The sequence below is a fragment of the Myiozetetes cayanensis genome, unplaced genomic scaffold (assembly GCF_022539395.1).
Source record: "Myiozetetes cayanensis isolate MyiCay16 unplaced genomic scaffold, myiCay2020 scf5-8, whole genome shotgun sequence".
NCBI lineage: Eukaryota > Metazoa > Chordata > Aves > Passeriformes > Tyrannidae > Myiozetetes > Myiozetetes cayanensis.
This window is the reverse complement of record NW_026087742.1, coordinates 107,864,077-108,440,792: the sequence shown is the minus strand read 5'-3', so window position 1 is coordinate 108,440,792 and position 576,716 is coordinate 107,864,077. Positions and strand designations below refer to the sequence as shown.

The 576,716-nt window shown below is 37.4% G+C and overlaps 2 protein-coding genes and 1 non-coding gene across 3 annotated transcripts; 2 read left to right on the top strand and 1 right to left on the bottom strand.

Annotated features, from left to right (window-relative positions):
* Window positions 1-14,963: 14,963 nt before the first annotated feature.
* On the bottom strand, window positions 14,964-49,224 carry PRRG1 (proline rich and Gla domain 1). The gene is made up of 4 exons (XM_050333420.1): window positions 49,091-49,224; window positions 32,063-32,111; window positions 26,967-27,127; window positions 14,964-18,770 (listed from the first exon to the last, which is right to left on the bottom strand). Exons 2-4 carry the CDS (start codon window positions 32,070-32,072, stop codon window positions 18,246-18,248), a joined length of 696 nt encoding a protein of 231 aa, XP_050189377.1. The 5' UTR covers window positions 32,073-32,111; window positions 49,091-49,224; the 3' UTR covers window positions 14,964-18,245.
* A 2,867-nt stretch (window positions 49,225-52,091) lies between these two features.
* On the top strand, window positions 52,092-52,163 carry TRNAD-AUC (transfer RNA aspartic acid (anticodon AUC)). The gene has a single exon. It is a non-coding gene; the product is annotated as a tRNA-Asp (tRNA).
* Window positions 52,164-95,046: 42,883 nt separating this feature from the next.
* On the top strand, window positions 95,047-366,661 carry CFAP47 (cilia and flagella associated protein 47). The gene is given in 68 exon segments (XM_050332181.1): window positions 95,047-95,056; window positions 95,567-95,759; window positions 95,960-96,158; window positions 98,398-98,549; window positions 101,704-101,819; window positions 103,859-103,997; window positions 106,176-106,404; window positions 107,117-107,271; window positions 108,015-108,148; window positions 108,752-108,786; window positions 108,788-108,988; window positions 109,691-109,883; window positions 111,403-111,646; window positions 112,015-112,167; window positions 113,712-113,901; window positions 114,026-114,122; window positions 115,288-115,504; window positions 116,174-116,418; window positions 117,141-117,271; window positions 118,355-118,477; window positions 119,843-119,974; window positions 121,164-121,241; window positions 121,745-121,879; window positions 121,881-121,890; window positions 123,436-123,530; window positions 130,933-131,086; window positions 134,011-134,111; window positions 135,303-135,462; window positions 139,543-139,735; window positions 141,125-141,334; window positions 148,101-148,201; window positions 150,303-150,425; window positions 151,149-151,398; window positions 152,180-152,386; window positions 155,309-155,411; window positions 155,705-155,836; window positions 156,560-156,755; window positions 171,754-171,851; window positions 172,492-172,608; window positions 178,671-178,805; window positions 179,313-179,425; window positions 183,559-183,700; window positions 184,519-184,607; window positions 185,914-186,000; window positions 191,234-191,310; window positions 192,408-192,553; window positions 198,403-198,511; window positions 199,424-199,650; window positions 205,199-205,370; window positions 217,097-217,293; window positions 221,540-221,683; window positions 223,250-223,423; window positions 231,755-231,866; window positions 240,615-240,752; window positions 262,434-262,531; window positions 280,324-280,499; window positions 282,763-282,870; window positions 287,848-287,959; window positions 294,966-295,070; window positions 298,651-298,807; window positions 308,226-308,321; window positions 329,830-329,989; window positions 330,594-330,685; window positions 334,604-334,762; window positions 345,067-345,238; window positions 346,712-346,873; window positions 356,199-356,367; window positions 366,425-366,661. Coding segments are annotated over 68 exon segments (9,801 nt in total). The 3' UTR covers window positions 366,647-366,661.
* Window positions 366,662-576,716: the final 210,055 nt, after the last annotated feature.

Here is a 576,716-nt window from a genome sequence, read left to right as displayed (position 1 = left end):
CTCAGTGGCCTGAGAGTAATGGGGACTATTCTCACCCCAGATAATCAGCATCTGATGTTCAGGGCATTTTTCTGAGGTCAGGGAGATGAAGGCTCAAACTTTCACGAGGATTAGAAGAGCCCAGGATGCAGGGTTGGTGTTTCCCAGAGCAGTGCTATAGGTTATCAGTCAGGAGAAGGGCATTATATTTTGTGATAAAGTCTTTTAAAATGAACTCCAGGACAGTTCAGAGTTCAGAAATGAATTGTGAACAGTAAGTCAGGCCCCAAACAGCCTCACAAATTCAGCATATCTGGTCAGCCCAGCAAAGCCAAGGTCATGTGTAGCTTGGCTGTTGACACGGCAGCAGGCTCTCAGGGAAGGTTTTCCTGGGGATGTAGGTGTCCAGTGTGCACAAAATGAGAGGCAGAATTTCCCTCAGCAAGTCACAGCATGGGAGGACAAAATCTTACCTTGATTCCTTCCCTTCTGGGAGCTTTGTAAGCTGATCCTCCTCCACCCCAAGGTGGTTATGAGTAGCAGAGGCTGCATGCAAAGTCTTATCTGAATGCAGTTTTATTTCAGACGTTTTATTTCATATACAGAAATAAATGGCTCATAACGAAAAGCGGAATTGCTGTCACTTTTCCTCTCCCTCAGGCAGAGAAGGGAACTCCCTGACAGCTTCCTTGCATGCCATCAGACACCTCCAACCCTTGAACAGGGCTTTTCACAAAGTACATTTTGGATATAGACTCTTAAATTCTGCCTAAGCACCACTTTGCATGAATAAATCTCTTTTTTGAAGTGAGAATTAATCCATGTGCCTCACTTTGTCATCTGCAAAATGGAGAATTTTCTTACCTGACAAGAAAAGTAAGAGGATAAATATTTCAGAGACTATGAAGTACTCAGACAACTCTCTCAGCACGGGTGACAAAAGTACCTCAGCTAGACAGGAAAATGCTGTTTTAAAATTCCCAGAAGAGCAGGACAGAATAGAGATGAGATACAGCAGTGTGGGAAGCAATTGCAGCACTCTGTGTGATAGATTACATCACTCACAGCACATGGATCTGTGTGTAGATTTTCTTCCCTTGTACGCTCCCTTCACTTCTAACCTGTGCTTCATCTGCACACTCTGCCACCAAATAATGTTGTTCATCCTCCCACTCTAATTACTGCTTGCTGCATTGAGTCCTGCAGAAAGAGAACTGGGAAGAGGAGTGGTACTGTATTTGTACTGCTTATTGGTTTGATGTTACAGGACAACATTTGCGATTCCCAAAGGGACCTACCCTCAGAGCTGTGTTCTGCAGAAATGCAGAAAGAGGGGATTTGGGGCTAAATAATGGACTTATTTGACTAAATATTTACCACGTGCCTATCTCTCAATCCTTTCTCCTCAGGCAGGACACCCCTTGGCTCCCAGATGAGGCCGCTGAAAACCCGTGAGTGACACTGAGTGGCTCAGTACGTTCGGCTGCTGTTTGCAGGCTCGACCCACGAGAGGGCAATATAGCAACATCCATCGCTCTTCCTCCCTTCACCAAAAGGATCAGGCTCTGGAACCAGGAATTTCATTCTACAATATATGTGTAGTATTTATAGAAAGAGCATTTTGCTCTTTTAAAGTGCTGCTGTTTTGCTTATAGCAGTATGCATTAAATTTCTTTCATCTCACAGAAGCTAATACGGCCCTCTGCTGCTATCCAATCGAGGACACCTAAACATTGAAAGAAAACCATTTTTTTTTAACATCTCAGACACTCTATAAGACAATTAAACTGGAGCCTCTGTGCTACAACTCATCCTCAGGGGATAACCAGTTTGTCAGATGTTTTAATAGCACTAATGGTATGAATACAATTCCATAGGTTCCATGTGTTACTTTCATTGACCCTTACGCAATTAAATGCCTTATTTTGTATCTCATCCTCGGGTCTGTAACCTCCTTTGTTTAGCTGACAAATGTCTGTATCACCTCCTAACCTGGCTGATCTGAATTGAGCCTTTTGAAAGTGCCACTGACAGCAAATCGCTGCAGTCTATAAAAGGTTTATCTTCCACTTGACTGGAAACTCCTAACCGTGTGCTAAACGTTGTTGATAGTGCCACCCAGAAATGTTTGTGGTTTTTTTTCCCACATACTTCATGTTCTTATACTCCAAAGGGCTGTACATATTTTGCAGCTGTCTTATCAGATGCAGCTGAAATATTTTGTTCTGAGTGATACTGTCGTAGACGAGTGATTTGTCTTTGCTTTGTGTTGCACAGAAGTTACTCGCCAGCTGCGGGCTCTGGTAGTGATTTGCAGTGTCACCAGCTATTACAAAGGACAATGAAGAGTTGTTAACCAGATCTTGACAGGTAAATGAGAGACAAACTACATCAGAAATGCTGTGGCTAGCACTGTGGGAAGGAGGAAACACATTCTTACAAACAACTGCTTAAAAAAAGTAAGTAAGGTGAGATAAAGGACTGTGCCAGTGTCAGGACTTAAAGAATGCAATTAATTGTCTCAAAACACTGTCAAAGAAAGCAATTCCCATAAGATAAGTCAGAAAAGGAACCTGTGATAAGAGCAGATGGCAACAACAGGAACCAGGCGTGGTAATGCAGATCTGGGTAACCTATCAGGACAAAGATTCCCACCATGGAAAACTGTGAGAAAGGAAAACGTTAATTCCAAACCTAAATGAAGGTGAAGGTTTGAAATGAGCAATCCTGCAATATTTCACTGTGCAAGCTGTGGGAAAGAAAACAACTACTTACACCCATGCCATTCCAAGTTCCAGGAACATCTCCTGATGCCCTGTGAATATCCAGGACTTGAAATGCACAAAAACGGTATCCCAGAAGCACGACTTCGGGATGCCACCATCACCACTGAGATCAGAAAAAGTGAGATGCCAGTGGAATCCATGTGGTGGTGATCTTTTGCTTAATATGTCTTTCTCTTTCTTTCTCTCCACCTCCCCCTCTTCCTGTTTCTCTCTCCCTCACATTTACTGTCAAATAAAATCCGTGCTATTGACTTTGGCATACGGTCTCTTTTGCACCTTAATTCGGGCAGAGGTATCTTTTAATAATCAGATCCTAGCAGCTGGCTGTGACTGCACTATTTGCAGCAGGGTGAGCACAGGATGGAGAGCACAGGAAGGCAGGCAGGGCATTGCAGGGACACAGGGAGGCCTGGCAGCACTGACTCCTCTGGAGCAAAAGGGCCCATCCGCCTGCAGCCGACCGTGCCGGTGTGGGCAGATGGCAGCAACAGGGGTGCAGGTTGTGCCACACCCATGGACACAAAAGGGTCAACGTATTTTGCATGGCATGGGCATTACTGTGTGTGCTTCTCCCACATATCTTGCTATCTAATTGCTGTGAACTGTCGGGCGGCCCTGTGGAATGGAAGAATTAAGTAGTTTGATTAGTCACTGTTGGTGAAATTGTGGCTTGTGCATGTGTCCCCTGCACGCTCCGTGTTAGACACACACACAAGGCTGTCATTATTCGTGAGGATGAGCTGCTGCCCTCTGAGATCAGGAGAGAGGATGTTGGAAAGCAGAGTCATTGATGCCACAGGGACTGTGTCAGTGCTGGGGAGGCAAGTCTTACCAGATTGGAAAGAAGCAGTACTCAGATAATTACAGAAGTACTTCAGTGCCTATTAGGACAGATCAGTCTCTAATGATTCTGTGCCCTGCTGTGAGAAGTGGCTGTGCTGCCATCATGAAAAATTTAAAATTAATTTACTCTCTGTTTTATTTTGGCTTTCCTTTGGATGCCACAGGCAGTCAGGGAGCACTGCTACCTCTGCACTTCTGCCCACGGCCTTTCTGCTGGCCAGGAGACATCGTATGCTCACACAGAAGACTGACGTGGTACCTTTCTCCACAAGGTGAATTTGAAAGGGTTCATTAATAAGTCTGTAGTTTCCAAATTTACTTTGAGAAAGACGCCAGGAAGCTCTGCTCAGGAAAAGGTGAGGTGGGAGTGGTGCAGCCCAAAGCTGGGCATGGCCCAGCGTGGGGACACTGAGTGGCCGCTGCTGGCTGAACACACTGAGCACATACGACGCTGCCAGGACAGAGAAAACATTTCTGATGAAAATGTTAAGCAGATTAAAGCATGAGCAAAAATAACCGTGCGTCAGGACTGTGCCCAGGAGTGCCAAAGGAGCAAAGGGCACGCCAGGGCCAGGCTGGGAGGCTGCAGTGCTGCTGTCTGTGCTGTCACACTGCTGTGGAGTGGGCAGAGGGCAACAGGCAGCACCAAAAGGAGGATCCTGCTGGTCATGGGGACCAAACCAGTCCAGGGCCAGGACACCTGGGGCTCTGCAACCTCTGCCCAAGGCTGGCTTCTTGGGATGAGGAAGAGCACTGGGGGTTTCTGCCCTGGTCTGGGGGCAGACCCTGCTGTCCCAGCTTCACCTGCTGGGCCCCTGGCCAGGCCATGGAGCTGCCCCGCAGCCCCAGCCATGCCTGGCCATCCTCAGGTGGTTGCTGGTCACCGTCCCCATCCTGGCTCTGCCCTGGTGTCAGGGCAGCCTGAAGACCATTATGAGCCTTTATAGGTTCATTTTGTTTTCATGAAGATGGTGGTGTTCTCCAGACTAATTTGTACCAACTTTTCAGCGTACTTCAGCAACGCCAAACCACTGGATGGAAAATTTCCTTTACATCAACAACATTTGTTTAATGGAAAGGGACGTTACTAATGGGGAAAGCAGTTTTTCCAGCCCACAGAACCAAATGTCAGCCTAGAAAAAAAAGAAAAAAGAGGGAATAAAAGACGGAAACTATAAAAAGTTCTGTGACTTTTTAAATGTGAAGCTCTACCTGTGCTGTATATTTGACAGTAAATTGCAATAGGCTTTCAAGCAAAAATAAACTTGAGTGGACTTTGAAGAAATGTTATCTGTGAGAAATATATGTAAATAGACATACACAATTTTTATTAAAGCATCATAAAGAAGAAAATACAGATTTAATGTGACATGCAGTATGTAACCAATTCATAAATCTCCAGTTTGAACATTGTCATGGATGTGTGCATCAGAGGTTGGACTCTGGATAATTGCTACTATTTAACTGGGAAAAGAAAGAAGAGTGGCTGAAGAGTTTTGTCAGCTCAGCCACTTCCAAAGGGACATCCCACCTATGCACAGTCCCATTCTTACAGGACAAGCTGCTGTGCAAAGCCACTCAAACATGTTGGTCACAAAGCACAACCAAATAGCTTCTGACTTAAGTAGAGAAGATTAAAACAAAGCCATTTTGAAACTTTAGCCCAAATGAAGAATTTTGTGGGACACGGCTGGTTCTTCCTTGCAGAATTCTCCAGCCTCTTCCAGGCCTGTGCTCACAGGATTAATCTGTGTGGATGGTTAAGTTTGGAGCTCTCCACCTTTTATCCTGTAGTTAAAATACACTTCTCTAAATCAGCCAATTTTCAAGATGCCTCTTGCTGCTACCTGGTTAAATAAATACATGTTCTTAATAGCTAAACATAAGCAAAGAGGTTCATATTTTTATCTCTTTCTTGATTACCACCTCTGCTACAAGATTTGCAATAAGTATTCTAGAGCATCCAGATGAATGACATGTTATAGAACCAGGGCATCAGCCACTACTGACTAATCACAGTTTCATTCATTATATTTTACATAATTTAACTGGCTGAATCAGCTTATCATTAGGGGAATTTGAAAACCATTTAGAGCTTTTGCAGTCAAGTTCATGACAATTTCCTTTCCTCACAACCATAGCTGTTTCCCTGAGTACCTGCACAGTTATTTCTTGCTTGGGATGTTTACCTATTACATGGGGAAGGTCAGTAATTTCAGCTGAGGCAGATTGGCAGAGTTAAACTCAACGGGAGCCTGACCCCAGGTTCTGTAACCAATAGATTATATAATAGAAGTTTATTACTTTTCAGAAGAAATGACAGAACTAAACATTAATAGACAGATTGACTTTCCTGTGGGGTCACTGTTCATTAAATTTCCCACTGCTTTTACAATCTGAGCTGCTACAGTCATTTAGCTTTTAGCTCAAGTCATTAAAGCGAGAAGATTGTTTCTTTATTACCTTGTGACCATTCTTCATGTTAATGGCATTTTTCAAGCTCTCATCTTAAAACTGGCAAAGACTATTAAAAAAAAAAAAAAGAAAACTGTGCTTCTGCAGCTTAAACACAAACAAACCCCAGTTTCTTCCATCCTTCTTATTTAATATCTGACAGGCACCAATTTATGCCCGGCAGGTAACCAGGTGGCTAATGGAGAGAGCTGGGTAAGGAGGCAAACCCCTTCAGAGAAGTAGGTGGTAGACTCAGGGCAATTAGCTGTGAAGGTCTCACTCTGTAAAGCAGCAGTCTCCAGGGAGGTTGTAGGAAAGTGCCACTTTTTGGCAGGCTGCAGAACCAAGACTAGGGTTGGGGATGGGGTAGTTAAGCTGAGGAGGACATGCCAGGGAGAGTTTTAGCCACTGGAAATGTGCACAGATGCCCTGAGGCAATCACAGTGCTGTAGCTGGACCAGAAACCAGTGGCTTCAACAACCCTAACATCTTTTTGTCTTCTCCTTTCCTCTTCCAGAAGTCAGTATACAGACTTTGAAACAGATACCATTACAGAAGGTCATCCACGTACATTACAGAGCACTGTTGTGGAAATGAGGGCATGGAAAACAGTAAGAAACTCCCTGAAGGAGATTCCATGCACCAAAGTATTATGGAACAGAATGGGTTGGAAGGGACCTTGAAGATCATCCAGTTCCAACCCTCCCACTTTGTACAGGGACACCTCCCACTAGACCAGGTTGCTCAGAGCCCCATCCAACCTGGTCTCACTCCCAGGGATGCAGCATCCACAGCTTCTCTGGGCAGTGTGTTCCAGTGCCTCACCACTCTCAGAGTAAAGAATTTTTTCCTAATATCTAATCTAAACCTACTCTCTTTCAGTCTGAAGCTGAAGAAAGATGTGTGTTTCTTATTAGGTAGAAATGATGTAACATTTATAACCTTGCAACAAAAATAGTTAATAACAGGATTTATTACTAATCTTAATCATATTCTCAATCTACATATTTCAACATCTTACAAGGACAGTATTTTATGGCCTCTTCTTTCAGGTCACAGGTTACTTAAAAATACAAGGGCCACAATATCAGACGTTTGATGAGTGGTCAGAATAAGAGAACCCTCTTATCTTCCATCACTGATTTCCCAAGGAAAACATGAAAACACCTTTCCTGCACATACTACATAATTTACAGTAATCTAATTTCCCCACTTTCTGATAACACACAGCTCATGTCTTAGACTTTACAGTGTTTTGATGAAAGATTAAAGGAAACTGTTTCATGCTTGCCTCCTGCTCTTCCATCATGACCCTTTAACTTTGTTTCTTATCACTGACTGATCGTGGAGCAATGTGACCTGACCCCCTTCCTGCCTGCCCACTCCAAAAATGGAAAGCTGATAAAAGCAATAGATGAGATAGGATGAGGCAAACTTGTTGAATCTGTGCTCTGTGACTCCAAGATGTTTTTTTGAGCCCTGAAACCAGCAGACTGTAACAGCTAAGGACACCTAAAACAAGAAACACTTGGGACAACTTTGCAGCTGAGCAACAGTGTGGGAAGGAGGACGTACAATATCTTACACTGCTCCTAATATTACAAGCTCCAGTTGTTATTCTTTTCTAAATCCAGATTTATTATTTGAGGCCATCACCAAAGAGTTCTCTGTTTTCCCACTATGAAACAGATGGCATAAACGTGCTCTGCAATTTTATTGCTATGCTACAATTTCACCGTGTCAGGCTCAAACCACTGGGTTCACTCAGTCCACAATAAAACTTCCATTCTGCTGTGCTGCCTACGGGGGCACTGAATAAAATGGCAGTTGAAAAAGTTTCAAGTTGCTAAATCAATATTTCATTATTTGTCTTATATAGGTTTATTAGTGATAGAAACAAAGCTCAACAACAGACAAAAGCTTGAAATGGTTACTTGGAAAAATGTAACGAGACTTGTGCACAACCACTGCATTTTTAATCTTTTCATTTCTTAGTACATCTTTTCCAACATAGTGAGATTAAACAAAATTGCTCGGCTCTGTTCTTTGTAAGGTCAGTCAAACTACCAGCTGAAAGAGTCTTTCTCAAGGTTATACACAAATGAAAAAAACTTCTATTATAAATTTACTTTGGCACAAGCAAGAATAAAAAAGAAAGCCTAATCTGTGAAGAGGTGTTCTGAAGAGTGCTCAGTTGAAGACGAGCACGACTAAAGGGAAAACAGCTGAAATACAGCAAGATTTAACCCCCTGCAGTCCTTTATCGGTGCTTTTCAACCACAGCAAGAGTCAACCACTCAGCACATTTAATGGTTTAAGGCCAGAGGCAGGTACAGAAGTTGCTACTCTAACCTTGGAGGTGTTCTCACACCCAGGGTGGAGCAGAGCTGACACGTGAATACATAAACATTGGTGGAAATCCACTCCCTTGATTTCGTAAGGTGAATACAGCAGGCCAGACTCTATTGTTACTGACAGAGGCTTAAAAGGGAAATGACAAGGAGATGTGTTGATGACAGACACTGTTTTCTCCGACAAGAAAAATAACCGCAAATCTCTTGGCTTTAGGGCACACTTTATCTACTTGCCCTGTAGAGATAACCTTATACACACCACCGAGGGAGCAGAGGGGTGACTTAAAAACTCCTAAGGAATGAAAACACTTCTCAGGTGAGACAGTCACTGCGAGGTTGCTGGGATGATCTCAGCATTCCTGCATGCCTCCCTTCCCACTGCCTGGATGCACACCAACCAGCCTCTGATTAACCCTCTCTGGAAGCTGACCCTTTCACACAGATACCACAAGTGCCTGCTCTGGCCGATCCAGTTTAGTGGACCAGTATCTCCAGTTGCCCTTGAGGGTGGTTGGTACTGTGTGCTGGTCCAATATTCCCATTTTGATGTCCCTGCTGTGGATTTCCTGGGTATCTTGATACCAACCACAGTACGAAGGCAGGCCAAGTCAAAACAGAGAAGCATCTGTTAACTTGATCTAAATATAGACAATAAAGATATCAGAGATCTGTGAACCTGAAAAAAAGCAACGGGCTTGAAGGACATTTTAAACAACTACTACAAAAGCAATTACTCCCATTGAATTATCCTTTCTCTCTCTCTGTCTTTTTTTTTTTTTTTTTTTTAAGGAAAAAAACTAGACCATTATTTAATTGTATCACTTTCTTTAGATTTGGCATTAAAAGAGACCTTTTAACATTTCTGAGTCCCCTTCAAATAATTAGATTTTCAAAGCCCACCCTGTAGCATTCTATTAAAATTTATTAACTCACCTACCGGCAGTTTAAATAACAAAGTGAAGAAAACAATTTGCATCAGGCACTGGACAGTGACGGCAGGAACATTCCCAAGGCACCATCACATGATTTTTTTATACTCCCTTCAAAGCCTTACATAAAACAGGAAGCTTTTAGAACGTGCCCCAGTGAAATTAAAATTAAGGCCATGCAAATAAGAGGGACAGGGCAGCTCTGTGGACCTGGAAACATTCATATGCTCACCCAGCCTCCTTTGCAGCACAAACCCTGCTAAGGTGCTGCTGCCTGTACCACATGGAGAGAAGAGGTCTCTCGGGTAGAGAGGTCCATGGCAGCTTAGGGGGGTGTAAAGCAGGTTTGTAAAGCTGCTTCAGGCCATGGGGCAGCCAGCACAGCCCTGCAGTGTCTCACGTGCAGCTGAGCAGTTCTTACCACATTAGCCTTGGTCAGGTGGAGCACCTTGCCATAGGCTGGTCCTGCAGCAAAACAGAGCTCTGAACAGTGACAGAGGCATCACTTCATGGCCAAATGCAGTTGCAGCCAGGCAGAGTGGCTGCTACTGCGGGGTCACGGCAGCCTGCACTCCATGACCACGTCTCCATCAGTGCTGGACACCCTTCTTTGGGAGTGGGGAAAGGCAGCATCCCTGCCATCTCTCTCACTCAGCAATGCCTCCATCACGCCTGTGCTGAGTGCCAACCAGCCTCAAATCAACACAGATTGCAGCTGTGGTGGTGACACAGTGTCCTTGCAGCCGGAGGTGGCTCTCTGAGAAAGCAGAGGGAAATGCCATGGGGAGGTGGAGGGGACAGCAGGGCAGCCTCTTGCAGAATCTCATCTGTGAAACCTCATGGAAGAGGAGCATTTGTTAACAACCAACCACAGCAACCTCTTTAAAAGAAAGGATCATCAAAACAATGTTGACTATCAGCAAGCCAATAATTTGTCATTGTCACCAGCACAGAGGAGATGCCAAATGAAAGGTCCACAGGCTGCACCTGGCTCTGAAAACCTGTGTCAGACAGCAAAATGAACTCCACAAGTTTTTTGCCAGGCCTGGCACATAAGAGCTGCTGGGAAAGGGCAGGCCAGAGGGAAGTGAATGTTTTGGTGATGTGTGGTAGCACTACTCAGCTGCCTGGGAAGGTATTTTACACATGTCCCAAAACAGGAGTCTGATATTGGGGCTTATATTTTTAATGTCACTTTGGAGAAGACTTTTCAACAATATGGCACAAAATACGGTGCAGGGAGTACTGGAGAAGTGAGATGGCTTATCATCAAGGTAAGCACATCCATTTAGAAATCTCTGGACAAATGGGGGGCGGGGGGCAGTTTTTTTCAGTCATGTTGCTAGGAGACATATTTGTAGTCAATCACAGAACCATCAACTGCTGCTACTCAGGAGTTTTTTTTAATAAACTCTTCTATACTGAAAAGTAATTCAGTGAAGCTAAAATTGCTCATGGGAGCATGCCAGTTTTGACAAAAACAAGAAACAAAACCCACACTGGCAATGACTTTTCAGGTTCCAGATGGAATTTGTGATCCATAAAGCATAACATTGAGGTTGGCATCAACAGCATACAAAAAATCAACAGGAGTAGCTCAAACCCACACCCTGTGATATCCCTTAATAGAAGAATACTGGTCTGCTTTCCAAGAATCCATAAGGAGCTAATCAGTAAATTAAGTCTACGTTAAGTAGTTTAAATTTGCTATACCCAGAGATCTGCATATACTACAGTAAATTTCAAGGGATTTTGAAGTCTGAAAAACGATGAAGACTGCTAGTCTAGTTCAATGTGCAAAGCAGCAGTGGAGGAAACACAAGTTCAAATCCTTGTTCCAGGTCTGTGGGTGAAGGCCAGAGCAAGAGCCAGCCTTGCTGATGGGCTGGGGTTTGCTGACAGCCCCAAGACACTGAGTATTTTGGCACTGGTATCATGATTTTGTGAAGTTTTCAGGAAGTCAACGCTGTGCTATCCAGAACAGTAAATGTTGAAATCTCAAAGTACTGTGCAGGACAGAAACCCCTCTTCTCCCTCCCAATTAGGGAGACAGTAGCATTTTCACAGAGCCAAGATGCTTGTGAGGGAAGGCTGAAAGGTAATGAAGGTTGGTAGCACAATTAGGTAAGAAAAGGGACACTGAACTACAAAAAATAACATCTCATAGGGCTGAAAAAGAATATTGAAGAGAATTAGCATTAGAAATTATTTTCAAACCTACATTTCTTTTAATGAATCTGAACAATAAAAGTATCAACTGTTACGCGCTTTGATATAAGAGCATGTGAAAGATTTTAGGGGAATAGAACAAAGAGGTATCACTATTCAGCATCGCTATTAAACAAAATGCAAAAATCAGCCAGTTAAGAGAAAAAGCATCCAAAACACCTAGAAAAAGAAAAATGAAGCTTTTCATGATTACTGGACATATTTGGGACCACCCAGAGCAGCAGAGTCAGGCTTAGGTTTGGGGTCAGCACTTTTTCTTCACGGAAGGGAGGTCTTTTAATTTTAAAGTTGATAGCTTAAACCTTGCCCACTCCTCAGGTGTTGTCACAGAGAAATTTGCTTACTGCTGCCTACATTACCAGCAAATGAGCGTTCAAGTGTGCCCAGCCTTTACTATACTTCTACTAACACTCCTGAAGTTGTAGGTGAGTTGGAAACAATCCAAACCATGATTTCAAACAGCTGTAGGATGGAAGAAGTACATTTAGAGACACCAACATGATGTTCAGAAACAAGCCCTGAAGACTAAACCGGAAAAGGGGATGCTGAGATACTTAGATCACTATTGGGAGACACAGTGTGGAACTTTTTGATTTTATTTGAAATGCTAGTGAGGTGGGTACATACAAAAACCCCACCCTGACAAACTCTCATATGTCAGGTTTTCTTTCAGAGGGCCACCATATTTTACCTTCACCCACCTGTAAAGAAAAATCTATGGTTAGAAGAGAACCATGAACAGAAAAGTAGACAAAATAAAATAAAAGGAAAAGATAAAAATAACAATCCTAATAGTAAGTGGAAATAAAGGACTTGTGCTAAGAGAGTTTAGGGGTGCCAGCTGGGGAGAATGTTTGAGCTGGTCACAATGCCCTTGCTTTCCTTGAACAGTGTAATTTTTCACAGAATGTCCTGGCAAGAAATGCTGCCTGCAGTGGTTTTAATCTTGGAAACAACCCACGTGTGGTGGTTGCATTAAGACTGGAAGTGAAAAGGCCTCAGGTGGTAATGGGCTGTCCCTCACTGTGTGTCACAGACTGACACCTGCATCTGGCCCCAAATGCCTGCCTTCATCCCCCTGGTTGTTTGTCCAGCACTGAAACGCTGCCTGGCCCGGGTGGGAGCAGCCCAGCAATGTCAGGGACAGGGAAGGAAAGCAGGCAAGCTTGGCTAGCAGATCCACGTACGTACAGACCTTGCAGTGTGTCACTGAACAAACAACTCGAGTCCTTGTGCTCAGCGTCACTGCCAGCAGCAAGAGCTGAGTAACAAAATAAAGAAAAATCCAAAGAAAAATCAAATCAGGAGCCTCTGACCTATGGAATCAATCCAGAGTCTGTTGTGTGGGAAAACACATTCTACACCCCAGGAAAGGCCAGGGAGACAGTCTGGTACAGAATATTCCTTATGCAGAGATTTCATTGCTGGGAGTATCAAAATGATTTAAGCACTTGTTTCCTCCTTGCTTTAAGCTCCTCAGCTAACCCTGGGAGTGATGCAGGTACATACAGTGCTTCCAAGTGGAGAGGGAAACAGCAGGTCACACTGAAAATATTTGTTTGGATTCTTAGGTTTTGTTGTTTCTAAGGGGAAAACAGCACAGCCGTCAGCGTGCTTTTATTGAATGATACCCAGAGACAGGACAGGCAAAGAGAACACAGGTCCTAATATCACAGCAAACATTATTGCAGAGCTTAACAGTAGGGAAGTGCTGTATAACATGCTGCACGTGCTAGATATATACATGGTCAAGAGAATATAAGCAATGCCTTTCTTGCACTGACTTGTTACTTAGCATTCAATAACTCACTGCCAAATGAAAAATACAATTACTGAGATCCCCCCATAGAAGAAAAGCGTAGTTCAACTTTCTGGCAAAGCTCAAAGTTCAATTACCCTGTAGCAAATCAATCAAATCTTTGTGCAGCAAGCAATGAAATAGTACAGATGTCACCTCTGTGCTTTCAGCTTGGTTTTCCTTCTTTTTAAAAATCAGCAAGTTGCACTAGGAGACATTTACAACGCTCACATTATGCAAAGATTAAAAAAAAAAAATCTATCAATGTGATTTAGAGCAGCAGAGAACAGTGCTCAGGGTGTGCAAAACAATAAATAATGAACATTCATCACCAGTAACCTGCGTGATGATCTGATTTTTATAGATACCGAGATTCATGATACCAGTTTAACATTGTATCTGCCACGCTCCCATAGCTGGGAGCCAGGCATGCAATCGTGCACTGAGCCATGTGCAAACACATCAGCCCACAGTGATGGATGCACGGTCAGGACACGAACGTGCACGTGCACAGCAAACGCCACTTAACCCAGGGCAGAGCGTCCTGCTTGGATAAGGAGCGTTCCGAGGGGAGCAAGGTGCCACACTGTGCATGTGACAGCTTGGAAAGTCACACTCACCCTGCTGATTCAAAAGACTCTCTTTGCCCTTTTGTTGTCACCAGTGTAAAAACTGCCCTCGTGTCCATGAAACTCTCAGGCACTCACCTCCCTCCAGGCTTCACCAGCCTCTCCCAAAATACCAGGGACACATTATCCTGCCTACCAGAGCGAGTAACGATGACACAAAGTCTGTGTTGACTGCAATGGAGACCTTCAATTTCCAGCAGGGGTCCTTATGCAAGGTTGGTTTTGCTTTTGTTCACTGTTATGGCATATCCAGAGATGATGGCAAAATTTTGCAATCACTTTCAAACGGCTGAAATCAACTTTGAAATTAAGTCCTCTGACTTAAAACACCTTTTTATTTTGCTACAGATTATTTGTTTTTTTGTTCTTTTAAAAAAATTCCTGACAATGTCACTGGTCATATTTAATGCCGGAAAAAACTTCTAATAATTCCAGGTTAGTCCATAATATTGTCAGTGAATGAAAAAGGGAATATGCTTATGTTCATAAAACAGCCAATGAGATAGTGTGAAGAAATCCTCTTACTCTGGTTCTGATCCCAATTAGAGCGCTTGAAAAACCAGACTAATTCTGGAATTAGTCCTCAAATAATTCAAGGAAGTTTCCAATCAACCTTGCTGCCTGTGGAGTAAAAACTGCCAAAGAGTTGTCATCTCCCTCAGCTGTAATCTTTTGATTTGTTGAAACAGAGAATAATTTCTGCTTTCCCTCAGCCTGTGACTGTTACTGTGCTATGCCAGTTTAAAACTGGAAACTATACAAATTCACAAATCTGATTAAAATTGAGCCTGAATTTTGAAAGAATATACCTGTCTACCTACAAACAATAGGTATTTTATATCATCCAAACAACTGTTTCATGCAACTAAGTCCATAAAGCAATGGAAATTAAAAGACCACTTAAATACACAAAGTTAATTCTCACTGTACTTGTGTAGAATCGATATTTTGAAACAATAGAGGCATCTTAAAAAATTTTATTTACCATATCGAAAAACAAATGTTACAAAAAATTTTCTATAAACATAGGCAAAAATGTTTAAATAGGATAATTTAATGTAAACCAAACCCCCTTAAAATATGCAATACTGTAATCAGAGGTTATTTACATCCAGCGAAGACAGAACAATCTTCAGTAACGTTAATGTAACCTAAGCAAATCATTAATTTCCATAATTTCTTAAAACAGCAACATATTTAAGTTAGTTTTAGTAGCTAAATCATCTCAGTCCTAATACAAGATGAAATTCAATGTTACATTCAGAAGTGGGAAAGGCAGTATCCTGACTATTCGTGTCATCAGTCAAGATAGCACTGCATTCAGGGTTGCAAAACCTTAGAGAGGTACAATTATAAATTCATATTTATTGCATGACATGCAGTTACAGGATAGGTAAAACAAACAAACAAGCTGTATAAAACCCCAGTACAAATGAAATTTTATTTTTCAATCAGGTTAGAAAAGCCAGCCACAAGACTAAGCTATTTTCCCATATTTCACAAAACAGAACAAAACTGTTTGTACTTTGATATTATTCCAAAATGGAGAAAACTGTTCATATCTCAGAGGAAATGAATTTGCACAACTGTCCCACACAGTTTTGTTAACTATGAAATTTATTCACCAAGACATAAATTTATAGCCCACAATGGCTTTCATGCTGATGTACATGGAAAAGGCAAAGCCCAATAAATTTTATTCATAGATCACTTTAGGTATTTGGTTGTGACTTTTTTTTGGAACAGCAAGCATCAGTTTTGGATTGCACATAAAAGTATCTACAGGATACAGTAAGAGGATAAAGTAACATATTCAATTTAGGAACAAAGCCTTTAAAAGTGGTAGTGGAATATAGTGTTAAAAAAAAAAAAGGCAAACAAAAGAAAAAAAGGATCCAGCTCATCTCTAAACTACTAGACCAGACTGCCCATGTTCAGGGGATGACAACAGCTGCTGAACAACCTAATGTGAAATGTGTGGTCTCCATGCATTTCCTACAGGAAAGTCTTATATTCTAACAAGAAAATTACTGTTAAAATTACTATCTGTGCTGGCAGGCACAGGAGATGCCAATATGGCACAGATACTGAAGTACCAGCTCTTTCTGAGGTGGTTTCTGCACGTTGGGATGAGGCACTTTGTTTTGGTAACATCTGCCCAAAGCAGTTAATTTATTAACTGTTGCTCAGTATAAAAGGAGCTTTAACTCCTACAAGTGGCAATTCAGGATTCACAAGAGCTAAAACCACTTCAAAAGAAAAGGTCAGACAGCCCACAAACAAGACTCAGGCAATTTTTACTACAAGTGTCCAAAATACTGTACTTATCTGCCCAGTATCTATTATATGTAATAAACATAAATAAGAATTACAGTTTTGACAACAGAGTCAGGAGTTTGGCCAGGAGTTCATCTATTAACTCTAACATAACTTGCCTTAACAACTAAAGATCCCCAGCAGACAACTTTGGCAACCTACTCTTTGTCAAAAATGAGAACATTAAATTCATCATAAAATCCTTACTCCACTTGTCAATGTATCAGATCAAATTCTTACCAAAGTGTGCATATACACACTCATCTATGACCACACATTTCTTTCCAGTCTCTGTCCATAAAAATCCTTTGGGAAAAGGTGGGCCAAGCCCCCATGAGATGGACGTTAGGAGCAATTTCAAATGTATGGCACTGGCATTTCATTTGGGGTGTTTGAAACAAGATGCAGTTTTGTGTTTCTGTTTTAAGAAAGCCAACATAACATAACTTAGTCCTTCAGGGCTAAACACCTTTCAGGTGGTGCTGATTGATTGGTAGAACATGGAACAGCAGTACTAAGCTAATGCCACACTACCTTGGTGTGGGAAGAAAGCTAACTGAAACTAATATTGAGAAGTTAAATCAAGCAATGAACTTTCAAATCAAGCTGGGAAAAAAAGGAGTCACCACACTAGAACTTGCACCACCCTAACTATCATCAGCATCTAAACCGGGTGGGTGAAATTCTGTACAAGCCTGTATATAATTTGCATCCATCTCTTCAGCCTCAAAAAGTCACTCCACACTAATGCTTGGGGTTATGCTGCATGTTCTTAGAATTCCTTGTTGGAACGGACAAGCAATAAATCTATTTTTTGTTGTAAAAAGTATCTGTATTCTCTGCAAAGGACTTCCAAAGGCACCAATACAAGGTGCACACATGGTACATGTAAGTAGGCAAGAGAGTATCAGGATTTGAGGAAGGGGTTCATAGCTGGGGAAACCTTGAGGAAGGTTTTCATAGTTGGAGAAAAAGGAAGTCACACTGAATTGTTTTCCTTTTTCCTCTTTATAAAGGAAAGTAATACCTCTGGGTTTATATGCTTATGGATAACATCCTGGTCCCAGTGAAGACTATGGGAGAAAGTTTATGACCAGAATTTTATCCACTCTTGAGTATTTCAGTATTTCATTATTTACTCTTGCATGAACTTTCTAGTTCTAAAGTTAACATATGCATACTTCTCACCTCTGGAATACACAAGTAAGACCAGACAGGAAAACAGGAAAGGTAGAACACAGACAAAACCAAATACCATTAAATTCACTAATCAGTGTTTCAAATTTTTAGCTTCTAAACATTTACAGAATTTTGAGCTGTAATAGTAAAAGCTTTAGAACACACCTCTTCTGCTAGAACTCTGAAATTATTGCTATTACACCAGCATTCTCTACATGAGATCCTGGTTTGAACACAAAGGCATCCTTCTCTCAGCCTCCTGGGGGCCCAGGATAAGGTTCAGCATGTAACAAAAATCCAAGTGAGAAAAAAGAACCCACCAGACAAGGCAATACTGCAAAATCAGTCCTCTTTAGTGTAACTAACTATTAAAATGTTGTTTAAGGATTCCCCATTGCAGGGAATTATGACAGTCTGCAGTAAGAAAGGGGAGGGCGATCCCACAGATCTTGTGGGGAATGTGGACATGTTCAGAATAAAACAAGTGACATCCCTCAAAACAGAGGTACTTTTGAGAAGTATGACAGAGCACCACACTTGTATCTGCACTGCACTTTCAATACAGATTCCTTATCTTTTAAGACCTTCTGTAGGGGAAAAAAATCCCAAACCCAAAGAACGAGTGAACCTAAAAAAAAGTGAAATCCATTGTAGAAGTCCCTTAAATTACAGAAATGCATAATACGCCAAGATAAAGTGCTACAAAATGATTACTGATTTTTTAAAAGGTCCGTGGCATTCTTCTTGTTTCACTTATCACTGGTGACAATGGGAGTCAGTGCAATGGCACCGGCTGAGCTGGAGTTCACAATGTCTTCGTACTGTGGGGGCGGATCTAAATGCTGCTCAGTTTCGCTTCTTCTCACACTGACCTCACCAGTGGCTTCCTCATAGGAAGGAGGAGGATCACAGTTTGAGAGCCTGGTGGATATCGAGTCCGACCGTGCATCCGTATAGCTCAGACCTCCCGGGGAGAGCCCACTGACTTCATACATTTCCTCCTGTGGGGAATGAACAATGCTGAGGGGCGGCGGGACAGGGCCTCTGCCATCAGCCACAGCACCGTCACCCAGCGCTCCGTGGGCTCCCCTGTGCACGTACACCGACTGTCTACGCATTTTCTTTTTAAAGAGGCATCTCCATATGACAAAAATGACAATGAGGATAACGAAAAGGCCAATGATTAATGGAAACGCAAGGTAAAATGAATACCAGGTATGTCCTGTGTTACTTTCTCCCTGAAGTCCGTTTTTGTAGACTTTCCAGAACTCCTTCTAGAAGAGCAAGACACAGTAAGTCAGAAACTATAAGATAGTTAAAAAAAAAAAAAAAAGGCAATGTAAGCAAGTTGTTTTAAATGAATGAGGAAAATAAAAAAGGCATTTCAAATACTGAGGATTAAAATAAGAACTCGCATGGATAAGCGCACATGATAAACTTTCAGTTTTTCTTCTGATGTCATTAGTGATACCAAAGGGATTTGTTTTTTAAAAACAAACTTCTCGCTACTTTTAAGGTTCCCGTGTCTGCACTTGGTGTTTGCAATCAATACAGCACAGACAGGACTATGCAAAAATAGACAATCAGTCAATCCTCCAAACAGAAAAAAACCCCAACCAACCAACTCCCCTGCCCCCACAACTAGTTAAAAAACCCCCAAACCCCTGCCCAATCAGCATGCACACCAGCCATCCAGTGGATCAAAATTTTTCAGCACCACTCAAGGTAGAAGTTTGGGCTTTGTTTGTTTGTTTTAAAATTGCAATAATACACTAATACAATTTGACAGGGAAACACTGGTTCAGAATGACAGACCATTTTGGCAAAGCACAACTGTGTTGTACTGTCATCTCATAATTTAGACTTCCTCCACCCTCTGGCTCATACAGCAATTGCTATCAGCTTATTTTGAGTTGATCCAGATCCTCTGTTTACAGCTAAAAATAGCTCCAGAGCTATGAGAATATCACACAGCTTATTATATCCTAGAAATCTTGACAACACAGCTACAGATAAATGGAACATAAAGTGAAAATAGGAACAAGTGAAAACAAAGATGAAGGGGTACACCAGTAATTTAAAGTCATCTTTGCTCTATTAATATGCACAAGTGGAAGCACAAAGATCATGTTGCCAATCTGATTTCCTCTGCAGTGATTGCTATGAAAAAAACAAGAGAAAAGCATACCCTGCCTCAAAAAAGTAGCCCTAACATAAGATCTCTCCTACTAAGAAACGCTTCCACTGTGTTTTATAGCTATGTATAATTTAAGAAAAAAAATAATTAATGACACCCTGCAATCCATGCCAAAAACTCTGAACTCTCTAGTTTCCACTAAAAATGCAGAGATCTGGCCCAGTCATGCTCATGCCAGCATTGCATTAATTTTAAATGACAGCACACATCTCATGCAAGTATTTAGGAAATAGTCACCAGGTACAATTGATATTGTCATTACTCAGTTATTAGTAGACATATTCAGGTGCAGACTGACTGACTTAGTGCACAGACAAACCAGATCCATCAGCTTTTTTTAGTTCAGGGCTGCTGCCACATGATCAGCATTAAACAGAAAATGCCACCAAACTCCCAGAGGCAGCTGAAGTCCAGAGGCTAAACCTGCCTGGTGCAAAGGCAGGACCAGGACACCATGGACAAAACACATGCTCACAGCGTTTCTGGGTCAGAATTCACAAAAGTTAAGAGCAATGCCATGTGCATGAAACAAATGACTATTCTATAAATTTTCTTTACCAAAGATAAATTCAGTTGTTCTTATGCCTATACTCAGTGCAAATTAAAAAAAAAAAAAAAAAATATTCCTACAGCAATCCATTCAGGCATTTTCCCTAAATTCCAAGGCTTGACATCACAAACACATCATTACAGTGCCCCTCTTTGATGTGAACCCAGGTCCAAGTCACCCAAGCTAAGTCAGGTAGGACTGGTTTCAAACAAAGCAAGAAAGTCTGGGAAAAACGATCCTAAACAGTTCTCTACAAGGGCCTTCCCTGATGCACTGTTCCACAGTGAATCCCAGATCAACTGTGCTGATTTTAGAAAAACATACCTGGGGAGAGGGGAACTAACATTAAAAAAATTGCATCAGATGCACAACTGAGGACTTTTGGGATCTTTGCATGATAAAACCTGGCAAAACCAAACACCTCACCCTCTCCCCACCAGATTACCAGGTAATCAAGAAGCTCTGTTACCTATCACTTTTCCACCTGGTTAGAATAGAACTAAATTATTTAATGAAATAAATAATAGATATACTGTTGACTAAAAAAAAGCAGAAAAGGATTCAGTAGGATTACGGAATGCTACTGTCTGTACTGGAAACAAACCTCCCATTTCACTGTTCTGCTGTCTCAATGGCAGCAGAGAAATAACATGGTACAGTGCTTGTTTTTAAGGCCAAGGTTGCAAAGATTTACTGAAAGACATCAAATAGACTGTGCAAGGGTATGTCATTTTAAGGACTCTGTGGAGGAGAAAGGTAGTTTTGATGAAAAAGAAGAAATCACACTTTTCCCCTAGCAATCTATTTCATGTTGCAGACTGCAGAGGAAATGCACCTTTTCCAATAGAAGGGTAGTAAGCAGTGACTGGTATTTTATTGTTTTCGTGTTACTTCTAGGTCAGATCCATCTGCTGTAGAAAATGTCTCTGCACCTTTTTTAGAAAGCTTAAATACCAGCTGAAATACCTCCTTGGCACTCTGCAACATGGCAAAGAAGCAAAAAAAGCTGTTTTCCCAGACTGGCAGGCACTTAGTTCAGAACAGGCTGTGGGGATGTTTGACTTGATGATGTGACCAGACAGGTGAATAAAGAGCTTAAGGTAAGAGTTGAAACTGCCTTTAGGATGAAAGTAGTTTCGTGTCCTCTTTCATTTCTATGCAAGGTAAAGGAAATTCAAGACAGTTTAGACACCCCTCACCCCCTGGTCAAAAATTACAGTACTTTAGATTTAACACTATCTTACAGAGACACAGGAATAAAGTTCTACACACAGACAGAAAACACTAAGAAATAAACACTATTTTGATCATTAAAAAAACCCATCCTCCTTAAATGTTCCTCTTCAGGGGCAAAGTGAGAAACAACCAACCAAAAAAACCCACAACAAAACAACCCCACTAAACCCACCAATCAGAATCTTACTAGCATATAGATCCCAGGTTTACAGCTTGCATTTCTGCAAGTCAGATCTCAAAGAGAAGCACAAAGAAAGGCATTTAGTTCCAGACTGATGCAGTTGACAGGAACTGTAAGAAACTAATCCTTAAGGTTTGAGCTGCACAGCTGCCAAGTAGCTCTCCCTCTGCTCTGTCATCCCACAGCTACACCACACAGTAAATTGATGGTGCAGAAGGAGTACAAGACATCTGGTCAAAGTCAAATCATGCCCTGCAAAACCACAGACAACTCAGATGAATTTGCACAGTGTCAGGATTTGTTCAAACTGCTCTAAGAAAGAACAAGGAGGGGAAATACTGAAAAGAAATAGAAAGTAGCTGTGACATTCATAAAGAAAATTAAGGAATAGTTTAGAAGTTGAAAAACTCACAGCACAAACACTCCTTCCACAACTGCTGGTCTCTTAAACCAACAAGAAAAAGGACTGACTTTCTACTTGACAAAATGACTAATTTGTGATCAAAGAAAAGGACACTTAAGTAGTCATTTATCCTCCAGTGCTGTACAACTGGGAATACCAGGTGTGAATGCCTTATAAGGCTGAAAAACTAAGTTAAGCAGGCCACAGAATCAGATAACCACTGTGGAAAAGGCTTGGAAAACATCTAGCATATATTCCTGCCAAGAGCTATTTTTCTGAATGCACCTTACTGCTTTGGCAAATCCAGTTTGAAATAATCAAAAGGAATTCTCAAATGCATCCCAAACAAAGACAGTTACAACAAACTTGCCAGAATTTTGCTTCCCTTTTATTTGTGATACTCAGAACAGAGTCAGCATCAGTCAACTGGATCTGAACACTGAATCAAGTAAGGATCCATATGAAAGTCCAGAGACTCACATCCTGCTGAGAACTTCAGCTGAGGACTTTACTGAATTTGGCAGCATCATCAGCCTCAAATGATCCTTGATCAATTGTCTGACTTGTTTTAAAGGCAGACTAATACGCCAGTCAGAAGAGTGCTTGGTATTAGGTCGGCAGAGGATGTGAACAAAGCACTAATGGGAAGTGAGTGCACCTGCTACACTGTTTTCTTCTGGTCTGCCCCTGATTTCAGGTGGCAGGAAAAGATTCACCTCTTCTCCTCTGAGTATTTATCCAGCATCCATAATTACACACAGACTGACACTGGAAGTCTTACTCGATCACATCCTTTTAGATCTGGTGCTGACAAGTTTTGAGTTTGCTAAGCTTTTTTGTAGTTTCTTTGTTTGTTTTCTAGGATAAAGCAAGACAGAAAACACTGGAATTTCTTCAATACTTAAAATCTGTGGGAAGATCTGTGACTTTCAGATTTTAAAAGCTTTATGCAATACAATTAAAAAAAAATTAGTTAATGGAAATAAAATTAATGTCAGTGCTACAATCACACACAGATACTTTGCACAGCAACATCTGAAAAAATCTTTGAGTCTCCCAACAACCTTTGACAACTGACCATGGATGACATGCAGTGCTGCTGCAGGCAAAGGCACCACCAATAAACAGCTTTACTAGATTAGCCCCAGGGTTCACCTAATCTGGTAACTTCTCTGAGACTGCTGAGAGTTCAAACAAAGTAGGCAGTGATACTTTCACAGATCTCACCTATTTGCACTTCAAGAACTATCATCAGCCAAAGCTGATGCCTTTTATTTAATGGTTCCAGACTGATTATCTTCCCTTCATTTACATCAATGTTCTCTAAACACATACAAGCTTTTAGAATCTGAAACATCCCATGGCAAGGTAGTCCACAGCTCTATTAGCTGTAGTGAGGAGAGATACTTCTATTGGCTTTGAACCTCCACATTCTAGTTTCCCTTGAGGCCCTCTTAGCTCTGCTATCAGAAGAATGGCAAGTGACTGACCTCAGCTCAACCTTCATGCTCCTCACAAACATCATCATACTCCCTGATTTAATTATTTTACGAGCTATTGTTGTCACAAAAGACTTTTGATATCTTTGGTCAACTGTCACTTTTCTCTGGTCCTTCCTCAGCTACTAATTTGCTTTTAAAGAGATAGGGGGATCATGGCACATTCAAGATGTGGGTGTGCACTGACAGAATTACATTCTTTATTTTGACCTCTATTCTTTTTTTTTTTTTTCAGATTTGCACCACTCAGGTTTTGTATTTTGGTTTTGTTTGGCTGCTAAGCATTAAATCCAAGTCTTCATAGATTCAAATTCAGATCTTGTTCCTGAATTCAGTTCAGAGCCAATTATATATACAACGAATGTTCCCTTTTCCCCCCGCATTCATTATATTTGTCAACACCGAATTTCATATTCTATTTTAACAACAAAGTCTTGCAAATTCTTCCCTGTTGGCTCTAGCCTAACATAATTGTATTATCTTTATAATTAACTTTACAATTTTAAATAATAATTCTGAACCTGTCAAAATCCCCAAGCCTATACAATATTAAAAGCTGTCACGGAAATACTGAACACTTTGCATGTATACTTGACATACACAATGCTAATTAAAAACTCATGAACCAAAAACAACTTGAGGGAACTGCTTGATGTTACTTCAATATTACAAATCTGTATGTTGCAGGGAGCCCTAGAGACTGCAGAAAAACAAAGCACCAAGTGGACAAGATAAAAATACAAAGTGAGAGATTACACAGAACGAAGTTACCATGAGATAAATAAGCTACAGACCCTATTTGGATCCCAGTCTATCCATACTATGAAATTGCTGATCCTTTGTTTCTCTGAATGTTTCTCTGGATCATGTTCCTTGTCTGCTGCATCCATTTCCTTCCCCTGGGGCACAGAAATTAGGTCTGACTGAGTGGCTGTGTGGATGGATACTGCTGGGGGACAATGGACTAAAGCTGAAGTAAATAAGGCTGGTCAGGCATGACTGCACATTAGCAGAGCCTGGCCCATTAGCAAGATCCCAACAACTCAGTACAGCAGCCAGGAAAAAAGGATACAGTAGTAGAAATGGATAAAAGCTCAGGACCTTATTGGAAGCTCTTTCGCCACTTGTGGCAAGAACAGAAATTTATCTGTTTCTATTATACTACTACCCAAATGCCTCTGTAAGAGAACTGCTATCTACTAAAACACGAAATGTTCCTAAATGGGACAAAAGAAGCTGAAGTGAGAAGTAACATGTTTAGGTTGTGTTTTCTCTAACAATTTGAACAAAAAAGCAAAAGTGATATTATGTTATAATTTTATACAAATTGTCTCATTTTAGAAACTATTCTTAATTACACAATGAGCTATATTAGGAATAGCCACATCATGACAAGTTTGGGAGATAAAAAAATGTGCATGCACTTTAAAGCTTCAGAAAGAAGCAGCTTTGAAGAGATGGCACTTGTCCTACTATTTTGTTTTCATGAATCAGAAAATTCTCATTCATCTCTCCAGGTATGACCTCCAACAAAAAGATGCCAAGAACTTAAAATGTCCAGTATGCCTTTCACATTGTTATTTTTGGATGTAGAGCTCAGCAGCTGAAGAGTGGAATGCACTACCTGTGTAAATTCCAGAAGAAATCTGGGCATAGCGTTCCCTATGCCATTTCAACCACTAAACCACTGGTCCTGCCAGTACAATTTCCCTGTGCCAAAACACACAAGGGATAGAAGCTTTTTGTGGAGATAAGCAGAGATAATGATACCTAGTCTCACTTTCTAGCAACTGCTTTTCACTTTAGATTTATCTTCAAATTCAGCCCTAATTTCATCCATATCTATCTTGAATTAAAAAAAAAAAAAAAGACTATTGCATTAAATAGTTCAGATGCCATCATCAAAAACCTGGCTTTATTTGTTGTGAAGCAATATGAGATACTTTGGGTATGATGTGCAGCTACTGCTTGCAGAGCCATTAGCCCACAAGCTTCTTTAAATCAGAGAAGCCAACAGAGTTAGGCAACAATTCTGTGTGGGCAGTTTCTGCTTCATTCCCATCAAGTTAATAGATCACTGCCCTTGCATAACACATGGTAGCACTGAAATCACTGCTCCTTCCATGTTTAAATCACTGATGTTTAACAATATTCTCTGGAGGCTTGCAGATTTTAGCTTGAAGAAGGCCACTTTATTTTTACACTATTAATAGTCTGGGCACGGAACACTTTGGCCAGCTACACCAAAACCAAAACCTGGGATTCAAAGGTGAATTTTAAATGGAAAGCTTTTTGAGCTCCTCACTCTTTTCACGTGAACATATTCAATAAACAAGTTATTCCAGAAGGATTGAGGTAAGTGAAGACTTGTGCCCTCTGTTTCTATATACTCCCCATCACTGTCCCAGTTCCACCATTTCTTCCAAGCAGGACAGCTACACCTGCTTATGACATCCAGGGAGAACCAGTACATGGCCTACTTGAGTAAAAACTCATCTGCCACTTTTTATCAAATGGGTGTATTATTTCTTGTTTCTTTTCTTTCCAGCTGCCAATTTGCACAACACATAAACACAATTACCTCTAAAACTTCTACCCCCTTGAAATGTAGATTAACTGGGACAGATGTGTGCACTAGAGGCCCAGAAAGTAAACTGTGTCCTGGGCTGCATCCAAAGCAGCAGGGGCAGCAGGGCCAGGGAGGGGATTTTGCCCCTCTGCTCTGGTGAGACCCCACGTGGAGCATGGCATCCAGCTCTGGGGTCCTCAGCACAAGAAAGAAGTGGAGCAGGTCCAGAGGAGGGCAACGAAGATGATCCAAAGGCTGCAGAACCTCTGCCAGCAAGACAGGCTGAGAGAGCTGAGGCTGTTCAGCATGGAGAAGAGAAGACTCTGGGGAGACCCTATAGCACCTTTCAGTACTTAAAGTGGGTTTATAAAAAAGAGGGAAACCAACTTCTTACACAGACAGATTGTGATAGGACAAGGGCAAATGGTTTTACACTAAAAGAGGAGAGATTTATATTAGATGTTAGGAAGAATTTCTTTGCTCAGAGGGTGGTGAGGCACTGGAACAGGTTGCCCAGAGAAGTTGTGTCTGCCCCATCACTGGAAGTGTTCAAGGATGTTGGATGGAGTTCTGAGCAACCTGGTGTAGTGAGTGGCATCCCTGTCCATGGTGGGAGGTTGGACCTAGACGATCTTTAAGATCCCTTTCCATCCAAGCCTTTCTGTAATTCTATGACGGATTTGAGAGTTATTACTGTGCAGTCCATCTGTCTCCATAGTACACCTTATTTGCTTAAAGAAACACTACCAAAATAAACCCAAATTTAATGTAGTGTTGGATAACATACAAGCATTCAGCACACACCACCCATCTTTACATACACAACAAAACATACCGTTTTTTCCTCATTTTCAAATGCTTCTCTTGCTTCTTCATAGCTACAGATTTCTTCTCTGCATTCATGTTCTATGTCACCTTGCTTTAATTCTTCCAGAAACGTGTTGGCTCTTGGGTATCTTTTTAACACAGAGTTGGCTTTGTCCTCTGTTAAGAACACTGAATAAGAAGAAGTGAGACAGTAAAGGTCATTTCTAAAATAGATACCCAAAACATCATGCTAGAACTGTTCAAAGAAAAAGTGCTTTTAAGGAACAGCTTTTTCAAAGTCTTCCCTTTTATTTCATATGATAAAAGGCCTCTCCTAGTTTTGTTCGCTGTTGTAAGTAGCAGGGCCTACAATTTCAGTAGTTAGTGCTATAATGTCATAGGTGCAATAGACCTCAATTCAGCATCATAGTCCTGTGTGCTTCAACAAGACTGAAGCTGGTGCCTAAGAAGTGCTCAGACAAGACAGGCACATGCTCAGCTCAAGCAACTTCTTAAACTAAGTTGACATGGAACAAACAAATCCTGCCTGTGAACATCCAAAAAAATATTTGCAACTGCCTGAGGACATCACAGACAGAATGCTCTGAAGTTTTTTATATAAATATTTATGACTATTACCCAGAGTCACTCACACCAGAACAGCTGCATTTATCAATGTTTTAGTCTGTTAAGTTTTCTGAAGCAACTTTGAAGCAGACTGGCTCCCTTCACTCCAGAAATCTCAACCATGAAATGGGTACCCTTTTGGAGGTGTGGGGGGAACTGGCCTCTTTCTATTTTCTTTAATCATACACAAAACCTCACCTTATTTGATGAATAAACAAAATAATCCCAAAAGGCAACCAATGTTCTGACACAGGTATTCTTTGTTTGCATTCTTTAGTTTTCTCTTTTCTTCTGATGTTCCAGATTTCCCCCAAACTCCCTGCGCCAATGATTTTTACAGTAATATGTAGCACTGGAACACTCCAAAATGCATCAGACTGAATTACCTGGGAGGTACATCTGCAGTAAATGTTGCAGAAATTCTCCAGGTGTTTCAGGTCAGGAAGCAGGAACATCATGTCAGTGCTACACTGCTCTTGGGCTCTCACTGCCAGCAAGAGGGGATGATGATTCAATGCACTGCCACACCAATGCACTCATACCACTTTCCTGAACTATGCAATCATTTGTGCATTGCTTCATTTACATTTAGTCTGATGGGTTTTTTTCCTTAATCATCTGATTTTTAATGTTACAGAAGGAGGGCAGCAAGTAAACAAAGATGATCACTGCGCTTTTGCTCTAGATAGATGTGGTGGCATCTGTCAGCAATGATTAGCATAATTAGGCTGATCTACTTTAATTTAATTTTGTTTAGTCTCTGTACTGGGTTTATGTGGCAAGGTTCTGGTAGTGGCAAGGCTACAGGGGTGGCCTTCTGTGAGAGGCTGTTAGAAAATTCCCCCATGTCTGACAGAGCCAATGCCAGCCGGCTCCAAGATGGACCCGCTGCTGGCCAAGGCTGAGCCCATCAGGGATGGTGGTGGCACCTTGGGGGATAACAAACTTTGGAAGGGTAAAAAAACACTCTGTGCAATAGCAGCTAGCAGAGGAGTGAGAATATGTGACAGCAACAGCCCTGCAGACACTGAGGTTGGGGAAGCAGGAGAGGCAGAAGATGCTCCCTTGCAGCCCACAGTGCAGAGCATGGTGAGGCAGCTGTGTCCCTGCAGCCCATGCAGGTCCATTGTGGAGCAGAGATGCACCTGCAGCCCGTGGAGGATCCCACACTAGAGCAGACGGATGCCCAAAGGAGGCTGTGATCCCATAGGAAGCCCCTGCTGCAGCAGGCTCCTGGCAGGACCTGTGGACTCTATGAAGGACCCACACTGGAGCAGACTTTTCCCAAAGGACTGCACCTCATGGGAGGGCCCCATGCTGGAGTGGGGGAAGAGTGCAATAAAGTCACTCCTCTAAGGAGGAAGGAGCAGCAGAGACAGTGTGTGATGAACTGATCACAGTCCCCATCCCCCTGTGCTGCTGGGGGGAGGAGGTAGAGAAATGGACAGTAAAGCTGAGACCAAGCAGAAGGGAAGGAGAAAAAGTGTTTTAAGATTCATTTTTGTTTTCTCCCAATTTAAATAATTTCCCCTAGTTGAGCCTGTTTTGCCTGTGACAGTAACCGGTGAGTGAACTCTCCCCGTCCTTATCTTAATCCACGAGCCTTTCACTTTATTTTCTCTCCCCTGACCAGGAACAGAGTGACAGCAGGTTTGGTGGGCACTTGGTGTCCAGTCAGGGTCAACCCACCGCAGCTTGGTTACAGATCATTAGACAGTGATGTTCCTTTTGCAGAGGATTAAATTCCAAAACACCACTCACTCATATACTTGCAGGTTGCACACATGTACACACATGCACCACACAAATGACACCATCCACGATGGTGCCAGGAGTTCAATGCCAACCCTACAACTGCACCTCCCACTAATTTGGTTTTCTACAGCACCACAGGTGAGCACATGGGCATCTCCTATAAATTCACTGACTAAATACCATAAATCTCTTCAAAAAGGGAAGAAAAAAAGATGGTTTCTTTCCATTTCCCACAGAGTTCTCCTGACTCTCCCCTAGGCCTGAAGAACTTGGTTTCTCTCCACATGCCTCAGTGATCACCCAAAGGTGATGAGCTGAAGGCCTTGTCCACATGATGAAGCCAGCACACAGCCATGCCCAGGGATGGACTGCTGGTGCTCCACCTACTTCTCCCAACTCCTTGTGGGCATTCCTGAAGGGAACAAGTGTCGGGCCAGACTCTCTTAAGAGTGCCCAAGTGAAGAATCACTGAAGAGTAGATAATGCACTATAAATCAAGTTTCCTTTGCTCCAGCAGATAAAACCTAGGGAATTTAATTTCACAGCTGGAATTCATCCCTGAAAAGAGCAATGAGAGAAATTATGACAGCTTTGTACTGGATGCAGAGCGAAAAGAAATATAGGAAAATGCAGGTAGCTCAAAGTACCCTGACTTAAAGATTCTGGTTCTCAGAAACAAGATACAAACCTTTTTTTTCTGCAAGCACGCTCCAATTTAGAAACCGAATAAAGGTTTTAAAGCTGGTATGTTAAGAAATGTTGCATCTGATACACACTGGTATGAGTTTCTAGGTAATATTTTAGTTTTCCAGAAGAAGCTAAACATACATTTCTGATTCAAATATATTGACAATGAACAGCAAACATTAAGACAATTCAGTATTTAAGAACGGTCTATATATGACTATCTAAATGCCCATCATTTTTATTTAGCACTCATATTCAGCAAGTGTCTTCTCTCACAATATAGTATACAAAATGTATATACACCACAGAGACATAAAAAAGCCTACTGAGGAAAATAAACTACATCCCATATTCTGAAGGTGTCTGATAATTAATGATTTCTGGTTAGCCCAGACCAGGAATGAATTTTGAACCTGCAAGGCTGGAAAAAATAAAGCATAATAATTTGTTTGTTTTGATGTGACATTTTTAACGCTCTGCACACTCCCAGTGACTTCAAATCCTATTGAGAAGTCAATACAAATGTATCAAGGAAACATGAGAACACATGAATCAAAGCAATCTTGGTGAAGATACTGATTGAACTACAGGGTTTTAATGAGAATCAGTCCTTGCCTGATGAACCTATAAAAAGAGAGAATGAAACCATATTGAAGAACCCATTTTGACTTCTTAGTATTCCAGGACCATAATCCTGTAGATATTCAGTTATAGTTGGATAGGAGTGTGTAAAAAAACCTACTTTGCCTTTTCAGCTAAGCCACAGGGTGGCCAAAATCACTACAGCTGTTACTATGGAGCTCAGCACAATCAGGGAAGACTTGTATGTGGCAAGAATAAAGTAATGAAGCATGATAAAACTTACTTTCTCACCTTTTTTAAGGAGATTAACTAGCAAATACAAGATAAAAATCAAATTTATGATTTTGGCATTATGTAAAGTAGACACAGAAATAAATAATTTAAAGCCTCTTTCACTCCCTCAATGTTTGTAGAATATAAATGAAGATACATATCAACTACCAGCCTTAATGCATTTAAATACATTATTTCTTCAGACATGGTTCAGTGTGTAACTGCAATACTTGTCTTTTACCAAGTATTTATGCATCAGAAAGCTACAAAAAAAATAATTCCAAATACTTAGTTTCACTTCTAATTATTGAAGAAGGCAATACAGTCAGATCCATCTACTACACATTCTCTGGTATCCTAATAAAGGATGGATACTCTACCAAGGTGAGATTCAGTCAGAACCAGAGACAGGCAGGGACACAAGAGGATAAAAACACTGCAGCCTGCCAGCTGAAGCTGTCACAGGGAAAGAAAACAGGCTTCAGGTCTTCAGTGACAGAAGGAAAAGGGAGCAGGAGCGTGGGAAAAGTATTCTGGGACATAGAAGTGTGGCCAAAGCAAAGCCTGGGGCATCCTGGACACCAAAACCAGCTCTATTGAGACCATTATTGAGGCTTCTTTTTTTTTTTTTTTTTGACTCCTTCCCAACATCCAAGTAGACTAAAACCACCATGCTAAAAATAAACATTTAACTTTAAATTTGAAGCTGCTGCTATTAAATTTGAGTCTTTCTGTAGTTTATCTTATAAAGCCATTTGGTTTAAATAAGGCAGAGGGGTGGAAAATGATTTGTACATTTCTTTATGAAGCTTAAAAAGGGACTTCTGCTCTAAAACTTTGGAGGTACTGGGACAAGATTAAAAACAGTTAAAAGTAAAGTACTCAAGGCTGGAAATTGAGCTCTGTGGTTTTCACTCTGCAGCCAACTTTCAAAGGGCCACAAGTAAGTAATAATCACAATAATCTGTGATTATTATGGTCTTCAAATAATACCTCTGTCAGAACAGTCGTACGATTCCAGTTCAGATCAGTGTGGGCAAGATCTGAATTGTACATAACATTCAAACCAGTTCAATGCCAGAGGGCATTTTTTGTGCAAAGTTATTGGGATTTTGAGGAGAGGATGGTTTTGGGGTGTGTTACTGCCCATTTCATAGGCAATAATAAAGAATGCACACTCATTACTGTTAACAAACTTACCACTATCCATGATGAGTGCTGTCAAGGCAGGGAACTTGCAGTATCAAGTCTGTAAACAAAAGAGGAAACATCCTGTTGACTTTGTGAATAATGATGAACTTGGAAGAGTTTCTCTTGATTCCCTAGCACTGTTACAAATATATCAGTGCTGGAAACCCTGTGATCAAGATTAATCCCTCTTTTGAGATGTACCACTACTGCATGCAAACTAATTTCAGTAATATAGGAATACTATCCAAGAAAGGTTAACTCTTGTGAACTGGTGAGTTGCTTTAACCTTTTTCAAGGCTTTTCGCATTCAGAATCTACAAAGATGTTAATATGAAATAAAGGGGGTGTGTCATTTAAAATGCAATGCAGCCTGTTTTGCCTAATTGAACTTGAAAGATGTTACATTCTCCACTGTAATTACTTATACCTTAGCTAAGACTTAAATTTACTCTGCAGAGATCAAGTCAACACATTATCTTGAGTCCATGGATCAGATTTTTTGAAATCAGAACAAACATGTAAATTCATTCAGAGTCAGCTACTGATTAAAACATGATGCCTGCATAAAGTTCAAGGGCAGAACAAGGCCTGCAATTTGGCAAAGGAACTTACCTGAGAGGATCCCAACCTGCCCTACAAGAACTCACATGTACTTTGTACCTCATCTTGGAAAGAGAACAGACAAGAGATGGTCTCAGTTAAAGTGCCTAAAGCTCACTGCACCCACCAGGCAGAGAGCCAACAAGAACTTCATCTGAAGGCAGCGAGAGTAGTTTGAGGGAGTGCTTTCTGCTTCTTGGAGTCTTTATTAGTATGGCAAGAGTTAAAAAAAAAAAAAAAGCTTTCAGCAAAGTACAAGAAAGGTAGAACTGCCTAACCAAGTTAGTAAAACACCACGAGGCCAAAGGTGCCTTTTTTAATTAATAAATTACCCACTCCTAAAGGTTAGCACAAGTCTTCAGAGGACAAGTTACACATCAACATATACCACACTGATGTCCTCACTTTCCATAAATCCAAACCCTCATAAGCAAAGCTCTCTGTAAAAAGGGTTGGCCATGGCTGTTGTAAAAAAAGAAGGAAAGTTAATGTTTCCAGCGCGGCCCGTCCAACACCGTAATTCATCAGGCAAGAGCAGACTTTGTAAACAGTATTTGTAAGGACTGCTGCAGTGAGGGGAGCTCTGTAAAGACATCCCAGTCTGCTAAACAAAACTGTAGGACTGGGACTACAAGACATGTAGGATGAAGAAGTAAACTGATTTTAAAGCAAGTTTATCAAATCTCTGTAAAGGCAAATAAATGTGGATAAACAGCAAACATTAAAGCACTCTGAAATCTCACCACTATACTGTTTAGCTTGTCATTACTAAGTATTGCAGGCTAACAGAAGCAGAGGACTTAAAATTTTTTTTCAGAATATATAAGACTGCTTTTAATATACTGAATTTTTCTTACCAGACTACTCTGTGCTAAGACAAACCACCTTTGCCAATTGCTTCTTGAATAAAATTAAAATTAGCATCATCTTCTGGGCAGTCACACTGTTACAAACCAAATACTTGTGATGAAGAAATTGCCAAACTTATAAACAGGTCACAAAAGAATTGGTTAGTGGTGCAACTATTCTCTTCACCTGTTACATCATTATTTTCTTTTGCCATTTATTACTCAGCAGTTTCAGATGGTTGCTTTTGCAAGCATCAAATAAAACACAGAGCAACAGAAGAGGCAGAGCCATGAGTGCTCCCTTGCTCTGTTAAGTGGCAGTAACACCATGCATTAAACACACCTTGCCAGGCTTTCCCCCTCTTTAATGGGGTCGTTTTTCTGCCATACATTTCAGTTAGTCTTTAATATTTCATCCCCTTAACAAACAACTGGGGTGTGCATTTCAAAAACATTAAAAAAAAAAAAAAGCAGCAGAATATACACATCCACATCTATGAGTCAGAACTAGATGGCTCTGATGGCTCTGCCTACTTGGAACTGTGGTGGAAACAAGGGGAATTTACATGCCTCTCCCCTGCTACGGGATGTTTTCCACCAGGAGCACAGCAGGACACTGTCTCTGCCTTGGCACCTCGCACTAGGTGCTTGGTATATCATAAGCTCTGGGAATGAACATCAGAAAACTGACATACACAGGCTGGGAAACTGGGGAAAAGGTGGAGGAGGAAAACCGAAAAGGGAAAACACTGAAAGAAAAACAAATTTTTTAATTTTTTCAAAAGTAGGTATATTGTGAGTCGATGACAAAATAAAGATTTCCTGAAGTGGCAGCAAAACATAAATTAAATTTCTTTTACCTCCTTCATTACAGAAGGAAACAGTATGTTTTTTTCTAGGAAATATGAAATACAGCTTTCCAAATCCGTGGCTGTAGTACAGAAACTCCCCTTCATCAACCTACATTAGATTCTTACAGGAATTACAAGTATTTAGAGTTCCCTGGAACTAATCATGTCCATTTTCCACCAAATGTGTGTCTTTTCTATGTTCCCCTGACTTTCCTCTTTATATCTCCTCAACCTTCATTTCCAAGCTCCCACAAGTCATAGTTTCCTCCTATGACATTCAAAAACCTACAGGGCAAGAAGCTGATTAAAGACAGGGGCAGTGGCTGCCCTGCCAATACACAGACATTTCACTCACGGAACAAACTCTCCCACTGCAGAGGAACCGCTTGTGCCTTCACCCTCTACTTAACTGTCCCTTCCCCTAAAGGGAAGAAGTTTAATTATATTTTAGTCCTCTTCTCTGACTGGCTTGGTTCAAACTCACTAAATAGTTCAAAGGTTGCTTGGAAGAAGGGATTGAGCACGGACAAGTACAAAAATCTTTTTTGTCGTCATAAACCAGCTAATAAAGCTGAAGAGGGCTGGCCACACCACAGGAACATCTTGACTTGCTACTGACTCATTTATTCCTCTACCCAGCTCTTTATTTAGTTTTCTGCTTTTAAATCTTCACAAACCTTACTGAAGCCCATGTGTACGGAGCAACCTTTTTCATACACATAGACAGGAACACACACTCTTCATCCCCCACTCCCCCACCACCTCCAACAGTATCTTACAAGTAACACCAATGTTTACTGTTTCAGGAATCCCTCTTCTATATATTATTCTCTTCGTGAGGTTACATATCACCTTAAATTTGCTCGTGGAAAAAGTGACAACAGGGTGGACAGCATGGGCAGCCCCACAGCCACGCTGAGTGTCGAACTCTGAGTTCAGTGGCAGCTGACTTACCCCAAACAACAAGTGATCTTTCCTTACTGCCTGCTTGGCTGTCCGTAGAACAGTTAAAAAACAAGACAAGAAAACAATGAACCGTCCACTCCTAGTAGGAATTATGATGACTCAATAAGAAAAACAAGTTCCAAAGTATGTGAGACAGCCAAGGAGACACACCAACAAGGCCTGAGCTATTTACCAGCAGCACCCTGCTCACCCACCAAAGGGCTGCAGCCTCTTACCAAGGAGAAATATTTTACATGAAAGCTCAAGGACCCAATATTGAATTAACAAACCAAGATGTACATTTCTTTCCACAACTAACCTAAACTAAATTTTCTTTTCCTCAATCCTGAAAGTGCCCAAACCTTGCCTGAACTATCTATAAGAATAAAGCACAGAATATTTGTGTACACATTTCCAAAGCTGGTAATCATATCCTAGCAGAGCAGTGTCTCTCTCAAATTCTAAAGGTAACTAATTTCAGCATTAAAAGTTGTTTGCTTAAGACAATATTTCTGCAAGATTTTGTTGCATTTATTAAGATAACCATCTTTAGCTGGCAGCACACACCTCTCCTGGGTACATTTCCTGACTAACAGAAACTTGTGTGCAGCATGTACCACTACAGGATAGAGGATCTGACTGAGGGCACACAAAACTGCCTGCACTGTTCTCACTCACTGTCACGTGCTCTAAGGATACAGAACATCAAGAACAAAGCAAGTCCTTAAGGGAAGGGATTAGAAAGAGAAGGGAAAATAAGGCTAATGTAAAGCAGCAGCAGTATTGTCCCTCACTTACTTTCTCACCCGCTGCATTAACAGGGACTTAAAACACTGCAAGGCCACCGTGTTCCTCTCCCAGTTGGGCAGGGATGAGCCTCACAGCATCCAGGTAGGGAGGAGGGAAGTGGCTTTTCTCATTCCGCAACATGTTTCTTAACACAGCATTCAACTGTTAATTTTGGTTTTGTAATCTGCACAATTAATGAAACCACTGGGACACAATTTATAACCAGATGCCACATACAGCTATGTAACTTCTTAAAATTATAAATATTCAGGTTTTTCTGGAGCTTTTGATGAAAGCAGGTCCATTCAAGGGACACTGTTAACTAAAACATTAGTAGATGTTCAGTCTAAAAATAAACACTCCTTTTCTAGCCCTCAGCCCCAAACCAGGTGCGATGCAACAACTCAAACACTCCTGTGGGAGGTCTGTTTAGAAGAAATATTAAAAGATTATCAATTTGTCTTCCTGTGTAGTTATTTAATTATCTGACTGCCATTTATTCAAAATGTATTATGTGCCTATCTAAAACTCCCAGTCCCACCACATACATCTTTTATATCCTTGGAAAAAATGTTACAGAAGACTAAAAGTTTACTGATTATCATATGTTTCACAGGAACTTTCTTCCCAGGAATCAAATGCTGAATTTTTCTCTGAACAGAAAGTCCACAGGATATAGAAGAACTGTGTATTTATTAAGTTTGGTTTGCTTGCATCAGCAAGGTTTTTCAGAGAATATATAGGGATGGAACATTTTGGAAACTGCTCTATCAGACAAGGATGCAAAAGATTTGTCCCACCTCAGACTACATGGGGCAAGGATAAGAGTAAAACAGAGAACTGAAAAAAAAAAAACCAACCCACTTCTGCTTTGTAGATGCTATCTGATCACAGCATTATAAAACATCATCATTAATTCTGATTACATAAGGACTCAAACCCACAGACCAGGTCACTAAGAGAAACCTGTACTTAGCAGAGTGCCATTGCATCCTAAACCCCGTGAAACACATCATTACTCACAGAGCAAGCAGGCTGAGCACAACACCGCCCTGAGAGCAGAGAGAAGGTGGCTCCTCACAACTTCAGCTGGGCAGGACTTCAGCAGGCAGAGACTGAAGTCTAAGCTTCTGCCTCAACTTCATTACCCCCTCTGCACTTCTGTGTTTTTGGTTTTTTTTTTTTCCTGTTAAAGCTGCATCAATATTATGGCTGGTTATTCTCTGGATATTTCCAGGCTCCTCTGGTTCAAAGGGGCAATCACTATAAGCTAAGACATCTCTCCCTTCCCTTTCAAAACCAGACAAGAACCATTTTCCTGATATACATACATTTTGACAACCAGGACATCAGGCGGGAGAAGTAACAAAATACTCTCTTCAGTGAGGAAGAATTTTGGTAGGTTGCATTGTTTTAAACTCCTGGGGACCATCTGGAGCAGTTCCCGGGAGGCAGAATTTAACACTCACATAATACCTGTGTGGAAACCAGGACTCCACAAATCCTCAGGGGACCACACCTTTCTGAGCAGCCCAGAGAGCAGAGCTTCAGACACTTCTCTCTTCTGTAAGCTACTGCTAAAAGACATTGCTTTAGGTTAGACAATCTCCTGTGCTTCAGGAATTCAAACTGTGAGTATTTAACCTGAGTATTTAACACTGAAGTGTTGATATAACCAATTCTTCTCCTCCTTTTTCAGTGAGAATGGTGAACAATTAAATAAAGTTTCCACAACAGGATATGTTTTTATCCTGATCTTGTGTGGACACAAAAATAATGATACTGTGTTACTTATCTATTCTAGTTCTGCCCCAACCCCAATACCTTTTAACCAAATCTGACACTGGGATTTTTTATTGTGCTCCCATAAGTTTTCCATGAAAATCAATGACCAAAAAGAATAGAGAAAAACCATTAATGTTGTCACTGAAGTAGAGATGGGTTTACCAATTGTGGCAGTACTTCAGGAACCATAGCACCTCTAGTGGCTGTAAATCATTACCCATTTTGCCAGCAGAAAGGAGGTAGTTAGGAATCATAGCACTGTGTGCAGGACCAGCCACAGCCTGCATAGCCCTTTGCTAGCTGGGAGCTCAGATAAGCTGAAGAGATGAGAAGAGGGAAAGAGATGCTGGCAGTACATACATGGTGTCAGAATATTGTGGTAATTTGGACCAGTGGCTGGCTAATAAGGGTAGGCATGTTAGAGAATGGAGGAGAACTCAGATTAATAAAGCAGGAAAGGTCAAAAGGTAAAAGAAACACGAAAACAGCTTCATTATATGTCTGGTGCTCCCTGACCTAATTACTGTTTAAGTCTCAGCTTCCAAATCAAACTCAGGTTGTCAGACACTTGGATATCATCTATCCTAACCAAGGCTTCAATAGCCGGACTCTTTATCTGAAGCAATTACAGTGGCCGAGAATAATTACCTCTAAGTGCATAATAATTATCTCTATCCACGACTACAGTCGCATTAGCTAGGAATGCAGAGCAATAGGAGTGCACCTGAAGAACAAAACAGTTGGTACTGAGGACACTATTTACACAACACAGGTCGAGAATTTTACTTTGGGGCAGCTACAGTTTCATTCCATGAGCTGAGCACCCTGTGGCAGTGGGACTGCAGCAGGTGTGCTCTCGAAGAGCATCTTCTGGTTTACCTTCATCCAAAAATAATTTAGTCTGAGCGCTTTGAAATGATTCTGCAGCACAAACCAAAGCACAGTAAGTGGTGACAATTGGGAGATTTGCTTTCCAAGCACATTCCCAGTCTGAACCAAAATGCTACTGGAGATACATTCAACGTGTACTCTATGACTGCACTCAAAACATTAAGAAGCTATGAGGAAGGAAACTCTGTGTAAATGACTCCCCAGGAAAAACCAAAGGTTGTTGTGGGGTGATTGTGAATGTGTGGTAAAACTTTTTACAAAGCTACAAAATTATTTGACAAAAACAAAGGTAACATGAGGCTCTCCCTTGAGCAAAAACCCAAACCAAACAAAAAAGCTTCTCAAAAACAAAAACCCTCACCACAGTGAATAATGTTCTATGTTCTGTCTCTGGATTTCAAATGTTATGTTCTTACTGTGGAAATTAAATACTGCTAATACACAGGATACCACAGGGACCAAGCTAAGGCCAAAAACCAGAAATACCAGAGTGGTTGCTCTGAAACACCAGAAAAAGACACACACACAGATACCTAATCCAGGAACTAGGAGAAAACAAGGCCACTCCTCACTTCCCCAAAACCTCCACAAACAAAAAAGTACATTGTTCACACACCCAAAGACTGGAAACTTGCAATTACAGATTACAAAATTAACACACAGTTTATGATCACCATTATCAGTATTTACAGTAAGTTCCTCTCCAATATGTTACCAGCTTCTAAAATCATAAAGTAAAACACAAAGTCAATACACAAGAAGCTGGAGAAACTGCGTGATCCTTTTGCCATGCATTTAAAGGTGGATGAAGTATTAAATAAGATATTGATAAAATCTTATGTTATACTAGTAAGGTGACAGCTGCTCACTGAATAACTATCAAGCATTTTTAAATTGATAGTAAGATAAAACAAATCAGTGGACCTGCTAATGCTTTTCAAGAAAAAACCCCATATGACCTGTATCAGAATTGCTGCAGAATGTTTTCTTTATACCATGTTTTCACTCAACAGCCTCCCTAAATTAGATGGTCTGAATGTGCATTCATTTAATTTTCTTTCCCTATTTTGTCCCTGTTTTCAGACAAATGAAATGTTTGCATCTGTTTTGTAAATGATGATCAAGCCAACTTTCATTTTGTAGTTCAGACCATCTCCTGATGCTTTGCAGACAACAAACTGAGGAACAGTCAACTTCAGCTGAAAACTGGATTGTGTAGAGATTAAAAATTACATGTTACTATTTATATGGAAAGAAGAAAAAAAAAAAAAGAAAATATCCTTTGTGTTTAAATAATCACCATATAATAAACTCCTCAGTTCAGAGAAGGCAGACTTTGAGCTGCTCTACTTGTAACCTTTTATTGGTAACTACCTGGCTATGAAAGCAGGGAAGCAGTTCAGTGCCCAACAACTACATCCACTTCCTCTCCAAAGTGGTTTAAACTGGATTAGGACCAGGGGAGTATCTATCAGCACATAATACCACCACACAACCAGAAACTGAGCTGATAAATGGCAAGTGGTCTCTTGAACAGAACCTACTTACTATCTACAATCTCCCTTTTCATTGGCTCTGGGTCTCCCAAATCAACACATCAAAACTTTCAGAATAAGCAGAAAATAGATTATAACAGTGCCTTCTACCTTTTAAAAGTACTTACGGATTAGGGAGGAGAGAAATAAAACATAAAAAAGTAAAAAGAATGCTACCTTTACTTCAGATTGTATCTCTCCAGGCATGAGAGAAAAGGGCCAAGCAACAGTATCTGGTCACAGTTCATTCACTGAAAATGTAATTTCATTGCAGGTGCAGTGTTTGTCCACTGACAGAAGGTGACAAGATCAAAGCTAACAATGTACCATTTATTCTGCTCTGAAACTCTTATACACTTTCTTCTCCAACACAGCTTATAAAGCAAACCCATGACCTTGGTGTCACAAATAATACCTCTTACGGATTTTCCAATAACACAAACTGGCTGCACAAAATTCAGCCTCCAACTGTATCTAATATTCAAGTCTGCTCTTTTTCACAGAGAGACCTGACAATTCCATACATTTGAAAAAGATTATCCTCAATTCACTGAAGTTTTCCCTGAAATTATTACAATACTGTGAAAGGCAAGGAGCAATAGCTACTTTTGAAAATCAGTTTCCCTCTAAACTACCAGTATTTTTCAAGTAGCTATTAAAGAATCCCAGAAAGATTCTAGCTCTCAGAACGTGCACTTTTGTTGTAAAAAGAAACCTGGATAATTTCACATTGGCATCTTCGTTTTGCATGCAATAATTTTATGGCAAACATAAGCCTACTTCTCCATAAAGTTTATTTTGCTTTTCTGTGATGAGGCAAATGTACTGCTCTGTACAGATATTGCATTTAGCACTTATTTGGTAGGCCAACATCTAACTCCTCATCTATTTGAGAAAAATTAACCCAAACCCAATAAAAAGTAATTTCTTTGTGAAGTGCTAAACTAAACTAGAGAAATGTGCAGACAAAGCCTTCTCTTTCAAGCATTTACACACTGTCAGCATGCTTCAATATAAATTTCCACCCTGCCTGTCTTCCCCTGAAGCAATGCATACATGACCACATTTCAGAGCATGTTTTAATGGGATTTTCCAGTCAACCAAAAATCAAATTGCATAGAAGTTATGAAAGAGTCATAAACACATTTTTCATCTTATTGAATTATATGGTAACTAGGGAAAAGATAATGAGGCACAACTCCTTTGCAGATTTTATTAAATTTTCTGTCACACTGGAAAATTGCATAAAGAGAGTGCACAAAAGTTGTACACCACCAGAATCCAAAGAACAGCTACAGTAAAACAGAAGGGTAAATGGTCCTACAAAACATGGAAAAAAATGTTTTAAATACTATTATTTCCCTCTCTCAGCACCCACATCCATTACCCCTCACATCAACTTTACCTGGATTTCTAAATACATTAAGATACACACTATTTTACTGCATTGCACTTCATTTTCTTCTGAGTAGGATTTGAACAAACCTACACCCAGAAGTACTCCAGCTCATTAACACGTTTGGCTTACACATGATGTTTTGGCTCCTTGAAGAGGAGTCAGGGAATTTTACCTCCTTTCCTGCCTCGGATACCCACTCTTTCCTGAGGATCAGCCCCCCAGTGTGGGCTGATGCAGTCCTGTGCTCTGCACCAGAGCTTTGCCCCCTCCCACCAACCTCCCTCTTCTCCTCTATCCCCTTCCTCTCTAGAACAGCAGCAGAAAGGAAATATGAACTTTCTGTTCATATTTCTGTATCTGCCACCAAAGCTAACCTCTCAGGGAGTTAGTTTTGCATCCCTGCTTAGCTACCTTGTAGCCTCTAAAACACAGATTAAATTTGGTTTAGTAAGACTGTAGTCAAGGATGAATTTTTATTTTAAATGGGTGTAATTCTGCAAGAATCACTAAAAATTCAAAAATTGAAAACATCAACAGTATTTCTTTTCAAAGGGTGTTAACACAGTTTTTCTATTTCATGATTGTTTTCATTCAGGGCTTTGTGTTGTCCTCCAGGTCCAAAAACTTTACTCATTGGCCCTTTCCAATCAATTACTACGGAACAGCAGAAAACCTTAAATTCATGGAAGTTTTCCTAAAGAAAGCACACTGGTCTAGAAGATGGAGGCATTCTGAACATCGTAGTTTGAGAGAAGACTGGAAGATGAATTAACATCTAATTCAAACTGTCATTTATGAAGAACTAAATATCCCAGTAAAGCTCTAAGTCAGAGCTGATCAATCACACAGCATAAATCCATACAAAACAAAGCTGCATAAGTTCCAGCAGTCACAGAACTACCAGTATCAGGTCATACTTATAAAGAGTTTTCTGCACTTTTCAGCACTGTGATAACACAAGTGCAGCTCCCCAAACGAAAACAATAATTCTACTGTTGCTCTTCTACTCCTTACGAAGTGATTCAGTACAATACCCATTCTGCCTGAGTAGGAAGCACAAAAAAGTATGTAACAAAAACAATGCAGAGGATGTTCACTTTAGAAATCTGTTTTAAAAGATTTAGGGCAAAAAAATTTTACACATATTAAGAGATCCTAACATTGATATACCAAATTAATGTGTCAAATTTGCATGTATGCAATCAACCATATTTGAAGACATAATTTATCTTAATTGTGTCAAAAGCATACACAGAATTAAAATAAAGTTAGCTCTTGAAAACTTCACTCACAACTGACAGATCCTCTACAGAATGTAAAATGTCTAACATTTTGTTCTTGGAAGATTTAAAGGGTGTTCCCCCACACCTCCACGAAGCTGAACACATGGAAACTCTCCACGCAGAGAACGTGGAGGAGTCTTCTAATACAAAGAAATACATCACTGCTATTTTTTAGATCTGGTAACTCATTCACTCAAGTTCACTGAAGAAGTCACTGGAGAAATCCTAGACATGCAGCTCGTCAGCTGCTACATCTCTACCTTTTGTGTTTCTGGTGTAGATCACCCACACAAAATTTCATAGAATGACAGTGCAGCCCAGGATGGAAGGAACTTTGAAAGATTTGTCTGGTCCAACTTTTTGTGAGAAAGGGAGCCCTGTTGTAGAGGTTATCTACCACCCTTGTCCAGCTGCATCCTGGAAAGCTCCAGTCACTGGGACTTCACCATGTTCCTGGGCAGGTTGTTCCAGTAAATGACTGATCTCATTGTAAAATATTTCTTTCTTACACTGAGATGAAAACTTTGACCAAACCTTTGCCAAGAGTTGCTAAAGAATGGCTACAGTGAAAGTGCTTTGATACTTCCATCTGAAACAACTTCAGATGAGCTTGTAGTTGGGCACTTCTTTACAGTTCACCCTAAGTGGCCTCTCCATGGAAGACGAGTTTGTTCACCTTTCTTCTCACTTTCTGACTTTGACCCCTTGGTCTGTTCACTGAGTTCTTGGCCCTTTTGAGGGACTTGCTTGTACCTTCCCTCTTGAGCCATTTGCTGCTGTTCTTCAAAGACGTCAGCAGAGGAAGACACTGACACCCTGCTGCTTCACTGATGGCTCTGCAGTCAGCACTCACATCAATCCCAGCTAAAATTGCTGTCTGAGAAGGTGGTCCCACACACAGAGACACACAGACTCACTTCACCGAGTCAGCACAAGTTCTGGCTGGTAGCCCCCAGTGGAAAAGCTTTTTGTGTGCATGTGTGTCAGGATGCTTGTTCTGCAATAAAACAGATCAGCTCCCTGGTTCAGCTGACTGCAGAGCATTAAGAATGCTAGTGCCAGCACAAGGGAAGCAGTCAAAACACAAAACCTGGCAAGGATGGCGTGGAAAAGGAAGAACTCCTGTTTTCAGGCAGCAGGAGAAGCTTAGATCACTTAAGCTGCTTACCCAGCCACACACTCAGTGTGCCATGCCTTTATTTTGCTGCTGCCCGCAGCTCTGACAACCAGGAGTAACAAACAGAAAATAGTACAGTGAGTCCGTTCCATTTCTGATACTCAGAGCTGCTCAGCAGTATTGAAATGAAATGTCATGGACCATGCTAATTTCAGCTGCCATAGGAGAAATCTATAGGAAAAGCAGCAAGAGATTTAGCTGATAATCCTGCTGCTGAAACCTCATTTAGCCCTTCCCCGTAGCCATGAGAATGAACACTAGGGACTGAAAGTTAAAACAGAAAGTTGCTTCTCCTCCCAGGTTTATTTGGCAAATAGGTTGAAGAGTAAAAGTCTGCAAATAAAAGCCAGAGAATACACACAAGGTCAGTCAATGGCTCACTGATAAACCTCGGGGTCCAGCCAGGTGCTAAAGTTCACATGTCTGATGAAGCCACCACTCATGAATTTTCCTGGCAGAATTCCATAAACTGCCTCGCACCAGCGAGCTGACAAATTCACACTTTGAGTCATTCTTTAATGCCAAGTAGGAAACAGTCAGAAACACAGTTAATTACAATAAATATTGCTGTTTAGGCAGTTAAGTTAAACAGTTAATTTAGCAATAGGGATTTTAACAAGGAATTGCTGTAAAGTGAGTCTTGAAACTGGTTCATGGCATCCATTGTTACACTACAGGAACACAAAGAGCTTGGCAAAACAGGAACATCCAGAATTACAACAAAAGGGTATAACATCTTGGGGTAAACAAAAAAACCAAAAAATATCACCTACCCTACAGTTCTGGAAAATATAGATGTTCTGCAGTTTCAGGCAAGCAATAAAATGAGCACTTCACCAGGATTAGGAAGCTTTATCTACAATAAACTACTCCAGTCCTACACTTCACATGGTCTTTCCGGATTTTAGCATCACTTAATTTGGCCACTCTTGGGAGTAATCACAGTGGCACAGACTGACCACTAAAACGAGAAACTGGAAATATGTTGAGTGTGTGACCTTAGAGCATGAGATGACAGTCTTCAAAAGTCATTTCAAAAGGGACATGAGAAGGCTGATTTAATGCTTTAAATGAAACACTCCACTGAGCAGGTACACAACACTGTGATGTGTAAAAGGCAAGGAACCTCAAAGATCTTTCAAGATGCAATTGCAGAGTCTCTCCCCATGTCAAGACATCTACTCTCAAATAATATTTGCACAAAGAAGCACTGTTGGTTTGAAAATGGGCAGCACTTGTGCTCCTGTACTGTCCAGGAATCTCAGCCCTGGAAGCTAGCTCCAGTATTTTGGGCTGTGTAAATATATTTCTTGTCTGATTTTACGTATTTATTTCTGAGCAGATCCATAATTTTTATCCAAAATTGAAGATATTTTACATAATGATCATCTAATACTAAATATAAGTGAGACTGAAATACATATAAAATAGCTCTCAACAGATATGTTTCCTAAGCAAAGGTAAATCCATGGTGTGATTTTAGGTGGTTAGGATGTAATTTCTCTACCTTCCAGTATGAAGACAGGCATCACTTTTGAAATGTAGCTATTTTAACAATGGTATTCAGAAACCTTGATTAAAACACAGATTAGTTGATAATCAGTACCATCAAAAGTGTTGGCAAAGGAAAGAATGGGTTAAGTGTATTTCAGACCTCACAAATGCACATCAAATTTTGTTTAACAAGAATCAATAAACCAAACAAAGGTAAACAAGGAAAGGGCTGGGTACTGCCAGATTAGACTTTAAAAGGTCAAATAGTTACCAACATCTGAACTCAAAAATAGCTGGCAGGAGAACAGAGGCGAGACATTAGGTCATTCAGTCCACTCCCTTGCCAGCTCTGTAGGGTTCTCTACTGCATAATGCAAATGCTTTTGTTTATAGTGTGGAAGAGGAGAGGAAGCAAGGGTGGGGGAAGAAATCAGATTGTCTTTGGAGGCTGAAGCAAATCAACCATTAAAGAAACACCAGCCAGAGAAAGGCAGCATCCTGGAAACAACAGCTGATGGGAATTCATGCAGGAGAAAGATGGAAACCAGCAGCAAAGTTCAGGATTGAGTTGAGAAACTGAAAGCAAAAGCTGCCAACAGGATGTGCAAAAAAATTTAAGATTCTTGCCCATAGGAAATTTGGTGTCATTTGCTGAGTAAATGGGAAGAAATGAGGCACAGAAGATTTACTGGAATAATAGAAGAGGAAGTGGAAGGGTAAAATAGCTTAGGTTTTTTCCCAGTACTCATACTGGGGGTAAGTGGTACCAACCACCTTTCTAGTTCCTTCCCCTCCAGCTGTTTCTAAGAGCCAGGAAAGAGTCAAAGTAAGATAAGGTTTTTTCCAACCCAAATAATTTTGTGATCTGCCTCATCAGATGAATATGGAAACGGTTACACTATCACAAGTAAGGGAGGTCACAGAGGTAGGCAGAACAAAATGATGGACAAGACAATAAGGGGAAAAGGGAGCTGTTTAAAATGACAGAGAAAACCAAAATATTCACAATGCTGTAGCTCTGAAATAAGTTAACAGTGTCCCAAAGTATATTTTATCGTGCTTTTGCCATAGAATTCATTTCTGATTCTAGATAAATTACCTAAAAATGCTGTTTCAAAGTGGACACCAACCACATACATTTTTTTAGGGATGCCTCTCTCAAAATCTGAGTTCTTGATCTGCAAAAGCAGCATAAGCTTAAAGCAGATATTAAATTTATTTGCACCTGTACACTATAAACCAGGACACTGAACTCAGTGCTCTGAAAAAGATCAGATCCTACCTGGACCAAATTTGGTCTCCATAATTTTATCTTTCATTCTTCATGTGGAATGGAAAGATATCTTAGGAGAGTTTTGTCAGTTACGGGGGGAATTTGTCAAGTACTGAGGTACCAAGGTGATAAGCACAACAGAAGACACAAGGAAATTTGGGATTCCATAGTCAAAGCAGAATTTGATGCAGATTTGAGTCACATTCAGAAAATGTCTCGACCTCACACAACCAAATTAATAAGGATGAGACCAAAATACTTCATCTCTTTAACAGCTTGAGTATAACAGGATTTTTTACACAATACACAATATGTTATAACTTAATAGAAAACTGTGTGTTCAGTCTGGATGTATGAAGAGACTGAATTAAAGTTAAGAACTTCAGTTCTCCATTTTTGAGTCATTCTGGAGATTACACTATTAGTATAGTTACTGTGACTGTGTGTAACTAGCAACTTCTAATGAAAGAAAACTGATGTCACCAAGTTATAATCTCAACACCTGCATTATAACCAGATGCAATGCTTTGCTGTTTTGAGCTAATATATTAGTTGGACAAACTTCTGGATGAACCTGTGTGAGAAACGGATGTTTCACCAAGGAATTTCTTGTTATTTGCTAATTCCAAGAAAACAGATACTCAGGAATCCCAGGTTCTAGCCTGATCTGTTTGGGAAATAGAGTTTTCTAGTCTAAGAGAGGTTGAAATGGGATGGCTGAACACGTGACTAAAAATCTCACTCTTGTTTCCACGCAGTGCTCATAAATTCCCTGTCCCCTCTTCTCTGGCTTCTAATTTCATTCCCCTAGTGCAGCAAGAACTACTCTTGCAATCTCATTCACCTTTACTGGCTAAGGCTCCTCAGACTGCTCATCACCTCTTGCACTTGTAAACCTCCCCCACAACTGCTTTTATCAATGGCACTCCCTCTGTTCAACACACGAGCCAGAATGCTCGACATCACAGTTGCACAACCCCTTTAGACAGGTCTGTCTCTGCCTATGTTTATGCATTGAAAAAAAATTTATATTCATACCTACTCATTTATGTACGACAAAAATAAACTCTTTCCCTTCCCATCACACGTTTCCTTGAGCCAGTATAAGCTCCCTGATGGCAGTGCAGAGAAACAGACGTGATCACTAACTAGGTTAATCAGAAAGTGTTTATAAGGTCACTGTGAATCTGTGGGTAATGCTCTGTGCCACTTCACTCCACTGCTGCATAAACAATGGTGCCAAGCATGGGGAGAGGATGGTACAAAGGGTGACAACGAGCAGCCCAGGGGGCAGAAAAAGCATGACTTCAGTGACAGCAACAGCCAATAGTAATAATAAATTTAAGGTCTTGATTTTAATCTAGAACACCAACATCTGCATAACTGTCCCTCTTCTCTTCCCGAACTTAACGATGAAAACTTAAAATAGTCTTCTTCCCTGGCCCCATTCCTCTCCGTTTTGTTCCCAACAAGCCCTGGCTCTCTCACCCCTCAACCAATGCAACACTGAAGCCCAGTTTCAACTGTGATGACACCGAGGCTCCCTCTGCCCCTGCTGTTTCCTGTGGATGTGGATACATTGTCCCCTTGCCAGCTCCAGGCCCGGGAGAGGGTCCATGAGACTCCGGGTCGGGGGTCGGGCTCGTTCCCCAAACACCCCTTCCCATTCCCAGCATCTCCGGCTTCAGCCCAGCCCCGGGCACGGCAGCCCAAACACGGGCGGGGTCTGGGGGTGACCCTGCCCAAAGCGCACAGAGTTTTAACAGGAATACGAAAACTTCAGATGGCCGTGGCTTTGTTTGGGTGGTGGCGTTTTTTGAAACTTCAGAGAAAAACCTATCAGCTGCCTGTCTCGGAGACAGCCACTAACCTCTCCCGAAAGACAAACTCCGCAGGATTCTTCCTTTGTTCGCTACAGTCCACACATTTTCGTCCCCGGCTTAACTGGAAACGGCAAACCCCCTAAGAGAAGTTTTCCGGGCGGCTCCCGGAGCTCGGCGAGGGGCGCCGGGACACGTCCCACCCTCGCTCCCTTCCGAGGGTCTCCCCGCGCAGCCCCCACACGGGACCCCCGCCCCGGGCGCACCCGCCGGGCACCGCCCCGGCCGCTCCCCCCGCTCCCCTCGGCGGGCAGCCCCTGTTCCCCCCGCGGACGCCCCGCACTCACCGCCGCCCGGGCGAGGCTCCGGAGCCGGGCCGGGGGTGCCGGGCCGGGCTGTCCCAGCGCTGCCGCCACAGCTCCCGCTGCGCGCTCGGAGAGCGGGCGACGCCTCCGCGCATGCGCCCGGGAGCGGCCGTGAGACGGGGAGAGACTGAGGGCGACCCGGGGGAGCTCCTGCCCGTTCCCATTCCCGTTCCCTTTCCCGTTCCCCGCCGCCCCTCTGCTCCCCCGTGCCTTAAGCCCAAGCCCTTTCCACAGCTGGCCCTGGCAGGGTGATCTCTTCAGCCTCCCCCATCGGCACCTTCCCGCGGCCGCAGCCCCAGCGGATCGCGGTGGTCGCCTCAGAGCTGCCCGGCTGAACCCATCCGCGCAAGGGGTTTTCAGGCTTAGAGTTTGTACCAGTTTGTGCGTATAACAGAATCGCAGGATCAGTTAGGTGGGAAAAGACCTCTGAGATCATCCAGTCCGGCTTATGAGCGAACACCACCTCGTCAACCAGGCCATGGCCCTGAGTGACATGTCCAGTCCTTCCTTAAACACCTCCGGGGTCGGTGGCTCCATCACCTCCCTGGGCAGCCCGTTCCAATGTTTAATCACCCTTCTTGTGGAGAAATTCCTCCTAATGTACAGCATGTATGTAGATACACACAGTCTATTCTTCTTGCAGAGAAGCAACACACACTACACGCAGGTGCGCACACACACACGATGGTACATGTGGTCTTCCATGGAGAGCTAAAAATTACACAAAACCTCGTGATTTTCTCCTTCAGTGTGTCCCCAAGGGTGGTTGCACGGACCCGTGGGCTTGTTTTCCCAGAGTTCTGGGCTTTTGGATGCGCTTGGATCTCGCCACCCTGGAAGGTGCATTTCAGGAACCCTAAACCCCCTCATAGTTCACATTAAAAATTGAAGGTTCCACATTAAAAATTTAATTGGCTCTTTGCGCTGCCCAGAATTCATCTGAAACCAAACTCTCTCAAACCAGAGAGTTTGATAGCTTACTTTTGTTTGTGACTAGCACCTTTATTTTTGCCTCTGATTTTTAATGGCTGTGTATGGAAAGAGGATAAAGCTCCTCAGAAAATTCACAGTAAATGAATAATCCCTACCTGACTTCAAAGGTGCTGTTGTCAGTGATGCATTGGCCTGGTTATAAATTACTTTGCAAAGATTCACAGAAATAACAGCTTGGCTTGCCAGAAGAAAGACTGAGGTCTAAATGGTGTGGAGCATAAAATACCATTTATTCCGTGAAGCTCTCTATAAATATGCAGAGGTTTTTGAAGTTTACATTGCTGCTGTCTTCATGTTCAGTACTCTGTGGCTTCAATTTTTAGTATTACTATGTTGTATAGCAGTACTTTTTACCTTTAATTTTATATTCACAGACAGCTGACAATCATCAGAAAAGGAATGAGGTTATAGTACAATCACAGAAATGTTGAGGGAGTGGAAAGGTGAGACACAGTTTACAATAGTTCAGACGTGTCTCAGCTTCTTTAATGGATCTTGACCTATAATAAAACTTAATGCTTTTGTTTGTGTCAAGTCAGAACTGACACGGAGACCATCAGGTTTTAAACAAAAGAAATTGCATTAATGTGTCTGACAGTTCTTTGACAAAATTATTTAGAAATTTGAATCCCTAAAAATAATGGGAGACAGAATACCTCTGCTCTTTTAAAGAGAGGCACACCCCATCAGAGGTTAAGTATCCAAGAGAAGTGAATTTACATCTGCCTTTCTTGAAGAAGCAGAAAGTTTTCCTGTAATAATTTACTAATGCTTGCTACAGGTTGTTTGAATATGCTGTGTTCAACCGTATCTGTTTAACTTCTTAGCAGGTGGTTGGGAAATAACCAGGAAAGGCAATAGATGAAAAATTTATTTGTAAGGGTCAGGAGGCAATATTTAACTTAATAATTATGCAGCTTTTTCTTCCTTGATTCCAGATGCATTGCACAGTTTGTTTGTGAAGGCTGGGAGCCAAAAGCTCAAAAGGACTATGAAAAAGTTAGAAAATACTGTGAGCAGAGGACAAGAAATGTCATGGCCATATTGGAAGAGAGAAAACTGTGACTGAGCCTTGCTGAAAGGAGTGGAGGCAGAAAAGCAGACCAATACTTGAGTAGAACTTGTTGGGGAATCTTACAATTATGTGGACTTTTTCCTCAGAAATTAACCAATTTTAAGGATATAATTTAATAAAATTTTAACTGGGAGAGGTACTTGGTCCATGGTGGAATTTTCTGATAGAAGGAGATGCATTAGGATGGATAGTAATTTTGCTGTGTAAGTACTTTCCTTCGATTTTTGAAAATTAATTCAAATCCTGGCTTTTCTACTTTGAATAAATGAGGTGGGGAAACATTTGGGTCCCTCTTCTTGGAGATGTCTCACTTCATACAAACAATTAAGTATTCATGAGAATAGCAGTAGTAAACCCACCTGAATGTCCTAACTTCCTGTTGAGCTGAATAATTCTCAGTTCTCAAAAAAAGCCTTAAACCTCAGGGTTTTTTCCCAACTTGTGTCATGGTGCAGAATAATTCAAATAAATTTGAATTTTCATTTCATATCTGCTTTCATCTCTAAGAGTAAACAGGGATTTGATTTTAAAAAGACTGTCATGGGCAATTACACAGTTGCTTCTAAGTCCAGGGTACCTCAGGAGGTTCACTCCTGGGTCATGAAGAAAGTGATACGAAAGTGAGAATCCAGCCAGACCTTTCTGAGGTGAAATAATTATCATTATCATGCAGCTCAGGAGCAGGATAAGGAGTGGGAGAAACAAGTATTTTGTCTGAAGGGAGATGGAAATTCAAAAGCTATTGCAGTAAAAGAACTGAGAAGACTTAAAAAGTGGAAAGAAGCAGAGTTTTGTCTAGCACAATAACTGTGATACTGAACTGTTTTCTAGAAAGATATATTCTGGTATATACCCTAAATTTAGGCACAGCATATAAGGAAGTGTACACTACAAAGTCATCTTTTTTTTTTTGAGGCCCTGGTGGTCTAGGGGTAAAGGCGCCGCGCTATCACCGCGGAGACCCGGGTTCGATTCCCGGTCAGGGCCACTCCCGGGCAGGTGGGGCTCGTTAGCCCTTAAAGGCAACCCACCTACATCCTAAGGACCTCGCTGCCACCGTCCAAGCTCGCTTGGCCCCGGCAGATGAACCTTAGGATTATAGGGTGGGCTCAGTTCCGCGCACACTGTGTCTCACCTAAAAAATCCAATGCGCAGGCTGGAAGGTGGAAAGACCTTCCCTGGATCTTCGCTCGCGAAGACTGGCCATTATTATATTAATATGATATGAGTAAAGACACTTTTACATACAGAACTTGTTTGGAAAAAAGCAAAGGAATATATACAGAGTATGATTTACTGCCAAGGGTTATTATGAGTTCTGTCTTTCAAACCCACATATCAGTTTTCCTGTTTGTGCTGTGCATTGTGTTTGCACAGCTAACTTGTACCCTGCAATGGAACGTTTCTCCGGATGTCACACTTTTCATATAAATCTAACTGGTTTATTTTTTCTTTGTCATCAAGCAAAGCAAATAAATGTGCAGCCGGGAGTTTTCTAAAGTGCCGTGTCACATGCAGATCCAATGTCCTCATTACTCACTGTTTCCTGCTCTGTGACTTTTTCTCGTCTCCTGACACATGAGAAACTTCAGCACCGAAGGGGGTTACTCTGATGACAAGAAAACAACACAGGCTTTCCCTTCTACTTTTATCCCTCTATTTTGGTTTGCCATCTAGTTCTGAAACTTCTGATGTTTCAATGCAAGAATGCAGGATGCAAAGAAGCAATTACCACTGTGGGGAACTGTGCCATATTTTCCAACATATTCATCTATTTCCCTCATCCAGTCCCTCTGCCATGAGATCTCAGACTGGAGCAGTGTTCCTCTCAGCCATGTAGGTAGCAATAAGCTGCTCTTTAGAGCCCATTAAAGGTGCCTCTTAGGCAGGGGAGTCGGTCAGTACTGGCAGCACCGATGAGTGGTGTTCCCAAGGAGCCTTGCCATGACCCCAAGGCTGCTCCTGCACTGAAGCTCTGCCAGACAAAATCTTCACACCAACAGGCTGCACTCAGCATCTCCCTGTGCACTGTGAGGACTAGCAGCACATGAACGAATTCTACGCTCTTGGGCTGTTTTCAGGTGTGTTAAAATATCACTGTGTAATACATTAACTCAATTCAAACATTTTAGATTTTTTTATAATCCTTCATTATTCCAAAAAAGCGACATTGGAATGTTTAGTGTTCTGAATGGCTGCTCACATCTAAGTGGCTTTGTGTTTTCAGAAACTAATTGATGACTTGCTCCACTCCCTTCCCAAACACTGACAGGCTTTGGTGTGTGTCCCAGTTGTGTTGTGAATTGCTAAGAATGCACCATTTTGCATCTGTGGATGTATTCACCTGAATCTCTGTAGATCACACAAATGTACAATTGATAAAAGACAAATATTACAAAGAATTGCAAGTGTATTTCTGTTCTGTAACTGCAGTATAGACAGCAGCCTGTATTTAAGTCCTATAGCACTGTTTTCATAATGTATATTGCAGTTTGATTGGTGGCCTCCATATGGCACCTGTGAAAGAGCTTCAGTTATTTTTCTGACTATGAGCATTTCCATATCTCATAATTTCTTCTGCGTTGAAACAAATTAAGGGGAAAAGAAAAACAAATGAAGGGAAATATTTAAAAACAAACTGTGTCTTTCGACTCTGCAGTTCTTTCCTACACATTAGCAACCAAGCCTCCTCCAGCATTTTATGCCATGAATCTGCAAGTTATTTAGGACAGTTGTAGACCTTCATTCTACAGACCTTCAGTAATCTTCAGTAATCTTTGGTTTGAAGATTACATTATGATATGCCCAGATCCCTACTGGGACAACAAATTAAGCGACCTTCTAGTCAGGGCTTCCAAGTAGCTTTGTTTCTGAATGGATAAGAATGTGAGAATATTCAGAATATTTGTAACATCTTGAAATAAAACAAAGAGTTGATAAAATAATGGCATTCTTAAAAGACAGTCTGACAACTGTTAGGGAAATTCCAGTCCCCAGGATGTTTGTGGAAATAAGTGATTTTGGATTCATGCTGCTAGACTCTACCCTGTGACTTTGGAATATATTTCTGTACTCTTAAGAAGACTAGAAAATAGATGAGTGACATTTTATAACACGATGCAAAGCTTTTAAAAGTCCATTTGATATAAAAAATCAATAAGCAGCTATGTTTAAAAGGGCTGTTCTAGCCAACTCACTATCCCTGTACCACAAGCAACTCAGATTTCATTTCTGTGGTTAAAGTGTCTCTCCAGAACATCTCAACAGAATAACTTCCTTGCTGCACAATTTTTCTTACAGTTTGTTCTGCTGTTGACAATATAGATCTGATACACACATTTAGTGACAAGGCAAGCATACCAAAAAAAAGCAAGTATTTCAAGTGTAAAAGCTGGAAATGTATTTATTTAGTTTGTTACTACATACTGTCAGAATTCCACTGATGTGATCTTATAACATGCAGCCCTGTGTGCCTTCTGATTGTAAATAAAAGACTGAGGAGAACAACACTTACTCTGTACAGTCCTCAAGCACACATCTTGAATTTTCTCACAACACAATTGGCAACAAAATTCTCTTTTGTGCTACAATTCTGCTAAATGGAAAACCTGCTTAGAAGACCTCAGTTATTTTCTGGGGAGCATTGGTCTCTTTGGAGTGAGTGACTGATAGGCCAGCTGGATATGCTGCCATTCAGAGAGACCTTGGCAATCTGAAGGGATGGGCCAACACAAGCCTCATGCAGTCTAACAATGGCAAGTGACAAACCCTGTCCTTGGGGAGGAAAAACACTGCACAGCTGACCTCCTGGAAAGCATCTTGGCAGAAGAGGACAGCTTGGAGTCCCAGTGGATGCATGTGCCCTTGTCGCAAAGCACCCTGGTCTGCTTCAGACAGTGTCAGCAGCAGCTGATGGAGGCCTTTGATCCTTCCCATCTGCTGAACTGTTGGTGAGACACACTTGGAGAGTCCAGTAAAGGGCCATGAAGACAACTGAGGGTCTGGAGAGTCTGAGGGAGCTGGGACTGTTCATCCTGGAGAAGGGGATGCTCAGAGGAATCTTATCCACGTGTATAAGTATCTGATGGGATGTTTTTCCCATAGAAGATAAAACCAGACTCTTTGTCAGAGGTGCCCGGTGACAGGACAAGAAGCAATAGCACAAATTGAAATACAGGAAATTCCATTTAACTTTTTTTTTTTTTTTGGGGGAGGGGTGTCAAACGTTGTAGCAGGCTACCTGGAGAGACTGTGGAGGCTCAATTCTTGGAGATATTAAAAATCTGACTGGACATGACCTTGAGCAACCTGATCTGAGGAAAGGTTTGGACTAGGGGATCTCCAGCAACACCTTCGTGCCTCAACTGGTTTGTGCTTCTGTTTCCAGACCACTTGGAAATGGTAGTTTTGCAAGGGTAGTTTTGCAAAGGTAAAGACAATAGCAGGTCTTGTGTCTTGAACCAAGTTGGATGAGATGTTTTGATTAAAAGAGGAGATGGGTATGAGGGACTGAGTGCCTGCAGAACGAGTTGTAGCTGCAATATGAAAGTATAGGCCTGGCTTATGGTACCAGGGTGCAGCAGTCAGGTGACAACAAATGAGGACCTGGGAGCAGGAGCTATGAATGGCAGGGTGGTTAGAAAGCACCCCCAGATGCCTCCTGAGGTGATGCCTCCATCAATGAGGCTTCCTGATGCTCTTCCTGCCACTCCATGACTTCAGCCATCACATCATCATATAGGCAGCCCCTGTTCCTGGTGCAGGTGCTGCAAGACACTGGAGCACTCCAGGCCCTGACCTCTAAATTGTGCCTACAGTGAACTCACTATTCTGTTTAAAACAGCAACTGTTTCACAGCTACCCATGGCTAATCCAACTGAATGCTCGAAAGGGAGAAATTAAGGAGTTGTTAACTTCAGAAAAAATGTGACCGGGACTGTTGGGAAAGACAGGAAGCAGAGGACTCCCTGGTGAAGCCCTAACTGTGTTAGAAGCATATTAGTGAATGAGAGGCATTCTGTGCACTGCAGTCAGGCCTGAGCATGGAATCATGAGGATTGAGCTTCTGTATCAGCATCAGTGGTGTCATCATTTGCCTTTGGTTTATCCTTGGCGTTGTAAAGAGCAAGTGACTCACGTGTTCACTCATAGTTTATTTTGAAATATCTTAACTATTGTTTCTGGAATTGTAGGATGACACTGGAGGATTATTGCTGTTTGAGTAATGGTAGCTTGTTTTTAGACAGCTAACAGCCATATTAGCTAATAACTGATTTGTGGTCAGGAGCAGGAGAAAAAGAATGGTTAGATCTAAACTTCAAGTTAATTTTTGGTAAAGATTTACCCTTTTCACCTTGCTTTAACTTTGTCATATCCAGCAACCCTGAGAAAAGTCATATTCTTTTTTTCTAACTCAACCACACTGGAGCTGGATTCAATGGTTAAGTGCTACAAGCTGTTCTGATAAACATTCCACTGTTTGTGTCCCTTCAGCTAATTTAGAAGAATGGTAAGAAATCACATTAAAAAAATCATGAGCTCCTAAAGAGAAGAAAAAAGAGTACAGAAATAGGAAACTATGTCAGATGAGTAAGATGAGGATTAAAAAATGGTGTGGGGGTGAGAGATCTTACCAGGGTTATAGAGCAGCAATATGCAGAGAGTGTGCAAACAACAAAGAGGGTAACAAGAAGTCATTCTTTAACCATGTTAATGTTTAGAGGAAGACCTAGGAATGGTCTCTCTACTACTTAGTGAAAGGGAAGAGCAGATGATGCATGAGGAGCAGTTACCAATATCTCGCTGTCAAAAGAGTTTCTGATGAATTTTTCTGTAGTCCTGGTTCATTTGGTGGGTGATAAAGTGGAAAAAAAGCTCATTGCATTGTCAGATAATATGTGGAGAAATTTTCAGTATGTTTGAGGACAGGATTAAAATGAACAATAATCTTAATAAACTGAAAAAAATAGGGAATGAGATTTTGTAGAAAGGAATGAAAAGTAGTATACTCAGGCAGTATAAATATGTATATTGTATATGTGGACTCAAAATACTTTTGAGGGATGGATAAACACTCAGAAGCCCTGTATTAAACAGGCTATTTGGACATCTCTTCATAATGCCTATCTATAAAACGTTGCACAGTGTAAGAAAGATATAAAGCTGTTAGGAAGTGTCCATGGGAGGGCTGTGAAGATGGCTAAGGGTCTAGAGTGGAAGTTATACGGGGAGTGGCTGAGGTCACTTGGTCTGTTCAGCCTGGAGGAGACTGAGGGGAGACCTCACTGCAGTTACAACTTCCTTGTGAGGGAAAGAAGAGGGGCAGGCACTGATCTCTGTGTGACCAGTGACAGGACCCGAGGGAATGGTCTGAAGTTGTGTCAGATGGTGTTTATGTTGGATGTTTAGGTTCTCCACTCAGAGGTTGGTTGGGCACTGAACAGGCTCCCCAGGGAAGTGGTCACAGCACCAAACCTGACAGAGTCCAAGTGTTTGGACAAAGCTCTCAGGCACATGGTGTGACTCTTGGGGCTGTTCTGTGCAGGGCCAGGAGCTGGACTCATTCCTTGTAGGTCTGTTCCAACTCAGGATATTCTATGAGGTATCCCTGGTAAAACTGCTTGCCTGTTAGAAGAGAAGGCTTTCCAGATCTATTGCTGACAATCTCAACACTCCCTCTAATGCCTCCGCCTCTTGCAGTGAGTGTTAAGAGAAGGATGGAGAAGAAACAGAGATCTTTGATCACCACGTTTAGCTATTATTGTGGACAGTCCTGATGAGTTGGGTACCCAGCCGACTTTATGAATAGCTCCTGCTTCTGTTTTCTTTTCGAAGGCTCTGAGCTTTCCTGAAACAGCCTCCTGCCAAGAATGGACTTGGTGGACTTACAGCATTTCCACCTGCAGCGTTCAAAATGGAACAGCTGTGTTTTCCCAGCCCTTTGCTGTTACATTTCATTCACGCAGAGCAACTTTGGTGGTTTGCTGTAGCACTTTTCTTTATCTGTTGTGGTGCCAAGTGAAACAAGTTTTTATAAACATTCAGTGGCAATTTTGTGCAAACACATTTTATTTTGCTTTCCAGCCCTCCTAGCAGTATGTGTGTTGTCAACTGTTACATTCAGCTGTGAGGTGGCCCTTGCCAACTCAGGGCTAGTAAAATATGGAACTTTTTTAACAGAAAGGGAAGTGTTATCATGCTCTTCATAGTTAGTATTTTATCCAAAGTATTTGATAACTGACAACATTTGTTGTTTCCCCAAGGAAAACATTGTCACCAAATTTGTGCTGTTATACAGTCAGTTACTATATCTGGACTTAATAGCTAAGGAGATTTTACTAAATTCACTATAGCAAAGTGAAGCTTTTATCCTAATTTTTGCTAAAAGAACTGTCTGAATATGTCCTTGAAATCAGATTTTAAATCGTAAATGAGCAATAAAATGTATAGCAGCTTTCATATTTAGAATATAATTTAAAAAGTCTTAACTGGGCCAAGTAAGCCTCAAAAGGCATTTGAATAATTCCATAGTTGCCTTTATATAACATTATGCACAATTTGTCAGCAATAATACAATAAAGGGGCAGAAATTCATATTTGGCTTGCAAATAAACATTTTTGCATTGTTGTCTGAAGTGCTCTATTTTGTATCTCCATTAAGCAAACCAATATTATAAAAATAAATTCCATTTCTTGCTTTCATATTCAATTTTCATGTTAAAAATTGTTTGCATTACTGTTGTGTTGTGTTGCTTTCCAGCATATGCTGATTATTAAATAAAAGATTTAAAATATGCAAATAGGAAGTAATTTATTTGGCAGTTGAATACTGATTCAAAGTCAATGAATTTGTTCTTAGGTTTGATTCTTTCCAAATATAAAAAAATTCATAAGATTGTTTATATTACCTGTTTAAGATAATATAAAACAACTTTGTTTTCTTCTGGGAACTCTATAAATTTATGATATATTTGCATTTGAGTGACGATTTCAGAGTTCAAGTCATGCAAATCATTAGTTCTGAAAACCATCAGGTTAAAATTCATATTATTCAAGAAAAAGATGTGTTTATTTCAAATGGCTTCTTAAGTTATTGCAATGGGAGATGTTAACAATATCTTCTGTTATTTATCCTTATGTTGACTTTGTGCCACACATTAAGAATACAAACAAATTGATCTGTTTCTTCTGAACTTGTCTTTAGACTTTACACACACACATAAAGACAGAAAGTTGTTGGATTTAATTGATTTTATATGTGTATCTCAGAAAAATGTTAATCTTTTTTATTGGTCTCAGGGTATGCAAATTCTTGTTCCTAAAATATTTAGAACTTAAATTTTGACTCAAAATTGTCCCCACAGGGTTCTTGAAAATCTCTAGATCAAGGGCACTTTGGAAAATGCCTACCTGGTGATTCCAGAAGACCAATGCTTTCAAAATTTAAGACTTTAATTAGAGCTAAGCTGATCTAATTACGTGGTGTGACTGAAAGGAGGAGAGCTTCCTTCACCTTTTTGTCTTCCGTCTTCCTCTAGATCTCCTCTATCCCTTTTTTCTTACCTCAGCCTCCCTTCTCCATCTTCCTTTCTCCAACCCTTTCCCAGTTCTGACCATTTCATCCATCATTCCCACTCCCCTACCTTATTCCAGCTCTAATGTTCCTCGAGACTTCACCCACTCACAGCAGTGATTTTTTAGTGACTCAGCTTTTTGTAATGAACTCTGTGCATTGGCATCGGTGAATTTATGAGGTGTAGAAGTGACAAAGATTTTGGGAGTATTGTGGGAGTATTGTGTCTCCAACAGTTACCCACAGAAATTACTTCAACCTAGAGGTTAGCTGTGCTACTGACAGAATGCCTCCAAGACCTTCAAGCACAACGTTGTGGTTTTCTACACTTCATAGGACAGAGAAAATCCTCCCGTGTTCCTGATTTGTCACTTAGAGTTACACCATGGCACCTTCAAAGAAATAAATAATGCTAATCTAGGTCCAGCACTGACTAATGAAATTCATTTCAGCATAAACATTTTTACACTCCATCAACCTTAGTGGATGGCTTCTTGTGAAACAAAGATGGTGCATTCAGTACAGAATTTAATAAATGGGGAAGAGCAGTTACAAGTTTTTGTTCTCCCTGTTATAATGTCCCTGGCAACTGAAGCCAGGACAAATTTGATTGCAACAAGAAAACTCCTAATGAGTTTGCCAAGATGCATGTCTCCCTAATGAGGCTGAGAGGCTGTGATTGGGGGTGGCATATATTTATTCTACACACATAGAAACATTAATAACCCTTCGGAAAGATTAAGTTCCTTCCTAGGAGTATTAATGAATGCAAAATGAGGATTTTTTTTTTTCACAGAGAAAACAAATTAAGAAACAAACACATGAACATTTGGTTCAAATCAGCACCATCGGTTATTCATGCATTTTGCATATTTTTATTTTTCTATCGTTTGAAAACTAAACAAGTTCATTTTTGTTCTGTTAAACTGGTGGGCCAAACCACCACCTTACACAACCCAACAAAATTCCACTGTAAGTTTGTTAGAAATGATAAATATTCTCCACATTAAAGACAAAAATTCACCCCTTCCTTTTGTCTGCAGGAGCCTAAACATGCTGAAATACCTGATAATCAACCCCATCTTCAACTAGTTTTGGTTAATGTAATTTAGACATTAAGGTATTAAGTTATAAAATATGATATGGGGTGCTAACCTAATGGTTAGCAAGCATTTAGACATTTGGATTTTTAGGCTTCTACAACAATTAAAATCAGGCTTCTCATATTTTTCCTAATGGGAAACCCTACCTCTCAGAAAATGAAATAAATCCATGAGATTGCAAGGGAACAGCAAATATTGTAAGATTCTTAATAAAATCATAGTGATTTTTAATAATTATAAAAAGGAATAAGAAAGTAATTCTTTAAAAATAATTGGCTCACTTATAGATGATTATGGTACTATCTGAAACCTATCAGTGTCAGGAAGGGTCATCGCTGGGGCAGGGACGGACACCCCGGGGCTGGGCTGAAATGGGGCTCAGAGCCCATGGGTGGGGTTGAGGGAGGCCCTGGGAGTGCTGGATGGGCTTTCCCTGGATGGTCAGTGGACATCTTTTCACAGCTGCATTACCTGGGTTGGGCACAGTTCAAGGTCCACACCAACATGGTTTTTTTATGTGTGAATAAACTACTTTTTCCCTTACTTGTTTTGAGGTAGACTTGCAGGAAATCACTGGCATGGGAAAACATCTACAACATGTATTGTAATTGTTTACAGATAAAGTGTAAGTTCATTTTTTTTCCTGTATTACATTAAATACAAAATACACTGTGAAAGTTAAGCAAAATCTCTGAAGTCACAAAGCTGCTATTGTTGAATGTTTCTGTCATAATGTGAGCATATTACATGCCTTTTCTATGGCACAGGAGGGACAAAATAACAACTGGTGATGAATTGAGGATTTGGTTTTTCAAGAATTTAATGGATAAACAGTAATAGATGCTGGGAAAGGGGTTTTCTTGAGATAGCAAAGCTTCAGGAGCTGAGGTAATGCAGCACCCAACTCCAGTGTAGGTGTAACTGAGAAAAGTTTAAAAAGAACACTATTAAGAAGAACATATATTTTTTAAATAGATTTATAACCTTAAACATTGTGACTACATACAGTAGTCATTAGAAGGGAAATGTGCTCAGTAGTGGGAGCAACATTATCTACATAGGAACAGTTAGAAGAACACTACTGAGATCAGTGTCAAAGTCCCAGAAGTCAGGAAAGCAAAAGTGAGTTGGCTTCTTGTCTAAGAATATAATTAAGTTATTTAGTTACATCACCATCTCATTCAGTTTGCAGGACAAGCAGGACCCATCTAAAGTGAGATTCTTCTTGCTTTTCCATAGCTATTTGCGAGTTAGGCATCTAGTCTAACCTAGGTTTCTAGGCTATCTTTCAATCTCGGTAATATGTGTCCCATCTGAAGATGGACATACAGGGTTTTTAGAAAGGTAAAATTCTCATCAGTGTTGTCATAGACTGAACTTTTTTTTTTTTTTGTAGACTAGAAATCTAAGATTTAAATCACTAAAGTTAGATGATGTGTATTCCCTCTCAAGTGTAGAGGAGAGTTTCCCTCTCTAGGTTGCAATCCCTGGCTTCACACCAAAGCAAAAGGAATAGAAGATACAAAGTCTTTCTGGAACACAACATTCCATAGATGGCACACATGGGGTTTGGTCAGTCTGAGGAGTTGCAAGAGGTACAGCAATTCAGCAGTGTTAGACCTTTATGGACTGTAGTTAGTTTTCTAATGAGGCTTTACCAGTATGTGCAATCTGAGGTTATTTTTTGTCCTTACTGGACAGTTGAGCAGATTTTCATGAGGTTGCAAATGACTGTCCCCCGAAAAAAATATTAACCCACAAATAAAAGTCAAGCTCATGCACTAAAACCTGGAGAAAACAGAATGCTCAATGAAAAAGCTGACAGGACTGGTTTATAACACAGGCAAAACACTGTGATTCCCTAGCTGTATTTTCACGTGTGACTCATTAGTACTGAAATTTCCCAAATAAATAGCACTGTGCAAGCACCAGATATGGGGAAATTTCCTCGTAGGCAACTGAAGTTTGCAGAATCTTAAGACATCAGACCCAAGGTCTTTTAATAGCATATATAGCCTAGTCTGTAATAAAATTTATTCCAGCTACTTGTATTGCAATGAATCCCTATATGTAAAGCATTACCCAGCTGCCTGGCAGCCACTCCCCCCCCTCCCCCCGACTTTCATTATGTCCTGAATATTCCAATTACATTGGGCAAGTTTCAGTGAGCATCCTCTTCTCTGGAGATTTAAACAGCCCTACAGTCTTTTAGAGGCAGATACAAATCTGCTTTTATCACACTCTAAGTCAACCAGGGGCTGTGCTGAGGTTTTAGCACGTTGTTGAGCCCAAGCTGATATAGTCTCAAGGGGTTTATTAGCTTTGCCCCTCGACAACAGCTTTACATAGCTTCTGCCCTGGAGATGGCTTGTCTCCAGTCTCTCTGGACCTTGTCTGCCTGCAGGACCTGTGTAGAGGTGCCCATGGGAAAGAAGTTTGAGAACTGCTGCCTGTCTCACACACAGGGGAGGCAGCTGAGACAGTGCTTGCAGTGTGAATAGTAAACTTGCTTACAGCTGTGAGATTTCGCTTTGGCAGCTTTGAGGGAACGGGCTGCAATCAGAAATGCACACAGTGCAAATGCTACTGTGTTAACTCACTCTGATGGTTTCTGTTTTGTTACTACCAGCCGCCGTTATGCACACTGCACAGAAACTAGATTATCAGGAACAGTGAAAGCCCATCATGGGACAGCCATGCCCCTTTAAATCCAACAAACCAAATGGCTTTCAGAGCATGTATTATTTATTATCAGTCATATAGTCTCCCTCAGCTGTTAGTTATTCAGATTTGACCTGCACCGAGGAGTTTTGCCAGCAGAGTTATTTCAGCTGCAAGTGTGAAAATAATCGTGCTCCCTTGCTGATAGAGCTGTGCTGCAGGAGAGAGCATTTGTTGGCCTGATTAATGTAGCAGGGGAAAAAAAAAAACACCCAAGTTGACAAAAAAACTCCCACTTCAACAAATGCACACTGCATCTTTGCTAGGCTGCTGTGCCAGAATAGCTGTCCTCAAACTGGGTCTCTGTAGGAGAGCTGAGCTCTCAGAGGTAAACAATCTTAAAAAAGCAACCAAAATGGAACCTATATGTAGAAGAAGGAATAATAATTTTGCTCATTATGCATGATAGAGAGGGTTATGCATTCTGTGAAGCCCTGGATGTGTCGAATTCAATAGCAGAGAACTTGTTCTTGTGGGCACAGGACTAGATGCAGGATTCAAGCTGAAATGTATTCTTTGGCTCAGGCAGTCCCCACAGAACTAACCTCTTTATCTCTTCACATAAAACATTTTTTGTTTTCCAAAGACTCCTACTATTTAATTCTTTAATATAATGAATTATGATATTTATTCTAAATTTCTGTTTATTGAATGCTCACTTTCAATATTCAACTAATTATATGCTCGCTTTCCTTATTGTTGCTTTATTAGTGCATTTTTTAATCAAGATAACGGAAATTGCTAGCACAATATCTGTGGAGAACTGTGAGCTTGGAGGCATTAATCGTCTTTCTTATCCTCTGAGAGTTTGCTTTTAATTCAAGGAAATCTCTTGACATTAATGGACTGGGGGAATGGACTGAGGGCCAGATAAAGCCAGAAAACTAAAATAAACACTCCAAGAAGAGCATTGTTGTGCACAGTGAACGCAAAGATAACAGCCTGAACAGAGAAGAGGTGTGGAATATGCTTTGCAGAGTCCTGGCTGGAGCTTATTGCAGTGCATTGCAGTGCTGTCTTCATTAATGCTGTGTGATTTCCTGAGAGCTGTAAACTGTGCTTGTTTTCCTCCCGGTGCAACGTACAAAGGCTCCCTTCCTCAGTGGTGTTAGTCTGCTGTGCACGTGGCAAGCCGGTGTTTGATGCCTTCACGTGGTCCCAGGGTACTCCTCGTGTTGCTTGAAGAGCTCAGAGCGAGATCTTTAAAGTGATTAAAAATCAAGATCAAACTATATTAAAGGCTGCACTTGAGCCTGTGAACTACTAAGGCAGCTGATCTCCCAGGATGATGCAGTTTACAAACCAGAAGATAAAGCACACAGAGCTGAGAGATTGGACAACCTCAGGACCACACACTGTTTTTCTTCCTAAGGAAGCCTCTTCACATGCCTATCTCCTCAGTTTTGTAGTCTAAATAACAGTGACAAAAATACACTACCCAGAGGGTAGATACATGTAATGAAACCTGAGGGAAATCAGATATTTCCAATCTCATTAAGACACCCATTAAAGTCTTAATTGCTGGAAATCTGGGTTCAAGTAAAAGTTGTTTATCTATGACAGTGATAGGAAGGATTTTAAACCTCCAGATAACTCCATGTGAGTTAGAAATAATGATAATAATTTTTTTTAATTTTTATTGTATTTATATGAAATAGGAGTGGCACAATGATAATTGTTTATGTTTTAATCTCTTAGATTTATAATGGTATCATACACATAACTACCACCTTAGCTAACTAGGTGAGTAATATATTTTCCATCTCAGGGTGGTAAAGGACGAGTAACGCTGAATACAGAAGTCTCAATTTTGAACATTGGTCTTTCATGAGACACCATCAAAGCTCACTTATCTGACTTACTATACTTTATCTGTCATCTGTCATTTGAGCAGTATCCTCTAAAATTTTACACATTTATTGTCAAGGATCACCGACTAGGAAAAAAATTACCTTCATATTTGTATAACAGTTCATTAGAGAAAATTATTCAAAATTCAATTAATTATACTAATTTATTCTTAGAAATCTTAAAAGCTATTTCTTTTAAAAGTGAGATACTATTATTTGTATTTGAACTGAAACTGGAGAAAAATGAGCAACTGTGATGTATCAATTCACAAGTGAGTCAAATGCAAAGGTAGGTGGTTGTCATCTAATATACTCATTCTGTACTCACAATGAAATAATAAAAATTATGGTTAATAATAACAATTACAACTGCTTTCCATCCTGCAAATTTTATTCTGGAAATTACAGGGGCATAATTAAGCTAACATGCAAACAGAGCTGTACTAATCTAAGTGTCTATAGAGATCCATATTCCAGTATGAGAGTGCTCTAGTGGAATCAATTCTGAAGGAATTTATACCAAAAACTGGAAAAAAAGACCTCATAATTAGATGAAAGTGTCCACATATGAATTTCTATTAATGCCTGGTAGCACTTTAGAATCACAGGTTACCTTTTATTACCTAATTTTCAATGTGAGCAATCTGTAATCTTCTGTCAAGTGCCAGTAGCATTAACACAATCTGAGTTCAGTCCTGCATGAGGGTCCTATTCTAAAATAAATTCAGCTGTGTTTCAAGCTGTTCTCTGCATTTCCATTCTATTTTTTTCTGGTTCTGGGAAACTATGCTAAAAGCTGACTAGTCACATTTTTTTAACTTACACTGCTGACAAGTAAGTTCTTTTAGAAATTGTGATTTTTTTTACTCTCTACTACAGAGTTTCATTCTTCTTCAAGTGAAAACGTGTATTTACACATAGTCTTTTTAAAATGGTCTTACCAATTGAATAAATACTGCTCTGTATATATAAGAAAATTAAGTTGCATAAACAAATATAAAAGTGTGTGAGTCGATTTAGGAAAAAAGCATTTGTGACTCTAGTGTTATATTCCTTTCTCTCTGTGGTTGAGAACACATACTGGTTAGAGTGAATCTGCACGTGCATTTTAGCAGTGATGTGACTCCACAACAATCCTGGTTTACTTTTGGGAAGACCTGGGGGATGTGTGTTCCAGGTATGACTGTGGAGTGAATGTCATCCCATACTTGCAGACACCTGACAGGTACCAGCAGAGCTGTTCGTGCACAGTTCATGTTCTTCACATCACCGGAACATAAAGCAGAAGGCAGCAGTTGTGCCTCTCAAGGAGCACATGCACATAATTCCTCCCTTTTCCCACTGAATGAGTTACCATTGCACTTTTAGATGTGATGATTCATCAAATGTATACCAATAACAGAGCCCCTGGTGGTCTAGTGGTAAAGGCGCCGCGCTATCACCGCGGAGACCCGGGTTCGATTCCCGGTCAGGGCCACTCCCGGGCAGGTGGGGCTCGTTAGCCCTTAAAGGCAACCCACCTACGTCCTAAGGACCTCGCTGCCACCGTCCAAGCTCGCTTGGCCCCGGCAGATGAACCTTAGGATTAAAGGGTGGGCTCAGTTCCGCGCACACTGTGTCTCACCTAAAAAATCCAATGCGCAGGCTGGAAGGTGGAAAGACCTTCCCCGGATCTTCGCTCGCGAAGACTGGCCATTATATTACCAATAACAGGAGGATTGTCATAGAAAAGAGATCTCTCTGTGTCTTTTCTGTCCCAGCAGATTCAGCACATGTGGATCAGGTTATTGACCTCTTCACTCTTGGAATACAAGAAGGATGATTTCCATAGCTGCCTTGTTGAGTTTCAGGGCCCAAGTCCCTGAAGGGTCTTGTGAATCCTTCCAGCCTCTGGACTATGCCCCCTAAAAATAGAAAGAAGACTTTTTTCCTTTATTTTACTCTCAGTTTCTTTTCCAGATGTCTGGCAGCCTTGGCGGCTGGCGCAGGAATTTCAGCTATTGCACATGTGCTGTGCAGCTCTGCAGAGGAGTGCAGGTGTGCACTGACCAGCTCACATTGAATGACAGCAGTGTGCACACACCAGCTACCTGAAACCACAGCAACCCCCAGCCTGCATTGCTCGGAGCCTCCCAGTTCCCTCTGACTGCCTCCAGCAGGATCACTTTTTTCTAATCAAAGGCAAATTGCCTTTGGACCCAGTAGTTCCACGTGCCTTTTCATCCACTCTGGGGACTCGTGTACTCGTACGAGTAGTTTTGCTGTAAGTGCAGTGAAGTGATGTACAGCCTCCAGAGGAATGTGGGCAATATCTGGCTGGGGCAGGGATTGCTGATACCAGACACCACCTGGCTGGGTTACTCTGCCCACCAGAGGTGGGCACCCTTTTGCAAGGCTGGCAGATGTAAGTGCCCTTTAGCTCCTTCCCTTCCCAGCCCCGTGGTGTGGCTCAAGCCCATCTTTGTTGACAGTAAAGGATTTGCTCCGGAGGAGTTGAAGTATGTGCACACACTGTAGTCTGCCAACTCCCCTCCAAGGAAAATAGCCTCTGGCAGAAAAAAAGAGACAATTTTGAGGCAGACATTATCATAAAATGCTTTGGCAGGACTCCCTACAGCTCTTATGTTTAAACCCTCTGTGAGTGCTGATGTGGGGGAGTTCTACAGACTTCTGTAGGAAGGAGAAAAAAGTCCCATTTTATGTACAATGACAATACGTCTTTCTGATGTAAAACCCACATTCTTAAGTGTATTGGGAAAACATAGCCATTGTGGACACTGGGTTTCAGTGGTGGAAGGTACAGTTGACTTATTATTTCATTATTTATTATTCTGTGAATAATGAAAAAAAGGAGTGACCTGGTTTATTTAAAAGTTACAGAATGTTTTTTCTGTAATGCCTCAGAGAAATTAACATAGCTTTGGCCCTTTCATAGTTTCAAATATTTTACTCTTTTTTAATTACATAATTTGCTAAAATGTATAATGAAGTGATACAGCTAATTTAATTTTTTTACTGATAGAGTGGAAGAGGTGACAGTAATTTCCAGTTACTGCAGCAAAGCACCAGGATCTATTTAGAGAAATAAATTGATTTAGATGCCATAAAAAGTGGCAGCACAAAGTCAAAACATTACTCATACTGTTAAATAATTTAGCTAGTGATTTCTGTCTCACTTGAGTATATCAGACTTGCTACACTTTGGGATTTATATTTTTAGATCTTTGATCCCTCTGAGATGACTGCCTTTTACATCCTTCCTGTGAAACTCAAAGGAACACTTTTGAAATGAAGGTCATGCCTCAAAAAGCTTGTTTCTTTTTCCTATTCACTTCAGATCCAAAAGAATGAGGCCATTCAGAAGTGTGAAACACTTTTCATGGACCATAATATTATTCTGTGCAGCTTTTCCTTGTCCTGCAAGTAAGGCAGTTGTTTTTCTGAGTGAGATTCCCAACAGTTTGGTGGATCTCTCACAGCAATTGTGATATCTTGCAGTAAGTTTCTCCAAGAAAGCTTCACCTGACTGCGGTGGAAGGGAGCTGTTCCCTCCCGGCCTGCTCTCTGTTTACAGGCAGTAGCTAATTTTAACTATGATGTAAGTGAAATCCAGTGTCTGATCCAGTATTGTCAGGATGAGTTACCTAATTTTTTAATCACAGTTCTATTTTGAACTCCAGTGTGGCAGTTAAAGTTAAATGAATAACCTCTGGACTTGAAGCTGATTGTCACTTTGGGACCAATGTCATGAATGACCAGGGGCAGTTCTATTCTGCAATATATATATTATATATATATAGCAATTTTTGGAATTAACTAGGTTAAGACAAAAAATAACCCTTAAATTTGTGAAATAAACTCATTACCAGATTGATTCCACAGTCAAGTAACAAGTCAAGGAAGTGTTGTTTGGCAGTTTATTTTTGTTCAAGTGTTACTGAAGGAGGAAATTCAAGGAAAATTTGAGAAAGAAATTAAAGAATGGAAAAAACCCTAAAATTCCAATATTAGTGAGTATAAATTACAAGCTAGAAAACAGGGAATGTCAGTAAGGAGAGATAAAGATAGAACAAAGGAGACTGGAAGTACAGAAGACAAAAATAACACCTTCTCAAGGGTATTAAGGAGAATATAAAATGTAACTAGTATCCATTACCACAAAGAGATGGAAATTTTTGAAGAGCAACAGGAAAAGCTGTTTATCCGATAAATGGTTTTGTCTTTCATTTGCAAAGAAGCAGAGAAAGCTATTCATAACACAAGAGGATGGAAAAGTACTTTCCAGTCTGCTCTAGTGAAGGGAATCCCACTCACTCTAGTTTGTATCCATCAATCCAGAGTGTGCTAGTCAGCTGCACCTTATAGCTCTTTAAAACTACCTGAAAGGAGGTTGAAGGAAGGTGGAGATTTATCTGTTCTCCCAGGATAACAAGTGACAGGATGAGAGGAAATGGTCTCAGGCTGTGTCAGGGGAGGGTTAGATTGGATATTAGGAAAAATTTCTTCACTGAAAGGGTGGTGAGGTGTTGGAATAGGTTGCCGAGGGAAGTGGTGGAGTCACCATCCCTGGAAGTGTTCAAAAGGCACGTGGATGTGGCAGTCAGGAATATGGCTTAGACGTGAAGATGGTGGTGATGGCTTAATGTTGTGCTCGATGAACTTAGAGGTCTTTTCCAACCTAAACAATTGTATGACTCTCTGCAGTCAAGGGAAGGTACTCCATAGGGGACTTTATTCCACTCTGTGTACTGGCGACTGACTGCAGCAAATGACCACCAGGCCTCAGGTGAGGAACCAGGCCAGAACTGTATGTTATGTTGCCTTTTAACGGCAATAAAATGATCTCTGCACTTGTGGCTGCCACAGCACTCGGCTCTGCACACCTGTTTTGGCAGCAAGGGAGGGCACACACAATGCTGATGGCATTGCTACCACACCGAAGGGCATCATCTAATGGCAATGCCCTTTTTTAGCAGCTGTCAAGATAATAGTCTGTGACAGTATAACCATTGTCTGTTCAGGCGGAGCTTATCTTTCTTTAAAATATTCTGGCAACTTTCCAGGCGTGGCTTTGTGACAGCCTCAGCACTTCTCAGTGCCTTCCTATCCCAGGATCAGTGACTCAGTCACGTAAGCATTCTTGTTTTAGGATTCCTGAAAACTCCCTTTGCACAGCACTTCTCTCAAGAATATAGGTATACATGCATAGAATGCTCTGTCACCCATGTGCTACTAATGTCTGGGTGCTTACAGCAGTGCTACTGGTATGTGCTCAAATTTATTTGCCACTCTTCAGGCTACAGTGATTCTCTCCTTCACGGTGACCTGTTCAAATAACAATTTCCTTAAAAGCACAGCTGGTCAAACTGTTTGGTCCCCACCCAGTCTGCACATAATCACTGGCCTCCTGAGGAAATATTTGGGGGTTGCTTCACAATGTATTGATTTTTCAGTGCCTTGTTGAAAATAACTTTGAGAAAACCCACGTAACAAATTACCACTGTGGTACATAAACCATAACTTGCACTGCTGATAGTTCAGTAATGGGCAAAGTAGTACACCTAACAAAGTTGATGTTGTAGGACTTTAGAATAGCCAGTGCCACTGAGGCTTAGTAAATACTGTTTGAATCTCTGATGCCCATATTGTAATTTATTGACTACTGTATTCAGTTTTCTCCTTGGTTTATTGGGACAAACTGATTGGTTTACTATAGATTTGTAATAAAAACCTTTCTTCCACAATTTCTTCCATTCAGCTCCTGTTTCTCCTGTTACAGCAGTAGCTGTCATGCACTGGGGAGAGATTGTTTTCAGTCATTCTGACTGGAGAATGATGTTTGGTTGTACACCTAAAACCTGGTACATAACAACCACCATATAATTGCAAAATGTGTGTTTTAATTCTAAAATACAGTTTTAGTCTGAAGACACCTTGATAAATGATTTGGGGTTTGGGCCCTAACAGCTGAATTTTGGATCAGAATAATTCTTTATGGTGAGTATTTGCTTCCATTTCTCTACAGGAAGAATGCATCCTAATAACTTCCTGACAGCTTCTTCTTGAGGAGTGCCCTGTTTCCATTAGGGATGGGTTTTACCAGTTAAAGGGTCATTAGTTTATGTGTGGTCTTTTCACATATCTGAGATAGAGCTCACACAGTAAACTAAGTAAAGTGACTGGTTTACAGTGTTCTAACACATGGTCAAGGTGGTGGACCTGTGTATACTTGATTACGTAAAATTTGCTTCTGTTAATATTTGCATTAATGTATTTTAATATCAGCAAACCACATGGACCTGATAATATTGCAATCACATTAATCTGCAATTATTCTTGCATTGGAAACTAATGAGAGCACAGCTTTTCCAAAGAGCAATAATACACCTTGGCTATATACTAAAATGTAGTCTTTCATTTCTCTGTAGGAAGGCTTTAATCACACCATTGCCCATCAGTGATAATTTATCCCACATGGATTCCAGATCTACAGTATTCAGTGTTCCGTTCAGTGCACCTAAATTTCATAATTCACTTAAAATGCTACCACTCTCTTTCAAATATTTCTCAATCCACTGCTTAAACAGGCTTTGATCAGCATACATTCCAGCTAAATAATTAGAAAATGTAATGGATCAATTACTTGAGTTAATTTCAGCCATATGCAACTCTCTACTCCATATTCAAAAGTCTTTCTGACTTTCCATATTACCTTTGGAAAGTTAGACTTCTGGGGACTTAGATTCCAACAGCAGTTGATATTTGCCCAATAAAAGGAAACGAGGTCAGCAGATGTAGACAGTGTGAGCATGAGCAGGTCCAGCACTGGTGCAATGAGGTCTGACCTGATCTGTTCAAGAATAAGTTTATTCTGGGAAAGCTAAACATTAGATGGAGTTAGTTCTGTGTGATAGTGGATGATGCAGAACAATGGGTGCATAGCTGGCCAGTAGGACAAATTGTAAATACCTCAAAACCAAATCCAGCTGCAGTGTGAAGGAGGGTTTTGGGCCAGGATACAGTCTATTTCCATAGCACCCTTTTGGATCACTGTTTGTGGAAACCAGAACTGTTTAGTTACTTTTCACCCATTTACAAAGTGTGTGGAAGTCATTCCTGTCCCACAGTTAGCTGTGGTGCAATCATGTAATGTGGCATCTTGCCAATGGAGAGTTCCCAAGAATGCCACGTCAAGAGTAAACAATAAAAGTGTTGTGCACAGTCTTAAGAACTGAGCAAAAAGAAATCCCACATAGCAGGGCAACCTCAGATTCCTGGAGAAGTGGGATATTCCTGCAGAACAAGCTAGGAAACTTAAAAAATTAGTAAAATGCAGTGATAAAATTTGGGATGGAGTGCTATCTATGTACTTATGGCCAGAAGAGCAACCACTGCAGTTTGATTGATATATATTTCTTTGATGAAATTTTAATTTGAAGAGAACTGAAAGCAGCATAACACTGTTAGCTGTAAGCAGAGTGACTTATTGAATAGCAATCTTAGCTGAAATCTTGAAAAATTTCAGCCTAACAAATCCTAAATGGTTGATTTCAGAGTTTGAAGAATGAAGCTTTACCACAGTGATATATTTTTGTTAATGTGATTTCCAGTCAAGGTAGCCATGCAAATATTCTTAAGTGTTTAAAAGCTAAAATAAGTGGCATAACTGTACTAATGTTCACAGTGGTTTTATACAGAATCCAATTAATTTTGACTGTAAAAAGCAAGACCCAGATGGTAAATAATCACTGCTATGGGTACATGTAACACCACACCAGTCTTCCTGCTGAGGTCCCTAATTCCTTTGCTATTGCTCCAAGCTCAGTGCCATCTAATTCTGCTTTGATCATGATTTGCACCATGTCTGCTGTTACAGCTAATTTATTTGCCTGCCGATTTTTTTAGATGAAGTATTTTTGATGTCCCCTTTTATTTCATAGTATAATCCAAACAGCAGCCTGTATGTCACATAATTTTTGGCTTAACTCACTCCCCTTTCTGGGAAGTGTTCACCCTGTTCCATACTGTCCTTTTCCAAGAAATCCCTTAACATAGCTGCTGTACTTAATCCTTCTGTGATTGCATCACATTCCCAACCATGCTTGGGCTTGTATCCTGTTTTCTGCTTGCTTCTTAAACACTCCAGTGCCTGAACTGCTCATCAAATAAACTCTTTGGGTACCCTTTACTTGGTTCTGATTTATAGTCATGCCTTCAAAAATATGTTTTGCATTTCCTGATTGCCCATGGAAAGCATCCTCTGTCTGCAGATTTGGGCTCCACTGCCTGTTTTGATTTAGCAGGCATCAAGACAATAGTCCCTAAAGGCAAAACAATTTTTGTTTGGTCACATACACATTCCAATTTTAGAGTTCCAGAAAATTCCCTTTATTCAGCACTGTATACAAGAATATAGGTGTGTATTTTAGCCTAGTGCTATTAATATCTGTGTATTTACAGCACTGTTACTGATACATGTTTGAAATTATTTAATTCTCTTCAGGATAATTGGAATCAAATGGTTCTATGGGGGAATCTTAGTTTTCTTTCTCTGTTGTTGGAATCCCAGGTAGCTCAGCTAATTTTAGATCTGTTTAGGTGAGATGAATCACCCTATTAGTAGCAATGTGGATGTTAAATGAGCGTATTAGCAGAAGGATATTTCACATTGGCAAACCTGACACCCGTATTCCTAAAAGCAATCAGTTTTAGGATTGCCTCCTGCAAATGTCAGTTTTGAGTAAGTATTTGCATGTGGGTGATTCTGAAGATCAAAAATGTCCTAATATTTTATGAGTATTCAAAATGTTCAAGGGGAAAAGAATATAACAGGAGACTTGCTAGATAACATCAGTTCTTGGAAAAATAGTGTCAAATGATAAGGATTCTGTTGATAAAAAATTAAAAGAGAAGGGTTTTAATTAAGCTTGCTAAATGTATGAAAAATAGGCTTTGTCAAATATATTTGATTTCTTTCTTTCAATTATGTTTGATAGAAGTAAGTACATAATGGACTTTGTAAAGCATTTGATTTAGCACAAGTGACATGCTGATAAGAAAATTAGGACTATGCACTATCAATAAAGTACATCTTAAATGGATCAAGAATTGGCTAACAGGACTGAAAGAGAATTTGTCAGCGGGGAGTTATTACTGATTATGACATTTTTAGGAAGTTTCTCCTAGTGATTACTCTTAGTTCTAAATCAGTTTTGTTTTCATCAGCTCCGTGTTCTTCATAATTTTCAATTGCTTAGCAGAAATAAATGAAAAATAAAATCAGTGGTGTTCACTCTTGAGAATGGTTCAAAGTGTTAAAGAGTGTGAAAAACAAGTCACCCAAACAGAGTATTCTGGACCACAGGAGAGAAAGTTGAGCTCAGTGGAACACATTGTACTTTAACATGAACTGCTGGAATGACATATGGCAAGCAATAAGACTTAGATCTAACTTAAAAGGACAAAGTCTGAGGTTTAGGACAGAGGTAGCATGGCCTCCCAATGCAGTAGGCTGTAATAAAGGGTTTATGGTGTATAAACCCCAGAACTATGAGCAGGGAATGAGCAGAGATGATTTTATCTCTCTACACAAAGTCCCTCGTGTATGCAGCTGTGATACCAACACTTGGTTGGTATATGAACAGATATGGTTGGAAAGAATAAAGAGAGGAAGAGAAGACTGACAAAAATTACCCCAAGTTTAGACAAAATGTTCTACTCTACAGACATCTCTGTTGCATAGTTAATTCATCAGTGCCCCTGAACACCACTCCTTCAATACTGTAGTTCTGTCAGTCAAGTTTTTTGGTGCCCTCAAAAGAGATTTATACATATATATTTATATAAACTCTCAAACAAGATTTTATAATGGCCTCCTGAAATAAGATTTTTATATATATATATATCTATCTATATATATATCTTGTATTCCTGACCTATGTAGAATGGGCCAAATATTTTCCTTTGGAACTGTCATGCTTCTCAGGAACATACTGTGACACCTCTGTGTGTGCCTGAATACAATAAAAGATTGTCTTACCTTACAGCAACACAAAGAACATGAAGTATATGTCCAGAAGCTTTTGTGCATTAAACCAGGGAGTTGAGCACTCGAGCACTGAATGAAGACACACAACATCTGGCAGAGTTTTACAGCATGATTGGTGGGCAGTGTTAAATTAATTGCTCTTCACCAGAAATAACCCATCCACTAAAATGCACCCAAGATGCTGAAAAAGTTGGACTTCTTCAACTTATCAAATAGAAAGTGGCTTTATAAGAGTGTATAAGCACTTTCAAATGAAAATATAGTAAATAATAAAGGTTTCTCAGTGGAACCAAGCCAAATAGTAATCTGTGCTTGGTTGTTAAGGCCAAAGTCATTCAGAGTATAAATTGGCACATTTTTATTTTGTTACTTTTCTTAACAGTAAGTCTGGTAGACAACAACAAAAAATGTCAAAAGAGTATGGGGTTTCCACTGTTAATGTTATAAAATCAGTGCTGGATATCTCTTGGTAGACATGATAGAAATTTTCTTTAGGAGTTACTGGCCTCTACAAAAGTTCCATGTGAAGTTTAATAGCCTGTTCTATAAGGGAAATCAGACAAAAAGATCTAATACTTTCACCAAAGGAAATAATCTATGAATAAACTATAATGAAAATGTTACATGGGAAATTGGATTGGAGAGTATCATTCAATTATCTTATAAATCATACCAAAGGCTGTGATCCTTACTTGAAATTCTAGAACAGAATATTTTTTTTTAATTTCGTACTACTAAAACTTAAGTATTCAATCTTGAATTGCCATGAACATATTTCTCTCTCACGTATATATAGTGTCATATATCATGGTGATAGTCAGAAAACCCATCTGACTGGGAAGTCATGTTGTAGGGTGGGATTATTAGAGCTGGAAGAAACCCTACTAAGATCAAAGAGGTTGAGCAGAACAGAAAGAGAGGACATCTATGCTTTAATAAATCATGCTTGCAGTAGAGAGAAGGAATGGAGAATTAATATTGTTGGTTTCCTGATGCTTGAGATTAAAGCAGTATTATTCTACACTCACACAGTACTTATCCTTGCAATGATGACACGGTCCTTTGAAATTAACCTGGCTTTACTACAAGTATGAAAGATATTTCCAAAACTGGAAGTTAAAAGGATTGCTTTGCAATTATGTTGACTTACTAATTAATTTAAAGTGGTGATTTCATGATCATTTTTTGCCATTAAATTGTTTCTTGCAGGATCACACAGTGTGATTGTTTGAAACAGCTACACCAATTTGCCATATAATTGCATGATTTAAGCGGAATAAAGTTTGAAACAAATTGCAGGAGACACATTCAGGAGCTATATCTTATAGATACAACAGAACAATTTGTTTTGTGATTCCTAATTGTTAACAAGTCAGTGGAATGAAATGTGCTTTCAGCAGCTCCATTGCTGACATCTTGCTGACATCATCTCATTCAGCACAGAAGCTGCCTCTGTGTATTCATGCCCTTTGAAAGTTCCAGTAGTTGATGCTGAACAAGCAAAAAATAGCTACAAATACAATAAAAGCACAAAGTATGGGAAACACAGGCTGAGTCACGGATAGGAAGGAGAAGAAAAGACTAAAAATAAATGGGAAATGAATGAATAAAAAAACCCCTCTGCTCTGGGCAGGCTGGGATGTGAAATAAATCACAAAATTTAGTAAACAAAAATAAAACTGACAAAAAATGACAATCAGAAAAAACGATGATAGGTGAACATAGAATAGCAAATCAGACAAATATTAAATCTTAAAAGAAAAAATCGAAAAGAAGAAACAAGATACAGAGTAACTCAGGCAGAAAGAAAATAAACTTGAAAAAGGTAAATTAGAAAAATGATTCATACAGGGGCAGATCTAAAAGCAATAATTTGGTCAAAGATAGGAAGAGAGTTCATAGCTAACAAAGAGAGACATAATTAACAAAGACAGTTTTCAATGGGTCATGTTGAGGATGAAATAATCAGTTTTATTAGGTAACAAAGACAAGGAGTAAGGACAAGCAGAGGGAACCATCATTGTTCTCTGAGATTTCACAGCTGTGAAACCCCAGTGTATGCTGCAGATTCTGAGCACTGCAGAGACAATGACAGGATGGCCTGGAAAAGTAAAGGCAGACTTTTCAATTTCTTTTTTGCAAGTCCATGCCTTTCTGAAATTGTTTTTCTCATTTGTAGAAGGGTAAGTTGAGATATCTGAGAGTTCTTTGTTTGCCTTTTGTTTATAACATTCCCTTTCTAGGGAGGTACAAAAGAGTCTTTTGAAGTATGATCTGTGTTTATTCCTTCAGTTTTAAAATACAAACTCATGCCTTTTTGCAAAAATGCATACAGAATTTAAACATCTCGATTTCTAAGAAATAATGCCAATTCTAGGACTCCCTCTTAGAATCTAGAAGGGAAAGAGGTCCCCCCTTCTCTTTTTAACTCACTGTTAAACTTTACTGTTACTAAATGACTGCCGTGGGTTATTCTGATCTACTGATTTAACAGGATATAGTTGACATGAAAGAACTGCTGTCTTCAGAGGCTTGTTGTCAAACAATGTGCTTGATCTCCCCTCCCAAAAATGACTCATAGAGAGCAAAGGCACGGAACAGTTCTACAGAACTGCCCTTATTCAGAGAGACTAAAGGGCTTATGAAATCTTTTGTGCTTGAATGCAGGGCACACGATCATGATAGAGAGGGCTGGGTACAGCCCCTACATATCTTTGACAGCGGGGATAAAAGATAATTGTAGATTCTATTCCTCGGTCCTTTTTAGCTGAATACAATAGCATTTCTAGAATTTTACCCTTTTTGCTGTTTTATACAGTATTGCCTTGAGTTGAGGCCTTGGTGTCTACAAAAGGCTGCTTTCCCTGTGTCCTTGAGTCACCTCCAAATCTGGTCAGCTACACCACTGTTTCTGTACCTCAGACTCTTCTGGGCCCTGGACAGGTTGCCAGCGTCACAGCACCTCACTTGCTGCCTCTGATCCCTCTGGAGCACTCAGGATAAGGGCTTCCTTTGAATCTCTTAGGAGGCAGTTTTCAGCAGTAAAACTGACAGCTCAGCTCAACCAGCAACTGTTTGGCTTTGCTGTTGAAGCTGCAGTTACCAGGACTAAATCTCTTCAGGTTCTACAAGCATAGGCTCAGCATATTGCCTCACTGAACAGTAGCTGTCTGTCTATCCATGCCTTTTTCAATCCCTTCCCTTTCTCCTTCTGCAGTCACCACCCTAGATCAGGATGCTCCACTGCCTCCAGCATTACAATCTTTGATGTCAAGTGCTTTTTCTCAAGCAGCTATGAACTGTCAATGGGCAGCAAGTTTTGTCCAGACTACACCACCCTTCTTAGCTTTTTCCACCACTAGAAAAACATACATGGAAATCTAGAAAAAACGAGGTAACTGCAGGCAGTATAAACCTGCATCCTGCCATAACCTTCAATCTACTACAAACCTGTCAAGTAAATAATTCAGCTCTTCATTATTCTTTATTGTTTGCACTGATCTTAATGATTAACAAGTTCTAACATACTCTTTCACCATTTTATATATTGAATAAACATTAATATTTGTTTAAGTTTTCCAGCTTCTGAGTCTGCTGTTTCATGAGTGAGTTCTTCCACATCATTCTAGATTGCAACTACTGACCTACAGCTCCTTTTTGTCTCATTGCATAAATGTTATATTGTTATTCATTAATTATTTTGTTCTAGCAATGTATGAAATATTTTGTAGTTGCTTTACATTCTTAAGACTTCCTTCAGATACTTCAAGGACTATGTGCCAAAACTTCTAGCAAACTTCCCTCATATGTTCTGTTGTAATCACCCCAAACTGTGCTTCAGTTGTGATTTTGGTGATGTGGGAGCAAGAAGAAAAGTTACTTGTACGGGTATTCTTGTCACTTTTTCTTTCTTTGCATTCACATTTATATTTATTTATCTTTCATTCCTCCATAGTTCTTAAATGCTTCAGAAACAAAAAGAATCTTAAATATCTTACCTTTTAATGTCCTTCATATCTTGGAATAGGTGTTTGTAAACTTTAACTACGTGTTAATAGACTGTTTTTATGCTTCTGTGCCCTTGGAATTTCTAGTCTCTAAGTGGAGATTGAATGTAAAACTAAGATAAGAGTAGTCAGAGATTTCTGGAATGCCAGTAACGTATTTGAAATACCAGAACAACAATCTTCTATTCAAAAATGTCAATAAAACTTCTTTTGGTGTCCTTGATTACTTCTGCAGATGTGAGAGAATTTTTATTTGCAGTCACAGATGTTAGATTTAGAGACACAGTGAGTTCACCCAGGGTTTAGAGACATAATGAGTTCATCCATAGATGATGGACCCCGATCTAGGACAGTACAGAGAATAAAGAAGGCAAGAGAAGGATAATTAGCTGTTGTAACCAACTGAAGAATACTAGTACATCAGAACTGAAGATCTTTATACCACAATCTCTAAAGGATAAGTTTGAGTACAATTCCAGCTACTGGAATTGAACAAGCAATTAGATCTTGGTAAATTGCAAGGCATTTATATTGTCTGTTCAGATGATCACAGGACCCTTTTTAGTTAAATGTTATGAAAAGTCACTGACAACTATGAAAACCCAACTTTTCTGACTGCCAGGAAATTCTTCTCAACCTCTGGCACGATGTAGCAAGAGATGTGTTAAATATTGTGGTTGGTTGGGGCCCTGAAGCTATATAGGATGATGGAGGAGTGCTGGCCTCATGATGTTACCATAAAGATATGCTTATCGTGTCCTTGGCTAGAAACTTGAGAAACTTTGTAAGCTGGCTTATAGCCCTGTGGGTAGGAACTTGTGGGGAAATGTTCCAGTGGTTGCTGAAAGCTGAATTTGAATTAAATTATGCCACTGTGAAGTATAAGCAGCTAATTCAAGTATAAGGAATTTAATATCAGTATTAAAATATTGTTATACTTCCGCAACAAAAAATGGCATCGGGCAGACGAATTTATTTTCAGAGTGTGGCCAAAAATATAAAAATACTGTGATAATAGATGTCATCAGTGTAAATTGCTGTACTTCATCTCACCACTCTTTTGGTAACAGAGAAAAGAAGAGCACTGTCATAAATACAGTAGCTTGCTTGATCTATGTAGCTCATTGCACAGCTGTTCTCAGTGCTGGAAGCCTGCAAGGGAAGAAAAATGAGAAATAAGTCATCCAGACACATCCCCAGTGCATTATTATTCCTGTGGCTGATGGGCTCAGCTAAGTGTCTCCTCTAAGGACCAATGGAGAGTTGTGATCTGCTCACCACTGATTTGTGAAAAAGACAAATCTGGAAGCAAGGTTCATTAACAACTGAGAATGTAGAAGAGCGTAAAAACACTCTCCTCAAATACCCTTCTTATTCTAAAAGTCTGAGATGCTGAAATGTTTATCAAGAAAACTGCAGGAAGGTTGTATGGGATAGTTCTGTGATGGTAACTGCTCTTCAGAACACCTCATCTGAGAACACATTGAGATATAAGAAATAAACATTGCTAAACTTGATGTTTTTATTTTAAAATATACAAATATTAGAAGATCACCCCCCCGTAGTTCACAGCTTATGTGGATAAGTACCTGGCTGTGTGTCCAGCAAGAACAGAGAGACGTTTGTCTTTGGCTTTCCTCCTCCTTCCCCTTCACTCCCTGTCGTGCTCTCCCATAGCAGGTCCATCCCTTCTGCACTGCTGTGCCAGGTAGAGCTCATGAGAGCAGAGGTGGATCCGCCGTCAGCAGATTGCTGAACGATGCTGATTTTTGCTCTCTGCAGCGGAGTCGTTGAGGTATGATGGTATTTATTAGCCTGCTAGATTACATTAAGAGCTCTTCAGTGTATTTTTTCTCTAATTGAAAACACATCTCAGATAGTACTCTCACTGAGCTATTTATGAATTCCAGGAGGAACTTATTTTTGTTGTTTCAATATTTCCTAGGAATTCAGTTTCTTGCAAATAAGTTTTTTACTTTTCACCAAGCAGTTAGATTCAGGGAAATAGAGCTATTTGGTTATGTTAGAGCAGCTGCATTGGTTTTTGAAACCTCTTGCATTTCCAAAATGCACATGGAATTTGCTGACATGCTGGAAAGGCCATGCAGTGCCCAGAAGTCGACCACTAAGGAATGTTTCTGGAAGGGAGCGTTGCTCTCCCTGGGTTCTGTGCCTAGCCAGAGCTGTCTGAGCACCACTTACCACACTGCCACGGGGTGGCCACAAGTTGCTAAAACACAGCAGGTGTCCTTTTTTCATCAGCAGGCAAAGAATGCTGGTGCTTTCTACTATTCTGCCTTGTATGGTACTTACCTTGTGCTGCTTAGCTTTCATTTCCATGACTTACCTGGGAAGCCTGTTCCAGTGCCTCACATTCAACCTTCAGTGAAGAAATTTTTTCCTAATATCCATTTTAAACCTCCCCTGGCACAACCTGAGTCCATTTCCTCTTTTTCTATTGATTGTTACCTATGAGAAGAGGCCAACTCCCACCTTACTATACCTTCTTTTCAGGTAGTTGTAGGGGATGATAAAGTCCTCCCTGAGCCTCCTCTTCTCCAGGCTAAACTCTCCCAGCTCTCTCAGCTGCTCTTCATCAGACTTGTGCTTCAGGCCCTTCACCAGCTTCATTGCCCTTCTCAGGACATACTCCAGCACCTCAAAGCCTTTCTTGTAGTGAGAGACTCAAAGCTGAACACAGGGTTTGAGATGCAGTACCAATGCCTAGTACAGGCAGAGAGACATTTCCTTAGTCTTGCTGGTCACGCTATTGCTGATACAGACCAGGATGGCACTGGCCTTCTTGGCCACCTGGGCAAACTCTGGCTTATGTTCAGCTGGCTGTTGATCAGCATCCTCAGGTACATTTCTGCTGGGCAGCTTTCCAGCCACTTTTTCCTCACCCTGGATCAATATCCAGGGTTGTTGTGACCCAAGTGCAGGGCCCAGCACTTCACCTTATTGAATCTCATCCAGTTGACCTTAGCCTATCATTTCAGCCTGTCCAGATCCCCCTGCAGAGACTTCCTACCCACCAGTAGATCAACATTCCCACCAAATCTGGTGTCATCTGAGAACTGATTGAAGGCGCCCTCAATCCTCTTGTCCTCTTATTATCATCCAGTCAGGCTCTGGCCATTCTGATATTTTCCCTGCATAACCCCACAACAGCTGTGTAGTCCTCCTGTGTGGCTGCCCCTTCTTCCCAAGGTCATAAACTCTCTGGTTCCATCTGAGTTCCATCCAAAGCCCAGGCTGGAAGGGCGAGGTGTGGCTGTAGGGCACATGCCCCATGTGGCAGCTTCACTGCTGCAGTCCAGGGAAGGCTGGGCTGAGTGAGGACTGAGTAAGAACCAGCGCATGAGGGGTGTTTTCTAAGGCTGGGGATGGGAGTGCAGGGGCTGTAGGGAGCGTCTTGGGCAGGGCAGGTGCAACTGTCAGTGCCAGGTGCAGAGGTGCCCAGGCCTGCCAGACACAGGGAGGGAGTGCCCATGGGGATGTGCCCTGGGCATGTGCCCCCATCCCCACAATCGTAGAATCATAGAATCAGCCAGGTTGGAAAGGACCTCTGAGATCAAGTCCAACCCTTGAGCCAACACCGCCGTGGTTACTAGACCATGGCACTGAGTGCCTCATTCAGTCTCATCTTAAAAACCTCTAGGGACGGAGATGCTCTCTAACCTTCCCCTTGCTGTGTCTGGGCTCTTTCACCCCTTCTCCCACCTGTCCCCAGGGCCCTGTGTCTCCTTCCCCAGCTGCCCTAGCTCCCATTTCCCTGTCACTCAGCTCTGCTGAGCCCCTTCTCTCCCACCCACTCCACCAGGCCATAGTTCTGAGCATCAACAAAATCCTGACTGAGCTGGGCATCGTGCTATACATGCTGAAGGTGGGTGACCAGTCAGTGAATGTGCAGCCTCTGCATCTGCTACCAGTCCTGATGCTCCTCCTGTCAGAAGGTGTGGGAGAGATCTAACCTTTGTAAATAAGTTATTAAATTGTTTGCTTTGAGAAATGCTCTGTCTGTGATTGTCTGGGCAAGACTCTGCTTGAGGCTCCACCTCCCCTCTCTAACAGAGATGAACTTTGTGTTCCAATTTACATTTGCAATGATTACACTTGTGCTGAGGCCCTTAGCAGTTCCCTGGTGTTCTTGATATCTTGTCCTCCCTATGTCCTTTCTGATGGTCCGGAACACCTCTGAACTGAATTCAAAGGACAATGCTGAAATCAGCAGCTCCATCATGGAGTCTTAGAATCATAGAATCATAGAATCAGCTGAGTTGGAAAGGACCTCTGAGATTATCAAGTCCAACCCTTGATCCACTACCACCACAGTTACTAGACTACAGCACTAAGTGCCACATCCAGTCTCTTTTTAATAACTCCAGGGATGGAGAATCCACCACCTCCCTGGGTAGCCCATTCCAATGCCTGATTACCCTCTCTGTAAAGAATTTCTTCCTAATATCCAACCTAAACCTCCCTTGGCACAGCTTCAGACCATGCCCTGTTGTCTTAGTGATGGCTGCCCGGGAAAAGAGGCCGACCCCTACCTGGCTACAACCTCCTTTCAGGCAGTTGTAGAGAGTGATGAGGTCTCCCCTGAGCCTCCTCTTCTCCAGACTAAACAATCCCAGCTCCATCAGCCTCTCCTCATAGGACTTGTTCTCAAGTCCCTTCACCAGCCTGGTTGCTCCAGCACCTCAATGTCCTTCCTGAACTGAGGGGCCCAGAGCTGAACACAATACTCAAGGTGTGGCTTCACCAGCACTGAGTACAGGTGAAGGATCACTTCCCTGCTCCTGCTGGCCACACTGTTCCTGATCCAGGCCAGGATGCCATTGGCCTTCTTGGCCACCTGGGCACACTGCTGGCTCATGTTCAGCCTCCTGTCAATCAGCACCTCCAGGTCCCTTTCCGCCTGGCTGCTCTCCAGCCACTCTGTGCCCAGCCTGTGGTGCTGCAGGGGTTGTTGTGGCCAAAGTGCAGGACCCAACACTTGGCCTTGTTGAACTTCATCCCGTTGGAATCAGCCCAACTCTCCAGCCTATCCAGGCCCCTCTGCAGAGCCCTCCTGCCTTCCAACAGGTCAACACTACCCCAGCTTGGTGTCATCTGCCAATTTGCTAATGATGGACTCAATCCTCTCATCTAAATCATCGATAAAGATGTTAAGCAGGACTGGGCCCAGCACTGATCCCTGGGGACACCACTGGTGACCGGCCGCCAGCTGGATGCAGCCCCGTTCACCAGCACTCTCTGGGCCCAGCCCTCCAGCCAGTTCCTAACCCAGCACAGAGTGCCCCTGTCCAAGCCATGGGCTGCCAGCTTTTCCAGGAGTATATTATGGGAGACAGTGTCCAAGGCTTTGCTGAAGTCCAGATAGACACATCCACAACCTTCGTCTCATCCACCAGGCGGGTCACCTAATTATAAAAGGAGATCAGGTTGGTCAGACAGGACTTGCCCTTCTTAAACCCGTGCTGGCTGGCTCTGATCCCTTGTCCATAGGTGCTGTGTGATTGCACCTAGGATGATCTGCTCCATAACCTTGCCAGGCACTGAGGTCAGGCTGACTGGCCTGGAGTTTCCCAGGTCCTCCTTCTGGCCCTCTTTGTGGATTGGCATGACATTCGCCAACTTCCAATCATCTGGGACCTCCCCAGTGAGCCAGTCTTGCTGCTTCTCCTCAGACTGTTCCTCTTAGGACAGTGGTCCCATCAAGTGAACCCCCAAAAGCCTGTGGAGGCCATCATGTTACCTAATTCTGACCATCAGATCCCGATGCACAGCTGGAGGCTCAGCCACTCTGGACACAGTTTGATGGCACTGGGAGACAGCCGTGTGTACACAGACCTCCTGCTTTGCTCCCTGCACTCCTGTTCCAAAGTGGGAGTACTGCCTGTGTCTCCCAGACAGCTGAGGAGGTCACTCTTGGCACAGGCAAATCCGTGTCTGTGGCCCAGGTGTCCAGGCCTGGCAGTGCTGGAGCTGCAGGGGAGGCCTGTGTGAGAAAAGGCAAAATGCTGCCCAGCAGAGGGAGGAGTGAGAAGTGTGAGGAACAGCCCTGAAATCAGCAATATGAGTGGAGGAAGAGGAGGAAGAGGAGGAAGAGGAGGAAGGGGAGGAGGAGAAGGAGGGTGAGGTGCTCCAGTTGCTGGAGCAGCGATCACCAATGCTGGTCTCAGAGTTCCCCACACTGGAGCATATCACAGAATCACAGAATAAGTCCCACATACCAGGACTGCTGGTAAATGATGGAAAGTGGCGCAGTGAGCTCTTCAAACAGCTCCCTCAGTACTCTTGGGTGGATCCCATGTGGCCCTATAAACTTGTATGTGTCTAAGGGGTGTAGCAGGTCGCTGACCATTTCTCCTTGATTTTTGGAAGTTTCATTCTGCTCCTTGTCTCTGTTTTCCAGTTTAGGGGCCCCGGTACACGGAGAACAAGTGGCTATAAAGCCTGAGACATAGAAGCTATGAAATACCTCAGTTTCTTCCTCATTCTTTGTCACTATGTTTCCCCATAGCCAATACAGAAAAAGATTATCCTTAGCCTTCCTTTTTTTGCTAATACATGTATAGAAACGTTGTTATTCTCTTGCACAGCAGAAGCCTGATTAAATTCTAGCTGGGCTTCAGCCTTTCTGATTTTTTCCCTGCACAACCTCATGATAGCTGTGTAGACCTCCTCAGTGGCCTTACACTTCTTCCAAAGGTCATGAACTCTCTGGTTCCATCTGAGTTCCATCCAAAGCCCAGGCTGGCAGGGCTGGGGGTGGCCGTGGGGCTCCAGCTCCTGTGACATCAGAGGGGACAAAGCCCCACACACCCCATGTGTCAGCTTCACCACTGCAGTCCAGCTCGAGGGAGCAGTGAATGGGACAGGTGGGGGGAAGGCTGGGCTGAGCGAGGGCTGGGTAAGAACCAGCCCATGGGGGGTGTTTTCTAAGGCTGGGGAGGGGTGCAGGGGCTGTGGGGAGCATCTTGGGCAGGGCAGGTGCCACTCTCAGGGCCAGGTGCAGAGGTGCCCAGGCCTACCAGACACAGGGAGTGCCCATGAGGATGTACCCTAGGGATGCACCCCCATCCCCACAACTCTCCCTATCCTTCCCCTTACTGTGTCTGGGCTCCTTCACCCCATTTCCCACCTGTCTCCAGGGCCCAGTGTCTCCTGCCCCAGCTGCCCCAGCTGCCATTTCCCTGCCACTCAGCTCTGCTGAGCCCCTTCTCTCCCTCCTCCAGGCCATGGCTCTGAGCGTCACCCAAATCCTGATGGTGCTGGGTGTCCTGCAATTCATGCTGCTGATGGATGACCGGTCAGTGAAGGTCACGGAAGAGCTCCTGCGGCAGCATGAGGAGCATAAGAATCAGGAGATGGCTTGGCTGATGGAGATGAAGAAGAGGATCCAGGAGCAGGCCAGACTCAGTGAGGAAAGCCTGCTTCTCTCTGCCTGCCAGCAGTGGTGGTTCTGGGCCTCTGCCGAAATCCTCCTCATGCTTTTTGGGTTCTACTGGCTGCCCAAGCAGAGGAGAGCTGGCTCTGACAGCAGCAGCCAGCAGGGAGCCTCCAGCAGTGCCCAGGAGCAGAGGGTGGAGGAGGACTGGGAAGATGAACCAGACCCTTACAACACTCAAGATGAGCCCCTGGAAAAGGTAGGGACCTCTGCTGCATTTGCCAAGCCCTTTCCAAGAACAACTTTCTGATGGCTGCATCCAGCCATGAGAGCAGGCAGTACCTACAAAGTTCTGGTACCCTCAAGGACAATATCATCAACCTCCTGCTGCTCATGTCCCTGAGACCACCCTTTGTGCACCTTTTCCACCAGGGCTCAGCATCTTGGTGGGTCTCCTGGCAAAACACTCCTGCAGCCACGTGGAGAACCCGCTGAAGAATGTGCTATGCTTTTTCCCTCCCACCTGAGGAGGCAAATAGAAGCCGCATTCCTGCTTCCTGTGCAGCCTCTGCACCTGCTCCCAGTCCTGATGTTCCCCCTGCCAGGAGATGTGAGAGAGATTCACCCTTCAAAATACGTTCATAAAATTGTTTTGAGAAATGCTTTGTTTGTGTGTATCTGGGCAAGACTATGTTGGCAATGGTACCGCTTGGCTTCATCCTCCCTCTTTAACACAGACATAAAGTTTGTGCTCCAGTTTACGTTTGTAGTAGATACAGTTGTGCTGAGGTGCTTAGCACCTCCCTGCCTTCTTGACATCTCTTCCTCTCTGTATCCTTCCCAATGTCCCAGAACACCTCTGAACTGGCTTCAAAAGACGATGCTGAAATCAGCAGCTCCATCACGGGGTCTTGCTGCTTCTCCTCAGGCTGTTCCCCTTAGAAGTATGGTCCCGTCAAGTGAACCCTCAGAGGCCTGTAGAGGCCATCATGTTACCTATTTCTGACCATCAGATCCTGACCCACAGCTGCAGGCTCATCCACCTGTGACCACAGTCTGATGGCTGCTGGGACACGGCCTTGTGCATAACCCCATGACAGCTGTGTAGTCCTCCTGCCCCATCTTCCAAGGGTCATAAACTCTCTGCTCTTTCCCTAAGTTTCAGACAAAGTTCTCTTCAGCTTGGCTGGTCTTCTTCTCCACCAATTCATCTTTTGGCAAATGGGATAGGCCTGCTCCTGTGCTTTAAAGATTTTGCCTTGAAGAATGTTTAACCTTCCTGCACTCCTTTACTCCTCCGGACTGCCTCTCAAGGCACTCTGTCAACCAGGCTCTTAAACAGGACACTGTTTGCCCTCTGCATGTCAAAGGCAGCAGTTTTGCTGATGCCCTCCTTACTTCTCTAAGAATTGAATTTGATGTTTTTGATCACTGTGCCCAAGATAGCCTCTGACCACCACATCACTCACCAGACCCTCTCTGTCCACACAAAATATATGCAGCAGGTTGCCTTCCCTAGTTGGCTCCCTCACCAGCTGTGTCTGGAAGTTACCTTCCACACTCTCCAGGAACCTCCTAGACTGTTTCTTGTCTGCTGTACTGTATTTCCAGCAGGCATCTGGTAAATTAAAATCCCCCACAAGAACAAGGGCGAGCAATTGTAATTTCAGGACTGTGGAATCCTCTTCAGTTAATAGAAAGTAATAAGTACTGAAGAAATGAGATTCAGCTCTCAATAGTTTCCCAAACTAATAGCTCTGTGTGAACAGTCTTCAAGACTGGTAGTACTGGTGACCTCTATTTCCACTGGATAATTGCTTTTATTATGCATTGCTTGTTTCTGTTCTTGTCCTACAGCACCAATGGATGTAATTTTGTTGTGTACCACATAGGTGCTTAATGATATTGCCGAAAGAAAGTTTATTGCCAAGTTAAAAGTATGATGTCAGCTACTGAGTCTCAATAAGGGTCTCAGCTGCAAACCTGCCTTTTTTTTTTTTTTTTCTCAGTACATTAAATATTTTTCACTATGGTTAGGAAAAATTAGAAAATGCAAAATGCCCAACATATGTAGCCTAAAATTCAGACATATCAAATACTAATATAATGAACAGACATGCTAAATCTATATTTGATAAATTAGGCCACATGATGGCAGGTGAAATGTAGATAAGGCGAAAGAACTGCATGATGAAAGGAGGAGATGAAGACCTGTTTTAGGTTGATAGAACCAGTGAGAAACACAAATGTATGTCAGAAAGGAGAAATCAATTTAATGTTTGCATTATACTAAATATCAATACAGACAGGATAATAAACTGCACTACAGAAAGTATCTACTGATAGATTTACAGGTAGACTGCAGCATTTAAAAATGTCAGGTGACTAAAAAAGGGAAAATAAATAGCATGGAGAAATCCTCAATCAAGAAAAATATATAAATGTGGGATTAAGCTGAGCAAAAAATATGAGGAAAGAGGTATATAAAATAGTGAATGAAGTAATAAATGTCAGATGAATGTCCATGTTTCCTCTTTTTGTCCAGTGTGGGACAAAATATTAAAACAGTAATCTGAAAAAATTAGTGTAAATTTCATAAAAGAAAGCATATATAGACACAATGCATCATTAAACTACTGAGTAGCATAAATTCCCCAGAGTAAGTAAATCTATACTCTGCAAGATATATTCTATCCTAATTCCCATTTAATGCAATTCTGAAACTTTGCTATTGATCTTCAAGGCCATCATTGGATAAGGACCCTGCTAAATTAGGTAGTTTCCTTTCATCTGTAACTTATGAAGACAAATGAGCTGTCCTAGTGAAATACAACACACTATGATGACATTCATGAGGACTAGAGATAGTATTTTGAGGAAAAGTGGCTTGATGTGGAGCAGTCCTGCAGAGAAGGACTTGGGGGTGCTGGTTGACGAGAAGCTCAACGTGGCCCGGTGTGATGCACTCACAGCCCAGAAAGCCAAATGTGTCCTGGGCTACATCAAAAGCACTGTGGGCAGCAGGTCAAGGGAGGTGATTCTAAACCTCTGCTCTGGTCTTGTGAGATCCCACTTGGGGTACTGCATCCAGTTCTGCGTTCCCCCATATAATAAGGTTATGGACCTGTTGGAGTGAGTCCAGAGGAGGCCATGGAGATGAACTCAGGGCTGGAGCACCTCTCCTGTGGAGACAGGCTGAGAGAGATGGGCTGCTCTCTCAGAAGAGAAGGTTCTGGAAAGACCTTAAAACACCTTCCAGTACCTAAAGGGGACCTCTAGGAAGGCTGAGGAAGGACTTTTCACAGGGGGTAGTGACTTTATCCTGACAAAGGGTACCTTTAGGTTAAATATCGGAAAGAAATTCTTTGCTGTGAGGGGGTGAGGCACTGACACAGGTTACCCAGAGAAGCTGTGGATGTTCTGTCCCTGAAAGTGTTCAAGGCCAGGTTGGATGGGACTCTGAGCAACCTGGTCCAGTGGGAGATGTCCCTGCCCATGGCAGAAGGGATGGAACAAGATGATCCTTAAGGTCCCTTCCAACTCATATCATTATATGATTCTGTGATTCTATAATAATGCAATGAGTAGCCATAGAAGATTATACTGAACTACAGTCCGATTGCATTTAAAGTAAACAGACACATCTATTTGGTGATGGTTTCCAACTGTAACTGAAGTCAAGGAAATCAAAACATCAAACAGCTCAGAAGGCTCAGTACCTAAAAAGCTGAAAACCAGGGAGTGATAACGATACTCTGGATAAGCACAGTGCAAATCTAATTTATCTTATTAAGCACTTAGATTTCAAGAATAATTCATAAGATTCATAGAATCCTTGGATTCTATGGAAGTAAGTTGGATAAATTGCATAATAACTGTAGAAGATACATACATAATAAAAATTGTACGACAAAGTAATTAGGCAGTAATTTTCAGCCTTGAGGCAAAAAGAAAATAAATTTAATAATATCTGAACATGATTTCCAATAATTTTATCATTACTACCTAAGAAAATGATTCTTGAAGTCGTTTAAGTAATGATGTAGCAGGAGACTTACCTAAAGCCAATGTGAAATCTGGAATTCTTTCTTGAATACCTATGCAAGGAATGGGGAATGCTCATCCTCTGGAGGGACTTAGCTCAATCCTAACCATAATGGAAGTTTAGACTAGACATTGATTTTCTATCAATGAAGTGTGGTGAGATAAATCTCACCATTAGTAACTATAGAAAATCACATCTTACTTGTGTATAGTGAAAACTTAATATCGATTCATCGATGCCAATAGCTGTTGACATTTTGATACCAGCCTGGAAAGTCTATTGCTCTGGTTTCAGCATGATTTTATGGGAGTCTTTAAAAGCCACAGACAGCTGTTAAAGAAGCTCTTATTTATATGAGGGGTTTTCAGAACTATCCTTTATCTGAATTTCCTGTTGTCTGTATATATGTAGTTTCTCCATATTTATGTTCTGTTTTGATCAGAGATGATCTGCTCAGCTCAAAAACATACATCTTCATCATGTTTCTCAGTGAGGTTCAATAATTTTTCTTTCCACCCTGCAATTTTTATATTTGTCTTATACATAAAATCTGTGAGCGGATACAGAGGCTTTTAGAGTTACTAAATTTTTCATGAGCAAAGATGTTTTCATGGACTGTGACTAAAAATGATACCAGGTGCAGAAAGCATTTCCATTGTTTCAGACTGCAGGAAACAAAGGGCACACTTGTACTTTGGTGCTGAAAACTTCGGACTAACTGCTGTGAGCTCTTAAGATCAAAACTTTCAGCTCAGCTCTGTGTGCTGGCACCAGCCTTGGTGCCCAGACCACTGTTGTCATGTTACAGCTGTATTATGACTGACCCCCTAGTCAGGCTGTTTAGCTAAACCAAATGATTATGGCTGATAAAACCACTCTGATTTTGCTCCATAGATATGTAGAATTGCTCAGTGTGTGGCTCTAGAAGATCTAAGCTATATGATCGAATAGTGCTGTCTGTATCTATTTGTGATACAGATTTTTCATTTACCAATTCCTCCAGAGTCACTCTTAAAAGGTCAAAAAAGGGAAGGCATTTGTGATTGCCTCATCTAACTGACAATCTCTGTGTTGTTCACTTTTTTCCAACAATTTTGGTCACGCTCTTTTCAGCCCATTCTGAGATGGAGGGACATCTCAGAGATTGGCAATTCTTGCACGTTTTGTGAAGACTGATGGTTTCATTGAGCAAAAAGACCCAATAAAATCTTCATTAGTTCTGCTTCTCACAGAATTCTCTGTTGAGTGAAGAGACCTTTAGAGAGAATTAGAGCCCTAATCTGTCATTTTGAACATTCTCATTTTCCATTAAACAGAGCAATTTGCAAGATTAAATGCAAAGGAATATATCTTATTAGTCATCATTATTTGGATTTTGTCTGTTTCTGATTCCTAAAAGCTGATATAAAAAGACACACTCTTTGTTTGTTTTACCACTAAGTGGCCCTATTTCCTTCTAGTATATTCTAAAAATATTTATTCTTCCTGAAGTAAAATAAATAGGTCAGCATTCACAGTTCAAATCACAGTTCCTCCGGATTCAGATTCCAGCAGTGAAGGGCAGCATGACTGGCAGTTTGTTCAAGTTACTTTAATTATTTCGGGTATTGCTGTCATTCCTTGTTGCTGAATTACTGTCAAATAAACCACCCTTATGATGATTTTAACTGACCTTTTTTCTAACATTCTGAATACTTTCTGAATGGGTTTGTGTTTTTAGAGATTCCTGGATGAATGAGAACTACTTCTGTCCTAATAGACGACTCAGATGCTGTACAAACATCTTTGACCTGTGTTTAGAACATGGGCAAATAGCATCAGTGTCTCAGGTCTTGCTGTTTACTAATATATGTTTTCTAACAAAGGTTTCCCCTGTGCAGCTGGGAAAAACAGACTGGAATCAGCTTTCTGATTCTGCATCATCTTTTACACTGGCTGTGGCCCCAGGATAGATCTGAACAAGTTGGGGGCTATTTATTTTATACAAATTAGCCTTGTTTATTCAATGGACAAAACTAATGACACTATTCCAGTTTTCTGCCTGAAACCTGGGAGGATAATCAGATCAGCAGATAGTCAAAGAAGTTTCAGATCAGGAAAGTTTGGTTTATAAAAGCTGGAAGTCATTCAGATCTTGAGGTGTGGTGGGGATTTTTATAAGGTTATACTCTTCACTTTGATCACTATAATACAATAGTGAGAAGTTTGCTGTGAAGCTTTTTTATTCATCATCTGATACTGCTAAGGTGAATGCAGTGTGAATTGTACATCTTATCACACTGTAAAATAGCATGAATTTCTGCATAATTAAAAGCCCTCAGTGTGGTCATATGATTTACTGATAAAAGGGAATGACAATAAATAATCCATACCTCAGCACTAACTATAAAGGATTCTGTCATCAAAATGAAGTACACCTGTTCCTTTACAACAGTTTTCACTTTGGGGATGATTATTAGGTGATTAAGAAAAAAATCTTATGAAGACAGCTAAAGCTGAGGAAAGGAAGGAGCAGAGTCCATTATCTAATGTTGTTTCATAATGAGCTACCATAATGATGGCAGTAGTAAGTATTTGGATACAGTGGTCTGCAGCAGAGGAAGACAGCCCAGCCTAACTATGTCAGAGAGTTCAGGATTCTTTTAGTGCTGGACTTTACTCCTCTATACACAGTTAAAAATAGTTTTTTTAAGATTTAGTTAAATTGTTAAAAATTTTGTATGGACACATCTACATTGAATCAAGTGAAAAGAGAGCAGTATTCTTTGATACCAATTCTCTTATGGGGTGGTAACCTTGTGAGTGAGGGCTGGAGCAAGCAGCAGAGACAGAAATCTTTAAAAATTACTTCTGTCATTAAAGAATTAGTATCAAAGGACCAGAGAAACTATGTAGGAGTGTTCTCCATTCTCTATCAAAAAACCAGAGCAAGTTTAATTCTTTGGTATGGTAATCTTGTAATCTTGGTAATTTTTTTTGTTTGTTTTTGTTTTGTTTTTGTTTTGTTTTTGTGTGTGTGTGTTTCAGTTAAGTACAACCACACTACCATTAAACAAATTCAAGTAGTGTTCCCAAAGAACTCCTGTGGATGCTTGGATTTTACCATTAGTGCTTATAATGCCATATTCCCAAACACTCTTCGGTGACTTACAGACAGGTAGTTATAATTTGAATCTTTAAGAGGGATAAAAAGACCTGTTAGCATCCTTCTCCAACAACATAAACAAAGGTTCTTCTCTTTCCTTGCTCCCTCTAGGTTTCTTGACCCATTAAAAATAGGCTTTTTACCCTTGTTGTACTTTGTAGTTCTGAGAAGTGCCATCCATGTTTGCAGTTCCTCATGTATGACTTTTAAAATACAGATAATTTGTGTCCTTCTGCATTTTCAAGGGATAAAGTAATCTATGGCAAAACATTTTGGGTTAATCAAAACTGATGTCTGAGGTTCTGAGTGCATTCTGTGTGTGCTGTTCCCCCTCCTTTCTTCTGCTACTTTAAAGCAAAGCATAATGTGGCCCAAACCCTCCAAGTCTAAGTGCTGGGTTCTTGTCAGCTTCATTTTACCACTTAAATTACAGCACAGGAAGGATCGGAACAGGAACACATCTTCCACCACTCAGTAAATGCGTGCCATGAATTATTAGTGTGGTCGCTGGCACCGAGCTCCCACCAGCACTCAGGAGTTTTAGTGCCTGCTTTGGTTCTATGTAGACCATGTCTGTGATTAACATGCATGCCCAGAAGAGAAATCAGGCCATTTTGAGTACAATTTAATCCAACTGTAATCAGTCCTTAAGAAACCCAGGGCAAGAAGAGCACCCATGTCTGAATCACCCTTTGCTCTTCTGGGCTGCTGTTGGAGTGGGACCCATAGCAGGAAACAGCTGGAGCAAACAGGAGGGGACGTGTTGGACAGCCCTGAGCCTGAGTCCCAGGCTAGGTATCTCTTTATTGCTGAATAGCATCTTGGGGTGCATCTGAATGTGTGGCCAGCAGGTCGAGGGAGGTGATCCTCCCTCTCTGCTCAGCCCTGGTGAGGCCACATCTGGAGCGCTGTGTCCTGTTCTGGACTCCTCAGTACAAGACAGACAAGGAGCTACTGGAGAGGGTCCAATCGAGGCCACAAAGATGATGAAGGGTGTGGAGCATCTCTCTCATGAGGAGAGACTGCAGGAGCTGAGCCTGTTTAGTCTGGAAAAGACTGAGAGCGGATCTCATCAGTACATTTAAATATCTCAAGGTGGGTGTCAGAGGATGGTGCCAGACTCTTTTCAGGGTGTAAGACATCTTTCAGGATGAGGAACGATGGTCATAAACTAAAACACAAGAAGTTTCACCTCAACATGAGCAAGAACTTCTTTACACTGATAGTGGCGGAGCACTGGAACAGGCTTTGGTGGGTCGTGAAGTCTCCATCTTTGGAGACATTCCAAACCCACCTGGACACATTCCTGTGCTCCAGGTGACCCTGCCTTGGCAGGGGGTTGGACTGGAGGATCTCCAGAGATCCAGTCCAGCCCTAAAGATTCTGTGATTCGGTGAAATTCAGCCCCATGATGCGACTATTTTGGTGCACCTCCAACAAAACAAACAAACAAACAAACAAAACCCCAAAGCCAGCGCGTCTGGGGCCTTTATTTCCTTCCAGCTCCCGTCCAAGCTGGTGCCCACGGAACGGCAGCCGTGCCCTCCGGTGCTCCTTGCGCCTGCCGAGCGTGTGAGGGGGCGGAGGGGCTGCCTCAGGCTGGGGGGAACCACCAGGAGCCGCCGCAGCTGCGGGATGAAAATCCCGTCCCCCAGGCATCGGCACCGCTTGCCTGGGGACAAGCGGACTCCTTGAGGTAAACTGAGCTGGACCGGGCTGGGCTGGGCTGGGCTGGGCTGAGCCGAGCCGAGCCGAGCCAGCCCGGGCCGAACTGAACTGAACTGAGCTGGGCTCGGCTGGGCTGTTGCCGGTCCGAACCGCTGGCCCCGCCCCTGCGCCGCTTCTCCTTTCCCGATTGGTGGGTTTAGGCCGCACCGCCACTTTCCACCCAATCAGCGCCGCGCGTCCGTTGCCAGGCGCTCGTGTGCGGGCCATGGCGGACGGGTGGCGGGACGAGTGCGGGGTCCGCATCGCCCCGGCCCAGCTGCGCTTCAGGGACGCCGTCCCGGGCCGCCACTACCGCGCCGCGCTCACCGTCCAGAACCTGCGGGTCGAGAGCTGCCGCCTGCACCTGCTGCCGCCGCACCGGCCCCAGGTGAGGGGCGGCTGGGGGTGCCCCGCCGCCGCCTCTTTGCAAAGAGCGGTCCCGTTAGGGCAGCGCCTCGCCCCGCTCCAGCCTGCGGGAGCGGCGCCCGAACGAAAGGAGCTCCCGTCTTCCCAGTCCTTTATTCTCCCGAGGCTGTGGGCGAGGGCTTCCTTGTTTGGAGAGAGCTTCCTTGTTTGTTAAATCCGTAGTTTCAGTAGAAGTACACAGGCTTTTCTTGACTTACCGCATCAGCCGTCAGCAGGTGGACTCGATGACCTCGGAGATCTTTTCCAACCTTAGTGATCAAGTGCATCGTTGGTACCAAACCCTGCTTTGCCTTCCTGCTTGGCTTCGTGCTGTCCAGAATTTGTCCCACAAGAAACCCATGAGATCCTCTTCATTTCAGGGAACATTCTGTAGAAATGGGTCCTCTTGCTATGGTGTGAACAACAAATCAGTGAAGTGATAGCTCTGTTACCTCATTTCTGGGTTATATTTTAAGGGTTTTTTTTTACTACAGTGGTCCCTTTGTGGTGCTTGCTTGCTGAGAGCTTTCTCAGAAAAAGAGTTTTGCAATCCTTTCTCAAGATAGTATGATTCCTCTTAATAGCATCTGATTAGTTATGGGAAAATCACTGCATAGCCAGACATTTTAAAAACAAATGCATCTTTACAATTCTAACTAGCTTAGCCCTTGACTTGTAACCTGTGTGTGTGTGCCCAGCAAAACCCAGCTGTGGTTAATAGTTTATTGCTCGTTAATTACGTCAAAGTTGGAATCAAAGGGTTGGGTTGAACTGGCATCAGGGGTTGAACAGAAGCTGATGTTGCTTTATGTTCACAGCTTGAGCTATGAATAATTCCAGGGTAGTAATCAATATGATTGTCAGACAACTGAAGTACCTTGGATAATTTCACAACCTGAGTAGTCAGCTTTTCTTTTCGAGGGCAAGAGTGGCAGCTTGATTGTTATTACACTTTAGCTGCAGACTTTAGGCATGAGCTGGAAACTGTCAAGAGGGCTTGATTTGGTAGGACTGAATTATTCTGTTTTGTTAGTTTTCATCAGCCTGACCAATTTTTTATGTGCTCCAGAAGTGGAAAGGCAGAGTCAGTTTTAGAAGAGGTTACTCAATCATAGCCTAAGAGTTTCTACCTCTGTGATTAACTCATGCCTTTTGCTGTGTATTTTAATGCTATTGTACATGAGAGGACCAATATGACAGCTGGGGGACAAGATGCCACTTCACATGCTCAGTTCCAGAAAGGTCTGTTGTGTTGCCCTTTCTCATTCCCAGACCTTTTGCTGCTGCCTGTGATTACAAGGCTCTGAAGTGTATGACTCATCTGAAAAACTTTGAGGCATTCATAGAGTGCAAGAACTGAAAAATAACCTTCCTTGAGCTGTCATAGTGCGTAGCCAAAAAATGTCTTTCAAGGAATTTAGCTCACAAAGCAGTTTTCCATAGGCTTCACTGAAAGTTCTTAGTACAATATATTAATTTCCCTGGTATAGGATGAATATCGTTGAATGTTTAATTCTCTTTAGAGATAGATTTTACACACCTCGAAATTAAAACTTGGCTACTCTTTCCAAATCAAGCCCGTAACCAAGAGGTACATTACATAAAAAATTTCCTTTAGCTGCTAGGAGCATTCTAAAGGAATAGAAGGAGGTGCTCAGACAACAGAATCAAAAAGTAGTAAATTACCTTTGAATATTTCAAACATAAATTAGAACAGAAAGCTTAGAGAGAGGAAAGGATGCTTTCTGTCAGCTGCTCTAAATTAAAGGTGCCATGAACTTTTTAAGCAGATTTCAATATACAACAGAAAGTGAGACTTTCTGTTCATGTAAGCTGGACCAAGAGAAAGCTCTTGCCCTGTCCCCTTTTGTTGCTGCTTTGAACTGAGACCTAATCCTTGTCATATTCTCAGGTACTAAAGATATTCTTCACTGAGTAATAGCTGATTTAATTTTGTGTTGCTTCAGGTTTATTGCAGCAGTAGGAAAAGCTGGAGCTCCTTTGGAAAAACTGGAAAATTTTGCTAATTCATTTTGTCTTTTACTGTAAGAAGTCTGAACTTCAGTAAATAGGGAGATAAAATTATAAACCCCTGCATATTTTAACATTCATGGTAAATTTTAAATCAATCTCTGCATTCTTCTTAAAATGAACCATATGTATGTTGTACTTAATCTAGAATGTGTTACAATTTAAAAAAAATGTGTTTTTTTGATTTGCAGTTTAAATTGATTGCGGGAAATCCAGAAAAGCCCATTGCATCTGGACTTCAGCTGAAAGCTTTTGTGGAATATTATCCTGACCGTCTAGAAGACCTTCAAGATAAACTGATTCTTTTAGTAGATGACGACGTAGTTGATATCCCCCTGCTTGGGTATGATATTCAAAAGTTCATGTGCTGCTGTTAGTATTTGCACTCTAGTCTTGTGCAAAGTTTATTTGCAGTTTAATCTTGTGGAAAGCTTACTTATACATGTCACATATGGCTTTGTAATTAGTCTGTCAGTTGGATGGAAAACAAGTAGTAAGTTTCCTACAAAAGTAAGATTTTTTTTTTTTTTCAGAGAAGCACATGGATAATTAGTTCATTGGGGTGATATCCTTCTTAAGATCATAGACAGTCTGGACTTTTGGTTTTGCTATATTCTACCTTGGTTGTAATAATGTTGATAATTTTTAATTCTGTACAGTTAGACAAGTTAACACCTACTCTTGATGTCTTCCCTTCTTCCTGAACCCTTTATATAAAAGATTTTACAGTAAATTGTTCACAGTTGCAAAACTGGATTATAGTGAAACATATGTTGCCTGATTCTAGAAATAGAGTGCTGTTTTAGAACAACATCACAAGTTCAAGAATCACTTTCATCAATCCATGTGTGATTGTGTCACCTTATCTGCGTGTGTCTATATGGAAATATCTCTCATATATTGTATAAACATAGGCTGATTGGAAAAAGTAAGCTTCTAAATATAGTTCGTCAGACTTAGGCTCAGTGGTTATCTGAGAAAGAGAGAGAATTGCTCTGGGATACCTTTCCCTCCTTTGTCTATTAAGAAAAATGAGGACAACAAACTTCTGCTTACAGGTCAAGCTTTTAGATGCCTAAATTGGGACAGGTGAATCCCACAAAGTAGTGCAAATCATAGTTTTTATGAAGATCTTAACATTACAAATTACATGTATAGACAGAAATGAATTTCCACGTGGAGATTAATCAGTATATGAGTTGTTTTTAAGAAGCAAGCAATTCCAGAAGCATCTTATGCTAGCCTGAAATGGGTAAAGCTCTGCCTTCAGGTAGGAAATACTTCTACATTGTGTTTACCTCTTATGATCTTTTCCACTGATTTGCTTTTCCTTGTTTCATCTTCAAAGTTGTCTTCAAATCTTCAAATTATGTTAATGTAATACTATTGTTAGTATAGGAGAGAAATACTTAAGTGTAAGACATGGGGTTTTCAAGTTATTATAAATTTTGTCTCTTCTCAGCAAAAGACAATCTGCTGTTGGAAGAGTTGCAGATAACTGTTTTAATTAGTTGTTTTTTTTCCTTTGGTGTTTGTAAGTTCTATTTCTCTTAGAACACAGTGTTAAACATGCTATTATAGCTTTTTTTAATTAACTTTAGAGAAATCTAAACAGCCCTAAATGTTCTTTGGCTGAAAGACAGGGATGATTTTTCATAAAGTAATACTGAATCTAGTAATTCAATATGATCATTTTAGTATTAAAACTGTCTCTAAATATGTTCTCCCAACATATATTTTCCTAGAAAAAAAAAGTTTTTAGGTAGCATTTTTAATTTAAATAGTTTAATTTTTAGGTTATGGGGTTTTTTATTTTTAATTTTTAGAAAAATTTTATTAGTGTGGTATTGTGAAGATAGGATGATAATGCTACTGGTAACTCCTTTCTGGAAAGGACTTGCAATAGATTAAGTATTTGAAATCTTCACATTTAACTGGCTTTTGTGGGAAAAAGTTGACAGGCTCTTATTATTTTTGTGTGTGTGTGTTTGAAAAAGGTCAATATACTTTGACTGTATTTTTTTTTTGATCCATGTTTTCACGAACGTATTTTGTGTCATGCAAATGTAATAAATTCCATTTTAATGAAAAGGCCCCAAACCAAAACATAAACAGCAAACCTGTATTAGAAAACAAATCCCAGACCCTTTACTTTGACTATTTCCCTTTTGTGCAGGGAAATTTTTCTCTTAGAAAATCTTACTGAAATTAGAATTTAAGGTTATTCCTGTCTATTTGCAAAGTTAGATAATTGGATCTTGAGAGGAAAAATATTTCTGTTTCATTTTTTCAGTGAAGCTTATTGGAAGAATGTCTGGGTACTTGTAATGTGAAATTTTAACAATTGATTTGAATGTACTCTAATCTTAACAGCTGATTCTTCCCCCCACTCCCCCTTTATTTTGTTTTTCTAGGGGGTTTTTTGTTTGTTTGGGTTTTTGGGGGGGGTTGTTGTTGGGGTTTTTTGCCACATCCTGCTGGATTAGACCATCTCTTTCAAGATTTTTTATTTTTTTTGCAGTAGAATAAGTTATAAAGACAATTAAAAACAGTGTTCTAAAATTCTTGAGAGCAAATTCTTTTGGGCCATTTCTTGATTCAATTTTTTTCCTCACTCCCTTCCTTCCCCCTCCATTCTCCTTTATGTAATGAAGTGTCTGGGCAGGATCTGCCTCGCTCGACCAGGGATATTTTTCTTCCTTCTCCATTTAGATTTCTGTGCTGCATGTAATGCAGATCATGAGATGTAATTGTTCCTGCATGTTCCTATTTGTGGTTAAGAGGAGATAGACTGCTGTGCTGATATAAAATTCCAATTGATTTGAAACAGTCTTTTTGTGAGATCAGAGGTGCGATTATATTAAACATTGGGGTGTTTAAAATGCAGGTTTTTTGAAGCAAGAATGGTGTGTTCATTCTGGCTAAGCAGTACAGGGATGTCATCATGCTGAATGAGGCTATTAAATAAATAATAGAAATAGCTTGTGACTTTTGTCATCACCCACTTCTGTCTGTTGTAATAAGTTTTGTTGGTCACATAAAATATGTATCAAACACCCAGGCTGTAAATGGACACTGGCACGCCTGCTTTCTCTCTGCTTCTAGTTCAGGCAACTGATAATGAATTATGGTGAATGTTAACTTTGGTCTTGTTTTGTGATGCAATTAACTCAACATGATTTTATTTACGGTGCTATAATAAAGTATATAAATGAAATAGAAATGTATACATTCCATTTTAACTAATTGTTTAAAGCTATATTGTTTTAAAGTTACAGTAGTTAGTCATTAAACCATTCGGTAGATCACTATCTCTCTTACATCTCCCCTGGGTATGCTATAGTGCTGAAGGGAGTTGCAAAAACTTTGGTAGGAGAACTGGGACAAACTGGGGCAAAAGGAAAACTCTTTTTCACTGAAGTGCTTGATCAAATTTCTCTAAAAATGCAGAGGTATTTTCAAGTTTTGGGAGATAAAACCATGTCTTTTCTCTACAGATTTGTTCCATACTGTTGTCTGGAAATTGAGTCTGAGCTTGATTTTGGTCAAGTGATTGTGAGCAATAAAGTAATTAGTAAAGAGATTACTATTGCTAACCATGGATCATCTTCAGGTAAATATCTAGCATGCATTAAATTATAGAAATATTTTATTTTCTTGGAAAGTGTAATTTTATGCAAATTAACACTTCAATGGCCAAGTAGAAATGAACTGGAGTTCTGGGTTATGCAGCTAACAAGTACTGTAGCTGAAGGTATTGTACATGGCCCATTGCTTCTATAGGCATTTCTATGCTTCCACTTAGAAAGGAAAAACTGTTTTAGAACTCTACAAGTTTTAGGAGTTCTCTGCTTTTGAGTCCCATCTTGAAAGATGCAACAATAATAGTTGCTCATTTTCTTAGTATGCCCAACATAAATAGCAGCAAATCATGTCTGCCCTTGCTTTGTTCTCTTTGTGCTTCTGTGATCCCCACAGCTGTCTATTAAATAAGCAACTACAAGCTCCCTGTGCTTTCAGAGCTCACGTCCTCTAGGATGGGAATTGAACTGTATTTGTTGCTAGAACATAATGAGGGGTCTTTTATCTTGCTGCCATGTCTTTTGAAATCATACAGCTTTTACAACATGCACATACTTCACCTTCTGCTAGGGGACCCTTCCAAGGAGAATAAAAAACATGGTCAGTGGAGCGTAAGAATGTTTATATGATCCAAGTAACCTATTTGACTGCCTTTTCCACTGGACAAAGCTGCAAACACCATTCTCCAGAAGAAGGGTGGCAACTGTTCTGTGTTTCAAACAAGAATTTTAAAACAGTTAATTATTTCTGTTCCTCACTTGTACAGCTGTTTGTTGCTTTACAAACTGTCTCTATTTGCGTTAGGCCAAGGTTGTGGGAACATTTGTCTCCCTGATTGTCACAAGGTATTGTACCAAGAGAAAATACATGATTGCAGCAACAGAAAGATGGGTTGCAATAATAAGATTAAAAAAAAAAAAGTCTGTCTATTTAAAGCATTTTTTTTTCATAAAATAAAAGGAGAAAATTTTGTGTGGGTTTTTTTTTTTTTTTATAACCAGTTCAACTTAAGAGATGTAGTGTGTAGTTTATAAAATCAGTTCTTCCTCACACATGCTAACTTCTTATATTGGGTAATTGTGATTAGGTAAAGAAAATGAGATAACTGACATTACTTATGCATCTACAACTAATTTGTATGTTATTATTTTTTTCATATTGTATAAAGAACCGTTTCTGCTTATAAACTCTGCATGATACACGCTGGTTACATGATGAAGTTTTATAGGATTGCACAGAGACAAAATGAGAGTGAAGATGGTGGTTAGTAAAATAGTGTACAGAGAGCAGACAGAGGAAGAGCTGCTGAACCTGTGTTTCTGTAGGCTCTGTAAATCATAATACAGCAGGTCACAATAGCAGGCAGCATGTAAAATATATGAGCAGGAAGTGCTGTGTGCTGGCCTGAGACTCAAAGATTGCATTTCACATGTCATCCCATGCACAAAACAGCTCCTTTGTTCCTGCTTCTGCTCTTATGTCAGAGATTATCTTTTATCTGAGGTCAAACAGTACATTTCTCCTACAACATTTGAAACAATTTCTTTGTGTCTGTAATATAATGACAGATAATTAGTGCTGTTGGTTAAATACACATTTTTTTTCACAATCTACAAAACATTTTTATGAACTAGAAATACTCACTGTTCTCTTCTGCAATAACTTGCATTATGCATATACCAAATCATAAAAGCTGATGTTATCTGCAATATACACTTTCTGGTTACTGTAGCTGCCTAAAGCTGTGTGTAAAATAGCCTGTGACTTACAAAATGGTACTTACAGCATATGATATAGTCACTTTTGGTTGGAATGTACCTTCTCTGTTACAATCTCAAATAACAAAGTGACACTGGACATGTGTGTGTAGTATTTAAAGAAAGCCTGGAAAAATGATCTACTCTCTGTTAGAAATAGTTTTTAAAAAGCTGAACTCGGTGTTTCCTGTTTCCATAGGAAAATGCATTACTTGTGGACATCTGCATGTGTAGTTTCAAGTGTTTAATAGAAGAATATAAATCTACAGCTTTATACTGTGTAGCATTCTGTTTATTACTCTGGTTTTTTTAGGTATATTTGAAATATCATATGATGGGGTTGCCTTGTCTAGCATAACACCTTCCAGTGGAGTGGTAAAGCCAAAATCTAAAAGGACAATTCAAGTGGATATCTGCACAGATGTACCCAGAGTCATCAAAGAAGTGATGAAGTGAGTGTATGACTGAAGAACTCCATCTCTACAAATTCCATTTTTGCCTATTATTAAATCAAATCTTTATTAGGAATGTTTATCTAAAAAAGTTAAGTTCCTAACTGTCAGTTGCTGTCTTTCAAACTTATTTTTATTAAATCAATTTGATGATTATATTATGTCCACAGAAAATGATGCATAAATTGTGTACGTGCCTGTGTTAATAAAGATCTCTCATAAGTCATAATGATATGGGACATTTGCACATCTCTCAAAATAAAACTAACCAAGACCTTTGATATCTTTCACCTTTGTGCACATCTTGTGTTCCTTACTCCTCTTACCTTCTGTCACTGCCAGTTTTCTTTGAGCTCTACGTGTTTCAGGGATCTCAGAAACATTATTGTGTCTTTTGGCGCATCTTATTTTCAATGGAGAGAGAATGTATTTGCAACCACTAACTCTTTTAAGAGTAGATTATTTTTGAATGAGTACTTTTATAGAATCACAGAACGTTTTGGACTGGAAAGTTCTCTAGTTCCACCGCCTGCCACTGGGCAGGAACACCTTGTACAGGTTGCTCAGAGCCCCATCCAGCCTGGGCTTGAGCACTGCCAGGGATTGGGAATCCACACCTTCTCTGGGCAATCTGTGAGTAGGGTGTGGTTGTGGTTGTTTGTTTGTGGGGTTTTTATTTGTTTTTGGTTTTTTGGGTTTTTTTGTGGTTTTTTTTGAGGGAGTCTGGGCTGTATCTGTAAAGGTTTCCTCTTTTGTTTTGAGTTATTCAGATAGACTTGAACTTCCTGTTGTTATTTTTGGCAGCCTGTTGGAAAAGGAAATGAAAGTACAGGAGAAAAATTTTATTACAATGACAGGGAAGATGTTATCTGTGCTGTTACTTCATAGTCACATCCCCTTCATATGATTTTTTCTCTGGCTACTAAGTTGCAATCTTTTTGTTGCTAAGTGTCCTGCTTTCTGCCTTTCTTTTACTGTCCAGGCTGCCTCCACTATTTTCTTCACCCCATATTGGTTAGATGGCTACTGTCTCCTGCAGATTTCATCCTTCACCCATTTCCTGCCTTAAATTCTACATAATTCTGTCAGTGAATTTTGCATTTCTTATTAGTCATTATTCTATTCTTTAGACTACATGAAATATTATGTTTTGTTGTCAAGTTTTGCACAAATATGTGTATACAGGTGTGTTTGTATGTGTTTAAACAAACAGGGTATTGTTTAAAGTCTTGCAATGGGTATTTGACAGGAACTTGACTTGGAGAAATAGCACAGTTTTCATGAAAACATCTCGATTATTTCCATTTACCATGCTCTCAAAACATTTTCCTTCTATGTGCAAGCAAAATTATTCTCAAAAGAATCTACTCTTATAGTTTTTTTAGATTTATTTTATGTCTTGGAATATCCTGTAATCATGCTTCAGAACTTGAAAGACAATTTGAGTTTGAGATCCTCTCCCAGATCCCTTATGTGGGATAGTCACATATGTGACTATTCAATAAAAAGACTTTCTTTTTTCTTTTTTTTTTTTTTTTTACCTCAGATGCTATTCAGAAAGGTAGTTGATTCTGTTAGAAAAACAAAGTATAATACTACTTGATTTTGTTCATCAAGAAAAAATATGCTTTGTTCCAATAGAATTCTAATAACAAAAATTTGTACAATGTCTATGTGATCTTTTGGTGATTTGTGGCATCATCAAGCATTCAGGCAGGAACAGCAGCAGTTTTTTATGCTTGTTCAGATGAACTTCTAGCTCCAGTTCTCTAAGAGAAAATTAGGTATATATGCTGAAAATTGGTATATAGATATAAAAATTCTCAGAAATAAGAGTGGTGTATCATCTGTGGATGCTTTTGATTCTTTTCAGATGTCATTCCTCTAATTTCAAACACTGAAAAAGGGAAAAAATCTCCCCAAAACTCCACCAACTAATGAGTGATCTTTCCTGGCTGATAATATTCCTTTTAGGTCATTGTCAAGTACACGCTCCTTGCTCTGCTCCCTCTGTTTAATTTATCTATGAAAAAACCATAGATAAAATTTTAGTACTTGGGTTTGGCTCATTTTTTTGCACAGGTTCTAATATAAACCAAAGGTTCTGATATAAACCAAACTAACCAAACTGATTATTTCTAACACTTTTGTACATTACCTTGCTGCTCTCACTGACAGGGTGGAATTGGAAGGTCGTGGCTGCACTGAAGTGTGGGTTAAAGCTGTTGTAGTTGAACAAGTTCTGAAAGTTCTTGGAGCCTCTTGTGGAAAAGTAGTGGAATGCATTAACTTTGGACCAGTTTACTTTGGGACTTCAAAGACTGAGCAAATATCTTTATACAATAAAAGTCCTGAGAATATGGACTGGGTAGCAGTACTGGAAGACAATGCCATTGGAGGAGAGATGGTAAGAAACTGCTTCAGCTTTTATTGTAGCTGAAAACTTGTTTTCATTTCTGGTTTTGCAGTTTTTATTTCTCAACATTCATCTTCTAATATTGTTTACTGTGCTATATTATTCCCTGATCTATAGGCTTTCTGAAACTTCTGTCCAGCCAACACATTTTTTACTATAATTTAACCTTGGAATTGATTTTTTCAATTTTTTCTGTTACACTATGTGACATTTTAACCTTAACAATGTTAAGTATGTTCCCTGAGTGGGTTTGCTTAGTTTTTGTGGTGGTTTTTGGTTTGATTTTTGTTGTTTGTGTTTTTGGTGGGTTTTGTTTTGTTTTGGGGTTTTGTTTGTTTGTTTGTTTTTGAGCAGTATTGCTTGAAATCCCACTGGTTTTCTTATTATTTAAAAGGAGTTATCAGAATACATTTTGGTCTTTCAAGATATTAAGCATTTGTGGTTTCACTTGTTTTTCTCAGACAGTGAAATCATCTGAGTGAGCATCATGTTTAAAAAAGGGAATTCAAAACATTGACATGAAACTGATGTTTAAAAATTCATTAATTAGCCACGTGATGTGTAACTATGCCAGTGCTGTTTCTTATGTTATGTCTTTCTGTTTGTTATACATGAAAATGTGTGTGTAGGAAAAAAAAAAAAACACACCACAAAAGAGAAAGTGGAACAGGCTGAACTATTTCATATTTTGATTATTTTTTAGGGGACAGATCTTCAGAGGAGTACAGATGCTGTTTTACAGGACTTAAGCCTGAAAAATAGAGATGTAGATGTTTCCACCTTGATCTTGTGCACTCCCAATCAAGGAACTTTGCTACCTTACGAGAAATCTTTGGTTACCTTGTGCTTTAGTCCTGAGTGAGTGAGTGGTACAAAGCAGATAAGCACACACACACAGCTTGATTGGTCTAAACTATTCTGTAAGATCTGTGTTGGAGAAAATGATTTTAAGTCAGTATGTCTGCAAATTTTTTTTCTCAATAACTTCCTATGTATTTGTGTGTTAAAAGAAATTGCCTGCTGTGATACTACAAATGAGAAAGCAAAGTTTGAAGTGATTCTGTGATTCTGTGTTTATAATACATTAAGGGTGTATTTGGACCAAGAATTGGTCAAGCTGGTTTTGTGAAAAGAAGAATTTTATTAGATTTTGCCATTTATTAACCATCCAGAAAGTGAAACATTTTAGAAAGCTGGTCATTCCATTACCACCCTCCCCAAAAAAACCCAAAAAACCAAACCAACTCCTAAATATAAAGGAACATCTCTTCTTGGATAAGGAAAAGAAAATGCACTCTTGCCATTTTCCCTTAAACTCTAAATATAAGTAATTATTCTGCATGTAGTATTAGTTTAGAAAACTGTTGTAGACTGGAAGAAATATCAAATGACTAATAGTATAAGTACACAGATATTGATGAGCTTAAATTTGTTACTATTTCCATTTTCTGAAAGGAAGAATAAAGATAATTTGTTTAAACTGTAGCTGACAGCAAAGAAGCCAGACTGGATGATGAAAAATGTCTTGATTTTTTTGTGAATTGGGGTTTGGAGGTTTGTTTTTTTCCCCACCATCTAATTAGAGATTGTGACTCTTACAGAAAATTTAAAGGAGACTTTGAAGTGAATGATTCATCACTGAAACAAGATTATGTCCTGTTTCTGAGATTTGAAACTGTTGGGAATAGAAGTGGTTATCTGCAGGCCCTCGGCGATGGTGCCACAGCAACCACAAGTACGTTATCAGAAACATACAGTCACCATCAGAAACGTGTATATGGATGCTAAAACTGTATATCTTGATATCTACTTTGAATTTTTTTAAATCTATTTTTAAAAAAAATTTCTATTCTTATAACAAATCTGGTTCTTTTGTTTGTTTGTTTATGATTATACTAAGTAAATTGAAGTAACTTATCATCTTTAATAATCTAGCACCAAAACCTCTTCGAACACTGACTGGAAAGGAGGGAATCCTGTGTCATGAATACACCTGCTACTACTGAGCACCTAGAACTTAATCGTAAATGCAAATATTGGGAGGACATTAAACCCCCTCCAGCCATTTGCAAGTCACTGGCACTTTTGTAGTAGCAGTTTTGTGCATTTTCAAGTGCATATTTGATCATTCTCATCTTCCTTAATGAGGGAATACGTTTACCCAACAATCTTTTTCAGTAAGCATTACTGTGTTATATTTATAGAAAGTTGCTTTATAAATCTTGTTGTTTTGCAGTATTATTTTGTGGCCATACAGGTATAGCATGACTTTTCTGTTTGTAAGCTAAAAGGTGTGTGAGGAGTTTTGTTTGTTTGGTTTTGTGTTTGCCTAATGCAGGGAATCACCCTCATCACGTGGACTTAGCTTTGACTGGGTTCTGGGCTTCCTGTGATGGTAACTTTTAATCCAGGACCAGAAATTAATTTTATGGACTGTTATTTGGGAGACCAAACAGAAGTCCTCTGCACACTGAAAAACGAATCCGACTCCCTTCCAGTGATATTCAGCTTCCGCAAGGCCGCTCACTTTATTGTATCTCCTGAAAAAGGAAAAATCAAAAAAAAATCTGCAAAGGTAACTATGTCTGTCTCTGAGGTTGTGCAGCTATGCAGATTATTTTACAGTGGTTAGCAGTGGAATTTCTTGTAAAACAGAACAATTTCATTTCAGTGGCAATGACTTTAATACCAGCTAAATAATTTTTTTTCTCATTTTATAGGGCCTCTCAACATTTTTTCCAGTATTGCAGGAAGCAGCAAATGTTAGTTTGAATTTGGGAAAAATAATTGTAAAACTAAAGCAACTTTACAAATGTTTTTTTTCCTATCTGTAATTATAAATTTTTTTTTGTATTTTACTGATTTGAGAAGGGTCCTTCATACTCAAGTATTTTTGCACAATACTTTTAATTTCTTTCAGTAAATCACAAGTATTCAAGTAAGATAACATTTCTTTTAATGAAAGAAACTTTTCCAAATATATGTTAAATAGTTATAATTTCCCAAACCAGTAACTCAGGGCACAAGATGTAACAATTTATCTCAAAAATGAGCAAATGAGACTTTGTTGTGTTCTAATGTGTAGCATTTTTATATTACCTTATCTTGCTAATTTTTGTGTGTCTGTTGGCATATTCTAAAAGCCCAGTTTGTAACACCTGTCTTAGAGGTAAATGTGGAGAGAAATGACTCAATAACTGAATTATACAGGAAATACACAAAATTTGACTCTTTGCTTTTCTGCCTCATATGTCTCAGAATAAGCTTTCTTTTCCAGGATGTGATGATTTCATTTTCTCCACGTCAAATAGGAACATTTAAAATGAAGCAAATTATCGATATCATTGGTAGAGGAGTAGATAAAAATAATTTGCATGATTTGAAGACAATATCCTTTCACCAATTATATTTGAGCTTGAGTGGTGTGTGCAAAGCTAAACGAAAAAAAATTCTATTCACTATTAATACCGGTAAGATGCTAAAAAAATTAGTGAAAAGTGATAAAATGTTTTTTCACCCAGAGGATGGTTGGGCACTGGAACAGGCTCCCTAGGGAAGTGGTTACAGCAGCAAACCTGTCAGAGTTCAAGAAATATTTGGACAATACTCTCAGGCACCTGAGATTCTGGTGGGCTTCTTGGGTGTCCTGTGCAGGGCCAGGAGTTGGACTTGATGATCCTTATGGGTCCCTTTCAACTCATCATATTTCTATGATTCCATGATTCTTTTTGCAAGTACCAGAACAGTTGATAAGCCAGTGGACATTCCTCCTATTTTCAGGAATGTTTTTCAAGTCTATGGCTATCAGGAATTGAGAAGAAACTGTAGTTTGGCAGTTTCTAGATTTTATTGTTGAAATGCAGAACTCCTTCAGTTTTCTTGCTTCAGAAACACAAAAGAAGTGTTGTTTGGTTTTTTTTTTTAATCAAAGATTTAATGTAATATTCAAATTTTTAGGTTTTCTATATGTTCTTGTTTACTATTTGCTCTGTAAATGTCCTCATTCTGCTCCTGTCTGCAGGTTCATAAAGAGCTTATGAAGGATATTTACTCTTTAGGCTGATATCTGTGTTTTGCTTTTAAGCCTCATTGAAATGTGAAGTAAAAGTGGTTTTTTCAGATCCTTGTACAGATGGTTCTGTATCTCCCTGCTTGTCTTCTCTTTGTCTCTGTGGATGAGTGTGTGTAATTGTGTCTGTATTCAGTTGAAGTCGGGGAGAGACTGGAATGAAGCTTCTTTCAAACTATGCCTCCCTGGGCAGTGAAAGTTGTAATCACTTGTATGGCTTAGAGGATGGAAAGTAGCTTTTGATTTTTTAGTGGTTGTTTTTTGTTTGTTTGTTTGGTTTTTTTTTTTTTGATAGCCATTTTGGAGTGAAGTAAGGCTGAAGTGGGTAAAACAAATATATGTAATGATCAATTTTTTTTGCAAGTGAGGGAGGAAAGGGCAATTGAAGTATGGATTTATTTGTTTATAGTGCTGTTTTAAATGTATGTCTCTGTTTAAGGAGAGGTGAGCAAACACACCATCTAGTTTCTACTGTAATTTTTCACTTTAACATTAATGGATATGTGCTTTTATAAAATTAGAGTGAAAAATATCTGAGCTCTCTTTTTAGCTGTGATACCTTGGGAGTTCTTTGTCAAAAGTCATGCCTGTGTTTGCAGCCCTTAGGAAAAGCTTTGGGGCACCATGAACAGGGTTGTGATGGAGGCAGCTCTGAGTGTTGCTCGTGTGATTGAGCAAGACAAAGTGTCACAGCTGGACAGGACAGTGGTTTGAGCTCTGGTATTTGTTTGTGTGATCAAGGCCAAGGGAGGCAGTGGGCTGTTGGTAGGATGTGAATGCCTTCCTCCCTCTTGTTGAAGGGATGGGTGACTGATTGCTGCACCGCCAGGCGGGGCAGTGCAAATTATAAATGTTTTCTAATACTTTGAATTTTGTTTAGAAAATATCAGTTTAAGTTTGTATTTTATTTGAATTTAAAGGTTTAACACCAGTGGTTTCTAATGCAACTGGACAGTTTGTAGTTGATGGCACAGAAGAGTGCCCTGATGCAGCACGTGGGGCAATACAGTGCATTGATGCAGCACCTGTGGCAATGCTTAAATCAGCCCAAACACGAATTCATACGCACCGGATGAACAGGAATTGTAAGGATGATGCGCTTATAGCTTTCCCTAACGATCGTGCAACCAGCCTTAGGCCTAGTGAATGGGATAAAAAGTACAGGTAAAAATTATGTGAATCTAGTATTTAAAGCCACACATTTATATATATATCATGTAGTAGATCAAGATTTGTTACTCATTGGGTTTTTTTGCACTGAAAGTTCTTAAAAATTCATTGCATTTATGAGTCTTTTGCACATAAATTTCTTGAGTTGCTTTTCTTACATGAAACTACAAATGTAGCTATTACAGTTGCAATGTTTCATTTTCATGGTTGCCTGTACAAGGTCAAATATTAATAACCAGCTGTGATAAAGAGAATGTTTGCAATGAAATATATATCTATCAAGATCGATATGTTTTCTTTCTAACAAGACCCAGAATCATTTTGCACATGTAGTGAAACTACAATTCTCTTTAAATATTCAGGACTATTTTCACAAAGACTGAGAGATATAATTTCATAGACCCAGAATTTGCTTATACTGACTGTGAACGACTGTCAGTAGAAGCACATAAGAAATACTACGATGACTTCATTTCCAGTTTAAGACAACGTCGTTTAGAGAAAGATGCTGCCAGGTAAGACTTCTTTTAAAGGATAAAGTAGTACTTTGGGTTCATGTGCAAATTATGTGTATATATGTGTAGAATTAACTTAGTGGCACCAATCATATCCCTAAATTTGTCCCATGCTGAAATTCTTGTGTTCTTGGGACCTTCATTTATAGTGCATTCAAAACCTGGTTTTGTTCATTGAGACACGTAGAGATCATTCCCTGGGTGAAATGGAGGGATAGAGGCATGGCACTTGAAACTGAACTTAAAATAAATTAAGATGACAAATTTTTAGGAAGAGTTGGTTACGGTTAATAGAAAAAAAATCATAACATTGATTGTTTTGGATTCCTTCTATTTATATAATAAATATGTATTTCCAACTAGGATGTCTGGCTCACCCTGAGTGATGGATTTAGTATGTAAATTAGTATATATTCTGTGGAATGAAGCAGATACAATGCTCTAATCTTACTAGTCATCTAGCCTTACCTTACAGTAAATTCTCACTTTATGAATTTGTATATTTGATTGGTGTGCTGAGGACCAAAATAATGGACAAGCAGCACTGACAGCTCTGCTACTTTTACAAAGTTTTATTTAGAAGAAGAAAAACCCATAAATCCTCTAAAGCAAAATAAATAATACTTTAAGAGTGTTTTGTTGGTAAGAGCCATTATTTAAAAATTAGTAGTGCCAGTGGATTATGCTTGTAATCTCACTTTACCTTGCTCTGTGTATACATGATTCAGACAAAGCCTGCAGAGCTGGATTTATTTTGTTTTTCTGCGTGCAGGTGATATGTGGTGTTTTGGAAAGGAGCTAGTGTTGTGTAGTGTGTGACTTGTTTGTATGACCATTAACACATATATTCAAGGTATACTGCATGAGGAGCAAGAACAGAAAGGAAAATCTCAGACTTATCAGATAATATTTTTACTATTATTTAATATTTATTTATATTATAGTGTTTATTATACTATTACTTAATATTTAATTATTACTATTAAATATAGTAATAATTTTCTTGATACAAAAATAGGAGTATTTTATACCAAAAATCTATGTAAGGTCTCTGGACGTTTCAAATCTTTTAGTTCCAGGTGAAATTGATTTATTGGAGTTGAACTTGGACCAAAAATTTAATTGCTGTGAAAATTACGCTATAATTGGTCCAGTTCAGAGATATACCATTAAAGGATGCTTTGTAATCTTGGCAGTTACTAGCTTTTAAGTGCTTGATTTTACAATTTAATTGCTCTTTAAGAGATATTTTAAGTATTAAAATATTTATATTTTTGTAGCCATAGTATGTTCAACCTATTTAACAAAGCAGTTGCCACAAATGTACAACAGATGTTAGTCCTGTCTGAACAAAACAAAACAAGAACAACAAAAAAAGAGGAATTTTCAAGGCATTCTCTGTACTTGATAGTTTTTTAAATAATGAAATATTCCTACTTAAAGTATTACGTGTTTTATTTAAAAATATTAAACTATTTAATATGTAGATCATGGAATGCTCAAATTTTTAGATTTCCATATTTTTTTTTTCCCTTTCCTTGTAGGCATTTTGATATGTATAATGATCCTGTGAGCATAGGAATCAAACCAGGTGAAGGGCTTAAATCACCAAACATCTCAATCACAGATTTTCCCAAGGAGAAGCTACAGTTGAAAATGCCTCCTTTAGATGATGATTGCCTATTAACTAGTCGAAAATTGGCTACAATTACATCTACATCTACAAATAAAGAAGTAAGTTAAATGCTTGAGCATTTAGCTGAGCATGGAGTAGCAATGTGAGCATAACGTGTTTACCATATAAAAAAGCATAAGCATTTTGATCCTGCTCTGAGAAGGTGTCTTGTGCTTATCACAGACTTGGAGTTGGCTCAGTCCTGTGCCATCATCTACCCAGGAGAAGGAAGATTGTAGTCTAACTTTGACACACAAGCAGCTTCATCAAATATTCATTGGTAAGATTTTTAATTTGGTTGCTAAATGCATGTAGTTCTTATAAAAGTGCTTACTTATAGTAACACTTAGTAACTTATAGTAACATAAATATAATTTGTGATTATAATTGTTCACTCTAAATGGAAAATAGTTCAATTTGGTGGCCAGCTTGATGTCTACAGTACTGTTTAACTAAAGCTTTGTACTTCTCAGAAAATACCGACATGTGATTAGATATGAACATGTAGAAGAAGAGTTTCCTTTATAGACTGCTCATACCACAAGCTATTACAGAGAAATCAGCATAATATGATGATTGCTCACACCCTTATACCTTGTTATTGGGTAGTATCTGGACCAGCATTAATATCAGCAAGATTCTTTGGGAGTGCTCAGAATATTTCTGGGAATTAACGGTAAACATTGATACCCCCTAAAACTAAAAATTCTTCAGGATCCTCCTTCAAAATACTTTCAGCAGAGTGCTCTGTGATATGGAGTAACACCTTGTAAAGCCTGTGAGGGACTCTATTAATGTTTGGTACTACTACAGGTCTATTTTAAGGTCAGCTTCTCTTCAGTAAAATTATTTATCAGCAAAATGAAAATTTTCAATAATTTCTGGGCTTTTTATTTATTATTTTCAATGAAGGAAGAACTTGAATAAATACTGTTATACTTGGGGAAAGGTAAATTAAACGTAATAGTAAAAGCACTGAGAGTTTTGTAAGATGTTTGATTATTGCCATGAGCACTGAAGTTTACAGACCAGCCTAAAAATGAGTGATATTGAATAAGGTACTGAAATAATTCTGTGACCATCAGATGACATGAGTTATTAAAGCAAATGGTCACACATCAGGGAGCAAATCAATAGGTTATGTACGTAAACTTTCAGTGAATCGCTGCTTGTCTATCCATTTAAATATCTGCTTAACAAAAATAATTATTTGTGGTTATTAACAGTGCCTTAAGTAATTGTACTACTGAAAATATTCCCAGAACATGCATAGTATTTACTTTCAGATTTTAGTGAGAATTTGTTCTGCTACAGGATTTTTGTAGCTGAGTAATTTTGTAGTTTGAGGAACTAAAATGTTCTGATTTCTGATCATAATATTTTAGTGCTTATGTTTACTTACATTAACTTTTTTTGTTGAAGATCTTATTTTTTATATATTCCAGGTCCTTCTACTATAGATTTTGGTGATGTCTGTGTGTTTTCTACAACAACCAAAGAACTGCACATCATCAATAACTTGTTAGTTCATATATGGATACAAATTGAGATTGAAATTGAGGAATTGCAGGAGACATCTCCATTGTCTCAAGTGGTGCCTCCTCTTACAAAGACTCACGTTCCAATTGTATTTGAGACAATCACTCCTGGAAGCTTTAAAAGGTAAGGCTTTTTTATTTGTCTTGATTTACACATTTTCTTGGCAGTAGTAGAATACAAAAAAAATCACTGTCTGGTTTAAACAAAGTGTAATCATGATAATTGTTAATGGCATGCACTCATTTTTTTTCAATAATAATAGTGATTCTTAATTAATTTTTAATTAATAATTGCATCTGTGCAATAATTCAGTTTTATGTTGCAAACTTTTTCAAACAAAAACATGTCCTGTGGAAAGCCCATATAGCTACAGGTATATCAGGGAAAAAAGTTTGCTATAATGGTGTATTTGCTAGGAGAAATTTTTATGGAAAACACTGTGCTTTTTCCAGCATCACTGCATCACTGCACCTATGCTCAGATCTTTTGATGCAGCTCATGGGAAAATGTATAGGCAAACTATATATGTTTTCCAGCCTTCTGGTATGAACTCTCACTTTATTCACGTTGTTAAAAAGACTTTATGAGACTGATCATTCTTTGGGATGATCATCACTTTTGGTATGATTTAAGTAGTGTGCAAAACAAGGTACAAAATTTTGTCTCTTGTCAGTCTTTATTGTGTGTTCACACTCAATTCTTGCTAATGGTTATATTTCACATAAATTTTACTCCAACTGCAACATAATCTATGCATAAAAGTATCGAGAAATACATGTTTTTATGTTGCAGATCTTTCTCTTACAAGATAAACAACCAACACCTTGGGCATGTGCTGGTAGTTGCAAATGCAGTGCCTATTGAACTTCAGCTGTCTACAAGGGAACTGATTTTAAATCCTATTCCTGGCTGCCTAGCAGGGACAGAGTTTAGAGCAACTGTCAGGGTCTACAATCCCAGAAACCATCCAGCTGGATTTATTTGGAAACCTGTAACTACAGATAGAAAACCTGCATTTTCTATACAGCCTATCAGAGGTATACTATGCAAATACAGTGTGTGTGTATGTGTCTTAAATGTTAACAGTGTTAAATAAGACAGACATTTATCTGACGCTATAAACTGTATTTTTAGACTTGGGTCCATGTCAATGTCTCCCAAAAGCAGAATCAGATCACGGTGTAACTGTGACAGCAGCACTCCCTGAATGCATCCATGAGACATTAGGTTTTACCTTCTTTCCTTTGAAAAATAGTATTCTGTAGGAGTATGTTGGAGCTGTCTTATTAAAGAAGTAACTGCTGACTGAATTGGCATTACACAGTTCAGGCAAGATTTGTCTTGCTGAGCTCTGATTCTTGAGAAAAAAGTGTTTCTGCTGTTACAAGTTCAGACTCCAAGTGAGAAAATGAGTATATGGTCTTTTCCAAAGTTGTTATTCTACAAGAAGGACAGTCTATTCTTTTACTTTCTTTTTCAATGTTGACTATTAGAGTAATTCATGGCTAAAACCCACCGGTGGACTTTGAGTCTATTTTAGCGCAGGATACTAAAAACAGATTATGCAATTGTCATGAGAATTCAGAAACTAATTTAATTAATTCAGTATACTGTTCAACACCTAAGAAATGTAGGCTTAGTCTTCAATAATAGGAGGTCATTTCACTTTAGTGTGCTTATGTTATTTCTGCTTATACGATGTAATTTGATAACTGCACACGTGTATGCTATAATATGTGAATGATGTCCATGCATTTAGGGACTGTGGAGGCCTACAGTGATCTGGAGTGTGAAGTTGTTTGGCGTCCAGGGTTCAACTCTCCAGAAGAAGGAGAATTCATCTTGTGTGTGCGCAGAGGAAATGCAATTAAGTTGAAATGTTTTGCAAAGGTAACAATTCAGCTTTAGAGAACAAAAATGCGTGGGTTTTTTTAAAGCAAGTGATGTCCTAAATATATTTATATTATCATGTGTTAAAAATGTTTTATTTTTGTATGGCTTCTATTTGACGTGTTTAACAAAAAAATATGCTCCAAAGGCACGATGGAGAAGGCAAGGCAAAGACAATTTGCCCTTTTCTTGCTTTTGATAATGTACCTGTTTTGGCATCACAGCTTAGTGGTCCTTATACATGATGAGATAATTATTGGTTTTGGCTTGCTTAGTTTAGGTAAATAAAGGTTGAGAGGTGATATGACAGTACTTTAGATATAGGTTAAAGGGAAAAAAATCAAGGTATGTGTGGGAAGGTAAGGTTCAGAGTTTCAGGGTAACAACAGGCTCTAATGTAATTTTGTATTGTTATTTGAGCATGGTATCTGAGAATCAGTGTTCTGGATAGTCTTCTAAGCAGTGACATTCAGCTTAGTTTAGTCATTTGTTATCTTATGCTACATGCCAGGGAGTAAGAAAGTCTTCTTTTTCTTTTCACTGCCCTGGCTGCATGCTCTAGGACTTCCATTGGGAACCAAGAAAACTTTACCCTTCTTTTTGACGAGCCTGTTTTTTCTTTTTTTTTTTTTTTTTTTTCAGTAGTTTTTTTTTTCTTCCTCTTGTTTTGAAGCCTTGGAAAGTGACATATGTAAACCAGGATGTGTGTAAATTAGAATATGGGCATTTCTATTGCTATTAATATCTCTGAAGTATCTTGTTCTGATCACACATTTGAAATTAATGGAGCTTGTGCTGTTAAGCTTAATTAAAAGATTTTTATTTGTCTTGTAATTAGTCCAGAAATATCTGTGGGGTTGTGTCTGTTTAATTTGAATCTAGACAAGTACAGTATATTGACTAAATCTTGTCTCACATTTAAGCATTGTTTGTCTATTTGAATACTTGCAATTTATGCATTTTCACAAGTATATTAGCTCTTGATGTAATAAAAAATAGGCTGAATTATTCATTTGTACTTAGGAATATGTTATGGAGTTTGCTTGTTTTCTTTTTTTTTTGTTTGTTTTTCTTTTTTAACAGTTTGGTGCTACTAAAGTTCAGTTTGTGACACAAAGTATATCCTTCATTCATAGTCCAATGGGTTTGTCTACTTGTAAGACAGCCATTCTTCAAAACACAGGACGCAACCATGCATACTTCCAAGTAAGCTAAAAATATTTCTAGCACCTTTAATTCCTTGGGGTGGGGAGCAGGAGGGAGTTAGTTTTATCAGATCATGTTATGGTGGTGTGTTCTTGGTTATTAAATATGCACCTACTTAAGTTTTTTGTCTGTTTTCTGAAGAAACGAGATTTATGTGAACAGGAATTCTGTCCCTCTGTGAAATTGGATGGACCAACAAACAAGCAAAGTGGGGGTGGCCTAAACAATTCTGGCAGCTTCATGAGAGCCAATAGTGAGGGAGGAACCCCATACTGGTGTACTGGTGGAAAAACAGTTACAGCTTGGATATTTTCAAATGTTGAGACACAGAGCAAACTGGCTAGTTAGCCTGTCCACGCTGCCTGCTCAGTCAGGGCATCCCAGACCAGTCACAGCACATGATTATTTTGCTAGACTAACATCTGAGAGGAAGATGGGTTGTTTGGTGGATGGGATAAGGGATGAGATGGATGCCAGAATGGGTAAAGAGACAATACACAGACTAATAGGAAACCTAACCTCATTACTTCTCCTGATCACAGGATAATTGCTGTATTTATTTAGTGAAGCAAAATAATTTTCACTGAAATCCTCAGAGTTTTTGTTCCTTTGTTATAATGATACTAAGAAACATGATTAATTTATTTTGCTTAGTACCATATTTCTCTGTTTATCAACTGAGCATTGAATAACAAGTATTATTACTACACTCTTGAGAGATGGACCTGAAAGAATAAAATCAGCATAACCAGTAAGGCAAACAAACATACCCAGGCTTTTTAGCCTCCACAATTATTCTTAAACCAAGAAATGGCTGGATAGTCTTGGTTATCATCACTTTTTAAAGCTATACTTTAAAAAGTTGTCTGTTTGGAGTGCATTAGAAGAGAAAAAATTCTGTCTGTCTTTACTAACTGTGGGTAAACTGAATATTTACTCCTCATATAATGGGTTTCTGTGTCCTATATTCTTAATGTGAATGTCAAAAAAGAAGTGATAAATTTATTTGTCACTGAAAAAAAATGCATGTAGAATATTTTGAAGACTTGCTGGATAGCAAGTGTTAATTTTAATATCTTAATGAAAACAACCTGAAAACCAGAATGATAACTTGCCAGTTGGTGGGCAAAGAGTATTTTGTAGTAGAAACTGAGAGTCATCTTTAGAAACCTGTTATTTTATTTTGTTTACCTGCATTTTCCCCCAAACTTCTAAATCAAAATTATCATTATATGCTACGAAGGTTCTCCTTGTAAGAATATAAAATCTTTAAGATAGATGTATTGGTATAAATAAAACAACACCCACCAAAACAAACAAACCCAAACACCTTTTTCAGTCTGTTTCTTGTTTGTGTTTGTGAAGGTTCGTGATTCAAACCCGCTGCCCGGAATGACAATCACCCCCTCTCAAGGAGTGGTACCTGTGGGAGGCATCACTGATCTCAAAATCTCCTTCACTCCCAATGCAAACATGACTTTTGACAAGAATGTGGAGGTACTCTGAACTGGAAGACCTTTGTCTTTTGGGTGTTAAGCTGTATGTTCATGTATGTACATTTTTATGTATCTTGTGGATTTTATCTCTGGTGTTCTAATGCTTTTTAAGGTAAAGTTTTCCGTGCAGGAGATGATAACTGCTATAACCTATTCTGTTACTTTGTCTCAGTCCTGTTAAAAAATACCAAAACAGCCTCTCACTTTGAGCTGATTCATACCATATTACTGACAGGCTGTTGGAACTAACATGTGATTGTCCTTAGGAGATAATGTAAACATATCTGCAGTTTTTGTAATTCATAGAGGGGCAGGATTGGAATACTCCAGGGTCTTTCATTTCTTTACTTCTTTTTGTGGTCTTTTCAGAGATGGATCTTCTAGTAGCTTTGATTTGATAATAGGCATGCAATAAGCATTTAATCATGTTTTGTTTTCTATGTGCCTACTTCCTTTGTCCTTGTTCAGATAAGTGAGGCTGGGAAAAAGGATGCTATCGAGGACCTGAACTTTGTTACTTTTTGTGACTCTGATCCTGGATTCACCATCTTCTGTGGCTGCATATATTATGCTTGTTAAACCTAGTATCCATTTATTTTTTCCATTTTTACAACAGATTTATCATTCCTCAGAACAATAATATCTACTTGCTACCAGCACCTGTCAAGCAATTGTGTCGTAGTATACCTTCTAGTCCTCACAGCTGCTAGATACGGCTTTCTTCTGTTGGGAAAAAAACATGTTCATTCTAGTAATAAAGCCTCCTGCAACATTATTTTTATCTGCAGAAGTGAGGGGGACTGGTCTTTCTTAAAAATTTTGGTTGGTTTTTTTAGTTAGTTTGTCTGGTTTTGTGTTTTTAATTGACAACCAAATCTATCCTCGATGTGGAATGCCAAAAAGACATGATTTGAAGCCACATAACACTGGGATCTGTATATATATGTTCTAGAAAATGAAGGCATTTTTTTACCTCCTCATATTTATAATGGAATTATTTTATATTATAAAAGCAGAGGTTTTTTCATCTTTTCATTACAATTTATACTGAATGTCTCTCTCCACTCTGTATCTGTGGGTTGCTTTGTTTCTCTGTGTTAAACTTTTTTTCATGTAATTGTGACAGATTTGGTGAGATGGTTCTGTTAAAATGACCTTGTCAGCAATCCCACTCTTGTCCTTTCCCTCAGGTAGAAGTGCGAAATGCAGGAACACAAGTGCTTAGGGTTGGTGGATTTGTAGAGGTTGCTGAAATAGCCATGAGTGTGGTAAGTATGAGGAAATTGCAGGAATTGGTAAGATTGATGGAGTGTTTTCATTTTTGCCTATACTAACTTCCTGAGAGAATCATCAAGGAGAAGTTAGGAAGAGACATTAAAAACTAAGTGTACATATAACAGTTGCACCAAATGATAGCTGACAGCTTTAGCTTTTGAACTTGACAATCTGGAATAAGTATGTTAAAAGGGAGAAGTTTTCTTAAGCTAGTTCTAGCAAAGAGTGAAATAAACGAAAAAGTAATCCATTGATCTGTTTACTGAATGATGAAAACTGTCCTGATGGTGTAACTGGACTTAATATTGGATTCTAAACTCTCGTGTTTTATGTCCTGGAAAGATTTTAATGATAAGGGTTATGCAAGACTATTGATTAACCAGTACTGTTATTGTGTTATAAATTGTGGGTCTTGCACAGTTATATTTTTTCCCATTATGTTCAGTTATAAACTTGACTTCACAGTGCTTTGACCCATTTTTCTTTAAACTTACAGGAGCGAGTGGACTTTGGTGGAGTTTATGTTGGTGCTACAAGATCAATTCCATTTTTGCTACAGAACAAAGGACAGTCACGTACAAGAGTGGAATTTGATTTTTCTAAGAATAAGGATTTTAAACTGGATACTGATTGACCATTCAGGTATTTGCTTTTGCTGTATCAGAATTATTGTTAAATAAAGAATGGATAATGCTAAGGGAAAATCTGTCAGACTATTTCTGATAGAAATTTCTGATAGAAATAGTCTGAGATAAGAACACCTAAAGCAATTATTTAAAAAGTGTTGCTTAATATTAATTAAGAGGAGACACTTTGGTTTGCCTGCAAAATGACATTTGCCAAAAATAAGTATATACAAAATGTCAGATTGCCCGTAGATTTTTTTTTTCCCATTTTTTCTGCTATAGTTGCTAAGGTATAATAAATAAAAAAGTTTGAGTAACCTCTCACCAGTTAAAAAAAAAGAAAATTCAAACAAACAAAGCCAAACAACTATATGCATTTTCTATTCATGGACTCATATCCACTGCTTTGACAGTGTTCACCCTTCAGTTAATTCACCTTCAGTATAAGACTCTAGACATTTTCTTCCCGAAGGCACAAGGTGTCTGCAGGTTAATCAGAGGACCTCTGTTCTATATGATGCCCAACTCAGAATGACATTGAGCCAATATGTGGAATTTTATTGCTGTCCTTTTTTTCTTGATAGAACTGGTGCAGATTCTTATCCTTTATTTGTTGTTCCTCGACCCTTTCCTACTTCAGTCATGGCATCTCCTTTGCTGTTCCAACATCATAATTCACAAGAGAATTTTGCAGCTATGCTTACATGGCCTCTTGTCCCTGCAAATTCAAGAAATAAGGGCTCTGCAAGACAGTCTTATAAAATATAGTTGTATCTTTGTGTTGAACTATATGTGGATGATGACAAAAAATGATCTGACAAGGAGAGAGATTTTCTTATCATATGGTGCATTTAAAAGGGAAGGGAAGGTGAGGGCTCTTTGTCAGTAACCTTAATTTGGAAAAGAACTGTAGGACTTCTTACAACAGGCAAGTAACCAGCATGGGAATAGACTCCTTACACATGGTCAGAGTTTGTGCTTGAAATCAAGCAGTGAATACTGATCCTGGTGTTCCCAGACGAATACTGATCTGGGGAGAATGTTATGTTCTTTGTTGGAAACCTGTACTTCTGCCAGTGCCTTCAAATTGGACATGAAAATCTGAAAAATGAAGCAAACCTTATTGGTAAACCTCTGTATTGTAGATTATGCCTAAAAATAATTAAAAAAATTATTATATAATAATTGCATAATAATGTCAGCCAACTATTTTTCTCCCTGTAGTATTCATTTTCATTATATAATTAACTATTTGTGCCTTTCACTTTTATTCAAAGGTAAATGATGCTGTTTGGTTTTGTGTGTGTTTTTTTCCTCTGAAATATTGTGTTCTCACAAATTAATAACTTGAGTTAAAGTTGTTGGTTATTGATACTTCTCAAAATTACCTCCAGAATCCTTATGAGAGATACTATATTCCTTTGTAACTTTGCGAGAATTGTTTACCATGCAAATATGTAGATACTTTATGTTGGAAATCACTTTGAAATACTGCAACTATTACAAAGTTGATATTTCATGCAATAACATCTGTAATTTGATTCTGAATTTTGTTTGGCAGTGATTGAGTGCTGTTCTTCAAAGCCTTATTTGTATGCAGTTAACTTAAAGGAGGAGTCTGCTTTGCAATGCTTCTTGACCTTTATGCCAAAAGAGGTAGGTTTATGGGACAGTGGTGATCATGTTAATTAAAATCATGCTCTGTGATACTTCTGTGGTTGGAGAATAGAGATTTTTAGATGCCAATTTTAGTGTGTGCAATAGTTTTATAATTAGTAACCCAGTTCTCAAGAAAAATAATCTTTATATAATTTAGATGTTTGCATACACAAAGAATATACACTTTCTCAATGACTTAAAAATGGTTTAATTTTATACTGAAATGTCTTACCACACATTCATTAAATCATTCAACAGACCTGCAGCCATTTTCTTTTTTGTAGCTGTTCATGCTTTAACTCTCAGATGACCAAGGGACTGCAAAAGTAGAGGAATTTTATGTGTCATAAAGATTGGCAAAGTTGCTTTCTGATCAAGCTATTTGAGGGAAAAACTATGAGACTTGGAGTTAGTTTTCATTAGAAAATCAGCATTTTATTGGCAGCAACTGTCAATAGAGAGTGCTGTAGCAAATTTTAAATTAAAATGTAGTGAAAAATGCTTTAGAAATAGGGAGTTTTGGGTTTCCACATATTTGCAGAACAACAAACTGAGAGAAAACTTAATCTTTGATAGCATGAACGAGAACAAGCAGCTGGGGATCACTTCTATAGCATATAAGCCCGTTGCATTATCATATCATGCATTTACCTTAGAAAAAGAAATCAATATCATAGACAATGCATCTTGGAAGAGTCACCAGTATTCTATCATATTCTCCCATCATGCTCCCCATCTTCCCAGCACTTCAGTATGGAGGGAATTCCTTTGTTCAAAGCATCATTCAAATAATATTTGTGTATTATAAACTGTGTCTGGTCACACTGTGATTTTCTTCTGTATGCACGTGGAAGCTATTGTGAATAACTGATGAGTGAGTTTGTAGCACATACAGTACTCTGAAATGATTTTTTCAGACAGAACATGAGTCAATAGATTCATTAAAAATTCCTTCTGTCGTATAGCAGGCCTTGAGGTTAAGGGAGATGCAGCAGTTGTCATATCTTTAAGTATCTTGACACTTCTGATGCAACACTCATAGGCAAGGTAGTCAGAATTAAACTAGATTCAGTGTCAGGAATTATGTAATTATTTAGAAAATGGTAGATACAGAATAGATATCATCAGTGACCTATGGTCAAGCTGGAAAGAAACTCAGCAGGGGAAAATGCTGACATTTTCATTTAAGTAGGAAGGGTCAATAATAGAAATGCAAGAGTAGTTCATGCTGTTGGAGTAATTTTCCTGGGGCACCTTATACCTTGTAGCCAACTAGTAAGTGTTGCTTTAGGTAAATGTCTTTATTTCAGTTCTCCCTTCTCTCCACGTACTCTCAGTGTTTCTGTCTCCCTTTGCCCTTGGGGCTGGGTAAGCTGGGTGCCACCAGGGCTTCCCTTCTGCTTCCCGTGTGTTATTGCCTGCCTGTCAGGGGGCAGCTTCTTGCAGGGCAAGACATACCCAAGGGCACTTAGAGCTCACAGCCCACTGGTACTCACAAATGAGCATCATGAGTTAGTGCAGCCCTGTGGTAGTTGGCAGCAAGAGCACTGACTGGTGTTAAATGAAGTTGCCCAGTATGATGTGACTGTAGGAAGCATCTGGAAGTGTATGTACCCCCCAGGATGCTGTAGCTTTTCTTTCATTTAACTCCTGCAAAGTGGAATAGTAATAAAAAGCATAGTTCTGTTAAGAAAGTGGTCCAGGTACCAGCATCTCTTATTGTGATCAGAAACTCTCAGTAGTTACTGATTCTTAAAACATTCCCCTTTGGATCTCAGTTCTTTACCATTCTGTCTCATTTACATTCCCTCCTTTTCTCACCAGATTTCTTCCTTCACTTCCCTGACTTTCCAGTCTTGAAAAAAAGTCTAATCTCTCTATTTTGAGCTTCCCCTATTCAGGTTTCACAGTTCCAAGTGCTGTTTTCTGCCTCTGCACTTGAGCAGCTGTTTCTCTGATTTCATCACTGTTTTTTTTTAACAACTACTCTTACCCAGCTTACCTCCCAGCTGCTACAAACCTTCTGTATCCCATCAGGTTGCATTCTTTTCTGTCTGCCTTCTGGTTTTACTAAAACTTCCTGCTGTTGTAGTCATTACTGACAACCATACCCTATAAACCAATAAAACCCCACTCTGCTGATGTTTACTGGTAAGAAAGCAGAGACATGAACTAAGGAAAAGTTAGAACAAAATAATTCAGAAGCTTTGATTAAAAAAAAATCAAAAACCCCATGAAATTATTTTAATGTAGTTTAAAAATTTATTAAAATGACTTGAATTATTGATATAAGGTTTTAAGTAATTTAGTCTTGAATGGAATCTTGAATTCTCCTGCTAAAAATCAACTAGGCAGTGACTTTTGTTCAGCCTCAAAAACCTTCAGATCAACAAATGAAGTGAATATATAGGAGCTCTGAATAGCTTCTGCAGTTCTCACTAAAATGAAGAATGTACAAATACATGTGAAATCAAAAGATGCTCTTAGAGATGAAGTGTCTTGGCATGCTTAAAAAATAGATCTTAAAAAATTCTGAGACAGTTTTTTCAGTATTCTAAGTGTTAAATGGAGTCAATGCATTATAGATGAGGCTGGGATGCTGCTCAGACACGGCGTGGCTGTGCCCCCTGTTATTCCAGTGTCTCAGAAGGTGTTGGAGGTGACAGAGCTCTCTGCCTCCGTGGAGAGAGTTTAACCTTGGTGTTTGTTGACTGTGAAAGTCAGAACTGTCAATGAAAACAGAATACAAAATAAATACATAAATAGGTGAGCTAGCCAATACTTCTGAATATCCTATTTATATACAGGTTGTGTGCTTCTTTCTTCTCTGTTCTGATATAACTTTATTTGAGAGACACTTCAGTTATGTTTTAGGGTTTTTTTCAGTGAAGTATAAGGAGGTTCAGCCACCTGAACATGTGATTGGCTATGCTGGGTTCTCATTTCAGATTACAAAAAACCCCAACCAAACCAAACAAAAAAATACCAACAGCCCATGACTATCTGGCCAAAGATCTGTTGTAGCTTCCTCCTCCCTATCCAGATCCAGAGCTAAGCATCATGACTAATATTATTTATTGTCAGATTGCTGGCAGTGACTACTTCAGAACTGAATTTTAAATCATGCTGTTCATAAAGCACAGAAACATATCTTTTCTGACCAAGCTCTCCTGCAAGTTACCTGCCCAGGTAACAGTGGGGAGCACCTCATTCCTTCAGTTTTATGTGAGGGAAGCAGGCAGCATGTGGTCACTTTGTTCCTCAAATGCTGCTGTGCTTCTCCAGGCAGGATGATCCCCCTGCAGCAGTTTGCTTTGCTAAGGAAAGCAAAGTGCAGGAGTGTACTGCTTTAGAACACCACTTTTTTTTTTTTTTTTAATTTTTTTTTTTATTTTTGAACTCTACTGGAAAATAACAAATTCCAACATCTTGGAAAAAGGACAAAATACACAGCTGTGTAATAATGAAGCCTATGAGGGCCTTTGATTGAGACAAATAGAACAAGTCACACCTGTCAGAACTTATTGCCTAAGCTTGTGCTAGAGAAGTGACAGGTGTTTTGGTGGGGTGTTTTTGTCCTTTTAAATGACTTTTTTTTTTTTTCTTAATGAGAGAACAGATTTGTGGTATAAGAAATGAATTCTATGGAAAATCTGCAGCTGTGGAATTACAGGGTGTTGCCTGTGCGTCGTCTTTGACCATATACAAGAGGAAGATTTAGTTGTGTTCTAGAGTTTTGAATGATGGCTTTGAACACCAGTTACATTATTCATTGGGGAAGCTACTTATCTGTGATATAAACCTGGGGAACTTAGGCTGCATGAAAGATTTCAGTATGGTTTAAGGAAAATCTGAGGGAAGGCTGGGAATGTATATTGGATTCAGTTGCAGGACATAAACCCTTAGTTTTGCCATTAGGTTTAAATTTGAATCAAACTGATTTTTTCTAATGTACATTACATTTTCTCTCCTTATATCACTGCTGAATTTGTGTGTTGTTAGTGATATAAATAAAGGAACTTTAGAGTCAGCCTTTACACAAATGCTTGAAGATCTTTGAACAATGTGCATGTTATTATATGATAAATACATCTTTTACAGATGTTTTAATTTAATTTTAAGTAATAAATTAGCTTAATGATTTACTTGCAATTCCCTCTGAAGTTGTACTGTGAAAGAAAGTATTGTAATTTTAAGGGGATGTCATGTATTCTTTGTGCTAAGTAAAGTATATAAGTTCTGGATTTGACAGCAAATTTTTTTTCAACCTTGAGAACATATGCTCAATTGGAATAATAGTTAAAAGTTGTATTTTATGCCTTATGACTACATTATTGCACTGGAGTGCTCAGTAAAGATAGAAATTAAGTAACCACTTTGAAAGTGTTTTCTGAAAATAACCTCATCGTTTTTCCTACCCTCAACTTGACAACTGTGATTGAGTTTATTTATTTTTTATCCATGAATTTTATATAAAATACTGTTTTGCTTGTCATGTTTTCTGGGGTTGTTTCCCCCCCCTTTTTTTTTTTCCTTATACCAAGTATTTAGAGTTGAGGCAGGAAGCCATTCAGGTGTGTTTACTCTTCAGTGTTGAGCTTAGAGCTACCACACTCTTGGTATCAAACCTGTTTCATACATTCAAATGTATTTTAAAATACCATCTAAATAAAGCTTTTAAAGGAATGTGATTTTATTTAAAGAATTGTTAACTTCTAGTGGCAGCCTAATCAAGCATCTTTTTTCTGGCATCCTTTGGAGATGTTCTATGTGAACATGTAACAAACAGCTCCTTTGTCTCATGTGATTGCTCTTTCTAAAGTTTCTTTTGAAGTATTTTAATTGCTAAGACTAACACTTTGTAGATAATGCCTCCTTTTCAATCAACGTGCATAATTAGTGTACATCAGGACAGGAAAAATGTTTTCTTATGATGACATAAACGAACATGAGTGTCTGTGAAAGAACTCTCCCTGTGCTCTTTGCTTCCTGCCCCTCCTGTATTCCCTGGCGTGCGAAGTTAAATGCAGCTTCAGGAAAATATCTCAGTAGATAAGTAACTATAAAGTATTCATAGATTATCTAAAAAGCAAGTGCAAACCAAGTAATAGTCTAAGGATTTATTATTTTAAATACTGGTAATTAGTTTTGTAATTATATAATCTTACAAAAGAATTTTCTATTATGATGTTGGTGAAATGAAAAATGAATCATAAAGAGTTTTTTTGTATAAAAAGAAACATAATGATTCTACTTGCAAAGTGAAGTCCTAATAATTGAAATAAATTTTTAATTCTGTTTCAAGCCATGTGTGTATGTGTATGAATTACAATATTATTTCTAGTTATGTAGTTTTTAAAGGATTTTTCATTTGTAATATAGGTTAGCTAATGTGCAGTTAATTAGGCAAAGATATGTGTGAATAAAATAAAAGCTACGATTTGTTCTCAATTATATAAATTTATTTCTATGAGTTGTATTGGCTCTGAATTTGCACCATTGTACTTCATAGCCAGTGTAGGTGTTCAGTGAACATCAGGTTCTGTGTGTAGTGAACTGAGGGTCTTACACATATTTTGTTTGCCAGTTACTACCAAATAAAACCCTTGTTGCATAGTAAGACTAAACCAAATTTTCCCTATAGTTGGCATGAAAAGCAGGTTTTGAATAGCTGCTTTGGGAGAGGGATAAAAGGATTCCACCTTCTGTTGTCTGATCTAACCATACCAGTGTTGATGAAGAGCAATTGCAGTTCTAGACTGCACTCTTTTGCATTGCCAATGCTGCCATGATATCTGTTGCAGACTAAGCATCTTAATCTCACTAAACTTTAAAAATTCAGTGTAATTACAAGAACATATTTTGAAGATGTAAATTGATGAAGTATTTTATATGGATTACTGGAGATACTGAAAATAGAAGAGTAAATCAAATCAGGAGATTTTTACTCACTCTTCGTTTATGACTTATCTTGAGCATTAGTTACTAAGAAATCTTAAATGGTGTCCCTCATGTTAACTTTGAAAAGCCAATTCTATGTTACAAAATCCAATCATTACCAGATATGAAGTATCAACATAAAAAAAAGAGACTGTGGCTACAAAAACTTGCTCTCATCCTATCCATGCCTTCCTTTAGCTAAGCACAAACAGACAAAATGTTCCACAAGGCTCACCTCGCTCACCAGGAGTGAGTAATTGTGTGTTACAAACCCTGCTGGAACTCCACACACTCTGAGTGCTGTGTGCTTGCTTCTCTCTATCTAAGCTCCGTGTCGATTCTGTTACAGATGGATATGTGCCTCATGTCCTGGCTTAGCACAGTTTTGTTTTTCTTTCCTCTCATTTATGTATTCTACTTGGTACCACAGACGTGAGAGTGATGCACTATTTTGTGCAGTTTTTGAAAGCTTTTAAACGATTCACTAATTCTTTATATGGCTGGTTTTACTGCATCTTCTTAAGCAACATGAAGATTTTATAAGCCTGAGTCCTTTCTGGAGATTTCAGTGACCTTCAAGGAGAAAAAAGAATCTGAAGGACTCTTAACAGTGGTTTCAGTGCAGAAGTTTTGGTGGTTTTTTTTTTTCTGTTATCTTTATTATGGTTATCTGTACCTTTTGTCTGGAGCACGTATTACTTTAGTGCATTGATCCTTGGAAAGACAGAGTAAGAGGCAAGAAATGCCTCTTTGAAAGGGCATTGTGAAATAAATTTGGCCTCTTGGATGCACTGTCTGTCACAATAGAGGATTCTGTACAAAACATGCCATTTTTAAGTTCTAAACCCTACTTACTTGAGGATGTGATTGCACAGATAAAATGAGGATCAAAACCGCTGGAATTTACACTCCTAGAATTCAGTGGCATTTAATGACAAAGGTTTTAAGATTACTTTCTTACCCCCCAGTTTCTCAGTTTTAACTCGTGTTCCATCTTGATCTCAGAGCCCATTTTGTGTATGCTGGGTATACAATAATGGTTGACCTTTTATCTTCCTTCTTTAAGAAAGGCTTCCTTAGCTTGTGTAGCTTTGTTTTCCCTCTTTGCTCAAGCTTCTGCACTGGGGCCACTGCTCCAATCTTTTTTCACTCAGGTGAGTGGCTGGAGTGGAACACAACCCTGTGATTTACCAGAAGCCTTGTCTGTAGCTCTGCTGATAACCCTGATGCTTTTGGTCATACAGTTTTTTCCTCAGGATGGGGAAAAAAAAAGAAAACCTGGGTCCTGCTTGCTTAGAGGGCTGATTCTCAGTGCTAATAAATTACCATCCTATTAATATCACATTCAGATCCTAAATTAATTTTGGTAATTCTACTGAAAGAGTAAACCACTCCTGGTTCAAGAAGTACCTATATTTTCTTTGGGAAAGTGACCACAATAATATTTTTTTTCCTTTAGGTGGCAGCATATCACTTCACTCTTCCAGTTACTATTCCTCAGGCTGACTCCCCACTTGCAACTTTGGTTGTATCTGCGAGTAACATCCTTCCTCCTCAGCCCCCTGCGGTGAAGCCCCCTGTGGCTCCTCCATGCTGCAAAATTAAGGCAATTGGTAGGTAACTTAAAGAGCTGGTGCATACATACATTTGTAGAGATATCTTTGCTCGTGTTCTAATTGCAGAGAATTGCTACTTAATTGGAATTTGGTGGATAGTTGTATAATTTGTACGTTTCTTGGAAACTCGCAAAATTTTCAAATTTTGACTTGTGTTTTTACATATGTGTGAAGCTGAACTTTCTATGCATAATTAAGAAATGCTGAGAAAATATTTTTACATAGCCATTTGCCTTATGTAGAAATTAGTTTACCAAAACTCATTTTGTGTCTACTCATCCATTAGTATTTCTAGACCTCATCATGCAAATCCCAATATTTACAGCGGTTCATCTGAAAAGTGTAGAAAAGTAGTATGTCAGTCATACTATTTTTGTCTTACCCTGTCAAAACTAGGATCTCTAGCTGTACTTGAAACTCCTTTAAAATGCCTCTGAGTGGCCCTGATCCCATCTGTCCTGTCAGAGGTTGTTAATGGCCAAAGTTATGGGCCATTTGCCTGCAGCAAGAGATTGATATCTCAAATGATTCTTCTGTGCTTTTCTTAGAAATAATTTGTGGTTCTCTTCATTCTCCTGTCTGATTCTTACAGTCATGTAGACCTATAAATTGTGAATATTTGGCTTTCCTCATCTTAGCTTTAAATATATAGTCACTGTTTATTTGAGATGAAACTTAAGTACTGAGTATCTTCCAGGAATGATGTTTGTGTAATGTTTAAACCTTTTGGGAGCACTGAAGAACGCTTGGCCAATTAAATAAATAATGTGGGGTAAAAGAAACACCAATTTTATTAGGTTTTATCTATATTTAGGTTTTGTGTTTGTTTGTTTGTTTTTCTCTGTAGGGCTTCTAAACTAAGTCTTACTTTTGAGACCTTTTAAAGTATCAAAGAAATCTGAGAGACCTGCTTTAGATCCTGTCATAGAAGTAAATTCATATTGAACGTGTCTGAATATATTTAGTTTAAGAATGTGTAGAGTAAAGGTGAAGGTATATGTGTATATGAGATTACTAGGAGGCACTTCTCTAAGTAAAAATATGAATCAAAGTGACAAATTTCTAGTGCAAAAGTGATTTATGTAACATGAAGAAGAAAGAATTTTTTTTTCATTTTCCTTTTTTTTTTTGTGGAATAATGAATAGATGCAATCACTAAGTCTCATGAATAACTGACAATCTTATCTAAATTTTATCACAAATTTATGCTTCTGTGATGTAGAATTTATTCAATGTACCAGTATAGGCCAGAAACAAGTAATAATAGTATAAAAGAGAATATGTAATACTTTCAATTCTAAGAAATAGCTGAAGGAATGAAGTGTGACTTCTGTTTAAATTTGAGTTTTGAAATTACATTCTTACTGGGAATTTTAATGGTCTGGGAGGAGAGGGAGAAGTCTAAATAAATGTCTTGATCACTCAGTGTTTCAGATAATCATTTGGATACAGGAAACTAGCCAAATTATTTTAGTTTTAAAAAAAGAACTTGATAATTTAATTACATTCTGACAACTTAAAAATTACATCTGTTATTAATTGATTTCAGATTACCGCTTTAAGAGCTAAAACTGGGTAAGATACATCTTGCGAGCTCGAAGTTTTGATTTGACAAATAGACCTAATTCTCACTGCTGGATGGCTTTTTATGGCACATTTGTTTTCTGCTCTAACAATTTTTTTTCCCTGTGACAGTTTTTGTGGTTGACCAGGATTCAGACTGCACAGGACAGTGTGGTTGACACTTAAATCAATAGCTTATATCTGATGTTTGTACTCAAGATTATTCAACCCAGTCTTTTAACTTCAGTGTAGTCAATATGTTTTCAATCCAACACAAACATTTTTTAAATTTTTTTTTTAAAAGCAAAGTTTGTAGACTGTTTCAGCACCTGGAAAGGAGAGCAGTTCTCTTACTTAAATACTTGTAAGACTTTTCCCTGGAGACTGCTTGTAGGTGTGTAAGAAAGCACTGAAAGAGAAAAAACAAAACAGGACAGAAAAGTCGACTGAAAAAGGCACAAGTCTAACCTCTGTCTGATACAAAGGAAAAGGATGTATTATCACTGTAATGGCCTCATGTGAGCTGAAATTTGTTTTTATAATCCATCTCAAAATTTTGTTTTGGTTGGGTCGATAATCTCCCTCATAGTGTTTGTCTTTCTGCGTTCTCCTTGTACAGGAGTTTTGGTGAGAGCTGAGGACTTTGTTAATGGCGTAGTTGCATATTGGTGGAAGCATTCCAGGAGATTATGTTCCTATTTTGAAACAATATTACTTTATAGAGTTTATATGCCTGTACTCTAGAGAAATACAGATTGTACTCCTGTTTACATAATGTGATATAGGCGAATAGGAAATTTTTTGGGTTTTTTAGGGGGAGAAAAGAATTGATCAACACCAGGCATAGAGAATGTTGCAGATTTTAATGAAAGGGTTCTGTGTGCTTCCAGTGTTATTTCCAAGAAGAAAAAGAAAAGCTATGGGAACATATACCTTTGGGACTTTTTTAAAATCCTTGCTTTAAACTCCATTCTTTGTGACAGTTTCTTTATTGCAGCTATATGAAATTAAGAGAAATGCTGTTTTTAAGGAAATCTTTCAAGTCTTTTCTGATAATTACTGTCAAAAATGTATTGTAAATGCATTCACCTGCAGTAGGAAGATCATATGGCTTTCTTTATATGAAGGAGAGATGCTATAAGTCTGGTAGATATAAAATGTTAATAATTTTAATAATAATAATAAGACAAAGTTAAATTACAGTAATTATTTCTATAGTATAGGAGAAACAAAAAGAAAAACAAGGGGAGAAACTTTTGTGCTAAACATGTGCAGAAACAATGATTTAAGGAAGGGAATTTGAGGAAATAGTTGTCAAATAATGCTGTATAAACATCTTAAATTATTTTTTCCAACAGCACTTAATTCACTATTGGAGTTCTCCTCAATGGAACTTAAATTTGAACAACATTCAAGTGACATGAATTTCGGTACTGCTGATGAGAGAGAGACTTCTCAGGTACTAATCACAAATTCTTGGCTATAGCCTTTAATTAACAAAAAATGACTGGGAAAAGAACACAGATCAAAATTCATTTGCATTCCAAATATATGGTTTATATATTTGAAAGTGTTCTCATTGTCATTTTGTTCAGTTTTTTTGTTTGTCTTTTAATCACTATAAGTTTTTCCAAAACCCAAAATTGGGCTTGTCCTGACTCTGATAATATGAGAAAGCGTGGGCATCATGAGAAATTAACCATTAATTGTGTAAGAAATAGCATAGTTCTGAAGATTTGCCACTTCTGTTTGTACTGGTAAATTAGATAGCGATGGTACCAGAAGGCAATCAATGTGCCATGATGGGCCATACACTGAAATTGCTGACCCAGTCCATTGTATGGTGCTGATCTGTGAAAACTGGTATTCTCCCAAAAACTCCTTGTCATGATTTAGGGCTTAATAGGGAAAAAACCCACTAAATAACACATTTGGAGCACAGAGAATTTGTATGAACACAAAGCATACCATAACATAATTTATTGTTTCTATTTCCCGAGGGCTTTGGTTAGAAATCATAAAAAATTATTGTTGGCAATGGTGTAAACACTTGAAACGTTTTTTCAAGTGCCTTCAGAAAACAATGATAATATGAAATCAAAGCATTTTCTTAGCTAGGGATGTTTTGGATGCTGAAAAATAAGTCTGAGATAAAGGAATTTTTTTTTTAATATTTACAATTCTACTGTTTTCTTACTGAAGTGAAAGAAGAGGTTTTGAAAATTTATTCTGAACTTCCTCCATTTTCAACATCTCCACCTGTAAATCTAAATGTTAACCATGGAGTTTAGTGCTTGCTGTCCTTCGTTTTTATCAGGAAAAGGTCCTCAGTTCTGTTTGGCTAGGCACTCCCCTGTGAGGCTTTGATCTATTTACCTCAAATAAATGAAGTTTTTCCATTCTCGAAGGAAAAAATACTGCTATTTATGAATGTGGTGAGTGACTGGAAAGCATCTAGGCTGTGCAGATAGGCATACTCATCTTTGCACCTTACAGATAGAATAAAATGGGCTCTTCATTGCTTTCTAGTGCTCTTTTGCTTCCTTTTTGATGTGTTTACACAAAGAATGCTTAGGATAGAATGTGAAAAGTATCATGGTTGCTGTTTTCCCTCTTTCAACCTGTACTCCTTTTCTGCAAATATTTACAGGACCTTGACCTGAAGAATATCTCAAGGCAGCCATTGACATGGAAATTGAACTGTGATGATGCAGACAAAAATATAGAAGATGGTATTTTCAAATTTAGTCTGCGGGCTGGATCTCTTGGTCCAGGTGGAAAAGTCAATATTGCTGTGTCATTCTGCCCTCGTAAGTAATTTTATGAGTTCTTCTGCAGACAGTTTGGCCAATGTACCACTTTCATAGGTATGTTTAAATGAGTTTATATGATAAATTCGATACTAGTACTCGTTTTGATCACTTAAGGTTTAGTTGCAGTTCTTAGAAAACAAGACAGCTGCAGACCTAACAAAAAGCATGCAATAACTTCTTTTGAAATCACATTATTTGATAAATCTGGTTTGCACATATAAAGCATCAGGTTTTGCACACATAAAGCATCAAAAGCTGGGATAGCTGTACCATTTTCAGTACTGCTCCTTCATGTTCATTTAGGTTGACTGACTTAGGTATTAAAGCTTTTCAAGGGTACTTGGCACATATGTGAACTTTTTTCTAAATAGTCATAATTTAGATAAGAATGGAAATTTCCTGCCTCAATGAGATAAAAAATCACTTAGCTATGATATTTTTTGAGGTAATCTGCTCAGGAATGAATCCTTAAGTAAAAATATGTAAAAAAGGTTTCTAACAAAACTTGGGAGCATGAAGGGAGATCGTAATCGACCACACATAGCAGAAAAGGAATAACAGAATAGGAATATTAGGATTCTACCCAGTTCACAGTCAAGTGTTTAGGGTAGAGAGTAATATACAGGATTCACAGAATCGTGGAATATAACACTGTATTTGAGCTGATAAAGCCCACCAGCATATGCAGCTGATGCCTACAGAACTCCCTCATTTTGACAGTTTAAGTGGCCTACTTTTGGGGCCCCAGCATTCTCAAGGGGAAGACAAGTTGTTTTGTCAGTTGGATCTGATCCTGAGTCAGCAAGGGAGCACCCCCATAGTAAAGAAAGATGCTAGGTTTGTTCTTTATCACAATATTGAAATGTCTAACTTGCACTGTGTACAATTTAATATACCTATATTTTTCTTTGTTTAGAAGAGTCTTGCAATAATTCTATATGATAAATTGAGAAGCCTGTTAAATGGTGTTCTGTAAACATTGTGAATATGCAAGAGCAGTATTTAATTGCACATGTTGCTTGGAGTTGCTTGTGTATTGCAAACTGTGAAGCAGAGCACAGCATACAAATAAAAGCCAATATTTTTAATTACTGGATAAATTGCATGTGTAAATTCAGATGTGTGTATACATAAATATGACTGATAAATTATTTTAATTTGAAGTTATCTGTATTTTTACTGTGTTCCCATATCTTTTGTTTACAGAAAATCATAAATAACTGTAAAAATCACCCTCAGTTTAATGTTCTAAGTATTTTCCCATGATTTACAGCCTATTTGTGCTATATCTTCAATGAATATCATTAGTCTTTCTTGTAAGAGAACATTTAGTCTTTCTTGTAAGAGAACATTAGGTACATCAAAAACCTTATGGGAGACCTAGTTAATGAATATAGTGTGCTAATCACCTTCATAGGATTCTACTGTAAAGTTGTAGTATGTGGGGGTGAACAAACCTTAAAATGAACTTTGAAAGTGCATTAGAGTAATTTGTTTAACTATAACTGAAGCATCTGTAATAGAGTACAAAGTGCTACAGTAATATGCAGTATTTAATCAAATGCAAGGGTTTATATAATGCATGGTATGATGGTGCTACCTATTAAAAAAGTAAAGCTAGAGATTCTCCAGAACTGAAGGTGGTGATTTTACTTTCTTCTTATACAGTCTTAGAAGATCAAAACCTTTGCTACTCTAGAGTTAAAATTTCTTGAGGGCAAAAAAATAAAAAATATGGATCTATGCTGCTAGAGAGGACATCCTCAAGGAGAAGGCTGTTTAAACCAGTTTTTGATGCTAATTTAAAGTGCAACTGAAACAACGTAGAGTGAAAGGTGTGGAGACTTCTCCTCTGAAAGTGTGGGAGGACAGTTTGCATAAGTGTATAACTGACTTTCATCAGAAATATAATCTGTTTACTATTAACAAGGAATCTTCATGAAGTATGGTCCCAGGATAGCTATGGAGTTAGGCACCCTGAACTGGATGGGCTTTCTAGTGCAAATTAGACTGAGAATGAAGCACCTAATGAATATATTCACATAAGTACTTCAAGAAATTGTGTTCCTTTATTCAGAGTTTTTCCTAATGCTTATTTCCCCTAATAAATATATCTAGATAAGACAAGGGGACATTTCCCGTATCATTGTACAGGTTTTGTTAGCCCTTGGCAGCTTTAGATTGGCAAATTCATAAGGAAAACTTTCACGTCCACTGGACTGCTTATTTTTTGTCCTATAGAAATTAATGGTGGTATACCAGAATTGTAACAGCTTTGACAGTGCTCATTAAAGGTGTGAGTAGTAAAATAAATTCATGACTTCAGCTGTTAGTTCAGGACATAATTCTCATTAATTTCAAAGTAATTTGTTTAACAAGAAATATCCTGAAAACACTGGCCCTATGCCTTCTAAACTAATGAAAATATCTTAATGAAATAATTCACTTTTTTTTTTTTGTCTTTGTGTCTGTTTAAAATGATGGCAATATTACAACATCCTGGTGTTTCTGACATAAGCAATAATTTATTGGTTTATGTGCTTGTGAGAGACTGAAATGTTAATGGTTGATGATTCAAACAATTGGCCATTTGCAAAAGGTAGGTTTGCACCCCCCAAACAAAGGGGAAAAGGAGGTTTTTTTGTGTTTGGTGGCAAAACTCTGATCCACATAAGACAGGGGGTGCACACCCACCACCGGAGGATGGACCATGACAAACCAACCTTTGTTCAGCAACAAGCTGGTTTTGAGCCAGATAAATAGGTCTTATAAGGAGGAAATAAGAAAAAGTATTTTGAAGACACTAGGTTTTATTATTTTTGTTTGTAAACAGTGACAGCTCTTTCTCAGGCTGTGGAATTAATTATCTGAGCTCATCTCAGAAGAGTCTGTTGTGTATTTTGTTTGCAGTGACACATGAATGTTCATACAGACACATAAAATAAATTTTTTTTAACTATCTTTTCCTCTTATTTATTAGCTGAGGATTTTTCCATACTGATATGATAGAGAGGAATCAAAGGGAAAGGTTTTTCTCAAAATGTTTTTCTCGAAAGGTTTCTTCTCAAAATTCAAAAGATTAAACTTTTTGGGTTGTCTTACAACACACCATACAGATTTGTTTCTGTACAATACAAGCGCTATTCTCTAGTTGGCCCTCAAAATTGCTTGTGTTGCTGTCTCTTCAGCAGTGGTAATGGCTGAAAATTTGGTAAATGGCACTGCTTGGTTTGGAATACCATTTTGATAGTGTAATGTGGAAGGAAGCACCTTGCTCCCCCCTGTGTCAGTGGAAAAAATTGTACTTTTCCATCCTAGAGATATTACCTTGCAGCAGTAAGGAAGGTGGCATTAGAAGGGGCAGAACACAAGGAAATTATCTTTACCATTGTCGTCTTCACTGCTGTCCAACAGCACTGTAGAGAATGCCTGGAGAAGGATATTTGGTCATCCCATCACTTTTTTTTTATGGACTGCAGTGTTAGGTTTGCAGTTGGACTTGATGATCTTCAAGGTCTTTTCCAACCTGAATGTTTCTGTGGAATGGGAGATGCTCTTAGTGAAGGGTAGAACTGGTCCTGCTGGCTCGAGTGAGGCTGACTTAGCAACATTACAGGTTTTAGGGTCACGTTTGTAACTGTTGTCACTGCCCTCCTAAAAGGCACCAACTTTTCCTTGTCTTGGCTTCTGATGCTTCTGATAGTTATTCCTTTATAAAATAAGTATTCTCTGTGTCAGTTATTGTAGTTTATGGTATAACTGCAATTCTTAAAAATCTGCTAAGTGTTGTATTATGTACAATAATAGAACACTAATGCAATAAATTAACAACTCAGACTCTGAAAAGTTTCGGACAAGTTAAAAAAAAATGTGGATTTTTCATTGCTACAGGCAAGTGTTCTAAGCTTTCTTAATAAATATTCTTCTGCTATTATATTTATTTTATGTCAAAGAAAGCAGTGCTGATTTTTATTTTTTTTTAAACAAACAAAAAACCCAACCCAAAACCTCTTAATGTAACTCCTTTAATTGCATGTATTTATGGTTGTGTAATTGTTTTTCAAACCTTTTGCACAGCTTGTCCTGGGACATATACTTCTGAAATATCAGTGTATGTAAATGATAATCCATCACAATACAAGTTAACCTTGTCTGGCACTCTGAAGTCACCAAAACTAAATTTTGACCCTCCCTTTTTAATCATGATGCCGGTTCCTCTGGGTGTGGAAACTGAAGCAGATATCAATATCATTCCACAGGATTATTTAAGGTAAAAATCTCAACGTAGATCTATTACGTAAATCCTGAATAATTCTTTGGTTTGTTCTCTTCTGAAAAAGTGAAGATTGGTATTTGTTTGTGAAGGTTAGTATTAATTTTCTGCTCAGCAGAAGAATCTGCATGTTTAAGAAAAAATTAATGTAATTAATATTGCTGTATTTGCAACAAGCCCATGTTTTGTCCTCAAACATTCCTGCTTCAAGAAGTGACTATCTACTGAAATATTCACTCTATGAATTTATATCAGAAATAAAAAATTGCTATGAATAGCACAAAAATTAAGATCAGAGTCCTACTAGGACTTTTTTCTTCAGTTAGCCGGATATGAAGATCATAGTCTTATTTATTTTTTCTCATTGTGATAAGATAAAATCTTTCTGTTGTTTTATTTTCTCTACTGCACAGGTTATAAGGCACTGTTTTGAAATCCAGCTGTTGTTTGAGCAGTTGGTGTTGTTGCAGTTTTTGGTGGTGTTTTTTTGGTTTTTTTCTCCTTCCCCTCCCCTGCTTCTTCATAAGCAAGGTTTTATTATTGTAAAGGACACCACAACTGTTTTAGTCCTGCCACTTCACAATAGGCAATTCATGTATTTGTTACTTTTCTGTGGGTCAACTTCCTCCTGTTACTTTTATTTATAAGAGCCTTTTGTAATATTAGGTAGCATAACCCAGCTTCACAACTATTCCAATTTTTAAGATACAACTTTTCTGGTTTTAATCAGTAAAGAGCAATAACACTAGTTCTGCTCACGTAGGTATCATTTCAATGAAGGAAGAATTGGAGCAAAGCATTTCTGTTGTCATAAATTAATGAAATTAACTTTGCCTTCAAATTATTATTGTCTTATCTTGTCTGAGTAGTACTCCTTTATCAAGTGATTTGTCTGTTGTCAGTAACTCAGTGTTTGGAACTGAAAGGATTCCATAAGGGCCTGGACTGACTGCCATTCTTATTTATGAACTGAAACCTATAATCACATAACTTGGGGAAAACATCTTAAGTATCTTAATGAATTTCCCTTTAATATTTCTACTTAAAAGCTTTCTTTAAATTATTCTGCAATAATTCAGTGAAATTTTTAAGTTTTGGAAACCTAATTATGCCTTTTGTAGCACAGTTAGTAGAAATTGCTCTTCATCTGGACATTGAACTGTTGTGGGTCAGTATAAAATGTTCAGATGCATATGAAGAAAACAAACTACCATCTAAATGTTGAAGGAATTTTAATTCTTTAATTAGTTTCATGTGATTTGTACTTCAAAACTAAAGTTATTCTATCTATTTAAACTGGGAAACTTAGTTTTGTGAATGTGTGAATCAACTTTATCACTGCAATCCTGTGATACAAAACACCATTATTATTTATTTTTAACACAGGTCATCACAAATTTACGTTGAAATTCCTCAGATTGAACTTGAAGATGGTGACAGGATTTACCCTTTTTCTGTGCAGTTTCCAGGAGGACAAAACATTGTTCTTTCATCAGATGGCAAAAGTAATCAACTGGTTTGCCACATCAGCTTTAGATCATCTAAGCCAGTGTCAGTTTTAGGGAACATGTGCTTCACTGATGAAGAAGAAAACAGGTAATGTGTGCAATTCGAATTCATTGGGGGGGAAGGTTCCAAACTGACAAAGTTGGATATAAGACACAGAACTCACAACAGCTGGGTAAAGACATACAAGAATGATTCTGAAAAAAATGAAAATGGAACATAGAATTTTATTTTTTTTACTGAATTATTATTCAAAACTACAAAATTCTGCTTTGTTATCTAATTTAAAATTAATCTGAGTGTCCATCTTAGGATTTTGTTTCAAGGTCTCATTCATATCTACTTGGTAACTTGTGTCTTGATCATCTCTCCCCTTGGTGGGATGAGAGTGTTTATGCATAAGGAAGAAAGATAGGTGCTGTTGTGAGTAAAAGTCATTCCTGCAGCTACTATTTTCAGTAAAGCAACTATTTTGAGGGCTAAATGTCTCCACTCTACAGCTTAGAATGGGCTTTTTTTCTAAATATTAATTTTATATTATTTTGATGCAAGGGTTATGGGCCTTTCAATTATTGCTGCTCACATTGGATTGGTATTTTATATCTTTCTGTATAGATTGTCAGCCAAGAATCTATTTCCTATTAATATTACTTATTTCTAAGATTTAATCATTGTATGGGTTCATAAATGTGTGCTGAAGTTTGCAGTGATTATAAGAAAAGGATAATTTAAGCTTATGATGAGGTCTAAAATATGGCTTCTGAGCAGGCACAATATTTAGTTTTAATAACTTTTTATATGATGCACTAACAGCTTCTCAGACCTTGTTATAGAGAAATAAAAATTCCTCCTGTGTAATAAAATTTTTTCTATATTTCCCATTAAAAGGAAATAAAGGATACGATCCTCAATTTAAAGGCGAACTCAGTGTGTTTTTTAAAGAAATAGAGCAAAGGAAAGTCATCTAATTAACCATAAAAGCCGTTCCTGCTGGTGAAGGTGAAAAAACTCATGCTCCAGAATTTCAAATCATCTTAAAATTGCTGCTATGTTTTAAAACTTAGTAGTTAAGTATTTGTTAAAGGACAGAAATAGTCACAGGAGTTCGCCAGTGTATATGTGATTTCCTGACAGGCAGTTGAGTGCGTGTGTGGGCTGCAGGAGCAGGTGATACAAAACCTGAGCACAAGTGGATGAAATAGCACAGCATCCAAAACAAAGGGATTCTGTGTGTACCATTAGTCAGTGTAATAGTATTATCCATGTTGGCTTTCAGAAGAAGTTATTTTTTTTCATAACCAGAAAGAATTCTTTCTTTCAGTTGGAAAAATCTAAGGAAGTACCTGATTCTCTAATCCTGTTATTATTCTACTGAAGTCCAGAAAAATTTATCCAGACCTGGATAAACTTTTCCAGTTTTATTACTACCATTAGTATTATTATCTACTTTGATATTCCACTCTGTAGTGACATGTAGCTGCAATTTCTTGTTCTCTGCATATCTGCCCTCATTCTTGCCAACCCAACCCCATGGGAGCCCTGTGCAACACGTTCAAACTTCAAACCTAATTGTCTAAGCATTTGAGCAATTTGCTTCAGACTGTGCAACTAATGAATTTAAACTGCTTTGTTAATTTGAGTCTTTTAGGATGGCAAGATTTCAGGGTTGTCTACGTCTTTAATAATAAAACAATGAAACCTATAACCTTTTATAACACCTATAAAAGCTAACTGGTCTTGAATAGGTTCCTGGACTGCTTAATAGGCTGTGAAATCCCACAGTATCAGGTGCTGAAGATGTATTAATTTGTCAGGTGTTCTCTCTTTATGTTTTCATTTCCAAAGTAGTAATATGTATTTTAAGAATGATTTGAAATAAAATTTTGACATTCAACTTCCATTCCATGTTCTGGGATGTTCTTATTAAAATAAGCAACTTAAATTTTTCATAGATCGGTAAAATATATCCTATGTTTAACTACTTAGAAGAGAAGCTCTAACTTCTAAGCAAAGGCATATTTCAAAGCAGGAGCATTGACAAGGCAAATACTCTTTTTGGGTAATTTTTTACTTAGCCTCTACAGTGTTTTGCTTTTCTAAATTTGGTCTAAAACGTCAGTAGGGTTGATTTGCATAGCCCTTATTTAATCCTTCTAAATAACAATGTGTTCCTTTTTTTTTTAATACAGAGTGAACATTGGGTAGAGGATAGATAGTGTTGAATTTGGCTACTTTACAGAAAACTTTTGAAAGACAACAGGCAATAATTTTTATAGCAAAGACGTGTTATATGCAATTGTAAAAGAAAACTGAAGAGATATATAGTTGTCATTCATGTAGGAAATTTACTGTCAGCACAACTTTCATTAAATGGAACAGAAGAAAGTACATTAATATTTATTTAATGACTACCTTAAATGAGAATTTTCAGTTAATTTCTAATTCTAAGATTTCTATTCTTCCTATTTGCTCCTATGACTACAAAGCAAAATAAATGATGTTTCTTTGCATAGGACTGATGGGAATACAGATAACATAAAATCCAAGATTTTCTTGAGTAACTATTTCATAAATTGGAAGAAATATTTAGCTATGACAGGTATTTCCCCCAGAAAACTTCTGCAAACATGACATGTTTAAATATTTGTTCTCTACTGTTATTATATCTTTCAATTTGCTGATTATACAAATACTTCAGCAGAAAAGAAAGTTTTCTGCCACCTTGATTGAAAAGACAATTTATTATTTCTAAAAATAAGCAATAAACAACAGGTGCCTGTTGTGTCATACACTCAAAGAAGGTGGTGCTCTGAGCAGCAAAGTGTCCCAGGATCCCCACTTGTGTTGGGAAGGTAAATTGATGTGATCACTGATGACACAAATGCTCTGAGGTCCTTGCCTCCCATGTTCTGTTCTGTTGCCCATTTTCTTTCCTGCTCCTACTGGAGAGCTGTGGAAACTCAGGCAATTTCTGAATTTATTCATGTTACTCATGGCTGGAGCTTCTGAAGGAGAGGCTGTCAGGGAATTTAGCCTCTAATAACAATACGATACAACTGAGACACAATCACTAACCCAGTTATGGATTGGTTCCAGTTGTTGTGATAGTCCATCAGATCTCAGCGTCTCGCAGGGGAAGCAGTGTGTTCCCTTTGCTCTGGGGAAATGTGCCTAAACCGTGCAGCTCTTTAATAGGCACTGCTGGCAAATGTCCAAAGCATGTATTCTGCTGGCACGCCCGGGAGAATTGAAGCTGTCAATTTGTTTCAATATCATTTACATTTGGAGCGAGCAGGGAGATAGAAAACATTGAAGTTCTTGGTATTTGGATGCTGCTTTGCAGCATTCATCTGACCTTAGAATATACTGGCATTTTGCCTCAGATAGTAGGGAGTGCTTTTGAAAACCAGGATGGTCCAAACCCATTAATCACTCCTGTTCTTTTCTGTGCTTGTGGCTTTCTCCCACTGTGATGGTCCCTGAGAGCTGAAGCATCTGTTATTCAAGAATTAAGAACTGATGTCTGCCTGCATTTCTAAAGCATTTGGGATACACTGATACATACCAAATCACTTGTTTCAGGAAACATCTGAAATGCTACAGAGCAAATTAAAAAGGATAAATATATTTTGACTCAGGTTCTTTTGTCTTTCAACAAACATTAAAACAAATAATTTAATGAAAAAAATCAGTTACTTGAAGAGAAGTGGAGAACTTCTAATATAAACTTTCTTTTGCAGTGTTAGATGGTATTTTTTGTCATCACAGTTGGAGCTTTACTTTTGGTGATCAGCAGGTTTCAAATGTTGGTAAACACAATATATTTAGCGGCAGTTTTCCTGTTTTGTGTTCTTTGGAAATACTCATTAGGGAATAAACACTGAAATAGCAGTGGCAGTGATGGTCCATGTAGGTAACAAATTTTTTACTTGCTTTATTAAGCATTATAATACCGAATACACTGAATAATTTAACACATTTAGTGACTTCACATTTACTAGTAATGGAGATACCTTTCAGTCCAATAGAATAACAAAGACCTGTGTATAATTTAGATAAACTCTGTTGCAAATGCAAAATAGATATATTGTACAAGACTTCTAATTTTATAGTGTCACTTTGTTAATGATGTTATAAATAAAGGTCAGTGGTAAAAGATGATTTTAAGCACATGCAGAATGTACATGTCTTTGTAATCTAGTTTCTATGTTTGTATGGAAATTTGTATGTTTTTTTGTCTCAGTACCTTTATCATTGTATGATAAATATTTAGCTCTAGCACCTTTGCTTTTCTGCCATATGCCCTTATGAATGGAGTGTCATCATTTGACACTCAGATTAATTTTTTAGCTACTGAATCATTCTTGATCTTTCCTTTCAAATAGCACGTCAGGAAAATGCTGTATTAAAATATTTAATGATAAGTGGACAGGTGGCCAATAATTGAGTTGATATTTATTAACACAGAATGGCTGAAGTTGGAAAGAGTTTCCAGAGATCATCTCATCCCCTCTTCAAAGAATCAACTCTCTTGTCCAGTTGGTGTTATCTTCAAAGACTGAGACTCCGTAAACTTCTCTAAACAGACTTGTCCAGAGTTTAGCCACTCTCATGTTTTGTTTTGTTTTGCTTTGTTATGTTGGGGTTTTTTCCCTCTGATGAAATGATAAAATTTTCTGTATTTCAGTTTGTATCCATTGCCTTTTGTCATCTCACTGAGCATTACTGGGAAAAGTTTGGTTCCATCTTCCTTCCCCCCTCCCATTGGGTATTTTTTTGAGCCTTCTTTCCTCCCTGGTGAATATTCACAACTCTCAGAATCTCCCCATATAGCAAATTCTTCAACCCCTTCTTCACAGAAGCTAAATCCTTGTGATCAGTATTATCTGCAGAATCAGCTGTTGTCGTGCAGATTCATCTGCTCATCCTCAGTATTTGCATTGACTTGGTGTATTCATTTCTCTTACTGTGATGGCAGCAGGCAATGAGCCATATCCCTGTGGGGTTCTCAGCGCATGGAACAGGGAGGAGCTTCTCTTGCAGCAGCACCACGAGCTCTGAAGGATTTATTTGTATTTATGCTGTTCTTTAGATTCTAGATTGTGCAGTTAGTGTCTTTGCTTTGAGTAGTATCACTGATGAAATTTGGATAAATAGTTAAGCTGTATCGCAGTTGTTCTCAATCAAACTTTTGTGTTTCATTACTGTGCAAGTCAGAACATGAATGAAGATTTGGCATATGCCCAAATCTCAAACCAGCACTGAGGATGGAGATGGCTGAGGTACCACCATAAAGTCCTGGGTTGGAAGCCGGCAAACTTTTCTGTGTTGCTGTTATTGATCCTGTGTGTCATTAAATGACATGGTAAAGTTGGAAAAAAACAAGCTCTGACACCTGATTTGAGCATGTACAAATGTACATTTTGTGCCTATAGATAGATGTGGATATACCTCTCATAGCCATCTGTCCTGCTGCTGAGATTTCTGCTGAATAAAGGCAGGAAGGGTGACAATAGTAAAAAACAGGGTGCTACAAGGGGAAACTGGCTAAGACCCTTGTTCCAACAGGATTGACATGTCCTATGAGCAAATAAAAACATTGCAGAGCTGGATTATTGATTTAAATAGCTGTTAGCTATGAAATTGGAATTCCAGTTTGAATATTTACAGATAAGAAGATGGCTATGGATTTTATTGGAGCCTTTCTCTATTTAAAAAGTTCCCTTGAAAGTGATATCTAAGGAGAGGGAAGAATGAAAGAGAAAACTACTTTCTGGTAGTTTTAAAATATTTCTGTTTTCCTTGTTTAACTTTTTCTATGAAAAAGCAGTAAAATATGATTATGTCATATATAAATTAATCCGAAAGGTCTTGTGATAGCTTTTAATGGTAATCTAAATTTACAATTAACAGGAATTTCTCTTTCAGTATGTTATTTGAAGAAAATAAGATATTCTGTGCAAGGTATATTTCCGTTATGCATAATTCTCAATATATTAAAGCAAAATGGATATCAGCATGCTGTTTGAATTATTAAAACACACTTTTCTTTGTATTTTTGACAGCTTAGTCAAAACAGTTAATTAATATTAATGTTAGTTAATAAGTAAATGTGGAGTGGAGTGCAAACCTAGCTATTTAATAACATAGGACTAAGCTCAGTTTAATTACCTGTCAGTTGCAATGAGCTAAGAACATAAATACAGATGGCTAACAGGGTTCCATCGATGGCAATAATTTACTTGTTGACTACACTCTGAGAGATTGAGGTGAAGTACGAAAAAAGGGTTAAAAGATGGATTGCTGCACATTTATATAGCTGCTACAGATAGTACAGACACTCTAGTGAACACTGGAGCATGGACATCAATTTCTATTAAATTCCAACAATTGCAGTCAATATCTTCTTGTTTTTAAACTGAATCTATTTATTTTTAAGTATTTATTATGACATTTCTGTAAAGTCTTACAGAATAAATGATACATCAAAATAGAAGTTGCTTTTCAAGAAAACTTCCCTTGTCAAAAGTTCTAGGACACTCATAAGTGTCAGCTGTGATTTTAATATTTTTTTTTCTTTTTAGAGAGACAGAGTTAATTGATTTCTTGAAATCAGTTTCAGACTAATGATACACCTGTGCTCATAGGAAAACTATGAAGTGGAAATACTATACTAAACCTCAGCATTTTGATAGGTGCACTCCCACCTGTGCAATCTCCTGTTGAACCACTACAGAAGGGTGGAGAAGTTGTTTGGACACCTTCATTCTGTCTTTTGTCCTTGTGCTAATCAAGAAATATCTTGATTACCATTGGTAAATAGAAAACTGTAACTTCTGTGTTTTGTTTTCAACAGGTTCTCAGTTCAAATTGCTGCAACAGCAGAGAATTGCCTTCTTACTTTATACCCGTACTTGGCATTTCACTGCTCTGATCAAAAAATTACCTTGAGAAGCCGTAAGTAGTCAACACTCCACCTCTGAAATTATATTATGTCCAGTAGTATTATTAATGTTTTCAGGGTTGTAACAGGAATGTGATCATCAAGATGGCATTTTTCCTCATTAATTACATGGGAATACTGCAATTAATTTTTTAAAACCATTTAATAACTTCAGTTTTCTTGTTGAAAATGAGGAAGACATATAAATGATTAGGTAATGTTTGTTGAAAAAATATTGAATATACCTAAACCTTACAGGATGTTTTGTGAAGTTTTTATTGTGATTAAAGAAAATAGCCCAAATAATAGAAAATAAATTTATTTATTTTAAATTGTATTGATAGACAGTGATCAAATGTTTTGAAGAAAGCCACATGATATTATTTTAAAATATGGTCATTATTTACCTCTTGTGAATTGTTTTCAGGTTTGTTTTTTTTTAATTACTGTCCTTGAAGGTTGAATGGCACAGCCATATTTTAAGTCCTAATAAAAGCCTGTGATCAGAGAGCAGAAATAATTTTGTAATATATCTCCCTTCCTGCCACCCTCTGCCTGGCTCCCTGTCTCTATATCTTTGCCTGTGTCCCCCATGCTGACCCCATCTCTGCCTCAGTGATCTGTAATCTCTTTATGTGTGGCTGTGCTTACGCGAGGAGATTTAGGATCATTGTATAATTCTGTTTGGAAGGGATCCCTGGGAGTCATCTGGTCCATCTTCCTGCTCAAAGCAGCTTCAAGTATGGGGAAAAAAAATTGTATTTTTTTGTAACTGTTGGGATCTGATATATTTTGGTGAAATAGACGAGTTTTTTAGGTAAGCAAATAAGTCCTTCAATCTGACAAAGATTTGGCTTTAAAGAATGAATTCTAAGACTGCATTAACTTAAAATAAGTGTGTTACTTGGACTATTTAAGAGAAAAGAGAATTGATACTTGTGTGGTTAAAAAAGGGATTATCAAGAAGACAAGCAATGTTTTAGGGTTTTTCCCCCCCAAAGAAGGTATTTATAGGTACCATATAATTCAGGGATCATAACACAATAAAATGAACATAGGAAAGGGGGAAAAGGTATTATCTGTTATTAATGTGTAATTTTTTTCGTCTTTTCTTTTTTTTTTTGTTTTGTGTGACCAATAGACTATTTTTGCAAGTTCTCTTTTGAAGAGGCTTTGTAGGTTTCCCTTGAGGATTAAGCCAACAATGGAGTGATGGTTTTATAAGAAATGATCTCTCATTAATGATTGGATATTTCTGTCCTGCATTGATTGCTTATTGGTTTGTCCATACTATCAGTTTGTATCAGTTTTGAAGCAAGTCATTACCACTAAATTCTTTGAGTCTTTTTATGTGTTTTTTTATAGACTATTTTGGTGTGAAAGGGAGTTTAATGGGACCAAACCAAATCTGTATCACACAGTGTCTTTGAAAGCTATTCAGGAAGGCTTTACTTCCATTCTGACACCATGCTCTTGTTTCACTTGCTCCAGATGATACAAATAACAATACCAACAATCAACAGTTAATCATACAGAGCTTTTCCTTCTCTTAGTAGTGTGTTTACTTCTCTAGAAACAACACTTGGTTCCTCTTTTGTTCTGGACTGACATCAGAAGTAGCTGGCAGAGGGTCCTCTAATCCTATCATAGGCCAACATGAGAATGTTAGAACATATGAGTTGTTTCAGAATGATGGATTGCTAAAGTTTACTTTTGAGTTTGGTTTCTAAAATAAATGTTGTTAGGCCTGAAAGATCTTGATAATGGTATGCTGAGACTCATTACACAGCTGTAATGTGTCCTTAAAGTCCTAAGAATATTTTGTTCATGACAGAATTCTTGGATTAGCATTGTTTTGATTGGTGCTTTTCAGCAAGTAGGAAAACTCATCCTGTAAAACATACAGTTAATGGAAAAAATATACAGGAAACTTTTTTTCTGGCCCCCAGTCTAATGACTGAAGGGAGATTTCCATGATGAGTCAAATCAGAACTGCTACTTGATTAATTGAAGCATGAAGTAGGAAAATATAGAAGCAGATATCCATTTATAATCTATTAGAGCAGAGACAATAAAATCTGTTTTCTCAAGTGCAACTTCAATCTTGTTTTACAGACTGTAAAGACTGCAATAGTGCAGAAGTGGTTTTGCATCCATGTTTTACACCACAGTCGCCTTCCCGCAGTGTTTCCTCAAGTTCCTTTGGTGAAACCAGTGGCTCACTGGTTTCTCTATCAGGTATAATGCAGCACATATGTTCAATGATCTTATAAAGGATAAGTCTCTTTCCTCCACTCTGAATTGTTTATTCTTCTTAAATCCCAGCGAGCCTTTTTTTATTCACAAAGGTGTCAGCTATTTAATTTTTGCATCTTTTAGTGTAACATTGAAACTGCAACAATGGTATTAAATACACCTTCAAGGATAAAGTCACCTAAGTTACTTGTGCTATAAGGAAAATTATTTGTCTTAGTTACCTTTTCATGCAGTAATATGAACAGGTCATAAATTAGGAGAGAGAAGGCCTAAAAGAGGGGAGAAAAGTCCAAAGGCTTATAGATGTAGGCTTAATTATACCTCTAGAGTAACTGATAAAGTGTCTGAACACTGATCAGTTACTTAGCCATGCTGTGTGACTGGGGTGGGGAACTAGCACTGACCAATTGGCAAAGCTGTATCTATTGGAACTGTATGACTGTTTCTTTAAGATTGCTCTCTGTGGTTTTGTAAACCATGTCTGAGTTTACTTTTTGTTGTTTGGGAAATATTTTTTTCTATGTATATTTTTCTATGCTTACTTCCAGAATAAGTTGATCATTTGTTGTCTGAAAGATTTTTTTTGTTGTTTTTGTTTTGTTTTTTCTTTTTAAAAACAATTGTGTGTTAAAGAGTTTTGTACTAGACAAAAGTATGGATATAAGGAATCTTTCAGGATTTTTTTTTTGTGTGTATATAATTCAGAGGTGGATACTGCTTCTGAAAATGAGAGTGATGAAGATGCAAGTGAAGAGAGTGAAGTTGTAAGTGAAGAGAATGAAGCTGGCAGTCAAAATCATAGGGAAAAAAATAAACTTGAATTATCGCTTTTCCCTGATGAAGAGGAGGAGTACATCTTCTTTCAAAAAACCCTAATTGCTATTAAGAGCTGGTTCACGCTCTTTGGCTGGCCTAAGGGACAGAATCCTATTTCAATACCTTATTCACTGAGAAGGTAATTCACATCTGCTTACAGCTAACTCATGTCTGTCTTATAAAATGTTAACATACATACTAAAGTGTTTTTGTTATGATCTAAGGAATATAAACACTCTCTGATGTATAGTTTTCTATTAAAATTATAGCTTATATGTGCTTCTTATATGAAAATGTCATCCAGGGTTTGTTTTTAACTTTCTAAAATATATTTTGAACTATGATGCTCAGGCATATCATAATGCAGTGTATGTTAAATAGGCAGTTCAAATTATGCCACCCTCTTAATTGAAATTGATCCTCCTCCCAGAATGAAGACAGTTCTAGCCATTGCTCCTTCTTTGGGTCATAAGTGGTTTAACAATGTCATTTTTTGCCTCACGTGATCTAAAGATCAAGAAACAGATGGGAAAGAATATTTCATAGTCTCTGGAAATGTATCAGTCTTAGTGGCATCACTTAGCTGATCTTATCCAGCTTGCTACTAAATAATGAAGAAGCCAGTCTTCTGAGACAAAACCACATAGATATTTATAAACGTGATAGGAATCAAAGTTATGTTTTCCAGAAAGCATTGACAAACACGAATTTATGTATGAAGTATTTCACATACACGTATTAAATATTTCACACACTTCAAAATTCTTGAAGTTCTGTAAAAAGGAAAAAGTGCTATACTTTTCAACCTTCCTGCTTCTGTTTTTAGTTCATGGTCTATTAAACTCAACATTCTGATAAGTGTCATTTTAGATCATTTCATGCATTTAAAAGAATAATAACAAAGGCTTTTTCTCTCTTAGTGATGTGTGTAAAGTCCAGATGACTATTTCCCAAGATAAGGTTTTTACACGAAACCTTAGCAAAGATAAGGGTTTTTGTGAGATGTTATTCCATCTGTATGGAGACTCATTACCAGGCATTGCAGCGAGCCAGTTGCTGTCCCGTGATCCGGTCGAACGAATGTTACAGCTCCACTGGCAGCATTCGGCATTGCTTTCTTTCCTCAAGTAAGTACAAGTGTGATGAAATATGCATTCATCCATCTTTTCTTTCCACTCTTTTTAGTTAGCATAGCTCAAACATGATTCCAACTGAATGGTGTACAGTAGGTTTTCTTTGATATGTTTTTTTTGTGTGTGTGTGAAATAAGATTTATGTATTATAACCTTTAATTTGTCTTTACCAAGGTTATCCTCTGCAGTTTACACTAATCAAAGTGTCCTTTGGTAAGTTATATTCAACATAGGAATTCCAGAGGAACTCTGCTTCCTTTATTGCAAAAGAAGATGACTCTCAACCTCAACACTTCAGCAGACTCAGTAGATGGTCAGCTCAAGTTTTTCATTAATGATCTTACCATTCATTCCACTGATGCTCTTGGTGGAGGCTGATGGCTCTTATGTGCAGTCTTCCCACTGAGCTTTTCCAGGAATCTAGGAATCTTGAAACTAGCATAAATGATGGTTCTTGCATACTTTAAAATTATGAGTTTTGGGGTAAGTGGATCGCTTTTTGCTAAGCATATCAGCAACTGGAAAGAATTACTTAAGTGTTTTTAAGGTGGTTACTTGGGAATTTTTTTAAAGCTATTTAATAGCTAAATTTTAATAAAAGGCTTCAGTTTTACAGAGTTGTCTGTTAAATCATGGATGTATTCAGAGCAGAACTGAAGCATCAGCCAGTTGGTCAAGGCTAAGTCCAGCACCTGTTGTACACAGAGTGGAGGTTGTTGAGGTCTGTGGATTAGACATGAAGTTCCATAACAATCCAAGAGAAACAACACAGGTCTAGGTAAAGCAGTTCTAGCTGGACTCCTGTGCTTATCTGTATTTCGATGATCTTGGACATCTTTTCCAGTCTGAACCCTTCTATAATTAAATTTGTACTCAGTATGTGCTTAACATTACCACATCCTGTTAGTTTTCTGCTTCTTCTAGTTTGTATGAATCCTTTAATATTTCTTCATTCCTTCTGATTTATGGATATACCTTTCCTACTTGTACATTTTAGGATCATCTAGAATATTTGCATTTTTTCACGGGTGTTTATAGATCATAGAACAAAAATGTACAGTATCTGTACTGCTGGCATGACTGTACATAGTGATGGTAAGACTTCGAGAGCCAGCTGAGATATGAGTAGTTTATCTGTGATCTGCTATCCCTGCACGTTCATTGTGATTTGTGGAAAATCAGCAGACAGTTCTTGGCTTTCTTCCACCAACCACTACTTTGTGACCAGCATCGTTAAATAAAGCGTAATTTGTATTTCAGACTTTCCACTTGTCAAGGCAGGTGGATGTTGCTCACTGTTTCAAGAAATGTTCCAAGTCCTCCACTCAAAGGGTGTCCTTGGTGCATTACCACAGCAGTCAAGGAAAAGCTTGGGTATTTTACAGTACAACTAACTAAGTTTTTGCAAAGTCCTGTGTCTTGAGGGAAAATGTCTTAACAGTGTGAAAATACTGATCTTGGAGAGCTGGCGTCAGCTTAAATATCCACCTGAATGAAGAAGAATTTTATTAAAAGAGTGTTCCTCAGTAGCAAAATGCAGCAATTATGAGAACATTCAGTTATATAGAACTTCACTGTGATGACATGTAACCTTGTTATGTAGCATTTCCTGGAAAGAAAATTGTAGATTACACCTATTCTCATGTACCTTCCAAGTAAAAACATCAAAAGGAAGATAAGATACCTGAAAAGATTAATATTGCATAACTTCCATCTTTTATTATTCGGAAAGAGCTGAAGATTAAAAGGGATTTCATGGGACAGAGTCTTTGGGTGAATGGAAAATGGGAATTTCAGACATGGTGAGTTTTAGAACCAGACTATTAACTTGATGCTGGTTTTGGGTCCCTGAATAAAATATTTTTGTTTTTAAAAACATACTAGGTAATTGTATGAAACATGACATTTCAATAATATGAAAAGATAATGTCACCTTGTAAAGTATGAAAACTGAGATTATATTGTTGCTAGAAAAATATAATTCCATAAGAAGAGAAATAAGTTGTCATGATCCGAATTTCAGACTGTGATATTTGACTTTTAATGTGTAAATTCTTATTGGACTGTATGGTACCAGAAAAGTAAGATCACTTCATTTGAACGAAAGACTGATTATATAACAAGAAAAGTTACTTATTTTTATTGTCTTTAACCATGTTAAAAACACAGAGAACAATTTAAATCTATTTACGCTATGATAATCTTCCTGACCTAAAAGCCAGGAAGCTTCTCTGCTCCCCTGAGAAAAATAAACTTAAAAATTCTTCATTGTTTTCCCCTTTCCAGCACATTTGCTTCAAATGTGTCATTTGAGATAATAGTCTTTCTTCACTTGAAAGTTAGGTTTTTTTGTATTCTGTCTAATGAAGTTGCCTTTTTTACTGAAATTACTTTTCCTATTGCATTTATTAGCAACTTGAGAAGGGATTGCAGGTCAGTTTAGCAGTTAGCAGAGTTTTGAAATACCTTCACTTACGCTCATAAGACTTCCAGTGTGTGTGTGTGTGAGTGTGTGTATATACATATATATATATATATATGTATATGTCTGCAGACAGATAAAAGCATCAGTAAGTTTTAATTCTACTAATCTTATGTGCAACAGTGGTCCTTTGGCTTTCACATGGAAATGGGTATTATTTGTTTTGATGCTTTGTCTTGCAATAAATCCCTTATGGAGGAGCAATTCTCATAAAGAAGGCAGTCTGTCCAGTGTTGAATATTCTTTTAGCATGTAGTTGTAGGCAGAGGAATTGAACATGAGCTTCACAAGTAGAAGCTGTGTAAATTCAGATGGAACATGGAAGAGCTTACACACAGTTGAACAAGTTGAAAAACTTGGATTTCTCTTAAAAACGATGACCTCTTGAAAATGATTCTTTCTACCTCTTAACTTTTCCTGCTTTACAATTTCAGAAGCCTGGGGGCATATCTCCCTCATGTTATGCCAGAATTTCTACTTGAACCTGAAGATTACAAGATATGGATTAAAGTGAAAGAAGGAAAAACTGTACTGAAGGTAAATAGTTTCTTTTTTTTCCCCCTTTTTTCTTTTTTTTTCATTTTTCTTTTTTCTATCTTGTGTGTTGCCCCTATTTCCTGATTGCTGCTTTCAACTCCTGTCAATTCTGTATTGTAGTTCTTATTCCTTAGATAGTGGCAAACTGTAAATGGTTGTACTGTTGGTCACTATTGCACTATAGTAGATGTTACCAGTCATTTATGCCATTGATGCATTTTTGTCCTCTTGTGAATTTTCATCCAAATTGCTGAAATGAACATGGAAAATAAATCCCATCCCTTTATCTGAAGGCTGAGTTGAATATGGGAGAAGTGAAAACCTCAGACAGATTTAGTGACAAGAATATATTCGTCCTGGAGGACAGCACATTTGAGACAATGAGCAAACGAGCTTGGACAGATGTGCTACTGCAGATATACAAGGTAGGCTGCAGATATATTTACTACAAAACTTCGAGGAACTGATGACCAAAAACTTTGTTTTGAAAAAGACCTGTGGTATATTCCAGGCTGATTTTTTTTTTCCTAACAGATCTGTAAAACAAAATAGTTTTAAGTACTTTATTTCTCTCTATCAGAGAAGGAAAAACAAAGAGTGAGAACAGTTTCATTTTCTTAGTTCTAATACTTTAACAGTTTGTTGGCATGTCTCCAGCTAGGAAATGTTACATGAGTACAGTCTGTATTTTGTCGAATTGGACAGACTTGGTGCTATAGCCACTTCCCTGGGGAGCCTGTTCTAGTGACCGACGACCCACTGGGTGCAGAACCTTTTCCTGATACCCAAACTGAACGTGCAGCTTCATTCCCTTTTCTTGTGTCCTGTCACTGATCACCAGAGAGAGGAGATCAGCCCCTTTTCCTCTGCTGCCCACCTTGAGGAACGTGTAGACTGTGATGAGATCACTCTTCAGCCTATTCTGAGCTGAACAAACCAAGTGATCTCAGCTGCTTCTCATACATCTTGCCCTGGAGATCTTTCAGCACCTTAGTGTTGTGTAATGGTTGTGTGGATGCTAATGTGTAATCTCTTTAAGCTTTTCTATATTAGAAAAGCTTTTGTTGTTTGAATTTGATGCTTATTTTTAATCCTTCAACTTGAAACCCTGTTTACAATTCATGCTTTAAAACACTTTATTATTTCAGGTGTTTGTTCTTCGACGTATTTCTTCCCATGACAAAACTGACCCATCCAGCTTGGAAACCGTTCAGAACATGCCAAGAATAAAACGAGAACCTTTATCCAGTAATATATATTCTTCATATGAACGAAAAATCCTCACCTGGTTGAATAACAATTACGAGAAGAATCGAAAAATTGTGTGGAAAGATTGTCAAAAAGGTGAGAATTCTTTCACTGTGTTCTTCCTTCTAACACTCTTTTTGTAGACTTTTACAGTTGTTATTCATAGAGATATATGACAATTTATCATTGACAGTATGTTTTGGGGGAAAGGTCATTGCCTGCCCATATGTATTTCTTTTCCTTGTGTTTCTGTGTTCCAAGATCAGCATCTTTTGATCAGCACTCTTTATGATAGACCTTCTGTGGTCTTTGTGATCTTACAGTTTTTAACTAGGCATACCAGGGGTGAAGTGTTGTGAACCTCTTCACTTTCTTCTTTCCATTAATAATGTCAAGAAATGCTAACAGTAATTACTTTATCTTCATTTTCCTGTTCATAGTCACACACAGTTGTTAGTATTTGTGCTTATAGTGGTGCGTTTGATGGGTAGCTTTTCAGAATCTTTAGAATAATTTTTGTGTGTCCTTCATTCCAGTGACATTTAACAAGGTAATAGAGACTAAGGTTTCAGATTAAAAATCTTGCCCTACTTGCAAGAGCAGGTTGAATCTCATGATTGCTTGAATAAGGTTAGATAAAATGACCTTTTCCATTTAAGACTGATCTGGGCAGTTCTGATATTCAAATCTGATAAAACTCTTCAACCACTAGTAATTATTACTTCCATTTCCTTGTATGATTTTCCCCTTTTGCTTCTTGACTGTAACTTCATTGCCTTTTTCAGCATTACTTTGAATGGGTAGTGAACCCCTAGAAAGACCAGTCTGATGCTGAGCAGGGAAGGCCTCCAGAATGGCTCATAAGCCACGTATGGAAAAGGTTGTTAAGTGTCATTTTTGCCTTGAGTGATTCCTGACCTGTCTGAATTATGGATAATCTCTTTGCATATCATCTTCCAGAAGTCTCACTTGGGCATATTCTCTACCTTGCATATGCTTTGAATATCCCTTTGCTTCTCTCATTTTACTGTAAAGAAGCAAATTAAAGTGGATATTCTCAAATGTGTTGAATAATTCTGCTGACAAGGTTGAAAGGTCAGTCTATACTCCTGCATCCAATAGCAATGGATTTCTAGCTGTCAACTCCTAGTTTGGTTCTGGTCTTATGATTACCTCAGGGATAGCTAAAGTAACATGCCCTACAGTAGGTAGGTATATTTGCAATGCATTATTTTTTATTTTCTGTGTCTAGAGCTGCTTTACTGGAGCTGTCTCACAGTTGCAAGCACTCTGCTCTGCTGGGTGTTATCTGAGTCCTGTGTGTATAGGTGACAACTTGCAGAGGAATGGCTGTATCTGGCCAGTGTTGTGGCTCCTCATAAATGCTGCATGGATGTATTCCTCATCCCCACTGTCTCCTCTCTTTATTGTGGGCTCCAGTAACACAGATGTTGAGGCATGGCTGGCCTTGTTCAGGTCTGTGGGAACTTATGGGGAAGAATGTAAATGTCAAAAAGCATCTTATTTAGCATTAAAATTTTGAGTCATAATCCCTAAAGATGAGAGGAGTGAACCTAAACCCTAAGTCCAGATCTAGTGGATGCTACTGGACCAAAAAGCTCCAAATGTCCAAGTGGACTATGTACAAATAATGCATTTTAAGGAGTGAATTATTTAGAGTGTTGTTTAGAGTATGTAATTATGTAACAAATTACAATATTAAAATGAGTTATCTATTTTTAATGTCATCATATGATTGTCAGCAATTGTAAAGTAGGAGTTTTTTTGCAATTACTTAGTTCTAAAGGCATCTGAAAATTGGCACCCAAAGAGAACAATTTAATTACAATATTGTGGTTCTCAGAAAATAATAATAACTTCTGCTAAATCATTCTGATAGTACAGATAACTCAGCGGGTTGATGTATTCATTTGTGCAGATGTGGTTGTAGCTTTGACTCTAGGTCACAGGTGAAAATGAATTTTGTGGTTACTGCCAGGGGACATTTATCTGCATTACAGTTCTCTCTTACAATTTCACTTAATTATACTTCACTGCTTTCAGAGAAGCGCAAGATTGGAATGAGAAGGAGGAGACTGTATATATTTCCCTATGTGGGAAATTAGAGATAATGCCTTGCTATATCAACTTCTTTATAGGTTTTTTGGTTCGTGAGTTCTGTATTTTCTTTGCTGTAGGGCACACAGAAACAGCTTGGTGTATGCACATAAGCATGCCCTTTTATTTTGCTTCTGTTTCCCTTTCTCTCACAAAACTGCATAAATGAGCGTTGCTAAAAATCTAATAACCAAAAAAAAAGAAGAGAAAATTCTGAAAAATTGTGAAGTCGTAGAATGACTGTTATGCCTTTGCATTACCAAAGTTTCTTAGCTGTGTGATCTTATGTTGTTCTGTTCCACAGATGACTTGCCTCAATATGTCTCTGAATCCTTTATTTTAACCTTCACTTTCCTTTTACTTGCTTTGCTTTTACTGCCTCAGAATGAATTGGTGTCTGCTGCTGTGCTGTTCTTTCGGCTAAATGGGGCAGAGAATCTGATGGCAAAGGGCACAGAAAAGGCTTGAGGTGCTCAATGCCTTCTTCCTTACCTTGGTCTTTACTGGCAAGGCTGTCACTGAGCAGTTCCAGGCCCCCTGGGTGAATGGGAAAATCTGGATCAAGGAAGACTTAGCCTTGGTGGAGTAGGATCAGATTAATGAACACTTAAACAAACTGGACAAACACAAGTCCGAGGGACCCAATAGGATGCACCAAAAAGTGCTGAGGTAGCTGACCAATGTCACTGTGGGGCCATTCTTAGTAACCTTGGAAAGGTCAGGACAATCAGGGGAGAAAGTGTGGGAGATGTTTGGAAGAAATGTGTTTCCTATCTGAAAGAAGGAGAATCTGGGAAACTACAGGCCAGTTGACCTCATCTTGTTTCTTGGGATGGAGTAAATAATCTTTGGAAACATTGCCAAACATATGAAGTATAAAAATCTTCTTGTGAGTCTTCACCATGAATTACAAAGGCAATTTAATTTAAAAATCATACTTGATTAACCATATTACCTTTCACGATGACATGACCAGCTCAGTGGAGAGGTGGAAAGCAGTGGATGTTTTCATCTCAACTTTGGTGTGGCTTTAACATTCTCATAAAAAAGCTGAGGAAGTGCAGGCTAGTTAAGAGACCAGTGAGTTGGAATGAAATTAGGCTGAACTGCTGGGCTTGAAGGGCTGTGGTCAGTGAGTGGCACAAAGTCTGGCTGAGGTTTGGTGACCAGTACGGTCCCTCATGAGTCATTAGTCTGTACTTGTTGTTTAAGCTCATACACTGGAGAAGAGTTTATATATCTTAGCAGATTTAATGTTCTGATATACTATTGGTCCTTTAAGTTTTATGATAAGGTTAATCATCAGATTTATACTCAGATATTGTGACATTTTTAAATTACATTAGCTTTCAGTATTTAAACAGGCTTTTTCAGAGGAAGTTAAAAGTCTCAGAAGGAAAAATGTCAGTCAGAGTAGAGTAAGTGTTCATACAACCTAGCTGAAAATCCCAAATATCCTCAGTTTTGTATTTTTGTTGTTATTGTTTGCTTAATATCACTAATTTTAAGAGAAGAATTAGTTGGGGTTTTTTTTCAGTTCTTACTGCAGTGCAGATCAGAGAGCAATTAACACTTTCTCTTAACACTTATGGGCCTGCAGTATTATCATCCAGAGACTCTGCTTTGAATACTTAGCCCTGACTAGCAATATGTTTGACCATGGATCTACTTTCAACTCAGACCAGTCTGTTGGGTGATCAATTCCCACTAAATAAAGATCTATCCAGACCACATTTCTCTGTCTTTCCTTTGATACCTAGACTACTTAAAGTGAAATGTGACAGTGAGACAAGCCTAAGCTACTTCATTCTAAAGTTGAAGATAATTATGTCATTCATCAGAACTGTTCTCTTGCAAGAATTAAGATCTGAATAGCTTAGAGAGAACATTAGCAAGGAGTTTACTATCTCCACATCTTCTCTCCTTGCTGCTGCTGAAAAATAATTACATTTTAAAAGCATCTTGGCATATGTTTTGTAGGGGCAGGCTTGTAATATGTCTTATTGACCACAAACTGGAAAGGAGTGTTGAAACTTGAGTCCAAATGCCATAAAACTGCAAAATGCAACTATGCCTATTGTGCTGAGACTTTAATTATACATGAAATATAAGATTCAGTGCCCACTTAAGGCATTATATGGGCAATAATAATGATAGCAGAGGAGGCATTAATTATTTGAGTGTAATAAATTTTCAGGTTACCTTCTACTGTTCCTTATCTTCACATTTCTTTTCAACATTTCTCTCTGAAAGACTAACTGCTAATAGCATGAGAAAGTAAGAGTCAGGAAAAACTCTTAAAAAGTTGCTAGAGTGTTGGAATGCTGTAATTCAAATCCTGTACTCCCTAAATAGGAGGAACTTTTGCAGATGAGTGAATTAAGTGGCCACCTGAGAAACTGTATGTCTCTTCCTTATTAATTATGACTCTTACCATTGTGAAGAAGTTAAATTATGCTTTGGGAAATAAGGGATTTTCATTGAATGTATCCCAGGAAGATTTTGAAAAGAATAGATAATTCTATGTTTAATATAAAATTGTTAGAGAATATGACAGCCAGTAAATTGAACAATACCTGAACAGTCAACCTACATCTGATGCAAAAGCTGTCTCCAGAGTAGGTGTGCCTGACAATGTTAAGCATAGTGGCGTCTCTCAAGATTCTTACTTTCAATTAGGAAGGTTTTGGTTTTGATGCAATTTATTCACTTCACTGCCAGTGGTTTTTAATTTTTTTTTTTTTTCAGATTTTGATATCAATTCAGTATGATACCTGCAGGTAAAAGGTTGAGGAAGGAAATATTTTAGTAAGATTACATGTCTTCACAAAACTGTATGAGAATTAAGTAGAATTCTTGTTTTAAAACACATTCTGTAGAACTTTTATTTAAGGTTGTTTCTAGCATAGCAATTAAGAAGTACACTTCTTTTTTCCTGGGTTTTCATGAATTTGTCTTCCTCTGTCCTTTGTTCTCTCTACCTTCTTTCCCCAGGTTTTAGAAAGGGTATTTATGGAGTCCATTGATTCTTGCTTCTGAATTTGATAGTTTTTAGACACAGCTGAGAAACAAGAGCTAAAAAATACTTTTTATCTGTGAGGAGTAGAAGGGAAGAATCTCATGTAATCTCATTTAAGATTTTTTGAGATAAAATCAGTACAAAACAGGCTTTTATAACCTAATGAATCTTGCTTTTTACACAAGTAATAAAAAGCTGAATTAAATAAGGAGAAGTGATTACCTAATGAACTACTATCATGATTATCAAAAGTCCGAGTTCCAACAAAATATCACAAGAGAACATTGTTCTTCAGTGGTAAATCCTGCAAAATATTTCCTGAAATATAAATTAACAAAGTTTTAAACCATTTTTCTGTGTTATATTTCATGATTTCCACAGTAGAACATAAGAATGAAACGTAATAAGTAAATATGAAGTCCAATAAGTAAGCTTTTCAGTCTTGTTTACTTTTCTTTGTTGGCTTGAATACTCCATGTTTAAGAATTGAATCATAATTTGTACCCTATAGCTGAAAAACCCGCAGGATCATATCAGGATTTTATTTAATAAAAAAGGGAAAGATAATTATTTTCTGAGTTTAAAGTTCACACCCCATTGAGAAATAATCAAAACTCCATGTTTCATTTAACTTCTTATATTTTTGGAGTAGTAGAAAAAAGCCATTTTGTACAATTTATACTGTCTGGCATTATGATGCTTCGGGGAAATAAAAGTGTGAGGAAGGATAGTCCTTGGAGTCCTATACTGAAAACACTCCATGTGTTCATATTTGAAAACCTGTTAAAAAGATCTTAAAAAAAAAAAAAAGTGAAACCTAAACTCTTAGGCCTCCATATATTTGTGTATTTGTTTGTATGTACATATATGCATACATTATATATGTGTGTGTGTGTACATGTATGCTTATTTATAAAGCTGTATATAAGTATATACTTGTATGCTGACCCTCAAAAACCTGAATGATCTAAGTGTAAATAATCAGACAACGGCTTAGGAAGAAATTTTTTCCTCAATTGCAATATACTATGAGATACCCACAGGTCTTCTGCTTTCAGCTAAGCAAGGTGCTTTGCAGTGTTTGCTAATTGGGATAAATAAGCATTCTGATTATTTGTGTAATTAATGCTATTTACTTCTGCAATGCATGCCAAATATGTAGGTTAAATCTGGTGTAGCTGGGGATTTAGTAATACGACCTCAGATGTTTTGTGAGGAGAAAACTTTTCAGACTATGAGGTTTGAGAAAGATTCTGTTGATTCATTGCAAGTATCACACAATGAAATGTGCTGAGAGCAGGATTTAACTTTTTTTTTTTACAAACGATAGTGATGCAGGCACTGTAATATTCATTGTGATGCCAGTATGAGAACCAGGTCTGCTGTAATGAATCACTCTGATTTACTGCATTTTAAATCAAAGTGGTCCATGATTGAAATGCCACGATATGACATCACAGCCTTAAGGGAAAGGGACCTCCCAAGATTCATAAATGCGATTAAAAAAGCGTAGTGTTGAAGGTGACATTTGAATCTAGAGGCTTTCAGTACCATTCAGTGATTTTAAAACTAGTTCTCTTTAGAAATGGAAACTTTCTGTTGAAAAGCAGCAGAATGATATAAGGTAGCACTGTTCTTATGTGATGCATAAAAACCTAAGAAATTTCTCAGTGTAAGATATTGTTTGGGATAAGAATCAATGAAAATAAAACAAAACTGCATAGAGAGTAAAAGACTATTGGAGAAATTTTTTAGGAGCAGGAAGATAAATGATCATGCCTCAGGGTAAAAACGTTCTGCAACAGATGGGAATAAATGAGACATATCCTCAGTGTCTCTGTTTTTCTGTCATTGCCCCATGTGGTGCTTCTTGAACTTTTCTGCTTAGACTTATTATGAATTGATAGTGGTATTAAATCAATCTGTCCTTGATATTTCAGGAGTTCTTGGAAGAATAATCATCAGTTTTGATGAGTAAAAGTTGTAGCATCCTGCCTGAAGTAAAAACTGTAATTTGCCTTTTGTCTCTAATAAAAGATTTCTTGTTTTCCATGTTAAGAAAAATGTAACCACACATTCCATGTTCTGAAGGTGGATACATTAACTTTGTTAATTTTCAAGAAATTTTAAATAATAAATAATAGCCTTAAAAAAAAAGAAGACATATTTCCTCCTTACTTTCTCCTGCTCTGGATTGTATACTTCAGTACCATCATTTAAAACCTTGCACTGGTTCTAATGTTAGCACTTACAGGAAAGATTATTGATACATATTTCATCTGTAAATGTCTGCATTATTCAGTACCAGATTTAAGCTATTGGGGCAGGACTATGGATGTTATTATAGCTATAGATTTGTTCCACCTCCAGAGATTTTCAGTTTCCAGAGCAAGGATTTGTTATATAATATTATAAACCATTATTACTGGAGTAGTTTATATTTGAAAGAACATACTGTGATAATTTAAAGGTTTGTCTAACTCAATATTCTGCCTCCAATAGAAGTTACTTAGAGATGAGTAACAAGTGCAAATGTACAGAAATACTTTATATGTATTCTCAGCCTTCCTGATTTGAAATTCAAGAGTATTTCAGATGGAGGTGATACTTCTTTGGGCAGTACTAGATTTTGACTCTGTGAATTTCTTTAATTTGTATTTTCAACCTGTGCAGACTTCTAGTATCACACTATTCTGAAGCAGTAAGTAGATTTAATATCTCTCTTGTGTGTAAAATATTCTATTTTGAGCTTGCTGCTTAATTCTGTAATTTAGTTCTTTCTTGTTAAATCACTCAGTGGAATATGCAAATTTGTTGGCAATGTCTAGTTCCTATTCTGTGTCATGCCTACTTATATAGACTGCTGTCATATCACCATTCAGTTGTTAGTAACTCATTCTAATTTATCAATGTCTTATAAAACCCCATTTCATACTTTAATCATTAAAGGCCATCAGCTTCAAGGTTTTTATGTGAATATATTTGGGTTGTTTGAAAACTTCTGTGGAATGTTAGCCTGACTCTATATATTTTTTCCTCTCTTTTTCAGTAACTCAGCATTTGAAAAAATTCCTTGTGGCTATGTAACAGAAGATTTATCATTGGCATTTCTTGTGCCTCCTTAGACATATATCAGTTGATTTTGAAACTGATAGCAAGAATTTAACTTTTTTATTGCTTGTGAAAACAGCAGAACAGCTTCACAAGAAATACAGTACTTTATTTAAAGATTTATTGCTATTCTTACTTTTTTACAGAAAATAGGTCTTAAATTTAGTAGATTGAACTAAATCTGATCCTTTAAGAGTTTTAAAACTTGGTATAAGACCATTTTTTTTTTCTGCTGGTCTTCTTATCCAGATAATACCAATACATCATACTTCTGCTTATCCAGTTAATACCAATACATCATACTTTTGCATTAATACCAATACATCATACTTTTGCATTACAACTTCTTTTCCTTTCCTAATGGAATTTTTCTTTTAAGACTTAGAGTAATTTTATGTGGTCATTTTTTTCTTCTAGAAGAATAATAATGTGGTGTTTGTGGTGAAGTTGTTTAAGTGTAGTGGCTTTTTGGAGAGGGCTGAACAGTGTTCTGTCAGAAAGATCATGATTTTGTGATTTTGGCTTGCCAAATTTTTTTTTTTTTTTCTGTGGGACTGATGCTAAAGAATATTTCCCTCTATGTATTTAGAATGAGATTGGATATCATTTCTTCCTGGTTTTCAGAAGAGGGGGCAACAGTTTTAAATATTTAATTTTCGTTGTTAGCAGTGGGATGTGTTAACTGCTTTGAAACAGTGAAATGTGTGACTGGATAACCATTGGGAACAGTGACTTCAGAGATTGCTGGGAACTCTTGCTCCAATTAGTAATTTTTTGGGGTCTTTCTTTGAATACTAACACTGCCATCACTCTTCAAAGAGATGCTTTTTTACCCACTTAGTTTACTACTTTAGTAAGCATCCTGATGGATCAGTTAATAAAAGTGAAAAAACCCAACAGTAAATCCCAGAAGCTAGGAAATGAAGAATGAGAAAATTAATAATCTGCTTTATTCTCATGTACAAAGACTAAACTGAATGTACCTCTAGCCTACTGGATGGGTGTTTGGCTAGGCTGTTAAAAAAAACAAAACCTCTGAAAAAGGAGATTCCATGGTCCACTTTAGGTGATATCTGCCAAAAGTTCCCACTCATTTCTATTTGAAAGAGTTTCCTCTTGTCTAACACAACCCAAAATTTTCTTTACTAGTGCTTAAGTCCACCCTTTCTCTTCTAAAATACGATGTGCAATGAATCTACTTTGCTTTTCTAGTAACTTTATACAAATTTGCAGATTGATATTTTCTGCTTCAGTTTCTCCCTCTGTCCTTCCTTGGTAGACCATTTCCATTCTTTCAGTCTTCCTGTCTACTCAGCTCAGTTTTTCTCTGGTAAACTCTCTTAAGTAATCTGTCCCTTTCTTTCTTGGAGTTTGGTGCCCATTACTGGGTTTGATTCCAGGTGAGACTTTACTAGAACTCAACAGAAGGGAAAGGATTAGTCTGCATGCCTGGGATACAACTCTCCTGTTTATACATCTTAGCAAAGTATTTGCTTTTTCTGTAATGTAGCAGATTTGCTGTTTTCTCCAGATTCTTTTCTTCAGAACTTCCCTCTATCCAATTTTCCATCTAGTATTTGTGTAATGAATTATTCTTAATTAAGTGTAGTATGCTGCAAGCATCATTATTGGATTTCATCTCACTTGTTTCAAATCATTACTCCAATTGTTCAAGATCTTAAATTATAGTCCTTCCCTCATGAGTACTTGCAACCAGTTTTTCTTCCCAAAGACAATTCTTTAACCTGCTTGATATTATCTCCAGTTTGGAGTAAGGTAATTTTATGCAGTTTTCCAAATTGCATGTGAAAATATTGGGGAGTATGCAACCTAGGACTTTATTTGTGGACAGCTGAAAGGGTTACTGTTTTTCAGTGAAGTTTATGCTCCACCTGACAGTACCTTTTTCCTAGACTACATTTCATTGCTTCTTTATGTCAGAGAATAGAATAGAAATCTTAATGAAGTTAAAATATATAGTATTTTTCCTTGATCCATTGTATCATCTACATGTCAAATAAGCAGACCAAATTTTACCTAGAGGAGTTTATGGTGACTTGCTAGCTATTCTGCCAGCAAATAGGTGGTTTGTAATTTTTGTGTAAATTGTTCTAGGTATTCCCTGGATTATCCCCATTTGGGCAATAGTTTTCATATCCTACAATAAAATCTTGAGGCTTCAAATCTAATCATACAAATGTAAAAACATTTCTTTTGTTTTTGTGAAAAATAAAGAGATTATGGGAAAAAAAAAAGGCATTGCAAAATGCTGTAGCCTTGCTATTGGTTCAGCAAGATAAGACCAAATTCAATCCAAGGAATGACTGCAATGATAGTTTGATCTTTTCATTCCCACATAAATTTTGGTTTTGACAAATCTGATTTTTCTACATTCAGGATGAATTAGGAGTGACACTATGTATTAAGTAATTGATGTAAAATGTGTTGCAGGGACTTTTTAAAGGTCACATTTTTAAAAAAAAACTAGATGGATCTGGCCTTTTAAAATAAATGAATTAAAGAAAAAAAAGAGGAGGTGACTAATTAGACTGCCATGGCAAAACATTGCTGCTTCAACATGGAAATAAGTTTGTTTATTCTTTCTTTCTTTATAACATGAACAATGAAAACAGTGTGTCTTCAAAAGTTGGTTTAACCTGTCACAAGAAAGATGAGGACAATGCTGTTATGCTTGTTTACTACATGTATGCAACATGGTACCATTACAAGTTAAAAAAAAATATTTCCTGTTAAATACACTCTGAAATTAAGTTAGTCCAAAATCACTGAATTGACTGTGAATGTTACTTCATTCAGCTCTGAGTGGGATCAACAACTGAAACAAAACTACTCTCATTTTAGATCACTTACCTCAAGGCCCCTTGCAGTATATTTTTAGGTTTCCATAACCATAATAAATGTTGCACTCATAAGTGATTGCATATTCACTCCAAGTTAAGCCTGCTTGGTTATTGTTTTTTATGAAGTATTTTCACCTATTGTCATGGTGTGACAGAGAACAAAACATGGGTCATTGGGTTGGGATACTGGGGTTTATCATAGAACCAGCTCACCCTCTTTGGTAGTTCCACACACTCTGTTGCTTTGACAGCACTGTGTTCACAAGGTCCCAAATTCTCTCTGTCCCAGAGAGGCCAATACTGATCTGAGAACATCAGGGAAAATTCATTGTCAGTTCATGCTGTGCTGCTGCTCACTGACACCAATCTGATGTCACTCTCCACATCCAGTGGCGTTTGTCTCAGTGCATCTCTCTGAGTCTTTCTGATCTTCAGGATCTTTCCCACTTCCAAGATCTTTCCTTCAATTATGAGCATCTTCACCTTCTTTCCAGTCCCCTGTTGTTTCTTCAAGACCACTGATTCTTTTAGGAAATGCTTCTTTTTGGCCTCTTTCTTTTCTTGACTCCAAGTTACCAGATCTAAATAGTTTATGAACAGAGCACAGTTCGTGATCAACCTAAATGGGGCTTCTGTCTCACTCCTTCGTTAATGGGAGAATTCAGAACATGGCATTTTAGTCTTGGTGTTATCAAAATTTGCAACCAGTCACAATGGGAGGCAGCTAGCAAGTAGCAGGAATGTGTCTCAGAATTCAGAAGTTAAATTTTGAACAATTTCCTCTCCTGTTCCCCAACCATACAGTTATCTGTTACCTGTTAGTGTTTGTGTTTTAATCTATTTTGGGCCTACAACACCCATCAGTCAGGTTTTCATCATGACATTGGCCAAGAATCTTTAAGATCCACTAGTAATTTCATTTTTTCAAGAAGTCCCAATATAAATGAAATTCAATTTATTTACATGCCCAGGGGGAAATGAGGTATCCTGAGTAATACTTCCGATTTCCATTGTTTATTTCTACAGAAATTGACTAATTATATTTTAAAAACTTAATTACTGTAGAGTGGTTAGCTGGCAGATGTTCTGCTAGATTTGGTGTAATTAGGAAAAATACATTATGTTTTCTGACTAATTTATTCAGAAGCATTTGAGATAAGTAGGTTGATTGATAGCAGAAGGATTAACTGAAAAACAACAAAAATGCTTATAGAAGTATTTAATTAGTTAAAATGGGAAAATATTGCACCTCATGGGATTTTTTCTTTATACTCCAACTTACATAGACTGTAAAGTTCAATAAATGCTTTTTGAACAACAGTGCCACCATGTTTCATTTCCTCTGGCACATTTACGTGGCTGCATTTCAAACTGGATTGAGTGATTCAGACTAAAAATTGAAGAAGCTTTCTTTTTAAGGCAGCTTTTTTACCCACACTCACTTTGCACCAACATGAAAGAAAGGATTTGAAGACACAGGAAACTCCACAGGGACTGTGTGCAGTGTCCCTGCCCGTGCAGGGGGGTTGGAACCAGATGGTCTTTAAGGTCCTTTCCAACCCAAACCCTTCTGTGATTCTGTGATACTTGGGACAACTGGTATTGCTTAAGTGTACTCTTTTAATATTCCCACCAGAAGACCAAAGGCAGCAAATTTAAAGTAAAATTTAAAGTAGAATAAACAGTAAAGTTTTTTTTTTTGTTCAAGGCATATGGTTTAGTGATTTCCATAACCAGGCTGGGCAAATCAATCTGGGTGACTAACCAGAAGAAAAATTCAATATTGGACTTAATAAAGTAGAAGTAGTGAATTTTAGAAAGTTAAAAATAAAAATGTGGAGATGGTGATTTATTAAAAATACTGATATTGTGTGCTGAGAGTCTGAATTCTATTAATAAAAAAAAGAAGACAGTTTATTGATTTTTGATAGGTACCAACTATGATCTATAAAATGATGGATTTAATTAGAAAGACTGACTTTTTAGGAACAAAGTAAGCTTTTAAAAATGTATTTTGCTACTTTTAAAGTTTTTTTTTTTTTTGCAGTGACTGCATCAAATACTTTAGAAATAAGTGCAAGCAGATTACCAAAGAGATGGGATGAAATTAATGTCTCCTACTGTAGATATTTCTAAAATAGAGGTCTGAATTTAGTTAAAATTAGTACTGTTCCAATTTAGTTGTAGAGACCCATATTTACTATAATCTGTTCCTGATACAGGTAATGTAGTGATGCTCCATATTCTGTTAGACTTTTTGTGCCTTTCAATCTGGAATTATCAAGGATCCTTAAACTTTCAGTTTTCAGCTTGAAAAAAATGTTGTTTCAGTTTAACAATAAGAAAAATAAAAATTTTGACACCATGGAATTTTAATGCATGTTGGAATTTTGATTTGAAAACTTACAGAAAATGGAATATTAATTCAAATATTCTTTGAAAGATTTTTTTTTTTTTTTTTTTTTTTACTGAGCACACATTTAATAAATATCCAGAATAATATTTAAATTGGCTCACAGCATGAATAGAAAAAAATAAGGGATTTTGGACCAAGCCTAAACATCTCAATAATAATAATAATAATAATAATAATAAATGGCAGACTAAAATCAGATGAGTTTACATACCTCTGTTGCTAAGCTTGTGCAGCGTCTGTTCCTGTTTCTTCTTGCTAGAGCTATATGAATATGCTGAAGTATCTGCAATTAGTTGATGGGAAGTGATAGATATTTTAAGTTTTTCAGACACTGAGTCATCTGTAGTCAATAATGTCTATTCTTTCATTGAGCAATGACAGAGAGATTTTGCTCAGAATATGGTACAGGACTTTGTTGTAGGCTGAACTATTTTTTTTTTTTTTAAAGTGTAATAGTGAAATGGAACCTATATAATTGGTCCTATATGAGAAAGCATGATCCCAGTCTATCTGAAAACCTTGCTGGTGGCTGAAGTCCAAAATATTTCCTGAATTTGGGAGCTTGGACCTGAGACAGTAATGGAAACACGAAAACCTGAGTAATAGGTGTCTTTGAAATAGAAGTTGGAAGAAACTGCAAATAGTACAACAGAGAAGACATGAGTCAGTACTTGAGAATTTGTGATCAGATTGTTCTCCTTAAAAAGGATCAGCTTCTATGTGTTCATTCTTCAAACCCAGCATATTCTCTAGAGAGGAAAGTACTGGTATTTGGGCATAGACTGATTTAAAGTACTTAGTTAGTGGTATGTGTGCTCCAACTTTTTATGCTTCAGGTTGCGAGTTTTCAAGTAACTGTTTTCTTTCTATGATTTATTATGATTCTTAACAACAAAGTGTTTTTTAAATGCTGTGTTAAATATTTAAAATATGGATGCTCCAAATAAGAAATTATAAATAAACTATACTTATTTTCTTAATAGTCAGTTTTATTTTAATAAGCATATTAAAAAAAAATCTAACCTTGTGAGGCACTGGCCTTTAGAACACAGTTGTAGAAGTGGTGATCTATGCTGCAGGAATTAACTCTTATGTTTCATTTATATTGCATTTGTCCCAAATAATTTAATATTGCATTAAAGAAAATCAATAACCTTTTCCTTTTTGTGTGCTTAAAGATTGCAGCTTTAAAGGAGCCCAGCATATTTTCATGAGTTTCAGTAATCCTATCAATATCAGACCTATAAAAATAAAAAGTTTACATATTTAGGTTCCTAATCTATGAGGTTAAGTGTAGCTTACTTGCTTTCCATTCTGTTGTGATGAATACTCTTACAGGCTGTAGCAGAGTGTATGAAAAATAGTTGTAGTATTCTAGGTGAGATTTTTCATGTTTTCAGCCATGGCTCTGGAATAAAAATATATATGGGAAATTCTGCATGTTAATGGATGTGTCCTTTTTCTATTCTTTATTCTACTCAGTGATTTCAGATAGTTGTATCTGTGAAGAAAAAGATTAAGCCTCTTGAGGAGAAGTGTCTCATTAATCGTGCTTTGTTTCTCCATCAGGTGGAGTACCACCAAGGAGATGGATTGTGAATTTTGACCAAGATCTTCTAGATGGTCTGGTACTGGCAGCACAGGTGGCAGCTTATTGTCCGTATTTGGTAAGGAATTTTCTTAACATTGTGCAAGTTTTATGCAGTTCTTCAGTGTCAGTGGGCTCGTTCAGGCCTTATTTTCCTTTCCAATGTTCAGGAATACATTGAGTGCAGCTCGAGGTGCAGCTGCAGGTTGAGCTCTGCGTGGCCCAGGGTTTCCTTTGTTTGGGGTCCCTCCTCAGAGGCACTGCTTGAGCTGTTATTCTGCTGTTGCAGCAAGATTAAAATATTTTAAGGATCCAGGTGTCTGATCCTATGCTATGGATAGGGATTGAGCTGGTAAGGAAACCTTGTCTGAGTGTGGGGAGTATAGGGAGTCAAGTAGGGCACCCCTCACTACCATGGGCCTTTGGTCCCAGCTCAGGGGACTCCCAGAGGGGCTCCTGGGGGGTCAGACAGCGAAGCTTCCTGAACAGCAACTCTTGGCCTATGCTATTTTTGAAAAAAAACAAAAAACAAAAAACCAACCACAACATTTAGCAACTCACAGGGGATTATTTCAGTGTTAATTTTTAACTGAATATATTCTTAATACTGAATTTCAGTTGGAAATTTAGGTTTTATGGGTTACTGAAGGACTGAAAATACAATATCAGTTACTTTGCTTAGTGGAAGATTAAGAGTTTGATTTTTCTGTCTTCTCTAGATTGCTACTCACTTTATAAGGATGTATACTAATCCAAGAACTTATCAACAGTTTCTGCACAACTGTTTGATACTTGTGAAGGCTATGCATGCTGTCAGTCTGAATGTAGACATAAAGGTAATTGATTTTATACTAGCAGCTCTTATATAGGTTGATATTTTTATTTTTACTTTTTTTTATAGTAGTATTGTACATCAAATTAAGGTGAGATTTTGGTGAAACAGTTTTGTTCCATGATGTGCTACTTAATGAGGAAAACCAAAATACTGCTTTATGTAAGTACACTTAATTACAAGTAATTTCCATAATTTCTTGCTTTGTATAATAGCACATCTATAACTAGCTGAACATAGGATTAATTCAGTTCAGATTTTAGCATCATAAGTCACACAATGAAAACCCCAATGGAATTCATTATTGACACTGGAAGACAATTTAGAAAAATATATTTAAGAACAGGCATCGTGCACTTCAACATAAAAAGAAGCTGGTGAAAGAAGTTTTATGAATGTCTGGTGTCACATGCAGCTATCTAATCATGAAGGCCCATGAGTGTTCTGTCCAGGTTTGATGCACTCAGAAGTCAGGAGCTTTGGACTGGTGGTGAGAGTAACACTCTTAATCCTTAGCTTCTGATGTCCGTTTCTTGGGAGGGATACACTTGGGATAATTTTTATATGTTTAGTAAACATGCTTTACATCTGTCTTTTTTATTGACCTGTGGTTCCAACTTTTCTAGATATGGTGACCTTTATATGTGTTAGATATTATTTCTTTGTTCTTTTCATTGTCCCCAAACCCAGTTTTCTCCTGTTTGTAGTCTGCATTTCTTTATCCATTTCTTGTCCATCTGTGAGTTGTTATTTATATCTGGTAGTTCTGGTAGTACCATGCGAAGATAAAAGTGAAACCAATTAGTCACGGAGGCCTGAAAAATTAAAATAAAGTTGCTGTCACAGCTAATCCAGGTAAAGCAAAGCCCTACAAGCTGGCCAGCAAGACACAGAGAAGGCTTGTCAAATCCCAGTGCGGAGGCTCTGCAAATTCAGTACAGAGCTTATGGCCTGTAAATAGCAGTGGCCAGGCTGCATTACAAGTTTCTGTGCTCACAGGGATCCATGATCTTACCTTCCATGTGCTGGTGGTGTGTGTTAGTTGCCAAACTATTACTTGTTTAAGTTATCAAATTCCCTCCTATTTTCCTTTTCTGCTTTGCTTGCTGAGTCAATAAAAATCCTGTGCTTAACAAAAGTAGTGAAAACTTGTTTCAGGTCACATCATTCTCTTAAGAATTTGCAGAATGACGCAGCTTCCATCATGAGAAAAGTGAATGTCAGGGACTGTTTTGTGCTGGAATGGGTATGGAGCATATTGGGCTGGCTGGACGACAGAAGATACATTAGAATAGACATAATATTTGAAAGTGTATGAGGAAACTTTCCAAAGGACTTGATAGTATTAAGAATCAGAGGTGGAGCTGTGGTGTGAGCAAAGTAGTATAAAAAAAGCTCATTTACTTTTTTTTCCCCCTCCTTTCCATTCGATTTTGTTATGATTACAGGGAAAAATTGATCCTGCTGTTTGCAGTTGTATCAGCTACTGTCTTGTTCTCACCTTCTGATACAGATAATGATGTTATAAATGGCTTTGCTATGACAGGCTAAACCAAGAAACTCCACTGTTTCATAGAGTTGTGACTGAAAGGAAGCATAAAAACAATCTGGGCATAACCCTCAAAGCAAGGGCATATTTTGCCTCAGCTTTTATTAAGAAAAACAGGCAGCTCGGCACATAAAGGCAGAGTCTGGATGCTGGATATGCAAAAGGTGTTAAACACATTAGATGTGTAAGCAGAATTCTACTAGAGTCTCCTTATGCATGTAGCCTGTTTTAAGACTAAAATGTCTACATCACTGAAGTATTATTGTTAGTTCAGCATATTTTTTAGATATTGGTGTTTTTATAGGTGGGAAAATCTACTTCTATAGAGGCTAGGAGTTTAAACAAAGCTATGTAATCAGTCGACACTAGGAAAAGGAACAGATCTTGGACCTTTGAGGTCTGCATTTTAATTCTAAGGGTACATTTTACGTAGATGTGCTGGAATTCATATATACTTTTCTAAGATTACTGTATGATGAATGATCTTGTTCTTCAGCAATAAAAGCAGCAAAATCAAATACATGAATCCTGCTTCTGAACTGTCCCAGTCTGGGATTTTTCTGATAGTATTGTCTCTTAAATTTAGCAGGGTAAAATGTTCCAGTAGCATTGGCTAAGTTCTTGACTCAGGCAGTCACTGCTTCTGAACTCTCAGGACAGCTTTGCATTAATTAATGTGAGGATAGTGGTGACAACACAAGCTGAGACACTATTAAATCTGGAACAGATGGCACTTCCAATGACTCTAAAAATTGAAGATTCTGTAATAATAAAGAAATTTAACTGTCTGGAAATCTTGAGCTGCAAAATCCCCTAACAATTAAGATAAATATTTACGATGGAGTACTTTGAGCAGGAAATTCTTTGATTACACTTTCTAATCATGATTGACAATTCAACCCTGCAGTATTAGTGGGGTCTTTCTATGTGGTTTTTTATTTGTATTTTATATTTTTAAGTTCTAAAATGCTTTGATTGGAAGAATATCCAATTGAAAGTCCAAAATAAAGTATTGTAAGATAGGATGGTGAACAACAGCAACATGGAGGGAATGTATGTGACAAGGATAGATCAGGAGAGAAGATGCAGTGATTGGGAATAGCCAGTGGAGGAAATTGGTTTGTTGCAGATTGACTTAAAACAGGGGCCAACAATGCTTTATATTTTTTACATTTATATTTACCAACTAAAAGGGAGGATATTTTCAAACAAGCTGTAACAGATGTTGTGAGTAAAGTCAGAGAGTAATAAGAATTTGGAAATTAATGTGTCTTTTCTGTTGAAATGAAGGGAGAGATTCAGCATTGTTATGAAGTAGAAAGCAGTAAAACTAGGCAATAAGATGGCCATATGAGCAAGAAAGAGAAGTAGACAGTAATTCCAAGACTTGAGTTTGAAATGGAGAGAAAGAAGATGCTCTCAACAACAAATGGAGAAAAGAAATGCAGCAACATAGAATTTTTTGAATTTCGAGATTATATTTTTTCCTTGAGGTGATATGCAGATTATTATATGCACTTAGAAAAGTAACTTCCTGGCTGTTACTTAATGTTTTAGTTGTATTTTTATTGCCATCATCTCCTAAAGATGAATAACACATTTTTTTGTCTTAAGTTTCCTGCACTTCAGTAAGGAGCTATTAACTTGATAAATATGACAGTGTCTTGAAAAAAGTAACTGTAAGGTAAAGGATTTCTTTCTTAATTCTTAGTTATTTGGCTAAAATTGGTATGATATGCAAATACACAGATGGAACTCTGTCTATCCACCAATCTATAATGTAAATGCAAATACCTTGGTTTGCCAGACAAAGTAGTTTAATATTGATATGTGGTCTTAAATTCAGAAAAAAAGAAGAGAAAATAAAAATCACTTTTATTTGTTAGAGTAGAAATTGTCTTCTCATACATATCTTTCCTAGGGTATTCAGTAAAACACTCTAAGAGAATTGTAATGGGCTGAATCCTAAGCTTGCATATAAAAGGGGATGCACTGGATAAAGAACATTTGGCTGGAATTCAGTTTTATTGATAATATTGTGCAAAGCATTTGATACTGTCCCACTCAACACTCTTGTCTCTAAAATGGAAAAACATGGATTTGACACATGGTCCACTCGGTGGATAAGGATGGTTGCACTCCAACAGTTGCAGTCAATGGCTCAATGCCTGGGTAGAAACCAGCGATGAGTGGTGTCCCTCAGGGATCTGTACTGGGACAAGTCTTATTTGATATCTTTGCTGGGGACACGGTCAGTGGAATGGAATGCACTCAGCAAGTTTGTGGATGACAGCAAGCTGAGGAGTGGTGCTGATACTTTAGAGGGAAGGAGTGTCATACAGGGGAACCTTGACAGACTAAAGAGGTGGTTCTGTGTATGAACCCCATGAAGTTCAGCAAGGCCAAATGTAAGGTCCTACATCTGAGTCAGGGTAATCCCGGCCATGGATACAGGCCAGGCAATGAGTAGATTGAGAGGGACCCTGTGGAGAAGGAATTTTGGGGATGGATGGATGAAAAATCCAATGTCCTGCCGTGTCCATTCACAGACCAGAAGGGCAATCGCATCCTGGGCTACATCAGAAGCAGCAGGGCCAGGGAGGGGATCTGTCCCTCTGCTTCCAAGACTGCACCTGGAGTGCTGCATCCAGCTCTGAGGCCTCCAACATGGGAAAGACATGGACTTCTTCAAGCAGGTCCAGAGGAGGCCATGAAGGTGGTCAGAGCTCCCCTATGGGGACAGGCTGGGAGAGCTGGGGTTGTTCAGCCTGGAGAAGAGAAGGCTCTGGTGAGACCTTATAGTACCTTCCAGTTCTTAAAGGAGACTACAGGAAAGCTGGAGAAGGACTTTTATAGGACAAAGGGGAATGGCTTTAAAAAGAGAGTAGGCTTTTTTATATTTTGAGCAACTTTGTTATGGATAAAATTTAAGGCATTAATCTGTTAGACTTTATTAATTGCTGTTGTTTAACACATTTTTAAAGCATATGCTATTTATAGACTGTGAATTTTCTCATGAATGTTATTAAGAAGTACATTACATTTTTTTATTTTTCTTTTATTTTTAAATTTAGTTCCTTTAGTACTAGATGAATTTCACAAAGGCAGTTTTATGAATTTGGCACAGGATAAAATAGAATAATACTTTCTAAGGGAATAAATTCTGATCTAAGTGGAAATGAGTAGAAAGAAGTGGGTGGCAAAAAAAGTTAGACTTCAACAGATAATCTACTCTGTCATCTTTGCTATCTTAAATGAAAATGCAGGAAAAGCGAACAGTAGAGATGTAAAACCACAACTATATTGGAATAACTTGTTAACATTCAATAGCCACTACTGAGATAAGTGCAGGAAAAAAATCAAAATACTTTTCAAACTTCAGATTTAAAGGTTTTTTCAGGGAAGGAGCTTTTTTACTTTGCATAGTAAATGCATCCTAAAGTTTGAATCTTAAAAAACAGTAGTGATGGAATCAAACAAATGCAAGATGAGAGATATGATTCCATATGTATGTATGCATTATGTATGAAGAGTATATGAAATTAATCTTCAGAATTACAGGGATAAACATTATCTAAGAAACTAGAGTTACAGGGAAAATTCAGATCAGTGCTCAGTGATGTACTCACTCTCTTAGAAAGTTAGAGAGGGAGCTGTGGGAGAACTGCTGGGAGTAGGATGTGCTGCTTGGCCGGGCACAGGGCAAGAGAACTTTACCTTGAAAACATTAAATAAACCTTAACTTGAAAGTAAAAGTTAACTCTGATAGTTAAGATGATAAATGTGTCTATACATCTCTCTTGCCACACTAAAGACAGTCCAGAAGAGTCAATTTTTTCCTCCTTTTTTCAGTCTGTGTGGGCTAATAGTTCTACCACTCTCTTTAGTGACTTACCAGAATCGCTGAGGACTGAAGCTTTGACGTGTTTTGCAGCTGCCATTCAAATACTTTTCTTAAATGAAATATTTAAGATGCAGGAATACTTGCTACTTTTTGTAAAGCAATTTAGTATCTGTGATAAAAATAACTATAAAGTGGTTAGTTGGATGGCGACATTGTCTTCATAAACAGTTGCAAAACTCTACGTAGGAACATTTGGGCTGGTATTGTTCATAGTAAGCTGAAAGACTTTACATATAATTTTTTTTTAGAGGTAGTAAAGACATAATGTTTTCCAAACAGTAAATTTTACTTGCTTTATATGTTATGCTTCATTTTAATGAAATGAACATCTCTTTCTGCTGAAATGTGGGGGAAAAAAGTTGGGTTTAATTTTTAACCTAGGTTTATCACCAGAGCATGTCATCAATAATCAGGGTTTTATTTTGTCTACTGATTACATTCATATTCATATTAGCTATGGGCATTATCCAGTTATTACAGATTAGAGATTGAAAATATTTGTATAGTAAGAATTGCCTTAAGCTTTTTCTTTTCTTCATCTTCATATCTCTGAAATATACAGGCAAAATTTTAACTGGTTCTTTTTTTCTTTTTTTTTTGTTTTCAATATTAGGCCACTGATATCTGTGATCCAAACCCTATCATGATGCTTATTTTGTGTGTCTACTTGTATGATGGTCTCCCTGACTATTTACCCAAGAACACTATAGAATTTACAGGTGCTCTCCATGCAACTGTTATTAAACAGGTACTGAAACCATTGAATTTAGATTTGTAGTAGTGCAAGGTTAAAATGCTGTATGTATATATGTGTTTATATTATGTATATACTACTAAAAAGAATTAAGAAGTTTCATGTCACTTGGCTGCTAAATACAGAAGATGAAAGCTTGCATCTTCTTTTTATCTCTTCAGTCTTGGGATTTCATTCTGCTGCTGTTTTTTCCTGTGCTTTTAAGCACAGGAAAAAAATCTACAAATTTGACAAATCTGAGATCAAAGAGAGGAATAAAAGATTAACAGGCATAGGAGTGCAGCATACACTGCTAAAAGAATACTCGGAAAAATTGAAGTTGCATAGTCTGTGGGAAATCTATACTCCTTTGGAAGAAAAATGATCTACCTAGTTATTTGAAGCACTTCCATATTTTTTTATATCCTTACTTTGTATTTCGAAACTTAGATGCAGAACACACCTCTTATACTCTAAAAATTGACTAAAATTAGACTGATTTTGTTGTTGTTGTTGCAATAGGTACGACTGAAAAACCCAAGCAAAAAACCTTTGATATACAACGCTATTCTTAGGGGAAGAGATGCTGATGATTTCTCATTACCTAAAGGAAACACTGTCACCATTGCCCCTAAGTAAGTAATGATATTTTAGTATTATTGTTGGGTTTAGCATTACAGAAATATAAACCTACTAATTTAAATGTGATACAACACTAGAAATGTGTTCAATGACAAACAGGACAAAATCAGTCAGGATAAAGGTCAGTATTTTTCTCCTGACCCTAGAACAAATCTAGAGTTATATTTTAGTGGGATACTTTCAGTTTAGCTCAATAGGGCTTTAAGAGCAGAATATAAGATCGTTAGACGAGTCATCTCTGTCCAAAACTTTTTTTTTCCCCCAATGTATTAAAAGCTTTAATTTTCAGTTTGGATTTTCTGTTGTTAGATTTTGGGTTTGTTCTCCAAATAAATTTCAAATACCTCCTCTGAACTGGATTCACAGTTCTTAGATCAATACATTGCAGGCACATGAACAGGTAAATTCTTTTTTTATTTTGAGATTTCATGTCTTTTTTCGTAGTTGAAGGTTGGCTAGAAATTTAAGAGACTGTGACACAGGTTTGACAGTAGTATTAGACTGCTTCTTTTTGCCTCCATCCTCCCTCCATGACAGGTGAGATGTAATTATTTGTATACCTTATATTTCTGAGAGCCATCTAAGGATTTTTCGAGAGACTTAATTTTGGGAACACATTAGGTTGTTGTATTTTTGGTAGCAGAAATACTCATGGTATATTGCCATCTTTTTGGTTTTGTTCATTTTGCTCTTCCTTTCTATGTGTCTCTATGAGTAGAAACAGGATTTTCACTAATCCCTGCAGTGACTGTGGCTGTCAGGAGTTTTTAAGTTCACCGGCAAGACATTCTTTTACAGATAAAATGGATTAGAGATTTTAAAAAGGAAAACAAAGCTCAACATTTGTATGGAAATAAACAGTGAAGAAGAAAAAAGAATGCAAATATAGATTGTCAAATTCAAGAAGACTCAGCATAAATACAGTGCTCTTTAAGGATGATCAATATTTCAGTATTAAATGACATGTCTATTGTAAATATATGCAAAGAAGACAACAAATAATTACATGTTTTCAACAAACTGTGAGGCTGATTTGATTCCATTTTCTTTACAATTACTTCAAATAAGAATTAGCATAAAAATGTAATCCTTGAAAATATCATGTGTGTCTCTGAAAGGTCAATGCTATGGCTGTTTTTCACCTCACCTTTAAGAAAAACAACAAATAACAAACAAAACAAAATCAAGACACAAGTAAATATGCATAAACTTGTTGTTGAGCTGTTTGGCATTAAATATAGCAACAAATATTTGGAGAATTGCATACAAATAAAAGCTTGTGGAAATGAGAGTCATGCACTGGTAAACTCTGCAGAGTTTATCATAACTTAACCTGACTTGTGATCATGATCACTAAATGAAAAATAGTTGTTTTGTAATTAATAGCTTTCCTAATATTCTGATGGAAGTGTTTGAGAACTCCAAAAGTTGGTGAGATGTGTGGGAATCTTGCAGGTTCTTTGTTAGAATAATCATAATATCATGGGGGGTTTGGAAGTCACAGTGCTGTGAATAACATTCTCAGTGTAGCTGAGTGTCATATCTTGCATATAGATGTAATTAATTACTGTAATTAATTCTTGATCTGACAATCCCACTCTCTAGGACAGTGCATAGTGCCATATAGATTTGCAGTTCACAACAGTAATAGCATAAAGATCTCTAAAATCTCTATATGGTGTAGACATGCCTATAAAGTTACGCAGTGTGGGTTTCTTACCAAGAAAAATGGTGAAAATTATGTGATCAGTATTTCCCTGGGAAACAGGCCTGTTTGACTACAAACAGTATAGAAAAAAACCCTTTTTATAAAGCAACACCTTGAAGCTGGAGTTATAGAAGTTCAAACTGGAGGCATGAAAGGTGATTAGCTGTTGAGAGCAAAAATACTATCTGAATGACAAATTTTTTAATTGTAAGTTTTGCAAAGCACAGAACACTGAAAATAGTGCAGGAAGTGACAGATAAGCCACAGATAATTTGGGAGTGCTCTCTGAGAAAAATGCTTCTCCCAAATGGTAGTTATCAGAAGCAACTGAAGAATGATTGGCTTGCACATAATGGCCTGCAATATATAACTGCTTTGGGTCGTGTTATCTGATGTTTTCTCCTGGCCTTAAACTCTGCAAATTTCATCCCTTCAAGCAACTCTTTCTTTTCCTACACCAAAGTATAATGATAAATAATAAAGTAAATAAATAAAGTATAAGCATGTACCACCTTTTTTGAATGGTGGTACATGCTGATCTGATGAAGAAATAGAGAATCTTTGACTCCTACAAATGAAGTGGGTGTGGACAGAGCTGATTATAATAGTATGAGAGTGAACAAGATCATAGAACAATTCAATGATCTGAATTGGATATAGATTTGGTATAGATTTGAGGCTTAAGGGTCTGTTATATTTCTGATCTTCCCCAAGATTTTTTTAAAGATAATGGTGTTCTATTTATCACCATACAGTTCTCAGATGCCAAGGTAGTTTTTTCTCCATCCTGGTCTATCGTAAGAATTAGGTGAAGGACCTCCCAGAAGTTTCCTTGAAAGCAGGGACAAATCCTGCCACTACTACCATCAGAATGTGTTTATAGAACTCCTGACATGGTTGTGATGGTTCAACTTATATGGAGAGATGTGTGCATTGAAATCACCTGGAAAAGTAGCTTTCATTATCAAATTTATGAACCAAATGTAAATTGACATGATTCCATTGAAGGCAGTGGTATACTGATTAGTATTACAAGTCCTCTACTTCAGCACTAACTTATTTAAGTATATATACATAAAATAGATAATGTTTTATGTATACATAATACATAAAACACATACCACTGTTAGTTGCTTGCCTCTGGTTTAGAATTCTCAGTTGGCAGAAGACAAATAAATCAGACATAACTTCCCTCTGCCCTCTATTTTAGTTCTGTTCTGCCAGGCTGCAGAGCTTCTATTAATTATTTAATGAGGAAGGCTGATTTAGGTTGAGGAGAGGTTTCCTTTTGACTTTAGTATTTTCTATCTCTTCCAGAAAGACAATTAACAAATCTGCAGTTTATAAACTTTTCCTACATTGGAAGAATTTCTTTGAAGTATATCAGCCTGAGTTAATTAAGGAATGTAAAGATTTTACCATAGATTATTTTCTTTCTGCCATCTTTTTCATACAGTTTGTTGAGGGGGGGGGTAATTTTAAAATTTCATTAACTACACAGAATGACATTACAATGAAAGTATAAACCAAGCAACTGACTTTTTGGTATGTGTTTTGAGATATTCTTCTTGCAACTCCTAAAGTATAGGTGTTTTTCTGTTCAGAGAAAGCTCTCTCTGCTCTGTTCATGTATGTAGAGAGGCAGAATACATTTAGATTCTACTACTTGTAGAACAGTCCTACACACTAATTTCTCTGACCTTCATGCCTTCTTAAGACATTCATCTCAAAACCAGAGAGCTTCAAAGCCTGAGCTTCAGGCATTAAACTTTACCTATTGTTCTTGCTTAATTGAAGCACTGATGCAAATAAAGGCTAAACTTTTAACTAGTCTAAACTCTCATTCTATGTGGTCTCCCCTTCTCTAGTTTTCCCATTAGAGAGGAGCTGTTACTTGTATAAGAAAACTTTGGGGTTTTTCTGCCTTTTAATTACTCAGCTTTACTAATTATTCTGAAGTGGTTTTTTTACCAATTTCTTTCTCAATCTTCAATGAGAATTTGATTAAGGACATCTAGATCTGCCTCACAACTTGCATAGCAGGATGTCTGACTTTAACTTAGGAAAACCTGTTCAAATAGAGGAGCATACTTTGAATTGATTGTTTGCTCAGGGTGATGCTCTAAGGAAAGAAAACTTCCTGTACTAGTGTGTATGGGAACAAAAATGAAGCTACATTCTAAAGTCATAAAAAGCAATAAGGATTCAGTATTATTATCTATATAGTTATTTTATTAGAATGTTTTAAGGTGCCTTAGGCGGAAGATTGTATTACAACAAAGGATTTCAGAAGAAAAAATTTGCTTCCTTTTCTAGGCCCTTTACCTTACAAAGACTCTGAAAAGTGCTCCTGAAATTACATTTCTGAGTAATTTCTGAGTCACAGTTTTGTGATTTCCCCCCCCTCTCTCCCCCTAGGAAACAGGCGTCTATGAATGTGGAATTCACAATTCGTTTCCTGCGCCCTGCTGAAGCACTGTTGCTACTGACCACACATGGAATAGATGCTGCCACACTGACATTCTCTCTGAAATCTGAAGTCAAGCATATTGAACCTGCTGTAAGTTTATGTGTGTATGACTAATATTGTCACCAAAAAGTATTGTTATTCCATATGTGATTTCAAACAAAAGTGAACTGAGGTAAGAATGAAAATGTGAGTTGCCATCAGCTTTAACCTTAGACCTATGAATTTTCAGATTTCCAATATTAGTCTATGTACATGCAGAAAAAACCCTAGAGGAATATCTAAGATTTGTAGTATAGATGCAATATGAATTGCATTTAGATCCTGAATAAATTGTAAAAATTTGCACTGATTGCTCTGAAAATAAATCTGGAATCCTTTCAGCATATGAATGCTACTGGAAATTATGGAGGTGTTGATATGCTTCAGGCCAGTAATTTCAGTTGTCACATGTAGAAGGATTGCAAATTCTCGTTAGATGTTTCTGGGTTTATTTGTGCCTTTTAAGTATAGATAGTGTGTAGTGTTAAGATTTATCCCAGAAATAGTCAGAGCAGATATGTGTGTGATACAAATGGTGTTTATGTGGTTCTTTTTTTTGGCTTTTTACACTTTTTTCCTCTCCTGACTCTCTGTGTGCCATAGGAATAGACACTTATGTTAGAAAGAAAGGTTGGGGCAAGAAAAAAAATAGGGAACATGGAATGATAAGAAAGGAAAAACAATGATAACTTCATTCTTGGCCTTGTGTTATCATTTGAGAGCATTTTTAAAATGCAGTGAAGTTTAGTGCATGTTTAAAAATAACCAAGGGTCAATGTTTCTGTTCTTCCTTGTAATATTTTCCTGTTTGTTTATATACGTATTTTTGCAACTTTTTCATATAGATATAATTTTTTGTTCTCTTTTAGGGTGTTATAAAGTGCAAATCCCCATGTTATGAGATGAAGAAACTTAGCCTAAATGTTACTAATCCCTTCAAAACTGATGGCATATTCAGGTAGACACTGCTGTAAAGACAAATCTTTAATGATCATGCTGTTTTATCCACTCTTTTCCATAATTTTCTTCTTCTTCTTCAAAATTTAAAACCTTGAGGTTAAATTACAGGGATTTACGTTACCAAAATTGTTACAAGTACTATGAAGTGGAAGCTATCATAATGAATAAAGAAAATAAATAAGCCTTAGTTGAAATCCATCTCAGTGTCAGCAATAAAGCTGAAGCTTTAATCAAATGGAGTTCATGAACCTTGCTTGTATTTTTGTGTTTGGCTGAGGTCCAGCAGATTTACAAAGAGAAACAAGCCCTGTTAATTAATTGTTGGTTATTTTTTCACCCAATCTGTTTTATCCTGCTGTTTAAATTATTAAGCATGCAAAAGAAAAAAAATGCCTTTGCCTTGGGGCTTGCATCACTGTCAGTTAATCTGATTTTTAATTTGTATTCATCATAGATGCAACAACTGCAGTTATAAAAGTTGCTTTCCTTAAACGAAAGAAATAGAGTGCTGTGCCCCTTTAAAATATATTTATGTGATCTGACTCTTTATTTTGTCTTTCGTCTATAGAACTAAGCATTGGTTCAACTCATTCATTTATTTCCAAGAACCATCTTCCATAAGATTTTAAACTTGCTTTTTATGCAACATGAATATACATGTTGCATAAGTTGCAAATTAAATTTCTCTTTCCCCAACAGAATAGGATTGGTCTATCCAAATAACAATAACAATGCTGTTACAGGACTGTTTCCACTTCTCCAGGAATACCCTCTGGCATAAGCCTTGTGTGTAGGAATCATATGAGTTTATTTGGCTTCTGTCTTTGTTTTTTGTAAGTTCTTGAGGTGGTCAGTGACGTTGCCTGTAATCAGTCCTACAATTTGGATAACTCTCTTGGAAATAATTGATGAAGTGATGAAGTGATTTAGTTTTATGTATGTCACTCAAAAGCTACCTGACAACTACCAGAAGTAATTATCAATCTGGCCAACATCTGAACCATTAATCTAAAATAAAATATTCTTTGTGTCATGTTTCCAGTGATTTCAACAATCTAGTGTTTCATCAGGGGTTGTATTGTTTACTTAGACATAACACTAGGAAATGCATTTTTTGATACCAAGAAAGTAGCTCTTTTACAGGAAAACGGGGGTTAAACCACGGCAAGTATTTTTTAAGTATCTCCAATTAAAAATAATAAGCTTCTTTACTAAGCCTGTGTTTAAAAGTTAGAATAAACTGAGTTTCATCTTCATTCTGCAAGTTAAAAATGAGGTCATTATGTGTACTTGCCATGCTCCAGGGTCATTTTGCTGGAATCCCCACGTAGTTTCATGCAGCCAGAGCAAGTATATCAAGCCAGGAAAGTAAAGCAAGAGCAAACATTCAGGTAAGTTCCAAATAACAGTTGCTAATTATAAGACATTGAATTATACAATTCTATTAGTATTACATATTTGTGTATAGTTGTGTGCCACCTGTTGTAGGGAGTTATAGGTTAGGGTGTGGAAATATCATAGAGGATGCCCAGCCAGTCCCCAAGCAGCGATTGTTGGCTCCTGGTCAGCTCTGCCTGGTTTGTATACTGAGCATGATGTTCTGTGGTTTGGAATATCAGTTCAGCATTCCTGGCCATGCTCCCTCCTGGCTTCTTGTGCACCTGCTCCCTGGAAGAGCATGGGAGCTGAAAAAAACTTCGATTTAGAGTAGGCACTGCTCAGCAACAACTAAAACATCAGTGTGTTATCAATATTTTTTTCATCCTAAATCTAAAACACAGCACTGTACCAGCTACTAGGAAGAAAATGAACTCTATCCCAGTCAAAACCAGGACAGTACTGTAAAACCCCTTTTAAACAGATTGAATAATTCATTAATTCTTTATTTGATAATTTAAAATGTTTCCCACAACTTGAGTCATGTAGTTTTTAAAGCTCATATAAACATTCAAAATCCTGAGACAGTTATTCAGTGGTTATTGAGAAATATTTTAAACTACTAGCTCTTCAGTACTGGAGGTTGAAATGTAATCCTAGGGATGGTCCAAAGCCATGTCATGAAATGCAGACTAATTTCCAGTTTCCTTTTGAAAAAAAAAAGAGTGCAAGGAAAAGAAAAATTTAAAAACTGAAAAATAACGACCATTTCAATATTAAGAAAAATTATACACTTATTTTAACCTAAAATGATTTTCTTAAGTGTAATTTATACTATGCTCTCTACTAAATTAAATGTGTAATCGTTATTGATATAGAAAAGGATTTTTCATCATCCTGCATATTTCAGCTCAATTTATCCCTAGAACATAAATCAGTCTAAATAGTGTAATTTTAGTCACACATCACTCTTACTGAAATTGATTTGAGGGCCTTTTAAGTCTTTAGAAATCTGCAGTACTGATTTGCTATATTTTTAGATGTTTCTGTCATCTGTGATAACAGAAGCCTCTTAGGTGCTTTTTTTTTTCCAAAGTTTTTCTTCTTGAATGGAACAAACTTCTGAAATTTGTGTTAAAAAACTGGTATATGTGCAATTCATAACTGATCAGTAAGAAGATTGCACCTGCAATCATTTTTATTCTTTTGATAAACCCAGAAAATGCCTTCTGCAAAATGATGTCCCTTTGCTCTAAGTGCTCCATAAGCATAAAACTACTGTAAAATCAGTGTTTGCCCTGTAGGTAATGCTGTCTACGTGATTGATGTCAGGACCAAATCATGCAAATGATGACTTAGCCATCTGAGCAGGTGCAGGTGGGCTCACAGCTCCTTCTGCATCCTCATTCTGTGCCTCTGGGTGTGGCAGACACACTTTAAACCTCACTATAACAAGCTTTACTTGGCAGGTGACCTTCTTACCTACCAGCTTTCCCCTCTGGCAATATCACAGAGACCCAAAATGGTGACCTTCATACCAAAAAGGAGACCAGCCCTTTGGTCACTGTGACATGGGCTCATCATCCTGTGGCTGGAAAAATGGCCCAGTCTGCAGCTAGAGCCCCAGTGAGTTATATCCTTGCTGGGACACAGGGCTGCCTAAGCCAAAAAATCTAACAGTAGTCCCTGCCACTCAGTGGTGCAGGCAAGATCTCTTTGTCCATGGGGGACTGAATGGTGTGTGGTGAGAAGGGCAGTATTTTTTCATCCATTTGAAGTAATTTTTCTTTGAAGTATACTGTGATTCAGTGATACGTGTGCCTGGATTTTTTTCAAGTTATGTGCTTTTCTGTGCTTTTCCAAGCCCTTGACACTTCAATTTTTATCCTTGGTCTGCATCTGTATGCCATCATGGTCCGCTCACTGTGGGAGAAGGAGAACCAGGTGGAGTGAAGCACAGCCCAGAAATTATAGTGTAAAACTACCCATAATTTTAAAGCATGTTGACCTTTTGAATGATGTCCATTAGCAAAAAAAAACCCCAACAAATGATAGTAAAAGTTCAAGGTTACATTTAATAGCTATTTTTTCCTTCATAGATTTCCCTCTGTAAAATTAAGAAGTGGTAAAGATATCCTAATGATTCACTAATAGTCCTATTCTAATACCATGACTAAGCAGTTTAGAATTACAGTGTCCATGAGTCATAAGGATGGTTCATGATTACACAAGACTGATTTTCAAAACAAACTGTGAATGTGGATAAATATTTTTACATTAAAATTTAACTTTAAATCACAAAAGGAACACTTAATGAATGCATTTTGAATCAAGCTTTGCACTGTATATAACTTCTTAATGTTATTTAGCTTTTTTTAAACCAGAGGTAGTATCAGGAATTCTAAATTTTTAATTTTCTGAATTTTATTCTTACACACAGGGCTGTTCTCAAGCCATTCATTCCACATTTTCTATTGATACTGGGGATTCACCTGGCCCAGGTTCAGCAAAGAGACGGTGTATTTATTTTTGTAAACATTTTATGGCAGCTTTCAGCTGTTCTGCCTAATCCATTTCCTTATTTCTTTGTGTATTGAAAGGGGATATATTGAACCAGACTATGAGTATTACCAAGCTTCTTATACCTTCCTGAACTTTATTCCTTTTGCTTTTATTATTGAATGAGATGCTATTTCCTTTTGTTATGGAAGAATGAGGCACAATGTTCATGTCTTCCACAACACAGTTTTGTTTCCCATTTCTTACCTGCAGGTGCTTTGTTCATTGATGTAAGAAAGGAATTGATACAGAGGGAAGTTCAATACCACATTAAATCAGCCTAATGAGTTTCTCTGTTGTTCAGCTCTGAAAATAGGACTTATTCAATGTATAGTTCACACCAGTGAAGAGCTGTAGTGTATATCCACTTCCTATTATGTTATTTTTTTGTACAGCTTTTGAGCTATTTGTTACTTTTACAGTGATTCTTCAGCTGCAGTCTCTGTTTTTTCAAGCATGACTTAGCATTCTCATTCAAAGATAAAGCATTGTAAGAACTTATGCTTTATAATATAAGATACTTATTTGTGAAGTACAGAATAAATAGTATGTTGCATGCTTATAACTCAGAGATCATTTTCCTTTCTGAAAAATGGCCTTCAAGTGTAGGTATTAAAATACACCTCCAGCGTAACATATTCTGAGAATTTTGCAAGTCCATTTATTTAAAGTTGTAATTTTTTTCTTAGCCCAGCAAGATTAACTATTTATTTTAAGAGACCCAACATCTATCAAATACTGTATGTAATAATTGTTTGCTGTATGCTGGTTCATAAAATTTTACTGCTAGGGGAGAATGACTTTTATGCATGGATAATATCAAACCTGAGTCTTGAGCTGAAGCTCACAGTATTTTTTTTAAAATACATTATAGTATAGTTTTCAGCATCTTTGAGCTCTGTGCTTGTTGTAAATTAAACAAAACTCTCCTTCCATAAATGTAACTGCACAGTCTTAATTCCTGTCAACAAGGGTAGACATTATTTGTGAAGAAAGGTAGAGAACTGTATAAAGTCACACCAAGGAAATATGACAGTCAGGAGCACAGTTTATTTTGAGGGAGGTTTGGGAATTTAGAGGAGATTTTGTTCTAAGCTGGTTTTTTGGGGTGTTTGGGTTTAGTTTTTTTCTTTTGGAGAATACCTGTTCTTTTCAAATACACTTGAAAAGCAATGTTGTAGTGAAAAGAGTTAAGGTGTTCAGGTTAAGATTTATCCCCTTCCCCTTTCTTAGACAAATACTTGGTTACATTAGGTTTCTTTTAAATGATTAACCGCAGTATTATTTAATATAGGTCATTCCTGTAGCCTTGGTGTGAAAACAGTGCAGAGAGACAACCTTTACTGTTCCTGGATTTACCTAATCCCATCTTCTCAGGGGCTATAACCTTATGGAAATGAACGTAGTACATGAACTAAATTAACTGAAACAAGAAGAGAATTTTGGGGTTTTTTTTGGAGAAGAGCTTCTCTTATGAGTTTTGATGTTTCCTAGCAAGATCATGCACTACATGTTAACATGGGGATTTCATATTCCTAATTCCTGACTGTGTGCTATGAAGTTCCCAAATACTTACTCAAAGAGCCAAGAGTAAAATTAGCCTTTGTACAAAAAATCGTGGAAATTTAATTTGTCTTTATTCTATGAGCAGAAACATTGTAAACTATGTGTACTCAAGCAAATTTCAAGTGGTTGTTTGTTTTTTTTTTTCAATAATTCTTGTGAAGTTAAAAAAAAAAAAAAAAGACAAAATCTAAGAAGTAATTTAAGGAAAAACCATTTTAGGTAATTTCAACTCCAATATTAAAAAGATATCGATTTTGACAATGGCAAATCTAAGATGCCAAATTCAGTCAGTTTGGAAATCAGCACTGTAAGAGAAATGATTTACACCAAGTAGGGATAGTGGCAACATCAGCCACCTATTTTTTACCACAAAATATGTTAATATTCCACTGTCTATGTTGCACTTTTTCTGAAGTAATTGTGTTCTGCTTCCTCTAAGAAAAAAAAAATGGCTCACAATTTTTAAGTTATTTGTATACTATTGATTTGTTACAGTTTGTGAATCCCTGATATCCAAAATTGTGGGATTCTAGTGGGATTTTTTCTGATGGATTAGATCTGCATCTTGAACTTGCTGGGTTAAATTTAGATCATTCATCTTTTATTAGGGTTAATGTAAATATTGATATTAATTCATTAAAAAAAGGGATATCTTAAATAATAGAAGAATTGTCTTTCCTAATAAATTTCTTAAACATATTGCTGTCCTAGGGCTTGGTAAGGTTAGGTAACATTGTATAAAGTCACACTGATTTTATAAGGTGTGTTATGATGTCTTTATTACTATTACAGTGTGTATGTTGGACTTAAAAAAATAATTTAAAAAGTATGCAAATAAGTAAAAATAATATGCACATTTGTATTCAAACCTGAGTTTACAAATTAGATGCTAGTTAGTTGAAGGAAGGATTTTCTGGCTCTAATCTAAGTATGAATAATAACTCAAGTGGAAGAGGGGGTGCTTAACAATATTGGCTAAGTAAATGGTTCCCAAATATGGTGTTTGTTTGGTTTTTTTGTCTTGAAACTTTTGCTTTTCCAGTATTTATTCATAAAAATGGAAAAAGTTATCTATTAACAATCAAAACTTTCAGCTTTATTTTTTATTTTTTTCCCTTTTAGTTCCGAATGTAATATATTAAATTCAAAACATGATGCACTGCCTGAAGATTCAAATGAAGAGAAAAACTTAATTTGCCGTAAGTACCTCAATACAGTACCTCATATTTCACTATAGTAGAAATTAGATTATCTACATAAGTAAGATTTTGACATGTAAAGTGTGCTCAGTGACTATTATTTATAGTTTTCATAAAATGTTGGACTAAAATTGTGCATCACACTCAAAAAATTAGCCTAGGAAAGAGCAGGCTCCAGGGTGACCTTTTTTTTGACCTTTAGTACCTGAAGGGGCCCAAGAGAGAACCTGTTGAGGCATTGTATACAAGGGCATGTAGTGATAGAACAAGGGGTAATGGCTTTAAACTGAAAGAGAGCAGATTTAGATTAAATATTAGGAAAAAATTCTTACTGTGAGGGTGGTGAGACACTGGAACAGGTTGCTCAGAGAAGTTGTGGATTCCCCCTTCCCTGTTCTATTTATGTGGCCAGTTTGGTGTAGACTTCTATGTGATCTCACTCATTTCGATTGCCTTTAATTTCACACATGTTTTAAAGTCTACTGACCTTTCTAGAAAGCTGACCAGAGAAGCTTGAATGATGGTCTGGTTCTGCATTTTCAAATTATGCTTAGCAGATGAAAAGCATGCAGTGAGAAAGTAGCCAGATTCAGCTCCAAGATTCTTTAGCAGCATAATGCTTCTATGAAAGCAGTGCAAAGAAAACAAACTTGCCACTATGCAGGTTTTGTCCATTCTAGAGGATTTCAGGCTAAAGCATAACGTAGTTACTGCTACTGAGAGTGAGATTTTTTTTGCTTAAATAGTAGTAAATGACACTCTTCTTTCAGATGTGAGTAGATCTTTGGTTAAGGGCTACAATTCCTTAAGGAATTTTTGATGGTGAAAAGTGTCTGTTTTCCCCAGTTTTGTTTCAGCACATAGAATAAGAACACAGGTAATTAGCAAAATATATTTAAATAATGCAGCATGCAATACTGCAGCTCATTTATGCAACTGTAGCTGTAAATACTGATTTTTAATTACAGGTGTGTCCAAACACTGATTACTACAGAATGCTGTATACAGTATCCTTATATTTAAACTCATGCAGCTACTTTATTTTATATCTGTGCTGTTATATCTAAACATCCACTGAAACAAACTTATTTTAACAGCTGTCCAATCCAGCCTCCTGCATGAGTTCTTCAGTCCAACGGAAAAACTGTTCTTGAAAGGAAAAAGTTCTGCGGGCTTAGATATTCACTTCCTTCCCTTTAATCAGGAAAAACGTTACTGCACTGTCCTTCTGGTTAACGAACAGGTAAGAATTAAATGTGTGTTCTGTGAGTGTTAATCATGTGATAGCTTATTCAGGTAAGAATCAAGTCATGTTTGCCAAATATGTGTGAGTAAGGTAAATGAGAGCAGTGTCATGGAAAAGGACATGGTTGATGGCAAGTTGAACCCCAGCAGCCAGAAGGGCCAACCGTGTCCTGGAGGGCACCAGCCGGGCGAGGGAGGGGATTGTCCTGCTCTGCTCTGCACTAGGGTGGCCTCACCTGCAGTATTGTGGCAGTTTTGGGCACCATGATATAAGAACAGATATTAAACCATTAGAGAGTGTCCAATGGAGGCAACGAGGATGATGAAGGGCCTTGAGGGGAAGCCGTGTGAGGAGTGGCTGAGGGCACTTGGTCTGTTTAGCAGGAGAAGAAGAGACTGAGGGGACACCTCATTGCAGTGACAACTTCCTCGTGAGGGGAAGAAGAGGGGCAGGCACTGATCTCTTCTCTATGGGGAGCAGTGACAGGACCCGAGGGAATGGCCTGAAGTTGTGTCAGGGAGGTTTAGGTTGGATATTAGAAAATGGTTTCTTCACCCAGAGGGTGGTTGGGCACTGGAACAGGACCCCAGGGCAGTGGTCACAGCACCAAACCTGACAAAAGTCAAGAAGCATTTGGACAACACTCTTAGGCACATGATGTGACTCTTGGGGCTGTTCTGTGCAGAGCCAGGATTTGGAATTTGATGATCCTTGTGGATCCCTTCCGACTCAGGATATTCTGTGATTCTGTGAAGATACAAATTAGCTATCTACATATTCTAAAGTAATGCTTTTTCATGCATGTGCAATTATAAAGACATGATTTATGTGCTGATGTTTGGAAATTAAATTATCTTTTCTTTTTTTGTGTGAAAATACATTATTCGTATAATTTATGAAAGAAAAATTGGCTTAAGAAGTTGTTGGGAGATGTACATAAGATTACAGATTTCAGCTAAGAAATTTAAACTGAAGTTTACTGCCCTTTTATCTCCACATAATTGGAGTTATATGAAATGCTGCAAGCAACTTTTCACTGTAAAATCATTACAAATAAAAGTAATACTGCAAGGAATGTTATTTTGGTGGCTTTTTTAGGTAACTGAGGTTCAGTAAAAGGAAAAGGAATTTACATAATTTGTCTTGATGTGGGAGAAAGAATAATGCATAGGCAGGGAAAGTATGAAGTCTTTACTGTTCTGTACTTCTCCTTGTATTTGTCACTGTATTTTGGGTATGCTGTCAAAGTAGAATAATAATTTTCCTTGTTCTGTCTCTTTTTAAATTTTTCTGTCATTCCAAGTTCCCTTCAGTTCTTGCACCAATGCAGGTAAAACTTTTGAATAGACTGCACATGAATACTGACTCCACAACTTCTCAGTTTCTCTTGACTCTTGTGGTCTGAGTTTAGCCTTATATACTTAATTGGAACTGGTTTCATCAAATTACCAAGACCTGGTTTTGATCAAATTTTAGAACTTAAAATCTTGCAATCCATCTTGTTTGATGTTCCTGTAATCCTTTATTCTCCATGGTTGCAATCTTATTTCTGTGCCATTAGTCCATCTTTTCACCTCTTTAACCTGTCTGCTGTTCTTCCTCTCCAGCTGTCAGCGCTTTTCAGAACCCTGTTGTTTTTCTAATCTTTGTTTATGTGTGGCTTGCATTCTGTTTCTTGCTTTCATAATACTACTTCTGTGTTTCAGATTTCCCTCTGTGTAATTACATGCCTCTGCCATTCTCTCTGCTACATTTTCATGATTTGTAACAATGCATCCAAAACTAATTAACTTATTGTTTTTCTCCTGCACGTTGTCAGCTTCCATATTTTCCACTATTATAAAACCAGGAACTTGTGCTATGGTCTAATGTTTGTGTGTTTGGTGGGTTTTTTAATTGTTTAAACAGGACTTTGACTGTGCCACCTGGCCTACTTAATTTTTTATCTTGTTCATAAAGGAAAAATAAAAGTAATGCAATGATGCCCAAGCTTGTCTTTCTGACCCTGTTCATTATTTATATTTATTTTAAGAAAGCAAACCATATGACTGGAAGTTTTAGGGAGTGTACAGTTCTCTTGAGTTTCTTGAAAATGAACAGAGATAGAGGAGGGATTTCCTGTCAAAGTCTACAGTGAAATAATGAGCTCTCTCCTCATTGGCAGAAGGAATCACCCACAAGGAGGATGTATTAATGTTGCTGCCAGAGAGATAGCAGTCTTTGTGGATGGCTCAATGCAAAATCAATTCAGTACCCAGCTTCATTCAAAAAGAGAAATTATGAGGAAAGGAATACACATCAGCATGTGAAACCTCAGTAGAACTTTCTAAAGAGCTATAATATACAATTTTTGAGTATTGTGTGCAGTTCTAGCCACCTCAACAAACAATATAATGGAGATAGGGGAAAAAAGGACAAAAACAAGGATAATCAGAAGGATATAAAAGTTTATTTTAAAGGAACATTAGGTCCAACAGTTTTATTCAGTGAAATACCTAGACAGTCTCTGGACAAGGAAGACCTCAGCCTACTGGTGTCTGGCAGCAAATCTGAGAAGAATCTCTCTTTATTTGATGGGATTTTATAGTCTTTCTTTAAATCTCTGCTACTGGCATTTTCCCTGTGTGAATGTTTATTTATTAGAAGAAGAAGTGTATGTCCCTGCTGAGAAGAGGAGGCTCATGGCTACAAAGAGCCTGGAAACTAAATAATATAGTGAAGTGAAGGGAAATTGAGACATGTTAATGGAAGAAAAGTTAATCTGAGAGATGTGGTCAGAGATGTAGGACAGTTATACTTCAGGTGGAAAGGGAAAAATCCATTCCTGTCAGCCCCAGTGGTGATGTAGAAACACCTAAATTTAGACATGTAGCTACTAGTCACTGTTCTTAACAAAGATCTAGTTGACCTTTTCATGGCAGGAAGCATTAATGCCTCAGAGAAGCTGCTTTTAAGTCCTGTATGGTAACTGTTTCTGGAACACCTTGTCCTTTCAGCTTAGCTGAGTAGATGTGTTTAAAGGCTGCTGACAGTGCAAAATTTTCGATATGCAGAACCTCAGGAAAATTAAGTCCATCCACATAATTGTATAATTTGTAAGTAATTGTATTAAATCTCCTAGAGAAAGATGAAACTGCAAGATAGCTGAGATGATTTTAGAGCTGTACAATAGTGGCACAGGAAAAAATTGGCTTGCTTGAATATTGTGTATATGGCTGCAGTATTTAGAAGTGCAGCTACCATTCTGTATGATAATCAAATGACTTTATACAAGTCTGACTTGTTTCATTCAAATATGGGCTATATATAAAATCTAATAAATAATTTAATTTAGCATTTCTGTGGTTTCTTGTTACTTATCTTTCTTTCCCTTTTTTGACAAATAGACCAAAATAGGAATCAGAGTAAGACTGCTCCATCATTACAGTCAATTAAGAAGATACTGAGATTCAAATCACTAGACTTGAGTCTGACTAGGAATTCTATCCATGTTGCATCAACCATATATCTGTAATAAGAGCAAGAATATACATGGATTCAAGTTTTTTGGCCTACTCAAGTATTTTGCTTAAATTGTTTTGAAATAGTCTTTATGTTAACCTTTCTAAGGTTGGAAATAACAGCACAAGCCATTTTTAACATTTCTCAAAGGATTTGTTTCAGTATTTCATAGTTGTTTAAGGAAAGTTGAAACTTCAAGTCCTCAGATTTTTCATGTAGATCTTTTCATAGAAGACATTATATATTGGTTAACATAACTGCGGTTTTTTTCTGTGTCTTTGTTTCTGGGAGCTAATTTAAATGTGAACAGCCTGGAGTTTCACTGATAACAATACATTAAATCATAGTCTAAGAGTGCCAGTCCAGACTTTCACAGCTAAATGTCTAATAGGAAATGAAATCGTTTATTGAGAAAACACTTTGCTATCTGTTGCTTTTAATTACTGGCTTGCATGGACAACTGCAAATTCCTGGTAGCTATACATTCTTTTGAAATATCAGCTAGCAAGGGGATTAGATAAATAGCTAATGGTAGTTCAACAGCTATTTCATTAACTATTTTCATTAAGAGTAAACCCTGTATGATGTTGATGCTTTCCTGTTTGTAGCTGATAGAAAATGGAAATATAAAACATTAAAACCATGGCTACACTAGCTAAACTCTCTAAGTACAGGGAAATACCCTTTCTGTTCTAAAGCATTAGGAAAAAAAAGCAGCAGAAGGAAAACAGGATTTGCATTCTATGGAGATCAAAAAGCAAGAATTCTTCAAAGCAAAGAGGAAATTGGGGAAGTTTGTTCCTACCTGTAAGCATATTGATGTCAGCAATGCCAAGTAAAGTAATTGATAGTAGAATGGCATCCTAGCAACCAGCACCTTCATGAAATTAGTTGTAGGTGTTCAGAGCTTGTTAACGGTCCTTATGGAGCCAAATCACTGTGTCAAACAGGAATAATTCCTGTTTAAATTGGTTCCCAGGAGTGGCTATTAGTTTGTGTGTGGGAATCCAATTTTGCTGTAGATCTCTTTAATCCTTCTCAAGGAAGATTTGTGTGAACTCTTGAATCAAGGAAGGGGAGAAAATGCCATCAAAGTTGAGTAGCTTTTCTTCTGCTGGGTCAGAAATATAATTGCACTGTTTTCAGCCTTAACATAAATATCAAATGAAACTACAGATAAAGAAAAGAAAAAAAAGTAGGGTTTTCTTATGTAGTTGAGAAATATTAAAAGGAAAACATTGCAGTGCTTGGCAGATGCACTGAATTCTTTAAATTATGTCCTTTGTATCTGGAATGAACACAGAATATGTGTTTTTAGGGCAAAGTTTTAGAGAATATGGTTTATGGAAATAAAGAGATGAACTTCTGTGCGAATTGTATCAATTGTTGCAGAGGCATTTGGTCCTTTATCCTGCCCAGTAGAAGCTAAAATTTTCCATGAAAAGTTTGTGGTAAACAAAATTAAGTTATCAAAATGATAGTTACATATGTTAAATCTCCTACCTAGTTCAGGTAGATATATAGGTACCTAACCTAGATATCTTTTTTGTTTGGGATGATCTGACTGTGGAATTTTTATTTTCATGAGTGACTTTCATTGAATTTATTTTTCTAAAAAATACTTACCTGTCTTTCATTTGCACCCTATTTTTTCATTTAACCTATAATTCAAAGTGCTATTTCTCTGCTAATTAATTTGTTATTTCCTCTATGAAAAAATACTGTATTTCCTTGTTCTAGGTCATATTTTTATTTACTTTCAAGCTTCTATAGGTTTTTCATTATTTTGGATTAAATAATTAAGATTTGTTAAATTTACTTCTTTTTTTTGGAGAATTTGTACATAATGCTCACCTACTTTCACTTCTGCTTTTTTTTTGTTTTGTTTTCTAAGAGAAATGTTTCTAGCTCAAAATTATTGTAAACTTTTTAGAAAAAAGTTCTAAATAGTGAAGAACCATGAAGGTAGCTCATGAATATGTTTAAATTATATGTAGCTGTAGGACATAATTAGAATTCACTTTTTTTTGCTGTATTTATGGGTCAGATTGCCCTCATTCAATTAAACTGTATGAGAGTTGGAAAGGATTCAGCTCGTTGAAGTTTCTTGACTTTTCAGATTTAATATTCTCAATTAAAGGTACTTTATTATGATAGCATGGCTTGAAGTTATCATTTTCTTTTATTTAGACATAGTTTTAAAAACCAGGTCTCCTGAATGTGTAATTTTTTTCACAAGTCAGATTTTAGCTGTTACTAGCATATCTTTGCTTTAACTTTTAATAGTTTGCCTTCTGTTGTGTGTGAGTTGCTTTCTGAACTGTGTGTATGTTCTTGTGTTTCAGATTGGAGAATTTGTGTACCTGATAGAGGGAACAGGTGATAAACCTTTGCCTTCAGAATTGCCTGCAATGGATAGCCCAAATGTTTTGCATACTAACAATAAATTAGAAGGTACAGTGAAGAGAAGGGAGAAGAGTACCAAAGAGCAAATAATTGTGTTTTTTGTAAATATTCTTTTGTTTCCGTGGATTTTTGTTAAATTTAATTAAACACACGTGGTAAAAACAGGTTTTTTTATAGTGAAGTGTAAAAAATATATTATGAGATATATATGAGATATTTCTTTTAATGTTTTCTAGTCCATTCTCATCAGAGCATCAGCTGGTTGTTGGTGATTTTCAACTTTCTTGTATTGTTTTCAACATAGTCTGCATAAATATTTTTTGCTTTCTCCTTCAGAATATAGGTTGTTATACAGATGAATCAGGACAAGTCATCTTTACCTAGAATTTATGTAGTTTTAAAACACATGAGTTTTCTATGCAGTGATGTGATTTGACAGAAAATCCAACACTTTTGTCTTCAAACAGCCAGTGATAAACTCCTGTCAGTCCTATTTCAGAAACAGTGTAGCTGTTATTTGAAATAATTTCTGGTGGTTTCTTTGAGAGAGGTTGTAACATCATCTAGAGGGGTAGAAGTGTGGCTGTGTTGTGTAGTTAGCAGAAAGACTTTAGTAAACTTTTATTAGTCATAATATTGTCACTAAAATCTGGGATTTTTTTATTAGCTATCAAAAACAGCTTTTGGGTTTGATTTCAGTCTGTGTTAATTTTTATGTCCGATATGTTGACAAATAAAGAAGTGTTATAATATTAAAAGCATTATAAGCATAAATAGCATGTGCTAGATTAATGGAAATAAACATTAAAGGAATTTTGTATTCTGACTTTTCTCTGGGAATTAGAAATTTTAAATGCTCTAATCAGTTCCACAAAAAAAAAAGCACTGGCAAATGGGTTGTTTGGTTCTGTCTTGCCTTTTTTGTTTGTTATTTTTTTTGTTGTTTTTTTTTTTTAACAGATCCAAGTGCCTCTCAGCCAGTTTTATATTTGAAATGTAGTCTTGGTCAGGTTCTTGAAGAAAATCTGAGGATTCCGTTGATCAATGAGGCAAGAGAGAGGGCTCTGGCTGTGGCTGCACAACAGCAGATGTCAGCTATTGAACATGAGAGAAGATTGATGACTGGGACTCTGCAGAGCAGCAGTGTTCGAGTTGCAACTGCTCTGTTAGGGCTGTCCAGAGTAGAGGTGAGAAACACGTGTTACTGAAATGATTTAGTTGTTCCTGATCTGTAGGACTGTTTGGGGTTTTTTTTTATGTTTGAGGAAATAGTGTGAAGTTGTGGTTTTTTCACACACCTGTAATCTGACAGTTACTAATCCTAATTCCCCTCAGACTCTGCAATATTTTACATCTTCATTCTGAAGATGCTTTGTCACTCCAAGCTATTAAGAAGTGCTTCCCTTAAGAAAACTTGGCTGCAGTTCAGAAGAGCACTAACATTTTACTTCATTTGGCTTCTGAAAAATACCTAGTCATTAAAATTTTCTTATTCTATCAGATAGGTATTTGTATTAGTATCCTTATGCATATTGTTTGAGAAATGAAAATTCTCGAAGGGCTTTTTTTTTTTTTTCTTCTTTTTAACAATAGACTTTGAGAATAAACAAAAGGAGCAGGACAGACTTTCTCCGCTCTTCTAATCAAGGTTGTAATTTCCCTTGTGAACCTGATGTTGCCTGGCCTCAGACATATTGCTGGGTGGTAGTGTTGTTCCAGTTTTCCAGTTCCCCCAGTATGGTTCCCAGTACTAAGAGAAAAAAAATTTCCCTGGTGATTTGATGTTAATAGATTTATTCCTTTTGTTTAGAGATGAGTTTAAAAAGTAATATAAGACAAATTAAATGAGGAAAAATTACACAGTAACTTGAATCTGTGGTGCGTTTGTAGTGGGACAAGAATTGTAATCATGTAACCTAGACTCAAACAGTTTCCTTTGGGATTATAGCTAATCCACTGCTCTGGTAACATTTTATCAACTTTTCATAATTGAAGTCCCTTAATATCACAGTCACTTAGAAAATACTTGATGAAAGGTCTACCTGCTCTGAGGCTGTGGATGGGATCACAACAGAACATCATAGGAACACTCTTTGTACCACTAGGTATACTAAGATGTAATATGAGTTCTAAAGTCACATGTATCAAAGAAAACTGGAGGATGATTAGATTAATTATTTTACAAAATATATAATGGTGGATACTAACACTGAATAAATTATCATGTGAAAAGTGAAACTAATATGAAGAAATAAGTATTTTGCTCCATATACAGAAAGTCTTAGGCTTCCTTATGAGAGATAAAATGAAGAAGTTCTGCTACATACTGACATAAAAAAGAGTTTACACCCCCCCCCCCCAAAAAAAAAGAAGCCCATCCACAGCTTCTGTGGTTCAATGAATTAATTAGGCTCACGAGGTCCTTTGGGACATATATTGTAGGTTAGAGATAAATCTAGAATGTCTGAAAATCTGTTACTTTCTTTTTGATTCATATTCCCCCTTTCTACTTTCTTCCTGCAGGTATAATTCTGTTAGACAATAGGTAGACAGAAGGGAAAATACCCTTACATTAGTACTACTTGGTCAGTTTTTTACCTGTCAAATTGAAGAATAAATAACTAAATAATTGCATGCTTTTCATTCTTTCTAAACTGTACATTTTCATCAGGCTTACTTAAATCACACAGAAAATAGTAACGAAGGTAGGCTGTGTTTTTGAAGTCAAACTGGATGTGTGCAATCAGTAACAACTGCTCTAATTTTTTATTTGTCCCATCTGTAAACCCAGGTGAAAGTCATACCTGTTTTCATGCTATGTTTTTACCATTTATTTTCCTTGATGCAAGAAACAAAGATCTATTTTGATTGTTTTAATGAATAGAATTATTAAAACATATAATAATTTTTTTAATATATTTTTCCTATACAACGGTGTAACTGTGTTACTTCCTGCCTATTTCGTTAATTAATTCCTACTAAAAAATTTTTAGGTAGTAGTAAAAGTAATATAGGATGGAACTCAGCCACTGTTAAGGTTGGGTCTGACATTCACAGACCAAATTATTCACAGAACAGCCTTTGTGTTAATGATTAATTAGAGAAAGCTGTAGGTGGAAAGTTCTGGTGAACATAGATAACAAGAGAAGGAAAAGGATATGTGGAAAGAAAGGCAAGAGAATGTGGAAGAAGAACATAACTTGCTTAGGCTGAAGTTGCTAATTGTAAATAGAGGGAAGTGAGTAAAAGAAAGAAGGAAATAACATTGAGGAGAATTCTTTATGGGAATGTGAGGGGCAAGATGCTGCAGTCAGTGAAGATCAAAATAACATGCCTTGGTTTTCCTTTTTTTTCTTGAATCTACATAAAGAGGCACAAACTAGACCCAGTTACTAGAAACAGAACCCTTTCTTCATAGTCAGAGATGCCAGTAAGCTCCTTGTATAATTAGACATTATGATAGGAAAGGAAGAGAAATCCTATTCTGTGGGAATCCCGGAAGTAAAGCTTGCCCTTCCCACTGTGTCCAGATGTGCCCTCATTGTTAAGCTGTAAAAAGTATTTCCTTAGGCTCCATTTCACTTCTGTTGGAATGCATGGCTCATCTGAGCATGGACACCAGATTTACCAAATTCCAACCATTGTGCATTTTCTTTCTATGCTGCTCTCCATGTGACTAAGCAACATGGAGTATTTTTGTCTTAGTACACCACAGTGATGTTGATGATTTTTGGTTTTGATCAATAAAAAAATGAGCATAGGCCTTGTAGACTTGTGACTTCTACAGTTTGACTGATGTGTCAAAGTCTCATCCTAGTCCTGTCCGGGTGTGATCTTCAAAGTTTTTGCTCTTCATAGTGTGCCAGGAATCAAGAATGAATTCTTGTGTTTTTCAGTATGATTATGGAAAAGTTGTATGCTCAGTTTAAACAATTTTTATGTGTTTTTTTTTTTTTTGAGAAAGAATCGTGCTGTCCTTGAGGAGAGAAGATACTGTAATTAAAAAGTTACATTAGATATGTTTGAGTGGGAATGAACTTTTCATGAAGGGATCTGTGGTCAGATTTCAATTCGTTGACTTTACAAGTGGGACCAATGTCTTTTATATTACATCGCTTATCTTTGATATGGGATTAGGGGAGATGGCAAACAGAATTAATCACAGGGATTCTGAGAGACAGATAATAAAATTCTTCATTCATGAGGAACAGTTTTAGAAGTTAATTCCTGTAAGGAAAAAATGGGGCTAAATTAGGATTTGGGGAACAGTAATATGCAAGGAAAGAGAAAAGGTACCTCAGGTACTCTGTAACAGTATCTACCATCCTTTGCATTAGAAAGTCCAAAGAAAATACCTTGCAAAATCAATAGGTCTTTGAAAATTACCAATTTTAATTCTGATGCTTAATATACCCTCCATTCCCTTTTTGAAAAATTATTCTTAAAAAGTAATTAATCCTGGGAACTGAACGCAAATTCTGTTCTTCTCTGGTAATAACACTTCCACACTTGGAATATCACGAACCATCACACTGATGAAGTAGAAGTACCTGGAATCTGTCTTGTTGTAACAGAGCAGCCTTAGATCTGAACTGATAGTGAGAGTTAAAAAATATTAAATTGCATTTAACTCTCACTACCCTGAAAAATATTAGAAATGAGAGACATTTTCTCTTGGAAATGTTATCCTATGGGAAAACAGAGTTTGGTCTTGTGTGTGCTTGCAGGATTTTCTTTTTCGCCTAGGTCACTTATTAAAAATATTTACATCCTTTACTTTTGCCAGGAAATATTTGAAATGTTCATAGACTATGTACTACTAACCAACTGGCTTTTTTCCTAACATATCTTTAAAAATGAGATAGCAAGAAGAAGGATCTTAAAGTATTTCAGGGATTTTAAAAAATAATATCTCTTCAAGATAATTGGAACTTAAATGTGTTCAGAGTTCCACCAAATGTCATTTTACAATTATTTTGTCAATTAAAATTTACCAAAACTATGTGAGCATGTTGGATTTTTATTCCCATGCTGGAAAAGAATCTAGTTACCAAAATCATGTGTAGGTATAAATTTATATTTGATTATGCAGAAGATCAGATCAAATTTAAACTGGTAAATATGTGTCATTCTTTTGGTTGGGAACTTCCCATTACAAGAGATAATGAAGTTTCTTTTTCCCACTGGCATTTCAGTCCTGTCAGAGAGAAGGGGAACTTACTATTAATTTACCAACTGAACTATTTGCACCTATTGATTTTTAAATTAATTTTGTATGTGAGAGAGTAATTTCTGTCAACTCCCAGTCTTGTATGATAAAAATCAGTAAATGGAGAGTTCAGATTTTGAACTCGCAGGAAAATTTTTCTTGTTCTTCATTAAACAGGAATCTTGAATAATTATCTGTTTCCATCTTTATTTGTGCCAAGAAAAGTGTATTAGCAACTAAAGCTTAGTAGGTTCCCAAAGTCCATGTGTATTTTGACACCTTATTGACAATTTGGATGGATACACTAATGGTCAAAACAAAGCAATGGCATAGTGTAAGTCTGCTTTCTGAATCCAACAAGGGAATGAGAGTTTTGTATTAAAACATAAATAAAAATAATAATAAAAAATAAATAAAAATAAAGAAACCCACCACCAACCCAAAGCAGATCACCAGGCTTGTTGATTTTAACAGTAATTTGACCATATTACCCTTAGTAGTAATCTTTAAGAATAATCACCTTACCTTTTAAATTGTATTTTTGTATTCCCACAGTGGATTTGCATTCCTAAGCCCACTGAAATATGTACTGTGATGGCTGCTGTCCTGGCATTGTTTTAAAGCAATTGATTTTGATAATAAATGAGTTTTCTTAGCAAACTCTGAATATTTCTGTAGTTATCTCCTCCCTACTCTTGCTTCAAGATAATTCACAACAGTCATGAATTCAAAGACTTGTCTGTAAAAAATATGTGACTAGTTTCACGTTTTAAATTTGTTCAGCTTACAATTACTCTTGAGCATTGCAATTATACTGTGTTATTGGATTGAAAATAGCAATTTTGAGCAAGTAGTGTATTAAATCATTACATTATTTTTGTAATGGTATCCTACAGGAATCAAATTTAGTTCATTAAGAGGTTCATATGCTTATATTGACCTTGCCTTAATATACTGTGCTAATCCTTTACTAATGTGTTTCATGCTGTTGATTAGCCATGCTTTTTACCAAGAGGAGGAGTTTACTTGTCCCTAAAATTAATTCTAAATGCCCTAATTTCTAAAATATATTGTCAACAATAAAATATCGAAGTCAATTCAGCTAATAGTTATCCCTTGCCACATATCAAAATTACTTTTCTTTCTCATTCTTTATATTACTCAGGAACTTTAGGAAGTAAGAGAAGAAGCATCTTTCCACAACTGATACAAAATAGATTTCTCCCCTTTGCTTACCTTTCCTGAATATAATATATACCTATAAAGTCTAGCAGACTGGTTTCTGAGGAGGGTGTGGGTTTGCTGTAAATTTCAAAATGTATTTTTCTTAAGCAAATGTTTCACATACATGATGTCTAAAAAAATTTAGCACCGTTTTTGTTTGGAAGGACCACTCAAAAGTTGCTGTCTAACTTGCTTAATTACCAATCCAATTTTAGAATTAAGCCTGTATAATTTTGCATTTCTTAACCTGAAAATATTATGAGGTGATTGTCCATATGGATATATTATTCCTTCACTTGTAGAAACGTGCACTTCTGAAACCTCGTAAATACCCCACAGAGCTGAAGTATGTGGATTACAGTGTGGAAGTGAGCATGCAAGAATTTTTTGAAGTTCCTGCTAAGTTCTCTATTCCAGTATTGCCATCAACCAGAGTTAATCTGGAAGCAAAAGACCTTTCATCTCAGAAAACAGGTAAGAATAATCTCAAAGATGATGAATTTGGTTGGATTCTTTTGCCATGATAATTTTGTTTTTAAGGTTTTCCTAAATAGATCCAGAAAATTATCTTTATTTCCTTTTTACTACTGATAAAATCCTCAACTTTGTCTTTATTGTCATTACCTAAGTTCTATATGTGAGCTCAAACCAGTGCTTTCCACTTGTTCTTGGTTTTCTCAAAGGCACACAAGCACAGGAGACTTGCTCTAAAAGAGAAATAATTTCTCTTTGTCTGACAGATCCTGAATTTGAGCTCATTTCTCCCTGACCCTCACCAATGAATAGTTGTGCCTTAGACTTCCAAGTGATCTTATCAGCTTTGGTCACTCTCTATCAACTCTAATTTTTCTAGTATCTTAAATTTCATACTAAAATCTTAATTTTTTTCTTGGCTTTCATTTTGTTCCCTTTCTTGCTAGTTGGTTTTTTTTTTCCTTTTTTTTTAATGCTTTTTTTTAAACTGTAAAGGTTGCATTTTGTAAAAAACCAACAACAAACAAAAAAACACCCCACGCAAACAACAACTTGAGTGGCTGAGGGAGCTGGGATTGTTCTCCTGGAGATAAGGAGTCTCAAGGTGGACCTTATTGCTCCCTACAACTACCTGAAATGAGGTCATAGCAAAGTGGGGGGCTCAGTCTCTTCTCCCAAGTAACAAATGACAGGAAAAGAGGAAATGGTCTCAAGTTGTACCTGTGGAGGTTTAAGTCAGATATTAGAAAAAATTTCTTCACTGAAAGCAGCACTGGAACAGGTTGTCCAGGGCAGTGGTGGAGTCACCATCCCTGATGGTATTTAAAAGATGTGGAGATGTGACACTTAAGGACCTGGTTTAGTGGTGGATTAACAACTGGACTCATTGATATTAGAGGTCTTTTCCACCTAAATGGTCCAATGATAAAATTTCAATTTATATCATGGCTAATGTGACATGTCCTACAGGTGACAGATAACAACACAAATAATCTTTGGTTTCGCTACTTAAAGTACTAGTTTGCTTAGTGAATTCAGTAAAGACTTGAATTATAGACAGTCCACCCATAGTTTTGTTTTGTCACTTCTTTTCTTGATCAATGGAGTCCTTCTGCAGATTTCTGCAGTTCACTTCTCCCAGTGTCACTGCAATCAGTTGTGCTTTCATGCTTGATGTATACCTTGTGGTTTTTGTTTCTTTCTGGAATAATAATGAAGAATTTCTTTGTTTTTTTGTTCAGGCAAGTTTTTTTGTTATAGGTACATTCTAATTCACTTGCAGTATCTGTGCTATGATACATTTAGAGTGTGTTTTTTGGAAGATGACAGCAATAGTAATTGCAGTACTAGAAACAAGACTGATGAGTGACTGCAGGACAAGCAGTCAGTAGAAGTTGTAGAATAGATGATTAACACTGGTTGAAGGCTTAAACGTTTAATGTGTGACAGAATATTTAAATCCTAGTTGAAATACTTTTGTTGCCAAGTTAAAAAATAAATGTGTGTGTTTGTAGCAATTAAAATAGAGTTGAACTAAAAAAAATTCATAATGACTCTGAGTGTAGGAGGTTCTTTGGATTGCACTGAAGAAGAGGGAAATACCAGCTGGAAGGGAGAGAGGAAAATCTGCATACACAGATCTGATGACATAATAAGATCTCTATCATGATCTCAGAGCAAAGGTGACCAGCTGGTAGGTTACTGTTGCTTAGCAACTTCTCAGATTATTTCGGAAGTTAAATGTGAATGAATATATCTGAAAAATTTAGAATATTAATTACAAAAATGTAGTGAATAAACTACACTGCAGTAAGGAATTAGTTATTTTGCTCTTAGTTCATGCTGCTTCTTTATCCATCAAAGGATATTATACAAATATCTGAAAGAGGGAAGTAAGCAGTATAAAGTCAGAAAATAAATCATGCTGCATTGTACACAATCTTTTTGATATCTATGTTTTCTTTCTAGGATGCTTAATAGTTACATGAGGGGTTAAAAATGTCAGGATGATGCAGAAAGCCAAATGGGGTTTTGTAGTGAATTCAGAGAGGTGCTGAGCTAAGAACAGCTAAAAAGGCAAGCTGGGATAACAAGCTGATAGCATCAAACCAAAGATGGGTTCAGTAGAAAGACAGCTCCAGCTGGTTCAGTGTATTTATTGTACTAATGAGGAAACACAGGAATATTTACAGAAAATATAACATGGTAACAGACGTCCCCAGGTGGTGGTCCTGTGGATGGAGGCAAACCATTGATCTTGCTCTGAAAATTTTGACATCATTATCTGAGGAAGCAGCAGTATCTTAGGCATGGTGGTAGCTTTCCTCAGGGCAGGAGTAGCTGCTTCTCTGAAGAAATTACAGTGCTTAGATTTATGAAGAAAAACAAAGGTGAAAGGAAGTTAACTAAAATCAATCTTTGTATCAGAATTTCTTAGACTGAAGTAGCAGGAAGTGTGCAACCAATATTTTAAGAACTCTGCCAACAGGGAATTAGAAGGTAAAAATCAATGCCACTTGAAGAATTTTCTTGTAAAAATAGGTCTTGTTAAAAAACCTTATTACATTTTTGACAGTATTGCAGATCAAATAGATAAGAAGAGTACAATATGTTTACCTTGCTTCCAGTGTGATATCTTGATCAAAACCCAAATCATACACTATATTTGTATGGATCTAAAATAATACACTGGCCAGATTTAAAAGATTTAGCAAGTGCTGTTAGTTCATTACTGGAGAGTCATTGGAAAGGGAGTACTTAAGAACAATAAATAAATATAAACTACATTTCAGTAATTTGGAAGATTATATAAAGACTATGTTGAGTTAGCAATGACACAGATTTTGTGAAAGAAGTTAGTTGGAACTGTTACATAGTTAGAAACTATGAATTTTAGTGCAACCAAACATGTAGTAGTATGTGTGAAAGAGTCTGCATGCTAAACCAGGGGAGAGGCTGGTTTTGGAAAGCAGTTGGTAGTGAAAAGGACTGACAGTCATGCAAAATTTTTATCTCAGTGAGAGCTCTTTCTTAATGCTCAAATGGCCAATGAGATCTACAGATAATTTAGAGGCATAAGGACCAGGGACATGATCTTGTCTCAGTACACAGTGTTGGCAGAAGAGCTACTACAGAACTGAAGGGTCTGGTGCCTGCCTGGGAGTCTGTGGAAATTATGAAAGAATTTGAAAAAGGCAAACCACAAAAATGTTCCATTGCTCGAAAATGAAGCTTAGGACAAGGGCAACCTCATGATCACTTCTAATTCTGTGTATCTGCTGAGCAATTCAAGCTCAGCCCCTGCAGAGTGTTAATGTTATGTGACCCAAGGAGTCAAGAGTCACTAAGGTTGGAAAAGACCTCTGAGATCATCGAGTCCAACTGTTCACCCAGCACCACCATGTTCACCACTAAACCACATCCCTAAGTAACGCATCTACATGTTTTTTGAATTCTTCCAGGTTTGGTGATTCCACCACTTCCCTGGGAAGCCTATTCCAAGGCCTGACCACCCTATCAGAGAAGAATTTTTTTGTGGTATCTAATCTAAACCTCCCTTTTCCTCTGGTTCTGTTGCTTTTCAGCTGGGAGAGACATGTTGATCTGGTCTCAGTATTTTTCTTTTGTAGACTAAATTATAGTCTATAGTTAGAAATATATGATGTTATGATTTCATTGCCATACTTTCCAGTAAATAAAGTGCAGAACAACTAGCAATCAAGAATTAAATCATTATTTGGCATGTATCCTTCTTACTGTCAATATGATATTTTCAGTGTTTTTCTTTTGTGTTTTACATCATAATCTCAGATAGCTAAATAAACACATTTGCCCATGGTGTATCATTGTGGACTTTTCATGTTAGTAATAATTTTTAATATTTCTTGATAATTATATGCAGTGTTTTAAAATTTGGATTTGTATTTTTTCATGACCTATGGACAACCTTATCTCCTTCTTTCTATGATTTCTAAACCTTATGTCATATATTTGCTCAGCAGCAGGATTAATCAACTCAGTGTTTTTTGCATTTTATTTATTTATTTATTTGTTTGTGTTTCTAAAGCAATTTCCTGGGGACTTAAATCTATTCTTCAAAAAATCGTTATCAGTAATTCTGTTGTTTCCTTCTAGTATTCCATGGTCCGTGTGCTGTATATATTCTCCTGCATCTTAGGGTTGCTTTATTTTTATGAATAAAGTCTTAATCTTTTAAAGCAAAATTGCATAGTCTCTACCCAATAACAGCAACAACAAAAAAGTTATCCTTTCATTTTACTGTTTAAATGTTCAGGTTTTATTCTAACTCCTTGTTAACTTTCAGAGTTCAGTTCTATGATTTAACTGGCTGTATAATAAATATTTAAAATAAATAATAAAAATTGAATTACATCTGGTTGTCCTAATCATTCAGGTAGTGAAGCACAAGTGGGATTAAAAAGTATTAAGTGGTAGCATTCCTTTTTACTATTCCTTCATATGAAGGATTTATTTAAAGTATGATTCTGTTTCAAAATGTGGTTCTGAAAAATGATGATATAGGTCTTTATCATAATAGTTTTCATTCCAGCTTTATCTGTTGAATAGCTGTTTCTACTATATATATGTATTAGCAGAAAGTTATTTTGGTCTTGCAAAAAGTGAGAGGGATTTAAATATTATACTGCATGCATTTCTTTTGTGCTTAATATCTGCAATAATGAATTCAGTGGAGAATAGTTATATTTACTATAGGGTTTTTTTGTACTGTGAAAAAACCCTGAGAAGACCTCTTTTATGTTGTTGTGAATAGATTTACTGCAGTGATGAAGAAGGATGATAATCCTCAGAAAACATTTACCTTTACCTCATTCTCTGGTCAGAATTGAGATTCAGAAGTTTTACTGAAATTTGGAGTCTACCTAGAAGAAGAACATGTGAATAGACAGAAAAGGCTTCAAACTTACTTGGAAAATGAAGCCTTTTGGAGTCAGGATGTGCATATGTGATGTAGATTTTAATCAGTGAACTCTGACATCTGCTTGCATGAGTGTCAGTGTCAAGATTTCCTGCCTTGCAGTTTTATTTCGCAAAACTGTATCTGTAGAAGTGAGTAGGCTCGTCCTGCAAGTAAGGACAATGTTTGGCAAGTCAGAGCTATCATATTATCTTTGTTGAATAGATTTTATAAACATCTACTGTATATTTCCTGATCTTGTCCAGCAGTACAACACTTGCTATGGTTGGGAAAGAAAGAAATTTCTATGGACTTTGGGGTAGAACTGTGAAAACCAATACAAAAGTCAGTGCCATATGTTTTTTCAGAAGGTAATGAAAAATCAGCTTTAACTAAGCAGAGTAATTTACTGGGCAGTTGACTTCCTTTGAAAAACATGGATTTTATGCTGAGTACTGTTATGTACCAAAGATGAAATAGCATAGGTTGGAAGGGGAGGAAGGGCTTTGTTTTGAAAAGTGATATCTCCCAAAATATTTGAGAAATCTGCAAAGCAGCAGAGCACCTCTCTCACAGTATGAACCAAAGCTGTCAGCTTTATTTCCTCCTCTATGTTTTTCTGACTTCAGCCCCCTTACTCTTTCATTAAGGGATTTTGTAAAAAAATTTTGAAAAACAAGGCTCCATGAATGCCCAGCTGGAAATATAAAGTGTAGGTATTGAAAAGTGCTGTTACCATTTTATGAAAGGCTAGCATATTACTGGAACATCACATGCAGTTCTGTTTTCCAGAAGGAAAGGTTACAAATGGGGATGAGTTCAGCCAAGTTCTATAGTAATTGTTTCAAGGTCTTGAAAGATTGAATACCTTGATCTTGCAGTGATCTCAGAGGGAAAGAGGTCCTGCTCAGGTTACCTGTCAGTATTTAAAAAGAGAAAATATGTCTGACTGTAAAGACTGTGAAATGCTCTTTGCAGGAAGCATAGCACTTTCTGCATAAGACAGAGCTTTGTAAAGAAACAATTTGTGATACCTGTAAAATGATGTGAATGTGAGGTTTATTAAATACTGACACAAACTTGGTACAAACAACAATCTTTTCCCACTCAGCCTTTTAAAAAAGAAAGTGGAAGCTTTCCTAAGATACACACTTTTGCTCCAGCTGTCAGGTTAGGGCTTAATATAACAATTATTTGATGAAATTGTAGGGTTAAGATAAACATCCAGTAATATGTCATCTAATATTAAATAAGAATGTATCTTAGAGTTAGGAAATTAATGAATTTTCTGGAATAGTCTGTGCCTTAAAATATATTGTAAGGTGACAGTGGGGATGGCTTTGAGTAATGGGAAAAAGAACCTGTAGAAATTCCTGAGACAGAGCACCTCACATAATTGCAGGTGACAGTTCATGGATACCTCAGCATCTGAGCACTTTATAAGAAGGGCTTCCTACTTATTTGGTTTTCTTTTTTTACAGACCTTTTTTTTTTGCTTGCAATCTTCTGCCTTCAAAGCACTTTAGATTACCACTTGTACTATTAGCAGAAACCTGATAGCAGTACCCTTGGACTAGAAGCATTTTAAAGGAAAGAAAATATAAGGGAGTAAATGATTGATAGCAATTGCTGTTCAAAAGCATTTCAGCAGCACGTTGGTACCAGCGTGTCAGTACTTTATTTTATACCTTGTAATAATAAATACCAATGGCTGTTGTCATGTAATGATAAATATACAAATATATTCCATCAGTAATGAAAAAATTATGCAGTTCTATGAGATTTTTATCCATTTTAATTTTCAAATGGATGTGCACCTAAGCAAGCATGTCCTGATATACACTTACTGCATTTTATTATCATGTTTGTTGATGAACTTTTCTAAGGCAAGCATGCACTGAGAATGTTTCTTGCCATGCCAGATGGTTTATTTTCTCATTTATAAAAATAAACATAAAAACCTAGGCATGAAAATAGAATTAAAACCACATTTTTTTGATGGCTAGGTTGTACTATTTTGCATTAAACTTGTCCAGGAAGAAATAAAAGCTCACAATGCATTTTCAATGAAAAAGAATGTTGTTCCACCTTGCTATCTAATTTAGATTCCATATCAAAAGCTAATATTAGAGTTCTACTGCCTCTTACTACAGTATTTAACAGTGTTGGCTCCCTGCTGTTCTACTTGCAAAGAATGTCCAAAAAGAGCTCTCTAGTTTAATTATTTTTACTTTTTTTTTTTTTCCCTTTCCTCCCCAGTGAATTATGACAAAGCTTTCTCTATGGAACTATCAAGAATTGTTAGAATTTTTCTACTTTCTAGATAATTGCTCCCACAGTTAATTGATTCAGATTTTTCTAACTTTTTTTTGTTGCTTCTGTTAAAACAACTACTGGGTTACTTTTTTCTCTCTTAAAAAAAAAAAAAAAAACAACAACCTATTTTCTCAGAGAATTTTAGATTGCAAAAAAAAAAGAACCATACCACAGAAATCTCTAGTTAGTTCTTGTTATATCTTTTTGCTATAAAACCTTCATTACTAATTTTGACATTAACTTACTATTTTGCAGTGAGTGATATAAGAGACTTGGTCTTTGATTCTATCTCCATGTAATACTTCCTTATGCATTCAGTGGGGTCTTTTTAATAGTTCTGAGCCTTTTTTTTGTTTAGGAAATTTTGTTTGGTCTTCTGTCTTTTCCTCTCTGTTGCTTATTTTTTAAATGTCTTCTCTCGGCCACTTCTTTCCAGTCACAAAGAATCAGTTTGGAATTTTTTTGTCAATTTTGTGTGTAAATTCTAGAGAGAACTTAACTCTGACTTGGATGGGATTTTAGTTCCAGAGTCTTTGAATTATTTCCTCAGTGTAATTCTTTATAATTTGGATAATCCTTTTCAGTAAGGGCTATTCATCAGATGACTTAAGAAAGCACCTAAGCATCACAAAGCTTCTGAGGCTGTATTAATCAAACTTTTTACTTGGCACCATTCCAGTTGCCCACTGGTGTAGTGACTGCTTGTTTCAAAAAGTGCCTATGAGTATTCCTCAGAAATATTAGGGGGCAGTGATTATTAAACAGCCAACCTCCCAAGAATGTCTTAGTTCTGCTTTTTTGCAGTGACACACAGCTCCTCACTGGCTGCTGAAGGTGATACACAAACACGGCTGCTGAGTATTCATGACAAGGCACTGAAAAAACCATTTGCAGTTTTAAATCAATTAAGGAAAACCTGCTTTAATTCTTCCCCCCCTTCCCCCCCGGTAGATCTTCCTTTTCTGATTGATAAAGTGTATTTAACTGTTTGTTTAGATGTGTAATGATATATTGTATTTAAGTGAAAAAAGAGCCAATTAACCATTAGTAGGTTTTTTAGAAACTTCTACAAGTCTGTTGTATTCAGATAAAGTGAAAGCAAATCAGCAAATAAACATACCCAGTGATAGCATAAGTTTCAAAACCTATCAGCATTCATTAAGGTATACTAAAGAGCTTTTTCAAGACTACTGAGTAAAGTGATTTAATTCAGATGAGCTGATTTGAAAACCTGATATATAAACAAAAGTCAGAATGGTTGCTTATTTAACCTTCTAAGAGTCCATACCTGACAATTCAGTCCTCGGGTTAATTTAACCAGTTATTTGTGGCACATGCACCGTGTCAGGGGCTGAGATAAGTTCACTGAGAAATTTAGCTTTGAACTTCTAAATAGATAGAACCATCATTGTTGAACAAAAGCTATTATTAAGTGCAATTAGCTGATGACTGCTGAAGGCCCATACTTTCCTACCTTCAGAAATTACACCAACAGTGTGTGGTATGGAAGAGTAGCATTTCTGTTCTTACTCATAGCCTCCTCCAACAATTTGCAATAGGACTCAACAGTGATTAATCTGCTTAGTGGTTTTATTACTGACTTGGAGAATATGTTTTTTCTTACATTTTAATGTCAAACCAACTGTCATTAATTATCTTTGAGAGGTACTTTTTGTTGGCTAGTGAAACTGGAGGACTAACTTTGAATTCAGGTCAGGCAGACCTAAAATGAGGAGTTATGAAGGCAAGGACTTTGTTAATTCCAGATGATGATCAGATTGTCTTTTGGAATAAGTTGCCAGAGAACATGACCAATGTGTAATTGTCTGCATGTGTAATTTAGCCTTCCAGGAATGCATGTTATTAACACTAAAAGTTTTGGGTTTGCAAATACTCCTGTTTTGTCAAATGTCCCACAAACAAACCCAATACGACTGAGTAAATGTTTCCCACGAGTGTTTTTCTGGCATCATTCTATAAAATAAAATGGTTGGACAATTTAATGTGGAATATTTCCCTGTCAAACAGTAAATATGCTGTGTATCACTGTAGCAAAACTCTGTATTGTCCTGCCTGACTTTTCACTGTGAAGAAATGCTTGCAGGCTCTGCTCCCTCTTACATAGAAACAACATAATTGCTGTCCATTGCTTACTGTTACTAATTTTTGTCTCAGAAATTGTTAGGCAAGTTGTGACCCAATGATTTATTTTCATTGAATCTTTAAATGTATTCCTTGATTAATCGTTGTTGAGTATCTTATGAGTCTTAAGAAGTAGAAAACATGCTACACTGAGACAACTCTAAGCCCAGTTTACTTCATGGTATTTAAAATTAGCATGGAAAATGTTTTGCAGGGAAAAAAAAAGTGACCTTCACCAATAATTCAAAGACAAGTGATTTCTGTAATAATTTTGATTTGGAGGTCCTGTCTCACTTCAGAAACCATGTCTTATTGTAGAAAATACTTATCATTATTAAATAAACATCACCTATTTACTTGCTTTTCTTTTCATTCTTTGTAATTAAGCATAATATTTCAGTTACTCAACTGAGCTTTTCTTCAATGTATTTTTAAATGCATAAGAATCTATACTTTTACCAAAGTAATGCCAAACTAAAAATTATAAATATGGAATGTATTTTTCATGGCTTCTCTTTTGAAGTTTTTCTATAGGAGGCATTTCTGTTTGAAACGGTGCATTTCAAACATGGGTTCAACTCAGGGAAAGATAGCCCTAAATATTAGTAGTTACAATTTCCATTTAATCCAAGAAAGTAAAACTCATACAGAAATATTTTGGAGCTTCCAGTATGCTGAATTACCTTTCTTCAAATATATGGTTAAACATCTACTTCATCTTGAAATACAAGTGTTTAAAATATGTAGTTTAAATTTTAAGTAAATATTTTGTTTCAACACCCTAAAATAATTCCTATAGACAGGGACTATACTAATGAACTGAGGAATGAAAAAGGCAGTCTCATTGTTTGCATAACTGACAAACTCAGGTCACTTTTGTGGAAGAGAGCCTGTAGGGATAATAACTTCATAGAAAAAAAATAGTAATAATTAAAAAAAACTACCAGGCCATTAATCTTGTCTTTAAAAGACAACAAACTAATTATTTCAGAAAGGGTTAAACCTGAGGTGCGATTTATGATCTTTCTGATAGTCTAGTAATGTTGAAAGGTTAATAATGTCAGTCTGTACAATTTGTCTGTTGAACTTCAGCTATTTTTGTGGAAAACCTGAAGTAGTGATGACGTAAGGCCACAGGGGGTTCATTTTCTGAGAGGTGAAACCTGAACACATGAGGGAGCGCCACTTTGTGGAATAGAAGTAGCAGCACTGCCAATGAAGACGTATCATCAGAAAATAAGCCAAATAAGGGAGAAAATGGAAAATTCCACAAGAATTTTTCAGGTGTTCCACTTCAGTGAGAAGTGAATTGTTTGGAGTTTTGTTTGTAAGGTTCTCTTGCGTCATTATATTGTAGCTGACTTTCCTCATTCTCTTTTCCAGCTTTAGGAATTTGTTTCTAACTTTGGAAAACAGTGAAGAGAAACTGTCTTTGTTACATATAAAATTGCAGTGAAGTTTTTACAGCTGCAGGCTCCATGTGGTATTTCTGGTTTCTTAGAGACTCTTGGGAATGGGGAGCTCTTTTTATGGCCAGTCACTGGGGTTCCTCATGTACCTTCCTTTCTCCTTAGGAAAGAGTCTTACGAGGGCTGGTGAGGGGCTTAAAATGCTGTGAGTCTGATCTTTTCTGTAAGCAAGAACAGAGGAAACCTTTGCAGAGACTTGTTAGATCTGGCTCTGTGCAAAGATGTGCATTTGTATTGCTTTTTCCTTGCTCTAGAGATTATGGTGGGGAGTTTTCCTTACGTGCTGTGGATTGGGGAAACGAGACTTTTCGGATTCTGTTTCAGTTTGAACACCCCTGGCAATTTCAGAAGCTCTCCAAAATTTGGCACAGAAAAAGTCTAATGAGGTATCATGAGAACTACTACATTTAACAGAATTCCTGTCATTGTTGGAGCTACTCTTATCCAAATAATACTGTATTGTCACTGGTATCTCTGATAGTAACTGTTGACAAAAGTGTTGTAACTAATACACTACTGATTTATATTTACAGAAATTCATATGTGTTAAACTTTTCTGCTAGATGTAAGAAATCTTTTAAAATACTTCTCTCCATGCACTACTAAAATCAATAGAAAATATTGTTTACATGCCTCAATATACCATTTTTTTAGGAAAACACAAATGTGGCTGTGCTTATATGGCGGCACTCCTAAAATCCCATTGCCTGTTGGAAATTGCTGCTGTTGGAATTGTACTTCTGGGGAGACTCTCCTACAGTTTATTGGGAATCTCTTCAGATTCTGCAAGTGAATTTGATGTTTCTGAAAAGATTTACATCATCGTATATTTTGGTTTTTTGTTTGCTTGTTTGTTTTTTCAGATGGAAGTGATACAGTTGGGCTTCCTATAAAGTTCATTCCTCCAGACGCTGGTTCCTATCGCTGTCAGATTCTTCTGAAGTCCCCCTGTGACGTTCGTGTCTATGAGATTGAATGCGTTGTGAGTAAAGACCAAGTTGATGCCGAGCTTGAATTTCTGACTCCAGCTTACCAGTCAGTGATTCAGAATATTCCGATTGTAAGTTCACTTTACTATTACAAACTAAAGTAAGATTTAGGACTTTAAAAAAAAATGGATTCCTGGTTAATACTGTTAAAATTCACAGTTGTGGAATGCACAAATGCATGTAAATACTGACTTGAGTGTTATTTCTCAAAGTCTATATAGTAGATAATATAAAGCTTGTTAGGAAAAATAATTTGCTTCAATTAATAGTTGGCTGAGCTTAATTCTAATGTTTCACTTCTGAGAATTATTAGTCTGTTACTGAATAATGTTATCACAACAAAAGTGAAAAAATTAGTTGTTTAATCTAGGGAATAAATGCACTATTTCTGAAGAAAAAAGAAGGAGTTATATTGAGGAATAAAATAGAAGAACTAGATTACATGCAGTTAAAAAAATAGGGTAAGCATAGACAGAATATTGTGTATACTTTTATCATATCTACTTTGTGTATGAAACCCTTGACACATGAGGAGTAAGAGCAGAGAGTAAAGATGGATGCAATATGATCTCCCTCAGAAAATTATTGGTCAAATTTCAGAGAACTTTTCCCATTTGAAATTAAAGAATAAAAATTGGGGAAGGAGTTTAAGCTGTGAGAGAAGGGATAAAGATTCTTTAAGAGATAAAACCAGAGAAATGTCTCCTGAGATTCGAATTACGGTTTGGTTTATGTACTTGATGGAACTTTTTGATTGCAGAGCCACTGAAGAATACTAGTGAGTTAATTTATAGAGAAATTATTCTGAAATTTGATAGTCAAAAGAGTGGGGGCAGATTCAAACAAGAAGACAATATCTGGGGAAAGACTGTACTGTAGATGCTCTGTCAAACAGTGAGAGTAGACAAGGAATGAGTTCATTGGAAAGAAAAGAAACAAAAAAAAGGCAAGAGAGTGAAAAGTAAAGAAAAGAAATATTACGGTGCTATCTCTTCTTTCACATACGTTTTAACATATTAACGTTTTATTTATTAAGCATTGATTTTACATTAGCTTAAAATCAACTGATACATAACACAGAAGTGTAAGGGGGTTTTCCACCTTGTTTAAACAGACAGCTCCTAAATCAAAGCAAATCTAAATAGATTTGCCTTATTCTTTTGATGGTTTTATTTTCCACTTCAGAGTGTTCTTAAGTACATGCTTTTAAATGTCGTGCAGGGGAGTTATGCTTTTATACTTTTAAGTTCTGCCCATTTTCTTAGCAAGGAATTAAGAAATACCCCAATTTGAACATGTACTCTGTCTGTGTGAGAGAGGGAATGTGTACCTCTGTTAGTCTCTCTCTTTCTATGAAATTCATGTACGTAATCACAAAGTCTGCTCTAAGTATTATGCCCTAAATTTGCAAAATCAAACATTGATGGACAAACAAATATGAAAACGTGAAGTTCTTCCTGTCCTTTTAAATCCTAAGGTTAATTTTCTGACTGTACATTATTCTTTTCACAACGTTTCTTTCATGTTCAGTACAAGCATTGTGTTACTCTTGTTCAGAGTTAAATACTTTAGATTTCTATAGACATTTATTTAGTTGGAGTTTCTCCATCAGAAATTTTTCCACACTTTTATCTTGTTAGTTAGCACTATTACAAGTGTCATTTTAATTTTTAAACTTTGAAATGTTCTGTAGAGAAAAACAGATGCTCATAGTGAAACTGAGGATGGGGTTGTTCAATCTGCTGCACTTAATTTCTTGAACCAAATATTTAGTGTTCAAAGCACTTTTTGCACACATGAGTGGACAAATATGTGTGTTAGGTAGAACACTTTATAAATGGAGCAAATAAAATTGTCAACTTGTTTGCTTAAAGCCATGGAGTGAATTAGTGACAGAGGCAGAATAAGAACACAGTTGAATCAGAGATCTGTGAATCGGGGTTTCTTTGTTTGTTTGTTTGTTTGTTGGTTTGGTTTTTGGTTTTTTTGGAGTGGTTTTTGGTTTTGTTTTTGTGGTTTTGATTATTGTTAATTTTTTTTTGTAGGGTTTTGTTTGTTTTGTTTTCATTTTGTTTTTTTTAATATGGGAGTTGAGGCTGAAGTTTCCATAATTCTCTCAAGTGTGAGATGAATGTAATTGTTCCATCTATTACTTTCAACCTCTTCAGGTATAGGTCCAATACATGGAACCTTTTTATGTACCTTGGATTGAACCACCTACCATTATGTGAGAAAATTCTAACTCCCTTAGCATTAGTTGTGTTTATTATGAGAAAATTCTAACTCCCCTAGTATTAGTTGTGTTTCTTATAATTTTAACAGGCTTTGGATAAAATTTTGCATTAAGCAGAGCTCCTGTAAGAATTAGATGATTAAGCAATTAAAACTGTTTATTAATGAACAAGTACAAGGGAGTAGAATTTAACATATATTTCCTTTCAAGTTTCTAATGTTTACAGTTAACCTTAATATCTTTCTTTAGAAGATACTTTTAGACAAATTCATGCTGTATTAGAAGGATTTATTCTCAAATCTTCGTTCGCAAAGCCTAGCCATGATGATGATGATGATGATGATAAGGATTTATTACAGAAGAATTTCAAAGTGGCCATTTTTGTCAACTAAATTTCTCTAGATGATAAGTTTTTGTGTTAGAGATTAAGAAGAATTACTTGTGCTACATATTGGTGTAATCATGACTAGTGTGGATAAAGGAAACATCTGATACCAATGGCACTAGAAATCATTAAAAATAAAACAACTTAAGCCCCCAAATTTTCACTGTCTTCCTCTTTTCCTTAGCTAGGAACAATCATGATGATGTTTTTCCTCTATCCCACCTTTTAAAGTGCTAAATTAGCAGAGTGATGACCTGCCACTTTTAAAACTGGTCAAACTGGTTTTCAAAAGGATAAAGCTGTTCCTGATATTGTGGAGGAAAAAACCCATGAGAATAAAAATAAGCTTTTGATGCCTTCTTTTCACTTTCATTTTGTCCTCGGCATGAGGATATCAGTCAATTACTTTTTTCTTTTGTGTTTTCTACAAGAGATATATAATTGTGGTTAATATGGACTTGGAGACCAGAGTGATAAAAGTATTTTGAAAGACTGAGGCACTACACAAAACTCAAAATTCCAAATAGGCATACAAGCTCAAGCACTCAATTTACCTCTAAACAACTAAAAATTTAGCATTTATCATAGATATTAAGCAAACCTTATATATATGATACTGCAGGTCCTGTGTCATGCCATGGGTCGGTTCTGATGACCACAGGTCTTAGTTTCTGAGGCTGAGTCTGCTGAGCTTGAGAGACTTTCAAGGAAGGAAAAAAAGACTGAAGTATCATCTCTAGTCCCTCAAATCCACTGTTTATCTCTGATGTTTATATACAGTTTTCCATGGAGAAGACCATTACAGGTCAAAGGAGTATTTTCTCTTCATAGATCAGATCAGATTAATCTTCTCTATTTGACAAGGCATGTATATTGGCTTATGAATGGCAGTTTATTTTCTCTTTCAGATGGATGTTAACTTTTTTTCAGTTGGATGTTTGGTTGTCTGGATCTTTCAAATAGTAGGAATCTGAACAGCATTATTTTAGTTTGACTACTTTTATGCAACCTTCAAGCATGTATTACAAAATATCTCACTTTCTACCATAACCGAGCAGTCCTGTGATACGTCTGGATGCAAGATAAACACGTTTCTTAAACAGGCTTTCAAACTCCTCAGGACAGGCATTCTTTAAGGTAGTTTAGTCTCTTGAAAGACCAGATTCTGAGAACACAGGACTGTAAATACTCCTTTGGAGACAGAGTTCTTAATTCATTAGCAAGACTGATCCTGTAATAAAGTCAGTTGCCAAACGAGGCAATATAGGCCAGCACAGCACATCAGCACTTCAAAGAGGTACACAAAGATATTTTTTTTGCAGATGGAGAAGGAACAGAGTTTTGGCTAGCGTTAAACAGCACCATAAAGTTACTTCTAAATGTTTATGATGATACTTAAAAATTCCATCTTGACCATTAGCTAGATCATGCTCATATTTTTCTAATGAGTATTCCTGCTGACAGTATTGCTACTGATATTGTGGGTGCTGTACTTCTGGCTGCCTGGAGTAAGAGATTTATTATTAGTTTAATTCATTTTTAAAATGCACTGTTTTTATTCTCCCCAAAGGTGCTCTGAGCCAGTACTTTGAGCTAATGAATACTGTACTCTGATGTGGTGATAACTGCAGGTGAAAGCTGAAACGCACATTAAAAAATTTAAATCCATAATCCAATTTACATTTTGCTTTTATTTCAGAGTAATACTTCCAGTGTGGACTGGAGACTTGAAGCAAAGTTGGAAGGAGAGGGGTTTTATGGCCCTCCTGTAATAAATGTTGGTGTAGGTGAAACAGCTCTGTATCCTCTCATGTTCAATCCTGTTGCTGAGTGTGTAACAACGGTAAGAGAAAATTAGTTTCAACATTTGAAAAGGAGGCTTCTATCAATAAAGTGACCATCAGTATTCAAATTATGAGAGTGTTTAGACAATTACTAATATTAAAGCATCTGCTTGAGAGAAAGAAATGGATAGATTTCCTACTGGTTGAACTAACAACCCAAAAGAACTAACTTTGCAAACCTTAAGATTAGATGTGATAGATTTCTCTACCCTCCATTATTATGTCTTATTTATTTACTTTTCTTTTAAAACCTTAATTTCTATTCATTTCCATTAAGTCCTTAAATCCTACAATTATTCTGTAAAGATTCTGAACTTTTACCACAAATATATACATTGTGTTAGTCTATTTTAAATTGTATTTTGTTGCCTGAATAATAAAGTAGTAACATTGAGTATTTCTCATTGCATGCATACATCACAAATTAATTTATGTGATGAGTACTTTATTTAGTAAAATAATTTATTTTGCAAGTTAAGGCACTACTTCAAAGCTGCTTTTGCCATCAGAGTAATCACTATTCTGAATGCTAAAATGAAGATCAGAGCAAAGGTTATGACACATTTAGCAAGAAGCAGTACTTGTGGTTTTGCCTGTATAAGAGTTGAGAGATTTTGACTGCAGGTTGCTATTGAAATGTGTGAATTGCCAAAGACAAAAAAATCCCCAAAATATTCTGTGAAACATAAGTAACCATTCTGCTTTCATTACCAGCCAAATGTAATGTAGTTTAGGAATCCAGTATTATAAAATTATTAAAAGCCAAAAGCTTTGAATCCTTTGATGGCAAATGATTATGAAGAACATTTTAGTTGAATCACAAAATCATCAAGGTTGTAAGAAACCTCCAATATTATCCAGTCCAGCCAACAATCCAGCACCACCACAGACCACATCCCCAGTGCCACATCCAGATACCTCTTGAACTCTTCTACAGAAGGTGACTCCACCACCTCCCTGGGCAGCTAATTCTAATTCTTAACCACTCTTTCAGTAAAACCTTTTTTCTAATATCTAATCTGAACTTCCCCTGGCACAACTTAAGGCCATTTCCTTTTGACCTTTCACTTGAGACATAGAGAAGAGACCCACCTCTACCTCACTGCAACATCCTTTCAGGTAGTTGAAGAAAGCAATGAGTTCCCCTCGAGTCTCCTTTTCTCCAGGATTAAAATTCCCAGTTCCCTCAGCCCAGGTGAAGGACAGGTGGAAATGCTCAATGAGTGAAGTTCAACATTATATAAGAAACAATTAGGCATGAGAAAATATTTTCTTGGATATTTGTTTTTCAAGGAGAAACCAAGAATTATAGAATTTAGAAATATGGAGACTTTATATTGTTACATTTCATAATTTAGAAAAACTGAAAATGAAAGCTTTTGTTTTTTTGGTTTTGTTCTCTGTTTAGCAATGGAATTTACCTAAGAGAAAAGTCAATAGGAGCACTTTCTTGTAAGCATGGTTTTCCACCTAAATTTAAGATTAATGAACTAAAAGAGCTGCTTTGGCAGCCAAAGGGGACTTGTACAGTGATGAAACTTTTTTTTATCCTTTCTTTGTCACAGGGGAAGCTTATTCTACGAAATGTTACAGCTGGCTCTGAAAACATCTTCAGTCTTAAGGGAATAGGGAAGAAACCTCTGCCACAGGGTTGTATTGTGATAGATTGCCCAGTGGGAAAAGTCACTCATAAAATTTTATGGGTGCACAATTATACGAAGAACAAGTTAATATACAAGGTAATTTTTTTTGATAATGTGACAAATACTTTTATCTCCAAGGACCTGTACAATATGTATTACTGTAGCAAATCTTACTGTAATTGCAGATACCCTCATAAACTTCATGTATGCATGAGAAAATTTTACATAGTTTAAAGTATATGGATATGTTTACAGTCAGGAAATTTCTGAGCTAGTGTATGATTTTACTGTATGTTTTATGGAAAAAAAGATTTGTGTTTTAGTGTGGTTCCTGAGGGGACAACACTTCTACTATTGCTCTCTGTTCATTTGCTCATCTGTCCTCCTTTCCTTCCCCACTGGTTTGAAAACATTGGCCAACTCCATCAGTTTTCAAATCAGGGCCTTTAGAATTACTGGGTTCATAAAATTGTCATAAAACATTGAGTATTACAGGTGCAGGAAAAGGACAACATTACTAACCAGCTAAGGGAAGCATTGCAGCATGAGCTCTCTCTATACACACTTCCAATGGCCCAGTGGCCTGGCCAGTAAGTGCTTGCATTTCATGGAAGAAATTCTGGCAGTTACTGTCTATTACCCAGCTGTTAATCCAGCAGTGTTGGAGGAAGTTTGGAATACTTTGTGTGTTTGCTGATGGGAAAGAACATTCAGAGGCAATAACTGGGATTGTTGAGTGGCAATGGGTCACTGGGGAGATTGATAGAAATTCTTAGAAAATACAGTCTTGTTAGTTTCCCTGCTCAAGAAGGTGTTTTTACTACTAAATATAGTCCTGATTATTTTTCATATTTTCAATTAAATATATTTTATAACTGGATTTATTCAAACACATTTTCCTATTTAAAAAGTGTTTTAGTACTGTAACTCCATGATTTTCCTACTATCTTATTTGCATGTTTAATTTGAAAGTGATAAAAGTATTTCAGTAGTTTTCCTTCCTTTCTTATCTATTTATTGGATCTCATGTCATATACCAGCAGAGGTAGAATGTACATTAGGGCAAAGAAAATGACTTCTGTTTTTCTTCTCAGCTGCAGAGAAGGTTCTTGAGTAGCAACATCTTAGACTTTGCTCAAGGAAAATCCATATTTGTGACTCTGTCATGGCATTTAAATCTAGAGTAGATGGCATGTAGTTATTATTGCTATGAACTGCTTGCCAGAAGGGCTCAGTCTATTAAAGCAGTGCAGGGAGTGGGCTAGTGATTGCCAGCATATGTAAATATAAAATCTGACAAGTTAACTGGTGTGGACTTGCAAACAGAGTGATCTTTTGCTCTCTACCTTAGTGCCAGTAGCACCAAATGCTGCTTTACTCAAAATGAAAGGTAATGGTAAAGAGTGGCCTCACCTTATTCTATAAAGGGAGATAATTTATATACCAGCAGCAGCTTTCTACAATGGTAATTCATGGCAATGTGAAAATCCTTCCTTGAACTCTTACTAGTCTCCAGTTTTCCAGGTTTTCACTGGTGAATCTACATTTAATAACCTCTGTATCCTATAGAAAGGTCTAGCTTCATATTCCCATTTTTTGACTCATTATTATCCCCCAAAACAAACAGGGAAATGATTTTTTGGGCATCACCAGCTTTGACATTTTTTTTTTCAACAATCTTAGTTTTTTAGATGTGAATGCATTTACATTTCTAATACATTTGTGTTTTCATCTCTGAAAGAAGTGAATGTTTTTGAAAATTGGCAACAGAACTATTTTTTCTGCTTTCCCATTTTGTGTGAACTCAATATTTTTTGTGCCAATGAAAGTGAAAGGCACAGAAATAATAAACTTCAAAATGAATACATTAAAGTCATTCATTGTATGTGTTTCCAGAAACATTGCATTAAATGAATTTATGATAGCTGTAGCTAAGCCAGGGTAAGCTGGGTTGAACTTTGACCTCCTTGAGGGTCTTGTCAGGATCCTGAAATCTAGTTTTGGTTGGTCTTGTGGTGTTAGGTTTTTTTTTATTATTATTTTATTTTTGTTTGTTTTTTGTTTGTTTGTTTTTTGTTTGTTTGGTTGGATGGTTGGTTTGGTTTTTGTTGTTGTTGTTGTTTCCTCTATGAAATACCACTTGACAGTCCAGCTATGTGTGCTCTTTTTCCTCTGGGATTTCTGGGAGAGAAGTAGTAAGGTCAGCTTTTTCATGCTTGTATGCATGTACTAAATTAATCAGTGTGAATAATGTATTTTCTCTATGGTAGGTTTTTACCCAGAAGCAGCTACAGAACAGTTGAAGCAAGGTGGGCTGGAATTGCTGGAAAGGGCACAATTACTAAACCTACTGGTGTCTGGAAACTGTCCCCTCAACAAAGCAAATAATATTAATCACTTCCAGCACTCTCCAGCAGATGTCATGTAGTGTCTTGTGCTATTGTAGTGAGCAAAGTTCATTTGCTTGCTTTTATTTCCAGAAGGGTTTGTCTATTAGTTGGGATTTAATCACTAAATCTAGAACATGACCACCAGTATCGATATTTATTAGGAGAATGCAGAAAAACCTCCTCTAAGGGTGAAATGTGACCAAAGACCTTGTTGGAGAAACAAAATAAACTTTATTTTCTCAGATGTGTATAGCACAAAGAGCAACAGGAGAAAGAAATTATAGTTATTTTGTTGGTGGTGTTCATTCCATGCTGCCTGATTATTGGTAATGTTGTGGAGCAGAGCACAACAGACTAGTTTTGTCTTGGTCAGTGTTTCCCTTGAAGGCAATTGCTGACAGCTCAGTGGTAACTCCTCCTCCTGTTTAATCCAGCATCTGTGAGATTTTCCTATATTGTCCTTGACCTAAATTAGTGATTAGGTAGAAGAAATCTTGTCAGTCTTGGCAGAGACAGAGCAAAGATAATCCAAAAAGTGATAGTTTTGGAAATGTTTTTGATGGGATCTTTTGTAATTTTATTGGCTAGTGAACATCTTCATTATTAAATTGGTTGATTTGCTCCATACATCCTGCATTGATGGAGTATATCCACTATGCAAGGTAATTTCTCATGGATAAACTGGGACATACACATTATTTTAAAAAGGCATAAGAATTCATTTACAGAAGTAATAAACCTCAAACTATATCAAGAATGGTATGAAATATTGCAGTAGCTGACAAACATAATAATTTATGGGCATGTCCATAAACAAACAACTTACTGCATGATGAATCCCTAGCAATAAGTTATTTGGCTGAATTAATAATTCGGTTATTTTGCCTTTGAGGTATAAATTTATCTTCACTATTCCATTTTAATAACTTCATCTATTAAACTATAAACTTAACTAAAACCTCACTTCATTAAAAAATAAATTACATTGTATATATGCTACTCTGTTTCTCAGTATATGCTGTATTTATTATAATAGCTTAACCAAAATAAGGGTACCACTGCAAAAGTACCCTTATTTAAAATGAAAGTAAGTTTGGAAAGAGGAAGAGGGAAATAAGTGTTTACTGCATAAGGAAAGCTCTCTTCCCTCTGAATAATACTTTTTTCCTTTTCAGTCATATATAGGGGGTTTATGTCTGGGGCTGCAATAATTTCTGGGTGTGTGGTTTGATTGTCTGTGCAACCATTGGTGAGTATCTAGAGCTGGGGAGGGAAGACGTGCCACTGGAATTCAGTGGAGGTCACATCACTGTACCTTAAAAATTCTAAGCAGAACACTTTCAGTGCCCACAATGATTAAAAAGACAATTTCCATAAATTCCCTTGAAAAATATGAACTTTTATATGGTCTCTTTTAGACTGATTGATGTGTTAAACCTTAGGGAACTACTGCCACTGTGTTCTTCATGGCTGGTTCCAGGGCATCTTGCAACAAATAGACTTTCTCATGATTAACTTACTCCTGGATATGAAAAAAAAAGTGACAACAGAATTCATAAAGAATTTGTGCACATATAACATCAACCAGAGAGCATATCCTTCTCTGGTGCTGAATTAATGTAAGGTTAGTGACTGCAACTTAAATGGAGTTAGTGTCTGTAAAATTAGATTCAAATCATCCTACAAGAGGATGCAGTATAAAACATTTCTATGAAAATTCAGTCTGTCAGTCTCACGACAAAAATTTTTATGGTTTTTTTTTTTTTTTTAATATATATAAAAGGCACTGCTGGATATAAATAAATAATTGTCTGATGCGTTGATGGTTCCTTCTAATTACACCTTGGGTAGTAACTTTAGCTGTAAAGGTGCCTAATTCTTTCAAGGCTTGGTTTTGCAACAAAAATATAAAACTGTGCAACTGTTTTTCTCAATGCTGTTCAAAATAGATACCATTAAAGTAAATTCTCCAGAGGAATCTCAAGGTACAGTTAAATTACCTTTCAGGTATTAGGTTATACAAACTGTTAGTAATTTATGAAACTATTGTGGAATAAATACATAATGAAAAAACATGAAATCCCTGTTCTCTAGTGCATTTATCTCTCTTTCCTCTATATATCTATTTTGGATCTTTACAATGTCAATGAAAGAATGGCATGAAGGTTGGGTATTTGTAACAAATGCCTCAAAATAATAAAATTATTTATCATAAAAATTTAATGAGGGTCTTCCCCTTTCAGGCTAAGTCTTATTTGGTAATGTATCTGATATTTTCTGAGAATAAATTCTATGCAACTCCAGAAACCTTATCACTGAAGGTCACCAAGTTTATGTTCTTTAACCACAAGTAAATCTGTGTATTCCATAATCCTATTTTTGTATTTCCTTCCAATTTCAATCCTTTTGTCTTCCACGTTACCTACCAAAACTTTTGTAACAGACTTCATTAAAGAAAAACCATTCTTCATAGCAATAATAGAGGGTACAAAGGCCTACAAAATTTTAGAGTAAGTGTAGTTGTTGGCAGGTGTTTTTTGTGATGGCTAGTTATGAAATTGTTTGATCAATTAAGGGTATAGTCAGGTCTTAGGTCAGATTTTTTTCTTGAAATAGGTTAGTGGTCTTGACAGCTGGCCTTGCACATTAGGACAGAGGATAACAGACTGCCTGTCCCACTAACTGGTAAAAGTAATTCCATATCTTGACTCATTCTGGAGAGCTTGTAAATCTGAATGTTATTTTTTTTTATTGTTAATAAAAGCACCCCAATTTATGCCCTACTTTCTTCAAAATGTATTTGTCTAACAATAATGACCCATTAAAGATTTTGTCACACACATTAAGATACCTTTGGGAACATGGTAGGTTATTATAGAATATACAATTATATAATGCTACATCTGAGACTAAAATTGTGTCTTTTTTTTACATACAATCCCCATAAAAATGCATTCAAATAAGCAATACCTATCTCTCTACTATTCAAAAGACTTAAGGCTCACTGGATATCAATTCTTTTGTTGCTTTGCTCCAAGCTTTCCACTACATTTATAAAATCTTTACAATAAATTATTGTTATAAAAATCAGCAATTTCTGGACTTTTTCCCATGTAAATTCTCCAACTTTTTCACTTTCTGAGTGTTCTTGGATGTATTGTTTTTGCATAAACACATGTGTAATATATCTACAGTTAAGCAGACAGATGTCACACAACATTATGTCATATTGGAATCTCAAATGTCTGTGAACACTTCTCTTTCAATAGAATTCTTGGTATGATTTGTGGTATTAGTATAAATTGCCTCATGTGCATGTGCAAGTGTGGGCATGCACCTTTATTATCCATTTGTCATCTGAGGTTGATCATTTAATTAGTCCCAGTAGCAGAGCTGATAAATCACATGGCCATTAGAGCAAGACAAAGTTCAAATTAAGGAACACATAAAAGATAACTGGTGAGTGATGTCTGTTACAAGCATAGACCTTGTCAGGATGTAGGAGGTAGGCGATAATATTCTTGTGACCACTGTTTGGAGGTTGGCTGAGGTGTGAGTGACTTCAAGAGTAGAGACAAATAGGGTTGCAAAATGAATGGGAGTGATTCATTAATGATAAGATGGTGAGTGTTGGTGTCGGTGGGAACAGTGAGCAGCATAAGGAATGCGAGTGAGTTTAATGACTGCAGTGGGAGAGGTGACAGCAGACTGCAATCAGCATCAGTTATGTACAAGATTTAGTGAACCCAAAAGGCTCAATCTGATGCAGGGGAGGGAAGGGAGAATTCCTTCATGTCTTGATATCAGCATCTGGATCAAACACTGAAACAGTGGCTGTGTATGTACTGAAATTGGTTCATTGCCTTCACTCAGCCTCTTCCTATTTGGTTGTAGAGTCATTTCCTTAAGATTAACAACTTCATTTTAAAATAAATGAGCTTCTGTTAGTTCAGTTCTCAGAAAAGGTTTCCAAAACTTCTCTTCAGTGACTGAAAATCATCAAACTTTCAGGCCATATTTACTCATCAGCAATCCATAGGTGTTTAATGTTTACAGTCAACTATGCCAGTAGTGTTCCTTTTACTTTGACATCTTTTTGTAGAAACTAGTCAGGTATGTCCAGTCTTTGATGGAAAGTGTATTACCCTACTCTTGTGCTTTTGAGCCAATTTAAATTAATCACATTTATATTACTATTGGTTCTGTCTCCATGTTACCTTTTCCTTAAATAAAAATCTCATTTTAACTAATCTTATTTCTATCCTTAATAATTTGCTGTCATTTCTGTTATCTTAGCTGTAATTTTTAGGTACTTAGCCTTTACTTTGTATACATTCTTTGTAAACTGAAATGGAATAATCCATAAATGTAGAATCGTGAATAATTTATTGTTTATCTTTTATTAAATGAAATTTCCCCATCTTCAGTGTGTAACAGCTCCTCCTTTCTTATTCTTTCTCTCTGTTAACATAGTTAAAGATTTTTTTTTCAATTTTTTTTTTCAGTTTGCCAGTTGAGAAAGACTTCTCATTGGTATCTTTTTTAGCCTTTTTCTTCTTTTTTTTTTTCATTCCCCCTGCCCCCCCCCCCCCCCTTTTTTTTTTTTTCTTGACAAGCAGTCTCTTTTCCAATGCTTTTTGGTTATTGGACTTTGAATATCCAGTTTGAAATGCAGGAAGAGGAAGATTTTTGCCTTACCATTTTTTTCTCTGTTATGTGGAAAAGAAGTTCCAGATTGTACTTGCACCTGAACAAGGGATTATATTAACATAAATGCCACAGAGAGGGAATGCATTATAGGCAATGACCAGCTGTATCAGAAGACAAGATGATTTAAGAATTGGGTTTTTCAACAGAAAATATTAAAAAAGCATATTTACCTTAAAAAAAAAAAAAAGTAACTTTTGGTAGTGTGAATATGATCTGTGCATCTAATGCTGGTTTTGTTGCAAAAGAAATCTTTGTAGAATGCAGGTCTCCAATTGGATGCCTGACAGGCTAACTGTTGTCATTAATGAAATGACTAAATGAACTGGAAAAAAAAAAATCCAAGCTTTTCGGATTTGACTTATGATTCTGCTCAAAATTCACCTAAAGAACAGAGAGACCATTTTTAATGTAATAAGAAATTGCAGCATGCTACAGTACTACATGATATCCTGAAGATATTTTTTTTAAAAAGCCTCCATGCCTCAATGGAAAATTGTCACCTGCAGCAGAGTGCAGAAATTGCAGTGTCAATTTAAAATGCTGTCCCTCAGCAGGAGTTTGCTTCACCCAGGGGCAGAGGTAACAGAAGAGAGGGTGTGAGCAGAACCATTCACACAGTTCACCTGCTGCTCTTTGTACCAGTGACTCCAGCAGGGAATTACCAGCTGTGCTTGGTGATGCCTCCGACTTCAATGCCTCTTCCATGAGCAGCTGATCCCAGAGTCTGTCTGTAAAAAGGGAGAAATGAGAGACAATTAAAAAATACTCTCAGCATATATTCTTGCAGTGAGCTTTATAGTTTGCAAAATATAAAATTCAGCATATGAAAACTGTATTGGTCTTTCCGTTGTTCACAGTTACTACGTCTGTCACGTATGCGTGTCATTTACAAAATGTGACACATCAAAAAACACAGTTTGATATCACTTGAGGTCTAGCAAAGGATGTCATAATGACACTTCAGATTTTACTTTGCTCTGTCTGGTTAGATGGATCACTACTGCTAAATGTCTTTGTCATACTTCTGAAAAACAGTATGTAAAATCTTAAGGCTCTGACTGTGCACATTTATGTGTATGTAAGTAGTTCCATGGTCTGAGCAATATACTTTTAATTGCACTGAGCAATGACTTAAAAATTTGTGCTTGATATGATCTGTATATGCCAGCATTCCTCTTACAGTATGTGTTCTTTCATGTCCATAAAGGCCAGGACTTACTGATAGAATCCTTTTCAAAGCAAGTAGAATGGATATTGTATCTATAGTGTTCTTACAAGAATAACTTGCTTTTCCTCTTTTTTTGATGACTTTTCCTCTCTTCACCAGGTATATTCAGATCTTTCAATGCTGAGTGGTGCACCTGTTCTTGCTGTCAACCCAGATGACACAGCTGCTTACGCTTTGAGTGTATCTCCGTGGAGACGAGGAACCTATCAAGGTACAATTTAGAACTCAAATATATAAAATTTCCCTATAAATTAGCAGACTAAATCTATTTATATCTGATGATTACATTTTTTTCTGTGTAACTTTTCTTCTGGAAGGCTATAATTCCTGGTGATACTGGTTTTTAAGCTGGTTTATATTTTTATTTTGAAAGGTATCTTACTGCTTAATATATGGTCAGGTCCTTCAAAATTGCCAGCATATGTACAACCTTATGCATTTAATTGGTCTCATAAAAATTGGTTTAATAGGAGGTAATGATTTTGAATTATCACCAGGTTCATGGATGTAATTTTTATTTTCCAAAACCTAATGAATACCTGTAGTTATTTTAGCACTACTAGAACCAAAGATTTAAAGGCAGAGACCAGAATTTGATTTTTTTCCCCTAATTAATGTTCAATTTGTTGATCACAAGGCAAGAGTATATAAACAGAATGCAGTGAACTCTGTTCCTTCTTTGAGATGTTTGGAGGCTTGGGATAACTAAAATTAGTTGTACATAATTTGTGTCCATCCATGTTTATGATGGTATTCTTATGATACAACAGCAAAACTTTTGCCTGGTTTATTTCTTTACGTCAGGATATCATAGTTAATGTTTTGTCCTGAAAATAATTCTTTTAACAATTCAGATTTCAAAAGTTTTAAATGCTTAGTAATAGTTCTGCATTTCCATTGTGCTCATTCTTTACCTCGTAATATGAAAAGCACAATTTTGAGAATGAGGCTGTACAATCAGTCTTTTTTTTATTTGTAGGTTAACTCTTGAACTCTTATCATAGCAAAGTATGAGAGTGGGAGGGAATTATGGAAACAGAAGAGATTGTGCTAAAGTAAATGACTAGCACTTGGGAAAGCTAGATTTGAGCAACTTCTTAAACAAAAGGTTTTCTGACAATGGATATATTAAAAATATAAAATTCTTAGCATATATAGTTTTGAGTTTGTGAGTTTCTAACTCCAAGCACTTGATTCTGCTACCTTCTTAGACAATTGAGATTAATGACAGCTGTTTCTCAGCATTAAAAAGCTATTAAGTCTTGTCCCTGAGGATGCCAAACTACTTTGCTCTTTTAGCCATTTTGTTTTTAGTATCTGATGTGTAATAATACCATCTCGATTCACAGGTGATTTGTGCAAAGAAGTTAATACTTGTAGCAAAGCTTGACCTAGTGCCATAGGAAGACTTCAGTGCCCTGATTTGTAGCCCTGAGAAAAAAATTTTATATGAATAGGAGTCAGCTTTCAATGAAATTGTGATCATCAAAAATGTGCAGCAGGAAATATTGAGGATATAATTAATTTTAACTTATACTTTTTTTTTTAAGCATTAAAGATTTAGGAATAGTCTCTTCTTCTGCCTTAGAAAATCCCCAGTTCTTTTATATATACTGAAAGTTTTAGTAGAAGAGGCTCCAAGGGATCCATCACACAGCAAATTAATACCAGGTGATAAAAGCCATGCCTTCAAAGGGACATTGATGGCATGTTCAGATCTACATCTCCTATGTTCTGTCATTCCCCTGACTTCTATTACAATGGTTTCCATTATGTTTTAAAGTATTGTATGTTCACTGAGTGAAAAAAGAGAGAACAGTCAGTCTCTCTAACCCGACAAAAAGTTGCTGGTTCAAATGCTGGGAACATGCTCTTTTTCCTCATAAAAGTTCATTTATTTTTACACTTTAAAAAAACTTCATAGAAGGCTAAAGTTAGCCTTTGGAAAGGACAGGGCCTGGTTATCTACAATCCACCCCCGGCTCAGTGCTTGCTTTAATCACTACCTCAGGAGTAGTTCATTCTTCCTCTGAAGCAGAGACAGTTTTGGTTATGTCACAGAAATTTGGGCACGCTCTCTAATCATTCAGCTGCTGTAGAGGGAAGAGGGGTGGAGGCAAGAGAGAGACCACTGTGACAGGTTTGAAAGGCAGCAGCTGATTTTGCTGTCTGATGTTAGGTTTGAAATAAACCTAACTACCAGTTGTCCTGTCTAAGGTAACGTGTTAGGAAGTTCTTACTTGGTGACTTAAAGGAGAGTGGAAGTCTCTCTGCTTTACACTGTGCAAGTAATTCTGGGAAGTCATATTTGTTCTCCAAAGCAGAATTTTCAGGTCCTGTGAAACTTCAGTCTCAAAGCTGATATATAGATATATATATATATATGTATTTTTGGCACTTTCAGGATTTTTCAACAGCCAGCCTGAAGCCTGAGGATCTCAGATTAGATATAAGTGATCCAAGTGGGAACTAGCTAGGACTCACGAATCTAAGTCCTTTGTTGGTTCAGAATGCTACAGGCAAACTATAACTTTTTTTTTTACCGCCCAAAAAATATTCTTTATTCAGTTTGGTGATTTTGTTTAGAAGGAATTAAATAATCCATGGGACCAACATTTTGAATGATTAAAAATAAAAACAATTCTCAAAAGCTATCCACAGAGTGAGTAGATTTTATCCTGCAAGGAAAAAAGAAAAGCTATTTAGATGTCTAGTTGAAGACTCTGTCATAGTGACAATGGATAATTTCAAGTTTAGAACTTCCTAACTTATAAGTATAAAACTTTGTACGCTTGGTGTTCTAGTACTATTTTCGTCATATTAAAATAAATTCTAATAGAAGAACTTTTACTGTGTAAGTTGTTGTACTGAGCAAATGGTCTGCATTTTTCCAAGTCCTTTTAGCTGCAAAATTATATAGCTGCAAAATTATGCTTCTTTTGCTTTCTGTCTTGCTGTTTTATGGTTGCTAAGATAAAAGTGGGCCCAGTTCTTTTCAAAAGTCCATTTGGAAGAATTCCAATAAAGGGCTAATATTATATGCTTCAGATGGTTTGCAGCTGCATGACAGCTTTAACACAGAAATTATAGCTAATAAACACCTCACACAAGATTCTGTCATTAGGTAAAATTCTTTAGCAACCTCTTTTTTAAGTAATAGAGCAATTTCCTTTAGGCTTGATAAAGCATCTTCTACGGGTTCCTTTATCTTTTATCAAATTTTTGTTTCTACTTTCCATGGAATAGATCAGAATTTTTCCAGAATGGACCAAAGCTCATAATGCTTGAATGAATATGTCTTGTGCAGAAAAACTACACACCTGTTATATTCAGTGCCCCTTTATCCATAAAAAAAGCTAGCCTTTGGAAAGGAGCTTTCTAATTTTATATATCACCTTTCATTAGAGTTTTAACTATACATATATTTAGTAGGCAGCAATTTTCCATGCTAGTTGGAGCTTATGAAGCTTAAATATAGGAAAAAGGGCAGTATGTTCCAGGCCATGGCCTGTAAGATGCAGCTGTAGGACAATTTCAGTGAGATGGTGAAGATCATGCCAATACAGTCTGGTCTGTGAATGAGTGGATTGAACTTGTTTGTTTAATAATATTTTCCTTTCAACATCGGTGTTAAAAAAAACACAAACATTGTCCATTTCTTTGTTTGCTGGAATTCTGCAATTTGATCTACTGATCCCTCTAATTTCAATGGAATCATAAAACCATATGAGGGAGGAAGACCATCTCTGTAGTTTCTTGTGGCTTTTGCCATATTTCCAGCACCTGCCTGGACCTTTGCTTTGAGCACTTCCTCTTCACCTGTGACACCCTGACAAATTGAGTCTAATTTACTGGTAATAATGACAAATTTAGAAGGCTCTTCTGGTTGCTTGATTACCCTGAATGGTTCTGCTGGATCTTTGGAGTTCACTGAGGGAGAGTCCCTCTATCCACATATCCCAGCACCTGGCAGGATGATTCCCAGCATACATTTTCCATCTATCCTAGTGCAGTTGGAGCTACATGCTGCTGTCCCTTTCATATTGGAGTTTCCTCGGCATATTAAGAAGAGACAGTGAGAATTGTAAAGAAAACAACTCACCTCTTTATTAAATGCTAAAAAACCAGTATATGAATCATAGGTGACAACAGGATTTGCCACTTGCTCTTTTCTCCCAGGTATGAGTTTTAGAGCTGATTCTGAATTTTTTTCATTGATGCAGGGAGCAATTCATTATTCCCAGTATACCAACAAGTAGTAAGTAGTATTTACAGAAACTCTTTAGAATTTATATGTCTCATTATAGAGGTTTTCCTATGCAAAATAGAGATTATAAAGTTTGTTCTAACCCACAGTAAATATTCTTTTTTTGTCAGTAGAAAAACTGCAAGAAGAAAAATTGGCCAAAGCTGTAGCATACATAGATTACACTCATCTTTTTAATTTATCTTATATCTTGTGTGAAACTTTTCTATGGCATCAACTATGCATAGATTTTGTTGGCCAGAAAAAAAAGAAACAAACAAACACCAACACCAACAAGATGGAAAAAGATAAAAAACGTCATCCCACTCCCAAGATTTATTAAGTTCATGTTAGTATATTTAAACCACAATCCAAACATTTCTATGTCTTTTCAGATTTGTGCGATGAATTCCACATAGCCTTCTGTTCTTGTTTCCAGTTAAAATACTGGGAAATTGTGGACCTTTATCATCTCTCTGCAGCAGAAAATAATCATGAACAACACATATATTTGAAATACTCCATTTAAATTATACAGAAAGGAAAACACTGAGTATTTCTTGTTTTCTTAATTCTATTCATGGATGGAGTATTGTAGTATATAGCCAATGAGTCAGTCTAACATGTGGTGTTGCAATTACAGTTTTATTGGGAAATAAATCAGCCTGCCTCCTTTTAAAGGGATGCATCTTATCTGAAGCAATATAAAACAAGGCTTTGGTATTAATACATGGACTGTAGTTATATGAAATGTTTAAACACTGGATAGTAAAGCTGGAAAATTTGCAATGATGTTTTGACCAAGAAAACTTTTAAAGGAAGGATGTATCAGCAAAAGGAAAACTTCCTCAATCTATGGAAATTTTAATTATTCATTTTCAGTATAATTCTAGGAATACTTGTATTATTGCTTTGGTAAGTTTAGTATCCTTTATATGCAAGTTTGGTGTCCCATATATATGCTAAAGGAGAGCTGAGGAATGTGTTTTCTAAAATAGTTGATGATGGTATAATTCTGTGGCCAGTTGAATCAGTGGGAATTGTATCTCTGGAATGTACAAGAAGTTTTGTTTGAGTGTATGCTTGGAAAATTGTCAGCCATGACATTTTGGCAAGTTACGTTGTTGTGTAATGTGTGACACGAGGCAGGACTGAGCAACCAGAAGGAAACCCCAAACATCTGAGGACAGCTGGGCATCAACAAATGATCATTTACTGGTTGTTTTGGGGCATCAATAAGGAAACATGAGATACCTCTGCCTCTGATGAAGTCAGTGTAAGCAACAGTGGTTCTGTAGGGTGACAGGGAGTTCACAGCGGAAGGACTAGAACTTGCCTGTGCCAGAACCCTTTCACAACACAGACAGCCGAGCTCAGCAGAACCTTATGAGAAAAATGTAAATTTGCTTATTATATTTGTTATTTTAAATCTTTCATTTTTGATGCATTTTCTGCACATTTCCAGTATTACTTCATAGAGCGCTAAGTACTTTTTATTCTTCTTCATTGTATAAAACTCTTTTATCCCATCCTGCAAAACATCTTTTGACAGGAGTATTTTTGTAGCCCATAATTTGAATAAATTAATATATTTATGTATCATCTGCTATCCTGATATCCGCTAGTGTTCACTGGGTTGCACTATTAACTCTCGAACCAGGAGAGTGTTCTGCTTAGGAATACTTCCTAGGAAAATATTCTGCATTAATTTATAGTCTCAAGCAATACTATGTGCTGTCCTCACTGATAAGGATTCTGCGTTTTGTATTTGACTTGAAATTAATACACTTTTTTCTTTTGTTATTTGCAGTTCTTGCCAACAATGATTTTCTTTTTTTTTCCCTAATAAAAAATTCAAATAGCTTTGAGCAAGTAGTAGATACTTTGGTACCCATGAAAATTATGAAAGACGATTTATGAATATTTTAAGATTAAGCAGATAAACTGAGTTATAAACTCTGTGCCATCTGTAGTAAAACTCATTATTTTTTATTGAAATAGTTTGACAGATTTAATTGAGAGCCTTGCAGAGATCTGAATTCACTACATCAATCCAGTCACCTTTATCGATCAAGATTATAACCTTGTTGCTATTAATTCTGTTTGTTTGAGATCTGTTTTCCATAAAGAAGGAAAATTGAGTGTCAGCGATTATACTGCAATTCTTCACTGATTTTTTGATCGTGCCACTGCTGGATTATCAGCACAGCAGTTTAGCAATTCAAGTAGTTTTTCGTTACCATAGTTCTTCTGCGAGCTCTTGGAATAGTCTTGAGCATTAGCAATTTATGCTTTTGGAACTTTTCAAGCATTCTAGTATTTGCTGCAAATAAAAGGTAATTATTCAGAGTGGCTCAGCCCATTATTTTGATGCTTTTGAGAGCAGGGCAGGGAAAAAAAGGCACTGTTTGGTTTACCATTTCCTTACTTAAACCTGTGATAACTCATGTCCTGCCCCTTTTTCTCCTCCACACACATACGCAGGTTACATGATTCTGAAATACAGACAATTGGTAAAGAAAATCCCCATTGTCACTGCAAGGAAGAACTATAATGAAAAATTACTAACATTTTAAAATGAACTGTAACAAAGTATTATTTACTGTAAGAAGTCTTTAGAATTTATGAATGTATTGATTTTCAGCATTTAGCCAAGTCTTTTTCATCAATTTTAAAGCTATAATTTTGAATTTTTTACCTCAGCTTCTTCTAATTGTTCATATCGTTCAAGCATATTGATGGTAAGGATGATATTTAAAATTAATGAATTCTCTCTTGCACTTTGCTTCTCTCTTCTAATGTGGTGCTTGAATTGACCAAAATAATAGTAGGATTATATATTGAGACATAAAGTCAGATTAATTAGTTAGTGTTTATCCTAAGATCCATTAGCTATTAGTGCCATTAAATATGTCCTCTTACATCAATATTTATAGACCTGGAGTATTTTCTTCAGATTTAATTCCCCTGAGCTTTCCATAATAGTTTTTTTTTTATTCTTCTTACACATCTACCTTATCTTTCAAAATTAAGAAAAAACAAACAGTAATTTCCTCAAATTGCAATAATTCTACTTGGACCCAATTTCTTATTGGCTTATTTACTGGGAATAATTCTAGTGATTTGTATGACTTTTTAATTTAAAATGCTTTCTTTTGATTTTAATTATTTTTTATTTTATTCTTAGTTTCATATATTTGTATTTTATAACGTTTTCTTGACAGAGGGAAGAAAATCTGGGATTATAATGTTTTTAAATTTAAACTTACATAGTTCCTCTGAATTTAAATACAAATCTATTTCCATTTTTTTTGGTTCTGTTTTCAGCTTTGATGTATATACCTGTGCTACCCAGTTGCTGTCTCTCAAAGAAAAAGAGACTCTCCCCTGTAATTATGTAATTTAATCCTTCTAAGCAGAAATAATTTTTCAGTGTTTGTAATTTTGAAATTACCACCTGCAGTAGCTACCAGTGAGAGTATCAGGAACAAATTTTGTGTTTTTCAAGGCTTCCTGGTAACATTTGATTTCAGTTATGTTCAATTTGCCTTTTTTTTTCTTTTAAGAGCAACATCCTTCTAGCACAGTGTTACTATCAAAATTAATCGTGAGACCATTTGATTAAGGTTGAACCCCCCTAAAATGCAAAGAGTCATAGAATGGTTTGGATTGGAAGGGACCTTAGAGACCATTTAGTTCCATGCAGCTTTTTGCAGAAGTCTGGGGGCAAAAAAGTTAATCCTCGAGAACTGTAAATGAGGCTGGTGTGTACAGGTGGATGTTCAGGAGACTTGATCAGCTCCTGGCTGCCAAAGTCACAGCGGCTTCCTGAGCCAAGTGTTGTGACCTGTGTGGTGCCATCTCCCCCCTCACTGCTGCTCCCTTTTCCAGGTCCCACCTGAGCCTTGCTGTTTAGCTTTAGCTGTTCCATGAGCTAGAAAGGTGCTAAATTCAGCTTCTCAGGGAGCACAGCACATCCTCTCTGCCGTGTGGTCTGTTGCCACACATCCATCCCACTCAAAGCTGGAGAAACAAAAACCACCAACAGATGTGGGTGTTTTCAAATCCAGTTGTTCTTTGACTCTCATATTGATTGTCTGTTTAAAAGTTCCATTATTAACAGTTTTCCCAAGCTTTTAGTGAGACACTTTAAACAAGTGGCAACTTGAAAATCCTGGTTTTATAGTCACTCTGTGTTTTGTTTTCCTGAAATACTTGGTTACAACTTAACATACAATGCAAAACCAGATTCACAGGAATATTCTACCTATTCCATTAATTGTCTTTTAGCATTAGAATGAGACACTCTGATTAAAAAACAAAACAAAACAAAAAAACCAGAAAGAATGAAGACTGTGCATAGAAATTTGAGCTGGGAAAAAAGTAATGTTATTGACCACCATATTTTATAATTTTTATGAAGTGGATTTGCTTGTATTTCTTATTACTGATTTTTTCCAGGTACTCATTATGGATCTGTTCAGATAAGTAGAAAAGCACTTTCGAGAGGAAAAATGGCTAATTTTCTTATACTCACTCAAGATGTATTTTTAAATACCTTAAATTATAATTGGATGGCTGACACCTGGAGTGGAAGTTTTACTTCATTTTTTTATTAGTTTTGAACTGAGGAAATACTTGTACATGTCTGGCAGTCTGTTTTTTTAAAGCTAATGCCTGCATAATATAACACCTGGTATCTATTTGTTTTAGGAGTAATTTCATTTGTTGCTGAAGATGAAGACCAACAGCAGTCTCAATGCAACAGCTCACCAGAGAAGACAGATGGTGAACAGACCCTTCAGAAATTGCCAACAGAGACACCACAAACTCTTGATGCAGCAAACAATGGTATGTTTATTATTATGGATAAATTCATTGTCAATTTTTATAAAATTATGTCATAATTTGTTTTAAATTAAATGAATATTTATTATGCCAGCCCACATGCCTAAAGACAGTGTTAAGTCAAATGTTTATTCCAGAAATATATGAAATTCTCCTCTTATGTTTTCTGAAGCATTTTTATGAAATATTAAGCTGAGCTTGTTTTTTCTTTTCCTCTTTTTATTTTCATTTTGACAATGTCACGCACTGTTGCATGTTGTTGGAGAAGAGAATTTTTTTAATGCTTTCTTTGTAACTGTCCAATAATATAAATAGTGCTGATGTCAAAGCAGAACATTTCTGAAATTCGTATTGCTCCACTTCATTCCACTGTAGAAAAAACTTCCTTTTAACTGTCAGTCATAGATGATGATCTTTTGACCAGTTCCAGTAAAATCAAGAGAAAATATACCTGGTTGGTTTGAGATTGTCACAAACTAGTTTATTCTAAATAGTTCCTGCGTTACTTCTGGGATTTTAAATGTTCCAGGGAAATACTTTTGTGATTGCAAATGTGCACACCAACTAGACAAAGGTAGGTTTTGTCTTTGCTTTCTTTTTTTCTTTCCACTTTCTTATTTATAGTTGCAAGTAAAACTTTGCCTATAGAACTGTGCTTTTTGTGCCTTTAATATCTAATTTGGTATGTATTTAAATTATCAAGTATAGTGTTAAGTGACTAAAGCATATTTCTCGCAAGCAAAGCTATCAAGAAAAGTTTTAACCTGAAAAAGGAGTTGTTTTAGCCAATATTTAGACTTTAGGAAATTGATAAGAGCTTGCAATTGTAGATCTATTTGTCTGCTTTATAATTGTATTTTCTAAATAGATTAAAACTAGACTTGATCTAGCTCTAAAAGGAATTAGAAGCTAATTTTGTTATCAATAAATAAGAATTTGAGTTAATTCCTTGTGGATATCAGAAAGTCTGTTCTTTAATAGTCTATTAATATCTGTATTTAATACTACATAGATACTCAGAGTTTATTATCCCCTCTCTGATATGAAGCCATGCCAAGAATTTACAATCCGTGTAGACGTGACAGAGGCAGGAAGAAGGCAGAAGACCAGGGAAGTGAAGTGACTCTCCCTGACCATACCAGTACCTTAATATTGGGAACTATTTAAAAAACACACCCTTTTCTTCCTCACAAGCCAGAGCCCTATGAATTAATATGTGTTGTCTCTCTGATCTACCAGATTTGTTACCACACTCCTCTTTGCTAAATATTTCATGTGAATTTTGAAACACATTTTTTTATACAGTTCAAATTACGGGTGTAGTTTCTTTGTGGTCTGCAGTTCGCTGCTTTTTAACATCTGTAGTTAAAACTAACAAAAGATAATAAAGTTTCTTCTGTGATTATGCAGCTCTTGTATAAAACCAGATCTTCAAAAATGTTATTTTTGTGCAAACGGTTGATAATACAATGTGAGTTTAGAATAGAAATGAAGGAGAGTAATGTAGCAGCACATGACTAAGTGTTGTTTTAATAAGGTGACAGAAAATAAAAAAGAAAACAAGGTGACCAAAGGTCTAAGGTTTTCCCTTTGCTTATGATATAGATAAGACTGTTGCAGCAGATAATTTATAATTAAAAAAGCAAAAGGCAAGTCAGTGCTTGAAAAATATAGGAGAAGAAGTCTAGAAATATTAAATAGAGGATTTTGAAAACCAAAGGAAAAATAAAAGTAAACTACATTTATAAAGAAAGAGTTTTGTGAGGACAGTACAGATTCAGTTCTTTGATTTAGTGTATTTAATGGGAACATTAAATTGTGTTGGACATACTTTTTTTTTAAATTCTTGTGCAAGAAGAGCTAGAAATAGGAGGAAGTCCATAAGAAGCCAGTTAAAAAGAAATGAAATAATCAGTATTTAGCTTTCACTGTTTTCAAGGTCCCAGAATATTTTCCTGCATTCACCTTCTACAAAGAGCTTTTTTATCTGAGTTTTCATGTACAGCAACATGGAAGTTGCTTGACATTAAAACTCATGCAAGTTTACAGAAGAAGGGTTTTAACAAATATTAAATTAAGGTCATATATGCAGACAATGCAATGGAGATGAGAATTATAGATCTCAATATATTAAGAAAAATTACTCATAAAACAAATATAAGGAGTGATGCCAAGTACATGGAAATACTGGAGAGAATCTTTGAATCTCTACTGAAAGCTTGCAAATATTCATGAATTTAGTTATGCTTCTATTGTGTAAATTAAACATTTTTTCTTACGAGGTTTTTGCAAATTAAGGAATAATCAGTCCAAAACTAGTGAAGGCTTTAATTGAAAGTAACTGAAAATAGAAAGTTAAGTAAGAAAAAAGCTTAAGTGAGTGGATGTCTCAGTACTGTCTCTGTCACCAATATGAATTGAGGGCATTGCTCTTAGGTAGAAAAGCCAATGTAAATTCACAGTTTACTATTACTATTACTGATAATCCTTTTACTTGTTTTACATCCCCAATAATAATAATGTGAGAATGGCTGCTCGATTTGTACATTTAAAATGTTTTTCGAACATGTTTAGTACATTAAAATACAATAAATTTATACAATGAGACATTAGTCTAGCAACGTGTTGAGAGGGGCCAGGTCATCAGCCCCAGATCAGCTCCTTTTTTGCTGTGCACTAATTTACATGGATACAATCACTCCTACACAGAGAATTTCACTGGTAATTGGAGCAACCTACACAGCTTATTCTTATATGGCTGCATCGTGTCTTTCAGTTGCCATCTTTTGGCATTTTTGTGCTACTGTAGAGTTATATCTTTGACTTATTGTAACCTACATGTTTCTAGTATACTAGGCTAACTCAAGCTGCATGACTGCTTAGCAATGTTTAGGGCATCGTTAGGATTGCTTTCCTTAGTGGACTTAAATGTGAAATGACTCTTCCCTAATACAGTATCGTGTAACAATAGAATTACTTCTTCAGTACAGAAGATAAACCCTTAAAGTGTCCACATCCTAGGAAGAGCAAGCTTTGATCTCACCTTTAAATCAAGCAAATGCTTGTAGTCATTGTGAAAAACCATTATTTGTCATCACAACGATTCATTTGTATGAGACATCTATAATGGCTGCAACTGGGAGAAGTACCTGCTGAAAACAACTAAATAGAGATGGAATGTTACAAGATCTGATCTAACACATATGTGATAGTCTTCTTCTGAACTTATTTCAAAGAGGAACTAGCAGAGTCTTAACTCCATTCTACCCAGTTTTCTTTTACAGCTCTATTTTTTATGGTACTTTTACATAAAAATTAATTATTGTATGACTTTTCGTAGTAGAATGCAAAACCCTTGCTTTTCACCAGAGGCATCACACACTGAAGAAGTGCATCTCAGGGTGGAGAATTCCAGGGGCTACTGTGACTGTAACAGAAAATAGTGGACCTGAGATGTAAAAAAAATGAATATGAAAACTTGGATCAACATCAGCCGAAACAAGTATGAGGTTGTCCATAGCTGAATAGGGTTAGGAAAAAGTCTCTAGTGATAAACACAAGCACATCAAACTTTGTTGTCTTGCTGTCAGTCAGTGAAAATTATTCCTTTTAAACATACTAGAAAATATTACCTTGCTATACACACCATAATCTCTATGTACACACACACCTACACGTTATGTAGGTATATATGTGTTTATTTACCTTTTTGCTATTTTTTCCAGTTCAAATTACATTGTAAGTATGACTGTAATGGAACATAATGATTTCTAGGATAGCTTTTATATATTCTTTTTATAATTTCTATCAAAATTACTCATTATGCTCTTACAAAAAGCTAATGATCCTGAAATTTGTTCATGATTTTTTTTTCCTCCAGATGTATTTAAGAAAAATCACATTTAGTCCTTACAGTGAAAATCAGTGATTCCTCATGATGAATCCTTTTAATGCTGCCTTGTACCACAGGGGAAAAAACGAAAACAAATCAAAACCCAAACAGTAAAATCTGTGCAGAGCAGATGTAGTGACAGGGGCTTGCCCCTTTCTAAACTGACATGGGGTTTTAGTTCTTTCCAAAATGTATTTCTGTCTTTGAAGAGAAGAGGTCCTAGGGTTTTTTTCTCATGGGAACCAGAAGTAAAACAAGGCTAAGTGTTTGCTAAGACTGAAAGTAGGATGCAGCTTGTTTTTCATGTAGGTTTATCTTTAGATATTCCTATATAATCAAGTGCTAAAATCATAAATACATATTAGCCATTAATAGGTGTTTGCTTCACAGTCTCATTAAATGCTGTGAAGCCTCCTGCACTTGTTGAAATGTTCTCTCAAATTAGAGGAAATTTTTCTAATCTACTATGGAATTCATGGTAACTTCTTGAAGTGAACTGCCCTTGGACAATTGCCCCTGTGTTGTGTTCTTTGCTGTGTAGCCTGTGGGCAACAGGGAGGATGTTTGGCTCAGCTTCTGCTAGACCAGCCCAGGCATCCTCAGGAATCTGATCCCCTGCAATGCAAGGCTTGCACTGCAACTGAAAATCCCCCTCTGCTCTCCCAGCATCCCTCACCCTCTCTGTCTTTCCAGCAGCAAGTCTCAGCACAGAGCTGGCATTTAAGCAACAGCTTTTTAATGTTCCTGCCAGCGGTGATGTCTCAGAGAGCGCTCTGTGAGTGCTACAGATGCAGGATGTTTGTTTGTACAACATGGGAGTTTTGCATGTGCTGTTGTCTTAGTGTGGCTGCCCTAGGCATTCCCTTTATCAAAAGATTGTAGTTTCCATTGTGTTTGTCTTATGGAACGCATTTAGGTTTTTATGCCATTGCCAAGTGTTTGAATTTCTGTGCACTTGAAAGGCATAACATCAAAAAGATACATTACTTCTGAAGAGACCATGCTGAAAATGTGCAGTCAAAGAATTTAGGCCAGACATTCATTTTGGCAAAGCCTATTTTAATTATCTTTTTAAAAATAATTTATCCTTCAACCAGGCCTTCAATGACAGGCGACATTTTGTAGCCTAAAAGTTGTCATCATTGTTCTTATGATACGTCTCTGACAGTTTAGAGTCTTTCCCACTGTGTTTAAAATATGCTTTTGAGTGGGTTCTTTGAGGAACTGATACCTTTGAAAGGTAATGATACTTGCACATGTCCTCCTGGACTTCCAAGCTTTAAATCAGTTCCTGAGAGCTGAACATCTGTGGTAGCATGCTGCAGTACTCACATAAAGAAGATAATGAAAGAATGCCTTTGTTCTAGCAACTGTTAAAGGTGATTAAGAGGAAAACAGTATTCAGGGTACCCAAAATTTAAAATAAGGCTTTAAAATAATTATTCATTATAATATTTTTCAAAGATGGCAAGAACTGAGTATACAATGGTAAATGATAGGATTATGTTAATGAAGTATTATGATTCACATACCTTTAATATAGTCAAGATATAACTGATATATACAACATTCCAGAATATTTACTTCTGGAATTACTGTCTTTCTAACAGGGCTGTTCTTAAAAATAATTTTGAGTTATCTACTCTATAAATGCTGATTGTGTAGTTAAGCTATTTTTCAGCCAAATCTACACATTGTATGTTCAAACATGGTGTTCTCCACCTTCAGATTAGTTTGTTGTGAGTCTCCCTCTTCAGGGCAAAAATGAAGTTTCAGAAGAACTGCCCAAAGAAAATAATCCTTATGTAAAGTGCATGCATATTTACAAATTTAAAATACCAACCACAGCTTGCTTTTTTCTTTGTTTCTTTTTTTTTTTTTTTTGATGGTATTTTGGCAATTGCAGCTATACTTATGTTAGTGCATACAAGCTTTTGGGGATGGTTTAGCATATGCAGAACATTAAGGATTAGACTGTTTTATGCCTTTTTCCTTTGTTAAAAAGATGGTTCAGTTATTGCTGGCTTTCTCAGTAGGTGCCCTTCTGCAGTACTATAGTCTGCTAGATGTCATGCATTTTCCTTGTGCCCTTTAGAGGCTCAGAACAGCTTGATTCCCCTAATAAACTAACATGTTGTTTTGAAACCATTCAGATGTAGCGATGCTTCAAGGACCTGCGGAATTTTGCGGGGCATGGTACGTGTGCAATTAAAAGTTTGTGCAAACAAAGCGTGGTAGCCCATTTAAAATTAACAGCAAAAGCAGTCTGTAGCTGCTCACAGTGTAAGGCTGCTGGTTGAACTTTAGGTTGCATCATCCTTCATGCAGCAGGTGTTTTAATATTGCTGTGCTGAGAAGGCAAGTCATGTTGTATCTGCACTAACCACAAATTAGTTCCTCTTGTAAACCTGTACATCTGTATATTTTTGGATATCATGGACAGGATTGCATTTGCATATAAACAGATTAAATTTTATTACCTAATTCAGGTGTCTGTGATGTGCACTGTGCTTGTTCTGAAAGTCTGTATATGCTATAAACTATATTACTGAGAAACACATCATTCTGTCGTGTCTGGCAGACCTCAAATGTGTATGTGTGGAATTTTGCCAATTAGTAGCCCATTTTTAACAAAAAAATATTCTGAAAAACAAAATCCCTAGCAGAAATAATGAGAGGGGCTCATTATAGGGCTCACATGACAGGTTCACTTATAAACCCTTCCTAGTAGTGTATGACAGAACACATTCAGAGTGGTATAAAAACATAACATTTTTGAAAGCAAATAGGAAACGAGGAACAGAGTACTAGTTTCTTTACAACTTGTGCCCTTGTTACTAGGTTTGAGTGTTTGACATACCCTTTATCTAGGTCATGATTTTGCCTTTCCTACCTTATCATGCTTACAAACAATTATTCTTTTACCCTTTAGCAAGTAATGAACTATAAGCACACAGAGAGCACATAATGAAAAATGAAAAATGGTAATGAAAAAGAGCACTAATATTTACTAGCTCCTCACAGTTGTAGAAGCATGTCTGGGGATGAAGATAATGATGTGAGGGAGGACAGAGGGAAGGTCCCTGTCAGACTCCTCTGTCATGTTGCTTCAATTGCTGTGACCTGTGAAAGTATTCACTGAGCCAGAAAACAGGAAAAAGTTAAACTTTACAGCCTAATACACAGGGCAGTTCATAAGAAGTAGAGTTCAAATCAAATATGTGATTTTTTTTTAAAGAAGTCTTTTACAGTATGGTTTGGCTTCTTTATATCTGAATAATTACTTGAATCTGTTGCATGGGTCTAAATATTATGACACATTCCAATTACTGCATCATCAGTGAAATTATCTAAGGGTGAGAACAGTTTCCTTCAAGGTCTATGTTCAGTTTTTCAGGCAGAGGAAAGAATTGAATATACATTCTCAGAGCCTGATAGGGCAATCCAACAGTTAAGCTACTTTATAAATAGATTCACAAAATCCAGAGCAAAGTTTTTGTGCATTTATTTATTTACTGCAAGTTTCTGAAAAATACATAACTCAGAAATATCAATTAAAATGTTAGGTTGAGTCCAAATTGTGGTTTTAGGGTGACAGGGAGCGTCATTCTAAATGGGAGAAAATAAAGCATATTTCTCCTTCCAATCTAATTTACTTATTTGACCATGGGGCACCCCCTTCCACATCCATGTGTTGTTGTTATTAGTGTCAGTATTATATTACAAGTGCTGCTATACTTTCATAACTAGACAGGTTTGCATTGTGTCCTACTGTCATTGATTTTGAAGCTATGACTAAGTTGTTACTGAAGATTGTGATTGTGTAAGTAATTTTTTCTGTTATTAAGAATCTCAGTTTACCTCATTGTTTCTTCGTGGATGAAACTCTCACCTATCTCAGATCCTCTTGTCCACTCACTAGTCTGCTGCTGGAATTTGCTTCTGGAATTTGCTGCTGGACTTTTACTTCTATAGCAGCAGCAAAATAAATTACCTGGCTTTTAATTTATCCCAGACACTGAACACTCCTCCATTCCCATACATTCAGTTATGAGGTAAATTTGTCAAACTAACTAGCAAAGGATCACTTTGGAAATTTTACTGAGTAGACAATAGGTATTTCTTGTTCATTGCAGTGCTTTATTTGTTATGGTCTCTACTGTCTCTGTCAAAATATTTCCTTTTCTTTCCCTATGGGTACTGTGGAGTCCTAATTGCTTTTGGCATAATTATGAAATTATAGGGGTATTAGGGAACTACTGTTTCCCACTGTGGCAAAAGAGAGATGGTATTTTATACATTGTCATCAGAGAGCAGGAGTATGTGTGCAAGAATATGATTAGCATTTCTGGTAAGATAGTAAAGTAAACTTATGCTATGAAAGAAGAAACATTCTTCTTAAATAGCACAAGTGATATATATACTAATTATTATTGAATGCTAGGAAGAATTAGGGGATTGATTTCACTAAACTCTCTGGATTTATTGCTTATCTACAGCCTATTTACCCACCAGTATATTGAGAAGTTAGTAAAAACAACCTGATTAAGTTCAGCATCTGTAAACATGGCAGACAATATCTATGAAATTAATGAAGGGTTGGTTTTATTTAGCATGGAATTACATGAACATAAAACTCTTCTACTTGAAGATTAATGGAATTTTACTTCATAATTTCTTTTTTTATTGAAAACATAAATTGCTCACACAACTCTACAGTAGGTTTTCTGAAATCTAATGAAAATCTGCTCGCTTCATCATCATGTTCAGGATTCTATTTCATATAAGCCATTTTCTATTTTATGGATGTATAGAGAAATAAACATACTTTTCCTAAAATGACTTGGTTGCTCAGCAGAAATACTTATTAATATCTTCTCCAGCTAAGACATATTTTTTATCCCAGAATAATGTTGCCTTTTCTGTGTGTGGTGTTGCTTCGTGTTGCCGTTTTGCCTTAGCATAGGAGAATGAGGTGAAGTCCCTGCTCTGTGGCAAAGCTTAGGAAGGAAAGTTATCCAAATTCCAATGAACTTGATTAAAAGTTTCCTTTTAAAGTAAAAGGGTTATTCTGAAAAAAAAAAAAAAAAGAAAAGGCACTTGTCAGATTTAATACCTTTGCATTTGCTTAGCTGTGTTTCTGTGAAACACTGCAGTTAGACTATATTAGGGTTGATAAAATGCTTTTGGTTAATTTTGTATTTTTAGAATACCAGCTGTATTTTTGAAAATATTTTTTTTCAGTAAATAGAGAGTAAATTTTTTTCTAATGAATGGCAGTAGGGAAGCACTCAGTATGGTGCATGAGTATGTTTTTTGTAATTCTGGTTGGTCTTCACTTTGGAAAGAGGCATTCTTAGCCTTAGTATTTTAGCATGTTTTTATAAGGAAACTGCATATGCTGAGCCTACCTGAATATGGTAGATAACTCTACCAGTGAGTTGTCTTCTCACTGAATTCTGAAACTACACATAATAAAATGAAATTTATCTCAAATTTAAAGATTCAGTTACAAATTTATTCCAGGAAATGTTGTCATAGTAGTTTCCTGATGGCTAAAAGTGGTAAATTCTTTGGATATTAATTAAGTTCTATATTAAAAATGAAGATATGTTGTGCTCACCTTTTCTTGAGTCTTTTTTGAAGCTGCTGAATTCCAAGCTGGCTGATATAAAACTTCTAGGGAAATAATGCAATTGATTTTACCACAGCTTCTAAATTCCAGGGTGATTTCTACAATTTGCCTCTCAAAGGAAAGGCTTGTGCTCCTTGCATGTGCAGGAACTCATAAGAGCAGTTATTTGCTTTTTTGACAGAACACTAGAGAAAATTGGGATACCTTTGTCTTCAGTAAGCTTATTTTTAATATGTTATGTTGACAATAATGAAATATGAGTTGGAGTTTCATAATAAAGAATATGAAATACATTTCACCACAGCATATTACATCTAGAGAGCATAACACCTGGAGGGCTGTTAAGGACCTTTAACAAGCCTTAGCTGCTGAGACTTAAAAGTGAAAGGTTTGCTAAGCCTTTGCAATAAATATTTGTCATGATAAATAAGTGGCATATTTGTGAACAGACTTCTGAGACTGAAGAATACATGCTTTTTTTACTACTGTCTTTTGGGTTTTTTTGAGTTCTAGCTTTTCACAGGACGTTATATTTAACAAATGTACTCTTATGTAATCTATATGTTTTACTAATGTACATTTATATTTTATTCAATAATTTGTGTTTGACTGAAACAAGAGTTGAAAACAGAAACTAATTACACATTATGGTGTGTTTTTTCAATAAAAGATTTTTAACAATTCTAAAATCATATTAATTTCATATTTTAGTTTTTCTGGCTACAGCCCTTTGATGTTAAATGTCCAATGTTAAAGAGTTCTTAGTAGCCAAAAAGTTAAATTTATGAAAGTAAATTATGTAATATGACATAACCTATTAAAAAAAAAGAAAAAAAGAAAACACCCCAAACTATTACCAGTTAGGTTTTCTCTCTTGATTTTACTTGTTTTGTTTTCATTCTGACATAGAAGAGGAAAACACTTCAGTGTCATTTTAAGGAATTTCATGACTGGAAATCATCTGGATATAACTTATTGTACTGTGCCAAGGATATATCAACCGTGACTGCACATACACAACTTCTGAGCTGGCTCTTGCTTTTTCAGACATGTTAAAACGTCTGTGTCACACAGCTGCCCAAGCTGTTCACCTGGCAAGTGATTTCCTAGCATAAGTCACAGTTTATACCCTCTTAAAATGTGCAATAGAAATAAAGGCAGATATGGCAAATGGAGAAAAAACAGTAGTTCTTTAGGAAAAACCTTTTAAGAATTTGAGTAATTTTACAAGTTTTCTGAAGTAGGGAAGGTGAGTACATAACTTGTTTGTGTTCTTTGCTTTAGCACAGTCCTAGCTCTGTGTTTGTTAACAAAGTGCCAAGAATTCCATGTCATGTGAGCTGCAGATGATGGCTGTGAATGAGGGTGTTTGGAGGCATTTTGTGGAACGTGAGAGTGTGTCAGGTACAACCTGGTAGATGTAACTTATTTCCTAGAGGATTTTTACAACCATTCCTCTAGGATATTCTTCACAGTTATTTACTAATAAAGGTGGCATGACCTAGGTTATCTGTCCTAGTTCTTTCCTACCCTTACCACTGTAAAATTTCACTGATACTTTCTGCATGTTTCAAAGTCCACCATTTGTTGCTCTTTCCAGCAGAGACAGAGAGGTTACTTTCAGTACCAATCTTTGGAATGTGTGAAGATTGTAAGCATTGTGTTTCCTTAAAATCTTCCTGAAGGAAAAGAAAAAAAAAATTATTTAGCAGTAGTTGTTTTCTGAACTTCAAATTCATACTGATTGTACTAGGTTTTCTGTGTTTTCATAAATCTTTTCATAATTGTGTAACAATTAGCTATTTTTTATTACTTTTTTTTTTTATTTCTTGAGTTATTCTTGCCTCTCTGCCCTTTGGAATTATGTCCTTATTCTACTCTTAGACTAGATTATCTCCTCCACTTAACCTCAGCTTCTTTCTTTGCCAGGTCTTTGAACTAGGTAATTATACTAATCAAATAACAGTCTTAAAACAAACGTAATTTATCTTCCTATTAGAAGTTAAACAGTATTTTAAAAGTGTGTTAGTATTCTAAACAATCACTTCACTATATAATCTCATTATATAATCTCTATTATATCAAATTTATTCATATAAGTGAAAAGTTCTAGTTCTTCTTCCTTGCTATTCAGACTTCTAAAACCATAATGCAGTAACTGAAAAAGCATCATCTTCCCATAGATTACCACAGAGATTCTTATGATACCAGTCTGATTTTGAGCTAACCAGCTGAGACATGGCAATCATCTAAATGAAGAATAATAGAGCCAGCAGTTAAGAAATGAGATAGTACCTTAAAAGCAGAGTTTTGAGAAAGCTGTGTGACACAATATACGTGAGGTGCAGGTCACTCCCATACAGACCATCGTACTTGAAACCTACCAGGTTTGTTTTACATGGTCTATTGATGACAGATCGCTAATGTAGTAGATTGTTTCATCTCCTAAACGTCCCTGCCATGCCACCTCTTCAGCGAGTATTCAGTGGCTTATTCTGAAAGTCTGAGGTTCTTTCCAGTGTGTGGCTTCATGCTCTTACTAAAGAAGGCACAGTAAGACATTTAATTGCTATGTTGGACCTATCTTAGTAAGGTTTGTGACAGTCCTTTGAACTTATTCCCCCAGAACTTATTCCTCAAACTATTAGTAAAGTAGAACATGCCCTTCCCTACTTTCCCTCTACTGTCCCGTCCCCCTAGCCCCACCAAGAAAAACCCAAAATGGTGAGATTTTGACTCTTGTATTGCTAAAATGTGCTGGATTTCTGTTCAGCACTTGGAATTTCCTTAAGCTTTGCATACTTTATGTTCGTGTATGTCGTGCTGCCTGCAAAGCTCAAAAAGGTGAGGGGAGATAGATTCTAATGCCAAATATATTACTGGTGTTATTGTTGATTTTTTTTTTTTAATTTCTTGTTTCACATCTGTATTTACTAATGTCATGAGCTCTTGGTATCTGGATGGCATACTGTCATATGCTCTGAGTTTATCCCCCATGCCACAATTCCATGATTTCATCAGAAAGAGTTTAACATGTGAATGAGACCCTGAGTTGTGTCCCAGTGTCTACCAATAGAGAGATGAGAGCAGGTTAGGCTACATTTCGTGGAAGGTACATTCACTGGGTAAGTGTAGAACACAACCCAAATGGAGAGTGAAAAAAGCCCCTGTTGAAATGGAATAGCCATATTTATCATATTTACATTTTATTCATCAGACTGCAAGGGACAAGGGATTGCTGTGATGTGGTCATATTAAAGTCTTGAGAGTTCATGAAGGACATCAAGAATATTCTGAGGTAAAGGGATATTTTCTGTCTTCCAAATCTCATGGACATAGCAGATCTGCTGGATGATTTTTTTGAGGCTGTTACCTGGGAGATGGAGATGAGAAAGTGTCTCTGGAGTAAAGGTGTCTAACTGAAAAATGGTGTTAGAACATCGTGCTGTGGTGATATTAACAGTATGGAAGAGTGAGCTTCAAAAATGGAAGATGTCAACAGCATTAGTCATCCATTTCCTTGAAATAAGCTGTCTGTGGTGTTAAAATTCTCTCTTCTCCTTACAGTTGTGCAGAAAGTTTAGGGAAGGGGAATATCTTTCATGGGCTAGTGGAATCTGAGTTTCCACCGTAAGGTGGTGATCTTTATTTGAAAAGATGGCTTTGAAGGCAGAAGAAAAAAAGAGAAGTTCTGGATTTCTGTCTTATGGAAGGACAGACACTTTTTCAGAGCTTTGTGTGCTACTGAACACTGTAGTAGCTAATTCCAAGGGCCTAAATGTGGTTTTGATTTTGCATTTTAGAAAACTGTTCTAATTTCTGCTTCCAAATTTTCCCAAGTGAAAAAGGCTGTGGAGATACAGTCGTTATCTAGTTTAGGACAAGTCCTGAAGAAAAGGAACTTTAATTCATCTTGCAGACTTTCCTTTTGTAGAGCACCCTTCTTCCCCAATCCTGCCTATGGGTGTTATATTAACTTGAAAATTTTGAATTAAATCAATATTAAGTACATATTTACACATGAAAGCATCATCATTTCATTTTAAATTGCAACATTTTGAAGGGCGCTGCTTTCATACATCAGTTCCAATTTATGTATACCAAGTAATTCAATCTTCAGTGTCATTTGAAGTACTGTCCCTCTGCATGACTTAGGTTTGATACAATATGTAAGGCACACTAAATTTATGAAAGTTGCTCTAGGGGAATTGTAACATCGTATGCTTTAAGGACAAGATTAAAGACTGAGGAGTATTAGAATATTTTTTCAAGCAACATTACATGGAATACATTAAATAAATATTCACTGAAATGTTAGAGTTGCTCATGTTCATGTACATAAAATGGCAGGTGAGAGCAAAGTTTATCCTGCCATGTTATGCAAAAGCATTTTTAAAAGCTGTACATATTGATTACCTTTATTGAAAAAGTATAACCCTTATGTGAGGAAGGGTTATAATGTAACAACCTAAAGGTAGCAACCCTGAATTAATAACTTCTTCTTCAGAAGAAAGTGTAGAAGTATTGCCTTTCCAAGGACAAGATATTCTTCGTGTGGTAAAAAGGAATACAAATATCTGCCTTTTTGCATCATTTTGAGCTTTTAATGTAATAGGGTTGCAACATTTTCTTAGTGTGTTAGTGTTTTACAGCTTTCCCAAAAAATCGTGTGCAGATGAAGTGGAGAGAGCTATCTAGAACCAGTTAAAACAGAATTTAACTTATAAATTGTTTTCAGTGGAGTCTACCTATACAGAAAAATATTGCAATTTCTACCTGGGACATATGAACCAATTAGATTTATCTAGTGACAATGTTAAAAAAAGTATCCAAAACTTTATTGTAAAGGGTTTATATGTCTAGTTTTGTAACTGGAATAACCTTGGAGGTTTATGGTAAGTATGTCTGAAGTAATCCACTATAATTCTTTAAAAAATGAAATTAGAGGAAAAACCTCTTTGAATTTAGCATGGTAGAGAGACTTAAATTGTCAAGAAAAGTTTGCAAAAGCAGTATCAGGTCTTTTTAATGTAGTTCTTAGATGGTTGTGGCCAGTCAAATTTGAAAAATAAGGAACAAAAATAATCACATCTGCTTAATAACTAGTCTGTTTCACATAATTTATATATAATTATTTATTCTGAATCAAAAAGGAAAAAGTAATAAATATGACATACACTTATTAACTGATAATTTGCCAGGAACAATAGCTCGTCCTTCAGAGATTATATTAGAGGGTGTTGATTACTCATGGACATTGTGTTTGCATGTGAGCAGAATGAAGTCTAAATTTTGATTTTTCTTGCATTACTGTGACTGAGCTCTTTACATATTGAAAGCTAATACATGTTTATAAAGTGTAGGGAACTAGACAAAATGTCTTTTTTGATTTATATTTTACATTCTGTGAAGTAAAGCAGTGTATCTGTGAGAATAGCATTAAGGGTGCCCACTCAATGAGAATGTGGATAACTATAACTACCAGCATGGAAAGTTTTTTTTGAGAATCAAGAACATGCTTTGTTATTTCTTTGCCTGTTATTGTTAAAAACATATCCTTAAAGACACACATAAGAGTTATTTATTTATAACTGGAATTGAATCTACTTTTTTTCATTTTGTATTGCTATATTAACTCTGCAAATATTTGATAAAAATGCTGTGGAAAGAACTGAAAATAAATTTGAAAATATAACTTAAATTCAGCTTTTTTCTTTAAATAATCATAATTCTGATGCAAATATGAGAAATCAGAAAAATTAAGATTTACTGGTTAGGATCTATCCTAATCAGTAAAATTAGGATAAAATCTTTCAAATAATATAATAATGGCCAGTCTTCGCGAGCGAAGATCCAGGGAAGGTTTTTCCACCTTCCAGCCTGCGCATTGGATTTTTTAGGTGAGACACAGTGTGCGCGGAACTGAGCCCACCCTTTAATCCTAAGGTTCATCTGCCGGGGCCAAGCGAGCTTGGACGGTGGCAGCGAGGTCCTTAGGACGTAGGTGGGTTGCCTTTAAGGGCTAACGAGCCCCACCTGCCCGGGAGTGGCCCTGCCCGGGAATCGAACCCGGGTCTCCGCGGTGATAGCGCCGCGCCTTTACCACTAGACCACCAGGGGCTCCAATCTTTCAAATAAACTAATGTTATTTAGCACTACAATTCCAGTTTCCCCATTGTCTCCATATCCACAAACCCTACCTCCCCCCCCAACCCTACCCAAAAACCACCCTAGAATTCTACAGTTTTCAGGAGATCAAGCCAATCTTCCTTCAACATCAGTGATGTGTCATTCAGCTGAATGATAGGCAGCTCTGTCCCAATCAGGAGAGAAGAATCTTTTCTATTTATAACTGCTGATGCTTGACAGCACATTTAATGGCTGGTGTAGCAGACACGGGCTGGAAAGTAATTTTAAGGAAAGGACAAGGAAAGAGGACAGAGAGACCAGAAATTTCAGCTTGTGGCTGATGGGGTCATAATGTATTCTTATCCAAGAGAGTAGAGAAAAGCATCTTGTGAGTAGAGGGAAGGGAATTTTGCAACTGATAACTCTTCAGGACATGATACAAAGTACAAGATTAAAAGTGTATGGCTTACAACACTGATTTGTTAAGCAGGATTTTATGGCATTTTTAAAATTGCACAATAAAATGAAGAGATCAGGCACAGGAGAAACCATTTATTTGCAATCCCTGAAGAGAAGTTGGACAAGACACCAAACTAATTGGATTACAAAAGGATGTTCAATTCTCTGGAAGAAAAACTGATGATTTTGGCATTTCGTATAAATTGGAATGAGGTTTGGAAGGGAAGTTTGAAATTTTAACCTGAAATGTTTTTGTTGAGGATTCAAGTTTAATTTTCATGTAAATTGTAATTTAGTAGTCCTGTGTTTTAAATACAGAACTATACAGAACTATACACAAATGTAATTACTGTAGATAAATATTAATTAAAGAAATAGATAAATATTAGTTAAGTAGATTGACTTGTTATGAAGTACTGAATACAGAAAAATATCTCATTTTTGGTTTTGTCATTCCCCCCAGTTCAGGGTAACTACATGAATTAGGAAGAACACAGATTTCTATACTTCTAGTGATTCCGTATTTAAAACAAAAATTACAAAATAATCAGGGAAAGTTCTAAAGACTAAAAATAAGTAAGCTCTTTTATAGTGGTCCTGTTTGAATGTGCAGTAGCTAAGATGTGGAAGATGCTGGTTTGCTCTAACCATCATTGACAGATGCTTGACCCTAACTAGTCAGGACAAAAGCCCACTGACCAAGGGAGAGACTAGAAGAGAAGATGGTGGAGATTAAATATTGAATTAGATGCATTCTTATATTTAGAAGATTTTTGCTTGCTCCTTTTTAGTGGTGATTTCTGTCTGAAGTATTGACTACAATTTGTTTTGTTTGTTTTATGAGATCTGACAAGATCATGACCTGATGGTTGCATAAAGCAGGCTAAGGATTTTTATTTGTCATCGAAACCCCAGAGTGAGAAGATAAGAGATACAGGCTTTAAGTCAAGTGGAGTTTATCTCATAAGACATCAAAGTACAGTGCTCAGGCCCTAAGAAAAGACTTCGAGTGCATTAAAAATGTCAATGGAAGTTTAGTAGAGAAAGTAGAAAAGTAAAGAAAAAAAAAAGATTGCCAACTTTTTTTTCTGCCTGTTTGTTAAACATGTTCAGAAAACAGAAATAGACAGTTATAACCTTGTTCTGTGAGTAGAGAATGAGCCATCTCTGTGTTTCAGCGTGAGTGTATTGAGTTTATCTCCACTGCCTGTGTTGTTTCAACCTTGTTTCCCCAGTGCCTGCTGTCTGGTAAAATAAAACTCCATGAAAAAACCTAACAAAAAACAGTGAAGGAAAGCCCCAAACTTGTGACCTTCTGCTCTATACATTAGCAAATGAATTTTTAATACTAGACCTGTTTTCAGCCATGCAAGTTGTTCTTCAGGTTTGAAGCAGAAACATTGAAATACAACTAAAGGAAATTTCAGAAGCATTTGTTGTTTATTTAATCTGCTTAAGTACTTTTTGTTTGTTTGTTTGTTTGTTTTCAGGGAGCTAAAGCTTCAGTAGATTTTTACAGCTTTGAAAGTGACTTCTGAATATTCCTGAGAGTAAGAACTAGCTTCTGTCTTGTGGGTTGCCTTAGGAGGAGAAGAAATTCAGAGTAAAATAAGGCTATAATTGCTTGAGAATGAGAATACTTGCAGTAAATTGGCTTTGAGCTGGTCCATTCAAATACATTTTACGGATAAAGACACGAGGTGGGACTCATCTGTAAAGTCTATTTGGTATCTAAGTGAGGATAAAGCCCTCAGTTTTATGCTCTTAACAGTGCAAGTGGGCAGCAAAGCAACCATTCCAGCTATGTTTTCACTAAGTAAAAGTTGGCAGAACATCAAAGTTTGTACAATTTCAAGGCTTAATACTAAATATTTTCAGAAATGTTTGGTAAAGAGTTCAGCTGGAAAAATAAAAAAAATGTTCCTTCAGCAGATAATTGCCAGGTTTGTACCATGTGTTATGGAAAGTGTTTCCATTAAAGCATCTTACGTTTTTAGGTAAATGCCAATAATATTGTGACCTAAAATGTAATATATGTAATATCATAGAAAAAATGAGTACAAGGTGTTCCCTCCCAAACATGATAGGTGTTTTACAGAAACATAAGCACTGTGAGCACTGTAGTTTATTTATGGTCTCCAGAAGAGAGAAGAATCTAAACATTTAAATGCATATAAAGTACAAAAATAGAAATTAAGAGTTTTTAACATGAAAAAAAAGTTTTCATAATTGAAGTAAAAACTGAAAAGAACACAAGTTGGCCTGAAAACTTTGTTTTTGAGAGATGTCAGGAGTTCAAGTATTTTTAAGTAAATTGAACAGAATAAATGAATTTATATATCAAAGGAAGAAGAGAAAAGGCAAGATTATAAATTTTATATTACTGTAATTATGAAGTACAGAAATGTGATTCAGGAAAGTTATGAGTACAGAGGAGAAAGCTGTGGTCAGAGAGAACAAAGCAGGCTCTTTGGAAAAATATCTTAGTTGCAGTATAGGTGTATTAATTGCTGGAAGGCAATATTGTAATGAGAAGTAATGATGCAGTTCCACAAAACTTGTGGTTGTACATTAGGGAAAAAGTGAAAGTACCTCCTGGAACACTGGAGATACACTTCCAGTTGGTCAGTTATTTAAAGACAGAATATGATAATTAAAAAGTCTGTCCTAGGGAGGAGAAAAAGTGTCTGACTTTTCATACCTAAACCAAGCCTTTTCATTACATTCCATTCTTTCTCTCTCTTCATGGTGAGAACTAGCAATTTCTTCCTCTTCTTGGGTTTCTGTATTTAATCCCATCTTCTAATGTTCCCTCCTCTGCAGCTTCGTTTCCTTAGAAGCCGTCAGAAAGGGATCTTAGAAATAGATTTTTGGATAATCAGGGTACTATGTGAACCACATCTCCCTTATCACAGCTGCTGACTTTGACAAAGAATTCAAGTAGTTTTGTGTGTCGTGGCTTCTCTCCCTTATTGTGATGCTTAATGATTTTCTTTGGCCTGTATAAACAAACTCACATCTGTAATTTCTCGGTTTCTGAAGAGACCTGTCTGAAAATTGACAGCACATTCTCTACCTTTTAATTTCTTTGTATATCTGAAGTTGACTTACAAAGGAGTCACATTCTGGTTTGCACCACCACACTTTAATATATGGGATTCTTATGAATTCACAGACTTGTAGGATCATGGAGTGGTTTGGGTTGAAAGGGACCTTAGAGATCATCTTGTTCCAATGCTCCTGCCATGGACAGGGCCACCTTCCACTAGACCAGAATTGTTGGGCAGACACTCTCCTGCCAATGTGATTTGTTACTTTCCTCTTTATCAGATTGCTCCAAAACCTTTCCTGCTGAAACCTTAATTTGGGAGACTCCCTTTGACCCTTCAAAACAAGCTTCACAGTGGGTTTAGGAAGTCTCTGAACTCCACTGTAACAAACTCTACTGCAAAGAATTGATTTAGATTTTCTGCTGCAGCCTTATCTTACTTGAGCATTCCTTTTCCACCCTGATCATCTCTTAGCCTTTCTGAGTTTGGCAGGTTACCAACTTCAGATGTGTTTGAAAAGATTTTGCTCTTACTTTTTTAAATCTTTAGCTAGTTGTCACTCAAGAGGGTGGGATTGTTTTGGATTTTTGGTGGGGGGCATTTTTTTTGTGTTTGTTTTGTTTATTTGTTTTTGTCTTGTTTTGGCTTTGTTTTGTTTTTCTTGTTTGGTTTGTTGTTGTTTTGCTTTGGTTTTGGTTTTTTGTGTGTTCTTAGAGGTTTGAGGACAGGGTGGCAGCCTTGTCAATTTTCTGTTTAAATAGCAGTTTATGCTCTTTTGTACTTTCCTTAATTGTACAGAATGTTGATTCGAGAATGTGTTGCTATACTTTAATAAATCCCTTTGTCCTGCAGTTTAATCACATACCCTGGGTAAATGAAACTTTACTGTTGATGTTTTCCTTTGTTGTTTCATACCTGAATTTTATAGCTTTTCCTAGAGTTTGACAGCATTCTTGAAGGATGTGATGTCCCAGGCTGTGGTCACTCTTTCATTTTCTTTTGGTATTTACTTAATAATTGTTGTTTCAGCTCCCAGGTAGTATTTTCTGTTTTGGTGTAAGGTGATGCTCCTTTCTTGCAGAAGCCATCTCTCTTCTATATACTACTTTTTATGTTTTGTAATTGATTAAACTCAGGGACATGTACGTACCAGAATCCTTTGAGGGACATTCAGAAGATGTCTTTACCTCAATTATATTAATTTTTATATATTGTAAGATACTGAGTATATTCCAGACAGTGGAAGGCTGGTATTCTGCTGATATTAAAAACCAATAAATTTTATGCATATCAAGTTAGTCTGAACAAAATGGGTAAGTTAATATAGGATGTATTCAGTGAAAATTTTAAGGAAGTAATACAATTAAAGCCAGTCAGACACAGTTTTATTGGAAATGGGGTTTAGAAGTAAAGTCATATAAGCAGAATGAGGAACTGCAACAAGGAAAGCAGTGACTCTGAAAGAGCTGGGGTCGCAGCAGGAAAGGAAACCAGTAGGAGCTCCCAAGACTAATGCTGTGGTAAAACAGGAGTGCTAATGTAGCTCTCTAGTGCGTAATTCAGGGAAGTGTGAGTAGGAGGATTAAGGCCATTTTCATCTCATACAATATACTGACAAACAGGAACAGTGCAAGTAGTTCTTGGCTATGCATTATTAAAAGGTGCTGAACAGTTGTTTATACTTGAAAAAGACTTACCACATGAAGTATTTGTGTTGTGAAGATCAGACCATATGATGAAAGACTTTGGGCTCAATCTCTTTCACCTCTCTGAACAAGACTGAACAGATAATTTTATTAACACTCACAACTATGTTCTAAATACAGGCAAATGCTAGATACTTAATGCCAGATCTCTTTAATCTATCAGAAAAGTCATTACAACATAGTTTGGCTGGACATTGAAGCAAATCTAATGGAAATCAGAAATTAGGCTCATATTTAAATGTCTTCCAATGCCAGTAATTAGCCAGCAGAACAAACTGCTAGTGGGTATCTTCAAATCAAGACCCAAGGCCTGTCTGGAAGATACGTTTTAGCAAAGCACAGATGGCTTGACTGCAATTCCACAGCAACAGTCCTGTGTAACTGAACAGAACCTAATTTCTCTGAAATACCAAAGCTATATGAGAGGAACTAATTTTGATTAAATTTTGCCAGATATAATGTAAAATTATGAAAGTACTGTCAGTCTGATATGAAATGTTAGTTGCAAATCAATAATATTCAAACTTAAAAAAAAAAAAAGTGATAGTCTAGGAAATTAATTTGCCAAAGTGTTATTTCCATTCCATTGTGTACATATTGATTTTGTTACTATTTTGAATCCAGACAAGAAGGGATTAGGTAGTGCAGTTTGTTGACAATGATTAAATCAGTTCATGATTTGCTTTGTCTCAGAATGAACAGTGAGTGGCATTTCTACTAAAGGTTCAAATTTCTCATTGATTTGAAGGCTGCTAGGATTGATCACCTCACAGGATAATTTATAAGGCATTTTGTTTTTTTCTTTTTACATAGGGGAATGTTCTTCAAATTGCAAAGTGTGGTTCTCCCTAAAGATTAACAGCACACCTGCACCACCGGAAAGAACGATAGATGTGAGATGCAGAGCTCTGGTAAGGTTACTCTAAACATTTAATTTTCTTTTTCTACTGCATAAGAAGAGAAATGCAATTTTTATTGTTGTTCTGGCTGCTATCACAGAGGATTAATCAATTTTATTAAGTGACCACACACAATAACTTTTTGAGTAATAAAGCTCAACACTTACTAAGACCTCATTTAAGCTCAGTGATATGAACTAAAATGAATACTTGAATCCATGTATCTTCTTAATCCTGCGTGAATAACTACACTTTTATTCTGCTGACATCTGCTTCTAATTTTGGATTTCAAATAAGGCTGAATTCTATAAAAACTTCAGTTTCTATAAAGTCCACAACAGAATTAGACGCTTTTTGTACCTACCATCCTTATGCATGCGAAATTATTATTGTCGTTTAAATTTCATTAATAATTGGGATGCATTAAATCATGTTTTTGTTACTAGATGAATACATACTTTCACTCTGAAAAATAATTTAATTATGTTCATCATTTTAGAAGAATAATTACATCATATTAAGTAAATTGTATGTTTTAAGTCCCTTAAGTATGTAAAGATAAAATAATGGTTTAGTATGTTTGCTTAATTAATACTGTTTCTGTTTTTCACAGATTTGTAATTGTATTTATCTTTGAATTATACTTTGCAAAGTTTTTATTTTCAGAACTGATGTTGTTTTTACCTTCTGTAAGTGCATATTTGCTTTATCATCTGGACATCCTGCTTTCTGCATGAATTCTAAGCAGCTAAGAAATGCCTTTAATAATGGATGATGGTAACAGGTTCTATGAAAAGAAATGTCTGGTATGGTATTTTTCTGCAGGAACGTTTTTGCAAATTAAAATATGTGATACAAGTGCATCCAGTCACAGATGCTGGGAAGGGAGAAGAGTCTCCTAAGTTGACTTTACATGTGTTTGTAAGGGGGGAAAAAACCCAAACCAGTAGGCATTTCTCAAAATATTGAAGTATCATGTTCATGTGTCACTTCTAGTTTGCTCTTCTTTCCATCAAGTGTAGTAGCCTAAATGTGAACTTCTGCGGGGATGAGAAACAGATAACGATGTTTTCGAAGTCTTGGTGTTGGGTGAGCATGCTGGGAGGTGTCTGGTGCCAGTAAGAAACATAAAAGCTACACTAAAAGTGTAATTTGAGACCTTGAAAAGAATGGTGTAGGGTTTTGTCCTACAGGATCAGGATTGTCTTGTATCATTTTCTGATCTGAAAACACTGTTAAAGTGGTAAAAAGAAAAGCTTGATTTGAAGTATATTATTGACTCCTATTGTATAATAAATTCTCAAGGTGCATTTTAACTCTTCCTATAAATTTTAATCTAATCCAGTGTGAAATCTTGCAAAAATCACAGTAAGGTTCAAAATACTTCTGCAATGTTCAGAGAACTGAATTCTTGACCTGAATGTGGATAATTCAGGTAATTCCTTTCCAGGAAGATGAGGAGGGTAAAGAAGTAGGTATACCTCTTCTTCAGATCCCTATAGAAAATGCCATAAAAAGCTTTTTTACTGATGAATTTTGAAGACGACATAAATATTTTTGACTAAAAATTAGTACACATGGTTACTATTTATAGAAATGTGATTACTGAATTTCCTGTTTACATGCCAGGCACTTCATTTTGGAGAGGGAGAGCTGTTTACCTCTAGTGTGACTGGAATTATCCTAGTTAATATCTCACTGGAGACTCAGTGTGACACCAGGAAAAAGAACCAATACATTCCTTGACTGCTGAAAAATGGTTTAATATGAACAGAAAGCAAATAACACCATAGGTGCTGCTATTTGATTGTTCAGACCTGGTTCTTGAAGGTTAAAAATTGTATTGAAATACTGGAAGAAAATCAAAGACATGTACTAAAAGCATGGGGGACTGGAAAAGTAGGCCTTGTCATATGACTGCTAAGTAGCTCTATCAACTGAGTTTGCCAAAAAAAAGAAAAAATGGAGAAGGAATGTGATCATTCACTAAAGAATATTGAAAACATAGTGAAGATGTCTCAGTTTTGCTGACCAACATGGATGAAGTGCTAGTGGCCAAAAATTTACATCTGAGAATTATTTAATCTTGTGTGGAATGTTCTAGTAATGAGAACAGTAAGACACTGGAAGATGTTACTGATGAAAGCAGTAGACAGAGTCTTGTAAAGCTCAGGACTTGAAATTACTTTAAAAGCTGATAAATATTTAAAAAGCAGAGACAGACACCTTGTGCATCTGCTATGTCAGTGAGTCAGATTTAATGAATACATTGATCTCTTTTTGACCTTGGAGTCCTCTTTCTTCCTGGCCTTTGGAAAGAAAGGCATTAGCAATATTTAATTTAAAATACTAATAATACTACTTTTGGATGGTAGTTATAGCTGTAGCTATAAGTCATCTTACTGGAAGTTTAGATTCAAATCCTATTGTAGTCCTTACTCTTTGGTTGATAGTATAGGTTTCTGGGAAATAGATGAATAAACATTTAAGTAAAGAGCTCAGAATTTGATCCATAAATTGAAGGAAGTGGCTTTTTGAATTTAAAAAGTAATAGTTGTTTTGTTTTGGTTTTTTTTTAAAATAGAAACCCAGTAATTCCTCTAATTTGAAACACACCTGTCTCTACATTGAATTAGATTTAATTGTTTTGGTCCATGTGACTAGAGTGCCTGCCACAAATTGCATGGTATGATACAATGCTTTAAAGGTCAATACAGTGTTTGAATAAGAAAAATAATGCGGTCTCATTTTCTTTTTATATGCGTATTCATTTTTTTCTGTGAAGAAAATTATAGTAAAAAGAAAAAATTGCCTCAAATTTGCTCCTTAATAGTGCTAATAATGTTTTATATTGTTATATTTAGGAGTTTTGGAACAGAGAAGCATTTCCACTTCTCAGCTTTTCTCCATGACCATTAGTACTTGAGGTATTTCCTGTGTTGGATTCATGGTGTCATTACTTTGCAAATAGCAGAATCAATATTGATTTTAACTTTTGTTGTGGTAATTCCACATGCTTGTATTTCCAGTTAAGGGGGTGAATGATGGTCCGTTCTCTGTTCACTTAAACTTCTTTAAGGTAGATTTATTTCTAATTTTTCTCCCCATGTGTTGTTTGTTTGTTTGTTTGTTTGTTTGTTTTTTGGAGTGGAGGACTTGTTTTTTAGATGTTTTCATGTTTGTCTGCCTTTTTTTTTCCAGCCTGGACAGACTGGTACATGATTTCTGATTTTCGTTTGAAATTATTCATGTTGTAAAGCCTATAGCTTGCTGATCTGGATACTTTTTTTCTAATTCAGGCCCTGAACACTGAAATCCACTGCTCACCGTTCCAGAAATAAGAATAACTTTACTGAAACAAAGGGAGATTATCCAGCTGCAGGTTTATTTCTTAAGTCCTGTGTATGCTAATAGAAAACAGATCAATTGGTGAAGCCTGGATAGGCTGTTAGGATGCATTCCAGCAGTGAAGGATTCCCGCCCACCTTGGTTGTTCAAGCTTGGTAAACAGGGGAGCCCTTACAAGGGCTTAGATGATAAGCCTGTGTTTCAGAGGAGGGATATAATCAAGCATCATTAACACTGAAATAACCCAGTCAGTCCTCGTGCTGCCTGTAATGAACACCCCCAACTTTATCTCACAACTTCATCAGTCACTGCCCAGACTCAGACTCTTTTTTTTGCCAGCTGTAATAATAAAAGCAAGCAATCCATGTTCTAAGTACATGTCTTTTGTCAGTGTCCTTTGCCTTTCAATCCACCCTGAGAACCAGTTCCAGCAGTTGGCAGTGCTGGCCTATAGGGAACATTTCCCCCCGGTCATTGAAAACTCCACTGACTCTGCTACATAAGATTTCTATAGCATCGTACTGGAATTAATTCCAGTAGAGAAATTTCAGATTTTTGAGGTGTCATTTCCTATTCTAACATTTTAGAAAATCATTTTAAGTTCTGTTTTGAACGGCATGATGTAAGGGAGAGTGTTGTTGGAGACTTGTCGGCTTTGGCCCCTCTTCTACCAATGCAAATTTCAGGTTGCATTTCACCCCGACTGAGACTATCAACTCCATTAAAAGAGATCAGCTAAAAACTAGTTCAGGGAGAAAGGGAGAAAGTATCTTCTTGTGATCATTGTCTGCTCAGGAATTTATTAATTTTTTCTTTTATGAAGGCATTAACATATTTTTATTTCATTTTGTCTTGTCTAGACCAGCCTGTGGCAGTCTAATAAATCACAAAGGCAAAGGAAAAAACATGTAACAGTGGAGGTAGTATAGGATGCAGAAGTGTACTTTCAAATGTATATTAAACAATTCTAAAGCATATTTTAATAGTTATGTGAGTTTTACTCTCTTGGCAACATCTAGATAGCACAGGATGAGTCAAACTGTTTTTCATTAGTAGCTCACAGCTTTTCAAATTCATTTTGAATTCCAAGAATTGCCTGTGCAAACCTCATCAAGTTCAAAAGGCCAAGTGCAAGGTCCTGCACCTGGGTTTGGGCCATCCCAAGAACAGGCTGGGAAAGTAATGGATTGAGAGCAGACCTGAGGAGAAGGACTTGGTGTTGGCAGATGAGACCCAGAAATGTTCACTCACAGCCTACAAACCCAAACATGTCCTGGATTGCATCACAAGCAGGGTGGGCAGCAGGTCCAGAGAGGGGGTTCTCTACTCCTCTCTGGTGAGAGCCCACTGCAAGTGCTGTGTCCAGCTATGGGGCCCCCAAACTATGAAGGATGTGAAGATGAGGAGAGAGTCGAGAGGAGGCCACAAAAATGATCAGAGGGCTGGAGCACCTTCCCTATGAGGGCAAACTGAGAGAGCTGGGGTTCCAGTAGCCTTCCAGTACTTAAAGGGAGAGAACTGGAGAGGGACTTAGGACAAGGACATGGAGCAGTTAGTCAAGGGGTAATGACTTTAAACTGAAGGAGGGTAGGCTTAGATGAGATGTAAGGAAAAAAGTCTTTACTGTGAGGGTGTTGAGGCACTGGAACAGGTTGCCCAGAGAAGCTGTGGATGCCCCATTCCTGTTTATGAGCAGATTGGTTGGGGTTTTGAGCAATTTGGTTTAGTAGAAGGTGTCCCTTCCCATGGCAGGTGGGTTGGAATGAGATGATCTTTAAGATCCAACCCGAAAAATTCTATGATACTCCTTAAACTCTTCTCATAGGATATATTGGCTCAAGGAATAGTTCCCTCATAATTCTTGGCAGATTTTTGTACTTGGCAGTCATGCTTTGGGGGCTGCAGAAGTAGAACCCATGAATGGGAAATATCAGTCTGTTTTAAATCCATAGTTGTTTTACATTGAGCCACAACAGTAAGAGATCTCATAAATGATGTGTTAATTTTCCCTGGGTCATACCTCTTCCCTGGCACCTTTATTTCCTCTGTTTATTTCCTCTGTATCTCTGTTGAAGGGAGCTCACAAGGACTGATGCATCTGTGGTAACCTGTCACTACACAGCAAGAGTGTGTTTTTTGGGTGTCTCTACTGATTGTTCCCACTTAATGCGCCTTCCTTTGTTTTGTTTTGGGTGTAACTAAACTGCAGAATATTTTCCATGTGTTCATCTAATGTTCTTCAACCTTTCATGGGTGTTTAAGTTCATGGGAGTGAAATAGAACTACTCATAAGAACAACATTCATGGGCACTTGCATGGTGTGGATTCTGAATCCTCACTGCAACTGCTTTGCTTTACATGTCTCCTCCTTTTGTGTCTCACTACATGCTAACATGGACAGACCATAGTGCCCAAATCTTTGTAAATCTACAAGTCTTCAAAAAAAAAGACTGCATCATGTTTATTCTAACAGGAGTTTGCATTTTGTGGTAACTGAATTATGTCAATCCAATGTAGAAGGTTTGTTACAAATACCACTACTGTTACAGCAGAACCAACTTAGAATCTAAATTGTATATCAGTGTTTCCCTTATTAATTTTCTCAGTATTTATTTAAAAGTAAAAAGCATATAATTAAGAATATTTTGTAATTATATAACTTGGCAGTTGAAAGCAGTGACACACTGTTTTCATAGCTGTGGTACATTAATTTTTCATAAATCCTAAACTAAACTGTAGTCTGATTATTGTTACATATGGCTCATACTTGGATTATGTCCTCAGAAACTGAGTAACCTGGTTATGAATCATGCCCTAAGATCCATTTTTATCATATGCTTTCATGACAATTGGTAGCATAAAAAGTATTGCTGTAAAAGAACCATAGTGGTATGGTTGGTGGAAGAAAAAACAAATTTGAGAAGGTAGTAATTATTAATCCCTCTAAATTATAGCAGTTTGGCAAATAATTCAGACCAGAACACATTTGTATAGCTCATTTAAAAAGAAAAAAAAAAAAGCTAAATTATTAGAAATGTTAAAATGTGAGTGAAAATTTTTGATAAATATGTAGCAGCTGCCAACCCCCTCCTCTTATCCCTACAGATGCATGAATCAGTTCTGTGATATAGTGGCAGGGAGCTAATGTAGATCACAAAATGACAGCTGAACTGCCACTAACTGCCACTGAACAAAAATGTGAGGTTAGATCTAAACCAAGTAATTAGAGGGGATGTTTCATCTCGATAAGTGGTCATGTCTATGAATAATAACTGTCAAGTGAATAAGGAGAGTAGCCTTGTATAAGAAAACTACTGTGTTAGTTCATAACTGCTGCCACTCCTCCTGTGGCTTAGGAATCAAAACAAGAGGGTTTTTTTTCTCAACCATTGAATACAAGTCCATGGAAAAAAGTTCCTTTTTTGAAGAAAATTTGCTCATTGATAGTATCTGAAATACAGATTGTACAACTTAGTGGATTAGGTAATAATGTTACTGAAAGGAAAAGTTAATGTTTGAACTCTGTTCCCTGGATATACCTCTGTAATAATTGTCGTTCTAACCAGTGCTAGGAAATTGTCCTAGATCTTTAGCTCAAGAGAAAACATGGCTGTATATAAACTCTGTTGGGTTGGTGTTTTTTGTTGTTGTTGGGTTTTTTGTTTGTTTGCTTGTTTGTTTTGTTTGTGGTTTTTGTGGGTTTTTTGTTTGGTTTTTTGTGGTGTTCTTGGGGGTTTTTTGTACATAATAATGAGAGGAAGCTGAAAAACAACAGTGAGAATTTCTCAAAAAAATATGGTTAAGTATAAATCATTAAACCATGTTTTGAGGATCTTACATATGATGATGTGTGAATTCTTCTGTGGAAGTCTAACTTTCAAACCTGTCCTACCATTTTTTGGAGTTACCAAGAAAATTGGTGCTACTGCCACTGGTATTCCCTGCAGTGATTAGTGAATTAGTGAGAACTCCCTTCTTTCCCTGTGTAACATGAAGGAAAAAAGGATCTTAATTATTCATTCCATTCCTATAATTGTTGTTCACCTATATAACAGGAAAACATGTATTTTACTTAGGACTATTTTGCCAGGGATGCTACTCTTCTCACAAAATATACCAATATCCCTGCTTCTCCAAAACAGTATTGCTGTGTTCCCACAATCAGAATACTACTTAAAAATTCTGGAGTGAAATTCAAATACTGTTTTATAGTTCTGCATCTGTAGGATGTGGGTTGAAGCAGCTGGTAGTTCTTTTCTGCTGGATTTCTATGGACAGTATGCACAGCTTCTGAAACAGCAATTGATAATTAAGTGTCATCATTACAATGAACAAAAAGTTTATTCCTGCATACAAATATTTTCATACAACATCAGAATCAGGAACTTCAAGTAAGTGTATAAAAATAGTTGATTAAGAATTTGATTTGAAAGCAGGTGCCATCTTGGAGTATGAAAAATGTCATTAAATCAGGAATTACTTGTTTTAAGTTACACAGTTTTCTTTGACGTTTTTACTTTAGGCTAAAACCCTACCTATTTTAGATGGTTTGGCCTACTGAAAAAGGAATCCAGATCTTTCCTCCTCTATTTAAATCAGAGTAAGGAATGGCTATGTAATTGTGACAATATAAACATATCTCTGGCACTTGCTTAATCATTATCCTCAGGAGGAAGGAGGGACCACTGCCTGTTACTCTCTGAAGACTATTCTTCAGCCTTTTAAAAATAAATTTGCTTCTGGATTTGAATTCCTGGTATAAAGATGGATGAAAATCATTGGAACCAAAATCCTAGAAGACTAAAGAAAAACTGAGGTCTTGGTGAGCACAGAGACTATGCTAGTTCAGTCTCCAGACCTATTTCTATAAATGTAACCTAAAGGTCATAAAATTGGTTCCCGGCAGCAAATATTTCCATTGAACAAATTCCAGCTAAAACTATACGAGAGAAATGTGGACTAAAAAAATAACACTACTCATTTCATATGGAAAGTAATAGTAAGTATGTACTCAGTAATCATTTAGATATTTCTCTGTGATTTAGAAAGGATAATTTACAGAGAATTTTTATAGTTCAGAGGAACTAACTGTGAAAGCAGGAAGTTTGCAAGTCAAATTAGAAGTTATTAGTTAATGTTGATTATCCATTAATTAAATTACACTTCCAGTTATGACAAGTCGTTCGCACACTTGCAGGTATTTTTAGCTCTACATGCAGAAAAAAAACCATATTTTTTTAATTTTACCAAATTATTATTATTAATATCTTCAACCATTGACAACATTGTAACAATTTACAGTTAAAAAAATGGTTTACTTTACTTTACTTTGGTGTTTACTATGTATTTCCTAATGGGGAAACCTAGTACAGAGGCATAACTTAGGCTAATAATTTCATGTTCATTATCTCAGATTGCTTAAAAAAATGGACTGCAATAAGTTACTTTGCCTTGCAAATATTGTAATGGATTTATTCAGGTTGAATGTAGAGGTCAAGAAGGAAGCTGATTCTTAAGTTTTTATGTAAAATGTCTAAAAGGCTGGCAGTTATTGCTTTGAGCACCCTTGCTCGTTAGCAGTTATCTTTTCACAGAGAAAATTTTAAGTGTATCTCTCTGGTTCACTGAGTCAAGAGACTTTTATAATCCATCCAGATATTTGAAAAGTAGTATTTACTGTCTTGAGAGGAAATATCTAATATGTGAGCCCCAAGCAGGATCTGTAGAACAGGAGATAAGCCAGAGGGGAAGGTCTGTTTTGAACAGTGAATTATTAGTTTCTGCTTTAATAAAACCAAATGCCTGGAAGGGATTGAGTTTGGTTTCCACATAAGTGCAGAGACAATAGTTTTGTCTGTTCTCTGCCAAATCTTCCTTTTTTTCTCTCTCTCTCAAGTCTCTGGGAACCACATGAGTACCCAGAAGTTGGTAATGTATCTCTGAAATGTATGCTGCCCACTTGCATTTCCATGAGATGACTTTAGCCAAGTTGGAGCTTGTGCTGCTGTTGCTGTTTTTAATGGTTCCTAAACAAATGCAACTACTGCACGTGTTCTGAGCTCTTCAGTGGTGGTTTTAAAAGGTCACTGGCACAGTGTTAATGTTTACACACAGCTCTAAGAATTGATAGGGTGTTCCCAGCCTCCAAACCTTCTCAGTTTTGGCAGTCTAGAAAAAAGAAAGCAGGAGTCTGCTGTGTGGGATCCCCACAGAGCAGAATGTGACTGTAGGGTGAATGTAACAATTCAGAAATTGATATTTTTTAAATCGAAATCTCAGGGGGATACCTTTTACTGCTTAGCAGTTAGAGGATGACATCATAGCTCATGTCCAGATATCTGGATATGCCAAAAAAAAAAAAAAAAAATTGCAGGTAATTTTAATAGCAGTCCTTTCCCTCACAAGGTGATCTGCCAGGTACTCAGAGCTGAGCACAAAGTAATATGGAGAGATCAGTATTTTAAGAGCTTTATACTCTCACTCATAAATCCATGATTCTCCAATAAACACTTTCTTCAACGTCTTCTCCATGCAGAGGAAGAAGCTGCTTTCTGGTGAACAGCAGAAACAGTCACACTGCAGAGACCCAGAGAAGTGCAAGTGTGGGCCTTGCTTCAGACTGCTCTAATTTTTACTCTTTCAGAGATTCTAGGAACAGATACCAGTCAAGAAAAAAATATGTATTTTGATGTTAATATTATTAATAAACATTGCTTGTGATGTAGTGATCTCGTGCTACTTTTGTAAAGTAAATACTAAGGGAATGTGTGGGACAGATGAAGATACCTCTACCTCTACCATGTTACGTATAGAAGTCAAAATTAGTAATGCAGCATTTATTGGTTTTTTGTGAGATAGTAATCTGTGAGCAAACTCCAAGGACTTAAAAGTTAACTCTTCTTGGAGGAACTAACAATAAGACTGTTTAAGTTTGTTTGATCTTTTAGGTCATAGTAAGGCATAGAACTAGATAACTCTTATAGAGATTGTTCCTTTAGATTTATATATATTTCTGTTTTCAGAAAAGCTGTGAACATTTAAGAAGTTCTCTTCACATTTCAATACTCTCTGGCTCCTGAGACTGCAGAGATATACCAAAAGTTGGATTTTAAGAAACAAATGCTAGAATTTGAGAGAGAAAGGTTTTGTCTGGAGGCATTTTACCTGTCAATATGAACTTATTTGTAATTTTCTACTCTTAGAAAATTCAGGAGAAAAAAAGTTACTCTCAGTAGAAACCCCAACAATTTTAGTTTTGTTCTAGAATTTTCTCTACCTCTATATATTTTATAGCAGTGATAATTATGGTATAGGTCTCTTAAATTGTGAAGAAATGCTTCCTTAAAAATCTACTTTTAGGCTGACAGAATGAGAAGAGCTGCAGTAGGTGCAAGATCTAAGACAGTCAAATTAATTAGCATTTTACCTCTGCTGATTGAGTAACTTGATGGTAGGTGGTGTAGTTGAGATGTAAATTACCTCATTAGTATGGTCATAAAAATTCAAAAAATGAAGTATTTTTGGAGTTGGTTACTAGTTTTAAAAAGTAAAGTACTTTTAGTTGGCTCATACCAGTATGAGCTGAGAGTAGAGGCACGCAGTAAACTTCCACATTTAGCAACACTCATTAAAGTTGATGGAAGTATTATAATAATTAGTCATTATTCTGCTGTAGAACCATTAGATTCTACTAGGTGGAAAGTTTGTTTTTACCAGGTGTTTCTGAAAGTGTTGGAAGCACTGGAATATGATCGGGGCTGGTCACTGCCTGTTCCTGGTCAGTTCTGACTAAGCTGATACTCAGCATTTCACTGACACAGGATTTGTCATGTTTGTAGTTTCAAACAAGATGGAGCTTTCTAACCTCACCACATGAAATTTTCAATCCAGGACAGTTAATCTAAGTATTAATCCAGTATTAATCTAATAGGTTTAATAAATTATATTAATTTCCTGGAAGTATTTCTGTTGTTTAGTTTGCTTACTTCATTATGAAAATGCACAAATCATCAGTACTCACCAAGACTTCCAAAGTATGCTCTAGTCTGTTGGATTTAGGAACTTATGACATTACTGTAATTTTATGTAGCACTTGAAAACTAATCAGTGAGACCAGCAGAAATTAATTGCAGCTAACTGTTGTAGCATTATATGGGCTAATATAATTAGTTCAAGAACTAAATCTTGCAGTGCTGTGTACATTCAAAGTCCAGGGATAATAGTGCACTTCTTTGGTAAATAAGGGAGTGACATAGATTTACTTAAATACTTAACTTCAATGACGTTCACAAAGCTTTCTGAGGGTAAAATTTAATCTAGATCAGAGAGAAGGTTTTCCTAACTGTCTACCTGATATGTCAGAAGCCATTTGGCAAGTGAAAGTATCCTACATTTTGCATCTCCTTAACTTCCCTGAAAGATGGGAATGGTTACAAATGGTGATTGTTGCTCTTTTGGGGCTAATTTTAGGCAAGTATCTCCATGTGATGACATGCTTGAACAAGAATTTGCATATTATGATTTCACAAGACATAACTGACTCTGAAAATTCAGTGTTAACTGATACGTCTCTTGACTTCATTATCTAAGAACTATACATTTCTAACTTAGAAAATGCACTTTCTAGTGCTTTTATTGATTGACACTAGCCTTAAGTATTTTGTTCTGGTGTGGTGGATACGACAGTCTCTGAAGGAGATAAGACATTCTGAAAAAAACCCAAATGTCTCTATTTGAAAGATGCAGCCTGAACCTACATCATCCCAAATAGTCCTCTTGCCCAAGGACTGTAAATATATCTATTGATTTGATTCAAACTTTGTTTTCCATCATTGGCACCTCATATATTATGTGCATGTATCTGCCCAGCAAAGTGACCCGTAAGAATGATGAGTAGGAGCTGTACTGAAATCTGTCACTTGCTGAGTCATGCTTTCCAAAAATGTTGATGACAAACTGGATGCAAATGATTTTCCTGTAAAATCCTCTGAAGATTAATTTGGTCTTTTGTTATATTAATTCAGTGGCAGATATCAGAAGCAGCCCGGCTTTCTGCAGCCCAGAAAGCCAAGTGTGTCCTGGGCTGCATCCAAAGCAGTGTGGGCTGCAGATTGAGGGAGGTGATTCTGCCCCTTTACTCTGCTCTGATGAGACCCCATCTGGAGGGCTGCATCCAGCTCTGGGGTCCCCAAAACAGGAAAGGACATTGACCTGTTGGAGTGAGTCCAGAGGAGGCCACTGAGATGATTAGAAAGATGGAGCACCTTGCCCGTGAGGAAAGGCTGAAAGAACTGGGATTGGTCTGCCTGGAAAAGAGAAGGCTTTGGGGTGACCTAATTGTGACCTTCTAGTACACGAAGGAAACCCACAGGAAAGATGGAGAGAGACTTTCTACAAGAGCCTGGAGCAACAGGACAAGGAAGAATGGCTTCAGAGTGAAAGAGAGTAGATTTAGATTAGATATCAGGAGGAAGTTCTTTGCTGTGAGTGTGGTGATGCGTTGATACAAAGGAACTGTGGATGTTCTGTGTCTGGAAGTTTTCAAGGCCAGGTTGGATGGAGCTCTGAGCAATCTGGTGAAGTGGAAGATAACCCTGCCCATGGTAGGGTTTTGGAATTAGATGATCTTCAAGGTCTCTTCCAACCCAAACCATTCTGTACTTCTATGATCTTCCCAATTGATTCTCATAATGGACAAGATTAACTCACTCTTATATTTTTTTAGTAGGTCTGTAAACCAATTCAGCTTTGATAAGTCAGGTTACTCTGTGTGGTGGTATAGGCAACTGAGCTGATCACTGAAAGTTCCAACCTTCGGTATACAGGTTGACAAAAAATATCTGTAATTGATAATTTCTTCTTCTAACACTACTGGATCTGAAAAAGAAATCTGTCTGTGCTCTCAGGAGGGTGAACAGTTATTGAGTTTCAACCTCTGTGGACTCAGAGGTGTTCTTGATTTCAAATTCAAAGAAATATTCATTAAGATATAAGCATAGTTATGACTTTCTCGGTTGTGGGAATTTGGGATATTAATTTTTCTTTGAGTCAGTCTGTACCCCCTTGTTAGGTATATTTTTAATAGTTACCTTAATATAACGTTTGTCTTGGAATTAAGCTCATCTTTGATACAACTTCTTCTGTCTATATTTACATGGAAACCCATATCTGTGCATATTATTTAGTTCATTAACTTTTCCTATATGTGTTACAAATTATCGCCATATCAGTTTGGTGTGGGTTTTTCAATGTGCATGTTTTCCTTTAGTGGAGCTGAGGACACCAAAGATTGCTTCAGTCACAGAATATAATGCTTTTTCAGTCCTCTCCTTTGCTTTCATTTCAGAAAAATGATTTTTTTGCAATCATCTCTTGCAAACATTGTTTTCCCAGTTTGTTTGCGTGCTGCAATGTCTGGTCCCCATTAAGAGGTTAACAGTGCAGTAATTTTTAGTCAGTGGGCTTAGAATTATTGTAATAACTTATGAAATAATCATCTAAATATTCTGTTTTAGGGCATTATTACTTAGGCACTAATGCACATTTCAGCTAAAAGAAATTCAATTTGGTCTGATTTTTCTATGTAAATTTATATGTAAATTTAAACCTGAAACTGATTGCCCTATTAGCCTCTGATATTAAATATCCTGTGTACATTTTTTCCTTCTAGTTAGTTTCCTGTACTGCAATAATAATAAGAATGGATTCCTTACTAAGCAAGTTTTACAGATATATAATTTGCTTAAGGTGTTTAGTCCTAGATTTCAAGCAGTTCAATTTGCTGTTCTGATAGACTTCACTGTTGATGAACAGTTGGTGCCTTTTTGAAAGCTGATATTTTTGTAAGACAAAATATGCCAAGTCAAATGGGTAAATACAGTATTGAAATAATGGCATTGCTGTGGTTCTTTGTCCTCATCACCCTGCCTGCAAAGGAGAGAGCTATCACAGCAATTAATTTATTTCACATAGAGGGTAAGAAAAGAAAAGAAGTCTTGTACAGTGAGGGAGGTGGTCCACTTCACAGAGATCTCCTCCATTGACTTAGGAGTGATGAGGAAGCCTGAAGGACTCACCCCCCCAAGAAACTTGAGGTTGGGACTTCCATGCATCTGAATGTTCAGTGAGGGAAAGGCCCAGCTGAGTGTGGATGTGTGTGCCTGGATTAGAAGTCTGTGTGAAGAGAAGTGGTGAGGTGAGGTGTGTCTTGGAGGCACGTTGCATCAATCAGTTCAAGAGCCAATACTGATTTCTAAAAGTGATGTGACCAAACCAAACTGAGCTGTGTTCAGCATGGCCCTGGAACTCTGTCATCAACTCTGCTGTTCAACTCACTTGAGCCTCTTTTGTTCTAAGAAACAGAAATGAGTAATAATGAGAATAAACCAGAAGACTCTGTCTTAACTCCTGCTACTTGACATATAGACACGCTGATGGTTAAAAGGTCTGATCATTTGGAGAGAAGAGAGAAGGCCAAGATCTATTTTTTTCAGTAATATTGCCACCATACCAAGTTCAGTCTTTGAGGTAGCAACATTCCTGCTTGTCATCAGGTGAGGCACAGAGAAAGAAGGCACTTGTTACTGTTAGAAGAGCAGCGATTTGGTCAAGGACCTACAAAGGGAAAAATTTCTGTTTCATTTCACCAGGACTATAAAAATAACTTTCTTGATGCTCAACCTGACTTGAAATGAAAATATGGTTCTATAGAATAGCCTGGCAAACTCAGGAGCAAATACAGGTGCTTGAGGTCTATGGATTAAAAAAGCTACAAACAATGTGAAATTAATCTCATCACCTTAATGAATGTATATTTTAATTGAAAACAACTCTTGTAAAGCGTAAGAACTGTAGTTTGTCTCTTAGACACTTTGGCCAGGTAGTGCTTTCATTGACACGTGCTGATGGTTAGAATAGGATTATTACTGAAGTTGGAACACAGAGAATTGTTATGCACAGTCATTGTAGAATGTGCCCATCTTCCTGTAAATTACCTTGTTAAATTAGAAGAGATTAGTTGATAGTTCGGTGTGGTGTACACTAACAAAATGTAAAATTGCATGTTATGGACTTAAATAATTAAGGTGCAATTGCTCAAGGAAGGTTATAGAGAAAGGGATGATGGGAAAATCTTTGTTATAAAATATGTCAGGAAAATATTTCAGCAAACAGGTATAATATCACAAGTGACCAGTTGATGATTGTGAGCATCTTTTGAAACAATGTCTGGTTTACAGAGTATTACACCTATGACACCTATGCATAGACTTAGGCTATCAGTGTAGGATGAGGTGTAAGCAGTCCATTGTTTTTTCAAGTTCCGCAGAGAATGAATGTTATCTCACATTTACATTTCATTTTATTTTACCTCACGTGAGATTATTTCAAATTACCTGCACTAGACAAGAAGTCGGGCACTGAGAGTTCTAAAGGAATAATAATATGACATGCTGCACAAAAATGCCTTTATCTCGGGCACTGGAAATCTTGATGCAAGAAGCAGTTTGAGAAAAGAAATTAATTATCTTCTTTTTTTAACTTCCACATTTTTCCTTTGTCAAATGTTTATAAAAACCACAGCACTGAAATGTGGAACTAAATTAATATAAATGTGTTTGGAACTTGCCTATGATGTTACCCTTTTGCCATTCTTTTTGATAAAATGGTATTTTCAAGAAAAATAATGCTCTTAGCAATTGCATGGGTGTTTTTTAATTTATTCTAGTACTATACCTCCATAAAAATCCATTAAGGCTGAGAAATGTAAAATATATATGTATAAATTCTACTGATAAATATACATCTACTCTTATTGCCACCCATGAAATAGCAGATCTTTGAAATGTGTATGGCAATTCCACTGAAATTCCAAGGAAATACATAATCTTAGGCATTCCTTTACACTGGCAAGAGAACATTGTTTTAAATTTTACTGGCAATATAAAATTTCTTTTGTATACAAGATTACAAAGATTTCTTGGATAGTTACTGCTTTTTTCTTAGATCAGCTGTCCAATATTTCCTTTTTACCGTAAAAGTATTTCTTCAACACAGCATGTAGATGTTTTACTATAAAATTATTATGAAGCTTTAGCAATAAAATGGTAGATAGATTTAGAAACTTGTTTACACCAGTAAAAACTATTAATCTGAGCTTTAAAGTATTTTATGGCAAATTTAAATCCAATTTTACTGATGCAAGGCACTTAAATGATTTAAATTGTTGGTATAATCTTGCCATCTGTAGAACATTAAATGTGTTTTATGTATGTTCCAATATCATTGTCTATAAATGTAAATATATAGAAATTTACCAAATCATAGGCAGGCTTAAAGCAGTGTAAGGCAGCTCTGTGTGGGGTCATAAAAGTATTTCATATACTCTTTTTTTTTCCTGTATTAATATTTTTAATAGATATTTTATCTTCTCATATTACAATTTGAATTATTTACTTTTTACAAAAAAGTACATGGAAAAATTTTGCTGTGAGAAACAAATCACCATACGTTAAAAAAAACCCCAAACCCATGCATTTTGAAGTCAACTGCTTGGTTAGAGCAAAGGAGAGAGATCAAAAAAAAAGAATAGACAGAAATATAGGTACAGAGAAATAAATACACATCTTTCTTTTTTTATTTTGTATATGGATTTACACTATGTTTAACCTTAGAGTGAAGAAGGGGGCCACTGGAACCCTCCTGAAATTTGGGAGCTGTGCAGAGTGAGCTGCTTCTGCCCAATTCCTGCTCATATTAGAGGTGTTCCACATGTAAAGTGGTTCCCTTTTATTGTAGTACCTGGAATTTTATATGAATCTTTAATAGAATCCATGTTTTCCAGATGGTCGAGGAAAGATGACCCTTTCCTGAAATGTTCATACAGTTTTTAAACAAAGATTTGGGGATCATCAGTGGAGGAAAGGGCCTAACAGACCGAGAGAGGGAATAGTTATTGCAATGGTGTTATTTTAATGTCAAGTGTTATGATGTAGCATATAAATTAAGAGGAACAGATCCTGCAGATATTCAGCCTGGATCATTTACCAGCTTGCAAAGTGAACATTTTCAGTTGTCTGTGCTTGGCTCTTGGGAGACAGCTTGGAGTTTTTACCTGGTTGGGATTACAGCAGATGAGTTTGAAAGGTGTATTTTGGCAAGCCTTGACCATGTCCTGGAAGGTGAAGTACCCTGTTAGAATAGAGACAAGCCAAGAAGACTTACACTTTTCCTTATTTATGGAATTAAAGAGTTTACAAATTGAAGGATGTCTGAAATGCTTCTTGCTGCAACTTGTCTTTTTTTGGGTTACTTCACACATCAGACAAAGGCACCTCCTGAATTTGCGTAAATGTAAATGATGATTAAGCATCTTACACTTGTTTGTGAAATACCTTTTACATGTAATGGCTCATAATTAATTTTGGGCGCTTTGTTGGTTGTTTTTTTTTTCTTTCTAGGATTCTGTTGGAGTTAATATTCCCATCACTAATCCTATGGATGAAAGGCTTGAGGTCACCGTGATGTTGGACAATCCAGCCCTTCATGGCCCAAACGCTTTTGCTCTTATGCCCAAACAAACGTATTTGTATCACCTGGAGTTTTCCCCTGTTTCTCTTGGCCTTTCCCATGGAAGGTGGGTTGTGAAGTTTTGATACTTGTGGTTGTGGCTGTTTTACTAATAAGGAGCTACTTTCACTGACACCTCACTCATTTGATGCAGATATTGCCGTAAAAAAAACCAAGAAAGGTAATAAATGGAATAAGGAAAATTTCCAACTTTAAATATATTGTATCCCAAACAGCACTTTTCCTCTGAAGGGAGAAACATTACTGATAGGCAGTAGAACACTTGTCATTCCACTTCACTAGAATTTAGTATTAGAAGCTCTTTCTGAAAATTTCATATGAATTGCTAGTTTTGTAAAATTTGTAAATACTGTACAGAGAATAAACAATTTCATTTTTCTTCTGAGAAGGAATGAAATTAAAACTACATAACTAAAACCTGTGAAGAAAGCTATAACAGTCTTTACTTAAATCCATTTGCTTTCATAATCTTCCATTAATTAATAATGATCTACTAAATGAATATGGAGAGGTTTTAAATTACAAATTTTTCATTACATTAAAAATCCAGGTGAAACTATGCAGGTAATTAGCAATATAAAGACAGATGACCTCTTGGTCTAAGTGTCAGCCAAACTAGTTCAGCAAGTAAGTGAACAGTGCAGAATTGCAAAGAATTGCAATGCTTATTTTCTTGGAGTTTGGTTACCAAAGCATTATTTAGTCGAAGGGCTCATTGAAAAACAATTCCCTTTTTTCAGTTATCTCAATTGACTGGCAAAGATATGGTGATGGAGAAGAGGGTGGGGTTGTGATTTAAGAGGAGGACAGAGACAGATGATCATTGTTGAAAGTCTCAATATTTACAAAGTCAAAATCCATTCAGATATTTGCTTGTATTGATTTTTGCAAAGATCAGAATAATGGCAGGTATCACTGAGCCTTATAGCTTTCATGCAATACTGTTTTATAAAAGTGAGTACCATTACCACTCTAGTGTCATCTTTTTTTTTTTTTTTTTTCTGTGAAAATTTATGGAAATTATGCATTCTAAGGCTGAAAATGAGAAGAGACCTCATTTTCTTTCATACCAGATAATATTTCTGGTATTTTTCAAGTGCAGAATTTCCAAAGAATAAAATAAAGATTTTTTTTTTAACTGGCAAAACTTTGGGCTCAACTGATTGAGAGGGCCTTAGGGGGATATGTACAGAGATGACATAAAGCACACCTGGACAATACTCAGTACAGTTATGCAGCATTGCTCTAGAAAAGTGTCTAATATCTCCTTTAAATTGCAATAGCTCCCACGTTCTGCAGCTACAGCTGGACAGAGACATTTCCACATTACATCCACACTATTACCTGGTTTTTCTGAAGCCATGCTCTGTTTCCTCTGCTGTGTTGGCAGCTGGGAAGAACTGTTGGAAAAGTGGTTGTGGCAGGTGCACTTTCTCAAATGGTTGATTCTTTCCTAAGCTATTTTATGCTTACTTTAAAAGCTCTGTTGGCACAGAGGATTGTCTGGAACCATAAAGTCCTGGAATATACATAGTTATCTATCATTTAGGAAAAGAAATCCTTAATGGGTCATGGTTTTGCACAGTGCATTTCTTGTAAGTTCTTATATGCTTCCAGTGCTTTATTTTAATGTTATAATAACTCTGCTACTCAAAACACCCCAAGAAATAGAAAAGTAATTCTGCAGTAGGAAAGAACTGTTTTAGAATGTCTGTCACAAAAATATATTGCTGTACATATCTGACCTAGCAGCAAGCAATTTTCAGTCATGACAACTTTTGATTGTATATCAAAACAATATATTGAATATTCCCTTGAAGCATATCCCTTTGTTATGCTGATAGAAATGTATCTATATCCATTGCTCAGTTTTCATCACTAGATTTGAAAAGATTTTCCTTTTTAAAATTAGTGTATAGTATTTCTATTTCTGTGCCCTTTGAGTTCAAAATGACTAAGAAGAAAATACCATGACATTGAAATGAAACTAAAGCTTAGTCCTTTAAGTTGAAATTTGTTGTAACTTTGATAAAAGCAAGCAAGAAAACAAAAAACCCTAAGCAACAAACAACTTAATACTAGAATTTAGGGAAGATTAAGAAGAGATTTTGTTGCATCAGTAATTCTAAGTATTATTAGTTTTGGTAGCTGAATTAAGATACGAGCAAGAATTTTTAGGGGAAAACTGGGACCAAATTAGTGAATTCACTGTGTTGAATTCATTATGTTTTTCCTAAATTTTAGTCTGTATGCTTTTTGATTGTCTGAACAAAAACTGTGTCTTATTAAGCTAATGTATCTGTTTTTAGTGTCATATTCCAGTCGGATGTGGTTGGAGAGTTTTGGTACGCTCTGAGGTTGGTTGTGGAGAAGGCATGCCCAACCAGTCTACCTGAAATAAAATGTGAGCTTGGAAAGTAAGTATGTAGTTCATAACACTGGACTGGGTCACTGTTTTTAAGTATCATAGAAAACATATGAAAAGTTTACATCAGAAAGTCAGAATAGTGCTCTAAATGTACCGTAGTAGTTTGCAGGTGATTTTCCTAGACAAAATTTTTTCCTAGGTAAAATTTTCCTTGCAGAAAAACAATTGAAATGTAATTGTAGCCTATATTTAAACTTCCTCTAAAGTCTTTATATAGACATCCCTCTGAACATACTGCAGAATGTAATCATCAAGATCCATGATACAGAGTTCTGTAGGTTTGCTTTATTTTCTGTTTCTTTTCATCTTTTTGAACTAGGAGTATACTGACAATCCTGCTTTACAAATGCTTCTATGGATGTTAGCAATTTCTTTTAAGCTCTCAAGAAATGGCATAATTACACAACTTCTGACCTGCAGGTCTTGGGAGTAGGCACACTGTTGGAACACTGAAAGAGTTAAGGAAGTGAGATACTTAGAGAAATGAACCCAATTATTACAGTCCTTCAACAAAAATTCAATTTTTATTTTGACAGCATAATGTTCAGTTTTGACTTTAAAGACAGAAACCAAAGCTTTAAGGGTAAGACTTTCAAGATTGTCAGAATTTCAGTAGTGCTCTTTCTCCTATTACCTCCACTTACTAGTTGGTTCTGTGGGCACACTGCTCTTCTGAATCCTAAATTCCACTTCTGTATATCTTATCTTTGACTAAATCTGTAGTTAAAATACATTACAGACTGAGCAAAAATTCTGTTAGAGAGCATAGCATGAATTTTTACCTGATGAAATTTTTGAGAGGGAATATATTCAGCTGTTCAAATATGATGCACAGACTGGAAATAACTGAAAATGTCTTTGTTACTACATTCTAAAGAAAATAGATTGTGCTATTTCCTGGTTTTTACTTTAAAATTTTGGGCTGACTGGAGTAAAAGCCACAGTTTTTCTCTACTATGTAGGCTGATGCTATTAGGAGTTAGAAATTACTTAAAATCTTTTCATTCAGACAACCTGGCATTCATAATTTTCTCTGGCATGCACTACCTGTGAACCACATGCACAAATAGTCTGACTAAAAATAGAAAGTCATCCCTTCCTACTGCAAGTAAATTGCATGATGGAAAAGATAAGCTCCATTAACTACAACTCTTGACTGTCAAAACTCCAATCTCAAACTCCTTAAATCCCATGCTTTATTTTTTTCAAATGAGATTTCTTTTCACCTTACAAATACATGCATGTTGAAATTCCTATGTGTATGTAAATATATATTTGTCCAGTTAAATATGGAATACTTTGGAATACTTTGTCCAGTTCTGGGCTCCTCAGTACAAGAAAGACAAGGAGCTACTGGAGAGGGTCCAAAAGAGGCCAAAAAGATGATGAGGCATCTGAAGCATCTCTACTATGAGGAGAGACTGTGGGAGCTGGGCCTGTTTAGTCTGGAGAAGAGAAGACTGAGAGGGGATCTCATCAATACATTTAAGTATGTCAAAGGCAGGTGCCAAGAAGATGGTGCCACACTCTTTTTGATAGTGCTCGGTAACAGGACAAAGAGTACTGGCCATAAATAAAACACAAGAAGTTTCTCCTCAACATGGAGAAGAACCTCTTACATTGAGGGTGGCAGAGCACTGGAAAAGGCTGCCCAGGGAGGTCATGGAGTTTCCGTCTCTGGAAACGTTCCAAACCCACCTGAACACGTTCCTGTGTCACCAGCTGTAGGTGACCCTGCCTTGGCAGGGGGATGGGACCGGAAAATCTCCAGAGGTCCCTTCCAACCCTAAAGATTCTGTGATTCTATGAAATGAACTTATCTATTTACTGTCCTGAAATGAACTATCCATTTACTGTGGGTAGGTAGTGATGGAGGAACAAAGCAGTACTGTTAGTCTAATTATTAGCAACAGCAGCAACAACAGTAAAGTATAACAGGAAATTAGTAGTAGTCTTTTTCATATAGCTATTTATATAAATATTATAAACCAGTATAAGAGAACTGACACACTTCTTCAATTTTTGTTTTCATTATCTACCATATTCTTGGTTTCCTAAAGTGTCCTGCTTTCTGATCAGCTATTTCCTTCAACACCCTCCTTTTTCCAGAAATCCGTTTCTGTTGTGTCATCAACATAATGTCATCAGCACTTTTCTTGAAGTGCAAAGTGTTGTAGAATGGCAACTGGTGATGGCATTGAGGTTAAAGTTAAATTACTGAGAATTGCTCTGCCTGCTGAAAAGATGAGACAGTCAAGTAAATTGGCTGCATTAATGTATGGTGAATATGTAAAGGCAATGCAGGTAGATGTCTATGTTTTGTCTGTTTAAGAAAGGTATCAATTTGTTTTGTTTTGAATGGTGTACTTCCTTGCTATGTACCCAGAGATGTGAACTGTAAATGTCATCAAATGTTTGAAGCATTTCTGGTTGGTGAAGATTTGTACTTCTTTAGGAGACTAACTTCCATTCTACCACCTTTTCCTTGAATACAGAAGAAGCATTAGTATATGTCATATCTTTCTAAGAATAATGTTTTTCATTGTGTTCTGGCTGAATTCTTTTTTCAATTGATCTGAAAATGTAAGGAATTTGTGTCTTTTCAAGGACACCTTGAACATCACCTGGAACTGGATTAGGAGCCAAGAACCCATGGATACACTTAGAATTTTTTCATTTCTCTTTCAAGAATTGGTTAGAAATTGATTCTAACAGTTTCTTTTACTCCTTCTTCAGATTCCTAAACATTCTGGAGTTATCACAGTCAGATCTGCTTTTTGTTTCTGCCAAGACAGATTTAACACATCCTTTAGCATATGTTTCTAAGCAAGGGAATCTTCTCCCTCATATTCTTTGTCTTCATTTATCCAACCTGGTATGGGCTCCACAGTGGAGTCATTGAAGATGAATGAGTCAAATGATGTTCACAGTGGTCTTGAATTTACTGCCTGTCATAGTTCCGATTTTAGCAAGGAATTTTTCTTTCCCTTCCCCCTGCCATGTGTGGTCTGTGTATAAGCCATCAAGTAGCTATCAAGTGAACAAAAGAATCGGTCCAATCCACTAATGGCCGAGAGATCAGTCTCCTAGGAAACAGGCAGCTGAAGGACATAAAGTCTACTTTTTTTCTCTCGTCTCTGGGGCAACGGGGGAGGAGGAATTTTAGTGGGATGGGGGTGTGGCTGGCACGCAGGTTGGGAGGAGAGGCTGGTGTGCCGGTGTGGCTCGGGACCTGCTGCGAGCTGCAGACGCTGCCTGGGTTTTGTTTTCCTGTCGGAGGGGAGTTTGCTGCTGCCCTCTGCTCAGCTGTTGCTGGCTGCAGGTCCTGCTTAAAGCAAACTGAAGTTCATGAGTTTTCTTCCATTGGGAGAACTTTCTGTTTGATTGCTCTTTTTTATTTCCTTTCCCTTCCCCCCCCCCCCCCTTCTTTTTCCCAGTGTGGGAAGGGAAGGGGAATCAAGTTTTTTTGGGGTTTTTCTCCAATATACCCTGGGGGTGTTGTTTTTTTTCCCTTCCCCCAACCCACGTGGTGGCAACCAGGGATCTCACAGCGCTGCCTGGTGACGGGCACTGGACATTACAAGTTCTGCTCCTCCAGTGATCCAACAGCGCCACCTGGTGACTACTATAGGACACTACAAGTTTTGCATCTCCAGTGACCCAACGGCGCCCCCTGCTGACTGTGGTTGGAACTGCACCAAAGGGTGCAAAAATTGAACTGTTTAATTTTCCTTTTGCCGGTTTATCGGTTTTGTTCTTGAAGGGGATTATTGGTGGGTATAGGAGTATTGCTTGGTTGTTTTACTTGGGTTTTTTTCCTGTGTTCCTGTTAATACACACATACCTTTTAATAAAGGGCTGTTATTTTTCCCTTTTCCATAATTTGTTTTCCTTCAATAGGAGCCTCTTAATTTTGGATTTATAATTGCTTAAAAAGAGAAGTTTGGGTCTTTTCTCCTAAACCATCCTCAGCAAAAGACCCTTGTCTCATTTAAACTGGGACACCGCCACATGAAACAGCTTTTTACAGCATAACCATGATAGTCAATCTGTGTGGAGTGGCAGGTGCTCTTAATGGATTTTGATTGCTTGAAGAACCTCTAACAGTCAAGTAGTAGTTTGACTGCATGTGTTGGAAGGAGCCCACCTGTGCACGGGTTTTAGAGTTTGAAGTTACAGTCATAAACCTTGACTGAAATATCTTCTGAATGTTGCTTTTTATATTTTCTTTTTCCTTACTGATTTAGCTATGATTTATCAACTAATTTTTTCCAGAGAATAAATCTGTGGAGTAATCTGGCAGTTGACCTACCACAGCATTGACTAGAGTGAATATCCATTAGGTAGATAAATTACAGCAAAACCAATATATGTATATCATTTTTCAAACTTTTCTTATTTACTGTTTTCACTGATTCACCTTGAATCTCTTTTCTGTGTCCCTTGGTATTATAACAAGTATGTGATTTATGGTCATATAACTTTGTTAAAGGCAAAAAAATATTGAGAGTCTTATGAATAATTTTTAAAATTGTGGTCCTTACCCTACTGAAAGTATCTCATGCTTATTCTTTAATTAGAAAGTAAAATAAATAGAGGGCCAGCTGATTTAAACAGGACACTTATGCAATCGAAATACTCGCATCATTGTTCTGAGAGAGTCACAATACTCATTAAAATACATAATCTACATGTGTAACATAATGATTCTATGATTATGCTGTAATTAACAACACAAAAATGGGACAAAATAAAATGTTAAATTAATTTAGAATTTATTGTTATTAATAATAATTATTAATATTAATTAATGTTGTTATTAAATGTGTCCACACTAGTGGGAAAATGGTAATGCAAAAAAGATAAGTCTTAGTCTTATAATTACTAATCTTTTAAGAATTAAAAAGAACTATGAATAAGGACATGCAATGGAAGAAACTTTGTAATTAATTGTCATTTTTTTCAGATGGGCTCGTCTCTACATACCTCTTTATAATTCCACTCATGAAAATCTAGAGCTAGAAGTTGAAAACAGCAACCCTGGCAATTTTTCAATTGAGGCTGACACAGAACACCCTGTAAGTAAGATTTCTGTGCTTTCACAAAAGTTACAGAAGAGACCCTTCTTTTCAAAACAAATTGAATTGTGTATTGTACTGTGGGTTCAGAATATACAATCCTTTAGACATTAAAGGTATTTATTCTAGAGATTTTATAGCTTAAGGATAAAAATAATTAAACTTGAAAGGCAACTCGAGCTGAAGTACAGATCTTTTTTCCCCTGGAATGCTTTGTCAAATGATTTCTAGCAGGACTGAAGTGTAGGTTGCAAATAATTCAGGAGATAGAAGAAGTTGTAAACAAAACAGCTGATTAGAAGCTTCTCAAGTATCTAAGAATCAACAGGATAACTAGGTAAATATTTAGGTTAGTAGATGAAATGTTGAATTCAAATCTTCGTTCGCGAAGCCTAGCCATGAGATGAAATGTTAATGGAAGAATATAAGAATGGCTCATAGTCATACCAGTTATAAGTTACTTGCAGGGCCTATGAATAGTAATTTGATCGATGTAGCCACAAGTAAGCTTCAAGGAAATACCTAGAATAATTTCAGTCTCTGAACTCACAGTTACTCTGAGACTGATTTCTACTGAGGAAATCTTCACCCTCTTACTGTTGTGTACACTAATTTTTCCTTCTCCGTCACAGAAATTCCTCCATCTTGCTGCCTAACGTTTATGTCCTTTCCAGGGCTAGGAGTTGTATAGATTGGCTCAGATTTCATATTTTAATTGAGATTGGTTAGAGTTCTAGGTGGTTGGGGTTCAGAAAAATATTTATTTTGGACTGTTGATTGCTAGTTAATAGTGCAGGAACTATAAAGAACTCTTTGGGTATTATTAACAATTAATTCTATGAAATATGTCTCCTTTTACTGATGGGAAGATGAGAAAAGGGAGGACAGATGGAAGGCAACTCTGGTGCAAGGGGTTAGGGGAACCTCTGTCATGAATGAGTGGTGTCGAATGCATCTGTCACAACCTCAGATTATATGTGAATTCAGAACCTTTAATATGAAAAAAGAGAAGGAATGAACCTGTTATGGACAGGAGAGAAATGGCAGTTGCACCTTTTCTAGACATGAAGAAGGTAGTACAGGGAAGACATACACCAGAGCTGGTTGGTCTTTTCCAACCCAAACTGTTCTAAGATTTAATGATTCAGCTTCTGCAAACTGGTATAGGGGTCAGAGAGAGAGGGAAGAAATATTGTAGTAAGATCTTAAAATAAAGCTGAGAAGTTCCAAAATGGATTGTGTGGAGAAAAAAGAGGAATGCCATAAAGTGATAATGTGCAGTTTTGGCTTTCAGAAACTAAACAGCTTTCATCCTAAATATATCAGTACAACCAGACTAAATGTACTTAAAAGGGATGCTGAAGATTACAGCTAAAGCAAATCACATTTACTGAACTGCCATATATATTGCTACGTAAGATTCCATTAAATTAAAAGTATAAAACATGAAGTGTTCATTTTAGTCTGTTATGTCATGCATATTATCTCATCTTCATACACTGTGTTAAATCTCAACAAGTGCTATTACTAATAATTTCATCAACTGGTATTTGAATAGGAGCTAAGAAACATAATGGAAGCAAACTATATTAATTGTCTGGGAGTATTATATAGGCACAGAATTGAATTAGATTTAATTATAGTGACTTTTGCCTGCTGTAGATTGTGTATTACCTTGTGCAGGAAGTTAAAAGCAACAAAAAAATCTTCTCCTTTCATCTTTCCTAATTTATCACTAGAGATTCACAGACCACCAAAAATTGTATTACATTGTTTAAGAAAAGACACATTCAGCACTAACTGCAGTAGTTTTCTTTCTTTTTAATATAATCCTCAGTCCTGTATATCGTTTATGGATTGAATTCTGAAATGTTCTTTGTTAATGATGGTTCTTCCAGTTAAAGGTTAGCTTTGGTGAGTTGGCTATATGCAAATACCTAATATTTATTTCATGTATCATGATCTGGAGATCATCTAATCAACCTCCCCCTGCTAAAGCAGGTTCATCTAGAGCAGGATACACAGGATCATGTCCAGGCAGGTTTTGAATATTTCCAGAGATGGAGACTCCACAGTTTCTCTGGGCAGCCTGTCACAGAGTTTGGTTACCCTCACAGTAAAGAAGCTTTTCCTCATATTCAGATGGAAGTTCCTGTGCCCAATGTCCATTGTCCTGTCACTGGACAGCACTGGAATAAGTTGGTCTCTATCCTCTTGACATTCCCCCTTAAGATACTTATATACGTTGATGACTGTTATCATCAACAGTTGTCTCACTCTTCTTCAGACTGAACAGGGCCAGCTCAGTCTCTCCTCATGAGACAGATGCTCCAGACCCCTTATCATCTTTGTAGCCTCCTCTGAACTCTCTCTGGTAGTTCCTTGTCTTTCTTGAGCTGGGGAGCCCAGAACTGGACATGACATTCCACATGTGAATTTGATTTTCCTGAGTATGTTGCATCCTAGATTTAGTCCATCCACACAACACTGCATTCAACTTCCAGAAGATTGCTCCTTGTTCTTATAAACCATAACCTGTGCTTCAGGTATTAGTTTACATTAATGTCTGTTTCAAAGCCTTTTTTGTGTGTGGGACATGTTTCCTATTTTAATTATTCAAGTTTCTGCTTGAATAATTATTTGCTTGAAAGAAAATAATGCTTTCTTCTCAGCAGAAAGATTCTGATTTGAGCAATCCTTAGGTTAAATGCAACAATAAAAAGCAAATTTTTAGAACAATAGATTGAAGATCGAATTGTCCAATTAAGATAGATAATATTTGAAGAGAGTAGAGTCAGGTGAGTAATTTTAATATTTCATATAACTTTCAGTATTTTTTTTATGTCATCTAAGATGTCTTGAATATACTGGGCTGTCAGTCAGAAAATGTCTCAAATGAATTTTGTCAGTCACTGAGTTATGTTAGATGTCAGATTCAACAGTGCTATCAAAGAAAATTTTTTTCCTCCCTGGAGATATTTGCCTAAAATTAATAACCAAAATTTTAAAGAATATTTCAGAATTTAAACAAATTCAAATATATGTATACTTCCATGTGTGGGGGATTTTGTTCCAGTTTGATTTTGGAATAGAATGCATTATGTCTGTAATACCACAAGGGATTATTTTCCATAGGTCTGATTCAACTTCAAGTACTGACATCATTAATAAAGGGCTTTCCTGAGGTCCAGTTGGTTTAGGCTCAAGTGTGCCTGAACTTCAAGGTGCATAAGGAAGTCTCAGTGAAATTCAAAGGCTTTAAATCTCTTGTCAGCTTCATGTAAATTAGAAGCATCTCCATTAACCTCTTTGTAAACTGCTAATAATGAGAACAGTGTGCTTTTCTTGTTAGCAGCTTTATAATTGTAATCTAAAACAACTTTAAATGGTATAGACCATCTTGCTTTTCTTTCAAGAATTTGATAAAAACTTTCAAGGATTCTCTTTTAATGTAATTTGGGTTTTCAAATTTTTTTTTCCTTTTATGTATATGTTTGTGTTAGTTTTTTTTTAACAAGCTACACCTAAATTTAGTTTCACTTCTTGTCAACCTTAAACCAACTTAATAACTTTATAAATGCTGCCAAATTATCTAAAGTTGGAGTTAAAATGAACTCACATGAGTTAACTGTAGAACTCCTAACTTGCTTTTCATTATCTTATTGGGCATTAAGAGTTTCTGGGGAAACAGTGACTGGAATGTTGAGTTTTGTGTTTCTGTCCTGAGAGCAGCTTTCTTTGTTTTTAGTTAAGAAGGACTCATGTTCAGCATTTAACAGATGAAAATTCTCAGTCATCAATCATGCTATGTTCCCCAATTTAATACATTTCCTTTATATAAATGCATGGACATATTTGAAATGTCTGTGTATTATATTGATACCCACATATATTTATGATGTACTTAAAATTCTTACGAACAGGATCATCTTTATTGCCAAAAAGAAACATACTTTCACTGTAAGTTCTCAGTTTGCTATTCTCCTGGTTTATAACCATCCTAAACCATTTCCATGAAGCTTTGTTCCATCCTGATTGGCTTTGAAACACAATTTTTATTGAGAAAAAATAACTTAACAAAGAAGGACTGACAGAGAGGGGTGCAATCTCTGTGTGCAAGCTTTAGTATTTTCTCAATGGCCATAAGTATTGTTTTGCACAGAGTAGAGAACAAACGTCTAGATTTAGTCAAAAATTTCCCTTCTTTCATCAATTTATAACAAGAATAATGTTTTTGTAGTTAGTCTTCTTCAAACTTGGTTTCTGTATTTGAACAGTTATATCTGACATCTTATGAAGAGCAATCATGCCACTTTCTCTTCATATTATCTTGAAAGTCACTTGTTTATGTAAACAAAATAAAAGGCAGGGTTTTTTTTAACTTCAGTATATTTTATTGAATGACTATGAAAAGTATGACCTTCTTAAAATATGTTGTTTAGCGTTATTTCTTAATTCTAGTTTGGAATGCAATTTATTCTTTGGTTTTCAGTAGAAAATAAATTATCTTTTTGCCCAGCTTATTTCAAAACAAATTACTTTTTGGATTCAGAAAACATCAAATTGTATAATACAAAAAAAAAAGAAAAAGAAAATTAAAACCAGATCTATAGTGTAAACAATAAAAATTCTTTCTACTTTCAGAGCAGGTGGTCTTCTGGATTATCATAACTCCATGTTGATTATTTAGATTCATTGTGGCAGTGCATTTTCTGTGTAATGATAATATGTCAAGTAACGCTTATTGAAAATCGAACTCCTGTCTGTTTTCATCTTTATGGAAGAGTTATTATTCAAATAATGCAGATCTCTTAGTGAAGATCAAAATTTAAAAATCTTAGCTTTAATTTAATTATGTTTTCTTATTTTGTGACAACCTGTCTTTACTTGCTTTTTCATTTTTTTTCAAAAGTATTTGGAAGGGAGTTCTTTTTCTACTAAGATTCCTTCTCCATTTGTAAGTCTTCGTTTGATAAATGTGTGTGGCTGCAGTAGGAACAGGACTACAAATGAAAGTTAAAAAATCCCCAAAAAGGGCTCTGGATACTGATCTTGCCCAGGAAGTGACTGAGAAATGAGCTATTCAGGCTCATTTTGGATGATGAACAGCTAAATGAACTCTGGGCAGTGGGGCAGGTGGGGATGGAGGTGGTTTGTGGGAGGTGACTCTCCCTCAGGTCTGTTGGTCTGAGTAATACAGAACCTTGCAAAGGTGACAAATGTGGGATGGTGGCAGTTGAGTGCCGGTGACAGATGCGCTTTCAAGTTATCAGTCACCTACGGGATCTTATGGCATTGTGGAGTGTGGGGGTGCAGGAGTGAGCCCAGAGTGTATGAGACCCACCTGCTTATCACTTCCACAAGTGTCTTTTATCACAAAGTGGGAATTGTAAAAAAGTTGTAAAATTTAAATTGGAAAGTTTGAAAAAGTACAATAACCCCCCTCACCAATTAGAGAAGACAGTTAATATATTCAATTGCTTGTTATGGCAGTGTTCTGGTGTATTATTTTAAAACTTGCACCCTAAAAGAGAAAAATAACATTTCATGTTTTATGTGTTAGTTGAGCACGTAGGAGCTCTTGTCTTCTCTTCTGCACAATATATCTCCCATTGACATCAGTAGGAGTATCTGCTCAAGGCACACCATCATCCCAGTCCCTAATTGTGCTACAGACACATCCAGAAGATGACTGGCAAGACCCTACTGGGGTCCAGCTCTGAGATGGCAGGGAAAGCCATGAGGCAGTGAGGAAACGCAACATAAACCTGATTAGGGGTCTGTCCTGGGAGTGAACACCTTTGTCCCTGCCTCACCCTCTGGAGCTTCCAGTTTGTCCTCAGCACTGCAGGGGGCCCCCAGCCCTTTTTCCTGTCAGGATCCCTGTGTCTCTGAGACTTGTGGTGCCATGAGCTCAAGCACCATATCAGGGCACAAGCACTCAAACTTTTGAGGTGGGAAGAGGTTACAGGGCTTATTGCTGCAGTCAGGCATCTTTCAAACATTAAATGTAGTTAAAAAAAAAAAAAAAAGACCAAACCAAACAAAAAACCCCCATAAAAACAACAACAGTAAAAACAAAACCACAAACAAACAAGCAAACAAAACAAAACCACAAAATAAAAATAATTTAAAAATAATAATAATAATAAAAAAACCCCACAACAACAAAAGGGCTTGTCAAGTGCCAAGTCATGTAGGGTGTTGTTTTGACCTTTATTAGTTGTAAATTATTTCCATTTTATAAAATACATCTTAAGTGTTCATAATCAAATTACCTTTTCATCTCCTCCTACATGCAAACATTTTTTAAATGTGTGATACTGAAAGCCTAGTACTTTTTTTAAATTAAAGAAATAAGATAATTATGTATTCAATGATTCTAGCTGATCACACTCTCAATGTATTAGCATTTTTATTTCTAATTCTATTCTTTCACTGCTTATCTGGTTCCTAAAATATTTATGACCCCACTGTAGTCAGCTACTTTGCTTTTCCCTATGCAATTGTGTCTCAAGTATACTTCAGGTGAAGAGAAGAGTAGCAACATTATTTACAGTGTTAGTTTAGATAATGATATGTAGAAGACAGACAAAGCACCAGTTTATTGAAACTCATGCTGTATTTCCCTGAAAAGCCAGTTTGTGTCTGTGGCGGTCAGTGTGATAACCTTTCAGTGTCATCAGTGTGATCAGACACCAAAGCCCTGTTTGAAGGCTATTTGTGAGCTGCTGTCCATGTCCTTGGAGCAATCTATAACACCAGCTCTGTAGTTCCTGGGGAGTGAACGTGAAGTGACTGCCACGAGGGTTGTTTACTGCCCTTGCTGCCTGAGCAGCCTGTGCTGACTGAGAGGGGAGAATGCATCAGGTAGAACACATTAATCACATAAACATCAACACTGTTGATACAAAGCACAAAACAAAAACAAGAGCCAAAAAAAAAAATTATTTCTGCTCCCTTCCACTCCCTACCCTTTGCTTGTTTCTTTCTTGTCTTTGTACAGCTGATCGTTGCTCCTCATTCCATCATTCAACTGCCCGTGCAATTCTATCCGTCTGCCATTGGAAAACGCAATCACAAGGCAACAATAATCTTCAAGTCCTCACAGGTATGATGATATGTTTGCTGGCAAGAACACTTGGGATTTGGATTAGATAATATTTTTAATAGGGGAGTAAGTAAGGGTTTCAGCCTGTAGGTCAAGTTGAAGTTTAATGGATGGATGCAAAGATATTAAAAAATATGATTTGTTTTAACCTTAATTTTACACAGAAATTCTTCTGTTAGTATTAAAAATGAGGCATAATGGCCTAGGAGCTATAATAGGTAATGAATAATTTTAGCTTGCTAAGTAATTAGTTCTGCTGTTTTTAACACTAGAAGACTGGCATTTCTTAGCATTGGCACTGCTGAAGTTAAATTTCTTGCTGTTTTTCCCAAACAAAATTAAATTCTTACATTTCTTATCTGATCTGACTTTTGGAAGGTCACGCACTTGAAAAAGTGAATTCTTCCCTTCATTTTGTTTGAAAATGGTTTTTACTTTGAACACATTAGAATTGCTGAACTTTTTTTTCCTCTGTGAATTTTCCTAATTTTAAATGAGAAACAGGTAAATAAAGAAACATGAGTCATCAACATGACCTACTAGCTGATTTTAAATTACATCTGGAATCTAAAAGAAAAACCAATAATATGATGTAAATGATAATATTTGATATGAGCTGTGGTTAAATGAAGCATTTGCTTTCTGTGCAATTTCCTCTCTGTATTGTTTTTGGGCTTTCAGATATCCTAATAGACTGCTGACCTGTGAATTATTCCAGTTGAATGCTACTAGGAGTTTTCAGTAGTGTTTTAAGTAATACTTCAAAAGCAAATATTCTTTTATATGAAGAAAACAAATAGTGAAGGAAGTGATATGGCAATTTTTTTTTCCTGATAAAGTATGTTGAACAGACAGGTTATTTGCAGGTGGTGTTAGCACAGCATTTATTTTCAGAATCTCTCTTAAATATTTATTAAGGATAAAAACAAGGAGACAGCAATTTTCATATGAATATTATATATCCAAGGTCAGTTCAAGAGGACAGAATGTCCTTAACTTCTCTGGAACTGGATGATACACAGGAATCTTATCTATTAAAAAAAAAAATAAATTCTTCATCAATTAGAAAAGAAATAAAACTGTTTCAATCTATTGGTATAACCAATAGCTCTTTTTATACCTGAATCTTTGAAATTTTGTAAATTTTGATTAATTTTCACTGCTCAGTCCTTACTAAATTAATCCCAAACTATTTTGGTTTGCTAATTTTTTTTTTTGTTTACTGGTAGCTGACAGTGAATATTTGTATAACTGTGTAACTGACTTTTTTAATGAAGACTTGAAGAATGTTTGTCATCAGCAGTGGATGCCTCAAACAATTTTTAATGTAACCCCTACCAGTACCAAATTTTTTTCCTTTCCTTGATTTCTTTGATTAAATATATCTGAGTGGGCACTTTCACCATCTGACAGCTGGATAGCTATCTAATCTCAGGTCAGTAAATAAACAGTACTTAGAGGATAAGCCTTAACTATTTCTGATTGTGTGTCTTTGTGAAAAGCTCTTTGTACAGTTTCAAACCAGAATCAAATGAAGCAGGTAATAGACAGAGCAGTTTCTTTCAGTCCAGCAAAGTGAACGTGAGTTTAGCTCTAATCATTGCAAAAACATGAAATTAAATTTGCTGGGACAGCACAACTGAAAGATCAACTTGAACATAAGCCACACCCAGAGTTCTAACATATCTGTATTCTTTTATCACATCCAGATGTAATGTAGAGCATTTAACAGTAGTAGGTAATATTAGGAAGAAACTGAGCCCAATATTAGATCCTATCTTGTATTATTTTCCTTAAGAATCCATTTTTTGCATTTTTTCCTCTTGATTTCTTTCCCTGAGCATACATGACCTTGAGCTCCATCAGAAAGTAAGTTCGTGAGGAACAGTAACTGCAAGTCAGGCAAGGCAGACCTGTCCTATTATCTCTTTTTTTTTGCCTGCCTTGTTTTCTTTTCCAGACGGATCCCTTATTTTGTCTCCTTTAGCTGCTCAGTTCAACACAGTCTCAGTGGGTTGTTGCAAAGGTGCTCAGCACTTGAAACGATGTGGTTTGAAAGGGCTCTGCTTGTTAAACACAAAATCTGCCATCTGTAGACCATAGGCCTGAGCCTTCAGCAATAAAGCTCAAATTTGATCTTTACAGCTCACCCGCACAAAATACAAGGATGTGCTTCCCTCACATCCCTGCACTTCACCTCAGTGTAAAATTACTTGCTCTGAACAAGGTGATTCACACATATTTACAGTGGGCCTGGAAAATGTTCTTAAACTAATATTGCCTTGTAACTCAGGAGTTTTGAAAAACAAACTTTTTTTGTGTGTTATTGTGTCTATAAGCAAACACAAAGTATCAATAACAGGCCAGTGTAGACCACTGTAGCCTTTTACCAAAAATTTGCCATCAGTAATATTAAAATGTCTTTTTTTCTTGTTGGAGTGAGTATTTCTCCGTAAAATGATAACAAAAGCATACAATTTTACTGTCCAAAGCTATTTTCTGAAGGCATATAATGTGCCATTTTATTTATCCCTGTTTATGCTGAGAAGTCTCAATATATTAGTCACTTCTTACTATAAATGTTTCCAGATTTGTTGTTAGATTTTTTTGAACCCTATTACAGATTTTCCTTAATTTTTTTTCGGACAGACTATGCAGAAGTAAATGTAATATTTCAGAAAATAAAAATAGTGTTTTGGTTTTCTGTATTATTTTTTATTTTCTTTGTGTTGCATACCTTTCTGAGTCATAATGAACAAAACAGATCAAGAGGTCATTTTGAGCAGTTTGTAATAAGCCTCAGATTTTAGTATGTATTGTTATTATTTAAAGGCAGCAACACAAATGTACAAATTGAACATTTTCCTTAAACTAATGATAGTATCTTTATATTTACCATTCACCTTTCATGCTTATTCACATTTGAAGTTTCCATAAGGAGTGGCACTATTTATAACCTTAAAATGGGGGGCAGATGACTCTTTACCTTCACACTGAACAAAAAGGACTAAAATTAACACAACAGTTACATTTATTTTCCTTTTTCTTTTCTGCTCTGTGGTGATACTGTATGTCTACTAGTTCTTTTCAATATTCTTGATTTTTCTGTATATGGTCTTTATTATCTTTGGAGTAGCACTTTTAGCTTTTTGTGTGATTCTACTGCTGACCCATCAAAGAATTATTTTCTTTCTTCCTTTGTCTGCTGGAGAGAACTTCTTACTTCATCTGCTTTCAGGTTCTAATTTGTGTGCTTTGAGTTGCCCTTTTGCAACAACCTACATCTTTCCATTCACTACACAAGAGGCTTTTAGTAGCTGGATGGAAGTTAAATAGTACATGCTCTAAGTAGGTCAGAAGTTAAATGCAAAAAGGAGATGTGAACATCTCCCAGAATGGAGATACTGATTTCCAGAAAGCAATACTTAGAGAAACATAACAGCTTTAAGGAAGAAAGAGTTAAACAACAGTTGACTTATAACAGAGACATAGAACACTCGAAGAAAGAAGTAGGCAAAATGGTTCAAAGTGTACAGATCTGATTCATCAAATATAAAACAGTGGCATGTTTCATTTACAGTTTCAAGAGTGGATATTTTTACTTTTGGGAACTGGTCTTCCTCCTCAGCTGATGGAAGCAACTTCCATAAGTGCCTGCGTTGGCCAGTGTTCTTCTGCCATCGTATCCTTCGAAAACCCGACTCCTGAAAATGTGGTGGCGGATGTCGTGCTGACAGGTACAGGGGTTTGGAATTTTGCTTGGGGTGGAGGAAGGAACTTAAACTCCTTGGGTTTTGTTAAAAGTATGTAAGGGATGGGATTAAATTTGCCTCATTCCATTTTCTGACAATAGAGACATTGTGTATCTTTCACATCCACCATGAAAAGCTCTGTAGAGTGGACTGTGGGAGTGAAGAAAGAACACAAACCTTTAACAAGTGTTCACAGTAGACTTCAGCTCATACAGCCTGATATGTACCTGCACCTGGTTGTTGACTGTGCACTGCGTTGTGACATTTAGGCAACAGGAGACTCCTGGGATGTGTTTTGGTAGCTGCATGTCTAAGCCAACGAGCTAATGTTTTGTTTTGTTTTGTTCCTCTGTTACCTTCAAATATTTTACATTATATGCTCAGATTGTAAGTAACTAATGGAGTTAGTAAGGACAAAACACTTGAGGTCTGGGTTTTTTCTGATTGACCTTCTAAGCAAGTATGTTTCAGCAATATTTTCCAACATACTTCAGTATAAGTTCCACAATTATCAGAAGACTGACAAATCCCTGTCCATACTCAGATTTCACAAATGCTGTAAGAACTCAAGTTTTAAATCCTCAATTCTCCTTGACATCTGAAATTTACTCAGTGAAAGAGGAAATTTCTCTTTGAGTGAAGGAGAGGGCTTTAGAAAGTTCTCTGAATCTCCTCCTAGTCCAACATAAATTGTAGCATCAGAAAATAGGTACCAAAGCATTTTCTAGCATCTACATTAAAAAAAAAAAAAAATTAAGATAAACCTTCCAGTTTTATCTTCATAAATTTACATAAGAGAAATAGCAAAAAAAGACCTCAAAAAATCAAACCTGTGCAAAGGTATGCTTTAAGCCGTGTTTATACACTCATGCTGTGATTTGGGGTTTGTGGCACATAGAATAAATGAAGGAAATGTGACTTTTAAAAATTGTAGATTCATGTTTATTGCATTAAACTCATGCTTTTCAATCATACCTTCTGAATATGAAGTAGAAATAAAGAAGTACAGCTTTGGCCTCACATACAGTTGACATATGGGGGATTTTGGAAATTCATTTACCTAAAAGGTGCCTGGTCAAGAGCATTTTGGGCTCATGACTGAATGCTCCATACTTCTGCTGATCAAATGTGGGGTTTTTTTGGCAAACTTTAGTGCAGTTTCCCAGGTTTAACTGCTGAAAAGTTTTCTGTCACGACTGTCACAAAATAGAGCTCCATTTGTAAATGATCAGGTCACTTCTGAATTTCAGTTGTTTTCTTCTGGACAGCACTGAAGGAAGCAACAGCATGCTAGAAAGTCATGGCCAGGATCTTGGGGTCACTGCCAGAGTTTACCTGCTGAGCCTGAGACCTGGCAGAGAGGGAAAGCTGACAGAGAGAGGAATAGACTCTTGTCCAGCTGCCTACTTACCTGGCCTCTAGGCATCCTTCAGTGACAAGGAGCACTGCAGACTGGCTCTGCACATAGAAACAGGGCAGTTGATGCACCAGTTGGCATTCAGTGCACATACAAAAGGCTCAAAAGTGTTCCTTGTAGTAGAAAAGGAAGCATAAATGTTGACTACACTCCACAGGAGCCACTCTCAGGCCTGGGAGTGGTGCAATCATTACTTCTGTAACCCAAATAGAAGTCTGAAGGGTCAATGCTGGAACCCTGCTCTAAGAGAGTCGGGAGTTCTTGAGGCCTCTCCCTGGCACTGCACTGGGAATGGCAGTGGCCTCACCAGTTAGATGTGTGCTGTGGTAGAATTCCTGTGGTGCCAGATGTAGGAGCTTTCTTGCACCAAGGTTAAATACCAAGGAACTGACAGGACCTTTGCAGACATTACAAAATGAGAGACACACCCTTCAAGGCTGAGAAGTCTGATGTGATCAAAAGAAGACAGGAGCATCAAGAAGACACAGAGTCACAACAGTGAGGGATTCTCTATTTTCATCTGCAGCTCTTCCTCTAAAGAGCTCTGAAAGAGGAAGGGAAAACAAGAAAAAAAGTTCTGTTGAGAGTCTGACCTGAGCATCTCAGGTCTTCAGATTAGAATCAGCACTATTAACCAGGAACCAGGTGAGTGCTAGTGGTAGAAATTTTCATCCTCTGTAAGACAAAGGCTGCCAATTTCCTCAACAGCTTATCATTCCAGGAAGTTTGATGTGTTCCTGGGGCTCAAATCTGAGATGCTGCAGAAAAGATTGCCAAAGCTTATCTGACCTTGCAGTTATTATGCCTTGCTGTTCATTCATAGAGCAGTACATGGATCAATACTCCCTATACAGCCAAAGAAACTTGGAGTAGGTTGAATGAGACTAGAAGATTCTGTGGGCATTCTTTTCTCAAATATTTGTGCATACATTTGTACAGAGCTTGGGCAGCAAACAGGAAAAAAAAGGAAGAACAGTAATGATACTATCTGTCAGGGAGCAGCAAGAACAGGCTGCTCCACAAAACAATGTGAGACAGAAGCCACAGGTGACAGCAAGACTCGAGCAAGGGTTGCAACCCCACAGTATCCAAACAAGAAGAGTGTAGCATCTCTGGTGGCAGGAACCAATTTCAGGCAATACTCTGATGACTGACAGCCAAGTCCACAGTGAGAGGTCAAGTCCCTGATCAGGCCAGGAAATCAGGTAGGCTGGGCTTGGCAAGGCATGTGGCCAAAGACAGCATACCTGGGATATAGCTTGGGCAAGGACCAACAGCAGGAGCCTGAGCTTAAACGCAGCTCAAGCCAGAGGCTGGAGGCTCCAGATGCTGCTCACTCACAGCTGAGTTGTGTTCACAGAAGTCTGGTGCCAGATTATACAGCTCCACTGTGTCAGAGTAGCTTTTGAATACAGGCAGCTACAGCCTACTACCTTTAGGACAATACCACAAAATTATAAATTGCTAAACTGAAGCTGAAAAACAAGTAAGGTAACAGTTGGCACTTTGACTGTGTGCTGTTACAGCTAAAGTAACTCAGGACCAAGCAACGTGACAAGTCCCTGATGCTTTGCACTGTCGTGACTTAATATAAATCCCTATGGCCTGTTCCTAGCAATGGAAATAATGTATTCCCTGTACTACACCTGGATGAGGTGAAAAGAAGGCCAAAGCCCATCAGGTGTGAAGTCTAACGTGGCAAGTATAGGCTTACAAGAAGACGTTCTAAAGCTGTGCTAATTGCTTAGGAAAGCTTAGGGAAAATACATATGGGTCCATTGATGGATAGTGGGTAATCAAGTAGTTACAGATAATGCAGGAAAGGCTGACATGCTCAACAGTTTGGAGGTTTTTTTGCCTCTCTGCGATCAAAACTTACTCCCAAAGCAGTATATATTGACTTGGTTTGAAAGGGAAATGGGCAGCTCATAGGAGAGCAACAGGCTGTGGACTTCTTAAAGCAGCTATATGCATTCAGGTCCACAAATCCAGGTGAAATTCACAGAGTGATAAAACAGTTGGCCAGTGTGATTGTGAGGATGTGGTTTTCTATGAAAATTGATGCTGATCAGGAGATGTTTCTGTTGACTGGGAAAAGGGTATGTAGTTTTCTTTGAAAACTGATACAAGGAAGATGAAGTAGTAGTAGGATGATCAGCCTCACCTGAGCCCCTGGTGTTATCATTGGACACGTCCTTTTGCAATCTGTGTGTCCCATGAATTGCATATTCCCTTGCAATCCATTTCCAAGCACAGGAAGGTCAAGAAGGTAATCAAGAGTATTCAAATGGGTTTGTTAAGTGCAAATGATTGACTAATGTCATTGCCTTCTATATGGAAATGAGTGATTATGCAAATAAGGGAGGAGCAGTGAATGTAATGTGCTATGATTTAGTAAGACTTTTGTCACTACTTCCTGTAATGTTCTTGTTTGGAAGCTGAGGAAGTCTAGGCCTGATGAACAGACTGCTGAGTGGATTGAAAACTTGGCTGAACCATCGGTCTAAAATGATAGTGATCAACAGCTTGACATTCAGCTGCTGGCTGGTAACGATTGTTGTACCCCAGGGGTCAGCACTGGGGCCCATATTATTCAAGACCTTTATTAATGACATGGATGATGACAGAGAGTGCAATGTAAATTAGGGTAAGGGACTGACATGATGAATGGTCAAGCTTCAGTCTAGAGGTACCTTGATAAATTGTTGGTATAACTCTCTTTTGAACTGCTTTGTTCATCAACTCGTCATCCCTGGAACAGTGGAAGATAGAGTAAACTTTTACATTATTAGTAATGCAATTTTCTGCTAAAATTTTAACCCTTGGCATTTTCCCTTCTCATTCCTTTGTGCTTTTCTTAGGCCAGACACTGTGAATTAGAAGTGCTGCAAAATACTAGTTGTGCATCTCACCCTATTTGATCAGGAAATAACTGATTATATAATCTTTTGAATTGTAGTGTGTATTACATGTATAGTATAAAGGTTCCAACTGCATCTCATGGGGTGCTTTATTCTAGCAGAAAGTGCAAGCTGGTATTCTGGTTTGTACAAGAGCAATTAAGAGAAGCAAAATGCTTGACTTACTGAGAATAACTGAGATAACACAGTGTAGTGCTCCAATACAACTAAGTATTATTTGTTAAAAAAACAATCCAATGTGCTATTCACAAAATAATGGAGAAGAACCATCTAGTTTATCCCTGAAGCAGCTTCATCAGAAATTATTTATAGAGCTTAAATATTGCATCTAAAGCCTAGTAGATTGTGAAGTTCTGAGAAATATTAGTTGAAACTGCATTGTTTAATTGTTTTGGTTAAAACAGTCATCTTTCTAACTATAGAGCATTAACTTGTCCCAGAGAGTTGTTCAGGAATAGAGACAGAGACAGAGGGAACTGGCTTAGACAGTGAAAGACTGATGTTTGTTTTTATGCATCAGAAGTTTTCAGTCTTCATTTTTCTTTGCCCATCAGTAGACCTGACAAGATGATGATCTAATGTTTCTGTGGTCTGTGAATTTATGAAAAGTTTTCCTTGAGAAAAATAGATTTTGTATACGATCTTTATGATAAAGTAAAATCATACCTGTCTTTTATAAGATTTTTTGAATTTGTTAATCAGATTGATTATAATGGTAATATTCTAATTCAGTTGCTCTTGGTTACCTATACATCATGTTTGATTGGTTTTAATCACAATAAGATAGTTGAGTTATGCATTCAAGCTGTCTTTGGATATCGTTGTGCATGCTAGGATTTGCTTTCTGCAGGAGTACAGACTGTAATTATTTCCTTCTTTCCAAGGAAAAGAAATCTAGTCTTATAAGCAAAGTCATGGATGCACAAGTTCAGTCCAGTATTCCTGGCCCTTACATATCCTGGGAAATAATTTCTGCAATGGCGTATTTGTTTATTGAGAACTTTCATGTTCCCAGGACAAAGTTTACTGGAGAGGAGGAAAACAGTATTTAAATATACTAACTTCACTATACCACAGCAGTACAGATATGTTATTCCAGTGGACAGTAAAAGCTAATTCATTGGATTTTTTTCAGCATTAAGAATGAATTAGCTATCTCACAGTCTAATGGGTCTGGTAAGAAAGTTGTCCTAGTATGAATATGTTACTTCTAGTCCACTTCTTTTCCTATCAAGAACTAAACTTTGGTAGTTCTGAATTTGCTTTTCCACAAATTTCCCATTTTCTTTCACTGATTATTTTGCTTGTATCAGTTTGTTAATGAGAATATTATTTCAACACCATTTACAGTCCTACATTATGAAGAAAACCAGATATCTTACCCATGTTGTGATGATCTACTCTTTATATGAATGTGTTTTGATATGAAGAGCCTGTTTTTGTCCTAGGATCTCTTTTAGCAGTGCAAGAACACACTTAGGAAAGTACAAGCTAGTTAGGAATGAGAGCGATATTAATTCAGACAGAACAATAGTCATCTTCAAACTAAATTAATTAAACACAAACATTTTAGTCTGAAATATAGTCTTCATATATTCTTTAAAGAATGGCCACCTCTTTATGTTTAAGACCCATGGGGTTTCTTTTCCTGGAAAATGTTAATCCAAAGGGTAGAAATGGCCCTGTCAGCAGCTAACTCAAATTCACAGGAAACAAGAAGATTTTGAATCCATCTCTGAGCACAGCTCTTAAAACTGTAGGGTTAATAGTATAAAGCCTAATTTGCTAACACTTTGAAATGTCTTAGATGACATTTTAGCATTAAAATGTTACTGGAATGCCTTCCTTTATTTAATCTTGTGCTGGACTCATCGGCCTTGTCGGTGGTGTTATTGGAGGCCAGAGAGAGGACAGAATGGGGGAACTGACAGCAAACAGCAAGTCAGAAGGCAGAGTGAAGTGCTTGACTGGTCTTCATCTTTAGAAACTGTGTTTCAGACCATGTGCCACTTCTGAAGAGAATTCAAAGTATCAACAATTAAAATAGGTCATCCCAGTTAAAGTGTACAAACAGGAAACATCAACATTTATAGGTTTACTTAATGCTTTAAAGAAGATTACAGAAGTTATCTCTATCTTGTTTTCAAATAACATTCCATAGGCAGTTTCTGCCCTAGATAGATGTGAAATTATATTTAGAATTGCACAGTTCAGGAATTAAAATAGTTATTAATTGGGAATTGTTGTGTCTGTACTGTTTCTGAAGCTTTCATTTGCATTTCTGAAGCTTTGTCAAACCCCAGAGCGTTATTTCTCAGAAATATTTCTTTCTGAGAATTTTCACTGCTATTGTAGCACAAACAGTCCTTTTATTTGGGATAATAATAGAGCAAGTAAAACTACCCACAATCTGATAATTTGTGATGAAGGGATGAAATCTTGGACCTCCTAAAACTAGATTTTTTTTACTGAATTTAGGAACAAAAAGAAATTTTACTGAATTTAAGAATTTAAGAAGTTTTCTTCCCAGGATTTAGATACTTAGGTGCTTAAATGTGCAGCTCTAATTCACAGAGGCATCCAGAGCTACATTAAAAATATTCATGTGAGTAATGTTTATTTGACAGCAGCTGATTTTCCCCAATGTGAGCCAATGATCAGAACTACAGAGTATGCAAACTCTTTTCACAGGTGGTTTAGCAACCATTTGTACTAGTTCAGCTGTTTCAAATTGAATGATACTGCTCTTCCGTAAATATCACTGTATAATATGTCTACTAAGACTTTTTGGAAGCAAAAAAAAAAAAATATATATAAATAATTGAAACTACTGAAATCTTCAGTGTAAACCTCTGAAACCCCCAGAATTCACCTGTATAAGAATTGTCCCTAAGTATTACTGGTTCATTAATACCTGTAATGCTTTATTTTAGTCAACATGGGTGATCTGATTTCATCATTTCAGTGATCCAAATGTCTATTGGAGTTTCAAAAAAAAAAAAAAAAGGCCAACTGCTTTTATAGACGATATTAATTTCAAATTTTAAAGAGCCATGATCAAAGATTAAAGCTACAATGTAATTAGGAATTAGATAAGGGAGGTGAGTTTACCTGCATTAGCAAAGCTGATTTCTGTGGCAGTGTATAAAGTTACTTTCTGATAAGGGTGTGTGCAAAGTGTCATGTTGTGGATTATTAAAACTTGCCTTATGTCCAAGAGAAGGTTGCATGCACAGTAGCTTGGCTGTGTCTTTTTCCATTTAAAGATTTCCAAGCTAGAATTGCCACTTTTTAAATGTGCACTGCAAAACATTTTCATACTGCTTTCTCTGACTTTATTATGTAATTTAGCTAAATACTCAGAGGAAGGTCTGCTAATTACAGTTATTTTTCTTTCAGGCAAAATGCATTGGACAGAAGTATTATTGCATATAAATAAGTCAGTGTAAGAATGAAATAGTAAAGATGTGAGAAAAAATTATTTGCAATCATATCAGTTTAAAATAGAAGTGTTGACATCACTTTGTGCTGATTCTGGCATAATTCAAAATGTTATGTCAGCTACCAATTAAAAAAATTATGTGCAATATATAAATGCACTTCTGAACTGATAAATGCATTTTTGGAACATCATGAAGCATAACCTAGTGCTTTTAATTTTATACAGTGAAATTATTTTTCAGAGGGAAAAAAAAAGTTTCCAGAGATCAGTTAGCTAGTTCTGGGAAAATTACTTTTTAGCTGAATTTGTAGATTGATATAAAGAAAAAATAAATAACAGGTATTTGAAACTTTGGAAAAACTCTTCTAGTAGTAGAAATTTACAATATTCAGCTTTTTAGCATTCTAGGCTAAAAAATAATAAATAAGTCCTTCAAAATAATTAGCATTATAGGGGAAGCTTTCCCTATAGCCTCACTTCTGCTATTACAGTCTCTCAGGTAAAGAAAGAGAATGATATTGTTGTTTTATTGACATATTAAAATGGCTATGTTGGCTTTTTTTATACACCCATCTTTTAATATTTGGAAAGGGCTGCCCTTCAATTCTTTTAGTATTTTCTCATAGATTATAAATTTTATTTTAAACCTCTAAACAGGTTTCCAAAGCCTGAAACTTTGTTCTTGAGGTGAAATAGTTTTGAGGCTGTTTCTCTTCTCGCAAGAAGCAAGAAGTTTGATAGTGCCAAGAGAGCTTTTCTTTGGCTTCCTGAACATTTTGATCATTGTTCTGTTTCTTAAAGCTATTTTAACTCTGTTCCATAACCCCAAATGACAGTCTTCCCATGCTGTTTGATGAGTCCTGTGTATCATATCTTCCTGTCAGCAGTTCATCATTCAGTGTTACCACACTTTATATGACGTATTATACGGATATAGTCTATCTGTTGAGCTCAGATTCCTGGAGTTAACTACAAGATATATTTCCAACAGGGCATTCCCTTTGGCTGCTTGAACAGCTTCAAAGCCTTTTTATAAAACTGGACTTCAGTTTTTCCTATCTCATTGTTCATTATCCACAATATTGAGAGTAATCAGTGAAGTAATCTAAATAATCTCTAAATCCTCTGTCTTTATGAAGTGATCTGTTAGTTGATCCAGTAACTTGCCAACAAAAACCAGTTCTTGTCGGCAACTGTGGAAATGCTGCTAGTCCTGAACACTTTTCTCCCAAGCTTTCTCCTAACATTTTATGTTACCATGGGATTCATTGCTATTTGATTTTTTCATTTACAAAACTGTTTATTTTGTAATCTCTAGATGCTATTTAACTGAAAACATTTTAAACTTTGTTTTTTCATGATGGTGTGTTATTTTATTTTAATGCTATTTAGAAAGATATCCATATGATATCTATACTTCATCACAATGAGGAAGATAGTGGGAGAACCTTTAAGCAAAAGGGGGGAAAACAGGGCTATATGCTCCCATTCAAGAATGTATTTTTTAAAACCTATGTCTATGAAGCTGTTATATTAGGGAAATTTTGTGTTTTAAATGAGTTTTCATGAATATTTTTCTTGTTGTTGTTTTTTGGTTGATTTTTTTTCTTTTCTTTCTTTTAGATCGGGAGCTGTCCAGTCGTAATTTCAATGCGTCTGTCCTGTCAGAGTCCACCAGTAAGGAATCTGTTTTCCATCTTCTGTTTAAACAACCACGAGGTATGGGATTTCTTGAACTCTACTTTGAATGAAGCGAGTCGAGGGAGGTGATTGTCTTGTTCTGTTCTGCACTGGAGCAGCCTCACCTCAAGCAATGAGTGAAGTTTGGGGCACCACAGTGCAAGAAGGATATTAAGCCATTGGAGAGTGTCCAAAGGAGGGCAGTGAGGATGGTGAAGGGCCTTGAGGGGAAGCCGTATGAGGAGTGGCTGAGGGCACTTGGTCTGTTCAACTGGAGAAGAGGAGACTGAGGAGAGACCTCATTGCAGTGACAACTTCCTCGTGAGGGGAAGAGGGGCAGGCACTGATCTCTTCTCTGTGGTGATCAGTGACAGGACCTGAGGGAATGGCCTGAAGTCATGCCAGGGTAGGTTTAGGTTGAATATTAGAAAAAGGTTCTTGACCCAGAGCGTGGTTGGGCACTGGAAGGGGCTCCCCAAGGGAGTGGTCACAGCACCAAGCCTGACAGTTTAAGAAGCGTTTGGATGATACTCTCAAGCACATGGTGTGACTCTTGGGGATGGTTCTCTGCTGGACCAGGAGTTGTACTTTGATGATCCTTGTGGGTCCATTCCAACTCAGGATATTCTACGATTTTATGAGTGAATTATTTATATGGTGTGATATTTTTTACTCCCTGAAATCAAGAGTGTGTGTAAAATTTGGTGTATGAGTGCAACTCATAATTCATATGTTGAATCTGGCTCCTTGTGGAAACAAGAATTAGCACTGTATGAATGATATTTATTTATTTTACTAAAAATAACTAAGTAATAATTGGAGGTGCATCCAGTGAAGTTCCTCTGAAGTGTGTATTGTTCTTTCTTTCCTCACTGCTGCAGTGATTTGCTTAGAGTTTTGAAACATAGTTTTTGATAAATAATATCTTACCATCAAAGCACAGATGCTGTGTGGTGACAAAGTGATGATTCTTGGAAAAGAAACAAGAGGAATGTAACCTGACCTCATAATAGGTGCTACAAGTATGATATAAGAAGGCTGAATATGTCCATATAATAATGGAATCTTGATGCATTCCTAGGAGAGGCTTTGAATTTTATTAAAAAATTTAATTGTGATTCAAATTATTATTCAAAGATTAAGTGCAAATAAATATAGTTGTATTTTAGAACTGTCAACAAGCAACTCTGCTATAAAATGCCTATTAGGTAGAAAAGCATCAATTATTAAGATTCTTAATTAAATTGAAATTGAAAGGCTTCTTAAAAACTCTTTTTTTCTAATGAGAAAGTGTGAGAAGTGCAAATGAATACACTGGAAAAGTAAAATATATTTAAAATATATTTAAACTACTACAAATATTTATTTTTTTCAAAATACCCTGCAACAAGTTACAGTTTCCTAAAACATGAAGTACCATAGAGGAGAAAAAATGTGATTGGTAAGAAATTTATTTTTGAAGTAAAATTTTTGCAGTTTTATAGTTCAGGAGAAGTTTTCTTTCCTTGCAGCTTACTATGCCTCAACAAAATTTAAGGGTGTTAAGGATTTAGAAGAAAAAAATACATAAGAATTGGCCTGGACGTCATATCATTTTCTATATATACATTTTACACAGACATGCATAAAAGTTGTAACTTTTGTCATGACCTTATATATATATATATATATTTTTTTTTTTACAGAAGCAGTGAGGAACTGTCCAAAACAATCTAATTCATGTACATAGTAAAACTGACAATTAAATCACTTGACAGAAATATTAGAGCACCAGGGCAATCTTTATAAATAGTACTTTCCGCTACTTTTTTTTTATATCTGCAGTATTTTAATGATATGATCAGTAGATGAAGATCAGATTAGATGCAGGTATTAGTACTTTGCCACTCTTCCCTATAACGAAGAAGGAATATTTTAAAAATTTGTTGGAACTAAATATAATTCTTGATAGACTTGCTGGAATGTGCTTGCTAGATCATTTTATGAGCAACATTCATGCTTGTAGAAAAACTGTGCTTGCTGCTGATTAATTACTTGTTTTTTCTTCACTCTAAGAACTGAAGGAATAAAAACATAGGCTGAGAATCTGGGAATAATTTTTTCATCATCCTTTTTCAAGAAAGCCAAAATACTATCCATGCTGTGAGGCTGCTACTCGTAGCAGACTGTCCTTTTCCTGTGCCTTGGCTTCACAGTGGCAACATAGGTGTACTGGGCTGTGTGGTACTGTTTCCCAGGAACACAAACTGTGTTTGTGTATCCCATCCTGATGCTGAAGGTGTGATCTCGTTTTGCATTCAGCCTCCAGTCATCACATTTTATGTCTCAGCTACCAGTCTGTGTTTATGGCTAAGCTGGTGTGTTGCAAACGACTCCTTGTAGCATCAAACAGGATCAGTAAAGAGGGCAGTTTGCTGGACCTGCTCTTTAGATATCTCTCTCCATATTTCAGCACTAGTTTTGTGTTTTGAGACTTCTATATTTCAAGCAGTCATGTCACCTGTATCATGTTTATCTCTTTTCCCTTTTTACTGAGAACTTTTTTGATTAACTCTTTATTTAGCCTTTTAACATTGGTTTAGTGTAAAGTATATGTATTTATTAACTCTCCTAAGCCCTTAAGAAGGAAAGATAAAATATATTTAATAAATGTATTTAATGTTAGTGAGACATTTTTCCAAAAAGCTGCCTGCAGTGTTAAACCACTTTGATGGCAATCAAATCTGAGCTATTAAAATTCCGTGTATGTTCTTTGGAAGTATATTACTGTTTCATATTTTATTCAACATTGTTTGGGAAAGCATTTTAGCATACCTTTTATGTCATGTACAGTCCACTATGATTACGGATAATTTAGCTTTTAAACTAATTTCACCTAAGAAATGGCATAAATTTATTTCAGGTCCTCAGGCCATTTTGCTAAAATGTTGTATTTCAGGACTTCCTTCTTTAATTCTATACTTATTTGCATCTGCTTTTTTCTTTCAGTAATTCTGCATGCACAATCTGTTTTTTTCTTGCTTTCAAATACTGAAAAAACAAAAAAGCTAACCTACTTGATTGCCCTGGTTGTCCTTCGTTCCTCTGTCTCTGTCTCTTTTATTATGCTTTCATTATCACAAAATGACTTGAAGAACCACAGAAAAAAAAAATGTGAGAAATACTTCTCCATTCTAGTAGACTATTTTGAAAACATGTTGGAAAATATTAGGTTTTCTTTCCTCTTCCATGTTTTAACTGCATTTTATGACCATAGTTTGGTCACTCACTCACAATAGAAAGAGTTTTACATTTTATAATGTGTATAACTTACATAAGAGGTTGTGTCAAGAAGCAGTCAATGGTCAGATAATGGATTCTGTAGGAAAGGGACATTCAAGCAATAAAAAGACTGAACAACCAGGTACATATGCAATACTATCATATTTTTATCTTCATACAAAATTATTAATAATGAAATTAGCTGGAGAAGAAGGGAACATACACACACCCCCCAAGACCTCACTGCAAACCACAATAAAAGAATTTGTGATAATTAGGGGATTCACTTAAAAAAAAAAAGTGTTTTCCTTATTTTCACTGTTTTATATTCAAATTTTCCTTATTTTTGGAACACATTTTCACAGGGAAATTGAAGGGATTAGAGTTCCATTGAAATGCTGGAGTATTCAGGGGTCAGATTTCCCTTAAATTTCCTTAGTCTAAGTATATTCCTGTCTCATCTATATAAGTCTCCATTGTGATGATCCATGATAGTGCTGAGTTGCTACCTTCTGATCATTAGTTTTCTCTTCATAGAGTTTTGCTGAGTCCTTAAGGTGTTACCACCGTTCTGTCTAAGTTATCTTGCAAGGCTTAGGTATTTTCTCACACTTTATCAATTTTCTCAGCAAAAGAAATCCAAAGTTGTGGTGCTGTGCTGCACCTAATTAGGCTTTGCATCTTAGGCAGCTGAACTGCTGCTCTGAAGATTACATATGCCTTTGAAGAAATTGCTCTTTATGCTCACCACAAAATAGCAGCCTTCTTGAACCCAGGGTGTGCAAGACACGATGTGTTTCCTTCTTGGCCATGTTTGGATGCCTGTCTGTATGACCTTTCTTGTTCAAACCTTCAGCTGGCATTTTTCCTTGCTCAGTTTTCTCTGAAGTGGCATCATGGCACTTGGAAGCTTGTACAGAGGTGCATTTGCTTTGTGGAATTTCCAACAGAAGAGAAGACATGGGACCCCTTCCTAATCCATGTACATGGTAGAATTTTTCTGGCTTACCTCTCTCAACCAGGAGAAGCCATTCTAAAGAGCAGTGTTCTGATGTTACAGCTGACAGAGAACCAGGCAGCACAAATGATGTAGTCTAAACCATATTTATCAATGCATTCAAACTGGTGGTGGCATTCTTGAGTGCAAGTTGTTTCTGCTGTCAGCATGGAAAACCTTGGAGAGCCCTCTAAAGCCACAGCACACCTGAGACTTTCTCACATGGAGAAAATCAGTAGGCCTTCTAATGCCTTATAATGCTAATGCCTTCTAATATGGTGAACAAGAAAGCTTAAAGATTTTTCTTTGTAATTCTTTGCAATCTCTTCAGGCCATATTTTATATGTGTTTATAGGGCCTGTTATATACCCTCTTTTTACCTTTGAAATTTACTTTCTTTACAGATTAAATGGTGTAGACATATCTCTATATGTTTTTGCAAATCAGGAATCCTTTTTAGTGAAATAGCTTGAAGTTAAGCAAGTGAAAGGCAGCACTGTAAGAATAAGCAAAAAGTCTCTTTTACTGTTTTCTTAAAAACAATCCCCTGAGGGGACTAGAACAGTACATTCCCTTGACTGTATAAGGAAATGATTTATTTACTTCAGCATGCTCTCATGATGCTGCAAAAGAAGAGAGAAGAAAAAAGATATTCAGGATGCAAATAAGGGAAGGGAAGACATCAGAAACACAGCTTTTGCATAGTCTCATGCAAATCCACATAAGACTTCCCATGGGGATTTATCATGGAAAACAGATTTTCAAGCTATAATTGCCTCCCAGATTTTAGCTGGGCCGTGCAGTAGGTTCCATCAGAATCTTATGATTTGTTACTGTACATCCAGAGTATAGTACTTCAGAGCATTTAAACTATGCAAATCAGCCTCAGGAGAGGCTGTTATTTCACATTATGTTAGCTTATTTCTCTTTTTAAAAATATCTACTGTGTTTTATAACTTGATAAGAAATTATCTCCTTCATCTTCAATAGAGCTAGAAAATGAAAAGATGATTAATTTTTACTTAGAATAGCATATTGCTGCTAATCTCTTTGATAGCAGCTGTGGATGGACAAGATGGAGTCAGAATGTGCCCTTGAATAAGACAGAACTGCTTAATTCCTCCCCTCTTCCTAATTCTTGCTTTTAGCCTTCACCTGTTAAGGTAATAAACTCAGTGAAAACTCCAGAGACACAGATTTGTTTCATCCTGTAAATTACCCAGTAAATCTATGTCTAGCTCTAAATTGGCCATAAAAAATTATCTACACTAATCTTTTTTTCCAGCTGCACATGCACGGTGGGGAAATTACCGGCAGTATCGAACAATTGTTTTTAGAGCAGAACTGAAGAAGCTTGATTTTCTCAACCTCTGTTTTATATCCATTTTCACTGTCCTCCTCTGCTCTTGGAACAGTCACAACATGTCTCTGTCTGCAATCAATTCATTTGTGCAAGACCCTTCCACATCCATGCTGCACCCCAAATATACACTGAAGACTGTTTCCCTCCTTCCCTAAACTAGCTTGTAATTTGCTGACTGAGAACTAAAATTGTTGATTCTGATGAAGCTTTTCTTCATTTGTGTTTATAAGTTGACTTTCCTTGCCTATCCAGCTGTTGAGTTCTGCAAAGTACAGGAGGTATGTTGGAGATGTATGTCTAACCTTTCTGAGAGAGGACAGAAGACTAAAAATGAAAGAAACAAATAAAAAAAAAACCATCCTCCTGGCATTGGTATTAATGGAAAAAAAGGTATGAAAACTTGGAACAATTACAGTGATTTTTTTTTTCCTAAAGAAGAGGCTGACAACAATTACAGAATTCTTGACAATATCACCTTAACATTTTTAAATAGGTTTTTAAATAGGGGGTTTTTTTAAAAAGGAGGTGAGGTATGTGCAGGAAAGAAACTGAACATTTTGTGTGAGAACATTCAGAGACAGAAGATCATGATAAAATGTCAAGTTTTTCCACAAGAAATTATGAAGGTTTGAGGAAAAAAAGAACTAACTGGTTTCAAGTTTAATGTCTTTTTTTTTTTAATTTCTATATACTTTCCACAGGAGAAACACAATTTAAACTTATCTTACTAAGTAATCATCTGGGGCACAGATTTTTTTTAAAACATAAATGCTAGAAGGAAATATTGAAACTGATCTTTCAACATTGAATTTTTATGCCTTAAGAGTTCCTGATAATTAAACTGTTGAATTAATGTTCTTTTTTTCATATACTGAGGTTTTCTAGAACTCTTTTGTAAAAGGCTTTAATTGATTTTTTTTTCTTTTAATCAGTGAAGGATGGGTCTCAACTATAAGATGCTAAGAGAAAGTCAAGTTTTATATATATATATATACTTATATATATACACTTATATATATATATATATAATGCATTCAATGGTTAAACAAGAATCGTTATGCATGATGGTAACAAGAATTTTCAATATAGTGGCTCACACTTTAGCCAGTGAACACTTAAGGATTTTCTTAATCACAGTTTGGTTTAACTGGCTTGCAGAATCGTTGTGTACTTCAGCTTAAGTTGAAAGGTCTTATTTCCCAAGTGTTAAGCTTTTAACATGTCTGCGATGGTCCCAGTTCTGACCCTGGTTCTTTCATCCCAAGTAGCATCAGATGTTCTTAGAAGTGCAGGCTCCAGTGAGCACAGGTATTTAGAAGACAACTGTAAAACTCTGTTGCAAACCCTTGGTGCTGTGTGTAACTGCTATATTGAGGGACTGTGAATAGTCGGATGTACCTGGAGTCACTTTTGGAATTCAGTGTAATGTAGCTCAGCCCCTGGTATGTTACACAGGAGTGTCTCTTTCTTTTTACCTTGCATTTGTATAAAACCCAATCACACAAGTCAAACTTATACAATCAAATCATTCTATAATTGTCCTACCAAACAATTAACTTGCTTCTATACATGTTCCAGAGCTCTCTGAATTCTTTTGTCTACCTTCTTTACTTACAGTTCTACAACCCTTCAATAGATACATATTTCTGTTGCTTCCCAAAAATGTTCTGAGTTGGAATTACATGAAATATCAGTCTGAATTGAAGTCAGCAAGGAATAGAAAGGTGGTTTTTTGTTTTGATTTGGTTTGTTGTTTGTTTGTTTTAGTTTAGTCACAATGTCCTCTGGACTAGTTGTTTGAATTGGTTAGGAAAATTGTCACGGTGTTCTGGGCATACAGATATGCATTTTATCCTTGGTGGAGTCAGTGTTGACTGGGCTTTAGTTTGGCAATGTACACGATAACTAGATCAAACATCGTTTACCAGGAGCAGAAAAAATCTTGCTGAGGTTTAACATTTAAGAGGTTCTATGATGAAGTGTAAAAGCTTAGCTTGCTTAAACCCAATGTGAACTTCAAACTGTGAGAGTTAAGAACCCAGCTGATTTTAGGACCACAGCAGGTGGCCTCCTGCTTCTTGCTGGTTAGTCTGACTCGATGCTGGGTAGCAGCTGACACATCGAGCTCATGCAGAACACTGTTCCCTCCACTGGCTGGCCTTAGACTGAGTCTCCCCAGCAGCTGACACTCAGGCCTCATGCTGGCTGGCTAGTTCAGCTTGAACTCTGCTGGTGGCCAACTCACACAGAGGCTCAGGATGGAGAGTGTGCTTACATAGAAGTTAAGATTTAATAAGAGTACAGGACAGTGGTCAAGCCTGAGGTGTTGTCAGACAGCTGTACTGGCCAACACCTGCTTACATAACTGGCGTTTTTTTGTCTTCTTTTACTTTTATCCTCATATACTTGTTCCTCCCTCATCTACTTTGGCCTATCTCTCTTCCCTTCTGTATTCTCTCCCCTCAACTTCCTATCATGAGTTATACACGCTTAAATAATATATTTCGTTCTGTGGTATGATGTATGATCAGTTGAAATAATAGCTGCTAACAACTGCATTCAGAGACCAGATTATTAATTATAGTGAAAGAGGCATTCGGTTTGTTCAGTGCTTGATTTAGTGGCATATTTGAGTCTGCTGAATTTCAGGTGTTTAGGACAATCCCTGAATAGTGAAGACTAAATTTAACCAACTGTCTCAGTTACACTGAAATTATAGGAAATGTAAATGTTTGTGTCAGGCATGTATTCTAATTGCTGTGGTGTGAATTGAGGTGGAATTATTTGTGAAATTAATCCTTTTGATAAATACTTCAGTGTGCCAATATCTATATGTTCACCTCAAAATTATATATTTCTCCTTGTTTACAAGATATAACCTGGATCAATAATACTGTAGCTCCAGTTCTTGACAAACGAGATCTTAAAATTGTTCTCTGTAGGGGAGGAATAATTTAATTAAAATGAACATCATATCCTTCGTACTCTACTGCTTTCTTTCTTCCCTAGATATTTTGTCATATTATTCCTAAGATTAACAAATTATTCAACATTTTTTTATGGGAAAGAAAATAAATTATTCACATTCTAATTAAAAATTTATGTCTTTCACTTACTTACCAGGGGGAATTTGGATTCCCTGATTTACTTTTCTGTCACAAAGCCTGAATGATTAGGCAGGGCCTGTTTTGATTTGATAAAGCCATTGGGATTGTACCTGCCTGAGTGTATTTGCAGAGGAATGCATATCACCAGTACCTCTTTTCTCTTCATATAAGTCTCTGTAAAAATTTATTTATCTTTCTCTTCAACCTTTTATGACACATACAGGGTCTCATTTTTAGCTTTTACAATATTTATGCTGAAACCCTTCCTGTTTAAATGAAGATCAGGTTGATACCTACAGTCATCAACATTAGTAACAGTCTTGCGTCTTACAATAATATTTAGGTTTAAGCGATCCTTCTTTCTTTAAGTGCATGATTGATATCAAGCTCAAAAAATCCAAACAAACCCCAAACAAACACAGAAAAAAAAAGGACACTACTGCTGTGTTTGCTGTGTGTGAAAGAGAAGGACATGCTTTAATTGTAACCCAGACTCTATCTCTTATTTGAATGTGAAGCTTATTCTGCACATAAATCAGAGTATATGAGCCAACAGAGGGGATTTTGATACTGATATTAAGTATAGATCATAATTTGTGTACTCTTAGAGAACTGCAGAACCACGACTTATATCAGAAATAGCTGAAAAGTGCTCAAATTGTGACCTTTACTACTGCAAGGAATAGTATCTCACAGCCACTGAAGCATGCAACACAAAATTTTTCATTTGCACATCAGAGTTTATATTAACAGTATAGACAAGGTGCTTTATTGCATTCATAGTGACTTGGTCTAGTCCCATCTTCTCTGAGTGGAGAGAAATTAAACTTATTTCTTTGTGCAGTAAGGACAACTTTTGAGATGACAACACATTTAAAGGGTCATGAGGGCATTGGAAGAGTGTTTTGCTTTCTCAGACTCTACTTGCTGAGACATTAATTTTACCATGAACTGGTTTGTGTGCAAGGATTTGACACTTCTAATATTACTGTTAATATGATACTTTAGATAAAAACCTGTATTTGCAAAAATAGTTAAAACCTTTCAAAATTAGGTAGGTAATAAAAATGCCCTGATCCTCGAGTACTTTCCACACTCACATCTTGTTAAGGTACTTGATAATTTCATTTTCACAAATCTCCACTTACTTGAGAGAAGCAATTCATCATTGTTTTCATTTTTAACCAGAGAAACAGTGATATAGATGTACTAAAGCTTTTCCATACTAAAGCCATAATGGTTTCAAAGTAAAACCTTGAGGCTTGAAAGGTAAGCAAAACCTCTTTTCTCTTAATTTTTTGGTGAAACATTGGGAAAACAATTTTCATATAAAGTCTGAAAGGAGACTTAGAGTGTAAACTATCCCATGGAACCATCAACAAGTCCATGAAACTTCTTGATGTATCTCAGTTTCTTTTATGTCTATATTGGAACTATTAACTGCCTCTTTAAGGTGTTAAATTCAGCCTAGTTAATATGAGAGTTGTATGTAATAAATGAACTTAATGAACTTAATGACTGCAAATCATATTTTATGATTGCCTAGTTTGCCTGCTTGTATTATAACAATGCTTTGTACATGGAAGTGAAAACTATAATATTGCAACAACTTCTGATGCTGAATTTGTCTTTTATCTTATTGCTTCATAAGCACTGAAAATCCCTTATAAATTAAACCACTTTTTCCTTCAGAAAGATATTAAGATAAAACAAAGGTTGTATGCCCATATCTATTAATTACAGGTAGCATTTTCTTTCTCACAATAAGAACAAATAATCTAAGCTGATCCCTGATGTTTGTTGCCATTTTTAATTACCTGTGCTACGTACAACCAGCAGAAACCACAACCTGGATTGCATTCAGTCCTGTCCTAGTTTTCTTCCTAGTCATTGTATACAGTTTTCTCTTTTCAATTACATAGGAAAATAAGAAGTTGATCGCTGAAAAGAACTGTTTTTCAGACTGTGTGAACCACACTTAAGTTTTCTACACACATAAACAAGCAAAAGAGTTTCATCACACAGAAATAGCACAAAATGGTACAAAATAACATAGCATGCCAGTAGTGTTTGAGGAAATTTTGGATGATCCTTATTTTCCAGCTTACTTTGCATCCTTTCAAAAGTAAAATCACCAACTGTATCCTCTTAGTCTTTTATTCTTATTACTTTATCCTTTTTCCAAATCAAGAATTAATTTTTATGTTATTTTTGTTTCTTTGATCTGCAGATTTACCCAATTCTCCCATCTCTGAATTAAGTGGAAATACCTTTTTTCCTACTTTTTGGTTCCTCTACCTGTTATCAATTAGAGAAATACTGAGCCTTTTTTTTTTTCCTCCCAAACTTTTTGAAGCCTGTTTACTTATGGAGTCCCTCCATTTGATATACAGAGTTAATTAGCCTGAATTGCTTTCTTTAGGTTGTTGTTAGTGTTTGTAATGTAAGCTTGTTTAAATGATTCAGGATGAAAGGGAGAGACTCAGTGATCCCAAATTACTTAGCTGAACAAACAGCATTTTGGTGGGAATGCATTTGCTCTACCTCTGTAAAAAGCAACATGTTGGTGATGGAGCATTGACTCTCACAGGAAAAAGCAGGGACTGAAAACAAGTCAGTATTATTCAGGAGCCAAATAAAAAATGAAACCTATTTTTAACAATGAGGTTAATTAACTCTAAGAACAATTCTCAATGAAATGTGGAGGATTCGCTGTCACTGACAAATTTTGAATCAAGCAGATGAGTTTTTTCTAATTAAATTCTCTAGTACAAGAAGAGTTACTAAGACTAAACCTTGATTTTTCAAATGAGTTCTGAGAAATCCTATGTATTTAGGTCAAGTAGGTGATCACAATGGCTGAAATGTTTAGCAGTGAATAAATGAAAAAAAATCTCTACAGAGTTCTGGATAAGTAAATATTCTTTAAACATGCTTGTGTTAGTATAACCCAAAATGAAAAAAAAACTTTGAAATTTCCAAATTAACATTTTCAGAATTTCCGTTATATTATTTTTCTTATTCTTTTACTACGTCAGGACAAAAATGGGCAAGAAATCAAGTGCCATCAATAGATGCAGACTGTACAAGCTTTCTTTTCTTTAACATTACAGTCTACTACCTCTAAAGACTCACCATTTTCTTTTAAGTTTGGTGGTCATTAGTCTTTATAAAAAACAAAGAGATCTAATAATGAAGGTAAATTTGGAGATCGAATATATTCCACCAGAAAAAGCTATAGATAGCAGGAAAATGAACCTTTTTTTTTTTTTTAAGTCTTTCTTACTTTTCTTCAAATCCTTGCTGCCATGTATCAGAAGATAAACTTTTAATTTTTTTCCCTTTAGGTTGATACCAAATGACAGTTTGTAAAGATCTGTTCCTTGTCATCTTTATACACCTTTTCTTCAGTTTGACACCTATGACAAACAGCTATTGGGAAAAGCATTTGTCCCTACATTTCTTCAATGTTTGACTGCAAATCACTTATGCCTTGAGCTGCTTTAGAGACTATACTGAACCACGTGGAAAAGGAAAGTGTCTTAGATTTGAAAAATGACAGCTTCTTCTTTTGTCAGATTTAAAATGAATTATCTTAATTGATAAGTCACTTGCATGAAAATTTTCATTGCCAATTATCTCACCACAAGTCATTGTCAGTGAAAGTTACAATTACTGACCTAAAATGTCTCGTTCCTGTTCCAGAAAGGTATTTTTTTCATATAGTTTTATCTGCTACTGTATTTTCACTAAGCTTTAAAAAGGAATCAGGAATGGTGATTGGTTTTCTTCCTTTCTGAATCAAAAGAAAAATCACTTGTCTCTTACTAAGAATTGAAAATGAGCAGTTTGTGCAAAAAATAAGTAAAAACTATATTCAGACATTTGTTCTGCATTTTATATGAAAATGAAGTGGTCATCTTGCCTCCTAAATTGTGGTTGATGGTATGATTTCCACTTCTGGATTCACACAGAGGTACAGAATCTGTAGCATCCACTTCTGCTGAGAAACACTGCAGCTCTCATTTACCATTGAGCCATCCAAAACCTGTCTCCTGTGTCAGTATGATTCATAATCATCCTGACTGATTCAAGTAATTTGGGTCCTTGATCCCTTCCAGAATATCTTACCATTAATTCCCACTTTTAGACTGAATTTTGTTGTTTTTTTAATCCAGTTGATTTCGTACATTGCTGCTCCTCAGCATGTTGTTCTTTTCTTCTTTTTATTTAGATCCTCAAGCATATCATTCTCTAAATTTAAGAGGCCACCAGCTCATATATTTATTGGATTTTTTGAATACTGACTATGCTTTTCTCTAAATTACAGCTACAGAGTTGATTTTAACCTTGTTCGCACACCATGAATCAATGTGTGAACTGCTACTTGTTTTTATGGCTGGAAATTCATGCCACATTTCAACTACCCCTCAGGGAATCAGGAGAATTGTGATAAATATCACATTAACCACAGCAATTTAGGGGATAAAATATTATGAAGCTTCAATGAAGTCTTAATGAAATTTAAATATGGTCTGTATCTATATCTGAGTCTGACAAGTGAGCAAGCTGTCACATTAACTGATCCAATATGACCCAGATCTTTCTAGTAGGGTTAAAATATTTCTGAATATTTCTGAGCTGATGTGTCCTAATGTGGTGTAATGACTGAGTACCAGAATTGTACATAAACAGCATGTGAGAATATATGACAATAAAAGGTGATATTGTGTAGATGTGAATTTTCAGAGTTTGAAAAAATGGATTCTGTCAGAAATCATTACTTGTTAAAAAAAGAACAAGTCTGTGAGTTACCAGTTTGGCCATAAAAATCCAGAATCTCTCTGAAGAAGAAAGGCACTTGACAGCTCAACAGAGTTTCTTGCTAGAGGATATTGCTGATGTTTTTTCTATACTTTCTCTAGAGACAAACAAGTGTCCTGTGATAGTCTTGATAAGCTCTGGAGCAGGTTTTGCATGACAATGGTAACAGTCAGAGCATAAGATATATGCTTTAAATTGTCATCCTAGACATGTGATTGCTTGCCTCTGTACATAACCATTGCAGTTAAGTCCCTAAAACTATGATAAAATCCAACAGCAATGATATCCAGGCCATTTTTTGACTGCATTTTCTGCTGGACCAAGGAAGTGATCAATATGACCTGCTAATAATTATATAAAAAATGAGGGTTCTTTGTCTTCTCTCAGGGATTTTCTTTTCCTGCACAAAGTTTTATAAATTGAGTCCTGAAACCTTGTTTTCCGAGTGCATGATTTTTATCTTTTTTTCACTTGCAGCAGACCAGAAGACACATCTTGAACTCGTAGGTAGCATTAGGAAGAGAAGACTGCTGGGTTTAAGTACCATGTTGTCTATTGGTGGTGTTGTTAATATGTCCCAGGCTATTTCTGTGGAAAGTCCACAACACATCTAAAAACAAATAAGATAACAACTGGTTTGCAGCTGGAATTGCTTTATATGTGTAGCATATAAAACACAGGAGAACAAAGGTTTTGAAATGTTTATTTTGCTGTCTGAGAGAAAGAAACTGCTCGAAATTGTGATACAAAACTTCTGTGGAGAGAAGTAACTCGAGGGTGATTGAGGTCTCAAGCTTTGAGGATATTCTCTGAAGATATCAGCTCCTAGATAAATCCCAAATGCTGCAGTTACATTGCAGCAATATTCTGACTGACCTTTGAATATCTTTACCTTTAAGGACAAGGACAAAGAATTCTATCTGCAAAGCTGTGAGTAGGAGAAATGTTTTGGTTAAAGGGACAACTTTTGGAATAGTTCATGTAAAGACTGAACCTGCAGCTCTAAAAACTGGTGCTCTGCCTAAGGATTTTTAATGAAATGAAAGTAATACAGATCTTTATTTTGTATTTTAATTGCTCTTGTGAGTTTTAGGTAGGAGCTTGATCAATATATTTTTCATTTAAGCCTAAGTTATTTTCAGGTGGAATAACAGGTGTAACAAATATCTTCAGAATTTTAGAATCTAGAGATTATCTGCTGACAAGTATTGTGGTTTAACATTGAGGCTGGAATTGCCCTATGTTGGGTTTTAGGATGTTGCACACAAATCAGAGTTGTCAAAAGGATATATAAGTGGAGCAAAAAAATATTTGTCTGAATTTGATAGCCAAAAAGAAGTTATTGTTATTCCAGTAACAATAATACTGCTATTCATTGTCAAAAATAATATAGAAAAGACTTTATTAACATAGTTAAAATTGTTACACATAAAAACTTTCTAATTATCTCCCCCCCGTTTTTTTTTTTTTTGTTCTGGTGTAATGCCCACCCTCCTGGTGTCCCTTTGGGTCTTAAGCCTGACAGCAACAGTCCTCCTCAGAACCAGAGGTCAAATGAGGATGTCAGAGCTGTCAATGCTCCCATTTCTTTACTTGGAAGGCTATTAAAGTGTTTATTCCTCAACAGTTTGGGGATCTGGCTGGATTTAGTTTTATGCATTATCTTAACACAGTCTGCAGTCTCTTCACTGATTCTCAGTTATTCAGTTTTCTGTTCTCTGCTTCATCCAAACTGGTTTAACAATATTGTATTCCTTTAGTGACTGTTGTGATCTGTGTTTACAGTTTTGGATGTCTGGTACCGTCCTGTGTTGCAAACCAGTTTTTTACCCCAATATTATAGATTTTTTAGATTTTATAGATTTTTATTACATATTTTTATACTCTAATATTATACATTATATTCTAGAGATGCTTACTCATATCTCTACGAGCTCAAAATATGCTAAACATGAATGCTAAACAATTGCCGTAATAAATTTAAAAAGTTAAAAAGCTTTAAAAGGTTTTAAGTTAAAACTTATGCCAAAACAAATGTCCATCAAATCCTTAGAGCTCACCTTGTAGTGCTGCTTAAAAGCATTTTAATGGCAATGCGAAGAAATGATATTTACCGGACTATGGAAGTGTTCCCTCCAGTAGAAACAATATTCCTACTATAGGAAGTATTAGGCTATGAAATACATGTAGCATATTGTGGGTTCTGTCATTCACATCACTATTGTTTTGTGACACAAGTAAAATTAATTTGCAAAGTTACTTTTAAAGAGGGATTCCTCTTACCATCTTTGCCTATTTTCTTGAGTACTAAGAAACCAAACAAAAAAATTCTGCCTTACTGCAGAAACCTTTAAACCTTGAATGATGAAGAGTATAAATATCAAGACCGTGAAAATTCATAACTCAGGTGATATTGATATGTGAGTCATTGTGATATATGTGACTCCATTTGCTGTCCGCTGTATGAAGTGTGAAATTTTTGGCTGTGTGTAGAAAGCAGAAGGATGTAACAGCACCAATGTCATTAGTGATTTCACAACACTTTGCAGGTTGTGTTTAAAATCTGCCATAGCTTCAGGACTTGACTGTGCTTTCAGAGATCGGATAAGAGATACATATATCCACAAAGTTTAAAATGAAAGAAAACGTACATCTGTCAAAAGCAATCAGATATTTGACATATGTCAAAAATTCAATTACATCTGAACTGAAGCAATTACAGTTTCCTTTCAACCATGGACTCAAGACACTTTTATGTATGTTTCGATCTAGGAAAAGATTAAGAAACAGGAAAGCTGTCATAGTCTTAATTTACTTGCTAGTACTTTATCTTAGGTTAACATGAACTTTCTTTAAGAGAGAAAGGATAAGCATTTGGTGGGTTTTTTTGTTGTTTTTGTGTTTTGTTTTGGGTTTTTTTTGTGGCTGGGCACTAAAATGAAGGTCACACTTGTTTACAAAGCCATTCCTTGTGTGGCTCTTGCATTTTCAAAATATTTATGTGGCCATTTTCCTGTTTTACAGTGCTGATGTAGAAAGGATTTTGGAACTTTTCCTTTGGCTTTGTACTATGCCTCCTGCTTTCTCTGACTTTGGATTTAGGGTATTACTATGCTTGCAGACCTTTAGGTTTTGGGTGCCTGGGTGATCTCACAAGATTTTATCAACATAAAGTTATAATCAGGAAAACAAGGATGATAAGCAATTTTTAAGTGTATGACATGGTCAGAGGAAGACGGGGTAGATCTACCATGTATAAGGTTACTGGAGAGATGTGTTTTTCCTAATGTGCTGACTGACAGAATTTCTGTAAAGTGAACCCCAAAACCCCATTAATCCTTAATAAGAATGCGACCTTCATGACCTCTGTTACATGGTTGTTTTTTTTTAAGTTTTATCAGAGTTAAAGATCTTAAGTGTAATTTTGCTTGTTTTGGTAATCACCAGAGCACTGAATTAGAAAACATTAGAAACAAATTTTTTCCTCAGTGTACTCAACCCTTGTAATCATGGTTGTTACTGCACTCCAACAATAAATTAATATGTGTTTTCTGTCAAAATAATTGTTTTGATTTTGGCTGAAACTGAACTGCAGGCTATTAGTTAGAGAAAGATAATTTTATAAATGAAAAGAAAACTGTATACTTGGCCTTTTAGACATGCTTCATTTAAAAACAAAATAAATTGTATTAAATGAAACAGCATATTTAATTACTGAGCCCTGTTCTCAATCCATTTATTTTAATCTAAATAGCAAATGTTTAGCTTGTATCCATTATTTTGTACCACAAAGAAATTCTTCTAAATCAAATCTCTTAATTAAATAATCCAGAAAGTCTCTGCCAGAAGTATGCAAAATTGTATTAACACAAGATCCATAAAATAGCAAACAAATCTTATAAATGTGCTCTATCTAATATATTTTATTGTGTGCTTATGGTAGGGATGTTATGAAGCCTTTCAGTTGGACTAAAACATTAATTCCTTTATTTGTGCCATTTCTTTCTTAAAGCAACTTCTAAAGTTTTAGCTACTCATTTGTGAAATTGTTTATTAGCATCTGAGCTGCATATTCATGACTTAACTTTTGCAACTAAGGAATTCGTGAACTCTGGGGGATCTTATTATTCTGCATAAGTGCCAGAAGGGAGTTCTGGAGGAAGGATGGAGTCAAGCTCTTTTCAGTGGTGCCCAGTGGCAGATATCACAGGAATTTTTATCTGAGCAAAGGGAGTGCTTTGTTTACTGTGGGGGTGACCAAGCACTGAGACAGGTTGCCCAGAAAAGTTGTGGAATCTCCATCCTTGGACATAATCAAAAGCCTTTTTGCAAACAGTCCAAATAGGAACCTCTTGAGATCATCCTGTCTATCCAACCCTTCCCTTTCCCATACAGGGTCATCTAAAGCAAGTTGTCCAGGGTCATGTCCAGTCAAGTTTTGAATATGAAGGCTGTTGGCTGTTGTATTATAACTGTCAATTCAGAAATTCTTATTCATATTTACTCATTGAGACTAAGTAATTATAATACTGATGTAGCAAAAATAACACAGGCTGTGACTTTCTCACTGTTGTTTTAATTAAAATCCATAACAAGGGATTGTGATCATGTTTTAATGAAAGATAAAAAAAAAAAGATACAAACAAAAAATGAACCCACCCTTAATAAGAGTTGAGGCTGAAATATTGTCTGTTCTTTATTAAACTCACAGGATTTAGTAGTGAAACACTTTTGGAAGAGCTTCTATAAAAGATCTTAGTTTTCATATGTGAGCCAGGCTTTTATCTCGTCTAGCAGATGAAAATAAATGAAGAATACCTAGGCCTGACTGTTTTTTATGTATTTCAGATACTTTCTGCAGTGCTGGCAATATCTCAGTCTTTACTATCTGATATCAGTTCTTCTTTTCTGGATGAGTTCCTTGAGAAAGAATTAGCAGTAATTCCCCAGCAGCAGCTGCTGTCTATGAATATTTTGGAGTTTGCCCTTTCCAGATTGTGAGGATAATAGTAGAAAACAGACCTGATTATACTGGGTTGACATTTACATGGCCAGTGCTAATTTTAGCAGGGTTGTCTGTGGTTTTGTGGTTTTAATTTAAATGATTTTATAGTAATTTTATTGGAGAAACTATCAGAAAACAAGTAAACAAATAAATTAATGTGCCCTCTCCAAAATGATTCTCCATCAGACTTCAAAAAAACATTGTGAGCTCTGCCTTAACTGAGTGCTGCTCTTCTGGATACAAACAATGGGAGGCACTCTGAGATGTTACAAGATATAGAGCAATGCATCAAGGAAGATGGTCCCTTCAACATCTAGAAAATCTATCAACAAAGCACCTTACTAATACAAAAAATACATGACTTTGTGATGAAGTTCCATGAGAGGATGATGATTCTTTGCAAAGATACTGCAGGATATTTTGCTCATTGCACTGAGTTGTAGGCTCAGTGCCCAAGGAATCTTTTACAGAATCAGTGTTCTCCACCAGCCTTTGGAGAGGCTTGAGGCGAGGCTTAACAAAAGGTTACTTAAAAATGAAAGGAGGGAGGACGCAGATCTCCACACGCCTCTCTGCAGGGCAGTTAAGTTACAGCCCTTGGTTTGAATCAGATGGCTTCGGTCTTTTAAAGGATCAGCTGAGCTTACTCTGCTAACTATTACTGTTTCCTAATGGGCTGTAGGACAGTGAAAGACAAGTGAAGTATTATCAAAATCTGGCCCAAAGCTTTTTACCAAAGGTGATGTACCTCCATTCCAAGAAGAGCCTTGCTATGGATTTCTTGCAAAGAATTTCTGGGTACTCATTGCAGTATAAATGCTTGCATGAAGATAAGGGAGTCGACCTTTTTACAGTTGGGTGTATTTCATCTATCTTATTAACTAGCCAAAATCATAAGGAAATAAATCTGCATTAGCAGTTAATGATCAGTTAGTTAGTTGACAGCTGCAGGCAAGCCCAGTGATATAAAAATTACTGTCATTATGAACAGCTTCTACTAAGAATATTTTTTATTAAAAATGTGAATACAATCTGTTTCAACAGCAATGTTATAAAATTTGTCTTTTCGTTATCTTTAATAACCAATTTTCTGCCAGAATGACCCAGAATACTATCATATAGATTCTGTATTAAAATTTATTTTAAAAAAACATGGCACTATGCCCTGGAACAGACATAATTAAGCTACAGTTCAAACAATATATGCAATGCATATGTAACATAACTAGGTATTAGTTTACAGTTTTTTCTATTTGTCATATGTTAAAAGTGAATGCAAATGAAACTTAAGGATGTGCTGTAATGGTGTTACAAAGTGGTTACCTGCGGTTGTTGATTACACTGCTTCGATGTGTATGTATGTGGATTCCAGGCAATCTAATTGCAAATATATCCTGAGGAATGCTCTTCTATTTTAAGGATATTATACCATAGGCCTCTGTCTTAGCTAAACCAGTTTAAGCCCAAAGTGGGCATGTCCCAGGAGAGAGCTGCTTCTTCTCTCACAGGAGGAGAACATTTTGTGTCAGTGCTGTAGCATTGCAACAATGTCTGTGATCAGCTTAGTTGTTTCCGGTACTGGATTAAAAATTAGTTGCTAATTTTTAAAGATCTTCAAAAAAACCTTTTGAAAGGTTTTTTGAAAGCTTGATTACCAACAATATACATATATGTAGTGTATCTTTTAAATCTTGGGTATGGACTTGATAATGCATCAAATAGGGAGATTAAGAGAGAAGAAAAATCTTAAATCTTTATTAAAATAAAAAAGAAGAAATGCAGTTTGTTTTTTCATCTGGATGATAACATTTTAATGGATTTTTAATGAGGGTATTTTCTAGATATTTCATGATACTAGACTTCTCAAGTAAGTACTTCAAAAACAAATTGCTAATAACTAATACAAGTACACAAGAATTAAGCAATTAAAAGTGCAAAACAGTTGTTTAATTTCCATAACTACTATGTGATAAACTTCTTGCACAAATTGAGATATGTTAAGGTAAGAACTTCCTACTCTAACTTGAAGAAATCCAGTCATTCCCAGGGAATTATACTCATAGACCTGTATTAGCATGTAAGCATTGTAGCAGGTGTGAAATTACAAAAATTATTCAAAACTTAATGTAGAAGTATTTGGTCATAACTAAGAGGATTTTCTGCAGATAGAATTAAAGCTGAAACCCTAACCCTGAGATGCTATTTCCTGCAAATCTCAAGAATTCTTTTCAAAGCAAGGAGCCTGGTAGTGAAAAGACTATGTGATTTACTTGTATTACATTTTCCATAACTTTACTTCTGAAATAGCTGGAACTCATCCTGAAGTAGATGTTCTGATGCTTGGCAGACTGGCAAGTCATTGCAAAAAGCCCTTAGAAGTTCAATATATCAGGCTACCTTCATTACAGACAGCATGGCTTTAGGTTTTCTTTTTTAATACACCAAAATCAATCCAATATAATATCATACAGAAAAGGCTTGATTTGTATAATATTAATGTATATTGTTTTAAATATATTACAATTATATCTTGAATGCAGTGTTACTCACTGGTGCAACCCACAGATGCTGAAAAAACATGACTTAGGCCCTAGAAAATCATGGGATTGACATACATATGTTACACATGATCTCTGAATATTAAATGTGAGACATAGCTGTGGGTTTTTTAGTTTTGAGCCTTCAGAGTTTCTCTGGGCCACATTTCAAAGTTTATCAGTAAGTAAAAGTCTAAAACAACGTTTCATATAAACTCCTCTGTCCAGGACATTGAAACATAATGTATCTGATTACAGGAAGACAGACCACAAATGCTACCATAAGGTGAGAATTCTGTAGCAAGAGCAAAGTAAAATGGAACTTTTCACAGGGAAAACAGTACCCTGTGATAAAATGTTAAACAGTGGTTGAAAACCAAAAGGGAAGTATATGAGTAAACCAATAATTTTCAAATTTTTCAAAATACCATAACAATCTGTTCCATCTTACAGGAATCCATTTAGCTCCAAAAGAAAAACTGAATATCCCTGTGTTATTCATGCCACATGCAATGAAAATGTATAAAGCTGAGGTGGTAGTTCGTGCAAGGAAGGAAAATGGTGAAAACTGGACTTATGAGGTATCTACTGGATCAAAGAAAGACTTAAACAGGTAATTTATTCTAATAGGAAATGAAAAAGTAGTTGAGGATACTCAAGTCGGGCATCATTTTCCCTTTGGCTATTTGTGTGTAGCTCCCAAAGGCAATCAAGTGTCTAATTTTGAGGGCAATGGGTGTCCTTCAAAAGCTTTACTTGTACCCTGCAAAGTATGCAGATTCAGGGTAAGAATTCCCTCTGTTTTAATATCTACCTGTGCAGTTATGGATATTGAACAAAGCTCTCAGGTACCTCTGTTTTTTCTGTGTATTTAGGCTAATTATGGTTCTCATTTGGGTATGTTTATGTAACACATAAACTGCATAAACTTTGTTTTAGTGTAAACATGACCTGTCAGAATGCAGGTCAGGCCAAATGTTCTCATATCCAGATCGAATAATATTCAAATATTCTGGGTGGATGTAAGTTGTAGCTGATATAAGTTATAGCTGGTATATATGGTTGTACTTTATTTCTTATTTTTCTCAGATATATTTATCATTACTATACACAATAAAATAGAGTCTAACCTATTCAACAACTCTGAAGTCTAGATTGCTTTGGAAAAAGAAATCTCAGCAGTCTATCATAATGATACTCTTCACTTATTTTCCTAGGAATATTTTTCAATCAGAGAATGGGGGAATCGAGGGAATACTCTGGAGGTATCCAGTTCATGGAATACCTGAAGCACCACAGCAGAAATTAGGTAGGTAATGGTTGAAAAAATCTTGAACAATAAATTTAAGAAAATTAAATAGTCATTTATGTTCTCACCTTCTTGATCACAAGCATTTGCAGCAGTACTTTACTACATCCTAAAAAAAAGAGAAAATCACATATCATAAATAAAATCTCCTTTTGCAACCTACAAATCTGGATTTATTATTTAGTTCTCATTGTGGATAAAAGGAGTTGGGGGCAGTTGGAAATCTTAAGGCCTGTGCTCTTCACTGTACCAATTAATGCTCAGTTTGAGAACTTAAGGTAAGTAACTTACTCAAGGGTAGAGTTCTGCTTGCATACCCAGAACACCCTTCTGGGGAGTTTGTAGGGTGCAAAATATTGGAGTAGATGTTCACTGTTTTTCTCAGCCTTGAATTTCATTTCTTAATCGAAAGCAGAACATAGAGTTGTGTGAATAGCAGTAAGTTTTCCCTTTGCTTCTGAGAAGTAAACTTGCACTAAAAAATGACTGACACTCATAGGGGTTTTTTTGGTTGCTTATTTTGGGGGTAGTAAATGCTTGTAGAATTTATCACCTATTTTTTAAAGGTGTGATGTAATCCCAGAATTGTGAAACAGGAAATTGTGAACAGCTTTTTAAGTCTATAACCTTGATGAGGCTACATTTCAATGTGCAGATGAAGGATAATTTTATAGCAACTTGTCCTTTCAACTTACCTTTTGATGAGTGAATAAGTGAATATAATACCTGTCTACACTAAGTGTATTAAAGTACAGGAACAGTTTCTGGAAAAACATAGAAATAGATATTTGTACTGTCATTAATTTATATTGCTTAAGGATTTTACTTGTAGACAAATGCCAGTGATGTGGTATTAATTAGAGCTTTCATCTCGTTAATTTCCACTTTAATACCTTAAGGAATGAAACAGAATATTATCATGTAATCAGCTGTTGCCACAAATGATGGCTTTAATGAGTCTCATTAGCATTAAAACTATGTATATTGATGTGAATATTTGTTGTGTTATTTAAATCTCTTATATAATTCACTGGTACTCTGAGATAAATCTCCCTTTTATTGGGCTCTTGTTTTCATTTGAGTCACAGAATCATTAGGGTTGGAAAAGACTGCTAAGATTGAATCCAACCACTAACCCAGCACCTCTGTCTTACCACTGGGCACCTCATTCTAATGTCTGACCCCTCTCTCCATGAAGAAATTTTTCCTAATATCTGTTCTAAACCTCCCCAGTGCAACTTGAGGCCATTTCTCTTGTCTTATTGTTTGTTACTTGGGAGAAGAGACCAACCCGCACCTGGCTACAAACTCCTCTCATGTAGTTGTAGAGAGCACTAAGGCTTCTCCTGAGCCTCTTTTTTTCCAGGTTGAACAACCCCAGCTTCCTCAGCTGCTCCTCATCAGGCTTGTGCTCCAGACCCTTCCCCAGACCAGTACCCTTCTCTGGACCTGCTCCAGCCCCTCAACGTCTTTCCTGTAATGAGGGGCCCAAAACTGAGCACAGGATTTGAGGTACAACCTCACCAGTGCCGAGTACAGGGGGATGATTGCTGTCCTGGTCCTGCTGGCCATGCTATTGCTGACACCAGCCCAGTGCCACTGGCCTTCTTGGCCACCTGGCCACGCTGCCTCATGTTCATCTGATTTTTGACCAAATCCTCAGGTCCTTTTCCACTTGGCAGCTTCCCAACCATTCTTACCCAACCCTGGGGTTGTTGTGACCCAAGTGCAGGACCCAAGACTTGCCACATGAGCTATGAATTAAAACTGTTAACATTCATAAATTGCTTAAGTGACATCATTTCTGTATATGATCAGAAACCTAAATAATGTAAAATCTTAATTAATTTTAAATTCCTAAATGCTTCTTTGGAGGAGCAAACCTACATTATATTTATAACTGTTATCTATTAGTTTATGTTCAATAAATGTTTGTTATGCATACAAGAAGAATTGCATTGATTTTGAATACATATAATTCTTTGGCCAGCATGTTATGTTGGGCCAACTTTTTTCTAAGGAAGTACTAGGTCCTTCAAAAATGACCCAGAGAACTGAAATATCTGTTAGTAAGTGTATTTATGAAACTTTCTATTCCTGCCTTGATTATGAAATTTTATGGTTTTCAGTTATTAAATTGGCTTTTTAAAACCCCATGTTGTAAGGTATGAATACAAACCAGGTAATAAATACTTTTTAAAAATTATTTTAAATAATAACCAAAATAGTAGTGTAATTTCTTTTAATGCAGACATTTATTAAAATTGCCTGGAGGCTACAAGCTGTTATGTCAAAAACCAAGGCTGATTTGCTAGTATATTAGGCAGTTCATCTTTCTGTCCTTATTTGCATTGTAATGTACTTAAACATCTAGAAGTCACATGGCTTACTGTCTCATGAGACCAATTAAAATGATCAGTGGTCACAGGCCATGTAGTACATGTTAGGTAGATGATAACTTGGGTATTTTATAACAAATGGAGGATCATCCAGAATACTTCTTTTTATTCTTGTAATCAAAGCACCATATACCAATTTAGGTTGGAGAGGACCACTGGAGGTCATCTATTGCAATCCCCTGGTCAAAAGCAGGTTTAATTGGATCAGATTGTTGAGGGACTTGTCCAGTCAAATCTCAGATGTGTTTGACTTTTATCCTATTACTATTACTTAGTGATTTAGGAAAAAGAAAATGAAGAGTCAATTTAGGTAGCAAGATGAGCTGTGGAATAAAAAAGGATGTGAGCACAACACGTTCACACAGTAATCTGAAACATTGGGTAAGCTAGTGTAATACAGACAATGTAATCTATTCTTAAATAAGAGAGCTCTAGAAATTACTTCAACCCTGTTAAACAGGAAAAGACCAAAGGAGAAAGGGGATTACTTGAACTTGATGTATAAATATCTATTTTCCAGAATAATGATAGTGAATCTGAAAGCTGAAGCTAAATAAACATGGCATTGAAGAAAGGGTTTCATTACTCTTTTTTTTAAGCACTTTACATAATTACTCACCATGATGTGATTCTAAATTATTTATCATTATTCCTGATGTTAAGGTCTGTTAATTTTTAAAGAAACATTGGGTTTAATTTTGATGAATATGACTTCTAGGCCTTGAAACTGCCAAGTATGTGATCAGCCCTTCTTTTTCATGTTGATTCCCTTAACTCTAAAAAATTTTAAGTATTTTCTTTCAGGTTTTGCATGTCATTTTCTCCTTTTTCTCTGCCATTGCATATTGAAAGAACCATAAACAGTAACTATTGAAGCAAGCTTTAGAAAACTAATGTGTAAGTTAAGACCTAACAATTTTGTAATGAAAAACACATATTTTAGGAGCAATAAATTAAAATAGCTTCTGAATTGAAACAAATCTTTGCTGTGCTTCAAACAGAAATTTGTATGAGAATGCTTTTTATTCTGACATATTTCTATTAAAGCTGAAGTTTGAACAAGTTTTCTTAAATTAGGAAATCAAAGAGTAACTTAATACTCTTTCATTTAACCTTCAAATTCTTGTATTTCTTTGGTTTTGTTTCAGTCTTCCTTTCTTATTGGCATATTTCAAACTATGCCATAATTCCTATTTGCAATTGAACTAAAATGAAGATACATTTAATGATTAAAAAAATTTACAAATTTACAATTTTAAAGAAATTTACAAATTTAATGAAATTTACAAGTGCTGTGGGGAACTAACTGTGCAAACACATTTTTGTTTGCTTAGCAATATTTCTGCTACTTCAGCTAAACAGAACAATGGAAACTGAAGGCTGGGGAAAAGCTTTCGATTGTCTTGATCCTCCCTGGTATTTTGTCATTCTCTAAGCACGTTTTGCTTCTATGTTTAATTGCTTTGTTAAAATCAAGATGCCAGTGCTTTACAAATAACATGATTTTACTTTTCTGTAGTTGTGGTGCGTTGTCAAGCCAGGCAGAGAGTAGAGCAAAGAGTAGAAATGCTGCTGATGGGTGTAGTTCCTGATGCAACTGCTGTGGCAGATGCAAGAAATTCTGACGTGGTCGACGGAGATAATTCAGCCAACACCCAAGAAGTTAAAGTCACTGATGGTAAGAATAAATAGTTTTGATATCATACTGTTTTAGGAATTTTGCAAATAAGGTGAGTACTTCACCAAATGTGCAGTTCAGCCATGGCAAGGTGAGGTTTAGAAAAATTGTCCCAGTCCATGTTTCTACTGTTTTGCAAATATGGGATATCTGTTTAACAGATAACATAGGCACCTTTGAACCTGAGCCTTTCTTTTCTTTTTTTTTTTAATCTGTCTTGGATGTGAGACTTGCATGCATAGAATCTCTGCTTCAAAAGAGAACAGTCTGCACAAAGTCTGAAGTTAGCAAAAATATGTCTGTGTAAGCACTGCAAGGAAACATTTATCTGCAGATTGTCCCTGTTTGTAAGATGCATTCCCACTAGCAGGCCAATATCTGCAGCAGAATGGATTGAAGAAGGAGGACTTGTACGAAAGAAGTGATAAAGTTCTGTAAAAGGATAGCTTCCACTTACTGTTAATCTGCTGAGAACACAGTGAAAATCAATTTCTTCAGAGATACACCAGCCTTTCATAATATACCTCTCCTTTGAAACAGAAGGGTAAAACATATAGGTAGAAAGAAAAGAATGGTTGTTATTGCTGTATCGCTGGTATTTCTTTAAATAGATGTGCCTTGCCAGTCATAGTCACTACAATAAATTTGAAAATTGTGCACCTTTGAAACTTAACATTATGACATATAACATGAGACAACCTCAATGTGTGTTTAACTTAGCTGTAAATGAGGGAAGGGGCTTCACGCATACTGAGACTTTGTGTAAGAGTGTAATGCATTGAAAGGTCATAAAAAGTGAGTTTACGGATGTTGCAATGAGGTGATCAGTTGGAGAGGCAGCAAACTTTGCTTTTGTGTCTTATTTCTGACATTTAGAGTCTGTTCCACCAGAGACTTTGCAGGAATACCATGTTACAGAAACTGTCCTGTCAAATAACTATGAAAACCTGAAAAGCTGTAAAAGGTAAATCTAGATGAATTACATCCTTCCTGGAAGGGTGATTTTTATGCAAACATGCCCATGGTCTGCACACTGACCCTTGTAGTCTCATATCAGCAATCACTGTCCAGATCTTTAAACAGATTTTATTTTTGAAAGCTTTTAAAATAAGAGGAGATCTGGAACTAAACAGTTAACAAGAGCTTGCACAACATATACTTACTGATTAGTTAGTATTTTTAATTACTTATGTAAACATTATATTTACTCTTATTGCAATGTCAAAGATAACTTATAGTCTTGGGCATATTATTATCTTATACTCTCATATTAAAAAATGTTAGTGGTCAGTCTAGTAAAAAAAAAAAAAAGATGTGGAGCTCTCAGTGTACATTCTTTCCTCTTTGGAGAACTGCGAATATTATTACATAACTTTATTCATCCTTTTGAGAACTACTGTCCATCAAGATACAGAGGGACTTTTTTTTAATCATAGAATAATGGGTTTAGCTCTTTATTGACTTGTCATACAGGAGCAGGCTACCTTAAGCGTACTTGAGCTACTTCCCTCCAACATGTTGGCATCTGAATTGACAAGAAAACCATACATTGAGAAAACTGAGGCAGCATTTTGAAAGACTTGCAGATTCCTGATGTGTAGTGCTTGTTTTGTTCATAGGAATAATTTGTTAGCACTGGCTTCTGCACATACTGCAAGACATTGATTTGGGGCATTGCATCTTTTCAAGCAAAAAGTCTGGTAATTAAATGCTTTACACCATAGGTAGTAAGATCATTTATAACTGTGCTTTTCATTGTTTTCAGTGACATTAAAATGTCATTATTGATAGATGAATTTGATGCCTGTTAGGAATCAACTTTAATGGTACTATCTGAGCTTTCTTCAGTATACCAAAAATGCATAAATAAAAGCCTCAACCTCTAAGATAACAGCCTGGCAAGCTATTTTTTTTTTTCTCTTCTGAAAGAGTGATTCATCAGAGTGTATGTGTGATGTGTAGTAAGCAGTTTTTACATCCAAAGATACATGATGATAATTACTGGCAAATCAGATTTAAACAGCTAATAAAGTGCTTCAGCATTTAAGGTATTTGGACAAGTATAAATACTTTAAAGTGAAAAATCTTCAAGCATGTCTTTTACATAAAAAAGTCAATTTCATCCAGTAGAGATCATTTGACACAGAAAACTATTACAATTTCTTAAGAAGGGCCCATCTAAATAGTATCTATCTAAAATGATATAGTTTGTTGTTCAGAAGTCAAAGTTACAGGGATCAAAGAATAAAAGCTTAATGTTTTAGACATAGCAAATATAATATGGTCCTTTAAAAATAATTTTCAATTTCATTAAATGCATATTTTCTCTCTAGATGTATTTTTCATCTTTTTTCTTGCTTGTGGCTCTAAAGATATCTTTTTCAGTAAAGCAAATTCAAGAGCTGAGATTCATCCAAACAAGTGTGAGGGCTGTTATTTTTAATTCTAATAAACCAGCAGTTTTAGTTTACTTAAAGTATTCAATAGGAAATACAAACATATTTCATTTTCCATGATCTTCTATTTAATGTGACAGGTCTGGATCAAGAGGCTCACATTCAGGATATGAGTTCAATAAAATTGGATATGACGTAAGAAAGAAAAATGTTAGTATATGTGAAGACTTGATGCATTGTTTATTTTCTTTATTGAACTGAAATAATGCCAGGCATTTTAATGAAGAATTTCAAAGAGTACTTTAGTTACTTGTTGATATACATGGCTACCACTGGGTCCATTAAAAAAAAAAAAAATTATCTCATTAGTAACCCACCAACCCACCTTACTCCTATTTCTGAATATAAGTAGAACAGTAATGACAAATACTGAAAAACAAGAAGAACTCATGAATTGTGAGCAAACATGGTTTGGAACTGCTTTTATTTCTGTTTACAGAACAGTCACTCATTTCTGTTTCTTTAACATCTTATAAAATGTTGAAACCTGCAAGCCTTAGGAATGAGAAGCATCATTATGTTAATTAAAATTACTTTCTGACATATGCAAAATCATGCTCAGTTTAAATATTCAATGCTTACAGGGAACCAGATCAATTATAAACTAATCTGAAGTTATTTATTCAGCTTCACAGAATTGCAAAAACAATAAATAATACAAACCTAGAAATTATTAAATTCTTCCAGGTGTTATTTTTCAGTATGATTTATATCCAGGAAACATGAGAAGTCCAAAAGAACTTATTGAATAGCCCAACATAATGTATCTCTGAAACAAGAACACACAAATAGGTATCTCTTAAAATGAATTTGACTTAGCGGATGAGAAAAACCTAGGCAATATAATTTCCTGCAAGAGTCTGTTAATTACTTTAATTGTTATATGATTGTGATTGCCATTCCTCCCTTTTCTGGCTCACAGAATTTCCTATAATTTCCATGGTTGCATGATAAGGAAGTATTGCTTCCAATAAAAGCAGAACCACTACATCCTTGTTGTGTAAAGATATTTTGGGAAAGTTTCTGTAACTCAAAATTGTAGCCAATGCAGCTCTCCAGGACCTTAGTTGAGTTTCTGCAGAATCATAGCACCTCACAATGACCTATCTGCATTAATTTGCACTATTTTTTGAATTATTTTGTCATTGTTTATAGAACATTAACAAAGCCTTGCTAGTCAAAGCCCTTAAGAGATACAATTTTTAGGTTTCCCAGAAGAACAGTGCTCTCCTTGTCTCTCAGCTTTTTAACATAGAAAAGAAAGTAGAGAGTTTATGCATCTAAATTTGCCTCAAATAATGTATCTGACAGTCACTGTAGCAAAAAACTACGTGCACACATGCAACTGTTCTACCCTAAATGCTCTTCAATTTCCAGGTTACATCCTATTGTCATTTTGTGCTAAAATTCTTTGTCCTTGTCTTCTGTGTCTGAAGCTGCACTGTTCACGTTTTGTTGTTCTTACAGAAAATGAAGTTATTATCTCTAGATCCCCTTCATCTCTCCCACGCTGCACATTTCCAACAGAACATGATGAAAAGAAAAAAAAAAAAAAAACAACCCAAAAAATCAACCTTCCCTTGTTGTTTTGGAGAATGTATACAACTTTATGTTTTTATAAATTAGTGTATCAGGCCTCTAGTCTTGACAGTTTAAGAACACATTGATCTGAAGCTTTGAAGATATAGCTAGATATTAAAACTATAAGGCAAGTAACTAGAAGTTATATAGAATCACCACAGAGCATTGAATGAAATTGTGACCTTGAGCCATTACTCTTTCTTCAAGCCAGCTGAGGAAGACAGAGTGAAACCTCAGAAATTTGCTGCTTTTATTAATTCTGAAACTTGATCTGTATCCAAAATATAACACAAGTGGATACCTCCCATGAGATTACATCTGTCCTATAGTAGAGGATTATACACTACCCCATGTTATGGATGTTCTATCTTATGTATAGCTGAATGCAGTCTGTTGGATAAGGAAAAGGAAGCAAATAAGTGCGACCCTAGTGATTAGGACCTGTGTTCCAGTTTCCATGGCTCAGCCTGTTTTGTGTATCAAAAAAAGTCAGAAGATAAAAAATGAATCCTTTTTCACTAGACCTTAGTGTGTTGTAAAACTATTGACAACTACTGAAAAAACTGTGACATGAGTTTTCAGTTTAGTCTCTGTGTGTGCCAACACAAAGTGAATGTTTAAGGTTAAAAGACAGCTTGAGTTGTTACTGATTTCCATGGGCAACATTCAAAGTGAGGCAAATGGATGAGGATACCATCGAAAAATAATGTCTGTGTGAATTAAGACTAAATCATGAGATATATTCATGAAGGAGCTGCTTTGATGTTTCCTGTGCCCAGGTAATGATGTGATTTTATCTGCTACAGCTTCTGGATAAATGAAGACAAGGCTAAATAAAAGGGGAGCCTGTTGGAATAGGAATATAATGGTTATGCAGAAACACATTTTAATTGATTCCTTTATAGAATTAATTTTTAGGTTAGTGTATAAATCTGAGTAGAATATCAGGTCCAAGGAGAATAATGTGGGAGATCCTTTGGGCTGATGAGAATCCTTTTGCTTTTTCTCGGGTTTTTGTTTTAATTTACTGTGCCAAGTAATATCAAAATAAAGAAAGAGTGCTAAGGCAGGTGGATGGATAGGCATAGTGAAAAGGGAATTAGTGCTAAAGGGATTCAGAGAGAGAGAGAGAATATTTGTAAACGATCTGCAAGGAACAATGCAGACATATATGTGGAACAGCAGGTACTAGAGGCCCACCATGGATTTCATATACATGGATTCACAATTTTCGTTTTCAGTTGTTGCAGTGTTTTGAAGAAACATGATCAAAAAAAGGGGAGAGGAAAGACTTTTAACTGTTCTCTATACGGTATAAACTTGATTTAGAAGTAGATAGCTGGTTTAAAGAAGAGTTTTAAAAGAGAAAAATAAGGGAAAAAATATCAAATATAAACAAAAATTTAGAATATAAGAATTCAAGTTAGTTGCTGTTCCTAGAGAAATAGGCAGTATGATGTAGGGTAAAAAAAATATGTGGCTAAGAGTGGAATTTTGTAGAGCCTTGAAGGTATGAATGAAGACCTTTGACTGGATATGGAAAGAGAAATAAATTTGCAGAGAAGAGATATGCAGATATATATGCAGAGCTTCATTGAATATTTCCTTGACTTCCAATGAGGATCAATGATTACATTATCAACAGGAGGATATAGCTTTTTTCATCCATTTATTTCTATGTATTTAAGGGGATTTGGTGTCTCACATTTAATAAAGTTATGATGTTATCTTTAGTGGTTTTTTTAATGCTCTACATACAGCACTTTTGTACCTGTATGAAGAAATTTAGTGAAAGGTATATTAAACTACAGGTAGGTTTTTTGGGGTTCTTGTGCAATTTGTTTATTCTGCTGATATTATCATGGAGTTATGACATTTTACAGTGAGAAATATCTTTTTAATTCTAAGCTGAGATACATTTCTTACTGCCCAGATGATAATGTCTACTTAAATGTTAGGATGTTCTTGACCACCAGACTTCCTTTTACTATTTTTCCTTTATTACTCTTGTAATTCACTTTTTGCAGTTCACTTGAATATTTACTTGAAAACTGTATTAAAATGGTTTAATCTACTGTACAGTAATGTATTCTGTCTGCCTCTGATTTTGCTGGTGAGGTGTTTCTGCATGTTTAATGTTCATTCCCTACTGTCTGCTGAGTTCCATCAGTGTGTGTCAAGACTTCTGGAAGACTGTGGAGAAGTAGGAAAAGGACAAGTGTCAAATCAGACCTGAATGGGGCTATGAAGAAAGATAGTTCACAAGATTTGGAAGGTCAAGATGACATGCTGGATGTCTGGTAGAAATGAGTAGTGAATGTCTGCTTTTTTAGTTTCTGTTTTGGCAGTTTGGAGACTATTAGACCAAGAGGGGAAGAAATCTTTCTTGGGTGTCAGGCCCATCATGGACACTTAGCCTTGAAAAATAATCAGAACCAGTGAAAAAAATCAGTGAGAGAGTGCAGTATGTTACATTCAGCACCAAATGAAAATAATTAATCTGGCTTATGAAAAGCATGAAACTGCAAATTTATGAATGGCTGGGCTTTTGCTGCATGTTTGTATTTGGTGATTGCACTTCCCTCCTTAATTAAATAACTGCAAGTAAGACTGCAGCCTGGTGAAAGGGAGGTGAGGAAGGCCAGTTCAGTGAATTCACTTGCATCTCTGTTTTATTGCATCCATCCCAGGAAAAGCCTCTGTAAAGGGGATAAGCATTTCTGTAGCCTGAGCATCTTTCTGTCACATCTTTAATTTCCGTCTGTCTCATTGGAAAAGGGAGAGTGAAAGTAAAGAGAGTCCCTCGAGAGGATCCTCACTCGTGCCTTTTTTATGTCACCAAGTCTGCTGCAGGTTAAGCCCTATGTGTGGAAAGCTCAGAAAGCTTGATCTCCTTTAGGTATCCACAAGAGACTGCAGCCTCACAGGGCACTGTCCATTAGATTTTTATCTTCAGAAAGCACATTCTATAATTAGCTGGGCTTCAGTGAAATCAAACACTCACTTTTCAAAACCAGGAGGAAGGTACAAAGGCTTCTCTAATGACAGTGTGAAACTCTATTTGAGGTCAGATATATCCACTGGGCCTTTCACAGTACCTTCTATAGACATTAGGCCTGTCTACAAATGTCTTTGTTATTAACTCTTTTGAAGTCTGAGTACAGGTTCTTTTCCACTAAAAAGTCATGTAAATTTCTGAGATTCTTATTTTGGGAACCTGTTAGACTAGTCTTTTAATTTTTAGATGCATGGCATCTATTAATTAGTGTTACAGTAAATGTAACAGTCACACAAAAATTCACATTTTCTCAATTCATATGCTCGGAGTGTAAAATCCTTGGATTTTTTTTTTTTTAGGTGGTCTATATCCTTTCATCTTCTTAGAGGCTATTTAAACAAACCAAATACTTTTATTCTAGTGCTTTTTAAGAAGTGTCCTTACTAGCACTTGAAAATAAATGACAGCCAAGTCATAGAACTAAATTTCTGAAAAACCCAATTGGTTTTTAAACACTGGTGCTTCAGCAATTCTGCACCCATGAATGTTGCCTAATGCATGCTACCTTTTTGGAAATCTTTATCTGCACAAATGACAACACTTAAAGACTGAGATTAATTGCCTTTCAAAAGAAGAAATGTTTAATGCTTAAAAAAAATTGTCTTGGATTAATTACCTCAAAACATATTCTTACCTCAAAACATATTCTTACTCCATTTCTTAGATAATGCAAAGTATTATTGAGTAAATGTGAGGAAGTAATATTTTTTATAATCAGAACTTCTATTCCCTAGATGTAACCAGCTGTATATAAATAGCATGCTTACATCTTCCCAGTGATTGGATTGATAAATATCTCTGTGTTGAGTCAGATGTGGCTAAAGCTCTCCCTGCTGCTCTCTATTTACAGAACAGAAGTGGATTAACTGGGGTATACTTTATATCATCTATATTTTACAACTTGCATTAGATAAAACAATTTTACCTGTACTAAAAATGGTGATTTTTAAAAAGAAAACTAGTGAATGAAAGCATATAAAGAGCTGGGCTAAAGGGTCAAGGCATATCTGAACAGTATGTTGCATTGTATTTGGCTTTATGTCAAAGAAAATGTTAATTCTGTCTCCATGTTTTGCTTCTTTTACCATCACAATTGAAAGTGGAAATTCTAAGAGTCAAGAGTACTCTGAATATTTGACAAATTGGACAGTTCTCTGACAATGATTCATTACTTCTCTTTGTTTAGGCAGCATGTGTATTACAGAATTTTCTAGAACCAAATATTAACATTTCACAGAGGCTTCCTATAGTATAATAATATAATAGTCTTCAGGGCAGCTGTGATGAAAATATAATTATATTTTTCATTTTTAAGCAGGCTTAAACTAGATCAGGAGTCTAGATCAAAACCAGTTAAGGGACCAGCATAACTAGGCTTTCAAATACTGGCATTTATAAATGCATTATTTTTCCTTATCTGTTGAAATTGTTGAAATATTTTGACTAATTAATTACTTAATATGAGCACAGAACAGGTTACAAAACAGCCTGGAGCAGAAAAAATATAAATATTTATTTGCTTCTAACTAGAAGGTTCTATATACATATGTCAAGCCAAAACCAAATGTCTTTGGATACTAAAGCAACACGTAATTCACAACGTTTTCCTCCTAGCCTCTGAACTATAAAATAGGATTTCCCTGAGCATTATTGTGTGACATAACTGCTGAAAGAAACATGTGCTCAAAAGTTGCAACTTTTTTCGTTGTGGAACGCTCCAAATGATATCATCCTTTCTCTCCCATTGATTGTCAATCTCTTACCCTTCATGTTCTAACATTTGTTTAGGGTGACTACTAAAAGCTTTGGGCTGTGTTGGAATCAGTGCTTGGCATAAACATTCTATTTTTCAGTATAAAGGAAAGCATGGAACAATGTAGGATGATCCTAAATTTTATAAACTGTAGGAAAAATGTTCATGTTTAATTTCATTGTAACAAAATACATTTATTGCAATAAAGTGCATGTATGATAGTTGGATTAATATATGAAAATCCTGTATATTTGGTACTCAGTGTGTGTCTACTATGACTGATAACCCCATATGTTGGGAATAATATTCTGCTTATCTGTGTTCCTCTGAGATCTGTGAAGTATCTACTTTAAAGAGTTAGAAATGTTTCAATGTAAATGCTGCATTTCTTAGGGTTAATCTGTGTTCAAAAACAAGGCAACAAAGGTTCACACCTTTTGTCAGCTGAGGAAGTGAAAAGAAGGAATTTGAACATTTCAGAGAAGGAGGAAGGACTAGAAGCATAAGAAGGCTTAATTTAAATTTAACTTAAATTTGGGTAGTCTTACAGATTGGCAGAACCAAAGTAGCTTCTTCTCAATTATCTCACAGTGCATTGTCTCTTTGACTTTTTATATAAACAAATCTGTAAACTGTATTTTAGAATTCCAAGTCAGAAGGTCTTGGGAATTAACTCTGCAGCTGACTGGCACTCTTTAGCTGGGATATCTGTACAGGGACATACAGCAGTTCTGTACAGCACATTGTACTCAGCTGTGCAAAGTCAAAATGTGTCCTGAGATATGTGGTCGCAGTAAAACGAAATCTCCTGTAGGATTTAGCGGTTGTGTTAAAGCACTTCTCATCCATAAAATGTGCAAAACTCTTTAAACAGATTAGCAGCTTGATTTTCTTTTCCTCATAAAAATGTTCCCTTCTGTGCACAAATTACTACTGTATACTGAATATCTCAGTTTTCTTTATTACAGGAGACATTTGATTCAAGAACCTCAGCTGTTTTTTCTTATGTCATTACTACTTGGCCTTATCATGGCTGCTACAGGGAAAAAGAGAAGAGGCTACTAATGACATCTTCACTATTTCTCTGTATTGTTTCTCAGGCTTGCAGCCATCAGTGACACTCATGTCCATAATGATTTTTTTTTTTTATTGTCCCAATGGCATGACTCAAAAATAGTATTACATTCTTGCAATTTTCATTTGGCTGATGCACTAGAAATATCTCAGTATAATGCAGAAGTGAGAACTAGAATAATATTGCTGTAATTTGCATATCCTAAGTAACTTGTCATACAAAATGGGAAGATTTTGCTATGCAGTCAGAAGGAAATCAGTCAAGTTTTAGATAATTACTAGTTTTACTTATCTGTCAATTTTAGTAACAAATGAAAGAATTGTAACTCATAGCCAGCCAACTGTGAGAAAAAGGCTGATCTTTTTCTCTTGTATCATTTAGGTTTCTCTGCAACAGCGGAGTTTCTGTATGAATTACAATATCAATCAGATGAAATTAGATCTCAGCTTGAATCTTTGGTTGGTATGCATCTGGTTCAAAAAGAATGGGATACAGAATCTGGAATCGTAACTCTGATCTTTAATGTAGTGTTTGCACCTAACAAACCAATGAGGTAAGCTCCTGTTCCTTATTGCCAACAGAACATGCAATGAAATCCTGTCTGATCACTTCTAGCTACATAAGCACCTTCCTTTATTCTTTTTCCTCATTTTTTTTTCACCTCTGAGATTTATTATTTTAGGTTTTCTGACTTTCTACTTTTAGTATGATCTAACATTTCTTTTTAATGCCTGTGAGGTGGTTCTATTGGGTTATTTCCATAGTCTGTGTACATGGTTTTACTTCTAAACATTGGAGTATTGAAAGACTTTCAATGGAAATTAGTTGTTCTCAAATTTCATGAAAAGCATGTAGACAAGATAGGCTATCAGTCTTGGAAAATTTTTCCTAGATGAGCACGTGTGCATATTCTTTGGCTGGATGGGATAATTAAATTTGAATTTAGTCTCTAGTGCTCTGGTAACAATGATCCACAGGAAAACATTAATCTTTTTTATAACTGTGATGTGAGAAATGATGGATTTTCTTTGATTTACAATTGTACATCCCATTTCTTTAAAAGAAAACTCTGGAAGGGACATCCTTTTGGAGAGAGTGAAGTTGTGCCTTTCTTTTGAAACATTGAAAAGTGTGGGGAGGAGGTTGGAAAGAAGCTTCAGTAAAATGCAGGCACACAGTAAATTCAGACTCCTTACATTACCAGGAGTGTTAGGGAGCAGTCACTGCTGAATATCATGGATTGCATGCAAAAAGGTTATCTTTAGGATGCAAGAGGTTACTCTTTATTTGCAGCAGTCCAGAAGGTTAATGAAATAAACAAAGAGCAAACCTTTAGGAAGAACTATCCCCCCACTGCATGTAGTGTCATTGTATCAGAGAGGGGGTAATTTAGAAACCCTTTTTATTTCTATTCTGTCCTTTTTATTTTATTATTTTCTGCTTTGTTTTGGGGTTTGTTTTATCTTTGCATACTTGAGACTTAACAGGGTTCATGCAGAGACTCAATGACTGCAATTAATTAGTTTCTTTATCTTCAGAATCTAAAGCACCAACTCTTTTCTTAGAGAGTCTAAAGACATCAGTGTCTGGAATTTTTATAGAGTACATGGACATTTGTCAGATCTATTTGATTCTAATATAAACTGCTAACATGTTCTGGACAAAATTCTCCTCTGAGACAACAATAAATAAAGAATAACTATTAAAGCAAATTTACTTAATTTGTTTAACTCAAGAGAGAGTAAGCCGAAGAATAATAAAATCTCATAGCTGTACTAGTCCTTTTTCTTTCATATTATGTTTTTCTTGTACTTTGCTGTAAATATCCAGTGCTATTTAGTCTACATTCCAGTCAAGTGCACCTGATATATACTATGCTTTGCAAAATTAAGGATATATTCCAAATTAAAGCAATTTTACTATAGTTTACTTCTACATACTCAAGCTTTATTTTGGACATAATTTAGTCAGTTTATGTTTTATAATGTCTTTCTATGTATTGAATGTTTTTATCCGAAATTTTAAGGAACGAGGCAACTCTCATGATACAATGGACTGCAGGAGGTGCTTGGAAGTTTCCAATGCAGTTCATTGCTATGGAGCCAGAGGTAGATGATGTCATCAACATTGAAGCAGTTGGCCTGAATAAGGAATCTATAGTTGGGTTTAAGCTTACAAGCCAGACCAGGTAAAAATACTTATACTCAAGTATTTATGCAGCTTTCTGAGGGTACAACTCACACTCAAACACATAGGTTAGAATAGATTTGGGCAACAGAAATGGAGCTGGGCTGCAGCTATTTCATCATTAATTGCTTAGTAACAAATGTGATTTTGAAGCTGTGCTGTAGAAAAAAAAATAAGCATTCTATATTTGTCTATATTCTATATTTGAGCTCTGACTTCTCAAATGGAATAGATCCAAATGTTTATGTTATGACTTCCGTTTCGACAAGGTGTGTGTTAAAATGTGTAGTACAATGGGAAGGAAGGTGTGTTGTGATATTAAAGGCTCACCATGAAAGCCTTAATGTTTTTACTAATAGATTTTTTTTTCAAAGTACTTAATGCTTACAACAAGAATATTCCTTTGCATTGTGCTTTGAAAGGTTTTAAATGTACCATTCTTTTTAAACTGTTCCTGTTGTATTATGTAATCATGCTACGAATTCAGCTTTACTCTGTCCTTCCACTAGCTAAAATAATGGTGTGATTCTTCAGTATTTTGTTGCTATCCTTTTTTAAAAGTCCTGCAGAAATCTCTGTTAATATATTTTTTAAATGTATAACTTATTTTCTCAGGCTTTCAAAATGTTATATCAAACCCATAGTGTCATTTGTATACATCAGGAAGTCAAGGAATAAATTGTGTCATAATGATAGATGAATTTTTAAAATAGTAAACAGTGAACCTGAAAGAATCATAATGCTTACAATCTATCTAGCTTATGGAAATTTTTAAATTTCTTCTTTTTTTTTTCCCCTTAAAAATTAACTATTTTTACTATATATATAAAAAGTATGCCAGACATGCAGATTGACACTTAGCTTCCATCATAGATAGATACATCCTTTTGTAGCTTTCCCCTCAGGAAATCTCTTTGCTTCCAACATTTTTTTTTTATTTTATTTTTTTTTTAAGAGCTTATTTCCAAAAGCTGTGCCTCTAAGATGGACAGTTGTTCCAGGTTTTAGGTGTCTGTTAGTGATGATAATTACTGGGGGCTCTGAAAAAGGCTCCTATCACAGTGTTCACATTAACAGCTTCGATGGAACGGGCTGTTTCAAGAACAAAAGTGAAGCAATTGCTCTGGCAATACTGTAATCTCCTGGTAGGTGTTTGATAGTAGTGGAGATACCTAATATTCTTCAGAAAGGTATTATGAACCTCAGTCATTATAGTTATATAAAGAAAGAGGCGCAATGGAAGACACATTCTCTTTTGCCCTTAAACAAATTCCAGCTTTATTTTATATAACAAGTGTTCCCCCCTACGTATCAAATACAAAATGTAATGCATGTGCTAAATAATAAGTTCTGTGTTGTAAATGGTACCAGCAACTGCACTCACTGTGCATTAGGAAGAACCAGCAGGTCAGAGGAGCTGATCCTGCCCCTCTGCTCAGCCCAGGTGAGGATCACCTGGAGTGCTGTGTCCAGTTAACACAAGAGTTATGGAGCTCCTGGAGAAGGTCCATTGGAGGGTGACAAAGTTGGTTAAAGGACTAGAGCATCTCTCTTATGAGGAAAGGCTGAGGGAGCTGGGCCTCTTCAGCCTCAAGAAGAGACAACTGACAGGTCATATACAAGTATCTCAAGGTGGGGTGTCAGAGGATGGACCAGGCTTTGCTCAGGGGTGCCAAGCAATAGGACAAGAGACAATGGACAGAAACTGATGCCCAGAAAGTTCCATCTGAACGTGAGGAAGAATTTCTTTACTGTGTAGTGACTGAGTACTGGAACAGATTGCCCAGAGAGGGTGTGGAGTCTCCCTCAGTGGAGATATTCTAGAACCAGCTGGATGCAATCCTGTGCCATGTGCTCCAGAACAACTCTGACTGAGCAGGTAGGTTGGAGCAGATGACCCACTGTGGTCTCTTCCAACCCGTTCTGTGATCCTCTGAATTCTGTGAACTGCTCTGTAAGTTTTATATTGCTTTGTTTTATCTTTGATTTTCTTAAGAGATTTTGGTGGTGGAGGTTTTGTATAGAAGTAGAACACTCAGCCAACCAACATTTAGTATACTGGACCTGTAAATTAAAAGAAATTACATAAGAAAACCATATATTACAGATGTAATTTAATGCTTGAATAACTCAAGTTACTTAGATTAAATATAAAACAATTAAATATTAAAACATGGTTTAAAAGTTTCAAATGGGATATAAAGTGTCATCCTGCAGAAAAAAAGTGATCAAGCCCTTGGAGTATGCATAAGTAAACAATCAGCAGCACAATCCTATAGAAAATCAGTTCTGATACTTAAAGAGAGGTGGTTGTTTTTTCACCTTTCATATACATACATCCTGTCTTCCTTTGTTTTGCTGGACAGTAGCTCATGGCACTGCTATCTTGAGTGTAACTGGGGAGGAAACAGAGCTATATTTCTGAGTGTCCTGCTAGAAAGGAACTTTGCAGATCTGTCATTTTCTCCTGCTTCTGGCAGGACAAGGCGGTTGCACAGCATAACTGAGAACACCTATACATCTATTTGAGCTAGCAGGGTGCATTTCTTTACAGCTCCTGCAACTCAAATGTGGGCTTCTCTGTTTAGTTCCACCCCTCCCCAGCAAAATCCTCAGTGTGTTCAAAATGTTTCAGACTGAAGTAATGATGTTGATGTAGTTGCTTCAGGAACAATGAGCAGTTACAAATGGGAGATAGTTGCTACGTTCTTCACAACAATCTGCAATAATGAAAGCTCTGAGAGTTCATGCAAATATGTAATGCACTCTCTTTCAGTACATTTAAAGTTCACAGACGTATGCCCCCAATTGGAAATCACCCAATATCTGCTTCAGTAAATAATGAAAGACACTGAAAATGCAGCTAAACAGTTTTGTTATATAAGAAAAAAACTATCTACACCTAGGAAAGTTGTGATATTTAAATAGACCAATACTTTACTTTCAGCTTTAAAAATTCATTAAGCTTGATTAGAGTCAAATCAACAGATTTCACTTGCTAAATAACAAAATTATGCCACTTCTTAATATTCATAGATGACCTTTTTCAGGTTCTATCATAAGTGTAGGTTTAATTCAATACCAACTGAAATCATTGGCAGTATTTCCACTGAGGTAATTGGCTTTAGTACAAGCCTCTGTTTGAATTAACAGTAATGTTGGTTTTAATGCCAAATGTAGTGTAGGTATTGGTTTACAGAATGGTTTACAGGGTGGCAGCAGTATTAACCAAAAAGGATAGAATGTTACCCTTGGAAAAGTATAGAAGCTTATTTGATATCCATCTCAAATTATTGGTCCAAATTATTTTGTGTTGAAATCTGTAATTGAAACAGAGAATAAAAATTCTCAAAGTGATAGTTCACTTAAGAAAATTAGTCCTTTCTATGTTTGTTTTGCTGAAAATAATGTATTTTTAATCAATTTTGTTTTGGATCAGAACTGGGTTTTGGAGCTTATTTCTTGCCATATATTCCTGTATAGAGGTATTTTGATGGTTGAATTTATTTCTTCACATTAAAATACAGATGTCCAGCTACAAAAGAATGTTACCGTATTTGTATTCCAGTGCAAATGCTTCAGTAGCCAACATGGCATAAGTGGATAGATAGATACTGATGAATACTATATTCACTTGGAAATTTTTTGTAAACTACCTTACTTTTGAAGGTTCAGTCAAACTGGGGGATAATTCTCTACTGTTTGTTCTATCTGCTTGTTTCTCATACACAATCTCCTTTTACCAGTTTAATTCTAGCTTTCCATGCACCTGTTAGTGATTGTTTCAATCACACATGGCTTCCTTTATACAGTAAAATTTTGTCCATCTTGCCATCCCAACCTGTCATTCCAATCATGTGTTTCTCGCAAACAGGATATTCGTTATATTAAGGAAACTTCTCAAATAAACTCAAACTGCACCTCAGTAAACATACTTAGCACCTGTTATCACAAAAGCAAACAGAGTGGTATTGATGTGGTCTCCACAGAGTGGTATCTGCAAAATCCAAAGCTCCACCTGATTATGGAAACAGAGCTAAGACAAAAAAACCAACCAAACAGGTGGGCTGTGAAGATGAGTATAAAGACAAAATTAGGCTTTAAAATGACTGTGTGTGCTGAGTTATTTGTCTTAACCTACTTTTCACTGGAGATTTTCCTCATTTCTTCTATGCACATTTCCTAGTGCATAGAATAAATGTTCAATTAAAAGCATTCCTTGATCACACAAAATTAATGTTAATTCTGTCTGAGGAATTAGAGAGCAACCTATTTTTTTTCTGTGTCGTTCCTAATTGTGAAGGGAAAAAAAAAAATGTTTAGAGTTACAATTCTAAGAACTAGTTCCGCTTTTCTGTAATTACTGCTGTATTTCTTTAGAACTAACATAAGCCAGAATTATGTATGCTGCAAGGAAATGCATTCATTAGGTTCTCAGCACATGCACCCTCTCCCTCGCTCGCTCACACGTTGCTGTGCATGTTAGAGGCCTGGATTCCTCTGCCAATCTCTTTGTTAGCAGTTCTGCAGAATTCTACCATTAATCTAAAGATGTAATTAGAATATTTTATCTTAGCATCTCCCACATCGTGGCAGCTGCAAAGAACAAATGTTGACGGAGCTCCATTTTTTGGAGTCTGAATGGAGACAAGTGGAAAATATCGATAATGGTGCACATGCTGCAGACCTTTCAGAAAGTTATGATCTTCTTTCCTAGTAATACAATACCTGACATGTCACACATTTAGCCAGGGGCTGTATCCAGTCATGTCACCTGGACTGCTTTTAGCAGGAAAAGTCAGTCAATCTGCAAATATAGTACCCCTGGGTAGAACAGGAATGAGACAGACATTGTCTTGTGAAGATGAAACCTGCTTTGCTCCTGCTTTGGTTTTACACCATGTACACAACAAAAAGCCGTGTCAAGGTTGGTGAAGCATGCCCCCACATTCATTTGTCATGCAGTGTTTCTTCATATTTTCTGAAAGTCCTTTAATTCAGAACCAGCCTTTCCAAAGTCACAGAAGTGATACCTGGAGTTAAAGCTTTTCTGATGTCCAGAGTTTAGGATTTAGAGTGGTTGATTAAACGAGAGTTCATTTGGGTATGAAAGATAATGGATTTTGATAATAAACAAAGAGTTCCTAAACTTTTTTCCGTTGTCATTTCTTGGTTGGTAAGAAATAATCTAAATCCCACCAAGTCACTATCATACCAATCCCTAATAATTCTATAGAATTTGACAAATGCATACAGTTAATAAATTTAAAGGACTTGACTCTGTAATAACTGAAAATCCATGTGTCATCCAACAGATGTTAACTGCAAATTACAAGAAGTAAGTTTAGTTATGATTAACTATTTTTGGAACCACATTGCAACATTTTCAAACCATATCTCTTATTTACTGAAGTAGTTATGTACTTTAGAGATTAAGATATTTAGTTATTCTCTTGTTATTGAAAAAAGAAAAAAACCCACAAACATTTGATCAAAAGCACTATGTGTTGCTTTTTATGTATGGCTTTTCAAAATGCTGAATTTTGTAAAGGAATACATTTCTACAGAAATAATTTACTGCTTCAGTAGTTTGAAGAAGAGAAACATTAAAGCTATTTTGAGCCTTAATTTAATAAAAGCTTATAGTTTCAGGGTTTTTGGGGTATTTTATGTTTTGCAGTATAATCTCTGCAGGAACATAAGTTTTAAGTTTTTCTTTAGTTGAAGATGTAAAGTACTATTATTTTTTAGTTTACTAATTTGAAAGTCATCGAACTTAAGAACACTGATGAGCGCAGACTGATATTTAAGAACAAGACTAAAGGAGTAATTATAAATATGCCTATTGAAGAGTAGCTCAGTTTTTTCTCTTCCAAGTTGCTGTGATTTCATTGTCCTATTATGATTTCAATTCAAATTAATATTTACTCTTGTTCATTATTTGAGTAAGAGCAGAGTTCGTAATGTCTGATAGAAGTATCAAAGCCTTATGACAGGAGTTAAGGAACACACAGGTGGGAAGACACATTCACTTTCTCTGGTTTTTAAGGCCTCTACCCTTACATTTACTTATTCATTTGTGCTTGGTTCGTATGTGTTTTCCAAACTCTACACGTCATTAAACTTTATAGTATCTACCACACATGAGTTAAACAAAATCCCTCTTGAAGAAATTCAGACTGCCTCTCAACCATCCTTCATGGCTGAGAAACAACAAGCCAAACATTGACTCTAGAGCTGTTTTACCTGAAGGAGTAATCAAAAAGGAGGAATTAAATTTTAATAGTTTTAAACCACATAATTATTAATTTTTTTTATTATGCACTAAATATACAGACATAGAAAACAATAATGTCTGAAATTCAGGTGCTATTCTGGGAATTTAATCTCCAACTTTCTCTTTATTGTAAAAGATGAGAACGAGAAAGCAATTTATTTATGCTAGTGAGGTACCAAGCATGCCAGTATAACCCATGTAATAGGGATGTCAATGAAAACACTGCTCGTTCTTTCTTGGGAGGACATCTTTAGATTTATTTTTAAAACAATTCATGATTTATCAGCACTACAGACATTGTGAAAGTTTCCTGTTTCTGATTGCGTGTAATTTTTTTAAAAAATTGCTAGGTTTTTTGTACAGTTAGATATTTCTTCATCAGGATCCCTGCTCACATATCATTTTATGGCTACCCATTTGATTTGTCAGAATTTCTATTTACTTTATTTGGACAAAATTTCTACTCTGAGAAACATCTTATATCCAATAAATACACTGTTTTGTTTAAAACTACCAGGCTTTGAGGAGTGGAGGGGAAGGAAACAGAGAGGGTTTAGGTGTTACTGTATGTATTCAGGTAAGTTTTCAGGTATTTATATATTTTAGTACTTTGTGTCCATGCTTCAAGAAGCATGCGGATTTTCTTTAAAGCTTTCTCCATTTTTTTTTAAATGAAAATTAAAATCTGACAAGGTTGATGCAAAAGGTTATTCTTCTCTGACTTGGTAAGTATCTTGAGTGCACAACTATAGATCATTTTTGTGACACTTTCACTTTTAACTGTCTGGTCCCCCAATCCAGATAAAAACTACAGCTTTTTCTGCTGTGTATTTTCTGACTGTTTTGAGGTCTCTATTGCATGACACCCTGCTAAGAAACAGTTTCTTCAAGAATGAAATCCTTATTTTCTCGTGTTTTCTGTGTCCTGCGGCCTGTCCTCTGTCTCATCTCCCTCAGCATTTCATCATTACATCTGTAGTCAAAAAGTCATACTCTTGTATGTCTTACGAAGACACAAAGTGCTTATTAGGAGTTGTCATCCCTAACTACTTACTGGAAAACAGGCTGATCATGGGAGACAAAGTGCTGTCTTAAAACGTTCCTGAGTCTAGTCTACAGAGCAATGATGTTGGAAATGAAGACCTGTGTTCAGGATTCTGTTTCCAGAATGAGGGTTTCAATATTTATCTCAGACATTTTTGATGAGTGCTCTACTCTGCTGCTCAGTCTAAGAGGCGTCACTTCTTTTTCATCCCCTACCTGCTCTTTCTGTGTAGTAAGTATGCTCTAGGCATTCACAGCTGAGCAGGCCTTGTGGAAAACAAAGATGTGAAAATTCAAGGCTGAGACAGCACATAGGTGGGAACTCAGGCCATAGCAGGATTATAAGCTCAGCTGCACAGCTTTAGGCACCACAAAAAGAGGTTGTTAGCATAAGTTTGATGTCACAAGACAAAATGTCATTTCAGGCATTCAGTGGTTTTGCCCACTTTGCTGTCACCTAAAGTGAAAGCTAGGCTAAATCTGCTGGGCACCCAAATCTAATGGCACTGCTAAATATCAGTTAATTTTGGGTTTTTTATTTTTTTTTTTTTTTTAGGCAACGGAAGCTTTTTGGTTTCTGTTTTCTACACTCACACTGTTTGTTTCTATAAATCTACAGTGTAACCTTTCTTTTCATGAGAGCATTTCGAATATAGTAAAACCTTTTGTGAGAACATATTCCAGAGGAGAGCTATTTTTAAACAAGATGACATAGGCCCAGCTTACCACCCACAGAACAGAGCTTGTCCAGGAAATGTGGGACATTTCCGTAGAGATATGACTTGCCATAAAATATTAAATTTCATTTCTTTGTGAGTATTTTCTTTGAAAAGCAGTGTTATTTCTGGTGTGACAGTCCATGAATAAACAGATTTGAACAGCTTTTCTTTGGGATGCTATTAGTTTTTCATTCTTCAGGTTTTATCAACTGAAAACGTGTTCCCTCTAAGCGTGTATGACACTTGCCCTGCTGTATGCTGGCAGGGTGCTGTGGATTAATTTCTGACCACCCCATTGTATTTCTAGTTCCAATTTCATATGTTCTCTTTCTGTCCAGATAGCGATAGACTTGTCCTCAGCAACACATATAAAGACTAAAAAGAAAATACCTCACCAGAAAATACAAAAGTGAATATTCTTTTCATGCTGAGAACGTTTATGGCAAGGACTCCCTGAGGAACTGCAATAGAGAGGCTTCAGTCTGGGATTGGCCTAAGGCTGTTTTGTAGTACTCAGCCACTGTTTTTACCAGGAATTAGCATTTTCTTTGGGTCCAACAACACAGCCATGAAACAAGCCATTAGAAAAGATCTGCAGGACCTGTGACAGAAATTCTTTGAGATAAGAGATATACAGTAATATCAGTAGAGGAACATTATTATTATTATTATTATTATTATTGCAATATCTTAAGGTGTTCCATTTGTGGGATATGAAAAATGTGAAGGCAGTGATAGAAATTTATTATTTTCCATATCTTCATTTCAAGGCTTTTAGAACTCTCCTCCTAATCTAGTAATACTCCACCAGATTGCAAATTTGGTTTTGGTCATAAAACATGATAAAATAGGTAGCTTGTCAGTTTTACTTGATTAGAAATTGTAAAAGTGAGCGCTTTTAATAGGAAAAATGGATTTTCACTCTGATGTGGAATTTACTTCTATCACTGTTATTATATCTTTACTGATATAATCAACTGATTATTTTCTTTCTAGTGGAAAATTCTATCATTATTCTGTATTTATTATAATATTTATAATAGCATGTGTTTGAAGTTGAAGACAGGTATGCAGGTCCCTGTATATAAAGAATACAAATATTTATAAATAAACAATCGCTACAGAATAATTACTCTGTAGGTAAGAATGCTATTAATATTCTGTATTCATTCCATGGGCTGCCGTGTTTCCTGAGTCATGCCACATGGGTGCCTAAATGTTAGATTGCAGATAAATTTTATTAAGATACTGTAAAATACACAATAATCTCCTGTGCTTTTCCATAGTTCCCCAGAGCCATTCTCTGCATACTTCCTGGCGGGCAGCGATCCTGACTTCCTTGTAATGCCACAAGCTGGAGAACTTCTTCCAGCAGGCACTGTGGGAACCCATATAACGGTGGGATACAAGCCAAGGATGTATGGCAAGAAGCACACAGCAACACTGGTAATCGAGGTGAGCCTTCCTGAGAGCGATACACAAATACACCTTCAGGAGTGCAAGCAGGAAAAGAAATCCTACACTAAAGAGCAGCACTGAAACACACAAATGCACGTGCTGTGATTATTTTGCTACTCTTCACAATGGACAAGATTAGAACTAAATTTTGAAAATTGGCTCATGACAAGCTGGAAAAGCTTACTGTATTTTAATTTCTGTGTTATCCCTTTGCCATCTGCACCAGAGACAGATACTTGATATGTTTGCCCCAACTCCATAGACGGCATGACTTTCACAAAGAGTCAAAATAATCACATTAAGAACTGGTGGAGAATATGTGAGTAATTGAATATGTGAGGCTCAGGTTATTGATTTTAATTGTATTATACCTCTTAGGATCAAAGTCACTAGAAGCTAGGTACTAAGCTGTAGAAGATAGAATTTCAGAGCACAAAGCCAGGAATAGCTCTTTTGAAGCAAGCTTCAAAATATACAAAAATAATTTGTAAGCAAGTATACTGTTTAACTCTGAAGGTTAGGAGACATTTTAAGGCATTTTTCCCTTCAGTAGTAAAAATGTTCATATGAATGCAGGAATTAATCTGTTGAAAACACACAGTAGCAGCAAACACCCCACATTCTCTATAAATCATGGTTTGCACTCTAAATCTATTCACTGCACGCTGGCAATGTTTTCAGGCTACTATATTAGAAGAAAAACAGCAATATTGATTTAAGAAGTAAGATGGTTGAAACAAACTTGATAAAAAGATGCATGGCAAATCACTCTAGTGTTTTATCTCTGTAAGTGACAACTTGTACAACAGCGAATAAGAAATTCAAATCCTGGTTAAACAAGAAAGTCCTTTAATCCCTCTTACTTGTTTTACTGTATTAGACGTTTGATTAATTTAGTCTCTTTACATCAACAGCAGTGATGATTATCACTCTTCCATTTGAAAGAGAAGGTAGCTGACTTCATATATTCTGTGCTCTTTTGTATGTACAAGATGCTGTGTTACACAGCTACAGAGCTCAGAAACATCTAATGCAGTTCTGGCAATGAACTCCTGTTTTTAGGCACGACACATGTCAATGTACCAGCTATGCTTGTCCTTGGCTTAGCTTTCATCACCAACAAAGAGTTTTAACCATAAATCTGTCTGGAATGGAACAAACACAATGGTCAAAGGTCATTATTTCCTTTTAGGAATTTATCATTACAGGTGGCTTCTGTCTAATTGGATTTTTAACCTACATCTGCTCACACCTTGGGCTCTGGGTATGATCTAGGCATGTAGCTCTTTACATCTCCACCTTTGGCACTGTGTGTGGGTGTAGGAAATCAGTCACTCATACATGTTGCATACAAATATCGGATCACATCTGGTTGTGTCTATTCCTGTATGTTCAAAAATACAGGGAGGACTCTTGGTGCTCATAAGCACATTTTGGACTAATATAACTCTGTCACAGTATGTTAGAGATGTTTCTAAGGTTCTTACTCTAACTGAAGTATTAAGTGGTTTCAGTAATGTTTTGATGAGGCTTGTTTTGAGCTACACAAAAGGGCTACCAATAAGAGCTCTTTGCTCTTTTTGATCCAGCTCTTTGCTCTTATTGGTAGCCCTTTTGTGTAGTCCAGACTTCCTGCTTTCCTCTCCACACAAGCTTTAATTCCTGTAGTTCTAATGGAAGCCAGAGCATCTGCAACTGTGTGTAAGTCAGCTGCTGTGCTCTCAGCATTGACCTGAAATTAAATTTGGTGACATGTTGAGAATACCTGATACTCATTTCTGCCTTTTGTGTTTGTTGAAATCCTTTTCATTAGTGACCTGAGAGAGACAGATTTAGTTAGATGGCAAAAGCGGTATTAAATCACTTTTATTTGGGGAATAAAAATGGAGGTGGTGAAATGCAATTATGTTGGACCTAACACTGAAGAACCTTTCTTGCATGTATCCTTTCAATACAATGTACTGGCTGAGGCTTTGGGCTATTTTTAGAAATGGTGAGGAAGCTTCTTTTATTTTACAGTGCCTCTCTTCTGACGCTGCTGCAGTAAAGGACTGCAGTACTCTTGCTTTAAAATGTCTTTTGCATTTCTGAGGGTAAAGGCATAGTCCTAACAATCTCATATTTTCATTAATAAATTCTTTGAATAGTGGGTAGCAGACTTGTAATTTTTGTGTGCTTCAAAGAACAGCAATAATTAAACTGTATAGTAGAAGAGATGACAGCATAAGTTCTTTGGTTTATGTTCATCATTACAATTGTGTTGTAAAGGAAAATGGGAGGTTAGGAATATGGAGAAAGATCCTACAGTCATCTTTTTCCCATTTTTTTTAAACATTAAACTCAAATATTTCACATGCAAATATTTTTGTTTTGTTACCCTGCTGAGAACCCAGTGCTGAGAAGCTAATTAGCATTAAGATATATATATTACAGTTTGCTTCTACTAGAACTTAGTGTGTACATTTTATTAACTGAATGTATATATATATATTTGAAATATTGTTGCCTATTTTGTATTTTCTGCACACAAATCAGGTACTTCTTGGGATATGTTGTGGATTCTTTAAGACTTTAATATTCATGAATACTTACAGTAGATTTTATTAATGGCAGGGAACCTAAATTACTTTGCTGAAGCAATTAAAGCTCTTTAACCATCTTTAAAACTTCTGTTCTCTGTCAGCTACATATCAAAACAATTGAAGTCAGATAATTATTTAAATAGCTATTAGGAATCTTAATTTTGCAAAAGTGACATAGAAAATGACTTTAAAAATGTATGTACATCAAAGAATGAAATATAATAGAAAGCTAGAAAGGAAAATAATCATGCTTGTTTCTTTGAAAAAGTTTGTAGCTTTGAAAGAGAACATCATAACTTAATTGAGCTAAGGTGAGAAACAGTGACATGGTGCCTGAAGAGCATTTTTAAATAGGCATTGTTCTATAATCCAGCTTCCAAATTTATAATTGCCTACATAAACATACAGTTCTAACTGAAAAAAAATAGAAGTATTGTCCCTAATGATAAATTAGTGAAAACACTTCTCAGATAAGCCATAAAATGCTGCAAGGAAAGAAAGGAATTCCTCAGCTGCAGTGACATCTCAGAGCTGTGGTGTGCCTGTCAAGCTGAACAGAAAACCAGCAGATCTGAGGGATGGCAAGATGCAGCTGGGGTAGGGGGATGCTCTGCAAAGGCTTCTTGGGGTAGTAATTTTGGCCAGGCACAAGGTGGAGCAGCCAGGAGAATGGCAAATCCTTGGAAAAGGGTGTATTCCTGTTGGCTTGCAATTAATTTGCTTTCAGTGTGCTGAATTCAGCTAGAGACCTGAGCAATTGCTTTGTAATTCATGTGTGAGACTTCAGAGATATTCTAAAGCAGAAGGCACACACAATAAGTCTTAAATGATAAAATAGGTGTCAGAGTGAACCAGATTGCAGGTAACATTATCAGGCCCTCCAGAAGTCAGGCTTGTGCACCTTTATTACTGAATAATCACTAACTTAGCCTATGGAAGATAGCATATCAAAACCATTTGTCATGCTTTTCTGGAAATAAATGATGCAGTGTGCCAGCCACAGTACCCAGGTGTGGCTTCTCTAAACTTGTCTATGAAAGCTTGCATATCTTAACAGCAAACAGTACTATTACATATTCAGTAGCTTGGTGGAAATAACATCCTGCCTTGTTCCTGATAGGCTTCTTAATTACCATAGTTTAATGTTATTCTAAATTGTGTCTCTTAAGCAGAATGAAAAAGGAAAATGTAACAAACTTCCTAGAATAATTGAAATACTTTCACATTAAATATCACCTTGATGGTGACGTGAGTTTCATGATTAAAAGCAGAGTGCAGAATCAATACTCAACATTTTTGATTCACAAGCATGAGGAATGGTTACTTTGCTTATTGAGACTATGGTTCTGATAATGCGAAAAGATGATAAAAATATGGGGAGCACTGCTGTATGAAGGTATTCAGACTGTTATCAGTCCTGGAGGATTTTGATTGTATAACCTCTGAGCAATGTTTTGAAACACCTAATATTGGAACTGCAGAAGTCAATTAAGGCAATTTTAATTCTATCTGAAAATGTTCCCTAAACTGAGAAAATTATTCTTAGTCATTTTCTTCATTAGAAATTGATCAGAGCCTGGATAGGAATTTGTCAGCCTGTGGGAGGTGGTGAGTGAGTGCCTTTGGATCACTTGTTTTTTATTGCTTTGGGTTTTTTCCTTTCTTTCGCTCACTTATTAAACTATCATTGTTTTAATCCAGGAGTTTTCTTACCTCTGCCCTTCCCTTACACAGTTCAAATAAAAGTTTGGTTTCATTTCATTCCATATACACTGATGATAATTGGTCATTTTTTTGCTTGTCACCAGTGCAGTATAAATTAAGGGCCAGGAAATATTTGATGCACTACCTGTAATTTCCTGTGTTTTAACTTTTTTGGAAGTCTTGCAAATTTTAGCTGGATTTTGCTGAGTTAACACTGTTCGGAAGTTAATTGGCATACAATAATTCTTGAAATTCCTGATCCTTGCTCCCAATATTTATCACTTTCCTAATGAAGATTCTTTGGCAATTAATTAGCATGTAATTCAGTAGCACTTCCAGCTCACAGTGAGTACACATGGATGATCTGTGTTTTGCAAATTAATCCTATGAATCATGAGCTGTCAGTAAAAATGAGTTGGATACAAAAAAATTAAATTTTTATATAAATTATTTGATGACTGTTACCAGTATTTGCTGAATAAATTAGTTCATGAACATTACTCAGTTAGCCATCAAGATGGTTAAATGACTTACTTAAATAATTTATTTAGTAAAAAGTGGCAGTGTGTGGCTCATTTTTGAATTCTTAAAAACATTTTTCAGAGCGATTTAGCTCTGCAGATGGCCATTACTCCAACCAGGTGAGTCAAATTATTATTCTCTTCACAGTTCTGTTCAGGAATGTTGAGGTTTTGAAAGAAGAAAGTCATTCATTTCAGCAAGAAATCCTCCCTCAGATTGTCAAGGACATTCAGAATGTGGTCTGGTCTTTCTTCTTAAATGACGTGTGAAATAGGCCTAGATATGCATCACAGGGAGCCTGGGACTCTTAAATACCTGTGTTTATATCAGATATATCTTCTTAACAGAGATTCTCTTTTATAATTCTGTTCTAGTCAATAGGATGGATTGCAGCAGATTCAATACCAGAGATAGGATTAGAATTGTTCCAAATATGATACAATAAACTGCATTACCTTAAAAATAGGAAGAGTTCCTCTGATTTGGGAAATTTTGTCCCATTTTTGAGACAAGTTAATGCAGCTTGCAATCCAAGTATTGTATTGTAATTATATGGTCATATATAGATGATCATATCATCACATATGGAAGTCTCTTTCTTCCCAAGCATTCCAGAAAAGTCTGAGACATGATCCGTGTTTACCTTTGCTGCAACATGTCTGACCTGGAAACCCAAAGCTGCAGCTTTGAGGCCCTTGCCTGGATTTTGTACCTGATATACTTGCTGTTGCTGCAGTTTCCTTATTGGTTAGAATAGTTGTTGAAGTTAAGCTGAACAGACTTATACCAAAGACAATACTTGCAGCTTCAGCAGCTTTTGACATGTAACACGTTTCCCTTTGGCAGAAAGTGCTGAACTAAAACAACAGGGGTTTTTTTCCCAATTTATCAGTATATAAATGCACACTTCTTTCATAATGACCCTCTCTGACTGTCTCAGATGATGATACATGATTTACAATAGATGGACTACCACAATTCATAATGATAAATTAGAGTGGAGTGTTTTGTTGTTAGTGCCCCTTTTTTCCTTTTTCTTTTAACTTGATGGATTCTATCTAAAGGGTCCATGTCATAACACCCATGATTTCCCCACTGAACTTGAGGAGTTTCCATCAGGCAAATACCAATGTCTCCTGCCACAGAACACCTGACACAGCAACAGAATAGGCAGCTTTTTTCAAAAAAAACTTTTTTTTTTCACTGAACATACAGTCTAGGATATCTTGGTAGCAAACAGGAAATTAACAAAAGGTTATTACTACCCAGAAGTCTATATCAGTTGTTTGATGCTGATAATAAATAAAGAGATGACATAGCCCACCATTTTTGTTTAAATCCCACTTCAAACTATTACTAACACTATAGAGAGTACAGTTATAATATGTGTAGATTTCATGAGCAGAGATTAATTTTTTTAGTAACTTGATACTCAGTTTAAATTACTAGCTGAAACACCTAACAGATCTTTTCTCTGACCTTGGAATAATCAATGAGACTTGCACACAGTGAATATGACCCTGAGGTCATAAATTTTCTTTAAACTCAATTGGTTATCTGCTGTAGTAAAGAGAGATAAAACATTTCATTTTGTACTGAAGTTAATAAAATAATTAGCTAACTTTGGAGAGCCACTTACTTTTCTTAAATGACAGCTTTATCTTTAGACATAAGATACTGATGTTGGTTCATGTCGCACCTGCTTTTGCTGGATTTTATCTTTGCAGTCAGTAGAGTTACTAGATCATTTCACAGTATTAAATAAAGATGAGTTAATCTGCCTATTTTACACAGAATGATATTCAATTTAAATTAGATTTTGATTTTAGCAGAATACTAATGAAAATTTGGAAAATCATGCACACATGGTGAAATATCTACTAAGATCTCATGCTTACTAATCTTACTGGAATCAGGTGAGTCATTCAGCAGACACTATGTAAAATCAGTACTGCCAATTTTCAAACAGAGGTTTCTTTAAAAATACACAGCAAAAAACTCATCTAATCTTTCAGCATTGGTACAGTAAAGTATATATTCAGTCACCATAATACCGGTTAAAACAGTTGTCCAACAAAAAGCACTACAATTAGAGATTCATATGGTGATGGCATTTAAGAGCCCTAACTCTATTCAGTATATCTGTGAAACAGCTTAAATGCTGCATAAGTACATAGCAGAGAACAAAGCCTGTGCTGAAGAGTTTACAGTTTAATGTTCCAAAACTTCTTCTTGTTGAATATCTGCAATATAAATTCAAAACTGCTTGCAGTGATATCCCTTAAATACACTTTAGCAATGAACAGGGTATTAGAATGATAGGAAAAGCATATGAAAGATAACAAAGATAAACACCATCAAGTCAAACTTTTTCACTGCCAAGTATAGAACTAATATGTAACAAAACTTATTAAAGTCAAAGAGCCACTTTAACTTGCTTTTTTTTTTTCCCTCTTCTTTATGCTGTTATAGTTATGGGTTGCTTAGAGAAATTTGAATTGAACCGGGATTAGGTTCAACAAGGCCAAGTGCCGGGTCCTGCAGTTTGGCCACAACAATCCCCTGCAGTGCTACAGGCTGGGCACAGAGTGGCTGGAGAGCAGCCAGGCAGAAAGGGATCTGGGGGTGCTGATTGACAGGAGGCTGAACATGAGCCAGCAGTGTGCCCAGGTGGCCAAGAAGGCCAATGGTATCCTGGCCTGAATCAGGAGCAGTGTGGCCAGCAGGAGCAGGGAAGTGATCCTTCCCCTGTACTCTGCGTTGGTGAGGCTGCACCTTGAGTATTGTGTTCAGCTCTGGGCCCCTCAGTTCAGGAAGGACATTGAGGTGCTGGAGCGGTTCCAGAGAAGAGCAACCAGGCTGGTGAAGGGACTTGAGCACAAGTCCTGTGAGGAGAGGCTGAGGGAGCTGGGATTGTTTAGTCTGGAGAAGAGGAGGCTCAGGGGTGACCTCATCACTCTCTACAACTGCCTGAAAGGAGGTTGTAGCCAGGTGAGTGTTGGTCTCTTCTCCCAGGCAATCAGCAGTAAGACAAGAGGGCATGGGCTTAATCTCTGCCAGGGGAGGTTTAGGTTGGATATTAGAAAGAAATTCTTTACAGAGAAAATGATCAGGCATTGGAATGGCCTGCCCAGAGAGGTGGTGGATTCTCCATCCCTGGAGGTTTTTAAGATGAGGCTGGATGTGGCACTGAGTGCCATGATCTAGTAATCACAGTGGAGTTGGATCAAGGGTTGGACTTGATGATCTCAGAGGTCTCTTCCAACTCAGGTAATTCTATGATTCTATGAAATTTGGAGTTGGAGAAGTTGAATGCTCACCTCTATGGCTTTTTGTAGTGCTTTACTTAGACCATATTTAATTGACAGAATGCAATAAGTAGTAAGACAAATAAACACATGACAGTTTGGAAATGGTTGGTAGCATTTATCCTGTGAGAGAATTTGTCACAGTTTGTGTGGGGTTTGTGGTGACTCTCTGTAGGCCAAATCTGCTTGGTGTACTGACATGCCCAGCAGCAAAGGAGAAACAGAGAGCTCAAACTGGAATGAGTGAATGGGCCACAAAGCCATGTTGGAAGCTGGGCTGAGAGAAAAACTCATGAGCTCTGAGGTGGACTGTTGCACTGATTTCCAGATCGATTTCAGAGTATATATAGCCTTTCTGACCTTTTGTTTCCTTGGATGAAAAATGATGTTAGATGTAATGCTGATATCTACAATTGATTGTTCTAAAGATTAAGTTAGTTTTAAATGGGAGATGAATTACATAAAGTACAACTCTTGCTGCAATGATAAAACCTTATGACTTGAAGCAGGAGAGAAGGGTGACCCTACAAGCAATGTCTCTGTAGTCCAGCACACCAGGATAGCACCAACAAACCTGCTCTAGAACCACAAGCAGCACAGCTGTGTGATAGCAGTGCTGTGCCAAATGTGGAAAGGCAGACCTTGGGAATTTGGAAGTATCACTTATTTCATGAGACTTCACTGCCCTGAGGCCACAAAGTCTCTGATATGTTCTATGTATTATGTTCATGCACTGTGTTCTATGTTTTGTATAAAAAACAAATTTCACTTTTATATTTTAACAGACCTATGCTATGCCATAATTTTTACTCAGTCTTCCCTACTAGTTTTATCTTGGCAGCCAAAAAACTCAGGCCCAAACGTTGGAGGATTGGAATTTCCAGCCTCTGACTATGAGGAAATTGATGACAGTGCATGCCTAAAGTGGGCATGCAATGGTTTGGCCTTCTTTTGCATAGTACAAACCTGGACATAATAAACATAACTGGGGAGTTTGCAATATTTCTGTTGTTTCTTTGTTTGTGGATTTGGGGTTTTTTTTAAAGAAAAGGAGAACAAGAAACTATAAGTGAGGAATATACCTTTTCCTAGATGTAAAAACGGGAAAATGCTGAAGACTTGGAATAAAGACCTGAGTTCAAGAGCTGAAGTGATACATTTTGAAAGGAAAATGAATGAAAGATCTGCAAAAGTTACACATGAGTTTTTAGCCAAAATTCTGCTTCAGGATACAAATGAGGCATGGGAGGTAGACAGCAAAATAGCCTTAGTACTCATAGAAATAATAGTCCTTAAGTATGGATAGATGGGATATGTAGGAAGAATAAAAACCACGTACTAAGAATCAAGTATCCAAGCGTTACAAGACATGACATAGAAACATATGTTTCCTTCCTAGAGACCAGTTATAAACAGAGAGCAAATGAAGAGTGTCATTTTCAATTCACATAAATACACTTCAAACTAAAGATTTCAACATGAAACTGCAATTCTCTTGTGCATACTCAGAATCCTTTCTGCTTAGTTTTGTTCATTATTTTAATGCAAAAATTCCACCATTTGATAATACCATTATCACCAATAACAAAGCTGCAATTTAATCCTACAGTATAAACCTGAGGCATTTATATTATAGTATGAAATAATTAAACACCATTGGAAAACATATAGAGTTATGGGATTTACTGAATAAAAAAGACATTTTAGATCAGCCAGGGAAGGTAATTTTCTCATCTTTGTTATACCTGGTCCTGAATAAGCTAAATGTGATTTCAGTTCTCTCTACCAGGAGTGCAATTCTAATTCTGTGCTATTCCAGTACGTTACGTGGAAAAGGATAAATATCTTTTGAAATCAGTGTAGCATCTTAAATCACTGACAAATTTTCAAGGTATTTTATCACTGATTATTTTTCATGTCTCTGTTCATTATTTTCAGACACAATCAATGCAGTGGATGTATGAAATCAATGGACTGCCTCCACAGACTGTGCCACCTACAGTGGCAGCAAAAGTAGTTACTACTGGTACTTACATAAGATCATCCACAGTTCGACAGCGCAATTATCTACGTGAAAATCGGAAACTTATAACTACTGGAGCATCCTCACCAATCAAGGGGGCCCCTTTGGTCCTGAGGAAGAAACAGGGAAAGTTATGATCCGTTAATTTTTTGGTGAGGAAACAAATAAATTCAGATAAAAGGAGGATGTGTTTTTTTGTTTATGTTTTGTTTGTTTGTTTGTTTGTTTGTGGTTTGGGGGTTTGTTTGGTTTTGTTTTTTAATTTTTATTTTGTTTTGTTTTTAAAGCAGATATGATATGCATTGATCGTGTGTTTTACACAGAAGATTCAGAGTGCCCGAGTCCTATTCCTATTTTTCTATAAGGGATTTTGGATGCCTGTGTAACAGTTTATTTATATCATACAGATGTCAGCAAGTTCAGAGAAAAAAAAAATTGAGTTTAAAAAAATATACCTGAAAATTGGGTAATTCAGACTAGCACTTTGCTTTCCAAGGGATATTAGTTTAATAGGACTTTAATGGGAAGTGTCAATGAACACTCTGTGTGATCAGCATATTATACCCATGGAAACCAAGAAAGAAAAACCAATCTCTGATCTCTTCCACAATAAAATCCTTACCCAAAGATTGCAATCTTTTGCTAAGGTGAAACATGATTACATGTCATGTGTCCAGAGCTTTAACAACTGTCAAATTTTCTTACTTTGGAAAATTTCATTAATTAGGACATATTTTCTGTGTATAAAATAAGAATCCTATTTTATTAATCCTGTAACATTTCAAAATCTTAGAGAGTTATACATAGAATAGAAGTAAAATAAAATATTCATCCTCAATATTTTTATGGTAAATACATATTACAGAATACTTTAGAGTATTGAAATATAGAAGGCTATGAAAAGTTACTGAGGAATGGAGTCAGATTTTCTTTTTTTCCCTAGAATAAACAAATCAGTGGTGCTATTCTTAATGTGTTTCTCTTTCCATTCTTTCCAGCCACAGGTGACTTTAGATGGAAATTTAGGTTTTCTTTGCTCTTGATGCAATGTGGAAAATTAGATCTATACAGACATGTTTGTAAGATAACTGGATGGGTAAATCCTGCCTTCTTTCTTCATTGAGATTGTTTTTCCTGATTTTACTAACAGGACGTAAATTGTATTTGTGCCTTTATTTTGATGGCAGAATGTACTTTGACAAAAAAAATTGTCTTGGCACGGATGAAGTGCTTTCTCGGCACAAATACGGAATGAGCATCGTTGCTCAGGAATGGGGAGCCTGAGAACAACCTATGTAGGTCAGTGCAAATGAGCACCAATAAAACCATTTTACCGCAATGTGCTTGAGGATTTTGTTTATGTCACACATTTTAGAGAAGCTATTACAGAAAATGTTGGGAACATATAAACCAGCAATGGCACTGTTTAATATCTCATTTTAAATGCAGTGTGCCCCATTTTGGTCAGAAACCAGGTAATCTGAAGTAAGAATAAAATCACCCTTCTAAATTCAGTGCACAACACAGGAAAGATGTTGTCAATAGTGGTATCTAGTATATACCTAGAAGATATTAAGAGACTATTGCAATATTTATCTTAAATGCTACTAGGACCACAAAACCAGCCATATTTCATAGGAAGGCTCTATCTGCATATATAAATTAAGCAAGTGCTTCTCTGACTGCAAGAAATCAGAATGTGTGGATCAGCAACCATTTCAAAAGTAACGATTGGTGTTCAGGAAATATTTCAGTGACACCACTTCTTTGTAAAAGCTTTGTTTTCCTTGTTTTGCCCTTTTAAAGCAAAGCTTTCCTATTTAAAATGACACATTTTAACAAGATGCTTGAAATCTTGTAATTCTCCCAGAGATGGATTAGCAGGTGGCATAGAGGTGAATCACTTAAAAATTACATGGTGCTCAATCCAGAGATTTTATGCACAATTTGCTTGCCTGCACTTCCTGCTACACATAGTAGATTTTCTAATTCTGTCATACATTCAAGCATTTAAAAGGCCCATTGGCAAATATGCAAGAGGATAATACCTGAGGGGTGTTTTCAAAGGAACAGTTTAACTATATTATCTATTTTAAAAGGAATAGATGCATAATCTATGCTTTCTGGACAAAATTATGTGGTTTTTTTCAATGTATACAAGGTCAGTTCTGAGTTATGCAAGATATGCTGTTATCAGTTGAATCTGGATGTAACATAAAATAATTATTGTATTTTTCTTATTTCTTAGAGTTTAAACAGAACTAAGCATAATTCTTTTGATATTGAGAATATACTTACAAAGGTGATTTAAATAAAGACCATGGTATATCTGTGTGGTTGTAACATCTACAATGTTTTACATGTTATCTGCATGCATTTATGGATTACAGTGACTACATAAACTGACTATTAAAAATAAATTAATTTTTACTTCCTAGCTTGATACTTTGCATTTCTGCCAGTGCAGTGACAGCGTTCTTTATAATGCAAGGGCTAATTCCAAGTATATCTCTTAAAAACCGGATTTTAAGCAGCAGCACTAGAGGATTTCCAGAATGATCACTTTTATGCATTACCTACTTCCTCCTTTTTACTGGAATTACTGAGCTGTTTTGAAAATATGAGAGTTTCAACTCATGGAAGGAAAGGACTGGCATGGGCAAAGATTATGAAATGCTGGTTTTGTTATTTAAACTTAGACAATTCACTTCAAAGCTTCTGGACCCACCATTAAATCTGAGCTTCAGAACAGCTGGGCAAGCTGTTTGCCATCACCCTGCACCCTAAAAATGTAATCTCCAGAGGAATTTAACTATTGGAGATAGAGCTAAACACAATCAATGCAGTTAGGGCTCAGGTCTAAAAAAAAAATCAGTCCAAATGACTTAGCTACGAATTAATTCTAAATTACTATTCATTGTCGTAATCTTCTTACAGGGCAATGGGAGAGAACGAACAGAGTCTCAAAATTATGGCTTTTGAAGATGTCCCCCAATGATTTCTATGCCTTCATGCCACATCAGAACAGCCACTATCAAAAACTGGAAGAAAAAAACCCAAAACTTTGTTTCTCCACATTAGTGCACTCATCAGGATCCTTTTCTTCTGAAAAGGATGAAAAAAGGAATTTTCTCCCCTCACATTTATCTGTGCAGGTACAGCAGAATCTCAGGTGAATTGGGAGGTACTAGTTATTACTGTAAATAATAGGTCTTCATTTCTAACTGCTAATATCAATTAGTGATCTAAAATCACTTCTACCGACCCCAATTATATATTTTGATTTATAGAAATATAAAATTCACAAAATAAGTTTTTCAAAGTCACTGTGATACTTGTGGCCAGTGTCTTAATCATAATCCTATGTGCCACACATGAGTCAGCTGTGCATCTGCTTGTTACTGTCTTAGCAGAAACACAAGTTGTCTAACCAGTGTAGTCACCACGTGTTTATTTATATTTCTTTCTGCCTTCTCTCTCTCTGTCTCACTATAATGATTCATTTATCAGAGTAATTGAAACAAGGACTAAAACCTTATGAAGCAATATTATTGTATAAAATTGAAGTTGTTACTTTGGAAGTGAACTCCATGTTTGTATTTATTATTAAAATACTGTGCAGCTTTTCCAACTGTTGAGCTCCTGGTTTTATGTGCCATGTCCAGTAGAGGGGACAATCTGCCCTAGGTTGTTCCAGGACTGCACAGTCAGAGTATTGGCTTCAAAACAGTACAGAACAATCAACCTTCCAATTGTTAGACGTTCAGCTGAGCTTTATTTGTCACACACAGGGGGATGACACGAGGGTAACATGGAAATGTCATTAGGATGCCTGCTGTTAGCAGCTCAGCTCGGAGTGAGTTTTGCTGTCACATAACTCAGATTTCAAGGCTGCTTGTTCTACTCATGTCTGAGTCGCCATGGTATCAATGACACTCAGAGACTATTTTATACCTGATCTCACTAGATATAAAAAGGTTTGTGAGTATCAAACTTGCCCTTCAAGAATAATAGGAGCCTAATATTAACTCCCCTGCTGGGTCAGATTTTGTCTGAGTCAGGAGAATGGAGAGGTAAAGGCTGTTTTAAGCACAGAAGGTAATCATGATCAGGTAAAGAGCTCACTGGGGCATGGGGTCCTATATATTCCTACTGCCAACTGCAAGGAAAGGTATTCTTTCAAGACAGCTCTTTGGGACCAAAGCCAGGTTAGCAGAGCACACAATGCTGAACCAACAATGCTCTTACTTCAATGAAATAACATGGCAGCAGCCAAATCTGAGCATGCACTTTTTTCCTCTTTGATCACAAACCGAAAATACCAGAAGAAATAGAATGTTTTGACTTACCCTGCACACAGCAAACATCTGGGGAAAAACTGCTCTATATTTATAAATATTCCTAGGAGGAAGGCTTAGTATTTAGAAACAGAAAGAAAATCCCTGGCTTTGCCTTACTATTTATTTGCTTGTGAGGCATTTCATAATTTTATATCTCCCTGCAGTGACTGCTCATTCTAAAATAAATGAGTGAACAGTGTTTTACTGCTGACACAGATCACAGTTTGTTGCTAATGGAATGTTAACTGCTTTTTAAGTAACTCTGAATAAACCTACTGATCCATAGAAGATTCATCTAAAAAGGAATCCAATTCATCTACTAGCTTTGCTGCTTCCACTGTCATGAAACATGTTCTTCTGCACTTTACTTCACTGCAGTTATTGTAATATTGGTAGTGTCAAATTTCCAATAGTAGGATATTTTACATTTTGAGACCATGGCATGATGACAATGTGGTGAGGTCATGGTAGGACATTGATGCCAAGGTCAGTGCACAGAGGTCTGTCCAAAAAGGACTGTTTGGTGCCTAGGGAAATACAGACAAAGACATGGGGACAAGGACAATATTTGAGGGGTTTTTCCCTCATTATTCCAGGGCTTACCTCTTTTCTCCAAAGTACTCAGTTTTTCGTGGTAAAAAAAAGTGAAATAATCTGTCTGTGGAAAACTTAGACAACTAACTGCTCATCCCACCATGAATACACAGCAGATGCCACCAAATCAGTCTGGTACAAGTCTAAAATGACAAAATAAAATCAGATGCATCAAGAAGGGTAAGGCAACAAAGTAAATCCTGTCACTTATTAAATGGATAGTGTTCATCACATGAGATTCAATTTACCAATCTGTACAAAAATTTTCCATTCATTATAACAGGTTTGCAGGGTGCCTTTGTTAATATGAGCTTGCTGCATTCTGACCCTGCATGTCCTCTAGTCCTGATTGTCCCATATAATACTCAAGTGCAAAGTGTACATTTGCAAATTAATGAAAACATGCAACTGTCCTTGTCAAAAAAAGACATAAGAAACTATTTCCTAAATCCACAAGTTTCTTTAAAAGAAGTATTTCAGAAGATGATTTTCATTTTGAAGAAACTAGTTTGTGAAAAGATTCCTGATGACCTATTCATAAACAGAATTCAGGGTGAAGCATGAAACTTCCATGTTCTTTGATGAGTATAGGGTGCATTATTCTAGTGCTATTTAGGTGTAATCAAAGAATCATGGAATAGTTTGGACTGGAAGGGACTTTTAAAGACCATCTAATCTAAGCCCCTTGCCGTGGACAGAGACATGTTCAACTAGATTGGGTTGCTTAGAGCCCTGTCCCACCTGAATTGGAGAGATGGGGCATCTAGCACCTCTCTGGGCAACCTGTTTTGGTGTTTCACTTTCTTCAATGCAAGAAATTTCTTCCTTATATCTAGTCTAAATCTACCCTCTTTTAGTTTAAAACCATTACTCCTTGCCCTATCACAGCTGACCCTCTTAAAAAGTCTGTCCCCATCTTTCATGTAAGCACTCTTTAAGTACTGCAAGTTTCAGTAAGGTCTCCCTGGAGCCTTCCACTGGCTTCAAATGTAAAGCCTTTCATTTTAAAATGCTTTTCTGAGCCATGCAGCTACCTGGCTATTGTTAATTGGTATTTCTATTCTGTTTATCATTGTCTAATTTCTACCCTAATATTTGCTATCTAAAAAAAAAAAAAAAAATAAACCAAACCAAACCAAAACAAGCCCACCAACCTCAAACCAAACTAAAAATTCCAACACAAAGCCAAAGCTACCTTGCCTAGGTCTGAGTCCTTCTGTGCTCAGCTACCAGATATTCATTATGAAGTAGTTCCTAGTGAACGTGAATCTAAATTGCACAGAAGAGATACTGTGAAGGGGAGATAGAGACAAGCAAGCTACAAAATAAATCTTCATGGTAAAGAAATCTCCTTGTATAGAAATATTTTTCTAAGGAAACTTCCTTTCCGTTAGAGAACAGTATCTGCACACAGGAGCTGTGATCATTGCCATATCAGGGATTGATTGCTAGATGATGTGGTGTTGCTGTACTGAAACACAAATCAGCTGCAGAAACATTAGATTAGCTCATTAAAAAATAGTATTAATTTGGGGTGCAACTGTAATCTGGAAGAGCTGTTTGGTCATTTACAGGTCACAGAAGTCAAACTGCTCAAGTTCAGTGGCATGAAGTGACTGGAATTATGATACATAACCATGCTCCTACCTTGGACCATAGAGGACAAAAGGCTGTACTGAAGCTGCCTGGAGATTCCCTCCCCTCACTTCCCCCTTGTGCTGCGATGCTTCAGCTGCCAAGATCAGTTGCACTGTTTAAGCCAGAGCTGTGCTGCTGTAAATAATAGGGAACAGCTGGGAGATATTGCCACTGGGGGTCCCATGGCTTTAAATGCAATCAATCCTTGGTCCGATATAATCCTTATCTTAACTTTCAGAGCAGGCTGCAAATTATCTCTGCACCTTTCCCCAGGTTTATACTAAAAGGAATAAATTACAAAGAGGAAATCTGCATTTAGCTTACTTAGCTTCCTAATGATAGCTGATAGTGAATTGTGATGTTACTCTTGGGAGATTTTTCTTATCATCTAGTGCATCTAGAATGATGGCTGGTACAGTTCCTATCGCTTTTCAAAATGTAAAAAAATAAATAACTTGATTATTAACAGAGAGTCTGAATTAATGAATTAAAAGCAGCATGAAGAAGAAAAACATGAATATAACAGGCTCACTGGAGTTATTTGGGAAGAGGAAGCTTGTAAATGAGGAATAGTTCCACCTTAAAGAAAGTAGGGCAAGTCAGCTGGCACAAAAAAAACTGACAAGGTTATGGGGGATTATTTAAAGTAGAAACAGGAGGAAAAAAATCAGCAGGTGTTGAGAAACACTTGAGCCAGTCACAGGCATCTGCTAGGTCTGTCAACACCATGACAGTATCCCTGTCACAATGTAAAAAGTAAGAAAAATTATGGTAAATTTGAGGGAAGAAACTGTGCACATCCCAGCAGTCCATCAAGGAAAATCAGCCTAAGAAACTGTCCAACAATAAAACCAAATAAATACCAAATATAGTTCAAAATAAAAACCATATGGCCAAGGAACAGTACCTTGAGAGAACTGTTGTAATTCTGTCTGTAAAGTAGAAAAGGCAGAATAGCCTTTAATTGCAGAGTAATGCTGTGGCAGTGGCAGAGTTCCATGGATATAGATTGAGAGGGTGTTTGGAGGGGAGGAGGCCAGTGAGGAGAGTCTGGAAGGATGAGGCTGCAAGAACTGATGGCTCTCAAGAACAAAAGTGCATTGGCAGCATAACACTACCAGCTACTGGCTCAAAAGAAACAGCACTGCATTCATAATGTCTAAGAGATGCAATTAAAAGAGCAAATGCTCCCACCTTCCCCTTAAACCAAACAGACCTATATGTAATAAGCTTAGACTTGGTAACATCTTTCATGGACAAAAGAAAGTCAGGGTGTTCAGAAGAAGTCAGTTCCCCAACAAAATTCCGCTGCATTTGGCTAATTTCCAGGAAGTATGCAAAGTAATTAAAGCCAATATCAGGATAAATTTAACCAGGCCGTATCTTGACACACTATATAACTGTGCCTATGAAAAGTAGTCCAAAAGCAGTGAAGAGAGTACTATTTTTAACTTAGTACAAAGGTAACATAAAGAAATAACCATATCATCTGATGTTGAACTTGTGAGCAGATAATGATCATCATTTTAATAAGTTAAAAATGCGACATCAATAAAACCTGAAGAAGTCACAGAGATTTCTCCCCAGATTCCAGTCACAGTTACTGGCACAAACACCACCTTCCATCCCTCGCTGTTCTCCATTATAAATATCACATGTATCTAAATATTAGCATGTCAATACACTGACTCTGACATGTTGCTTTGCTTCTTTCCCCGGGGGAAGACATGTCTTTGAGGAAGAATGTGAGTGTACACAAGGAAATATAAAGTTAACCAGTAGTTTTAAATCTCACCCCAAACTCATACCAGAAGTGGTGGGTGGTGGGGTGGTGAGGTTGTACAGTCACAGCTTTGGGCTAGAGGAATACAAGCAAGTGCTGGTGAACTGGAGACTGGATGATGAAGAGCTTGGCCTTGCCTGGGAAATAAACATTCAAGACTATAAGTTTGGGAAACCAGTAGCAGTTGCAATCCAAAATGAAACAACTCCAAGTCATCTGGCATTGATTATGTGCATTTCCAGTTATTACTCTAGCAACTAATTAATGTACCTAGTGGAGATGATCATCGGCTGTGGGTGCCAAAGAGGTCAGCTTGCCTAGAGTCATCTTTTCTGCTTGAGGGGGATACAGATCAGAGGTACAATTTCAAACTAAAATAAATAAATAAAATAAAAATACCCTGGACTTCGTCAGAATTCAGTACCCCAGATTTTTGTAGGATTTGATGAGTGATTAGTTTCTCAGTGTTACATAATAATAAATACCACCATATCCTCACAGTAATTTAATTATGAAATAGGATGTCCTGGATATCAGGCAGAAAGCTACTGACAGTAAGACCATAGAGGATCCCTTTGTAACTGCCTGAATTTATTCTCACCTACCAAAAAATGCTTGATACTTTTGCCTGTTATCTCCAAATAAGGGTCTATTGCAACATTTACTAACATATTTATTCTCATTAGGAGGTTAGACAAGATGTTAATAAGTGTTTTAACTTACTGGAATAGTGATAATTACTTTTCTTTTTGTTGGAAAAACACCTTCTGTGACATGGCCTATTATGTTTTAAGAAAAGTCCTGAGCTACACCAGCAAAGGATTTTTGCTGCTGGTAACAGCACTGGGCCACATGTAGGGCCATGCTGATCAAATCTGATGGCAAACTTGATATGTTTCCAAGCATCTAAAATACAATTGCTCAGCTGTGAAACTAATCAGCAAACTGAAACCAACAAAAGAAAAAGAGGTCTGAGTAAGGAGATATAATAGGTTTCTGCCCACTTTCCCTCTCCTGGAATCGTATTGTGGTGGCAATCCCTCAACAAGTTTGATTTTGAGAGGACTGTAATTTTAAATTAAGACAAGAAAGCAAAGTGAAAATAGAATTCTAAAGTGGTTGAGGAACAAGGTGGAAGAGTACTGAAAACAGAGAGGCACAGGAAGGCTGTGCATATGCGGTTCCCTCAAATCCCAGTGAGGCAATACAGGCTGCTGTCAAGTAATCTGCCACATGTACAAGCTGTGCTGCAGCTGCTGAGCTCAAATGACTGACCAACACCTTACAGCAAATGCGAAAATTACTTCTTTTAGGACCTGTTAAAACTGGAGTTCAGTGGACAGGAAGAACTATTATCCTTCATTTATGAACTAACTGTAAAAAAGTCTTTAACTTATTATATGCAATGTTACCATTACTCTGTGTAAAGAGATGCTCACACTGAAGGCACACCTGGCTGAGAAGAGCCCATATAAAGTATGGAAAATCATAGAATCATTTAGATCACTGAGTCCAGCCTTTAACCTAACACTGCCAAGTCCACCACTCAGCCATGTCCCTAAGTGCCACATCCACACATCTTTGAAATACCTCCAGGGTTGGTGATGCAACCCCTTCCCAAGGCAGCCTGTTCCAGTGCTTTACAAGACTTTTGGTGAAGACATTTTTCCAGATATCTGGTCCAACCTTTCCTTGGCACAACTCAAAAAGTGTAAAGCAAGACAAGGCAAATGCCGATGTGAGGGTTTCGTTGGCAGGGCAATATGGAGTGAGTCCTTGGGATTTGGGTCCCGGCTGAAACTGGGCGTGAGGACCTGATATCCTGTCTCCCACTCTCTTCAGAAAAATTGGATTTAGTGTCACAAATGCCCCTCTTCATCATCAATTTCTCTTTTCATCAGAAAAAAATGCAAGTCCCTATATTTCAGTTAACTGCCTGATTGTGAAAGAGATAAATGGGGTTAGAGCTGGAAACTCTTCCACTTCAGTTCTTTGTTAAGTGGCAACTACGAGTGAAGCAGAGGAAGAACTGCTGTGAGGATCCCTTTGAGTGTCAAGACAGACATGTAAGAGGTTGGTAAAAATGACACAGTTTGTATGACTTGACAGCAAGTCTGACTTACAGCCTTAGACTCGTTTATTGCCTCCAGACTTAGAGGGTCCTTGGGAGTGCAGAATTCTTCCTGGGTTTTTTTCCTCCAAGCAGAGGCTTGACAGCAACAGGCTGTGATCAGGCTCTGGAGGAATCAACATGTAAACACTGGAAGATTAATAACCAATGAATTATAGCCTTATGGACAAGAAAAATATTTTTTTTCTGTATGATTGAAATCTTGTGGACATTTGTGAAAGGAAGCAGCCACCAGGTGCTTTTTACCATGCAGCTGTATTTCAGTGGTAGATAGGGCACCCTGAACTGGAAATTTAAAAGCAGCTGAGGCCCTCGTCTTCCTGGCATGTCCTTGCATGATGCTTTATTCAGGGTTGAAGAAGGATCATGGAGGCTGTGGTTTTCAAAGTTCAAGAGAAAGAAGTACCCTTAAGATCACCCAAAGGTCCTAGATTAACAATTTTTAGCCATGGTGGCTACAGCCTGGCTTATGATTTTAATAGCAGAGTAAGCACTTCAAATGTAACAGGTCATGACACAGTTAAGTGTTTACTGATTCTAATGCATTGGTGATGAGAGTTTTCAAACAGGATACGTGTATCATCAAGATAATTGGGTGTCTGGGACCATACCCTTCCAGGGAAACCACGGGGAGTCATCTCTAAACTCTGAGCAATGCATTTTATCCCTGCATTTGGTACTTCTCCTAATTAATAAGAAACAGAAATAGCTCAAATTTCACCTTATGGCTCTTCCATAAGGACAAGTAAGAGACGTGAAAAACTCTTTTTTGAGATCATCGCAACAAGCGAGTGAATAAAATTGTGATTTATTTTTAATCATTGAAATGCTTAACACTTAACACTTAAATCTCCCTAGTTTATGTATGCAGCCCATGAGACAGCCAGAGCACAGGCATGTAATGAGCACTCCATGCACTGCTGTAAGGATTTTGGGTATTGGAGCTTGATGTTTTGGGGTAACTTGGCCACTGGTTGCTGCAGGCTGCTGTTCTACCAAGTGCAGCCATCCAGGAGGCACCTCATCAGTAGATCAGCTGATCTTGAAAAGCCGCTGGAAAGAGGCCAGAGAAGAGAGTTTTTGGTACCTCACTCTGACAACCAGCTTAGGGAAAGTTCTCCACACCTCAGAGCTGGATGCCTAAGTAACAAAGGCATGTCCATCAATACATATGGCTGCTTGCCCCAGCTCTTAAATAGCCATGGAAAAAATCACAAGGAGGAGGAGTGAAAACTGCTTTAATATCTGGACTAGAGAAATGTGCTCCCGTCCTCTCTGCTGCATGGTTTCTGAAGGAGGGAGGCCATGCTGCCACACTAACCTCTCACTTGGCCATGCTGTCTCAGGCTCTGTTTTGGGTGAGATGGATTGTGCTATTAAGATATGCTCTAAAAAGATGCCTATCTTCACAGTCCAGCAGGGTCCTACTGCCAGCTTTTGCTTCTGCTTTCTAAAAGAGCAGAAATTATTCCATTTCCCAAAAGTGTGGGATAGGTAGGTTTGCATGGAAGGAAGAGTCCCTGCTAAGCTGGTGCCCACCTCCTGGCTGACACGAGTCATGGCCAGAGCAGAGCTAATGCTGCAGCCTGTGGTACCAGGAGAGCTGTGCCAAGCCAGGAGCAGAGTTGGGTTCAAGGACCTAAGGACACCCTGCCTGCAGGCTGAGGGGCAATACTGGAGGATGCTGCTGCTGGTTTGCTTCTGAGCTTCTGAGCCTGATCCTCAGCACTCGTGTAGGATAGGATGAACAGCAGCACTGGGGTCACTTGCTTTCCTGGTGTGTGTCCTGATATGCACTGTCAGACACCCCCCTGCCTATGGGGTAGGGCCTCTTTTCTGAGAGCTGTTTCTACCCCTGCAGACCACAGGGGATTGGAATGCCCAGCTCCGGTTTCTGGATGTTTTGGGTAGCCACATTCTCTATAAGCCCAGCCCTCGGTGCCAGGGTGGGCTGCAGAAGTCAGATGAAGCAGTGCTAGCACCGGGCTGGCACCGCTCTGGGGAGGGATGGGATGGACTGGGTGTTTAGAGAGCCTGGTGCAGAGCCAGTTTGAGCCAAACTGCTGCACAGTGAATTAGCACTGAGACACAAAGGCAGTGCATGTGCAGGGCTGCAGGCTTAGGATGTGACCTGCCCACTCTATCCCTGCATCCCGCTCTTAAATTACAAGCTTGAGCTCAATGAAAAACCACAGCTGTACCTTTTTCTCTGAGGCGGCACAGGCTGACTTTTTTACCTCAGGCAGTTCAGGAACAGAGGGTGAAAGTGAAAAGATATAGACAAAATACCATTTAAAATACAGAATAGGTACTCCTGGCATTTTTATAGCTCTTTTTATCCAAGAATGTGTGCGGCACAACTAAGATCATGGGTTCAAACACCCCAGTTCACAGCAGCTGCAATTGGAGTCAATCACAGATGACACCCTAGTTGCTCATACCATGCTTTGTGTACTGAGTATAACTACATTTTCTGCTGAAGGCTGGTTTAAGCCACACTTCAAAATATTTATGTTATTCTTACTGCGTAAATAAACAGCTTGAGACTCTCACTGCAAAACTCTTCACAAGCATTGGCATTCATGAAAGAATAAAAAGAAAAACAGACAGACCTCAGTCCTTGGCCCATCAGCATGCTGAGCAGGCCATCCATCAGAGATGCCTGTGCATTGCAGTTATTACTGAATGAGCAAAAGCATTTACAGAAAAACCCATGACACCCAGCCCTGTGGCACACATATATTCAGTGGGTTTAGCACCTACAGTGCCGCACCTCCCATTTAGAAATGTCCTGTTTCAATGGCTGTAGCGGGGAAGTGGCAGGTGACATTCCTGTTCCTTGGGGTAGACACACTGTACTCCAGAGGGCACTTCAGAAATCTTCTCAAGTGTCCCTTTTAAGAAAATGCATAGAACCTCAGTGCATATCTCAGTGATTAAAGGGTCCCATTCACACAAATATTCAATTTGAAGTGGTGATAAAGTAAGAACTGAAGTTGTCTCTACAGAATTGTATTAAGGTGAAGAAAACCAACCCCAAGCCAGCTCCTTTTTCTGTGAGCTCCTGCTCATGGCAGCTCCCTCCCCTTCCCCACACAGCATCCCTGACTTTGCTTCCCCCACAGTCTGATGCTGTTTTCTCACTCATGCCCAACACTGGCAGATTATTTGACAGCCTGCTGCTATTTTTACCTTGTAGCTTCTTTACTCAGCTGTCTCAGTCAGCTGCTGCTTAGTTTTTCCTCTCTCTCTGCCTGCAAAACAGCAAGCTGGAGGCTTTCAACTCTTGCTCCTCTTCTCCCTCTTCTTCAAGACTAAGATTCCCATTAAATTCAGATTCTTCTTTCTTCATCCCAAACCTTCAACAACCAGGGGTTGACACCTTTGTCTTCTTGTACGTGTCTCTTCCAGTCTGTGACAGAAAATGCCAGTTCGTAATCCTTGCTCACACCCCAAGCAAAGACAGTGAGATGAGAAAACTCTCATTTCTGAAAGAACCAGCTTAGAACCTTAAATAAACCAAGGGAAGAAATGATTCAGCACTAACAGGAGGTCTCAGTAGCAGATGTCATGTCAGAGCAGACAAGCTCACTTGTATTTGCTTTCACAGTGAGGCCTTTTGTGACAATCTTGTGGAGAGGCTGCTTCATGTGAGCACAGTTTTACTGGCTGGCAGAACAACACTGCAACGAGAGCAGGTCCTTTGTGCACAGATCTTTACAGCACACACAGCTGCCTGTGAGTGGTTCTCACACCTCTACCTTATATTTTGACTGGATAAACATGGTTTTGACGAAAATTTTTCATGTCAAGAGAACCTAATTTAGTTGTTCCTGCAGCTGTGCTCCATGATATCTTATTGCTAAGGTGCTTTTCTCAGAGCACACCTAAAATTAAGCTGTTTCAAAACAGAATGCTCCTATGCAGATACTTAGTTTGAAAAATGGCTTCATATCCTTCATCAAACAAGCCATTAAAGAGTAAGAAGTCAGTTATCTCTGCCTTTTTTCTATGATTTAAAGAAACAAAAGAAAATGGAACATGATTTTGCACAAGCTCTAGGCAACAGCAAAACCAGCTATTGGATACTGAACAATAACACACAAGTTGTGTGACTGGGAGTAAGGTGTAGGATTAGTGCTTTTCTTGTAAGGCTGTGACTGCTAAATCACCATATATTCCCACTGTAAGATATCACCTAGATTAGTAAGTAGGAATAGAACATCTGAGTAGCTCTTAAAATAATGGTTTCTTTCAGAGGCACAGTTGGTGCTATCCCTGACCTCTGTCCTAACCAAAGATGCCCCCTCTGCTGCCAATTCCCTGCCCTTCATCCCTGTGCAAACACAGCTACCCTTAATTCTCCCAGCACTGTGGAGCATACAAGGTGACCTTTGTATGTAAAACTCATTACAGGCTCTCGCTGGAAATCTCATCCTCCACCAGTTGCTAAAAATGAAAGTTCCTTTAACAAATGATATGTCAGCCAAAGGAAAGTTTCCCCTTCCAAGTGCCGCTGCAGCAATGTTGATGTACCCATAGGTTTAACACTTTCAACCTAAAACCAGCCAGGTCATTTTCTTCTAATCTGGGATGCTAAAGATTGTTTCTGTCTCGTTGTGGTTATACACCTGCTGCTACAATCTTGTGAAATAGTTGATAAATGCCTCACTGCTCTGTTAAGTGTGATTCCTCTTGGCTCATGTACAGAAAGGTGTTCAAATCAAATACATGGGGGCTTGAGTCTCTATAGCTCCATGTTGCAGAGATACAATTTTCTTATCTTGTTCCAATGATGATTTTTCCCCATATGATTTATTCCAGGAGAATTTTTAAGACCAGGTATCAGCAGGTATATTTGTATTTATAGTTCCACTTCAAAACATTACATGGTTTTCTTCTATGCAAATGAGTGTTTTCCAACTTAATAAAAAAGCATTTTTAAGATTATCTGAAGGACTTAGTGTTCAGTGACCTGGGAATGCAAAAAAATAAAAAAAAAAGTCGATTTGAAATGTTAGACCATTTTTAAAAATAACCCATTTTTGAGGCAAAATAAAACCAAGCCATACCAGAAGAAGATGCTAGGGAGTCTGCAAAGCCTTGTTTTTTCAATCACCTGATGTACAGTTTTAGGTAGAAGTGTTCATTGAAATACCTTGATTATAAAAACCTAGTCAACAGAAACAACTTAGTCATCAAAATCTAAGACACTCTTTATATTTGGGTAAGAAACAGAAGTAGAACAAATTCAATGTATATGAAGGAGTGACAGATGCCTCTTTTAGAAGACACAAGAATCAGACCATTGTGTTAGGTTTAGGTTTTAGGGCTAAGATGAAAAGGGTGTGACCCTTGTCACAGTCTTGACCCAGCCCTGCATGCATCCTGCTCAAGGTGGGATTTTGATGATATTTCAAGACACTGAAAGGCACGATTTTAGTGGTGAACAGACTTCCACCTTTCTAATTTCCCTTGAAATGAGCACTGCACCAGTGTGAATGTCTTGTACGTCTGACCCACAGGCAGAGTTTTGTGCAAGCAATTATGTGTCTAAACACTTGGATCAGTTTACATGCACAAAAGAGTGTTATAATCTTCTCTTGGGTCTTTTCCTAGGAATAAAATAGCTTAGTGGGCTGCTGTTCTGTTTCCAGACACTCTCCTCTTTATGCATAGACCAAACACAGAAAATTTGATTACTAAAAGGAGACTGTGCTGGAAAATTAGGAGTCTGTGAAAACAGGGAGCTGCAATGCTTAATGATTTGCAGTCTTTACTACAGCAGTTGCAGTGGGTGACAGCTGTGATAATTAAGAAATACAGCCCAACAAAAAATACTGCATTTTCCAGGAGTGACATGAGACATAAAACTGATAAATAATCTTGTAAGAATCTATGCCCGTAGTGTTTTACTGCTATTATGAAACAGTATTATTCAATAAAATTAAAAGGCAGGGCTATTAATTTACAAGGCAGTGTGTTTATATACACTACTAATAGTCAACCCAAAAATCTCTGTGTTCAAAACCATTTGAGTAAGCCTTTGCAATTAGTCACCATGACTATCTCTAATCTCAATGCTGCTAGCTTAACCAATGTATTTATGTGACCTTTTCTATTAAAGAGCTTCCAACAAAACAATAGACTTTGAGAGATAACCAAAGACTTTATAAACAGACATTTTTTCACATTACAGAAATTGTTCATATCAATGCATGAAATCAAAATTGCAAACCAAATCAAATCAAAATGTTTGCATAATCATTAACTAAAAATAATAATAAATCTGTTTTTGAACAGCCACCAGAGGCTGCTAGAGACCTAACCTTACACCCATGGCCCTCCCCATTATTAAAAGTTTGTTGGTCTCCCTTGCAGTGTTACTTGTCTTCAACAGCCAGAAGGTCTGTAGTGCCTCCTTTCCTATGTGATATAGGTTCATAATTAACTAATCATATCTTTCTGCAATAGCCCTTAAGCAGACTTTCCCCAAACAAGAATGTGAAATGTGGATTAAATTCTGCCTTGAACAATGCCTGTTAAAACCTAGGTCTTCTAAATGTGTGCGGCTGAGAAGGCACTGAAGTCCTTTGGCCATATTATTATTTTTAAATCATACGTAAAAGCATGCAGAACATTTTACCAAGGAGATAAAATTTCTACCCCAAAGACCTTTGCAGTCTCATAAGACCTGGAAAGACACAGGCACATTGGCTACAGGCTAAAGGACTCATTTGTTGAAGATGCATGGTAATGTTTGAAAATCAAATTTCACATATTATTAAACACGATCTCCAGTCCTCTGCTGTAACTCTGAAAGCCTCTGGCAGTTGAGGCTGTGGAGCTACGGATGCTCATCTTACTGGGAAGGGTTTAGAGGGTTGTGGCTATAGCAGGGTGGACTTTTTTCCTCCTTCCCTCTATACTCCTTCACATTCCTTAAATCCCATGTTGAAATGGACTGAGCAGTCCTCTTCTGTCAGGTTAGAGTCAAGTCACCCACATGTCAGATAAGAAGATCTAAGACCACTATCTGTCCAGACTGCAGGACAGACAAGGCCACCTCAGCCCCACTAAACTCTTCTTGGTTGGGGCAAAGTTTCAGTGTATCATTTGGGTGACCAAGAAAATTAATTTGGGGAATGCATTCCAAGGGTTCAGGGCCTTTGTGGTTTTTTTCCCACGATGTAGAAAGGGTAATAAAGAGTGGGCTGAATGGGGGATTGCCATAACAGAAACATTACTTCTGAGCTTAGATTTGTATTAGTGATGCAAGGAGATGCTGATTTCTGATAATTATCACTCTAAGCCATATGCTACTGAATTTTGTTTATCTAGGAAGTTATATAGCTGCTAGATTTTATGCTTCTGGTAACCATCTACATTTTTGCTTAGTTTTGATATGAGTAGATATATGCAATGATACTTCAAAGTGCTATTTTTAATGATACTTTAGAGCTTTCTTCTAAGCTCCAGAATAGTTTCTGCATGTGTATTACAATAAAATAATGTAACTAAATAACAGCAGATTCATTGAAAGTGGCATAGCCTAGGCTAAGTTGTTAGCATAGCCTTAAAGTTCTTTACTGTTGCTGTAAATGTCAAGGTTTACTTCTAAACAGTTTTCTTCCAGATCAATGCATAATTACTAAATTTGATTTTAAACAAACAGCGGCAGCACTTCCTCTTAGTCTAAACAATAAATGAAAATAACTACAATAAAGCATCGTCTGGCAGGATGTGATACAGGTTATGTTCATACACCAACAATGACTGTGCATCAGCATAAAACCGTCTGCTCTCCTGTTTCAGATCATAAAAGCTTAAAAAGAATTAAATCTACCAACTGGATTTTTATTAGCTTGGCTATTGAAGTCAGAAAGCAATAAGTGCTGTTTATCTTAAGAACTTGATTTAAGCAGTTGTATAAATGTGAGCAGGGGAAAAGGAGAATACACATGAAGAGCATTCACAAAGTTTTACCAGCTGAAAGCTTGTTTGGGGTGAAGCATGTTAAATAAAAGCAATACCTAAGTTGCAGTGTTGGTATCCCCAGCTATGTTGCCCTTCTCAGACCCACCAGCAGCCATTTGTCCATCCCTGGGCAGAGCACAGGATCCAGGCAGGGAGCGAGAGCAGGTGTATCCCCCAGGATGAGCCAGGTGGGAATCATTGGTTGATAATAGTCCTGCAGGGCCTGATTAAAGTGATATTCCCTCCTCCTGCCCAAGGAAGATCAGCTATGTCCTTGTCACTCCTGGTAGGATGTTGTTCTACCAGTTCTGTCAAAGGAATTTCCACAACTTTCTGAAGCAACTGGTTCTGACTTTCACCATTAGAAACCTTCCTTCACGCTGCTTGGGAACATGTCTTCTTGCTATTTAATTTTGTTACTTCACCTTCCCCATCTGAGCAAGGAGAAGAGGGGATTCCCTGCTCCTCTTAGGCTGGTATTTACATATATAATTATGTAGACAGATATATTACTTGTGTCTCTCATGCAATTTTTTTTCTTTAGGCTAAACAGCCATTCATCTTTCCTCAGAGCAAGCTTTCCTCAAATAACTGTTGGGTTTTTTTCTCTAATCTTCTGACAACTGCTCAGAAATGTGAAGCTGAAAACCCAAAGTACCTGAGCTGTGGCTGTATCAGTACCAGGAGACTCATTTCACCTGACATGCATGCTCAACATTTTTTCTCTGCATCCCATCAGCAATATGAGGTTGCAGATCAGGCAGAATTTGAGTCAAAAATAACTAAATCCTACCATTTTGCAATTCCCTTATGTGTATTTATGTAGCTGTTTCCTCCTAAATGTAAACCCCTACATTTGTCCCTGAATCATACTTTTTCATATAAAAGTGTCAAGAATATTTTGATCTCTAAATCTTGCATTCAGCAGAGTGGCTGTTCCCATTTAGCCCCATTAATCCTATTTGGTATTGTCTGCAAATTTAATTTGAATACCCTGTAAAGACATCTAGAACAGTAAAGAAAATATTAAGTATTACCGGACTCCAGAGAGTCTACCCAAGATACCCTTTCATTTTGGCAGTGGCTCATGAACAACTGTGGTTTGATTACAATCTTCCAGATATCTTTGTTTTCACCCTCCTGAGGTTCCTCTGGTTGGATGATGAACATGTCATTCAAAACACCACTCGAAGCCAAGATATGACATCTTTTGCTTCCCATCTATCACAGTGTTTCCATGTCACATAAGGAAATTAACTTTGGCAAAAGAAAGACCTGTCAAACTAATCCATGTTTCCTTTTGCCTTTTTTTTCTTTTTTTTTCTTTTTTCCCTAATTCTGAGTGCCTAAAAATCATTGGCTTTATGAATTCTTTCCCTAAATTTTTTCTGAATTTGAAACTAAGCTGACAGCTTTGCAACTCTCTGGCTTTTTTTTCCTCTCCTTTTCAGAAATATGGGCACTGCATTTTCCCTCTTTAAGTGTCTGGCATTCGCCCATCTTCTGCAAATTCAACACGATAATTAGTGATGACTAGTGAGGTTCCCACCAGCCAGCCTTGGAAGCAAACCAAGGGTGAAGTTCATCATCCTAAGCAGATATTAAATACAGTACTTATCTAACCATTTCACCTGAGGGCTGAAGTCTTGCCTCTTTGTCCGGCTGTATCCAGTGGTCATATTTGAGTCAGCTCAGGAATCAAAGGTGGGGTTTTTTTTTGCAATTCATCCTATTAATTTTAAATGGTTTTACAGATGAATGGGAAAAAAATTCATGTCTAGTGTTTTATAATGATTAAGAAAATAAAAAAAAAGATGGTTGTTGCATTGTCACCTCAAAACAGAGAAAAAATTGTCATGACAGGCACTCTTTGTCTTTCATTGTGCATCCTGTTCAATGCACAGAGGTCAGACTTGCTCCATTAGAAGAGAAAGAGGTACTGCTGAATGACTCATCCCCCTGTTCTCACAGTGAGATGCACTCACTCTTACTGTGCAGTTAAGCTGTTTTGCTGTCACCCTCAGTAATGTTGCCTTTTTTACGAATATTTTAAAAATATTGACTGACCCTTTTTATTGTTAATCGTTCAAAATCTGACTCTAAGCCTTCTCCCTGTTTCCACTGTGGTTATTTTTCACTGGAAAGCTCAAGTATTTTTCTCCATGGGGTTTATCTTGCTGACAAATTTCTACTGGTAAATATAGTTACTGGAGAATTTTTCAGAAAAACGGTTTAGAGTAGGAAAAGTGTATCAAAAAATATGTTACCCATGCACAAACCCCATATATATATATATTTAGGCAAAAGCCATACATGAAAGAATGTCAGCCTGAAAGGAAGCTGCCAGGAATACAACACAGGCAGTTATAATGGGCAACTTTAGTTCTTGCAACAGCATTTATTCAACTACATCATAACACTTCAAATTCCCTTTCAGCACTATGGCCCCAAAGATCTAAACAAACGCTCATTTAAAAAGTCTCCTTATTCCAAGGAGCTTCACTTCAATTGCTGTTTAAAAACTGCAGAGAAGAATGCTAGAGCACCCCTGAGGTTGCTGGCTACTACAAGGGCATCACTGTATTGTTTATTCCTTTTTCCATGCACAACTTGGGGGTGGTGTGGGTCTAATATTTTTTGGTGGTCCCAAAATATATCTGAAAATGCTTTCACAACATTATTTTTCTCCTGAAATAAACGTGTGTGGTGCATATGTTCACATCAGGCCCAGAAGCACAAATGGACCCAGGATTACATACTGAAAAAGGATGTGACATAGAGTGCCCATGCAATAACCTTCATTATGTTTGAGATGGGTTCTCACCAGTTAAAGAAGTGTTAGAGCCACCACTGCGTGCAGCCACAGACTATCCTTAAAAGCTGACACTGTTTGCTTAAAAACATTGAAAAATATAAAAACAACAACAACCAAAACCAAAACCAACCAACCAAACTCAGAGCATCTTTCCCCTCTCCAAATCACAAGGTTTTGCATTGCAGTTGTAATCAGCCATCTCAGCAGGGTCAGTTGCCATTGTGTGAAGTTCTACATGTATGTCTGTACATATAAACACATACACACACACACACACACATATTTATATATGCACAGTTGCCTCAGTTCTCAAACTGAAGGCAGAGAAAGGCAGACTGCAGAAGAGGGCACACAGAGGTGAAATCATCTGCCGATGAGTGCAGAGCAGGTGAGTGCCAGAAATAGAAATACAACTGCATCAGTAGATTACAACTGGATGCTCCAGGGTTTACTGTATCTCTTTTCTTCTGCCTTCAGGACACAGCTGAATTTTGCCCCATGTCTCTCCAAACATGCGCATCCATATCGCCATTTGATAGAAAGTAAAATGGTTGTAAGAAAAGATGGGAATGTAAGGAGAGCTGGTGTAGACATACTTCTCAACCACATCATGGATCTGGGAGTGACTAGGAATACACGCAAACCAGTAAAGTGGTAAGTCTTCCTAAGTCCACCAATTTTCCTTTCCTAGAGTTTTCCTAATTTTTAGAGAGTCTGTCCCACTTGGTGGTGGAAGATTTCCCAGTGCTTTTGTCACTGTCCAGGTTGATACTCAAGGATATCAGATAGAGAAAGGCAGGAAATTTCTTAGTTCTGATCGTGGTGTAAATATGTCTCAAATGAAACACCACTGAGACATTACTGGGACTTACCCACTACCAACTCTACCATTCCCAGAAACACAAACAGTATTCAGGGACGAATGCATGAGCTATGTATACTCAAAGTCTTAGTAAATGAAAGAGTTGGTTAAAGCTGGATTTCTGTCCTTATCTCTCCTGCCACTGTAAATCATTTCTGTAGAAAACTGGGGAAAATAAAATATTTACAGTTATGACTAAGAGAGAACACAGTCCAGAACTTCGTCAGCTGCCAAAGAAATGATCCCATTTTCTATGAAAGGAAGCTTGTTACTGTCTATTTGGTACAAGAATATGTGTTCCAGGGATAAAAAAGAGAAGCCAGGAAAGGTTACAGGCCCAGCACTAAAGGAAAGCACATTTGCACATAATACACTGGAGACATTCAAGAACAGTTCAGGATGATATAGTGGCAGGTCTTGTCGTGTTGCCAAGGACAGTGTAAGTTGTTGGTCTCCCAGGCTGGGGCTTACACAGACCAGTATTTCTCATAAGTAAATAACTTCATTGTGTAGCACAGGAAAAAACCCCAACAGCATAAAGTCACCAGCAAGGTGGGAGGCTTAAAAATAGACTTTTGCTTTGTGCCCCCCTGACGTGCACTTTTTTTTTTCTCTGCTCATCATGAGGTCATTTCAATCTGCTCAAAGGAGTCTTCAGAAAGTCCATGGGTGTTTCTTTTTCTGGCCTCCACGGAGTGCTAATAGGCAATGTTATAAAAACAGAGCTAAGAAATCTCCACTACTCTGAGTTCAAGAACTGTAGTAAAATATATAGCTGCAATGGACTGGGGGAAATAGCTCAAAATAAAGTATGTTCAAAGTTCTCCAACACTTTCTGTGCAGAGCTGTATGTTACATTGAAATCTAGATTTGCTGCTATATATTAAAATTACTTAAGCTATTTCAGCACCACTAGATTGATGTGACAGTTATATGTAATAGCTATGGTGAATGGAATACTGATTTTTAAAAGCTGTTCAAAATTTAGTAAAAACTTCCAATCAAATCTCGTTTATTAAAAAATATACCTTTATATACATGATGTCTGATATCTGGTTTGCATAATGAGGGAAATTAAAATATTTGTCCTACTTAAATATCTACATATTTCAACCTGCAATCATTGTGTGAGTAATAAGTATAAGCACCATAAAGAAAATCACACGGCTGAGAAATGAGCCTCTTCTATACAGATGCAAATTTGGAGCAATGACTTTGAAATCAGAGCATGTTACTTGTGAGTATCACTCTTTTTTATTTGCTATTTGTTGATAGTATTAAGATGAATGTTTTAGCTTTCCACTGAGTTTCATTACTGAGCAATCCTGCCCTATATTGCTTCCCTAAATCATGGGAGAAAGAAGCAGCACAGCACTCTTCTCTAGAACAGAGATAATGTGGCTGTAGACCTCTGGATTTTAAGACAGTGTGAAACTCTAACCTGTGCCTGCGACTGGCCTCTGTAGAACACTTTCAGAATAAGCAGAGTTATTTACGGCTTGCTAAAGAAACAAGGGAATAATAGAAGAAATAGTAAAATTGCTGTGAAGCAATTTATTGACTCTTGAGAAAATGAAAGGAGGTAAGAAAGGTGAGAAGATATGAGATAATGGAGGAGTGGAATAGGAGATGGAAAATAATTTTAACTTACGTACGCAATAGTTTCCTGGACTATGTAATTGTCTGGAGGGAGAGAGGACTGTGCTGGATCTGATTCATATCTTATAGCCTTTTTTGTGCTTTGGACTTGGCCTAAGCAGTGATTTGAACACCACAATACTAAGGTAGTGTTTGCCTCCTGAGAGTTTACAGATAATATGGCTCTGGCAAAAGACAGGAGTTCCCATCAGTACAGAGATAGCTGGAGAGTTACATTACATTTATGGTTTGAAGCACTGGTATGGCCACACTTACATTGTGGCACATTCAGTTTCCTTTGTAAGCTTGTTTGAGTTAAGTATATGAAGGCAGAATCCAGCTATTTGGCTTTATAGTGAATATAGAACTAACTCTCTGAAAAATTGCTGGTGGATGAGTTGATTTTCTTGAAAGTTAAATAAAATATTCATCCTCTTTAGTAATTCATCACCTACTGTCAGTCAACTTGTTCACTTAAATTATGTTAACAATTAAAAGGAGATATGGATGATTCCAAATTCCTTGGAGGCCAGCCTTGAGAATTTCTGTGGCTGCTACCACACTTGAGTCCACTTTTGTCCTTACTCTAAGGTTATGAGAGGTTCTCTTGGCTTAAAAGAAGTAGATAACTTTTCACTATGTGGATTTGCATGCAGTCAGAATGGTTGCTATAGGCTATTTCTCTGAGTGCAACATGGGGTAAAGAGTGCAGATTTGGGCATTTGTGTTTGTGGGTTTTTTTTAAGCCAGTAGGCATTTGGATCCTTGATAAGGGTACCAAAGAGCCAAGAGCTTTAAGAATGGGTACTTATACCCCAAAACCACGGGATGCAAAACCATCTTGTGCTTTGGAGGAGTTAGAATGGACCTTGCATCTGGAAGACATGAAGGCAGAGAAGGAAGGCACTGAGAAGGCTGTTCAGCTCCTGCATCCCACAGTAAGTGGCCAAGATCTTGTCAAGAAACATTTTTGATATTACATGTATGATTTTAAACATATCAGGAAAAAAGACCACATAGAAATTGAATGCTTTGGCAGAATGTTGTTGGGATAGAGTGGGAGCCAGGTTTATGATGTGCAGCAGAATCTTGGGAGTTATTTGAGCAGCAAGAGGCAGTCTCAAGCTCTCTGCCTTTACCTGATGGAATCAGTTCCCTCAGTTTTGGGTCCCCTGCATTCCCTCACTCCTCAGTTCTCTGGCTTTGCTTTAGTGAATCAGTTCCTTAGTGTTTAATAGCAAAACCCAGTAATTTTTCTTGTGCATTTGAGGGACTTTTTAATTTTTCATGATGTGCCACCTCTTCTCTCTGAGCAAAATTGATTGATATTTGGGAAGAAGAAGCGTTACAACAAATTTGTCTGGGGAACTGCTTTGTATCACCACCCTAGGAAATGGGTTGGTTAATGGAGAGGAGAATGAGATTTTTACTATTGAATTCTGTAATGAGACAATGCTCTGTTTTTGCAGCAGATTGGTGGAATATATTTACAATTTCACTGAAGTGGGTTGGAGTTGTGGCTGAAAAGAATTCCCTATGCCAAAATGGAAAATATGAGTGAAAGGCTTTCATGTAGAGAAAGGAGAAATAAAGTGCTGGATTTTGCTGTTTGTCTTTCAGTTAAAAGCATTGTATTTTCATTCACAAGATATTTAACTACAAAACAGATGAAAAGTAACACTTCAGTCTTTTAATCCCTTTCTTTTTGATAAAATTTAATTTTCTTTGTTTTTGCTTTTTTCCTTGTTATTGTCTTTATTTCCTACTTAAAAATTAATCTATTTCTCTCCTTAAGATCTAATTTTTACTCTTTTTTTTTTTCCATCTATTAATGGAATTGAATCACCACTGCTATATTCTACAATGAACCTTGGTCAGTTGCTTAGGTTGTGCCTACAGGCATTAACACAGCAGGTAAAAGTTTAAGTAGTACTAAGAGTTCGAAGTGTTGCAATCAGTAAAATCGTAGTCGCTCAGTGACTCTAGAAATAGCAGATTGCTTTGAAGTACAGTAATTAATTCTGTACAATCTCACTTGTTCCATTTCTATCAAAGCTTAAGAAGTATCCTGTGTCTTCTCAGGAGTGTGTTATCTCCTGCTGAAAATGTGGACTGAGAATTGGGTTTTCATTTAGTTTCCTGATAAGACTTTCACCCTCTAAAGAGAAAATATGCAAGAGTGTATGTGTAAACTGACTCAAGATGAAATGATCTGCCAATATCATTGCACTGATATTCCACAATATCCTTCAGTATTATGTTGTTAAAGGAAAATATAATAAATTTGCTATAGCCTGTCTCGTGACTCCTTTGCAAGCTGCAGAAGAAAGTAAGTGTTCTTATTCTAAGGTTAGCAGCGAGGAAACATCCTTATCAGAGGAAGATATGGAATGGATTTATGATAAAGATCATTGTACAGCCCAAGGCAGGTATGGTAAGTTGTCACATTTAGGTTCATTACACTACCAATTAAAATATTTGTTCCTTGTAATATAGAGAGTAATATAGAAAAGACAGTTAAGATCACCAGGTCCAACTGTTAGTTTAGCACTGTCCTGTCCATCACTAAACCATGTCCCTAAGCACCACATCTACCGATCTTTTAAATACCTTCAGGGACGGTGACTCAGCCATTTCCCTGGGCAGCCTGTTCCAATGATCGACATTTCTTTTCATGAAGGCATTTTTCCCAATATCCAAACTAAACCTCCCCTGGTGCAACTTGAGGCCACTTCCTCTTGTCTTGTCAATTGTCTCTTGGGAAAATAGACTGACCCCCATCTCGCTACAACCTTCTTTCAGGTAGTTGTAGAGAGGGAGAAGGTTTTTCCTGAGCCTCCTTTTCTCCAGCCTAAACACCCCCAGTTGCTTCAGACACTCCTCACAGGAGACACACTCCACTACCTCAGTCCTTCATGTGAGGGGCCCAACTCTGGACACGGGATTCAAGGTGTGGCCTCACCAGTGCCAAGTACAGGGGGCAGGATGATCACTGCCCTGCCTAGTCCTGCTGGCCACAGTAGTGCTGATAAAAGCCATTGGCCTTCTTGGCAACCAGGACACACTGCTGGCTCATGTTCAGACAGTTCTTCACCTACTAGCCCAGGGCCTTTTCCACTGAGCAGCTTTGTAGCCCCTCTACCCCAAGCCTGGGGCATTACTTGGGTTGTTATGACCCAAGTGCATGGCCCAGCACTTCACCTTATTGAATCCCATACAACTGGGCTTGGCCCACTGATCCAGCTTGTCCAGGTCCCTCTGCAGAGACTTCCTACCCTCCAGCAGACCAACACTCTCACCCAGCTTGGTGTCATCTGCAAACTGACTGAGGGTACACTCAATCCCCTCATCCAGGTCATTAATAAAGACATTGAACAGGACTGGCCCCAAGACCGATTCCTGGGGACCTTCAGTGGTGACTGGCTGCCACTTGGTGTAACTCCATTCCCCCCATCCTCTGGGCCTGGCCATCCAATCAGTTTTTTACCCAGTAAAGAGGACACGTGTCCAAGACAAGAACAACCGGTTTCTCCAGGAGAATTCCCTGAATCCTCCTTCTAAACCTTCTTGTAGGATGGGCATCACATTTGTTGAAATCCAGTCACCTGGGACCTCCCTGAACATCCAGGACTGATGACAAGTGATGGAAAGTGGCTCAGTGAGCACTTCTGCCAGCTTCCTCAGTACCATTGTGTGGGTCCTATCCAGCCCCCTAGACCTGTGTGTGTCTAAGAGGTGTAGCAGGTCACTGACCATTTCCTCTTGGATTATGGACACTTCATTCTACTCCCCACCCCTGCCTTCCAGCTCAGGGTGCCTGGACACCCAGGGAACAACCGGTCTTACTATTAAATGCTGAGGCAAAGACAATATTAAGTTCCTTATCCTCATCTTTCATCACTATGTTTCCCCTCTCATGCAATAAAGAATGGAGATTTATAATGATGTTGACCTTTCACTTACAAGAATCAGGGATTGGTATCTTTCCTCTGTTGCATAAAATTTTTTGTTTATCTTTATGTGTCAGCACAAATTGAACAGTCTCTGTTCATTCTCTAATAGAAATTTTTCACATTTGTGATGACATTTTACCATTTTTCTACTGTTACATTTAGTAGACTGACATGTGTCACATTTATCAAGTTCTGGGTGAAGAAAACTTTGCAGTTAAAAAATATTGTTGCATAAAAATCTGTATGCTGATGGTATATTTACATACTCTGGACGTATATATCAGACAACATGAAACTTAGAGTCAGTTCACATCCACTTGCTGCCAGAAGTAGAACATTAACTTATAATACTGTGCTGCTTTCTCACTTGCTGTTGTGTCTCCATAGCTTCCTGCCACAGGCTAATTTCCATGTCTTCCAGCTGAGCCATTCAGTTTCAGAGCTGTGATGGCAGAAATTAAAAATCAGCTTCCACTGCCTTTTTTGTTTACCCAGAAAAACAGGCAAAACATAAAAACAAAGAGCGCTTTTCCTCCTCCTAGCAAAGCACTCAAGTGCAAGCTTGCTTTACATTGACCTCAATGAGACTTAGAAATTCTTAAGAGCTTTGATTCAGGGCCTCTGTTCCTAATCCTTGTTGAATGCAAATTCTGTATTGACTGAAGTGGGGTAGGAGACAACTCTTAATCGCTTATGAAAATATTACAGAAATAGCTTGAAACACTGCAGAAAGCTACTTGGTGCTTATGCAGCTATATAATCTTGGACCATTACTTTAAAACACACTAGTGTTTTGGTTTTATAGTGGAAGCTACAGAAGCAGCTGTGCTTATTGCTCATATAAATGGAAAATAGTTCTGAGCTGAATTGTGTCTTTGTTCTGCTGATTCTCTGGATTAGTTACCTCTACTTTCAAGCTTAAAGTCTTGGCGACCATTCCAAATTAACATATTCCTTGTTATTCTCTATTATTTGTTAGCCTTTGTTAATCTTTACATAAATGCTTCTTTAAATGTACTTCAGATGCTGGTGCAATACAGTAAACATGACTTCAACATGCCTGGATCAAAAACCCGATGCTGCCAATGAAAACTTCCTGTGATAGAGTGAATAAACACCTTGAATGATCCTGCTAAAGGTAGGAACATGCTACAGCATGAACATACTGGTGCAGGGCTTTGACCATGCACTGGTTAGCCTTGCCACCAAGAGTAGTGCAGAACTGCAAACCAAATCTTAAATCTTAAGGCCAGAAAATATTCAAGAATATGTCATACTAGGCAGAATAAAACCTTATTGAATCCACATTATTCTTTAAAGCAGCAGTGGAGTTTCAAAGCAGCTTCCTTAGCTGTCCCCACTTCCTGGAGTTGCTTTGCTCTTCTGGTGTCTGGGAAATAGTCTCTTCCAAAGAAACTAAACAAATCCTGCCTCAGGTGTGTACCCCAGTACACCTCTAGTCCTCCTTAGGTATAAAAGTTTCAGCCAGGGAATGCTACTTTGGACTGCTTGTTCACATGCAGGGAGAGAGATGACCAGACTAAACCTAGTCTGAAGTAATATCTGAAAGGCTGTGTATAGCAGGGTTCTCAGCACCAAAATCTTCTGTCTGCTAATCTATTCCTTTCAAGCTGATGATTTGCTAATATAGGCATAGCCTTGTTAAGGCTTTAAGTTTGTCAAAGGTTTTTCTTTTGCAAGTCTTTACCGAATATCTACATCTGGTTTTTTAAAGAAAAAAAAAGTATAACTTGAAATGAGAGAGTAGATACTTGATGTGAAAAACTTCACTGACAAAACAAATTAAATGAAGCACAGTGAGGAAGTAACGGAATATTAGTTTCTAATGGATATGTTCATGACATTTGCCATTGTCATCTTCTTTTGTTCAAAAAAATCCTGAACCAAACCTTTTACTAAACACATTACAATGCTCAGTAAGTCCCTGAAAGTAATTACAGATAATGAATGAATGTGGTATCTCAGTTTGCATCTTGACCTAGTTCTTAATAAAGTACTCTCTTCCAGTGCTGCTCTTTTAGAATAGTGGTCTATAAGCCTTTGGCATCTTACCCCACTTATGTAGAGATTCAGAAAGGGAAAGCTCACTTGTTCTGTATAATCAACATCTCAGTTTTTCAAGGGAACTTGTACATCACCATTAAAATAACTTAGAAATATGCAGATAAAGTGAACAGAAAGCTTCCAATAGAGATAATACTATTTCATAAGTTTGATCATTTCCTTATGTTGTCTTTACACTGAAATATAAGATAATATAAATCAAAATTCAAGTGTGAAGTTTTCTGAAATAAGTGATGTGGGAGTTGTCTGCTCTAGCTTGAATGACATGCTGCAGGCTTCATGCAATCCTTCTCCCTGGCTTTGCATCCGCTTCCCAGCTCTGCCTGCTATTTTGTGTTCTCACCATCTTGGACACTATTTGTTGAAATACCAATTAAACAAGGTATCAAGACTGGACTCTCAAACACATTCAGGGCCTAAATCAGTTGAAGTTAATCCCTTAAGTAATTGCAAGTCTGGTCCACATTGACTGCATTCCTTTTGTTTCACATTCACGTTTTTCCCATAGAAAACGTGGTGAATGTAAAGTGATCAAATGGCCCAGATTCAATGTGTTTTCATTGTGAGGTCTTCACATCTCAGAGAATTCATCAAGATGTCTTTTATATACATATTTTGTTACGATCTTGAATGCTAACTACCCAAACTCAATTCTAAAAAAATATTTTCCTCAATCTGCTTGCCAATAAAGCTTGCAGTTACTGTTGTCTATAAAATCAATCTCTAATGATGTTGCACGATAGGACATTAAATGTGGCACAGCTGTAACCCTATAACACACAATCCAAATATTTTATTATCTGGTATAATACCTTGTTTAATCTCTGGTGTCATTAGGAACACCCTAAGGGTTGTGCTTGCTAGTTCCACATGCTGTATCTCAGAAACATCCAGCTGTGTTAGCAATCATGGAGGTATATGGAACATATGTAAGCATTATTGAAAACTCATGGATAGTGTACTGTAACCTAAACTGCCAATGTTAGTGAATCAATTGATTGTTCTTTGCCTTGTTTTCCCCTTCTCATCTTTTTTCCAGTGGGCACTCCCTCTTCTTGGGAGTATTGGGATTCAGCTGGAGACCTTGGGCTTTATATGAGCATTAATACTATGTACATCTTCCAATGGATATATAAGAGAAAAAGTACAAGAAAAAAGAGCACATTAGGTAAACTCAGCAATTTAGATAAATCAGTGGTGCAGTCTTTGTGCATGCATTCGCTGCTGCTTTTCCACCTGGAAAATAATATAGCAAAATTGCAGTAGGTTTGTGGATGTCAAAGAAAATGAAAAATGAGTCAATGAAAACAGCCAGAGAGGAGTTTTAGATTAGGATTGATTACTTGGAAAAAAACCCCAATAACAAGCCTGAAAAAATACATATAAAATGACAAACGACACGGTGAAAAAAAGTAGGAGCTTCGTTTCTTCTACTTTTGCTATTAAAATAAAAAAGGTGAAGGACTGTTAGATGAAGAAAAGGAAATTTCAGCATGATAAAAGCAAACACATCTCCATACAGTATGCAAGTAGAGTGGGAAACCATTACCACAGGAAATTAAGGCCAAAGACTCTCTTGAAGCAATCAGTACAGGTATATAGGTATCATGGGTATGATGATAGCATTTTAGAAAAGGATATTAATCCTCTTCTATCAGGACATAAGATACTAGAGTGGTATATAATAAGATTTCCACACTATTTCTGCTGCATATTTCTTATACTTCATTATGCAGCATCCCATATTTTGAGGTGTGACAGAAAGCCAGCCTCCTGCAATAAGTGCACTTTATTATTCTATCATTTGAGATTTATTTTTCGTGCAAATGCCTCTCATTGTAGAGATGCAGTACAGGCAACTGCATTTCGTGGTGGGGCTGATTCACCAGCATTTCACTGAAACAGCTGCTGCTGCTGTTTAACCTGCCTGCTGCACAACTGAAGCTGTTTTTGCAAGGTGTGACTACCCTGGTCAAAACTCCTGTCAGCTGACTGTATTCAAGCCATGTGCCTAAGGCTGTACACAAATGTGAACTCAGGAATTTTTTTTCTGAACATCCAAAAAAATATCTCCTGTGTTTAAATTTCTTCTTGCTTGTTCCTTCCTGTGTTTGTACATTTGCCAGAAGATGGTAGCTTGCTTTCTGTGCACTATGCCTTGAAAGTCACAAGGAAGAGAATGCACAACATGTGCTGTTTATGCTGTTTTAGTCTCTAGAAGTAGAAAAGTATTCATTACCACAGGGACAAAAATTAACATGCCCCTTTGCTGTGTGTCATAATCTTGACTCCATGACTGAAGAGTTATTCAGATTTTTCTGAAGTCAGTTTCTGATTTAAATATTGTGCAGTTTAGCTATTCAGTATTTAAGTGTATTATACAAATTTGAAGTATTACATGAAGGACACATGAAAATCCCCTGCAGTTTTTTCCTGTGTTTCATTCTGCTCTGTGTGAGCTGCAGTTTAACTGCCTTGGTCTGATGCCTGTATACAGAATTTGAAGTTGATATAAATAAAATAAATAAATTCCCATGCACTTTTTCCCCAACAGTTCTCTACAATACTAGATTTAGTAAAAAGAAATTATTTAGGATCTGAATTTGTTGCATTCAAGTACAACAGTTAAAATTTCTATCCTATCTCCTTGACACAGTAGGATCAAACAACTGATATAATAGAAAAGTTGTTTCTAGCAAACAGTACAGACTTCCTAGAATACCACACAAATGTGACTTATAATTAAAAATTACTACAGTAACATGTATTTGCTTTCTCTAAACTTTCTGGGGGTAATCCTGTGCTGTCCTCCTCTCCTTCAAAGCACTTATTGCTCATGGTGCATAACGTGAAATGTTTGCTGCAGGAAAAAAATAACAAAATCATCAGGCTACCGAGTTTACCAGTGGGCAATGCTGGTATATTGTGCAGTTCTGTCACAGCTACTTCTGGTAGCTGAGGCTTCCTATGAATTCAGTTATAGCAGAAATATCAGGGTCTGTTTTTACTCTGAAGATTGATGGCCAAGAAGAACACTTAAAGGCCGTATAGTTTTCCATCTGGCAGTCAACGGTAATGCAAAAATAGAACACACAACGACATCAGATGTGTGGAGTGGTGATATATAAGCAATAACCCGGCAATAACAACATATTGGACAGATTTTTATTTGTAAGACTTCTGCCAATGCAAGGTCAGAAACAAACTAACAACAGGAAGCCTATAGCATAGATGTCTATGGCATAGATGACTATGGCTTAAAAAAAACCTGATAAAGTGGAATGCAATCTGATATGTGATGTGTACTATGCAAGCACTTGTCCTCCAGCAGGCTCTTTTGCTGTAAGTGGAGCATAAGACATCAGGTAGAACAAGGCCCTAAAGATCTTAACAAACCATATCTGTATATTAACAATTTCAGATGACAGTGAAGAATATTCTTTCCTAGTATAAAAAAACCCAATCCTGTCAAACACGAAAAGTAAAATTCTATATTGGAATAGATTAACTCAAAGGGCAGGAATATAGGCGTTGACAGGGTATCTAGTGTCCTCTTTTGTTTTCCTTCCTTTTTCAAGTGGTCCTGACAAGATTTTTTCTCTGTTACCTGACAGGAAAACTTACTGGAATCAGAAAAATACATGAAATATAAAAAAACCCTGTGTGAAAAAAGCAAGTTATAGATAATACTTTAGAAGCTATGTTTCTGAAGAAACTTATTGCACAGAAATGTATTTTTCAGGATTTGTTGACAATTAGAAACAGGAAGGTAGAGTCAAATTCTTCATGTGGAAAAAGAGAGGAACAGCTCTTTTTGCCTCATAGTGCACATGATGTGTTCTCTTATCAGCTGTGGGGAAAGATCATATTCAGTGTTGCTTAAAAAATTCACATCTAGTTGAGTGCATATCTAGCACTTATGTTCCTGAAGTTAGGGCTCTATGATCTGGAAACAAGCTGGTGATCTCATCCTTCTAATAATAAACTTCAAATAGTAAATTATGCATCATTTCCCTCTGATTATGAATTTGAAAGCGTATGCTTCTATGTTGTATTTGTGTTTATTACATTACATTCCCCTGAGTACTTTGCGAGCAAGATATAAAGTCAACTATTAATTATTAGCATTGCAATTAGAGTAATCATAGTGAAACTAAATATCATGGAGAATGTAATGAGTATCAAAAAAATGGGAGAGACTATAGATTCAGATTCTTGTAGAGGTGGATGTTCCTAAGCTGTCTGTCTAAAAAACAATTCCTTTTTGGTGACTGGCTGCCACTTTCAATGTATTTTGTAAATCAAGGAAGTATATAAATCAAAATGAGAGTGGTTATGTTGTTAAAACATAAGCAGAAAACATCATATTTGTTGTATCCCAACATTTTGCTCTTCTAATCTCTCCTGCTCCCATCTCTTCTCATAAATGTACAAGTGTCAATGTCTAAAATCTGTTCAGGATCAAAGGCTTTGAGTTGCTGCATCCATAATGTTTGGGTTTTTTCTCAGTCTTTGGTTTCTTATGCTACTAAAATGATTTTTTGTTCTGTATTTTGTGAGGTGGGAAGAACCCATTTCAGAAGATATTGGAAAATATTTAGCTTTCAGAGGATAAAATAATTAAATATTTACAAAAAAAAAAATAAAGAAATGGGAAAAGAGAAAGCCAAGAACCCAAGTATCCCAAATTCATCCAAATTTACTAAAGAAAATACTAGTTTGGGCATGGTAGTCAAGTCTCTGTGTACTCCCTTAGTAATTGCCTTACAAAGCTTTTTGAGATCTTTTCAAAACTTTCTGGAATCCTTTGGTCTTCTGGTAGAGGGGAAGAAAGGATCTGGAGCAATAATGCCACAGCTATGCTAGTGTCTAAGGATGTCATGGAGGAAGCACAGAGAGATCAAGACAGTACCTCTTATTAGAACAGCTTTCATCGTTGGAAAAACTTTCATGTAATCAGGAAATTCAATAAGAGATTTGGACAAGAGGACTGTTGAATAAATGCAAATAATATGCATGACTACAGTATTCCTTAATTTGTTATTAATTTGTAACTGTGGCTACATGATTAACTTTTATTTTAATTTTATTATTTGAAAGTTAAAATGCAATTCAATATTAAGTATTTTCAGGAGAGCAACATATTCCATGAGTGATTGTATTGTTTATTAAAAAATTCTATTGAAAGAAGTATAAATGATTTGACATTCATAAAGCAGTACCTTTGACAGGTATGTACCTGCCTGCTCTGCTTCTCAAAGCCTCGAGATACTACCACTTGCTTGCAATGCAGTGACTTCTGGATCCTTTTGTAGCTCAGAACTCAGTGGAAAATATGAGTTTATGCCAGAGGCAAGATAGTGCTGAACATGACACCTCCCTCTGAGGCCACACCTGCTAAACCTGTGTATAGAGAGCTGAGAGAAATTGAAGATGGGTGGGTGTTTAGGAGTGTGTGATGGAAAAGAGTTGAGCCCTAGATTACTCTTAGATAGAGTTTCCAGTAACCATGCATGTGCTTTTGATGTGCCTATTAATTTCTGAAGCAACTAAAATCTAGCAATTATGTACCTGTTCTCAGGAATGCCAGTGTGTGTGACTTGATGTGGATTCACTGCAGTGCAGGTAGAGATCATTATCTGAAGGGGTGTGAAAACTTCAGGTGCTTGTCCCGGAAAAGGGAACATTTGCTGTGTCCGTGGCCATCACTTCTGCTGTACAAAATTTTGTGCTGACAGGGACAATTTTCAGCAATTTTTGTTCCTTATTCTTTCTATGTCTCTGCTGCCTCAGGGAGTGTCCCTGGAAAGCACTTGTTTGAGGACAGTGGACAGAGCTCTGACTGGGGACATGTGCCAGGTGGCAGACACTGTGGGGCCTCTGAAGGGGAAAGAGCAAGAACATCATTGAGTACACGGGGGAAGGGATCCCATAGCATCATACTATGAGGTCCCAAAGTGTTTGGGAACTTCAAGACCTGTTTGAACTGGTCCCACAGTGTGGCATCATGCTCTGCTCGGGGGCAAAGAAATATTCAATAAAGTGTGGGAGTAACAATTTTTGTATGTTTGTGAGGGTTGCAATAGCGGTGTGATTATGTCTGACTTTCATATAGGTATTATTATTCATAATTGTTATTGACAAGACAAGTAAGGAACCATGGCAACAAGGGCAGCTTATCGAAAGCTATTTTTGCCTGTGTTGTTATTTTCTCACCTCTTCTTTTGTTTTGTTTCTCAATATATATATAACCTTTTCCAGCACAATTGATTTCTCTGGATCAATCTTCTCCTCACTAATAGTACCTTAGTAACCTAAGCAGCCGAGAGAAGTTTTTCCTGCATTTTCTGTTACATAATCTTTCTGTGCTCCTGGATCAACTTCTGTGAGATATAAAGGATAAAACAGATCTAAAAGGATGTTAATCTTCTGAAGATTCTGTACAGAAAAAGTGTTTTCATAGTGGCATAATGTGGTTGTCTGTTTATGCTTGTGGAGTTATTTATGAGCAGCCTGGAGAGTTTTGCTTTGATGTGTAAAAGTATTCTGGCCTGTGAAATCTTCTAAAGTGGACACAAGAGTGTGAATGAAATAACTTGCATTAGGGAGGAAACATGAAAGTGGAATATGATCCAGTTTGCTTCTAAAATCTGTGTAAGTGATGAGAAGAAATGCCCATGCTACCTCGAGCCTGATAAGGAAATGGAGTGCTAAATGTCATCTGGGCTCCTGAGCTCGGTGGTTTTGAGCATAGAGGGTGTTGTAGAGGAGGTCATGGATTGGGAGAGTCCAGCTAATAAGACCATTCAGAGACCTTTGTTTACAAACACTGTTATAGTCCAGGTAAGGGGAGGGGAAGGGAATAAAACATTCCCTTGACTTTGATTAAAACCTTCTGCCAGAGTGTAAGGTTTAGATTTAAATTGGAGAAGGGACAGGTATGTAGCTCTGCAGGGCTGTGTAAGTGTCTCTTGCCTAACAAATCCCTCTCCATACAGATCAACACCCTAACTGGGCACTGCCTGATACTCAGGCTGTATGCTGGTGCTCTGCCCACATGTGAACTGCAGATCCGCTCCAAAGCGCTTGAGAACACCTCTGGGTGATGAGTGGAAGATAAATTGTATTTATATTGATATTTTCTTCCTAGCCAAGGGACTGGTTATAAGGTAATATCTAGGCTGGATATGAAAAGTTTTAATCTTTCATATTATCAGTTGAAAGACAAAATCTGCTCAGTGAGAAAAGCTAAACTAAGGCTCAAATGGTATTTGAAGGACAAGGCAGTACAGAAGGCAGTTTCCACCAAGCGATACAGCTTAATTTTGTCTACTTGGTCTCTGCTTTTGAAATGGGATATTTCTCCTATTGTTCACAGATTTGAATGCACAAATATTATCTGATTATTGGGAAAGGAAATTGCTTTTGGTAGAGCAAGTGAATGAAAAAGGGTAGAGGACTACCAACTGATACATTGGCTTTGCTCTGAGCATGGTGGAGGAAATACTTAACAAAACAAACAGAAAAGAGCTATATACAAAGGCTCCTGTGTCACTGGAACTGGGCACACTGAAAGAGGGTGCTGATAGAAACTGCATATATGTTCAGCAAGAAGACTGCATAGGTTGAAAGCAGTATTCAACCTGGATAAACAAGGTGCTAAGGCTAACAATGGGTGCAAAGAGTGAGGTGGCAGAGCTGGGTGGGGAGAGGTCATATATGCTGCTGCATTGCAGAAGACATCAAAGGGTCAAAAGTCCATTGTGAAAATCATATAGGCATGTGGAATGGACTCAGTGGATAGACCAAATAAAAGCTCAATTCTTAGAAATGCTGCAAAGGGAGAAATAAAAATTATATGAAGTTGGAACGGGAAACCCATGCATGCGTCATGGATTCAGTGGAAAGGCCAGATAAAAGATCAATTCTTGGAAATGCAGCAAAGAAGAAATAAAAATTATATAATATTGGAATGGGAAAATGATGGAAAAAAACCCTCAAAAATAAAGGGACACTGTAGGCACAGATAAGAGCTTTGTTATGACTAATGAACTGGAAGAAAAGAAATCTTACAAATCAAGATTTATTTTTGTGCATATGTGCTAATACTATTTTTTTCCATGAGGTACTTACAGGCAGGGTATGTAAACAAGTAACATTCTGTAATTAATAAAGTAAACCAAAAATAAAGAAATGTAATGCTTCAGTTGGCTGTATCACTTCTTGCCTCCTTATCTTATTTTGATTTGCATAAATTAGACTAAATACTAGTAAATTAAACCACACTAGGGCAAGGAATATGACTACCTATGCTGATGAGATAATACAGTAGTAGCCAGTTTTAGCTGATGTCATGCTACTTTAGAGAATGTGTGTTTAGCACACACAGGACACTCCATCCCAGTCAGCCCCAGTGCCAGAGAACAGTCCTTGGTACATTTGTGTGGTTATAGACATAGTGGCCATGGTGCAGACACCTTAAAGGACAATATTTTTTTGTTACTGATGCTCACTTCAATTATTCCATTAAGACAGTTTATTTAGCTTGCTGCATATTGCTTCCATAGGACTGCTGGGAAAAGTAGGAAAGTTTACTGCTGTGTTGATGGTGTCAAAGTTGGGAAATAATGACTTAAGAAACAAGAAAGGACGGTTAGGTTAAATATCAGGAAAATAGTTCTGAAGGTAAGCATAGCAGGTAGATCATAATAAAAAAGACTTAGGAGAGCTTCTCACTGGGGATTTTTTTGAATACTTTGGATGTGTATCTGTCAAGGATAGCTAATCCTGTCCTCAGACAGAGACAGATGACTTCCAGGTGTCCATTCCGCTCTGTGGACATCAAGCCCATACCTGAATATTAAGTAGAAAAGGCAGAGATGTGCCTTCAAATATCCCTTGTGGACCAATAAACTGGGAGAGGATGAAGTGAAGGGGACCAGAGGGTGACCAGGCTCACGTGCTTTCCTTATGCTGCTTCTGGTACTGGCACTTAAAATGTTCAACACTCAGCGTGACAGACTGCTCATGTGACCCAGGAGAGCACTTTTTGTATCTATATTCTATCATTATGTTGAAAAATGCACACTTGGCTTCTAGAAGAGGTATGGATAAAGTGGGAGAGAAAAACATTATGTGATCATATAAATAAATGCTATTTAATAATTTACAAGCTAGGTGTGTATGGTATCCTCCTGATGCTTGACTTAGCAGCCTTAAAATCGTCTTGCAGCTTCTACTTAAATATGATTTCCTAAACTTACCCATTATTTCATCTTACATAAGAAATCCTCCAAGTTCTGTAAATTCTCTTGACTGCTTCAGCTATGATTATTAGTTTAAATCATTAAACCAATCATTAAACAAAGTTGGTAATTTATAATAATATAGTCAGAGTGGACTTTTGGGACTTGTCACCATCAGTGGAGACGTGCAATTACCCCATGGGCTCCATGTTTCCTTGCTGAAAATCATGGAACTCTGTTTGTAACTCTAAGTTAAAGTCATATGATGTTTACAGATTTCTGTGTTTCTGGTTGGATCTTGCCATTCATCCAGTTGCTTCTTTTCTTCTCTTGTCCATCACCATAGCTCTGGCTTGATAATTCTCATATTTTAACTCCCTCTGGGTCCTCATTTTGTCTTTCTTTGTCCTTTCTCATTATCTCATTGCTACGTTATCATCTTACAAATTCTGATTTCCTCCATGAATTTCCCTGCTCCCTTTTCCACTTATGCTCTTTTACCCTTCACGTTTCCTTGTGTTTCATATGGGCAATATGTGCAAAGAATGTTTTTTTCCTCTTAGTCCACTCATGGGCAAAATGTTTTTGTGGTCCTTTCTAGGACTGCTGGTGTGGTCTGTCACTACATAAAAAGGCTGGCATATCAGCTGCTGGTTTACAAGCAGCTGAAAACAGTCTTCAAGACAGGGGACATTGAACTGATATAAAAATATCATTCTTCTAGGCCACACTTTTGATTCAGTACTTGAGAAAGTATTCTAGAATCTCCAAACCGGTGTTCATCTACAGAACAGACAACGTATTCCATCAACACAGCTTAGTCTCCAGAGAGCTACCTTTAGTTTAATCCAGATATGGATTTACTGTGAAAGAAAGGTTGGGTCAAAAAGGCAAAGTTCTGTGTGATGGCAGTACTGCCATCAGATGTGTTTACAGTTTTGTATCGGAGTTGTAGCTGTGCACTATCCTTGCCTTTCCTTCAGGACTAACATTTGCCTCGAGTTTGGATGAATGTTTCACACATTTTTTCTTTCAAAAGACTACAGGAGAGCATGTCACCTGTGATGCTAGTGTGCAGCAGGCCTCTAGCATAGAAGGGGATGAAAGCACCCAAAAAGCAGACAAGTGAGCAACTGGATCAGACTCTATGTCAAAACTTAGGTGATATGCATCAAAGCAGCTTGCTGGGCTGAGCCAGCACTTCATCTCACAAAACTTAGGGAATGAGCATCAGCTTGTAGAAAACTTGAACCCTGATCCTGTCTGGTATTTCAAAAAGTGACTTAGAGTTGATCACTTTTTTGTCTCATTAATGATCTTGGTCCTGAGAGGAATCTTTCATTTTTTCTTGTGGTCTGTCATAGCATAAAAACAACACTTGAAGACAATCCTTGGGGAAAGCAGTCTACTCTTATTTCTTAAAGATTTGTGCATTCAAAGAGAAACTGGAAAACAGGCACAAGCAATTTTAGTCTGTCATTTTAGATATTATGTCAAATGTTTACGGTCATGTTTCTCAAATAGCATTATACCATAAAGAAACAGAACTGAGCCAAAGAGTGAAAGACATATTAAGCTCACCTGACAACTATCATCTGGCCTCTAACTCTGCCTTTTAGTATCTGATGCAAGGTAGTAAAAAGGTGTATGCTGCAATTATAAAATAGCTTTCATCAGCAACAAATTTTTAAAGAAGAATTCACCTTTCTATTTGTAAGTTAAACTTATTTAAAATTTTTCAGCCACATTTTTCATCTTACTGTGTCTCAGTGCTCTCCTCCTATGAAACTGTGAGTGCCACACCTGAAGGTTTTTGAAATACCAGCACTCATTATTGAATATCTAGACTGCGGCAAAAAAAACCTTTCCTCTCTTTTGAAATGGTTAACGGAACTAAAATAATGAGCTGGACTTCTTCCTCCGAAAGATCCTAACAATTTCTTGGAGAAGTCAAAGATTTTTTAATATAATTGAAGGAAATTATGTTGTAAAACTTTCTGATGGTGCAGATTTGTCCTCTTCAGTGTTTTCCTCTGTGATGATTTCTTCAGTGATGTCCTCTGCAGATTATCTGTGAAGATTGTCCCTTCAAGAGTAACGATGTAAGAATTGTGCTTTCTGGTTCAGATGCACTTTGTCCCTGATTGCAGTGACATAAATCAGCCTTTTCCATTGATTGTTTGTTTGACTCATTGGACTTGCCAAGCTAACATTATTAGAGAGACTGAACTTGATTTTTTTCTTACATATCATCGACTATATTATTTATGCATTTCAGTGAGGTCACCTAGCTAAGACTGTAGAGGTGTAATATCAACATACTCTAATATCAAGATAACAATAGTGACTATAGTTTAGACTTGAGAGACCTTCAGCAGTATCTGGGGAAAGGAGGAGCACAAGTTAATACTTGAGATTCAAACTGAAAGTTCTTCTTGTTGAAATTTCTCTCCTTTCACCTCCTACTGCATGTAGGAGAACATGTGACATCCCATAACCATGCTGATACTGAAAAATGGAAAAGCAGTGTTGAGAAGAGATCAAACAAATACAGGTATCCTGTAAACAAAAAGATGTGTTTAGAATGTAATTGTTCTTTTTTGCTGCTGTCCTGTATCAGATCTGTCCAAAATAATTCACACTACCTTTTAAGTTATTACCAGCTTCAAAAAGCAGTTTAGAGAGACCAAATAATCCACATCCTAAATCTGGATAGCACTGTTGAAGAGCAGTTCACAGTCTGATTAAAGCATTTGAAATGTTAGGAAAGTCACATTGTGCTTTTATCCAGAGAATCCAATAGTAATGAAAATGACAGCATTAATGGTCAATACATTAATTATGCTCAATAGTGAATTAATAATGAAATGAAGAATTAATTCCATTTTTTAGTGAAGATGATGTTACATGTTTCATTCTTCCTCTCATTTTGTTTCACAGTTCCCTACTGTGATCAAGACTTCCTTTGCAGGCACCTGAAAAACTAGACAGCTCCATACCTTGAGCACAGGCTTCAAGATTTGGATAAGATCCTAATCTAAGAAAATGTTAGCTCTGCTTTTTTTAAGCACATCTCACATTGCAAGGCTTGTAAGAAAGATTTGTATTATACAGTTTAATGATATCTGGTGGGAATACTTCATAGTAGACAAGTTTTCCCTCAGGTTTTCCTTCCGTGTTTAGTCTACCTTTTTCCTGAGATGTTGCTTATTTCACTGTGTGCAGCATGTCAGTCTGTTCTATCTGCAGAGTAAAGAGAGACTACACATGAACCACCTGAGAGGAAAGTGAGTAGGGAAAAAATCGATTTATGTAATAAAACAAGAAATTTAAAAACAAGGTGGGACCAATACATGAAATCTGAGAGGAAATACCTTCCTTTCCAGCTTGGTTGTTAATACCTACCAGTTGGTAGTTGTGCAAGAAGCTCCCTGTGTGAATCTCTGCATTTCAGTGATGTTCCCCTGCATCCCTTTGGCTCGTTAGGATTCTCATGATGTCTGAAAAAGCGAAAGAATCAACAGCATTTGAGCATACTAAAGACCTTCTGAGTTACAGAAACAGATGTCTAATGTCTTGCTTCTGAAGTTCAACTCTACTAAATCAGGTTTAGTTAAACCCCAAGGATCAGGTTACCTTAGCATTTGTAAACAGAGGAGACACAATTCTTGCCATCAGTAGACAACCTTACTTACAAATTACCAGTATGGACAGGTAATTCTGAAAGTGGCTTCCATTTATGTGTGGTTAGATGGACTTCTTTTCGGGCACACCAATGTTCTGACAGTGATCAGGTTGTTTAGGAATGCCAGTCCCATCCATTATACCTTGCACTCAGTGGTGAGATGTCACACTGTCAATAGCTTATGGAGCAAGTTATATATGGTTTCTTTTCTTCCCTCAAAGACAAAAAGAACCCTGAAGCATTCAGGATTTCTGAATTACATGATTGTCCATGACAGCTGCTGGAATTGTAAAAGTTAATAACCAATGTTAAGCAATCGATCCGTCAGCTTTTGACGAAGTAAATTATAGGAAACCAGAAGTCAGCAGCCACAATAATGTTTTTTTCTAGAGGTGCAATATTCTAATATGAGGGTTATGCTGCTGGTTGTCACCCATAAAGAAGGATAACTGTTTTTGTTCCTTCAGCAGCAGTTTTGCACCTACTTCAGCATCACAAACTGAGGGCACACAGACAAGATGCTCTGTTTATTGAGGCAAATAACATGTGCCTCTTAAGGCAGAGTCCATCTTCCCTTTCCAATTCCCCTCTGGAAAAAAAGTATGCCTTACACTCCTAGATTCTTGACATAGTCAGAGCACATCATCCCATTGAAAATGTTTGACAAATTTTGTCTACTGAAGGAAAACAGATAATCTATTGAGAGAATCTTGTGAGCCTGCAGTAAACCTTAATAGCTTGTCCTTATAAAACCATTTTTAAACACTTTTTCCTATCTCTCATTTTGATTTTATTTCTGATTTGCTGGATGAAAAATTTGGTCCTGCAGGGCAAAAGTTTTAGAGAAAACTATACATTTTTCAGCAGATAGTTGTGAGAAAAATATGAATTGCATCACTTTTTTTCTTATGCTCATCTAATTCAGCTTGTTAGATGTAAAAGACAAATATACATTACAAGGCTTCATATCTTCTTCTTAAAAATCTTCTCAGCTGGATCTTTGTCACTCACTTCTCTTACTGTCAAAACCACTAATTTTTGTTGTCTGTTTTCTAAGGGGATGCTCCTACCAACACTCTGTTTATTTAGGAACTCGATCTCATGACCTCTACATTTCTTGATACTATTGTACAATCATATCTGGGTAGGGTAAAAACCACTGGGAAAGCTATTTAATAATCACCCTGTACTTTTGAAATTTCATTCTAAAACATCGGTCTAGGTGTTGCTGCTATCCATACCTTCCTCCTGCCAGGGAGGCACACAGAAGATACCACTCCTTCAGGAGAGGTGCAAGCTCCAGTTGTGTTACCAATGGCATTTCACTGGATGGCCTTAAGGAGAAAGCTATGTATTTGTGAGCTGCTGACTTTCCTCTTGAAGTAAACTAACTGTTATGTACTTGTGCTCTATCTTATAAAAGAATGGAGCCAAAGTCCATACCAAAAGGCATTTTCCTTTTGATTCATTGCTATTCATTCTGCAGACAAGATAAATTGTTGTGGTTGGGATCATCAGCTTAACAGAAGCCAATTCAGATACAAAGAGTTACTGCAGGTACATATGCAGCCCTTGCCTTTTCACAGCAGCAAAGAATCATGTTTGCAGTGGATCATCTACAGAGTTAATTTTGCACAGAATCAATTTAGATAGTACAACTAAAACACTTTCCAGCCTTGCCATGTCTGCCCTCAAACTTCCCCCAGCTGGCCTCAATGCTCAGTATCTCTCTGTATGCAGAATTTGGCCTGTCTTATTTCACTGACAATAGGATGTACAGTCCTTATGTGTCTCTCTGAACTTTAGTTAAAAGAGAACATTTGAAATTAAAGAAAGTAAGAAATATCCACTTAGAAAACAATATAATATAAGCTGTGTCCTTTACCCAAGGAGCCTCTCATTATCCCTGTCTCTTTAGCTTTGGAGTTTGAGACAGAGCACTATGTTTAATTATTTACTGGTTGCTATAGTGGTGCTAAATGAACCTTTGAGACTGTCACGTGGTGGGTAGAGCTGTCTCCTCACAAATACTAAAGCAGATCTGCAGCAATTTAAGCTCACATAGATTCAAGAAACCTCATATCCCCATTTTATGAAAGCAGACAAGAAGGGGCAAAAAAAAAATCAAACCCTGCAGTCTACATTTAATGATCCAGGAAGCTCCCAGAAAGTCATCTCTTCCCCTTAGAACTGTCTCCAGTTTCTCTTTTCCTGCTCCCTGCATTTCACATTACTTCAGTGTATTAAAATGAGTTTGCAGGCTTTCAGATTCTGAGGCTGTTAACTTACCAAGTCTCTCCATAGTCAGACAAGTTCAATCTGTATAAAGAACACAATGATGCATAAAACAGATGCATTGCATTATGCAGCAGTCTAATTTATTTCATGAAATATATAACAAATGAGCAAATATATTTTGATGCTACAGCCATGAACATTGTAGTGTCACAGTAATTCAACTTGATCGACTGAGTTGAAAACCATTATTTGTGAAGTGCAAGTTGATGAGTTAGCAAAGTAAGATATTTTGGGTATCCAGATGAGAATTTTATGAACATGTACAAAAACTATTGAAGGAGAAAAGAGATGACCAAAAAAAAAGAATGAAAAAAAGTATGCAAACAGAAATACTCTGTGGGGAAAAGCCATGACTTGTTTGTACTGAAGAAGTTTGTGGCATCAGTTAAGAAGCAGCAAATGGATTTCATTTAGTATTGTTCTCCTTCACAAAACTGACCACTTTATCTTTTCCTAGCTTATACAAAAGTACTTCAATAGAACATTTTCTTATGCCACTTATTCAAAGTAATATCATGTGAAGAACTTGCCTACGAAAAAATGTAAAGACTCTGGACTAGCTTTTCATTCCCTTCAGAGAATATTGTTGTTGTGTGAGTGAGGGAATAAGAAGAGATAAAACCCCCAAACTATAAAAGATCCATATAGTTAAGACTACAGATAGGATACTCATTCAAAAATGTTGCCTGACAGTCAACATGAAGAGGTACCTGTTAACTGAAAACAGTAAAGAGATTTTCCTAGGAGTTGCACATTTAATATTGCATCCTGAGCGTTTTAGGTTCCAAATATGTCCATGCAAGTTTTGAAAAACAAAATGGGATCTCTATGACTGAAGATAAGTATAGATTAACCATAAAGGATGTAATTAAAAAGTGACAAGTTGACAGGCACAATTCGGAGACAAATGTACAAGAAAGGAGCAGAAGCAGCTCTACATCAGGATACAGCGCTTGTGCACTGGGGACCTGTCCCAGATCCACTGAAGCTGTTAAATGCATGAGGGAGAACACTGTGCTACTGACCTAAGCAGAAATGAATTCATGCCCTGAAATATTTTCCCTTGATAAAAATTTTCATACATATTGTGGAAAAAAAAAGAAAATCCATAGGATTGCCAGGAACTTGTCCAGTCATTGCAGTGCTGATTTTATTCATGAGTGCCCTAATAGGTATCATTTGCTTCTGCTTCAGTGAATAAAGCTCTATTAGAGATCAGGCAAATGGAAGAGAAATACTGGCTAGGTATAACCAAATAGCTGATAGGCAGCATCTGTCATTTACTATTCGGCTTTTGCATAGACCTCAATGTACTGTGCTGGTTGCTTGAGCACTCAAACTCTAAATTAAAATCCATGCTGAGTAACATGCTTAGTGTAATTAAAGCAGTGAATTATTGCATAAACAACATCCTTAATTCACCCTGTTGGGATGTAGAGAGCTGGAGCTTCTGTAGAATGGGGCAGGGCTCATATTCCTTCAGCATCCAGAGAGTTTGTCTCTCAGTAACCTTGCACAGCACAGAATAAATCAAATCTTAGCTTCAGTCGAGAGCTTCATGTTATAGATCTACAAATAAGCAAATTTGAAATTTACTGGAATGGACCTATTGGTAGTTTTCAAGAAATTTCAAGAAATTTCAATGAGATTTTCATAGGAAAACTGCTTCAAAGGCTTTACTAAATGTGGATTCAGGCAAATGGAAACAAAGACAAAAAAATATTAAACAAAGTCTAAAATATTTCTGTTTCCAAAGTCTCAAGTTGCCTGTGAGTGTGAGACACTCCAATGACATTAATGAATTCTGTTTTAGGAAATAACTTAATTCCTCCTCACAGGTTACAAAAGCATCTTTTACTTTTTTTGCATATGTAAAATTTCTCACATTATATAAACACAGATTTTTTTTTTAATATGTGGACTGACTTTAAAATAAAGCAAGCTCACACATTTTCAGTAGATCTGCACTTTATCTTTTATATATAACCACCAGAAATTAATTAATATTAGGACAATTACAGATTTCTAGTATATGAATTTCTTCTATGTTCACGGTTTTAAAATCCCTTAGGAACCATTTCACAATCTAAGTCTAACTGATGATATTTATGGTCATGTTTCAGGAGCAGTTAAATGATTTGAGCACCATTCCTTTATCCAGTAGATGACCTTTTATTTTCAAAGTATACTATACGCTGAATAACTCTGGTAAATTATCTGTGGATAGGAAGGACTGTCTTGCTTCTCTGAAATCTTTGTAATGTATTCTGGTTCATTAAAAACAGCCTAGAAACTGGAAGTAATGCCAAAATGTCGTATATCTTATTTCAGCCTTCAATGATAGTGACACAATTCTAAGATGACATAAATAAGCTCAAACTTGTATAAAGTAATTTAGAAGCAAAAATATTTTGGGTCAAAAATCTAAAGTTTATACTGAATAGTCCTGCCTCCCCAGGAAGTTCAGAGACATTTACAACAGATATCTTTTACTTAGATTTTTTTTTCCTGACTTGTTTCCCTTAGAGTCAAGTTATTTTTAATTTCATTTATTATATTCCTGCAGATGATCAATAGATTTGATTTAGACTGACAAGCTGGCTCTCTATAAAGAGATCTCAAGGAGAGACTTGATTACAGCATTGGAGACTCCTCAAGAGAACAAATCTGTAAGCAATCTAATCCCTGTCATCATTTATCAGGTGGCACTGCATTAACTGGTAATTTTTGTGATACAGGTGGGTAGAGCAAGACTTTTGAATGAAGGATTAAACCTTGTGTAGTATAAGAAAATCAAGCTTTTTCAGCACAAACCCCCGAAATGTAGCTGTTCTCAAACACATCTTTACGGGGATTGATTCTTCAACCTCCCCTGGATCCATTTTCCCTGGGCAGAATGAGGCATTGCAAGTGTAAAATGCTCTTGCTCTTATTTGCACACTGCTTGAGCAGTGAGAGCCTCCAGCACCAGGCTCCCTGGCCCCTTAAACAGCACATTGAAGGTAATGAATTGCTTCCTGCATCACATTAGTGGAGGTGTTCTTGTAATGAAAACCTTAAGGTGAAGTTGTTATTGCTGCCGTATTCTGGCAGCGCATCCACATATTCCTGAAGAGCAGAGAATGAAGACACTCAGTTAACAGCATCCAGTGTCACTTTGGTGCACTGGGAATGTGTGACTACTCATGCTAAACAATTTTGGCTGCATCCAGATGTTTTGCTGGGGTAAGTAGGGAACAGAAGTGTTTATAAAAATTATCGAAGAAGTTTAACTTCCCTCTCTTCCCACTCTTGGTCCCTGCAGTTGTGTTGTGGTCATGTTTCAGAGTGCTCAGCACACAGCTATGCTGTCCTGCCTGTTCAGACTGTCCCAGCACAGGGGGGCAAGGGGAGTGGGGACACACACACACACAGAGGGTTGGGGCTGTAAGGCATCTTTGTGTGGTTTAACCCACCAGCATGGAGGCAGGAGGATAATTCAGGATACTCCTGAATTATGAAATGGACTTTCAGTGGTTTCACTGAGAGACAAAGACACCTGAGCCAGGGCTGGGCTGAGACCTCCAGGAGAACAACAGTTCCCTTGTGACTTCCACTAACATAACTCCAAGTGCCTCATTAGCAGGCAAATCCCATCCTCCCTTGTTAGGATGTAGTATGGCCTTTGTGATGTGGGGGGCTTCAGCTTTGGACAGCTTTTCTTTGATATTTCTGGAATAAAAGAAGACTACTCAATCAAGTGACTTTCAAGGAGAAAAGCCAGTTAAGAGAGGGATTGCACAGTCTGTCTTAAATAATTTGATTTATGGATTGACTTTCTTCATAAATATTCACTCCTGTTTCCTTTATTTTCTTAATTTATTTTTTTCTGGCTGTTGTGGATCTAAATTTAAATACATCCACGGTGTACAAATGTGGACATCCTTCCCTTTGAAAGTATAAAAGAGACAATAAATGCCACCACAGCCCATTGCTTTCTTGATGTGTCACTTAGTCACATGGGGAAGGGAAAGAATTTCTCTGTCTAGAAAATAATTTCATAAATGAGAAATCTACTTTTTTCTAAAATGTGGACTGTTTGCTTGGTTTTAACATTTTCAACATTGTTAGGGTCATAAAATTAAGAAACCACATTTCTTCCTGTTACAGCAGCCAGGAGTTATGAGAGGGCAATATCCTGATAACGTCCAGTGCTACAACCTCAGTGCTGTGATAGAGTGCTTGTGCTCTGCTGTGTGGGGTCTTAAAAGATTTTGCTTCCTTCTGTCATCTTGTCACTGAGGCAGGGCAGATATACTGGTGCAGTAGAGTCCTGCCACAGATTGAGGGGGTAGGGAAGCACAAACCTATGGCTGCTTCTTCTCTGTATGACAAGAAATCTCAAAGGAGTCACGGAGAAACAAGTGTGTCCTTTCAAAGGCTTCTGATCACCTTTTCATTCATGTTTTGGAGGCATAAAGTCCTCCTCCATTTTTTATGGCTTGTCTGTTTCTCTAGATTGCATGTCATGAGGAGGCAGTAGCTACCTTTTGTTGTCTCTGTCTTTTTACCTGTCTTTGGAAATCCCTTGGCTTTAACACCACATACCTGAGCAGTGAGGATTCCCAAAGGTAAAATATTGAGGAGGATGGATAAATTTCTGAGTCTTCAGCTTTTGCAGGAAATTGTAATTTCTTCAGGGTTTTGGTTGGTTGGTTGGTTGGTTGGTTGGTTTGTTTTGGCTGGGGATTGGGACTTTTTGTTTTTTTTTTTTTTTTTTTTTTTGCAACTCTACATGGTAACTGTTTATATATTGGCTGTGCTCTAAGATGAAGGTATTTCTTCTGAAGTCAAAAATATAAGGCTTTGGCTTTTGGAAGGATTTGACATTTTAGATTCATCTGTTTCCTTTTTTGTATCCTTATCATAAGCACTGTGGGATCAAGAGATTTCTAGAAGTAGTCTTTTGTGAAAGTGCTCACAACAGAAATGGATTCTAACCACAGATGTTGTAAAAAAAAAACCCTAAGAGATAATAATTAACAGATACTGCTTTTTCTGAAAGTTCCTTTTGCAGGCTAGGGCAGTGCAGTCTTTCCTACAGTGGATATAGCAGAAGTAGAGATTTATGCAGCTAGAGCACTGGGCTATGAGACTGTAAATCTAAGGTCCATTCCCAGCTCTGTCTCAGAGTCTGACTTTGCTACCTAAGGCAAGTCATAGACTCTGTACCCCAGTATTAACCTGAAAAACAGCAGTGATAGCTTGTGCAGTTTTCTGCAGCCATGCTGAGATTAAACTATATGAGATTGCAGGATGCATTTCAGATTCTTTGACTGATGGGTAGGTAACGGAGTAGGAGGGTGGGTATAATTTTTAATATATACAAATGTGGGGAAAGTCACTTATTTTTTTCCAGTGAATAGACAAGGTGAAGATATTATAAGTGGTTTCTTCCTCTGGTATATGAATGCAGACACATGACATACTTGTAGACTAATTGCCTCCAACTAAAAATTACTGGAAATATGTGAATATTGGTGAATACACGACTACAGGAGCAAGCTCTTGTCCTGATCGTGTTACAATAACTAATAATCAATTCACAAGTAAAATTATCTGTTGCAAAGATGTTAACAGGAGAAAACAGGAGAGGACAAACTTTATCCTAACATCCATCTAAACTGATGAGTTTACAAGAGCAAAACGGCACAGATGTGATAGGCAGAATAAGACTGTTGTACTGACCATTTAACTGTATGGTAAAGTACTTTAATTTGGCTGTGCTCAGCCTGCCAGTGATCTTATTTTGCATCATGCAGGCAGGTGTGGAAGAGACTTGTTTGCTAATTAGTGTTATGATTTGAGATGCACAGCTGTAATGAAGCATGAAATGGCAGTCACAAGCGATATTCCTGCAACCCTTGTGCACCAGCCTGATGAGATGGCTGCACTTTGTCAATATCAGCAGGTAGAAAGTCCCAGAAGAAAAATAGTGGATCAAGTGAGAAGGGGTTATTTAATAGAGGGCAATTAAAGAGACTGATAGTCCTAATTACACATGCAGGTGCAGAAACTAGTTAGGTTTTTAGTACTGTGGTGACATGAGTTATAGTCTATTATGTTCTGCCTGTTAAGCGTGCTGCAAAGGAAACATGTTAATTCAGAGCACCAAAGGGCATTAGAAAATCCCTACCAGATAACAGCAATGGTGAGAGATCTGCTGTTGTCTCATGAAGTACTTCATGCAAAGAGCTTCATAAGCATGTCAAGGTACAGCACACAAGTAGTTTTAGGCATCACAGTAACACATCCAAGCTTGCTGTCTGCTGCATGGGCATCCTTTTCATGATATTCTATTTCAGTTATGAATTTTCAAGGACTTTTTTGGACTATGATTGGACAGGAAGAATTCTGTTAGCGAAAGAGTGTAAAAACCCATAGAGAACAAATAAGTCTTCTCCTCTGTGGCCATAAAACACAGCCAAAGAGTGCTTTGTGATGCTCTTTCTGCTTGTCTTGGCCACATTATAACTTCATATCAGGCAAGACTTGACAAATGCTGGCTCTTCTGCACTCTGTGTCCTTCCTGTTTCCGTGCTAAGGAAACAGGGGAATATGTTCCACATGAGAGCTCAGCCTGACCATGTGCTGGTTTCAGTGACCAAGAGGACAAAATCTGGGGACATGTCAACACAATAATTGGTAGGTGTAGTCAAAAGCGTTTGTTGCTAGCAGTCCTGCTTTAAGAAACAGTACAGCAAAACAACACAGAAGGGAGCACAGGCTCAGGTTACAGGTAGTGGTTACCTTGAAGTGTATCCATACCTGTATTTTTTTTTTACTTCATAGAGGTTTATTTTGGAATCAGTCTTATTCATCAGACATATTTAATTGCTTTAATAGAAAACAATCTCTAAATTATTATTCTTCAATACATAGGCTTTCCATGCCAAATTTCATAGTCTGGGCCATGAAGAAATTCATGCTATGCAGTGAAATTATTGTTTCTGACTTGAGAATTTCACAATCATTTATACTTATTCTAAAACACTGCCCCCTTTTCTGGTCTTTCTCCAGATTTTGAAATGGCTGATTTCTGACATGGCAGTTACTTCCTCCTGACTTTCATCTGATTCAGTTGTGCCTGATATTATCACTGTTAACCTTGTCTGCTGAGACTCACCTGGAGCTGAAAGCCACGTCAGAACAGTTTATTCCAGTTCATTAAAAGCCATTCTTGTTTTTTTTTTTTTCCTTTCTCCATGCTTTCAGTAGTGGGTAATTTTACAGTCCCTTTCTAAGATAGTGTTTCATTAGTAACATCATACAAGGGGATGTTGTAATCATGCATGATACAGTGGCATTTGACTTTTCTGAATGTGATCTGTGTCTGGAAATAACAGGAAAAATATTATTGTGTTCTTATTCTATGAAAAATCTGTAGGGTGGAATCAATCTGGTCTCAAAACGTACCTAAACGGTTTTAATAAAAGAAAAAGGGTTTTCAAATCTTGATTAAAAATAGCCAATTACCACAGGAAATCACTACAGTGGTTTAGAGTGTTTGGAGTGTTCTTCCAGTCACCATCTCCCTCCTGCTGACCCTGAACTTGTTGGACTATCTCTGTTCAGGGAAAATTGCATTACCTAGCCTATATTTTAATCACAGTACATTTTACCAGATGTTTTTAATGTCCTATTTTTTATTTTGCTTAAAATATGTAGGATAAAAAAAATCAAACTGCTTTCCTTTCTTTTTTTTTTCTCTACTACAGTTCTTAAAACTTTTGTAAATTCAAACTTAATTCTATTTATTTATTTACTTTTAATTTATACATGGGAGATTCGTTTCATCATCCTAACTACAAAGAATGAATGATCCAAGGTTTGGCAATTCCCTTCACTCAACTTTGTGAGATTTGTGTCAACCCACTTATCCAGTCTCTCAGAGGGTCTTTCAATGGCAGGACACTCATATGCTCTGTCAAACACTCTGCCCAATTTTGGATTGCCTTAAGAGCTGCTGAGGGTGAACTTTGACCTATCATAGAATTGTTTATGTTGAAAGGGAGAAACAGGCTTAGATATTGATAAGGAAAGATATATTCCACTCAAGTTTGGGTCTTGTTCGTGGCCTTGGCAGAAATTCCCGTAAAGGATGTTTGTGGAGACATTAGCTGTGTTTCCATTACTGAACTGGTTCAGAGTAGTGGTGCTGCTTAGAAATTAACCCCTTTTCCTGAGGCCAATCTCAATTTCCATTGTGGCTTTGTAAGTCAGAACTCAGTTATTTTTTGAGGAAAATGAAGGAAAATTCTTTTCAAAGAGTGCTCCAGTGCTTAGTGTGAAATTTAGATACAGACCATGGGGTAGGTTGTGCTGTGAATGAGGTCTCTGGTGTGTGCTGTTGACTTTCCTGCAGAAGCTTTTCATCATGAGTCGTTGAAATGCACCCCCTGGAAAACAAAATCCAAATAAACTCCCACTGCCCCGTGTGCAGGGGAGAGAGTTCTCAGCACAAACTGTTTCAATCTATTGATTCACACATTTGCACCAAATTGCTAAATTCAGCCTAGCTGTTTGGGAATTATAAACAAATCACGGCAACATAAAAAAACCCAGTGGCTCGGGCTGGGGTTTATTAGAGCAGAGATGTGAAATAAAGACTGTGGAACACGTGCTCTATTTCTTTGCTCAGCTCAGGAGCAACAGATAATGAAGGAACTTTTTAAAAGTTAAGTAATTTACCAATCTGCTAGCTTTTGATTGCTGTTTTTCTGATTTTTTTTAAAACAAGTTGATAAAATCTTCCAACCTTATTCCATTTTTTTTCCAGCCAAAGCAGAGGAACATTTTTTTTCGAAGATATGTATCTTCATTTGGTTTGTGTAAAATGAGGGAAGTTATAGTCAGCATACAAGATCACACAACTGAGGATAAGGGCTGAAAATCAAAATCCTTTATTTATAGATTTTCTAGCTTGTATATACTGTATGGAGGCTTGGACACTCCTGTTTGCGTAGCACAGGTGGAATTAAGTGATGCATCACTTGTGGCCAAAATACAATAATGAATAAAGTTTCATGAATGGGAATTATTCACAATTCCAAACATTGATCTATATTCAGCTGGAGAAGCAAGAAGATTGAGGGGGAATGCCAGTGGAGCTACAAGTCAAAGTAATCTATTCCCCGTGACATTAGAGATATTTTTCTTCCTAGGTAACCATTCCCTCTGCTATAAAAACTCTGTGACATACTAGTCTTTGGAGAAAAAATAAAGTTATTAATTTTTATTTCAATAATTTGAAAACATAGTATATCATCTTAACATATAATTCCATAACATAATTCCACACGTTTGGTACTGTGAATGTTTTTTTCAAAAACCTACATTCTAAAGCATGTATGTAACAGGTACCTAAAACTAATTTTTTTTATTGGTAGTAATAAGATAATTACTATGTATAGTTCAAAGAAATGCTTTGTAGGCTTAAAATAAATAATAAAAAAAAAAAGATAGAAATAGAGATGATTACTGAGCTGCTTAGGTAGGAAGACCCTACAACCACAGAGACATCAGGAATGTTTACTCTATCATTACTCAGTAGTTAATTTTCCTTCTCTGGCATTAACAGTTTTCCTCTGCATCCCATACCATTGTTCTTTCCTGATGGAATTCTGTCCATAACCTTCATTTCCTTAAAAAATTAGAAACTAAAATTTTTAAACCCTCCATTTCTGTATGCTCATGCAAGATAATAAGACTCTCACCATAGTTAATATGTCCCCAATAAATCTTCTTGAGATATAATGGGATTGTGAAATATTTTTACATGTCCTACAAAATGAGTGGTATTAGGAAGTGTCTCTTTTTTTCTCTATTTGCTATAATTTTAATTTTCAGTTTCTTTCCTCTGGTGTACCATATCAACTACACTTTCTCATTTCAAGTAACAGTGGATATAACTTCTGTCTCATTTGCTTCCCAAACCACTGACATCTAGATTCTAGGAAGTATTTGGGGGATGCATCACTATTATCTTTGTTCTGTTACTGTGCTCTTTACATCGGTCCTGTTCTACTGATTTACACTGAATAAAGGATATTGAGATACATGGATTTCTGGTCTCACCTAATACATAGAGTTGTTTCTAAGTTTATTAATGTTTATTTTTCCTTTACTCTCTGTGGGGTTTTGTTGAACTTATTTTTGTTTATATTGCACAAGGCAGAAAAAGATGTGTGACATTTTTCCAATATATCAACTTATTTCATTTCCTGGGGGAAAAAAACCCCAACATTTTAATAATTTGATCTCCTCTGCAAAAGCATTACTCCCAAACAAAATATCAGTTACCACTGTTAATTTTAGCACCCTTCCTTTTTTACCTTCCTGAATGCTATCAGATGAACATTTTCGACATCACCATGGGTGTCTTACATCTTTTGCAGCCTACTATTTTCAAACCTATCATCCTCTATCTTGGTTGTACCTTGAGTGGGGAACCATCCTAGGATCTATGTAACCTTTCCAGTGACTGCATTTTTTGAACTGTTCTACCCTTCTTCCTTTACTAAAGCACATCTGAAATCTCCTTTATGTAATAACAGTTAAGGAAACCAGTTGAATTTGTTGCCTATTTTATTTAAAATGTAAATGGAAGGTGAGATAAAATGTTGCAGGGAAAACTTTAAAACTGAGCATGGAAACTGCTAGGAAGAAAAGGGGGGTATAAAGGACACAGCTTTATCTACAGAAACCATGTGAGATACAGGTGTGCAATTAATGCATTACACATGTTGAATCTTGCATCAGTGTATGTTGCTCATCAAGACCAAAGATGTAGATGGCATTGTTGTATAATAGGACAGGATACCTGTCTTATACAGGACAGCTATAGTTACTGTCCTGTCTTCTTTCCAGCCTACAAATAATGAGGAGATAGGAGATAGAAGTGGTAAAAATTTACATTTCAGCTTGCAGTCACTGTAGATAGCTGAATAGAAAAACTGATTACAAAATAAGGTATGGGTTTAGAATGTTAATCTCTTTTATTTTCCCTCTCCACATATACATGTAAAACATGAAGATTTCTACCTTCTCCCTCTTGCCTCCCAATCCCATAGATTACCCTTTTTTATTCCTCATACTTTGCTAAAGTTCTGGTTCATTTTAGTTTCAAGTACACTTCTGCAGATGAATAAATACAGGGAAATGTGGGGGGGTTTTTTTGCAAATGAGTTTGGTTTCATATTTTCTCTAGTGTTTCTGTTTTATCAGGTTCCTTGGAGCAGAGGTGCTGCTCTTCACACCTTTTGCTGATTTCAGGTTAGATAATAACGCTTTGACTGTAGCTTAAAATGGATGAATTCTGGCTGTAACTCTCTTAACAGTTCCACTTCTGCCTTAGTTTTCTATTCTAAAATATCATTGCAGAGCATTTCTGTACTGTTAAAGAGCTGTTGTGCTCTATTACACAAGTGACTGTGTTTCAGTGACTTATACACGCATGTATGTGTATATTAGCATGTGTATCTGTGCAAAGTGTACAAATGCAGAATGCATATAAAAATGCATTTATTGATTTTTATAAAGATACAGCAAGGTTTTAACTGTTTGAGTTTGGGTGGGGGGGTTTTTTCTGTAAAATTTTAGCAATATTTGAATAAAACACACTTGCAAAGAAACGAAAATCACATTTGTAATTTTCCCTTACAGCGGCACTAAATACATGTCCAATATCTTTCCTCTGCAAGCCGGTTCAGCATTCCCGGGGAGGGTTGAGAGATGAGAGTAATGTGCAGAGCAGTGAAGAAATGCCGTGGGAGTGGATAAATCTGCATGACCCTGGACACGTTCCAGCTACCGCCCTGTGATGTGCTCCAGCAGCTGCTGGCACAGCTATCGCCTGCTCCTTGAAAGTCACCTACCATAATCCTGATTCCACAGTACCACTTCATGGAGGCAGTTGCTGAAGTAGCTTACGTGTTGGACATTCAGACTGGATATAACCAGTCCGAGTTGCCTGTTTCCATAGCAAGGCAGGAAAAAAATGTGTGTAATCCATAGCCGGGAACGCAGGCAGCTTGGAACACAGATAGCAAAGTTCAGGGCAGAGAGGATGAAAAGTAAGTAAAGTAGTTTTCAATAAGCAAACAGAAAAAAAAAAAAAAAAAAAGGAAAAACAACCCTAAACCATACTAACAACCCAGACAACAGACCAGAGACAGAAAAAAATAAAGAAAACCAGTGAAGGTTGCAATTTTCTCAACAGTGGAAATACAGAAGATCTGTAAGTCAGCCAACTTTTTTAAGAGCCTCAAATGAAGCAATAGTACAGGAAGTTTCCTGTTTTGACCCTTCTTATAGGGCACTGTTCATTACCTTAAATTAAACATCCCAAAGTACCATCCCCTGGTCTATTGCCAGTTTGTCTCACATTAATTTGCCCTGTCGTCTGAGCACTCTCTCAGGCTTTCTTTTTCTAGTGTTGTCTGTCAATTAGTCCCTCTCTAAGCTTCTAATGCAATGGGGTTCACTGCTTCCTAAAAAGCAAAAAGCCTCCCTGTTACAGATCAGTGGCAACTCAGTGTGAAAACCCAGAAACATGAATAATTTTGAGATCCACCAAAAATTGGTCAGACCCACATAGTGGCCAAAAAGCTACCTGGTGTGGCCTGCTCTACATACCACACTTGGGTCTTCCCTCCCTCCACCTCAACCCTGTACAGTTTTAAATGTTCTTACTTAGAAGATGAAATACAAAAGAAAGGCATTTCAGCCTAAATGAAGCTGGCATTTAAAATTATCCAGGAATATGTCTATAAAAAAATAACATAGAAATAAATACCAGATATATTTTAAATATTATTTTCTGGTTTTTTCTTTTCTGGGCTGTATGTTTTGTTTTGTTTTGTTTTGAGGATTTTTTAAACTGTCCATCACTGCCTGTATTGCCAGTAAGTAAGGAAAGGAAGATTGACAAGATTTCCAAGCTACTAACTGGAAGAAACTTGAGACTCCTAAAGGGAGGAGGGAGGTGACCTTGAAGAGCAACTACTGCTTGTGGTGAGCAGGGTTTAACAGGGAGAAAATTCTCGTGCTATAACAGAATATATATCTGTCTCTCAAGGTATATTTCTTGAAAAGTAAATTGTTTAGATAATAAATAGGGTTTTTTCTGATAGTCCATAAAAATATGGTGAAACAGACATTGCATTAGAAAAGTAAATAAAAAAGCTGAAAAGATGGATGATGTCATATATTTGTGTGCCAGTTTTGTAAGTTTTTTCCTTCTGAGAAGGAATTTAATGGGATTTCTGAATATGTGAAAAACTTGCAGGATTTGAGCTTATCATATACCATGAAAGAAATTATAAATATTGGAAAAATAACTAAATTTTGTGCTTTGAAGTATGAACTGCTCTGCTCAGCTGTCAGTGTTCTTTTCTTTCCTTTCATTTTGCACAGCACACAGCCAAGGTTTTTTAAAAGAATTCTTATCTCGTTTTTCAGTATTGTTATCAACCTGCTGTGATCTTTGGACAAAGAAGTTAGAGAAACATGTTGTTTAGAAATATCTTGATCATTCCTTAGCAGAAGTAGCTATGCCACAGTTAAGTGGAACAAACATGGAGAGCTGTAATCTTTAGGTTCTGGAGGCAGAAAGCATAAAAAAAATTTGGTTCTCTGCTTTTGTCACAATACTCAGAGGAGCAGAGGAGATATATCTTTAAGTTCCACAGAAATATAGTCTATGTCCAGGCAGTGCAGAATTGCAAAAGATGTTTCAAAGTAGTTGCACTTAATTTATGTGACAACAGGGACCCTGCAACAGCTGGACACCATTTTTCAGCCAAGTCTTTTTAAGGTGACACTTTACGTTTAAGGACTATGAGGAAAGTAGGCTAAACTGGTTTTGTCTCAAACTGAGAAAAAGTTATCTTGAAAAATCTAGGGTCTACTCTGCTCCAGTGAGTAAAGCTTGGTAATTTATTTAGCAGATGAAATAGCTTTAAATGGATTTAAACTTATGTCTTCTAACAACAAAATATTTTTGTTTTGTTAGTTTTTATATATATATTATTCCTGTATACTTCTTAATGTATCACAGACAAAAAAGAAATTACCTAAAAGATAGAAAAGCTGCAAGTGCAGATTAATATCTTTCTTTCTATTTGTTGAGGCCTATTTCATATCAACTTTGTTTGACAGACATGCTGTACTTCTTGTACAGTGTGATGCCTTTCAGAACCATGAGGAGATCCACAAACCCATTAATCATGTTGGTCCAAAATGCTCACATTATAAAAACATTTTATATCTTCTCACTTTTCCTAGTTATCTTAGCCAAAGACGAGCACTATATCATGTCATTCTGCTGATTTCTTAAGTGCCTGTTTTCATACTGTCCTTAATAATCCTCTCAAAAAGAAGAAATTACTTTCAAATATCGCTCTGGAAATTTCCTTTTGAAGTTTTGAATGACTTTCTACTGGTATCTATTTAACACTTGCACTGAATATCCAAGCATAAGAAATCCTCCAAGTAGGGAAGATGCTTTTAGGAAACACAGATGAAAACTGTCCCTAGTAAATCTAAAGCAGTGAAGGGTTCTCAGAGGCTTCTTGTTTTATCAGAATAGAGATTACCATCGACCAAGTATGGATTTTTTGTTCCCTGTGCCTCCTGACTCAAAGCTTATTGGCACAGATGATGCTTTTAGCTTACTATAGACCCTAAATTGATAGCTTTAATGTTTGTTCAGTGATGGGTGAATGAATGAACTGGTGATTTTGTATTAATATGTTGATTTTATTGATGTCATTATGTTATTTGAGAATATTTTTCCTCTCTCCCATTTTAAGGTGGTCATTTTATATGCAGTGTTTCATGTCTCAGCTCAAGCAGTTAGATTTCATTAGTAGCTTTCATCACTGCTGCGTGTTTCCTGCAGTTTTAATCCACAGGAACAAGACTGAATCATGCCTTTACACTGTCACTTGCTAGAGAAACAGCAGTGCAAACCATGGAGCAATAGGGTGAATGCAACATTCTGGACTGCATTTAGTTCTTTGATATTCTACAGTATTCAAGAGGTCACACTGAGTGACCACAGAAGTTCTTTCTGGTCACCTTCCCTGTAAACATACACTGCTGGGAGGCTTTGCTTCAGTGAGCACCATTTTTCCTTCATTTCACCTGTCAGAAAGTCAGGCATGGTGGGCTCTGCTGGCAAAGTGCCAGCCACTCCTCAGACAGCTAGTGCCCAGAAAATCCCCATTTTAAATATTTTAAAATTACTTATTCTCTGTAAGTTGTGCTTTGTGAAGGGAAGGTGAAGAAACTTTGTCTCTGTAGCCAGAAAGGACTAAACATTGAGCAAAGGTTGACAAGAAACCCAGAAGGCAGTGTTTGTGCAGTTGTGCCCTTTTGCTGTTATTGGGCTCAGAAAGGCCAAGTTTGGTAAGATTTTGTCTTAACTCTATTCCCCAGAGAAAAGAATCACAGAGTTTATCTCTGCACTTTTAAGGGGATCACCTATTATTCAACAAGTAGCAAATGATTCACTCCTTTAGACTGGACCTAAGTTTATAAGTACTATGTGCCTACCCTAAAGGGCCCTGTGTAAACTTTTCTGTACCAAGAGAAGAAGGCAGAGATTCTCTTTCAGTATCTCTCTCTTCATGGTGACAGCTGCCCAAACAGTGGCCTCTTTCCCATGCACCACCCTGGCCCCATGGTTATTCTGTTTCAGCTGCTGTTTCAGCATTCTATTCCACTTTTCTTTCAGTTATTATTCAGTTCAGAGTTTGTCCTTGATTCACAACGCAAACAGGCTCTCAGGTTGTCCTTCAGGATATCCTTAAATAAGTGATCTATAGAGCTACTTTATGATAAAATAGACAGATGTGAACAGAAAAAAAAGATAGAGAAGAAGATAGATACGGATATTAACAGATATGCACCAGCTTCCGTTGTGCAATTCCATAAATACTTAAGGAAAATAAAAGATAATTAAATGTACTATCATGTCATGTCTGGTATTCTAGGAAAGTATTTCAGCCAGGAACCGACTTCCTAGATCTCTTATTCAGATAGAAACCGATAGATTGGTTTAACCACTGTCAAAAAAGCTCATTCCTCTGATTTATTAAGATGATTCCACATGATTGTAGTCAAGACAATTCCATTAGTGGAACTAACAAATATTTATGTATTTAATATATTTTGGGATGTCTATTCTAGTTACCATGTGAAAGGTTTGATATCCCACCCACCAGCTGCTAAAAGTGTGTTATAAAGTCGAGCCTTGAGCCTTGATGGGACTTTATGTCCCACCCTACAGTCAATGTCTGACCCGTCTTCACTGGGGAGGCAATCTTAGTTCTGACCCCCCGGTCCAGTTTGGTTAGTGATGTGAAATCACTGCTCAGGAAGGCGGTGGAGAAGCAGCATCTTTAAAACACCATGCTGCCAGACAGCCTCTTGGCTTGATGCTGGAACTGAGAAGAGAATGGTTATAAAACAGAGGTCTCATCTTTTTCATGGAGTGCATGAAAGCAATGTTTGACAGCACAGAGAAAGGGAGCAAGGCTGGGTTGGCAGAACAAATTGTGTTGTTTTTTAAGTGGAAGCTGCAGCACTCATTATTCACTTAGGAACAAACTATTTCAGATATTCCAGGAAAAACTGAAGGTTTTCTTCAATTCTTTGCCTGCATAAAACAGGCCAAACACAAACACACTAAAGTGAATAGAATCTGCACTCTTTAGCTAAAACATTGAATGCTTTTATCCATTATTAGTGAATGGCTTCCAATTCATCATTAGCTTCTTTCTGTTGACTTGCAGAAGAACTCTTCATAGTTAAATTGGACAAGGAGAGCCTGTCCCACTGCTTTTAGGGACGGGATAAAATAATATGAACAGCAGGAGCAGTGACAGTTCAATTAGCAACACTGGCAACTTCTTTGGAATAGAAACAGTGCTACAGCCAAAGAGCTTGCTGGCACTGAAATGTCTCTTGTGAAGAGAAAGCATAGAGTCCTTGGTACAGTTTTATAGATGGCAGACAACAAAATTAGTAACCACGTTGGGAGGCTGAAAACACAGTACAAAGCTTTTCCACACTATGGGACTGTGCAGAAAGATTTTCCTCAACAAGGACAGAAAGAATTTGTTAAGCAGTGTAGGTGCCATTTGCTGATTTCAGTACATTCATTAAAGAAGGTCTACCTTTTTGTTAATTTTCAGATTTATTTTCCTTTTAAACCTGTGTTCCTGTAAAAGTTCTCTTATTTGTTTTGGTTTTTGTTTTGAAGAGCAACTGAATTTCTTGGTTTCTTTTACTCTGTTGTTGTTCCCTCATAGCTGTATGTATGAATGCCAAGTTTTTGGAGTAAATTCTCAATAACACATCTCCTTCATAGATTTTACTTGAGGAGTAAACAAATTTTCGAAATGTCTTTTCAAGGAAATAGAGTTTTGAACACTGGTCTCCTGAAACAGATTTATTGTGCAGTAATCTGCATAAATACTCCCAAACTGTATCTCTTGCATAATTAATATATTGACGTTTTAGGAGGAAGGAAGGATAGTCTTTCTCTAAAGTGACAGTCAGTGAAAGCATTTTTAAGTTCTATTCCCAGTCCCTTTTCCAGATTCTCATTGTAATTTCAATCTTTATGGCTGTATTTTTTAAACAGTGAGTTATTAAATAATTTTTAAGTTCTTGTAAGATAGAGTTCTTCATATTTTTTATGGTATGCATACTATATAGCTAGTCAGTGACAATGAAGAATTTTAAAACATTATATTTCTTCTTCTTTAAAGGAATGAACACACATGAAAATTCACTTTTTCAAGGTCCTCTATAACCTTCTGAATTCTGTGCTAAGTTCTGAAACGAAGGTCTAAATGTGTCCTACACCAGTGTGATTTCAAATAGGAATGCCTTCTGCAGACATTCTGCAGGTTGTGGCATTTGCTTCCATAGGAACATGAATGCACAAAGTAGTTGCTTTGGAACACTAAGGAGTTTTAACTGTTAGCAAGCTTAGACCTCAGAAGCATTTAATAAAACCTTTTTTACAAATGTTAATTAGCCTTCTTTGCTCTAATTAACTATTTTCACATTTCAGCAATAGATCTAATTTTGCCAAATAAATTATCAGTTAAGTGATGATCCACATCTATTTGTTAGAGCATTCCCTAAGACAATGAAAGCGTATTTGAAAGAGAACATTGGGCTTCTTTTATTAAGACTTTAGTAAATGGAATATGAGCTAGGCAGAAAATGAAGGTCTAGAGATAACATTTACTGTAGAAATTCACTTTTACAAGTAAAAGTGTATTTGTTTCTGAAAATTATTTACAAATAAGATTTTGCTATACCTCACTGCAAGCTGGAACACAGAATACAGTACAAAGTATGGAATTGTATTATGATTGATTCTTTCCATACAGGATACCATTTTACTTAGCAAATTTTGCAGTTTAAAGTTGCTGGAATAAAATACTAGATTTAGCAAAAGGAAACTTTGGCTATGTTAAACTCTAGAAGTATTTTCAAAAATAGTTGAAGTGTCTCAGAGAAACATATGTTGTTCATCCTTCTATGGGTAACTGCTGTACTGCATTCGATGGACTTTTTAGAAATTGTAAGTTTTGAAAAAATCTAGAAGAAAATGATAATGCCTTTCCCCCCAGGAGGTATAGTTTGCTCTTTCTAATTATAGAACTAAAGCACATGGAGTTTTTGAGATGATCAATACTTTGAAAACTCTGTGCTGTTTTATCACCTGTGCTGAGGCTCATGAAAAATTAACACTTTTTACCAGCATCTGAACCAAATCAATAGTTTAGGTAATGAATTCTTGCTATCTGACACATCATTTTATTACACAGGTAAAATCTGGGACTACATGGGATGTTAGAACTTATTCTTAGTGAACTGAGAATTGCAGATAATAAAATATTTATAGTGCTTGCATGGAAGGGATTCAGATTACACTACTGCTCTTGGATGGGTTGAGTTGGGATGTTCAGAGTAACCCCATGTGACTTAATTCACTGTGAGAGGGCATGGCTATTCCAAACAGACCCTATTCGTGATATAAAAAGTATTGTTTAAAGATATATATTTACCAAAAAAACCCAACACCCTATCCTGAGTACATGATTAGAAGAAATGCAAAAAAATTTTGTGGCTAAATGTTGGGTCCTAGAAGCAGAAATTTTGGGGTTGAGCCCTCCCTGTAGACCTAAGGTTTTATTTCTTCCTCTGTATAATGGTGATGTCAAAACTTCTTGTCACACAGTTCGGTAACAGACTGGAGCTTTGCTCAGTACTTAGCATCAAGTCAGGGGTTGCTTTGTTCTAAAAGGGATTTTAAGGTAAAGGCAAGAGGGAATTACATTAATAGACTCATTCCCTTCAAACACACGAACAGAAGATGTTGTGGTGAGGTGTGCATATGGTGCATATCTTAGTAGTCATTTAGGATGATTCTAGTAACCTTAAAATACATTGCTTAGCTTCCACTTGAGACTTGTGTTGTGTGGACAAAGAAAACACACTTTCATTGACAAAGAAGAATCACTTTCATCATGCAAGGATATTGCAATTTGGTTTTAATGTATATAGGCCTCTTAAGTTTAATTTCTCTACACAAAAGTGAGATTTCCAGTCAGTCAGGGTAGCAGGAGAATGTGTTTCAGCAGAGTGGGGACCTACCCTAAGTATTGCCAGAGGCTTGCTAAATACCCTTGGGGAAATCACCTTGCAGTCACTCTTCTTATGTTTAGAGCTGTGGCTGAGAATTTCTGTACGATGCAAGTAATGTTATATTAACAGACACTCTGGTCCAGTTAGAGTGACAAAATTGGAGTTTTAGAGATATTTTCTAAGCCTGTTATCTCATTTAACAGCCAATTCTAATACTGTCAGAGCAAAAGAGTAAGATTATCCAAGTGAAACAACTTATCATAGTGTCATTATATATTAACAAATATGTGCCATCATTGCTTTAACGTTACTATAATGGGAAGGTTGTACATATCATCCAATGTTTAATTTATTTTTGCATTTTTCACAATTGAAGATACTAAAATATATCAATTATGCTCAATTAAAAACTGAATAATTACTAATGACCACAAAGATGAAGAATTATATTCTTCAAAGAAAACCTTCAGTAGCTGGTTTATTGCTAAATTTTTTCTTAAATGATGTCATATATTTCCAGAGAAAAGAGATGCTGAATATAATCAGTAAGTACAGAAAAGACTATATAATATATAGGAGTAAAATATAAAAATATCATAATTTTAGCATGTAGTAAACCTCCATCCAGATTTAGCAATTATCAGAAGGCCACGGTGAAAGTGAAAATGAGAGGAGAGTTATGTATTTACTCTTTAAATTACTTGTTTTATAGGTGAACCTTATTAATTCTCATAGATGCTTCCACTATTTTTCACTATTATATAATTTCTTCCTGAAATTTCCTTTACCCTTAAGCATCAAAAATGTGTTTATGTTTCAGTTCTATACAGCAGTCTGTAAATATCTGTTTCTACCAGAGTCAATGTATTAACTGTCTCTTTCCCTCACTCTGTACTCAGTCATGTACTGTGCAGTAACACCTTGTCATGTCAGCAGTGATTCAGGATGTATTTGGGCTTAGGAAGGCACTGAAAGTGAAAAACCACTGTAGTGGCCCATATTGGTACTACAATATTTATTAAAGAGTTACACTAGGAAATCAAGCAACTGTTGCCATATTTTACGCTATGACAGTGTGGAAAAGGTGGCAATGATACCAAGTGGATGCACAAAAAAATAGTCTATTACTGGACTTTTGAAGAAGTTGCACTTAATTGTGATGTAAACGTGATACACGTTACTTTTGTCTCCCTTCTTTTGCCCTCACTTCCCCCCCCTTCTCATGTATTTTTGTCACACATTGAAAACCCAACTTCTCAATGTAGTTCACAGAAATAATGAAGAATGTCTTTCATGATGCACATCTTCATGTCATGCTGCACAAACAAATAGTTTCAGGCAAAGATATTCAAAAATTGTCATATGACTCACCATACCTCATCTTACATCCAAAATCACTACTAATCTTGGAATAATAGCTGCTAATACAGCCAGTAAAGAATCCTGGTTGTAGCAAGCCATAGATTTTTGATTCAAATCCACCTGGAAATGCCTGCACTCTCTTTACAACCATCCAGTAGTCTTTATTCACCTCAGTTCCTTATTCTCCCACCACCTCCTGTTTCTGGAAGGATTCCAACAGTTAAAAAAAATACTACAGATTTATTTAAAGCCCATTTTCCAAAATGTGATTCAGTAATAGAAGGAGTTTAATGAGGAACATCATTATGTGTTCAACAGAAAGCTTTCTCACTGATCTTGTAACAAAAAAAGAATCTTCCCCTCATTACTGGTGACTTTCTGACTCAGCCAGGCTTTCATGTAAAAATAACACTAAGCTCACAAACTTGTGATGGAATTGCAGTTATATTAGACACAGTTTTATTACCTCTTACCAGTTATTTTTGGAAACCACAGATCAGCTTTTAACATGAGTGGCAGAGTAGCAAAGACAGAAAAAACTGTTCATAGCTGGAATTTCTCTGAGGACACGGAGAAGTACCAATACTTAGGGGAGATGGAAACAAAGGCTTCAAAAGACACCAGGCAGCGTGTAAAATATCTGTATTGATTTCCTGAATGAACCTTTTCAACTTGACATTATTTTAATTTTTAAAGTGCTGATCAAGAGATTTATTGATGTAAAAACCTGCAGAAGCTCTGTCATTTACTGAGGATCGTGACAGCTCAGAACAGTGTTAGATATGCTTGTCACTGCACATTCCTGAGTATGTGTTTTAAATCACTCTGGGACTTTCCTCAGTTTCTGAGGAATTGATGTCTGAGGAAAGGGCCAGACTAGATTTTCGTAAGGCTGATGCTAGAAGAGTAATGAAAAAAGATGTTTTGTTTCTGAAACTTTTGAATCTTGCCTCATCCAAAGTGCTGTGGTTTTGTACACAGTGACTTTGCTATGCCCTGTCAAACATAGCAAAAGTCAAAAGAAGGCAACACTCATGTTATGAAATCCTGTGGCAACCCTTCTGTTACATTCCTTCCTAAGATCCACAAGATCTTTTCAGGATGTCATCAAGTTAACTCCCTGAGAAAACGAAAAGTCAAGAATGGAAGACTGCAAGTGTTTACACATATCTAATGGAGAAGTGTAGTTATTGGTGCTACGAGGTCAGAGGGAGGAGACAGCTTTGTCTGGCAGGGATGAAGAAATCACAAGTACTTCTAAGGGGAAGAAAATTAAAAGCATAATTTAATAAAAATCAAAATGTTAGCAATTCCTTTGCAGAGACAGAATCTTCTGGAGAACTATCCATTGGTCAGGACAGTTGGTGGTATTAATAAAACATTCTAAACTAAAATACTGAAGACTGAATGTTGAATCATGGTTTCTTTTCCATTGTTTAATGTTCTTTGTATTTTTCATGGTTTACTCAAAATAGGGCTGTTTGAAAGTTTAACTTCTACTGTTTTCTATCTCTGAGAAAAAAAAGTATCACTATTTCTCTACAGGAAAATTTTAAATTTCCCAGCTCACATATTTAGAATTTATTGATTTTTTGTGGTTAATATTAAGTTCTTAACTCATGTTTTAATCTTGAGTACAAACTGTCTATCTGAAGATTTCTGAGATCCTAACAATTTTAGTAACATAGGTTGAATAATTTCTGAAAAAAAAAAGAGTTACTATTGTTTTGGTGCTTAGTGATGAATTCGAGAACTTGAGTAAAGACAAGGTTGTTACAGTATCTTAAAGAAATAAACGAATAAAAATGTTGTACTGAACACCATGTTGTTATACTAACAATCAGGAACTAAAAAAAAAAAAACAGACACACTCATCCTTGAGAAAATTACTTTAAAGTCATAAAAATAGTAGCTGCTGTGCAGCAATCTTTCCAGTTAGTCAATAGGCATTTAACTACAGTACTATAAGTTAAGATCCTGACAGACTCAATCAGTACCTCGTAAAAAAAAAAAAAAAAATCCCAGCTAAGAAATCCTCCATTGCTATTATCTATTGTTGATATAAATTTGGATTATGTATGGGATGATATACTGGTTGACTGATGGAATTTGAACATCTGTGGATAGAGCAAAGAAATATTAACCCCTGCCACTTCTCCATTTTTTTCTTAAATCTGAAATATTATAGAATGCAAAAATGAATTGTTAAACCTCTAAATCTCCTAATTCAATGTTGACAAAATAGCAGTGCTTACTCTAATAGTTACCTGTTTCATGAGAACCCCCAAACAGCCCCCTACGCACAAACTGTCTCCTTCCTATTATTTTTCCTATATTTTCCTATTTTAGTGGTTCTCAGCCATTTCAAATGTCTTCTGTCATTCTCACCCTCAGCTGTTTAGACAAAACTTCTTATCAACTTTTCCTTCCTGAAACAGATCCTTATCTTAATTGTTAGCATGTTTTCTCATATATCTTATCCCCATGAGTCGTGATTACTTTTCTTGGTTGACAGGTATGTCAAAAGGAGCTGAGGCTGGAGTGAGAGAGACGGGTTTGCTTAATGCAGCACAAGAAGTAGAAAGGGAGACAAAATGGACAAAAGAGACTTGTGGGAAGTTTCAGACAAGTAGGAGCTGGTGTAATAAAACATGGAGCTGGTATCTGAGAGTACATGAGGAGAGAAGTGAGCAGCCTGACTTGGTTTCCTGTTGATACCAGTTTCAGCAGCATGCAACTAAATTAAAAGGAGATATTTTTTATTTGTCTAAATGCAAACTTCCTGATACAAAGTTCACTTGACTGTACTTCAGAACAGTTGGACATTTGAATTGAAAACTTTTCTACCGAGACTGAAACTTGTGTAGCTAGGCTGGTGAACAAGAATTAGAAATCAGAGATCCGTTAGAAGGTTTCTTGCTACCTTGAAATTGGAGAAGATCAAACTCCAGTTAACGCTGGTTTAAAATGAAGAGTGTGTTAAGAAAGAAATGCAAAATGGGGGACTAAATTTTCAAGGGCATGTGTGAGCTCAGTTTTCATGGAAATTATGAGCATGTGAAAATGAAAGCTTGATGCCTGTAGATTCAATACTCTGAGTTTCTAACATAGGCAGTATTGTTCATCCTTGGGAACCTGCTGTAAATGTGACTGATAGGACTAAGGACTAAGGACTTAGATAAGGACTAAGGACTGCTGGATTTTTTAAAATTTAAATCTGTTTAAGATCTTATCTGCTAAAAATGTTAACACTCTCCGTTTCTTGTCAGTATTCATTTCAGAAGTGCACTGGTCTCTCACATAGAACAGAGAAAGCCTTTATGTAAGAGATCATGTTGTACATGACTTTGTGATGTCTTGGTAATTCTGACAATACGTAGGTAGCCTTTCTTGAATGTGCAGGTTGGAGTGGATGACCCCTGGAGGTCTAACCTCAACCACTTGTGATTCAGAGATACAACAGAAAGGATGTAACCCATGGTGACAAGGAGAGGTATCTGTTCTCTGTTTTGGTCAGTATTTAGGCCCTATTGTTGCAAACATCCCCCAGAAAATCACTCAATTCAGTACCTGTCTGCATGGGCACAGAAGGGTTTTCAAAAGTGGTCCTTGTCCTAAGCTGAACTCTTACCCATAGTGTGGCCAAAAATTGTGAGTTGGGAAATTGCTTCCTTTTTCTTAATTTAATGTAATAGTAAGTTATTTTCAGTAAGAAATAAGGAGATTCCTGAAGATATTTTCAAAGAAAGAAAATTTCATAGGTATGTAAACCAAATGTCCTATAGATGTCCTATAGAAGTATTTGTTTCTATTAAGTAACCAATCCTGAGATGTAGTTATGGTTACCAAATAGCTGAAGATAAGCAGGAAGGAAGATATATACTGTTTCTTTTGCCTCTTAAGGGAAAAAAGACAGAACATAAATATTTTACAAAACTTTTCAGTCCTGCTTACATAAGTTGCCTGGCCTCTAAAAGGCTCAAGATCTAATTCATTTTCTGTACTGCTTCACTTTTTAAATTGGGAAACTCTCTGACTAATATAAGCAGTTTTGAAACTGTATTTTATTTTATAATTTTCAGTAATTCAAGAGTAGCTAAAAAACCTGTTACAGTGAGATTGTAATTAAACAGTTAAAAAAAAAGGTATTTTCATATTTTTTCATCAAAACTAACTGAATGACCTCAAATTCTGTTTCAAGCTCACCGTGTCATATTTAGAGACTAGTCTTAACATCTGCCTAAACTTCCATAAAATCAGACACATTTGTCAGAGTAATTGCACATTCTCTGTGCATTTAAGTTAAGCTATATACATTTATACTGTATGTTAACACTATGTAACAAGTCATACTAAATACCATCCTTTCTGCATGATGATTGTTTTTCTTTTCTTAGCTGGAGAGTTTCATTAAACAAAAGGGCTTTACATTTAAAAGTGCTAGAGCAGACCCAGCAACCTACAGAGAGCATAGGATTCATGGCACCACTGTGTATGGCCCAGTGATTTATCTGCTATGGATACTCCCAGGTGTTACTGACTGAATAATAGTCACCAATTTGTTGTGTCTCTTGTGATCCTGCACATGAAATCTCTACATTTCCCAAACCACCTGCTGCATCCATGTTTGAAGGGGTGGCTGTTTGACTCCAGAAAGTGGTTCAGCCAGCCAAGACAGAGAAGAGACATAAGGAGGCACATGAAAACTATAAGAAAGGGACACACTTTATGGAGAAGAGGCTTAATGAAATTATGTGTTTAGGATCTTACAGGCTGTGTGAGTCAGAAAAATACATCAAACCACAACCTGCTCCTGTGATGGAACTTAAAATATTTATCACATCTCCTAGTTTTTCCCCTCAAATGTTTCCCTCTAATAGATGACTTTTTCCTTCCTGAAAAAATGCAATGAAAAGAAATTATATGTAGCTAGTACCAGATACCAGTTAATGATAATAAAAGCCAAGAAAAACCCTTGACATTCTTCAATCCTTTGATTTATAGGAAGCCTTTTTTCCACCTGCCATCAACAATCAATATAGATGTCAATATTATCAGGTAAAAAATACAAATGCAATTAATTTTCCTGAATAGTTTCCCCATGAATGACATTGTTTCTACTACAGAAGGAGTCTGCAGGAGGATGGTTCTCCCTGTGGCGTATCAGAGAATGTCAGGTAACTTCAACAGGCACTGGCACTATGGGTGATTAAATTAGCAGTGATATGTTCATGTAGTTTGAGGATCCGTTGTAGTGTCAGCTCTCCCTTTGACATCAGAGGTAGAACAAACCCAACCTTGGAGGATAAAAGAGACTGCTCTCAGACTCAGTGTTAGCATTAATGCCACCTCTCTCCAGCAGAACAGCCTGCATTGCTGTATAATCAGTTTATAAAGATACAGCAGCCTGTTTAATCACACCAAGTGTCAATGCTGGCATTTGACTTGATCATGTAGATCCCCAAAAGATTAGAGCTTGGTTTTTTTTCATGGCAGGGTTTCAGTGCACAGACAGCTCTATAAATATTCCCACAAAGCCACAGTGTCTAAACAAGCTGCTGTGCACTTTCAGGTGGTGCAATACGATGTCACAGCACTTAAGGTACCAAAAGCAGGGATTGTGAGGGAGTTTTAAAAAACCTCCATTTTTGGAAAAATTCAAGACTGCAGTTTTAAAAGTAATGCATCTTCAGTAAACCTGAGGGAGTAGGAAAAATGATCTTTTCAAAAGGATGGGCTGAGCCAGCTCATGGGAATTATGTTGAGAGAGTTAATTATTACCCATTCTGCTCCACTGAGCCAAATATAAATCTAAAGTATTTTTAATGTTTTTTCTTTTTTTATTGTCTTCCTCAAAGACATTCAATGAATTCTTCAACAGGGAAACAAAGACAGCAGGCATCTGATTTCTTTTTCGATATGAAAGAATATAATATTATTGGGATGCAAAAAAAATTAATTTCACTGTGAGTATACATGCTAGAATATGCAGATATCCATCCACTCACACAGTGACCATTTTACACCAATATTTCAGTAATATTTCGATTGTTTGTCAGCATTTTAAAAGTACCAGAAACCTATATAACCAGTGATGAACATTGCAATTCCAGGAATGTAAATTCTGCAAACATTTGATTGACTTTCTTAGAAGGGAAAAGATGAAAAGCAAAAAAAAAAAAAAAATCTTACAATCTGTGGACTTTCTGCACTTCCCAAATTCTTATTTTTCCTCCAAATTTTTCATTGCATTCCTGGAAATATTTCTCCTTCTTAGCACTTAATGGAACTAATGTTCATATGCATTTTTTTTAAGTGGAAACTGCAAACCAAAAGAATGCACATATAAACACACCTGCCAAACACATTTCTGTCAGTAACTACTATTGTCTTGAAGAGCATTTTCATAGACTGTGTGAACATCCATAATTGTTACCACATTTTCGTCCAATTTTTTTTTGTTTAATCATGAGTAAAGTTTCCAAAATGAAATTATTTCAAAATCAAGAGGTTCAATATGACAAAAGTGTACATAGGAACAGACAGAAATAGAGTATCTTTGAGAGTCAGTAGATTTCCTAATATTAAAATTTTCTACTTATGATAGCTTTTTGTTCAAAATATCTATTTCATTAATGTGGTTGAGAGTTGAGTTAAAAGAAAGTATGAAAAATATATTTATTATAAGGCATCAGTGAAGAATATCTGCAACATATAGGTACAACAGAGCTCTGCTTTCAGTCTACCAACTGCTGTAGTGGGGAAGGTAGTCTAGTGATATTTTTTGCATTCAGTATTGAATGTTTTACTGTTTTGTGCATACCAGTGTTATTTTTTCTTTATTTTTTGTACTTTCTTTCTCATTTGAATTACATAAATCCTGAGCTTGATGCTGACCAGTTTCTTCAAGGAAAAAACATTCAAAAGGCAAAGAAAATAGCACAGAACCCAGTGAAAGCAGAATTTATGTAAGCACTATATCCTTTCTAAAACATTCTTAGGAGGATTTCTTTATCTGGATAAACACAATAAATATTGGTATGAACATTTGCTGAGAGACCTCCTCAAATCCCAGATCTCTTTGTCTTCTGCTTTCTACTGTTCTTTCCTGGCCTTTATAGCCAGAATATATTGATATTACTGTCTAGACAGGAGTTGGTTACAGGACTACCACAGGGAACAGAGCTCAAGCATTTTAAGACACTCTCAAGGGTAAAAGAAGAAGCTAAAAAAAAACTTTTGGTGACCGAAAAAAACCTCACAAACCCCCACCTTCCTACTCTTTTTATATAACTATTACTTATAGAAATTTAATATACAAAAGGAGTAAGTGCAAGAAACATCTAAAGCACAGAAAACTCATGGAGACTTGCTGCCTAATTAATTCATAAATCATAAAATTAGGAAATTATTTGGTTTGGAAGGATCTTAAAGATCACCTAATTCCAACGCCCTTGCCATGGGCGGAGAGACTTCCCACTAGACCAGGCTGCTCAAAGGCCATTCAAGCCTGGCCTTGAGCACTTCCAGGGATGGGGTATCCACAGGTTCTCTGGGCAGCCTGTTCCAGTGCCTCACCACCCTCTCAGTAAAGAATTTCTTCCTTACATCTAGCATAAACTTATTCTCTTTCAGCTTAAAGCAATTGCCTCTTACCTAACCACTACATGCTCTTGTCAAAAGTCCCACTCCTGCTATTTTGTAAGTGCCCTTTAAGTACTGGAAGGCTGCTCCAAGGCCTCCCCAGAGCCTTCTCTTCTTCAGGCTGAACAACCCCAACCCCTCAGCCTGTCCTCGTAGGAGAATTACTCCAGTCCTATGATCATCTTTACAGCCTCCTATGGACTTACTCCAAATGGGCCACATCTTTCTTGCTGAGCAGAGGTCCAGAACTGGATGCAGCACTCCAGGTGGGGTCTCACAAGTGCAGAGTTGATAGTGAGAATCACCTTCCTTGAGTCCTTTATGGAACCATGTGAAAGCCTCAGAAAAGACAGAAAATGTGAATTGCCCCCCACGAACCTTTTGTTTTCTGAGAGAGAAGCCTAATACCTCCATAATGCACCTTATTTGAATTTATTTTTTTTTTTCCTGCTTTGGGTCGACTGAGAAATAAACTTTTGAATTGGCTCGCAGTAGAAACTCAGTCATTTTCTTAAAATGTTACAAAGCAGAAATATAGTACATATTCACAGGATCCTCCCGAGCAAAATCTCGGCCTATTTGCTCTTCATTCTGTTAAACAAAGAGAAAAACCCCACGATTTAACACCAATATGCAGTTATTTCAATGTGTTTATGCTGAAGTGACAGTGATATGAGCTGGACTGACAAGAGCATTCAAGGGGTTTCTTATTTTAACTATAATGAAAAGATTATGCTTTATCCAAAAGAAGCACTGCAAGTTCAGAGTTGCATATGTTTGATATGTTCCTTGTTTTTGATCTTCACAATCTTGAAGCTATCTTTCCCCTTATTGTTTGGTAGAGGCACCAAGAGCTTAGCCATGGCCCCTACCCGTCCCTTTGAGCCTCTCAGAGCAGCAGAAGCACATATTCCCCTCTGCATGTCAGTCACTTGATTTGTCAGACAGCAGTGTGTTCTCTTTCTGGAGATGCAGGGCAGGACTTTCCCTTATGTCCAGTTCCTAATTTGAGGGCTTCTAGAACGCCAGCTAAACTGTAACCAAATGTTTTTGACAAATAAAAGTCAATCTCAAAGTTTCAGTGCAGCCCAAGTGCAGAAGATTAACTTTTACCCTTTCTGAGCCCATACTTAGTTGTATTACTGTCCTGTAATGAGTTCTGTCAGATATCTACTGTTGCTTCACTATGGCAGTGCTGGATGAAGTATGTGAGGTCATCAACATTTCCGAATTTCACTTTAACTCTTCTTGCTACCCATAAACTGAATTACTGATGGTGACTTCCTTAAAAAACAAGAGCAACTCAGAAATTAAGCCAGACTTCCAAATTTCAATACTAAGACAGTAGACCAGCTTATGAAATGATCAAATTACAGACTTTGAGAGGAAAGTTAAGTGATACAAAACCAGACAGAACAAATATACCAGGCACAAATTATGTCAAACCAATTTAATTTCCTCTCTGACAGGATAACTGGCCCAGTCAATGAGCAGAAAGCTACTATTGTGCTGTATATTGATTTCAGTAAGGATTTTGACATTGTCTAATATGACATTCTCGTAAGTAACATGTAGTCCACCTGAAATCACCATAAAATGGTTTCAAAACTTTACTTGAGCAGAAACTGTCAGTGATTTTTTATTAAAGGCACCAATTCTCACGTAACTCAGCAGAGATCTGTCTTATACATTGTTCTAATCCATATATCCAGTAATGTGCAGTGTGATACTGTAGATGGTACATTTATGAAATTAAAAGGAGGCATCACAAGAGGTGGTAAAAATTTTTAAAGAAGTGACACAGAGTTTAGAAAAGTCTTTGTCAGTTGAAGAAATGCTTGAGATCAGTGATGAGACCCACTAAAGAGAAGCCCTACCCTTCAGGAGAAATCAAATGCTTAAATGACAAAATAGAGTACAGTTAGAAAAGAGGTAGTACTGTAGTAAAACAAAAAACCCCAAATGCATTAAAAGATCTAATGGATGACAAGATAAAAAATGAATTAGAAATATCGAACGGTTGGGGAAACCTCATCTTCTTTCAGGATTATCACATGTAAGACACAGACAGAAATTATTCTGCTCTACTTAGTGCTGATGAGGCCTCATCTGACTACCCTTTAAAAAAATGTAGATGTAGGCAAATCCAGGGAAGAACAGCAGGACAACAGTTTCAGTAAAAGTGAGATTTAAGAAAAAGGAGGACAAATTTAAGCAATTTTCCAAATGGGAAGATAAATGAGGAGGACAAGTAGTCTTCCACTGTAGAAGATAATATACTACAAAGGACAGTAACTAAGTGCTTGTTGTTTGTGCTGTGCTTGCAGGGCAATAATAATACATATATTATAATAATAATATATATATCTAATAATAATAAAATACTGACTTAAATGGTAAGGGAGTTTTAGGAATATGTTGTAAAGTTACAAAGCAGTGACTGGAATTAGCTACTGATGCAAACTGTGGAAGTGTTTCAAGTTTTTAAAAAAGTGTTTGATATGGACTGAGCTTTCTTATTCTTCAACATCTCTGTTACTGCTGTTACATTGCTTTTCTCTTCTTGTAAACTCTATCCTTATGATATTTTCTCTTTACCATTTTTTCTTACAAATAAAATGTGGCTAGATGTAAAGCTTATAGAATCTTACCTCTACATACCAAACACAGTTTATAAAACTCTCTGGAATACAAAATATCATCAGACTATTGTAACAAGAAAAAAAGAAAAAAAGAAATCAAAAGGGTAGATTTCTGGAAGGCATAAAATTATACTGCTCATTTTTCAGAAAAATGATGGGCTTTATTCTCTTATCCGCTGCTGTCCCTGTTCAGAAATATGATCCTGGATTATGTCTTTCCCCTCACCTCATATTACTTCACATAGTAGGGTTTCTATAGCAGGAAACTTACATTGCAGCTTGGTGTATGAGTTTATACCTTGACTCCATCTACCAAGCACAAGCACACAGATTACCTAAAAGCACTTTGAAATCTTCAATCTTTTTGTATAATTTATGGCTATTGTGTATACTGATGAGTATAAATGTATATTGTCTTTAAACAGTGAGTGGTATTGGGTATAGTATATGTGTAAGCAAAATCAACGCTGATTTTTGATGGAACTGTGCCATTTTATACCAAGGAGCAACACAGGCTGGTCATTGAATGACCAATTGCTGAAAACAAGGAGAGTCTGATGGAGAAAGGATTGGCCCAACCTTGCTGTGTTTTATTTCTTCTCTAGGAATGCACTACCAGCCATTGTTTGACGTGTTTTTCCTCTGCTCTGGAATAGGAAACAGGCCTTACAGTCACTGTGATCCCTGAGGTGTAGTGCCCACATCATGGTAATCTGGATCACTAGGGAAGCCAGCCTTTCACTGATTTGTGGGAAGATCCTACTGCTTATGAGGGGAAAAGGATACGAGGGAGGAAACAAAATTTGGGTGGGTAAAAAAATGCCTGTCTGTATGGAGGAGCAACCTGGTCTAGCCTTTTGAGTAGTCTGATCTAGAGGAAAGTGTTCATGCCCATGGCATGGGGTTTGGAACCAGGTGACCTTGAAAGTTCCTTCCATTCCAAACCATTCTGTGATCACATGAAGAGCAAAAGGGGGAGAGGAAGAATAAAAGGTGGTATAAAAGTATGATGGGTACTTCACTCTGTCCCATCAGCTTGCAGTCTGCCTTTTGCAGAAAATGATTTAGGTGAAAATCTGGGCCCAAAGAAAGATCAGGTGATGCCAAGAGCAGCCATGCTTCCAGAGTCACAGGTCCTACCATGAGTGTTAATGAAGGACAGTACCAGGGGCAAGGGTAACTCAGGACAGTAGTGATGTCTGGGGAAGCAGTGGTCAGGGTGATAATTTATTTCCCTCTTCTGTTTCTCCTTTTCTTTGATCTGGTGCAAGTCAGGAAAAGGGCAGAAGGAAAGCTCCAGGAGTAGGATCTACTGTCAGCACATTCCCATCCCAATCATCAGGGCTTCTTTGCTTTATTGCCAGAGATGGCACACCAGCCTACAGAGGTAAGCCTGCTCTTTGTCGTCTCTCTCACTTAGAGGCATAGGACACTGCAGAACTGATAGAAAAAAAAGGTGTTTCTATGAATTGTTATGATTTATTTTAGAACAACAATCAAGTTGCACAACTCAAAACTTTGCTTATGTAATATTTAAAAGCGCATCAATAAATAGAAAACGTAAATCAGAATCAATATTTTTCCTAGTCTGGTGGATTCTTCAGAATTTGCCTATCTTAATCATCCCAGTTGAGAAGAAGACCCAGAATGATAAAAAATGCATGTTTTCATGTAAAAATAATACCTCATTCAGGCTGAAATGAGGATAAGGAACTTGAGCAAATGAGGCTTCCTCAGTGACACCATTAAGTGCTCAAACCCTTATTTGCACTACTTGGCCAGGGAATAAAGTTTCTTCATGATATTCTTCCACATATTTCTAAAAGTTTGAGACTATAACGAGTGGAAGAAAGCCAAAATACCCAGTAGTAGAGTGTCCTTGCATGTTCCAGGATTCCTCAAGAGGCTGTGCGAAGCTTTTTCTGTAAGAGCAATTATGAAAAATCTTTGGTATTTAAAAGTACATACACGAAGGTTATTCACTTCACACATCTCCTCATTTTTGTGAAAACAGTCTGAGATACACAAAAAAGTTTGGTTCATTTCCTTGAATTAAAAAAAAAAAATCATTTTCTATTGAACAGACATCTCGTGTGAGAGCTGAATCTCATTTCTTGCTCCTGGTCAGCAAGGCCACTGTAAACACTGCCCTTTTTTCAAGGTTTACCAGCTCAGTTTGTGTTAGGTCTACAAAAAATACTGTTCCAGACAATAGGATGGAACTCAAAGGCTGCTAGATGAAGATAAGACAAAAAGATTCAGTTTGGTGCCTGAGTCTGACAGGAGTGATAAGATATTTGTCCAAGGAAGAAGAACACAGTTATTGGATTACAACCCTGATTTCATCCAAGTGCACATTAATACAGGCTCTATCTGAATAAGAGTTTTGCAAATGTTTCTTTGGGATATCTGTGTAACAAATTGGTGGTGCTGGAACATACACCTTCTTATTTAAATCCCTATATTCTGTATTCTGCTACTGAGATTTCAATAGCTGTTAACTTCAGTAGTAGCATAATTATTCTCTAGAAAAAATTGAATTTCATTCCACTTTTTATTGTAAAATATTTACTTTTTTTTTTTTTTGAACATAAAATTAAATATTTCCTCCCCATAAATTTCTGCAGTTCCTAGGAGGACCACCTGCATACAAAAAATTTCATCCCTTCCCCCACATACTCCCAAGACTTCAAATACAACTGCCCACTTATTCACCCTGAAAGAGACTTTTACAGAGAATATTGTGCTTCTGTTAGTCTTCATAGCCCTCCACCTTCCCTCTACTTTTGATTTTGGCTCGCTCAGCCTGACTATTTATATTCTACACAAGATGCTAAAGAATTACGGGTCCATTTTGGGTAACAGGTGCTGTGTGTTGGGCTTTTGATGTGAATTATAGGTGCAATACTGATGCTACTTTTTTTTTTACAGATCCTAGGAGTGTTTCCCAGTTCTAGAACCTGAAAGTATGCTCTGATAATATCCTTGTTCTCTGTGAGGACAAGGCATGGATTTGCAGCATCTTCCCTTCCACAAATCCTACTTGACACATGAAGAAAACCAGTAGTCAAGACATTAAATATTAACATTATGAACATTAAATATTCTAAAAAGGTACTGATCTTTACTTAGATTAGGTTAATAATTTTTTTTGTTTGTTTCTTTCTATAGTGCTAATCTTAGGTCTTAAAGTTTAGCAGTCTCTTAACTCCATTAACTGAGTTTATTATGTGAGGATGCAGAAGAATTGCAACATGAGGATAAGAGAAGGTCTGATTTAATAGAACACACTGAATAATTACTTCTTATGAAGCTTAGAAATTAGTCATAATTTGCAGAAATGGAAAAGCCCTCTGAAAGAATTTCTCATGACACATAGTTCGAAGACATATTTGTTCCTCCAACAAGAACCACTGCTTGACACTTTTTTCAAAAGACAAAAAGAAAGCAAGAAATCAATTCAGACCACTGCTAATACCTGCCAGTTTATTGCAACACTTCTGGAAATAGTTTTATCCTGACACCATCTGAAGAAGTTGAATTGATCTTGTGTGTTCAAGCTCAGGAATATCAAAAGACTTGTGCTCAGCTTACAGAAACTGCAATAAAGAGAAGTTTGGAGCATTACCTTCCAGCTTTCTAATGTAATGAGAGAAGATAGTTCCTGCAGAAAGGTTGAGAATAGCATTTTGATTTCTACTGAAAGGACGTCACTATGATTTTTGCCTTCTTTCATAAGTTAGTTGCCCTGATGCAGTTTTTCTCAGTGTTACTGGCTCATCTGGAGGTCAAATGCTGTGTGACAAGAGGCTTTTATACTCACTTGAAAGTCTGGAGTCTTAAAAGGAACAATCAGTACCAACCAAACTGGGCTGCAGCAAGTGCACAAGAACATTTACAGTTCCTCTTGGGACTTTAATCTTCCTCTTGCCTCATTGAGGGACTTCTTTTTCCCACATATTTTCCAGTCATTATGGCATAGAAACAAGCCTCTGTGGTGCTTTCTGAGCAAAACAGAGTGAAGAGAGACAGTTTAGAGCACACAAAGCATGAAAACACAGGAGGGTTGAGGGATCCTTAAGGGCACAGAGTGACAGAGCATAAGATCAGTACTCAGGAGATAAAAGGAACTGATACAAGCACTGCAGAGCCCTGACACAAGGCAGATGTTTGCAGCATTTGCTGCACTGCCAGATTCTTGTGTTGTTTCTGGGCGATCATCCATGTACTCTGTTGCCTCAGCTACAAGGTTTTCCTTTCCTGCCTGACAGCTGCTGATATCCGTTTTGGCAACAATACTTCTGCTTCACCTGCTCAGTCTTCTCTGCTTAAACAGAAACTTGGGTTTTTACATATAATTTCAAAATGTCTGTCATTGATTAGTGTCCTCCTTAGACAATCTTCCTTTTCCTGCCAACAAATTCCAAATGTAGGACACAGAGAAATTATCAGAAGAGGTAAGGAGCAAGAATCCCTGAAAAGAATCTGAACTGAAAGAATTTTGTTACTCCTGAGAGATCTCTTCAATGGTCTTTAATGGGCATTAAATGTAGTCATAGACTCCATGTTATTCTTAGTTTGTAGAATAAAGAAAACTCCACCTTCTGTGCAGCATGCACTGTTAACTGTGGAACATAAACAAATTAAAATGGTGAAGAGAAAAATGGAATGACCAACAAATAAGCTCGACTCACTACTGAAAATTCTGTTTCCTTCTTAAAAGTGTTTAATAAAAGTAATTACATTAATGCAGAAAAGCTCCTATTCTTTCTCATAAAAGTCATTGAGCTTGTAAAAGAGGCAGCACAACCTTGAAAATGGATTTGCTGCACTTGAACCTGTTACAGCTGGTTTGCACAAGGGATTGCTACAGCAGTTTTCCTGTAAAAATGGCAGTTTCACAAAATTCTACAGAAGGAAAAGGTATAAGGAACCTTTTCTGTTAATTTGTCATTTGGTGCTAAGGTATATTGCAGTTATGACAAATGTAATCATATTCCATTGTTCTCTGCAGAAGAACTCTTTTGATGATGCCTGAAATACATGTGAGCACTGCAGATATGAAAGAGACTGTTAAAATGTATCTCATGAACACTTGCAATGCTGAATATGATGCATACTGATATCACCTCTGTAACTGGTATCTGTGGATTCCTGTTGATAACGATGCTAAAATGGGAGTGAGGACTGTGTTATTTTCATCCTATTCTCCTTACTTACCTCAGTCAACGTCAGGAGAAGTCTTGGTCTGTATTATTTCGTGCTACGGTCTTTGTCATTAAAATGAAGCATCAGGATATTCATTTCCATCAGAAGAGAGAGAGAAAAGTAGAAGCAGGAACTGAGTATTGCAGACCATTTTCAGAATTGGAGAAGGAACATTGCTGATATCATTACGAATGGAAATAACAGAAATGTAGGTTACAAAATAAATGTGTTTTCTTTTTTTTTTTTTTTGGTGGGGGGAAGAGTGTATGTTAAAATTTTTCATGGTTAGAACAGTATATCATGTCCATGCATAGTTTTTCACAAGATCCAAAATGATTTAGGAATACAAATTCCATGATTTGAGACAACACTTTAGTTTCAAAGCCAAAGAAATACTTTTAAATATTTTACTCACAGTTGTATTGCATTCTAAGGAATAGTTACTTCTCAATTATGCAGTCTTCCACTCCTAACAATGCAGGAGCGGTTCACACCTGACAGTTCAGATTGTCAGAATTCCCAGGCTGAATCACACAGTGCAAAGGGCTTGTGGTGCTGTGTTAGTGGTGCTGCTCTATTATGTACATACCGTAGGTATTTTGATATCTTGTTTATATGATGAGGGCACTAATAAAGTTTGGGCACAAGTAAAGGTAGCACAGCATGAATCTGTCACTTTTACAGGCACGGGAATGGATACAGTGTAGAAACAGAACAGCTTTTTTTTACTACAAGAAAGCTCTGTGATTTGTTGAAAGTCTGCAAAGTGAAGAACATTTCCAAAAAAAAAAAAACAAAACCTCAAACACCAACACTGAGTTCTGTTTTTAAAACTGAACATTAAGACCACCAGCCCATCTGACAAAGTTACCACCTGGTAATTTGTGGGAACTGCAGCTGCCTTCTTTTTGCTCGCTCTCTCTTCTTCATTCCTCTTATTCTGCTTCAGTATTGTAATGCTGCATACAGAGTTCTAGTAAACCATCCATTTGACTACTTCTGGGCAAATTCACATGCATGTTTTGTGTTTCCCTGCTTGGACTCTTGTAGCTCCATTCTTTGATTCCCCTCCCCGTTTCACCAAGAAGCCAGCCTGATAAACATGGTGCAGCAGTCCTATCAGTGCTCACTATGCCAATCCCATTGTACAGGTTTTTGTTCCCCCCTCTCTGATCTCTAGGAAATCCCCCAAAGTCCTCTTCTTTCACATTCCCTTAGAAAGGAATATTCTCTTTGAAATTTCCTATGAAATATAACAGGAGTGTCCAATGACAAGCAGTAAGTTGTGTGGAAATGGTTCAACACTCAGTAATTCATAATATTTCCAATTCATTCACCTAATAACTAGTAATGGTTGTGGTAAAGTACTACCACTTCATAAAAAAAAAAAAAGTATCCTGAAATCTGAAAGGGTATCTATAGTCAGTATAAAAGACCTGATGTTTTTTCTTGGCTACTCTTTTAGCAGTATAAGTGATATAACCAATTTTATTGTCTCACTGCAAACATTCTGCCTTTTCTTCTTTTAAACATGCACAATTGGAAGGGATTTTTATTGGATTTAGTCCCTAGCATTTGAGTCTATTAATGTGAGGTGTTAGGGGAAATCAGTGATTTCTGAGACAATAATTGCTCATAGGAGAGAGAGAAATAAAAACCTGCAGTCAAGACCCTGAAACATTAAGCAAACACTCCCCCCCTTCTCTGATGCTGAGGGAAGATATCTTCCAGAGATCTGTCAAATAATTGCAAGCTAGTCCATAGTTTGGAGCTATAGATCTAAACCAGGGAACTCTACTATGCATTCTGTAACCTATATTTTGCTGTTCAAAGTCAGCTTTGATTTCATAATGCTTGCAAGGTCTGCTAGCACAGTAATTGAAGTTCTTGTGTTTTAAGAGATGTATGAGTAATATTTCTAGGATTTCCCAGGGAAAACACTTCCTGCAAAGATGTTGTTTTTTGTCTTAAAAATCGTGTGCATTTTTGCCAAACATTTCAGTTAAGTTGGATGCAATTATAAATAGAGAAGACTTCAAAAGCATCTAAGGCTTCAATTCACTTATGCCCTTTTGCCTGGCACTCCTCCTTCCCAGTCCTTCCAAATACTTCCTATTTCTATAAAGAGTCTGTTTATTCTATTTGGTCTATTAGTAAGATATGTTCCATAAGCAGATTAAAAAGTGAACTTTTGCCACCATTTGGCAGACTTCACTCCCATTCAAATAGGAAACCACTTTGTGTGATTTATTGCAGATCACCTCCCCCTAGTCTTTCAATTTCTTGGAAAAAAAAAAGCAAGGGAAAAACAAATTCCTTCCCCAGCTCTCCAAAGCTGTTCCTTGGAATATTTTATTTTTAACTCTAATACTTGTTCATCTTAATACCCGTTCCATGACTATTTCCAGCACAACTCTCCCCACAGCACAACAGAGCCTTCCTGTTCCCATTTCCCTCCTTCAACAGTTGAACCTGGGGAAAGCACATTGCTAATTTAACCTTGGCTTTGTATCTCTGTGTAAGCAGCCAATTAAAATCAAGTAGCCAAAGTAAATAATTGAGCCAAGCCTTGTGGATGAGGAAAAGAGAGTTGCGAAATTGTTCTGAAATAAACCTGCCATATATATATATATTCATAAACACTGGCCATTTAGTGTCATTTCACTCTAATTCACCCCAGGAGATCTATTATTAACAAGAACCTCAGTTACCCTCCCTTCAGGGATGGGTCACAACAGCAACCAGTTAAAGTCAAGCAGCCAAAGTAAATAATTGAGCTCACCCTTGTGGCTGGGGAAAAGGGAGTTGCAGGAGGAAGAACATGGAGAGGTCAGCAGGAATGGCTTGTAGATTAGATGTGGTTTAGGCTTCTGGTAGTGGAGTGAGGATTTAATGTACAGACAACTGTGATCTTTGCCAACCAACACAGCAGCCATTAAGGATTCCTATACCCTTATGCCAGGTGTCAAAGTTGCATTGGTAGTTCCTTTCTCCCTTATTTGTAATTTTGGACAAGATACTATTTCACAGCATTTTTTTTCATGTTGATAAGCAGAATTTTATTCCTTTTTTAATCTGCACATATGATTAGGAAGTCCTATAGGGCCAAAAGTGATCTCTTTATAGTGACTAGCTACAGAGCCAAGAAAGTCATCATACATCCTGAGGTTAGTTTACATGGATATCAAACAGATAGGCAGGACACACAGACATAAAAGAAGTTTCATGGGCAGTGAACAAAACTACCTAGTTATTCAGCTACATTTCAAACCCATACACATTCGAAGTGTAAGCAAAAAACCCAAAAAACTTCTTTTCAGAAGTATTTCAAGTACAAATGGGTGGGATACAGGTGAGAGTATTGTGTTTTATTAGCGGGGGAAAAACATTTGCACTGATCAGGATAGGCAGAAAGTAAGGTCAGATACATTATCTTCAGAAGCTTGTCTTTCAGAGAATGGCAAATACAAGGACACATAAATAAAAGAATATTCATGTTGAACTTAAACAGCTTTCATCCCTACTATTTTCTGCTAAAATGCACAGTCTGTGGCATTGTTGCTTATCTTGGTCTGCCCCTGAAGGACACACACTGCCAGGAAGGTTTGAGTTAAACTGCAGGTGAATGTCCTGACTGGTAGGAGAGAAAAATCTGATGTGACACTTGACAAAAGTATACTAAGAACCAGGTTTTGCAAGTTCCAGGTATCCAGATGAGAGTTTTAGTAGTGACAATAATAACAATAATAATGGACCCTTTTTTGTTTGAAGCCAATAAGCAACTGCTACAGCTCAGTGATAGATTCACCAGCAGGTGGGTGATGGCAAATAAACCACAGCTGTGTTTGCTGTGGCTCTCATTTTATTTTGAGTTATTTATAAATAGCACTGGCAGCAATTTAGGTATTATCAAATGATATGCCCTTTAAATGATTACTTAATTTTTTTTCTCTTGAACTTACTGAGCAGATAGAGGGGAGCTAGAAGGAGGATAATGTCAGTGAGGTGCAGAGAACAATTCTTTTCAGAGCTATGACTCTCATTGTCACTTCAGCAATAATAAAGTTTTGAGTGAGCTTTTGAAAAGAAAAATAAACTAGTGCTTTAATTTAACAGTGTACTGCAAAGTACCCAACCACACAGATATTCCTCAGGCAGCACCATCTGTATATATCACAATGTTGACAGAAAATGCAGAACACACTGGTATTCTGTTGCACCATCCCCAGAAAACAACAAATTCTAATACCATCTCAATATCCCACTTGATGTCCCGTTCAGTGGTGCATCACCAATATCCCGCTTGTGCTTTTGGTGTTCTTCTGTTACCGTGCCTGGAATATGCACAGCTGGGATGTGCTCAGCCTGCAGGTGACCATTTTGCTTTGGCAGTCACTCATCTGTCGCTCCTCATTTGCTCCTCCAAGCCAACACTTCATGTCAGCTAATACCTGAATATTAATGCTGGTTGGTTTTTTTCCCTGTTCCATTTCTCATGCTCAGAAGAGATTCACAGTAAGTATCTTCAAGGATCTACTTGCAGTACATTATCTTAAAATTCGCATTTCCAAGCACACATTCAAAACATTTGACAAAGACAGCTGTCCTGTCATACTGCCCAAGTATGTCTTGTTCTTACCTTGTCCTCCCCTGCCTGTCTGAAAGCATCTGTTGTCCCATCTCCTTGATTATAAGTGCTTTGGCAGAATGTTGCAGAAGTTATTTTAACTGTTTGCCCATCACTGCCATGTGTACCAGATGCTAGGGAGAAAAGACCTTTCTATCCCAATGATAGACTGAATCTGTTGCAATATTTTATAAAAAGCAACACCTGAACTGTGATGTTAGAATCTAAACTTACAACCTCCTTGTGACCAATGTTCTCTGTTCTTCCACACAGGCTTAAAGGGCAGCTGTATATACTGAGAAATGCTTTTAGCAAGAAAATATCAAGAACAGATTTACTGCACTGGACCTTTCTTTCTCCTGCACAGACTGACACATCAGCTGTGGAGCCAGTCTTCCTCAAAAAGAGCAGAACTATCTCCTGCTCAAAAGGCAACAGGGTATCTCAGGAGCTGAGACCTCTGACACACAAAATAGGGACATGCAGCTGATGGTTCAGTTGTGCACAAACTCTGATTCTACCTGTATCAATTTTGCACCATGAGACAGTGGGAGCTTGGAACAGGTCAGGGATGGCACAGACCCTTTATATTTCAAGCAAACATTTTTTTTATTTGTCTCTTGTGTTTGCCTACTCAGTAAGAAAAGGCAACTGCAACTGATATTTCTCAACCCCATATAAAAGCAAAGTCATATTTTCACATCATTACTATCTGGGAGTCACTGCCCACAGTCCTTTCATTGCAAAAAAAACTTTGGATCCAGAACAACTGAGGAAAAGAAATCATCTCATGATGGTTTATTATTCATTTCCAGAGGACTTGTGGAAAGAATCTTAAGAGAAAGAGGAGAACAAAAGGAAGAAAGATGAAGTATACCAATAAGTATGCGCAGGAAACAGAAAATACAATTTATAATACAAAAAAAATTTACTTCTGCACTGTCATGTACAAAAAAGTTTCAGCTCCAGGAATCTGACTTTGCTGTCAGTCCAAGTGGAACCGCTGATCCCTAATTTGGACACTGAGGAAAAAAATGCACAATTACACATCACATCCATTCAGTGTACACCAGTCCTCAAATCCAGTCATTCCCAGTGAGACAACAGGCAGTGTAAAGGCTGAAGTTGTTGTGCATGAGTTGCTTTTCCCACTTTTTGCTCCATACTTATCTCCCTGTTATGCAGTTCCTTAGGGTCCCTTCCCTGCCATGGATTGCTTTTGTGGTTTATCCACAGCTGGCAGCTCAGCCCCACAGAGCTGCTCACTCTCCATGTTGTAACAGGGGAGAGAACAGGAAGGGTGAAAGTGGAAAAACTCAGGGGTTGAGATAAAGGCAGTTTACAGGTAAAGCAAAAGCTGCACACACAAGCAAAGCAAAACAAGGAATTCACTCACCACTTCCCATGAGCAGGAAGGTGTTCAGCCACCTCCAGGAAAGCCAGACTCCATCCCATATAATGGTGACTTGGGAAGAAAAATGCCACCTTTTCAACCATCCCCCCCCTTCCTCCTTCTTCTCCCAGCTCTATACACTGAGCATGATGCCATATGGTCTGGGATTTTCCTGTGGTCAGTTAGGGTCAGCTGTCCTGGCTGTGTGCCCTCCCAATTTCTTGTGCAACCCAAGCCTGCTTTCTTGAGGGTTGACTCCGTGTAAGTGCTGCTCAGCACACCCCTATATTATCATTACTGTTTTCAGCACAAATCCAAAACACAGCCTCATACAGGCTACTGTGGGAAAGGTTAACTCAGTCCCAGTCAAAACCAGTACAGTTGCTCATGGCTGCAGGCCCTTGGGGGTTTCCCTGTTTCCCTGTCCCTTTTGGCTCAGTGTATCTCCCTCCAGCCTCTTCCCTGCAGCTGACAGTTTCTTTCCTAAATATGCTTGTGCAGGAGCACCATATGCTCTTCAGATTTGCTCCTCCAATTTGGGAGGGGTTTGCCTCAGCCTCTGAACTAGCTGTAACCAGCTGCTCAGGGCAGCTGACCTCCTGCCCAGGGTACTACTGGTGCTCCCCAGCTACATCAGTCCTGAAACTTGTGCCTTTTACACAGGGGTTCATCTTTTACTGCTGCCTTCTGCATGAGAAACAAAGTTCAGTGAAAAAGAGGGGGAGAAGTGCTAAGTGGGAGAACTGGTAAAAGATAAAAACCCTAAAATCTGTGTCTGGAATAGGTGGGAGCTGCTGTGCCCTTAATTGCATGTATCCTTTCCCACTGTGGTCAAATCAAGCAGATGCGTGGGCTCTGAGCCTGGTCTGGTGAAAGATGTCCCTGCCCAAGGCAGGGTGGTTGGAATTAGGTGATCTTTGAGGTCCCTTCCAACCCAGACCATTCTGTGATTCTCTGATATTCCTTTAACTCCCAGTTGTACCCCCACTCCCTGCCTGTGCTGAGCATGAACGGAGTGTGGCTCTGGTCACTGGGGGGTTCTGGGCAAGTAGCAGTGATGGACCCCCAGCGATGTAGGGGTAAACAAACTCCGTGCCAGCAGCCTTCCTGCAGGGGGTTCACACTAGGAGCATCTTGCTTCAATCAATACTGAGCAGAGCACTGACTCAGCCCTGCCTCTGTATTTCCACCAGTTTATCCTAATCACTTTTAATTTATTTTCCTGATTTGCTGGAAGGCAGTGTTTCCTGAGCACAGACTTTATATAGATCAATCCCTTTGCAGGCTTTCAGATTCGATGTACAAATTTGTGTTCCACAGTGGGTTGGAAAGCATGAAAAGGTGGTCAGGGTAATTTCTAGTGCATGAGATCTTATACAGTGTTGTGATAAGCTTTGCAATCACTGCATCATTACATTAATTGTTTGTCTCTGTGCACATGTGCATATAATCAGCAGCCTTGAATGGAATATATTACATTACTCCTGTGTCAAATATGGTGTGTCTCAATCCATCAAGAGGATGAGTTAGGAAGGGTTAGAAATGAAAGTAGGAGAGTGTTTAAGCCAGAAGCAGGAATTCTAATTATTTCACAATAATTATTTCACATATTTGCTAAACTGAGTTGTCATGCTGCTAGTGATTATAATTGTCTTCTGCCACTGACAGGTGATTGATCTGTGATTTTTGTGTCTATCGAAAATTTTAACTAGAAAATTATTTTCATACCATCTTGGATTCACTCAGAGAATGTTTGGAAAGTGGCTATGCTGTTACTTTTACCTCTTAACACATCTTGAAACTAATTTTTATGCTTAATAAAACTTCACTGAGGAAAATTTAAATAGGTGCATTTAGTTGTTTCTCTAGTATGAACATAGATGATTAGTGGGGAAAAAAAAAAAGTAATAATTTCGTTTTATCTATTTTCATTCTTCTGCAAACAGAGAGGAAGCTAATTGAGGTTATGTCCCGTTTTGAAAGCTGTGTGATACAATGCATCAGTAAGAACCACGTTTTGAAGCTCAATGATACCTGCCCTATGCAATCCACCTGAGGTGCTATCAGTCAGTCTGAAAGAGCCTTTAAGTTTGAGATTAATATCAAAAAAAGCAGGCCTTTTTAAGTTGTATTAAGATGGTCAAATGTGTCTTTTAACTCTATTGTTTAACAAGCGAGGGGTGAGGATCTCATCTCACCTCTTCCTGCTTTCCAGGCTCAGGAAGGGACTGAAGTCCTATTCTGAGACAAGAGGAGAGGATGTCCTGGGGCAAACCTGAGGGAATGCCAAATCATGGCCCTGGTGGATGCAGCAAAGAGGAACAATCTCCTTCATTAATTTGGTTCGAACTGCATCTTAACTCCACTAGTCTGGGCAATGGACAGAAAACAAGACGTAATGAACTGGTTTGATGATGCAGGAAAATGGATCAACAGTAACAGCAAAAGACTTCTTCAGAAGAGCACACACACTTTTAAAAATATATAATAAAAATATACAAATATACACATGTATATTAAAAAAAAATGCTAATATACAATACAATTGCTGTTGTGTCATCTGTCATTTTTGAGCATGTCTTGTTGGAGAGGGGACCACTGATACCCGAGGACAATGGTAGGCATGGTGTATTTGTTATTCCATGGCGTAAAAGCCAGGAGAGCAGACAGCTGAACTTCAGTAAGAGAAATAATGTTGATTTACTAATACGACACTATTCCTAAAGATAAAGAATATACGTTTGTTTCCTGTGACAAGTTTCATAGCTGAAGCCTTTAGCATTATCATAATGTAAAAACTTATCTATAAATGGCATTTTAAATCCAGTATTCTATAAAAATTCTTAGAAAAATGCTATGGTTTTTAGACTTCTGAAGTAATTTATGGTTGAGCTATGAGTATATTATATGAGGTTTAATTAATAAATTCCAAAGACTTTTAAACAGTAATTAATCCCCTTCTTCATCTGATCTATGTCATGTAGGCAAAACCCAAAACATATGGGGAAAAATGACCAAAAAATCAGTAGTAAAAACAATTCAATTTATTTTTATGTAAGACTGTCCTGGATTTTAATATATAAGTACAATTGATTTTCTGCAGTCTCCAATTTGCCTTCAGATATCTTAAGCCTTTGGCAGGATGCTGATATAGGACATGATATCCACTTTTAGTCAAGTTGAGCAAACTGCAGCTGCAGTGTATGGAGGAGCTGTATATATTTTATTGACATAACAGAAACCACTCAGCTTTTTCAAGTCATTTTCTCACTCTAGCATTCATTTGGTAAACTCTAAAAAAACACAACTCACTAGGTTGCACATGCTGATCAGCTTTATGTGGATACCTTGGCTGCACAGAAGGAACCCAGGAGAATACCCTGCCTAGGTGGTTTGTCAAAAATGGAAAACCTAGTCAAGGTTTATTGGAAAGCCAAGTTATATTGGTACTGTGGTCCAGCTTTTCAGATAGTCAGTCCTTGAAATTTTAATGCTACTCACCTCCCACACTGTTATTTACTTTGCCTGATAAACAACAAAGCATTCTAGCAGAGAATTATTCTGGTGTTGCATTTCTCTCCTACAGGCAATGGAAAAATACTTAGAAATAAATTGCCGGAGCATAAATGCCATTTCTCAGAATTTCACGGGCTGTAGTCTTTGATGCTAACACAGTTAATGTACAATAAGCCTTTTTATGTAAATACTAAATGTACATGAAATCACTAAGAAAGTGCAAATACATCAGAAGTTCAGCAATAGATTATGCCTCAGAGCTGGCCATTTTACCGTAAAGATTTCCTTATCTTTTCTTCCTCCTGAAAGAGTAATTGAGAAATTGTCCCAGAAACAACAAGCAAGTAGTGTGGTTGTTATGCTTGAGGGAAGGTTGCCATTAAGACAGACCTGAACAGGGTCCCTGGCATAAAAAAAGCATGGACCTGTTAAAGCTGGTCCAGAGGAGAGCCATAAAGATGCCCAGAGATCTGGAGCATGTCTACTATGCAAAAAACTCAGAAAGTTGGGATTATTCAGCCTGGAGAAGAGAGGGTTGTAGGGAAACCTTATTGTGGCCTTTCAATGCTTAAAGGGGACTTATAAGGAAGATGAAGGGAGACTTTTACCAAGGCTCTAGTGACAGGACAAAGGATAACATTTTTAAACTGAAAGAAGATAGATTTAGATTGGATGCGAGGAAGATTTTGTTGTAAGTTGAGGTTATTAAGACACTGGAACAGGCTGCCCAGAGAAGTTGTGGATGGCCATCCATGGCAGTGCTTAAGGCAAGGTTGGATTGATCTTTGAGCAACTTGTTTCCAAGAAAGGTGTCCCTGACCATGGCAGAGGGATTGGGCTAGATCGTATTTAGAAGTCCCTTCCAACCCAAACCTCTCTGTGACCCTATAAACCTCACCTTTCTGAACAGAATATTGTACAAATATTTGCTTAAAAAATTCCTTGCTATGTCCTCTGTAAATGTACCGGGGGTTCTGCACTGAAATCAGTGACAATTGGCACCAAGTGTTTTCAGATTCTCATACTACCTTCTCAGCTTCCTGATAAGTTGCTCCTTCTTCCTAAAACACGTTAGTTTACAGATGCTATAGGTGAGTATTGATCCTGGAGTGATACAGCATAAACTTCAAGGTTCCACCCTGACAGAGTTCACAGGACCTTATAGGCATAAAGCTAGGGCTGGATGAATTTTGTGAATCGGGTGGTGAGACATAGAGTGAGGTTGAATTTTAGTGTCATTTGGGAGTTACTGGATAGTTCACCATTTCATTCCACATCTAAGCTTCTTGCAACTTAGCATTTTTGACATAAACCTAAAGAGCTCTCTCTATGGATATTAACCATAAAATGAGGATAATATTTTGAGGGCATTCAATGAAGTCACTGAAATGTATTTTCAAGCTTCACTTTTTATTATACACAAGGTACTATGTTAAAAAGCATTAAGGTTGCAAAGAAAAGCACTCTAAAGCAATATCCACTCTGTACATCCTTCCCTTGTGAGATCTCTTGAGCAGAGACACTTTTTAATATCTATCCATCAAATACCAAGCTCATTCTTGGGGGTATACAAATAAATAATACTAATAGATGCTGGAGGAAAGCAACGCCATCACAAAATTTTGGATTTAATGTGGATGACATAAGTAGTTCACTTTTATTTTGCAATTTGAATGCTTTTTTTTTTTTCAGACTGTAACTCTCTCCTTCCTACCTTATCCAATAAATATTTTATCACACAGACCTAATTGTCAAACTTAGAATGTTTTCCAGGTTAATTCCCATTTTCCAGTTGATTCCCATTTCACTATATCCTAGAGCAGAATTCTTCACTGCTGCTGCTCCTCACATACCATAAAAGAACTAGAGCATAACAGGCAATGCTCCATTAGTGGACCATTCAAGCATCCATGTACCCAAATGCTGAACTCCTAACATCTATCATCACTGCACCACACTCACACTTATATTCAGATATTTAATTTATTTGGAGTAATCTAGCTACGTGTGAACTATTTCAGTTATGAAGAAATTATTGGTTCTTTTCTGTCTGGTCAAGTTGCATTTAAGTAAAATAAAAAAAAATAAAAAAATTGAAGAATAATTAAAAAAAACAACCAAACAAAAACAAAACAAAACAAAAAAAAACAAAAAAAAAACCACAAAACACCAAAACACAAGGAGTTGGAATCATATTTTGAGCTCTCTCCATCTTCTTTTGGATCAGAATGACAAACCTTCAACAGCTGGATATTCTTCCTGTGCCTGCATGAGAAATACTTTCCTTTGTCAGTCAGCGTTTCTTTAATAGTTTTACAAATGCACATATTCAGCCTGCCTGAAGAAACTAATAGTTAGGGAAGATTAATTTCACTATAGGTCACATGCTATTGCAGTTGTCTACAGCTGTATTTGCACCAATGGATTCTTGGAAAATATCTCAAGGAAACGCATTTGGAGATGATGTGATTAGTAATGAACCATAGTTTCAACTACTCCTTTCACAGGTCTATTTTCTCTACTCTTAGCCCAAAATCCCATTGCCTGCATCCCGGGAAGCTAAATCACTTACCTGGTGGACAGATAGAGAAAAGAGAGATTGTTTGAAAACATGAAGGACAAGTACCCTGCCTTAGTGTTAGTGTTGGCAAATTCTATAGACGGGCCAATAGTTTTTCCCATTTTTAGGTTTTTACTACATCAGGTGACACAATCAAACCCCAAGGCTGCAGTTGGCTTTTTTCTCATTTATTAATTTATTTGAGTTCAGAGCAATTGTTTTCCCAGCTACTAACATAAGGAGCTTGGGATATCCACATCAGATGTTCCAGAACAGTTAAGTCATTGCTGGAAGTAATTCTACTTCTTTTTTTTTCTTTTTTTGCACTTATGAATTACTTCTTCAGAACTAGGAAGCTCCTTCTTGAATATCAAAATGTCTTATTGCATTGCAAGATGGAGAGAGGCAGACAGTTCTTTTTTTTAGAATGAAGTTCTAAATTTTTTCCACTGTTTTTTTTTTTATAGCAATTGTTGAGATACTGCCTCTTTCATGTTATTAAGCAATAGCTCAACAAGAGAAACACTTAATGAAAGTCAGAATCATTCACTCATTCGAATTTTGGTAGTTATTATTGGATAAAAGACAATCCCTCAACAACAACAACAAAATAAAGTTTGCTATCAAAGCATCTATTTCAAATAGCACTATTATTATATTTCTTTCAGTACTAGAAAACATCTGCCATGGGAAAAACAGCAAATTGAGTCTTTTTCAGTTTTCATGTTGCACAAGGCCATTCTATGAAATAAATACAAGAAATCATAGTGGTTTCAAAGTCAGAGGATATGTCTCTTTGTTCTGTGTAGAGCTCTCAAAAAATATTGCTTTGAATACAGTATTCAAGGATAATACATTTTTCTGGAACAAATCAGAAGAGTTTTCTTCATATTCTGACATGCCTATTCAGAATTTCAGGTTGTTAGCCTTAAAATAACACTTCAAGTTTCACTCTCTTCTCCTATATTTCAGTAAGAAAGACAACTCTTATTGTGTCAAAGGTTACTGAGACAGCAGCATGACTTCTCCTGGGTTTTATATTTATGGTAATTTTCCCCAAGTTCAGGAAAAAATGTGAGCAAAAGCAAGACTACTGTATTAGTACTAAATAAAAATGTGAAAGTATTTTGTGGGAAAACTGCATTACAGTTCTCACACTTCATATTAGTCTAAAATAAATAATAGACTAACAGCAGCAAGTGTGGAAACAATTGTCACCTCAGGTAACTAGTATTTCAGTAAATTACAAATACCAATTTACTATTAAATCAAAAGTTGGAAATGGTGAGCATTATTAAATCACTTGCAAATTTTTCTCAAGGAAAAATGAAAGGAAATTTCAAACTGAATGACATTAATTATTCTGTCTTTAATATTTAGTATTAACTCAAAATCCTTGAGTTCAGATTTTTGCATTCCTCTCATATCACAGCTACAGTAAGGTAAGTAGACCTGAAATAAAAAAGCAAGAGCTGAAAAGTCTGGAATTCAAGGTCAAAGGGCTTGGCTGTTCCTTGCCACTGATGCCTGCACAGAGATGCTGTTTCTGTGCAGCCTACCTGGAAACAGAGCATGTGGCTGCACAGAGAGAAAGATTTTAATCGTGTCCTTGCTCTGTTCCTTTGGCCAGCGGAGCTGAATCAGTGCATGAAGGTCCAGGAGACAAAGTGGAGAACAGGGAACAGGAGTGGTTATAATTTACAGCTCAGATTGACAGAACAAAAAGAGCTGGGAACTTTTTCTGTTTCAGAGGTATAATTCATACTTGCTGTAGCCTCCAGAACGCAATCTAATGGACAGAGTGTCGAAATCTGCTCAACATGTTTCCCAGGAATTATTTTTCTCCAACAGTATTTCTAATCTCAACAAATAAAATAAGTAAGCCACTTGAATCAAACAGAAGTCCTAACAGTAGCTTAGTTTGATAACATGTAGGGGAATTTGGACCCTACAGGAGGTAAGAAGAGAAGTTACCACTGATTCAGTGGAGCCAGTTCTTCACTTGCCATCACTGTAGTTCTGCCTGGTCTGAGGTACTCTGTAAGTTGTTCTGCAAAACATCCCATTTCCTCCTAGATTTTGTATGTTTTTGGTGTCAATATAGAATATGAAAGAAGTATGAAGAAAAGTCCAGAGAATATTTACGTGTGGGGTTTGTTTGTTTGTTTGTTTGTTTGTTTTCCTATCTCACTGCTTTCCCTTGTTTCCTTTGTCGTCTGCATTTACTTAACCTCCTGGGCTTAGCTCACATCACGTCTCACTGTGAGAGGTTGGTTGTAGAGGACAGCTGAATTCTATGCTATTCCAGCAGGGTGGGAGGCACTAAACTATGCCCTACCCACCCTTATATATGTAATGCCTCAACTATGAAGTGGGGAAAAAAGCAGAGTTTGCAAAAACTGATGCAGAGAAGCCTGAGTTTAAAAAGGAAAATATTTTATGCTATACACAATCTCTTTAGATCCACATAGGATCTACTGGCTGCAGGATGAGTTTCAAAAATGGTGCTCATTTAGATACATGAAAAAGTAGAGCAGCACCATGGCAGAGCAGCAAAGCCATGGCACTACTTTGGAAACATTTTATTTGTGTCATTATCACTGTCTTTATTTTAGTGCCATCTCTGGGAAGCTGATCATTCACTTCTATACCAGTCCTGTTTACTTGGGTTGCACGGATACCAGATCAATATTAATGCTCTTTCACTGCCAAACTTGAAATCACAGCTTCTGCTGTCACTTGGAGCTATACGTTTGAGTGAACCTGGGACAAAACTGTAGTACCAGCTCACCATCTGATCTCAGCCTGGTGGAGTGGGCTTGAAGACTTACTGAGCCAGCTGCCAGGGATTGCCCACAGTAACACAACTCTAGTGATAGCATTCTTGCACTTGTCATCTTCCGTGGTGTCTGAAATTCTGACGCATTGTCTGCCCATGTGTTGTGTGACTAGAAGCCATAAAATAAATGTGATGCCATGTTGCAGTTAACATCACTGGTGCTTCAAAGCACAGAGCTGTTAGGCGGAGCTGCCTGTAGGGTTTTGTGGAAACACACTATGTCTGGCACAAAAGAAAAGTTCAAAGGAAGAGATGAATAAAGTTTTGTTTAGCCAGAAAGCACAAAGTGAAATTAATGACATCTAAGTCTCTATATTAATGGTACTCTTATATTTTGTCATAGAGATGATTTGCCTTAAGCTTTTGGATACAGAGTGGTAGTGAGCTGCTATGAATCAAACACTGCTTTGCTTCAGCCTTGAGCAGCTGCTAAAAATTTTTCATGCAATGGAAAGCGTGACATCTGGTCCAGTATGTCCCCTTGTCAGGTGTAATGAAATAAGCCACCCTTCTAAGCTTTTAATGGTATCATTTTACTATGCAGCTTCTGAGGAAGACAGAAATAGCTGAAGACCATTGCATAGCTAGTGATGTGCTGTCTCCAGCTCTGCAGAAGCAGCATTGCCTATTTTACCTAATGAAACTGTTTCACTTGAATAAGAGGACTCTGAAATAGATCTTTTGCACTTATTCTGGAAAACACTCAGACTGACAGCTAATAAGTAGTGTCCACCTGCTGATATCACTGTTCTAAATGGCAAAGGACCAACTCACAGAAACCCAATAATGAGGAAGTTCCTTCAGATGGAGCTCTCTGCAAGCCTGCTCTAATAGAGAAGAACATATTGTAAGGGGAAAGTAGAACTCGTTTGGAAAAACTCAAGGCTGTATTCAATGCATATGATCCTGTAGGTTTGATCTTAGCTCTCTAAGGCTCTAATTTTTGGGGATTTGCAAGGTTCTATTTCATTTACTGTCACAGTAAGCTCAAGTAATCCTGGATTTTTTTTTTCTTATTAAATTAGACGCATTTGAATTGGACATTATTAATTGATTGTATTGACCAGCACTTTGGCCACATCCATAGCCACTTATTTAAATATAAATAATGAATCATACTTTTCTGGAAGTTTCCAGTGCCCTACTGTGACTTAAAATTACAAAATAAAAACCCACAGCAGGTGCAGGGTTCCAAGATAGTGAACAATGATAAAACAGTACCTTTTAAAGATCCATTTTTTCCTCTCAGTTTTATTCACAACTGCTGCAGGAGGCCAAACACTAGCTTCCAAACTGCATACTCTCAGGGGCTGATCTCATGCCAATGTTTTGAGTAGAGTTTATGCCAATCAGACACAAGACCCAGGGGATACAACCCGGCCCATTCTGCTCTTTGCCACTGTATGGAATAGCTGTTGCATTTGTGTCTATCTGGGATTTTTTTTGGTTTGGTAAAGGAAAAAGAGTTTGAACATGCCACCTACAGATGAGACCAGAGCTACTGTTTCATTAGTCAGTTTTAATCTGGGAGCAGAGGGCAGGCACAGAATTCTGCTGTGGCAGATTGACTACAAGCATGGCTTTAATTAAATGAGACAAAATACCATGCTAACATGAAAACTGCAGTCTATTTATATGCATGAGTCTCTTTTGATATCTTCCTTCATTTATTTGGTAGAATAATGGGGAAATACTGTTTGTGACTGGGTTTTTTAGTCATTTGAAGGAGAGCTGGTATATGTCTTAGAGCACTTGCAATCTGGTTTTCAAGGGTGTGGAGAGCCAAGCTTAGTCTTATTCTTTCCCTCTGCCATGCTAGTAGTGACCACTGCAGGACTAGAGGAGAACAAATGATTAGCAAGATATCAGAAGCAGAGATAAATAGGAAATAGCTGATGTTAGTATATCCCTTAATGAGATAAACTTAATTAATGTGTGACTGATTATCTTTTTTTTTTCAATCAAAATATGAAGCAGAAAGAAACCAGCTAGCACAGAAAACAGATGTGCCATCTGTGAGAAAATGGATGTAAAATATGAGAAATACTGGTTTCTCCCATATAAAAAAAAAAAAAAAAAAGTGAAAATACATGTTCTTAAATCTAAATAAGGACTCAGTTTTGCATATTGAAAACAGCTACCTGAATGAATCTACCAGGAAGTGAGGAATAAGAGAGTGAAATAACTCAGTTTACAGTAAAGCTTAAAAATAGGCGTGTATGGTATCATTATTTGGAATGGGAAAAATCTAGTTCAGTCTCCAGGTGTGTTTTATATTTCCCATGCCATTTTCTGTGCTCATGCATATTTTTATGTTGAGATTTGCTGGTTTTCATGATTTGTTGTTCCTAAGTCTCAATCACTGTAGTTCAGATATGCTGTGACCAGCAGGTTAAGGAAGGTTATTTTCTATCCCTACTCTATTCTTGTGAGATCCCTACCTGGAAAACTGTTTCCAGCTCTGATGCCCCCAGCAGGAACAAGACGTGGAACTTTAGAGAAGGTTCAGAGGAGGGAAAAGAAATGGTCATTGATGGAACATCTCTCCTATGAAGGGAGCCTGAGAGAGTTGGGGTTATTCAGCCTGGAGAAGAGAAGGCTCAAGGGAGGCTTTATTGCAGCCTTTCAATACTTAAAAAGGGTTATAAGAAAGATGGAGAGAGACTTTTTATCAAAATCTGTAGTGACAGGACAAGGGATAACACTTTTAAACTGAAGGAAGGGTAAATTTAAATTGGACATAAGGGAGAAATTTTTAAGGTGAGGGTATTGAGACACTGGAACAGGTTGCCCAGAGAAGTTGTAGATGGAAGTGTTCAAAGTCAGACTGGAAGGAGCTCTAAACAACCTGACCTAGTCCTAGTGATAAATGCCCCTGCCCACAGCAGGGAGGGTGGACTAGATGATCTTTAAAAGTCCCTTCCAACCCAGTCTGCTCTGTGATTCTATATTCAGGTAACGCTATAGACCCTGAAGCTCATAGCATGGTGAAATTTAGAGAATGAAAATGGATGACAAAAAGCCTTTTTCTGTCTAAATTATGATAAACTAGGTATCTCAGGCAGATGCTTTGCTCTTTAAGGAGCACTAAGACCTTTGGTCCCAATCTACTGCCCTGCACAGTCAAGTCCATTACAGCCAAAACATGAAAATAAACAATCAGTGCAATGTTCTGCCTTCAGCTGCCATGATTTTCTATACATTAATGCTGATGTCGAGGACATTGCTTCAGATTGCAGCAAAAATAACCAGAAGAAAATAAGACCTCATCTCTTCTATAAGAAAATAGACTATGAATATCTCCATCTTCAGTACCTAGCCCCGTGCTCATGTTATGACTGCGTACACATCGGCATAATTTCCAATATGGTACATGATGCTTGAAATGCTGGAATTCTAAAATTGTGAACATTTCAGTATTGAATGTTTTCTTCTATCTGTAGCTTCTACTGAAGTGCAATGGAAAGATTTATTTCTTCCCAGTTTGAAGAACAAACCATCTGTAAACCCCTAAGAAAGCTGTGAGACAGAAAACAATGAACTCTCCTGTGTAAACTGAGAAAGATGAAAGGCGTAACCCCTGCTTTTCTCCAGTCAATCCACCCTCATGCCAAGGATATAACATGAATGGGAAATGGCATGAACTTAATCTGTCCTCATTGCAACCTTTCACTTGTAATTTCATAGTTTTACTACGATGCTGTAATAATTGTAATATACTGGGCTATCTCCAGGAGAGAGTTATTTAAAGTACAGTATGCTGTTTTTTTAACTGAAACTGTAATTTAATTTCTATGTTAAATGTTACTTTTCGATTCTCTTACAATCCTACACAAACTGCTCTTGAATAGGAGTTTATTCTTTTTTATTTTTTCTCTCTTTTTATTTTTTAAATCAAGTCTTTGAATTCTGAAAGTCATTTGAGGAGGAAAGGAGGACTACAGCTCTGGGTGTTCCTGCTCCAGTAGTGCATGGCAAGATCAATTTGGGCATTAAGCTTTAGCTTTTACCCTCTTGCAAGCCTGCCAAGTAGTAGGTATTATTATGCCAGGAAGTCTCAGCTTCATTAAAACTTCAGTATGTTATCAGAAATTCATGTGTTAGGCAGACATATTGAAGGACTTCATAACTCCTTGCTTGGAGAAAATCTGAATTTTTTCATGAAGTTAGTTGTATATTCTTCAAATTTTTTTCATATAATTTCATATAATTTGCTCAAAATATATAAACACCCTCATTTAAAAAAAAAAAAAAAGTCAATTTTCTTCTGTCATTTGATCTAAAATTAAATGTTGTGACTTATTGATTATAGTTTAATATCAAACATTCTCTGTAGCTGAGCATCTTTGATTCACTTTAAATTTAACAGATAGCATTTACAATACAGAGACATCATTTTCTTTCCCAATTACCCTCTTGATCTGAATTTTAATATCTTTCTAATTGGATATGTTTTACCACAGAATTCTGGTGATTTTTGTTTGTTTTTTTTTCCTTGTGACAACAGTTAGACAGTACCTACTTAAGTTATTACCTGTTTCATTTTGAGCAAAATTCAGGTGACAGGAATGAATCCATTAAGTGCAAAGGAGCTGAACAGACTCAGAGCAAGCTCTAAGGAAAGGTTAACTTTGGTTTCAGTCTGCAAGCTAAAAGTAAAAATTGCTGCTGCTGAAACTAAAAATAATCACACTGAACGATTTTACTGTTGTATTTAAACATTTTACTTTAAAATTGTCTTATTTTGCTTAAAAAAGTACAACTCTTTGCTGTTGTTCTTTTCTGAATCCGAAAGAATGTCCATCACCTATAGGAGGCATACAAAGACACATGAGGTTGTGGCCTGAGGGAATTCTCTGATCTCAGAGTAGTAACCTAGTTTATGAAGGGATCTATAGGAGAAAATTCCCTCAGAACTTAAGGCTCTGGTGATATTCATCCTAGGTATTTGGGTCAGAATACATTATGCGTGCATAGTAAAACTCTTCTTCTTTCAAACCAAAGCCAGTAATCACTTCTTTGGCACTCTAAATGGAGGAGTCAGCCCACCTTGTCAAGTTGCTGTGACTGATGTGCAGAGAACAAAACACTGGACTACACTGACAAAACAGTGAACTTTCCCTTGTGTTTTTAGCACTGGTTGGAACTGAACAGCCCCAGGGTAGAGTGTGATTTCCACCTTAGGTAAGTTTATCATGCTTCATCTCTTGGTGACCACTTAATAACCTGACCATGCAACTCCCTACAGGAATGGCTGAGAAACAAGCTACAGTAGAAATGGAAACACCAAATTGTGATAAGCTACTTTGGATGCAATCTATTATGTTCTCAGGCTGCTGAAATATACCCATATGATGTTTTATGCACCTGAGAACATGTTCAGAACACGGTCATTCTATACTAAAGGTAGATTTCTACAGGGAAATTTCTACAGGGAAATGTGCAACTACGAGTATTTTAGTTTGGTTCAGTACTCCTCTGAAGTTCGTATCCCGACTGCCCATGCTTGCCATTACATGATTTGCACTATGGAGAGGTTTAAGAGGGCTTAGATGACAATTATTAGGACAAAACTAAAAAAGCTACCCTCGGAGGGCCCTAGATGAGTGCTGACTGCAAACAGGATATCAGCCCATAGGATTAAACTGGAGCTAGTCCAAAGGTATGTATGATTCTCATTTGCTTTTGACCCTCCACTCCAGCTATTTTATTCTACAGATTTACTCCCATCATCCTTTCACCACTTTGTGCACAAAATGGAAAACAAGAATAAGGCTACAGTCTGCTCCCCCTTCATTCTTCTTTTTAACAGTAAGAAATTGCTGAGGAAGAACAAGAATTTGTTTTATAGTTAGCTACTGACATGGAGACCAAAGACAAATAGACAATAATTCTGGATTGAACTTTTTTCCAGAGACCAAAAAAAGCTAATAGTGCTAAAAGCAAATATTTCAGTGGACGCCTCCTTACAGAGATATGCAGTGTCGACAGAATGTAATTACATGCAACTGTTGCTTTTTTTGTCCAAGGAGCATTATAAATCACAGTAATTTGTGTTTGATTTTTAAAGAACATACTGTAGGTTTGGGCATGAATCAAGGAGAATGCCTTGGCTGAACTCTTTAGCTCTCATTCATTTGTTTGCATTGATTTTTCCATGATTGTTAGTGTTTTTCTATTGTACAGAAAAAAACAATATGGGAGACATCTGGTAGCCACTAATTAACTGAAACTCTCTAATTTATAGTAACTATTGGGAAATCTACTACTAAGCTTATAAATGAGCAACTACAATTTTAAAAGTCAGGATAATTTATCACAAAATTCACCCCTAATCTATTTGCTACTTTAGTTTTAATTATTTATGGCTATTCATAGTGTATTGGTGAAATACAGAGAACTGTTGTAACTGCAAATGCATCAGTTTATGTTTCCAAAAACCCAGTTTTGAACTGTGGAGAAGCTGGGAGATAAATTACAATCTTTACCAGACAATGCAGAACTATATCTACTCTAGGTTCAACACTTTTTATGTATATTTTTAATTAATTTAAAATTATTTTTGTCTAAAATTATTTATTAAAAATAAGTATTTATTTCTAATTTCTTTTTTTTTTAGTTTTCATGAGTGATTCATATGAAGAGGTGACAGTGTATAAAGGCATCAGTTGATGATAAATTATTTGCATGATTAAACATTTATAATAAGCACATCTATTTCCTAACTATTCTCTAACTTAGGATCTTCATATGAGTGTGTGTGCAGTGAGTGTGTAAAAATATTTTTATTCAATTTTATTTTTGGTCACATAAGATAACATCTCACTTCATTCTTTAGCAAAGAATGTAGAATGTTAAAATAAGTAGCTCTTCATGAAAGAACTTTTTCTATTCAAATCACAAATATAATATTCTTTTTCTCATCCCATTGCTTGGGAAAACACTGAATAATAGACATTATCACATTCAGAAAAATTGATGTGCCCATGACTGACGAAGAAATAGAAGTGCAGTACATTTCCTAGCATTGAGTAATTGTAGACAGGTTTCTTAACAGAGGTGCTGCTGAAATGCCCTGACTTTCCCTTGCTTAAGGCAGCAGGGGTCAAAATCTGCACCCAAAACTTTACCTACAACACCAAAGTAAGAATGTGGAGAAGGAAATGGAGCTGCACCTCTGCTTTTGAGGTGGTTGAAAGTTGATCTCAGTAATACAGTATCTTCCATGAAGGGGAGGGGAATAGAAGGACGGGGAAAAAAGAATATTTCTGGGAAAACATTCTACCTGTCTTTTTCCAGTGCCATAGCTTGCCCAGCTTCACATAACTGTACTGTGTTGGTGGCATTAACTCACTGTCCCCTGGAAAATAGAGTCTGACTAGAGAATATCTTCATGAATTTCCGTGGGATTTCTGGATGTGCCACCTCTGGCTGGAGATATACAGTGCATGTAGCCTGCCCTGGACACCTGGGTAGAGTGGCCCACATAGGTCCTGTGTGTGTCACAGGCAGAGACGTTGTCTGGATGAGGGGGTGGGCCATGTGACATTCCCTTTGGCTTCTGGAGGTGAAATATGGGCATTCCAAAGGGTTTGCATATCACACTAAAGTTTGAAACCATTCCAAGGGGAACACTTAGCATGAATTAAGTTCCAGTCGTAATTTTAGTTGTTTTCAGGTGCTTTTGAAAGTTTTCTTTACAAGAAAGACAAGACCTAAACACAGATAGCTATACCTTCCCGCTTACGGAAATTAAGGCCACGGATTTGAATGATTTATTTTCTGAAAAGAAATATCAGAACTGCAGTAAAAAGAATGTTTCTTCTGTATGTGATGAGTCTGAGAATAGAAAGCAAAAATTAGACCTATGTGTATGATGTTTCCTGATTTTAGGGGAATATTTTTGATACTGAATTTTAGGTTAGAAACATTGCTTCTGGGAGCCCAAGTGTACACTGAAAATTGAGCTATTGACCTAAATAAGAAATTAACATGATTTTATTTTGTGTAATATCTGTAGACCAGGTGGAATGTTTATTTCCCCAAAGCTAGTGAGCTTTAATTTCTGCTAATGTTCTAATTTTTGCTAAGGTCTAGTATGTCAAGTTGTTGTGCTTGGTAATTCAATATATTGGTTTCACAAATGTTAATGTATTCATAATCATGTTTTCTTGTGCCTAGTTCTACCAGTCAACCTACCAGTCTATTCCCAGTCTAATGTTATCTCAAATAGCATGGTACAAATAGTGTAAAAAAAAGGAAACCTAGATCAAGCATTTTGCATTGATTTTTACAAAAACTGTCAAAACATGTTATTCATGTTATTCATGTCAGCATTTCTCTGAGGCATTCAGTGTTTACACATTAAAAAAATCCTTCATCTTTGTGATACTGGAGAGGTCTGCCCAATCAGTGCCTTCAATTTTGTCTCCATTTTAAATTGTTTTAGATGAACTTACGCTCTTACGTTCTGATTCTGCTCTCTGATTTCACCTGTTGTTACATCAGTGTGGTTCTGTCTACTGCTGTGAATGGGTTTAGCAAGGGCAGGTCCTGCTTGAATAACCTGATCTCCTTTTGTGGCAATGTGACCCACTTAGTGGATGAGCGAGAGGCTGCGGGTTTTGTTTCCCTGGAGTTTGGCAAAGTCTCAGCACCATTTTCCACAGCATTCTGCTGGAGACACTGGCTCATCAGGGCCTGGATGGATGTGCTCTTTGATGGGTGAAAAACTGTCCGGATGTCCAGGCCCAGAACGTGGTGGGGAATGGAGTTACATCCAGCTGGTAGCCGGTCACCAGTGGTGTTCCCCAGGGTTCAGGACTGGGATCAGTTCTGTATTATGAGGAGATGACTGAGGGAGCTGGGATTCTTTAGTCTGGAGAAAAGGAGGCTCAGGGGACACCTTGTTGCTCTCTGCAAATACCTGAAAGGAGGTTGTAGCAAAGTGGGGATTGGTCTCTTCTCACAGGTAACAAGTGACAGGACAGGAGGAAATGGCCTCAAGCTGCGGCAGGAGAGGTTTAGGTTGGATACTGAGAAAAATCTCTTCATGGACAGGGTTGTCAAGCACTGGAACAGGCTGCCCTGTGAAGTGGTTGAGTCACCATCCCTGGAGGCATTTAAAGGCTGTGAAGATGTGGCACTTGGGGACATGGTTTAGAGGTGGACTTGGCAATGCTGGATTTGCAAATGCACTTGATGATCTTAGTACTCTTGTATAACTTAAATATATCTATGATTCTATGATGTGAAAAATATAACAATATCAAGAGTTGGGCCCTTAATTTTGGCTGAATTAAAAATTACATACATAAGTGTGGATATTCTTTATTTAATTTCTAATTCATCTGTTCTGGTCCAGCTCCCAGTTCAGCATGTAGAAATATGTTGTGTCAGACTCTCTTTTCACCTTGCAAAGGTGAATTTATTTTTAGAATTCCAGATTATTTGTGATACTTTTTTAAGACGTCTCCTAAAGTTTACAGAGCACCTACCTGTTCTCTGTTAATTCCCCACAGTTCTCAATGCCTGTAACCATAAGGCTTCAGCACTGATGCTCTGTCACAGATTTCAATATTCCAAAGCACCAAACAATAAAAACCCAATAGGTTTTATACACTGTTATCATTATTACACAGATTACTGCTTTCAGCACATATGAGTGCTTCAAATGTCCTCGAGGGCTTGTGACTACTACTGAGTATCTTGCTAAGCCATAACACAATGAAACATTTAGCCACAGCATCACATTCCATGTGAAACAGCCATTGACACAATAAGGTGTTGATGAAACTTCTCAAGAAATAAGAGGAAGCCGTGCCACTTGATGGCAAAGTGACACACTGGTTGTGTGCTCTCTCCGGAGAATCATAAAGCTGTATCTGCACTTCAGGGATGGACTTTGCCCCAGGACTATCTGGGAAGGTCAGAACATCAGGATCAGCACACCTTGGTCCAACTGTACAATGTCTCCCTGGAAACTATGCAAAGATTTATCTCACTGTCACATCCCCCAAATCTCTGAAGCAGCAAGTTCAGATTCCCTATGGTGCTACTTGCAATTTTCAGTGCTGTTTTTCTATTGCAGGCAATTTGTTCCCTTCCTTCACTATGTTTTCTCTCTAGTTTACTATGTGCAAAGGTATAAATATAGGATAGTATAGGATATTCTAAACAAATAGAAAAATATTGGAGGTAGGGAGGTTTCTAGGAGGATGGGACTTTTTTTAGATTAAGAAAAAAAAATCCTGTAAAGATTGATAAAGTCATCTTTAAATTCACTTCACAGACCTCTATGTCCTATTTTGAGAACTCTGGTTAAAAATTAGGATTTAGGTGATGATTTCATTTACCTAAATGTCATCAGCTGATGAAATTCCTGGTTCACAGGAAACTGATTTATGATGATTAAAAACTTGCTGGGTACCTTTGCTGGTATACTTTTAGATATGTTATTCATCAAATAGCAAAAATACTGAATTACTGGAAACTCTGGTGCTAAGTAATCCAATAAAGCAAAAATAATTATCTTTTTGGCATCTCACCAAATATTCACCAAGATAGATTTATACTTTTTTACATAAGAACATGTATATCACTCACAGAAGACATTTAAACCCTTGCCTATTAGGAGAAAGTCCAAGGTGGATTACACATTTTTGATGACAACTATTGTTTTTGCATGTTGCGGAAGCAAAGGAAGTTCCCCATGTGAGAGTAGCTTTCTGCTTCAGGGAAGCATCATGGATACTGACCAGAATGCAGGAAAAACAAGCATTAATAAAATTTAGAAGTCAGTCAAAAAAGTAGGGATTTTAAAACAGTGCAATTTTTAAGACTACTATGTTATTTCCATGTTTGTTATTCTTTCATCTTTGATGTTCATTTATTTCATGTCTTCAGGGTTGTTTCATGTCTTCAAGGTTTCCACCACAAGGGTTAGAAATCTGCTTTTCTTTATCTTTGTTAATGAAATATGAGCTTCTCAAGTGAGATCACAATAGTAGCACCTGAAGCTGCAAGAAAAATGCTAAAAATTATAAATTCTAATCATTTAAACAGAAAAATTGCAGAAGTAACACACACCTGGGTAGCACACACCTGTAAATTTAAATATACATGCATGTACACACACATGCAGATACACACACATATTTATTTATCTGTATACACAGATGGATAAATATATATATGTGTGTATGCATGTACACACAACCCCCTGGGTAAATATATCTGAGTGTTACAGCACAGGAACTATTCATAGCAAGCAGCAAGAACGTCTAGAAAAGAGCATCTGTGATATGTAAAATAAACACTCCAGTTTATAGGTAGTAATTACTGACAGATGTCCAATATCTTCCCTGTCCTCTCAGATTTAGATATTTGTGTGTTTCTACTAATTATGTAGCTTTTAACATAAAAAAAGGAGCAAACCTGTGACAAGGATACATGACCTTTTATGAGGACATACGTAACTGGAACCAAGAGAAAAAAAACCCAGTGTCTTTTAACTAGTATTTTGTGTTACAGGATACTTGAATTTCTTATCTGTGCAATCCTAGATAGTGGAAGCACCATAAAGTGTGCTTGGAGCAAGCAGTGGGAGAAAATTAAAATGGAAGTTAAAGGAGCAAGAGGCACTGAGTAATCAGAAGGCACTTGGTGCTCTTGTGTGCTGCTAATAAAGTGAGAATGCCCTTTCTGAGCTGGCAGAGCAGAGGTTTTTCAGTCATCACACTTAAAATAACTAGCAATACAAACAGATTTTAGCATTCACCACAAAGCTTCACCTGTTATTTGCTTATTCTGTCTGTAATATAAAGCACCTGTTTGTTAAAATTTGGATGTGGGAGTAATTCAGAGGGCTTAGGTGAAATTATGCTGGCTTTGATGAATCCCTGGTGGTAGGCTATAATGCCAAGAGAGAGTTTTCCAGAATTTTGAGGTGTTTTATGAGAATAGCAGCTGATAAAAATCACCAAACAAGTAATGGTCCAATAAACAATAACAGTATTTTTCCCATGACTGCCTCTGAAATACTGGACAGCACTCAGCAGTATGCTAACTAGAAAGATATTGATCAATTAGAGAGAATTTAGCAAAGAACAACAAACTAATTGCTAGGAGAGGGTGAGGATTTAGGAGATGGATTAATGGTACTCAATTAGGTCTGTGATGACTAAGGAAAGCAAGAAATGGTGTTCAGATAAACCTCTCACATCTGCTCAGGTTCAGTGTCTGCTGTGGTGCTATGTGGTTCATATCACAAAGGATGTATATCGGGTCAAAAAGATGTCACATTTGCTTACGTGTGAAGGATGATCCATCATTTCCAGGAGGAGCAGGGGGAATGCCTACATTTGCAGCTGAACAGCACACAGGTAGCTGCAGCTCTGTTTTCCTGCCTCCCTCCTGCTCTGGGACCCCACGTGTTGTCTGCTCAGAGATTCACATATGGTTCTGATGCTGCATCACAAATGGCCCCCCAGAAAGGCCTCAGCCATATGGGAGTGTGAAGAGGAGGCAGCAGGATGAGTCTTATGATGAGTGTGCAAGATTTGATGGGTGAGAAATGTGTGAAGGTTGCTAGCTGCATGCAAAGAGAATTATTTAATGCCTTGTGGGAAGACGTAGCTAAGAATAAAATTTTAAAAAATCAAAATTTAGTCCATGTAGCTAAGACTAAAATAAATTAAAATTTAGTCTATCAAAAAAACAAATCACAAGAACAAAACACAGAAGTGTATTCTGATGAGGAATTGCCTCCTGAGTTAATCTGGAGGATGATTCACCACCGGTATTTTTAACATTATTCTGCATGAAACACTAGAAAATGTGCTTTTGGGACTAAACCTCCCTTAGCAGAGAAATGGGCTTCATGATCAATGAATCTCTGATGTCTGCAATTTTCTGAGAGTATTCTAAACAATGTTCATATTTCTGCCCTAGAAAATGCTGCTGCTGAGTGAGAAGAATCTATGTTCTGCTCCCATGAAAGCACAATGAAAAAGAGCTTGTGAGCAATAATTAGAGGTATTAGCTAATAGAATAATAATATTTTTGTCATTGTGTGGGGTGGAGAAGAGGAGGAAGAAGGCAGGCCTCGTGCCAGAAGCTCTGAGTCACAATTAAGTCTTATGGTGTAATCTTGCAGCATTTCCCTTTTATGGTGCCTGCCAGTTGTGTCCCCAGTAAGAACATGTGGACACTTCCTCTTTTTCCCTCTTCCACTGGTATCTCCTCTTCTGTGCACACAGAGAGAGCAGGCACAACACCTCTATACTTCAAATGTCAGCTATTAGCACTGTATGGTTTTATTTTCTGCCTTATCCCTGAGAAGTGACAGAACTTCCTTCCCTTACAACAGCTGCCTTCCTTCTCATGAGTAGAAAGGGCTTGTCTGAGGCTGTAATTTGTGTTTTGTGACTCATCTCTCACCGGCAAAAGCCTTCAGCTCTAGGAACTCCTTCATGGGCCTGACTCATATCTCCTGCATGGATGTTGGTTCTTCAGGGAGAGAGAAATCCCTGGTTTAGGCTCTTCACTTTAGTCCTTTCCTCTCTGCACTCATACACAGCCCAGGAAGAGTCTGGCATTGTAAGGATTCCCTGCTTTAGTTGCTGCCCAAGTTCATACTGTCCATTTTTTCCTGTTGCCCTTCCCCTACGAAAGACTAAAGCAATTTTCAGCCATGGTACATACATATGGATGTGTATCTTTTAAAAGAGTAACATGACAAGTTACAAACACGCAGTTGTAGGGATGGCAGTCATGGGACTGAGCAGGCAATAAGTTGTGACTAATTCTTATGATCAAAAGATGGCCAGGGAGTGATGTGTTTCTAGTTTGTGGTAACAGCTCAGGTTGGCACTGCAATTAGAGCTGCATCACTGACATTGGATTCCTGGTGCTATTACTTGTCCAGGTATCCATTCTTTTGCATGTTTTTCAGCTTTCTCGATGGTCTAGTTTCTAAAACACAGTGAAAGAACAACATAAGGAGGGAGGACTTGTTTTGTAGTTATCAATATTATAATTTCTATAATGTTTATCTTGCTTATTAAACTCTCGAAGTGTTTATCAAGCCCTTATTAAATCCTGTGCACAGCAGTGATGACCTGCTGAAGCAGGGAAGATTGATGCTTTGCAGATCAATTGATGCAGCATTAGAGAGCTCCTGATAGCCTCCAGGATGAATCTAGATGCCAATAACAAAAAAACCAACCAAACAAAAAACCCACCAAACAAACAAAAAAACCACAAAAAAGCCCCACAAAAAAAAAAAAAACCACCAAAAAAACCACAAAACCCAAAAAACCCCAACACCTTACTAAGTTTGAATAAAAATCTTTCTGTCAACTTGAATGATAGGTGATTTATAGCTAATCATAACTGTACCAGCAAGTCTGTCAGCTCCGTTTTATCTAGAAAGTACTGCCTTGTACTCATAAAGGTTAAACTGCCTCTGTGCCTTCTTAAAATCTCTGTTCTCTACAGCTGTGCTAGAAGTTAAAATCCAAATGCTGGTATGGTTTAACAGTTTAATAGATAATCATAGAATCATCCAGGTTGGAAAAGACCTCTGAGATCACCAAGTCCAACCCTTGATCCAACAGCACAGTGGTTACCAGAGCCACGGCACTCAGTGCCACATCCAGTCTCATCTTGAAAACCTTCAGGGCAGTGAATTCACCACCTCCCTGGGTAGCCCATTCCAGTGCCTGATTACCCTCTCAGTAAAAAATTTTTTCCTCATATCCTACCTAAACCTCTCCTGGCACAGCTTAAGACCATGCCCTCTTGTCCTACTACTGGTTGCCTAGCAATAATATATATTTTATATATATATATATATATATATATATAAAAATATATAAATTTCTTTTTCCTTCTGGAACTTGGAAACTGAAATAACCTAAAATATTTATATTTGACCTTCTAGGTTTTTTCTTGTGTTTCTGTGCTGTTTTCCATTCCAGTTCAGTCAAAGTTGCCTTAAAACTTTATCAGAAACATTCAGTGGGTTCATATATAAACTTGAGGTTAAGGCCCAGGAGATAAAGATGGAGACCGCAGTAAGAGTAGCTCAGTTTCATGTAATTGTCCTATTATACCAAAGAAATTCAGTCTCCAAATTAAATTTAACTTCTTATCTGTAAAAATAATTCTCTACCTGCCAACAACTTCAGTAGTGTGATAATGCCTCAACAATATGGGCTGGCACACAATTTATTTTCCAGCTGTAAAAATTCTAGGGTCATTAAGTGGGAAAGCAAAAGGAGACATGTTTTAAATATAATTGTTTTAAAATTATTTTCCCCATGTAACCAATACATAAAATTTTGTTTATTTGACTGTTAACATTTCTTTTGGTACGCAAGGGTCTTTAATTTAATAAGGGAATATTATTTAACCCACAAATTCAATGTAGACAGCAGAATTGAGTTTATTACATGAAACTGAGCAGCAAACAACTTTTAATGTGTTTCCTGTACCTTTCATCAGTAACAATAGCATATGGTGTTTTCTTATCAGAAATTAGTTATGAAGTCTTTCTTCCAGCCAAAATATAGGAGTTAAAACCACAAAGGAGCAGAACTTAGGAAAACTAATCATAGTAAAAAAGGCTCTTCTAACCTAGACCAAGTATAGCAAGATACTCCACCCATAAATCAACTGAAGTTGAAAAAAAGTACAGTTTGAGAAGACTTTATTTTGAAATTAATATTTTTGTTACTCATGTAATTAATGCAGACATTAATCTGGTATATAGGGTATATTTCTTCATCAACTCTCAGTGTTATCATCTGGCATATAAGAAGAAAGACTTTATAGAACAACTTTGTTAAAATCAGAAAGCAACTTAAATCTTTTGCATGTAGAGTGTGCTATGCAATTTTAAATCAAATTTTGATTAGTTGTATCAATGACCCATTGACTTTAGCCTAGTGTGCTTGGGAGGTTTGCAGTCATGGATTAGCATGGCAAAGGCTTCAATAAAAATGGGAAAATAAAGGCAGCTGCTGATAGTAGATGGTTTGAGCTACAGTAAAATTGGAAGACACTAATATCCCATCAATATTTCTTTTAGCCTTTTTTTCCTAATTGCCTTTTGTCCTCTCACATAAATATGATCCTTGCATTCATTTTTTAAGCACATAATATTGCCTGATCTTCCAAAATGGACTGGAATACTGTATTTTTTCTCCCTTGTTTTTCCTAACACAGTAACAGTCATTGTTAGGTCTCTCCTGCCAAGTTTCTATTACATTCGACAACTGGACTTGGATTCATTTTCCCTACAAGGCAGTCTGCTGTGCTAATGGCCAAGCAATCAGGTCACCTTTTGAAACTACAATTACAGTGCTTGATTGGCAGATATGTATATTAAAAATAATGTTCTCCTTATGGCTTTTATTTTCTGCTGTACTCTAGTATCCGTCTTCTCTCGCTAGTTTATTAGCTGTGGGAGCGTATGTATATGAAAGCAATTGTGTCTCTGATCCCTTGCCCTACTTGTAATATTCCTCTCTAAGCTCTCTTTTTCAGAGCCAGTTATATACTGAACTTTAAATGCCGCCTTTCCAGCTCTTTTCAGTTGTACAAAGCTGCTCTGTTACCCTTCCAGCTCAGTTCGGAGCCTTCCTGCCTGGGAGCCAGGGCTCTGTCACTTCAGTTTTCATCCTCAAGCCTCACACCCTCACCCACCACTGACATTACAGAGGAATAGCAGGCTGGATATTGCCTCTTCTGGCTGTTCTGTGTTGCTGTATAGATACATCATGAACATCATCCTGCCTCAGGCTGGGTGACCACGAAATTTTCTCCGCATTGCAACATGCAGTTTGCCGAACAAGAAAGACCAGACTTCTGAAATGGCTCTGCAGGTGGTTTCCTGGAGGGGGATATTTGTATGTTCTGACCAGATCTTAGGCCTGAGAGGCCTTCTAAAATACACTTAAGTGCCTGGTATAATGCTCTGATAGACTCTGATACAGATGAAGGCAGAGGGTAACCTATAGGGGAACATTGGGACCACAGAAATTATGGGTCTGTCATTTCTTCTTGGCTTCATTTATTTGAAAGCAGACTAAGACAGAGCCCAGGTCAGCTTGTTCTGTTGTTGGTCATAATCAGCTCCCAGCAACTCCAGTGTAACACTCTCAGGATTAAGGGTATTCCATTAGGGATCATTCCTTCACATGAAATTAGTCCTAAATATGAAATACAATCATGAGTTTATTGACTGAGATTAACAGCTCATTAAAATGAGCTGGGAGGAGAAAAGTGCAGGAAATTGAATGCCTCCCCTTTTTGACAATGGGTTTCCAAACAAGTAACTAGCCAAAATTCCTTCTTAGTTACAGAAGGGATTCTTTTTTTTTAATGTTTTGATAGCTGTTGTTTCCTCCACCAGTTCAGGGTTCTTCCCTGTCTATTCCATATTCTGCATTTCCCTTTTAGTTTTGCTGGATCTTCTGTGTGTCTTGCTTGTCTGGTTGCTGGTTGTTGCTATACTTTAGTCCTGATATCCTGGGATAACTTCAGTGCATGTCACTACACACCCTGGGTAGTTGCCATTTAGTTGTTTACTACATGGCAATCAACTGAAGAACAAATCACATTTAGTTTGGAAGAAAAGGTTAAGAAGGCACTTAAAAATTTTTGACAGAAGTTTTTTTTTTAATTTTGCATTCTTTAAATGCTTTTAATGTCAGCATCTGAAATATGTAATTAGTGTTTGTTTGTTTGTCTTTGTGAGGTTTTCATTTCAGTGACATAGAGCTGAGCCCCAGAACCCTTTACCCTGTGTCTGGTTTGAAAAAATATGATTCAAAATAAAACTCTCAATTCTACACGCTCATTAAAATTGTTCTCAGCCTAATAATCCAGATAAAGTACAGAGAAATTATTGCTTAGTGCTTTCCCCAACACTTGCAACGAAGATCTAAAGAAGGGTCTCTGTCATGTGAATGAAAAGACCCTCTCCCAATTTTCTTTAAAGGCTTTAATTTTCTCATTATCAGAATACTTTTCACCATATCTTCTCTTCATTATCAAGGCTTCAGGATACAGACCAGCAACAATTTAAAAGCACCCTTTCACTTCTGTACCTACTAATACAGATGCAGGCAAACTTCTGCTGCAAAGGTCTTTCTTCTCTTACTACTTTATTCTGACTCATCCACAGCACCTTGAAAATTACAGTTCTCTTCATTCAGCTGGAGACTGCATTATTTTTCTATTTTTATCTTTCTTAGAATTGGTATATTTTGCAGAAATCAGGATTTTTTTTATTGAATGTGAGTAGCATCTAAGACAGAAAAAAATTATAAAAAAGACTGCTTTTTCAATGTTTTTCCTATGGCAAAAAAAGTAAAATATGACATAATAATGAGTAAAAGCAGTAGCAAAATTGTATATTTGACCCTCTTATTCCTTCCTTCTAACACAGGTAGTTCCTTTCTGCATGGGACTTTCAGACCTCAGGTTTATCTAATGAAAAGGTCTCAGTGCACCACAGGGTTAGTCCCTGCAAACAAAATTTGACATTTATAAATGTCTTGAAACCAAAAGGGAATAGCAAACAAGTCTATTGGTATGATTCAGGCATCAATGCAAACAATGTCTTATCTATTTAGAAGAGAAAGGGTTTATTAAACCTTTTCTAAGGGTGTTGGGTCTGGTTGGGATAGAGTTAACTTTCTTCACTGCAGCCCATGAGATGCTGTGCTTTGGATTTGAGGCCAGAGCAGTGCTGATAAAACACCAAAGCTTTGGCTGTTGCCAAACTGTGCTTTAACAGATCAAGGCTCTGCCTCTGTTTCTCACTCTGCCCTTCTCTCCCTGTTCACGTTCAATCACAGAATATGCTGAGTTGGAAGGGACCCACAAGGATCATCAAGTCCAACTCTTAACCCTGCACAGAACCATTCCCAAGAGTCACACCATGTGCCTAAGAGTGTCATCCAAACACTTATTGAACTCTGTCAGGTTTGTTTGCTGTGACCACTGCCCTGGGGAGCCTGTTTAGTGCCCAACCACCCTCTGGGTGAAGAACATTTTTCTAATATCCAACCTAAACCTCCCCTGACACAACTTCAGGCCATTCCCTCGGGTCCTGTCACCAGTCACCACAGAGAAGAGATCAGTGTCTGCCCCTCCTCTTCCCCTCAGGAGTAGTCTGGGGGTAAACAAGGGGTTAGAAACAGGCATAGCTGCAACACTTGACTCAAATTGACCAAGGGATAATCCATACCACATGATGTCATGCTCAACATTAAAAGTTCAGTGAAAAGGATGAGGTAAACGGGACACCTGAGGTTATGGTGTTCTTCTTCCCAAGCACCAAATAGGTGTGCTTGAACCCTGCTATGCAGGAAGTGGATAAAAATCACGCCAATGGGAAACACTAAATTAATTCCTCTTCTTACTTTGTTTGTGCATGTAGCTTTTGCTTTACCTGTTAAACTGTCATTGTCTGATCCACAAGTCTTCTCAACTTCTTTCTGTTTTTTCCCATCACACAAGAGAAGGGAGTGAGTGAGCAGTGGGGTTAACACTGGTTAGCCAAGGCTACCCCACCACAGCAACTATACCTGACAGATTCAACTTCAGAAATTTCTGGATGTATATGTTCAAGAATCAACTCTCCATTCTGATTTTTGCTGGTTTTTTCCTTTTTTTCCCCCTGTATGGAAGTTCTATGAATTGATGATCAATCCCATGCCTACTGTCACCATTCAGTTTTTAGATGCATGTAGAAGTTCCAGGATAAATGTTTGGAATCCAGATATAACAGAATTCTGGAACAGTATCCCCAGCAACATTTTTAAGGTTCAGTCATATGTTTTGCTGATCACTAGAAATAGTCTAATAGCAACTGCTGAACACTTTGAGTTAACTGAGAGCTTGCTATTTCTTGCTAAAGATGACATTATTCATCCTGGAAGTAAAAAACCATTACAATAATAAGACAGGTAAATCTCAAATTGTGCTTAGGTGATTGTGACTCCTAGGTCCTTCTGAGAGACTGAGATTTAACTCCCCAGTTTGCTAGCCAAAAATTACATTTAGGATCCTTGGTAATTTACATATTTTTGAAAATGTACTTCTCAAAATGTATGTTCAGACTGTTTGCAAATGTTTCTGGTCTCCTTCCAAAGGTAATTTAAGAGTGAGTCAAGCTGTGCAGGAAATCTAAGCAGTTGTGGACGATTGCTACTGAGTTAATTTATTAGATGCTTGATCAACTACTGGGATAGGGCCATAGCATAGGGCTAGAAGACCTTCCCTGTCCCCCTGAAAAGGTTTAGCGACACATAGAAATGGACAAGCTATAAGGAAGGCTCAGTAAAACAGTATATATTTTGAGGAGCCCAGCAGCCACAGCTCTCTCACCTTACAAAGGAATGGGAGATGCTAAAAAGTTCTGAAAATGCGTTAGCAGACCCAACTTGGCAGCTTCTCGGATTTAGAAAAAAAAAAAAAAAGCTTTGTGGTTGGTTTGCCCTTGGTTAACAGTGATTCCTACCATTCATACACTTCATACCCTTTCAAACACTCCTGCGCAAACTGTTCTGCCTAATTGACATATTTATGAGTCACAACACCAGTCATTAACCAGAATCATAAACACTGCACTGGAGGCTGCACACGCAGGAAGATGACAGGACAAGATCCTAGCAGTGTGTGCACGACCTTGTGTCAAGGCAGGAGGCTTTTTCTGGTTTCACAGGGAGATTGGGGCACTCTAACATCATGTCTTGTACATCCATGCATGATAGGCAGAGTTTGTATTTCCAGCAGGAAGGGACGACTGGAAGGAAAGCAGAAAGTGTTTTAATTCTCATCTTGGGGCCATCAGATGAACAGGCCCAGAGGACACAAAAGGTTGGTGGCAGAGCACAGAATTATGGTCTAGTTTCTTATGAAGCAGGTTAATACCTTTCTTAGTGGATTGCTTTTGTTTTAATCAACTGAGACACCTCGGCATTGAATCAAAATGGAATGAAAAACAAGTAAACACACCACGCACATTTTTTATTTAGTAACTGTGGTGAATAATTAATTGAACAAATGACAAAAAAAAATCACACTTTTTCTTAAAAATTATTTATTGCTAGTAGACATTGTAAGCCACTACAATGAATGCCTAAGACAATTACAGGACCTGCACTGTTTTGACAGCAAGAAGGAAAGAAAAATTCAACAAAGAGGGTTTAAGAATTCTAAATAAGGAAGAAAAACTCCTAACAAAATAATGTGGTTTTATTAATCATCCTCATTTTTGTACCCATAAGCAGATTTTTAAATTAACTATTCTCAGGAAGTAAATAAAAAGAAAATTCTTAAATTTTGTGTAAGGACCTAAATTTGGACGAAAATCCAAAGCAAGGACAATGATTGAAAGCCTTCACCTAATTTTTTTGCTTAATCTCTCCCGTAACTGTTTCAATTCACTGGAGGTAACTGAAGTCAGAAAACCCCTAAATTCTGAAATCCAAGTTAGGGTTGGCATTTATATGAAGCAATTAAATGTTGAAATTCTACAAGAGCTGTCTGCCAACAGGGCTTTTCCAGAGTTCAGCTGTTGATTTGGCTTAGACGGAACATGTAGCTGGTAGTTTTGAAAATTAAATTATTTATTCTAGTGCCTCAGTGTAGATGTCATTCTTTTATTTGAGAATGAACATTTCAGCCATTCCAGTGTTACTCAAGTTGACACTGTTCAATATGCATGGACAGTTCTGGATCCATGCAACATCTGTACTCCGAAGGAGCAATCGCCTTCCTGTTGCTGGCTTTGGCACACCCGCTATAAGGACGTGATGTATTTCCTGCTCAGGGTCAGTTCTACACTCTGAGGAATTACTGAGGGTAGTAAGGGGATTGCTTTTTTCCTTCCTGTAGAGGACAAGGCTGTGTTCTGTCTGGAACCTCATTTTGAAAGACCCTTGTAAGCAGCGTGTGAGGAAATGTGTTTATGTGCAAAAGAGGACAGAGAGAGATTGCATGTTCCCTCAATGTCTTGCTCCCTCAATTCTGCAAATTTTTCTAAAGACTTGAGAACTAAGTCCCTTCATAGATGCCTCCATTCACTTTAAGGGTTGTTTCAACAAACTGATATTAAATGTTACTGACAAATTAATTAGCTGGATTAGGTCATGGGATCAAAAAAGCACATTAGATTTCTACTACAGACTTTGGAGAAGCCAATGCCTGTTTCAAAGGACAGATGAACTGAGGACTCTTAACGTACAAAACACACTGGGAAAAGGCAGATACCTCAAACAACGGTTTTAATTATCCTAGAGACCTATATACTGTATTAGAACAGAGAGATAGCTTCTTTCTGGTCCTTAATTATTGTTTTTAACAGTTGCTGAGCCGATATAGTAAAACTGAGCGGGTTTGCATTATTTAGCTGGAAACACAAAGCATATTTTTTCCTGGTATATGTGTGGGGCTAATTTAATCAAATGCCAGGCTAGAAAGTTTACTGAGGTTCTTAGTGAGTGCACTGCTGGAATAGCACAGAGAGCCCTAGCAAGAAATTTGTGTATCTTTCATATTTTTCTGACAGCTCTATAATCCAGAAGAGCTGGCTGTCCAGGCTGTTCAAGATTAATTGTGCCTGAAAGCAATAGAAAATGGATCTTCAGCTTTGCATATTGCTGCTTATCAAATACAAAATGCTCAAAAGCTTTTCTTTATCTCCAAAGAGTAAGCAGTTAGTAGTGACTTTTTCCTAGTTACATTCCTAGCTATATTCATCAGTACTGGTAAATCAAAAAGCTTTTTTACTTTATATTGCATATGTAAGTGGCCATTACTCATTTGCATATTAATTTATATAAGAAAGTACAATTAAAACGACTAAAATTTGGAAATGGCTGAACACCTCCATTATCATCATACCCCCTACCCCCATGGATCCCTGGCATTCTTCTCTGAATACTATAAAAAAAAATTGTTAACCACAGATTACTTACTATTTTCTATACAGGTCTTTGGCCTCAGATAACAGAGAGATGCCTAGATAATGAAGTGGACGAATGCAATATTTTTTTCATAAATCCCTTTTCCTTGTTCATTTCAGAAGCTGATGGATAGTGACTGAGGCAGGGAACTGTAGGAACAGAAGATATGACTTAGTTTTCCTGAGAAAAGTAGCTCTATACCTGTCCCTTCTGAAAACTCCGTATGTGATGATTTGAAATGCTGGTATGTTCTTCCTCTTTGACTGCCTGGTCTTCTTTGCAAAATGTGAAAGGTTCAGTTGCTGTCAAATTCCCTGAGAATGAATCTATTAATATGTAAGCTATTGTGTAATGCTAAAATATCATTTTGCAGTCTGACTTATTTCACACCAGACACCCAATATCTGTGGGCTGTCCGTGTCTCAGCAACCTGTCCCCTAAATCCAGATAATGCCCTCAAATTTCTCATGGGTTTTACAATGATGAATGAATTGTCTGCAAAGCACTCACATTCTGGGGTGATGAGCATTGCAGAAGAGCCCCAGAGGAAATTAATAATTTTGTTTTCAGACCAGGTCTTGAACGGTGTTTTTTAAATAAGACCCAGGGCAACATATTGAACAATGAGGCTAAGAAAAATATTGAACAGCTGCTAATTAAGTCCTTTTGATGCACTCAGTTAAGTAGGAGTATTCTTCAGAGAACTGAGTGTGTGATCCTGTAATTAAAAACTACATTTCAAATAAAAAAGGTGGCCAAATTGAGGTCATATGGTAACCTTGATCCTGTCCATTTCTAATTTTTGGCAGCTTCACTTCACAGAGATGATCATATTCTTCTGAGGGAAAATGATCTGACTGTAAAAGAAGCAAAACCAAAACAATGGCATGGTTTTGTCACCTACTACATTCACTAACAGAAACGAGACCTTAAGTATTTCTCTTCACCATGAGTTAATTAAGGAAAGGACTGGAGCAGAATGTTTTCCTCCTAGACCAACACCAAAAAGGGATGAGATACATGTTTTCTTAGGCAGCAGAAATGAGTTTCTGGAATCCTAGATTTTATTTCAGACTCTGAGGAAAAAGGTTGCACAATCTTTCACATCACCTCCAAACCCCTTTTTTTTACCTCCGGTTTCCAGCCTGTCTTGTGTCTTCTGATTCCACTCTCAGGTTTCTTGCTAAACCTACCCTTGTTCTCTATTCTGTGGTCCTTACCTACTTCATCTTCTATCTCTCTCACAACTGCTGCCAGTCCTAGTCTCTGTCTCAGGGAAAAACTTCTCAGTTCACATAGTTTAGAACAAATTATGATTAAAGTGATTTATTGATTTATTAATGACAGATCAGGAACTATACAGTCAAGATCAATGTCAATAAGCAATTCTTGGCATATGCAAATGTTAATATACACCTGCACATTTCTAAACACCCTTCCAGAGCTAGTTCCCAAAAGTCAGAATCACACACACACGTGCACACATACACTGGCACCATCCCTGCCATTAGGAAAAGCTGGTTGCCAGCACATACCTCAGTGGGTGGGTTCCTCTACTTGCATGTACCTCTTGTTAGGGATAAGGCTGTTCCAGGTTTATTTAAACTCCTACTACTTCCTGCAGGCTGCTAATCCATACAACCAGTGAGAAAGTCCTTACTGAGGTCACCTGAGCACCTTACTGAGGTGCAGATCTACTCATTGCATCCCATAGGGACAGTCCACCATCTCATTGCAGGGTTCTCAAGGCATCTCATGATGCTGCTGCTCTGCATGTCCTTGACAGATGATGTGGTGCCAGCAGGGAGACTTCCAGCAGTGTCAAAGCATGTTTTCTGATGGTTTTGCTCCAAGCTATCCCTGTAGTGTTACAAAATTCGATGCCTCTTTTATACTTCTTCTCAACTTGACTTCATCTTTGCTTTCAAAATCTCTTTATAATTCTATGGTTATGGTTATGGTATCTGACTGATGATTATTTTCCTCTTTAACAGGACCAGTTTGGAACCAAATGTGTTTTTAGACAATCTGGAGTGTTGATTTACACATACACTCTCACACTCGTGTTTTGTCTTAACAGCTGTTGTTATTCAAGCTGTATCAGCAAGGCTGGCCCATGCAAGAAGCTTCTTATCACAACCATTTTTCCCTCTCTGAGCCTCCTTGTAGCTCCCCTGTAACTGTACCTAGTGTCATTTTTGTAACATGATCCCTCCAAAACCCCTTGACTCCTATCACTTCCCCATCCATTTTCCTGACTGTGCTCTTCTTCCTTATCCAGGCAGATCCTCTGCTGAAAGTTGTGATGAAAGCTGCCTTTGGGAGTGCGAAAATAACCCAATCCGGTGGGGAAAAAAAAAAATTCTCTGCATCAGACGGTGAATATCCTTCCACCCACATGATGGTGAAAAAGCAGAACAGAGTTAACATAAACATTTTTGGAGGTAGTTAATAAAATAAAGCAGAATCCAGACCTAGCTTCGGGCTTAGACTGCTAATGGTATAATGCTGTCGTAATCATGCACCAAACTCAATTTAACTTGCTGCAATTGCATCATACGACTGTGTAAGATTTTCTACAAAGGAACAGAGGTCATGGAGGACCCCCTCCTGCCCCTTGTTCTTGTGTACTGCTCCAGCAGAACAGAAAATATCATAAGGCACCTTCCACTGAGCCCACGGGAAAAGATGTACAGCCAGGCTGACCGTAAGCTCCCTGTCCTGTTTCCAGACCACTCATTTTTGTGGTCACCCATGATAAATAGCAGCAGTTTGACAACTGATTTTACACTGGTTGTCTTTTTTTTCCTTGTTTTTGGTTTGGTTTTTTTTGTAGTGTTTGTGTGTGTGTGTTTGTTTGTTTGTTTGTTTGTTTTTTGAGGAGACTGCACTGTGTAGAACTTCTGGAGAATGTAAGGTAATTTAGGTAGTTTTTTTCAAAGCCTCTGCAAATGACTCCCAGCAAGAAATCCACAGAATTCAGCCGTATCTTGTGGGTTTGCACCACTACTCCTTGAGATGAACTAATCCTAAATCACTGATTTAAGTAGTGCTAAACCAGGCATGTAATTAGAAGAAAAAACCCTTTTTTTTTTTTTTTTTGCAATCTTTTTTTGGAAGTTCTAGGAGAACAAAAAGCAGTGGTAATCCCCCAAATCCTTACCTATCCCCAAAACAGAGTGGAGACAAGACCAAGGACTGCCCTTTGTAAAAAGACCTTGGACCAGTTGGGCAACTTCTAAAGATTTGGTTCTAGTCCATATCCCAGAGCACTTTGCAAAGTGCCCCTTCCAATTAGTGTCTATTATTTTTATTTTTCTTTCTTTTCTTTGTTTGTTAATAAGGGTGTGAGACATGAAATAGGCTTTATTGCATAAATAAAAAAATAATCTTGCACTACACCAAATACCAGAACTCCAAAATACTAATTAAGCAGAGGGCAGCAGAAAACAAAATAACAAACTTTTCCCAACTGATCTGGCAATCTATAGACAGCACACAGCATGATATCTTTCTGAAGTCAAAACTTAAGGAATGAAGCCTTACATTACAGCACATACATCTTTGTAATTCCTGTGGATTTTTTTTTATTTCTTTTTCCCTGAATGATTTCCATACAGGTGAGATTTATTGACCTGTGTTTGGAATATTTGGGGAACATTCAAGAGTCCTTCCAGTTCTCACACTCCTTGGAGAAAGAGAGTCGTTGTGTTGGGAATGACTATTGATGTCAATGATCTTCCCTATTGTGAAATATTAAAAGTATATTTTCCTTTTTAATATAACTGGTACATAAAAAAAAGGTACAGTTGGCTAACAGATGACAGATAAAATCAAGTTACTGGCAGCAGGAGGGCAAATCTAAAGACTGTATATATATATACATATATATATATGTAAGTGGATGACATTTTTAAAGCTATACCTTCCTAAATCCTTTACCCAGGTCTTGCTGCATACCTGGAGCTTAGAATTATATACATGGAAGTATATTACATGACTTTAAGAATATGCTTTTTGTGATGTCCCAGTTCTTACTGACCTCTTATAAAGCAGTGTAAACAGCTAGGAACTGAAGCATCAAAACCATAAAATGGTGAATGAGACACTTTCATTATATCCTGGAAAAAGTATGCTGTTTTTTTTTCCTGTAGACCATAGATAATAAGTTTGCAGACAACAAAGGCCCAGCTGACGAACAAGCAGCTGAGTTGTGGGTAATAATGCTGAGTGGTTTGAAAGATGTTGTTGTGTACTGCCTGACCTACATCTGAACTACTTGCAGCCTGGGGAAGGGGGAGAGGGTTATACTCAGCATTCAAGAGTCTCTAAAACAAATCATATCCCGTACTCTGTGGTCTCATCGTAAACAACGTGTAAGGAAATCTTACACAGGAATCCTGGCATTTTAGGGAGAGTAGTGAGAGTAGGTAAAGAATTTCTTCAAACTCTATTTTGTTCCTTATGGTGCCAATGCCAGTTAGACAAACTTTTAATAGCTGTTAGTCTTTGTGGCTGTGCTTGTTGTTTGCTAATGTTGTCCCAGAGTAAACTGAATTAAATGGTAGACAGCAAGTGTAGGAGCAAGCAAGACTCTTGTTTGCTTCACCCTGTAGAATATGGAAAGTCAGGAAAAGATACCCTGAGAAAAAATTTTAGATAAAAAAGGGAAATTACTGTAGGGTTGGCTGCACCACCAAATAAATAACAAATACATAAGGTAAATGATGAAATTTAGAGAGAGTACCAAGCTGTTAATAGGTGGAATTTGCAGAAGACATCTAATAGAGTGAGACTGTGTAATCCTGTATGTTTTAATTTGCACAATAACCATTTCAGCTCACTTGAGATTGCAAGTGAGCTGAATCTTGTGTTTTCCAGGCTTGAATGTTAATATCTGACTGCTATGGTAGACTCAATAGAGCTGTGTGTGGTTAGAAGATATCACTGCAAAATCAGTTTTCGTGCAAGTCAGTTGATGCAAAGTATAAGCTTCCTAGGTCGTTGTGCACATAAGGATTTCAGACGCCTTCCAGTGAAAAAACTGACTATATCCATATCTAGTAGGGTAAATCCAGTGATCATTACCTGCATTTAGTTCACCACAGTCTAGTTTCAAAAATGCTTTGGCTTTAATCAGGGGAGGCAACAGTGAATCTAGTTTAGTGACTCCGTGTTATGTGACTTGAGTGCTGGAGACCTATTTCGTGAAAGAAATGTAATGAAATCACATCCCTATTGGAAGCAAAGACTCCTTGAGACTAGATAGCAACCAAAATCTTTATTCCTATTCTTTCTGGAAACAGACATGATGGCTCAGATTCAGAAAGCCCACTGGGAACTGTCATGCTGAGTGTTGTAGAACTTACAATTAAAGGTATAATGTAATCAACACCTGACCACAGTCACATATTAAGAAACTTAAATATTTACATATGAGTATACTTACATACTGACAAGGGAGAGTTACGTTCCTTTAACCCGGCAACCTGAGAGATGAAATGCTAGTCAAACAGAAATGTCAGTTTTAAAATCCTTGCATGAACTTAAGACTTGGACTGGAGAATCTTTTTCAATTTATCCTTTTTTCCAGATAAGACTGGACCAATCTGTTTATTTCTTTAATTCCAAGGCATACAAAATCCCCGAAACTGGACAGAAACTGGAGAGTGTATCAATGACCATCACTGAAAAGCACATAGCACAGCCTTCTTCACTGGTAAGCTCTTTAAAAAGACTGTGTAGTTCTGGAAAGGCAGGGGACCTGAAATAATCACTTATTTTGAATAGAAATAACTGTGGCTCCTGTGCTTTGGTGTGACCTTCGTGCTGTCAGGCTGAATTAAGTGTACTGTGAAGCTTACCAGACCAGACCTCCAGGGACTTTGGTAGAGGGATGCCTAAGCTGTGAATTCCTGACAGCCTTAGGCACTGAGTCATGCAGCTTAGCCAGCTTGGTGGCCTATCTCAGCATGCACAGTAGCAAAACTTTAAGTACCTACTTAAGCTTTGTGTTGAAAACTTTTGGTGCCTGTGCATGCTCAAGCACTCTAGCAGAAAAGCAGCTTTTTTTTTTTTCCCATCTCCGAGTTAAGTACATGAATGCAGCCTAAAATGAAATTGAAGTGCCACAATTCCTTTGTGAGGCTCTACAGAAGTTCTCTGAAAGGAAACTCACCTCTCTCATTAGGAATGTCTGTCAGCATGAAAAAGTTTTAAAGGTCATTGGTTTGCAAAGTGGTACGAGCAGAATCTCAAGGCTGGTAGAGCAAGTCTTGCTGAGGAAGCTGAAAGGAAAGGGATGAAACGTATTAATTGTCCCTGCAGGTTCCCTGCAGTTCCTCCAGTTCCCGGAGTTCCTCCAGTGCTCCTCTGTTTTTGTCTCTGCAGCACTCTTCTGGTGAATCTCACTACTAAAGCATTCCTCCATGTGGCTTTTGAGAAGGAATCACAGAAGGGACCCATAAGGATCATCAAGTCCAACTCCTGGCCCTGCACAGGACTATCCCCAAGAATCACATCATGTGCCTGAGTATATCAGTATCACTGAAACACTTCTTGAACTCTGTCAGGCCTTGGTGCTGTGACCACTTCCCGGGGAACTTGTTCCAGTGTCCAACCACAAAGATACAGGGGAATCAGAGTAGTTCAATTATCAGTGGATTGTGCAGTCTCAAAATTAAAGGTAACCTTATTGCTGATAACAAAGAAAAATTTTAGACAGAAACATTTGGTGGATATACCTATCCTATTGAATTTCAGTGTTTGTGGGATGCCTTCTGCTGGTTAAGAAATCTTTTGAGATGTTTTGTAAACAATGTGAAGGAAGTACATTAATAATGCTTTGTATAAATACTAAGTGCATAACTTCATCTCAGATATCATCCTACAATAGGATAACAGCTTTTTGTGAACACACTAATGCAATAGGAAAAAAAGAAGTCCTTAAGAAGAAAGAATATGACTGGGAATATGGAAAACAGCTGAAGAAAAGCATAATGAAAAAGATATTTTGCCCTCTTCATCTTTCAGACATAGATTGATGGGTCTAAATCCTTCAGCTGTTGTTAGAGCCTAGTGTAAATATTAAATAATTTACTCTAAGAGATCACACTTTGTCCTGCTACTATCCAACACCAGAATTATGTGAGGAGGCCACTAAAAGACTTTTTCTCAGCTGTTAATGTCAATATACAGAGCAGATGTGAGTGTGGGTCCCATTGCCCGTTACAGTGAGAGCTCAATTAATATGAAGATTATCATTCCAAAGCATAACTCCATAAAAGGGTCTCCTAACTGTGGTCATTTTTGTGTTAAAAAAAATCTATTTGTAGAACTGTCAGCACTGAAAGAAGTGACCTTTTAGATCTAGTGTTTATGTACTGTTAGGAAAAAAAAAAAACAAACTAAAAAAAACACCCAACCAAAAAACCAAAGAAATTGCAATGTCTCCCAAACTGTATAAATTATAAAAATACATCTGTCTTCTTCCTAAAACTTACAATGTGCTACCTTGACGTTAGGATGGCTTTATTGCTGTTTTTATCAACTTTTTATTTTCTTTCTATCAACCCTCTCCACAAGAAGCTTTGTTTATTTAAAGGAGGCAGGCAAGAGAACTGATGAATCCAGTGGGACTGATTCTCACATTGTTTTCATGGGGAAGGTGTACTAAAATGGATTTGGGGTATGAAGAACATACATTATTTATTATTACTATGGAAAGAATTATGAATGCTCTGTTTGATTGTTCCTTCTGTTTTAAAACCAGTGGAAAAAGGAAATTTTTGTTGAGTTGTGTCAGTCTTTGGACTGATTGCTTATATCTTATATTACCATGAAGTCTGTATAATTTAAAATTCATCTCAGTGATCCATTTGTTCCATATTCTTCTTTGAAAAGGGACCATCTAAGCAGAATTATTGACATGATTCCAACAATTCCTCTTACAATTAAAGGACAGAAAATTCAGAGACATCACTTTGGCCTTCCTAGCTATGCCATCTCAGTGCCTAAAAACTGTGTGCTTGTCTCTATTAGGATAATTCAAAAATCTGCAATGAGGCAAGTTGGCTTCCTATATAGCAAATAGGATACTCTCAAAGTTTCCAAAGAGTATTTCACAGTGATTGATAAGGAACAGACACTTCTGAAAATATAGAGAAATTAGGAATTTACCTACAGCCTGTAGAAGAAGGCTGAGAATGTGAGAATATGGAGCTGACTCCAAAGGCTGCATCTGTGCCCAGATATAATCCACTCCTCTCTTCTGTGCAAAAAACTTGTGCCATCTAATGGACTGGGAGCAAGAGGGACGAAGATCTGGTAATGACAGATAAAGAATCAGGTCACAGTTTTATCTAGGTAGCTTTCTCACTGATGAATCTCCTTCAAAAGTCTCTGTAGCTACACGGACCCATGAAGAGATAAGCCTTGGATCCAGAGTTCAGCACCTGCTATTATACCTTTTCTATAGTTTTTCAGTAACTTGCTCAGTGTATTATTACTTGCTTTTTATTATCCTTTTGAGTCATGTAACTCTCACCAGTCCCTGGACATTATCCTCTGGAAGCTGTTAGAGCTCAGACTTAGAGCTCTAAGTACTGCTTAGAGCACAGACATCTGACTCACTCTTTGAATGATTTTACTGGGGTAGCATTCTTAGTTTTGGGGCAGTCTAATACCTAAATTCTTTGAATTGTTCCCTTAGTCTTATTCAGGATATGTTGAAATTGAGAATGAATATGAGGCCTTGTGCTTAAATAACTGTTTAATATTTCTGTTTCTATTTTTTATATTGCTAAAATAACCTTCACTGAGGTGTGTTTTTTAAGAAGAAGTTTAAACATTTTATCACATTGCATTGTTTTCCATGTTTGCCAAATGTGAGGACTGTCTACTTCTAAAAAAAAGGATTTTGCCACTGAACTTAATGGGAAGAAGATCATGTTATATGTGAAAGGGAGATATCATTATGCAATGAACAAAAGTACTAATGGTTTCAGTGCAAAAAGGTCTAAGTTCTTTATGAGTTTCATGTGAAAAACACCTTCAGCTGAATAACACACCATCAGAAGACAGCAAAGGAAAGAAGCTGGAAGCTCCTGAGGCCAAGAGGCAACAGGCATCGGAATGAATGATGCCTTTGGAGCAGCTCCTGGTCATAAAATGAGAGCAGATCTTGCTAGCTAAATGCTAAGGTTGGCCTGAAAACATTAGAAAAGGGGAAAAATGGTTCTTGGCAAATAGGTCTGTCGAGATTAAATAACAAAGAAGGGTTGTAGGATGGAGTTGGGATTTTTTTCCTAGTATTAAATTCTTGGATTTCAAACCGAGGAGGAGGAGGTAGAAATTCCATGTGCTAATAATGGCTTAGGGTAGGAAAGAGGGTGTGCAGCATCGGCTCTTATTGCAACAGTGAGGGGGAGGGAGAGTGTGGCATCTAAATTGCAAGGATATTTTAACCAAGTCTGCTAGAAGCCAAAGCTCTGGACTCCAGCAGTCCCTAAAATTTACCTAAAATTATTTAAAAGTGAAAAGTTGGAAGGGACTTGAGTCTGTTTTCTTTATCTGTCCCTTTGTCCATGGCTGCTTCCTGCTTGGCTTCATTTGCATGACACTCAATCAACACCGGGTGTTCACAGGTGCTCAGCTTTAAACACTTCATTTGGATTGTTCGTCCCTTAGAGTCCCTGGAGAGCTAATGAAGTTAGTTTAGGGCTGATGAAAGTGCACAACTGTAATAAGGAGCTGAAAACCATACACATGACTGCACAGTTCAGTCTCCATCTCCTGTGTCAATTCCTACAAATTCTTCCTCGTAAGGGCTGGTGCAGCAGTGTCTGACAGATCACATACTCGATAACTGTACTCTGTAACACCCATTTTGAGCATGGGTATGGAAGCCTCACCCCTGCATTCTTCGTTACTGACAGGGAGAATGCTCTTAGTCCTCACCAGTTCCTGAAGATGGCTAATGATAAGGACAGACAGCGAGCTAAGCTCATGCTGCTCTCAATGCTGTGGCACCTGATACTATCTTTGAGGCCAGGAATTGCTGTTGCTGCTTCCTCCTTCATCAGTTCCTTGACTCATCAGTCTGTGAGCTTTTGTCTGTGGTTTCTTTTTGTTTGTTTGTTTTGTTTTTTGCTCGTTGCTAAGTGCCTTTCAGAGTTAAAACGTGCAAAAGGCATGCTATAATGAGATGTTATTTTCAGTGTGCGTGTGGTTGCAGGGTTCCTAGAATAATAGTGTCTGAAGCCTGAACGATTCCTGCACAAAGCAGTCCAAGCAATTTTGTCTAAAAATATTTTGGTCAAGCCCAATACCTCACAGCTGAAGTAGAGGATATCTTTTTCTTGAAAATTCACATCCAATGCAACCAATAGAATATGTATTCTGTGTTCTTTGTAATTTATTCCAATATTTAACTGTCTACTATTAACAGATGGACCTTCAGTTTAGCCTGAATTTCTCCAGCCTTACCTGCCAGTCACTGACTATTGCTGTGGTTTGGTTTCCTTTAAAGTAAATACTGGTTTTCTTATGTCAAGTCTACATATAGACTGTTTCAAAATCGAATATCATTCTTCCCTGTATGAAACCATATCATTCTGAGCTGTATTTCTGCAATAACCTTTGTCGATCATTTCTGAAACTGCTAAAATTGCAGTATTCTCTTTGAAGCACACCTCAGAACTAAATACAGCTCACCAGTGGTGACCCTGTACATGGGAGACCACACCTTCTCCCTCCTTCCTGCTAACATCACTGTTTCACATTCAAGGAGTGTCAGAGTCCTGCTTGTCACGGTTTTGCACTGCAAGCTCATAAACAAGTAATCCACCACGACTCCCGGAATGTTTCCAGAATAACTGCTTCTCAGGACCAAGTTCCTCATCCTTTAACTATGATCTGTGCAAACAGTGCACTTAGATTTACTTCAGGCAAGTTTTGTAAGGAGAGAGATCTTTTTTGAGACCAGTATATATACTTAGGAAAAGAAGAGAAGCTTCAAGCACATGAGCTCTCCTCATTGCTGTGTGGAAACTGATCAAAATCAGACAGATATGCACCCAAATATTGAAAAGCCCAGAGACAAGGCACTCACAGATTTCAAAACAGGAAGGGATGCATCTCTCATATCCCTGGTGACAGATCTAACTACTGGGATGTTGTCTACTGTGGCAGCTTCCCTCTCTATTGTTGCCAGCTTACTCTTTCTTTACTTTCTCATATTAAAAGCTGTCCCTCAGTTAAAGAGGGCTTTGTGCATAAGATTTGGGGTTGGAGTGCTTTTTCATTAAATCCATTGATGCAATACAAAAACAACCTCTTCCTACAAACCTGGCCTCCGTTTTACACCATTAAGCCACTACAGCTGCAACAACAATTACTACTTTTAGCTGTATCAAATACTTGTGTATTTGGAGTCAATTTACCAAATGATCTGAATAGCTGTCTTTAAATCAGCTTTGTCCTCTGGAAGCTTTATCCAGAATTCTTTAAGGCTTTCTGTGGAATTATATTTAATAATATCTTGCTATTATTACATATTTCAATACATCTATAATTATTTGTTTCTCATTTCATCAAGTAGAAAATGAAGATTGAGAGCAGATAATCTGTTTTCAAAATCTGAAGTAATTTATGATTTCAGCACAGGTTATTTTAATTTCTCTGGTAGAAGTCAATCAAAAATAATGAATCTTTTTAAAGAAATTACTCTGGTTTTGCAGCTCCCTAATGTGTATTATGACATTCTGAAGAGAGGAAGTCTTTCTTAAATGTGTTTCATCTTGTCTATTTCACCACTCTGAAACTATTCCTCTTCTTCCTACAGACGAATAGAGGAATATTCTTTCCTCCGTCTTTGATTCATCACCTCAAATTTCAGATTCCTAGTCCTTCAGCAGCTTATCTGATAGCTAAAGAGATCATTTAATTCAGTATCCAACAAAGTCTTTCAGCATTTGATTAACTTTAGGTACCTGATGAGTCCAGCGACTGAGTGCTGACCTGTCATGATGGACCAGGCATGTTGGTCACTACAGAGCACATTTTACTTCACTGTTTGTCATGGCCTTAACTCACTCATGGGCAAGTTGGCTCTTCCATCTAGGTGTAAGGTTAAACTGAACCTCTGGCAGCTACTTAAAGCAAAATAAAACATAACATTTTGTTCATAATGAACAAATACTGTGAAGTACTGGGAAAAAACCTAATATTTGTGATTATCAGTAGGCATTGTCAAAGTTCAATAACAATCAGGCCTGTGCTTGCTTATTTCTGTACTGAAATTACTGAGGGAAAAACACCTGTCAAATAGTACTCATATGAAGATGAATTCACTTTTAAGAAGCCAACTTTGTCTTTCCTTACAGTGATGTCATATGAAGTGTTTGTCACAGCACTGTTTTCTCCACTCTTTCTTTTGATCAAATGGTGCAATGTCTCATGCAGGGATTTAACTGCGTCTGATTGCAACCGACCTGCTCATCTCTGAAGTATAAACAGAAGATACAGATTATTAATACCTCTGATTCACACCTTGTATAGTTACAAGCTTTATTTAAGAGGGAGCAGGTTGGATTTTATACAACTCTTTTCACGTGATACGAAATCATTGAAATGCTGGTGTAATTTTATTTAGGAACATATGTAAAGCGTAACTAGATGGTGGATATGAATATTGCTGATAATAAAACATGGACAATGCTGACCTAGACAGAAAATCATTAAGTGTGATCATTAAAATAAACACATACTGTAATAATAAGCTTGTCTGGTTAATTTCTTTTATTTAAGGATATAGTGTGCCAGTGCCAAGACTATTAGTGCTAGTGGCCAGTAATGATATTATCATTTACTACTGTCTATATTAACATTGAAAGACATCAAAAGCATGAATAATAAAGCATAGTATCACCACCAAAAAACCCCAAACAAACTGAAGGAGCAAAGCACCATCACCTCATTTGGACACCATGTTCTGAATAAAGCCCTGTGCCTCAGTCACAGGCTGTTATGTCTGTTTTAGGCTGTTTCCAGCTTTGAAGTTCTATGTCTAATAAGAAAAGGGAAAAGAAAAAGGCAGAAACCCTTAAAAAGAAGATGTAACATTTAAGGACATATATTCAAAGACTACTTGTATGTTCACTTTAGAGACTTCAGCTTTGAGAAAGACCAGAGAACAGCTAAAGAGACAGGAGGAAATAAAATCAAAAGAAATTAATGCACTGTCAGAGCAGAGAGTACCTCAGAGAGCTGATCAGAAGAGAAGTTGTGGAGTGGGGAACATAAGGGAGGGGAGAGCAAAAGACAAAAAGGAAGTATAGAAGCAAAAGCAAACTCTTTTAGTGAAAGTGTTCCCTTTCCAAAAGTTCCCTTTCTGAACTGATTAAATGGTATATCACTTTTATGCACTTCAAAGTTACAAGAATAGCAACCAAAACTAGTCATCTGGGTAACTGGTCCTCTAATTGTTTTAAGTACACATTACATTTCTTTAATAAAACAGAAAGAAATTATTTATAGACAGTTTTCTCAGTATTGCTGATCTACTTCTAGAAAAATAGTTATGGAATCTATGGACTCTTGTTCCCAATGCCTGGAATCAAACAGAGCTGGTAAAGACAGAGGTGAAGAAAGTAAAGAAAGGATGGGTAGTAAACTAAGTGGTGGATGTTCTTGAGTCATCATTGGCTGGAGATGGACAACTAATATGGACAAAAGGGGAAAAAAATTACATTTGAATGGGTGGTTGTTTCAGGACCAAGTTCAGGAAGGAGACTACTTTTGCTAGTGAGCATTTTCTCAGTGCTTATGCACCTATCTCTGTCCTGGTAACTCAATAACCATTCAATTATTATGCAAAGCAGTACCTGTAACAATCCATCAGGGACAAAACAAGAACACTGAAATCATGATTCGGCATTTCTAAAGTCCATGAGAGCTTCCCTGTTGCCCTCAGTGAGCATTTACATGCAGTTGAGAATTTCAGCAGCAGTACAGTTCCCCCAATTTTTTGATTCTGTGAGACAATTCAGTTTCCATATAATCAAGACTGAAATGATGGAATGCTTTCCCTTCCCCTAAAAATGTTTAATAAAAAATGACTATATCAACAGTAGTCATTCAACATAATGGAGTTAAAGTCATCATGTTGCAAAACATTGTCATAGATTGATAGTTCTTGCCTTGACATCAAGTGTTTTGGCTTCACTTCATCATTTTTTTTATTTTTGCACAAGGTAAGAATGTTTTAGTCTTGGGATTTTTGTAGAAGCAAACTGTTATGCTGTGAAAATGTCCATGTCATTAGAATGAATTACTCTGTGACAGGGTCAAATGCAGCTTTTAAAAGGCAGAGTGGGATTTCCTCTGTGTAGTTCAAATCTGAGGCCACAGGACTTGTTTATTTGATCGGCTGCAAATGGGTCCTTTGTGAAATCTTATAATAACAATAAATGGGTCATGGAGATGAACTCCTTCAAAAGCAAACTTCCTTCCACTGTTTCATGAAAAGAAGAGAAAACAATAAAAAATCTCTTGTGGAGGTTATTTAGTTACCTGGATATAGATGTATAAGCATCACTAGAAATTTATGAAGAAATGCAGATTCTCACTCATGAAAGGTGGACATACATATCTGAACACTGTCCTGGAGGATGACATATTGTACCTGCAAATTACTTCAACTGACATTATGCAACTTCATAGTTTCCACAATGTTTCACCGCTCTTTGAGAGATGATTCTATTTTAATAATTTCTAATACTAAGGCCAAATCTCTGTCATTTTACATCCACATATGGAGACTTTAGAAAAAGAGTCAGGGGAGCCTGGGGATAAGATGGTTGTGTTTTGGTGGTTTTGTACCTCATTAACCTTTCTTTCACGATTACCTCCCTTGTGTGGCTGGGCTGTGTCCCTGAAAGACTTCAACTTGGGATAGATTCTGAAACACCAAAGGCATTTGGGAACATTTTCCTCCTTTTTTAGCTCCATGGATATGGGGTAACCCTCATGCTCTTGCTCCTTTCCTTGGAACAGACCCCCACTGATCATGCATACTCTATAGCACATCTGTGGGAGAAGAGGAAGGAATACCAGAGTGGTGAAAAGGGGCTGTGGGTACAGCCTTCTCTCTAACCATGCCCTGACTCTGCAACTGAGAAAGAGCAGCTCTGGCAGAAGCACAGGAGAGCTGTACAGCAGAGAAATGAACTGGAAATTATTGTGCAGGCTGTGACAGCGAAGGACACAAAGCCGGTGTTGTGGCTACATCACAGTGTGAGCACGTAAAAGTTTTGATGCTGTTTGGTGTTACACACATTTAGACTGTCATAAAGTCACAGAAACTATCCATCACTGATCATCACTGTCAATGACTCAGTGTGCCCTGCCAAGTGAGGTAATCTGCCATAGGAGGAGTTTACTTCTGATTCTGATAGGGAATGTAGCCACGGTGAAGAAGGACATCTGAACTGCTGGAATGATCTGTGTGATCTGCAACCCTTTCTCTGACTATGTCCCAGTTGCCTCTGAAAAAATGAGCAGTATTAAGACTGTGGCTGTGGTGGTTGTTCTGATATGATGTATTTGCCCTGAAAACTGTAAAAATGTTAGGTAAAAAAAAAGTTGGAAAAAATGTGAATAATTTTGACATGATAATGTATGTCTAATTCAAATATTAACCAAATACCTCTTTGAATAATTCCTCTTCCTCTTCAATTTTGTTTGTTTGCTTGTTTGTTTTTTATTTCCATGAAGATTACTACATCTGCAGAATATCATAAGTGAACTTAAAGAAACAGTTCTGGATAGGTGAAGGGAGAAACATTTATGCTACCATAGTTTCATGGTTGTAACAAACATTGTTCAAAGGAATCCCAGCATGATTACGTTCCATATTGTTATGGAATTCATTTCATGGTCATATTCTGTCCTTGTCACTGCTTCCTCTGCAGAGCAGTGACCATGGTATCCTAGAGGTAGTGCTATTTGGGCACCTTGTGTTACCTTTTATGACACAAAAATCTTCAGGATAGGCCTTGGTTTCTCCAGAACATCACCCAGTAAGAAGAATAAAAAGAAATTCTCACTGAAAGAACAGAATTTCTACTAATAGTCCAAAGAACCAATCATTTCTCAAAACAAAACCAAAACAAAAAAACAAAACCCTTGTTGGTAGTATGATAACAGGTTGCTATCAGATTTGTATGAGTCAAACTTGAATCACTGCTTCAGACTAACATTTTCACAAATTAGGGAAGGACTTAGTCCCATATCTTTATTCCACAGATCTCAGCAAGTTCTAGCTCACTGAAACTTTTGGGTTTTTTTCTTTCTGTCTTGCACACATCTTTCATGCACTGCAAGATTCATTAAGGGCAAAATCCTCCTCTTCTTGCTTATGCTACATGATGAAAATTCCTATTTTTATCTCTCTAGTTCATCAAATCTGCAGTTCACTTCAACTTTAAATTGAAATATCTCTATTTTCACTCTTTTGTTGTTATGATTTCCTTTAAATTTGAAGGTACTTCACTTTAGGGGTAGCTTAAGACCTCATCTGAATGGGAGATACAAATCCAATGTTCAAATCACATCCCTTTTGGAAGGAGATGCTTCAGAAACTTCAGATCCAAGTCTGAATTCCTAGCATCTTCAGGAACTTATACAAATTAAACCCCAAATCTGGATTCTTTCTTGTCTGTGTTTGTGTCTGGAATCGTTAAGCAATAAATGACCTCAAGCTCAGCTACCATTCCTCTTTCTCTTACAGAAAATATCAGCCTGTGGTCTTGTTTTTGAAAAAGAGATTTTGTTAAGAGGTACATGACCTACTCTTCACCTTGTCAAGCACTCTATTATCGAGAAGAGTTTGGGGACCATGTAGAAAAGGTTACCAGTCCTGGTAATGCAAGGACTCCAGATGTATTAGGTAATTGAAACCAAATTCTGAATAAACTTTTGAACATCTATCTGTTTGCTCAAATTGAATCTGAATGTCGGGCCTTCAGAAGTTCACTTGTCCCTGTTTATTTGTAAAATGGATTATGGTAAATTACTGAGTCATCACTAAGGGACAGGAAGAGTTCAGTGTGAAGCAAACCAGCAAAACTCCACTGCAAATACAGTCTAAATTACTCACCTCTAAAATTGTCACTTTGATATCAGTTGACAATGTCATTTTTACCAAAAGATCTGCTTTTGTGCGCTCTCTCTCTTTGCTGCCAGCTGTAAAACTTTCTGACACCTATATATTTTCGGTAAGATTTACTGGTCTGTATCTTCAGCAACAGGTAGAATTTGTACTGCACCTGGGCTGGCATTTCTCTTAGGCTGTCAGCAGGGATCCCTAGCTGTCTGGTTAGAGTCAGTATAAAAAGAAATGTTTGATTTGATTTGATGGAGCTGTGAGGGAGTAGTTGAAGTGTTTTCCAAGGGAAGGGAAGGTGCACACTCTATAGTGTGCTCACAGGTCCTGTGGCAGGAAATATGGCAATTTAAATTGGAGAAGCAAATTCAATATATGTAATCAACTGTGATTTCTCCCTGATTATCTCAGGACTAATTAGGGAGTGTTTTTCACAGCTAATCAGAGGTATCTGGAAAGAAGTAATTTGCATAACTTCAAGTCAAATTATGTCATGAGGACAGCTGAGCTAATGTAAACTGGCATTTACTGTAAAATTAGCACGTATTGCATTCAAAAAGGAAACAAAGAAGCAATGGAAACCTGTCGACTAGAAACTAGGATGAGCAGCGCTGATGGAGTGCAGAAGCTGTACTACATGAAGCATATCAATGCACGAAGCACAAGGAATGTAAATATGCAAAGGCCAGAACGTTTGCAGAGGGGGACTCATTTGACAAAATTGTAAATGCCATGGACTCTTCTGTCTATCTAACTGTCACTTTGTCACTGCATTTTGTCATGGTCGGTAGTTTAGCATTCCAGGGGGAAAAAAAATCCCTGTTTTTTCATTTACCAGAGACTGTTTTTAACTTAAAGTAAATCTGGTTTAAAATTAGCTTCTAATCTAATATTATAGCAACTCTGGAAAAGACAACCATGCATGCTTTTGTTTCTCCTTCAAAAACATGCAACACACTGGAATTCCTCTTCACCTATTTCTCTGAGTGATTTTGAGGCCTATTTTTATCTCTGGGGATGTAGGGGAGGTTTTGGCTGCCTCACTTCAGGCTGCCAGACTTTTCTGCCTGTCTCAAATTGTAAATATGACAAGTTTCCTATCTGGAAGACCTGATCTGAGAATGAGCTCCACATAGTGAAGCACTGGAACATGGGACCAAGGATTCAAACATATCTGTCAACCTGCTGCTTCACTTAATAGGAAGAACATGTCCTTGTGAGCTCTGACATTCATCCACAATCCATTTACCACAGAACTAAGGCCTAAAGTTAGAACTGGACTTCTTATTAGGGCCTGATGGAGGATGAATGTACAGACATTTAAGTCTAACCAACCTAAACACGTAAGGCAAATACTCTCTTGTGGGAACTTAGAATGAATCAATTATCAACCCTGCGGAACAACAGCAGTTCTAGGAATAAATTAAACTGGAGATTGATGATAGCAGTTAGGAGGGATCAGCTACTGACTAATTAATCTTTGAAGTTAAGACACTGTCCTTTCACAGTATATATTTTTCCGTAGATCCAGGTCTGTGTAACATTTTTCTGAACAAGGGTCACCCAGCCCATAAAGATTTAGCTCTTGGCATCTGGTATCAGTTTTGTTCCAGATGATATTTGGAAGATGCAGATTATCTGTCCAGTCCTACGCTGAGAATAAAAAGTCTCAGTTGTGAGGTTCTAAATCTCTGAAATGGATTTTTGCCTTCAGTGAAATTAATTCACGAGCATTGGGTGATCAGTTGACTCCCATGTGGACTTGTTCACCACCATGGCTATGCTGTAATTACTTTTAGAATTCTTTGAAAAGTTAGTCCTTTTAATTTTAAAGGTGGATTAATTTTATATTTAAAAACATGACATCCATGATCAAACACAATTTTAATATAGGTCACTTACATAAAGAGGATATAATATTCACTGCTTACTTAAATATGCATTTCATTTTGTGAGTCCATGTATAGATTTTGGTTGAAACTTTTTTTAAGGAGGATCTGACTGACATGGCAACCAGTGAACTCTGAAAGAAAACAACTGTTTGTATTACAATCTGGACCACATATTTAAACCTTAGTTATGTCCAGAGGAAGAAATTGCATTTCTGATTTTCTCTTTAATTTTTTTTTTGTCCCCAAAAAACACATTGTCTTAGTCTGTGTTTGCATATTATTATTTCTCTTTTTTCCTTTTTCCTCAGCAGCTTTCTTATAACATAAGCATGTGTACCTAATACCACTAGGCCTAAGTCCTTTGACATGAAATTTGCTTTCTCACAGTATTTTTAACAAAGTATGAAGAAAGTCTAAAATGGAAAATGTTATTCCTACCTTTCTGTTTAGACAATGGCTTATTTCCTTCTGCTCAGAAGATCTGAGTTTGTTCAAATAGCCATTTCTACTTAAGATTAATAAGCCAAACCAAATTATTAGTTCAAATTTCTGCTTAAAACTGGTTTCTTAAAATGCATTCTCTTTCCAGTTTTCACTGGGGAAAAAAAAAAAGAACAAGAACAAGAAAAATTAAGAGGTCTCAATTTCCCCCCTGTTATACTGCCTAACTAGCTGGGCCATCTTGTCAGATCCTGGATATCAGCAAAAAATTATGTAAGAGCAGTAGGCCTTAAATTACTGAATGCTAGAAGATTGTTCTAGGGACAAGATCATATTATGTTTTCCTGTTTCTACTGCTGGCCACTGTCTGAGAACGGTCTGTCCCTAATCTAATCCAACAGTGGTTGTGCTGTTACAACACTAGGGGAAGATGAGATCCTCATCTGTGACTTGGACAAATTTCTTGCAGTCTCTGCGTTTCCATCCATTCTCTCTACAAGAAAGAAAGGAATTTCGTAGAATCATTGAATGGTTTGGGTTGGAAGGGACTTTAAAACTCATTTAAAACAACACCCCTGCCATGGCCAGGGGCACCTTCCATTAGACCAGGTTACTCAGGGCCCCATCCAATCTGGCCTTGAACACTTCTAGGGATAAGGCATCCACCACATCCTCAAATTTGGCTATTTAAAGATTTTTTTCTGTCTCTGTCACAGTCCTGTTCAGAGAAACTACACTGTCTACAGTATATGTGGTGCATACAGCCTTTTTTAAGAGCCTAAAATTCCTCCAGGCTGTGTTATACATGAATAAGCAGAAAACCTTCAGATCTTATTAAGACACATTATCTGGTTTACTATTTCCCTATTTTTACCTTCCTTCTGTTTTCATTCACTCCCTCCTGTTTCAGCTACAGCCCAACACTTTGACTCCATCTGTGAGGGTGGAAATTCCAGCTGCCTCTGCAGCTGCCGTCTTCATGAGTTCTTGGCCAGCCATCAGGGAATGACTCTTCCTTCCCTAAAGACACAATACATTTCAGCCAGCTTTCACTTGAAAAGCAAGGGAAGCCATTTAAATACTGCATAAAGGCAGTTTCCCACCTCTGAATCTACAGAGCAAAGCACTGCCTCAAGTAGAGTCCTAACCACACTTTTGCTTTGAAGTTTAGTCAATACATTTGTGTACTATTTTAAAGTTTCATGTTTCAAGTCAGTGATTTTTTTTTTTTCCCACTTTCAAATCTTTTCAGAATTTTCATAATCTAGAAGACAGGTCCTAGGGTAGCTCTGCAGTTTCCAGCTCTAGATATCTACCATGACTGCAGCCTGGCACAACAGCAGAGACATTCCCACCTCTCTGCCCTCTGGTTTGCATGCAGTGAAAACCCAGGCATGCAGGCTGGCAGCAACCAGGATGAGTGCAGCTGAATACAATTAGTCTGCATCATGGATATGACTGAAAATGCAGCAAATTCTAAACAAGAGTGAACATTATTATTGATGCAGTAGAAAATGGATAAGATTTGTTTTCTTAATGGGAGCCAATTGAAAGTATACGACCAGCTCTGGCCACAGCTGGCAACACAATGCTAAATTATGTGGCATCGCTTAAGTTTGCCACTCATAATTGCATTTACCCAACATAACAGAAAATGAGAGACAAGAACTGCATTCTAAATGTCTCATGGAAGAAAAATCTGTTTTTCCAAACCTTGTATAATGCTACTTCACCCATTACTTAAAAGACACAGGTAGCTTGAATTACTGTCTGAAAATGAATCTACAGTGACAGAAGGGAGCTGTGGGCTTTCTAGTCTGGGATGATGGTATAATTTGGGTTTTTGTAAGATGGTGAAGAAGATTCCACAGACACTAAAGATGTTTTGTCCCCATTATTTCTTTGCTAAACTTACTAAAACATTTTAATGATCCAATAGCACCACTGCTCTATTGCTGAAATAAGCAGGGAACATTAGCTTAATGTTATTTTCATCATGAATTTAATAGCTCTACGAATTTAAAGGCCTTTTCTGCCAGCTTTTTCTTTGAGAAAAATAAAACAACATCATTAAAGTAGAGCATAAGTAAGGCACAGTTAGTGCCAACAGTTATGAAGCTCATACTGATATTTCTTTTTTCCCATTTCCTGCTAATTTGCCAGAACAGCTTTTGGCCTATCCATAAATAGGTCTATGATAAACCAGACATTAAATTGGAACTAATTCCATAATTAGCTCAGTTTCATAGTCATAAGTTTGGAAGACAGTTTCAGTTAACAAAAAAAAAAAAAAAAACAAAAAAAAACAAAAAAAAGGAAGAAAGAAAGAAAAAAAAACAAGTAAAAAGCATCTATAGACAGCTTGGAAAAGAAAGCATTAAGTAATCTAATATTTATGAAGGTATACATTAAAAAAAAATCTAGAAAGCGTTAGCATGCTAGAGTGAGTGTATTGCCCCTGCATTTATTTTACAACCTGCTAAAATTCATGTGCTGGTCAAGCTGCCAAATGGGCACTTGTACCACGTAACAGCCACAGGAAAGCCATCTCACCAGCAATTCTCTGCTTTCCCTGTCTGCTGCACAGCAGGAAGAAAACATCCAGGCAGAGCCCTGCAGCTGACATCTGTAGCACCCACAGACACTGAGATACAGTTTCAAACTCTTGCATTTGGCAGAGCTGAAGAAGTTGAAAAAAATCTATAATGAAGGAAACCAAACATATGAGATGTTCTAAAGATATGGGATATTCCTTCCTGATCCCCTATTTGGAAGCTGTGGAGAAGGAGATTTTATTACAGATATCAAATTCTAGTTTCCTGAAGAGATTTCACCAGTTACCAAAACACTTTCCAGTCTCTCTTTAAAATCTAACCTCAACTGACATTTGTGACTTGTGACTTTTGCCAAGAAAAGACAAGGAAATTTTGTTCATGTTGATCTTATACCTATTGCTCTGCATTCAGGTGTCTCCTTTGTGTATAATTAAAATGTTAAGATTAAAAAATGTTGCTTCATTTTCATGTTTGTGGTTCCTAAATTAAGACTATGCTCCTGAAAAGAGTTGTATGCAAATCAACTTCTGTGCTTATGCAGAGTGTCGCTGTCTGAGGGTGCCTCCCATGAGGAAGTGAATGCTGGGTCAAGGCAAACTTAAAAGCCTGAAGCAGCTGTTTTCTACAAAGGCATCAGGAACATTCATGTCCAAGTCTAAAACACATTTTCAGTGCTGTAGCTTGAAACTCAGCCTGTAGGAGTTTAAATTTTTGGAAATCGTTCATATCTACTCCATATGATGCCCCAGCCCTGGAGGTGCTCAAGGCCAGGCTGAATGGGGCTCTGAGTAACCTGGTCTGGTGGCCCATGGCAGGGGCATTGGAACTACATGGTCTTTAAGGTACCTTCCAACCCAAACCATTCTATGACTCTTTGTACCTGGAGCCTCACACAAGGCCTACTGGTGTCTAACAGAAGACAGAAGAGGACTTAGGGTCAAATAAATTGTGCTTATTCAATATCTAGATTTTTAAGAAAGTGTAGCAAACTGTTCTTCCTCAACCTTAATGTCCACTTATATGCAGAAATATGAGCTCCTTCAAAGTGTCTGTCTTCAGACCTTCCAGTCATAGCATCACTGCCTATCTTTTTTCACTCAGTGAATGTAAAACTGGTGAAAAAGCACACCACGACTTTCAGATTCTCTCTCCTTCCAAGCTGCCAGGCTTGGGCTGTTCGCTGAATCCTTGAATATGTGTCTGAAAGAGCAAACTGGGCCTACTGACACAAGTGATAGAGAAAGAGCATTGCATTTATTCCTTCTGTTAATATTTATTTTTCGGTCTCATCAGAACGCCTTGCCTTTCTAATCCATATAGGTTTATGGAAACTGTATAGATAACTATTGTTTCAGAGGCTTTATCTGCTTTATATACCTGTCTTCAGACAAAATAAGTAAACGTGTCACTTTAAAGCTGAACAGAAAGGTTTGCAAGTGCTTAAACTTTCTATGTTTTGTTTTGGTTTTTTTTTTTTCAAGATACAGTGAAAAGGTGCCAAGTGACTGATCTTTGATCTGATGCTCAGATATGTGCCCAGGAATTTAGAGGCCATGCTGAATTAAGCTAAGCATGGCTTGTTTTTCCATCTAAGGAAGGGCAAAGAGAAACTAAGGAAGCAGCATACTGAATTTTTTCAAAGTTCTTTTTTCAAGAAAAAAAACCCCAAACAATGGCAGACCAGATGTGGCACATTCCACAGGGTACACATAAGAGTGTTGCACATATTGTAATCAACCCAGACTAAGAACACCTGAAAATGTTATTGAGTTTGTAAGATAAGAAACTAAGAAGTGCTTTAATTAAGATTAACAGTGCAGTTGTAACTTAACTCTTTTTTATGACTGCATGCTGATAAAATTTTAATTACATACTCCCTTTTCTACTAGTACCCTGAACAATCCAGAGCACAGAGTAACTAATCAATCCTTTTATTTTTAACCATCATTTCACTACATGTCTCTATATCCCATTACTTCAAATTAGTCAAACTGCACTGAAAGTGAAATTCTGTAGTGTTTATCACCACATTATCTAACTGGTGAAAAAAAAATCCTATATTTCCATTTGAATTTTTACTTTACCTAGAGGCACTGAGGTAAGAATTTATACAGTACTTTTAGATGAGCCTTGCTGTAGAAATTGATATTGTAGAGTATTTCATATTGTATTTCAATTCTCTCTCAAAACTTAGCACCCAGAGGTGCTCATATAAAATCAGGCATAATGAATAGTCTTTGTGAACAGTTGGTTAAGTGACTGGATTAGCATCAGGAAAGAACTCTGTGGTTGAGAGAAGGCTGAAAGGCAGCTTTTTCATTCAGCATTTTGACTTCTTTGAGAATGTCGTTCCTTCTGAAATTTCCTGCTTGTTTCTTTCCATAAAATTTTACAAGAAATAAGGGAAAGTCCCACACAGTTAATCTGTTTGTCCACTTCCTGGCTAGAGAACAGGAATGTTGTGTTAATAAGCATGGCAGAGTAAACCTGAAACGTGGCTTTCCCTAACTCCTGTATGCTTGCATATCCACAGTCTAAGTGTGTGTTTTTACATTGCTTTATAAAGAAATCTCAGGGAAATAATTCTCTCACTCAGTACCTGTGGAGGTACCCCACGATCATCAGAAAGACAGAGCCCTTTGGGACCAGCACACCAGGTGGGCACAGTAACTGACAGCAGCAGTGGGTTATCCTCCTCTGCCTGTCCACAGGCAGTCAAAAGCCTAAAGCAACTCCCTCATAGTTCCTGCGGGCGTTTCCTGGCAGGGAAGGGCATGGTGGGACAGCTGCACACAGCAATGTGCTCCAGACTCTCAAAGGTTTTGTGCCATCTTGTCTTTTCACTCCAAGAACAATATCTTCTGCCTTGTTCACTTCACCTTAACACTTGCCTTCCTTCTGTCCTTCCATCCATCCTTTTCTGAAGCCTCTTTCCCTCTCACAACCCTTCCCAGTGTCCCCTCTTCCACTCGTCATTCAGTCTATCCACCTCACTTCCCAGACACTGGAGATGGGAGTAGCATCAACTAGATTTCTTCATAAGATGTTTGGATTTTTGTATTTGAACTAAACATCCCTTGAACTCAGTTGAGACAAATGTATACTTCTGGGATAAGACTTCTAATGCCAGTGTAGATAACTAGTTTGGACAATGTGTAACTGATCTGGGTATCAGATCTTTGCTTTCTTTACCAGTCTCATTGTTGGCCCCATTCCTCTAGCATGAGCTTCTTGACCAGCTGTCACTTTTCCAGATCCTTCTTCAGATCCCTATGCAGCAATTTCCATATCCTATCTCATACTAGTGTTATTCACCAAGCCTATTGATTCCCTCCTCTTGTCTTCACTGTGATACTCCATCCTACTCTCTCTTAGTTGCTTTGCCAAGTCAGTCTCTCTCTCAGCTCAGACTGATCAGGCTGCAGCAAGGGAGGGCTGTGGGGCAGGCTGGGCAGGGAGCAGTGGGGCAAACCAGGGCAGGGAACTCCCCTGATGTCCCCAACCCAATATGCCTGGAGGCGGTGAGCAGAGTGGACTGAGGACAGTGACTGGGTCTTCACTTGGTATTGCTCCCCAGGATGAGGCAACAGATGTGGCTCCTCACAGCTTCTTCTCATAGCTTAGCTCATCTCACAGAAGTTAGATCTGTATCACAGCAGACCATGAGCTTGGCCAGCCAGGCCCCTTTTGGGCTTAGACAAGTTACTGGAAAGAGCTGTGTTGAGGGCCCTGTCTCTGATACCTTCTTCAGCTTTCTTGACTGAAATCCTCTCTGGTTCTTCATTCAACATTCTGTTCCTTAAGATCTAGCTGTATCAGTTAATGAATATTTTAAGATTTAAAATCTATGAAATGATGAACTATTCAGTCTGTCAGTCCCATGGTCTCCTTTCTACTCAGACTCAGCTTCCTGTATTCAGCCCAGGTCCAATATTTTCCTCTCTGTTCAAGTCTCAGCCTGATGGGTTCCAACCTTAGCCGCTGTTCCTCACTCTCACTTTCCTTCTCCATTTTGTTTCCTTTAGTCTGTCTCAGTTCTATCTGTTCTTCCCTTTGCAGCTCTGCCCTTTCCCCTCCTCTAACATGCTATCAGACCTGTGTCAGGCACTGGGGCTGCAGGTGATCCCCATGTTATGCTCAGCTGTACTGGTGTGCCAGTCAGACAGAACAGGGTTATAAGCCAGAGTATGACAAAGATCCTCTACATCCCATGCACAAATGTTTCCTTTCTGTGAAAAGCAGGAAATAGGCTCTGCTTTCCATTCTTGCATCTATTTCATCTCAGGACGCAGCTGAGAAATGAACTGGGACCTGGGGAACAATCATGGGTCCTGCAGTTTGTTACTGATTTGAGGGAATGGAGAAGGACAGTCTTCCTCTTCTCAGTTCTGCTTCCCAGGGGCAGCATCTTCAACCCATATTTGCATAAAAATTCTCAATTCAGTACCTCAAAGCTTAAGGCTAGAGAACCTCAGTCTAGGAAAATTATTAAGAGATTTTAGCCTTCATGTCTTTGCAAAGTGTATGGCACCTGATAACCTGACACATTTTAGAGAACTCTCATTCACAGTACAAGCCTAGGCCTTTCCTGCCCTCTCTGTGACCCAGTCTCAGCACAGTGGAGATATACACTCCTTTCAATGTGCAGAATAAAAATTTCTCTGGCCCTGTTCTCAGAAATAACTGAATTTGTGCTAGCTGAGACTTTCCAACTAAAAGGAAATGAAGCATGGGACACACAATGACACGGAAAATTTCAGTCCAAATGGTCAGGCAGAGTCTTGCAGATTTAAATTAAAAGTACCATGTAAACCAATGTACCAGTATAGAGGGCTAAAGGGCAGCATTAGACAACATTTTAATGAACCTTGTGAACAGACTGTGGTTCGTGTATTATTGTAGCTACTATTATTAGTGGAATTAGTAACATTAGATGTAGTACATACAGCTGGTTAAACACTGCAATACATATGAAATATTCCTGTTTTCCCTAGGTAAGTTACCTCAGACAAGTTCAGTATAACTCACTCTGTATCAGAGTGGTGGTGGGCATAGCTTTTTAAAGCTGTCAGAACTGCTGTGCTTCTCTCTAGGCCAGCCTCTCTCCTGCCTGGCTTCTTGTCTAATCAAGATTTCTGCAAAGTGTCTGTACAGTGCTGCTCTTCCCTCTTAACAAAGCCACTTATCTTATTCACACTTACCCTGAAAAAAATGTAATGCTTCCCATCTGCATCTGGTCCTGTCCTGTTCTCAGATTTACCTAAGGCAGGTGATGCTGGGATTACAACCTTGAGGTGTTTGGACATGAGGCACTTTGGCGACTTGGCAAATTATATCAAGTAAAGTTGCATCAGTTTACAGCCACTGAAAAAGGTGACCCACTGTATGCAGGGCATCACCTCAGATATACTGAAATACATTAACAGTTAAGAATCCTGAATGGTAGTTTCAAAGACTTATACCAAGATAAAAAAGTGATTTTTGCAATTGCTTTCTTTTCAGAGCAGAAAATTGTATCAAGCTAGAAATTATCATAAAACTATTTTCGAACTTTTAATTGTAATGTCATTGATGGTTTAAATAACTATTCTAATTGAAGTGAGTACTAAATTATTAAATAAAATATTCTTGCTTTTAAAAAAAATGGTCTTTTAAAAATTGAAGCAGTGTTAATTTAAAAAAGAGGGCAAAAAGAAATTTCATATTTTCATGCCCATTCAGCTCTAACAGAGAAGTGTGCATTTTAATTACATTTTAGATTCAAACTGGAAGTGTGATTTTTAGACCTACAAAGTGAAACCAGATTTTTTTTTAGACATATCAAAAAATCATTTGAAAGTGAAAGGGAAAAAAATAATGATGTTGCATCTTGTACAGATATTTTTACTACAAAGTAATAAAAACGCAATAAAATTATTCATGAAACTTGTCAATAGCTAATGTATTGTCTTTGAGATCCTTAGTATCCTAATATAACCCCTTGGAACTGTTTTACTTCTATATTGCTGTGCTGGGATTCTAGCACACATTGGAGAGCTATGCAGAATGTAAATGCAGTGTCAAAGATTACAGAAAACCACAGGGGAAATTAAGAGTTGTTTCTTATATGGTGTTATAGGCCTTAAGCTATTTTGTTCTGGGCATCTTGTCATTATTGTTTTGTTTTTAAGTCTTTGGTGGTGGTAAGTGATACATTCTGAAGGTAAGAATCTCTCCTGCGAAGTTCCAAAGGGATTATATTTAAAAGGTTGTCTTTTCTGAGACAGTTTTCCTGAAAATCCGCAGAATTACAGAGAGAAATAATGGATATGCTGTCAGTATTTTATTTTTGCACACAACTGCATTACATTATAAGGATAAATGTAACTCAGTTAATGTTGGGGGGAGGGGAAATCTGTTAATTTCAGTAATTATATGTTGTTAGGTTGCTGTTCATCCACACCTCTCTGTAAACTCATGGTCACTACAGGTGAGAGTTTGGCAGTCATGCTGTTTCTGGGGAAAAAAAAATGCTTTGGAAGGTTTCCTAGCAAATATTTTGTTTGTTAACTTCCTCCCCACCCCACCCCCCTCCACACACCCCAAGTCAAACCTTATTCTCTGTTTTGTGTTTGTCTTTTTTTGTGTCTTTGCTTGTGGATGTGGATTTGCATTTCTTATTCCCTGCAAAACTATGAACAAGAGCATTTCATGTTTCCAGTGGAAATGGGAAAATAAATGGGACCATTTCTTTATTTCTCTGTCCTTCAGCCATTCAAAAGCAAAATTTAAAGATTGCTGCCATTTAATTTCAATGACTGTCAGAGGACAAAACCATGTCCTTACCATGTCCCTACCATACTGAATGCACTATCCATGTTTTCCAGCCAAGGTAGCTGATTACTTTTCTCATCACAACTTGTTGCCAAACTTAGCATCTCGACTGTGCTGAATGCATTCACAATTAAAAGGAGCAGCGATGACTAATGCCTATTTGTGTGTGAAGGATATTTAAATGAATCTTGGGAATACCACCTGAGCTCACAAAATTGCTGTGCTGCAGAGTTTAATGGGGTTCCAGTAGTTGGCTACCTACAGCTGGGGCCATGCCATGTCACTCCCAGGCTTGTGCAAAGGAAAGATGTACATTTTTATGCTTTCTGTTATGTGGTAACATGTGGGCATGAAATGATAGCGGTGCTGAGACCACAGCTGAGGGGAGTTGGAAGTGGGGGGTTTATCAAAAGGCAGAATGAGGAGGTTAGGTACTGGACCTGGAAAACTAGACAGCTTGCCTTCACAGAAATAAAAGAAATACAATCATGGAGAATGACAGCATTGTGCTTTCATAGCAAAGGAGAGTGGTGTAATTGTGGATGTAGTTAGGAAAAACTGGTCTGCAAACCAAAAAGGAAGTGTAGAATAGAGCAGGGAAACTTCCAATTTCACATACAGAGAGGAAATATCCTGGTCTGCTAAGCTGACCTAAAAATGATCAGATGACAAAGAAACAGAAAATTCAAATGCATGCCAGTGTTTTATTGCTTTGTCTCATTTTCTTTGCTGCTTCTGTTTGGCAACATAAAGAATTCTTGGTATTTTAAACCATTATGCAAAGGCTCTTTGACCATTTGCTTGCAGTTTTAAGCACCCTCAAAGACCTCAAGCCTTACTTTTCCATTGATGAGGCCTGGCACAACCTAGGACTGATGCATGTGGAAGCAGACTTTCACAGACTAGTGGTATAACATCTTCCATGTGAGGGACTTGCAATTTAGGAACACACTGTGCCCAAACACATCAAGTTTGGTGGCATTCAGGGCACACAGCAAAACTCGTGTGCCCAGCCTGATTTCTGATGGTGAATAGTTATGCTCAGGCAGCTGAGAAGTAGTGCTATTTTCACATTCCTAAAATGAACCAGGTACTGTGTCTTCTACACAATTGTGTGGCAACTCTACCCCACTATTTTCTTTAGTGGTCATTATTTTCCATCCTTATTTATCTGGTTTCTGAAGGAAGTTGGTTTCTGACACCACTCACACAGAAATTGTTCGTTAATCTGCTTCCCAAGTACCTTGTGATTGCTCTTGATAATAGGTGGTGTTGGTGTAAAACCCTGTTATTATTATCAGTGACTCATTAATCCATTGGTTATTAATCTGTTAAACCTTTTTCATTTTAAACAACAGGAATAAAAGGATTGGACTGCAACCTAAATTTCAAAGCCTCCATTAAAAGTTTAATGAAATGTATATAATTTTGCAAGGAAAACAAGTTGAATAGAACAAACACAGGCTTGGATTTTAACTCCCTGTTTTTTAAAGTCCTCTGTTCAGATGTTCATGGTTTCTTTTAATCTTTTAATCACCAGTGGAAATAAAAACAGCAAGTCCAAAAGGCAATTCAGGGTTTTTTCCACTAAATGTGGAGGGATTGTAAGAGTTGCTTAGCTAATTCACACATACCAAAAACTGGGCAAGATAAATTGAATTCTAAATACCAGACTTTGAAAAGTATACTCAGGTCAATTCCCAAGCCACCTTTTCTTATAAACTAATTAAATAATGAAGTGAAATAAAAGCCAAAGTCTCATTAATGCGGAAAAATAGCAAAATGTTAGCCTAGAAGAAACTTTAAAGGTTGTTATACTGCCACCTGTGAAAACAGGGGCAGCTTGTAATAGGAATACTGAGAGAAAATAACCCTAGCAGGACAAGTGAGAGAAGCTGAAATCAAGCTGCACAGAAACTGTGAACAATGCAGGAAACCCGCCGAAAATGTCACAAGTTTCGGTCAGTGAGGCCGCCCTGACCTGGAATACAGCCCAGTGGGGTACATGTGGAGCGAGCAGGACCGTGTTCTGCTAGAGATCCACCCTGCCATTAAACACAAGTTAGACAAAGGCATATTCATATGAAGGCATAATTTTCTTAGAAGTTGTTAGGAAAAATGGCCAGATAAGCACAGCTTATGTGGAATATCTATTGTTTGCTGCAAATATGCTTTAATAACAGGGTAATTTGTTTCTTCCACTGAATTTGCCAATTGACAGCAAAAACAGTTCTCTAAAAGTCATCCAAGCAAAATAACGAATGGGAACAATTATTCTTCCTGAGTAGATTTTCTAAATTAAGACTCCCAACAAAAAAGACTGAGATTGCTTGCTTTAGCTAATGCTCTTTTCTTGTTTTCTTTTCATCTGTAGAGTGCAGGCGGTTTTGCAGTGCCACAGCTGCTAAATTTTGTTCCTACTGCTTAAACCTCTCAATCTCCCTCTCCCCCCTATCTATCTGTAGACAGCTACATATTGACAAGATAATTTGATTGATTGATTGAATTGCTTGTGAAAGCAAAAGTATAGTTAAGAAAGGTCATTGCTGCTATTTCTCTTAAATCAGGCATTTGCATGTATATAGGCACACAAATATTTGTATATAAATATATGTCTTCAGCTTCACAGGAGCCCTTTTTACTCAAGGTCAGTGTGTTAGGCCTACAGGATATTGTCTTTCCACATACTGTCACAGCAGTAGACACCTTCAAGTAAATTAGAATTTTCCTGACCTGACTTCTTGTATGTAGAATAGGGCATCTGGGAAAAACTGGCAGTGATCTGATGGTAATGAGCTTTTGACTTTCACACATGCTTTCTTTGCTATAAATTAGCAGCACTAACACACTTATCTCACAGCATTTCTCAAATCACCCATTGTGTCGGTGAGCTTTACTCAGACAGCTTTGAAAATATAATTCTTAGAGTAGAAGGTACATGCCCCATAAACTCTATTCTGGAAGAGTCATAAGTCAGGAATCTCCATAGGGCCCCAGTACTAGTTTTGTGTCCAGAGCACAGAAAACTTCAGTCTTAGCTGAGCACTTCACTCCCTTAGGTTTGCAAGTATCTGTATAAATACATATTTTATTTATATATGAAGTATAAAGAAATTATTAGGTTGCCCATGGTAAGGTAAGCTGACCAAATAACTGTATATATAACAAATGAAGCAAACCAAAGAGTGCTTAGAAACACTTCTTTGTCTTCCCAAAGGAAAGATAAGAATACAAGATCAAAAGAAGATGGTGACATTGTGAGTTGAACACCACCCTTATGATAAAATTTAGTTTAATAAGATGTATTTCATTTCTCAAAGCTAATTTCACTGAACATATTAACATGAAAAATGTTTTAAAGCTTCTCTGGGTGAGCATTCTGAACTTTACAGAACTGAGTAGTTCACTCTGGTTCAACCTTCTACGAGTAGAACTGGGGAACTCTCATTCCAGGGAAGGGTAAACAAGCATTGTCACTAAAACTTACCAGGGGATAGGGGACTGGAGCATCCTCATGGTCATTGATTTCTTGGTTTTCTATTTACACTGCAAGGAACAGTGCTTACCACTGTAAACCACTCTGGTACTTGGGAAATGCCACTGTTTTCCTTGTGCTGCCTGAGAAACGAATGTCAGAGCGCAAGCCTTTCAGAGACTTTTGAGGCTGCCTCATTTGAACTTGTGCCATATAGAAGAAAAATCCAACTATTAATCCTCTGAGAAGCTTATTTGTAAGGAGGCATTTAAAATCACAGTGGGAACAAAAATCTGTGTCCTGGCGTGTGGTACTGTTGTGTGATAATGAGCTGTGCTTGCATCACTTGACATGGTTTCAAGTATATCCTCACCATCCATCTGCAGACCACGATCCCTGCACTACCCCCATGGATGGATGGGAAATGTATTTGCAGGAAACACTGGTTTTACAGTGTAGGTAGTGAGGTCTCATTGTTATGGCCTAACACAATTTAAGGTGTCACCTTGTGCTGGGTAGGTACAAAGAAATCTTGCTCCAAGCCTGAATTTGGGTAAGGTGAGCAGAGAAACTCTGCCTGAATTTAATGTGGTGTGGAGAGCAAAGGCTGCTTCTTAGGAATGTCAAAGTAAATAAACGCTTTTCTGCACAAATCCTTGTATTTCACAAAGCTCCTAGAACTTTCCCTCTCTAAGATTGTAGACATGCCAGTGGGGAGACATGGCTGGAGCAAAACTGCCTTATTTTTTTTCCTATTTTTAAGCTGTGTGTTTATTTTGCAGTAGGTAACATCATCTGGAAAAGACTTCATAGGTATAAAGAATTGTAATTTCTTCCCCAGAAAGCTAACAATACCAAAAAAGGAAGTTTTTGGTTTTTCTTTTTTTGTTTGATGAGCGAGTAATGAGGAACATTAGAGACAGATCATAAAACAAAGAAGAGAAAGTGATGATAGATATGACCTATAAAATGTGTATCTTCTTTAGTTGTGTTTGTTTTATTGCATAATTTCTTTGCTGTTGCTGATTTTGGCACAATTATTGAAACTAGTCTGTAAATTTTTGTATACTTAGCTCATGACCCTTTGAATATTGGTTTGTGTTTTCCACAAGCGTTGATTTCAGCTAAAAATGCATTCAGCCTTTCTCCTTCTGTTCTCTTTCTCTCTTGATTTTTTTCTTGGTGCATTGGGATTATTTTTGGCTCACTGGATAATTTTAGATAGTGTTTGGGATTTTAAAATTGGTTCCTAGACTAAATTACTTCAGTGTTGCAGTGTTAAGTTTGGGGTTTTTTTTAAGTAGGATTACCTTTACTATGTACTGAGTTCTCATCACTTGCAGAGACATCCTGCAAGTAAAATCCAGCAGTTCTCAGAACTAGAGTTCTTGGTCCCCTACCAAGACGTCTAGCTTGGAAAATGTTTTTATAATGTTTGGCACTCAAAGTTATCTTCTGTGAGAAAAAGATGGTAACTCTAATATATCTACACAAAAATTGTGACAATTTTGAAATCAAAGCAATATTAAACAATATTAATTCATGGATGAAGCTAAAGTCTGATTCTTATACTTACATTCCTCTTTGAACATAAATTAGCTAACTTAACACTGATGAACATTCTACTTAATCAGTGTCTTCAACAGCTGCATATCTGGTCTTTTGTTTGGATGTTTTTATATTGCTTGCTTTTTGATTTTTTTTCATACTTTTTTTGCTTATTAATTAAATTCATGGCTTTCAATACCTTAGAAATTGGTAAAAAATTAACTGAATAAAAATTAAACCAGAGTTACTTCTAGTTCAGTTTAAAGTAGTTCACCTCTCACTTACCTTTCAGCTCCACTCAATCCTAAATCCTTGTTCTCTGTATGTATTTTTCTCTAAATGTAGTCTGTGTTTGGTTTATGACAAGCACTACTACATGACATTTTTATATGAATCTTGTCATGTGTGAAATATGAATTTTGTAGATGATGACACCAAGATCTGAAACGTCTCCGAGAGAAAAATAGAAAAATCCTCCTTGCCAGTTTTTCCCCTCAAATAAATATAGTGTTTAAAAAGACGTTGGGCTGATAGTGCGGAAGAATGGAGCTTATTTATCTGTGAGGGCTGCCTAGCACCAGCAACAACAACAGCTTCTTCCTTGTTTCTATGCTGATGCACTTGACTCTGAGGTGAAGTGCCCTCATCTAATGAAGCAGCTCATTAGTCTCTCTAGACATGGCTTTCCAATGTTATTGCCAGCAAAGGTACTGATGAGTTCCCAGTATGGATGTTTGACCATGGTGAAATTTACACAGATCAAAAGTACATTTTGCAAAGTAAATGAAAAACCACTGGGTTGTGGTAAGTTGCATTAGCATTAATGATTTAGGGAAAGAGGATTTTGCATATCAGAAGCCTTTTTATGATCTGTCAGGCAAATTAACTTTCTATAGAGCTAAGCCTAAAAAAGTTTGTTAAAGTCATGAATAAATACAACTAGTAAAACTACAATGGAAAGCTCTCAGTCAGTGGAGTATCTCTGGAACAATGCAGGCATCAAAATTTCCAATATTCATCCTGGGCCTGAAGAAAAGATTAAGTGCTAGCTCAATTTTAGTTATGTACGTGCCTCCATTCCTGTTCACCAAAGCACCTGTGATTTGTTTGAATCCCATAACAATCAGTGGGAATGTTCACATACTTAGGTACCAAAATACCTTGGTGGGCCTGAGTGGGTTTTAGTGGTGTGTGGCCCCTGAGAACAATATCCCACATAACAACCTCATTTTGCAACAGTCTTGACTACATGATTTGAAACTGTAAGCCTGAAGAGAGGAGAAAACTTAAATTCATTTTGTAAATTTGTTTAATATCTTGAAGGTCACATCCTGGAAAAAAAACAATCATCTCCCATTCAGTGGTCTGGGTGATTTGATTTTTTTATTATTGGTGAGGCACTGGAGTGTTAAATGAAAAACCCTCTGCTGGAGGCAAGAGGGATAAACTCTTGGCTGGGGAAGAGGAGGAGAGGCAAACTCTTTAATTATAACAGAAATGGCTCCCAAGGAAGAACTGGCCAAAGAGCTATTCTGTGCAGTACAATGAACTCGCCTAACAAGGTTACAATTCAAAAATTGGCTCACTTCTCCATCACCACGACTATTGATTGTTTATAATGTCTGGACACCCTGTGGCCATCTATAATAAGACAGTCTGAGGTTGTTGTTTTCCAACTCCTTCCACCCATTTTTGAAACTATAAATACTGTATTATTCAACACAGAAAATCAGATGGGTAACTTCCCAAACGTCCGTATGATGTTCTCCACCCTTTCCCATCTTCTGTGAGAGACATGGCTGGAGCAGAACTGCCTTATTTTTTTTTTCCTTTTAACTCCATAGTGTTTTACAGTTCACTGCCTTAAGATTTCATAGAATCATAGAATCATAGAATCATAGAATAGATTGGGTTGGAAAAGACCTCCAAGATCATCGAGTTCAATCCTCTGATCCAACTCCAATTACTATATCATGGCACTAAGGGCCATGTCCAATCTCTGTTTAAAACCTCCAGGGATGGAGAATCCACCACCTTTCTGGGCAGGCTGTTCCAATGCCTGATTACCCTCTCTGTAAAGAATTTCTTCCTAACATCTAACCTAAACTTCCCCTGGCAGAGCTTGAGCCCATGTCCCCTTGTCCTGTTGTTGGTTGCCTGGGAGAAGAGACCAACCCCCACCTGGCTATAATCTCCCTTCAGGTAGTTGTAGAGAGTGATGAGGTCACCTCTAAACCTTCTCTTCTCCAGACTAAACAATCCCAGCTCCCTCAGCCTCTCCTCATAGGACTTGTGCTCAAGTCCCTTCACCAGCCTGGTTGCTCTTCTCTGGACCTGCTCCAGCACCTCAATATCTTTCCTGAACTGAGGGGCCCAGAACTGAACACAATACTCAAGGTTTGGCCTCACCAACACAGAGTACAGGGGAAGGATCACTTCCCTGCTCCTGCTGGCCACACTGTTCCTGATCTAGGCCAGGATGCCATTGGCCTTCTTGGCCACCTGGGCACACTGCTGGCTCATGTTCAGCCTCCTGTCAATCAGTACCCCCAGTAGTGCTGCAGGGGTTGTTGTGGCCAAAGTGTAGGACCCGGCACTTGGCCTTGTTGAACTTCATCCCATTGGAGTCAGCCCAACTCTCCAGTCTGTCCAGGTCCCTCTGCAGAGCCCTCCTGCCTTCCGGTAGGTTGACACTCCCTCCCAACTTGGTGTCATCTGCAAATTTGCTGATGATAGACTCAATCCCCTCATCTAGATCATCGATAAAGATGTTAAACAGGACTGATCCCAGCACTGATCCCTGGGGGACACCACTGGTGACCGGCCACCAGCTGGATCAGCCCCATTCACCAGCACTCTCTGGGCCCGGCCCTCCAGCCAGTTCTTAACCCAGCACAGAGTGCCCCTGTCCAAGCCATGGGCTGCCAGCTTTTCCAGGAGTATATTATGGGAGATAAGGTCAAAGGCTTTGCTGAAGTCCAGATAGACACATCCACAGCCTGCCCCTCATCCACCAGGCGGGTCACCTGATCGTAAAAGGAGATCAGGTTGGTCAAACAGGATCTGCCTCTCCTAAACCCGTGCTGGCTGGCTCTGATCCCTTGTCCATCCTGTAGGTGCTGTGTGATTGCACACAGGATGATCTGCTCCATAACTCTGCCAGGCACCGAGGTCAGGCTGACAGGCCTGTAGTTACCAGGGTCAGCCTTGCAGCCTTTTTTATGGATTGGGGTGATATTTGCCAACTTCCAATCATATGGGACCTCCTCCCCAGTGAGCCAGGACTGTTGGAAGATGATGGAGAGTGGCTTGGCAAGCTCTTCTGCCAGCTCCCTAGGATGGATCCCATCTGGTCCCATAGACTTGTGAGGATCCAGATGACTCAGTCACTATTTCCTCCTGGAATACAGGGAGGCTATTTGGTTTCCTATCTCTGTCTACCAGCTCCAGAGGCCAGTTGCCTTGAGGGCCACCTGTCTTACTGATAAAAACTGAGGCAAAGTAGGTGTTAAGTACCTCAGCCTTCTCCTCATCTCTATTAACTATGTTTCCCTCCAAGTCCATCAAAGAATGGAGGTTTTCTTTGCCCCTCCTTTTGTTATTAATGTATTTATAGAAGGACTTTTTGTTATCCCTAACAGAAGTGGCCAAATTAACTTCAAATTGCACTTTTGTATCCCTGATTTTCCTTCTGCATGATCTAGCTATCTTCCTAAATTCTTTGTAAGCAGCCAGCCCTTTCTTCCATAGTCTGTAAACTCTCTTTTTATCCCTGATTTCTTTCAGAATCTCCCTGTTTAACCAGGCTGGTTGTCTTCCCCGTCAGCTTACCTTTCAGCACACCGGTATGGCCTGTTCTTGTGCACTCAAAACTTCCTGTTTAAGCACATCCATCCCTCCTGGACCCCCTTGTTTTCAAGGGTTGTTTCCCAGGGTATGCTCTGGACTAGACTTCTGAATAGGTCAAAATCTGCCCTCCGAAAGTCCAGCATAGAGGTTTTATTGTTGGTTCTCCTTGAATCTCTGAGTATTGAAAATTCTACTATTTCATGGTCACTATTTCCTAGGCGGCCTTCAACCACTACATCTCCCACCAGCCCCTCTCTGTTTGTAAACAGCAGGTCTAGCGGGGCCTTACCCCTGGTAGGTTCATTTACCAGTTGATGAAGGAAATTGTCCTCTATACACTCCAGGAAATTCCTAGACTGCCTCTTCTCTGCAGTATTGAGCTCCCAGCAGATATCCGGCAGGTTAAAGTCACCCACAAGGACAAGGGCTGACGATTTCGAGACATCCGCCAGCTGCTTGTAGAATAATTCATCCCCTTCGTCATCCTGGTAGGGCGGTTTGTAACAGACACCCATGATGATGTCGGCCTTGTTGGTCTTCCCCCTGATTTTGGTCCACAGACACTCAACCTTATCGTTGCTGACCTCAAGTTCAACAGAGTCAAGAGACTCTCTAACATATAAAGCCACCCCTCCACCTCTCCTCCCCTGCCTGTTCTTCCTGAAGAGCTTATAGCCTTCCATAGCAGCACTCCAGACATGCGAGTCATCCCACCACGTTTCTGTGATGGCGACTACATCGTAGCCTTCCTGCTGCACAATTGCCTCCAGCTCTTCTTGTTTGTTACCCATGCTGCGTGCATTAGTGTACATGCACTTCAGGTGGGCTGCTGATTTAATTCTTAACTCAGGCTTTCCATCCTTAGGCTGATCACTGGAGAGCCCGGTTTCAACCCCTTCCCCCTTCAAACCTAATTTAAAGCCCTCCTGATCAGCCTCGCTAACTTATGGGCTACAGTCCTCTTCCTCTTCCTAGTAAGATGAATTCCATTTGAATTTAAGAGACTAGGTACCATGGAGTTTGCCCCATGCTCAAAAAAACCAAAATTTTGATGGTGGCACCAATCCTTTAGCCATCTGTTGATGAGTTGGGCTTTTTTACTCCTCTCTTTATTTAACTTCTCATCCATCCCAGATAGTACAGGAACTGAGGCAAATATCACCTGTGCTCCTGTCCCCTGAACTGACCGACCCAGTGCTTTAAAGTCTTTTTTAATTATCCTGGCACTTCTTCGATTAATGTCCTCACTGCCAGCCTAGACTACCACCAGTGGGGTGCATGAGTGAAGGTCGTTCATGCTCCTGGAGGCTCTTATATAGCCTGCCCTAGCACTTGCTAACAAGCCTGACACACCCCTCACTCACCTGAATCGGTTCCCAGGAGGAGCCAAGCCTGGGCAGCAAATGGTTGTCATTAGTTTTGATCTAATGAGTGAACAGTGACAGAGTGTACCTAGATTACTTACAGCTTTTTAGAACTAGTTTCCTTTTTATTTTGTAATTTGAAGTTGGTTTTATTTTCCCACAGTTCATTTGAACTAATCATTTATTAGTTTTAACTGAGAAGAATAATTTTGAGGTGGTTGTATGGTTACTTGCTTTTACTTTATTCCCTGCAGCCAAAAGTTCTGAAGTTTCAAGCATACTATCCTTCACTGAAAAGGAGTGGATAAGGATAGTTTTCACCCTCATGTGTTTATCTCTTAGCACCGACAGGAATAATACAGTTTAATAGTTGACTCAATTTTATTCTGGTTATATTGAAAATATTTTATGGGATACCAAATGTAAACACTGATGGTATTTTATTGGATACTTATAACAATTTGATCATAAAAAATGTGAGAACTTAGGATATGATTTACACATGGTTAAAGTGGCAGAGAAAGTGCAGTCTACACAGGCACTTTGGTATTCAATTCCTATTTAAGTACCAACTCCGATTCAAGCTGATAAGAAAATGACACACATAAGGCAGCTACACAAAGTCAGTGGCTCCAGCCCTTTCTATTAAGGGATGAATCAGAAATGAGTTCCACCTGTGTGGCTTAGAGCATTTGTTGCAGTGTAACACTGCATCTCTTATTCAAGTCTATAGAGATTTGTCCCCAAAAATGACTTTGGTAGGCTTTGACAACCAACAGTGCATTCTCCTTTTAGAATAAAGAAGCAGACAATGGTAGCATAAACCCAGCTTTCATATTACAACCTAGAGCTTGAAGCCTTTTCCAGGAAAGCACACTTACATTTTCCTGAGCATGAGATTATCCATATAAGCAGCCTTTCTTCCTAACACAACAGACTACCAAGAAGGCTAGAAAAGTCAAGCACTTTGTGTTTGCCATTACTGGGAAAATTCTGGACCCTAATGATAAACAAGCTTGAAGGATGTTGTAGTTTAACCCCAGTAGGCAGCTAAGCCCTGCACAACTGCTCAATGGAGAAGAGAACCAGAAGGGTAAAAGTGAGAAACTAATGGGTTGAGATAAAGACAGTTTAATAGGTAGAGGAAAGCTGCAAACATGAGCAAAGCTGCACACATAAGCAAAGCAAAATAGGAAATTAATTCACTACTTTCCATTGGCAGCCAGAAAAACTGGCAGAAAAGTAGGATTCCATCATGCATAACAGTGACTTGGGAAGACAAATGCCATAACTCCAGATGTCTCCCTTCCTTCTTCTTCCTGACAGCTTTTATTTCTGACCACAAGGTTATACAGTATCAGACATCCCTTTGGTCAGCTGGGGTCAGCTGTTGCCTCTGTGTCCTCTCCCAGTCTCTTGCTGGCTGCAATCCCAGCCTGCTCGTTGCCAGGGCAGTCTGAGAAGCAGAAAATGCCTTGATGCTATGCAAGAGCTGCTCAGCAACAGCTAAAACATCAGTGTGTTATCAACACTGTTTTGGTCACACATAAAAAACATAGCACCATAAAAGCTAATGTAAAGAAGATTAACTCTATGCCCACTAAAACCAGTACAAAGGAAGAGGACTCCCTAGTGTAGAGATGAGAATGGTGGCTTCAGGGGGGTCAAGGTTCATCTCCCTCTTCCAAGGATTGCTTGCTCATTAATGAGTTGCTGGATGAAGGATATGAGTATTCTGGGAGGAAGGATTAGCACTTGGCCACCCAATCTTCTTACTACTGGCATCATAACTTTTGTGCTGCCTTCTTCACAATGACCCAAATTTAGAGATGTCTGCTCTGGAGTCCATAAAATGAAGGTGTGTCTTAAAACTTTGAGCTTTGCTTTGTTTTTCTTTTTGTTTTTCTTTCTATTAGAGGTGAAATTTTGATACGCCTCAGGATTCTGGAATAATAACTGAGTTGCCTTGAGTTATGCTCTGCAATTTCAGTGGACAAGTCATACAAAAATTTGTTGGATAATTACTTGGTTAAATCAATACTCTTCATTTATTCATTTACAGTCTTCATGCTTGTGGTTCACAACTGGTTTAGCTGAGTCACATTTTACTTTTCTGCTTTTCCAGTAGTTGTGAAACTTCAAAAAAGTATTCACATTGCAGCTTACCGGGCAATGCAAACTTCCTTGTATGTGTTAGCATTAAAAATGGACGTTGTTTTTCCAAAACAGCATTATTAATATCAGGTAAAATGAGCAATCTTTGTTAAAACAGAAATTTTGTTTTCTGAAGACACTGTACCTTATGAGAATTTGACATAATGTGTCCATCAAACCTCCTGGTGCTAAACTGAATTTCAGATGCAACAAAGTTTTCCACCTAAAGTGAGAACAGAAAAAAACTTCCTTCCCAGAATATTTTAGTTTCTAAAATGATTTTTGATGAACAGTGACAGTCTGGGTGGTGTATTCTCAGTTGCTTGGTGTGTTTTTTCAATAAAAGACACTCAGAAGCCTTCTACAGGAGGATAGGGCCTGGCTGGGGAGAGAAGACATCTGGGGCTAAGAGAGAAAGGAAATTGGATGCTGCCACACTGTCCCAAATAATTGGCACACTTAATCAAGCAGACAGCAAGGCCTCTGAAGTGGTGGAGAGAAACATTTTCAAAGATGAAGAGGGGAGAGTACAGAGTTTGCTGCAAGTCAGAAAGCCACAGAATTGGCTGAAAGCAAGCCTGAGAGCAAAGACCTACCCTACAGGGACACAGCCTGTGAGGCAGAAAGCAGCTTACAAGGGTATTACAGACCCATTTGAATGTTCTGGATGACAGAGTCCCCAGTGCACAGCATTTGATCTGTCCTAGATATGATTTAAAAAAAAACTACTGAGAGTGGGAAGGTGCTTTGCATCAGATTCTGGCTTAATGGTTCTAACAACTTCTGCCTCTTGAGCAAAAGTGCTTTGCTCTTCCCTGGTAGCTGGCAATTCATGTCCCTGATGCTGCAGCAGCTGTTTAGTACGTTGAGGTAAACTGGACCAGCACAACCACCTCCTGGTGGTGCACTCATGTCAGTGAGTCCCCACTGTATCAGTCTGGAGATCCTCGTGCAAAAGTCTGAACTATAAACAGGTGTTGTTCTGTTGTTCTACAGATACTGTGGATAATCCTTTGTAACTTATGAATAACATGATCATATACTTTCTCTTCAAAAATGTTTGCTTCCTATCAGTCTATAACTCATTTTGACACCAGGCATAAAACAGGTTTGGTTTCTGTTATCTCTGGGCACGCAGTGAATATACTATGCAAATGTACAGGCAGCGAGAGCTCAGACATTCAAGATTCTTCTTGGTCTTTTTTTTAGACTAACTGTTAAGCCCCAAATTCAAGTGTAAATCAACACTTGATTTACACTTGAATGCCATAAGTGTTAAGATCCAAGATTTTATTCTAAACTTGCCTCCATAAAATGCAATGGTGTTTCCTGTTTTGCAACATTAAAAGTTTCTTGTTTACTTATTTAGTTTCCATATCACATTTTGAAAGAGCAGGTCTTAAGAAGACACGAAGGGCTTGAATCTCCTGGCTGTCTGGATAGCTGGTGATTATATTCACAGCACAGACACACCATGAGCAATGTAATGAGTAAATTCCCATGCTTCTGCAAAGATATAAGGTCTTGACTTCACTCTGCAACCAGACAAAAGGGACTAATATTCTAGGATAATTTTTCTCACATGTTTATTTTGCATGCAGCCCAAGAGCAAACTATTTTTCTAATGCAATTTGGCTTTTTCAGCTTAATTGTGTTTGTTCTCCAAGTTCCTGATAAGAAATTGGGTACTGGGCACATGTTGTTTCTTATGCATTGGTTGCATTCAGTAGTACTGTTCCTAAGTGGTGTATACTTTATTTGCTTTTTTGATGTTGTAGCTATGCAAAATGCAAGTCGTTTCTGAAGGGTGTTGCTGTTAATTCAAGTGGATAAGCACAACATTATCTTTCATGGCAATGCAGCTGTATCTTGGCTAAATTTGGCTTATAAACTGGTGGCAGAAATATTAGAAATATGTTGCTCACTAGTTGCAGGAAAAGTTTTACATTGAAGTGTGTATTGGGGAAACTCCCTTGTAATGTCTTGAAATTGTCAGTCCTTGAAATTTCTTCAGCCCTTCTCCACCTAGTCAGTTCTTTGGGGGATGTGTTTGTTCTTCTTCTATGTAAGAGAACGCTAAACACATTAGCAAGTCTGCAGAAGTAAAATTGCCTCAAAATTTCCATTTTAGTAGTGTTGGGTCAGATGAATCCACATTCTCTTAAAAGTTGAATTTCCTTCCTTCCTTCTGAATTGAAAGAGGAATCTCTGCATCATTGTATTTCTTTTACAGTTTACTAAGAGCCTTAATAAAATCCTCCCTTTTGCAGTCAGGGCACAGCAGTCTTTTGTGTTCTGCTGCTCTTCTCCCATCTCCAGAGATTTGCTTTGGTAGCAGAAGTGGACCATTTTTCCACTGCAGGGCTCCTGGCCTCCCAAGGGAAAAGCAGTCTCACTTTCCTGAGACCCTGTGTTTCCCAGATTGTCTTTTGCTTTCCCCACACTGGTGCTGAGAATATCACTCTGGTCATACAAACAGTCCTGGTATTTGAACATAATAGCTGTTTTTCCACCTCTACTTCATTCCCCTTTTTTCTTAGCTATCCAGTCAGGTAATGACACTGGCTCACCACTCTGTAGATACTTCACTTCTGATCACAGTAGTGCTGTAGTCATGTTCCACACCACAGTGCCGCTCATGCTGCTGAATGTCACACATTAAACCCAGCACACTGCTGTGTCACGTCCTCTTTAGCATTCAGACGATTTAAATGTTTACTTCTCTACAGTGACAGTGTCATAACTCTGCATTTTAGCATCCACAGCTTCCAAATTTTTTATCATAAACAAGTAAGTTGGATAAATTGATCCTTACTGAGTCAGACAGTGACATGTTGGTGCCTTCACTGCTGGTGTGTGTGTTTAAGGCAACCTGAATACTCTTTTCATTGTCTTCTCTTCCAGTGCAGCAGAATTAGCAAAAGAAAGGAAGGGGTTTCTTTGGCTGCAAAACACTCTTTTTCAGACTTTTGACAGACTTAAAATTCTTGACTACATACTAGTGTGTTTATTTTCCTGAACTCAGCTGAAGAATTACTGTTACTGTTTTTCTGAGGGCTTAGATCATATCTGTCCAGTAAAGGCTGGACATGTTTTTATGGATGATCTGTAAGATTTAGAATTTTAATGCACTCATTGTGTAAGCATGTAAGTTCAATAGAACTTTCTTTTCCTGTGGGGTAAGTCCCTCCACCTAGTTTTTCGTGCACATGGCTAAAGGACAGACATGGTGGTCTCTTCTTCCACTTCATAGTTATCTTGAGGAATGTCTCATGGTTAACCTTTGCTTTCTGTATGGTCCCATGTACGGACATTAGACCCTGCTGTGGTGCTCCTCCAGGGGCTCCCACATCCGTGGAGTCCCTCAGAGCCAAGGCTGTAACTGCATTTCAAATACTTCTGTTTTGCTTTCCATCCACTTTCACCATTGCAGTTCTTATCCTTGACCTACCTTTCCTTGGTGTCCCTTGCTTGCAGAAATGCCATGTGATGACTCATATGCTTTTTATTTTTAAAACACACATATGCAAATATGTCTGACTGGGCAGAGTATGAAAAATGCATCTGGAGGGTAGAAGAGACCTTTTTGGTTTTTTTAACCTTTCAGTAGTTTCTTCTTTTCAACACAAGACATGATTTTCTACATATTTCTGCAGAAAACTGAGTTGTGAGTTCCTGGCAGTGAGGACAATGTGGTGAGAGGAAGGATCACAAGCATGTAAACTCCATAAGCATCATGAACAATATTGACAATAAAAATGATGAGTGCAGTATTCAAGACAACTAGAGTTAAATCTATTTTCCCCTATTCCCCTTTTCTTGTGACTGGAAGAACTCATGTGAACCGAGCTTCTCCACTGTCTTACATAAGGAGGATACAGTAATCTTTATTTAATCTATTTTTACTGTAATCCCTTTAGCACAGGGACTGTCCCTAGCTCTGTATTTGTGCACTGGCTAGTAAAATCAGGAGTCCCAATTTTTAGATTGGCCCTGTGTGTTTCATAAAAGAAGTACAGACTAATCCTTTTTGCACTGTGGAGGAGGGAGCCATCAAGTGAGGCTCCAAAACCAGTGAGCTCTTCTCTAAGAACAGAGTATGCACAAGGTGCCCAGGGGTCTTCACCTGGTATCTTGGTATCAGTGATCAAAACTACTTCCTTCTTCCACACCTGTATCCCTGTTTTGAGCATGAATGCATCTAATACTAATATATACTCTGGTTTTTTTCTTTTCCTTTTCATTTTATTTTTAGTGCATTTTCTTTTTTTTCATGTCTCACATGCTGACACAATATCATTTCCCCAAATAATATAAAAATTATCTATCAGATTAGCATCAAATCACATGGTTAACTTGAGGCCACACTTGATTTTCTTACACTATAATATCCATCTAACTATACTGAGAGCTTGATATTCCTGATGGAGACTGAACACCTGTAAAACTCATATTGACCTCAGTCTTTTGTCTGCCTGGGGAATTCTGGACACATCCCGAAACTTGCACACCTGTCAGCTGATGTACTTCCTGCATCCTCCTGCTCTTGCAGAAATGTGGTGGTATTGATATTAGGTGATACATAAAATATGGTGCACATCTTTGTCTCATTTAGAACTATCATGTACTTAAATATTCCTTAAAAAGCCACCAAATATAACTGTAAGAAGCTCCAAAATGTGAAACAGATAATTTTTTTTTAGAGTGCATCTGTTCTGAACTACAGGTACACAAAGCAATCCATACTGAAAAAACTGTTACAAAGTTTATTAGGAAGACAGCTTGCCAAATCATTTTCTTCATTAGATAAGTTGTCAGTTAGAGCAAGATAAAAATATGCTGGTGATATGAACACTTGTCTTAAAAGCTGTTCAAATTCACCTAAATTTGTCCCTGCACATATTCAGTCAGGAAGAGGTGCAGTGGCAATAGCTGTATTTTAGCCACTGTTTCTTCTACTGTCTTGCTTATCTAGAAAAGGTCTACATTTTTCTCACCCATATAAACATTGCATTTATTCATTAAAAGAATGGGACTTTTCAAGTGCTTTTATGTTTTCTCAAGCATCCTGATGTAAATGTTGAAGAAAAAATGACACTGTGGGGCTAAATGGATTTGGTTACTAAAGCAGTTTAATCACATTTACATGGAATTTCATGAATTACAAAACTTTCCCGCTCCATTGGAGAGATGACACAGACCCAAAGGGAGGTTGGGTGGGCCACCATGGGGTCCCCTGGCATGTTATGCACAGTGCTGACACAGGGACGTGGGCTCTTTTCTGCTCCCTGGGTTCCCCAGGATTGGAGAGATGTTCTCAGATCCTGGTGAAGGGTCATGGGGCATCCCTGCCAGAGAATATTCAGAAACTCTCATTTACTCCAGTATTCTTTTATGCCCTTAGTTTTAGGACTGGGTAGAGAATATCCTGATGATTCTTAGGCCGTGCATCCAGAATGGATATTTCGTTATTTGCCATAGTCTATAGAGCTCTGGACATTTCTGCATTTCTTGATGTTCAATGTCTTGTTTACCCATTGACCTCCTTGGTCTCACCAAAACTTTTCTGCTGTTTAGAAAAAGCCATATTTTTGTTTACTTCTACTACATATAGAAACAAAACAGTTTACCTATAGATATGCTAACTAGGCCTAGTTTATTCTTACTGCTACACTAGATTATAAGTAGATACTCTAATGATGTGATAGATCAGACTTGTAACCAAATAAAATATTCTCTGTTCATAAGGCAGGTGCAGATGGATAAAAATAAGTTGTAATTATTTATTCATTTCTACTTATTTGTGAAAAAAAAACCCTGCTTTTCTGGGTGGTTACCTCTCCATTTGCAATTACTCATCTGGCATATCTGCAACCACGTATTTTGCATATGCATCTACTCTGAGCACTTGCTAGAGCATCTTACTAGCTACAAGTTTAGTTCTCACAGTTAATGCACAGTAAAATAGTCAGAGTGATGGTGAGTACTGTTTATAGTAAATTTCTGGACCTTCAAGCCCCACAATACCAATTTATTTTCACCAAAATAGGTGTGAAGAGACTACTCATAATTCATATGAACAAGAGATTTATCTGAGAGCATGTTCATTTCTTTAATTGGGTATATATGTGCTTCATGGTGTTATCAATTTTCTCACCTTCTTCTCTATCATGAAATCTAATCAACTCCCTTTCTTTCATGTTTACACCTTTTCTTTTAAATGGAAAGTTCTCATTAATGGGAACCCATTTTGTTGTTCTGAGTTGTGGAGCTGCACGGCAGTTCAGGTCTTATTTTAAAGTCTTTATTGTTAGGTTTTCACAGGTTGCTTATCTATAGCACAAGTAAGAAAAGAACATAACACAGAGCTTATCTATAACATTAACATGAAAAGACCAGATCTTATTGACCTAAGGCAGAATGTGTGGGGAAAAAGAAAAAAAAAAAAAGCCTTCAAGGATGCTTCAGAATATAGTCATCCATCTTTATTAACACCTAGTAGAGTCAACCAGACCTTTAGTGTAATGGAAGGTAGTTTATCCAAGCAGTCATGCAGTTTTATTACCTTAACTCACAGACTTCCATACTTCTAAGTCCTTGATCTGCTCACTACCTCCTATCTTGGCCCTTCCAGCTGGGAACACTTCTCTAATCTTTGTATTGTGTTGTTATTCTGGAGCAAGGGAGCTGATGCAAAGTACCTTGTACATCTCTGGACTCCTGTAAAGGGTGGATGATGGTGATGTCAGGACACAATGACAAGGAAATAACTTTTGTTTTCCTAGTTTATTTTGGGTGTGTATTTTATTTGTTTTCCTAATCTGTGTTAAAAATTGTTTGGGAGCAAGGGTGGGGTAACATCAAACATGTATCAGCAAGGGATTCAATGGGATATTGTACCAAACTAGTTCATTACACATGATTGCATGATTAAAATTGCAAAATGCTTGGCCTTAGAACACAGAAGTTAGTCTGAATATATATGCAAGCCTGAGGGGTTGAGGTCATTATGTTTTAGGTTTAAGTAGGTTTTATGTGAATTTTAGGAATAATATAGTGACATCTTTGCACACATTTAAGTGATTGTCAAGTTTTTATTTTGTTGTAGGGAAAGAATTACAATATTATGAGATCTATCACATGTATGTAGCATTGAATAATGATTTTTGTTATTGACATGTCTTTTAAGCTTTTTTTACTTTTTTATGTCATAAAGTTTGTATCATGCAGAAATGGCCTGCTCATGAAGTAAGCTCTTGCTTCATCAGACTGACACAGTCACTGTTAAAAGTCAAAATATTTTCACCTCTTTTGTAACATTTGCAAAAAAATGCATGATGACACAAATAATTCAAGCTTTCTATTAAATACCATTCTAAAATGAACTGATACTTCTGATCTGATGAAACTACAAGAGATATTTACTCTCAATGAAGAGTAAAGTTAATGCAAGTGTTTGTTGAGACTATGTGATGAAAAGGTACTGCATTCAGAGTTCACGTTGGCAGCTACTCAGATTCTTCCTTTCTTCTTGCATGAGAGTCCTGACAGCTGAAATATTTTGCATATCAAAAGTGAATTCTATTACATTAAACAATGTGGACTGACTGTTGCAGTCCATTAGGCCAGAGAAAGAAAGTGTAAGTAATTTTATTTCCATAGAATTCCTCTGGATTTATGCTAGCATTAATTAGATAGGATTTAGTCACACGGGATACAGCCCAACTTTTGTTATGCATTAGCATTTTTTCCAAGCTGCCAGTTTTACTCTTATTTGACTAGTTAAAAAGTAAAAACAAACCTTTAATTTATTAAAATACAACCAAATACTCTTATCCTAGCATGTCTGGGGATTCTGCTTGTTTAAAGCCAAAACAAGTTCTGTCAATATACCTACAGAGAACCAAAAATTCATTTTCACTGTGTAATTCTAAGTAAACAGGAGAAAGTGACAGTTTTTTTATGGTCACCTTCATTGAACAGTATTTCAGATGCCACAGTATTGTGCTGTAGGATTCTAAGGAAATACCTCCTCAATACTCAAGATAACTTGTAGACTTATTAAAGAGAGTTAGTACAGTTCAGCTCAGATCAGGCTTTGAGCAACCTACTCTACTGGGAGGTGCCCCTTCCCATGGAAGAGGGGTTGGGACTTGATGATCTCTAAGGTCCTGTCCAACACAAACCACTCTATGATTCCTTGATTCAGTTGCCTGTTGCCATTACAGGCTTAAACGGTAAAATATTTCAGTATTTGAATTACTGGAAGAATCCTTTGAATGGATTACAAATTTACAAATATCTATTTGTTCTTGAAGTACTTTGGAGTAAGTTGATACACCTAACTATTCAAATACAAGTTGTTAACCATAAATATTTGAGCTTCCAATCTGTGTTATCAGGTTCAGTGTCACACGTGGTTAAAATCTAAATTCTGTTTCCGTGAAGGAGGATAGATGTCTGTCTGGGGATGAAAATCACCATGCTTAGACAGACAATAAATGGATTGAACTGTGAAAGAAGATGAAATTCTTTTCCTGTGCCACAAGATTAAAGGTTGTATATGATAAGCAAACACTCTCCTAGGGCATAGACCTAGCAATGCAACTTTTGTAACAGGGAGGGTGATCATGCTTAACATGAGCTTTGCTTTGGAATGGTGGCTGTGGAATCCACATTTCAGAGACCACAGAAACCAATCTAACTTGCTGTAGCTCATGCATAGTTATATATATTTAGAAACAGGATTTATGTGAAATCCATTATAATATTGTAAAGGCACCACAGGAATACAAAGAATAAACAAGAGTCCAATTAATAAAGATGTGAACCTTCTCAAAATCTTTCCAAAAATAAATGAGAATCTAACAGGCTTGTGAAAGAGATCATGACAAACTTTGCACAAATTTTTATATACTACCAGCTAGAATGTGGGATTCTGCTACAAATTCCTTCTGTGTGTCCTTTGAGTGTGGCACAAAACCTTTCATTACATGTAGGAAAAAGGTGTGTTGTTCTGAACATTGAATCTTTCAAGATATTTTTGTTATGATAGAACTCCTGTTGCTGATTATCATATAACTGGTTTCTACACAAAAAAAGGAAAATGAAAATTGAATGTATCTTAATCCTGAACATGAAAAATACTCAAGTGAAAATTTCTAATGAAAAATTACACTTCAGCAATCTGTAATCTATAAAATTACTCTTATAAAGTAAGACAACCAGTAAATCACCCTCATCACATTCAGATTTTTTTTTTTTTTAGGAAATCAGGTGGCTAGAACAATAACTGTAAAGAACTCAAAAAGTTCCACTTTTCCCCACCCTTTTTTTTTTTTATATTGAACAATCCCACTCTCCATGCAGTCTTTCTTTTTCCTTTTTATGCTTTTTCTAGTTTTTGTCCTTCAATTCCATCACAATTTGTTGTCTCATCTCATATTCAGCTCTTCCCGTTCAGTTACTTTTTCCAAGGCCTTTTATGTTTTATCTTTTTCTGATCTGTCCTGCTGTTCTGCTCCTGTTGTGACATCTATTAGAACATTCAGTGGAACATCCTTTGTCAGGTTTTAATTTGATTATTATCTAATTATGGATATTATTTTAAAATTTTACATAGAAACATGTTTGGTTAGTCACATTTTATACGCTGAAAGAAAAAAACTCTCTTTGCAGCGTGCTGTGTGAACAGAACAAGGGAACAAGTTGCAAAGATAAATGTACCAAAGGCTCTTCATAAGTGCCGATTTAAAAATCAGTTTCTCAGGCAGCCCAACAGGACATCCTAGCTCAATCAAAACATGTGTCAGGCTGCACGGCTGACATTTCCACACTAGAAAGAGCTTACTCTGGTTCTAACAGACAGAAAATGGATTATGTCGTGTCACCAGTGAAATGTGGAGCTGAGTGAGAGTTTGATTACATCCTGTAATAAATCTGGTAGTGAACTGACTTTCAGATTCAGTACTGATGTGCAAATTAGTGATTCTTAGCCAAAGGCATGGGGGCTGCTACTATAGGGAGTGCTTCTTAACTAGTTCTCCTTTCTTACAAGGAAGCTTTTAGAAATAAGATTATTCTATTAGCTAAAATTACCCTATTTTCTGTGAAAGAAATAAATACTACCTCATTAGTAAATCATGAGCTTATAACAATCCATCACATTTCAGGTAGGAGAAAAGAAACCAATTATGTTTTCTTTTCTCATAGATCTTACTCTATAAGAATAATATGCATGTCTCTATAGTGATGAAGTACTGAGCGAATGCCTCAGTTTTGACCAACATTAAACATTAGAGTTGAATATCTTTCTGTATAAAGTCTTTTATCAATATGAGGGTTCCTTTTTTGTCCTAAGAAATTCCAAAATCTTCTGCTCCATTGTTTATCAGAGCATGGAGGATTGCAGAGGACACCTGCCTGCTCCTCAAAGGCTTCAGAAGAACTGAGTAGTAGAGATTTTGGTAGGTTTGACAGTCCTTCTGCTCATCATTCTGTCTGTAAGTAATTTCACATCCATGGCTAGCCACAGGTTAGTCCAATAATGGTAAATGTCAGTATAAACAGTAGGAATATGCTGTATCTCTCACACACAAATCTCACTGCTAAAATGTTTTGCCAATGACCTTTCAAAATCACAGCATTCCTCAGAGAAAGCTTAAACGCTAAATCCAACAAAAATACTTACGGGAATCTTAAACCAACAAAACAACCATAAATTCCAGTGTCTGTGGTCAGCAGATTTACCAGATCTGCTTGTACTCTGATTTGAAAAACTGAAAGGCATGAAACCAGAAGCTACTGAAGGCATGGACTCAAAACTGAGCTACTATTAGAAGAGACTGGAGAGAGAAAGAAGAATAGAAATAAGCTCTTGGTGGAAACAATTGTTGAAAACTGAAATTCTGTTGAGTTATTGGCTATAAGTGTTTTATAATGTTATATCCTGGTTTTATAGCCTCACTGTTGTTCTCCTCCGTCTTCCCCTAGCTATGCATACACACACATCAGCACTTGCAGTGACATAAACACTGGGCAGGAGTTGTTAAAACCAGTGGTTAACAAGGGATCAAGCTGAAAATCAGACCAAAAAGTAGGGGGAAGAGAAACACATTTGTTCTGGAAAACAAGAAACCCAAGCAAACGAAATTCTCCGGGTGGGGAGTCCACCTACACGGATTTGAAGAGTCTACTTGCAAGGTCACCTTATAAATGTGAAGTGTTTTTAAAATACAATGTGTCAGCTGTTTTGACTCAGGAAAAGCATGGTCTTTGTCTGAATAAAATATTTGTAAAAATATAAGCCCCTTTAAAACCTGAATAATCAAGATAACCCTTAGATTCAACTCAGCTCTGAAGTAAAGATAATGCCACCAGCACTTCCCCCAGTGAAGGATTTTGAAAAAAACCAAACAAACAAACAAAAAAGCATCGCATTAGAAGGTTCACTTAGAAAAAAGTACTTTTTTAATAACAATGCTTGTTTATGATTAGTTAAACTATGATTTATATTTACTTCTGTGACAGCTATTTGAATCATCTTATTATCCTACAAAGAAGTTTAAAATGGTCTAATACAGTATTTTGGAATTGCTTAAATGGGTGTTATACATGGTAATTTCTGGTGGAATGTTTTCAGTGCACCTCAATTAACATTTAGATTCGAAATGTGCAGGATGGAAGATTTTATGCCATCCAAAGGAATATAAAATATGATTACAAGTAAACTTATACAATTCTTCTTCCTTCTACAGCTGGGCTTGAATTTGATGTTTCTGAAAAGCATAAAGTGCAAAAATTTTAATTTTTCAGCAGTTGAGCAGTAAACAGACCTCTTTCAGGGTTCCTTTATGATGAGAAAGGACACCTCTTGTCCTTCACATGGTATCAAAAACTTACTTCCTGTAAGAACTTTTGGAGAATATATTTGTGGGCAGTAGATGTAGGAAGTTTGGAATCAGTTGTATTTCTCATGTCTCTGAATCTGTGTCCCCTTTCAGACATTTGTGTATGGTCACTACTTGTATGATAGTAGGAAAAAAGAAAAAGTATTAATTGAATCTATGTATATTTTAGCTCTTTATTTCACTTTGATTTGAATATTCTATGATTTCCTCTAGTCACTGAGCTCTTCCCTTTTGAACATAACCCAGGAAATAAATGGGTCATACACACAGAGCTCCAGCTGACTATCAAAGACATGATATATATTTAATAATTAATATCTACTTTGACATAGAGCTGCTTGAAAATCAAGTTTTTAATAAGATTTATTTACGATTTAGATGGGTTGAAATGCCCCCCCCCCCATATTTTTCCATCATTTTTATTTTCTCTGCTTAACTGTTGTATAGGATGAAGAAGAGGAGGAAGGGAGTCATGGCTGTGTGATGTTGGTTGCCTGGCCGATGGTATTCTAGGGTAATCCTTGACATCTTAGTGTTTATATAGGTTTTCAGTGTGAGGATTCTGTTTTGACTGATATAATGAAATCAGCACTTTTGAACAGCTCTTGTCCTTCCACAGAGAGCAGCTAAGTACGTATTGTAGGTCTGCCTCAGAATTTCTATAACCACAAAATTATTTTGTCCTGGGAGAGCGCAGTGTGATTGTTCAGTGTGGTTGAAATGACCAACTTATTTTGTTTTTCAGTCTCTAGAGGGAGGAATAAGAAGACTGCATTTTGGCACTTCACTGTAGGTGCAGTCATCCAACAAGCTCCAGATGAAAAAAATAGGATTTTTTTTTTCAAATAAATAAAGTTTGGAATGGATATACATTTTCGTTATTTTAATAGTATTAATACCCTTATCAATATTTAAATTAGCTAAATGGACTATATTATTTTTTAATACAATAAAAGAACAGTGAATGCAAATATCTGGGTTCTTGGAGAACATTAATAACTATTAGCATGCCGTATAGTATGACACACCAAGGAATTAATATGATAGAGAGTCAACCACATCAAACATGGAGCATGTTAATGGGTTCCCTTCTGATTACAGTAAACCAGTGCAGAGGGATCAGGGAGAGCAGAAGACAAAGGACCATGGCAACAGAAGCTTGAGTATATATGTGGAACTGTCCATAAGTGAAACCAAATATAAGTGAAATTTCTCCGTGTTACATGAACTCACTTGTCTCAGGAGAAACCTGAGAAGATTTTTATGTCACTTTTACTGCATTTACCCATAAAGTTCAGAGAAAGAAGCCATAAGCATCTCCGTAAATTTCATAACAATAACCACCCAGCATATTCAAACTAAATAAATTAATTCCTGGATGTATGTGCAAAATATTCTGAGAATATAATGATCAGCTACAGAGCAAACAATGAAGAACAAATTCCCATTTTAATTGAAAACCTTTTGATTTATTTTAAAGTAAAAGCACTTTTTATTTCTATTTACTCTGTTTACAATGTGAGTAGCACGCTCTGTTCTGGCACCATAACATTTTGAATTCAGACAAAAGTAGTAGTTCAGACACTTCTATGTAAACCTGAGGTCAGTTGCATCTTCAGCACAAATGTTTTGTTTCCAAGAGAGAACAACAGCACTTCCCAATATCTTCCTTTTTCATTTGTACTCTGGGGCTGCAAATAAGTGGCCTCTTCATCGTATTCACAGGAAGACACTTGCCAGGTCACTGTCTCTGTGATGTCTACTTCCCTTCCTCAGTATCTTCCATTCTTTATACAAAATACTTTCAGGCATCCGTGGTACCCTTCTTTACTTTTTTTTTTTTTTTTTTAATGACTGTTCCCAGAAAAATTTCTGTTTCGGTCTTTGTGGCAGACTTTATTATTATTTGGAGGGTTGTTTTGCCCTTTCACAATCTGGGAAGGGCCTTTATCTTAGGATTTTAAACCTTTCGTTCCCCAAAAGGAAACTGGCAGAAAAGTCATTCTGTAGAGACATCGTTCACAATTTGTCTTGAGCACATTAAGATTTGATGAATAGAGCCTTACAATTAACTGAAATAAGGGGAGTAGAGTCACTGTAGGCATCCTAAATATTCAGTGAACAGAAAGAAGGAAAATAAGTGAGAATAATTTTCCCCTGTGGTGGAGGATTTAGGAATGGAATTAGTCTTCTATCTTCAGTGCTTCACAGAAATTGCTAGAATCAGGTGCATTTAATCTGGTCCATTTAATCTGGTCCAATACAACCAGAATTATTCTCCATATTGCTGCCATGGATAACTGGTCTCACTGCTAGAAAATTATTAATTCTCTCTGCATTAAGCAGTCCATTTCTACAAGAACTTTTGATTTGCTGTGCTAGGCAAAATGGATGCAGTTTTCTTTTAAGCTGAATATATTATGGGTAATTAAACCACTGAAAGTTAATTTGGTATAACATGAAGCCAACTTGATAATAAAAGAAGCCATTTATTTCAAAGTCTGTGATTCCAAAGAAGGGATGAAATATGCTTTTAATATAAAACAATATTTCAATTAAAGTGCTCAATTACTGTAGTTATGCACCTCTTAAAAATTCTAAGCATTTTAGTATGGAATGTGTTTGTACTCAAAATTTTTTCTCCCTGTGTGGTCACTTCTCCACTCTCTCAGCCCCACTGGTGCCTCTTCCTGGTTTCAGATGTTCATAATGTCCACGTGAGTTCTGAATTAGGTTGGCTGACAAATGTCCTGTGCTCTCCCAGAATAGCCTCTCTCCTTTGTTGAATTCACATGGAACAGACACCACTGCAGCAGAGGAGGAGTGGGTGTCCTGGTATTGCCAGCACACTGGGATTGGCATTACCAACCCAGCTAAAGGAACTGGGGAATGGAGGAGCAAAAATGGATGTGAGGACAATACAATAGGTTTGTGGTGAGTTTCAGTGTTGGCATCTTATGTCCAGATATAAACTTGAGCTAAGTTGGCTTATAACCACACTGTGTTTAAGAAAAGGCTGAGAGACATTTAAGTGGAAGGAATACATGCACAGGGTCACACTACTGAAATATTTACTCACTACTTTTTTATCTGTCAGGAATCCCAATTAAGTAGCAAGTTTTATTCCAGGATTATTAAATAATTGCTTCTAATACAAATGGATTTTACATGGTAATTATTTTTGAACTGTTGTAGGTGTAACTGTTAATGAAACTAAGTCTTTTATCTTTGCAGCAGAGGCTACAAAGGCTCTGTAGTCGCCTTCTACCTGCTGGCCCAAGAGTTTGCTGTGTAAGAGCTTACCAACTAAACCAAATTCATTGCAGTGCCTTTTTCTTTCTTATTTTATGCTAAGCATGGACTCACAAAACTGTACAGAGCTGTAAGACAAGAATTCCTCTCTGTTTCCCTTTGTACCTCAAGAGAAATGCAATAAATGCCCAGTTCAATTTTGCACCCAGGCAATAAGGATAATAATCTTAGCCACCTGCCTTTCAGTGTTGTGATGTGAAGCAATTAGGTGTTGACAGGTTTTTCAGTTTGGGAAATTTGGGATCAATTTTGTCTCTTTTAGAGCTATTGATGATCTCCCTCCTTTGCAGGCACTCCCACTAAAAGGGACTTCACATAAGAAAAGCAAATTATAGTGCTTTCCAAATATAATGTGCTTCATTAATAACTACAACTACACTTCTTGGTCTTGCTAAAAGAAAGGAAGTTGCTACTTGGACTTGAATTTTCTTTATAATCTCCTTGTAATTTTGAACAAGGTTCTTGAGAGAATTAGAAGTTTTACATGGCAGACTAGCTTTTGAAATATGCAGAACATAAACAAGTATCTAAAATGTCCAATGTGAGCATTCCAAACCAAGAAGCCAAAACATGTAATTTTCATAACTCCCTTTTCACTGGCATTGGACAGCACTGCCAAGTCTGCAGCCTCAGACATCCTCTGCCCCAGAGCAGTGACTGTGGGAGCATCACCAGTCGCATCCTCAGACTGTCCAGGTATTTAGATTGTGGTGGTGCTCTGGTGCAAATCTGTCATTGCAATGTAACTTTGTCAATCTTTCCTCTCATCGAGCCTACAGTGAACGACCATGTCCGTGCTGCGATATGAGCACAAAATATGTGCATTGTAACATTTTTTCTACTCGTACTGCTGTTTGATACACAGTGTTGTGTCAGCAACCAACATATGATGTGCATATCTTGTGATTTGGTTAGACAAAAAAATCCATATATATGATATAATTTTATATCCCTGCAAGCCCTAAGGAAAAGTGAAAGGTAATAATCCCAAACAACAAAACTTGCATTCCAGCCATCAAGTTATATGCATCATTGATAGCCATGCTTACAAAACGATGAGAGACTTTCAGGTTTCTTGATCAGCAGTATAGACTTTTAACTGAGCTAAGAGAATAATCCATTCAATTAAAACAATAAGAAAAATAAGATTAAATTCTACCCCTTTCACTTTTTTAAAAACTGCTCTTACATCCTCTACAGAAACTTCTGTGCTGTTCCCAGTAAGTCCCCTGAAGTTCCCAACAGCTTTCAAACTGTATTTCACCTGTTGTGGAATAACCAAATGTGTCCTCACAGGCTGATTCTCATGACATGGACTGGCTGTTTAAATGACTGTGTTGCAGATCTGCTCCAGCAAGCCATAGCATGCTACCTGGGTGCACATACAGCAATTCAATCCGTGTCTTTCCAGAATTTTCCCTTCAGCAGACAGCACTCTCCTCCCTTCCCCTTAAATTCCATGCACACTGAACAGTGCAAATCACAGGACCAGTCGCTGAAAATATTGTTGTTTGTTCTGCCTGACTGAATGAGAATCTCAGTAAAAGCAAACCTCTCTACCAAAATACCAAACAATCATTTTTATCTAAAAGCATCACTGTGTCACTCTCAAATCAACCACTTCCTCTAATGTTTTCCGAAGTAATGGCTGAGCTTTCCAAATTGTACAGAGTGGTTGAATGTATCCACCTGGGGAGACCTTTATAGCAGCCTCCCAGCACGTAAAGGGGGCCTACAAGAAAGGGGAAGGACTTTTGATATGGCCAGGTAGGGATAGTACTTTAAACTGAGAGTAGATTTAGCTTAGCTATTAGGAAGAAATTCTTTAGTGTGGGGGTGTTGAGGCACTAGAACATGTTACCCAGAGAAGCTGTGGATGCCCCATGCATAAAAACTGAAGGCTGGTCTAGTGGAAAGTGCCTGAGAGGTTGTAACTAGCTGATCTTTGAGGCGCTTTCCAGCTCAAACCACTCTGTGATTTTGTGATCACACCTTTTGAAAAAGGGAAGATAACTGGCAATACTTTATTTAGGGCACCCAAGAACCTTTCACAGGGTTTCTTTAAAACAAAGTTACAACAGGAAATCAACCACAAGCAAAAGAAAAATAAAACAAAATTTAGGGTTAAAAACCACCACTGAAAGATTAATTTCTATATTAATTTCTTTATTTAAAGTAAGTGATAATCTGGAAGAAGGGAATCAGATAGCACATTATGCATCTGGTAAAGTTATTCAAGATGGGAAATAATTATGCTTAAGATGTTTTATTGGTCTGCCCTTAATAACCACTAGGTGAGAATTTTTCTTTCTTGCCTGCATGGAAGAGACACGAATATTAAACTCTGACATTCTGAACTGTCCTTTAGGCATCTGAATTAGCTTTAAGTAGATGGGACAAATACCTTCCTTTGTTCTGCAGTCTCTGAGGGCAGAAGGGAAACTTCAGCATTCAGTGTGTTGAACCTACAGTTGATGAACACAAGGTGATACTTTGGTGACTAAACAGAGAATTAATACAATCAACATGAGAAAGTAAGTTGGGAGAGTTACTGAGACTTATTTAAAGGACTTGATGAACACAGATTAAGATTTGCTGAATTGTAAAACACATTATTAATGAAATGAAGCATAGAATAGGAATACAACAATGCATATATGGAAGTTATTAATGCCTCACTCTGGGTTTAGACTAACACAGGTGTTAAGACAGATGAGGAAGATGACTGAGATTGTGGAAAACTCTTCTTTAAAAGATATTCAAAGTTTGGGCTTTTTCACTGTGGAAAGGATGTGAAAAATAAGATAGATATGTGAAAACTTCTGCATGAATTACTTAGGAAAATCGAATAAAGCAGGATTCCTGAGAACTTGGATTTTCCTATACCACAGCATAAAGAGGAGACTTTCCACACATGAAGAAGTTGGAAAAGTTTTCAATAAAGAAACCAATATTTTTCCACGTGACAAAAAAAATATTAGATGGTGCAATAATCAGTATGGGCTTGATTAGGCCAGAGACTTAGATACCCAGTCCTTTATTCGCAGTTCTGGTAAATAGAAAAAGGAGAAATAATATAGAAAAGTGGTAAATTGCACCCATGCCAATCCCTGGTATTCTTAGAGCTTTTTCTGGAAAATATGGAATTACAGGGACCTTGGTTCTGAATCCCAAAGGCAGTTTTCAGCTCCTAGTTATGGGGGCAGAAAGCCAGGTTGCGAACACATGGAATAGCGCATGTTCTCCTCAGTGTTTACCATCCTTGGGGACTTTTGGGAGGTCCCACAGCAGAAAGGCAGCTAGGACATTGCTGCAGGAGGAATAAAACATTAGCTGCTTCATTAGCAATCAGCTGATTTTCCATTGCCTTAGTATTTCATTAGGGGTTGTGTCAGCTCTGGCCCTTTCCAAGAAGAGCAAGAGGCAAAGTAACTCTGTGTCACAGCACTCTCTTGGCAAACTTGCTGCCTTCAGCCTTTGAAATTGCTTCAACAAATCCAGTAGGTTAATCAGACCTCCTTAGCAGCTGATTTAAAACCATATATATGTTCCACTGTACAGTCTTAACTAGATCAATTACAGAAACAACCACAATAACCATAACAATTTGCCTGCATTTCTGAAAGGGAAATCACAAGAGGGTGATTCATTTGTATTTGTTTTGAAGTGCTTGAAGATGATAGCTCTTTGCTCATAACAATATTCCTTGCTTAAATTCTTGGCTATTTCTTTTCGAGTCTGTTATTTCACTTGAATACTGTTCTGCCAGCTGATGATCTTTAACAACACTTGTTTAGCAGATCAGGTTACTCTCCTGTCAAGCATAGGTATGCCTGTGAGGAATTTCACATACAGTGATTTCTGAGAGAAATCCTCAAGATCTTGGGGTTTGGACTGGATTCTTTCAATTAAAGTGTCATGATTTTGTTCTTACCTGTGGATCAACACATTAAATCAAAGGTTTTTTCATGATTTCAAGAACAGCAATCATTACGCTGGCTTCTTAGTGAGTCACAGGTTCTGCCTATAAAAAAGTATCTTTTGAACTGGCTTTATTCTTTTAGTATTAAAATAAGTATGCTCACTAAGTAGATGTCGAATTCTATCCCATAAAAAAGCAGCTATATTCTGTTCATGTATCATTGGCCCAGTTTTTAAACTGCAGTAAGTTGGCATTAGCTCACTGGATCAGGCCGTTAAGATCTGTCATCGTAATTTGATTTTTGTCAGCTATTTCTGCTATAATAAAAGTATCTTTAAACTTCTGTTGCCATGCCAAAAAGTAAGAGGCTTCCTGCTTCACTAACTACTTTTTAGGTATTATTTAGATCATGTCACTCACAGAAATAAAGAATTATCCATGGTAATTCTTCTGCATTGGCACAGATTTACTTCTTCTCTAACGGGAAGCAGCTGAAACAATATTGAAAATGCAGTGGAAGGTGCAGAGAACAGATGCTATGGAATGACTGGCCATACACATATTCCACAAAATCTCTCATATTGACCTGCAAGACTTACAAACTCAGGGTTCAGCTTAATATTGTTTTGTCTCCTCTTTTTAATCTCAGGTGTATATTTTCATTTGGGAATAATGAAACCACAGCACTGTTTTTTTCCCACTGATGATAAATTTCAGACACTTCAGGTAGGAATACAAACAGATGGACTAGCCCCATGTCCTAGCAGGTGGTGTATCTTGCTACACAAGTTCTTCTCTCAGGTTGAAATTCAGTGTTGTGCTGAGGGACCAGGCTAGCCAGGTAGCCTGGAGCTTTCGACCAAACCAAGGGCATAAACATTTTTCTGACTCACTTATCAGGCTATATTGTCACCTGGGTTCACCTCTTTATCCAAAACTAACCTGTATTTAAAAGAATGTTGCCCTGAGCATTCCCACCAAGAATAGAGCATTGGACAGATGGCAGTCCGGTCCTCAGAGATTCGAGTATAGATAGAGAGAGTAAAAAACAAACAAATGAAGATGCAAATGCTACAGGGAGGAACTGACTATTAAAAATCCGTGTGGTACCTTGCACAATGGACCCTTGACCCTTTCTCCAGTACATATCTTATAGGCAAGTGACAATTTTCTAACATTGTGGGTATCATTGCTGTCAAAAGCATTGTTTCTTTCTTTAACATAATTCCTTCCTTGCACTTCATTTGTTCTTCTTTTTGGTGTCCCCTTTTATGTGCAAGTTTTGAAGAACACCTTGAGCTATAACTGGAGTTCATTCTGGATCTCTAGGACCTGCTAACACTTTTAATGAAATAAAATTGCTGTTGGTGGAACATGTGAAATGAATTGGAATAATTTAGTCTCCCTGGTGCCTGTGCACATGTTTCAGTCGAAATTTAATCTGTCCCCAAAAGGCAGACTAGATGTTTATCTGTATGGGTTGCACTGGGAGATCTGCACCCCGTGCTCTGCTGGCAACTGTCTTCTGATGAACACATAATTCACATAAACTATATTACTATTCTTTGAGCAAGTCTGATGTACTAGACAATAAAGCCCTGTTGTTTAGATAGACTATTTAACCTTGGCTCTTGGCTTCATGGGCCGTTAGGTTTCTAGGTAATGATTGCAATTCTTCATCTACTAGAGCTCGTGATGTTGTAAATGCAGTTGAGTTAATAAGTCACAATTTCCCCGTTTGTTCACTCCCTTCTAAATGCCTGTTAGTGACAACAGTATGGCTCTTTGCTGAGTCTTTTATACTGTGAGTAGAGGGGCACTGGAAGGGCCATTATTTACGTGTTTAATTGATGAGTGATATAATCAGACCATTTAATTATTTTTAAAAAATCTGATGAAACAAATAACAACTGTAACAATGCGGTTTAAAAGTTGATCTTGCTGTGTGGTAAATTTACTTTCAATACAAGTGTCTGAAAGATGCTTCACCTTTGTGATATGGAACCCTAAGATAAAACTGAAATGAATTATGGATGTTTTGGAAGAAGGCAGCAATTTTGTTTAAGGCACTGGCCTGGGATTTGGAAAGTCCACTTTCAATTATCAGTTTTGCCATAGTGTTTGTGATTGAACCATTTATCTGCCTTTAGCTCCTCGTCTGCCAGACATGATGGACATTTCTTCTACCCAATATTTTTATTATTACTTAGATTCTGACCATCCTACAGTCAAATACTGTATGTGGTTAGCAAAGTGGAAATTAGTTCTTTATAGCGGGCTTTATGAACTGTAGTTGTGATAGCTCAGAAAGGTGAATAAATTATTATTTAAAAAATCATTAATGATTCGGAAAATGTTACAGTTTCTGCAGTGAGAAATACTGGCCTTTTAAATTGAGTAAGAAAGGTTCTCAGGGTTACATTACCCTAGATCAGTCATGTTCTGGCAAGAGCCAGAAGAACTGCTAAGCCCAAGGAAGCTATGTTACAGAAAAAGTACAGTTAAGTAAATCCATATTGCTTGAGATTGACACAAAAAATTATAGGGGGACAGCTAAGAATTGTAGCTTATCCCAGGGGAAGCTGGTAGAAGAACGTAGGCACCATATACCTTATGTTTCCCTAGATTCAAGCATGATTATAGGCACATCTAAAAAACATCTGAAATCTCCATTTAGTAAGCTGAAATCATAAGAGGTGCTCTTTTTATTTTTTTATGGCTTTTAGAATAACACCTTTCAGGCTTTTGATTTATAGTGTAACTGTGTTCTGTAGGAGTTCAATATTACAATAGGAGAAGTCTGGGCTTGCTCTGCTTTCTTTGGTTCAGTTGTGAAACATTTTCAGATTCTTACTTTTCCATCAATGTTCTAAATGCATGTACTCTCAGCATACTTAGCACCGTGTCACCTGCCACTATTGGTAATTACACACTGTCGAGACAATCTAATCTTTTGTTTTCATATGTATGTTTTAAAAGTAATAACTTCTATCAGACTAATGTGTCCCAGTTACTGACAGCCCCGATACAGCTTTGTTTAGTTAAGACAGGTGGAAAGAAATTACAATATACACAAATTATTATCAACCTCTCTTTTGTCATGGGTATTTTCTAAGAATAACCTCTTTATTTAGGTATCTATCAGCCCTGAAACAAGCTGTTCAAACAGCATGCTTGGTAATTCCTGTGTCTAACAAACTGAGCCCCATGAGAGCATATAGTTGACAGCAGACACTTGTGCCTCCAGAAAAAGATACAAAATGTACCTGAGACAGAGAGCAACCTTTTGTGTGCTCATGGGGTCCCTTCTCTGTTTTTATCCAAACTTTTGCATGGTTTGAAATTTCAGCACAGCACATCTTCGAAAATGCTAAAACTTGCTTATGTGCTAAGAAATTTGGGCAATAATGTGAAACATTGAATGGCTCTTTCTGTAGTAGATTACAATGCACTGATGGGGTCTAAATTCCCAGGCCTAAATTCTCATCAGTCTGACAAATATGATCTACAGGACATGAAGTTATACTACATACAACCTTTTAAAAGGAAAATGCTGGTGCACACTAGAGTTTCTTGCAATGAAATATTGCTTAAGCAGTATAGTCTTTTAAAAGCACATATTATCAGATACTTGTTCATGTTAAGTACCTTGAAATGAGGCCAAAGGCACTTGATGTCTAAACAAGGTCAATTTCAGATAATATTCCCCATTAACGATCCAAGAGAGCTGCATAATGGCTCTCCTATTAGCTGCCAACACAGTAAAGACTCACCTGCCCCCTTGCCTGCAGCCCAAGGAGAGAGCAGAGTGGCAAAGATGGGAAATAGGAAACTGGTTATATCAGTACATATATAAAATAGCCTACTTGTAGAACTCTTATAATAAAAATAAGTTTGCACTAACAGAACATTTTTCCTAATTGAACTAGGAGATCTAGTTCAGGATGTATTTTAAGGATGGATAACAGGATGTATTGCAAGAAAATGACTGTTATCTACAGGAAATTTAGATTCTGGAAAATGCTTTTGTACAGAGTATCAACCTTATAGTTATGGGAAGAATAAACAGGGAGACAAATTGGCTCCTATTATTCATATTATATACATTTAGAGTAAAAAAAGAAAGTTTATGGGACTTTTGTATCTTACAAGTTACTACTTTTAACATTAGTAGGAGTTACATAGCTATCCCTACATAGTGACTTTCAGCATTACACCTGTGCCCACACTTTTCTTGTCAACTTTGTGATTTTGCACATTGTCATATATATGAATAAATAAGCATACACATAGACATACAAATATAGATGTATAAATATATTCACATATATGAAAAAGATATTTTAATTATGTCCCCTACTGCTACAATGAGACCAAAAAAAGAGGTGTTTCGTTACTGTTATACAATAAAAACAATAAAGCAAAGTGAATGTAAAGAAGTGCTCCTGCACAGAATAACAAGCAGGATCCCACACCAAAGTAATGTCTTGTTTGCTTTTTTGAGAAATGTGCCTTTTTTTTTGAGGTGGGGAGGGATGCAGGGATGCAAGGGGTACAAAAAGTTCTTTATTGTTCCAGCTAGGACACCATGGTAAACTTCTGAACACATCCATCACCATGGGATAAATTATTCTCAAGAACGAGCCATCCTAGAATTGACCATGTAATGAACATTTGTTCTTTTCCTTCAGAGCAGGCCCTAAATATGGTGATGTTGATATGGAGTGCTATCCATGTGAATATCAAATTATTAGTTGTAACAATGCGAGAGTGTTGATTGCATATTTTTTGAGTGCTTTCTTATAAAAGGAGTTGGTGATACAACATATTGAGGATTTTAGCTGTAAGTTATGAAAAACAGCTGCAGCCTGTTACCATAGGATGACAGCCACAGTCAACAAGTGGCAGGGTATTTGTGACACATGTACCACTGAGAAAAGATTGAATGTCTTAAGTAATAAAAACAACTCATTGAGTCAAAGAAAAAAAAGAAAACAACCCCAAAAAACCAAAACATGCTTCTCTGGGAAGTCATCTGATTTTTTTTTTTTACCATGGGATTTAGGATTTACAAGAAGTCATGAACTAGATCTGTAAAAGGTCATATTTAATTTGCTTTCACGTTTATGCAAAGGTATGACCTTGATGTGTTTTCAGAGCAGTTCATCAGTCTCTAGAGAAAGGTTAAATAAAGAGGAAACTTACCTCTGGCAGCTAAATCAAGCAGTTTAGATTTTAGACCATCAGCTCCAGCACACTTAACAAGATTAATATGCAAGGACTCCTCCCATGCCTATTCAAAGCAAATGAAGAAAAGGGCAAAGGGGGGAATGAAATAAAATCATTAAGGCCTGAAAGAGTGAAAGGCAAGCATTCTGAGTCAGCCAGTATTTATTAGCACATAGACCAGTTTTAGAATTAGTGAAATAACGCATTCACTAACAATGTCAGAAATATTTTTGGAAAGACCACTTTCTACATGTTTGTACACCACCTACCAAACCCCTTTTCAACTCCTGCCCAGCTTTTCCATGTAAAGGGTTTAGGGACTCTTCCTATCCCAGAAGTTGGAAGTTATCTTGTTTCTTACTACATCTTACAACACGTTTACTTTGATCTAAGGACAATCAATAATAAGAGACTATACTTGACAAAAACCCTATCTTTCCAGGCCTGGTCCCAGATGATGTTTTACAAACAACTTAGCCAGTTTCTGCAGCTACCATTATACATTGATTTCTAAAGTATTCTCTGAGCATATCAGCACATTTGAGCAGAGTGGACAGCAGGCATGACAAAGAATATGGAATTGGAAAAAGAAAAGAAAAAAATCTTTTAAGAACTGTCTACAAATGAGAACAGAACACACAGTACAAATGTCAAGTGGTTGGGAAACACATTACCTTTGAGACAGAGGTACAAGCAGTAGCCTGGATATAATACACATGGGATAAAAAGCAAAGAATACATCTCATAGTGGAATGCTTGGGCTGAAGTTTAGTGAAGAAGGTGAGACAGAGTCTATCTGTACTTAAGGCTAATAGAGATTTTTGTTTTGAAATATTGTAGGGGGAAGAGTAATAAGTCCAAAATTCATGATATGTGTGTTCATACTGGGAATGAGACTGGTGAAAGGACACATGCACTGTAAAACCAGGAAAAATGTCCTGAGTCAGACCAACAGTCCTCTTAACACAGGAGTTTGTCTCGAACAAATAGTAAGAGAGGTTTTTTTGTTCTTTTCTCTTCTAGCATCCATAATTGTTTTATTACATATGATTGAGAATGCAGTGCTTCCTAATCCTTTTAAGGCCTTCTTACAGACCTGTTGTCCATTAATTTATCTAATCCTTTCCTGGATCTTCTGATAAAAATATCTCTGTCTGCAACCCCCTGTGGCAGTATGTTCCAGGAAATCTCTATTTTCTCTGCAAAAAGAATGTACTTAATTTGATGTTTTAAACCAATCTTTTATTACTTTCACCAAGTTACCTCAGTAACACCTTAGCTGTGATATTGCAGAGTTCAGTGAGTAAGAGTCTCATGTTCACTTCCAAGCCTAAAGCTGGAATGTTTTTATGGCAAAAAGAACAAAACCCCCTCCTCGACTTCATCACTTAGGTTAAGATGGACAGCTGTGAAAATGACTGTAAGCACTCACCAGGAGTTTATAAGAGAAGCACTTTCAGGGTGCTCTGGAATTTATAACCAGAATGTACCTAGTACAGCTAAAAAAGTGGTTGTCAAGATAATAAGAAAGTAAAACCTGTCACTTCTTGTCAGTTTGGGCGGCAATCTGGACTGAACATGGATCATGAGTAGTTGGTAAAATACAGCCGCAGCACAGGGGGAGTGTGGAGATTCAGATTTGGGCTTTCCGTTTGAAAAAGCAGCAAACAGTGAAACCACACAGATGTATGAGACCTTTCAATGCTGCAGTGCAAAAAGACCCTTGGAATATGTGAAGACACTCCAGGTACACAGGGCACAAAACCACACCATTCCTGTTTGAGAGTTGCAGTGTCCTGAGATACCCTCGTGTTGGAGGGCAGACTGCCATCCTGAGGAACAAAGCTGGCCGTTTTGACACATGCTGTGCCAAAGTACATATGATGTAGTCATTCTAGCTCTGCTAGCTTAATTCAGGACCACATTTACCCTCTCTTTGATCTCATTTTGAATATATAACAATACTTTTGAGCTGACGACTGGTGACTTTTATAAAGCTCTACTAGATTGGCCTGCTCAGCAATACCAACTGATGTGATGAACAACCTCCCATGTGTGTAGATAAGGCAGCAAATGCTCTCTTATACAAAAGGATTTGAACTAAATCCTGCCCCAGTTTCTACTTGTGAGAGCAGAGTGGCATAGATCGAATTCTGCTGGTGATCAGCACCTGTTACTAAGGGAGAGACAGAAAGACGGAGTAGATGAGAGGAAGCAGGATATCAGTTTTCAATTCAGTCATACAAAAGCAGGTCCCATACCAGAGACACAAAATGGGTGTTTATTTCATTTCAACCAGCTCAACTCATGACTAGGCTGCCTCCTGATGCATTTTGTATCCTCAGTTACTAAGGAAAATGTTGATCTTCCCTCTTAAATGTGCTGCAAGGACAAAGCATTACTTTCCAGTGTGAGAGAATACCTGATGTTCTGTCTACATAAACCAAGCAGAGTAATATTTCTTCATATCTTTCGGTTTTGTTCAACTTTATAATGAAGTTTTTTCAAAACAGGTCGGTGTGTGATTAGGTAAGCAGCAACATATTTATGGTTCTGTTGACAGGAAAGTTTGAAGATAAGCATATCTGGGTTTTTGGTTTTCTTTTTTTAATGATTAATTCCTTCAAAATATTCCTGATCCAGTTATGTAATTTCCTACTAACACTGTTTTATAACCACGGTTCTGATTCACCACTGCATCACTCCAGTTCTATACCAGCATCACTCTAGCTGATTGATTTTCAGAAGGGTTATATCAGCATAAAACTACAACAATGGAGTTGTGAATCAGAGTGAAACAGGGGCAGGTACTTCAGGCAGAAAAATTATTTGAAGAAACCTAATTGTTAGAAACTGTGACAAGGCCATAGTAGACCTAGCTGGTTTTCTGTCATCTCTGGTTGAGTGAATGCAGCAGGATTTCTCAGGTCCTGCAGCTTCGCAGGCCCACTGAAGCTACGGCTGCAGTTCCCAGCACATGAGTTTCTCCCACCCACATCTCCTCCAACTTGGCTCATTTTTAGCCTTTTGCCAGGAAGGGCTGAAAGAATGAATCTTAATAAGTATTTTTTAAAAAGGTTGTGTAAATTTAGGACAACCATGCTAAATTACTTCAGCTGAGGGTCTGGTCCTTCCTAAAGGCTTTTAGAACCACAGTATCCACAATAGAATCATTTTGCTAGCTACTACATGGAACTGGAAGCTTTTCCACCCCTATCTTGCATATAGAGCTGGTCTGGGGTATTGGAGTTCAGTTGTTATTTCTGAGTGAGCTGTGGTGGTTGGGGGTCAGGACTCCCCTGCCTGCTGTGCCTATGGGCTGAGAGGGGACCCACAACCTGTGGGATGCTGAGCTCTCATCCCTTACATCATAAGGACCAACAACTGGGTGCATTGTGGGATGTGCTGGGAGAACATGAGATCATGTGTTAGATTACAAATCGTTTTCCTTCTGTTGCCAATCTCTGCTGTGGAGAGATGGATTTAAAATGTGCCAGTGTGATCAATCAGATGCTTTTTAAAGAATCTGAGGCTGCAGGAACAGACAGAGGCAAGAAATCACTTATCTCTCAAGCATCAGATAGTGATTATAATTACATGTGGGGTTTTTTTCCTGTTTACCAGATCTGTTTATCAGTTTGCTTCACCTTAACACAAACGATTAGTGGAGTATATCCACTCAAGAAAGAAAACCCAAAAAAGTACACCCACCTCCCTCCAACAGCAAAAACAATAAAAAAATCCTTCTTTTCTGTGGTTTAAGAAACATGTAATACAAACAAAAGTATTGGCCTCTCATTTTCTGCAATTTTCTTCTCTATATCTTCACAAGAAATAATCCTGTGTTTCTAAAATTTCTGATAGCTTTCAGCTACTGAACATGTCAAGAGGGAATGTTCTTGCTACCTTCACTCCAGTCATGGGAACCAAGAGTTGGCCCAACTAATTGCATGTTACTGTTGCACGTTATTAGTCAGTAAAGGGCAAGATACGTACTAAATAGCTTTCACTATAAAAATATTTATCTGCTTTTGATTTGCTCACAGTACACAGTTCATGCTTTCTGCTTAGTCATGGTTTGTTTCTTTGTGAATTCTTTTGCTGTTTAAAAGGTTCAGTGAAATGTTTGCTTTCCTATTTAGGCTCCTCCAGCTACTCTATCTTCTCTGCCCACACAAAGAATATATTCTTCATTGGAGCTCTAACTTTCCAAGATGGATTACAATCTAGTTGATGATATTTAAGAAAAGGCTTCATTTCATCATCACCATTTCTCAACCAATCTGTTAGGCCCACTCAGTAAAAACTGCTGGTGTGCAGAGACAGCACAACTAACAGGTTGTAACAGACACTGCAGAATTGTGGCATGGTCCTGAAGAAAGACTTCCCTAACATCATATTTGAGATAGTTTTCAATTAGGAATGTATTTATTTTGTGCAATAAAGAGATCGAAAATTATATGGAAAAAAATGTAATAAATTCTCCCCCCAATGATGATATATAACATTTTTAGGGGATTGTCATTGTACAAACCTCACTTTTTATCTTGATTCATAAAATACATTTAATTTAATTAGAAAATTCTGATATTTTACATTTATGCTCTCTCATATTCTCTGTAATGTCTTTGAATGAATGTTCTAAAATTTCTCATTCAAGTACCTTGAAACTTCACAGGTTCATCCCATTGCCCTTTGAACCAATGCAGTGGGAAAGATGGAGGTGCATAGAGGAAATCACTAACTTAGAAGCTGAGCATCCCTTATGGAGTGAGAAAATTCACCTAAGAAAAATGGCTGACAGTCAAAAAAGGACCTGAAAAGACTTGTGTAGCTTACATGACACTTTTGGACAAAGGGGTTAAAGTATCAGTTAAAAAGAACATGTGAAACCTTCCCAGCTCTCCCGCAAGTAAGTTCTTCTTTGGTGTTATCTGAAGAGAATCTAATTTGGTTTTCCCTGAGGGGTCTCCACGAGTTGAACTAAAGCTCAGTAAGTGGAGACAATATGGAGAATCAGTTCTAAAGCACAGTCCTGATACAAACCAAACTGCTGTGTAGACTTCTCCTTAGACCAGATGGGATTAGAAAAATCTTAAAATCCTAGAGGGAACTCAATTAATTTTTAATTCTCAAATCTTTTCTGAAAGACTCTGACAAGGTCTGGCCTGCAGAAAGTGCAGTCACATCCCTTGCTTTCTCAAGAGGGACGAGGTTGTGACAAGGCCCCTCTCTCATTTCATGACGCAGCAGTTTTGTCCTCAGGTCTCTCACTTACCCATGGTGTTCAGCTCCCATTTTCTGAAGGGACTGAAGCCTGCATCTCCCCACATTCTGCTCATCTCGAGTGCAACAATCACCTCACTCAGGCCTGAAATAGGAATGGACTCTGATAGCATGAGTCCATGCTTGAACGTGGTTCAAGCCATCCATTCTGGCTGTACCCTTCCTAGCAAGCGAAGGCATCCACTGCCTCCCGTGGTCCACCAGGCCATGGAAACAGGCTTGACACCTGTGGTATGGCAAGGGCAATAGGTTTGTGTCCTGCTGTACTTGCAGTGAGGAAGTGCAGGGCTCGACTGGATAACCACAATGACACCTTTAAATATCTTCTTACCCTATTTTCCACCTCTTGATACTTTCTTTCACCACCATTGTCCCTCTCTTTCTCCTCTCCAGTCCTCTCCAGATAAAAAATTCACCTCCATTTTTTCACTACTGTTCTTCTATACAGTTCTTCTATATCCCAGCTGGTATTCCTGACCCTATTACTGCCACAGGTAATCTCAGCTTTATATCCTCTGGCTGACGTGGTTACCAAGGTGCTGTTGGTCTTGCCCAAGGTCCTGAAACTCCCCTTTCAGGGAGGTTTTTCCATCTCTCTCATCACTCCCTCTGAACCACCTGTGAAACTCAGCCATTCCTCGTGGTGTTATTGGTATCTCCTGTCAGCTTCTGTCATCCTTATCTGTCGCATCCAGCAATTTCTCACATCACAGACAGCAATTTCTCACATTAGTTCAGTCAGCTGAACCTGAGGCCAGGGCCCGGTCAGCATCCCACATCCCTGACAATCCTGGCTGTTTTCACTGTTGGAAGTGATTTACCAGCTCCCATCTCAGACTGCAGGGCTTTAACCCTTTGTTAAAAATTCATATAATGCTCATCAGTCTGAAACAGGAGCCTCAAGCCATCATCAATGTACATCTAATAAAAAATAAGAATTCCTGGAACTGTGGACTGAATGGGCTTTGGTGAACAGGGAAAAATAGAATGGTCCTTCCTTTTTGCAATGGAGGAATCATTTTGTATTGGCATTATAAACTTCTTTAGCATCTGAAAATTAAGAGTGCTTAAAGACTTTTTCAGTCACTAGATTAGAGTCTCAAACCAGTCTGCTAGAGGTGTGAGGGCAAAGAAACCTACTTTCAAAGTCATACTGCATTAGTTTCTGGAACGGAGTAATTCACACACCCAAGAGATCAAGGCCTTGGACATAACAACTCCCCATGTCTTGATAGTCCTTTACTTTTGTGAAGGCAGAACTGAAAACCAAATCAAACCAAAACAACAACAACAACAAAAGAGGAAAAGAGGAGAAAGCTTTGTGTTCTGTGCCCACTGGCAATTACAGTGGAGAAACAGATTTGAGAGCCCTGACTTCCATATGAAAATACTTATTGAAAGAAAGTGCTCCGTTGTATCCAACAACACAGCTGAGGTGAACCCTTGTGCTTTTGTCTTGATATTCCTTTACTCCTGCTGCCAGTGAAGACATGTCCAGTAGAAGCTCACCAGTCACTGGGCTCAGACTGAAGTGCAAAGTGGAATGATACAGAGGAGAAGATGGAAAAGATCCTTCTGTTTTAATGGTACATTGTCAGTCAGCTGGGGCTCATTGCAAAATAATGACATAATGCAGCCACAGCTGCTCCAACCTCATTCCTCCTAAGCCTTGTCATCTGTCAAGTCGCCAAAAAAACCCTTGAGATTCAAACAACAATTTCTTCTGAGCCCAGTTTAAAATCATCTATATATAAGGATCATTCATGGTTGTGATTGAGGTTCAGCAATGAGAATGTGAGCTGCCTTGCTACAAGATATAAAGGTATGAGAAGGCAGAAGCATTAAACCAAATACCATCACACACTCTCCGTCTTCCACTTGCAGAACTGCTGGTGTCATAGAGGATCATGCAGCTCTTCCAAGCTCAACTTCTCATCTGCCATGACAGCTCTATCAGCCAGGGATCCTACACAGCACAGGTAACATAACCACATGCGTAATGAGGTTTAGCACAGGTCTCATTAATCCAGAAAGAACTGAGTCCAAAACACTTCCTTGAACAGTTTTCCAAGTGTCCTACACTGAGTTCTCCTGTTGAAAAGACAACTTAAAATGTTATGCACTGAAAGCATAAAATTCATTAAATGACTGAGTTAATAGCCACAAAGGATGCAAGCAAAGTTCTGCGTGCTTGCCTTTTTAGCTGGCACCTGTGTGTTTGGAAACTCAAAAGGTGTCCTTCACGAGGTGTATGACATCACACAGTGGAAGAAGCATATCCAGATCCATGGAGATCTGGATAAATCTGGATCATGCAATAAAACTATTTTAAGCGTCATATCCTGACAAGTACTAAAAAGAGAGAGGAAGAAGCCGGGCTACAGCCAAAGCTTTCTACCAGTCAAATTTCAGCTTGGACTGAGGAGTGATTAATGTAAGCTCTGTCTGTTCTTCTCTGCAACTGCACAGCTCCATGAGGACACATCCGCAGTTAAACCACTTGGTAGCTGGGGTAGGGGAGAAGGGAGCATGAAACTCCTTCATTTTTATTTTTTATCTTCAGAATTTTCACATATGAGCAGCTAGAAGTTTTGGTTTCTGTTGGTTTTCTTAAATGTTTCTGGGTCAAGAACCAGTATTAGAAATTAGTTGAAGAGTCATTCATTTTAAGCAAGAAGACATCCACTGCAGCTGTGATACAAGAAAATGTGCCTCAGAGCAGCTTACTGTGCAAATGTAGTTGTATCACAATGATTGCAATAAGAACATACTGTATTGTCCATAATTACATCCATATTAGGAGGAAAAAAATTAGCTAAGCTGTTCAGTTATGTGCCAAAACTATTTCCTGAGGGATATTTATTTTGACTAATGTTAGGGTAAAAAAAAAGAAACCAATCTGGCCTGGTTTAAAGTACTTGATTTTTCTTTTATGTTTGATGGAGAAAAACAGAAAAAGCCAACAATTCATGTAGAGCCGCTGCTAGGTTTTAAAGTGGCAACAGTTTTTAGGGTGAAGAGAGTACCTCCCCCTTGGCAAAGAGAAAGAATTCATAAATGCAGAATGAGGCAAGGTTACTGTTCTCAGGGAGAGGTATTTCTTCTTCATCTACTGCAGCAGTTTTCTGTGGTTTGACTCAGTGCCAGTATTCACTGGGACAAAATCCTATCTCCTGAAGTACCAACTGCTATTTGGCTCTGGGTATTTGGAAATATGCTCTTGTTGCTACAGTGATCTCAGTATAAATCTGGTTTCTTGCCTACTTTCTATTTCTTTAGTTGCTGTTGTTCTTAACTGCAGACTAAAATAACAGATCATATTACTCCCAAATGGGATAAGTCATAGCTAGATATTCTTAGGATAAAGGCACAGGTCTGTTAACAAACTGTTGGCTGACTGTAGTGTTGGCTTGCCTTTAAATTACTGCCACCAAATTTTGCAGGGAATTAGAGTAAATTAGGTAAACCTGAATGCCAGCGAGAATCACTGTCTGTCAAACTACAGTTCAGATTCAGTTTCCCTACAAATTTTACTTGCTCTGAGGCTTTCTTCCCTGAAACACTGTTTTCTAAAAGCAAAACAGACAAACAGAAAAAATCAGTCTGACCATTGTGAACTCTGAAAGTTGCTCCTGTAAGTACCACTGCATAATTGTTGTGCATGCACGAGTTCTGCTGTCAGATAGTTTAAAACTGAAAAGTTTAAAAAGTGGTTTGTGATATAAGGAATAATATTTAGTAAAGGAAGAGTAGGGGTTACTCAAAATTTAGGAACACATTGCAGGAAAAACAAGGCATTTCTACCCCCTTTCCAGAAACAGGTATTGAAAAGCCTACCTTCAGATTATTTGTCTCCTACATTTTGGTTATGAAGTCTAGTCTCATTACAGCATTTCTCATTATATGCATAATTTCTTAAACCAAAATCCAGCAGTGTCAGGAGTCTTCCCTTCTTTCATTATCCCCCTCTGGCAAACAATTTGAACAGCTTTTAGTTATGGTGTCATTCAGAGGGAAAATGCCGTTTAGAGAAATATGGTCAAATTGTACCTTTTATATTTTCAGCTACTTCGTCTCTTTCAGAATCAAAATACCATTTGTTCAGAACAGTTCTTTCAGAGTAAGATGAACCAACTTATTTGTAGTAGCCATGTAGTAAATGCAGACAACATTTCAGTATCTCCAAAGACACCTATTTCATCATCTGAAGGTGTGACTCTCACACAGTCTGCTGTGGAGTAGAGGCTTTGCCGCACAAGGGGCTAAATACACTGTTCAGTAGTGGGACCAGTTGTAGAGGATGCCACATGAACTGACCAGTAAGGCATCCAGTGCTTACAGGCCTGTCTATGGATAAAACTCATTTACACAGTAAAGCAAGAATCTGAGGACAACTCAACAGAAGAGAGGGTATTATTTGACAAGGAGAAATCATTTGGGGGGAATGAAAGCTTGATGATGGTAAGAGGAGAAAGCTCTAGCTTTGAAGAATTTGGAAAAGCCTTGGTGGTTTCACAAAACTTTGATGTTTGATTTGAGCCAGATCCTGAAGAGGGTCTCAGAGAAAGCATTCCATCAGCTATTGCTTTGATTCAGTCCTACAAGAGAGAGTAAGAGTTCAGAGTCTAGGTTGTGGGCCCATTCCCCCAGCTCTATTGAACTAAATAAATCTATGTGTAAGAATAAAGCAAGTCAACTGGCAGGGTAATTATGGGACTACCAGAAGCCAGCCTTAGCCCTGGACACATCCTGTGACAAGTACTGTCCCTGTCATGCTGCAGGAACTTAGCCAGAATGTCTCTGCCCCTGGGCCAGTGCTTCACGTTGGACAAAGTTGTTACTCCGCTTGCCAAATCCGTGTCTCCCCCGTTGGTTTTACCACCTGTGAAGGTGCATGGCAAGTTTGGAAAATATTAACTCTAGATTCGCAGATTTTCAGGAAAAGGTTTTTTCATTTAGGGGTGTGCAGACATTAAAGAAACAACCTTCTAGAAATGTATCTTTCCAGTGCACAAGAATGTGTGTAATGCTATGACTGTGACAACAGTCGTGGCCAATATCCCCAAGCCAGGATGCTTCCCCAACTATTGATCCTTTTGTTAAGAGCATTAGACTGAAACTCAGGGGACTAGGCCAGTTTCCAGCTTTGTCACAGATGTTAAGCTGGTTATTCTCATTGTGTGTTACTTTACAGGCTGGACGATGATGCTTCCCTATTCCATAGGGATGTTTGTCAATACACATTAATCAGTCTTGTGGAAACTAGGAGAGTGGGTGAAAGTGGACTGCAGAACATCTCTATTTCATCTCATTTCTCATGGCATGACTCCGTGGGAGATTTTGATTGTTCTTTCAAGCCAGGTTTCCTAGGAGGATATTAAGGAGGTGATGCCAGGAGACAGCTTTTCCTCTTTGCTCACCTTCCTTCCCTCTTCCTCCTTCTTGATTTTTTGTTTGCTTTGTTTTGGTTTGGTTTGGTTTTGGTTTTTTTGCCTTGTCATTCCTCTGTTTCTTATCTGTCTACTTCAGGCATTACTTTTCATTACTCTCCCATTTTTTCCCTCTGCCATTCATTCCTTTCCAATATTTCTTTTTACCTAATATAAATGTGCATTGGACTAGGATATAAGAAGTTTTTCTCATCCCTTGGGCTCTCTTGTCTGCCTGCAGAATAAATAGAAATACATGCTGAAGTACTTTTCCAGTCTTCTGTTTAATGCACACTCCCATTATAACAATTAGTTTAATATGAATTTTGCTGTGTTTCAGGCAACTGTTACTTGAATGCTTATACAATAATAGTCAATTTGTCTGGATGACATTGCAGTGATATCGTTCAGAGTTACTGTGTGCACATATGATGAAATTCTGCATTTGGGTACCTGGTCAATGCCATTGTTGGAAGACAACTGTGTAAGAGAGAATATGTATTTATGCAAGAAATTTGTCATGCTGAGATGAATGCCTTAGCAAAGCCTAGAAATACCATAGGGCAGCCTTCCCCTTCCCACCTGCGTGTTCATCAATATCTTAAGCACTCCTATCAAGCAAGGGGATTTGACCTCTTTGTCATATGAGGTATAAGTGGGCAGAGAGGATAAATTAGTCGATTCTAAATGCCTGTGTTGTCTTAAGTGAAAATGAAACGTCTTCAGCTACTTCAGCTGTTCTTTTCTTGGTTAGTGCATCTTTAAGGAGGTGTCAGTGTGAAACAGCCTGCCCAGATGGAATTCCACCTTCTCAATGCTTGAGTGGTTGTTTAAAGGCACTGCTGAGTCTGCAGTGCTGTGCAGGGATGGTGGTGTGTCTGCAAAGAGGAGAGTGAGAGGGAAAGCAGGAAAAAGATAAGTAGGTAACTGATGTGTTCCCTTACCTAATGATATCTTGTATAGAAATAGGGAAACAATTATTTCATAATTAGTGACCTACCACTGGAATAGATACGGCTACTTAGTTGACTTTTATTGCTTGCTGTTAAAATGAATGCAGAGACTCTCTGATGTAATGTTCAAAGGAATATCAAAATGAAAGATGGTCCTTCCCAAAAGGCTTTTCTGATCTATTCTGAGGAAGAATACTTTATTTAAAATAAAATAAATAAATAAATAAAAAAAAAGAATGAAAAAAAACCCCATCCTGCTATTTATTCAGTAGCTGTAGACATTCTGTTACCCCTAGTGTTATAGGTTAATGTATATGTAAAAACTATGCTAGGAAATTTTATTCCAAACCTTCATACCCTAGTAACAGCACTCTCAATTCAGTACAGTTTGTTCATTCTGCTCTGACTTTTCTGCTTCAGGTAAATTATCTGAGGGCATGGGCCATGAACATAAGAATGCTGTTCTTGCAAATAATCTCAAATACTTCCTTCTCAAATAGTATACTTGACTTCCTTTTGGGCAAAGTAAAATTTTCCTGGAATACTAGAATTTTCAAGATTATGCTATCCACACTTTGTCAGAATCAGTTAAGTAACACAGTGTCCCAATTCCTATTGAAAAGCAAGAGGAAAAAAGAAGGAAAACCAAAAAGATATGGTTTTGGGGTTATTTTTCCATCATAGGTTCTTATCTTCTGCAAAATTCCAGTGCAAGCATCCTGCTCTCTGGCATCCTAAGCAAATTCAACTTGCAACTGCTCTGTGCATAAAAGGTTCCAACACTTTATAGAGTGTCTGAAAAGCCTGCAGTTTGTAAACATTTAAAATCAAAATAACATATTCCTTCAAAATCTGTTAAGGAAAGATTAAACTGCTAGGTTTAACTTTGAATTTTTTGATACAACAGACTCCAAGTAAAAACCCTTAATACAAACCCAAAAAATCCAAATCCAAACATGAACGTTTTGTTCATGTTAGTATTATGTACCATCATTTTTCAAATACACTGTATCAGTCTGTGATATCAAGAACAGGACTCTTGAGTCCAGTGTCCTGGGAGTTTCAGGACATTCAGCGTTTGCATCCTGGCTTTGTGACTGAACTAATGTCTTGTTTATAATGCTGACACGATCTGTGTAAGCTGTTTGACTTGCAGAATAAACATAGCCAAATCAAAACCATATCTTTATGGCAGCAGTGATTTTTTTCGAACATCTTTTCTGTAGCATCCACAGAAGCATTATGCAAGCTTAATACTTTGGAGGTGGTTGAATCAAGGGAGGTGGGAGGTGGACTGCCATCTCTATAAATTTTATCCAGCTTCAGCTTATAAGTCACATTCATGTCAGGTATTTGCTAACACTGAAGGTAAATCACATGGAAAGGGTCTTACTTACTGACCACATTTGTATCATCTCTCCAGAAAAAGCAACATCAAAAGCATCAAATGTTTTTCCTTCTGATTTTTCAAGGGAACAAACACCTGAGTTTCCTGAGCTATTTATATTTCTTAGGAAATGAGGGGAGGGCAGGAAAAAAAAAGTGAAGCAGTAGTTGGTGAGCTGGTGGTGGCCTTGAATATTTGTTGTTACCCCAAGAGCTGGCCTTAGAGAGTCTCAGTAAAGTAGTAATTGGGTCTGTGGGTTTCCAAGGAAACAAGACTAATTAGAGAAGTGTGACGGTTGTTGGGAAATATGGTCTAGCAGGTAGAGCTCTGACCGAGGAGTTGGAGGAGATGGATGTTATTCCCAGCTCTCCCCTGTCAGACTTTGGAAAGGTCAGTTAGCACCTCTGAAGCTGCAGGTTTACAGTGCTCATCTTCACTCTTGAAGTTCAGCATGGCAGCCCTTCAGAGAAAGCAGCACTTAAACCATCAAGTACAGGGATGCACTACCCTGTTCCAGTTGTTGTCTCTGGGTGCTTTTGTAATCCTCATCATAACAGGACTCTCTTCAGCACTCAAACACTGTTTGGATAGTTCTTCTGACATGACTCTTGTATCCTTTTGCCAGGGACTTACAGTCTAAGTCACCCACCTTTGAAACTGGTGACTCTGTGACTAGAGATCCAGAGATCCCACCAGTATTTTGCTTCTCCTCCCTTACAGTGTGCCTTCACAGTATCACTCTTCGGAAGAGTTCTGGAGCTTCAAAGCCCCTCTTCCTGCAGGTAATGGTGGCCTTGTATCCACCTAATTCAAGGCACTTGCTCCTCCACAGCTTGCAGTGCCCACAACAGCCATCCCTTGCTGTCTCTCCTGTCCCACAGCAGCAGGCACTGTCCTGACCCAGCCTCACAACCTCTGACCCACCATTCAGACCTGTAGCTCTTGGCACGCAGCCAGCCACTGGGATTTGGCCACCTCTGCCCTTTCTCCTGCTTTTTTGCAGCCTTCTTGCTCATAATTGCTGACTTAAAGAAGAAGAGAGCCAAAGCCAGCTCTCCCTAAAACCCCATTGCCTGTAGCACAGGATGTCTGTGCTTCTCTGTCACAGGAGAGTGGAAGGCTTAGACAAAGCTTTAAAAAGCAAAGCCTTACCGGTGAGTCTCGAGATGCAGAAAGGACTCCTTTGCTTTCTAAACTCCTTCTCAGGGAAGAGTTTAGGTGTGGCTGAATCCTACCTTAGCCTCGGACTGAGTTAGCCGTTTAAATTTAAAGGAATTATAGAGGTATGATTAAACCACTTTGCCCCACAGGTTTCAATGGTGGCAAGCCAGAAAGATTTATATAAATGAATTATTTATTATGACAAATTAACAAACAGGTGAACAGCTGAAAGAGCCTAATCAGAATGATTTACTACATAGTGTAAAAGCTAAAAAATCTACTAGCGGAGTATTATATAACGAAGTAATATAGTGCACTGTAACAAAACAATTATATTAAAGCAATTGCATCGAAGCTAGCAAAAGAAACAATCATTAAGTAGAGATTGGCATAACTCACCATATGGGATAGCAGGCAGATCTCTCTCTTAACCCCTGAGGAGTAACCATGGAGAGGCGTCCCTGCTTCACAGGAGAAGCTCCACACTCCAAGGGAGTATGTGGAAGAATCTACCACATGGACATTTGGACTGGGTTTTTATAGCTATGAAGTGATGGACTGGTAGTCAGAGATTTACAAGCTCGCAGACTAGCTAATCTGTCACATTTTTTTTCCAAAAAAGGATGTATATTCGAAGTCTGGTGAACCAGGATGGTCTTATAATTTAACACCAAGACAGCAGCCTGGTGCCAGCAGCAGAAATTGTATGATAGCTTGCATGATGGCCTGCATGATGGCTTGCGTAGTGTGCATTATTGAATTTTAGGTCTGTTCAGAGTGGACTATCCTGCCACACCATCACCACCCTCATGGGTGTCTGCCCTCACTGATAACCAGGCTGGCTAATGAGGGTTTCAGCAACAAGAGTAAAATTCTTTTTCCTCCTGATACGACCCCCACTGACTTGTGCTGGCACGGTGGCTAGAGATGTCACTTACTTCACTGAAATCCTTCCCTGCAGGACCTCAGCAGTCATGACAGCTGCCTGTCTGAGTTCCAGCTAAAGGAATCCCTGTTCTCAGCAACTTCAACACTTCTGTGATCAATGAAGAAGAAAATGAGAAGTATCACAGCCCTGATCTTTCCCTCGCTTTCCAAAGTGGAATATTCCCAAAAATAAGAAAGGCTTTAGCTACTTCTGGCAAGACAGTGATGAAGGGGATAAATGGGCAAAGAAAAATGAGCTGCTAATGAGGAGGTGAAGAAGAAAGGGAATTAGTAGGCAGGATAGAAATGGGATACTTCTCAGTAACAGGAGAAAGTGGAGGAGAATAAGTGGAGAAATGGTTAAGCATAAAGACTAGAGAGGTCAGGGGGTAGTAAGATCAATGTAGAGGAATGGAAAGTTAATATCCCGTGGCAGAGGACCAAGGGACACCTGACATGAGATTGTAATAGGCATGATATTAAAAGCGAAGCACTCTGCTTTGTATGTCAGGCAGGTTTCTACCAAACTGTATATGCACTTATTAGTTGACTCTCCATTTATTAATCTTTTAAGAAATATCAAGAAACAGTGTTTTGAATTGTTTGGCTTAGAATTGCCCATGCTTTAACCAGTTGCCCACTAGTTGCAGTTACTCACTAGTTCCCAGTGGTTTATCTGTGAATTACTGGATTTTGTTTTTAAACCCTTGTCATCTGTCATGAGAACACAGCTTTCCAGGCCTGGATAGAAAGACTCGGGTGGCAACAGGCTGTGCTTTCATATGTGTAAGTACAAAACTAAACCATAAAGTCACTGTGGTCTTGACAACAAAGAGAAGAAAATTTTTACCAATGATGAAACCAAAACATAGGCTCGCAGTTCATGACTCAGGGAGAGGTTTTTTACCCTCTGAGCAGACAAGACTTTATTGGGCTAGAGCTCCCAGGGCTAAAGTTACTTTTTGCAATATGAACCTAAAAATTTCTGAGTGGTTTAACCGGAGAATTTAACCTTTTCTGAATATCCAGTTAATAATTCCTCCAAAAACTCTATATCTCCTTTAGCAAAAATAAAACAAATGCAGAAGTTGGGTTTTTTTCAGATTTAATCTCAGTGTAATAGATCTCCTATTTTAATAAATATCTATAGGTGCTGCTTTGTAGCCATTTTTCTGCAGGTGTTCTCTGAAAATAAGCACTTCTGTGCTGCTTTTTCAAGGTATAAAGGGACTGTGTAAAAATGAAATGTCCTACAGATTTACAATGCTGTCTCACCTCCATAGTACTGATCATTTATTATAATGTTATAATATAACAAAATTATAATGGAATTTTTGTAGCAATGTATATGACAGCAGCAGTAATATCACATGAATCCATTATGATTGGTATTATTATGATGAATATGAAATTATTTCACTAGGCTAAGATAGTCTGTCTAATGATTAGTTAAATTACTGCTCAGTTGCAACAGAAGTATCATGAGATTGCATATGACATCCACATGGATACAACATAAATTAATAGTGGTTAGTTCAGCGACTGATTTCAGATGAATCACAGATAAGGCACCTAAAGCGTTACTGCAGTACACTGCAGTTATTACTTTGTTGCAGAAACATTTATCATAGTCAATTTTTCATTCTGAACTAAAGCTTTGGTCCACAGGAATTCTTTCAGTACCGTACAAAGTCTTTTCAGGAACCTGTGAAATTGTGATTAGATACACTTCTACCAGGAAAACAAGACAAACACAGATGCTGCTAGAGGTGGTCAGAAGCAAGCCTTTCCACCAGTTCCACTCTCCTCAACATTTCCATAGGGAAAAACTATCGTAACACCAGAAAATTCCAGAACTTGAAGGAAGTGAAGTCCCTGATACGTGAATGCTTTTACTTTGAATTTGCTTTACGTTGAGATTCAGACACAGATGCTTATCCTACAGGCATAGCATGTCTACTCAAAGCTCTGCTCCAACCCGGGGCATTGAAAGTGTGTGTGGGTTAGGACCATTAATGGAAGTTGATAACAGTGCAGATAAGCCACTGTCCCGGAGATACATCTGTTGCTGTTAAGGTCCACATCACTTTTCAGAGCTGGCTGCTCTTGCTGCTCCCTGACATAACTTGGGAATGGTTCAGTCTTCAGATTGCTGTCACGATACTCCACTAGACTGTATAAATTAAACATGAGAGGTGTCATTTCTTCTGTTCAGTCTGGTCCTCCACCATGGTTGTCAAGACAATACATATTTCAACAGTGCTGCATGAAATCAAAATGAATAAGTAACAAATAAAAACAGCCTGTTATCCGGACTCATTTAGATAAACTTAGAGCTGACTTAATTTTTCTTATTAAGTATTAGGATTTAGCCCCATAAATAAAAGCAGTGATGGAAGCATGGCATGTGGTTCTGTACCAGCTTCCCTGCAAAACAGGAACTACCACCTACAGCACTTTCTAAAGGATTTGTATGATTCAGTGTAGTGAATGTTTACAAAAATTACTACGAATATCACAGCTTCATAGAGGAGCATAGTGCTGTTTGTATGAATATTAGTTTGGGGAAGACAAATAGACCAATTCTCATTTTGGCTAAACAGGTATAAAACTGGAATAACATGATTGCACCAGAGAGGAACTTGATTGTATCAATGGGAGCAATATTTGATAATTGCAATAGAATTTCCTAGATCATCTTCTGTAATGTGGAAATTTGGATGCTTCTCTTTAACTTCTTTCTTCTGTAATGTGAAAACACGTTTTACTAATAACAACATATTTGACAGCAGTGTGCTTAGGGAAGGCTGATCATAACAACTGAGATCTACCGCATTTCCTTTATAGTATTATATAGTGAAAGTTGCTTAAACTCAACTTACCTGTCAAGTTAACTAGAAAAATGTAGTCTGAGTGGGTTCATTAAAAGGTTCTATTAATGCTTTTTAGGTATTAGCTTTAAATAGTTCATTAGTAGACTCCACAAAGTGCCAGAGAGGGAGGAGGTAGCCTGGCAGCATGAGTAATCAGTGCATTCCATACAGATGATTTCACCACAACATGGCCTATATATGTGGCTCTTTCTTACCTTTTACAGTCCCACTAATTGTACTGTTATTGTTTCTGGTTTTGTCTGTTCCTTAAAAGCAGCTGTAAAATAAACAAACTAGTTTCATAACACAATGTACTTTTTAAAAAATCAGCCTTTTCCACTAATTTATGAAACTCATTGAAGTATGTTACAAATTCCAGTCATTAGTGAAAAACATGAAGACCCTACTGCAATTAACTTTTCGGTAACACAGTGAATGAAACTAATATGTGAGGCCTGTATTTTCTATCATTTAATATGTGGTAGTTTTTCCACTAAATGGATTGGGAATTGAAAAGGACTCACAAATATCCATAATTATTTATGCCAAGTTAACAGACCGTGAGAGACAGTTTTACATAATCTGTCAGACCACAAGTCTGGCAGGCACTAGCTGTAAGGCTATAAGGTATTTGATGCTATGCATAGCCTTAAATTTGCAGCTTGATTTGCTTTGTAGCTTGTTCATCCCCTAAATGAAGAAGAATCTGGAATTCTTTAACTGGTAAATGAAAAGCACCTGCTTTCTGACCAAGGACTCCTTCCCTGTGAATCTGTGCAACCGCAGGAAGCTGCAGGAACAGTCTGTATCCATTGTCTTCAGTGTCAACATTTATTAAGCAACAACACTCTGTTCCTGATCTTTGCAAACCCTTAAAAGACAGAAATGATACTTTAAAAACTTCATGTATAACAGAAACTGTGCAAGTGAGCAGGGCCAGGTGGTTTAGGGGAAGCATTTCTGACTTAGATGAGTTCTTGTTTAATGTCTTTGTAGGAGAACATTTTACTCTTGGACTTTTAAGATATTACTGCCTGAAACAATTCTTGCTAAGAAGCATCAGTTTCTAGGCAAGGAACATCTGGTTTCACACTTACAGGTTCTGGCAAAAAGAGAACCTATTGAACCCAGAATAGTATCAGGAAACAGCTCTCAGATCGCATCTACCTCTCATCAAATACAGCAGGGGATACAGCCAACAGGGATAAACCTTGAGTGGCATTTAGGGTAGTAGTTGGTTTTCTGAAGTAAACCAGAAAAATCTGCATTTAAAGTACACTTGATTGATAGTGACCAGATTGTTTCTGAGGTCCTATAGAATAACAAAGGCAACAAAGTGTTCAGCAAACATCAGGATTAGCTTGGGTGCTGGATATGCAGCTTGTAGGATGGATTTTTGGGTTTTGTTTGAATTGATGATGGGATTGAGTTCAGAACTTCACTGTTTCATACTTCATCTTGAAAAAATATATCCAAGTGTAGAGTTCAAAACCAGACTCCAAAATATCAGGCAGAGGTAGGAAAATACAAGATAGATGCAGGGAAGCAAAATGGACAATGAGGGGCTTGGAAAGGAAGGATGAGGAAGCCTGGCATGAATGGAGAAGAAATATGTAAGCCACAGAGCTGCTGATATGCAGTAGGAGCAGGCATAGAACCTTATTTAATGAACATGCCCTGAGGAAAATGAGTGTCTCTGTCAGTGTCATGTAAGGGGCAGAAAGAGGCACAACACCCCTTCTGAGAGGTAAAGTAGATGTTGGTGGGCAAAGCAGAAACAGTGCCCTACAATGTAGGCAGCAGCAGTAAATTCACGTGTCTGAGAGAGTAGGAGAGCTGCTACAAACTTCCAGAGAAATGGTGCGACCTGGAGGTATCTTGTGGGATGCAACAGAGGAATGCACACCCTGTGCCTTGAGCTAAGCCTACAGAGAGAAAAGCTGTGCAATTCATCTTCTGTTCAAGCATTTTAGAGCTACATCAGCACTGGAAACTGAGAAACAGCAATAAGATCTCTGATGGTATAGTAACTTTTCTGGTAAGGACTACATTATAGTAAACTCTTCTCATGAGTCCCAATATCTTCTAGTATAGATCTTCAAGCCTCAAGGGCAGTTTTATTCTCTTCACTAATTAAAAGAAAAGGAAGAGGAAGAGCTATGGCAGTTTTTGTGGGTAGATTGTCTACTTTGGAATTTATTTATATGGTTATAGAAGAGATGGAAGATGATTCTGGCCCAAGAGCATTTTATCTTGGTTTCCATGTCAGTGATAACAATGTTTCATTTGCTGGGTTTAAATCTCTGGCCTTTAGTTACTTTAAAAGACAAAAATTGAGTCTTGTAACTTTTATCATGTTTAGTGGAACTACATTATAGCTACAGAGCTGCATTGTCTTCTAGTTCTTGTGAAAAACTTTATTAAGTTTCATGGCACAATTTTTCACATTCAAAACCAGAAAAACTCATCTTGAATTTCAAATTTCAATCTTAGTTTGAAGAATTCATTTTTAGGAAGATAGAAGACCAATATTGTTTTCCTTGCAAACTACAAAACTTTGACCCATTAAGCAAATATCCATGGAGTCCTACAGTACCTGATGCAAGTCCCTGCTCTTCAAAATATACCCTTTTGCTCCCTCTTCTGAGTCAGTGAATACCACTACTACAGCATTTGCCAAAGTGCTCAGGAAATATTGCTGCTAAGTATAATGAATACTATACTAATGTATGAAGATGTGAATTGTGTGTTAAGATTATTTAGTTACACTGAATTTCCATGGTGACCAACAACTGTACTTTAAGACAGTCACACAACTCTAGTGAGCATTATCAGTATTGTCTGTGCAACAAATGAAAACCCAGAATGTGAATACTTTTTCCTGGGGTATGTAAATTACAGCAGGCGTGATATGAATAATACATCCTGTGCACATTAGCACAGTTTTTCAAATGCAAAAGAGATTCTATATGCACAGTTAAAACGGTCTTCTCTGAATGTTATATCAGAAGAAAATCTCACTTAAGCAGAGGAAAGAAAATGTGGGACCATCAATACAATTTAACTCAAATAGATGTAGAGATTTGAAAGTCCTAAGAGAAGAAAATGCCTATTTCAAAAATCTGAAACTAGTTCTTTATTGGGGGCATCACCAAGTAGATCCTGTTTCTGATTTCTGAGGGTTTTCATGCTTTTACATATGCCAGAGTAAGGCCCCTATACAGGCAGAGAGCTCCTTATTATGGCAGTTGTTAATAGTGGAGCTTCAGAAAACATATGTTAGTGTCATAGAACAATTGTCTTCTTCTTCTTCCTCTTCTTCTTCTTCCTCTTCTTCTTCTTCTTCTTCCTCTTCTTCCTCTTCTTCTTCTTCTTCTTGCTCTTCCTCTTCTTCTTCCTCTTCTTCTTCCTCTTCTTCTCTTCTTCTTCCTCTTCTTCCTTTTCTTCCTCTTCTTCTTCCTCTTCTTCTTCCTCTTCTTCCTCTTCTTCCTCCTCCTCCTCCTCCTCCTCCTTGTCCTCTTCATGGTAAGAGAGGGTGTGCAATGAGATTACACATAGAAGAAGAGGAACAGAAGGAAGGATTTTAATTATATGAAACAAGGGTAAAGTGTCATTATAAGCAAAGAACTTTTAATACACATACAGGGAGGGCCAGGGTCACTTTTGCTTTGTAACAGTACAAATATCACCATGTCTTACCTTTTAAGGAAAAGAAGTTATTAGGAAGCACACATTTTCACACAAAATACAGTATTTATATATATAAAAATATATATAAAAGAATACAAAACCCACAAAAAAACCCAAAAAAACAAAACAAAAAACCCCAAACCAAACCAAAAGGAAAAAAAAACACCACACCAAAAACACCAAAAAAGATTTGTCCTTATCCAGAGAATTTCTGCAATCCTTTATAAATTCATATTACTGATTATATGAACAAAGGTTTCATGTGTACTGGATTTTGAGGCCTTTGCCTGCTGCAATTAGAATGAGGATGTAATAATTTTAAAAGTTCAAGGTTTCTGTGAATTTTTCTATCATTTTAATATGCTGAACAAATGAAAAAGTCAGAAATCAACTTAGAAATTGAAAAGAACTCACATGAGAAATCTTCAAGGTAAGAAACACAAGAAACATCAATATGTACATGGGAATCCCTGAAAATTTAAGTCATCCTAAATAAACCATTTTCATCCATAGTTTTATTATTCTAATATACTTTATTTGATGTAAAATTGCAGCTCCATGTTCTGATTTTAAAGCTGTCTCAAAGTTTAAGGTCATCACAATGTTCAGATGATGTCTGCCAAAAATAGAGTATTTTTATCTCTGCAGAGTGAGGTGTGAGAATGACTATGAAGGGTGTATATGGGTCGGGAACAGCCTCCTTTTGTCATAGCAAAGCTAGAATCTTTCCATACAGAGGCTTGGTTAATGAGATTTTAGAAGCAATTTAAATCCACAAACTAAAGGAACGATCTAAAAGTGGTTTGTGGAATTGATTTCACTGCAACAAGATTACATTTAGATGTGGTACAAGCTCCTTTCTTTTATTTGGTACAGTAGAAATGTATATATTCCTTTTTTTTTTTTGCTTGAAAAGTAAAGGGTGCTTCTAAATTTATATTTATGGATTCACTGCTTTTTACTGAAAAATCAACCCAGATTGAGAAGGATCTGTAATTATTAGAGCTTAGATATATTTGCAAAGTGTGTTTGAAAACCCAATATTCCTACAAATACAGCTCTAAATTCACACTTCATCATAAAATATAGAAGGTAAAATATAAAAATTAATAATGTCTGTTCACGGTGTCTTGTAAAACCAATAACTTCAGACAATAGTGTCAACTCTTCAAATACATTCAGTCTTTACAAAAAACAAAGATAATCTCTTTGCCTTCCCCTCCAAAGTAACTGTCAGAGGAAGTCTGTGCTGAAACATTGATTCCAGCAAAGCATTTGGTTTGTAGCTGTGGTTCTAGGCCAGAAATTTCGTTGTTGTAACCAACAGGCAGAGGTGAACTGCTGAGCCCAAATGTTGAGAGGACATGCTGCTAACTAAGCTCTCTTGGCCCTTGTACACATTGTGGAGAGCACTTCACCTGCTGTTAGTACACCACAACTCTGAGAAATTACTTTTGTCATCTTCCTTTACGTTCCAAATCTTCTCCCTTCCCACCAAATCCCAAAGGAAAATAAATTAAAACCCTCCTTTTATTTTCACAGAAAATGCGTACTCTCACTACAAACTTTAGTCTATTTTGATGCATTTAACTAGAGGTGCCAAAATTATTTTGGGGCACCAGTGAAGTGGTCAATGAAGGGATGTCACTGTCTGCATAAGACAATGTAGAGATCTAAGTTGAGCAACTAATTTTTTTCTCACATATGCAGACCTCTGTATAATTTGTAACCATACCTATGGCCTTGCTATCAAAAAGCCCCAAATGTTTAAATTAAGTCAAGGAGTCTAGACAACTCCTCTAGCCTTACTGAGTACCTAGAATCCACATCTGATTTAAAAAACCCACCTCTGAGTTGGAAACTGTTGTAAACTGTGAGACTGACAATGGGGCAGTATCAAAATATGCTTTTATTCTTTCCTAGAAATCCGTATGTGTGTTGCTGGAAACAGAGCTGGGTGTGACCTGGGGTCTGATCCAGGGCAGCTCTTGTTCTGCACGACCTAGTACTATCAACATTCTTTCACTGAAGATGTGCTAAACCTACAGAGAAATAAAAGATCACATGAATTCTGCTTAGCTTTTCACAGCTTCAATGTAGCTCAGGTGTCATGAAATCCTACAACTCTCCATGGGTCTAGAGATTTCCCCAGTTACCACTTGGAGTAGTTCCCTTAGAAGAACTGTAATTGACTCTACAACTCATCAGACAAATGTTTTAATCCTGTTTTGCCCAAATCCTCAGTTATACTCCAGAATGTTTCATTGCATCTTTCATCTTCACTTGTTAGTGCTGTGGAAGACTTGTCTTCTGCTTTGTTAGTGGAACAATAATCTCATGAAATGGTTTATTATTTGTTTTATTTGTTTACCATCTGTATTACTAAAACTGTTTGTGTAACTATAACTGAAAATGAAGGATATGAGAATCTTTTTATATGCAATTTAGTGTGAGGAAAAGACTTTAGGACTCAGGGAAATGGAATTTTGATGAACCAGTCAAAATAATTTGATTAGTGTCCCTTATTTTACATTCAAAACAAAAAGCATCAGTGGCTTAGGGCTAAGAGAGAATTGATGGTTTCAGAAACAAAAACAATACATGAAAAAGAGGAAGTTCTTAAGTACTTTGAAGCTGGAAAAAACATGGGTTGGGTTCTGTTCTGCTTTGCCTTCAAAGAATTAAAAGTTCTTTCCTACAATTATGAGACTGGGATTGAAAATGCACGTGTGTCACAAGCCCTGCTGTTACCTTCCACAGCCCAGCAGAGTGCTTTGAAGGAAGCTTAGTCTGCTCCTGCCTCTGAAGTACAGAGTTCCTTGAATAGATACTTCTCTTGAACAAAACATCCCTGTGAATTAATGCTAGTTACACTCCATAAGCCAGCTTATAAAGAGCTTTCAGGGCATTTCCTCAAAAGGACCTCAGTGTGTGCTGTCATGATAAGCTCTGGTCCTCTGGGATCTTGCTCTTCCCTTAAGAATACTAAACAGTGAGCCACCTTATTGTCATTTTAGCTTTTATAGGCAAGCAAGCCAGCAGCCATGATTAAGTTTAGGATATATTGCCTCTCCCTCAAATGCTCAGCTTGTTAAGGAAAATGGGTGTTTGAGGATCAGTTCCCTGGCAAGTCCTCACAGCCTGTTGCTGTGGGGAGTTAAGAGGGTGGCAAGTGCTGTATGAGGCAGGTGCTTGGTCCTCACCTGAGCCAGAAGGAGAAAAAGCGTTGTTTTTATTTTGTTGCTGTTGTTGATTCCTTAAAACCCTTGTAACTGCTGCAATGGCTTAATTCTTCCAACACTGGATGCTCTCTTTTATTACTGCATTATTAGAACATTAAG

Bases quoted from the DNA above. Each gene is read 5' to 3' on its own strand.
- PRRG1 (XM_050333420.1), bottom strand. The intron at 18,771-26,966 runs GTATGTTTTGTT...TTGCTCTTCTAG, and splicing joins TTGAAAATGAGGAAAAAACG to AAGGAGTTCTGGAAAGTCTA.